This window comes from Aythya ferina (assembly GCF_964211825.1).
Source record: "Aythya ferina genome assembly, chromosome: 12".
NCBI classification, from domain to species: Eukaryota; Metazoa; Chordata; class Aves; order Anseriformes; family Anatidae; genus Aythya; species Aythya ferina.
This window is the reverse complement of record NC_140308.1, coordinates 13,873,456-14,283,735: the sequence shown is the minus strand read 5'-3', so window position 1 is coordinate 14,283,735 and position 410,280 is coordinate 13,873,456. Positions and strand designations below refer to the sequence as shown.

At 38.1% G+C, this 410,280-nt stretch overlaps 5 protein-coding genes and 5 long non-coding RNA genes across 41 annotated transcripts; 5 read left to right on the top strand and 5 right to left on the bottom strand.

Annotated features, from left to right (window-relative positions):
• Positions 1-10,942: 10,942 nt before the first annotated feature.
• On the top strand, positions 10,943-20,628 carry LOC311443343. The gene is made up of 2 exons (XR_014697234.1): positions 10,943-11,129; positions 12,095-20,628. It is a non-coding gene; the product is annotated as an uncharacterized lncRNA (long non-coding RNA).
• Positions 14,186-21,464, bottom strand: LOC311443342. The gene is made up of 2 exons (XR_014697233.1): positions 20,449-21,464; positions 14,186-18,319 (listed from the first exon to the last, which is right to left on the bottom strand). It is a non-coding gene; the product is annotated as an uncharacterized lncRNA (long non-coding RNA).
• Positions 21,465-22,749: 1,285 nt separating this feature from the next.
• On the top strand, positions 22,750-88,899 carry NFATC3 (nuclear factor of activated T cells 3). 2 transcript variants are annotated; one of them, XM_084533408.1, is made up of 11 exons: positions 22,750-22,964; positions 37,909-39,040; positions 46,740-46,902; positions 59,758-59,957; positions 61,154-61,326; positions 62,076-62,216; positions 64,556-64,611; positions 65,254-65,380; positions 67,110-68,162; positions 76,694-76,795; positions 85,389-88,899. In XM_084533408.1, the coding sequence occupies exons 1-11, from the start codon at positions 22,865-22,867 to the stop codon at positions 85,511-85,513; spliced, it is 3,372 nt and encodes a 1,123-aa protein (XP_084389534.1). In that variant the 5' UTR covers positions 22,750-22,864; the 3' UTR covers positions 85,514-88,899. The 2 variants fall into 2 exon arrangements, with proteins under 2 accessions (XP_084389534.1, XP_084389535.1); XM_084533409.1 differs by lacking the exon at positions 76,694-76,795.
• A 19,071-nt stretch (positions 88,900-107,970) lies between these two features.
• Positions 107,971-153,655, bottom strand: ESRP2 (epithelial splicing regulatory protein 2). 6 transcript variants are annotated; one of them, XM_084533381.1, is made up of 18 exons: positions 153,532-153,654; positions 153,357-153,386; positions 152,947-153,100; positions 151,991-152,119; positions 133,442-133,555; positions 132,124-132,238; positions 131,287-131,385; positions 131,111-131,165; positions 129,700-129,810; positions 128,459-128,591; positions 128,256-128,298; positions 126,931-127,232; positions 124,671-124,892; positions 123,540-123,726; positions 122,132-122,324; positions 120,923-121,100; positions 112,261-112,372; positions 107,971-109,356 (listed from the first exon to the last, which is right to left on the bottom strand). In XM_084533381.1, exons 1-17 carry the CDS (start codon positions 153,549-153,551, stop codon positions 112,283-112,285), a joined length of 2,175 nt encoding a protein of 724 aa, XP_084389507.1. In that variant the 5' UTR covers positions 153,552-153,654; the 3' UTR covers positions 107,971-109,356; positions 112,261-112,282. The 6 variants fall into 6 exon arrangements, with proteins under 6 accessions (XP_084389507.1, XP_084389505.1, XP_084389503.1 ...); XM_084533379.1 differs by having other exon boundaries at positions 123,528-123,726; positions 153,532-153,652; XM_084533377.1 differs by lacking the exon at positions 112,261-112,372 and having other exon boundaries at positions 153,532-153,655.
• Positions 153,656-162,465: 8,810 nt separating this feature from the next.
• Positions 162,466-302,187, bottom strand: LOC311443437. 3 transcript variants are annotated; one of them, XR_014697272.1, is made up of 17 exons: positions 301,845-301,939; positions 283,297-283,407; positions 264,579-264,641; positions 261,630-261,723; positions 246,658-246,752; positions 197,348-197,434; positions 186,101-186,170; positions 182,830-182,991; positions 177,358-177,507; positions 176,352-176,432; positions 175,007-175,108; positions 171,128-171,192; positions 169,213-169,325; positions 166,523-166,725; positions 165,540-165,673; positions 163,208-163,455; positions 162,466-162,597 (listed from the first exon to the last, which is right to left on the bottom strand). It is a non-coding gene; the product is annotated as an uncharacterized lncRNA (long non-coding RNA). The 3 variants fall into 3 exon arrangements; XR_014697271.1 differs by lacking the exons at positions 162,466-162,597; positions 163,208-163,455; positions 165,540-165,673; ... (7 more) ...; positions 186,101-186,170; positions 197,348-197,434 and adding an exon at positions 210,693-211,072 and having other exon boundaries at positions 301,896-302,016; XR_014697270.1 differs by lacking the exons at positions 162,466-162,597; positions 163,208-163,455; positions 165,540-165,673; ... (9 more) ...; positions 246,658-246,752; positions 301,845-301,939 and adding exons at positions 260,686-261,034; positions 302,092-302,187 and having other exon boundaries at positions 261,600-261,723.
• Positions 189,441-192,943, bottom strand: LOC311443434 (leukotriene B4 receptor 1-like). Its single transcript, XM_084533599.1, has one exon. The coding sequence runs from the start codon at positions 191,996-191,998 to the stop codon at positions 190,856-190,858; it is 1,143 nt and encodes a 380-aa protein (XP_084389725.1). The 5' UTR covers positions 191,999-192,943; the 3' UTR covers positions 189,441-190,855.
• Positions 209,990-230,756, top strand: PLA2G15 (phospholipase A2 group XV). Its single transcript, XM_084533598.1, has 6 exons — positions 209,990-210,196; positions 217,711-217,867; positions 220,258-220,376; positions 221,936-222,034; positions 223,431-223,655; positions 226,667-230,756. Exons 1-6 carry the CDS (start codon positions 210,055-210,057, stop codon positions 227,176-227,178), a joined length of 1,254 nt encoding a protein of 417 aa, XP_084389724.1. The 5' UTR covers positions 209,990-210,054; the 3' UTR covers positions 227,179-230,756.
• On the top strand, positions 235,852-262,759 carry LOC311443440. The gene is made up of 3 exons (XR_014697275.1): positions 235,852-235,991; positions 236,078-236,145; positions 262,676-262,759. It is a non-coding gene; the product is annotated as an uncharacterized lncRNA (long non-coding RNA).
• On the top strand, positions 285,295-406,565 carry SMPD3 (sphingomyelin phosphodiesterase 3). Of its 7 annotated transcripts, none has more exons than XM_084533579.1 (9): positions 302,088-302,161; positions 302,729-302,798; positions 369,192-370,815; positions 383,367-383,442; positions 390,041-390,196; positions 394,504-394,593; positions 395,905-395,968; positions 400,423-400,585; positions 401,755-406,565. In XM_084533579.1, the coding sequence occupies exons 3-9, from the start codon at positions 369,478-369,480 to the stop codon at positions 401,854-401,856; spliced, it is 1,989 nt and encodes a 662-aa protein (XP_084389705.1). In that variant the 5' UTR covers positions 302,088-302,161; positions 302,729-302,798; positions 369,192-369,477; the 3' UTR covers positions 401,857-406,565. The 7 variants fall into 7 exon arrangements, with proteins under 7 accessions (XP_084389708.1, XP_084389705.1, XP_084389706.1 ...); XM_084533580.1 differs by lacking the exon at positions 302,088-302,161 and adding an exon at positions 302,250-302,268; XM_084533581.1 differs by lacking the exon at positions 302,088-302,161 and adding an exon at positions 302,491-302,590.
• LOC311443436 lies at positions 358,878-398,768 on the bottom strand. Of its 18 annotated transcripts, XR_014697264.1 has the most exons (8): positions 395,827-395,966; positions 394,416-394,566; positions 393,034-393,213; positions 388,260-388,340; positions 385,712-385,773; positions 381,692-381,853; positions 376,931-377,009; positions 363,491-369,070 (listed from the first exon to the last, which is right to left on the bottom strand). It is a non-coding gene; the product is annotated as an uncharacterized lncRNA (long non-coding RNA). The 18 variants fall into 18 exon arrangements; XR_014697261.1 differs by lacking the exons at positions 363,491-369,070; positions 385,712-385,773; positions 388,260-388,340 and adding exons at positions 358,878-359,240; positions 360,638-360,780; XR_014697262.1 differs by lacking the exons at positions 385,712-385,773; positions 388,260-388,340 and adding an exon at positions 360,867-361,022 and having other exon boundaries at positions 368,220-369,070.
• Positions 406,566-410,280: the final 3,715 nt, after the last annotated feature.

The following is a 410,280-nucleotide window of genomic DNA, read 5'->3' as shown; positions in this document are numbered from 1 at the left end:
TACCCATAGTTTCTGTCTTCAAAACTGCTTTCCTCATATCCATATTCATATTTAAGCTCTCTTGAGGGCACAGTGCAAGGATTCTTCATTCTTTGTTAGAAACATGCTGTGTAAAACATGACTTATTTCAAGTGATGCCCTATGTCACTGTTCTGTGGAAGCAAATGCAACTCAAAGTATGATGGAGGACAGTTTCCATTTCATGTCTTCTTGCAGAGAACCACAATGAAGACAAACAGATTTGTTCCACCCCCACTTGGTTATTTTTTTTCATACATCTTAATTAAACAACAACAACAAAAAAGTTAATTTAGATGAAAAGGAGATTTTCCAGAAAGGGTTGATGTATTTCCATGAAAGGAAGAGCTAACCTCATCCTGTTAAAAAACAACTTGTATTTTCACCTATCACTGCTAGATTGCCATTATGCTTACCATTTCCCTCTCAGCCTAGCCTGTGAATTCAGCGGATCACCTGGTCGGAGAGAACATTTCGCCCACACAATTCACACTCTTCTCACTTCCCCTGTGCTTTAGAACCCCACAGCACACTGTCATCACACTGACATCCTATATGGCCCGACAAGACAAACAATAAATAATGATATTTGTGTGTGAGTTCATGCACAAAAAGTGAACACTCTCCTTTATGCATTTTACAGTTTTTTGGGGAGCCACACCTTATCCTTAGGCCATGAAATCTTCCCCTCTGGCAAAATGACAGAGGTAACAAACACAGGATCTGTCCTGTTCTGGGACATTTTAATCCTCTAATTATATCCTTACAAAACAGGTACCTGGGGCCAGTGGAAAATAATTCTGTTCTAAGGCCAGGACCCACACCCAGGTCTGTAGTTTATTACTGCTGCTTGCAATGTTTTTTTGTCATGTGTATGTGGCCTACTGTTATTCTGCTCTCTCTAATAAGTTTCCTTGATAAAAGTGCCTGTGAGCAAACTGGAGGGATATGCCTTAGTTTAGTATGCAATGGTACCTGGTTTTGCACAGTTCTAGGACCCTTTTCCAAACAGACATGTAGAAAGCAGCTGGCTGTATTCCATCTTGCATTAGTAAGTTTGATTGGCTTTTTTGTAACTGTGACTTAAACTCATTTTGACTAAATAAAGCCTGGCCTTTAGAGAAGAAGTCTTCTGTACCTTTTTAACAGACTTTGGGATACAGACAAAAAGCTACTGTGGGCTCATTGGAGTTACTCTTTACTCAGGTCAGTGTGGAGGTGGGAAGAGGGAGGTCCTCCAGTGGTAGCTCAGAACATTTGCTGGTCTCAGTTATTTTTTCAGCCTCACTAAGATGAAGTTAGCATCTCTAGAATTATTTATTTATTTTTTTTCCCCACCCATTGTTTAAAATCAGCATGTCAAGCTCAGCACTCCTTTTATCCAAACACAGTTACCTTGTTAATCCCCATTCTTCCATGACAAGCCTTTCTTGCATCCTTGGGTGAAAATGGATTCTGTATTCAACTGTTACACTTGAGTTACCAGTACAGTACTGTACAGGTGTTGACTTCTATTCAAGAAGGCATTTAGCTGGGATGATGAACCCGTACATCTGTTGTCTTCCTATCTTCACTTGGCAATGATTGCTTCGGTAGTACAGACCCCTAAGGAGTACAGATACCTCTTCCTTGACTTCTGCTGTGTACTGCCTGTAGCATTTGATTAGTGTCAGTGCTGATTGCCACAATGCTGCTTCCTCACACTCTGTCTGGGGTGCTAAGCCTTCAGCAGGTGCAGCTAGCAGATGGGCAGAGCAGGCAGCCGAGAGTGGTCACCACCTTTTTTGCTCCAACAAAATCTGCCACCAAATGTTACTCAACACCTGAAGTGCCTCTCTTGACAGGTAAAGACTGGCTAGGGCAGCGATGTAGCGAGAATACTGAAGATGAATTATGAAAATGGAAGATGCAAACAGATAGGGAGCCTTTTGCTCTAACACCTGCACTAATGATAATACATATGCAGACAGTAGGGATGTTTTAACTGAAGTGGAATGAGCTGCTGGTTACAGTCCAGTTCTTAGCATGAAACATCCTGTTGACAATGTTAGCACAAAGATCAGTGGCAGAAGACAAAAAAAAAAAAAAAAAAAAAAAAAGCAATTAAAATATTTTTGTAGTTCCTTCAAGTGCTGTGTCTGCAGGTCAGGACTCAGAGTAAGTAATACTGGGGTTCTGTGGACTTTGTCCTGGTACTGTCTAAGATGCATTGGATCTCCTAAAAGAATTTAATCATTTTCATTTTTTGACCCTTCTTTGCAACTTAGCACAGACATTAGTGAGATGAGAAGGTACAGACCAACTGGATGTGCAGTTGTTTGATAAGCTTCCTTGCGATTCTAGAAATGGAATTGGGAAATGTCTAGTGTATTTCTATCCACTACACTTCTACAGACTGCCTACTATTTTGTAGTCAAGTTCATAACCTCTGCACAGCTGGTAAAAGCTATCAAATGTATTCTGCTAATTATTTGTATAGGTTAGTCCAGTAAAGAGCAATATGTAGTATTGAGCTCTGTCAGCAACTAGCCTGTGTATTACAAACACACCCACAGTACATCATGAACTGCTGTAGTTTTACATAAAACTAGCACCAAGAGGATCTTCCTTGATAAGTGAGGAAGTTGCATGATCTGTCATTAGTTTCCTCCTAACGAGAAACAACTATCTTCAACCACATCTTTAAACTCCCACGCCACTGTGGATATTGAGATACTAAGCTCGGTTTATTTTAAAGGTCATCATGTGAGATCTAACACACAATTTCTAAACTATAAACAAAACATCACTCCACAAAAGGAAAATGCAGATTATCAAAAGTGAGTGAAACTTAGCAATGTCTAAAAATAGATTCCAACCTCCCTTTTCTGGCTTAAAAACATTAGCAATTATGCACAAAGTTTGGGGTTTTGTTGTAAGATGAAGTTTAGGTCTATGCGAAATAACATATTTTATGTAATATAGCAACATCCAAAATAGGCCAAGTGTTGTAAGTATATGGAACATCCGCTATGAAGAATTTACTAAGAGAACAAACATGAAAGATGGGGCAGACAGGATATACCATAAACAAAGGGTAGAAGGTGGGGAGGAGCACAAAGCTGACTGACCCATTTTTCACAAGAGTAGAGGAGAAGATGAAGTGCATCGTTTTTGTGCTTTTTGTGCTCCCTGGGATGCTAGAGGATGGATGTTGTAAGGGAGGAAGAAGCTGAGGGACTCAAGAGTGGATTGAATTTCATAATCATGACATGGAGGAAAGACAAGCTTTTGTATAAAGCAGCGTAAAGAATATATTGTTGGACAAACCAGTGAGAAGAAAGTTAAAACAGGGGCCTGGAAATGGGGTTACGTGAAACCGTATCAGTAAGATGATTTACTCTCTCCCTGAGTGCTTGTATTGGTGATTTAAATGTGGTTCTGAGCTGCTGGTAACATCCTGAATTCAGAGTTACACGCTATAGATAGGGGAACTGGGACATACTTCCTTGTGTATGGTTCTTGACAGCAGAGTCTTTAAAATGGAGATCAGTGTTGTTCCAGGTTTTTGCTAGCTGACTGTAAAGCTTTAGACTGAATTACTAGAAAGCATGAAGTGCTGGGTAAATTAGCTGGATTAAAGTAACATATTTTGGATCTAAGTTCTCACAAACTTAAGAGCTATTTAGGCTTGGAATTTTGCTTCAGGCCTTTTTCTGTTTGAAGTTTTAAAATTGTGTGCTTAAAAGGAAGGAACTGCTATCCAGTACTTCAGGGGGACTGCGTGAGATTGCTCCTGAAATGTATTAGACTTTATGGAGATTGGAGATGAACTGAGGGATGCCAAAAAGGAGTATTGAAGGAACATCAGTTAGGGGAGTTGGCATCCGTCCTTGAATCTCACAGGTGTACTGGCATGGCACTGTGTCTGAGCTGCCAGTGTATTCCTGGGACTAATTATTCCTGAAACAACACACACTTCTCAGAGACACTCAAAGCTACTAAATAAGCCGCTGTAACATTTAATTCAAACATGTAAACACTTTCTTTCTTAAAAAGTTATAACTAAGGCAAGGGACTGTGAAAGCTGACTTGACACCCATTCTGAGCTCTTTCATTGAGCTATTCAGACTCATCGGTGCTTTCATCCTCTTATAGTTATATTTGCTTTGGGACCATAGGCATAGTATGCTTTCAAGGCTCACATAATAGGCTGTGGTTCATGTCAAATTACCTTACCAAATTCTTGCTTCCTGCTTCTCAGTGCAACCTCCATTGCTCTTTGCCACCCCCACTGTGCCAGCAGAGATGCTTGCTTATGCTTGCTTTTATTTCTCAGGGGAATCAGTTCCCTGGTCTGATTCACTCTGGGACCCCACAAGTAACTGTAGAGGCACAATAGCAAGAATGGCACTTAGTCAAGCAAGGGTGCCCAAGAAAGGAAAGTCCCTAAGAAGGGGAAATGGGGACTGCTGAAATCAGCATTCGTCACCCAGGAAAGGTCAGTACAGCCTCATTAGATTCAGGCCCAGAGAATCTCTCTTGGCAGGCTAACCTTTGCATTTGTAGGTCTTATTTATGTGCAGGGTTCTGATTAATCAAATCAGAGTTGTATTTGTTTGCATCAAATTGTCGTTACAGGTAGCGTAACTCACGGTGACAGTCTGAGCTGAGTAAGAGCACTGCCCGTTGGGAAACAGTCTGCTCTGCGAGTTCTGTGATTCCTGAGAACAGCTCTGACGAATGTTATTTCCATGTAATTGAAGTCATATTGTTAAAATACCAGTTAAGATGACTGGCTACTGGCAGAACAGCTAGGCCCAAACAGATTTCAGAGCCGGACTAACGTCTCAAGTATTTATTCCGTTTTGTAGGATGTCATGCATCCCTGCAATGAAATATGCACTGCAAGGGTTTTGCCAGCTACAGCTAACGTGGCTGCTTTATAGCGAGGCTGCCTCTGCCTGTGTCAGCTGGAGTTCTGAAAATGCCTACAGCGTGCGTACACATTCAGTCGCAGTGGGAGGACTTGGTGGCTTGGTATCTGCTTTCTGTTATGGTGAAATAGCTGCAGTTCTGATGGGGTACACATCCACTGTGATGCACACGGCAACAGTCTGAGTGATGGCAATCTCCATTTCTGAGGATAGATGGTGATTTTAGGGAAGAGATTTTAGGCAAGACGATGTCATTTAACCCTAGATGTTTTATTGCTTCTTTCCAGTCTGCTGTACAGATCATGGCAGCTGACAAACAACTCAGCCAAGAGTAGAATTTAAAATTGAACACCATGTTTTTTCTCTTTGTGCCCTCCCCCTATGATTTCCTGAGAAGGAATATCTTGAAATAGCTACTGAATCCACAGCACATTTGTAAATGTTTGTTTAGGGAATTAGCGCTTTGGGAAAGGTTTGGATTAGTGCCTGTCTAGGCTGAAGTCCCCTGCCTGTGGTTCAGTACAGCGCACTCAAGTCAGCGTTACCCAGGGCTGGTGGAGTCAATTCTAGAGAGGTAACCCCGGACACCTCTTCCTGCCCCCGCGTCGCCCTCTCAGTTCTGCAAGTGCAGCTTGCACAGCTGTTTGGCTAACTAGACCGGGGGAACTGCTGCGGGTTAGAAACAAGCCAGCCAAATAGTGCACTTATTGGGTGGATTATTTTTGATAACCAAGGGCCACAGCCACCAGAAGCGCTCTCATTCTCATCCGGGATGACTTTGAACCGGGCTGTGCAGTTCCCGGGCTCTCCAGGGCCCCACAGTTCACATTACCAGATGCTTTGGCCAGTGTCTCACTCCTAAATGAAAAGATGAAAATAGATACTTTTTCAACACAGAAGTGGCAGCTGTAAGTATTTAAAGGGTAGATATTGGCAACTACAAATGAGCTGTAATGGGAGCTAAGTGGATACTCGCATGGCTAACAGACAAATAGCATTCTTGTACAAAGTGAGTTGTCTTTCCTGGCAGTAAGACAGTCGGAGTTGTTTCTTGACCGTGTAACAGATGCTGTGCCTAGTCTGTATACACGTAAGATATCAGCATTTAGTATTTTTTTGGGGGGTCAGTCTGCAATAAACAAAAGCTGTGGCGATTCATGATGTGGACAAGCAATCATGGTTTTCTTCCTGCAGCAGTTTCTGAGTAAACTGGTTTTAATTGTAAAAGATTATTTTTTAAAATAGAACTGCCAGAGGCTGAACTTTACAGATCATTAAAATGTAAAGACTTTTTTCCAAATGGTCATCAGTTTCTCACTTTAAAGAAACTGCTATACAGTCACCTACCCCTATGATATTTCTAGGGTTTCCCTAAGTGAGATTTTGCTCCTTTCTTCTTTAGCTAAATCATGGCATTCATTCACTTTGTTTCAGGGTATTAATAGCCATGGTAACCAACTATCAGTGAGAACCTTGTCCAGTCCCCAGAGTAACAGGAGCCAACAAAAAGGAACACTTTTCTTTCATTCCTTTCCGATGGCTCTCTGATCGTTTGCCATGAAAAGCAGATTATTCTGACAGAACCAGGTTAGGGAGTGGCTCCATGTGAAGTCAGACGGGCAGATCTGAGAGGACTGGCAACTACAGGCGGTGTGAGGGAGTTCACCTCTTAATACAGATCAGCTGCACAAGTCTGACTGTGTCCACAAGTTCAGCAATGCTCCTTCTCTGTTCCCTCTCTGATCCAGGCAGAGAAGACAGATGTTCTGTTCCCAAGATGACTTGTGAGACCAGTTCTTTCAAAAAAAGAGGCCAATTAAATACTCAGTTTATGGTCCATATGATTTCTGAATGATAAACTTGAAGTTCTGATTGCTCTAGACAGGCAAACGAGTTTGATCCTTTGCTTTACTTGGCTGTGAGCGAAGCCAAGGTTTGCAGAGATATCCTCCACACTGGACTGGTCCCAAAGAGCATGAGGGATGGAAAAATGTAAGGAGAGGCAAAGGTTCAGCGGAAAGAATTGAAAGAGAACTTGTTCCAGGATCCATGCTAACCATTTTTCAATTATCTTTGATGCTCTTCCTGAGGACCTATTATTTTTTAAACTCAAAAGATGATGATATCTTCCACGCAAGACACCTTCATGTCTTCCTGATGAATCCAGGTACTTCTTGGAGCTGCTGTGATAGGTGACAGACAAACTAGATGTTGTTATCTGTGGATCTTTTAACATATATTTGGGAAAGCAAATCAACTTTATGACATTATTCACTCATAAGCTCTAGTGCAGATTGGCAAAAAAAAAAAGTACAGTTGGTTCCAGTCTCCATATTCCTACCACATCAAAATAAGCCTAGATAAGATAGAAGTTCCTTTAAAAGGATTTATGTATTTTAGTTTTTATCTGACTCCTGTCTCCATATTTTTGTCTATAGAATAATAATAAAAAACAAACAAACAAACAAAAAAAAAACCACAAGCTTGCAGAGTTGCCAAGAGTCATTTCTAAAGGGAACGATTTGAGAGGGGTGGAGCAAAACAAAAATGCCCTTGTTTCGTAAAACAAAAGCATATTCTTTGGAATCTCTTTGACAGCATATAGGTTGGTCAGTCTGAAAGGTACTCAGTCTAGTCCCCCTGCCCTTCAGAAAATTTACCAGGCTCTGTCAGTATCACTGGGGAGACAAAAATGATCCATAAACAGACTAAGATTTAGGGATTACCTCCTGCTTTACGACAAAACAAATACTGTATTATATGGAGTAATAATTCAGTCCAGTATTCATAAAAGTGGGGAATGAGCAGCTGCTTAGCAGTTCTTTTCTGAGTGTTTTAGAGCCTTTACAAATCTGTCTGTGAATTTTCCCTTACAAATGCCTGTATTGTGTAATCTGGTTTGGGAATAGGCAAACACACTGGATCTTGGAAGTCTGTAAATTTATGTGTGGTTATAAAATAGTCTGCATATTTCAATTTCTAATTTTCCAATAAACTGCAAGAGTCAGTAACAACAAGCTTGTTCATAAAAATGTTGTATGCAACTGCAACAGCGTCTGGGGTGGGAGGGAGAAGGAGAGACCCCCTTGAAGACTAAGCAGAGTGAGCTTATTACAGTGTGATTTCAACTGTGTGTGATCCTTTTTGAGAGGGCATCTTCTTAGTCCTCATAAAAAGAGCTTGAGTTATAGATAGATAGTTTTTTTGTTTGTTTGTTTTGGTTTTGAAGAAAAGGACAACATCATCCAGCTCATGCACAGACAAAACTGCATCAGATTTCCCTAGGAATTCTGAATATGCAGCATGGGGAGATCTGACCCTTTACAATTTTTGAAACTTCAGTAAGAACTCTATTACACAAGCTGTGTGTAAACAAGCCCAGTTTGGTACTTTAAGTAAATGGTCTATACTGTGAATTTGTAAACGGGAAACCAGAGTATACAACTGATAGGAATGAGGGTGATGGTTTTGAACTAGGAGGGTAGATTTAGATTACATGAATGGAAGAAATTCTTTACTCTGAGCATGGTGAGGCACTGGCACAGAATGCCCGGAGAAGCCGTGGATGCCCCATCCCTGGAGGTGTTCAGGGCCAGGCCAGATGGGGCTGTCAGCAGCCTGGTCTAGTGGGAGGTGTTCCTGCCCATGGCAGGGGGTTGGAGCTGGATGGGCTTTGAGGTCCCTTCCAACCCAAACCATTCTGTGATTCTGCATATTTGCAAGCAAGGCACTGAATTCTACTCAGGCTGTTTAAATGGAATCCCCAGTTTCATTTTGAAATAGTTTTGTTATTTAAAGGACAAGTTTTGCTGCCAATCTTTCACTAATTCCTTTTTACTTCCCAAGAATTCTCCTTTAATTGGCTGCCTAGATAAGTAGCAGAAACATTTTATTCTCCGTCAGCTTGGCTGCTGTAGTTTGACAAACACCTTTTCTGGTGTCAGTGTTCTTCAATCCCCAGCTGTTCATTTCTCAGATCTGTATCACTGTCATAGTTGCAGCAGTACAATCTTTCATGACATTTTGGGGTAAAACAGATTAGGGAATTGATGCTGGTTAAGAACATGCTCTCCTCCATGCCCCCTTCCAGCAACCTTCTGAGCAGTTGTTTTGGGGGAATGAGGAACCTGTAACAAGGGTGGTTTAAGTCAGCACTGCTGACAAGAGAAGTATTTGTCAGACTGTGTCCTATAGATGTTTACTACCTGGTTGATTTGGATGTCCTTGACATTAGACTTTCCAAGAGAGCAAGCCCAAGGAAGCATTAACCATACCCATATGTTCCAACAAAAAAAATGTGAGCTGCCATTATGGAAGTGATGTGGTGTTCCCATAGCTGCCCCTGGTGAGGCAGGGCAGCCTGTTGGATACAGCGTGAAGATTTGTGCACACGTGTACAGCGTGGCCTTTCCAGATGAATGTGTATCCTCGTCGCATAAAGTTGTTGGTTTAAAAAGCACAAAAAATCAACAAGTCTGAATAATTTAAAAGTTCAAGTTCCATTTTCAGATCTGTTATTGGAGACTACGTCCCACTGACTTGTAATGAAAGACTGATACATTCCTAAGGCATTTTGGAAATGAAACTTAGTTTTTGGAAGAAATTTATATACTGTAGACAATTTTACTCTGGCAATAGCTAAGACCCTACTCCTACAATGAACTTCAAATGGTCAAGCTTCATTTCAAGGCAAAGTTGAACAAACTTGGTGGTTGTCAGAGTTAGTTTATAGGTTAATTAGGAGAAGCATTTTGGATTAGTGCATTGTACCTAAAAATTAGAAGATGTCTTTCATGTTGAACATAAAATGGATACAGTGATTTCTTCTTGAGCTGCTGCCTGCCAATTTTACCATCTCTGAAGTGGAAACATTATAGAATTAGTGACTGAGCTGCAATTTAAGCCATATTGTTTTTAATTTCCTTTTGCTGTTTTAACTAATGTTGACTCCTGATAAAGGTTCTGAACCATGTGCAACTTCTCAGTTTTCACCAAAATTTTACTTTACCAACTTCGTCTTTTTCAGTAACAAGAAACAAAGTTAGTTTACATAGGACAAGATTCTCACCGTAATCTTTTTTTAGAATTGAACTTTTTCCCCACAACTTCTGAAGACAAAACACTATGTGAGAAGTTGACTACTTTCATCATATTCCAGCTGAGAACAGAAATAAAAGTGCCAACAACATCACAAATAAGCCTATTTCTCATAAGACGTACAGCACTTTTTTTTTTCTTTTTCTGACAGAAAGTGTTCAGATGAATATCCAAACTTTTAGATGTTTATCTGAACTATACCCACATTTTTAACCTTTTGTAGCTCTTGCTTATATCTGAGACAAAAAAATACATCTATCAGAGCCATGGCTTTGAACAACAATCATCCCTGGAGGACAGATTGTTTTCAGAGTTACTGGTATGAATTGTGGGGAAGGGGATAAATCGATGAGTTGTTGTCCAAGTGCTTTAAAGATTCTCTCAAAGGGAATACAAACTTCAAGCAGGCTTCAGTCTGTTTTTCCTGATGATTTACTATTGCTTATCACTTATTTCTAACAACGGTCCTTTGAAGTGATCATCTTTCTCTTTATTGAACGCAAGTCATACCTGTGAAACTAAGTAAGGTTAACAAGAGAAAATCCAATAGCAAATAGTTCAATTGCCCTGGTTTTATTGCTTGCAATAGACCTCAGTAGTTACTTTTCAGACTTACTTTCTCCTAGTTTCCCTCCCTGTTGATCTGCCTCATCACAGGTTTTCTTCTAAAGTCACTCTACAGGAATGCATTTGCAGCACTTACCCTTGAGATAGCATCTGTTCACTTATAAACTTGTTCTGGGTCCCTTTTACAGACGTTGTGATGAATTGTTGCCTTGGCAGTGTATGGGGGCCTTTTGCTATTGCCCCGTGCAGGCAGGCACAGTTATTAGTACCACTCGTGCACTTGCATTTCATGACACAGAGTTTGGCATCAGCACTGGCTGAAGATGTCCTTGGTCTGCATTGCTTATTGCAGCCACTACACCACCCCTGAACGGTTGTGCTGACACAGCTTTGTGTGGGGCCATGCTTTGGATCGGATCAGGGAACTTACCTAACTATATCAATCTCTCTCCCCTCAGATAAAGAATAAAGCTGGGTTGGTTCCTTGACCTATCTCACAGGCTGGTCTGACAAATGGTTGTGCCAAAACAGGTGAGCTGATGGCATGCTCCTAAGGTGCAGTGAGAAGGAAGAAACCCTTTAGCTGGTATTGCCTAACACCATATCACCATATTCTTATTAGTCTCAAAGTACAAACAGACGTTAATATTAAATTTATTTCCTAGTATTTGTTGTAACTGCAACTGACCTTAATGGCTAGGTTGCTGATTTTAAGTATAAAAGAATGAAATAAGAAGGTTTTGAGACATAGGTGCTGTAGTTTATCTTGTAGCCTACATTCATTTATTCATTCCAATTGATTAAAACGTCGTTAGAGAAAGATCTATACTTAATATATCCAGTTGGCATTAATGGCAGCCTGCCTAGCTGGTGCAGATCAAAGCGTTGCCTCTTCTGCTAATTATTGTTTAATTACTAAGTTAATATCGTCTTGGGTTTGTTTTCTGGTACAGTAAAGAAACATTTAAAACGGCAACAAAGGTCCTGCAAATGGGGTCAGGTCTGGCTCTGTTCCCTAGATTAGAGTATGCTCTGGCACGCAGTCAAATTGAACTGATTCCAGTGATTTCTGCACTCTGTCTGACTTGTGCTGGCTTTTCCTGTAAGTCTTGTAGGTCAGAAACCTGTGCTTGTGCATTTGCTGCCCCCCATTCATTCTCCACGGTTTGTTCTCTGATCCAACCTGCAGATACCCCAACATTTTCAAAGCTTTTTGCTTTTCTCTGTCTATGCTGAGGAGCAGGGCAAGCAATTGAAAATGTACATTGAAGCAGCAGGTTCATCCTTATCAGTACCTTACTGACTTTTTTTGGAAGTGGGCATGTTCATTTGATACAAATTACGCTTTTTATGGAGAGGGTGTGTAGAAGGCACAGCAGTGGAGGAACGGAACAGAAAGGGGCTATGTGCAGAGTCTTTCACATGTGTTTTGGCAGGTGAGGAGAATGGGGGTGACAAAGGTACAGGATCCATGTGATTTTTCATTTTTTTTCCAGTTTTCAGGTCTGCGTTGAGAGGGAGCTAAGGAATTGCTGCTCTTTAAGCTGTTGGGGCTAACGTGGCTGATTTTCATTGCAGCTGCAGAAGGGGTGTTCACTGCTTTGCTTCTGTAAGCTGTGTAGGTGGCTGTGAGAGGCAGCCACTTCACCAACCCAGCAGCAATCAGACCAGGACATGAATCCGCAGCCCCGCAGGCAAAGGCGGTAGGCAGAGCTGAGCTGAGAAAAACCTGCTGCTTCCACAAGAAAGTGATCCTGTTCCCACCTTGTACTGCCTCGGGCAGAAAATTAACACAGCAAAAGTAAGTGAGGCTTTTTCATCTGGTTTAGCAAGTTAAGTCCATTCTCTGATGGCCAAATGAAGGAGAGCAAGCAGTAAACCCTCCTTCCCGTAGCAGGGAGGTGTTAGACCGGTGCAGCAAACTCACTGCACCTTTGGTTCTAACAACTTAGAACAAGTCATGCTGGGTGATTTGTGACTTACCAGCTGAAAGATGTCACCGTTCCCTTGTCAGAGGTATCAGATTTAGCGAAGTTTTGTCCGTTTAATTTACTAGCTGCCATATTTGTGGACCCTAAAGCTAATTATAGTTTAAGTCACTATTTTGTGAGCTACGATGCTCGTACACAGATGGTTAGCCACTGAGTGTTGGACAGCTGATGGTCCCAGGGGCTCTCTCTGTAGCCCTTTATATCAAACTTGCGTGAAACCGAGCGAGGTGAGGTCCCTCCCCTGTGCCAGCCGTGCTACCAAATAATGAGCTATTCAGGGAACTGAGACAAAAAGTTGCTTTCTTTGGAGAGCTGTTTTTAACTGGCTCAGATCCCTGAGCTGACTTACTGCGCAGTGCTCACATCAGCACAAATCTCTGAGCAGCTAAGGGCTGCTGGAGAGGCAGGCTGTGGCAGCTGTGCATTAGGTTGGTTTAAGGTGGTGTAGAAATACGTCCCACATTGAGGCAGAAAAAATATAAAAACTTCTCTTCAAAAATAATATTTTTCTTGAGTGTTTGAGACGCTATTGAGAAGTGCAGAGAGATTAGGTACAAGGAAATTTAAATCCTACACTATTTTAATATAACTTTGGAGTTATATTTGGGCCAGTTATATTGAAATAGATTTCCCAAATAGAAATTCTTCCCACTCTTTTGTTTAAAGACCTGTCATTCTGGTGATTTCATGGGTTAATTAGTTCATTTTCTCAATGTATTTCTGGGATATTTTCCCTTTAACTACTTTGACCCGTAACCCCATGTTCTGAGAGTTACTTAACCTTTGGTCTTGTACAGTTTACTGGCAATCATTCCTTTCCTTTTAGGATCTTTCTTATTTGTGATTCTCTTTGCAGTATAAACCACATGTAGCTACTGTTTTCTACCATAAAGCCTCAAATAGTGAATTGATATTACATTTAATTGACAGAAGAATTTTAGGTATCTCACAAAGTTACGGACACCATGAACACTGTACATTAATACCAAATGTTTGATGTGATTTACTGTAATAGATTTGTAATCCCAGATTAAATTCATTTTCAAGGATTCATCAAATGTATTTTCCAACTAAAGGGCTGCTATAGGAAAGAGTTAACATTCCTTGCATATACTGTATGAGGTTCTATGCCTTAACAAGCTTGGATTTCTTTCAAGTTTTACTCCAACAGTAACATTTCTTGGCTTGCAATTGTTTTCTACTCTAAATCATTTTAAAGCTTAATTTTAAACTTTTACAATCAATTTTATAACAATCTTGGTATAATTTATTAGGGCATTCCCAATGACAAAAAAAAAAAAAAAAAAAAGAAAAGAAATCCAGTAAGACTGTTTTTAAGACTCTGAATGTATATAAATATCAACTTTGAGACTATTTTTGGTTTGATCTTTTGTCTGATTCACTGGTACATACCAATTGTTTTGTACCAAGCACAGTCAGAGCCTGGTAGCCAGTTGAACTGGGTTTACAACTTTGGAAGCTGCTAGACGAATAACTTTCATGTGCTGTCTTGACTGGAAAAAGATTCACTTCCAGTTTATGGTCATACTGTGGCAGACACACCCCTCCCTTTGTGATAATAAATGAGAGACAGTATTCTGTGATACAGATCTTTAATATATTGACTGGTTTTGGATGGTGCCACTGTAGAAATTTCATAAGCACAAAACACAGAGTTTCCTCATACAGGTAGAACTCGGTGCAAGCAGTTTCCCACTTGGTGCCTCTGGTGTTTTAGAAGGCTTTTCCTTTTAATGGTTCTCGAGCAACTGTATAAACCCAGAGGATTAGAGGCTGCCTGCAGGAGAGCACCAAGAAGGGCAGCTGTTGCTCTCTTCAGCATTTTTCTGCTGAGCAAAAGTATCTCAAAGCCATCAGGACAGCTTAATGCCACTACATGCTAAAAAAGTCATACATTACAGTGATTGTGGGTACATACAGTCCTGCTGACTACTTCCTGCTGAATCCCTGCCCAGCAGAAACCGCTTCATGGCTGATGGATTGCTTCTTGTTTTTTAATTGAGCAAAACTGGAGAAGATGTATATGTTTTAATTCAAATGGAAAACTAACTAGCAGATTCCAGAGGCTTCGCCTTTTCTTGTCTGTGAGTACATTTAGCTCAGCAAAAGGGCTTAGTAAGTTAATGAAGAGATTTGCAGGAGGGACTAGCACCTCCCTGTATTTTATACTTTTATATGTTAGTTTATAAATACTGAAGTATGTTTTCCAAAAATAACTCGGTCCCATCCTTTTGTTTGGAAACCTGTCTTTTTGGGTGGTTTTATGGGTTAATTAGTTTCTATTTTTAACTGGATTTATGGGATATTTTCTTTAACTGCTTCAACCCATAGCCTCCTACTCTAAGAGGAACTTAACCAAAAGCATACTGTTACTCTGCACGCTGCTGCTAAAACACACATTATTCCTCAGGATCCTTCCTTTGATTAAAATCGTTTTCTCTGCATGTTTCAGAAACCATTTTGGACTGTTCAGAACAAGGCTTGAGAACGGACATGTGTTGTTTTATTTCAACAGGAAGTAGGCTGACACTGTCCCAATATCTATTATGGCCAGCTGATGTGCCGAAAACATCTATTTACAGGGACAGGCTTGCAGTCATAGTACTGTAAGATTTTGAAAGCATTTCCTTTGTTGTCCAACCCTAGATTTTAGGCTGAATTTCAGATTTTACCTCTGTTCCTGCTGTCTTAATGGCTGACCAGATAAAAGTCTATATAAACAGAACCTATTCTGATTCATTTATTTGCTGTGGTTCTGCAGTGGGCACTCAGCAGTGCCCACACACACATGCATTTACTCATCTCTTTACATTACTCTCCTCTTCCAACGTCTTTCTTTTCCAGAATCTTTATCCATAGCTTTCTAACATTGCATTAAAACTCTTGTATCTACTGTCTGCCTATTTTCTTTGTTTACAATAAGATAAAAGGTAGATTGCATATTAGCAGTAGATATTTGAGATAGAAAAATTATACATCTTTTTGATGTTTTACTTGGCTCTTATTCTATAAAAATACAAAGAGTAAGAGGAGAGACAAAAGTGGCAAAACAACAATTTTCAAGCTTTTTTTTTTTCCTTCTAATAAGATCAATTCCCTGATGGAGTATCTTTCTTGCTGGTTTTTTTCTTTCTTTTTTTTTTTTTTTTTTTTTTTTTACATTTTTCCTCAAATGTTAATCTTAAATGTTCTTTTCCTGATTTTCCCCCCATTCTCTTAAGTTTAGCAAAAGCTAAATTATTTTTAACCTCATTGTGTCCTTATCAAAGACCACTCTACTCTGCCATGCAATAGTTCTGAGCTTTTTTTGATCTTCATGGGTTTTGCATTCTTTTTCCTCCAGATATATGTTTCATAGCAGGCCTTGCTTCAACTCTGGTTTGTGTTAATCTTCCATCTGTAGAAAAGCCTTTGAAGATGGCTTGCAGAAGTACATGGCATCTTTTCATCTCCACATTATTGGTTGAAGCTGTATCAAATCCGCTCAGGCCAGAATCTGTTTCCAACCACTAGTTTAGCAGTGTTAGTCAGCAGCTACAATATAACAGAGACATCTCCATATCTGGTACCGCTATAGCAAATGCTGGTCTTCCTGCTATGGAGCAAACATCACTGGAGGCCCCAGTATAGAGCCCAGGTTCATTTATAATTTGCTGCTTGAACAGTGGCCTTTGTGCTTTTCTTTGGTGTTGTCAGCCCAGCATTCTTAACAAACTCCATCTCCCTCTTGGCTTTAGGGAACATTATTTGTGAAGGCCAAAACGTTTTGCTGTGCTGCTGCTCCCTCATGGATGTAACATAAATAGATAAATAGTATGTAGAGGTTTTCTAGTATTATTTTTTTGACTTCCATCTACTTTCTCCTGAGGTAGCTTTTAATTTTGATATAGTGCCTTTCATTTATGGATCTTAACCTACTTATTACCAATTACTTCTGTGTGTTTGTTTTTTCATGGAGATGACTTTCCCGTTGGGTTACCTTCTTTGTTTCCCAGTTGTTACTACCATTCTAGATGCAACTACTATGTTGTTTCTAGCTAAAACCTAGAATAGAATTATTTACCCATTCTATTACTGTCATAATGTCAAATTTAACAAGTTTAGCATGTTCTCTTACCAGTTTTCCTAATCTGAAAATAATTGTTCTGTAGCTTATTACTAGTTAACCTCCTTGTGGTGTATTGGTATTATTCTTTCTTAATGTATAGGAGCACCAGGCCCTGGCCAACCAAGGAGTATGCAGTAGGTCAAACATTTTGCATTTGCTGACAGATGATTTGTGACATGCTCAGTGAACTCAGCCTGCATATTCACACCTTTATGGCCTTTTTGATAAAAGCAAAAAGACTGATTATATAATTTGTTTTTGCTTGCTGACTAGATGACATAAATCCTTGGGATAAGATTTTTGAATACGTGTTAGAAATCCATTTTATTTGAGCATTCATTGAAACTCAGTTGTTTTGTTCAATATAAATTAACAGCTAGCCCATTGCTTATGCAAATCTGAGAAACAAATATATAGGACCTGCAAATACAGAAAAAAAAAATCAATATTAGAAGTGTGAACATATATTAAGTAATATCCTTCCAGAGCTGACTGTGATCACAGTGTTAATTGAACAGCTCATTCTCCAGCTTGGAAGAATACTAAAGCAGTATTTAATCAGTTCTGAGTTTTCACTTTTCTGCTTCCCATACATTTTTAATAGACAGCAGTACCTTTATCTCACAATTCAGTCTTGCATAAAAGGAGCCAGAGGACCCAGCAAAGCCTATGCCTGGGAAGGGGTTAGGGTAGAAAGATAAGGACCAGGGCCAGCAGCATGGTGTCAGATAACTGGCTGTAGTGAGGATTGATTCTGTGACCAAATCAAATAGTTAAACCTCCCAGCCCTTGCTCGGTCAAAGAAGCATCAACCCTCTTCTATGCAATCTGGACACCAAGCCAGGCAGAAACTCAATCAACTCAAAACTGAGGGGCAGGAGCAGTTAATGAAAACTCTTGATGATGATGCCAGTGCTACTTTTATTCTAATGCAAAGCAAAAATTAAATGTAAACCACCTGGCTGGGCTGCTCGACTTCATACTGGAATGGATCGCAGTACAAAAGACACACAAGCACCTGCCACAGCTGGGACATGGCAGTCGTGTTCAACACCTGTTGCCTCTCAGCTGAAAGCTGTTGTATCCAAATTAAGACACTGGGTCACAAAGCTCGTTAGGAACAGACCAAACAAGTGGTGTGAGCACATGTGATCTGATGACTGCAAAATGGATCCAGTTCCACAAAGAGAAAAGGTAGCAGTCCAAAATCCAAACTACCAAGGAGCCTTTCAAGCGTTCCGCGGCACTAGAGCCTATTGTTTTATGTTGGCTTAGGCTGACCTGAGTCAAGGACAAAAGTGATTTGCACAAGGCTGACAGTCTCTCACTGAAGAATGAGCCCCTCAGGATTCATACAGGCAGTACACTTGAACAAAAACAGAGCCAAATCATAGGATTATCATATTCTGTAGAGGTCCTAGAGAACTAGCAAGAGGCTCAGAGACGGGTTCCATTTTCCTGTGATAGTCGTGTGATGCTTCTCCTTTTCCAGCACAAAGAGAAATACCAGCCCAAATCACCCAGTTAGGCTGCTTGGTTGCTCAAGCAATGTTTAAGAAATATTCCAAACTTTGGAGTCCTTATGAAGAGGCATGTGCTATCTAAGTAAAAAAAAGAGACAACAAAATCTGCATTATCATCACCTTAGAGGGAACCAACAGCAGTGTTTTAGATGACTACATAATGAGCAAATTAATTATGCCCTTTGGGAAAGTCTAAAAGTTAGCCTCTAAGAAACTGGAAGCTTGGAACTGAACACGTTTTCTATGTCCCAGTCCTTACCTTAGCGAGAGGACTTTCTGCAGGCTAGCAAACCTTCAAAAATGAAAGTTAAAATATGCAAAAGTAATTAAAATGCCCCCTTAGACTTTGTATCAAGCCTAAGAGCTTTTATGAAACCTCATTCGAGTTTCCACAAATATTTATCTTATGCAAACATCACTGTGCATTAAAGGAGTTTGCTCTTGTTCCGGTAGCAATCTCAGTTGTCATCTGATTTCACCAACAAACCACTGCAGGCTTTGTAATAAGACTCTAAGGTATCTATAAAAGCAATCTCTTCGGAAGCAAATACCTGTGCCTGGAGTGTCCTTATATGTTGATACCAGTAAGTAATAACGCAGCTGATAATTTTATTTGGCTTTCACTTGATGATCTGAGAGCAAAATGCTACAAATGGAAGTTCTGCGGAGAGAGCAATGCAACTAGGTGCCAGGTTTCCAGACCCTCTGCTCTTTTTAGTGTGTGATGGTAACTTCCAAATGGGGGGATTCAACCCCGCTGTGTAAAACTATGGAAATATAAAGCAGCAACAAACTTCATGAAGTAATGTCTGTTTAACACTCTGCCACGTAAAGCAAACAATAAAGCAAAGCATTGATTGTTTAATGTAAAATGCATATTGAAGAAAAATCTACTGAAATGTACTAATAAGGCTGCAGGAAGTTTACGGGAGCGGTGAAACTTCCCGGGGAAACCTGTAAAATGGTTAAATGAGACTCTATGACCTCATTAAATTTTTATGTAGGTGTGTTTTTGTCAACACACACCTTGTAGGCAACCTTTTTTTTTTTTCACTTTGTGATCTTGTTATTACAAATGCCCCATTGATCAAATGCTGAGCATGAAATCTAGATAGGAGTGTTGCAAATCAACAGTCGTGGCATGGTGAGTCTGAAAAGGATGGCTGCAAATTTTCCCAGAAATCTTAAAATTTATCAAAGTTCAGTCAAATTACTCCCTTTTACTCCATTTTCTCTTACCATGTATTCTGATGCCTGAATTAGGACAACTCCTAATTTTCCTACAAAACTTTCCAGCGCTCTGCAATCTACTTTTGTTTTTGTTTTCCTTTTAATTCCCCAATGGCAGAAGTTTCACATTTCACCCAGGCACTGGTAATTAGCCAAGGAAATTATTTAAATGCCAGATGTCACATATTGAATATAAATAACCTATGACCTTGTGTGCAGAATGCAAGCCCCTTTTCTATATAACTGCTGAATTTAACTTCCCCAAACACTGCCTCTATGCTGAAATAGTATCCGTCTCCTACGTAACACGGTTCTGCATGCTTAAAAAATTGATTTGACTTGTTAGCAGTGAGAGAAATAAAAGCTGTGATATTTTGTTTTTATGCCATTTGCAAATGAGTGCAAGTGTCTACGGATATATTTGCAACAGTAAAAAAAAAAAAAAATCTTTCTGCACTCATGCTTTTTTTCAATAGTAGCTGTAAAAAGCATAACCGTCGACGCAGCCAAAGAACACTATCTGCTGATTCCAGAAGTCTTTCTCTGTGCTTTCTCATCTGCCCTTTCTATGCCACGCTGGTGTGTGTGGCTTCTAAACAGGTCCAGATTCAACCACGAAAGGGAACGAGATCAAGCATCTGAAATACAACCTTGTGCATTATATTCTTAATTCGAGTCTGTTTGGTTTATTGAATCATGCAGAACGAATGCCTGACCATGCTTCTTCCAAAGCCTATTCTGGCTACAATTGCACAGCTGGGTTTGATTTGCTGCCCGTAGGAAGGGGGGGAGGAATCCCTGTTTCTCCAAGACAAATACAGATCTTGGGATGTGGCTGCAGCTCCAGAATTCCTTGCTATCCAGCATAGGATGATGTGTGGAAAATAAAACACGGCACAACGCAGCCCTCAGGTTTTTGGAGCCGAGAGTCACAACACGCCTAGAAAATAGCCCCAGTTTGGAAAGGATTCAAATACCACAGGAAGCGTGTTCTTTCCTTCTCGAGGCACACGCAGTTACTCCAGCTTCTGACCAGATCAAGGTGTATCCCCATCTGGATGAAATAACACAGCCTAAAAGCAGCAAGGACAGAAACCACCTACAGATATTAGATGAATAAACAAAAGCACCCCCTCACAAAAACACAAGCGAAATAACGCTGCCCTCGTTACCACCGCTGGTTCAGCAGGCAGTGGTAGCAAGCTAATGCCAAATCAGCCATCCACGCTGCGGACCTCAAGCGCAGAGGTTGACCTAAGTCCCTGGAAATTGATGTAAACCCACGTCACTCTTTTGAGGGCCTCTGCCAACTCGCTCTCCGTCACGCCCCAATTACTCCTCAGCTCTGTGGAAGGGGGTTGAAGGGGTTTTTCTTTTTACAAATTCAGCGCAGAAAGGACGTGGATTTTGGTGCAGCAGGACAAAGAAAGTAGAGTGAAGAAATATGGTGAAGAAAAGACAAAGGAAGGAGGGTATCACTGGCAAGAAACAGTAATTCTGAATTCAAAGAGTTGGATATACCTGATTTTGAAGGAAAAAGCCTTATGAAGGTTACTGCCTTACTTCCTACAAATTCTGTAAATCCTTTCTGTTAGCTAGATGGCCACGAGATAACCGATTGCTCTATTTTATTTCAGGATATGTAGTCTTTTCTCCTTTTTACCAACAGCTGTAAGTAGGACTGGAACCACTCCCCAATGACCTGCAGGTATCATAGCTTTCTGAGTATCTGTCTCAAACAGTGGAGAAAAGATTCGTTTTACAGTCAGAGGAAAGGAACACTAGTGTACATTTTTAGGTTAGCCTGCTGATTAGAATTATACTCTGAGCATCTTATCAAAGAACCGGGATCAAATGCTTGTTGTGCTCACGTACCCCCTTATGCAAAAACAAATTTGGTTGTATTTTACTCCAGGGACATGCATAATGAATAACGTGCTGGTGTAGCAGAACAGGAAAGTACTACAGTTACTCCACCTGCTGTAACCTGACACAACCATTATTTAACAATAAGATGAATTATAATTTATCTGCTTTGAGAATCAGAAAGATTATCCCAAAGTTTTAAGTCAAAAATTATCTGTTATCATGAAACATTTCTCAAAGACCTGTTTTCATTCAAGAATGAAGGCAGGAGGGCTTTTTTTAAGCCTTGGTTAATCCAATTACACATTCTTTTCCAGCTTGTCTTGCTCCATGACCTTGGATTTAGAGGTATAAAAGAGGCAACAAACCAAGGGCTCGTAAAAGTTTGGGCTTCCTTTAGGAGAGGGAGTGGGCTCCCCTAGCAGGAGCATCAGCCTTCAGTTTAAGCACTGGAGGAGCAATAGCTGCAGTTGCTCATGGGTTTTACATACAGAAACAGCTCATGGTGCATGGGAAGCGACAGCAGAAGGGATGGTGCATTAGAGGATTAAGGGAAAGGCAAACCCCCAGCGGCTTTGTACTCTGTGCTACATGGAGCATCCCATCCTCAGTTAGACGGGCTCCTCCCTTGCCAAGGCCTGCAGAGGTTTTTCAGTTTTATTTTTAAGCACAATGCTTTCTGCTTCCACCAAATCTGTAACACCAGAAAGGGGCTTTTTGTTTAGGCAGGGCTTCTTCAGCACAGATTACTGAGCTTCTTTACGAGCGTGCAGACAGATGGCATTAACTGGGCCCTCACAATTCACCTGGACCCAGGACTCTACACCGGCACCAAGCTCTGTTCTCATCACCTTTGCTGACCTACAGGCGCACCTGGCTGCAGACACGGGTGGGGCCGCCACACCTGCACATCTGCATTGATGCGAGCAGCAACGCGCTCAGCCCTGTGCACAGCGATACCCTCAGTTACAGATGCACTGAGCAATCCGACCCACAAGGCACTAACCCCCAAACCTACAGCCTGCCCCCAGGAGCACCCCCCCAGCCCCGGCTCCCCTCGCCCCCTCCCTGGCGGCGCGCCCCAGCCCCGTGCCCGCCGGGCGCGCTCCCGCGCCGCCACGTGGCGCGCCCCGCCCCGCCCCTTTACGCGCTCCCCTTGGGCGGTGCCTCCCTGCGAACTACATCCCCCAGCAGCCCCCGCGGCCGGGCGGGGCCGCGCGGCGTCACGGGCCCAAACCCCGCGCGAGACAAAACCCGAGCGCTGAGGGAGGGGGGGGGTGCGACTCCCAACAGAGGGGCGTGTCCTAGCCGGAGGGAGGCGGGGCTTCCCCGGGCGCGGCCAATAGCAGGCGCTCCCCGCGCTGATTGACAGTCGGAGCCCCCCCGCCCCGCCGCCCGCCGCCGTCCCTCAGCCCGCGGCGCCGCCCGCTGCTATGAGGCGGCCCTGAGCGGCGGCGGCGGCCCAGCGCAGCCCGGCCCGGGGTTGCCGGGGGGGTCTCGCTTCGCTTCGCCCCGCCGGCCAACCCCATGACTACGGCAAACTGCGGCGCCAGCGACGAGTTCGACTTCAGGCTCATCTTCGGCGAGGACGGGCAGCCCGGCCCCGGGCCGCCGCTGGGGCCTGCAGGTGCGCGCCGCGGGGCCGGGAGGGGACCCCGGGACGGGACCGTGACGGGACGGGGGGGGGGGGTCGCGTTCTCCTCACGGCGAGGCCGGGGGAGCAACCAGGGGGGCATCGGGGGGGCTGTGGGGGCGCTTAGGGGGGTATCGAGGGGATCTGGGGGGGAACCGGGGGCTTGGGGGGGGTTTTGGGGAGGCACCGGGGGGTGTGGGGGGAGCGGCGCCGTCCCGCCCGCCCTGAGGGGCCGCAGCCGCCTCACGGCGCCGCTCCCCGCCCCTCGCCGGCGGGAGGCCGAGGGGGCGCCGCCGCCGGTTTCTTGGGGAAAAAGCAAAAAAAAAAAAAAAAAAAAAGTTTTAAAAGACTCACACAAATAAACCCCAAAACTTCGCCCTGCGCCGCCCGGGGAGCCCAGATCGCGATGTGGGGGCGTGCTGAGGTGCGGGGTTTGGGGCCCAGGGACCCCCCTGCAGGGTTTGGTGGCACTGCTGCCCGGCTGTGGGGTGCCCCTGCAGCCTGGAAGCCCTTTAAAAACCCCTCTCGTTTCCTCGAGCAGCACCCAGCACGCGAATTCCCCCCAAGTTGTCGTGCAGGGGATGAAGGAGAGCCAGCTGTGCGGCGTGTGGCTGCGCTGGACTTGGCCGGCTCTGCGCCTCTTTTGTGACCTACTTGAAATAAGGGCTGGCTGGTAACGCGCCGTCCCGAGCCTGCCCGGTGAGATGGCAAGATAGGTCTGAAACGCAGCTGGAGCCGGGCGAGATGGTGCAGCCATGTTGTTGTGTGCGCTCACTTGCTGGTCTGCAGAAGTTGATCAGGAAAAAAATTCATCGATACGCTCTGTATAGAGTCCAGCGCGAACGCTGGGGAGTAGTTGCTAAAAAAAACAACCCCAGCCTCCAACTTTTTTGATGCGGAGTTTTAGCTTACAGATTGCTCCAACAAAGGGGGGGGATTTTCCTCCCTTATTTTCCAGTTTGGTGGAGTAGACAGGAATAGTAAAAAGCAGATGGTGCTTTTGGGAAGGGGGCCTGAGTTCTGCTAGCCAAAACAAACGCGTTGTAGCACCCGATGAACAGGATGCGTTCAAGTCAAACGGGAAACAATGGGGAGTGTTAATAAATTACAACAAAAATAATGGTGACGTCCCAATTTCTGTTTGCTTTTCTTTTCATGTTAAACTAATAATCTAAACTATGTTACTCAGTTACTCAGTCAATGGTAGATGAGAATGAGAAAATGAGTACAGAAAACTGGACGCTTTTATAGTACTTGTATTTTGGTAGCATTCCTTAACCAGTGGCTCAGATATTACTTTACAAAGAGAGCGAAACTTCCATGCTTGATAATTTACAACTGTTTTTAAGGCAAATTTGAAAATGCGATATTCAGACGACGAACAGATTCGTTTGCTGTGGCTTTCAGTGAGAAATGCTTGGCAGGGGGTTGGACCAGATGATCTCCAGAGGTCCCTTCCAGCCTCAGCCATTCTGGGATTCTCTGATCTGCGTCCCCAACTCAGGAACTTGACAGCTTGGTGACGTGCTGGGGGTGGCTGGTCTGTGCCCCAGACGTGGTCCTGAGGCGGAGGGGTTACAAAAAGGCCTCTGCCTCTTGACATTGCCACAGCTTAGCTGTCAGTTCTGCCTGTAGATCCAGAGCTAGATTCCTCGTAAGAGAGGACCCTAGTTGGAAGTCGTATACTTTCCCTTTCCCCCTTGTCCAAGTATATTAGTCGAACAGAAGTTGTTGCATCTCCTTAAAGCACGTGTTTCATAATCCCATGTCACTCGCTTCAATGATATTGTCAGTTGTGCAGCAAAGTAAGGGTAAGGTTTTTTTTCTCCTAATATGTAGTGATAATAAAGTGTGTAGGTGGCAGGGGAAGGTGCTTAATTTGAAATAAATAATACTTAAATTGCCAAGTTTTCTGTGATTATGAACACTTGGAAAGTTCTTGTGCCTCATGCTCATCTCCCGAGGTGTTTGGGATCGGCATCCTCGTGAAAGAAGTGTCTGGTACTAAGTTCTGGTGCAAATAGCACGAAAATCTAAGTTAATGCTTTCTTTTATGCTGAGACTACTGCAGTATTGTGAGGATTTAATTCTTCCATATGGGTACATAAATAATTATATATCTTAATTTGTGACTTTTTAACCAAAATCAAAAAATGTGACCTATTCATTCATTTAATGTTTTTTTGTTGTTGTTGTTGTTGTTTTGTTTTGTTTTGTTTTGTTTTTAATTATTACTTCTGAGTGATTGAGAATGATTGAGAAAATGCTAGACCCAGGCTGCAGTTGCTGTTTTTTGTGACGTGAAAGGTCGATATGAGAAACTAAACCAGACTGTATTCTGAGCTAGCGCATAAAACACTCTCGGGGGCTTGCAGGATGCTGGAACTAAAGGGCTTAGCTTTGTGCTCAGTGGCAGAGACTGAGACCACCGTTCTGCAGTGGAGCTTGTGCGCTAGATCTGAAAATTGTAGCTCTTGCTGCTGAGGGGAATGCATGAAAGATGGCTCTAAGGCACTTGAGAGGCTGTGGCCTAGTACTGCAGTCTGCTGTGTTCTTTGGTTAAAATCAGGGGGATTGCCCACTTCATATACCTCGTGTCCTGACATGAGCATTTGCTTGGGTTCAGAAGTGCTTCAGATACTTATAAGCGGTGTTCAGGCACTGAGCACCTTCTGCCAAACCTCCCCTGGTGTTTCAGTGTCCTTGTCCCCAAGATCGCTTTTATCTTGCAGTGTTCAGCGCTCAGAGCAGGTGGTTCTGGGCTCTAGGTGCAGGTCAGCTTCATCTGCTGACAAAACACTGCAGGCCTCCAGTGCCCTGAGGTGAACCAAGGCCCTTTGTTGTGCTCTTGCTTGCAAAACTATTTTGTTAGTTGGGGCAGCATCTGACTGCATCTGGCCACCCAGTATCAGTTGCCTTTGCTGAAGTAGGCATTTGGATTACGGTATTGTTGGTCCTGTGCACTCCAGTAAAAGAGGTTGCCATGTAACTGCCTTTGTTGGTCAACATATTTGAGGTGCCACCACGTTTGGTCTTTTTAATTAGAGATTTTTGAGATTTGAATATGTAACACTCGACTAGTAGAATTTGAATACTGTTTTTTCTGATGCCCCCACCCCTTCTACCGCTCAGTTTTGCAATACTATTAACTGTAAGCTTGGGAAGTTTGAATTTAGAATTGATAAGGCATTAATCAAGTAAACTGCATAATGGGCTAGGTGCTGCTGTTACAAACCCTGTTGAGGTTGAGGTATAGTAAAAATTGCAGTCTGGCATTGAAAAATGCCGAGTGCAGAAGGGAGCAAGTACAAGTTGCTATGATTTGTTTCTTCAGCTGATTTTTTATTTTCAAGGTTTATCTTCTGTTATCAAAAAAGGTGTTTCTACAAGGGAAGGTCCTTTGAAGAACTTAGAGTATGTGGTACTGAGCTGGGAATTCCAGATCTGGTGAAGTTCTGTAACATCCCAGATTATTATTTATTCAATATGTGAAATGAGGACTGACTTAGAGACTGTCAATATCCAGCAGATGAATTATTTAATTGCTTAGGAAATTGTGACAGCTGAGTTGTTGATGCTTCTGTTCTGAATCCTGTCAAAAATGGGCCTGTTATTTCTGCAGAAGTCTTCCGAAAGCGAAAGGGTTTGTTACCCAGGAGAGCAGAACAATATGCCCACCCTAACCCCCAACTTTTTGCTGTTGAATTATGAAGTGGAGGAAGACAATTCCATAATACCTTTTAGCTTTCAATGTATGTAGTCATCCTTGGTTGTTTTTTGTTTGATTTCCCCAAATACAAATATTTTAAAAGTACTGATACGTTTTTACTATGAGAATGAAAGCTATCTTCCTTGGAGTTTTTGTCCATAATAGCTGTTTTTTGGAAGCTACGAAATAAACTGAGAAAGGGTTCTCCATATTTTCTGTGACTTAATATTTGGTTAGCTAATGCTGTGCAGTTATCTTGTTACTGGTGCATTATTTCCCACAATCTCTCTTACATCCTGAAAAAAAAAATTGTTGTGGGTTATTGGTTTTGCTTGCTTGGGTTTGTTTGGTTTTGATATCCCAGTTTGGTGATGGATTTAGTGACAGTTCAGAATGTCTTTGTGAGCTGGAGCCCTGCTCTGGTTTATCTGGATTTGGCTTTTTAGTTTATTTGGAAACTTGTATGCTTTTGTTCTACTTTTTTTCTTTTCTTTTCCCTGTAGCTTAGAGCCAGTAGTGTACTGGTTCAAAGCTGTTTCTGAATACCAAGAATGAAATGCTCGTTTGGCAATTGTGACTGACAAAGCAATACCTGCTACTTCCTTTCAAAGCCTTCCCTGTTTGCCCTTCTTTCCCTACGAGCATCCTGGAGCTTCTTGGGCTGCTCAGCAGGTGCTCGCTGCTGGTGTGCTGAGTGCCCAGGAGCGATGTCTGAACTTTCCTCAGCAGCTAGGCAGAGATCTCTGCAGCAAAAGTTGGCACTATGTCTGTCATTTAATTCAGTTATGTACTAAAAAATCTTACAGCAGATGACTTGTACTGAAACAGCACCGTAATACTAGTCTTCATAGCTTTGCTTTGATCATTAATATCTAAAACATTTTTCACTTCTTAAATGTGTATTTGTGACATCTTTGCTGTCAGGGGCTGCTGTTAGAGAGTAGAAACCAGGCTAAAATGTTTATAGAAGCCTGCAGTGCACTTGAACTTCTTGTTCTTTTCCCTAAGGTAATGGTTAGGGTGGGTAGTGCTAAGAAAGTCACATTGTGGTAGGAAAGAAAGTCTCAAAACTGGGCTGGGTGGAAGATGCAGGGCTGAACGCTGGCAAGTCATTGTGCACTGCAGGTGGGGGCTGAGGGAGGGCTGCTGAAGGTGGAAATCCTGCCTGTGGCCCCTTGCTTCTGATCCCAGACTGCTACAGATCCCTCACCTTAGCTGGGAAGGGGCAGCCTGTGGGACGTAGCCTTCTGAAGGCTTTTTAAGAGATCAGCTTGCACACCTGTATTGCTTGCCTGAAGTCATCTTACTCTGTTTAGGTTCATTTGTCTGCGTAAATGGGTAGGAGAGCGAGTCTTTGCACAAGATGGTATCTCTGAGGCTTATGTGAATAGTTTGAGCCACCCGTATAAATACAGCTGTCCGTGCTGCTCTGTAGGTGTCTGCTCTGTGCAAGAGAACTTGTGTAGAGGAAGGCCTGGTTCAGCTGGTGCAAGAAAGGGATGAATGAACAAGTTGTTCAAGTCTGTTTCTTTTTTTTTTTTTTTCCTCCACTAGAAATAAATGACACTTTAAAACAAAAAATACTTTTTTATTTATGATAGACAGAGCACCAAATGTATTGCAGTAGGAACTGCTGCTTGCGGGGAAGTTTAATTGCTGCCACTATTTTATTTCACAAGCTGGTGAGTGCTGTTGTGTGCATGCAAAAGGCTGATGCGCAGGGACACGATGCAAATCAGGCAGAGGCTGTGGTTATATAATCTGCTGGTGGAGGGCAGGGGGAAAACCAAACAGCTGCATCTGACCAAAAATAGAGGGTCTGTGACAAGAGCCGCACAGCTTGAAGGTAATGTCGGGAGCCTGAGGAAGAACCAGAGGGAGATAGGAATTAAAGTCAAAGCTGGTGTCACCAAATTCAGTGTTGCCTGGCCATTGAGGGTAACGCAGATTAAGATGGTAATGTTCAAATGTGTTGTGGTTTTTCATATTATGCTAGCAAAATGAAGTCTTGCCTCTTTGGGTAAAGCTTGACCAGGAAGAGGCCATTTGGCAAAAGCCAAAAAAAGTTCTGTTATGTGCTGTGGTAGTTGCACCTGATCTAATCTCATAACTTTCATGATTTGGTGTCTGGTTCTTGGCCCACTGTGTAAAGCATCAAGAGGCGCTCATGCAGCCATTTGGAAAAGATCCCCAGTTTGACCAAATGTCACTTACTTCGTGTATGTATTCATCCTGATGTGCCACTTTCTGTTCCCCTCCCTCCAATCTGATGGTGTAAATCTGAACACGTGCTGAGAGCCGGGGTGTGGGAGGTGGGCTGGGTACGGAAAGTGTGCTGATTCTTTTATCTTACAGATATATGAAAATTGGAAATAAATCGTTTCTTTACTGAAAGCAAAAAGTAGTCCTCTGCTGAAAACATGACATTTTCCTTTTCCTTGTGCCCTACAACTGCAAATTTAGTATTGTTGCTGTTGAATGAGTGAGAAATAAGAGCAGATTGGGCCCGGGTCAATCGCAAGCAGCAGTTTGGCCGTTCACAGCAATAACGTAACTACAGGAGTTGTTGCCTAAAGCTGCCCTAGTGGGCCAGGGAAGTGCGTGGAGCAGAGCTGGCAGGCAGCCCAGCCCGTAAAACAACATCCCCGTCCTTGCATTTGTCCAGGCATGCCGTGGGGGTTCAGATGACAGTGGAATTCAAGAGGAGTGAAGTGATCAGCAAGGCCAAGTAAAATCGCAAAGCAGGAGCAAGCCCATTAATGAGCCGCTGTTCGGTTCTGCCTCCAGCACAGCCGTCTCTAAGTACGGCGGCGAAACGCTGGCGGCGAGGTCGTGCAAAAATGTGCCGAGCTGTTCAAAGTCTTTCAGGGAAGATGAGTTCAAAGCTGAAGAACGGCAGAGCTGATCGGTAAGAAGGCTTTCTGTCTGTGCTGCCGGCTGCACGTCTCTCGAGTTGACTGAACAGCTGAACTTAATCGTTTACGTGGCTCTTCTGATTAAATGTCTCCCTGACACTGAATGCTTATGGCTGCTTGTCAGACAAAGGGCGATAGGTGTGATACGAGTTATTTTTGGCGGGTTTTGTTGAGAGGGCCAGGCTTTGTTTCTGTATACCTGGGGGAACGGGAGAAGAATCAGCTTTCTGGGAACCCGAGTGCAATGATGGGAACACAACCAGTGATCTTCCAACAACATGGCCATAAAAATGGGAATCTCATTTCGGTTTGGTTTGGCGTGTGTGCTTTTTTGTTGTGTTGTGGTTTTTAAAAGCAGAAACAAATACTTCATTTGAGCATGCAGAAAGACATTCATAGGTAGAAACATGAGCAGGTACCTATGGCTAATACATCACCCTCAGAACTACAGAGTGAAATTATTCATATTAATATTTAGTTTAATAGCAATTGTTTGTTTAAAATGGCTTCTCAGGCTGCTTTTTGGAGGTTATTCATCACTTCTGAAAATGATAAATATTTTTAATATAGCAAAATATTACTAGATGGAGTAGGGCTTTCTGTTTATTTTTTTAATGGGTTGGTGGAGGAAGTTATACTCAAAATCCTGTAAGTGTTCCTCTCTGGACTTGCTTTTAGGTTCTTTCAAACCTAGATTTTTTTAAATTTTTTTATAGATGAGCTTATTCAGGATTGCAGGAGGCAACTATCTCTCAATTCACCCCTTAGCAAGAGTCTTTGTGTTTCAGTGATTGCTACCTTTCTTTCTTAGGAGCCAATGCTGTGATTTTTTTTTTTCTGAATTTTTTTACATTGGTTTGGTTAAACAGACAAATTGGAAGGCCACGTAAACAGAAATTTCACTGATAAGCAGTATTTGTACCATGCTAGAGAGGGAATAAAGCGTTACCTTGTAACTAAACTTGTTTTACAAACTTCTTGTGTCTTCATATCCAAACTGAAAACCCACTACATATCCAGGATGTCAAGCTGGTAATGAAGCCAGGGTGCTTTTATTAACTGGGAGTGACAGTGGTTTACTGCTTTTGGTGTTGGATAAAGGGTGGTGATAATGTCTACAGTAATTGATAAGGATTCATCCATACCTTATATAAATGCTTTCTAGTAGCTGTTCCCTAAATCAAGGACACAAAGGAGCTAGAGTAACAGCCTGATTACAAAAGGTTTTAGTGGTGTCACTTGGGATAAGTGTACTCAAGTGACAAGGCCACAAGAGAATGTGTGGTTTAATGCAGGGAACCGCTAAGAAAATTTGTCAACGTTCTGTGTTTTGCATGTAGCTACTTTAATTTAGGTCAGAGTTTGTGTATTTCATCAGTGTGAATGGTCGGGTCTAGGCTTCAGAGCAGCAGATAGCAGTACCTTTCAAAGGGGTTAGCATTTCTGCTGGCTGGGGGAAGATTTGATTTTAAGCTGATTAGGTGCCTGCTGGAATAAATACAAGTTACTGAGGACTCTATGAAGAGATGGGAGGTTTCAGGGTTTGCACGTGACACAGTCGTGAGGCATGCTTGTATTTTGGGGGATCATTCTGAAAATTGGTGAAAAACTAGCTTTCTAGCTGTGCTTCGGTGTCTCCTTTTGGGTTCCATGCCTGTCTCTGCCTGTGACACTTACTGTGTCAGTCAGTTAGCAAAGTGAACTTAGAGGGGGTGGGGGGGTGATAACTCTTCACTGATGCGAGCACTTCTCATTCTGGCTCATCTCAGTCCCTTAACATACAGAGCCTTTGAGTTCTGTACATGTGAAGTCTACACTCCAGCTGTATTAGAAAATGTATTGATGAAAAGCTGTAATATTAAAGATTTAAAGTACCTATGTGGTAGGACCGACTGCTGCGGCACAGCAGGCTTTACTCTGTTGTATTGCAGGACAGCAGCTGAAGTAAGGGGTAGCTTTGCTGAGGTGTGAGGGGTTCCCAAACTGGTTTGCTCAGATGCTGTCAGTACCAGGTCTCAGCCAGCACTGTGCTCTGGTTGATAATCAGAAGGAGGCAGGCTCCCGTTTGTCTTCCCTCGTCTTGCTGTAGGACTTAACCTCTCCCCACACAAACTTTTTGTCTTTGCTTATTGCATTTTTTTCTATGCACTTCCACAAAGATCACAGCCCGGGTCATTGTGCTGTCCTACAAACTAAGATACCCATTTTCTTGTACGCACCTGTTTACTCTTTTGGTTTGTTTTGCTTTGGCCCTACTTAAGCACTCTGGTTTTGGTAACTCGGCTTCTGTGCAGTGCTTATTTCAGGACAGAGGCAGACTGTGCTCCTGGACGTGTCCCTGGGACAGCAGAGTGCTGTCGAAACACCTGGGGTGGTGGGAGCTGGTCATCGTGCAGACATGCGGCAGAGGGGTGACAATTTCACTGGGTAGGTCAAGCACTAACCAGAACTTCAAGTAGCTATAGAACCCTTCATGGAGTCCATTGTCCCCAGAAGAGAACAGATACTGAACCATAAGCTCCAAAAAGTTCTCATTTGAAAGCCTGCTGCACAATCAACCCGAAATACCAGGAGAGCTTGAGAAGGCCCAGGTATAAACACTGCCTAGTGCTTCCGGTTGCTCTTCGCTGTTCTTGTAACCGAACATAGAGTGACTAATTCTTGTTGAAACTTACTGTTACTAACTGGATTTTTTTGCCTGCTTTGTACATCAGTCTAGCCAGCATCTCTCAAAGCATTCTGCAATGAAAGATTATGAGAACTTGGATTTTAAAAACAAGGAAGAAGCTTTCTCAGCTGAGATTAACTCCATTTGCCACAACTGAAGTACATAATTTTTGGAAACGTGCTTGTGGCTTAAGTAGATACACTTGATTTTCATGTTTATTTAGTCTGTTTTTCTTACGTGCCCAATAAAGTTTCATGACTGTTACTTCCCTATTTGGAACTGAATTCTGTTACTTCATGGTGAAGCGTGATTGCTCCATGGACAGCCCTTCTACTTGAAATGTGTACCAGGCGACGGCCGAAGGCTTCAGTTGCACATTACGTTTTTATTTGGGAGTGACACCACCTGCACTTCCAGTCCTGGCTGCTTGCTTCTCCCCACATCCTAAAGTTTACGTAGCTGCACTGTAAATCAGATTACTAAAATCATCCGGGTTAAAAATACGACTCTTCTTGTTTCCCCTCCTGCTTTGTATACGTGTGAGTGTGCGTGGGAGGGTAGTTACTGCAGAAAAAAACATAACATGTAGTTACACCCTGCGAGCCAGTCTGGTCTTTTTCTGTGAAATGTCAGTTGTAAACACTTGATAGGCTGTATTATTCTCTTGCTTAAGCTAGAGCAGCTTCGTTACTGCTCTGCGATTCTACTGAGGATAATTAATTCTCATCTAGACTAGGACTCGGAAAAGATTCATTGACGAGCTGCCACTGTGAAAGAGTGTTTTTCATGCACATTTTCAGGATCCTTGCTTAAGACGAGAAGATGAGTGAAATTCTGGTGGGCACAACAGAGCTGCCTATATCTAGCAGCATACACGAGAAGTAAAATTTATTTTTCTCCTTTCTGGGTAATCAGATATGACCATGAAAGAGAGCACAACATCATTGAACATGGGGTACTCCTCCATCAAATGGTGGTGGAGTAAATTAACCTTTCCTGGAAGCTTGAACTTGCACTGATGTTTTGTGTGTTTGTAAACTTGGACTACAAAGAGGTGTTTTCCCCCTGCTCCCCATTGCTGCCGTAATTGCTTTCACAATTTACCCTTTTTATTACCATTTTTGGTGGCCTGCTAGTCAGTTAGACTCCTCATAAACTAATACGTGGCTGTTCTTCAGGGCTTTTTTGGGTTGTTTGTTTTGAAGTTCCCTGCTAGATCTGACATTTAAGCTTGTTGGAAGACATGAATTGTCTCTGGAGAATGTGCAGGATGCAATGGAAATCTGGAGTTAAATGTCCAATTATAGAGCTTTAGTGGAGTAGTGCGCCACCATGAACGCTGATGGGTTGTCTTTAAGTGCACAAAAAGCAAATTGGGGCTGTTGAGTGGGTTTGGTTTGCTGTGAAGCTTTGGACTCGTTTTTCTCCCCAAGAGGTATATGAATTGCTGCAACTGAGTAGGATAATGAAATTAAAAAGTGGAGCTACTGATGTTTTTTTGTTTGTGTTAACAGATACTTCTGTGGCATTCTTTTAATATCATCAAATTTGGAAAGAGATAAAGGTGACTTGTGACAGACCTGAAAAACAGAGGAGGGTGTCCTTCTCTTCTTAAAGTTGGGGAATGGAGACAGATTGTATGACTCGCGTTAGAGCACACATGATGTCTGTGGCAATGCTCGAGTCCTTCCTTATGCTATTTAAAGGACTTTATTACTGATCCTGTTTTCACAGTAGTATTTTTGTAAGACCTAGGTCATGTTGCACTTTCTTAGTACCTTATAACAACTCTTATTGTCTGAACCTGTTTGTTTATGGGCTTACAAACCTAGACTAATACCGCTGTTTGGATATATTTGGCACAGGGCTTATGTTCAGACATTTGATAGTAATTGACCTTCCTTCTGTGGAGAAATGGGGCTCGCTGCACAGCTGCACATACGCCTGTGCCAGTTCATCGCTGAGAACAACTGGTGGGAAGCATTGCTGGTCCGGAATAGCAGTGTGATACGTCAGGCAGCGAGCAAAATGTGCTTTAGAAATGGTTGTTCTGGGTGTTCTTTGAGCTAACTGAGGAATATTGTTACGTTGAAGTGTAGCTGGCAGCTCAGTCACAGACCAGCCAGTGTTTCGGTGCTGCCAGTGAGCTGCTGTGGGCTCGTGCGCTTCCAGGCAGTAGCAAACGTGTGCTCCAAGTGCTGGAGCGCCTGGCTCTCCTTGAGGCACAGACACACGAGGGAGACACCAGTGGCAGGCTGCACCTCCGTGTAGCTGACGGGCATGTTAGGAATACAGGGTGTGCGCTGCCTTTTGTGAGCCCACTAGTAAACACCATCTCATTGGGGAGGGGAAGAGGGCTTTGCTTATTTCTAGAGACTCGCTGCCTCCGCCATGCATGGTAGTGTGTGGTGTTGTAGTAAGCTAAAGCAAAGCTGAGCTTCTCTGTGTGCTACCAATCCAAAAGGCCTTCCTCGGTTGTACAACAAAATGTGTCTGATGTGGTTTTGTTCTTAACAAACGTTGACTTCTTGTTTTGTTTCTTGGTCTTTAAATGCTTACAGGAGCAAATTACTTCCTATAACTGAAGTTAGTTAACTTGATTGATCTGTAATTCTTCACTGCTTTTTAACCTTTTACTCGGGCCAGTTTTCTTTACTCTGCATTGTTATTAATTTTGTTAATTTCCTTGCTTGCCTTTACTGAAGAAGCATTTACAGTCTACCATTTCAGGATTGTGGCAAGATTTGGATGTGGATGGCAGTGCTTTTCTCTGTCCTTGTGTTTTGCTATGTCCTACTGAGCATCTTGCCTCCATGTGCTTGTGGTGGCTTTTCTGCTCTACCTCAGTAATCTGACCTAGTTTCTGTTTCTTCAATGGTTCCAGCACATATTTTAAGGTCAGCAAAGGCCTAAGCCGTCTTTACTCCTTTATTACAACATCTTTTGCTCCCTTACAAGGATTACTTGGATGTAATAGCTCTTCCATTCAGTTATGTGATTTCCATAACTCCATCCCTTGCCATGGATTTTCGCATAACTCCTTTTTGCCTTGTACTTGCCTTTTGTGATACTCCCGTGAGCTTGTTTACTCTCTGATCTCTTGAAGTCTTCTGTTGGATTTCTTTCAGCTATTCTCACTCCTTTCCATCTTAAGGATTGTCAGGGTTTTTTTTTTTCCCCTCCTTTCTTTCAGTGAAGTTGTATTCATCTTTGTATGCTTACTAATTCCATCTATTTAGTTAGAGGGCTCTTGCAGATCAAATTCTTTATACAGTTCTTAATATGACAAAATTGTTGGTAACTAACATAGTAGAATTAATGAGACAGTCCTAATATTTAATGTTGTTCTTTGTATGAGTAACTAGCAGATTATTTTAACACATGATTATAAAGTGAGGGGTGGAGAACAGGCACAAACTAAGATAAATCTTAGTTTGGTTTATTGATCATGTCTGAAATTGGCTTGCGTGACTTAGACTTCAAAATATATTGTTTCCACAGTCTTAAGTGCGCTTGTGGGATTTGGCGTTCATTAGAGGCTAACATGTTCTGACTGCAGGTTTCCAGCTGCCTGTGTTTTGAGTACACGCATGCACGCTGCTGGGGAGGGATAGCAGGTGAACGCCCATATATAAATGTAATGTTACATATAAAATCACACAATGCATGTAAAACTATTTAGTATTAGTCTTAAATTCCTTTTTGCACCTCTTAATGTGAGGATCATTGTCTGTGTAGTCTGTTCCTTGGTAACAGTATGCTTTGTCTCCACTTGAAGATGCTTCCTTCTTGTCTCTGAGGAGATGCTGTTCTGTTTTGTTTTGTTTCTGAATAATGGCTTTTAGTTAATATTAAGATGATTGCTATTAATGAAGCTGAATGACTTGATTAACATCCTTTTTTTTTTTCCATCGTGGAAGGGCCTAAAATACATGGCTTCCTGTCTGGGTATTTTTATTTGATTGTGAGACAGAATAAATTTATTTTAAAACCATCTTCATTTCAGGGCAGCAAAGGCAGCAAATTGAGGGATAGTACTGAAACATCTGCTAGAGTTAATATATATTTTTGAATGATAAGTGACTTCTGCTGAGTGTGTAAAAAGAGTCTGTTGAAAGGGTCTTTTGCCTAATAACTTTTAATGAATCTTAAAATCTGAAAAAGTTGGTAAAGTGTTAATATTCTACCCAGCACTAAAAAACAAAACAAAATAACAAAAAAAAAAAAAAAAAAAAAAAACATAAAAGAGCTAATACCCTGAGATACAATTAATGCCATCTGATTTGCATTTACGGAAAATAGTCAGATGAACATGGTGTCTTATCATTACATTTAATAAAGGAGCAGTTTTTTGTTTTTTTGTTTTTTTGTGGAAATATATAGGTTTCTGCCTAATAGTCCCCTACTACTGGAAAAAAATAAATAAAAGCAACACTAGAAACTGCACAATTTTAATGGGTGAAAAGCTTTCCAAGTGATTCAGCATTAAAACAAATTACTCATCCTATAGAGACAATATTGTTAACAGATTTTTCAGACTAGTTTCAGTATCGAGTGGGAATAATACAAGTACGTTGAATTCATCTTCTAGGAGATGATAGAGTGGTGAACAACTTGAGGGTCTCCTTCACGCTTTGTATGATTTTAGACGGAAGGATCCTTTTTACTAGGGAAGTGAGTGGAAACGTAGCGATTACAAATTAAGAAAAAAGATGTGTTTTCTACTTATTTCAAGGACAAATATATTGTAGGAGTGCTTAATCCTATGCTGAGAAACAGGGCAAGAATATCTGCATTGGTTCTGTGGGACAAAGCTGCTGATTTTGTTAACTGGACTTGCACTCCCTCGTGATTGCTTGTTTTTCTTTGGAATATTTCCTGTGTTTGGGATAAGTTTGTGAGATCTGGGAATACTTTGCCTTTTTTATGCTGAACAGCTTGCGCTCAAACTTTGCGAGACTCAATTTGAAAAAATGCTGTTCTGTGGGATGGGCACTTGAGAGTTTTCTAAGCAACCAAAAAGGCCTTTGGAATAAGATTCTTCCTAATATCTTTAATAATGTTCCTTGTTAGGCCTCTTTTGATTAAATGCTTTGGGTTGTTTGTCATCTTCATTGGAGTTTGAGACACTGTAAGATGCTTTCCAATGTTAAAGGAGATAAATACTGTGCATATGATACTCCCGGGCTTATAAGTATTGACTAGTGGGATTGCAGAAAGTGTTGTGTTTGTTCATATTCATATAAAAAGATTAAATATTTAATGGACTATAACTACATTCAATTCATAATTAATTCATGGAAGAGGAAGTTTGAGTTGAGCATTTTGTCTTAAATGCTTTCAATATTTTAAACCCGTGTTCTGTGTGTATTACATTTTAAACCACTGAAGATGTGGATAAACTAGAATCTGGTTGAAAACTAGATTTATGAAAGAAAACTTAAGCTGTAGTCATATCTATCTATAAATAAGTAAAGGGGATCTGAAATAATGAGCTTTACTTTGTGTGCCTAGTATAATAAGAAATGTCTAGGATGTTTCCCGGACACGTCCTGTTTTCAAAAAAAGATCTTGTGACGTTTTTCAAGTATTGCACTCTGACTCTGTTCCTCTTTTTTCTTCTTCCTTTATTTATTTTGTTTTCAGATCTTGAGTCAGATGACTGTGCATCCATATACATCTTCAATGTAGACCAACCATCATCGTCTGTAAATCAGCCAATTTGTATTCCTCGCCATGGACTGCAGTCTCACTCCTCTCCTCTGTCACCACCTACAAGACTTCAGAGTCACAAGAACTATGAAGGAACTTGTGAGGTACCAGAATCCAAATATAGTCCACTAGGTGGACCCAAACCCTTCGAGTGCCCTAGTATTCAAATTACATCAATTTCACCTAACTGTCATCAGGGGATTGAAGCCAATGAAGATGAATTGCACACAAATGGCACAGAAAATGAGTATATGGAAAGGCCTTCAAGGGACCATCTCTATCTTCCTCTTGAGCCATCATACAGGGAATCATCCCTTAGCCCAAGCCCTGCCAGCAGCATTTCCTCCAGAAGTTGGTTTTCAGATGCTTCCTCTTGCGAATCCATTTCCCATGTTTATGATGATGTAGACTCGGAGTTAAATGAAGCAGCTGCTCGATTTACCCTTGGCTCTCCTTTGGCATCTCCTGGTGGTTCTCCAAGAGGTCCCAGTGATGAATCTTGGCAACAGCCATATGGATTTGGGCATGCCTTGTCACCTCGACAGTCTCCCTGTCATTCTCCTAGAACTAGCATTACAGATGAAAATTGGCTAAGCCCTAGACCAACATCAAGGCCCTCATCAAGACCTACATCCCCCTGTGGGAAACGACGACACTCCAGTGCTGAGATTTGCTATGCTGGTTCTCTCTCTCCTCACCATTCTCCAACTCCATCACCTGGTCATTCTCCCAGAGGAAGCATAACAGAAGACACATGGCTGAACACTTCCATCCATAATGTACAAGGTCTTAACTCCGGCCTTTCACCATTTCAGTGTTGTACAGAGACTGATATTCCTCTTAAAACAAGAAAGACCTCAGAGGATCAGACTGCCACTTTATCTGGAAAAATCGATATCTGTCCTGAAGAACAGGGTAACTTATCATCATCCCTGGAAACTGCAGTAGATGACTGCTCTGGATCTCAACACACCTTGAAAAAAGACTTGCCCGGAGACCAATTTCTTTCTGTTCCTTCGCACTTTACTTGGAACAAACCAAAGCCTGGTCATACTCCTATATTTCGGTAAGTGGTAAGCAAATCTCTTAAGTCCTTCAGAAGGCTTCACTCCTGTGCATCCTGTGTACACATACTAATGCACTAATATTTCTGTGATGCGTTAAGACTATTTAAAGAAAACTTGTGGACGGGTAAACAATATAACTGAAAAAAAAAGCAAGTTGAGACTCCGAATACCCATCTGCTTCTCCTTTTAAAAATACAGTAGATGCGCTGTAACATAGGCACTGACTTTGCTTGACCGGTTCTGTGTAGACATTTTCTAAGAAAGTTATGTTATGTTAATATCCATAAAGAAATTATCTGTATAAAAGCACACTGTGGGTGTGAATGTTGGTGTTCCCCTACTAGTCTGCCTTGATTTTAAAATAACTAATTAAAGTAGTGTCATTCTACAGAGGCAGTGCTTAAGATTTGCTCTACAAGGGCGTTGTGGATGAAGGAATTGGTGTGGTGGATGAAGGAATTGCTCTCTTAGTCAGGGGGGAGCAAAATCAAGAGCTGATGACTTGATACAGAATATCAGAAATTATTTAAACGCTGACATTTCTCAAAAATATAAAACAGGTACACATGCAGAAAGTGGTAAAGACTACATCTATTCACAAGTAAACTGAATAAAATGATACATTAGCTGCCCAAAATGTAGCCTGACTATTGAATTAGTGGAAATGGTTGCATTAGCAGCTATATCCTGTATGAAAAGTCAAACTACTTAGCATTTGTAGCTTGTTCCAGAGGTACTGTGAGATCAGGCATCTTTGGTATACTCCAATATTTAATTCTATTGTATAGTATTTTGAATTTGCTACTTAGGAAGTAGGGAAGCTAAGTTCACTCTTACCCTTTAGGAAGAAAAATTAAATGTAGGGAGATCCACTATTTGTTGAAGTAGTTTATAGCAGTAACCAAAAGCACCTCAGGTTGTATACTAATTGCAATTTATATATTAATCACATATTATATATGCACTATATATAGCATTATATCATAATATAAATTATAAAATATAAATTGCAGAATGTCCCTACGTAATATTTGATTGACCAGTACCTTGGCAGAATAGCACTCTTTCAATTGTAGATTAAATTGGTCATTTTTCAGTATATTTATCAATGAAGTTATTTGGTCATTTTATTTATTACATTCTTACTCTTGTTTAAGACACCTTTTTTTGTTTTCTTTAGGTTCCGTTAGGAAGAAGGATAAGAATTGACTTTCTGTGTATTTCATGTTTCCATCCCCTCCACTTAGAAAATCCCTTTCTTATTGGGATCTTATGATAGAGATAGTAGATCTGACCTTGCCATTTGATGCCCCATTGTTTAATGAAGATGCTGGGTTTTATTATTTTTTTCATGTCTACTGTTAAGAGCTTGAATTTCATTCACTGACAATACTTTTTTTCCCAGTGAATCTTTCAAACCTATTTCTAGGTTCTCGTATAAAGTAGTTTCAGATTTCTTTTATGAATTTGATTATTTTTTTCCTTCATTCCTTCTCAAATTCTGTATTACCTGTCTGAAGAGCAACATAGATGCTTCAGGATAGCCTATGTCAGTATAGGCTATAGGTAGTAGTCCAGGAGAATACCAGAGAAAGTGTTTCTTCCTAGAGCCTATTCATATGCAAATATCTAAATGTGATCCACTTGCTCATGGTGAGGCACCATCTGAAAAGGGTTAGTATGCTCATGTGAGTTATCTTAAGCGCATCCTTAAGTCATTGAAACTTTGTGGAATTCCCATTTAGTAGGTATTTAGTAAATATTTATGAAATCATGTCATACTGGGAAGTTCATTAAGACTGATCCCTTCTAAAGTTTTCTTGTGTAGATTCCAGCCAGCTGCCTCAAGTACAAAGCTGCTGTTTTAGAAAGACAAGTAGCAGGTAGTGTTTTGAAGTGATGCATAAGTAAATTGTTTCACAGAAACTGATGTTCTCTATTACAATGCCTACAGTTAGACATCTTAGATTAAGTTTTATAAGGCTTTTTTTTTTTTAATTTAGGTTGATCCAGGAAAATGAAAACATTGCATGGACAACCCAGAAACTATTAATGAGAAAAGATTATAATGTAATTTAATACTCAATTTAATACTCAGGATGGGGATTTTTCACTAAAAGTACATCTCATAGGAGCTGAGCAACATTTAGTGTTAACATCCACAGATATGGTGCTCTGTAGTTAATTAGTTCTGATTAAGAACTACTTTATAAACTGACAGTTTCCTTCATAATGCCGTGGCACAAGTTCAGTCTGGAGCACCGCAAAGCGATGGGATACCAGGCAGTATCTTGGTTGCAGTGGTGGTGAACAAATGGGCTGTGACACATGCATGTGCAGTTCAGGAATCTCTTTAGTGGTGGATGCTTAATGGCAACTTGAGAGTATTTTACCTGTGACTATCTGGCAGTTTCCACTGAAAGCTAAGATTGCTGACTATGTTAACCTTCTTTTTCGGGGAAAAAAGTAATGTAAATATAGTGGCAGGTGTTAGAACACTTGCAATAGTTAGTTCTCTTGTCTGAGTCTTTCTCTTGGAAGTCTGTGGAGCAGAGAGGAACAGAATTGTTCTATTTTTAGCATAACAATTGGGATCTCAGTCTTTAATTTTAAGAAGAATAAACCTTTTAATGTGAGTGGACTATAGACAGACTTACTCTGTTACGTAGTTATCCATCTGTTTTTTGTTACATAGAAATAACACCAGTTGTGCTGTGTTAGCAAAACTTTAAAGTGAAAATATTTGCAAGTCGCTGACTTTGAAGATAAGTACCCACTTAGTGAGACAAGCAAGAGAACTTTGAACCTCTTAGATTTTTAATAAGCCAGGCTATTGCTGTAATGTTTGCACACCATTAATGAATCCAGAGAAATTCAGACTGCTTAATACACGACCTCTGTGCTGTACGTATGATTCAGCTCTCTCCTTTGTTCTGAAAGATAGAATATAGATTTTACTCGGCAGTATACTATATCAGTAAAGCGTATTTAACTGTAGGTCTGCTAGTAGTAGAACAGTGATATTTTGAATGTAAACAGTATTAAAAAAAATAATAATCTATTGATAATCTACTGTGGCAACTGGAATGGCCCCCAGATTCTAAACTTCCAACATGTTACTTTGTTCTATGTAGTGAAGAGCAATCACAGCTGTGTTTTCACTCCACAAGAACTCTCAAAGAAGGACCCTAATATTGCAGAATAGTAAGATTTGAGATTTTGAAGGGTTTGCTGTGTCACGGCATTGTCTTGTAACCAACGCTGGTGGTTATTCTTTACAAAAGCTCAGGATGTGAAAAAGTTGTGGAATATCCATTGGTCAGTGAGCTCTTTCTCACAGTCACAGATTTTGATGTTTCAGGAGAGCTGCAAGTGTAAAGTGTTACTTTTGCTGTAACTAAGAAATAATAATTTAAAAAGCACTATAGTAGCAGGTCTGTGAAAGTTAAGTACCAGGGTTAGCAATTGCTCTCTGCACAGAGCCCCAGCTGGCTGTCCAGTGAATCGCCAAGGAGGAGTGCTCCAAATGGAAGACAACCATTTTCAGTTTTTAACTGGATTGTTTTCCACAGCTGCCATTGGCCCCACAGCACTGCGAGTGGGATAGAGGGAAGGATAAAGCGTAAGTTGAATGCAAGCAAGCAGTCTTGTTTCTAGGCTTTGTTTCTTCCTTTGCAAAGGAGATACAGCCCATGGAGTGGGGCCCTGACTTACAGGTCCAAACATTGAAATCCAGAGGAATCCATGAGATTGTCCTTCTGATGAGCATTAGATGTATGTTCATCAATGTGAGCAGCCAGAAGCAGTATTGTTTTGGAGGACATAGTTGCAGGTGAAGAAGGTATCCATTGAATTAATAGTGTGAACACTGAAGAGATCATTTTAAATATGATGGCTTCTGCTGAGGATGGTACTGAAGGGTTCTTTCTCTACTTCTAAGTTTCCTTTAATAGCAGCTGTTCTCTAAATCCTTTAATCTTGATGTGATAGAAGTTTGAGCTTTTGGAGACTTGTATTAATCAGATTATGAAATTCTCTTGGTATTACTGAAAGAACATTTGTAGCTTTACAGATTGGTGCTGTCTCAACAACGTGCTAAGATTTGATTTCATGAAGCATTTAGGATGACCGTGAGTCATGGTTTGCTGGTATGTGATTTGGTGCTTTACTAGTAGGTTACTGTACTGTTAACAAGGGGTTTTCTCAGGCAACGAAAAGCAAAAATTACAGAACCATGTGTAAAAGCCACTAAGTTGCAAGGTATTGTAACAGTAATTTTGTGATGAACTTCTGTAACAAAGTATGTGGAAGTGTCTACTAATACATTCCTCCTCCCTCAAGTTTGACAATTGAGGGATTTGAAAAACAGAAGTTCTTACTTCTTTTAATATTTTTGTCTAAAATAACTTTTAAACAAAACAAAAAAACAGTTCAGCACCTGATCTAGATCCTTTGTTCTGAGTGCAAAGGTAGAGATGGCTTTGCCAGTAATAGAAATGTCATCATGCTGTGTGCAAACTGAGGGAGACAAATCTTTTTGTCTCTTTTTGTAACAGTACGAAATCTTTGCACATTCCTCAAAAAGCTGTGTTTTTTTAAACACGTTATAGGTATCTTAGTTATGTTTTAAATCATCAGAGATCACTAGAGTTCAGTATCAACTTTATTTACTCAATTACTCCAGCTAGCAGCTTCAGAATTTGTTTCTTATATACAGTGTCTGGTATAGAGATTGTGTCGATTCACACCCCAGCACTGACATGATTCTTCCGTTTTGATGTTGATTTCTACCTAGTGGGGGGGGGGGAAACAAAAAAGGAAAAAAGTTTATAGACTGTATTCTGATATTTTATATATTTATTTAGTGTCCGAGCTTGAAGGTCCATGTGACGTTCAGAAGGTGACAGGCAAGGCAAGTTTTTGTTCAGCCTCTCTCCTGTTATTTCAGTTTGAACAAACCATTTAGATAGTGGAGGCTCTGGTAAACTAACAGAAGTAAAAAGCTTACCTTTCGAAATGATCACTGATTCACTGTAATGCATTGCTCTACAGCATTTTCCTCAAAACAAGTGAAAGAGTGGTGTGGAAGCAGAAATGAATTTAAATGATATTGTCACAGGGCAGAAAGATGCATGACACCGTACCCTGAAACTTTTTAGGATTCCATTGCTGCTGAGAAGTTGAGGGTGATGGAGACAGCAAGAAAAATATTCAAAGATAAACACTTAACGCTTTGGGTATCCAACATCACAGTCTGTTTCTTAAAGGGAAGCAGCTACAACTGTAGTCTGTTTTGTCTAGAAAACAGCAGTTTGAAGCAGCAAGGCCTAAAAGTCTAATGCTACACAATTTATTTGGAAACCTGTTTTGGAAGCGTCTTCCTCCCTCCCTCTTTTTCTCTGTCTCTCTCTCTCTCTCTCTCTCTGTCTCTCATTTAGGCATCTGCACATGCATGTGTGCTTGCTCACTCCCTCACGCTGATATTTTTTTATTTGTTTTCAAAGAATGACAAAATCTTGAGACCTCGTTATTTTCCTGTCTCCATGTTTGTTTTAGTATTCCAAATATTGTTTCAGCAGATAATGGGACTCTGATATGGCTTGTGCTACGTTTTTATTAGTTAATTGCAGGATTAAACCTCTTAGAGCTACAGAGAGCCATCATTAGCAACAAATACTTTTTCTAGAGTGAGTTTAATATGTAACTTTGAGTAATATCTCTCAGTAATTGGTATGTAGGCTGTGGTGTGCATGTTACACCAACCTCTCTGCAGGACCATATCTGTTCACTACGCATACCAACTATTTTAACATCAAATATTTGGTTATAGGGGAGAAAAAACTTTTTCAGAAATAATAAAGAACAAATTATTGCATGCTAATTTTTTTTTAAACTATTTTTAGTATCTTCTAATCCTGATGTTTTCTTTCCATTTTCAGACTGAAGACTTGAGTCTTCTTCAGTAACTATAAAAGTGAATGGCAAGGTCTAGTTGATAGCCAATAATAGCATTTAGGCAGTACGCCTTGGGCTGTGGTAAGTAACTGGCAGGACTGGGCTTATGCTGCATTCCTCTTGTTTTCCTGTTTCCTCTTTTACTGTTGACATCACTTCTCCTACCCAGTAAATAGTATTGCTGTGGAAGGACTGGTCCTAAGACCTGCTTACTGGGGGAAGAAGAGTCTTGGCTACACACTGAATGCTTGTGGACATGATTCATTGCTCTCATTTCTTACTTTTAGTAAGAAGACAGGGAAAAACTCTGGTTCCCATTCACTCCCCAAAAGGCACTTCAGGAAATGAGTTTATCTGTTAGCTCTCTCCTGAAGTACACAGTCGGAGGTACTCCACAAAGCAGCAGGCCAGCAGGTTTATAGGTGGCCCTCCTGTAGGAGGATGCCAGCAAGTGGGGCCTTTTCTTCTCCTCCTTTTCCATGCTTAGTGACAATGATGTTTGTAGTAAAAAGTAGATATATGGTGCTGCAGCCTGAGCCCAAGTCCATTCAGATACTTACTAAAGACAGCCTTTTTTTTCCCCCCTTCAGTTAAAACATTACCGTCTTTCCCAACTGTAGATATGTTTTCATAGTTTGCAGCTCTCCAGAAGGTACAGCTTATCTTTTGTGGATCTGTAGCTGTTTGTGTTTGTGAAAGTGTGCATGGTTTTGGACTAGCAGTGGGGTTTTACCTGACTTCCTGTAAAGGAGAAAGAAATGGAGCTGAGCTTTCTCAGGCAACAGTACAAACCAGTGTTTGTCCATCTCTTTAAAACCTACTTTGCTTGCCCTGTTGGTTAGTTTATGATAATAAAAACTATTTCAATAGAAAATTATTTTTATTGTATATGTTCTTGTGTGGTACACAGTGCTATAAACATTCACTTTTAAATGTTTAGAAATTAATTTGCTCTACCAGGTAATTACTGACTTGAATCCTACTGTTCTTCATATTAGAAGTCTGTGAATCTAAGCAGGTAAAAGGATAGGTATGAAAAAAAATGGTGATACCATGTGGCTTATTTTCCTTAGAGTTTTTCATGTTACTTCTATTCCTGCATTTTTTTCCTCCTTCCCTGGAGCAATTTTGCTACTGGGTGTAAGGGTATAATCCATGGATAAGCTAAGCATGCTCTTTAGGTGTGTTTGTTGCAGTAAGTCTTTATGCTTAGACAGGACTACTAGTCTTAAAAGTTTGAATCATCGGGTAGTGTTCATTTAAATGATAGTTAACAAAGTGCAGCGCTTTACAATCTTAAAGTAACTGTCTGCTTTATTATCTTCAAGTATTTTTTTAAAACTTAATGATTTAGGAGATAAATTTAAACTCTTCCCTTTAGTACCGCTTGAACTTGCTTGTTGATAAACTCGAGAATAAAAACATAAAATAAAAGCATTATGGAATAATGCTGGTAATGCAGGGCCTTTCTTTCAATCAGGGATTGGAAGGAAGAAATACAGCACTACATTAGTATACTCCAAAAATACCCCCCCCCCCCCAAATGTTTAATTGAAGATTTTAATGCACCAGAAGACTTCAGGAATTTTCAAGAAATAGTGCTAGGCTAATAGCTATTCTTATTTGGTAATTGTGTGTTAGGAAAACAACATCATTGTCTGTATTTATGGAGAAGTTCCTGTGATTGTACCCTGGCTAAATGGCATATTACATTTAACCATAGTGTGCACGTCTTGATTGCAGCACATCTTCGTTGCCACCTCTCGACTGGCCTTTACCAAGTCATTACGGGCAATGCGAACTGAAAATAGATGTCCAGCCTAAAACTCATCACAGAGCTCACTATGAAACAGAAGGAAGCAGAGGAGCAGTAAAAGCATCTACCGGAGGACACCCTGTAGTGAAGGTAGGAAGTCTGACTTTCCTGAATCAAAGATAACTTTCTCTTAGCTACAGTTACTGGTATTTACAATGCCGTGAGTCGTTACCTTCTTTGAAGCTTATATTCCTTCCTGGGTAAGATTTTCCCCTAAATGTACCTTGTGCAATACAAAAATTAGTTCAGATTTGAACTGTTACTCTGTAAGGGCAAGCAAGACTTGTTCCCCTTCCTACCCTGCCTTGTGTCTTGTCACTGTTTCCACTGCTTTAACAGAATCAAGCAAGCTTTATTGTCTTTCAGAACAGTTTTGTTCAGTACTGAAACTGATCTAAATGCCGTAGTAATGCAGGCAACGGTTCCCCTCTGACTAACAGAGGGTGGTGGTACACAAACTGTTTTGATACTTGGTACTGGTCATTAACAGTTGCTTTGGCTGGGTTCCTTTGTTCACGCTAAACATTTGAAGTGCTAAAGACATCTAAAGCGTAGTATATAAATACTTTGCAAACACCATCCAATTCTTGTTGAGCTCAGGGACGGATGTAAGGTCCTGGTAAATTAGGTTTGGCTTTCATGTGAAAGCTTTGCCATCATAATCTCCTTTGAAGGGAAAGAAGCGTGGTTTTGGTGTTGTGGGTATAAATAACTGTGTACACAAGTTGTGATGGGCTCCCCTCTGAGACAAGGTGTGCACACATCTCCTACCCTATGCTAGGTCGGCCGCTGGATTAGTTTACTGGTAGTCACTTATGTCTCCTTTAGTACCTATGGTGCCAGCTGGCAACAGAACTGCCCTCTTTCTCACTGGACACAAGATTGTGCTGGGGAATTATGGGGCTTGTTAAGATTCCTTGATTTGTAAGTTTGCTGCATCCTTGGCTGAAAGCGATGTCTCTTTACTTATTCACCTCAATCTTGCTTAATGATTTTTATCTTAATCCCAAAATATATTAAGATATATTACGATAAAAATCAAGCGTTCACTTATATGTCAAAAGAAACAACAGCTATAAAGGATAAATGGGGGGGTGCGGGGGGTGGAAATTAATCTAATTACCTTAAGGTTACCACAGGTCTGTTTTGTCCCCCAAACCCAGGATACTTCCTGTTCTTTTACAGGAAAATGGCAGTCATGGTTTCAGTCCTTAGTGTTTTACAAGAGCAATCGAGGAATTACAAATGTATTTGTTATATTAGTCCCATTCCAATAGTTTAAGTAACTTGTTAGTATTTAAAACCAGACTCAAAAGTGGTAATAGAGTTGGCATAATCAGTCCCTATTGTTTCTCCTACTCATACTATAGGGTAAACATATTATCACTCTTTCTCCTTATACTTTTTTATTCCTCACTGGAAAGCAAATTCTGTCATGCTTTGTAATTACATCAGTTTTGGAAGAGCTCTGAAGTTACACGTGCATAAGTAAAGAGGTACCAGCAGAATTTAAATGTATTGGACTGTCTGTTCCTTTCTCCTTGTCTAAGCAATCTTTCTAAGCTCTTCAACTAAAAAATTTCTTCTCCTAACCTGACACCTATTCGCATTCTTCAGGCTATTTATCCAACTCTGTTTCTGCTCTGATACCTTACCTTGATTTTTTTCATTCCTACTGTTTTCTTCTTAGGACTCTTTTTTTGTCTGTATCTTTCCTTTCCCTCCCTCGAAAAGAAGGCTGGATCTCTTCATCACATCTCTTCTTCCTTGAATAGTTTTCATCATCCTTCCATTTTCATTCTTAATCTAAGCTCTTCCTCCAGCTCTCATGTTCCCTACAGAGTTTCTCAGTGTTCTCCTGGTGACAGTGCCCCGGCGCAACCAGCTCAAACCTTCTCCTGTTGTCAGACCTGCTAGATTTCTTAGCACAGTAGAGGCAATGATTGAATACACAGTGGGGAAGTAAGTCTGTGCTGCATACTAGAGAAAAGTGAGGATGCCTGAGCTAGGCTGGAATCTGAAAGTAGTTGCCAGGGCAAATTTCTTCATGTGGAGCATTGTGTTTAGTTGCTGGAGAACAAGTAGATACAATTTTCACATGCCAAGGTGCTGGCACTGGAATTTAACACATCATTAATGAGGACAGAATCTTGGGAGATTTTAGCTGCCAAAAGAAGTCTCTACTGAGCATTTGGGAACTATTTTTTTTTTCCACCTGGGTTTTTGCATCTTGCACTAATATTTGTTTTAAAGGAACTTAGTTTGCTGATGGTTATAAAACTTGACAAATATATCTAGGCTTCCTTTTGCTTGCAAAACCAGATGCTTTTAAATTGTAGTGGTAGATGTAAATTAGAAAGAAAAACCACAGATCTGTAATCTATGTGACTTATTATTTTCAAAGATCTTTATTCTAATTAGAATTGTGAAATACCTCGCTATTACAAGAATGCTGTTTTAAAAATGGGTGTAGTATTTGTTTGTTTCACAGTGTCGTACTTAAACACATCCATGGTGCTATGCCTCTCAATTAAAATGACTACGAATGCAAATCAATATTCTATTTTGCAATTTCGTCTCTTCCAGCTGGATTAGAAATTAATTATTGTGCTTGTTGGGAGAGGAAATTGTTACGAAACAAAACAAGGATTTGAATTAACTTTTTATTTGCTGCTGGTAAAAACAGTATGCTAAGGACCAAGTTTGGTGGAAAGCAAACATTAAATAGCTGTGAGTAGACATAAATTACTCAATTTAAACATAAAGATGCAAGCTTTTCCAGCACTTCCAGAAGGTTATTACACAAATGCACTTCACGATATGCATTGCTATTTGTATCTGACTTAACTTCTTTCTGTTTGGTGCTCTTGGCTTTACAACATTCAGTTCTGTCCATGTGGGTGATCATTGCAAAAAGAAGTACTTGGTGTCTCCTTGTGCCTGTAAGTTAACCAGCTAACCAGTGTCAGAGACAAGAAAGGATATGCGTGCCTCAAGGCCTATGTGCTTTTCCTTGCTACAGAGTTTTTGTTGCTTTTGCACGGTGTTTTATAGGAAGAACATTTAATTTACAAACTGTGGAACCTCTGTAGTTCTGCATGTGCAGTTGATGTGTTATTTAAAATAAAGATTTTAAGATAGTACATGGCTTCAAGCCATTAATCTATTAGCATATGTCATTAATCTATTACTAATGCTGTACTGTACCTGTTGCTAGGAGACTAAGCTTCTGACAAATTTGGCATCATCTGCTGTGAGTACATTTAATCAGCTTATTTCCAAATGTGAGGAAATGAAATGAGTTGAGCATCATGTTTTGTTTTGTAAGTCCATTGACTTCAAGGAAGCGAATTGTGTGCTGAAATTCTACTGTTTTCGGTTTTTCAACTGTCATTTTAATCTGTGCTTGCTTAGGAGTGTGTTCCAGCTAATCCGTGTCATCTGGCACTACTTATTTTACCTGTTTAGAAAAATTGCAAGATAAGGCTGACATTTGTCACAGGGAAGGAATAAATAACTTGGCAGCATGGTAAGCAGTGGGAAGGGTGACGTTTTGAAATTCTCTCATCCAAACTGTGGGGAAATCTTGTGTTGCATAGTCAGGAGACAGAGAAGGCCTCTGAGAACTGTCTACCTAATTCAGTAGGTTAAAGTACTTATTCTACCCATCTAAGAAGCCTTTTAAATAAATAGCTGCTATGTTTCATCTAACTCTTAAATGAAAGTTCATAATTCCTTGAATTTCTCACCCTTGCACCAGGTCAAATTGTACATAATTAAATAATGTTTGCATTTACAGTTTGCTGGAGTGAGATTTAACTGTTTTCTAAAAGGGTTAAGGTTTTTCATGAGACTTCACTCAGATAATGGTTTTTAAGCATTTTAGAGCAGGCAGGAACACAATAAGGATCTCTCATGGATAGTTTCTTGCTTTTGTATTTTAGCTTCCTGATCTAAAATGACTTGTTTCATTTAAAAAAATAATTGTATGTTGTGTTCCTGCAATTCACATCAGCTTCTGCAATTTGCTGAGTTCTCTTAAGTATTTTAAATTCGATGCTATCTTCTAGTAGGAAATTCCAGAAGCTGTTGTGCACAACAAATATATTAGCCTTATGTCCTGTTGCTGTTGAGGAAGGTGATCTCCACGATAGTCTTGATAACCTTGCAGTGAGATTTACTGAGGGGCAGTGGAGCTAAGAGCTCCTTGTTCTGCACGCAAGGAGGATATCTGTCCTGTAGTGAGTTACCACAGAAAATTGGGGCAGGGGTACCTATTAGGAGTTTGCCTGTGCCATAAGTCTTCTTGCCATACTTTAGTGGGCTCAAGGGTAAGAGCTGTTCATCTCTGCCATAAGCCAAATTTGCACAGTACTTGATTCTGCTGCAACGGGAGAGGGGAATCACGCAATCATCATGCAATCTATGGACTGGTCAGCAGTCCTATGGTTGAGGAAGGGTATAGAGAATGGTATACAGACCGTTTTTTCTGCGTCTTATGACCCTTCCCTTCTTCCCACCTTCCATTTTTTCAGTTCTTATGTGTGTTTTTTTTTTTGTTTTTTGTCTCAAGTCCTTCCCTTTATTCATACATCACCAGAAGGCAGGTTCTAATCCCAGTTCTAATTGTTGGTGACAACATCCTGCGAATAAATGCAGAAGGTAAGTCTCAGCCTGTGTGAGCCATGTAATCGGCTCTTAGAACCCCCCAGAATAGATAGTAAAACCCATCCACATGCATCTAATAGATGTTTGAACACTTAATCAATACAATGATTATTTACATATTAACATGGAAAAAATGAAAATGGCATACTGGATCGGTAATGACACGGTTGTCTGCTTCTTGTGTTGTGGTTACTAAGATGAGGAAGGGTACTATTGAATTATTTTTCCAAGTAGAATTAGTTTTTTTTTGTTGTTGTTGTTGTTGTTTGTTTGTTTTTTGTTTGTTTTTTGTTTTTTTGCAAGTTACATGGGTTTTCCTGAAAATGCTCATCTGAAAAGCTGTCCATAGCGTAATTTGGCACTGGGAATTGGAGGTTCAGAAATAGCATGATTTCTTGATAGCATAGCGCTAACTGAAGATGGGTTGTGTATGGTGATAGCTAGTTAGATGTGGTCAGTAATTCTGCACGGCGTGAAGTTGTAATGTTAGTCTAACGCTATTTTAGTTATGATTTGGCCTTTTGTTGGTAGCATAGAATGGGACAGGACTCTGAGCTGAAACACTCCTCAAAATATGCCTGAAATTAGCATTCAAGTAGTCAGTCTTGTCTGCAAGCAGTGAGCAAGGAAATGTGAGATTTCAGAAACAGAAAAATCCGGGTTCTTAAACCTTGAAGGATGTTCCGTACGTTGAATGACCAGATGGTATCATGGCCAGTAATGCACTGCTATTTTTGGCTTTGGTTCTCTTCAGGACCCATTTGTCTTTGTGATGACCTTTAAAATGCTGTTAAACCTGGACTTGTGCCACTACGTCTAGTAGTTTGTTAACACTTGTTGCTTTTGTACCTCACTATTTTTATTTTTCAGAATTGCAGAGATCTATACTATTTTAAGGTTTTAAGTCAGTCTACTCAATGAGCTATTAGCAAAAAAGGAAGGAGGATGCTTCTCTGGTGTGCATGCTTTTCTTTCCTACATCAGATAATCAAATGACTGAAAATAGTACCACGCTTCAGGAAGGGGAAGTAGGTTGTTACAACATATTTAATTTTAAAATTATACATTTAACTTTCTGTAACATTAAATCCTTTGTGAAATGGGAATGATTTTTTTTTTTTTTTTTTTTATTAAAAACACTTCCATCTACTGCTAAGCTTTTAAGTCAGTGGTTGGGGTATTGTCTAAGAGATCTGAATGGAGTTCTCTTCCATGAGTTTCGCCACTTTCCTGTGAACAGTCCACAGAAGATCATAGGTCAGCACTCATTGCACCTCTGTGAAGCCACGAGGGGATGGCTGTGGTCAGTCTGACTTTCAATAACTTCCCTGAACTTGTTTTTATATCTATAGCTTGGTTCAAGCTTTTCAAAATGCCACTGACAATAAATTTAGGGCAAATTGCACCACTAGTGTTAGTCATTCTGTAGCTTTTGTTTCAATTTCTTGATAATCTTCATGCCTTTGGATCTTTTTTTATCCCTTGCTTTTATTTCTAGCTGTTACTAGGTGTGCTGCTCAGTTTGGAAGAGTCACCCTTCAGCTTTTAAAATGTCAGTCTTCATGGTTCTGTTGGAAAGTAGCTGCAAACCAATCAAAAGTGAAATTCTTGTGGAGAAATGTCTGAAGAAAAAAATGTTGGTTCCTCAGAGCCATGCTCCAGTGCCTCTTGAATACTGTTGTCAGAAATAGTCTAAGGTTATGGGTCACATCTCCATTGTCTCAGAGAACAAAACACCTCGAAGCCTTTTTTTTCTTTTTTTGAACTTTTATTATATTATTATGGGGAGGTTTGGCAGTTTTGTTTTGTAAACAACTGTTTAAAAGTGGACTAAACCTTAAGTAGTGAAAGTTCTTTTCTTTTAGGATTGTTTAGATCCCAAAGTAAATTATACCATATCTTCACTTCTGCAGTCTTCCAAAGTAAAAGTAAAAGTACTTAATTCAGGAGTACAGCTTTACCTTCCCTTTATCTTTGCCTTTGCATTCATCTCGCTGGGCCTTTCTTGTCCTCTTTTGTTTTCCTTTTGGTGGTGTAACTCTGGGAGCAGTTCCAACGAACCACTGAAATACATCCAGCTGCAGGGAGACTACCAAGGAGGAGATGACTAGTTAGTCGTGCGCTTCGTGTCACCGTGTTGAAAAGCCTAGGACCTCACTGTTGAAAGTAAAGGGGAAGAGTGTGCCTACACTTCTTCACACTGCTGTGGATTTCCTTCCCCCTTCCTCATGTTTGAGCTGAGGATTTTTACAGGAATACTGGTGCATTTGATGAAGCTGGAGTTTTTAACCTATGTGAACAAAAGCCTTGATTATCACAGATTTTTTCCCTGACATGTCTTGTATTTCAAGACTATGCTCTATTTTTAGGGACATCTGTTTTTATGTAAAAGACTTCCTTCTAATCAGCCTACTTTACCAATCCAGTAATGCCATAAGCAGTAAATTAATTGTCCAAGGGGAGGGAGCACTGGAGTGGCGATAGGATTCTTTTTTTTTTTTTTTTTTTTTTTTGCTTGGTTGCTAATTGAAGGAAAAGTGCATAAAGGATAAAACATGAATATTAAACACAAGTGAAAGTTTGGTTAAACATGGCTATTTCCTAATGAATGCTGGAAAGTTTTACAGGAAAATTGCTTTGAAAATACAATCAAATGGGTCTTGGCACTGTCTGAAATGTCATTAGTATCTAGGATTGGTTGAGTGTACAATGTAGCTAAAGAAATGATTTCGCTTTATTTTTTCCCTAAGCTTTAGTTCCCTTTTTTTTTTTTTTTTTGTCTGTGTTTTTAGTCTAAAAGAATAGCCAAGTGAAAGCCTGACATCACTTCTGGATTTAGTGACAATATTAGAGATTGGTTTATTGTAAGTAAACAAAGAGGATTTGGGTTATTTTACTTTTCAGAAAAACAGAGTATTTCAAAGTATGCTATGGTGGTCTCATAGTACCTGTTTTCTGTGAAGTGTTTTCTGTTGGATGTTCTTCTCAAGTCTTGTTGCAGCTCTCGAGAAATCACATGTTGTGGGTAAATACCATTTATATTTGAATAGAGATCGGTAATACTTGGCCTGAAACAACAGATGGAAAACAGAGAGAGAACCTTCTTAGTTTTAAAAAATAGACAGTGGAGGGAGGCAGAACTTCTAAATACTTGAGATTTAAAGCCCTCTGACAAGCTTGCTGGGTAATGCAAGCTCTCCCTTAGCTCAGAGCATGGAACTGACAGCGTATGAGCAAAATAATGGCCCAGTACAATCTGCATGTAATCTGGAAAACTGCTGCCCTCGTTAGGTTGATGCCTTTTACTTAATGTGACCTGTCTGATTTCCTCAGAAAGGAAAAGATTCTCACCCCTACCACTAACTTTCAAGTGCAAATGCTGCTGACTTCAGTGATCACATTGATCTCTAGTGTTACAGTTGTTTTTTTCTAAAGGATTTTCTATACATGCATTAAAGACATATGAATGTTTTTGTAATATAAAAACACAACATCCTGATGACGGAATTTTTCTCAGTAACTTACTCTCTTCATACATGCATCATAAAAATTGCAAACTAAGTATTGACATGCAGGAGTTTACTGAATGCATGTAGTAATACTGCTGGAACTGCTTTGGCTGAAGCTGTTCTGGCTTATCCTGTTGTGACCTTCAGTCTTTAGCCTTCCAGCTTTAGTTTAACTTACGCATGCACTGACCTTTGCTATGGAAACGATATAGAAACACAAAAACAACTTGGCTGAGTTTCCTCTGCAAAGCAGTGGGTGGTGTATCAGTATTCTATTACAGAGGAGGGTTTCTAGAGGTCAGTAGTGACAGTGTGCAGTAACTTATTAGTTGTCTGCAGCACAGTGCTTGCTACTCCTGGGAAAGTGTTGCTTTTGTCTCTTTTTTTTTTTTTTTAGTTAAAGTTAATATCTTTTTTTTTTTTTTTTTTTTAGCATGCAGCTCTAAGATTGCATATTAATGGCATAAGTGCTGGAAGGCATGCATGGAAAAAAGCCCCAGTGCTCAACCAGTAGTTTAAGTTACCCTCTTCCTGTGTGTGAACTGTGACTGAATCTTGGACAGGCTGATATTGTAGCAATTTACCATGTGTATCTTCAGCGTGGTGATGCCGCAGCAGGTTGTAGGCTGTAAAATAGTTTGTTAATTTACATGCCCGTGAGCTGTGTAGTGACACTATATTCTTATTTGTATATATCATGGGTTCTCTACCAAGGTAAACTAAAGGTACAGACACCACAGCTTCACTAGGTATTTGAACAAAACAGTATGTATTCTTTCAAGTTAATTATGTAGGTATTTTCATTGAAGAAAAAGTAGCATGTCTTTTTAACTTGCAGTTTTGCCGGTGCATTGGATTTCTTGTTTGCTTTTGTTTAATTTGGTATGTAGAAAAGTATAGCAAAGTGCCAAAGGTAGTGCTGCTATGTGGTGGCTCTTTTTTTTTTTTTTAATATATTATTAATATTTTTATTATTATGTTTATTTTCAAGCCGTAGTAACATAATTTCAGATTTCCATAGAGGTAAGGTTAGCATATTGGTGTGACGTAAATCAGTCAGATTGCATTTCAAGATCATTCAGAAAATGCACCTGATACCCTGCTGATATATAGCTAATCTGTTGGCGGGGTAGGGAGCTTTTGTGTTTTCTGCCGCTTTCCACGTCTCCAACATCTTTTGCAGAATAATGTTTGGAAACCAGGCCCTGTATGTCTTCCATAGCGTATCTGGGAAGGCATAGAGGGTGAACGTTTGCTCTAGCATAATGGAAGCAAAACCATTGTTAAAAACAGCTCGGAGCAACTCAAGTGTGGTGTGCAGCCATAGAGCATTATAGGCAACACCAGTGCAACCACTGGCACTGGGTGGGCTTTGCTTCACTGCAGTAAGCTCCCGCTGCCTCTGGGCCGCTGTAGAGGACAGGGCCTCCACTGACTGTTGACAGACTGGTGCAGTTCTGTGAGTCAGTCTCAGTCTCTCATTGCTGTTATCTCTAGAACTGTTGTGTACGTATCCATTGCTAAGGATGGGGGAGATAGCGTTAAGTGGAAAGCAGCTTTGTCACAGTGACCCTGTTTGGATGTTAACTTTTTTTAATAGCTCTGGCTTGTAATATATATAATTCCCAGTATGAGAGTGAATGCGTTTAACAAAGTTCACATTCAGGCTGTGTTTCATCATGTTAAGACAGAATTTTAACTGAGGAAAATGGATGGTGGGGTCACAGTGTTGAGAGTTTTGCAAAAAGTGACTGCTGTAAATGCTAAATGAATATAAGGTCTTAATTTTTCTTTAGATAATTTAAATTATTGAAATTCATAGCTTCCAGAAATACTAATTTGTTATTGGGAAAAAAAATATTTTAGAAAGATATTGGAGCCCTGCATTGAGTATAATGGGTGTAGCCATAATTGATGAGAGGCCCCATGTTCCACTTTCAGCGGGATGATAATTAAGGGTAAAAGTTGTGATCTGGTTGTGCTGCTGTAGTTTACAGGTGACTCCTGACAGATGGAGAAAAACCTGAACACTGGTGGTGGTCATGGGAAGTTCATCGTCTCTACTGTAACATCTGTAAATGTCTGAATATTACATTTATTTACATGGGTATCAACACAGTCTAGACTGCCTCCACTCAGTGAAGGCTGAGGCATTGGTAGGGTTTTTTCCTAGATTTAGCTCTTTGTGCTGAGAACTCCAATGAGAACAAAACCATTGACATATTTGACAGAACATATGCCTGTGAAATGTAGAAATACATAAATAAATGAAATCATGTAAGAAATTAGTTGGAAATTTATCAATTATAGGGCAGGATATTGTGTTTGATAAAAGCTGCTGTGACTTGTAAAGATTGCCTGGCTTTTTGTGGCAGATATTTTTATTTCATTATACCAAGGGTCTGAAGGGATAAGGAGTGTTAAAGCCAGGAAGAGATGTGACTTACTGACTGAACATTATTAAGTCCATTTTTTCTGCTTGACTATGCACAGGTCAGTTCCACAGAGTAGTTGAGAGTCCACGGGTAGTTGGACTCAAGGGGGAGATGAAGAGAGATGAAGTTTCAGGACAGTTTACTTTAGTGTAACCTTATTTTTAGTCTGCGTTTTATGATAAAACTGAACTGAGCTGACTTCTGAAAGCACAACAGCTGGGAAAGGTACAGGGAGAACTGAAGACAACAGAATCCAGAATTCTTTCCCTTCAATCAGCTATGAAAAGCAGCAAGGTCTCCTTACTGTAGGAATGGTCTTGAGATCACCCAGCACAGGAAAGTGATAGAAATGCTGAACTGCTGCCTTTCTTTCCCTTCAGTCTCCCACTGTGAAGAACTTGAAGATGGTATGGTCTTAGTGGGGTGGCTTTTAGGACCTTCTTACTCTTTTAAAAAACAAATGGAAAAACAGAAGAAAAAAAACACCACAGAATTACTTAATAATGCTGTAATTGTAACATACGTAATACATTAGATCTATCAAGCTTTTCTGTCAGCTCTTCAAGATCCATATGTTCTTGCTCAACAGCAGCTATGTGCTGTAGCTTATCTGGAGATTTTTATCTGCAGTATGATGGCTGTAGGAATTTTTCGATTCTGTGTGTGCTGGGGGAAAAGGGGAAGAACAAGCTTCATTTTTTTGGTTTTGTTTTGCTTATGATTAATCACAGTTTTCTCCATCTAGCATGGTCTAGATGTTTGCTGTTATGCTTCTCAATCATATTGAACCAAAAATTAATGGACAGGAAATATTGACCACATGGTTGTATCTGGATGGCTTAATTAAATCTAGGTGGAGCATTACATCTTGGACAAAAGCATTCGTGTAGATCTATAGCTGAAACTTTGAGAATGGCTCTTTCTTTAACATTACAGACTCTGAGAAACAACATTCCTGTCATTGATTGAGACAAAAGTTCTAATACAAGTGATAGCACAGGTAGGTGTTGTCATGGGTGTAACTTTAACATAGGCATTTGTTGGGTGTAGGTAAAACTTCGCACCAGTTGTAGCACATCAAGATACACGCAGTCTGCAGTGGTGCTTCAGATGTCTTTGTGTGGGTGTGCTTTGTTTTTTGTACTGCTGACTACTGGTGTTGTTATTCTTGTAAGTAGGTTAAATTGACATGGGTTTTTGCATTTTTGTGTGAGTGTGTTTTTTTTTTGTTTGTTTGGTTTTTTTATGTGCTAGTTCTGCAAAGAGCTTGGATAATATTGCTGTGCAACTAAGTAACTTTAAAGTCAAAAGTATTGATGTGACAAAACCACATTTAAAGAGTGACTGTCTCCCCTCCCTCCATTTGTAACATAAATTGAAATTAAAGTCAGTGAAATATAAATGTGTTACATTGCTGTTTAGAAGTCATGTAACTTGCAGTGTGCATCAGTCTACACAAACTGCACGAATACGGAAGATCAAGTGAGTGTTGTGGATTTGTAAGACCTGTTTTGTAGGTCTCATTTAAAATTGCAGTGGGTAAAGGAAACTTGGGTGTTACTGTCAGTTATATTTTGTTTCCTTAACTCTTCTGGACAACTATGTTAGCAGTGTATAATCATAAAGCTAGCATGTTGGGTTTTTTTATAGCTAGTTTAATTTATTTATTGAAGCATCAGTGTGTTTCATGCCTAGAATTACTGTTAGCTCAAACGAGGCAGTTTTGTGATAGCGGAGTGCATTGGTGGTTAGTCATATTTTAGAAAGGGAAAGATGCATGAGTTAACTTCTTTGAGGAAAAAAAAAAAAAGCAAAACTTGATAATGATTATTTTTTCATAAAGAAAATAATATTACTTGATTTTCTAGCTATGAATCAATTTTTCTTTACCCTAACATAATACATTTACATTCATACGACCCCTTAATAAGCTCACTAAGTTGCATTTTGTAATAAAAATGTAAATTTAAAAATATTTTCAATAATTCTAGAAACTGTAGATGTATCTTAATAATATTGCTAATTCTTCTTTGTTTAAAGGCAATATCAGAAATGCACGTATAGCATAACATAGTTTTAACAGAGTTCTGTAGATGAAATGATTGGTTGTTTTCCTCTGTCCAGGACTCAGAAGGAATACAGACACGTTCATATCCATTTATTCTGGTAAATGTTGCTGATACCTGTTGCTGGAGGACTGGTGTCTGTACTCAGTTTTCTTTATCATTGAAGAAAACATAAGAGACTGAAGAAGTTTGTAATTTATTATTACTCTTTAATGCAAATACAGAAAAGCTAACTAATATTTTAATACATCTTTCATTTTTTATCAGCTCCTGGGCTACAGTGAGAAGCCTGTAAACTTGCAAATGTTCATCGGCACGGCAGACGATCGCTACTTAAGACCTCATGCATTTTACCAGGTGCACCGAATCACTGGAAAAACAGTTGCTACAGCTAGCCAAGAGATAATAATTGCCAGCACGAAAGTTTTGGAAATACCACTTCTTCCTGAAAATAATATGTCAGCCAGGTACATCGCAACTGTGTAGTTGATATGTGGCTTTTTTCCCCATTTGTACAAATGTGAATGAAATGTCTTGTAAAACAGCTAATTTTCCACACGTATGACTCATGATTAAGCTGGACGCAACTCTTTAAACGTGCCAGTATTCAGAAATAAATCCTCAGGTAACATTAGAAGTAGTGAAGTAGAGAGACGAGGCAGCTGGTATGATTAATGGGAAGATGGGTGAATGATTCTGGGGTTCTCTTTTCCTGTACAGTCTGTATGTATGTGTGATCCCACAGCTGTAGAATTGCATGGAGGTTATAAATGGCTGGTGGTTTGTGTTTGTTTTTTTGTTTCTTTTCTTATATAACAGGTGACTTTTTTCTGTGAAAGTATAGCCATACAGTTCAACTGCTTGTTTCTTCATTGAATGTGGTCATCTAACTTACCATGTCAATGGCATTTTCCTTATTTTGATTTTTTTTTTTTACATAGTTTTTATTTTTAGCAGTTAGATTCTTCTCATGGTTTAGGTCCTGCCAGATGGAATGTAATGAATAATAGTTTAATACCAGTTAGTTTTAGCAACAATTACACTGCTTTTTTCTACCTGGAGAGTCAGTGAACTGAGCGAACTACACTTTTTCTTTATTAATGTAGCATATTTATTTCTAACACATACTTCTGAAGCCAGCTTAGGCTTTCCTGAAGTTACACGCTGGTAACCACTGAATGCTATGAGCCCATAAAAAGTCTTCAGAAGCTTCCTTGTGTGTTGTTTGATTAAAGTATGTGTGGCTTATATAAATAATCAATAAGCACGTTGAATGATAGCTGGGATGTGATCATTCTCTAGTCCTTCCTAAGCAGTGCTAAATATCATCCTTGAAAATGATATTTACTGTGTTAAACAACTTACTGTGAAGGTTAAACAATATGCAGTTAAGTGGAATAACAATCTTTTAAAGGTTCAAGAAACCAGCAACTAGATGTTTGCAAGACAGAACAATGTTTAAAGAGAATACTTGCTGCTATTTCTGACACTAACAGATATGTTATGCTATTTTTAATGTTATTTTAATGCCTCCATTAACATGGGGAAAAAGTGGAATGTTCTCCATTCCTTAGCAGAAAGGCTTACAGAGTATACTTTAGCAACAGTTTGATTTGTTTTCTTCCATTTCTCTTCTAATCCATCCTTTCTCACCTGTCTCCAGTATCGATTGTGCGGGTATTTTGAAACTTCGCAATTCAGATATAGAGCTCCGTAAAGGAGAGACAGATATTGGAAGAAAGAATACCAGAGTGCGGCTTGTGTTCCGTGTTCACATCCCACAACCTAGTGGAAAAGTCTTATCTCTGCAGACTGCTTCCATACCTGTTGAATGCTGTAAGATTGCTTTAACTGTACATAATTTATAGCCATGTTTTCTGCATGTGTCAGTAGTAATGTCATTCTGACAGTATTTAGTGTCAGAATATATGTAACAATCGTGTGACAACCATTTTGTGTAAAGAGCTAAATTATGTAAAAATAGTAATAGTTTTATTTAAAGATGGTACTTGCCAATGGGCAACCCCATTTGCTGTTTGGAGGAACAGCAGTGTTTTAGGTTTTAATCCTAACAACTGCAGTCATGCAGCTAGCAGCTTCAGAAGTTTCTGTATATGAAGGGAGGCAGCCCATGTATCTCAGTGAAAATAAATACTCATTTTAGGAACAAATAATACCATTTCATTTACAGGAGTCTGTACCATTACTTACCCAATGAACAGCTGAACTTCTGGGGATTTTGTTTTTTAAATGCTGGCAGTAAGGAATCAAAACATGACTTTAATCTTAATTAGTCCTAGAACTCATTTTATCTATTAAATACTAAAGTAGTTTTTACACCAGTGTTCCTAAATTAAAATTTTAATTTGCTGTAACAGTAGAGACTGTTAGGTTTTGTGACTCCTTTGTGTTTCTTTTCTATAATTATATAATTTCAACATAATTCTGAAAACAAAGATAAATGCACAACTATGATTTATATATGGTTGTTTTACTCTCATCTGTGATTCTTCAATTTAGGATCATAAAAGCAATGTTACTATGGTTAAAATGATGGATTATTTTCTTCTTTTTCATTTTTAAAGCTCAGCGATCTGCTCAAGAACTTCCTCAGATTGAGAAATACAGCATCAGTAGTTGCTCAGTAAATGGAGGCCATGAAATGGTAGTGACAGGATCCAATTTTCTTCCAGAATCAAAAATTATATTTTTTGAAAAAGGACAAGGTAAATCTCCTTTTTTTTTCATTTTTTTCTTCTTAAGAACAAAACCAAAACCACTACTTGAGCTTGACTTTGTGTGTTCTTCATCTCTTTTATCACTTTTGAAATGGTTCTGGATTAATTTCAAACATCAAAGAACTCCAGAAGAGAGCTTAGTTTTGTGTTTTTCTCTGGAGAACTAGTTTTGTTCAAAATACTAAAAACATCTGTTCTTCGGGTACAAAGTATTGACCAGGCAGTTATGGAAGTATGCCTGTCAGTAAAGTTACTGTTCACGTTATGAAAAGCTCTAAAACTTGGATAGCCTAGGAAGATTGTCAAAACACAAACATTTATCTGTTCTCATTGTTTTTCCCTGAACTGCAACATAACACACAACTTCTCTTGTGTTTCTGTTCTGCTTCAGGTTATCATTTTAACCATGACACTACTTTGCAGCTAAAAAAAAATTCATTTGAAAGCTCTAAGTAGTACCGCGGGGGCATAGCTTAAGTCATTAGAAAAGAGCAGTGCTAGACTTGGGGAAGGAATGGAGTAGGGGATGTCAAAGGAATTGGTGTTTTAGGATAGACGGTCTTTGGAGCACACAGTACTTTGTTTTGATTTCTGTGAAGGTTTAATGCTGGGGGGCATGGAGAGTGAGTGACATTATTCTCACTGAAGTATGTAATACCTGTGACAAACCTGAACTATTTTGCTTTGAGGCTGTGGTTGCAATCAAAGCTTTTTCAAAGGCATTTGCTTCGTCCTTCTGTTACTTCAAGTTGAAAAGTTTAAAACGCATCCATTCCTGTAGAATAGAAGCAGTGGATAATTGCTGTTATAGTTAAAAACTTCACACAGCCTGTTAGTAAAATCTAATTTCTTACGCAAATTGAAAATATATGGCTCTTAGAGTTGTATTTTAAGGGGTGATTAAGTTTTCGGTGGTTGCATCACCAACATACAAGTTCAGTTCTTTGTAATCTCAAAATCCCAAATAGGTAGAAAACTTAATAAATGCAAAATTACAAACAATACCTGTATCACAAGAATAGCACTATATCAAAGTCAATAATTAGTAGAAAAGCATTGCTTTTTATCTAGGTAAACCCTTTTCTTCACAGTTTAGTCTTTTTCCAAAAACAAATGCCATTTTCATCATTATGCAAAACCAAATTGGTATGCAACTACATAAACTATAAATTTTAACACCCCATAGCCCTATGAAAATATTTTTGTTTTGTGATGTACACAGGTGTACATATATGCAACTTACTTAAAGATGTTCTGTTATCCATCATTCCTTCCTGGTTCTGTAGCAGTTCTGGATACATGCTATGATCTTAATGCTTCTTCTTTAAACTAGTATCCATGAAAAGTAGTTTAAAGTTTAGGATTAGCTGTCCTGATCCAGGGACTTCCTTTTCTTCTCTGATTTTTCCTTTAATATGTAGAGCTTAACATTTGAGCAACTTAAATTATCGCTACTGGAACTTGAATACCTGATTTCAACTTTTAAGGAAAGAGTAGCAAAAGTAAATCATTAAAAGGAAAAGTTTGCAGCTAAGTCCAATTCCTCTACATCTTATCTTTTCCTTAAATATTTAAGTAAAAATGTGGTGTTGATTTTGTTTTAATTAGCAAATACAATATAAAGTGTTTTTTCCTACATTATATTTTGACACCCAATGTTTCAAGCTGCATTTTTAAGCCCCTTTAAAGAAGTACTTCTGCTAGACAGTAGGTTTCTTGATAACCTGCACTAAACCCAATAACAGAGAATCAAGCCTTAGGTTATGCTAGGTGAGAGCAGGGAGAGGTTCACCAAGGTGAACTTCCCTCACAACACAGGTAACTTGCCCTGTAGTTGAATTGTAGGGTCTTTTAGTTCAGGGGCGGGTGTTTGTCTTAAATACGTAACCTTTGGATATGTACATGAAGATACAGGTTAAGTCACTATGTGAAAGAGAATATATACTGTAAGTCTTCAGCATGTTTGTTTCAATAATCATGTTAGAAGTTCTTAAACTTTCTTTTAAAAATGTTTTGGAAAAATACGGAAACACTCCCAGCCACTTAGAGTACACACTGCCTACTCTAGAACTAGATTTAACTGTAAGTAATCAGCAGGAGTTCTTTTAAAACGCAGGATCCTGCACAACACCCAGCTTCACAATGTCTGTAGCGTTGAAACTCTGAAAGCATCCCTGTACTTGCAGTCTGTTTACAATATGCCTGTCAGCTGTATCTCTCCCTGAATTGCCTCTTTATGACTAAAACTAAATGCAGTTTTAGATCAAGTATTTAAGGATTTTAGAAAATGCTTTTTGCTTGAATTATTTGTAAATTTCTCTCAACAGATGGAAGACCTCAGTGGGAGGTAGAAGGGAAAATAATCAGGGAAAAGTGTCAAGGGGTGAGACACTTACTTTCTCTTCTTTTAGAAATCTTTGTTTTCAAATGAGAATACTCAATTTTCATTGTTGTTCTGAAATTTAGAATTCATTTAGTAAAGTAGATCACTGGCTGATCCAGACAGACAACTGGAGACTTCTAAATTGGCTTACTACTATAAAGTACTTATTAAGATAATGCGTTGAAAGAATTGGAAGTAGCATGCTTGCTGTGAAAGCATTGAAAAAATAAATTCAGATTTAACTAAAAGAAATCTGAAGATAATTTTTCTAAGATAACAAATAATTTCCAGCGCATTTGAATTTTTCTTGCAAGCTTAATGATCTGAATTGCAGTTCTTTGACTCCTAGAGTGTTTTATGCTCTCTCTGGCAGATAAACAAAGCATCCTTTAGATGTGTCTTCTTAATTTCAAGTGTTACCTTCAGAACACTTGGGTTTAAGAAAGAAGAAAGTCTCTAAGTAACAGTTTGCTTATAGTACTATTTTGTTATGTAATATATGCATATACTTTTAAGTTTATCTATTCTGGAATATCAATTTGCTTCAGTTTTGTAATAAAAACTGTTTTAACTCTTCTGTAATTAATAGCAGTTTCATTTGCATTTAATATGTAAAGCTTTTTCATTTCAACTTTCATATAGGCAAACATCATACTTGAAGTTCCTCCATACCATAACAAAACTATTACAGCTGCAGTTCAGGTGCAGTTTTATCTCTGCAATGGCAAGAGGAAAAAAAGCCAATCTCAACGTTTTACTTATACACCAGGTATTAAAAAAACAAAAGCTGCGTTCTATTTTGCCATGTAAAATAGACATTTGAAAGTGTATCAGACAGTCTCATACTTTTTAAAGATAGATAAGACTAGATTTGAACAATTTGTAAAACACCTTAAACTCATCTAATTATAAAGCTGAAGTTTAGGATATTAAGCTACAGTGCTACGCGTACAGCCAGGCATTTCTTTGTTATACTTTTTACAGAATAATTTGCATTTTACCAGTCTTTGAAAATTAAGTGAATCTTGAAATTTGCTCTTCTAAATACCCACAGTGATGGTAGTGAGATAACAGAATGTGCATTTTTATGCATGTGTTAGGCATTTTTTTCCTCCTTTGATATTCCAAAAAGCTGCTTTATATGCAAGGAAGAAAAAAAAGTCCTCTGGACGTGTTGCAGCATATTCAGAGAAAATAGCTTGGAACATAGCCAGGACTGAAAAATGGTACCTACTTCAGTTAAAAAGTTTTAATCCCTTCCATTTAGCACAAGCAGTGCTACTAGAAACTACTGTCACTTAGAGTAGTCAGTTCACTTGGTGCTAATGATAGAGCTAGATCTTCTAGGACTATTTGGAGTACTTGAGGACAGATAGCTGAAGGAATCTTTAAAGTCAGATATAAATATTAAGACAAACTTCTTGAAGCTTATTTATATAGTGGTAAGGAAAGCTTCTATTAGTTTCTACAGTTTAAAATAGGTTTTGCTTGCTTGTTGTGCTCTAAAATACTTCATGCATAATTTGAGTAATGTTACTTAGGTTTGTGGTACACTAAGTATTCACTTATGCATTACCAAAATTGTGATGTCTTTCAGCAGTTATTCTTACAAATATCAGCTCCTCATACAATTAAAAGAAGAATCTTAAGTGATACTTTTGTATGAAAAATCCATATTTAAGTGGTGGAGTGAAGTAATGAAACTTACTGCTTAAATAAGAAGTTATTTTACTTACAACTGCAGCTGTTACTGCACAAACCCTTTAAAAATCCAATTTTTTTTATAACGCTTTTAACATGTACTGTTTAAAATAGAAATCAAGCCATTAAGAATGTTAGCATTTTTCTACTATTTATGCTTAAAATCAGTATTTTAATGAGCCTGCCTTTGGCTTCAAAAAACAAGTCCTGTAAGTGTGCCTATTTAGAACAGTTGCCATCACTGAAATTAGAGAATATACTTAAAGAGCTGCCCTAACAACACACACTACTCAGACTAATGGAACTGAGTTGCCAAAGGTCAGCAGTCATCTTGATCAAAGGCTAATGAAAGTTTGAAATGTGGATTAAAAAAAATTGTCATTCACCTTTTCCTAGTGCCTGATACTGCACTCACCTGCCTGTTTTCAGTGGAGCCCAGCAACAGTCCCCACAACACATGCCTTTGATGAGCGGATCCTTCAGATGTACTGGACTTTCTCTTTCTTGCAACTTTTTTTGAATTGCAGATGTTTTTAAGAACCATACACTGCATAGGAGGATAGTTTAGAAGGGAAGAGACCTGCCTTTAAATAAGTGCTAGAAGGATTCTTCTCCCTTTATATACCTGTAATGCTGACCCTTTAAAGTCCAAGAAAAAGAAAGCAGAGCAAGAGGAAAAGGGAAATTAGAACAAGGGCAGTAATGATGCTATTGTGGCTGTTGAACAGCTATTAGTGTGCATTTATCACAGGATACAAATGAGGTGGAATTGTAACATGCTGTTTTAATTTTTCTAGTTATAATGAAGCAAGAGCACAGAGATGAGGTGGATTTGTCTGCGGTTCCCTCTTTGGCCCTGCCTCACACAAGCAACGTCCAGGGCCTACATTCTATCCGAACTCAGTTGCCTTCACCAGAGCAAGGGCATCCTCATGACAATTTACTGTCTACATCACCTAGGAGCCTTGTGTGTCCAGTTCAGCCGCCGTACACAGCAATGGTGACCTCAGCAGTGTCCCACCTGTCGCATATGCAAGGTAGAAACCTTAGTCCGAGTGAGGAGTGTCACGTTTTGCCCCCTGCTGTGGTTCAGTCTTTTCAGGTAACATCAGCACCTCCTGTGAGGCCTTCCTACCAGCCTATGCAGTCTAACGATGTATACAATGGACAGTCTGGTCTTCCCATGAACTCTGCTGCCAGCCAAGGATTTGATGCTATTTCATTTCAGCAGGACACAGCTGTACCTCATTTGATAAATCTTAGCTGCCAAGCTCTACCACCAATGCCGTTCCACTCTTCAAATCCAGGTTCTGTGTCAACATCGAGTACCGCAGGGCACCCGCTAGCACACTCAGCTCATTCGGGACAGTCATCTTCGCACCTACCATCAATGGGATACCACTGCCCGAGTGCTGGGCAAGGCTCCATCCCTTCTGCAATGAGTCGCTCCCTTGGGCAGTCTTCTCCCCAGCTGCAGCAAGTCCCGTACCATCCTACAAACCCAGCATCTGCTTCATCCCCATCCCCAACAGCTTCCCACCCTATGGTCCATTCCCCGCTGTCTGGACCTTCTTCACCCCAGCTACAGCCTATGCCTTATCAATCTCCTAGCTCAGGACCTGCCTCATCTCCCCCGCCAACCACTGTAAGTCACTCGGGACAGCACTCCCCTCAAGCACACAGTCCTGCACTGGGAGGTCTTAATGCAGCTTCGTCCCTAGTACACCATACCGTATGCGATTCATCTCCATTTTCACCAGATGGGGCAGCTATTAACATTAAACCAGAACCTGAAGATCGAGAATTGAATTTTCAAACAATAGGACTACAAGACATCACACTGGATGATGGTAAGCAGATCTAATATTTTAATACTGGGATATAATTACATTAAACCAGCAGGTGTGGGGGAGGGCTGTTTAACTTAAAACACTCTTTACAAGAGTAAATTTGTACTATCAAAACGGAGTCATTTTTGTGCCTAAAGCAATGACTTATTTAAAACTAATTATATCAGCTGTAGTTATACAGTTCAAGTACTTCAGTCTAGTTTGCTAGACTTTGGTTTTAGTCATAAAACAGGGCCAGAGGATTAACTCATACATACTGACACCTTATATACAAGGAATTAATTTGAAGCCTCTTTTGATTGTCTTACTGGTATGTTTCAGTGAAAGTCCTAACAATGTCTGAGTTGCATAACTGTAGTTTGGAGTCTTGTTTCATGGGGTTGTCCGAGTTTTGACGGACAACCTGCTTCACTGAAAATGTAGCACATGCATTTTGGCACTGTCCTAGTCTCTTCATAGGCATTCTGTAGAAATGCTGTTGTCATTCAGCACCTCTGCTCACGGTAGCTGTATGCTTTTTCCTTACCACTTTGGCTACATTTTTTTTTTTTTTTTTTTTGAGAATTCACTTGCTTACCATAAACAAGGACCATGGTGGAAGACATTCTAATGCTTGAGGCCAGACTACAAAGTCCTCTACTTTAAATACTTGCACAATGTTAAGTTAAAAAACTTCTCCAACCAAGTGGAAAGTAAGAGAGAGCAACTCCTAAGCATCAGACTATTTTAGGCATAGATGAGAAGCCATTTAAAGAACATGTCAGACTAAAATAACTGAAGAAACAGAAGGCCTGACCTTCAGAGGTGCTTGATATTGATGATGGGAATCTTACTAGTATCTTTTTTCTACAATAGTCATAACTGTAATTTTTGTCCTTTGTAATTATTTAATTGCATCAGCAGTAACAATACCATAAAGATTTAAGCATAGGTCATCTGTTAAATATCCTGATCAGTCCCAGTTCCTTGCCTAAATGGAACTTTGCTATTGTAACCTCCAGTTGGTAGGAAGAAAGTTTAGTAGGAAATGCCATTAGGACAAAGCATACTAGAAAGAAAATGAGAGAAAGTGATAATGTAGTTGGGCTTTCAGTTAAATGGCCACCCTAGTTAAATAATACTCTGGTTTTAGAAACGCTGCACAAAATCAACCAACTTTCCTTAATCTAGAAAAGAATGAAGAGACTGATCCTTTCATGGACTTGGCTGAGGGAAGAAGAGGAAGGCTTTATGAAACAGAATACCTAAAAAAAAAAAAAAAAAAAAAAAAAAAAGAAATAGATATCTATCTACTTCTATGCTTTAGGAGTGAGAAAGAAATCTTAAAGTTTGAAAAAAAATGTCATGGTAGAAGCTGTCTTTTTCTCATCCTGCTTCCCTTCACACCCACCAAAAAGATACAGGAATAAAAAATTAAACCCAAAAAAATAAATACTGTAGTTAAATATAACACAACCTAAGTAGAAGTGTTTCGCATTTATGAGCGGTTCAGCAGTTTGTCTGTACCTGTTTGGGAGTTAGAAGGAATGCACAGCAAAGAAGAGAGCCAGATTTTTTTTCTTTTTCCTATAGCGTAAATACTAGCTGCTTTTAGAAATATAAATAAATATAATGAAGCATATAATAATCTAATCTATTTATATATTATTATATATATAATGAAATTACTGAATTGTTTCTGTGCTGACAAACATATTTTATACTTTGAATCACAGGAAAAGTTGAAAGAGATACATTATAAAAGGCTGACCACTTGCTAATACTTTAGATGATTTGTGACCACAGCTTTAATAATTATTACTTCTTAAATAACGCTGGTTGGAGAATTTTAAAGCTCTGATAACTGGCGATTAAATGATACATTTCCTATATGGAAACAGAACTTGGTTTTAATACTAAACAAGTACTTGGCAGCAGCTATACATTTACAGGCACTGAGCTTACATTCATTTCATTTTGATATTACTGGTATACAGTGATTGATTTATTCAGTGTTAGGATTCAAAGAAACAGAAAAACTTGGTTTTTGAATTTTTCATTTCCAACCTCAAAATTTAAATTAGATGTCTAGCCTGAAACCTGCTGTCTGAAAAATCTTGGAAGTTCATAGTGCAAAGGAACAAGCTGCTCAATACTCTCAACATGAATAAATACTTCCTCTGCTTAATCAGTTTTAAATTAGAAAACATGTTTAGACAGGAACACTCTTTTTGTAATGTATCTAATATATTACTGTGGTTTATAAGATAATTTGAAAAATTTGCTTTTGTTTATAATTGAATTTTCGTTTCCATACAGATAGAGCTAGACACAAATTGTGAATGAATTACTCTAATGTTATAAGAACTATGGAAAAAAAAAATCCAAACACAAATGCATACGTAGATAAATATTGATATGATATGTTCTCCCAAGTAATTTATCAAACCTGAAAGCTATATTTAGCTGGAAAACAGGTTTTTAAAGGTTACCAACTTAAGGCAAATAAACTGCTCTCAAAATAATAGTAAGGGAAAACCAATTAAATTTTTTTTAAAATCACATCTGGATTAGAGTTGTTAAATGTCGAATAATATTTAAGTCAGGAGGTTAAAACAGAAAACAACACCCTGACAGCGTAAGTATTGTGTCTTTTAGTAGTGTGCAGGATTTCAAAATTAGCATAGTAGATACTTTATTTGCCAAGAAAATATTTGAACAAAAATTCAAGTGCAGTACAGAAGTGCTACTTCTAATTGCTTAGCTAGACAGAGTATGATTATTAAAAAAAAGCATAATAAAAAAGTAGCTAGTAGTTATACATCAGTTTTGTTAAACAAGACTCCCAAAAGTGGATTTCAGTGCCTCTTCAGCCAACATTCAGGTTTTTTCTTCAAACTCTGACTCTCCTCCCCCCAAATCTGAAACTTAATGTAGAACTACAATGCTGCTTCATCAGCACTCAAACCAAGAGCATCTGGATTAGTCTTGATCCAGCATCTACTGGAAGGTGTAACCCATCTGGATTCACCATTTACAGTTTCTGCAAAGTCAGATATGCTTGGTAATGACCAGAATGGGGTGACTGTTAAAATCTTGTTTTATTCCCTTGCCCAATATGTAGTAGTGCAAGTTGGGCTCTGTTTGGACTACAAGTGACAGAAGATTGCAGAATTTAAAGGCAGATCCTTTACCTGTACATCTGCAGAAATTACACTGAATTTCATTTTTCCCCTACTGAAACTTGGGTAGTCATTTTTGAACAGGATCGAATTGATGTTTTAGCCTTTTCTGATCCCTTCCTTGCATTTGCTTGTGTGTATAGTGTCATTCCTCTTCCCCACAATCCTTTCTCCCCCCACTTAACGAAACAAGAAATCAAAGTGCAGAAGGGCATCTAGATACGGAATTAGAATTACATTACAGAAAATGTGTGACGCGTAACACAAATTCAAAGTAATTTGTAGCGTATGTTACCACTTAAAAGACATTCTGAAAAACAGTACTTTTTTCTGCTTAGGACTTTCCAATAGGCAATCTGCACAGGTGGAGAAACTTTTGGACTGGAACTGCATAAAAGCAGCTTCCTACTCTTTATTCGTCCCATCCCTTTCTCTTCCTCCTCCCCCAGTCTCTCCCATGTTAGACCTCCATTTTCCCTTAACAGCTTTCACCAAGTCTGTCTTCTGCACATCTTCACAGGCTAACTGTTCCCCGTACAGATGGCAGAATAATTAGGGCCACACGCAGGTGTAAACAAGAAGGCTAACATGACAACCAGGCAGCCGGTCACTTCCTGTATCCATCATCCATACCATGCTATGTTGTGTACTCATCTAACGAAGGTCCCATTCCTTCACAACTTGAAAAAGTCAGTCAGGCTCTGTCTCGTCGTATGATGAGGCCCTGTTGATTTTACTCACTGTTTTTAAGAAGTGCTCCTAGTGCGGCAGTTTGCCTATCCCACTGTCAAGTTTTAAATCTAAAGCTGTTCTAATACTATTGATCTAAAACTTAGGCTTTTGTGGTTTTTTGCAGTTTAGGCGTGAGCTTACCTTGGATTTCACGGCTTTCTAAAGTGATGAGATTTCTGTATTTAACCATTTTCAAGGTATTATGTTAGGCTATATTCAGCAAATCAGGATGACCTTCTGCTAATCCTCTTACATTTTGTTACTCATTGCATCTCCATTACATAAAGCCAGAGATTAGAAAATTCAGTATGTGGATTTATTATAAATCATAACTAGAAATCCTCTAACAGTTCTGTGTACATAAAGCAGCAAGTCTGCTTTGTCAGGCGCATTCCACATAGAATTCGAAGCCACTTGCATTCATTCATTTTAATAGTTCTGTGATAACTCTTCAGTGGATAAGTTCTCTTGCTTGGAAGCTCAGAAATTATTCTGATCTTTACTAGAAAATCTGTGGATCTTTACAGGCATCTTTTTACTTTAGCTTCATCTTAACAGCATCACTACTTGTATCCTATTAGCAGTAACTAATAAGAAAGTTTTTGCAGAATGACTGTATTTTCTATTTCTATGTATTTAAAATTTTCAAATTAATAGGTTGTTCTTAATTAAGACAGCTTCCTGCCAAGTAAAGCATTGAAGGTCAGACACTAATATTAAATCCCAGAACAAAATGGTGCATCTTGCAACATACCTGGCACGGATTTCTGCAGCAAGAACTCCAGCCTGCATTGTACACTGAACTCAGAATATTCCTGATTTTAAAAGGCATTCAGAAAATGGCACTGCTGTGGATTGTTTAATAAGGTTGTGTTTAAACTCCCATCTTTCTTATTATTCTGTATCTTAAGTATATATTATCAAGTATACAGGCTTTGCAATAAAAAGCAATATACAATTCCTACTCTTCCCATAAGCTTTATGGGCTCCTGCAGTGCCGTCTTGAGATTGAGTAAGGTGATACGGCAAAACCTGACATGTGTTGGACAATAATAGCACTCTGCTTTTAGGATTGGGTGTTATGAATAAAATAGAGAACAATCCAGACGCTAAGCAGTAGATTCAAGGGATGAGGTTGGAATAGTAATTAAAAGTGAAAAGGATGTTATCATCCAGGGTTGTTAGCAGTTAAAGGATGTTATGTGGATTCTAGTGGATTAGTTCATAAAATTGAGGCCAGGAAGGTGTCTTTTGAGAAGATCAGTTATAGGCTGCTGATGTGTTAAGAACTTTGCACAAATCCTCAGATCACTGTGACCAGCTAATGTATGAATCCTCCTGTTTGTCTCTGAGAGCTGCAAAACACCTCATATCTATTTCCAGTTAAGTACACCTAGTTGTACCACCACAAAAAGATTCCCATTTAAGAATTTGGACAGGTTTTCCAACTCATTTTGGAAATGCAACTGTTATGTCTACATCATGGTGCAGATACTACCACTAGGAGCAGAGCTGAAAGGAGTTAGGCATGTCATCACAACACTGGCAAAAATACGCTTAGACACTTCTGCACTGCTTTCCACAGCCCAGCATGTGGCCTCCAGCTCCAGGATTCACGCCTAATGCTTACTATGTTAAACTGTTTAAATTCATTTATTTTCTTGCTTGAAAGAAAGGGTAGCGATGTGACTTACATAAGGTGGCTTCACTACAATATATAAATGCAGAGTGTGACATCATAGCCATGACATGGACAGATTTGTTACTGTACTGAGCAACTTACAGCTTGTGCTGTAACTCTGCAGCACCCACACACTGTCTCTATTAGCTGTAAACATATGCCCATGAAAACTATGCTTCTAACATTTCATACATTTTTTTTTTGTTTTTTAAAAAATAAAAAGTAATTTTTAGTAAAGTTGGTGTAAACCCAAAACTTCTAAAATAAGTACATCTTATGGCTTGAAGTAGTAACTTGCAAGGCCACTCATCGTGTCCTTGAGAGTTTGCCATTGCAAACATGGCCTTCCATTTGCCTATTTTTGATCACCAACCCCTAGAGTCACAGCAGAGAAGACTGAGGGTTAATTATAGCCTGGCAGCTGCTGCTTTTTTTTTTTTAAAACAGGAAAGTTGACACTGTACTACTTGCTGGTTCTGCAGAGTCAAAACCAGGCTAAGTACATGTACGTGGTGCTAACGGTGATGTAGCTGCAGGGCTTCTCAATATAAATACAGCTGATAGAACTCAATCCAGAGTTGATAAAAGAAGGCCTATATGCAAGGAAGCATGTGCTGCAGTCTGTCCCTAATGCTATTTGAGGTTTACTGATCCTTGTTACATCTGTAAATACAATAATTCAGTCTGCTGTCATCCAAAACACAAGTTCCTAGCTGGATGCAGCAATACCACCAAGCCTTGACTGTTGGTACAACCTGCCAGACACTTTCATCAGATATGAAAAACCCACTCTGGCTCTACCAGCACCACAAACAATGTGCATTCTAGTATAGTTTGGGGGATCCACTGTTCTAGAAATAGCGCATCTTCTAGGTTAAGACTAGCTGCCCATGTCTTACTCAGCTCATAGCAGTAAAGGATATACAGGCTTTTAATTGGATAGTGCTAAAACAAAACAAAATAAAAAAACTAAGATACTTGAAGAGATCCTGAAAACCAAATGGTAGAACTCCTTTAACTTTTTGATCTGCCTGGAGCCTATTACAGAGCTACAATTTTTCATTGCTTTACAGCTCTGACCCAAGTCTGGTACAGCTAATGGAAATGGGGGGGGGGGGGGGGGGGAGGGCGGAATTTTCTCAGCTGTTTATGAAATGATAAGGTAGAAAGATATTTTTAATGTATGGTTATTTGGTACCTCAAGTTCTATCCAACTTCACTGCTCATATACAAAACCCTTACGCTGTATTACCCACTTATAAAGGCTGTTGCTGTATTTACCATGTTTCACAAACAACAAGTATTGTGCCTAAGGCACGTGCATGCTTCATTCCAGCAGGTACTGGCAGGAGACCTGTTACACATGCTACATACAACATACAGTGTCAGGAATTTGTATCAGTGAAAATTCAATACTGTTACCAGCTTTGTATCTCAAGTAACTCACAGTCCCTCTATGTATGAAATTAATTGGGAAAAATTTAATCATATTTCTCCACTAGTGACAGATAATCCTTACTGTATAAACGATGCTGACATGATTCAGACACTTGCTTAAAAGGAGCAATTAATTCCATTGTTTGCTTTGGAGGCTCTCACTGTTGTCTGCATCTTTGAAAGCCTGAGCTTTAAAGAACACTGTGAAAAAGTTAATTTGTCTCATCCCCAGGTAGTTTTCTGCCTGGCTCCCTGGATTCGATGTGTATTTAAATGTCACTTTCCTGCTGGTTCTACCAGCTGGTGAGAAAATGCTCTTTTCTTAATCTCCTATTATTTGAGATGAACTAATGAAGAGTGAGCTTTTCTCAAGAGTTTGTCCTTCATCTGCTCCTTTCCTTCAAAATGGCAGTTGATATTTCTTTGAAACACAGCTAATGCCTTCCACTTCCACATGCAACTTTATGCTTCAAACAATTAAGCTTGACAAGTCATCCAAAGAAGCAATTTGAACTGCTTGAATTTCAGGAGGGAATGAGAATAAACTTCATTCTCCCTGGAGTCCTCCCTGAGCACTGCTTAGAAATCATGCTGGCAAAACAGCTGTGTGGCTCTATCCAGAAGGCACAGTTTAGACAGTTTTTGTAGCAGTTTCGTTAATTGTATTAAAGGCCCGTTTACAAAAATGTGTGGCTCCATCTTAGACAGAAAAGGAAAAAAAAGGTATCCTGGTATAAGTTCTGCATAGTCACTAATCACAGCTGCATAAATACACTCTTGTTGGTTAAATTAATAAATACACCATTCTACATTCATTTTTCCCCTAGGAACAGTTCAGTGAAGAACAGTTTTCTTCTTCCTCTTTATTTCTCACAGTGCCTCTGACAGAGCCACCTACACCAAGATAATGCTTTGTTTTCCCACACTGCAAACTGTGTGGCCTTACTGACTGGAGAGCAGTACCTTGGGCAAAATATTCAGATAGTCTGACAAGTAAGGAGAAGCAAACAGCTGTTTACAGGAATTGTTTCCATTGTTTAAAGGATAAGAGTCATAAAAATAAAGGTTTTATTTACTAGCACTGCCATGCCTACCGTGTTCAGTAGAGATGCTGTCAAGAGGTATAAACACTCTTCATTTGACTGCATTAAGTAAAGCAGGTTGAGAAAACTGACAGAGGAATGTGCTAAGCCAACACAAATTCTAAATGAAATTTATGTAGCATCAAGTTCACAATTATACAAGTAGGTAGACATCCAAAAATATTAACCATTACCTTTATGGCTCTGGCTACAAATTGAAAACTAATTAAATATACAAGATAAGTGATACTGTTTCTAATAGGCACTCTGACAATTTATAAATAGTTATTGTCAACGTATGTAGTAGTTGTGAATGAAACTGGGTATTTAAAGTTAGTGCTATTAAAAGAAAACTGAAAGTCACTTCCTGGTTGAGTGAACTGTAACTTCTTGGTTTAGTCCAGTCAGTAGTTATGTCTGTCTTCTTCTCTGACACAGACAGTTTTATCTCTGACCTGGAATACCAGCCATCAGGTTCAACAGAGAAATGGACTCAACATTCAGCACTCATGTCCAACTCCTATGTGGAAAATCTAGAGGGTGAGTCTGCTTACGGAAATGCTTCAATGTTTGAAATTGGAGCACAAAGGAGAGGGGAAGGTATTTTAATAGTCCTAACATATATAAGTGAAAAGCACTATATAGTACTTAAGTATTGCTATAATTGGACACCTGTGTATTCTGAAATAGTTGGAAACTTCAGAAGTTGTGAACCAGGTGTACACTCACTAAGTAAAAGCCTCCACCTGAAGTATATATAGCTGCCACAGAACTTCCTGAGTGCTGTAGAATCTAGTACAATAACAGAAGAGGATATGAAAATCTTAACCCAAATACAGCTAAGGTTGTAAAGTGGCCAGATCAGTTAATTCTGAGAAACTTAGAATGTTTCTCCTTTTTTAAAAAAAAGATACAGCGATGTCAATCTAAATAGATGGAACACAGTGGCATGCACTACCAATCTAAGTGTCAGAAATTTGGGTTTCATAAATAGAGTTCTAGTTGAATGCATACTATGCAATTGGGAAAGTTCATCTGGATTTGCTTTAAGGTGCTTTCAGCTTCTTTGTCTCACGTATAAACAAGGTAATTATGCACCATGACTCTTTTAAATAGTAATGTTAGAAATTGACAAGTGGTATATTGGACGTGTTTGTATTTAGAGTCATTTTTCTTAAGTTTTTCACTTTACTACAAACATGCCTAAAATGCCGAAGAACTGCCCTGTCCCTTTACATATATATTCGATATATATAAATAGATGGACACACAGTCATGTACATACACCCATATATACGTAACATGTTTTAGTTTCCCCGTAGATTTTTAAAGGGGAATACCTGTAAGCGTACATTAAATGTAGGGTTGTTACCACTAAAGTAACCTAGATCTGTTATAGCCTTAATAAAGCTCTCACACGATTAGTGTGTAGATTTACCTTAGATTTGCTCACGTAACTAATTTAAAATAAATCACAGCATTGATCTTTTACCATCTTTCAAAAACTTACTTAGTCCTGCTTTACTTAAATCATCAGAATGCGATCAGTAAGGTAAGTAGCTACACTTCAGAATGGCAAAACTTGCGAAAGGACTCCCTACAGTGAATTGACATTTAAACATTTTGAAACAGCAAACTGATTAGTAAAATACCAGCTCTGGCTTAGATTATTTCTGTGTTCTAGACTACTGCCTGTGCAATTCTGGATCTAGTAGGTACAAAATGATTGTTGAAGAAAAGTTCTTGAATGATGGACTCAATGGGGTAATAAAAAAAAATAAAATAGCATGCATCAGTCTTGTCAAGTAAATGGTGAGACAGAGGCTGACAAAACCCAAACATAGAATTACAAGATGTATGCTTCTGAAAGGGCACACAAACTTAAAACCAGACCCATAGAGGAACACGCTTATTCACAAATACTAGCATCTGAGAAACACAATTGGGAAACGTGACTTTTTTTTAATTAAAGTAATAGGTATTTCATCTAAGAAAGCAAGTCAGTGGGATGCTAATCCTGTAATGTAAACTAATATTTACACAGGAAAGCCAGAAGAATGGTTCTGTATCTTAAAGAATGCTTAGTGTCAAATCAGACAAAAGAACTGTATCACTCACTAGGATGGACGCCAGGCTTAAATTAAGAGTATAGCTTCTGAATTACTCCACTGAACAGCACAGCAACCGTAACTGTAGTGTGCTGCAGGAGATCAGACAATGTGCAAAGGCAGGAAACACACGAATGGAATACTTGAGTCATCCTTTATAGAATGGGTAAGTGTGATGAGTGCTTCATGGAGCACTAAGTCATGAGAGAAACCCACAAGGGGAAACATCGCTTTATTTGGTCCCAAGTAGCGTACAGGAACTAGTTAAAAAAAAATATATTTCTTCATTTTGTCACAGTCTCAGCATTACAGGCTGAGTAAAACAAAATTACAAACTTCAGTAATCTTTTGAAAGGGGAACTACAGGAAAACAGTAAAACTTAAGAAAAAAATAGATGGTCAAAAGGGTAAAATAGTTGCAAGTGGTCTGCAAACTACTTGCAAAGGTTCAGACTAAGTGTACAATTACCAGTTAGAGAGTCCAGAAGCTGTTTCCAAATACCAAAAAGAGAAAAGAACATGAAAATTATTAGGTTAAGCTTGAAACCTGACCAACAGATGATAAATCAGGAATTCAGTTTAAAGTCGATAACTATCAACGACCTTAGAAAATATTTTGTGTTGATGTTCACAACCAAGGAACTCGAGATTATTATGCCAGAGTCCTTTGAAAGAGGAACTTAATGCAGGATCAGTCTCAAGTTGAAGCATCAGAACAAGGGTTTCGCAACAAATAGATAAAACAGACAGTGAATTCACTGCAACCAGATGAAAAGCCATACAACAGTTCTGGAAGAGTAAGCACCAGTTGAACCATTAACCACAACGTATAACCTCTCACAACCCAATTTGGAGCCAGAGGACTGGAAGCTGATAAATGTCACACTACTGCTGCTGAGCTATTCAGAATAGTGAAAAACAAGAACTGGCTGAAAATATCTACAGGAAAACCTCATGATTAAAGAAAATCAATGTTACTTAAAGGAGTGGCAATTACGGTAAGGGAAGGAGGAAAAAGAAAAAAACACTGCCCTATTTCCATACACACAGTGATAAGCTCTCTGGACTATTCTTATTTAAAGCAGTCTTAAATTTAAAATGGACAATTCTATGAAAATTTAGTTGTTTTAAAGGGGTGAATAAATGCCAGGAATGAGTATGAAATCAGCAGAGAACAAATACAACTGCACAGATAGGGTATGTGCCCACATTTCAGTTATGGTCCCCTTCTCTCCTCCCTGAGCCCACAAAAAAATTAGGTGCTGTTTTGGTTAAGGTCAACCAGCAAGCTTAAAGATTTGGAACAGAAGTTCCATTGAATCAGCTAGCTCTCTCCAGCCAGGAGAGATGAATGGGAAATTCATTCCAGGAAAATGAATGTTGGGAAGATGTTAAAAATGAATGGGTAGCTTGGAAAAACTAACAAACAAACAAAAAAACTTACTGAGAAAGCTGATTAAAAAAAGTGTTCAGCAAGTGAAGTAACGGACTGATACAAATAAAAACCACTGATATGGCTACATGTAGTTAACCTTTGGAACTTACCGCCTCACAGTGTTGCGGATGCCAGAATTTTGCACAGACCCAAAAGACCCCCGTGAGAAAAATCCAGATTGGACTGTTCAGCACAGAAGATACTGTCTTAGGAATTCCCTTGGCCAAGCACATTTTGAAGCCTGGTAGAAGCATCATGATGTTTTTTCCCTACTTTTCTCTCTGTCTCTGCTATTGCCCATTACATATCTAGTTTGTGATCTGAACTGGTTTCCTGATAGTTCTCCTTAGAGGTTTTCAGGCAGTATTTTGACCTATGAAAACCTAAAATGCTTGGCAACTGCTTATTACAGAGACCTGTAGAAAGGACTGATAGTAGATTACCATGCTGATTATAGATTACCAGCTTCCTGCAAGGTAAAGGAGGTCACTTCATTATTACCAGAGTGGCCTTTAGGGTTCAGGAATGAATGACTTATGTTTTTCTGTGTTCCTGTACAAAATACGTGTCTCTTAGCCTTCACAGAAACTGGGGGAATGAGGTATAGACCAAATTAGGAGGATGCTAGTTCTGGATTGACATTTCATTTAAAAAGAGAACACCTTCACTTCTGAATTTAGAACTTCAAACACCTATCTCAGAGTTTACGCTACATCTAATTGTGCTTTTATTCCAATATGAAATATGTAGTAAGATGGTAGAAGTATACAAGATGACTCACAAATTATGGCTAAGTCTCACACTGAAAAGGTGACGTTGCAGAATTGATGAAAGAAATAAAACAGGAGGAAAAAACAGACCATACAAATATACAAAAGCATCAGTTCCTTTTTAGAACTTGCTACTGCAAGCTGTTTTTTGTTGTTGTCATTATTTATTTATTAAAAAAACACAACCTATTTTTAGAAATCACCAGCTCTTACGATGTTGTGATGTTTCATAACACAAGAACCCCGTTCTGTTCAAAACAGCTAATGCAGATAACTTTGTAGGTGAGAATTTCTTGCAGGAAGTTGCTCCATATGGGACACAGGACACATCTCCATTGGAACAGCTGACAAGATTACAACTCATAGCTGTGTGTGTCACTCACTGCACAAATGGCTGAGCTGTTCAACCCAATTCTAATTTATTTTAAAACTCTGGATTGCAAATTGCAACAGTTAAGGAATCTTCACGAACAGTCTGGCTGTTCATGCTGCTAGCAGCTGGAGCAATAGCTTTATCAGCTGTCCCAGTGTAAGTCTTTAGGGAGCAAGAGGTGAAGTCCTCTGACTAAAAGTCAAGGGGGAGGCAAGCAGGGAGCAGGGAAGGAGGAGCCTCTAAAGAGTTGTGGTCCGGTTTTTATATCAAGCTCAGTGGCTCAGCTGTCGTTCATGTGTGTAGTCAGCAGGGACTTAAAAAAGCAAACAGAACACTGTGAAATCAAAACAGTGGGAACAAACCGGGAAAACAGAATGTGTGGTTGCTCTTATTTTACAAGCTTGATAGCAAACCCCAAAGTCAGAGCTGGTTATCCTCTACTCTGTTCCACTGGTACGGGTGTATGCTTTTTTTTTTTTTTTTTTTTTTTTTTTTTGAAAGGTTATAGGGGCTGAGCCTCCAGATGACTTTCAGACTTTGTGGTTGGAGGACAGGGAGACGGAAGCAGGGAACCCTTGCAATACAACATTACAATCTTACCAGTATTTACAGGTCCAATCTAATCTGTCTGTAGCAGAAGGTTTTTTCTCACCATGCTAAATTCGGTTCTGCACCACCTATTTTTAAGTATGGGTATAAACTTGCCAGCCAATTTAAACTATGTATAGACATTGGGAAAGAAAAGGATAAAATTATTGCAAATAAAATAACAGCTGAAATTCTGAAATATGGGATAACTGCCAAAGAAGTGAATGAAATAGACCCTGGAGAGTTATTAAAATAATTTCCATTTAACAGCTTGATTTAAAATACCTGTTTTGCATTTTGATCCTCACCATATTTGACAATCAAGCTTTCAGAATGCAGTTATTGCTTTTGTAGTGGACGGACTTGCCATATTTCTACACGGATTGTAGTGTGTGCCACTGCTCTCATTTTTGATCTGATCTAGTCATTATTAAAAGATAATCAACCTAAACTGTTAGCACATTAAGCATCTGATAACACTTTTGATGTTACCCATGCAATTGGCATTGATAAACTAAAAACAAGTTTAGGTCATCAGTACATACTGAGTACTAAACATTGGTTAGATCTCTAATTATTTGTATGTAAAATCTCTCTGATTCTTTTGGAAGTAGGGGTCTGGGGTGTGGGATTAGTATTCAAATCACCTGGCATGAACATACCAAACAGGCAAGAGTTTTAGTATGCAAATTCAAAAAAAAAAAAAAAAAAAAGTAGTAAGTTGAAAGAGTCAAGGCCCTATTCCCTTCCGTCTTAGAACTCATGAGATTGGCTCACCTCAAAAAGGGAGCAGAACTGTAAGCTACACTACAGGAATGAACCTGGCAGACTGTAGAACCTTAACAGCATACCCAAGATCAGGATTGCTCAATCCTGAGCAGGCTTCGCAACCTTCCCCAATAAACTTATGTTGAAGGAAGAAAGGAAGTTTTATAAAAAAAATATGTGCATGTATTTAAAAAGAATATATCTTGGTTTCCCAGTTTCTGTTTGCTGATTGAATAGCTTTTACAGTTAAGTAAAAGGTATATGAAATCTTTCTAGCCATATTTCAAGAACAGTATGACCCCTACAGCCCGTAGTTGAAAATAGAAAAGGTGGGATAAAGCATTTTGCCACAACTATAGAAAAGAAGTTTTCTTTCTGTTATAGAGCACTGTCAGTGTACCCCGAGCTCTGGCCAGTCTCAGGCTGTTGAACTAGACTTCCTTTCCCAGTTTGTCATGTAAGAACTAGCCAACATTATAGAAAATCTGTGCTTATGTTCCTGAATTAAGTCTTCGGTTTTAATCACAGAGCAGTAAATGTTCTGTGGTAATATTGACCCTGTATGGAGGAAGATCATGCATTCAAATTCTAACTTGTGGATTTCTAATTTAGTCTTTAATATTAATTTTATCAATCACAAATGAATACAAAGGGGAAAGCACCATGTGATTTTTACGTTCAGTCTCATATATTTCTCTGCAGTCTCTTACTCATCTTAACAATTACACAATTTATATTTTAAACTTTCTTAATTTCTACCATCACACTGTCAGAAAGACAAGTTAATTATGATAATGCTGGTAAACGTAGGCTGTCCTTCATAGAAAGCCAAATGCTTCCCAATTTCGATATATCCAGGCATCTCATTAACTGCTGCCTTAAAGCTGGGTGGTACTTCCTGAGCTACTCCAAAGGGCTTTGTGGCTGCCTGAGATTAAATATGACTTCTTTGCAGTGGTAGGGTTTTCCTACACTGGATCAGGGCTCCCCAGGCCTCCCTTAGAGGCACATTATCACAGGACTTGTGGAACAGCCCTGTCCCCGTGTCTCCAAGCCAGCAGCCAGGCTGCCGTGCTGTGGGTTAGCACACTTTGATCTTGGCTGCTGACTTCTGCAGTCTGCACTTTCTTTGAAACATTTCTACCATCATCTGTACATAACATAAAGCAACCTATAGATGTCTGGAGTGTGCTTCCCCTGGCCATTTGTTGCCTGCAGATAAATCTCTGTTGGTCACAGGCTAAAAATGTTGCCAAAAAAAGGTTCTGTAACACCAAAATACCAAGTGTGACAGAGATACCACACTGAAATTAAAAACAAAACAAACACTACAAACTAACCTGTAACTTCAATACTCTACCTAATGAATTATGCAGAACCTTGGCAAATAAAACATCACATGACCAGCTATTGTTTTCATGATACAATGGGATTTAAGGAAAGCGTAATGCCACGTGGGGACGTGCTATTCACTTAGTAAACACCACTGCATGTGGGAACTACAAAATGTTGAACAGTATAGACCAGTTTGATATGCTGCTGCCTACTACAGATAGATATATCTAAAATCTATCAAAACTTAAAGGAAGTAAGAGTCTAATACTTTCAAAGCAAAAACTGGATTTAGCTATGTTGCTTTTTATTGTACCACTCAAAGTTTTAATGGTACTGAATAGCTGCAGTACTGGATTTGCACAAAGCAATCTGTTCAGCAGCATGCAGCAGATAATTGTTAGGGGTCCCACAGAGCAAGCCAGTCAGTATCCTGACAGAAACTGAGGGAGCACAGTACTTAAGCAAAAATCTGAATTTTGTTTAGAAAAAAAAAAAAAGTATATTGTTTTTTAACAACTGTTTACTTACGCATTATTTTGATTAAATAAAAAATGTTTGGAAAAGCATCCTACCTGCAGTCACACAATTTTCAGTGGCATAGTGCCGGTTTAAGTTCTTTGAACTACATTTTTTTTAAGCTTAGCAAATTGCAGTCTTGCAATGCTCAAGGGAATTTGTTAGTACATAGGTCATCTGGACTATTTTAACCTTTGGGCTACCATAGTGTGTATTTTTAAACAAACTGTCCTTGCACTCATGCAAGAGAATACCATTGTCATTGATCGACTGTTAGATAACAAACACCTCCTCCGTGATTACATACGGGTACATGACATAAGGTGTTCTTCAAGCTTTCCCACATAAAGCACGCAGACAGAGCCTGTCTACAAGAGCCGGATTTCGTACACATTCCACATACAGCAGAGCATTCACAGTATCTTAAGCTTTTTAATAAAAGCAATTTACTAGCAGAAGAACAGTCTTAGTTACAGTTACACGAGGAGTGCTCCATATTCAACAAAAGGATCCCATTCTGTGCATGCTTATAGAACATCCAAACAAATTCACAACAGGGGCTTTTCTTTCACTACAATCATTTGGCATATTCAAAGTTTTGATGAATAAGAGATATTCCACATGTACTGTGACACACACACACACAGAATTGATCTGCATATTAGTCGATCTTAATTCTTGACTGTAGAAAAGCTGACTGATGACTGAGGAAGATTTTGTTACTGAAGTGTTAGAAACATAAGAATAAAGAATAAGACTGAGTAAGATTAAGAAGACTGGCCAATTAAATAGGCATGTAGTATTTAAAAACAAAACAAAAAAACCACATTCTGTTAACCCAAATACAAGTTCTGAGGAAGTTCTGTAAGTAGCTAGAGAAAGCCTGGAGTTATTTATTTTGCCTGTAACACTTTTGATCTCAGACTTCTGAGGGGAAATTTGTACTGAACTGACCTATGCTGTGGCTGATGGTGATCTTGTTTTGATGAATATACATTTGCTTATTTTCTTCAGGAGTTTTAGAGATTTTCAGATGTTTATGGTAAGTACAGGGTGTAATAAGAGAAGCTAGGGCTTTTGCTCCTTGTTTAACTGTTACTGAAGTTTCCTCATTCATCCTCTGCTACTGAACTGCACCAAGGCTTAGCACTGCAATATTTCGATTTAAAAGAGATGGATTGATGAGTTCAGCATTTTGGAAAGTATAAAAACAGCCACTTCTCTTTTCTTTTTTTTGTAGTAAATGAGATCATAGGAAGAGATATGTCACAGATCTCAGTGTCACATGGAACAACAGTGGCCACCCAGTCTCCACGTACGTGCCCTGGATCTCTGGAGACAAGAATATCTGACGGAATCCAGTAACAGATAAGCTTACAACTCAACATCCATGAAAACTTCACGGTCTCTCTGAATACTTCTTCATCCTCTTCCTCTTTAGACTTACTGTGCTTCCAACTCTGTGGCCTTTATGAACTGGAACAGTGGATCCTTGCAAAGCCCTGTTAGTGGGTTACGTTTTTGATGTAGAGACAGAGCATTTATAGTTCCTCAGATGCTGTAAAGAGACTTCTTAAAATGGACACGTGGAATCTACACCAGATACTTAAACTGTTTTAAAGTTACAAACAAGCTTTGCTTTTTGCATTTAAATAGAATACTTTTATATTGTAAGTGCTTCAAATGTGTGGAGATGTTAGTTTGCTCTTATAATATTCACAGTACTGAATGTGGAAAAAGATTTAATACACATCTTCAGTGTGCTGCTTTCCCTTAGAGATAGTATAGTTTGTAACTGATGATTTGTTAACACCTTTTGGTCATTTTGGAAAGCCTTTAAGCTTATATTGTTTAATTTTATTATTATTATTTTTTAATATGATCTTCCAGTGGCAGATCATACCTGTCATCTGAAGCCAATGCCATGGAAGCCATTGTGTATACAAATACTGTAGTGTTTTCTTTCTTAGATTCATAGGAAGCAAAGCCAAATATAGATCTGCACTTGTTTATAAACTGAAAATGTTACTTGATAGGCTGCAAAAAGACCATTCCATCATGAAAGTGTTGGGATAGAAATGACATTCCAAAAATTTAACTTTTATAACTTTGTGGATAATCTTCCTGTTCTTTATTAGCACAGGCTCCTTCTTGAAATAGCTTTTTCTTAGAAAGTTACATTTGTAATCAAATTTGAGAAGTAGGGTTTTAGATTAAAGAACAGCAACATCAAAGCCATGTTAGATACAGGAGAAATTTTAGTATTTGCTGAGGATCCAGGTGTTCCTATTAACCCTGCAGAATATGGTTTGAAGTCACCAATTCGGTGGCATTCAAGTTTTCCATGCAATAAATGATTTGATCACATCTGTATCTTTTATGTGCTGTATGCCTGACCATGCCACTTTGAAGTCCAAAAGGAGATGACAATTACAGTTCCTTAAATGTAAACCGTTTATAAACTTCAGACTGCTAAAAAGCAATTTCCTGTGAATTAGCAATTAAGTAGTATAATTTGCCCACATTTAATTGTAAATGTGTAAAGCAGAAGCTACCAAAGAAATGCAGAAGATTCATGGCAGCAGTAAACTGTTGTGCTCAAAGGATGCATTTCCCTTGCCCACATAACCTGATACATCTGAAGCAATCTGTTTACATGGTTATTAAAAGTCTCAGGCCTCTATGATTAGAAACCTAGGAGAGGATCTGAAACTGCCTGCTTAGGTCACAAATGTTTCCCTCCCCCACAAGAAATGGTAGTTTACATAGCTTTCTGATACGGAAAATACAGGGTACAACAATCACAGCCAAATAAGATGAGAAGCATCTGAGGTTCAGCATATTTAAGATGTTAGTTTTAGTTCCTTATTTGGGTAAGCCATGAAAAGAGAATACACTCAAAAATTTTGAAATACTGAAAATGTAGTTGCACTGAAGCGTTCAGACAATTGTGGACATGTTAACAGCTAAACACACATGGAGGATGTGCCTGTGTCCTGTAGGAAAATATTCTAGGCTCTTAAAGTTACAGTAAAATGTAAGTCTTAAAGTGGACTTCATTACTGAATTGTAATACCTCTAAGAGTAAATTCGGATTCCTGATGTTGCGTTTTGGCAGATAATCACAGGGGAAGACTTTACATTTAGCCTTTTGCAGACAAACCGGTACTCCTAAATTTAAGTCAGCACCCCAGTTCTAGCATTACAGTAGTTACACAACTGCATCTTTGTAATAGCTGAATCATGTACTTTTTCAAAGTCCATACATTAAGCAGGTGAAATATAAATCTTTATCAATTGCTTCCTTTTAAGAGTGCAGCCTAAAGCTACTATCTCAACACTCCGTAGTTATTTCAAACAATGCAAGGACACTGTGTATGTGCTGGGAATCTAAGCATCCTTTTTGTGAATGTATTGTTCAATGGTGCAAATCTTTAGATTTGAAGTAAAAGATTGGCAGGGCTGTAATCTGAAAAGTGTGATATTACAACTGTCCCTCAGCGATGGTGCTTTACTCTGTCCTCTACTCATTTATTTTAAAAATCCTAGAAAAGGGTTGACATGCTCAGAAATGCATCTAGTCATGTTTTCAACATAGAAAAAAACAAAAAAACAACACTGTAAGCTATGTAATTGTCTTCAGACTGCGTGCTGGTGGCAAGGCATGTTCCAGTTTTCATCCATTTATTGGGTCTTTTGCATTAAGCATCATTTGTAGGAAAATTCTAACTTAAAAGCTTTTCATACTGTATGGGATTTATGCTCCTTTATCCTACTGGTACAGACTCTCCTTGCAAGTTCTCCAAGTAAGTAGCTGGAATTCATACTGTACCTAAAATATAGGAGCCCAAACAATCCAGAGTTGCTATGCACTAAATTTTCTGATGCCTTTAAATACCTTGATGCCTGTAGACATAGAGATGCTTTCCTATTTAAAAATGAAATGAAAAAAAAATATATATAGCTTTGGATACTAAAGCAGTTTTGTATTTGCCTTGTAAAAGCTTCAATACAAGGGTCTTAATTTTATTTTAGCTTGTGTGATAACGTAGGTAAAGACTGTTAATCTTGTATAATTTTAGTGATATAAAAAGCACACAATCTCTATTGGACTATGCAAAATTAATTAAACAGCAGAACCCGGCAACTGTTGATATTTTGTTGGCATCCACTTTCTGGCCCTTAAGTCCTTTCTTCTTCCTGAGACCTCTTCCAAAACTTGTACTGATTTAGATTGTCCTGAAGGAAAGCCTTAATGATGAGGTAGCTTTTCTATAAGGAAGGTCAGAAAAGATCAACGTTGAAAACTAAAGCTTATGGGACAATAAATTAATCCGGGAGGGAGGGAGGGAGTTTTATTTCTGAAATTAACATAAACTAGCAATTTCAATTTGTGTAGAGACACTTTCATGTTGTCAGTGGAACTGCCATCCTTTTTAACCAAAGAATGAAAAGAACATGACTGTTTTGTTCTGATACAAAGCTTTGAAACTCTATTTTTGATACTCAGAATGGATGTCATTCCTTGAGGTTCGGAAATCATTCAAATTGAAGTTTTATATTTAAAAATATGGGACAATAAAGATTAAGTTCTAGATGTTTACAGAGCCTTGTATTGTAATTTCATGTACATTTTGTATTTTAAACATTTTTGTAAGTTATGATTGCAGTGCTACTTGCAGAAATAAAAGGGAAGAACTTGCATTTAGGCTCTTAAATCATAGTGTTGAAATAAATAAAAAGAACGCAAATGCGTTGTCATTTATTTAAAAATGCATCTCTGACTGCAGGGTGGGAAGAAAATCCCTAGCTGTGATGCAGCGGTGACAGCTGCACTCCATCATGACCTATAACATGAGGGACATTTAATATTCCTCCTTAGAAGAGTGGTGGGTTTGAACCAACATGGTAAGCGTGTGGGGCTCAGCTTAGCCCCAGGAACAGTGAGCCCGTACATAGTGGGTGGGCAATGGGCAGCTCTGACAGTTTCATTTTGCACAATAACAGGTGATTTCCTGCTTGCAAAGGTGATTGTTTCAGTTAGGCTATTACAGGATTATTTTCAGAAATTATTCCAGAAAGTATTCAGGAACAGCATTATAAACAGTAATCTCCATCCCTGAAGGGATATTAGCACAGGTAAGTTAAGCTGTTTCAAAAACAGATTTAAAATTCCTACAGTCTGAATTATTTTTTTTAACCCAAGGTCGGCTAATCAAGTGGTATGGAGGGAAACACCCTTGGCAACAGCAGAATCAGGCCCTAAAAACTACATCCCATCTCAGTGGAACTAGTGCTACTGAAAAGATTTATTTGTCTCCCTTTCAGTTTGGCCACAGGGTCTTTTATTCATCCATGGAATCCCACTTGCATACCTAGGTGTACTGAGGCATGCAAGTGTTCCAGTTCCAATGCTGAAGCAAAGGTCTGGCCTTTGCCTAGCAATGCACACCTGCCCCAGAGTGAAACAGAGTGAGATCACCGTGATCTCCTGCTCACATTGCAGTGAGAACATAGACCAGTTTAGGATTAGCCTCTTATTTACAGCGCTTGTCCTGAGCGATTACCTTCACCGATGGTTTTTAATCTAAAAATATAACAGAAAGGGGTGGCTACAGTGCCAGGATCTGAACGCGAAGTCATTATACCTGAGTTTTACTAAATATATACATGTTTTTTCAAAGCTGCTCCACACGTTTTTTTTAGTATGATTACCCAGGATATAATTAGCGTATACCAACAATACTAGTAATAATCCATGGATTGATTGTATATGCTTTACTGCCAATTCAAGCCTTTCAGATGCAAGTAAGCTGAAGGCTGATTCACGAAGATTGATAGGGTCTGAAAGCTGATAGGCTTTGTGTTCCAGCCAAGGCATTTAAAGCTGATCATGGTTGACCCCGAGCACCCGTGCTGACACCCCCATCTGTCGTGGTGCACAGCAGAGGTAGCTGGACCTTACTCTAGGCCTCTTGAAAACATCACTTCTAACTCATAAAACACTGCTTTGTGATTTCAGGCAAGCAAAGAAGAAAATATCCTGTTAAAGTCAGTGCCTTTAGAAGAGATGAAGTGCTGGCAAAAGTCTCAGTTCTCTTAATTTCCTTTCAGTACTCCACAGCAATAGCTCTGCTATCTGCCTCAGCTTCTGGCCCTGCCCGTGCCATCTCTCCCAGCCCAATTCAAATACAAGTGTACTCTGAATCCAACACTTACCCCACTGTAATTAGTTAGGTGAGGGATGAGATCATTTCCACATATTCTCCCTTGCCCTTCCCCCCCCCCTTTGGCTTTTATTAATTGACAAAAATAATCAGGAAGTAGCCACTGCTGTAGTGATTAAAGTATTAAGATACTTGAAAAGCCCCCTAGGAGTGCATTTAGTTCAACATGGGGAAAAAAAAAAAAAGGATTTAAATTCATACATAGATTTGCATGCAGACTTCACTGGTAATTAACATTAACACTGAACCTCATTCTGCCTCTTAAGAAGAGCAAGTTTTATCAGCCCTTTACACAAAAAGCATCATTGTTTGCTGGGAGCATCTAAGAAAAAAATTACTTCATAATAACTTCTTGCTACCAGTAACATCTGCTACACATAAAGGGGTGCATGTATGTTTTTTGTAATCAACCAGCCTGTAACATACAGTCATAAATGACACAGGAGCAAGAAAAATAGGATGGCTGCTTTGTGAAGAGTTGTATGTATCATTAATTATTATAAAAACATGGATGTAGAAAAGTCAAGCTTTACACAGTCACCTTACAGCTAGGGCAGAGTTCTCTCTAATGTTTCCACAGATTTAGGGGTGAGGGGAAGTTGTTCTTCTGTTTATTTCATGTTTATTTTTTAAAATTTGTTTACTATCTTGAAATACAATTTGGAAACTCAAAACAACAGTGCTTATCTCTTCCCTACTGTCATTGTTATGTCATCTGCAGGTAACAGCTGGAAAAGTGTTTGTGGTCTCTGCTTACTCCCATTGCAAAAAGACTCTTCCCCTACAAAGAAGGGCTCTGATACCTCACTTGATATTTTCATTCATTTAAAAAAAAAAAAAAAAAAATAGACGTTTGTGCAATTGATGCATACTCATCCAGATTTTTTTCTCTCAGAAAGAAATGCATATGTTGTTACAAGAAAACTTAAATAGCTCACACCAGAAGCAGAAGTCCCTTCCAGCTGTCTATGCCTGTTAGGAAGCCATGCTAAATGCTATGCATGTGCAACTCCTGTCTTTTCAGCTCTCACTGAAGCATCTCCTGAAGATGCAATGCAACTGAAGCAAGAACACACACAGAAACAAAACAACAACCAGACCAAGCAAAATCCCATTGAAGTAGACCTTTTTTTTTTTTTTTTTTTTTGGCTGACTTAGGTTTATTTAGTCCTGACCCTTTAATACATTGCAGAAAGCATTAAACCTTCCATAAACAAACACTTTGAACATCTCTCAGAAACCTAACTGTATATATATGGCAATCATAAAACACAAACATCGAATGACCAAACTCTGGGTGGACAAATAAGCAAAGAGCATAAAAAAAATCTTAGAGTTGCCATTTGTTTTTCACAAGGCCGTGTTTTGGTGCAAGACCATCAATTACCCAGTCCAATCTTTTAAAAAGTTGTTTAGTAACAGCTGGAAAAACACATATAGATCTTTCTCAGATCTGTTATTTGAAGCCCAAGGCTTCAGCCCTTACAGATTTATTTCAAAAGCCATTCTTGCCATTGCCTTACAGAAAGATTTGTTGTGACAGAGCAGATCAAAAAGGCAAGTATATTGGTGATAACCATTTCTGCATGCAGCAGCTGCATTATCCAGGTAAAAGGGAATCAATGACAAGATACAAAGTACATCTTTTTGATTTCTTCCAGACCCAACAGCATGGAGCATGCCTGAAGATTGGACAGACTGATCTGATTCTCTAGATAATAGGGTGGGGGACATGGGGCTTTAGGGCCTCAAAAAGGTACAGGCAAGACAGTCTGAAAAATCAAGAGTGATTCTGGTCAGAGTGGTCCTTGCCCCTTGCATGAAGATGTTCAATGCCAACAGATAACTTTCTGGCCGTACTTCCTAATAAAAGTAATTGACAATGTGTATTTGTACCCTAGATGCCGTTTGCTGTGGGTTGGTGGGTGTCTGTCCCCCCCACCCCCAATGATCAGACTGGAGTTTTGTTCCATTATCAATGCAGTTCCATCCTCCCACCCATTCAAACTCCTTCCTAACCTCACCTCTTACAGAAGAAAAAAGTTACTGCCAGCTTGTGCTTTTTGATCAACGTGTCAACATTTTCAAAGAAAAGTGATAGACTACAGTCTTCTGCATCTAAAGGGGACTCGGACATTCAAGAAAATATTGTTTGGGCACACAGTGCTGGATAATCAGTGGTATCACCTGAAATAAGCAGGGGGGAACGGGAGCAATATACTTTTAGAAGTTCTTGTGTCAGTGGAATGAGAAGTGAGCGAGTGGTGACTTGGAAAGTTCCTCCACATTCTGGCTCTTGAGCAAGCAGCGAGAGTGAAGCTACCATGGCACTGGCATCAACATCACCATCTACTTCGAGGATTTAATCTGGTATTGAGCATTCTTCAGGACAAGACATGAAGGGTGAGGGTACCCTTCCTAAATTTAATATAGCTTCATACAAAACACAATTGATTCTCTCTACCAAGCTGGCAGCCATACTGCAAGAAACATACAAAATTACAGCTGTTATTCCAGTTTTCTTACATGTATCAAAAGTTTTTCCTCACTGCAATAAAGGGATCTGTTTGTAAATATTTCATGAGCTCCTCGGTGGTTTTGCCAGCCAAGTTTCTCTCACAATGTGTTGGAAAAAGACAAGACAGACTTCTAGAAGTATGCCACATTTCAAGTAGGAAATTCTGTGAGTATGATGTAAGAAGAGATTTTTCCAGTCTTTTGACATTTGAACAAGTGCCTTCAAAGCTGCTGCACAGCCTGCTCCAGAGCCCTAGTTTTCTATGATTTCATGAATTACGTTTTCATATTAAGGTCTGACATTTTAAAAATCATAATTAAGGTGCAACTATTTACAAATCTGAAACAATTTCAGTTCATGTCATTTTTGCAGATTGGCATTAATTCAACATGTACTCAGCATACTTTATGTCAGCGTCTGAGTGCTCAGGTTGCTTACCCTGTGGCATTCGCAGGGCTGTGGTCACAGTAGCTGGATGAGGAGTGCAAGTCATCAACCCAATAGGACAAATAAGGCAATTCTGAAACTGAATTAAGTGCTACTATGGGATTATTTTTTCTAAGGATATGAGGGGAAAAAGAAGTTATGCCAAGAAAGTCATCATTGCCATCTGACCTCACCAGTGACAGGAGTTATAATGGAAAAGTTGCACAAACAATGAAGGAAACAAGCAATCCAACACTGGCCAAGTACTGGGCTGAATGACATCGTGGTTTGCAGGCAGAGGGAGAGACATACATTTTGTGGCTGTCAGCAGAGTTTCACTGAGTCTAAAATGCTGATTGACTGAGACGAAACCCTGTGGCACTAATCCAGCTGCTGAAATGACACTGGGGATCAATGAGGTTTCCTTTGCTAGAAAGGAGAACACATACACCACCCCCACCCCCTAAAAAGAAAAAAAAAAAAAAGAGGGAGGGGTGGGATTTTGTTTACCGAACAGGTCTGTTTCCAATTGCAGACTTCCACTGCTACAGAAGGTTAATCTCAACTCCTGCTTTATAGCAGAGGACAGAAAAACCTCTCACAAAGGTCTCAGCAATTCTTTTTAGATAGCACATACGCTGTATAAAACAGCCCTTAGATAAGCAAGAGTTAAACATACCACTGGCCAAGCAGGGCAAGTTCTAATGTTTGTTCTTTTTCTGTGCCATTTTTGCCCTTCCTCCTGGATCCCAGTGCAGGGACCATGCCTTCCTTGCTACATGTCACTTGCACATGCATTACACTATGCTCAAGATTTTTTCCAGCAATCCATGAACCCTTAGCAGTTCCAACAACATTCAGGCTGGATGGATAAAATGGAATCCTATGAATTGTAACAAAAAATCCATTTGGTTGGAGGGACCCAGTCTAAATACAGTACAATAGCAGGTGACATTAAATATTTGAACAGTGACTAAGTCTTTCATAAACAAAGTAGTGAAAAAGGCCATTACACTTGTATCTTTCCACTCTGTAAGGTAGTTTTTAAGCAGCATTGTGTTTCTTTCATCCCAAATCCACTTGAGTAGCTGATGCAGCACAGAAGGCCGTTTTGCAGGCAGTAAAGACCTGCTGCAGATGGGCCCAAGGAAGCAGATCAGAACTGGATATTGTGCATTAAGAAAACGCTCAGGGATGATGTTAAAAAAAAAAAAAAAAAAAAAATCACACTGTTGAGATGCTTTTTGAGCTGTTCTCAAGCTCCATATTAATTTAAAATAACCAAGAAAAACTTTGGTGTTGCTGCCACTTGGATGGATACAGTCTAGTTTTCCATTGTCAGCAGCATACTGACTTAGGATTTTTTGTTTGGTTTTGCCTTTATTTCAAAAAAACACAGATGGGGATGAAGGGATGGTATAATGTTTAATCAGCTTAGAGATCTCACCTTTACACCTGCTGTTCTAATTCCCTACAAGAAAAGTCAGGGGTAAGAAAAAAGTTTATGAACAATTAGCCAACTTCTTTTTTTCTTACAAGGAATTTTCAGCAGCCCTTTTGCCTGGCAAATGAAGTGTGAGTCCTCACGAAGCACATGCCCAAGTTATACTTCACGAGCTTTCTGAAGACACAGACATTGGGCACAAAGCAAAAAATTTACAGCACACACTAATTTTAGCTTCCTGTTTGCACCCAAGAGGTATATCTAGGATCACATGCAGTGTGGATGATTTCCCTCCTGTGTATTTTGGGTCACTTTATTTGCAATATGACCCCCCACAAGATGACCATAAGCAAGCAGCAGTAGAAGATGAAATCACGTGTAGAGAGGTCACCAGGGGAAACAGCCTTGGCCTGCCTGCACTGAATCAAGCAGAAATGATCAGGAGCTTCGCAACTTCTTTAGTGCCTTCTGCCGGTAAAGCCATTGCGGCTGCTACTTCTGGTAAACCTTAACTAAGGACCAGACTGCCTTGCACCTTTTCCTGAAAAAACCCACAGTGGTAGGAAATAACCTCTCCCAGAAGATGAACTGACAGATCTCCAGCTGAAAGCAAGCAATGTCTGAATTTCTGGTGCCACTGCTAACACAGCAGTCACTCACATACACTTAGTTACAGGGCTGAGCAGGACAGAAAAAACAGTTTAGTGGAGTTTGCTTTTAAAAAGAGAAACGTTAGGAAGCTACAAATAGGAAAAGGTTGGCAACGTGCTACCGCTGAGTGGTAGCAAGTGTCTGGTCTCTCTCAAGAGGCAGTAATAAGCTGTATGACTGCAGCGTGCTGTTTTCTCTGCAGACAGACACAGAATACTGCCTCAGTGAAAGTGCTCTGCAGCAAGCAGCATTATCCATCAAAGAGAGGAGAGAATTAGATAAAAAACCTAGCAGTCTAGTAAAAGAACTGATGCTGAAGATATGGCAACATTTTACATACACGTAAAAGGGAAAGAGCCTTTATTTTAACTAACAGGATGGCCAAACTCTCTCCTACTCAAGAAGAGGGTGTGGAAGCAGGGGGACAGCCAGAGAGATTAAACTGATATAAACTCTCTAGAAGACTTGAGAGAGAATATTGGCTGTAAAAGATAAGGATACCCCACCAAAAAGGAGAAAAACAAAGGCTAAGTCCTTAAGTAGCTCTTCTCAGATGGGGAAAGAGCCAAGACGCTTAATGCACAAATTGAGAGCTTTCTCCCCTAGCGTAAATGCAACTAGACTAAACATGGGGGATGGTTTGTTACTTATTTCTACACCTATGACTTTTTAAAGAAAGCAAACTGCTTACTCTGAGCATACAATACAGTTAAACACTGTATTCACAATCTAAATCACACTTAACTCTGGCTAGATAAAGTAATCTGGATAACAGCAAGGCATCCCTTGTCCTAACATGTGGTGGATCTATGAACTGGGACTTCAGCAAGTGGCCTGGTTCCCCAGTACTTCACCCACTTACTTAACAGTAACAAAGTGCGTTCCCATTCAAGCAGCACTGCCCAGAGAAGAGTTGACAGCACAAGGGCCACAGGCACAAAAATAACTTCCAGTAACTACTGGCCACACTGGAGGCTCTGTGCTGGGAGCATATTGAACCCCATAGCTCACAGGATACAGAACATCACAGAGTTGAATAAGCTTTAGTAAAATGAACAAAGAGGTCTTAGGATTTGCTAATTTTTCAGTATCACTGTAACTTAGCTTGCTTTAAAAAACACTTTGCATTATCAGTTATTTCAAATACATGCAGAAAATGCATGTAAGTCACCAAGGAGACAACCACCACTAAGGTAGATTGCAGCAAGTGTTTAATAGTAACCACAGGAAGTCAAGAGATTAAGAAATATAATTTCTTCTAGCTGAAATACCAATGAGTCTCAGGTAGGTGCTACATAATTACCTGAGTTTGTGCAGACCACTAAGGTAAATGCGTTCTTAAGTAGCATCAAGCAATCACCATTTGAACTCCATCAAGTTATTTTCCACTGCGTCCCACTGAGATAGCATAAAATCTCTTAAGTACCAATCCCCAGTTCCAAGAACTCGATATTTGGTTGACAGTTCAGGTCATATATTTAAAGCATTTTGGAGCCTTATCAGTTATGACGAACACCTTTTACAGTCTCAGTAGTTGTCAGCATACCGCATATCGATCACAAGCTGTTTCATCATAAACCTTTCCCGTAACTCAAACTTCTAAACCACTCACCATTTTATCAAGGGTGTCCCTCCCCATCCTAGATAGATTCACCATTTAAAGTCAGTCTAAAACTAGAGGAAATTTAAGGTACTAATGAAAGGATAATCACTTCTCATGCCACGTAGTGAATTCATACCAGATTCCCCTCAGGAGATGAAGAAAAGGACCAGTGACATGCAGATCCTCCCAGTTAGGAACCCTAACCCAGGAGCCAGCATTAGACAGGTTAGGATGAGGCACTGGCCACAAGTCCCCAGCCCTCCCTGTACTCACAAGGGAAGTAAGCTGCTAAGCAGCAAATGTGTGGGGACGACTAAACTGGGGGCAGGATAGGGCTATTCAAGTACTTCTGTTATCTGCAGCATAAATCTACAATGGCAGTAATGTCTGCAGTCAGAGCTGTTTGTGTTATCTCACTCCATTCTGTTGCTGTTATTTCATGTTTACAGTCATCTTCTTCAGATCTTTTTTTTTTGTTTTGTTTTTTTTTGCTGTTACCAAAAGATACTCAGGTTCATCTAATGCCTTATTTATATCCCACCAGCAAATTCACTGAAGTAACAGATGGTGGTTGATGAACCCTAGACATTTTTAACATGTGCTTCTCGTGTTGGTTTCATTAATTTAAAACCAATCAATAATTTATATATAAACAATTAATTCAATGTTCCTGCTGCTGTCCCTGCAACAGTACAGAACCATCCAAATCACACGAAAGGACTGCCTCAAACACGGGGCCTGCTAAATAACTTCTCAGAAAGTCCTCAGTCTTGCCCTGCCAGAAGAGGTCCTACCTGAAAGGCCGCATTGCACAACTGGCTGTTTGCACAGAAAAAAGCACACAACTAGAGGAAAGACCACATGAAGGTGCATTTATGAAAGACAACATTAAATCTTTCAGAATGGATTCCTGGCATCCCAAGATATACCACAAAACAGGTCTCACAAAAAAAAGAAAAAAAATAAAGTAAGTAAGCCCAAAGGAACCTCAACAGCATCTTAGTATAGAATTTTGCATGGAGAAACCTCCCTTTTTAAGAAAGGAGACAAAAGGGGCTGGACTTGGAGGCACAACCAGGTACAACCGGTGATTAAGTGATGACTTTCAACAAGAGAAGCCATTCTGAAAGGAAAAAAAAAAATAAACTTGTCCTTCAGGAATAGGGTTTCCTGCTTTCATAGGGTTAAGAGGAAATCCTTGTTTGCTCAGTGTTGGGAACATTTAAATTATTTTCTCTAAAAAGTCTGCATAATTAAGGCTGGCCTCGGTTGGCCTTCCAGCAACTACTGTAGCCACTCTGCTGGTTTCACACAGCTGGAGCAATGTTTACAAGAGCTGAAGAGCTGAGCTCTTCTCAGAACATGGTGGGTGGGCTGGGAACAGTGGGCACAAAGCGTGCTCACACTGCACAGCAGCAAACTGTGTACTCACCAACATCAACACCCCACTCTCTGCTCAGAGCTGGTAAGAAATACTTAAAAGCCAAACCACGCACCTCAGTTTGTCAGGCATCCCTTGATACTTCCTATAAATATCTTCCCATCAGCATGTCCTCCCAGAAATGCCCATTAAATTACTCTTACTGCAGTGCAGAAAGGATTATTTATAAAGCTCCACATTAGCAATCCTTTAGTGAATGCTACAGCAAGATAAATGTAAAGGCACTTTTTGAAAGGGAGGAATGTTTTCCCATCATGAAATATTATCAAGAGAACATTATCTTCAATACTTTAATACATTTGAGTCAAAAGGCTACATGTGTGGTTTGACTATTTGGTCTGAAATGGACTGCATTTACTGTATTCATGTAGAAAACATTTTTTAAGAGTTATTTCTTTGTGCCTGTAAACGAAAGTCAGTTTATGCAGGGGGAAAAATTCAAGAAATTGAGAAAAATCACAGGTTACCGATCTTATTCAGTGTTGAGATACTGTGTGAATAAACTCTTGATGTGCATGTAAACAAAGGTAACTCTAAGCTAAATGTTAATATGATGCTTCAAACACACCAGACTGCTGAAGTGAGAACTAGATGAGCTCCTTTTACAAATGAAGCTCAGATGTGGGGAATATCAGAGGAAACCAGGGCCATGATGTCTCTCTTGCTTTGGGCTGAAAGCTGGCCCAGACTGCTTGCGCAATCCCTTCCGAGAAAGGTTCAAGAAAATCACGCAGCAGATAACCTGATATAAAACTGCTTGCTGTGCAGAGGTTACCAAGCATCCACCGCACAGAAGTGGGACGTATTCTAAAGAGGGAATATACAAAGAACAGGTCAGAGAAACACGAGACCCTTAGATCTGAAACATAGTCTAGGCTATGCCACAAGGAAGTTTTGCAAACACAATTTGAGGAGCTACTCATGAGCAAAGGTAGAACAAAAGCTTTCCCTTTGCACTGATTGTATTATATTATCCTTGGTATAAACTGCCACTTCCATTTTCTTTTCCAAACAAACAAACCCCCACCATCTTTACTCCTTTTAGCACTGAAAAGCTACACCAGTGAGAGGGAGTAGTTTGGTCTGTCATCCAAATCACTCATGTCAACTACTTGCAAACCTTACCACTGGTGAGGAAGAAGAGAGGTCAAGTTCCAGATCCTAAGATTTCATTTATATTTTGTGAAAAACACCTTGTCATAAACATATCAGACTTGAAGTGATTTAAGGGCAGCAGCCATGAAACTTTATATAATTTCTATAGGATATCAGCAGAACCCATTTAAGAGAGAAGAGGGGATAACTGGTATTCTAACTGCACCTTCCAGCAAAGCAGATTCTCATACTGGTTACCCTTCCACGTAGCACAGCTACTCACTCACAACAACAACTAAACAACATGCATCTGAAAAGCACTATTTGTTACTTATATCACAAAATTACTGAAAAGCTGATCTCCTTGGTATCAATGCTCACTAGTTGATTTGGGGCACTAAGGATGGAGTGTTTCTAATAAAAACACTGAAAAACACCCCATGGTTTATTGTGTGTAAAAAATAAAAACGAATGATAAACCACAGAGTCTTATTTTTCCTGGGTACACTGAACAATAGAGAAAAACATTCAAGTGTGTGGGGGGAGGGCAGTGGTTTTGAGCATTCAGGAAAAAATGCAAGTCCTTTTACACAAAGAGTTCATAGAGTTTGATTTTTAGTGGTATAGTCTGTTAAACTTCAGTCAAGTTTGTCCTGTGTGCTTCACACAGTTGATACCTATACCTAATATGATGCTGAATATTTCTGAAATCAGTAACAATAGGTAGGAACAAGAAGAATTTCTGAAAAGACATGCTGTGCTTGCTAAATAGAATTCAAAACTTACTTGTTAATTGTAGTAGCATTTCTAAGGAATTTCCAACTCCAATGCCAGCATTAGAAATTCAAGGGTGCTTAAGGGTGTCTTGTTTTGTGTTTTTTTTTTTTTTAAACCAACTCCGTAATTATACCTCAAGCAAAACTATGTGCTTTTAGAGTGACATCAGTACAAATATTAAATGCTCCCTCTTACTAGATAAACATTGTCTGACAGGGATGAAAGCCGAGGTGCTGGCACAAGCAAAGTGATTCCTTGGCCCTTTCTTCAGATCCCAAATCCAGTTTCCTATCCTATATCTAAAGGCTAAACCTTCTTTCATGCTCAATAACATACATGCAACCAACAAACTGTAATTGTACTCAGCAACCTATTTTATAGTCTGTTGTGACTGCAGGTCATGAGACCAGCAACACGAGCAGTATGGCCGCTGTCCTGTAACTGCCTCCCTGTCTGTCCAGCTTTCTGACATAATCAGTGCTGCTAAGGCCCGGAGCTAGCAGTTCCAGAGCTACCTGGCTCAAAGCTACATTAGTTACACCTATCACCTATCAACTGCTTTGATGAATTTGTCTCCTCACCTTCCTGCTCCACCTTCCTCTTCTGGCCTGTCCGGAATTATCCCAGTCCGGAATTATCCCAAGAACAGCCCCTTAGCAGTAATGCACTTTGCCTCCACCTCAGCCCATCCTACCCAGAGTATCGTCTAACACCACCGACTGCCTCTTCAGCATATTTCCAACCTGCTTTTCCTGTTCAAAACAGGTCAGGAAATCATACCACCTTCTCAATCCTTAGCAGAACGATATTAATCTCTATACCACCAGCCAAACTGGTCTAGTCATTGCAAACCTTCTGAAAGCCACAAGAGCCAAAACTGAACTTCCCCTGTAGCTGAAAGGTCTTGAGGTCCACTTCAGTTGCAAGCCAGCATTCTTGTTTCTCAAATTTGCTACATTTAAGAAAGAACAATTAGATCCTCTCCTGGTGCAATGAACAGAGTAGGAAAAAACCCTCTAACTTGCTTCTACTGTATTCTGAATTTCCCTTTGTTAGCAAACTGACTATGGGATTACACGAGCAGCATCTAGGCCCATAGCACTGTGATATAGCTTTCTTCTCCAAACCAGCCTCAAAACTGTCCCCATAATATGAAAATTCAGAAACCCTTATTTTCCAGGGTTTCCTTACTTTCCCAGTAAGATCAGGTTAATGCTCTAAGGAAAACATCACCATGCTGTAATCTCTCAGTTGCCAATATCTTTTAACTGAACAAAAAGAGATTAAACTTAAAGATAAGCAGAAGTTGCATTTCACTGAACACCTGGAAGCTGCCATCACTGCAAGACTTCTCCTACTTACAAGTGAGAGAAATAGACTATTATTCACAGGAGCATAAACTGGCATAATTCTACCTTTTTACTGCTTGTTCAGGACATGTCTGCTTACATCCTGCAGGTCATCATTTAACCTCCTCTCCAGACTGCATCACCAGTACAATGTACTTGACTTGGTGAGTCATTTTAAAAGGATTTAAGAGGTAAATAACACACATAATTAATAAGATTGATAATAAGATTTAAGATGTAAATACCATGCATAGAACATGCAGCATTGTAAGTGATCATGCAACTTTATCCTCATCAAGCATAGATTATTCCACTCTAAGTAAAAACTGAGCAAAATCGTCAAGGCCATTTTAATGCTTTTGCTAGAATTAATATTAGATGTAATGTGTGGATTTTCACAGTAAAATTTTGATTGCTGAAGGACTGCATTGCATCAAACAGAAGAGCGACACACTTAATCCAACAGGAATAAGGCCCATGCTCTCAGAGCACATTTAAAGATCTCCGTGGGTTAAGCTGTAGCAACAATTGGTACACTTGAGCTGAGGCTGAGTCTGTCCTGCCCTGCCAAGAGACAGGAAGCACCTTCTGCAGCCTGCCTCTTGCTTCTGTTCAGTTACACCACACCTTTACTTTCCTCCCCACAGCTGGTCTTTGTGTTTATCTGCCCTCCACACTGAAGGCAGTGCACATCTGGGCCTAGGAAGACACATCCCTAACAGTGACATAGTACAAAAACTTTAGGAACAGCTCTTCCTCTTCCTGACACACATGCTAGTGCTAGATTTCAGTGCATCAAAGTCAAATTTTAATGCTACTCCGTGACATGGAAATAGTTTTCCTTCATTTTACCCTTGGATACTTTTAAATGTTTTTCATTTAAAAGCATCCAGACTAAAGGTTCTGAAGCTTTCTGCACATAAAGACATAGTCCAAAAGCTACAGTTGCAAGTATCCTAAATTACTTTAAAAGGGAATATACACTTATAAGTGACTCATGGCAACAGCAAATTGGCTTCACTCACTCCCAGCAAGCAGAAAATTAAGTATTGATAACAGATGATCATTAAAGCAAACAAACATACAGCAACAAAACTTTCAAAAGTTACACCACTTTAACAGTTGAGGCAGAAGGCAGGGACAAATAGAAGAAATTGATATAAACTGGAGTAACTGCACATTAAGCAGGTCTATTATAAAAGATGCTCTCCCAAAATAAAAACAATGCAACATGTTGTTGTTGCCATTCCTTCTTACTGCAAAATTATCATAAAAAAAAAATATATATATATATATATATATATATATATTGTAAAAGCAGTAAAATGCCCTGCTGAACATCCCCAGGCTTTGGACACAAGGTGAGTTGCATTCTCCTAAGTCTAAATTTGTGTTATAGTGGTATAGACTCAACCCAGCTAAGTTGTCTCTAAATTCTGTTACTAACAATTCCTTTGTATTTTCTGCTGACTCAACATTCTTAGTTCACAATCAGAAATTTGAGTAAAGTACATACTAATTATATTTACAGAGGGGCTTGGGGAAGGTGACACAGAACTGGACACCTCAACACTTTAAAACTAGAATTTCTAAATGACAAAGATTATGGCTTTCTATGCTTTCACTTAAAAACACACCTGGCAAATGAGTTTACTGTAGTTTTCTTAAAAATTAAACACAAGGAGTGGGAAGTTTATAAAGAACCAAGAGCTAATGTTTTCTTTCTAGTTCTATTGCTATATTCACAACTGAAAAGCGTTTAAAATACCGCATTTATTCTGAAGCTCTGCAGGAAACAATCTTTCCATCATGACAAGGATATTCCTAAATACATGGAGTGTTTCAAAACAACAAAAAAGAGTCTATAAAGACAGCTCAGGTGTTAAAAGGTTAAGGGATGTGGGAAAGGGTGTTTGCCTTTTTTATTTTTATTTTTTATTTTTAGCAGAACTATTGTTATACAACTGCCCTTTCTCCCCCCCTTCCCCATGATTCCTGTTTTCACAAAATTCTCTCTTGAACAAGTGAGGCAGTCCCAAAGTGCTGGAGCAAGGATATCCAACACTAAAACCCCTTCTGATGTTTATGAACCCTATTTCTACACTATGTACACACTGCACTGAGTGATTACTGTGCACAAAGTCGTCTACAAAGACAATTTCTGAAGACTGTCAGTTCATGGTGCTCAACCAAAGGAAACAACTGGAGATGTATTTGCACATTTCAAAGCAGCTCTAACAAATACCAATAAACAAACCATTGTAGGCAGAAAGCATTTAAATTTGAAGATCATGGATAAAATAATAATAATTTTAAAAGTTAACTGCTTTTTTTTTTTTTTTTTTGAGAGGTTTTAAGACACTAAATTATTTAACAATATTTGCACGCCTCTTCTACTGCAGTTGCTAACATCGAAGCTCTCAGTCCCGAAGTATTTGTATTTCGTTTGCTATTTGCAACGCCTGGTCGAAAGGGGACATCTACTGGTAGCAAGGATTAGTGCAGGCATGAAACACCAAACTGCCAGTTTAATAAAATTACAGTACCAACCTAGAATCCACTGACGCACTTGAGAAATCTAGAAGCTTCTGCTACTATCACTTACGTAAAGGCCTTTAAAAACTGTCAAAGACACAGACAACATTAAAGACAAATTATAACTACAATTTAGTAGTGTTTGTAGAAAAGACGGCATTTTAGTTAAACTGTATTTTTTATGATTAGCAGAAACAAATAGCTTTTTTTTTTTTTGACTCATATAGATAAAATGAAATATGATCGCAATAATATACACCAATGTAAGAAACAGCAATTGACTGGGTTATTCAAAACAAGCCTAGATGAACCTGTCATCATTTTTACCTGAATAGTTACATTGTCCACCTGGATATCCATCCAAATAATACAGTGGTCATCACATAATTCTATAGGAAGAAGAAAATTATGCTCCTGTTTCATTTTAGTTTTGCTTTTTTTCTTTCTTTTTTTAATATGGTTTAGTGGGGACTGTTAGCGTTAGGTCATAGGTTGGACTTGATGATCTTGAGGTCTCTTCCAACCTAGAAATTCTGTGATTCTGTGAATATATGTATCTATATGACAAGTAAATCTAAATAGCTAAAGTTTTAGATTGGCCTCAGACAAACCTTGGCACACATGAGGAGAGATTTTTGCTTTATACTATTTCAAGCCAACTTTAGATGCAACCATTTTTTACATGACACTAAGCGTGAGCCTCAAAACCTATCAGCATGGACTTGGGCAAATATATGTCTATACAAAACAGAATTCAACTAGTTAAACCATAACACTTGAAACTTATTTCAATGGACCAAGGAGATACAGATGGACCAAAGAAGATACAAATACTATTTCAAAAGTCAAGAAGGTTTTTTTCTTAAAAATATATAAATAAAATTCAGGAATTGATAATCACTGGCAAAAGTTTGTTGAAAATATTTTACTTCACATAAACAAGCAAAACTTATCAACCTGTCTAGGGTGAGAGTTAGCTCTGCTGATGAAGCAATTCTAACACTAAACACCTGATCCAGAAACACAGCTGTAACCATTAGAACAGGGAACAAGATGCTTTTGCAAGCTTTTAAGTCTCATCTCACCCCAATCTCAAGTAACAAAAATAAACTACCTTATTTTAGAACTGGGGAGAAACACATGAGATAAACAACACAGAAATAATTCCTAGGTAAAATTATCAATGTCAAGAGAACAGGAAGAGGAATGCACCAGTTAAGGGATCACCTCAAAGCCAGCACCATCAGAAGCATTAAATCAAGAAACAAATAAATACAAACAATGTGAATTCCGTACTTCAATCATATAATAATTTTTGAGAAACACTTCTTGTGGCTGAACACAGAGGGTAAGGACTCTTTCTCAAAGAAGTTCTTTCCCAAGCTTCTCATCTTTCTCTTTGGTGAAACAATTTACATTTAACATTTTCTGTACTTATTTTTCTTATTACAATAGTAATCCACTTCAGAAGTCCTCCAAAACAGAGCAGGTCTAAAAATTCAATTGCAAGAAATAAACACACGCATCAAATAGAAGAAAACAGATTTAGGCCTTACCCTAAGTTCCCGGCCTTCTCCAGCGATGTAGGCCCCCATTTGAAGGCATGATGAAGGTGCTTGGGGATCAAGTCTGAGAAGATTAATACCTTTTTCATACAGTCCTGACACTACTTCTGGTGCATGTTGCTTCCAGAAGCACAGCCAAACTGTGAGCTCACCTCAGCTTCTAGCAGTTACCTGCTGTACTTGAGGTCTCCAGCACCCAAATTACACGACCCCTCCCTCCCCTTCCACAGGTGAGGCACATAAACCCTCAGGGACAGCCTGCTGGGTGGCATCCACCAGGCCAGGAAGGGAGGCCTTAGTCACACGGGGTTTTATTCCTAAACGTGTCACAAGAACACTTCAAATGACAGAGGCAAACATTCAGTCTTGTTGGGCATACGGCAGGAGGGGGCAGACGACGACCACCAGACGGGGACACAACTGATGGAGGCTGACATGGCTGAGGAAGGCTCCCCGCACTCTCCCACCACTCCTCTGCCTCCCCCAGCCCTACAGTCAACCCCTCCGGAAAAAAAAAATCATTCTTCATTAATTTCATTTCGGTGGCCGCCGAGAAGGAGCCGGGCACAGTGGGGCGCCACAAGGGCCTGAGGGGACCAACGATCCCAGGGCCCGCCCTGAGGGGACGGCAGCGGGAGCACGGCTGGGGCAGCCCCCAGCAAGGCCCCGAGCACAGCAGTGCTGGCCCTGAGGGGTGAAGGAGCCTGAGGCCACTGGGGGGAACCAAAGTTTGTTAGCATCTTTATATTAAACGCTGGATAAAGATACGTTTTACTCAAATGCACCATTGTTAATTCCTTTGTTGCTTTCTGCTACACGACCAACAAGGCTCAGAATAACTGCAGAGTGGGGCTGGTGTCAGGCCCCTCATGAGGGTGGCTGTGCTGGCAGTGCCCCAGCATTCAGTGTAGCTTATAAAAGTGAAAAATGTATAGAATATTTTCCTAAATTTATACGACTCTAAGCCCCCATGTTATGTTTTATGCATACACACAGCCACAAAGCATGAAACAGCTGAGTTCAATTTTGGTAACCTGTTTCCAGCATCTCCTTCTAACCAGGGATTAGAACAACTGCATTAACTAAGCCTCCTGTTTTTCTTATTTTTAATAATTTTTATTTTAAAAAAGCTCAATACAGCCTTTAGGGCTGTAACCTCTGTTCAGGTAAGCACAGGACTGCAGACTTCCAAATCTTGCAGCCTGCCAAGGAAGGAAGAAAGCATGTATAAACAACAGTAGAAGAAGCTATAAAAAAATTAAAAAAAATAAAAATAAATAAGTGACATTTTTAAGTAGATTAAGCATCGTTTTAGCTAACAGACAAGCACAAGTCCTAGACAGGCTGGCTGGTATAAGAAAAATAAGACTTTTCAACTCAACACAAAGCCACAAGCAAGCTATCATCAACTGGATGGTGGCAGAACATAACAGTGTAAAAAATGGCCTGGTAGGTCCCTCTGTATTGCTCAAAATAGGGATTCCCAAAATTTTTAGGAGGGAGAACTGAGAACTATTCTCCACAAAGGCACAAAGACTGCACCATTATAATTAACATTCTCCTGTCTAGTGTGCAGGATACTTTAACAGTAATATTTTTGTAGACTTAAGACAAATCTTGGAAACAGATTAATGCATTCCCACTTTAAAATACCAAAGTAAAATATCTTCATAGTCCCAGCCAACTGCAGTAACACTTCAAGCAGGAGATTTTAGTGATGAAGTGGCATCTGACATGGGATGGTTCTTACCAGAAACAAACCCAATTATATTAGTCAGATATCCCCATTCATTTTTGCTACAGAAAGGTTATCTGGCTCTGCCATGACAGAAATGTAGCATTTTGGGTTCTGCAGAGAAGAGAGAATGACCCATTTAGTCAATGAAATTTTGAAGTGAACACAATTTCAAGTTCAATACTCATTTTTCTCTGGCACCAGAATGAGAGCGCTAAGCATATAACAGTTGCATTGCACTGCCTGAGAAGTGGTCCACTGCAAGGGAAATATTTATCATGTACATTTCAGGCTTGCCAGAACATACAAAAAAAGAAAAACCATACCATCTCACAAGACATATGTGCCCATCTAAGTCTATGGGGAAGAAAAAAATAGGCAAAACTTACTTAGCAGAAAGTGATTGCCCATGAAATTGCATTAAAACAAAGTATAAGTTGCTCTCAAAAACCAATACACATCGTAAGCATCTCTTTTATTTGTTGTAATATAAAGAAGCATACATCATTCAGTTCTTTTAAGTACAACTCAAATTGTACACTAACAAAAAAGATCAATCCAGACATCCATGAACATGTCACAACAGGATTCATTACATTTTGCTCTGCTGGTATTGCACTTGGAATAGTTTTGAAGTAAGGCACAGTAAAAACAAAGTCATTTAGTGCTTCTACAGCAGATGTCTTTTTTTTAAACACATGCTACATGACGTAAAAGTACTTCTAGCTTATGTATATACACACGGAAAAAGAAAGAAGCATGCACTAGAGGATTTAGATTTCAACATATCTTGTTGTTTCATAATATACAAATAAAGTAGTTTAAAGATGTAAACAAATTGCATGCACATAAACTAGAGCAAAATCTTTAATACAGTATCTGAAAGCTATTATGCTTAAATAAAAAAATATAACTTATTAGTACTCCGGTTTATGTGCCATTTTTGTCCTGTAGAGATTAAAAATTTGGGTTGGGGTCAGGGAGTTATGGTTGGGAAGAGAACATTTTGCTGGTTTTGCCTTTGTTTTTATTTTTTTGCTGTACACATTGGCAGCAGTACACTGGTAGGAAAGACAAATATGGCTTTTGCAAAACATATAATGAAAACATGAGAAATCACAATTGCATTTGGGGTCCAGTATCCTGGTATTTTCCAGTCCAGAACAACAACAACAAAAAACAATTGGATCTATGCTTTGAATTGGGAATGCTACACATTCCAAAAGCCCTCTCTAAAGACTTTTAAACTCTACAAAAACCAGACACTTTGCCAAGTGTAAACTCCTAAAAAATAAACAAAGAAGAATCTGAATGACTTGAGCTTCGCTTTCCACTTCAAATGCTACTAAACAGGCAATAGGTTTCTCCCATGGCTGTGATAGCTGAAGTGCTATTAGATTGTCTTCAGAATTAACTAGATGCCAAGAGGGGGGTTGCCTATTTTCAAACAAGTACATTAGAGATTAAGTAAATTAACTGCATAATTTTTCTTTTCACTTTATCTTTGGCATACAATACGCCATTTTTCTAATTAAATACAGGACATGTACCACTCTACATTCCAACATATCATGCTGAAAAGGCACATTTGCTGCTGCGTGGGTGGCAAGGGAAGACTCCTTATTTTGTAAAGGGCACGGTGTTCAGTGCGACATTCTTTCCCATCCCTCAGAGAGTGTTTGGTTAGACCAGGTACAGTTCTACACAGTGGCCTCCCAGAAGCTGTCCGTTTTTCTCAGCCACTGCTTTCTTAGCTAGATCCAGGCTTGGAAAAGTCACCAGTGCCTCTCCGCTGGGCTGGCCACTAAAGTTGTAAAGCACGAGGATGGAATCTGTGTGGAGCTGCAAGGGTACAAGAAGACAAAAGGAAATAAACTATTAAGGCCGAAGATGACACCTAGAAATGCAGTTTTTAAATGCTGTGCACCAGGTTCACTCCGCTCCTGTGTTTGTGGAAAGAGATTCTGTATGCAAGAACAGTAAAGAAGATGGACCAAAGATCAACAGAATCAGCAGCTCTTATTCTGCTGGAACAAAATGATGTAGACAATTCCATGCAGAGATTTTGCTAGACAAGTAACTGAGTTTAGAGGTTGACCAGAAAGAACTTAGTTGTTAATAAAGGGTAAATTGAGCAAGAAAGACCAGGCATTCAGTGAATAATTCTTGTACTATGGGGACTACCAGCAAGTGACAAAGGCTATGAACGCATGCAGATACTCGCATGCAAAGTTTAAAAAAAAAAAATAAAAAAAATGGATAGAGATGTATTAGAGTTTTGTGTTGGGAGGATTAGCTGAACTTAAAACACAGATATAAAGAGCAAGAAAGATTGCTCAGTGAAAGTCTAAGCACTACACCAGGTCTTACTGAATCAAAGAAATGTTTATTATAATTTCAAGGATGATAAGAAAGACAAGATAGAAAATTAGATTATTTAGTCATTGGAATTGTGGAGTGCATTTGCCCTCCTAAATTCTTAAAAGACAGTTTCAAAATACTGAGTTTAAAGCAGATGTGTCTGTATTCCCTATGGTACCCCAGCCATTTCTTACAACACACTGGAAGTCCTTCCAGGCTAAGTTTAGAAGTGCCATTTGTACATTGGATAGAAATGAATCTGCGTGTAATTTCAAAATCAAAAGGTTGGAGGATCAAAAAAGCTCAGCATACAAGATTAGTACCAGACAAAACAAAATCTGTGCTGGAAAACCAACCATTTTATGAGTAGCAGCCTGATTCAAGTTAAGTTCATGTGACATATGTCCTCATGAGTTTATGAAGATCTAATATATTTAAGATTTTTAAAATAGAATTTGTGCATGCCTAGTATACCACAATACTAGACTTCTCAGTTATTATCAGTAGTAGTTTCTGATCAGCTTTGCATTCAAACATACAAAAATAAAGCAATACTTGCCAGAGCTTCACCCACCCAAACACTTAGCATGCAGTAGAGGTATTCTTAAGATATAAGCATCAGTACACTTCAGAAACTAAAAGAATGTATAGACATTTAGCACTGGCTTCACACAGAATTAAAGTTAATCAAGAAATAGCATGCAGAAAGAAATTCATAGACAAATAAATACATCATGTCTGAAGCCCAGTTCAGGTTTAGAAATAAATTTAGTTTATTTCAGAAAAACGCTGTGCTCAAAGAGAAAGTTGTACACAGTTCGGTTTGGGCCACAATCTGAGCAAAAAGACAGCCTGCTCTAAAATAGCTCTTTAATATTAATCTTTATAATATCAGTCATGAGTTAAGTTCAATATTGAAGTTCAAAGTTAAAAACACATACGAAGCAGAGTCAGCCTGTTGAGCACATACAACCGCTTTAAAAAGTAGTTTAAAAAGCAGCATTAGTATAACACTAGCGCCAGGACCCAAAAATTAATTTTATTTTAGTAAATTAGAGTTGTATAGAAAGTTAACAGAGAAGACCACATATTCCAGAAGCAACATAGGCATTAAACAAAAAAAAAAACTTCATGTTCTTTAATACCTACGTAACAGCTTTACATTCTGATTTACATTGAGAGAAACATGATTTCTTTATGTACCTATATTAAAAAAATAGATTCAAATCTGTACAAATACTTTTTTTTTCCCTGAATGGTTTGCTAGTAGAAGAGTGGTATCTATAACGCTACTTTGGACTGCACAGAATTGAGCTACTCCATGAATTACTTTCTAGCCAAAGCCTGTTTCCAACTAATACATCGTAGAACCCTGTAGCTGAACTGGATTTCCAGATAATCTGAGTAAAACAAGAGAGACAAACAGATTGTCCAATGCCACATAAATGCAAAAATGCTCAGAATATTGCCAGGTATTATTCTGTGCATCACCAGGCCATGCAGCCTCTACTCTGTATTCTCCTTAGTAGATCTAATAGTGGCATGAGAACCCAACTAATTTGAAAACAACTGAGTGGATGGTGATTTTGTGCAAGTTGTCTATGCTATCTATGAAGATACTGCTGTTAACATGTATTATTTAGTTATCTTTTTATTTTTTTATTTTTTGAAAAAAGTTTCAGTACAAAAAAATGGTAAAAAACACAGTAATTAATCAGTAGCATTTTGAATGGAATACAATAGTATCTGGAAGTGATGAACTCCGCCTAGGTCACAATGATATGCCTTTAAGAAGTATATGGTAGTGCTATCAGCTATTTTAGTTTGTTGTATTAGAAAGCCACTATACTAAAGAAGCCTCTCCTAAAAAAGAAAGTATGTAGTTCACTTTTTATTAGTGAGATCAAGAAACAGAAAAAAATAACCTCTACACAGCTATACAGTATAGAAAAGAAAGCCAGAAGTCTGTTGTTTGTTTTGTGCACACATTCTGTAGCTGTAGCAAGAAAAACGCATCTTCCACTGACATGTTAAAAGTAAAATACTGAACTGAAAGCTTCACATGAAAATAAGCACTAATCAGCTCTTCTGGAAGTCTAGCACACCATCTGAGCAAAACCAGACAATCACACTACCTCCACCACTACTATCCCAACAACTACAGATCACAATTGACCTATTTGCTTAGGTTAGTTGATTTTTTAATAGGACAAAAGCAGAAAGATTAAAGCAAGGATCCCAATGCAAGCTAAGAAGGGGAAAAAAAAAAAAACAAACAAAAAAAAAAAAAAAAAAAAAAAACACCAAGAAAGCTCTGCATCAACAAGCCCTTCTTTCCCTTCCCATTCACCACTGGAGATCCAGTTTCTGCCAGTTGCATCTTACCTTCTTCGGAAGTTACAAAGAGTTACAAACAGACCCACTCTTTCGGTGCTTGTAACACACTCCTTGCTTGATCGCTCAGCTGAATAAGGCCATTGTAGTCATCGGGTGCATACTACAGTACAAGTGTGATATATGATAAATCAACAAGAGAAGGAACAGTTCTGGTACAGCAAGCCACACAGACCATCATTTGCAACCAAAATTAAGAGCATCAGCTACAACAACTGGCAGGAGACAGTGAGTTTGACAGACACCATTTTTAAGCAAGATGAATAAAATACATCAACTGAATTGGTTGTAGGAATAGATTTACAGTAAAAGCCCATGGGGAATATTCTGAACTGTGTATTTGAGCAGCTCCTATTTAAGGAGGGAAACAGTTTAGACCATGAAGTATTCCTTTTTTTTTTTTTTTTTTTTTTTGTTATACTTATGACTCTTTAGTATCAGCTAACAAAACTCTTAAGTTTGCATGATCTTGCTTCCAGTAATGACTCATTGGGACAGCTGACCATCTTCCAGCATGCACACTGAAGCGGGGGATTAGAAGAAGTGTACAGATCTCATTCAGATTTTTTTTTTTTTTTTGCAGTCATGGAAATAAACTGCATCTTCTCTAGCATAGAGTGATATGCATTTCAGCTGCATACAATACTTGCACTGTAACTATACTGGTAGAGTCTATAAAGAAAAACAATGTCCCAGCATGAATGCACTTGAAATATTTTTTAAAAGCATTTATACTAATATAGCTTATTTCCATACTGAATAGAAAAAGGAATAAACTATACAGTATAACTGCATCATGACAGGTTTGTGGGAGAATATTTCAAATAAAAACAGTGACTGTACAGTACAGTTGCACCAATGAAACAAGACAAAACCCTCCTCACTTGTGGGTTAGATCTAACAAAAATTTGAGACCCTGCATCTGAACAGTAATCATGTATACTATTGGAGGGCCTATTACAAATATGAAATCTATAGTCAGAAAATAGATCGTGAGGAATACAAAACACTGTTTTTTATCTATATCTTATCGCTCCAAAATGACATATTCCAGAAAGGGACTGAGCATATTCACACATGCTACAAACACATGCTACTGCAACAGTTCCTGTAATCCAGAAGACAAAAAGTCTAGTATGACTCAAGCTCTAGAATATCCTTTCAGTTCTCCCATCTCCCTAAAATGGCTGTTTTGCATTAACATTTTAGAGGATTGTACATTGTATGCTTCTGGCATACAATGTACACATACTATGCTGCCTTCTTTGATATTCCTATAGTACAAAGAAGTCTCCTGCCAGCTTGGGGAAAAATTATATCATATTTGGGTGTACAGGACACATTGTATCCATCCAAAGTGAAGTTGAAAAGGAGATAAAAAAAGAAAAACCACAACAAAACCACCATCACAGTACACACCTTCCACAGAGAGCAACCAAGAGCCCAGAGAACATTAAAGAAAAGAACCTCCCAGAATTTTTACTACTGGATTCTAGCCACCTTCACATCTAGACCCATGCCATTAAGTAAAAGACAAATATAAGAAGTATTTTCTAGATAACCTCTGCCAGGGCAACCAGACCGTGCAAATATTAGATTTATCAGTTCCCAGACCTGCCCTTGAAACAAGTCTACAAAATGTAAGTTTACTCTTTGGAAGGAATGTCTCAAGATAGTACATACTTTAGATTATCAACAGATGTACAGTATGTAAAGGTCTATAGTCTCTAGTAAGGGAGAGTGTTCAAACACATAAGCAATGAGGAAAACATGAAAGTGGGAAAATTACCCTGCACAGAAATGTCAAAGTTGTCGGACCTTAGGCCTAGGCCTAAAAAAGAAACAGAAAAAGGAATAATAATAATAAAAACTAGAAGTCAGTTCCAATCACAAGAAAAAAAAAAGTAAGAGACAAAATGTAATTAAAACAGAAGTTGCAGGATAGTAAAGTCTTCAGACTTACGGATTACAAAGAGTAGTACTGTAGACCAAGATAGGAAATAAAAGTGGGGGAATTCTTATTCCTTGTGAATGAAATAGGAACTACCCTGCCTTGCCTGAGGAAATACACCAACATGAATACTTCCAGTTCTGTCTGCTTTTTATAAATCCATAGAAACAAAACAAAATCAAATGACCCAGGATAAACAGTATAAAGTCAAGGGTGATTCTACAATCCCATTGCTCAGAACGGAGATACTGTTCTGGTGGTGGGCTCAATTCTGTTTCCATTTAGATATGAAAAACGCCACCTAGTGATTTAACCCCCTATATGACCAGTTACAAGTTCACCGAGCTAGATTCTGGCTGTTTCTGGTATAAATGTTGCTGAGACCTGAGACAACACACAGCTTCATACTGTACTTCAAAGTTCCACCCTTAACAGACGAGTAACTGGTAAGAAGTTACCATCCACTGCAATAGTTCCCCCTTTAATTTAAATTCAAATAAAATTAAAAGCAGACCTCCCTGTTCCTACCTCCACTACCCTCATCATCACCTTATTCCCATCTTCGTTGCTTCTCTGAGCTGAAACACAGCCTCTTTCCTCAGACCTGCTGATTTCTCACCTCCCCTCCTGAGTTCACAGCTCTTGGAGGGCTGGACTAGATGATCCAAAGAGGTCCTTTTGAGCCTGAAAGATTCTGTGATTCAGAAGCTCTTACTCATACATCTGTTTATTGTCTTTGTCAGTGACAAGGACAGCGGGACTGAGTGCACCCTCAGCAAGTTTGTCAGTGACACCGAGCTGTGTGGTGCCATCGACACAGCAGAGGGAAGGGTTCCCATCCTGACCTCAGAGTTGTGCCTGTGTGAAACCTCATGAAGCTCAACAAGGCCAAGTCCTGCACCCGGGTTAGGGCAGTCCCAAGCATAAATACAGGGTGGGCAGAGAATGGATTGAGAGCAGCCCTGAGGAGAAGCACCTGGGGGTGTTGGTTGATGAGAAGCTCAACATGAGCCAGCAAAGTGTGCTTGCAGCCCAGAAAGCCACCCGTACTCTGGGCTATACCAACAGCAGTGTGGCCAGCAGGGTGAGGGAGGGGATTGTCCCCCTCTGCTCTGCTCTTGTGAGTCCTCACCGGGAGCCCTGCTATCAGCTCTGGGGCCCCCAGCACCAGGACAGGGACCTATTAGAATGAATCCAGAGGAAGCCACAGAGATGATCAAAGGGCCGGGGCACCCCTCCTACAAGGACAGATTGAGGGAGTTAGGGTTGTTCAGCCTGGAGAAGAGTATGCCCTGGGGAGACCTTACAGAAGCCTGTACCTAAAGGGGACCTACAGGAAAGCTGGGGAGGGACTGTCAGTGAGCGCAGTGACAGGACTAGAGGAAATGGCTTGAAACTAGAAGAGGGTAGATTTAGATCAGATATTAGAAAAATTCTTTAAGGGTGGTGAGGCACTGGCTGCCCAGAGAAGCTGTGGATGCCCCATCCCTGGAGGTGTTCAGGGCCAGGCTGGATGGGGCTTTGGGCAGCCTGGGCTGGTGGGAGGTGTCCCTGCCCATGGCAGGGGGTTGGAACTGGATGGGCTTTAAGGTCCCTTCCAACCCAAACTGTTCTGTGATTCTATGTCAAATGCAGTGTTAAATCTAGTAGTCTACTGGAATGATACAGTAGCAAAACTAAGTTTTTAAGCCATTACTTTTATCTATGAAATACATGTCTACCAAAGTTTTCTTCATCATACCCTATTAAACTGGATATTCTCAAATGTTCACAGAAGATGAACAGGAGTGACCTATTTCCTAGAATTACTTAAGGAGAACGCAGAAACAAATTGAGACAAATTGAAGAAAATTTTCTTTCCTTCCCCCCCCCTTTTTTTTTTTTTTTTTTTTGCTTAGTCTAGTAAGGAAGAATACGCAGAATACCACTGTTAAATAAAATGCTCCATTACAAAAGTCAACTTCAGATGCTAAGGACATCAACACTGAGTTACCAGAATGTGCCCTGGTGCTATACTGACCCCTTTCAGTGATTTTTAGAGATGTGAGCCAAGATAAAGAAAGATGAAAGCTACATATGGAAGCCAGGTGTGGGAAACTAACCTAGGAGAAAGAAACAGAACAGAACCTTTGTAAGCAGTTACCAAATAAGGTCCTGGGGTCAATAATTAATTCTACAGCAAGATGCCAGAAGGAATATGCATACATAACGACCAAAAAAAATGCAGCAGACTAGGAGAGATGCTGCTGAATAGCAAAGACTGTTTCCCCATTTCCTACATTTTTCCCTTGTCAGCTCCCCTGTGGCAGTAGTGACTTTCATAGCTTAAGACATACAGTGACAAGACCATTATTGACAGACATACAGTGTCACAGCTAAAGCAAAATAATCTTTCCTGAAGGACATGGCGCTTCTTCATAGAGCCAGTGATTTACTTTACAAATGTAAAATATTAAAGTCTTCACTTGGAGGGTGGTAAGGCACTAGAACAAGTTGCCCAGAGAAGTTGTAAATGCCCTAATCCTGGAGGTGTTCAAGACCAGGTTGGATAGGGTCCTGGGCAACCTGATCTAGTGGGCGGCATCCCTTGCCATGGCAGGAGGGTTGGAAACAGATGATCCTTAAGGTCCCTTCCAACCCAAGCCATTCTCTGATTCTTTATCTACCCTTCTAGGTATTAACATTTGAAATGGCAGAGAGTTTTCAACTCATGTATATTAAATACCACCATTATTTTAATATTAAATAGTATATATTACAACAGACTAAAATTATACTAAATGACAGATGTATATTAAAAAACACTAACTCCTCTTTTCCTAGAGATGACCAACCAATACTTCCAGTATGGTAGCACCTCCCAGAAAGACTATCTGCTATACTTTCTGTAGTGCAAAGCTTTTTCAGATAAGAACCAAGGATACATTGGCTAACAAATAAGTAGAATACTACACTTTCTCCTTGCATACACTTTTTTAGTCCAGCCATTTTTCCAAGGCTTTGGAAAAAAATCTAGAAAAAATAAAATAAATCTAGATACAGTAAGTCTGGAACATAAAGAATCCAATCTGATGGCTAGGTGTTTGCAACCTTTGGCAAAAGAGTTGGCAGAAATAGCAAGAAATACCAGGCAGAAGGTATAACTGTTAATTTGCTAGTCCCATTCTCACAGATGCCTTCTCCATACAGACAGTATTTCCAGATGGAAGACTTTTAGGAACAAAGTAAAACAAGTAACACTCTATATTCCAGCTGCATGGGAGTAAACATAACACATCTGTGTTGTCAGCTGACTTAAAGAATTCCCACTTACTAGTATTTTATCACATCCTCTTTCTTTTCCCTTCCCTAGGCAGAAGGTTCTACACTAAGAATTGGTACACAGACAATGGGGTATCCCTCTCAGACTGTGAAGTGTCAGATTTCAAAAGGAACCCACTGGAAAGAGAACACCTCTTTGTTCAAGCATGCGTTTCATAGGGGGAGAAAAAAAAAATAATCCTTAAACAAGTCCATACCAATGAAGCCTGCTATTCTAATACAAGGGAGAAAGGTTAATGCTCTTGGAACTTAGCGATCTATCCGTTCCCCTACACCTCCTTATTCTTGTTTTAAGCACAGCTCCCCACCCCAGCAAGCCTTGAATTTGGGGTCTCCAAAGACTTGGAGGATTAATATACTGCAAATATTTTATTTTTTTTTAGCCGAAGATAAAAGGCACTTAGGTCTACTACAGGTTTAAATATTGATTTTAAGCGTGTTCTACACAAAAATACTTTCACAAAGGAGTCCTTACGTTTCCAGCCTAGCCTTTTCTTCAGCAAATTCAGAAGGCTTTAAATAATGTCCATATGGTGATCAGCTTTGTTCTGACACATGACTTCATATAAAACCATCACCCAACACTTAGTTCCTTCCTTAGGTGCTTGATTTCTCTCGCTGCACTTACTGATATGCAGAGTGATGGCCAAAACCAACACTGATGAGTCCTTTGCATCTTATTGCTATTCTGCCCCACATTTTCCTCAAGCTTTTCCCAATAGGGTCTGAAAGACAGATTATTTTTTTCTCAACTTTAAAATAGTGTCTACACAATTAAAGCCTTCGAACAATAAAGGAAGTTTCTGGTAAACATCCATAAATCCCTTATTTCAAATTAATGCCCAAAGACCAGCAAACCTGCTGAGAAGCTGGTGTTTTAGGACTCGTCAGGGCAACAGCTACTGTTATGTCCTTTCGATTTTAAGGGTTGTATGGGTTTTTTTTGTCCCCCACTCCACCCGAGTATCCTTTAGCTACGTAGTCAGTCAAATAATTGACCCAGTTACATTACAATATAACTAAAAAGCAGTTTAACATGGAAAAAATACTAAATGAGAAAGTATTATTAGCAATTTTGAATGTTACAGTGCACTACAACATTATGAAAGGTGATGGGGAAAATACCCATCTCCAAGATTTACTATTAAAATTTCACAGATTTTTCAAGGTTGTTTAATGCTAGATACATTAAACACATACAAACTGGAAGGGATTTTTAACAATAAAAATAAGAATGCATAACTTCAAGAAGAAAACAAGCTACTGGATCACTAAACAAGAGCCTAGTGCTGATAAAATAAATGAAAATTAAAGTAAGTGATAAAGTGCTGATCTGCAGATTCTTAAATAATTTAAGATTAGAAGCATGTACTGATATTGAGACTAGCTTGTTGAAGGCCATAATAAGCAAACTCTCTCTCTTAAGAGGCAGGTCTGGTATGAAAGGTGTTTTCACTTAAATAACAACATGTGAATACATGCAATATATGGAGCCCATGAAGACTGAAGGAAGAACACAGAAGAGCATAAAGCAGGAACTAAAACTTAAAACTTGCTCCTTTCAGACAAGGACATACAAAGACAAAAAAAAAAATCACCCTTTAATCTCAGCTTTTCCGATCTATTTCCCAAGCCCATTGAATACCAACATCAATTAGTTATGCAGAAATTAAAACCATGCCCAAAACCACTGACGATTATTAAGGGCTCACTTTATAAATGACCAGAAGCATCGTGCAATGCATCCTTGGGCAGCAGCAGAAAATGAAAAAAATAATGTGAGGAGAGAGGGAAGGGGGAAAAAAGAAAAAAAAAAAAAGATTAGTTATTCCTCCAGAGACATAATATTGTCCCAGTACAGTAAGTCACCACCTCTGTTTTCCCCTAAAGGAATGAGGGAGTACAAAACTAGTATTACCACATGCGGGATTCCAAGAACAATTCAAAATAATTCCTTGGCTCCTTTATAAGATATTGAACCCGATCTCATTTGGACAACATCTTCTAAAGAAATCAAAGAGGTGACCAATTTAATAACAGTAACTAATGATGTCAAGAGGTTGCAGCAGAAGAATATGAATAGCTTTCACACTGTGGTAAAATTTCCATTCATTTGAAACATTTAACTGCTTAACACAAAGGCTAGAAACTACTCTTTAAATTCAGAAAATAAGGAAAAGCTCTAATTCAGCACCAGACCCAGAGTCCCGCTTCGCTAAATTGAAGATCTAGTGGATGCCAGGGCTACTAGATGTTGTAAGTCACTGACCTGCTCCATGCATAGACAGACTCAAGTCATTTTTCAACAGCACACTTACACTTATAGCTGAATTTCAGTTTAGGAAGTAAGCTATCCCCACACTTAAGGTTTTAATACAACCACCATCCATACATCCATCCACCAAAAAGCAGTCAGTTAGAAAAAGGTAAACTGTGAATGGTTAAGAAATGGATCATTACTGCTGCAACGTTTGGGGGGAAAAAAATTGCTTCTTTGCATGAAAAAAAAAAAAAAAATTCCGCATCTCAGCCTTCAGCAATACCACTGTTAACCAACTTACATAAGTTTGAAGGACAAACTCATGTAAAAATTGCCTTCTTTTCACTTGAAGAGTGGTTTGAGACCCACCAAGAAATTCTAAATAAGGGCTTCTGAGTAGTACTAGGACAGATTTGGTATTCATGTAAATGCTGTTATCCAAAGAGGTTAAATACTCACCAGAACACACCATACTCAATTATCTTTCCTTTTAGCAAATATGTGATGGCAAAACATGGATGTAGATACAGTATCTTCTGAGGTGAAAGGAAGAAGACATGGAAAGACCCATCCATGAATTCAAATATGTGCTGCTGAATTCAAATATGGTGCTTTTCTTTCTTTAAATGTTCCTCTAGAAGATAAGTTTCTATGTGTTTGCCTACTGATAGAGTATCAAATCAGTAGATACTGACCAAAGTTATCTATAAGCACTTAACATACTTGCTATCAGTATCCCATGGATTGGAGAATACATTTTTTTCTTTAGGTTACAGCATAATGCAAAATGTTCCTTCCTGTAACCAGAATAAATAGTCCATGCAAGAGTGTCTGACACCAGTGTCTCTCCTTTTGTAATGTAGGTGTGGTGAGTTACACTGCAGCCTACTGTACTAGAACTTTGTTCTCAGCAGTCTTTAACACGTCTTATATCCACGCATTAGATCACTGCTTTCAAATTTGGACATGCTTATTATAAGCATGAAGGCAAATGTTAATTCTAAACTGCAGTCTGCTGTGAATATGTTCATCAATTTCCAAGAGCATAGGCTTGTTCAGTTTGATATCTGCTGATCAAATAAATTCAAATAAAACATCAGGGAGAGAGACTGCATACTAACCTGGTATCCCTGGAAGAAACTGAGAATCTCCTTCATTCCTGTGTTATATGGCAAGCCCTGCATACGGACTAATGCTCCAGGCTGGGGCAGAATTGGAGTGTGGGTGGCAGTGGCAGCAGCAGCTACAGCTCCTGGAGGAGCTGCGATATACCCAACTGTGGTAGGAGATACTGGAGGACTGAAAGAGAAACAGGGGCAAGATTGTTATGAAAACCAGTAACTGATTTTAGTAGCTGGAACACGCAAAGATGAAACTGAAAAAATTGAGAATAAGACAAAAAAGGCGTGTGCACAAAAAAAAAAAAAAAACAAAAAAAAAAACACGAGGAAACAGCCTTGATATGGACTGCTCTGCTGACTTCCCTTATTTTTCTTCAGCATTTGACAATTTTTGGGGAAGAGATGTAGAGGAAAATAGCTAGCATTTGCAGTCGAAGAGGTTAAGAGTGGTACTTGTTACTTCATTGTGGAGGAGAAAACTAGAAGCTACAAATGACTTGTTCTAAGATCATTAATAAAATCATACAGACAGGAGGCAGGAGGAAATCATAGTAAAAGAAACAGCCAAGAGCCCAGATCTAGTGCTTTTAGGCCACAAAAGAAGTAATATCTCCAGTCGAGACCTGTCTAGCAATTTTCTATGTAGTCAGGTTAGTGTCACAAGCCTAGGAAACGTCAATGAACAAACTCTTCCCCCACAGACTTGAGCACCAGACTTCAGTAAGCCATGTTGATAATATCAGTGGGAAGGGAAAAGGTGGAGATACCTGCTTTGCTTATACATGTGAAGAAGTTCTTTGGTCTCACTGATACAAGATATCTAGCAGACTTACCAGAGGTACTAAGCGTAGTATTAGTATAGAAACAGTACTGTAAGTACAAGATCAAACCAAGAGGAGGACAGAGGCATGTATTTACACAGTTTCTCATTTGGTCAAGAAATAGAATTGCCTTGATATCACCCCAATGCCAAAAATGCTGTTAAACAATACACCAACATTATCACGAGATGCAACCAAATCCTATAGAAAAGCTGAACTTCATTATAAAGCCACAGAAAAGTAGTCAAAAGGGTTACTTTCCCTGATGATTAATGTCAACAAATTCCTAAGATTGTCTACACCTTAAGTACAAATTTCAGACCAAATGCACAGTTGCTTACTCCACTGAGATGAAATGGCAAGAGAAGCAGTTAAGTCTAGAGGGTACCTGGGATAGTAAGCTGTGTAATTCATATAAAGCTGAGCTGCCTGAGCTGGGTAGTAGGTAACAGTTGGAGGAGCAGCAGCTGATGCCTGGGGAGTCCTGGCAGCTGGCAAGAGGGCTTGTGGCTGGTAGAGTGCTGCTTCTGCTGGGATCACAGCTGCTGTTTGGAAAGCAGCATAAGCTGGTGGAGAGAGACCTAAAAACAAACGAGGACACAAGAACAACAACAGCAACAAAAAAAAAGAATCAGAATGGAGATCTCTGCAGTAGGAAAGGAACTGTTCATCCTAATGTGACTGCTCTCTAGCCCCTCTCCAGGAGACCCCTGCGCATTACCATGAATGACAACTGGTGCATTTGAAATGAGCAATTCCTAAGAAATCACAACTCCTCAAGCTGAGCAGCCATGTCCATATGTACATGGAAAGCAGGTGACTTCAGAGTTATTCAAAGAAAGCATAAAGCCATATGCATAGAGAAAGCAGGCGTGCACACCAACACACCCCTTTTTTCTTTCTAACAGAAGTTGTACTCTGTGGGACAAAAGAACCATAACATTAGCTATGTGTGGGCATCTACAACTGCTGACCACAAGTTTTCATATGTAAGCCTACTGCAGCTTCAAAAAGTATTTTTAGGATATAACAAAAGTTTTTAAGAAACACAACAGGGAAAAAAACACTACATCACTAGTCTGAGGCATTCTGACACACAAATACCTGACTTGCATAAGAACACAAAGCTTAGTGTGCAGTCAAATTGTTTTTAAATAGTATATTTGGCTGCTTTTTACCATTTTGCAGATACACATTGTTATCTGTTTTGTGATTTGGTAGTGAGACTAATTAGAATGGTACAGCGAAGTTCCATTATAGTTCCACAATAAAGTTCACTACAATTTAATAAAAAAAAAAAAAAAAAAAATAGAAAAACTAAAAATCCTCCCAACTAGCATATCATCCCAGTGGGTGCTTTCCTTCAAAAATAAGCCCAAAGAGTACCTTCTCAATGCTCTAAGGCAAGATAGCAGGAGCACTCATTGGCAGCTAGAATATAAAATTTCTCCCCCTTTTAAAAATGCCTCTCATTCCAAGTAGGTTTCACTACAGGCGAGTCTACTGCAGAGCTCAGAAGAACAGTTCACCCATAAAAAGCAAAGTGTGCAACAATTTCACTGGCAAGGCCTTGCTGCCCTCTATTCACCACCGAAAATACAATAAAAATGGCTCCAATCAGTCCCATTATTGCCCAAAGGGAACAATTCCAATCTCAGCATGTATACAGATGAATGATTATTGATCATGGCAAAACCCAAGTCAAAAGGTGAAAGGCCACAAAGCTTCAGCACCTACCACATATCAGCCTTTAGCAGCAGAGAGCAGAAGAATTGCAGACTTACATGGTAACTTACATGGCGGTGGGGATAAGCCACTACGATTTAAAGTGCCACCCATTAAAACAAAGTTCATCTCCTCTCCCGAACACTGGAATACTTCCACATAACGGTCCTTCATCATTTTTTTGTGACATTTTTGAGCCACCATAAAGGCTTTGTCAGCAGATTTCATTTGGATAAAAGCATCACCTGATGGTCGTCCCTATGAAAAAGAAAAATCTTAAATCAAAGTGTTATTAGAACAAGAGCACAAGAAACACAGAAAGTATTAAGATTTTGTTCTTAGAGAAGCAAATTATTGTTCTTCCTCATAAGTCAACAATTATTTTTAGAAGCAAAGGCAAGACTTGTGTAGCCAGCACCCTTAACTTAATACTACTTCCTTTTTCCAGAAGGAAACGTAGAATAATTTGGTATGGAAACAGAATTTGAAGGCCTCTTATCCAAACCAAAGCAGAGCTAGCTAACACATTCAGGTTACATCAGACCACTCATGGTCTTCTCCATTTGAATTTTAAGCATCTCCAGAGGGTAGAGATGTAGTAGATCTCCCTCATTTGTTTCCTTTAAGGATAATACCTCAATGCTTCTGTGACCAATAGTATATTTTTAACACAAGATGACAAGAACAAAAGAAATTCTCATGGTTACATCATTAAAATATATCCAAAACATAACTTCAATTATCAGCTTCCTTTAAACCCTGATAAGTCTCTAATCAAGTTAGAAAAAAAAAAAATGATTTTTCCACAAATGGGCTTATAGAACACAGCTGTGATTGAGCACAAACCCTGAACAGGGCAGATATGCCATCTTACATGAGCGATTTCCATCTTGTGTATTTCCAGAATTTGACTGAAACACAAGGGAATATTTAAGGCAGCCTCAAGGACAAAGCTATTAGTCAAAGAAAACATGCCACAGGCTTCAACCTCCTCCATTTTAGGCATACAGATGATATAGAAAGAAAAGCAAGCATGTACGGGGAAGGTAGGGAGAAGTGCTGAGGAAGAAAGGAAAAAGTCAAGCAGAAGATAGTATTTTGTCAAGGTTACGGAAGACCTAAAGCATAGCAAATAAGCTACCATGACTTCTAATTTGGTTCAGTAACTGGAAAGTCAGCTCTCCTGTGCAAAATGCTGTTACCTGTTGATTAAGGACCATGTGAACGCCATGGGGCTTGATATCAGCTGTGGCATCTCCCATAAATTCCAGGATGTCGTCAATGCCAGCAGTGTAAGGAAGGCCTCTGAGCCGGACACAGTCACGTATGCTACCCGTGGCAATTGTGTATGGTGGGGGTATGACAGGAATGATGGGAGTTGGGAGGGTGGGAATAAGAGGTGTTGACATGTATCGATTGAGTACCTGTAGGGAATAAAAAAAGACACTGATAGAGATTTACACATCATCTGGTTGAGCACAAATCAGTTCTCACAATAGTATTTCATATGTTTAAATAAATCCATTTCCAATATCAGAGAAAATGCCTTCTTGAACCAGATTACTGTGGACAGTTTCCTGTTGGGCATTTGAAAGTTTCAGACTCTGAAGGAAAAAAAGTCTGATAAATTTAATTTGCTAGACACTAATAGCAGACCTTTCTAAACTTATTACAATAAAGTTAAAAGCAGATTACAGTACATTTTAGCATATCCCAAAAGGAACATCTGAAAACAACATTCACACTAATACACCAGTCTTGTCACTTACACTTCATACTTAAATTACAGTAAATTAAAAACATCTAGTTTAAAAGAACTGAGATCTGAAATAAATAATAAGTAAAAAGACTAATTCTTTCATAGACCTGATAGGTTAATAAACAAACACCTTAATTAATCAAAACAACCATGCTGAAGTACAGGGCTTCTGGAAAAAAATAAAAATAAAAAAAAAAATAAAAGCTACAGGAGACCTTGGTCTCAACATTTTATTTTCTCTTGACTCATCCCCTTGTGACAGAGGGAACATAACTTGCTGTTGGGGTTTATTGCTGAAAGACATATTTAGCAGTGATTATCAGAAATAAACACATTCCACTGAAAGAGGCACCAATGCAAAGATAATAAAGTTTTAGTATTGTCAATAACGATCAAGCCTATTGAGTTTGTCTTGATAGAAGCTTTTTTGCAAGAATCTATTCTTGTAGCACATTTCAGGCCAGAAATCTCCCCTCATTGCGTATAGAATATTGCAATCACTTTGTGTTAATTTAAATAGATGAAAGCTGTCTTTACACAAACAAGTTGCCTTTAATTCCCTAAGAATCATCTCTTGCTCAAGCAGTAAAAAACTCGGGTGTCACCTTAGAAAACTGACCTAGAGGAAGAAGTAATGACATATTGAAGGAGCATGGGTTTTATCCAGGTCTCCCTAACAAAAACAAGAACAAAGATCCGATCACTGTGAACACGGTGGCTTTGTTCCTTTGAGGACTTTGCCTCATTTTTTCAGCAAAGCAAAATTGAGGAGAAAATAAGTTTCACCATGACATTTTGCTTAGTCTTCATAATATTCATTATCAGATTCTTGACTGTTGTATTCTCCATGCAACAGTACTATAGGTAAATGGCAGGTCTGCATATGTGGATATTTTTTCCCATACCCCATCACTTTTATGGAAAAAGCTTCTCATTTCAGATAGTAACAAACAGTAACTGTATGCAAGCTTTATAGCCAATGTTTACGCAAAGGCCAGATGAAATCTCATAATGGTTCCCACGATTTTGGCATTATCAGTATAGAAATATTCTGTCACAAAGAAAAAATTAGTATGTGATGTTTTATAAAGGTTCAAGTTGCAGGTGCCAAAACAAAACGGTGGTTTACCAGTTTAAGAAGATGATCGTGATTAAGAACTGGTCAAGAAAAGGAGAAAAAAAATGAAATACATTATCTTAGGAAGAGAGATATATCACTTCCCTTCACCAAATATCAGATACATCCTAGTAATTCTTAGTGTCCAACAGAAGAACTGTAGGAAAAGCTCTTTTGATGTAGCCAGATTAGAATTTCATGTTAAATTCTGTGCACGGGAAACAGATTTTAAAGACAATACTACAGACTTCAAATCAGTATTACTGAAATACTATTAATCTGGTACATTTTTAGAATTATTTTTGAGATTTCAGTCAATCTTTAAGTGGAAGAAAATTATCCAATGGTTTTTACTTCATGATCTGGGGAATGTTAAAAAAAGTGGCAGTAAATGGAAAAAAAAAAAAAAAAAAAAAAAACACAAAACAATGCTGTACCCTTTTCCATGCCAAGCAGTAAGCACATGTTGCCCTATCTGGAGCTTGACATCTTTGATATAGACAACTTGCATGACTGTCTACAATGGGTGTATGATCATTTAAATAAATATTTAACTCTTTTGAGTTTCACAGCCAATAGTTACAACCTGCTGGACTTCTGCTGCTGTGCTCCGGAAGAGTTCAATGTAACGTTTTCCAAGAATTTCTTTGTGTTTTTTAAGTGCATTCTGTGCATATTCTTCACAGGAGAACAATACAAATGCATCTCCTGTGGGCCTGCCATCTGGGTACTTGACAAAGAGAAGTCCCTCTTTCCCTCCTGTGACCGGGCACTCTGGCCCCAGGAACCCCAACACATCCTCCTGAGTAGCAGTGAATGGAAGGCCTCTCATCCGGATGATAACTTGATTCTCTTTAGATAAAAACTGGGCAACTTCATTGGAGGTACCTGGTAGGAAGATATTAACATACGGTCAGCCAATTCCGTATGACAGAGGAACAGAAAAGCATTAAGGAGCAACACAGGAGGTAAGTAGCTAGTAACAAACACACACAATACCTGAGACAATATTAACTCGCAGTAATTTATTTTGAAGTGAGACCTCCTTACCCTTAAAGTCTTACACATTTTAATGAAATTGGAACAAAGAAGAGATTAGTGAGGTATACAGACAATTCTGCTGCAAAGGTTCCCCTTCCTCCCAAACACCAAGCCCAGCCTACAAACATCACAGCTCAAATGCAACCACATGAAACCAAAACTTCACAGGGTCAAAGATTCTTAGAAAGCAAAACAGGAAAAGCTACTTCATTAATTGTGTCCTCAGCCAAGACAGTGTCCTGGTTTCAGTTAGGACAGAGTTAATTTTCTTCCTATTAGTTGGTAGGGTGCTATGTTTTGGCTTAGGATGAGAAAAGTGCTGATAACATGCTGGTGTTTCAATTGTTGCAGAGCAGTGCTTACACCAAGCCAAGGACGTTTCAGCTTCTCACTCTGTCCTGCCAACGGGCAGGCTGGGGGTGCAGCAAGAGCTGGGAGGGGACAGACTCGGAACAGCTGACCCAAACTGGCCAAAGGGGTATTTCATACCATATGGCATGCCACTGAACAATATATAGGGGTGGCTAGCCAGGGTGGGGGGGCCAGACTGCTCGCGGTTAGGCTGGGCATCGGTCAGCAGGTGGTGAGTAATTGCATTGTGCATCACTTGTTTGTACGCATTATTAGTAGCGGTACTATTATCACCACTGTTATTATTATTATTTTTCTGTCTTAATAAACTGTCTTTATCTCAAGTCACAAGCTTCACTTTCCCATTTCTCTCCCCTATCCCAGAGAGGGAGGTGGGATGGTGAGCGAATGGCTGTGTGGTGTTTATCTGCCAGCCGGGTTAAACCACAACAGAGAGGTATCAGAACTAGAATGTGCCTATGAACTTGAATAATTATACTGAACTCCAGCATCACTTACCTCCTGCAATTTTTAAGAATTCTTCCCCTGTTGCTTTGTAAACCTTAAAGAAAAAAAAAAATCCATACATGAAAATTACAATATTCAACCATTTCATGTATGAGTATTTTTGTTATTTAGAGCAATATAGGAGCATGCACAGTTCTCATTCAAAACCATACTCTTTGCTCTCCAAAGATTTGCTTCAAGTCGTTACTTTTTACCTCAATGTATCTGCTACCCATGTGATGCTTATGTCTTTCCAGTGCCAAATCTCTCTGTTCAGAATTGACAAACCGAACTAATGCTTCACCATTTCTCCTTCCTTGAGCATTCAGACAAAGGGCCACACCACCTCTGGAATATAAACCCAATAAAATAAAAAGTGAGATGTTGGATCTCATGCTGTTTGTCACTTTCTCAACTTCTATGCAGGTGTATTTCTGTAACCCCTTCCTATCGTCTCAGATTCAGGTTTGAATTTCCTCATACACCTACAGGAATAAATCAATCATATTTACTCTGCATTGAATACCTGGAATATACATTGGCAGGTATGTTACATTAGAATCACTTCACACACCCACAGAAAACAATAATGAAAATTTCTTCTGAAGAGCACTTGGAAGGTTCTGAATCTATTTGGCTTTTAAGTCTTCCAAGCAGGCAACAAGATTACTCTAGAAAATATTAGTATATAAAAAAACAAACAAACAAACAAACAAAAAAAACACTTAGAACAGGCTTCTGAAACCCCTCCAAGCCTTGGTCTACTCATTTGTAGATCAAAAACAATTATCTTCTACCTTCTCTGACACAGAAATTTCACAGAGAAATCAATTTTTATCTGAGGTTTTAAGAATCAAAAGAGCTGATATCATCCTAAAATGCAACGTTAGCAAGCTAGAAATAACATACAATAGAAACACAGGAATATATTTTTCCTAAGCTGGCAGGATTGAATTGGGGGAGCTGGGGAGGGTGTGTGGGAGTGCATAATAGAGGTCTTTTTGTACAGTTGTCATTGTATGTATGATAGAGCATTGTCTAAGTAGTACGGTATTTTGCATGCACATCTTCCTAAAAGTAACATGGGACAGATACAGTCTCAAAGCTTGAATCATCTTTCAGTATGTTACTATCCAACTGATTGGTTCTAACACAAATTTATTTATTTTTTAAGTAAGGTAAGGCCATCACATCTCCAGCCTTAGTTTACCCAGGAACTGTGATTTGCACGGCTAAGAGCCAGAGAGCCTTCATTCTCAATTCTTTCTCGCACAGTTAAGCTGGTGAAACCTATTCAGTTATGAACATGGGGTGGGAAGGTGCTGGAGGTGGGAAAGATACAAGAAAGCACTTTTGTGCATGCATGTGTGTGAGAGAGAATGCACACACTAAATATTAAACACATTTGATATTAAAGACCAAGCAATAAAGGCAAGACAAATTCTTATTCTCTTACTTAGCAATATTCAGTCCTTTGAAAAATCGGGCAATATCTTGGTCTGAAGACTGCCATGGCAAACCTCTGGCACGTATTACTGTCTCATTGTCCACCGTTTCAGATTTACTACTGCACAGAAAAAAACAAAACAAAAAAAAAAAGCAAAATTAAGCTTTAATCTAGGTTTTCCATTATATTTTCAAGTTCCTATTTACAAGTCATTTAACTTGAAAAAACAGAGCATATTTGTAGTTGAGACTCTTGTAATTCTGCTACTCCTTTCAGTAAAGAACAATAACTGGGGTAATTCCTTTATATACACAATACCTAAGATGCAGTGTATTGTCATCACATAGCAGTTCCTTAAGAAAAATAAGAAGGTTGTTTCAAAGTGAAGAAATAAGGAACTTCCAAATTTAATCTAATCTAATGCAGATGATTACAAGGAAGTCTTAAATATGAATATACATTACTTATGCTTCAGATGTGTAAGTCTCCAGTTCCTGAAATGTATTTGAAAATAAAGAACTATTCTGTTTCTTGTCTCCCAAAATCCAAAGTCAATTTAGATTAGAAGAAAAAAAAAAAAAAAAAAACATGGAAAAGCTGAGCTTATCTCTGTAGAATATGAGAAATCTAATTCATGTAAGGAATAGTTTCCATCCATCTAAAGACCAAGTTCTCAGCAAGAAATCTGTTTAAAATCAAAGTGTCTCCTAAACTGTAATACTGATCAAGATAGGGTAGAGACACGCCCATTTTAATGAGCACACTGAAGAGACAAAACACCTGCAGTTGGGTAAGGAACATGTCTGCTAATCAATAGCTTCCATTTTGTCACTTGCACAAAGCAGAAACCTAGGAATCTGTTTAAAAGGATGTCCAACTACACTTTGTCTAGACAGCAAATAATTAACATCAAGACTTTCACAGAAGCATAAGGGATCCACTTGTGTAATACAAAAAGATCCCTTAAGCAGGATCTCAAAACAATTTAAAAAAAAAAAAAAATCATTTGCTTCAACCACAGCCTTGTAAGACAGTCTGCAATTCAGCATATTAGACAACTCTTCAAAAGCACCATGTAATGTAGTTCAGCTCCATTTAGGGTGTGCCAGCCATTACCCCTGTTGACTTAGGGAAAGTTCACAAATATTTCTTCACCATTGGGTAAGATAAGACAGCCTCACTGCCATTCAAAACAGAAGCTAGTGAGCAAAGAGCGTTTTACTTGCAGTGACTTTTAAGACAGACAAACGTACAGCATTCAATATACCAGCTACGGTCTGTCTGCACCAGACCTCCAAACATGCTGTAATTGTTCTCAGGAATCAACCTAGTTTCACAGAGATGGAAGGAAGGATTTGGAATCTTTCCTTGTAGACAAAGCTCAGCTTTGGTTGTAATGAACTGTAACAACAGCACTTACCATGGACCTGTTTCGTATTTGTATTTCACAGTTTCAGGCTCAGTAAATATATGATCTGCAACAAAACAGGACATTGAAATATAACCAGGGTCACAGATTACTTAAGAATGACAGTACCACTGTCGATTCACACAGAAAGGAAAAATTTCAACATTCTGAATAAACAGGTCACTTACTGCAACTTTCAGAGAGCATGCTGAAAATGATAGCCACCATTGTTTTCACTTGCCACACGCCAAAGTCCTCCTCTGTTTCATCTGTACCTAAGCCTAGATCTAAATAGGTGATTATAGAAAATAACAGACTTGCACAATCATTTGTAAACAAGCCATAAGGCTTCCCTGTTATTAACATGGAATTGGTAATCAAATCACACTGGTCTTAGCAGGGACACGTGACCATTAGGCATTTGTAACTCTGCTCATAAACTGGTTAATATTCACTTTAACAGTCAACATTCTGAAAACTATTGATAGCTTACCATCATTTCAGCTTTAACAGTTTAAAAAAAAAAAAAAAAAAAAAAAAAAAAAAAAAACAAGTTCCTATCACTTCAAACATAACTGAACTTTAACCAAATTATTCTGGGCCATAGCAATACTCCTAAAATTTAGATGTAGAGGTGGGTTTTGTTTTGTTTAGATCAGAGAACAATTGTCTGCAAACAGTGGAAACTTGCAGGCTACTTGACCCTGAAGAAGCTCACTGATAGCCAAGCCTTTCCTTTAAGGATCAAATATAAATAAAAACGCTGTGTGTGTTTTTTTTTTTTTCACTTATTTTGTAATGGATTTATTACATATGGTTTAGCTCTCATTATTAGAGTCAAAATAGAAAAATATTACAAACAGGCACCCCTCCCTCCCCCCACACACACTCACTTGATCAATTTTACCTAGGAGATTTTTAAAATTCACATCATAGCTCAGTAGAATAAAACCCATAACAATCACAGGGGTAAAACCTAAATAAGCATAACTGCTTCGGTTGCAAAAGCTGCAGCAAAAGGATACATTCTGCCATGGTCTTGATAGTCTGGTCCTTCACGGCGGCTGAACTAGGGTAGCATGTGTGAAATTCTTTGCGCAGATCATAAAAGGAATAGAAGCAGTCTGATAGCAGGAAGTTCTACAAAGAAGGCAAAATGATTTTGTATACATTCCTTCTGATTAATATTTTTTAAATTATTTGGGGGTCCTCAATTAAATTCTGATTAATACTTTTGGACTGAATGAGGCAATCTCAAGAACTACATAGTTGCATGTCATCATCATCTGTCTATGATAGACCAGTTTTTTGTTTTTTTTTTTCCTTTTTAATAGCTCAAATTCCATAGTCTTCCAAAATTACTGCTTTCATGGTATTATAGGGTTGCTCTATTTTGTTTGTTTCAGTCCATTTTTTTCAAGTGGGAAGGACAAAGAGTTACCCACAACCCATATTGCAGAATGGCAGCATGTGACCCGATTTAAAAAACAAAATCAAATAAAAAATAGTACTATCACATTTGAATGCTAAACACCATTGTTTCCTTTCTTGCTTCATCCCTACATAAGTATTTGCTTTTATTAAAAGCCACAGAGCTAAATTTTAGCACAACCCAAATGCCAGATGAATATTTGTAGAAACTCAGCATGACTACCGCCCTTATATAGAAAAGAAAAAAAATACAGTTGATCCGTCGACTCCTTAAATGTCAGCAGCTCCCATTCCTGCAGGTTTCCTCCAGACCCTGCCAAGCAGGCTAACTCGGGAGCCACCACCCTGCACAAAGGCAAGATTCTTCTCCCTGTGCAAGACAGGCTTGAGAGGAAATTGCTGCTTCATATGGGAGTAACAAACGAGCTGTAGTACTGCTTCCTGCTGAATAAATGCAGATGGGAAACAACTGCCATTCTCCAGGGCAAGTCATTGCATGTTTACTCTCTGCAGGACACTGACACGTGGCTTCTACCAATTTTAGGTTTTGGTACAAACCCATAGCTCTGCACAGAACCAATGACTTAAGTTAAGCCTAAACAAAGCAGCACTTCTCTACCACCTCTGCTGAGGTTAGACCTTTTCCCTGTGACACTGAATTCAAACAACTTGTGTTGTTCTTTATTCTGCCTTTCCTTATTTTCCTCATTATGCTTATTTGGGGGTCCTCAAGTACTGCATCTGACTTCCAAGAGCAATCGCCAGGGACTATATCCGATGATGCCTTCCCTTTCACACCCCTTAGAAGCACAGAGCTGTTCTTGGAGCACTACAGTTGCCAAGGTTGAATTGTGTTGCTCATCTCAAACGCAGGTAAACCGTCTTCCTTCTGCATCAGTTCTGATCTCATACCTTCTTAGATGTTTCTGGGTGGAGGACTTGTCGAATGAGTAACTGGCCATCACTGCAGAGCGTGTAAGAACTCCTTCCAAGTACTTTCAAATCACTGGATACCAGCTGAATAAACTAGAGAAGAAAAAAAACATTTGACTGACTAATACACATACGCCATAAAATGAACATTTACCATTTAAAAAAAAATTAGTAAAGAGAAAAAATTGACACTTCATAACAGATGTGGGCTTCTGATAAAAGGCAGGCACAGAAATGGTATGCTTTTGCAGAATAAAATATAAGATGACCAGCAGTATGGCAAAAAGAACTAGGACAGAATGGCAGAATTATGAGTTTGTATGAAAGGCAACGGTATTGTAATGGCAAGGTTCAAAATCTGAAGTAATTACTAAAAAATGCTGTGAAATATTTTAAATAAAAAACACACAACGTTTCAAGATAAACCACAGTACCGATTGTGCAATAGTCTTTCTTCACCTATGCCACCTTTGACTTCAGTTCTGTCCTTAAAATTTCATTTTGATTTCTACTTCTAAAAGGAAAAAAAACACCTACCCATCTGCATTTACTAATGTTTTGGAAGCTTTATGTCAAGAAAAGCCAAACAAATTGTGGTCTGATGCCTTCAAAAGTGAAATTATAATCAAGTCAGATCTAGGAAAATGAAAGTCTTTGCAGAGATACAGCATTACTAACATTAGCTAAAACAAAGTTATTCCCTGCCTGTAGGATAGATAATCCCCAACAGGTTAATTCTCAAGAGAAAAGGGCTCCACCTGTATCTTGCCCAAAGTTGTTTTCCATCCTTGGACAACAGTTTCTAGTCTTTTATTAGCCCATAGCAGTTGACTATTATAAGCAGAGAATTTAACACTAATACAGTATAGTAGCTACACTTTTCAAATCAGTAAATAGCAACTTGTTAGCTAACTTTCAAGGAGACAAATATAATTATTCTAAGCTTCTCTCTTGATGCTACTCCCTCCCAGGAAAGCATCTGATCACAAACAAAGCAACAATTAACAACATGATGCAGTAGACATCCACTGAAAAATAACCTCCCCTCGTCTCCTCGTAACAAATTAGAACAAATTTGCAAATCCAAAGATATATTTCTACCTTTTAACCTGTATATGAGGAAAAATAGAGTTTTTTGTTTTGTTTTTTTTCCCCCAGTATCAACACATGCAACATGTTACATTCTCTGCTTAGAGAGGCAACATCCTAATGACCTGCTCCCACAGCTACACAGCTTTAACTCTGAACGACTCTTGTAGCATTTATGTCCCAAAGGTAAGGTTCACAAGGGAGCAATGTTGTATTGGACATGGATTAGCAGCAGAGACAAGACTACCCAGGCTTTAATTCAAAGTAACTGCTCAAATCCAATTCTGGCCCTTCTTTAGGCTAACAGCATTCCACTGCCACTTGGGGTAATGCTGTAGTAGTGGTCCCTAAATCCCCCTAGACAGAGAACTGAGGGGGCAACACTGAATAAGGAGAGGCACTTCCATCAGCAACTTGTGCGAGTTGCTTAATTTGCATACATATTACATTAAACTATATTAAACTTCATTTTATATAGAAACAGAAGGCATTTGATACTTTTAAAAGGGTGAAATATTCCCCGATCCTTTTTAATGCAGTTCTTTGCACTCTATCAAAGCACACAAACCCACCAAAATAAATAATTATATACGTATATTTATATTTTCTCATTCTTGCAGATTCAGAAAGCCAGTTTCCTCCCAGTTGCTACTTCAGGTTCCTACCACAAGCTGAAGGCTTGGAGAACCTGAGGCCATAAAGCAAGTCATTGTTTAGGATTAATTAAAAAAAAAAAAAAAAAATCAGAAAATTGAGATCTGAGAGTGCTCCAAATACCTCAGCTGATGTGTAAACACCACAAAAAGAAGAAAATTCCACATGAACCACTTCAGAAAAGCAGTTACAGGGCCTGCCACAGTCACAGAGCAGCAACAAATATTCTCACCATAACAGACAGGAGGAGAACTCTTTTTACTAAATGCAACACCTTCATGCTTTAACTTCTGGGCACAATGAAAAGCAAATATTTGTAAGAAGGGATTGGAAATAGGAATAGGCATTAATTAGCCTCCCAAAGGTGTACAGGGATTCTTGCCAAAAGGAAGCAGAGCCTTACTGATGAGCAGTAATAAAACACTCCACAAACCTTCAACTTTGTACCCTGTGCTTCTGAAGATGTGGAAGAGCCCACATAACAAAAGTGCAATTAGAGATCTGTTTTAATAAGATGCAAGAAGAAATCCCCCATACACATTTTGAGAGAAGCAGGAAATGCATGCAGCCTCATTTGATTTGTACAGCATAACAACTGTAGTTCGAAAAGCCTTCAAATTAGAAAACAAAAGTAGAAAAAAATGTTTGAACAAGAGAGGCAGTGCTCAGGCCAAATGGCATCAGATAAACTGGCAAAAAAAAAAAAAAATCAAGACTGCTGCACTGAAATATTCACATTATTTTCTTCAGATCATTTCCCATACAACGTACAGCTGAAAAGACAGGTATACAGCACAACTATTTTCAGAAGCCCCTGGTGAGAAGACATCAAGCGTAACATTACACAAGTACACAGATAAACCAAATACTCGAGGTGTACTAAGTTTAAAAAAAAAAAACATGAGGCAGCAGTTGTTTTTATTTTTAACTGAGCCAGATTATTTGCACTGCATATGTAACAAGTGCTAGTGATAAATTTCAACATTGCAAACTCCTAATATGGGACAATCTACTTGTGAAAACAATCATCTCTTATTAGTAGATGTTAACATTTTAGAGTGCCCCAGATAAAAATGCTGTAGGACTAGCAGGCCTTGCTGAATGCTTATTTAGAAACTTCTATTTTGAAAATAATCTTTTCCAAACTTTGGGGTGTGCTCCTCAAAATAGGCCAAAAGGAGTGTGGGAAGAATAGTTAGGAGTCACGAGCAACCCTTCCCATCCAAACCAGCCTCACTATCACACAGGTTAACCATGTAGAGGAACGAGGCAGAGGATTGTGAAAGGGAAAATTCACCTAGGAAAAAAGCACGAGGCAAAATAGCAGGCATAACTCTGCCATGGAGGAACGAGAGATTTTTCAGATTAGTCTGAACTGGCTTCTTTCATCTACATGAGATGTCTTTAATTCTGGAAAGGTTAAGTATAAAAGCATAGCTGGAGACCAGCTCTCGTTACTATAGGTTACACCAGACCCCTAAGGCTTTCAGGCAGCAGATACATGTACAGCCTATCACATATGTTCAGAAGGAGTTAAAGCAACCAGTGCACATGCATTCATAAAGCTGTGTTAAAATGTAACTTCAGTGATTACAAGTTCCTGCTGAAAAGCCATCTTCAGCTTTTTTTTTTTTCCCCCCACCATAAACACAAGGCAGCACCTCAAAAGGCAACCCAGAACAGTCATACACCAACATACAGCAAGCTCAGGACAAGTTAAGACCAGTGCCAGATTTACATTACAGTTTTCTGTCTCACACATTCAGCAACCTGTCCACAAGTCTGTCACTTTATAAATTCCATCCACGTCTCCTTAACTCCACTAATAAAACCCATCTCAGCTATTTACCTCCCGTCATTCACCTTCATACTGTTCTCCATAGAGCTGCCCCACTTTAGCATGCAAAGCTGCCCCACCTTAAGGCTTCCTCCACCAAGCTCACACACCCTATGGCTCCTGTTAATCTAGTCATTTCATAGGAACTGAGTTATACAGCGTTAATTACCACTCTTTGCATCTTGCAGCCAGCTCTCATTTAGCTTGCAAGAGCCACAGTGCAGAGGCATCACCCTGTGCTGCTTATTCCAGCAGGTCAGCCTCTGCTAGGGCTCTGATGAATCATTCCACGTTTAAAGGAACACGTTCAATAATTCACCACACAGATTAAAAACTGAACAAAGAAGAAAGAATTGAGCAGGCTGCTCTGTACGTTTACCTCCCTGAAAGCTAAAACAGTTCTTAGGGAAAAGGTGGAGAGAGGGAAGGAGAGAGTCAGAGCACTGTCTGAAAAACTGGCTCTACAGGATTTGGGGCTTGTAGCTGAGAGTACAAAGAGAGCAAAGAGACATGTTTCGCCAGCAGCAAAGCTGGAGGAAAGCCAGCACAAGCTGCTGTGTTTTCTGCAAATGAATCCCCAGTGGCTGAAATGACACGGCCCCCTTCTCCGTGTAGCCTTAACTGAACAAAGCTGGGGATGGCAGGGAAACTTTAAGATTCCTCAGTAAGCTCTTTCAATAGCTATGATGCACGAAGCACTAAAATAAACCACTGGCTATTTGGATATTCCCATTTCCCTAACTAAAAATAGCTCTCATCCTTGAGAAAGGCTGCTGCCTCTGCACTGTGGCTGGCATGGCAGTGAAGCAGGGAGCAGGCAGCTGCAGAACCCTGCCATGCTGTCAGCTAAGCTGTATCTGAACCCAAGATACCCTGGGGGGTTCTCTCTTTCGTTCACCTCTGAGAAATAACAGAAAATTTGGCTGCTTCTTACTCATCTGACCTGCTCCTAGTGCTTCTTCAGAACTGGATCCTCTGTTAATAAGGCACAAAAGTTTCTCTGTTTTGCTTCTGTTAGCCCTGCTAACCCGTCACAGCTAACAGCACCAGGCTAGACACAAAATCATTCACAAAGCCTCAGAATTAAAGGAATCTTTGCAATTTAACTCTGGACAGAAACAGCTTCCAGAAAGTAGCTTAGCTTTTGTGCCATGCTCAGGCTAGACATGCCTCTATATCCCCACACAGGTATTACATGGTGCTTGCTGTGTGGGGACATGGGTTCAGATCAGTGATATCAACAGGCATGCTAGTGAATTACCCAGAGGTTACATTTTGGTTACACGTGGATACAAGATCAAGTTTCTGCCAAATTAACTTCTTAAAAAGTGCTTGTTTTGACATCTTTTGGCTAACTGTGGGAAGGCAAATCACACCTGGTCTAGGCAAAAATTAAGACAGAGACCAACAGGTCATTTGTGATTCTGTATAAAGCCTGTCAAAAAAACCTGTAACCATGTCTTCTAGATCAGTCCTTTGCAAAACAGGCATGCAGACCTGTTTTTATACACACATACATCCTACTGTCAGGGCTTTCTATTTGTAGAGGAGATTAACTGCTGCTTTGCTAGAAAAAATGTATAATTAAAAAAAAAAAAAAAAAACTTATGCAGGAGTGACATCTTTTGGTCATTATTAAAAGGAACAATTTCAGAAATTACTTAGAAGAAAAGTTATTTTGGCTCACCTAAATTCATATATTCCAATATACTCCCTGGAGCTTAAGAAATTCACATGCCTAATATGCAATGGTCCTAGAAAAACAGCAAAGATATAATCCACAGATTTTTAAAATACACTGTTTGAAATAAAAACTTCTATCTTAGGTACACACATTTGAGCTGTTCCCTTTTGCTAAAACCTGGAAAGTTAGCTAAGCATGTTACACCCCCCTCCCCATTCATTTGAAGGAATTAAGAATAAGTTTCCACTCTGATAAGCATGCATCTCTATGCAAAGCTGAAGCTAGAGAACTACTTTAGATCTCTTTCACAAACAAATTATTTTACCTACATAAGAGACCTCCTCCAGCAATGAATTACTAGGGAGTGTAGGACAGCAAGGACTCCATTACAGATAGGTGACTCCTATATACAGATGTATGCACCTGCATGTGGTTATGTACAGAACTATGCAGAGTGACACAAGTAATAATATAAAAATCAGATCAGCTGAACTTCTGTGTTTGCATGTCTAATAATTCAGGCAGTCTAAATTTATCAAGTTATAATGTTTCTAAATTTTAGTTCACAATACCTCTCAAGGCTTCGCTTTAGGTCCTGAAAATTGTTGCATTTTCATTTTATTAGTATAATGAATTCTGAGAACTACAGTTCAGTCTATCAGACAGATTCTCAAATGGAATTTGTCTACCAAAACATGCCATTAACACTAAAATCCCCAGACTCACACACATATAGCATTTTTACAGAAACAACTTCAGTAGCGACAACACAAAGCATTTTTCTCAATCCAGAAGCACAAGTTCACTTCCACACATACCCTCCCTACTTTGCCATCAACGAATTGTCAGTTGAAGGTATTCAAGTTGCTTCCTAATTGTAGCTCTCCTAGCAAAGAAACCACATGCTTTGCATATTAAGACTACATACTGGCACTTTGCAATAAGCATCCCAAAATGCCTCAACTAAAGCCATACTATTTACCACCACGTTTGATATCCAAATTCATTTATGTCCAAAAAAAATCATTACTTATTACACATTACTGAAAGTCATTACGTTAGAGCTTTACACTGTCTTTTAGGCTTTGGCATGGATTGTTCTTCACTCGCAGCACAGACCATATAACAATGAACTGTCTTTCTGCTAGTAAGAGAAGCATAAAACACCAATGGCAACCCAAAACACACATCACCGCTCTGAAGATGCTCTACTACACCTTCTGCTTCAACAGGCAAAGATATTTCAAGTCTTGCCTCAGAGCCTGATTTTACAGACAGCCCTCTACAATTCATTGCTAGAGAACAGACAAAAAAAAAAAAAAAGCATATAGTTGCAGAGGTGCTGTTCCTGAAAAAAAGGATTGAAAGTGTCTGAAAACTGAAACAGGCTGCCCAGAGAAGTTGCAGAGTCTCCATCTCTGGAGATATGCAAGACCCAACTGGACACGGCCCTGGGCAACCTGCTCTAGTTGCATCTGCTTTAAGGGGTTGCACTGGGAACCATCCATAGGTACCTTCCAACTGCAGTCATTCTGTGATTCTCCCATCTCTTTGCACTCTTTCTATTGCCCATTCCACAGCTGCACTAAGGCCACCATAGTGTATACATGGAGGTTTGCGTGTGTCTTGAGGGCAGGGCTGAGATGCAACCAAATTTGATGAAAAGAAATTTTCTGCCACCAAACAAAAGCAAGATTGGAGCACCACTGAAAAACAAATATCCAGCAGCCCTGAAGCCTCCCTTAAACTTACAGGCATAAGAAATTTCAAGAGTAACAAATCATTGGTTTGGTATACAAAGTTTGGACACACACACAACATACCCAAACAATGGCAACTTTGGAAAATAATTTCACCTCGACATTGTGCCTCAGATCCTACACCTTCAAGAGTTTCACATGTATTTACAATACTCTCCATGGGCAGTTTTCTGCTCCTTCACTCTTCAAATCCTGGTGATAATGCCAGCCTTACCCATGCAATGGTGGAATTTAAAGCATGTCAATACTACTGGGGAAGTGTGTAGACTGCATTTCAGCAGTATTTACAAGTATGATAACCCTTTATTGTTCTAGGTAACTTTTTAAACAGAGAATCCTATAGTAAGCCCTTGCCTTTGTTGACCTGTTAGCTGCTATTCCACATGGCTGATAATGGATACATGGTGACCTTGTACTGAAACTGCTGGAAGAAAAAAAAAAAAAACTGGAGCTTGTTGGCTTACACTAAGTTTTTCTTTTCTTTATTTTTTTTTCCCCTCCTCCCCTAGAAACATAGGAAAAGGTACTGTACTTAGACACTATTCAAACACAAAAAAGAAGTTGTGCCTTGGCTTATTTCTCTGCAGAGGAAACTTGCGCAAGTGACACAGGCAGCTCAGGCCCACTCACTAAAAATGCTAGAAAACAATATTGCCAGTTTGATTTCTTCTATTAAAAGAAAAGCAATTTTTTGCTCTGCTGAACACTAATGCCTGAGATTACTTAGTGAGTTAAAACTACCCTGGACAAAGGCATGGGTTTCATTTCCAGCATGCCAAAGATGGCATAACAGTGCTCAGTATGATCAGTCAAGTTACACATCACCAACAGTATAAAGGTACTCAAACTACATTTAATAACGGAGTAATCAATCAGAATGGCCACAGTAAGTGTACCTGAGATAGTCCATTATATTTACACGTGACCAATCCAGCAGAGTTTCCATCCACCTTTGGAATTTGAATGTGTAAGAACAGATTTGCTCACCTTGATCTCAAGGAACTACAGGATACAACACTTCTCACTACCTACTATCTTGTCATTTTATATCCTTTCCTGCAGAAAGCTTCAAGAGCAAGCCAGGTACCACGTATCCTGCTGCTTCTGATGTTCTCTCAAAACAATTTCGTCTACATTAGGTGGCTGCATAGATACAAACTCTTATCTTACAAAGAAACTAGTTAACCACAAATGGCACAAGCTTGGTAGCAACAAAAATAGCCAAGTCGGTCTCAAACATCATCTGACTGTGGAGTTCTGCCATAAAATTCCGAACATTACAAATCTTCAAAACAACCAGAACAGAAAAAGACAGGATCTATATTTTTAAAGCTATTCGAAGATATCCATTTTTTATCTTTTGCTTTGGTGCGGGGAAGTTGAAATTTCAGGAAATAACTGTCCTCCTCATTGCCATCATACTGGACACCACAGAGTGGTAAGGGAGATGTGCAGCTCATATATAGTTCTTATAATGGCAGTTAAGGTTCAAGGGAGAAAACCAGAAGGTACTCAAGTTTATTACATCCTTCCCATTCAACGAGTACTTTAAAACAGGTCTTCCCCGCCCCCCCCCCCCCCCCATACATGAAGGGGCTGAAAATTCAGCTTAGATAAGGCTAACCTACCATTAATTTTCTACGTGAAAGCTTTTTTTTCCCCCCAAGCATGGTTCAGCAACAGGTAGAATATGAAAGACATAAACAAAGCAATGGTTGTCATGCTTTGTCCATTGCCAGTCTGTAGAGCATAGGAAACACTATTATAGTTTTGAGTAACAACAAAGTGTGTTAAGTGTGGAGTTGCTCCATTATTTACATGTATTTCTTTGAGTCATTTTAATTGGGCCTGGTCTCTCTACTACAACAGAAACAGCTGCTGAAAAGTTTTAGTTTTTCCTTGGAAAGAATACAAAAACCTAACCTTCTGTCAAGACAAAGATCTGTCCAAAGCCGTGCCACTTCAGCATTTCATGACCATTTTTGATTAATTATTTCTGACATAGAAGTTTGCAACACCAGATTATTTGCATGCTTTTCAGCTATCATATCTACAGCATCTCATTCAGGTAATGCATTAAGCCTAAAAAGTAAGACCATGGTTCAGGCCACCTAAATGTCACAGCAATCAGGTCACAGCTTTTATATTCAAAAGCACAATCTGTTTTAATAAGAGAGTGCTGAAATGTGCACGGAATTCCACAAACAAGCTACTAGAAGTTAGCCTTGTTTGAGACAAAAGAAGCCCATTCCTGCAGTATAGGAACTGCACAGTTTCTACACTTACTTTACTACTGCATTATGTGTCAGGGAACTGAATAACAAGGAAACACTGAGAAAAAGTAAGCAGTTTTCAAGTTTAAATTAACCTATAAGAAAGAGGCCATTAGGCAGCGAAAACAAACAACATGCAAAAAAGATGCATATCTTACAGATCAAACATTTGTTTGTGTAGGTTATTCACAAGTCTGTCTTTAAACGAAAGATAACTCTTACAGGAAACTTTGAATATTTGCAAAAAAAATCCATATTCTGTCAACCTTTTACCTATATTTCAAGTAGGACTACAATGGCCTCACACTCCTCATTGGCTGTTTGCTATCAGTTCAACTCCCAGAGCAAGTTACTGCAGCCTGAAATAAAAGGTTGAACAGACTTTCCTAACTCTAGGTTTTAATTCATATACTCTGACTGTAATATTTCCTAAAATCTTAGTTTAAGCATGAGTTCTCTCTGCGTTCTATACCTCCCCCACTCCCTCTTACCTCTGTTTCAAGGACAAACTTTCATTAGCAATGTGATCTTTAGCACCGGCTCTATTGACTGTAATGCATGGTACCGCTCTATTTACTCAACACTACCTCATTGTTTGTAGTGCAAGCTTAACCAGTTGTAGGAGAACTGCCAATGCCTTAAAAATTAAAGCTTCTTCCCTCACTCCCCTTTTTTTGTTTGGTTTTGTTTTTCAGGTTGTTTTTGCAGTAATGTCCATGGAAACAGGAATTATAAGACGGTATACATACTATCCACATTTCTGTTTCCTTTGAATGAGATTCCCTCTCATTCCTTTAACTGAATACAGTAAAATACCATAAACATGGACCGCCCTGAATGGACTTGAGATCCAGTAAGCATCTTATCTTATAATGGAATCCAAGTGATCCTTGCTCATATGCTTACACATATCAGCAGAAAAGTCAAGCTTTCATAAAAGTGCTCTGAGTTTTCCCTTTCTTGTTCAACATGCTTTCGTGGAAATAAAAAGAAGTGGATCCCTAGGCCAACTTGCCTTTAAACTCTGAAATTTGAAGTCACAGATTAGAGCAGCAACCCCACACATCAAGAACTGGTTGTTTGAGAAAAGGAAAAATGAAAGTAAGTGAAATGATTATCTGTAGTTGTAGTAGTCTACTACTGAGTAGGATCAGAACTTCCATTTGGCCTTCCAAGGGATTCAGACCCGCCCAATACAGAACTAGAACACTATCAGGGGCATTATTTAGATGTCGCTTCCTCTTAAAGAATTGCATTCTCTTTTCTGCAGTGCCTTGTTTTCAAAGCATTATGACTGACAAAGCATCATGTGAGCTGCATAGAATATGAAGTAAAGCAAATCACAGGGTTCCTTGTGATCAATTCTTTGTGTCTGATATTTGAAGGGAGGAGTGGGAGGTGATTCATAGTTTCTTTTGTTTCTGTAAGTATATCACAGGAGCAGCAGTTCTCTTCTGCCGTGCACATTTACCTAGTGTCCTTTCAGGAGCTTTACAATAAGCAAGAGTTCATCCTGTCACAGTTTGTGCTGTAAGGAGTGACAGTGGCTAGCACACTAAAAGCAAGGAAACTCCCAAACTCTTTCATTGTTTCAGTCATTCTTGCAACTGTAACATATTTTCCAGTTCTCAAACTTGTGCATCTTCTCCCAGTCTGATAGTTACTTCATTCAAGATATTTGATGTATTATACACTGTTTTGTGATTCTCTTCACCTCGAATGACGCCTAAACTAACTTTTAGGTATTCGGGAACACACAACATTATCTACTTACAAAGAAGAACCTCCACAATGTTTTTTGCACTTTTATTTTCCTGGTTGCGTAACTTAGCTCTACTTCAGTTTTAGTGGAATTCACTGCAGAGTTACTTGTCAGGGAAGTAATTTTGTCTTAATTTATGTAAACACATTTGTTTTCACACACTGCAAATGTCTATACAATTCATTTAAACAATAAAGAACATGCTTAAATTTCTCTAGAATTAGAACCAGAGAACGAAAACACCACTACTTAGCTTTGGTTTCAACTCAGTAAGAATGATAATAGAGACAAGTTCAGTACCCCAGAAAGACTGAAGGATAGAAAACCCACTCATGTTCATAAACTTTGGATGCCACAGATACCATTGTAGGGGAGAGAGACATTACTATATTTCTAACTGAAAGATACGGAAGTTCCAATTTTAACCACAGGAAGCATAAAATGAAACAGGGTTGCCATTATTTAAGTTGTTGGTTACAAATAAATCAAATTCCAATCAGCATTTTTATAGCTTTGGCCACAAGACTGCTTTGCTGGCAATATCAGTTCCTGTCAGCATCTGTGTGTCACTCTTAAACCAGGCTGTTCAGCAAAGAAGTGCTGCAACATGTTGACAGAGGTGTTGTCCTCGCCGGGCAGCACTTACCTGTGCAAGACCTTCTGCATATAACTTAAGGGTGTTTTGTTTTTCTTGTTTGTTTTTAAAACTCTGAGCAAACCAACGCACTGATGCAAGAACTGTGCAGCCCTTTCAAAAACTGTGACAAGAATCACATTAATTGTTACCAAAGGAAGAGAGAAACAATGAAGGTTTGCAGGCAACACAGTGTCTGCACCAAATTTTGTAAACTGCTTCCCTGCTAACATGTAAGAACTGGTGGAGGCATCGCATGCATTTTTATTATTAAAATGGTAGAATCCAAATCCTTTATTCCTCATAATTATTATAATTCCTCATTATTGCTTAGCCACTTTTGAAACCCCCAAAACACTTCATTAACACGTTTCCAGGGACTTTTTCCAGCAGCTATTTACAGCAAGTCATAAGAAAAAAAGTTCAAAAACTTTGAGGATCATGTATTCACCAGCAGCAATCTTTGTAGTAAAAGGCTTCTACCCTTTGTTTTACCATCTTCCAGTGACTTATATAAAAAGTATTTTAAGTTCAATTTCAAGAGAAATTGAAGTATTCAGGTATAACAGCATAGCAGTGAGAACACTGCAATGTGTCAGCGACACAGCTTTAAACACTGCACAACCTCACATTGTATGAAGACAGGTATTTCAAGCTTTCAAGCTGTTCTGAACATGTCATAGGAACGTTTATTTTTCTACGTATGCTAGTCCATCCAGCCTTAGTAAGAGACTTCATACTAATGTTTTAACTTCACTGGAAGAAGCAGCAGCATCCACTACCATAAAAAGCCTACTCCAGCTCATCCTCAAACCACTGGGCCAAATTATTCACTTCTAATTAATATAGTACTTCCCTTAAAATTAAGAGGAGAAAGAAGTAGCACAGATAAATGGGAATACCACATTTTTATGCTTTCAGAGAAAGTCATATGCAGCTTTAGACAAATGCCTTTAATTCTCTAGTGATTTTAAAGAGAAATGTACCTAAATACAGGAACAAAGCAAGGTTTAAATAAATACTTAAGGAGTTCTGACGAAAGCACTGCAGCCTTCAGAGAAACTACAGTTATATTGTTTTTCCATAAAAGCTAACAGAACATAAATGCTGCCCAAAACAGATGCATTCATATTATACATAAGTATGTATAATATAACAGAGGGACTGTTTCTGGTATTAACTCTATAGTTTTTGAGAACAGATGTGTGTCATTACATAGGGGGAGCTGAGTAGCACAGAGGATTTGTAATGGTTAAAAAAAAAAATCCTATGCTATCATCAACAGAATTACAACTAGAGCTTTTAGTGAGAGTTTGCCACCCATTTTCATTGCTAAACAGAAAAATTCCATATTGCAACATCCTGCAGTTACAGGAGGCGTTACCACACCCTTGCTTCCCTACCAGAAAGGGTGACAATAATCCAATATTAGGTATCAAACATTTTAACTAATGTTAAGCTAGGTTTATTAATGGAAACGGGAAGTTATTAGATGCTTATAATAAGAACCCTGCATAAGACAGCTCACAGCCCTCTCAGCCCTCCTGTAAGAGGTGTTTATGTCTCACCTGCCCTGACAACCTGAAGGCCACCTTGTGTGTGCCAGGGGATCCTCATCACTTACTTGGTGCCAAACCAAGGCCACAGTTTCACAATACAAGCTGTTTGGTAGCCAGGCTGCCTTAAAACATTTCTCTCATTTCAAACGCAGTGCATGTCCACACCTTGGTGCCACGGCTGCCCTCAGCAGCTAACCACCTAATCTGCCTCGCTGCACATCAAACACAACTGCTCCAGACCAGAGCTCTTTTTGAACTCAGCACTGGGCCTTGCTCCAGTTTAATGTGCAGCCCCCAAAACCTTTGTATTGGCAGAAAGCAGGGGAGGGAGGTCCATGTAATCACCACCTTAGTGAAAGGTGCTACTGAAAAGCTTTCCGTTTTTTTTTGCGTCTGCAGCTTGAGAGCATGATGTGGGGGCAGAAATACTTTAAGCTGGTATCACCATCAAACATGTTGGATCATGAAAACACAACCAAAGGGTGTAGTTTCATGGGACGTGAGCTTGGACAGCGAAGCAGCTTGAGTTCCCACCCTACCTGCTCATTTCAGCGATCCTGTTTACAGCACAGCCTCACAAAGAACTTTACTGAGGCAACAGAAAGAATGGTAAAGCATGGTGCAGGGGCAAGAAGCTGGCTTCGCTGCTGAAGCCAAATCTTGTGAAACTACACCCTAAATATTTGCTGTGGAAAGAACAGCCTGCTCAGCAACACTTGCCAAAGGTTTGCCAAACACCTGCTCCAAAACTTCAGAACTCAGACTCCAAAACTCCAAACAGACTCTGCCAAGAGTTATATTGGGCTGATATAGTCACCAAACAACCTCAGACTGGAAGACCAACCACAGTCCCAATAAATAAATAAAATTCAGGTTGTGATCAGTTTCAAGAAATGCCTTTGACCAAAGATAATTTACATGCTGCTTATTTCCCTTGAGTTAGGGAAACTTAAGTCAGTAACAAAAGTAACAAAACAGTAAGAATTAGCTTTCTGCTCCAGGAAAAAAGCCCAGCATTACCACTAATACACATTTGAACATCCTTTTCCCTATTTTACATTTTTGGGGGGTTGTATTTATCTGTCTTATGATTAACAGCTCGAGACAAAAAAAGAAATCAGCGTGCGTTTTTAGGCTTTTTTTCCTCCAGTCTGAAAATTCAGAAGTATATTAAAAAAACATTTCAGAAGTCATTTACCCAAAATGAAGGTGTGACAGCTGGAAAGGGAGAGCCAAGAAAACTTTCTGCTAGCACTTTGTGAAGAGGAGGCTGCAGAACAAGTTTCTCTTTAAAAAAAAAAAAAAGGTTGCAACCGGTTTATCAGGTTAGAGGAATTCACTGGTTCTTCCACCTCTTCCCTGCCCGCCCCTTTCTTTCCAAATGCTCATCTAATCAGCTTGTTTCTTGCCGAATTTGTTGATACCTGAGGAAATAAACTGCTCTTGCAGCTCACATAAACAATCAATAGGCATTCAAACATGCTTTAGAGAAGTGGTAATTTGCTATCACCTGAAGAAGTGGCAACCTCTCAGTATTTTCAATTTGAGCATGGTTTAGCCAAGAGGGAAAACATGCCCGGGTTAGCCTATGAAGAATATGAATTAAATTTATCACTAAGGTATTGCATCCAATGTAAAGTTTGATGAAAGACCAGCAAGACTAGAATAGTCTTACAAACAGGTTTTTCATACTTATATGTCACTCCACAGACAAAATTTGTGTGCTTCAATAGGTCCAAAAGCAGACCCAGCTCTCATGAGAACCTCTCCCTTTTCATGTACATCGTTCAAAGAAGGATGGTAATTACAGCTAAACACTGCAGACACCTCTCCAAAGTTATTAGCTCTTCTTAGACTGCATCCTTTGTCAGGGAGACATGCAAATATTGCCTTGCAAAAGGAAAGCAACATGTCTTAAGGCAAATCATACTGATTTAGCCAGGTTTTCTGTATGGGAAGGATTAAGAAATCCACAACACTTTCAACTTAGCATTAGATCTTTAGCTTAAGAATCCCTATGGCTATAATCAAAGAAGCACATGAAGATGTCAGCTTTTTAATGACAGTGTAATGGGGATGAAAGAAAGGTAAAGTTCATTCTGGTTTTGCTCTTTTAAAACAAGCTTCCATTCCTGCAAGGTTTCAGACAGCAACTTGAGAACATTTTTTCCCTTAAAAGTTTGGAAACTGGGAAAGCATAAAGCTCTAAAAAGAAAAAGAAACTCTGGAAAAGAAAACTCTAAATCACATGCTAAATAAGGCAGTCCCATGATTTGAGGATCTGACCAAAGAAACAGAGCAAGGATGTCCTAGTGCTGTAGGAAGAAATACAGGATGCTGTTCCCTTTAGTAAGTATTACAGGTAATGCATGCTTAGAGGCTTACATCACAGGTTCAAAACAGTTCCAAACATACACTTGAACTTGAGATTTCCTGCTTGCTTTGTTTAAAAAAAAAAAAAAAAAAAAAAAACCTTCACATGTTTTCTACTCAGTAGCATTCTTCAATTACAACACCACATCTCAGTCAGCAGTTTTATGTTCACCATTAATGGCCCTACAACAGAGACAAGTTATTACTGCCATTTTGAACTAAATACATTAAGCAAACTACTTCCAAAAGGCATACACTTTATGACTTGTGGTAGTTATTTCCCTAATATTTGTACATGTACAGGATCTTTCCTCCCCACCCAAAACATAGCTAGCAAAACATTGCACATCAGCTACAGGAAAATCCAGCCGGATCCCATAAATGAACTAGAACATGTGGAATCAGATGCTTGTTAGCCTAGACAAATACAGTATGAAAAACCTTGTAGAAAAATGTACAAAACATACACTACAAACATACACTAACAAAATAAGCTTGATTATTTAGGGGACACTGTACTTCAGAACCTGTCTTTATAAAATCACACAGCAAAAATACATCAGGGAAAACAGAATACTTTAGAATACTTGAGACAAACCCAAGCAATGAGTCGTCTGAGGTGCAATGCTGTGAGAATATGAAGTACAATTGAAATGATGCAACATTATTTGAAGTGTTTTGTTACAAGCATAGTGAAGATTTATCCAGACTATAGGTTTTTGGTAGACTATCATTCCTAGAAATTGAACTTAAAAGTAACAGGAGGTTTTCTGCTGTCAGTGGGAAAACTCCAGGCCCACAGCTGCTGATCTACCATGTATCAGTTATGAATTGCCAAATCAAAATCAAAGAACGGTTGAGGTTGGAAGAGACCTCTGAAGCACAGGTAAAACTTACGACGGCTTTATGGTTGGGGATTTTCACTTCCCTCTACATGTAGAGACTGAGAACCCAAGGCAAAAGCCAGAAGCAGGTACTGAAACTTTCATTTATAAGATTAAGATGAGTGCTAAAGTGAGCAATTTTCAGCTGCATCATCAGATTCTCTACCACAATCCAAGCAGGGTGGGGAAAGCTAATTTCACATACTCTACAACATTATCTCAAATCAAGGTACACGTCTACTTCCTTTTCAAATAACTACTTCACCCACCAGTACTTTTGCTAATCAAAATACTTTACTGAGGAAAAAAAAAAATCTGTATGTATCAATAAGTACCTGACATCCTTAAAATATACAATGCACTTAAATCATTTAATGGATTTATCTTTAAAAATGCAGAAAAAGAGTCTACTGTAAAAGAATACAGAATTCTACCTTTTGCTGACATTGCAAGTAAGAGGATGAATTAATTCTCCCCAGCTCCCATGGAATCAGGAAGTATGGAGGCGCAGGGAGACAAGCTTAGGTAAAGGGTGTTCCAGCACATCTATGACAGAATTGGCCACATCACAACTGGCATCCAACAATTAACAGCAAAATCATTATTTGGTTGCATAGATATGCCAAACAAAAAGGGTAAAATTGTTGTTTTTCAAGAGTCTCTACCACACCTACACACAAAGGTAGTATTTCCTTTTATTTGCTAAATCAGACCCACCTACAGCGCAATTTACAGCAATAAGATACAATCTCTCATAAAGTATTGAGTGTAATTAAAGTGTGTCTGTTATAAAGGTAAACAGAGTGTACTAGGCTAAGCTGTTCCAGATGTCTTTAGTGCAAGATCTGAGACAAGATCAAACCTGCAGCTGCACATTTTCTCAGGGGTTATTCTGAAGCATTAAAAAAAAAAAAAAAAAAAAAAAAAAAAAAAAAAAAAAAGCCTCTGGTCTTAGAGTCTAGCAAAACTTGTGCAAGTAGAATAAATGCCATCCACAGCTGATGTTGAGAGATTTTAAAACACGAGTTACGTATTTCTGTTTTTAAATGTACCCACTCCAGAGTAAAATGTTAACCATTCAATATCAAAGAGGGTTAGGACCTAGTCTGCCAAGTTATCTCTGTGTCACCAGAAGTTACAGCAACATGAACCTGTTCTACTGCCTAAGCAAGTTTCTTGCTGAAACACACCTACAAGTGATTCAGACAAGGTGTGGAAAGCCAGTTTTATATGTTCCACAAAAACGCACTATTGTATTTTTCCACTCAAGCACATTTTGCATGCATAAAAGAGAAATAAAGCAAAATTTCATGAACTGAGTACATACACAGTACTTGCATTAGAAGTTTTAAAGTAATTTATGACATCTTGAAGTGCAAAAATCATATAAAGTTACAGATTTATTGTTAGTGCAATACTAAATTAGTCAAATAGTATAATACAAAAGTTGTAGAAACAATCAATCACTTCATTATCCACTGAATCTACTAAACTAATTAAGCTCATTTGGAAGAATGATATATGACAAACACAGCTGATGTTTTACGTAAGCATAGTTTTGAAGAATTCAACTAATTTCAAGAAAAACAACCAAGCAAAGGTTAATATTTTAATACACATCATAGCAGAGAACCCGTGGATTAAAACATGACACCTATATTTTGAAAGTTTGATCAGTACTGCATTTATCTTGTTTATCACCCTATTTATGTATATATATATTTAAGTCTGGAGTAAGAGAAACTTGGAATAAAGGGAGGCCTAGCAACATAATCAGAAGCCAAAACTTTCAAGAGCCATAGCACAAGCTCACATACTCTGGTGCTATACATAACTTTCAGTATTACAGGGCTCACAGTTCAAATGCTTCAGGTCTCTTTTTGGTCAGTTTTAAACACAAAAACTTGCTAGTGATTTCACAGTGAAAGACAAAATGAAAGTGTATTTCTTTTATAGGACAGTTGAGTCTTGCCCCCAGATCCCCCTACATTGCCCCTGTTGCAAAGAGCAATGCCTCACCTGTTGAAGAACCCGGTCCAGAGGCTCTGCTTTGCCCAGTCCCTCTGGTGTTAAACCACTCACTTCACGACATTGATCACTTAACTCCAAATTGTCTGCTTTCACCAGGGATTTGTGCAGTGTCCCTACCTAAAAACATTGAAGAAACGATGGACAGAAGTGAGGAGCGATCGAAAACAAGCTCTGTTTAACAACGCGTTTACAATGCAGAAAAAATCAGAAAGGTGCAGTATCACTACCTCAATGACTATCGTGATGAACAAGAAAAAGGCATTTTTTGGTAAAGGTTTCAGAAATGGAGACCCTTGGCCTAGGTTTCCTTCCCTCCCACCCGGGAGAGCTGCAGAAGAGCCGTGCTCTCTGCTGAGGGCCACAGGAGCGGCTTCAGGCCTCGCCGTTTGGGCTTGGAGCTGAGTTTCGGGGGAATTTTTCGTTGAAAAAGGAAAACCACCAAAAGTTAAGGCGCTTTCCCGAATCTGTTCACGAAATTGATAGCCACATTTGTTTTGTTACAGCCCTTCATTTCTGAGGGATTATTATTCACGAGAGGGCTTTGGGAGGGAGGTCATAAAAAAAAAAAAAAAAAAAAAAAAAAAAAAAACTTTTTTTCAGATCAGCCTCAAAATTAGAGGAACTTAAGATTCTCTGAAAAGTTATCCAAACAGGGGGCTATTTTTCTGTATAAAAGAAGAGTAAGAGCGCCCAGCGTGTGCCGTGAGGCGGCTGAGGAGGGGCACCCAGCCCCAGCCTGCCCCGGGCACCTCCAGGAGCCCCGAGGAGCCCTCAGGTTTAGGGCCACCGATGGTCCAAGGGGGCCGAGGAGGTGAAGGGGGTGGGAAGAGGCCTGGCTTTCTTTCAAAGTTGCTTCTGCCCTTCAAACAGAAGGGAAATAACTTAAAGAAACAAAAAGGCTGCGCCCGGGGAACGCGCCCTCGGACCGGGTGTCGAAGCCATACCTTCTTGCCGGGGAGATCCACAACTTGCCACACCAAGAGAATTAGTTCCCTCTCATCCGAACCCAGTTTAGCCCCATATGCACCAGCTGTTGCCCCAAACAACACCACCAAAGAGTCACTGCGCGAAGCCGTCATGACCACAGGGGGGAAACAACTACAATCAAAAGCAGAGGTCAAAAAAAAAGAGGAAAAAAAAGAAAAAAAGACACACAAACAGACAAAAAAAAAAAAAAAAAGGAACAACAAAAAAATCCCGCAAAGGTTCACCCCCTACCTCCAAGTGATCAAAGGGGAAAGGAGAGAACGAGGAGTCACAATATTAAAAGGAGAAGAAAGAGCTACTTAGGAGGTAGGGTTTCTGAGACAAAAATGAAAAAAATAACTAAAATGGAGAAAACTTGCATCTCTACCTGTTCCCGGTGATCTCCTTCTTCCCGGGGCTGATTGGGAGGTAAAATTAGCAAGCTGTGGGGTTCTTTCCCTCTGACATCATGGCAGAAGCCCAGCCTGAGCTTGGCCTTTTTTTTTTTTCTTTTTTTTTTTTTTTTTTTTTCCTCCCCTTCCCCTTCTCCTCTCCTGAGTTACCTGCCCTTGGTGCAGCTCATGTGACTCTAGTCAATCTCCCGGAGGGACAAGGCCATTGGGTCTCTGGGAAAGGTGTAGGAGGGACGGAGGGCGCCTCAACGCCTGGCTGATCCGGCCTGATTGGTTTTTGAGGGAGATGAGAGGCAAACTCCCTTTCTCTCCCTTTCTCCACCCCGCAGGAAGTGTCCCTCTACCTGCTTTCGGTTCGGCGGGGGCGCTGGGGGCTTGAACCGGCCCCCTGCTCGCACCGACTTTTTGGGTTTGGGGGCTTCTTTTTTTTTTTTTTTTTTGCTTTTTAAATCTGAAGAGTGTGCACGTGCGGTTAGGAAAACAGAGCCTTGGGTCTGAAAGGCGCAAAACGAAAGCCTTCACCTGCTCCGAATTAATGGCATCTGCCGAGGTCGCCGTGCACGGCCCGAGCCGGCGGTGCCAGAGCTCACCTGTAAGAGGAGGGCGGTGTAACCTGCGGGATAGCTGGCAGGTTTAGGCCCTGTTCTCCACGAGGTTTCAAAGGTGAAATAACTTGTGAAATAACTTTCGGTTTTGAGAAAGAGTGGATCTAGGACGTTTTCCAAAGTAGGCATGTGAAGCCCTGCATTTTCTGTCCTGTACTCGGTAAAGAACTATCGCCCCGGCATTAACTACCGTGCAGATGAGCAGTTTTTCTCTGTACCTCCTCCCTTTTCTGTCTCACAGGTGAGACTGCACTGGCAAAACACTGTCTGGTTCACAAAAACCCTCCTCTAAGAGTTTCTGCTGGATGGCAGCAGTAGGGAAATCTATAACATCGTGGCTCCAGACATTTTTAGAGACGCTGTCAAATTCAAATCTATTTTCAAGCAGAAGTAACAATAAAAAAGATTTAAAAAAATGCTTTGACCACCTTACTATTTATTCCTGTTACCACAATTAATAAGTTACTCATGATTTTTGAAGGGCAAATATTGCAAATTAGATCGATCATATGTATATTTATTTTATTAGATCTTAAACTTGCAATTCAATAACAGTGCTGAGTTGAAATATAATTTTCACTGACCGAAAAAGGGTGCTGCTTTTTAACTGCTGATGCCTACCGTGGGGAAACTGCAGAGGTGGACATTTAATTGTGAATATCTGAAGGGTTTAAATATTAACATCCCATTTTCTTTATTCTTTTAACATGCTAATTTTTTTTTAATTGGTTATTTTTGTATGCTCTTTTTAAAGTCTTATGAAACAGCAGTTACTAAGGACTTAGTTCAGCAAACACCAATTCACATGCTAACAGCATCACCAAAACTATTTCTATTTATTTCAATGAAAGTAACCTACAGTTCAAGGATACCATCTCATAGGAAGATGCTAGAGTTCTTAAGAGTTCACAAACTGCAAGTATTTACCTGGCAGGGACTGCAGAGAAGTCACAGTACAGAGGTGTAGCTCACTGAACGTTACAAGATAGCTGTTAAATGCCTTTCAGCTGTCATCTCTGCTGCTCACGTGTGCAGCTGCCTGAAAAGTAGTCCTGAAGATACATCATCGTTATAGAAAGGGCAAATTCCCAAACACTTCAGATGACAACTTTATTCTGTAACATACATGTATTTACATATTCAAAATGTTTTCAGTAGTTTATTTTCTGGCACTGTTGCTACAATATAGCTACCTTCATGAGGGTGCCATTTCATAGCCCTAATATGTACCTATTACATATAAAATTCTGATTATAATTATCAGATTTGTATAAGGGACCATACACTTGATATATTCTTGTCCAGCCTGACGGATATGCTCACAGGCCTTTGTGAGCTGTCACAAAGATGCCAATCCCCCTGCACCTGTCTTTCAGGATCTAATATGAAAGAGTCAAGCATTACAATTTACTTATAACAACATGCCAAGTTAATGAAATCCTACTCATGTCAATGCCAAAGACCCTTGATACATTTTCAGGTTTTGTAATTGTCTTCCTATTCCCCTTCTACCCACAAACTTTCATCTCTCTGTATGCAATCCTTAATTACACCAGTCCCTGCAATGTTATGGATTTAAAAAATGCGAAGGAATGACATCGCATGTCTCCAGAGAACAGCACCAGGATCCACTTCCTGAAACACTGTGTGGGATAAGCCCATGTACACTGAGCATTAGCAAAGTTAATTTGTAACCAAGATCTTGCTGAAATAAAGACTTTATTGCTCACCTTTAGCTTTAATCCTGGCAGTCATGTTTACAGAGGTTCTTGTTTGTTTGTAGGCTCCATACAAGAATAATGTCTTGCAAATTTAACTGGATGGAGAATAGAAGTTCTAAAGATGAACATTAATTGTTATCTGAGTTTAGTATTGTGATTATCTTGTTCACTTCTTTTTTTAATCAAACAAAACTGGAAAATAAAATTGTCTTATAGTTAGATCACATGAGAATGCTGAAGAAGCTCATTAAATGCATTGTGCTTGAAATGGATAAATCTGTGGTGCCAATTTAATTTTTCCTATACATACTCCACAGACCACTAAATCAAGACACACTAAGATAAAACAAAAACAAAACTCCCTTTTACTACAGCATTATTAAAAACACCATTGACTGAATGTCCTGATCACAGAAGTCCTTTTGTAATAGCCAATAAAAGGAGTGTGAAAAATGGGGACACAAGATCCAGAGCGATGTCCTTACCACATTCAGAGCTACAGCAAAACTTTGATTATCTTTCAGAGAAACTAAAAGATTATTTGCTGTTCCAAACTTGTAGAATACCAAAAAGTCTTCCTTATTGGTACTTTAATCATCAGTTAGAAGGAAGACAATGATCTTGTAAAACAGTTTGAAATACCCTGAGCAATGTAAACTAACTTTGAAGTTGGGTCTAACTTCAAAATTGGCCATGCTGGTGTGTGGAAAGGACAAAATGACCTCCAGCAGTCTCTTCTAGCCAAAACTGGTCTGCTTCTGAGAAACAGAGATGCTAAATTAAGTAAGTACGGAGCCTTGTTGTTTACCTGCACAATACGGATAGAAGCATTTTTTTTTCTCTATGCCTCTGCCTCTCCAAAATGAATTGGCACAGAAAATAACATGTGATCTATAAGTAAATGTGAAAAGACACTTAGGTTTCATACCCATTCCGTTTTTGAACTATAAGCAACTGTGACAATGTCTTCTGAAGGAGGAGCTTACTGTAACTACTGAAACATAAATGCATATGTAAAGAATTTTTTGGCATCTTTTCTTTAACAGCAAATGAGTGGGAAAGGGCATGGGAACAACTGCTTAGCAGTGTTCTTTGATTGCTGTCCAGATGTTTTCAGAGATCTGATTTTTTGGTCTGCCAGGTAGGTCTTGTCATGATTATAATGCAGTGTAGAGGCCTCAAAATAATTTCCATTGGGATATTCACAAAAGCTTGGCAATATGCAAAATTGCTTCAGAAAGGTGGTTTCCGACGGATTGTTGCCCTGCAGATACTAGCCCCACCAAGCCCTACGGAAATCATTCACCCAGAATCCTGCACCAGCTGGAATTCCAATTCTACTGACTCAAAGGTAAACTAAAACATAAAAACAGTGACTAGGCTAAATAAATAAAAATGAAGTTGCTTTCACTGTTATGTTACATAGCTTCTCTCCTTTATGGGATGACAATCAATCTGGTGTCTTAATCCTACAAAAGTTTTATACATGCTCAGCTCCTCCCCCTGAATCCCAGTGAATAGATGCATGTTGTTTAGTAGAAGTTCTCCAAAAAATAGGTATCAGGCTTCTGAAGATAAAAGACTTTATTTTTCTATGAGATTTATGGACAGATCAAATGTGTATGCACATTAGTGTCCTTCATTAATATTCTAGATTTACACTAAGGTTAGCAATTTAAGCAAATATAATAAAAACATCATACGATGGGTGAGCAATTGGCTAACGGGCAGGGCCCAAAGGGTTATGGTAAATGGGGCTGCGTCAGGCTGGTGGGCGGTCACCAGTGGGGTCCCTCAAGGCTCCATTTTAGGGCCGGTACTTTTCAATATTTCTATAAACAATCTGGATGTAGGAATAGAAGGTATTTTGAGCAAGTTTGCTGATGACACCAAACTTGGAGGAGTTGTGGACTCGAATGAGGGTGGAAAGGCCTTGCAGAGGGATCTGGATAGGTTGGAGAGCTGGGCGATCACCAACCGCATTAAGTTCAATAAGAGCAAGTGCCAGGTCCTGCACCTGGGACGGGGAAACCCTGGCTGCATGTACAGACTGGGCGATGAGACGCTGGAGAGCAGCCTAGAAGAGAGGGATCTGGGGGTCGTGGTAGACAGCAAGTTGAATATGAGCCAGCAGTGTGCCCTGGCAGCCAGGAGGGCCAACCGTGTCCTGGGGTGCATCAAGCACGGCATCGCTAGTAGGTCAAGGGAGGTGATTGTCCCGCTCTACTCTGCGCTGGTGCGGCCTCACCTCGAGTACTGTGTGCAGTTCTGGGCACCACAGTATAAAAAGGACATGAAACTGTTGGAGAGTGTCCAGAGGAGGGCTACGAAGATGGTGAAAGGCCTGGAGGGGAAGACGTACGAAGAACGGCTGAGGTCACTGGGCCTGTTCAGCCTGGAGAAGAGGAGGCTGAGGGGAGACCTCATCACAGTCTACAACTTCCTTGTAAGGGGGTGTCGAGAGGCAGGAGACCTTTTCTCCATTAACACCAGTGACAGGACCCGCGGGAACGGGGTTAAGCTGAGGCAGGGGAAATTTAGGCTGGACGTCAGGAGGGGGTTCTTCACAGAGAGGGTGGTTGCACACTGGAACAGGCTCCCCAGGGAAGTGGTCACTGCACCGAGCCTGTCTGAATTTAAGAAGAGATTGGACTGTGAACTTAGGCACATGGTCTGAACTTTTGGGTAGACCTGTGCGGTGTCAAGAGTTGGACTTGATGATCCTTAAGGGTCCCTTCCAACTCAGGATATTCTATGATTCTATGATTCTATGAGATATGCAGTGAATTTAGATTTTTGGATATCATGCTCTTCTTTAAATAAATCTCTAAACAGCTTTTTTGAATTAGAATTGTTGAAATGCTAGCTGCTGGGCAGCTCTCTAAGTCCTCTTGTCCAACACCATGGTCAGAGATGGACTACTGCCAACACCAGACTGAGCCTGCCAATGATTTGTCTTGGTGAGACTTTAAGACCTCCAAGGACAGCGATTCCAAACCTCCACAGATAACCTGCTCCAATGCTGCACTACGTTGCTGATGAGAAACATTTTCCTAGGAAACTTTTTCCTAGTAGCCAATCTGATCTCTCTGCTAAGCTTTCAAATAATTCACTGAAACTAGTTGAGACAGGATCTTTAAGCTGTGGTAAACTAGACAAGCCATGTGATATGATTTCTGTTACCTAATGAGATGAATATGCAAGTACTTCCTGAACCTTTCAATCTACCTTACCTGTGACTGAAAATTCACTTTCTGTGGAGGTTTATTGCCCCTAAAATCTGCCAAATAAATTCTCATTGCAATTGGTAACATTTTTGATAGTCTCGGGTACAATATGCAAATGGAAATTCAACAGGATATATTATTTCTGTGGCAGTTCTTAAGCAAACTGATGGTTGGTCTTAGATTAAAACACACTGGTAATCCATTCTCTCTTTGTCCATTGAAAGTATATAGCAGTTTACAAGTCTGTCAGTGTGACAACGTAACTAACAGTAAAAAAAACCCTGCTTTATAATGATTAAATTTAGTATAATGAGTCATTTGTTACTTGAGCTATAATGCCAAGAAATACACTACCGCCTTCCTTGCTACCACCACCACCACACTTTAGTGAAAAGAGTAAGTACATACACTGATAATTCAATTCACTGTAATGACTAAAAGCCAAAAAAAAAAAAAAAAAGCCAAAAAAGTTGTTTTCATTCACTACCATGTAAATACAACGCAACAGAATCATACTATTATCTTTATAAGGAATAAAATATTTAATGACTTCATGTGTTTGATTTCAACAGGACAAACTATATCCTGTTGCAAAAAGATCAAGTTGTTAGCTCCTCTTAACAGAAAATAAGAATGACCTGATGTCTCCATAAAACATTAAGCATGGGGGTATTTTATGCTTTATTTTTCATGGATCAGCTCAAAGAGTTCCAGCCATAGGAAAAGCAAGACAGGAAATCCAGTAGCCCTCTAACTTTTTGAAAGAAATTTTTCATAGTCAGTCCTTCAATGAATTGGTGTTCAACCCACCATATGCCTCATGTAAATACAATCACACTGTAGGTCTAGAAAGTTCTCAGAAGTTCACTGAAAAATTAAATCACTGATGTTTCAAAGTGGGACAGCCAAAGCCACCTGGAACTTTGTATATCCAACTCTAATTACCTTGCATGCAAAAAAAAAAAAAATATATATATATATTTAGACAACGTATGAAATGTAAATGTTACTACCTACATCAAAACACCTGCATGCTATATACTACTCTCACATACTGAGAGTTGCTTATCAATTCTGCAAGATCGCAGTGATGAAAGAATTGATCACCAACAGAATACAAAAGACTGTATCCTGAAAGTCCAAATTGCTTAATGAAAAACTGACCAAATTACACAACTAACAATGACTTCATGCAAGTTACACTTTCTGAAGCTTTATTGACTGATACCAGCCTTACGAAAGTATCTTGGCAGAGATTAGTAAGGTGTATAGCTTTGGCTTTTTATTCAGATTATACCACAAGAACTCAGTTGACTTAAAAACCCTGATAAACGAGGGTGTGTCCCTATAATGTTTCATTCCCATTTGATTTAGCTGCTCTGACATTTGTTTCTTCATTATAATTTAATTAAACGTATTCCACAAAAAGATATGCTAATACACACCTTTTTCTCACCATAGTATAAATAGAAGTAAAATATAAATGCAAAACTTAGGCAAAGCTTAACCAGATGTTGAAGCACTTAAGTTTTAAAAACATTTCATCAATGAATTCTATATAATAAACTGATAAATGCAATTATGTGCATCCAAAGTAAACATGATAGGAGACCTATCATTCAATAATTTCTTCATCTTTCATCTTCATTATGTTTACTTTATTTCATTCAACTCCACCACCAATTATTACATATTCAGGAAGTGACACTGGGATTTCATACATACTCCATGTCTTATTACACCCAATTACAAGGACAGAACAATTTCCCCTGAGAAATAGGTCTCTGAAACAACTTTTGCATTTTTGTTTTGACTGTCTTTGTGTTGAGCATGGGTGAGCAGATACCTTTGCTCCTTTGGCTTGATCATGGATTTTATATCCTGTAGAATATACAGTGGAAGTAAGATAGTAGTGTCCTTACTGATACATCTGGTTGATATTAGAGTGATGTGAATTTCTGAGAAGAAACATTGTGAATGAAACATATTGCATGGTCAGTAAGTGTATTCAAGTAAAAAGCAACAGTAACAAAAGAGTATGTATGTATGTATGTATTTAGGCACACATATATGAAGGATAGCTCTAAATAGACTCTTCCCTTTGTCACACTGCAGAAATTTTAAATTTAAGATGACATCTGATGCAATTCAGTCCATTTTATCACTTAATAACCACAGAATTGCTTTATAAACATAGATAATATGTAAGTACACGGCAAGCAGGTGCTATGAGTTCTGCCCTTTCCCTTCCCAATACGTTGGAGTTGTGATAAAGTACTATGACAGAGCCGTTTTATAAGTGCCAATACTACCACACCTCCTTTCCAATGCAGTCTGTTAATGTGGCACACACCCTTGTTTGACAGGAAATATCACCTTATGTTCAGTCGTTCTTTAGTTTTCTTGAGTAACTATTTCAATCAGTGTGACATAGTTACCATACATTAAGATTTTGTCCTTTTTACACAGAACTATACTGCGGTGAGGAAAAGGGAAAAAGCCCTAGAACACACACAAGAGAAACTTGCCTGGCACAACCTGGGAGTGGCTACGCAGTGAGTAGAGTCGATGTGCTGATAATGCTCTGGGTGAAGCAGTAACATTTACTTACCATCATTCAACTGCTGTTTTCTGTGGTCTATTGCTTTGCTTTGTGTGAACAGGGAGGCAGAGGAGGCTGACCTCCTCCTTCACTATTTTTTCAGATAGATTAAATCCTAATATGCACTATAAGCAAACATGCCCTCACTGAAGAAGTGGGAATAGTTAGGAGCTGGTTGGTCTGCCATAATATGTGACAAATTGTACTCTTAAGCTGTGGGTTTTATAATAAAAGATGTTTAACATAAATACCAATTTCAGGCACACTTTACTCATCCAGTCTCAGCTCTTCATTCACAGGCTGCCATTGGCTTGTTGTCCTCTCTAACCCTTTAGCACTACTATTTGTGAGGCTACACTCTGAATCAGCTTTGAAATATTGATCCTGATCTAGAAAGTCGGATCTGATTCAGTTAAAACCAAACAGAATGCCACAAAACCTCAATTTTGCAGTGCATTCCTTAAGATCAATCCATTCCTTCATTTTGTTCAGAGGTTGGTCCCACACATAGTTATCCTGGCAAAAACAGTGACTCATGGGAATAGGAAAACAACAAGGATACCGATGTCTTATAGTATCATGAATCCATAGCCTTAAGGCACATCAAGCGTTTTTGTGGCCAGTTGCTACTGAACACCTGCAGCTGTCACTAAAGGTGGCCAGACTGGCTATCACTGTTACAGATGAGTCACAGGTTGGGTAGCATTTTACACCTACTTTGCACAGACATAAATTGGAAGGCTCTGAAGATCAGATCTTCTTGTCTCTTCAGATCTCTGAATTACTTTCTATCTATGCAGGAATCCATGCCTGAGAATGTATCTACAGTAGGCAAAAGTGTATTTTTGCTGTGTAGATTTCTGTAGAAGGGAACATCGTAAAGCAAATTTTTGTCAGCAACATGCCTCACCTGTAAGATTTAAGCTTATGCTGGGCAGCTCCTGGTAAAAACACATCTTTTCTCCTGGGGAGCAAGGCAAAAAGACTCAATAAAAGAGGGTGTAGATCTTGTTTAGTACGCAGGGTTCTGTTCTGTACCTCTCACTGTCAGATGAGCCATTCTGTACAGGATGAGATTTTTAGTAAATAATATAGGGCTTTTCCCTTCATTTAACCGTATTTTTGTAGTTGTATAAATTTAACCTATTTTTCCTCACAACTTATCTTACAAAAGTGACTTTAAAAAACATTCCTTTGCATTAGTATTGAAAGTGCAAGACTCGATGCATCCAACCCCTGTGAACCTTCCGGGTGCAGGGAAACAAGGTGGAGCCCACCGCCTACAATCAAAGATTAGCTGCTTTAATCAAAGAGACAGCTTGCATTCTCAGCTTTTGATTTCCACAAAGCCTGTTTGTTTTACTTAAGGCTAGTTTACTACGCCCCTGTTACCATGGAATTGCTAGGGAGCTAAGCCACACCTTTATGAACATACTTAGCACTTCCTGCACAGGGCAGCCTTAAGAGCAGTCTCCTATACACCAAAGAGATAATTGGAAGCAAGAGAGCATAAACAGCTAGATCTTAAGATCTTGGCTGGCTGGCTGGCTAAGCCACTGCATGTCGCCTGTGTGCTCTTGTTACATAGTTCACATAAGGTTTTGGGGAAGTGTTTACCAGGAGATGCATTTTTCAAAAGGATTCCATGCTCATTGATAATATGTTTCCTACCCTTTCATCAGTTTGAATCCAGCTCTTCTGTTGGTGGCTGCTTTGTGACTAGAAGAAAATGAATGGTGGGTTCCTCTCAAATCCCTCTGGGCTGATGTATATTCTGTATTAACAGTAATGGCAGGCTGACTGGCAGTTCCAACCGACAGGATGAGGGTTCATTATATGTAAACAACCCTCCTTCTCTGTCCTTTGAGGCAGCATGGTGTAATTGCTAGATCGCTTACATCCTCCTTTTTCTGGTTCACCTGCAATTTAAATATCAAAATATTTGCCACTTCTGACTGATGCTTAGTATTTATAAGAATCTCAGGATTGTTTATTACACAGAAAACTTATAGAAACAATTTTTAAACACTTCTTCAGTATGATAACAATCAAAGCACAACAAACATTCATATTAGAAACCTCTGCTTACTGATTAATCATTCCAGTAGTTTCACTGATTCTTCCTTTCTCCTTCCTTCTGATTCACGATATAAAACCATCTTTATTATTATTATTATTATATTTATATTTATTTATTTCCACTCTGTACTGCAAATGGGCTAGCAGTAGAGTTTGTGTGACAGTAAAGAAAAAAATAACACCATATCAAAGACCGGGATGTCAGGTTACCATTGTCTTTCTTAGAGTTCTTGTGACACGCTACAAATTACAGTAGCTTCTAATGCTTGGGTGGATAGCATGATGATTAATAAGATAGTTACTAGCATAGCAGTAAGGTGGAATAGGTGTGAGTAATTGTGTTCTGTGGGAACTTGATCAACATCCTCCAGCTCATGGGCATGAAAGTATTTCGTAATCACAACAGCTAAAAGAACTGACAGAAAATCAACAGTATTTTAATGCAAGATTCCTTCAGTATTTCTTAAAGCTTAGAATATTTACAGGTGGACAGCTACAGAAACTTAAGAGTTGGGAAACAGTTGCTTTGCTATCTTAAGGATGAAACTTGTAGTATATGTTACCATGATACAGGATCAAATGTAATGGGGAAAGATTCATACTTTAACAGTTATAATTATGTTGTGCAGGCCTAAAGGCATACAATGTATCTTGGGATGCATCTTCACTGCCTCAAAGCAACAGCACTCTACAACATATAGTCACAATATACTACTGAGAAGTGGCAAGGGAAGGGATTGTGAGCATATACATTCTGGAATGAGACTAGTAGGTGTAAAATATCAGCCAGTTTCATTTATTTGTGCAGTTTATCTGTAGCAGCACAACCAAAACCCTGTATGCAAACAGCCTTGGCAATTGGGGGTGGAGGTATATACTCTGCAAAGACTGCATATGAAGCAATACCCTTTTACTGGGATTAGTTGCCTTTCTCGAGTCTAGGCTCAAAAGGGATTTACAAAACCACTATATACACACAGTCATAGAGCAACTTCTTCATTGTTGTATGGACAATATGCTGTGTAAGGCAGGAAGTTTTTTGTTGTTGTACTCAGTTGTTTTTTTTCTTTCTCAGAGGTAGAATATAAAACATCCCTTTCTTAGAAGAATTCTATGGGACTGGTAACACACAGATTAAGCAGGCAAGATTAAACAGTCTCAGTTAAATCATATGATCACTAACAAAAAAGTTAAGTGTGTTTCAGGAAAAGGGATAATAAAGTCAACAGTTCTGCAAGTCAGGCCCACAGGTTCCTCGTTCTTGGGCAACAAATATTCATTGCCAAGTGCTGTTATTGAATATCAGATTTGCTTTTCAGTCTTCTTGTCTTTCCACAATGCAATCAAGGCTAGATTACAAGCTTGTCACATTTAAACAGTGACCTTCGTTTAGCATTGGGTGTGGTGGTTTACACAATGTATGAGAAATATTGAGGCAAAGGATATGTAGTGAAATGTTCTCAAACTTACAAAGCCTCAGTTGGGGCTCTCATTTATTTAAGGTGAAACAACTTTTAGAATGTATCAAGAAAAAGTAGTATGGAGATGAAATACTGAGCAGTTTATTGAGACAAAAAACAGTAATTTTAAGAGCATGTTTCATATATGCAGGGAAAAAAAATCAGAATCATGTGTATCTTCTATAGAGCTAAAAGGATAAAAAAAGACATGCAAAGCTAACTAATTTTTGTTTCAAACACTTCAATAGCTTCAACACTGAATTTCAGAAAGACAAAATATAGCAACGGTTCAGTTTTCTAACCTATTTCCTAGATCAAAAAACATTACTTCAAGCAATGTAATGTTAACGTTTAGATAACAAGCTCACCAAAATGCACAATCCTGTATTATATACAAATATGTACGTATATCTACATGCACATAAACATGAAGTCTTTGTTATATATTTGTTTACATTCCTCACCTTTGCGCTCCATTAGAGTCTTAGGGAGAACTGAGGGATCTGTTTCTTTTTAGCCTTTTTGGCTTCCTAAAATCTTCCTTTTGTTTATATTTCTCTGTATTTCCTCTCAAGCATCTGCAAATGCTAAATATAAGCTAAGCATAAAGAAACACAAAGATTAAATGTACAGAGCACAACTTTCCCATCTGAGTACTACAACTATAATTACAAGTATAAATTGAATACATATTTAATACATTAAGACATATAGCCAGTACTGCCTGTCCCTCCCCTCCAGTGAAGGGAAATGACACTTCAAATAAAAACTGTTTTAACGGGGTGAAATTCACTCCTGCTACAATGCCATTATGTACTTAATATTTTTACATTTGATTTGAACATGGCTTTTCTACCAGCAGTGCATAGAAACTTATTTATTTCTTTAGAATGATTGCCTAGAAGAGAAACACTCCTTCCACAAAAAATGCTTCTTTAGGGTACATTTCCTCCTTTCCTTCCAGCAATACCTTCATCTTTAAGCAGTATCACTCCAAAGTTGTTATTCCTTTGCAACAGTTGCTCCTTATGTAGCCCTTAATAATTGTTTTCCTTTTAGATTGGGCTATTGTTATGTACTCAACACAAAGCTGTTGTGTTCAACTCAACCTTAGATCACCACCACAGTCATAGTCAGTATGCCTCACTTTGGTATCCTTGCTATAACAAAAGGAGTGACTAGCAGAATTTCATCTGTGAGATCTGGGAACTTAGGATATCTGTTGCTACTTTGAAAGAACCTAGAATTCTATTTTAGCCACAATTCAAGAGGCATCTGCTTGACAGGACCTTTGGAAGCAGATAGAGATATGCTGTAGTTAAGAGTGTAAAGGAACTCTATGGCAGGCTTTAGTCCAAAGTTGGATCATGACTGATTATTTTCCATGGACTTCAAAGATGCCAAGTGTGATACAATTCACATTCCTACTAAATATTTTTTTTCTTACCATTAACTCAGTTTCTCAAGAAGTTTGGGTGATGTGACAGATGTCAGTTGTGAGGGCAGCATTCTGCACAGAGCTAGCTTGTTGTGTTGGAATCCCACTATTGCTTCCTGCTGAGTAAACTCAGTAGAAGTTAAAAGATAAAAGACTTCAGCAGGCCTTACAACAATTCATTTCACAATCCTGAACAGTAAAAGGGTGATTTCCTGTTGAAATGTAAAGCAAAAAATGAAAAGCTTTATTGCTATTTTTATATATATTAGCTATATTATAGTTACTGGACTCTGGATCCATCTGAATAGAGAATGCATTGTTACTGTTGCACTTGCTCATTGTTCCCTATTCCTATGCACTATTTGGATGCCTTTATTCTGCCACTGAAGATGCAATGAATGCAGATTTTAGGGTTATTCATAATAATGATCATCATCTTGAAGATTCCAAACTTTGTCCTTTGCCTATTGCTGAAGAGCAGAATTATATTAATGGAACATAACTGTCATTTAACCTCTACAAGACCACACATTGGCTTAGGCAGGCAGAGAATTATGCCCTATAAAGCTGAAATTAATGGGGAAGGCCTTTAGGTAAACACAGTATGGTAATGCATTTGTTTCCTCATGAAAAAAATAATGTCTCATGAGAAATTCACTGAAAGATGGTAGTGGCATAGTATCCTACACCAGTGCTCTGCAGTTACTGTCTCACCTTCTAATCAAATAGTAGGTGCTATCATCTGAACCAAAACCTCAATATGGATTTTCTCCTATGGCTTCATATTTAAATATGAATTTGCATTAATTTGCATGAAATAAACATGTAACATTAAGCTGCACTTAGACTACTTCTGTTTTTGGACCACTCTACTGACACCTTCAGATTAGCAAAGTCAACCTTAAATGACTCACTTGACATAAAAACATTCTTGTTTTTGTTTGGAAGAAAACTGTTCAACAGTTGTGTGCACAGTTTAGCCTTCTGTTTCTCATGCTTCCCTCATCTTAATTCTAACAATTCTCCTTAATGTCTTGGGAAGATGACAATTGAATACCTCCCAATGATCAGACTTTTCCCCCCAGGTTTATATGGTCTCTGGCTTTGATTTTTTTTTTTTTTTTTACCTTGAAGAAGTGTATCAAAACATGTAGCTGTATCTAAAAAAATATAGGAGGCATGTTCAAACAGTAATAAGTCTCACACTTCATATGCACTACAAAGAAAACCACAGGATAATAGACATATCCAATTTTAAATACAAAATAGGTATGTTTATATACATATAAAATGACGTGGGAATCAGATATGAGACTTTCATAATATAAGGGTGATAGACACAAACCTTGAAGAGGCCATGGATATTCTCTTTCCTGTTTTAAACAAGTGTTTTTGTTTATAGCCCACCCAGAATTAGGTCACCTTTGAAAGTGTTCTTAGGCAGTGCATGCACAAAACACCCAAGCCAAGAGGACAAATGTACTTCTGCTGCAGTAGCACTGCTGAATAGCTTGTCTCAAGGAGGAAGGAGGCAAAAAGGAGAATTTAAACTTCTTAGAAAAAAAAGTCTTTTATCTTGAGTTGTAGTTCTGGAAAGAATTTATAGTCCATAGGAACAATCAGTAGTAGCAGTGTTTGTTAATAGAAACACTGCATCACATATGGTAAATGGCAAATGTCCATTTGTTTGCTCAGTTTAACTTTCATCATCAGTGGATTAACCCTCACAGCTGAGTAACGTGGCATCCTCTGCTTGAATGTGTTCTACTAATGTAGATCAGGGTAGTCAAGCTATGATCCAGAAGGTGAACACAATTCACAACTTAATCCAGTTCTCGTGGGACCTACAGCCAATCACTTTTTCATAGCACAAATTGTTACTAGTTAATACAGAAGTATGTACTAATATTTGGCCTGCCAAAAGCATTTCGAAGATCTATTCAGCCTTAGAGTAAGGCATAGGTTTCCTGACCTGCTATAGATTACTTTGAACAGTTTTGTCAGCCAAAACCAATAAATCCCATTTGCTTATCTGAGCTTCCAAAGAAGAAAGTACAGTCCTATGGGGTTGTCAGACCAGGACAGGTACATCCCATCTAATTTCCTTCAAAGTCATCTGCTTTACTTTCAACAGCCAACAAAAGTGTTTTAAGACATTTGAGATGATTTTTCCTGTACAGTGCTGGGGAGCATTCACATGATCTTTTCTGCTGTTCAGAAGTACTCCAGATGACAGGACACAAACAGGTTATAGGTGATAGCATATTTAAAAGTGTCAGCAGCGTTGCAAAGAGAATACTGGGCTACAGTTTAATATGACCTTAGCAGTTCCTTAAACTGATACGCTGCTCTGTGACTTTTCATCTTAGTGTACATGGTAAGATTACTGCATACTTGACTGAGGGCATTTGCATTTTGTATGTATTGTTTCATTGCATGATATTAGCAAGAGAAACTTTAAGATAGATATCATACCTAAATCTGAAACTTTAATGGTTTGAACAGGCTCACATAACCATCTGCAAGCTTGAATTGAATTCTGAACTTAAACTCTGATCAGAAAGTTTTAGTTTGACATGTACCTTTTCAAGCAAAACTTTTCTAAGCAATTTTTGAAATTACCACCAGCAAAAGTGGGAAGTCCTTCTTGTTTCCCCATTCTTTTCTTTCCCAGCTTCACATATCCCATTTCTGTATACCTGCTGTGGTCAGACTCAAGCTCAGCCAGTGCAACTTGTTAAATCACCAGTAAAACACCTTTTGGTCACCAACTTGACTTTGTTCTACAGTGATGCAACATCCCTTTCATTACCTGTTTTAAAAAAAAAAAAAAAGGATGATTTTGTCTTTGTAACCACGAGTATAAAACTGTTTTATTAAGACTTCGACTCCCAAACTATCTTTTAGTTAAATTAAGTTGCAGTTTCACATCCTTTTTCTTTTTTGGGGGGCAGGCTGGGTTTAGAAATGCTGCTGCTTTTGCAAGTACTGCTGCCCAGAAGAATGATCATGGAATTGTGCCCCTATAGGGTCCTTCAAACAAATATGTTAGTATGAGAGGTGACATAAAGAACAGACTTCCTTAAGATTTCCTAACTAGAATATTATGGCACACATCCTAATCAGTGCCTCCTACAGACTATGCCTCCATACTGGTCTAAAGACGTAAAAGTTACTTTATAGATGCATGTAGGGAAGGAGGCAAAGCAATAAAGTGAGATTAAGCAGTAAGAAGCCAACTCTCCATTAATGAGTCATGCATTCATAGCTACCTAGCTGTATTATTTTAAATATCCATAGCAACCAATTTAGCCTCTGTGTAGTCTTTACATTACTTTTTGAATCTTACATTTTCAAATCTTTTTAGAGTGAGAACACACACATGTAACAGCTGGAGAAGTAGAACAGAACAGCACTGTCCTTAAACTTTCTATAAAAATCAAAATATGAGAAAGAAACTGATCTTGGACAAGATTGTCAGTGTTTGTTTCCCAGAATATCACAAAAGCTTGATGGTATGGAGACAGATCTTTTCAACATATCAGATGCACAAGCACATGCATTCTGTTTGTCCTCCTTAGGTACTTCCAAACAGATTTATTTATAGCAGTGTGCATAGACAAACCCTTTAAACAGTTGCTCTAAGCGTAATTTTAGTCTGCTATAAAGAAATTCAGGTTTTTGAGAAGGGGCTCCAATCTGACGACTGCTATAGTCATTTTAGGAACATCCTGTCCCTATTTGGTAGCAAGCTTTGCTCATGAATAAATACCATGCAGCCAGGATTTTTCTTCCCCATCCCACCTTTTAATAACAAAAGCGGCCTCAGGCCATTAAGCCTTCCCCATCACCCGTTAATCTCCAGGAAACAGCTTCTTTCTCAATTGTTGCTTAACTGATGCAACATTTAACACCCCAGATGAATCAGCACTGTGCTACTAGTAAGCTTCTGACTTCACCGTTCTTTTGACTCCATGGTACTAAATTTGCTGATGTGTATTTCGGGATATTCAGATTACCACCGTTTTGGGAGGCCATTTTAGAGCCCACATTTGCCTCTGATACTTTCTTTGTTCTTCCATTGTATCTGTCTCTAGATTCTGGTACATGCAACTTACTCCTATTATCTGATCCATTCTGGTTAACAGAACTCATGTCTACATTGTTTTAGATGTTTTTCTGATATATATATATATATATATATATATATTTTTAAGGTCAGGGATTCAGGCTTTTTTTTTTTTTTCCCAAATTTAATTAAGCAGAGTAGCCTATGAGTAATAGAAATAGCATTAGTCAGCAAGATCTTGTCTTCAGCTTTTAAAGCTCATAGCTAGCAAATAAAATAACCCAGAAATCAGAAAAGGAAATCTCCACTTTTTTTTTTTTTTTTTCTTCTTCTATTCCTGTAACCCCTTACTGTCCCAATGGGAAGAATGCATTGTCTTTCAGGCAACTGCTCTAGTAATATTTTTTTCCTCAGTTGTACCCATGATCTCATCTGTCTTCCTTAAGGTCTGAGGCTGTGGGCTGCGTTTATTTAGCAGCCTCTAGCGGTTCGCCACAGCAGTTACCAAAGGCTGTATCTTCGTGTGCTGTAGCTGCAGCACATACCTGCTCATACCTTGCACAGAGCTTTCCAGGATGCTCTTTCCAGGATGATGTAGTTACATGCTGGTCTATGAACACGGATGAAAAATACAGTAGAAAAATAAGACAATATTATTCAGCTCTGTGCCACACAAGTTGATTTGACCCTGAAATATTTACATTGGGGTAGTGACTTAAAGGAACTGCATACAATCAAAGTGAAGAAAGAGAAGCAATAATCACAGGATGCCTGATTTGTCCCAAGTGCACTATATTCGGGGATGTTTCTTACAGTGATTTATCTTGTACTTTATGTAGCTGTTCTTAAAAGATGCTACAAATTTCACATGCTAAATAGGTGCAAGATTTCCAAGATACCTCACATTTTAATGACAGTCTTCTAGGAGAAGATTGTCACAACACTAGGAGATGACATTCACAACTGCAAAAAAAATGTCTACAATTTGTGAACTTTCAACACCACTCTAGTAAACACAGCAATTGGTGGTTCGTGACATATTTGACATACAGAGACAATATAAGAATTTTGCTGGCCTCACTGTGAGAGCTAACTTGGGGTCTGAAGGAGCTGATGCATTTAACAATGTCTGCCTTTTTACCTTTGTCATCACATAGCTTAAGAGAGCAAGAGACCACAGAAATGCTCTGAAAGAGACATCTTGCCTGGAATATTGAAAAGACTTGAAAGACTTTCTTTAGCCTTCTCCAATTCAACAGAGAATTTCTTCTGGCAATGAAAAATCATTATTAGAAATCAATAATTGAAATAAAAGTTTGTACTTCAAAATAACAAATTTTGGTGCATGAAAAGAATTACTTAATAAAGTGAACTGGACCTTCATCAATGACTGGAGTGGAGGGAAAGCTTCAAACATGTTTACAGTCAAGGTGCCAAATATATCTATGTTACTTTAACTACAAAGAAAGGCTTCAACTGTAGCTAGATAAATAATCACTTCAGAAAGACAGGGATTTCAATTAATGCCTTGTATAAAAGTCACACACTTTATAAAACACAGTTAATCATTTACAAAATACATTCAACACATAAAATGTATTAATATATATGAATCAAATAAAAATATAATTATAAATTTACCTTTTAATTGTTGCCATTGTTTATAATCACAAAATTAATTATAATGACCTTTTAGTTGTTGCCATTGTTTATGTTTCCTTATGTAAACCTGGTAATCTTTTTGTTATATTAAGTTGGTAATCTAATATAAGGACTTCATGTTTACAAAGAAATTTTGGGTTCTGAAACTCACAAAACCACGACACTTGATTATTGTGTGACAGATAGACAGATATACATTAATATGACTCAATTTTTCACACTAAGTTTTTCCACCGAAGAGCAAAAAAAGCAAGAGTCATGGACAGCAGGGCTTCAGGTTCAAGGACAGCCTTTACATTTTCTTCTGCACTGCTTGAGGATGTGTTGATCCCCACATATCGCTAAAAGAATAAGGATCTTGTCCTTTAGTGGACAAATTCAACTGATTTGTTTACTTACTAGTTACTTTGCAATATATAAAATGTCATTATTTGCTTACGAAAAAAAAAAAAACAGTTATGAAAGTAGAGAGCTTGTGGGGCAGTATCTGTAATGCTGCAGTTCAGAATCCAACACTCTGAAGATAAATATCACAGATTTTGATGTCAACACTGCAGGCTGTAAATGGAAAAATATTCCAAAAACAACAACAAACAAAACACCCAGCAACTGCAGCATGAACAACTGCAGCATCCCCAAAGAGCAGCAAGTGGGACAGTAGGGGTGTGAACCACTGCAGTTATTCAAAGTGAAGTGTCCCTGCTTGTGAATCTGAGTTCAGACATCCTATTCAAGGATGTCCAAGGACAGACAGTAGCAGGTACACAAGTCTAGAGATGTCAGGAGCCAGCCTAAGCTTGGACCAACTCATTAATCCACCTCCTGACGCAAAACTAAAAACAGAACTAAGTTATTTTCTTTTCATTTTATGCCCAAATGCACTAGTTCACATGTAAAAACTAGTGATCATGACAGTGAAAAAGGTACCTACTTAAGGCATTTAAGGTACCTACTTAATAATTTCTCTGGTGACCTGAAACTTTAAACTCTCAAAGTTCTAAACACTCTGCTCAGTCTGTTTAGGATCCTTAATTTTTATTTTTTTTTCCAGTTGATTCTTTCAATTTTCATCAAAAACAAATACAAAGGGAAGAGCCAGCTTCACTGTCAGCCTGGCTAAAAAAGACTATTGAAGCAAGCTCTTCCCAGCAGCAATTACTCAGCGCAACAGACATGTTTTTACCTACAACTGAAGATCTACCAACCCTGCCCCAAGGGGAGAATAGCTACCCCACCTGTCAGCATGCAAGTATGTTTGGTATGTTTGGTCACATTCAATGGAAAACCTGTGAACCCACTTACAAGAAGATGAAGGTTTCTCATTACATTGAGAGGCATGTGTTTTCAAGAGATCAAAACAGTTGGCTAAAGAGATACTTTAATACTGGGAAACAAAATGTGCAAGGTTTTACACTTCTATAAAAGATACTAGGAACACCCAAGAAAACTTCTGTGAGCTCTGGTGCAATCCCAGTGCAGCCTCAGGCTGTTAACTCTCCCTCATCCAAAACGCAAAATTATTTTTGGGTGACACAAACTTCATTATTTTTAGATCACTTCATAATGCTCTGAGATAATTTCTCATAAATCCAGAATCATTAAACCATTTGAAGGCATTATTTGTGGTACATTAAAGAATATTTCTTTTGTCATTATTGCTGTGTGCTTCAAATTTCCTGATATCCCAGGCTGGTAAGGATGGGATACTCTAGCAAGGCAGGAAGTGCTAAAAAAGTCTGCTATACCAGGTCTGTGAAACCGAAGTCTTAAATACCTGGACTCATATAAAATTGTGCAAATGTAACCATGGAAGAAAACTGTTTCATTGCTTTTTCAACAAAGCTGTGTTACCAAGGTGTTGAATCTTTCTAGTTCGGGCAATGCAAGAGTTTATGCAACAGAACTGTGTGACCTGGCATACCAAACAAATAAGCTTGTGTCTTTTTTTTTTTTTAAATAAGTATTTTTGGGATTTATCCCCAGTAAAAGAGTATATCTGTTTCCATTCTTCTCCATTTTTTTCCCCAGTAAAGATGACTGGGTACAGCAGTGGGGTAAGGTAATTCATACTGTGCCTACATCCATTAGTGTTTTTCGTACTTTAACATAGTAATCCTGCCTCCCAGATACTGCAAAGCTTTGTGAGCGTGTACACATAGCCATCACTATCAAAAGAATACAATGTAATTTAGTTTTATAATACATATTTTCCATCCTATCCTGGACACCTAAATAATACAGTTATTTTAAAAGGCGTAAAATTACAGCCTTGTAGGCTGAAACTGTCTACAGAGGAAATGAAACAATCTATAATAGTCTAGGCTAGATTTAACTTCCACATCACTGGAGCTCTATTTCTCTGCTGGTGCTGAAAATCAGGGGGATGGTTCAAACAGAGATATGTTTTTCAATGAGAGCACTTAGGGATAAGCAAAATCTATGAAAAATCATAGAGACACAAAACAGATTGCAATCTACTTCCTATTTTACAATTACATACACTTTTGCACTAGCAGTGATTTGTTCTTAGGCCTCCTGCCTTTTAAACCAGTGACATGTTATTTGTGATGACACTTAAGCATTACTTAAATTTGTGAATGACCTAGCTATAATTCTGGTGGTCAAAGAAAAGAAATAACCTGCAGAACTATACCTGAGAATGTGTACTGTCTATTTGCAATTACACCAAGAAAACAAACAGCATGTATCTGTAGGAAAATCAGGCAAGTAGTGTCCCTTTCTGCTTCTTTTAGTATAATTACCGGACTGATGATCTTGATGTAAATTCTCCAGTTACATTTACAACTGACCACTCTAGAGGTTCTCTAGTGGCTTCCATAGAAACAATAAGGTACATTTGTATTCTGAAAAAAAAAAAAAAAAAAAAAAAAAAAAAGTGAAAATGAAAACTTACTTTTCAAGTGCTTGAAGGAAGGGACTGCCTTGACATCTTGTGTTTTCTGTAGCTAAGTCTGTTTAAAGAGTTCCCTGCCCCTCTTCTAGGGTTTGGTACAATGGTTTGTACGCTTATGGGGCTGCATGATGAAATGAATCAAGGAACTGATCTGAGAGAAAATTAATAACCATGAGAGACAGGGTTATTTTTAACACTGATCCCTTTCTCAAATATAGTCCCACAGACAGTAGTACTCTCAACACCAAGGAGCATTCATGAGGATACAGGTGCAAAGTGAGCAAGTGCTGTAAAAGTGCCTTTGCCACTAAGAGAAAAAAAGTGCCTCCGTGCTCCAAATTCCTGATTTCCGAAACATTTCTGTGGACTGACTGTGCACAATCAGCTCTTGCTTTGGAAATAAACAGAGTGCTACTAAAACTAATTAGAACTTGTGCAAAATAGTATATGCATTAGTCATACAGGTTATGTTTTACATTGCGTCTTACCAAAATGCTGTTAAAATCAGCCTTTTTTTTTTTTTTTTGTCCCCAACTCATCATCGTATTTACAGGCCTCAATCAGGTTGATCCTTCACAATGGTTTTCATCTGTTATCCCAATATTTCCAGCCAGATGCCACTTTTTGCTCCTTGTTTATTTACATCAAAACTGTCTTTGACATTATCCCTTAAACGTAGAAAACCCTGCCCAAATTAATTAGCATTCAACTTAAAACTCACCTTGAAGACATGTTTTTACTTTGATGTTTACAGTAAACTGCCAATTAACAGTGGATAGGAAGATTGCAGACAAGGAATTTTGATACTGTAAACATTGTTTACTTCCAGCTTCAGGAAGTCTACTAGGTACGCAAATAACTAATCTTGTTATTCTGTCTTCTTTCATATTTTTCCATTAAGTCGCTTTGCTACAGCTATTAAAATATACTAAATGAAACCTCTGTGTACTGTATTAATAGCATCAGAAAGTTGACTATTGCTATATGTCTTCTGTTTGGTACTGTGGTTGTATTGAGTAATATCAGTGTGTCAAGAGCAAAGTTGCTTAATTTACATTTATATGCATGGTAGCATTTTTTTTTCAAGATCCATACTGATTTTTAATTAAATTTAATTAAATTTAGAAGCAAAACGTTTCTTTCTTTAAAGCTGTTACTGAGATATAATAAATTTTACTTTTATATTGCCTTACTTTGGAGAAGGAGTTGAGGGACCAAAGCCAGCTCTCTTACTTCAATCCTTGCCCCATATCCCAAGGGAAAAATTCAGTTATCTGTAAAACAGGAAAAGGAATGCAATAGACTAAACTGGATCAGATCAACTAAGCTTCACCACAATAAACTAATCTAGTTCTCTATTACACTATTCAAGAATTAAAAAAATAGATAAATCAATTACCAGTCCCTGAATCCCTGAAAGCAGAAATTCAGTTTATTCCTAACTTCTGACATATTTTGTGTGTGTACACATATACACATGCACTGGAAAAGTGCTGCTCCTTATCTTGTAAATGCATGCTGTTTTTACTATAGATTCAGGGGAATCTGTAGATCTGCAGAGTGTAGCATGTTAATGCATTAAAACTCTTCTAAATGTCAACAGATCAAAACAATTTATTTAATACTATTTGGCAATGATTAACAACGGAAGCATTACCTATGTACGCAGGCCTAGAAAACACTGGCACAAAAAAAAGCTAACTCTTTATGCTTTGTTATGTGAATACATAGCTCATTATGAGATCCTCTGGAATTCTGGTCTTACTATGTCAGGGATATAAAGGGTATACATTTAAAAAGTCAATAGATATGAAAGCTTCCATAAAACAACAAAAACAAAAGAACTTTTCCAAAAGCAGTTTTGTTATGGTCTACTCAGCAATATGGAGAGAGATTAAAACTTCATTATTACAGCAGTAGCTCACACAGTGTTAAAGGGTGATTCACAGTCAGTCACAAAGCCAATTCATTTTGTAGTTAGAAAGTCTTTTCCATCTGTGCATGATGTCATGCATTTATGAGGACAAGAGGCAAGAAAATAGACATACAAAATACTGAGCAGAATTAATCAGCTCTGTGTCATAGTGTAGCCTCTGTTTTCAAATACTGTGTGGATCTGCTTTCATTTACACATTCAAGTTCTGACAGAAGGAAAATTTATGGTATAGCTTTATAAGAGACAGGCTTAACAGTACTTACATTATTGCGGCACTGACTCAACAGTTCAAGCTGATCCTTTTTATCCCTCTTCCAATATTTTATATCGTGAGCATCCTTCTTTTAGCACCAACATGATGAAGGTAGTGTAAAACAGTTGGTAGAATGGACTTGAATGACTCAAAGATGCAGCTACAGAAACAAAGGAGAGAGGAAATGAGAATGTATGCAGGAGAATCAAGGTAAAAAAAAAAAGTTATAACTGACAGGAGAGAGATATAAAGAGAACATGTGGATACAAATAACAAGTATAACGAGAGTACCAGCAGAGTAGCATGATGTATGTAAGAAAGATAATCTAAAAGGAAAAGCAGCTGTTATAGAATCAATAAGTCTTGACTCTATTTCCAAGTTCCTATTATGGTTCTAAGAAATCCTAAAGAGGGTATGTGATCCACTAGGTTCTCTGTCAGTAAAATCAAAAAGAGTACTTATCTGATAGGAAACACAGGAATACAAAAATCTATAAGTAACTTTCAGAACTATTAAGTTTCATGCAATGAAAATGAAATTTACACAATTGCTACCAAACACATTTTCTCCTAAAGCCAGGCCACCATGTATTTGCTGTGCTGTGCTCCTGCTTCCCTTCCCTTCTAGCACTGGAAGAGAGATGCTTCTCAGCACAGTCCTACCCTGAAATCCTCCAGACTACAGTTCCATCACTTTCCCACAACATCTGAACTGGAATACCTGTGCTACCTGATCTATGGCTTCAGGACATGCCGCTGTTTGTTGGAGGGGGTCTCCTGTTTATGGAAAAGAGCTGAGAAGTCTGATCTGTAAGATGCTACAGAGCTGGAGAAATTAAAATCCTTAGGTTGATGGAAGTAGCTTTTGAATCAGATATATGACTAGACTGGTAACATCAGGAAAACGTAAAATCCCTGACTCATCCTTTTTGACAGAGGTTAAACAAATAAGAGAACAAATTTGGTGTATTAGGAAGTGTTATCTCTTACTTTTCCTAAGGTTTTTTTCCTATTTGCTAGTGATGTCTTGCTCTGTTACAACTTACTGCATTTTTATGGAAAAGTAAGACTGAAAGAGAAAAAAAAAATCATTGAAAGAATAATACAAATTAAACATTATACAGAACATAAACAAATGTAAAGACAACTATGCTATGAAATAGTAAACAGTATTAACAGCAGAAAATTCAAATGGATGTAGCCAGAGCAACTGCAGAAGAATGCAAACACTAAGCAATTACATAGCCAGAAGTGGAGTAATAATGAGAACAAAAGATACAAATGATGGAGTAGGAAGAACTATAAACAAACTCACATTGTGAAAGAAAACATTAAAATGAGTACACAGTGAATGAGTTCAATATGAGGAAAGGAAAGGAAAGGAAAGGAAAGGAAAGGAAAGGAAAGGAAAGGAAAGGAAAGGAAAGGAAAGGAAAGGAAAGGAAAGGAAAGGAAAGGAAAGGAAAGGAAAGGAAAGGAAAGGAAAGGAAAGGAAAGGAAAGGAAAGGAAAGGAAAGGAAAGGAAAGGAAAGGAAAGGAAAGGAAAGGAAAGGAAAGGAAAGGAAAGGAAAGGAAAGGAAAGGAAAGGAAAGGAAAGGAAAGGAAAGGAAAGGAAAGGAAAGGAAAAGCCCCATATCTGGAAATGTAGACAAGGAGTATTGAGAGGAGAAAATATCACCAGAAAGATGAAAGTAGAAAAGTCAAGTAGAAAAGATTAACAATGGAAAAAAAAAAAAGTCATTGGGGTCCAGAGAGTATTTTCCAGCTTGCTTTTGGAGGTTGAATTTGGAACAGGGAAGATGAAGGTGGGGTATTTATATCACATAAAATTGAACCTCTCATTTAAGAAGATAATTTGGAATGCTTATCCCCCCCCTTTTTTTTTTAATAAATAGTTGATAGTGGAATACAATCCTTCTCTACGCTGCTTCAGAAGGTACTTACTTCTTTCTACAAGGCAAACAGGGAGTCCAGAGGTTGACAAGTGGCTGAGCCACACTGACAGCTCTCAGAGGGAGGGCATTCAGTTCCTTTACCTCTTTCCAGCTTCTTTTACTTTTCTCCCACATTTTTCTGCATTGCTTCTGGAGCTTATCTGATTGTTCTCAAGGTCAGGCAACTAAACTCAGTAACATTGTAAAAACATACACTTTTGGGTAAAACAGTTTCTCCTGTTTTATTCTGCTATTCTGCAGTTAAATGAGTTCCGGGGTGGCACAGGGTAAGTAGTGGGATCACACAGAAGAGCAGACAGAGTTATGAAAATACAGGGAGGGAACAAAGAAGGCCTTTTTGTCAGTATTAAACTTTTAATTTAACCCAAAGCATCTCCTGAAGCCACAGTTTCATGACATAACCACCTCAGTTAAATACCCTAAGTTAGATGATGAGAACGGTGCCACTGCCAGCACTTAGGTAGAGAGAAGAGCGACTGTGAGGAATCTTGCACACTTTTCAAACAGGTAGCTTCAGATTCTCATGCCTTTGGTACCCATGTTAACCAATTCATCCCCCAAAAGTTTGAGGAAAGTAACATTTGTAATGTCTTCAATTTCCAACCTCTCTTTTCCTATCTGGCTCCACAGCACTGCTGTTTTATGATAGTACCCAAAGTACGACATGCTTTGAAGAGGAAGACAGCAATAGATTTGCGTACTTGTGGTTTTTATTGCAAATCTCATTATGCCTGTTGGGTTTCATTTTTAGCCTTAAAGACTTACGTTATGCAAATCAATCAGAATCTCAGTTTTAAAATTTTTGTTTCTCAGTGATGTTCACCTTTTTTTTTTATTATTTTTTTTTATTACTTACAGAAATTTTCATTATGTATAAGGTAATTCCCTGCTTTTTTGATAGTTCTCTATATACTTGGTATGTATAAGTCAGGAAGGCTTTGTATAGTATTCAGACTAAATTTAGCCTAATTTAATTCTTAATTATTTCTTTCTACTATCCTGGCTGCTTGCACCTACTAAATTAAGTTTGAGCAAAAGGTGAAACAAGGCTTCTACTGCCTGTAGGTAGATGTACAAACAAGCCACTACAGGGTGAGCTAGGGTGTGAACACACAGCACATCACATGTTCTACAGAAACTGTCTGCAACCTGTTCTTTCTTTAGTTTATTACGTGCTATTACTACACAAAAGCTGACTTTATGATAGTTTGTTAGCCAATACAAACTTTACAACTTTTAAGTATCTTTAGATAATAAATGGATTTTTTTTAACTTCACTTTGTAAATACATGAATATTTCATTTATTTTAATCTTTTGTTAAAATTGCCAATTCCTCATCTCAAAAATTGAATATTTTCTAGGAAAAGGAGCTATCTTCTACATTGCTTTTGACTGTCAACATATTCCTACTGGTATGGTAGTCAAAACTGGTCCATGACAAAAGATCTCATTTCAAACACACATACACATAGCAATAGACTGCAGGTAATGGAACTGTAGTAGATATCAGAAAAAAACATCAGGCAAAGTAAATACATCCTAGGAATATTCTTCCAAAACAACAAAAACAAAAGAAAACAAAACCTGGAATTAGTTTTCTGTTTAAAAACATTTTTATGTTCTGGTTCCTCTGAAAACCTAAACATTGAACACATACTTAGTTTTAAGCTTTGGAATGCTCATATGAAAGCCAGTAAGAGTAAATAGTGCATGCAACATTATGCAGGAACAAACTTGTTGCACAATTAGGGATTTTCCTTGTTCTTGTAACATATATATATTGGTAGGCTCCATATGTATTTTATACGCTTACAACTTTTCTAAGAAGAATATATTTATCCAGTGAAAAAACATGGCTCTGCATATGCACCCTCTGTATATAGAGCCATGTATGTGTACACATACAGATGTGTACATCCAAACACAAACTTATTGATTGTTATATTATTGATTGCTACTTACTGGTTCTTTGTGCTACTTATTGTGTTCCTTGTGAGCAAAGGGTAAAATGACAATTCATTAACTCATTAAAACTTTGCTAAATATTTATCATCTTCCCTGTATTCTAGTGAATATGTGAATAGTGCAGGTTATAAAAGAAATAAGAGCCAGAGGCGATGAGATAGGTGTGTTACATAAAACTCAAAGCTGAGGGCTGTGTGTCATCTGCAGTATCCACCCAGTTCAACATACTGAGCAACAGGGTGAAAAATGGAGAGCTGTGAAGGCATGAATAATACGTCAGCTAAATTAGCTTCCCACCATATTTTTTTTTTTTCTAAATGGAGTGATTCATACTAGGAAAATCAACTTGGAGACAATGCTTACAATCCTGAAGAAAGCTGTCTGTGATAAATACCTGAGACTAAGGTAATACCTAAGATAAATACCTTGTAATCTAAGCTGAGAAGGAAATCCATTATAGACAGATGTATAAAGAGATGCAGCCTTCTTGTTCTCTGGCTTTTCTGAAGTGTAAATTGCCCCAAATTAAATTAATCTACAAAAAAAATCCAACCTGTACTACAGAGGTTATTAGGCCTAAACAGAAAACACATACCTAATTTGAAATAGAATTTCAGAGGTTTGATATTAAAACAACACATCACCTTACAGCACAACAGAAAAGATGATCTCAGAAAGTAACAGTCAGGGATGATACAAAAAAGGTCATTGATATATTCTTAATTTTTTTTTTAAAAAGCTTGTATTATTACTGAAAATCATTAGGCTTTAAAGTGCTTTTCTAATTTGTTACATGTCTGAGTCTACAGTATTTGGAGAAAAGAACAAAAACAATCCCTTTTGTTCCACAGGCTTCTAAGACATCTTCATTTAGCCTCTGGGTTCATTTCTAAAAGGAGGGATTGTTCATGATGGACATAAACATCTATTTATGTATAATCTTCTCTGTAAGTGCAAGAAGTAATAACCTAGGATTCCACCCTATGCTCTGAGACATAATGAAATCAAATGTCTAAAGAGTAGCCATTCACTCTGAAGAGTTCTTTTTAGTTGTTGTTTGAGATTGTTTTGTGACTATGTATTCCTTGCTATTGTTAAAACTTTATTAGAGACTTTTGTAATCAAAAGTTAAAATTTTTTGCATTAATTAGTTTTAGATGTGGGAAACTTTGTCTGTAAGGGCAATTTTTTATAGACTTAATATATACTTTATATACTTAACTCTTTGTTCATCCTAACCATACCCTGAGAAAATTTTAATTTTTAATGTATCACTTTAATGTAACTTTCACCATTATTATTTTTCCCTTATTCTTGATCCAGGAAGCTGCATGCAGAACCTTATTAAGTTTAATTTCATGTTAGCTTAAACAGTCTACCTTCTTGACATACCAACTCCATAAAAAGCCAGCAGTCTATTAACAGTAAAAGTTTTGAAATATTTTGCTTACCTGTGCTGTTGATACTTTTCCTTGACCTATACTTAACACATAGTAATATATTATTACACTTTTCTAACTCTTACCCTGCTACTTCTGTAACCTTAGGTACCTCCACTTACCTTCTATTTTCATATCTTTAAACTGGGAGTAATAATAGCGCAGACTAGTATCACAAATTGCACAGCTTCTGTCAGTTGTATGGACGACTTTTGCCTGCACTCAGGTCATCAAGGCAGCATCTCTTCTTACTTTTGTCTTGCTTTTGAGGCATGATGAAATTTCTGCAGAAACATCCTACATTAAATACGAAACAGAACTCTTTGTCCAGAGTCATCAGGAAATCATCTTTTAAAACTGGTCATAAAATTAAAGCATCTTAAAACTCCTGCCACACCAGTTGTTCCTATGACCACCTGCAGTCCTGGTTTCCATAGGCCAGTTATAAATTGAGAGGTATTTCTTTACTTTCACTGCCTTTTTTTAGTATGACATCCCCCTATTTTCTTTTTGATAGAATGGATTGTCCTGAGTTCTAATTCTTAGAGCTGTAAAGATGGAATTTTTCCATTTCCTGAGCCTCTTTTTATACAAATTAAAAGCCTTCTTCCTTAGAGGAAAAAATATTATGGTTGTAATGGATTATTTGGTATCATGTAAGCCTTAATTACACATCCTGAGTTAGTGTTTAAACCACATATTTTAGAGAGAGATAATTAACTGTTTGAAGCAGTTAAGGTACTATAGAAATGAGATAAATCTTTAGGTTTTCCTGTCATTAAATTCTTTATTAATTACTATTCCTTTAACAGATCTCTTTGAAGAACTGAGTAAACTATAATGTTAATCAAAATATGGGAAGTTGCTACTTAAGGTGCTAATCTTTTATCTTCTGATTCAGACAAATCTAATTGGTGTGTCACCTCCCCCCCCCCTTTTTTTTTGTGGCCCACTTTACAAAAAAATGATAACTCAGGCATGTTTCAACACCACAGTTGGAGCCTATAGCCAGGGATCAGAGACACTACTGTACTTATCCTCAACCAACAATGATGGTGAGCATGTGGAAAAGGGGAGAAGTTAAAAGAAAAAGCAGTGGTTTGGGCTAAAGCAGCAAAGGTGAAAAGTAAGCCTATTTTTACACTTAGCCTACAAGTATGGAAATTCACTTACCCAGCTTAAACCATTACATAAAACAGCAATTGAGGATAAACAAGTATTAATCAATGAATAAATTGAATTATTCTGTGTTTGTTCTTTGGTGTTTTAACTATTGCTGAGAATCAATCAGGAGTGCACTTAATGACCTTAATTAGCCCAACCTGAGAGCTCAAGCCCACAGGCCCAGGAGTCCATATAAACTCAGTCTTGGGCATTAATTTGTAGAGCTTGAGCTCTGTTGTTGGGTTGCTTGTTTTCAGGTTTGTTTGTGGATGGTCATGTAACTTGTTGATCGGGGATCTGACATGGGGCCTGACTACCTGGTTTTACCTTGGCCCTGACTAATTACTACAATCCTGCTGTGTGATTGTTGGGCTGTATTTGACCCTGGTTACTCTTGGTAGACCCCACCCTGAACCTTATGTGCAAGCTGACTTTCCAGCTTGGCCCTCGGACTGACCCTGTTTATGTAACAGTGAACTACAGGAGCATTGAGTGAATCTACAGAGATAGAAAATCTCAATTTCATATCTTACTTCAGCTTTCACAGTACAGGTGAACTAAGTTGCCTAATATAAAATGGTAATGGTAGCAATGCTATTTCTTTAGTGTAATGTACAATGCAAGTCTTGAGATGATCTAATCTTTAAGAAAAGACATGGGTAGAACCCTTCAATTTATGATTTCTTCTTCCTCAGAGTGCTAGAAGTTCTTTAGCAAAACCTGTTTCTTCTGATTCTGATCTTTTTAAGAGAAGGATTAGTCAATTAGTGCAATGCTATTCAATGTGACAAATGTAAGAGGATTAAGCTGAGCCTTGTTCATAGACTCTAAAAGCATTACATACAGAAACCAAGCATTACAACAAAGAAAAAAGGAATTTGGAACCAAATCTTTGTTTTCCACTTCATTCTTAGTGCTTCTCCTTTCTTCTGAAAGGTAAAAATGTGGTTTTCTTATTGTGGGTATCTTCAAGAATGCAAAAACTATTCCTGCATTTGTCACAATGAACTCAAGGCCTTCTGAAACTTCTTGGGAGCATCTCAAAATAATAAAAAACACTAAAAGTCAATACACTCACTTGGGATGAAATGTGAGCTACTTAAGTTCAAGTGTCAGTATCTAGCTCAACATGCTTAATAATGGTTTTGTTGAAAATAAGTTGTTTTCAACACCGGTTTTTCGAAATAGCATTTTTTGAGGAAATTGTATTCTGTCAAAAACTCTCAGGCAACTTAACATGTTCAATGCTTAAACAAATAATTGTGTGCTTGGGTTCCTAAAGGAGCAAGAGAAGAAAAAACTCAACCACTCAGAAATGAATGGGACTTGGATGATTAATGTATTGTTTTGCTTTCTGTGAGCCTTTCTGCCTCAAAGACTTGAGTTGTAAAATATGGTTCATAACTGAAACAATGGGCAAAGTACTTAACTAGTTCTTTCAGTGACTTTATGAGTATTGAAATTAGTCCCAACTTTCAAAACGAGAGCCACATGGTGGCAGGAGAGAACAAGGGATGTAAGAAGATTACTGTGACAAATGTTTCCTTCAGTTTTAACTACGTAATACTTCTCAGTCCTACAGCACTGCTGGAGGTTCATGGCTATATTTTAAAATCAAATGGACATAAACCTAATTCATTAGTTACGATGTTTTAAAGAAGTCCACAGCTTTGAAGTTTCTAATATTACTCACTGAACTCAATAGGGAATTCTACAGTGAATGTTAATATTGCAATAACAGCTTAAGTTAGGTAGTATAGTTAGGATATGAAACCTGCAAGATGTTGGTAGATGGTCTGTATTGCATCCCCTTATCATAATATGAGGTGTCTATGACTAGAAGTGATTTTCTGATAGCTCTTTTCCTATTACTACTCTTCTGGTGGCATACCTAGAATGCTACTGAGTGATAAGACTGGATAGAAATGGTAATTCAAATTCGTAATTCTCTGAAAGAAATATTTAGCCCTTCAATTTTTCATGTAATGTGTTACATTGTGAACGTATCTGCTATTCAAATAAATAAAAATCTAGAACTTTCACTCTAAGTTCTACTAAGAACAGTCCAAAATACTAATCCTCTGGTTTAAGACCATCTAGGCATGTTACTTCATCCATAATTACATTACATTAACGTTTCTAGATATCTCAATGAAGTTAACACAATTATCTAGTTAATTGCCAATGGTAACAGTGATGTATTTAGTTGTAAGCTTTCTTAGTACTTACGTAACTGCAGCCCAAGCTGGGGTGTGACCAGTCACTTTTCCGACCAAGATGCAGTTCAGGCAGCTGACTTCTATTAAATTAAGAATATTGTAAATTTGGCAGTTCTGGAAGAGTATAATCTTACTAACTCTTACAGACTTGTGACTGTTTAATTTACACTGTAAGACCTTACAGTATCCTTTCCATTAATTCTATCATTTAAATCACTTAAACTTTGCATATTCCATAAAAATAGTGTTCCTTTAATCTGAATCTTTAATTTATTTTAACCTAAATGAATAGAGTTAAAAATATTGAATTCTTACTAAGAACCACCAGCATGACTTCTAAAATAACTGATTTAAGGCAAAAGAAGACATGAAGTAATTAAACAGGATATGGAGTCTATTATCTCTAAACCTATCAGTACAAGAATTTTTAGTACTTTTAGCAATAGTGTTGTAAAGTTTCTGAGATCTCAGAGGCCATCATTGCAGCACTGGTCACACCCAAATCTTCATGCTAACAGGAGCAGCATAAGCTACTCATCCTCTCAAAAGACAGGGTTATGACTTCAAACTGTATTTTATTGGGATATTTTTCTTTAACCTATTAACAAACAGTGGAGCTCAAACAGGAATTTTCTGATAATGCACAATTTTAATGATTAATTGAACTGACAAACATTTACAAAACCTGAAACTGCCTTACCATGCTTATTTCAATTACTTCTCTATTCTTGCTGTGCATTCTTGAACTTCTCAATTTCATTCTACGATCATATGCTTATTTATAATCCAAATTGACTTATTTCTCTTGTTCTCCCACTCCAGTCAATTATAAACCTTCACTTATTCATCCCCCCTTCGTCATACATGCAGGAAAAGGAGTCCTACAACAGTTGTAGGATATAAAGCCAGAGGAAAACTTCACCACTGTTAATAGTCTCTAATTCTGTATCTTCTAAAGTATTTATTATTGATCAGACAGTTTCTTGAATGTGAGAACATTTGCACACCTATGTAGTCTCCATGCCATCTGTTAGCTTCCAGGTTCCTTAATTCCTTTCATTCCACACCTGCATACAATTCCTTCTCTTTTAGTCATGTTAATAGTAATTCTAATAGAGATCCATAACTGCACTCTCAACTGTCTTTCAAATGTCTCTTAACTTTTGTTCTACTTCTTTCTTCCCAGTCAGTGTTCTGCCAATTTCATTAAATAAACAATTTTGTTTCTTTAGTACAATGCAGTTGCCTGATTTTTACCTGAATGCAAGGATCTTTGATTTCGTGTCACCTCTTAAATTGTGTTGCCTCTGAATATCCACAAAGCTCCACTGTTTTAATGCAGGCCTCTATAACTATTTTATCATAATGCTTAGAAAAAAACTTTTGATGTCAGCAGGCAATAAAAGTAAGACCTGTTAGACTGATATTTTCCTTTGTTATTTTTTATCCTTATTGTATACTGGCTATGCATGAATTAAAAATGCTTCACTGTCTCCTTCAATTCTGCTAATACATAATGAATTCCCTTTATGCAGCACAATCCTACGTATAAGTATAAGTAATAAATTCCTGCTGTATACCCATGGAATGTTTACACCATGTTTCAGGCTGGGTAAAACTTTCAAGTTAGAGATTAATGTTAAAAGATTATTAATTTTGACAAACAAATGAGAAACTCAAAGCATCTGGAATCTTTTTGTGCCTCCCAGCACACAATGTTCTGAGTAGTGTTGCATTGATTCCACATAATGTTCCCTGTACCTCAGGGTAATTTGAGGTGATTTGACTCAGGTGACTGAAGTGGCCCTCTCTTAGCACAGCCTTCCCCCTTGCTGTGTCATGAGAAATAGCTGGACGCTGAGACCACAGAGACAGACTTCAAAAATACAGAATTGGGAAGTAAAAAATAACGAGGAACTCAAGTGAGATGAAACCTCGTTTTTCTCAGATGGAACCAGAACTGAGTGTTGCAAGATTTTACCAGTACTCCAGCTATATTTGGAGACTGCTTCAAGTCACTACTTAGAATTCTCTTAAGCAATCAAGGAAAGCATTTTCTATCAACCTTCCAATACAATTTCCAGCATGGATATGTAATGTAGTTGACAGGAGTCATGAGGTATCACTGTCATAAGATGTAGTGTTTCAGACCAAATCTATGTCAGGTCTTAGGGTTTGGCTGGAATTCAGTGTTTTAGGAGTCAAGAATATCCAATGTCTGTTGGCTGAATGGGCCTATTGGAATCCCTGTAGTTCTGTGATAGCGCATGTTAGCATAGATGGAGTGGTAAATGTTGCTGCATAGACAGGCCTGTTGTGTATCTGTTAAAGAACGAAGCAGTCAGCCAGGTCATCACCTTATATATCTACACCAACTCATGGATCTAGTTACAGCATTCTGTTTAGAACTGTCTTACCTAATCATCTCCCTAGAATGCATTTACTGATCTGGGGATGTTACTTATTCCCTTTATAAGATTTACAGATGCTGTGGAGGATGCAGCTTGAGCAATAAAGTTCACTTGTGTGAGTGACAAGTAAAAAAAACAACCAACCAACCAACCAAAAAACACACTAAGCCATACATCTTGATTAAAAAATAAGCCCACTGCAGTAGGTAGTGTTGCACAGATTATGTGATCTCCTTATAGTTTGTCCTGGGTAAGGCATAGTTGGCATTAGGCACTTGATATGCAGTGAATGCTCCTGGAAGGCTTATTTAAGAGGAAATGGCACTAAAATAAATGACTTCATTCATGAGACAGATGATGCACATACACAGATAACTAAAGGTTTTGCCCATTTCCTAAGATTTATGATAACTAGATGTAGGACAGTCTGAGAGAAAGTTCCAGTCAAGTAGCTTGTACTGAAGCTTGTCTGGGCCTTTTCCCATCTCTAAGCTGCAAAGTGCTTGGTTTCTTGTGGCCTGACTCTAGCTCAGTTATGTTATTTGTGTGTTTATTAGCTCTTCACCTGTTCGGTGCTATTATGAAATAGTGGGTGACTGTTCAAGAACATACTGGGAAATATAGCTTTGCTTTTTTATACAGTAGTTAACTAAAGTTATTGTTTTTATTGTGAGATACTGTTACTTTGCTATATTTAATATGCTAACAGCAATTAAGGAGTCATTATTAGGGTGAAAAAGTGGCAGGTGGGTGGGGTATAGTTCTAAGGGATTTCATCTTCTTACTCTTCTGTAAACAAGGTCTTGCTAAAGTTTTATTTCCTTTTACTTCAGTGAAGGAGCCCTATTAATGAGAAGTCCTCTTTGGTGTGGACTTTCCTTCTACTGAGAAGACAAGACTTTTTGATAGCAAGCAGGAATAATAAATACATATGCAAAATGTCAGGAAACATTTTAATATTAGCAGGTAAGGATTTTTACTTCCCTGTCTTTATTCCTGTTTACAAACGGAAGTAATACAACTCACATATCCTTGATTGTTATGAAATCAGTTCTTGAAAATGAAGTTCTAGTTAGTCTCTTGTATTTTCTTTGTAAATATGAGTTACAATAGCTATTAGCAACTGTTCATAACACAATGTACAGGATATTACAATAGTAATATAGTAAGTCTTAGTAATCAGTAGTTATATTCATCTTATTACAAATCATTGATTTAAAAATAAGCAGAAGTAAGTATAAAAAATGTCAAGCATGACTGAAATTAAAACAAAACAAAACAAAAAAACAGTAAAACTTCAAAAGCAAACACTTGGTGTCATGCAGTTTTTTCACAGTGAGTTTGCATGCATTCACAAAACTAAAACAAGTTCCTTGCAAGCCCTAATTTTTTCTTTATTTATTAAAAGAAAAATACACTATTCTAGAAGAAAAGACAAAATAATGCTTTTATGTGCAAGATGAAATTCTTAAGATATTAGGCACTTTGTACTGCTCCTATAACTTTCTCACAGGTTACAAAAATATCAAGGATCTCTACTTCCCTTCCCGTGGGATCTGATCCAATTCATCCATAACTTAATAGACATCTTGCGAGCTTAACTAAATCAGACTCTTTGAGGGTACTCACAGTGTGTATGTTTGATATATCAGTAGTTGCCACTAACATATGCAATATATTTGAAATCAAATATAGCATGAGGTCTCCATTCGTCATAAACCACAGAATTCTTGTACCTTTTTTTTCTGAAAGGGAACGTCACATTTCATATTTTACTTCAGATCCATTAGCATAAGATATTTCAGTAAATGAGTTTTTGTAAACAACCCTTGCTATTCTCAAATCTAAATAAAGTCCTGAATAAAAATAGTTTTGTTTTCCATCTACACAAAAGTTTTTATGTGCTGTAAATATTCTTAAAACCCATTCTTACCCATATCAAGAATCTAAGCATGCTCATTTAGAACTTTGGGTTATATTTATGGATATTTTGAGCATTTCAAATCTTCTTCCAGACAAACTTTTTAAGTTTTACATTTCCAAATCTTGTTTTCCACATAAATGTCTTTTCTAGAAATCACAAATAATTGTAATGGAAAATAAAAATGTTGTATTCCTTATACTTTAAGCTTCTAGCCATCTTGCTTCTCAGCACTGGTGAAACTGATTTGGTGACATGGATACCAGGTCAGGAACCAAACAAGGTTGTCACTGCCAATTGTTTTGTAACACACACAACCCGAATTGTCTCTAGCATCTGCTGGACTACTTGGAAAACCAAATTGACTAGTAGGTGAAAGGACTACTGAATGAATGCCCCAGAAATCCATTGCTCACTAAGTCTATGCTCATTGTTAGAGAATCTCTGTGCCCGCTACAGTAGTTTCTTGCTTGGTTACAGGAGAAATCTTTTTCTTGTCTTCCTCTGTTACAGTCTGACTCAACTGTTCAAACAGTTTTGATATCTTGGTAAATCTCAGGTGATTCTGGAATTTTCGTGCAGCAAAAGCATAAAGTAGAGGGTTAATACAGCTACTGATAAACACAAGTGCTCCGGAGACGTACTCTCCTTTGTCTATAATTTTTTCCAGTGCCAAATATATTCCATTAGAGTCTTCTATCTGAACTGAAATAATATCTAATATGTTAAAGAGATGATGTGGGAACCAGCATAAAATGAATGCCACCACAATGCTGGTAATGAGCCGTTCTGATCGCTGCTTTGATCGATAACTCATTTGTCTTATTCTTTTTGCAACACACACATAGCAAGTGCATATAATTAAAAAAGGAATTACAAAACCTGCAAGAGTCTCCAACAAAAGATATGACACTCTCTGTCCAGTAGTAGAGTAGTTGCGACATGTACACTGTAGTCCGCCGTTGATTTCATCTGTCTCTTGGAATGGAATAATAGTAACGCCAAAAGCAATGGACAGGAACCAAATGAGGAACATGATTACAAAAATATTTTCTTTTTTTTTGTACCTTTGCATTGTGAAAGGGTAAAACACAGCCATTAGTCTCTCCAAGCTCAGTGCTGTAATTAGAAATATACTTGCATACATGCTGCAGTAAATCATGAAGACCAGTATTTTGCAGAACACGATTCCAAAAACCCATGAGTCAGCAAAGGAGTAAATCCAGATTGGCAAAGTGATCAGTATGAGGATATCCGCAATGGCCAGGTTCAAGATCAGCAGGACTGAAGGAGATACTTGCTTCATTTTTGTACAAACAGTCCAGATGACAACGCAATTTCCAGGGGTCCCAATAATAAATGACAAGCTCAGTATCATGCAGACTACAAACTTCACAGCATTCCATGTCAAGTCGGTGCTGACTTCCTCAGCTTCACTCATTCCAGAAATTTTTTGGTTCTTTTCAGGTGCTAATATCCTTGGCGCTTTGCACTCTGAAAGTTTTGACTCTGAAACTGTCAGCAAACAACTTGAGAGAAACTTCCCTAATTGATATTCTGCAGACTTGTCTAGCATGTGACCTCACATCCTAATGCTCACAAACGTCTGACCGCATGTGTTCTTCCTGTTGTTTAGGAAAACAGGAATTTTTTGCATGCAGAGCACAAATAAAAATAGTATTGTCCCTGACTTTGCTCTTAATTATATATGCATCACAGCAGATTTTAAAGCATGGAGGTGATCTTTCAAAAGTCTCCCTCTTTTAAGAAGCCTGCTACTTTGTTAAAGCTACTGGTCTAACCAACAGCTATGAGGAGGAAAAAAGTTGTCCTTTTGCTACTTCACTTTTGTTTGTGTGAATATGTCAACATTCTATTTTAAGTATTTTAAAACAAAAAGATAGAAGGGTGGCAGATAAACCAGAAGTGTGCATTAAATGTTTGACATGACATCGCATTCTAGAGCATGAAACATTATTATACTCTCTGCCTTCATGTAATCTTTTTTTTTTGTTGTTGTTGTTGTTAATTCAGCAGAAGACAGTTGATCTTGATCATGCTTTAGAAATATGCTGGCACAGAGGAAATCATCTCTTGTAATGAGATTGTACCAGTACAATGAAGTTGGATAGAGTTATAATTCTAATCATAGAATCATTCAGGTTGGAAAAGACCTTCATGATTATCTGGTTCAACCATCACCCTACTACCAATATCACCCAATGCTCTGGGAAAATGCAGTTCTTCAGCTAAACAACCACCATCAGAATAGTCTGGGTGTAATGTTGGGAGGAAATGGTCTGTGTCTCAGAAAATATATGATCAGGTTGTCCTACTGTGCCAGCAATGGGCTATGACTTTATCTCCTAGGAAACCCAGTAGTTAGTGCAGTATTCAAATCCTGTGTGAATCAAAAGTTCTTAAAATAAATAAATAAATAAATCTTTGTCTGGCCAAAGATTATGGAAGTACTGTTTTACTCTAGTGTCAGAACATTTTAAGTCTGGTTCCAAATAATTAAAGGAGGAACCAAAACAGCAGCACCAACAAAAATGGTTAAGAGTCACAGAAGTGAAACTAGAAGAGTATTTTTATGTAAAATAAGCACAGATTATGCATTATGCATAGCACAATCTATTAAATTTTAAATCGTGGTACAGATTATTTCATTAAATGTTGAGGTAGATTTTTTACAAACCTGGCAAATGTAGTGCATAACGTTAAGAAGTATCTTCCAAAATGGGAAAAGGATTGCAACACCTACTCCCAACCCCAAATCGGCTTACCCATTTTTGATCTCGTAAGAGTATAATGAGATCAACTGCAAATCCAGAATAACTCCACTGAAGTCAAGAATATTTTTTTCAAAATGCTCTTTGTGTAATTGATACTTTAATTTGGGTTTCATCGTATGATTCCAGTTCCTTTTATTTTTTACTGCATTTAGTACCAATTGGGTAGGGGAAAACCTAAATCAATTGTGTATATTCTAAAGGGAATTTCTGAAAATCCACTAATAAAAGGAAGTGGTGGGCAATGTCTCTTCTTCTACTGAAATTACCTTCGTACACATTATTTGCCCAGAAGTAACTTTGGGAGGGCTTTTTATTTACTTATTGCCAGTGAACTACATTGCAGATACTTTAAAATAAATAAATAAATAAAATCAAGGAGAGATGCTCAGTACCTCTGTAAGATTTTCTTCTTCAAAACTTTATTTTTGGTGGCAAAAAAACAATTGTCTATAACAATAGTTTGGAATCAGAATTAGTATAGTTCTAATCCAGTGACATGTGGATCTGGTTGTACTTCTGAAGCACCTGTCCTTATGTTTTTCAGAAACATATTTCCCCCACTTCAGTTGAAGCTTGCTTGCCAGATGGTCTCTGCCTCAGGCTGTATCTTTCATTTAAACAAGAAACCAGATGAATCTCAGCATTGCAGGAACAGTCTGGGATTTTTCTTTCCAAACAGATCCCAGACAGGTGTTGAAATTCTGAGATTGCCTGAGTAACATTCTGAAGACAGGCTTTTAGATTTAATAATACAGATATTGGGGATAACGTTAGCTAAGGACTGTGTTTTTGAAGTGCTCTATGTGGTTGTTGTATCACTACAAAAAGTTCAGACTCATTTTAGGACGTCTTGAATGATCTCTAAAAGTGACTGCTATTTGTTGATTTTACCCTAGTAGGACACAAACCTTATAGGAAATTTAACGGGTACTTCCATTAGCAATACAGTATGTTCAATAACATGCTGAACACAACAGTGATTAAACAAGTCAGTTTCTCAGTCATTCTCATGACCACGTGTGGTGGAGTTTTTAATGTATAAACATGCTGCTGGAGTTCTGCCCAATTCTGCCCTCATAAACACTGGCCTAATTGTATTAACAGTAGTGAAGTTAGGCTGCATTTCTGTGTTTAAGAGATAAAAGTCTAAATATGAAAGTTTTGTGTACATGCATGTTATATATGCTTTCCATATGTAATGCAATAGTGCAGTCATGAACATGAGAAACTTTCTGTTAAGTGTGTTACCTTTAGATTGGCATTTAATTTCTGAAAACATTCCAAAATTGAGAAAGTCTGTGCTATTGCTAAACAACATTCTGAATTGAATTTGCTGTGGTTTAAGTACAAGGGAGGTGTTTCATCTGTCCACGTTGTTTCTTCATACACATGAGCTTCCCTCTGGTGGATAGTCTGTAGTTTGCACCACCACTGAGCATTTTTAGACAGCCAATGTGTTTGGGCTGCTACACTGAAATGATAATTGATACTTCCAGCTTTTGCATACTTATACTGAGAATCAGAATTTCACTCCGAGATGCTGAATCTTTGGGTTAACATCCTCCGCTCAAAGCACTGCCACCATTCCATGCATTAAGAGCATGTCTGTAACAATTTACAAAATAGCTGATGCATGGGAAATCCATATTATGAGTAACTTGCATGAAGAACAGTCCCAAAAATGCTTTTAAAATTCTTTCCAACTGTTGTCTTCAGAAAGATCCAGCGGATGTTTGGCTATAAAGCAATTGCTGGTGAAAGAATAGCAAGTATCATGTTTCTGCTGAGAGGCTGGAAACCAATGCCAGCAACCTTGTTTGCCTGATGATTCTGAAGGAAGTTCCTAGTCTAAACCCTTTAGTTCTTCAGCCAACAAGATAGCATTTGCAGGATAGATACAGTTGCCCTACAACTACTGCAGTTCAATGGTGTTATAAATGACAGTGGGGAAGTCACATGATACCTTGATCAGAAACTTACGGGCTACTCCATTCTTTAAGCTAGGGTAAATTGATATGGTTTGCCAGTGCAAAGCTGATCTACACGTTGCTTTCCTGATTACAGGAGGGTCTTCTATATAAATGGGATCCCATGGTGCGCAGCATGTCTCCACTCTGTAATTACTATAAAGGAAAACGTAATGCAGGAAAAGACGCTTTTTAGACATTTCTAAGCTCTTGCAAACCATGTTTGCAATAGCAGTCCATGATGCAGCAAGTACAAATGAGAACATTCTCAGTGCTTCATCACCAGGCAAAACACCTTAATGAAGAGCTACCCTGGGATCAGCTCCAGAATGTAATGAAGGATATGTACCTTGCACTATAAATAGAGAGTTTGTTACATTCTGTGCTGTGTTGTTAACTCATCTTTTAATAACGATATTACAAAATGATAACTCCTACCCAGCTCTGTAGCAAATAACAATGGTTTAATACAACTGGCCAGAGAAAAGAATTCCTGCACATTGTATTCAGGAAAACTGCTGTAGAGCTCGTGATAAGAGGAGTGGTTATTGAGGCACACTGTACGTGCATTCACACATGCTTACATATTAGTACCTTTCTTGCTGTAACAGAACTATCATGAACAATCTGAATATGTTGCCAACGATTGTGAAACTATCAAATTAAACACTGAAATATTATCCTTGTACAACCAGACATACTAGGCTCATGAGAGTAGAGGCCCTAATTAAGGAGGTAGTGAAGGTCTGAGTATATATATATAAGTCTGAGTACAAGCAGGAATATGAATAACAATTATGTAGAGATTTCAGAAAAACTTAGAGTATCTTTTCTCAGTATTATGAATATATATTCTTTAATTTTCTATTATTCAGAGTACAAGCTCTCAAACAGTAAAAGTACGGTTTCGCTATACTCAAAGGTAAGACTTTGGTCTGTGTTTACATCAGCAGTCACTAAATTGCTATGTACGTAAAATGTTGCTATCCAAGATCCTCATCTATCTGAGCGTATATAGCACCACAATTGCTACTGAGTAAATCAAATGCAAATGCATTGTTTACACACTCCTCCTTTTATGAGTAATAAATTACCGATGACAAATACTGCTTAGATGACTTGCTACCAAAAGTTACTTGATTTTTCTCTATCTAAACGTACGGTAATTTCTAACTTGTTTGGGGTTTCATGTAAATGTTGCATTACTGTAGCATTCATGTCTCTGAAATTCAGCAATGCAATTAAAGTCCTCAGAGCATCTTAGTTGATTTTAAAAATGCCGTATTTTGCTGTACATGTGGTGCAGCAACAGATGGTAGCTGTTGTTCTGCATGCAGTCTAGGTATATATTATTTCCTACAGTATACTCTTTTGTAAAGGGATCTGTCCATGTAGTTATGTATTTTCAACAGAGGGTGGCATTGAAGAACCATTTATAGTTTCATTGCCTAATACTACAGATGTGGAGGGTGTAGCCATTGTCTGTAAACAGGGCAGACAATGTACAAGTTCAAAGCTGAGACCCGTAGAACTGACTCTGGCAAGAAAAAGTTAGATGATTGCAACTTAAATTTCAATACTGTAGATAACATTTTCTAGATAAGCTTCCTAGTTGTTTCTATCTTGCAGATGTTTTTTCTATATATTTTTAAAATTCTAGCTCTTAGTGCTGTTTTGAACTACATGACCATTTCCAATTGTGTAATATGTAACAAATACAAGGTCAGCTCTGCCATGAAAATAACTTGGCATCTTATTTAATTTTCTGTGTCTCTGAAGCAACAAACTTAGAAAGTTTAGCAATGATTCAAACAATACTGTCTTTAGTGTAATTTACATTAGCATGTTCCTTGTCTTTTTGAAAAGCAGTCCAAACTGTGTTCTCTCATGTTGTGAAACAACCCTGCTCAGCAGATCTGAACAGCTTAAGAGCCTTAACTCCTTTAATACATTAAGCGTTGAGCCATTACCTCTAGTGCAATATAAAGCCCTGGTTTTGTGGCCTTTTGTCAGGAATCTGGTCAACTGTGCTGAAAGTGTAAAGACAACACTCGTTTTATGAGAAACACAAGAATTTTCTCCTGCCCTGTAGCAGCTGCCATAGGTGTATTAGACACTTGTAGAGCAGTACTTAAACCCTAAGTCACTTAGTAATTAACATACCTGGCATGTTGTTCTGCATGGCCAGAGAGAAGCTAGTGCATTGTACTGTGCTACTGTTCAGAATGATCTTGTCCAAGCATTCTTATTCTGAAATAAAAAGCAGCAAGGATTGATTCTGAGATGTTACACACAGCTACAGTTACAGATATTTACTAATCTTACACATCATATATTGAATGGAAAACATGTAAAATATGCCATGTTTAGGCACTGGCAACTTGCTATCATTCTGCAATGTGATCTATTGCCCCTGTAGGACTTCAATTTAATATTAGAAATGTCTGTGAATAATGATGGCTTTTCCAGTGTTTTCACTGGCAGAAAGTGCTGGCGTGCTGGCACTTATAATAAAACTATTCACTCAGAGTTATGAGCAGTAGAACAGAGGGGATTTTCTTGGTTAAAAATCTAATTATTCAGAGATTTTAATAGAACGTAAGGTTATATTAGACTCCAAAGTCATCTGACCTCATATTTGACTTGAGCTGGATTTAGGTATGCGTATTATGTTCTAGTGTTGAGTTAGATCAAAAAGTCCTTTTAGCCCAGTGCTTTGTCTCTGACACCAGCAAAAAGGAGGTATGCAGGGAAGCCTCTAAGAACAAGCCAAGTTTGACTATGCTTGTCCCACACTCTCTTGCTTTTAGCTGATTAGAGCTGAGAAATTTCCTGAGCCAGATATGGTTTTTACACATTTAAAAGCTTTGTGGTCAACTCCTCTGTAGACTTGCAAAGTGTGTGCTTGAACTCGTGTACTTTTAGCATCAACAATATACAGCAGCAAGAAATTCTGTAGTTTTGATATACTTTGTGAAGAATAACCTCCTTTTATTTGTTAGTCTCCTGTTAGCTTCATCTGGTTTCCCACATCTTATGTCAGAAGAAACAGCCAATAGCTGATCCCATTCATCCTCTCTATAGCCCTTATTTGACTGAACCCCCAAATCTACCATTTCTTCCAGATTGAAGAGTTATTTCATACACAATAAAGCCCTATATAGAAACCTTTCCATACTTTTCATTGTCTCTGTTGCTTTCCTCCCTTATTCCAGGTGTTTTATATTCCCTTTGAAACAGGTAAACAGACTAATTCTGAAATGTAAGAGGTTAGCAGACTGAACTCCAGTGTGTAGAAGAATGAGAGAAACCAAGCTATACAGGGGTCCCAGATCCCTCTTCTCAACCCTGTTGTTTTCACCGTTACTCTGCAAAAAGGAATCTAGTTTGGCTGTCTATACTTAAACTGTCAACATTTTTTTCTTTTTCTTTTCTTTCCTTTTTTTTTTTTTAAAATTTGCATTTAGTTTAGTTCATGGGAATCTCAGACACGATCACTGTCTTTTTGTTTTTCCCCAGTGCCAGTCTGTACTCCAGCATTTAGAAAACTTCATTCCAAAGGTCACTGTCATTCTTTCTTCAATTACTCCAGATGCTCCATGGTCATACAGGTCCTGGTGCGATACAATTACCTTGTCATCTGTAAACCATTGACTGTCCCCTGTCTAGCAGATCTTTGTACCTTGCTTTGCTGTGTGTTCTAGTCTGTACTTAAACCAGTAAAGGTCAAGTATTTTTTAAATGAGCCATTATTCTGCACTGCATGAAAGATGCTTTTAACTTTGTATGCTAGTTTTCTTGTCAGCTTTGTGTTTTGAGTCATGCCTGTGTAGGATGCATTTAGTCCTCTATGGTATTGAATAGTATCTCTTTACAATCTGTTTGTTTTTTTTTTTTCTTTTTTTCTTTTTTTTTCTCCCCACAGCAACTTACATGTGACTACTTTTATCATGATTGCTGTTTTCCTGTCTTTTGAGTTGCTACGTATTTACCACATTGTGTGGTATCTGACCACATCATTGCTCAAACTATTGCTATAGCTCTGCTGTATTGGTTCCCCTCTGTATTAGCTGGATGTTCTTCATGCTGTTATAGCGACATATCCCCATACAGAGTTCTGGTCCTTGGCATGTTCTGAGGTCTGTTACTGAGTGAACAACAGAGCACATTATAGGGAAACCATGGCTACGGATCTTGCTAGACTGCTAGACTTGCTAGCTCTGGCTCAGGGGGGTTGTCCGCCATCAGCTTCTATTTGCAATTTAAATTGCAAATCACAGATCCAGTCAGAAACATCCAAGTTCTAGTCCTCAGATTCAAGTTTTGAACAATGTTAGGCTGAATTCCTAGTTTAGCAGATTGGCTAGGCTATCGCTGATAATAATGTAATCCTATATTCTATATGAGGTTACACAGACATCAAGAAATTGACTCTCCAAAGAAAATAAAAACAGAATTTAAACAGACATTTGAACAGAACTTATATTTTGAAAATTGATAACCCGTGTTATCTGAGAACAGTCATCTGTGAGCACAGAAGAAAAAAATCAGTACTGTTTAGCAGCTTGCCATAATGAGGAAATATCTAAGACACAAAGATAGAAGCTTTGAGAGAATTATTTTCCTCAGCTAATCAAGGCATCTTTGCAGCCTGCAAACACAGCAAAGCTTAAAGCTTTTTTCACAAGCTATGCTAGGATGAGGCTCAAGTAGAAGAGTTCACATTCCCTCATAATGCTCTATCTTTTAACAGGAAATCATGAGGCCAACTTATCTGCCACATGAAAGCTCAGATATTTTTTGCTTTCAGTAGAAAAATTGTTTTTATGTCACATGATAGCAGTATCCATTTTCTACCACTTCTTCAGCTTGTAATTTGAATTCTCTGGCTTCTTCGCTTTCAGCTGCCAAACATTGATAGTCAAATGACTTCCACCATACCACGAAGAAACTCTTTGGAGTGTTTGTTATTCTAGTGACATATTTAAAACTTAGCATGGTAGCAACATTTAAAGCATCTCAAGCTGTTTATAGTATATTCATTAAAACGTTGTCCTAGCACATCTATTTTCTCAAAGTCCTATGACAAGGCAGTCTTTGGCAAGCTTCTCCTTTCTTTTTAACATGTCCACAAATGGCTCTAAAATACCATTTGAAGCTTAAAACATGACAGGTTAGTTCCCTGACCCCTGCTCAAAATGCACTTCATTCACTGTTAATCCCCCCTAAAAGGGGGATTAAATGTAATGGTGGAATTTTATTAAAATTGTCTGCTGTTGAAGTCATTTGAAGTTTCAGATACTGAACAGCCCTGTAAAACTCAAGCTTGAAATTGGAATCGTGCATTATTGCCTATAATCTTTCCTACATTGAGGGGACTGTTGAGAAGAGAGAATGTCATTCTGTGGATGGACCAGCATTGTGATGTGAAGTATCAGCACTTTGGCTTCCAAGGTTTATGCATATAGAGCATTCCATGATAGAAGTTTAACCTATGTTTGTGTTTGATGCTAACTAACACCTGTGACCAAAAATCCAGAGATGTGAAGTTTTCATGGGACAGGAGACTGTAAGATTGGGTCATTTTTTATTCTTTGATCATTGATCTTGACCATTTGATTAAGAGAACTATCAAGATAACTGTCCTGATATGATTTTGATAATAATTATGGTCTGAGCTGGATTAGAATAACCTTCCCCAGTCCCTCCAACCTTAATTTTCCTACAATTGTATTTTTTGCAATGACACAGACAAAGCCTGTCACACAATGCTACTCACGATGCTGTTGATTAAACCAGTTTCCCATGATTAATCATTCCCAATTCCTCTGTCCCTCCATCCAGAAGGGAACTATGCTCTTACAAGAATCACCAGGCAATACTTTTTAACTTAGCATGCCAAGGGATGGGAGAGTAAGTGTCTGTGCATAACTTAGATGCATTTGTAGGTTGTTTGTTTATCTCATGGGAAAGTGGCATCAGCCAAACATAACAGGCATTTATTTTTACAGGCTGATAGTACAAACTCAGATCTGAACAGCTCATTTTGTTATTCCTGTTAGTTTTGTTTGTTTTAATATTACTTAAAGAAGTATTGTGTCCATTTCTGGGCTCCCCAGTACAAAACAGACAGGGATCTCCTGGAAAGAGTCCAGTGAAGGGCCACAAAGATGATGCGGGGCCTGGAGCATCTTCCCTGTGAAGAAAGGCTGAGAGACCTGGGTCTGTTCAGCATGGAGAAAAGAAGACTGAGCGGGGATCTTATCAATGTGTATAAATACCTGAGGTGTTTACACAGAGGGATACGCCAACCTCTTTTCAGTGGTTTGCGAGGACTGGACAAGGGGTAATGGCCACAAAATGGAGCACAGGAAGTTCTGCACCAACATGAGAAAGAACTTCTTCACGGTGAGGGTGATGGAGCACTGGAACAGGCTGCCCAGAGAGGTTGTGGAGTCTCCTTCTCTGGAAATATTCAAGGCCTGTCTGGACACCTACCTGGGCAGCCTGCTCTACGGAACCTGCTTTGGCAGGGGGATTGGACCCAATGATCTTTCGAGGTCCCTTCCAACCCCTTCAATTCTGTGATTCTGTGAAAGAACCTTGGTAAAATTTGGATATTTTTTATTTGGTTCCTAACTGTAGTCAGTTTTCCTACTCAAATCTTATTTTTAATGTGCTAATCTGGATTTAAAGAATAGGAAATAAGTAGGTAGTCTACACACCTTGCATCTCATATCTAAAACTGTTTTATAGATGCATCTTTTAGTGGTAGTATGTGTCTTTCAGACCCAAATAGCTGTAATATAAAACGAAGAGGAAAAGATATCTTTAAAATAGCTCTTAAAATCTCAGTTACAAAATACCCTCTTCAGTACATTTTTTAAATACCCACTAAAGAGGAACTCTCAAACTGTTTCCTAGAGGAAATATTGAAGTCTCAACAAATGTGATCAGTCAGATGTTTTTCCATCCTTCACTGGTTTTACAATTTAGCACTGAAAATGAGTAAATGAAACCTTAGTGAGATCAGATAAAAACCAGCATGTCCCTCGGTAAGTTACTAAATGACTAATGGACACAAGTTTAAATTCTTCTGGATACACTTGTGTTCCAGAACTGGATTCACTTCTGTCAGGAGTCAGTTGGATGTAATAGTAGCTGTGTTTTTTCTTCTTAGAAGTAACTTTAAGCTAGCAAATTTCCTGAGCCCTGTATTTCTTAGCAACTTCCATGACTCCCAGCCCAACTGGGCCACCAAACAATGTGTGACACTGGATGAGATTGCTTATTAAATACAAGAACAATGGTCCCCAAGCCTTTTCATTATGTGTGTGCTAGAATCCTGAAATGTTCCTGCCTGACTCATGCCACATGACAAACAAGATTTCTTTTGCTTTCTTTGGCAGGTATGTCACTATGCCCTAGCCATTCTTACAGCCTTTAAAAACATGCTAGCCCTTAAAATAGCAGCATGCTGAACTTCTGCTTTGTCTTTCTCCAAATCCTCTCTTCATCCAAAAGTATCTTACCTGCAGATCAAAACTGCCTTGTTAAACTTTTTAGCTTTTTACCTCAGAGCACAAAGAGTTTCTCTGCACAGCAAAAAATTTCAGGCTCTATCATTCATGCAACATGTGCTGGGAAGTTGCTGAAATTTATGAGAACTTGTGCAAGACATAAGCTGTCCCTGAGGGTTCAACCTACTCAGTTTTCATCACAACATAGATCATATTTAAACTTTTTGTCATATATTCCTCCTACACTTAGCTGTACCTCCAATTTCAAAATTCTACAGTGGTTCAATCTGAAGCAACAACTGAGTAAATCTCAAGTAAAGCTCCCAGTATCTTAAGTCCCAGCATTCTTGATAAGAATTTCTCACTCTTTGATTCTAACAAAATTCTCTTTGACTCAGCAAGTATTTTACCATTCAGCATCTTTGGGTTTCTTTTGCTGTCTTGACTGGAATGAAGAATTTAGCAACCGAAGGACTGAACTGTAAAAGTCATCCACACTTTATGATGGAATGAACATAATCTATGCATTTATTGGACCTTAGCACATTTTAAAAATCATTTAAATTATTAAATGGGTGTTTTTGTAGAAAGTATAATCTCTAGGTCCTGTACTAACATCTTATAGCCTATAACACTGAAAGATTCAAAGACCAAGAAGGTGGGCATGCATTATGCGTCCGTATTGTAAAACTATATTATAGATATGGTTTTCCAGGACAGTAATTTCTTGGTGGTCCCAAAGGCAAGTGAAATCAGATTAGAATACAAGCCTAGTTTTTGTTTGTGTTGTTGTTTTTAAACTGGTGTGTGTGTGTTCCCCCAAGTATTTACTAGAAATAGAAGTTCTGAAGTTCTTTGGCTTTCACTGGTACATACATGTCTGTGAATATTAATTTTCCTTACTGCTAAAATTTAGTAAGGAAATTTGTGGATTAGAACACCAAAAAATGATCTGTTTCTTGCACTTCACCTGATATAATGGCATAGATCTTTAGATCTCTCCATAACAGGTACACAAATCAATAATATTTATTTTTCTTCCTAAAGAAAACATACTGTTTGATTCTAAATATGGAGAATGAGTATTTCAAGTTAAAATGTTTCTATTTTAAATGTTTTTTTTTTTTGAGTAGAACAACTGTTTAAGAGTACCGGCTACACTGGGCCAAACACTAGGGTTAGATTGGGAAATCCAAAAATCAACCTTAAAAGTGGAAGATGAGTATAATAGGAGTAGATTACAGAATGTATTAATCAAGTTCTCTACCACCTTCTACCTTAAAACTTCAAATCGTTTATAACTTTTCCAGACCAGTAACATATAGTCCATTCAGTCCTAAATCATTTGTGTTGTTATAGACATAATGGACAGAATTACTACTGACACGATCATGCTGTTTTTTTCCCTGCTTAAGAGGAATGTTGGCTTATTTTATATACAACTTCTCAAACTTATTCTCCCTGGTCTGTGCATGTCCTTACACTGTCTTATTGCAGGCTGCTCAGAACTTGAGATCTTTGCAGGCTTATTAGTCATTAGGTGCTCAAAACTTACTGTGAAGCTCGATTACGTGGATCATTTACAAGCAGTAATTCGTTCACTTTAGCGAAACGTGAGCCAAAAGAGCAATATGATCTCCTTTATACAGATTAAAGGCTTGAAGATAGGAGAGATGATAGTGACAGGCTCTATTAATTGCGGATATCCTACCACAGCAGATGGCTAGGCTCTCATGTTCTAGATTGATATCCATGTAAGCCTGCATTGTGCACCTGCACCGTCCAATTGCCCCCTGCCCTTCTTTCTGGTCCTGTTCTGCACCATAAACAAACTCAGCTTGAAGGAGACTGAGGAACTGACCTCAGGTCTTGTTTTCTGTCCTAACACCAGTGAGCAGCAGCATGGGGAACAATACAGAAGTAAATGTAAAGTGCTGAGGAAGCAGGAGAGAGGAGAAGGAAGGGAAAGTAACTTTGCAGCCTGGGTTCAAATGCGTATCATACTGTTCTGGGACTATGTGTCTGTGCTTATATTTACAGCATGAGTTTAAAAAGTGTTGTATTTTGTTGGGAGGGGGCTTTCTAAAATGCGTGAACCTGTCTAACAATGGATTAAAAAAAAAAAACTTTGTTAAAGGTAAGAAACTAATATTTTCTCCAGGCAGATGAGAAATTGAACTCTCCTCTGGCAGATTTAACAAAAAAGGGCTAAGAATTGAACCGAATGTCTGAGATATTTATGGGATCTTGTAGATGTAAAGTTTCATTCTAAAGAAATGTTATTGAAAAACCCTGTGTTACTATAATAATAATAATTAAATAACACAGAGGCAGCCTCTTTCCAGTGCACACTGAGCTCTTCAGAAAATGTATGCTTATGACTGTCCCCCATTCAGGTCAGCTGCAACACGTAAGTATTATTACAGATCAGTCACACCTGTGCTAAAAGCAGAATACATTGTACAGGTATGACTGACTTCAACTAGACCTCAAAGTATTCTTGAGAAGGAAAGGATTAAGCTTGCTTTTTTACCTCCTGAGCTGAGCTTTAAGGGCTGATATTTGTGTAAAGAAAAAGACAATTATCTTGCTCCACAGACAGAGAAGAAAGAGCATATCAGTGTTGTGTAATGCTATTTTTTGCGCTGCTTTTTCAAAATAAAGTCACATTCAAGCAAGGGTGAGGATTCCTACCAATGCAGAAAAAATTAGGAGGGTAAATCTTGTGCCAAGGAGCACTGGAAAACTTGGTACTACAGAGAGTATTATTGGGGAAAAATCCTTGGCAGCTTCTTAAAAAAAAACAGCATATGTATTCTCTAATGAAACTTAAAGTTGTACATGTGTGCTGTTCCAAAATTGAAATTTATGGAATATAACTACTTGTGGCAAACTATTGCAAAATTTACCATCCTAATCTTCATATGTTCCTTATACCAGTGTAAATGTTAGGTTCTATCAATGTGTAGGTTTCAGGTCTCACTTCTCAATACTGATCTCGGTTCCTTCCTGGCCTTAGGCATGAATTCAGATTGTGCGCATGAATATAACTAATTTAAAGCTGAATACCTGGTCTGGTGTGTGATGTTTGCAGGGCACCGAAAAAGAAATGTCAGAGATATTACAATATTTTCTAAAGACAAAGAAAATTTTTGGGAATTCAGGAGATGTCACAGTGATTTCTGCAGGAAAAAATGAAATAAGCAGATGTTGTTTGTACATTCAATAACAAGGAATATGATTAAAATAATCCCTATAAATCAAATATTGTTTGTTTATGTATGTGATAATAAGCATCTTACTCACTACATCTTTTGTCTTCTTTCTTGTCTAAGAGGCTTCCATGAGTGTCTATGTTCCACTACTCTCATTTTCATTGAGGTTATATTCTGGATCTTGGGGTAATTCTTACTGTTGAAAATCTTGTGAGGCAGTAGAGATTAGAATAGCAAGTTTCTAAAAGATATGAATGGTGAACATTGTGTTAACACGTTCTGAACTTGGTAAATCCCTGAATGAAAAACAGCAACAATGGGGCAATTACTGCATGGGCCTCTGCCTACAGTGCAGACCTGTGCCAATGCTTTGGTTGTCATCACATCTTTCTTTTAAACTTGCCTCAGCTGTGAAACATGTACTGCTACTACAAACACCAGTGCTTAATCAGCAGACAGTGTATGATACAGTTGCTTACTATATTAAATGTTTGTTTCACATACTGCTTTTTCTCCTGTTGTGTATTATCCTTATTTGCTAAGAATGCACATCTTCGGGACAAAGCTGCTTTTCTAGTAGTGTGTCTAGCTCAGCACAATCATGTTTGGGGATATTTGAGCCAATACAAACACTACTTAAATGGTAAGGATCGGAGGCAAACAGAGAATTCTGTTCAACCAACTAAAAGATGTTTAAGCAAATACTAGATTTCTGGAAAGGATCATTTATCTTAAATAACAAGTCTGCATACTCATGTCTAATTCATGGTTTTTGTCAAGTTGCCAGTGCAAGCCCTCAAGGAGTCTTAAACAAAGATAATGCTACTGATATTCTAATTTCTGCTGTTTAATATAGTTTAGTTCTGATGCTTGTTTGGAAAGAAGTAAAGAATATTTACCTCGGATACTGATTATACACATGAAAAAAAATATCTCTACAATGGTAACAAAGTGGGCTTCTTAGTTTTTTTTTTTTTTTTTTTTTGTTTCTTCTTCTCATATATAAGCATGAAAAAGGCACAGTACTGCTTTCATCAGTAGTTTCAACTGTAACAAATTCCTTTTTGTTGTCCAGATAGTTTTTGATATGAAGCATGTGAAGGGAAGTAGCACATAGCATTGTACCTTTTATAGAAATAAGCTTTTTACTGGCAGTTTCAGACTTGTAGTTGGTTCTGCTATTTCTTGGATTTTCCCTGGATGATAACAAGTAGAATTCTGTCAAGAGGATGTACATGATCATGGTCCTGAACTGAGGGTAATCTGTAAATGCCCTGCTGTCAAGTCATTCTTTGTAGAGACAGAGGTGGATTGCCTTTCTAACAGCACACTACTTGGAAATACATTGTATTGAGTTGGTTATTTGCAGAGCAACAACTGGAAAACAATGCCAAGGGGCTCCACAGTGTCATGGTTCCTCTTGTTTTTCAGTGCAAATGGTACCAGGCAATCAATAAGAAAACAGAAATTTGCTGTTAATATTTAAACAACCTTACATGTACAAAGGCAAAGAGCTTAGTTTACTTTGTTTTCTAGTATGAATAGTCCTGATCTCCCAACAGGAGGTAACAAAAGAAAGAACAGACACAACTTGATTCATCAGCTGAAAGACTTATCTAAAGAACTAGGACTTGCATAGCAGAAGGAATAGGAATTATGTGCTTAGCAGGCTTTATCTGGAGAAGAATAAGAGGAAAAGGTGTTTATGAAGAGTGAAGATATTCCCAACTGTCAGAATAGTGCAGAGATTCGTAACAGAAATATTAAGATTGGTCTGACTGAGTATGGAAATGTGTGTGTGATATCATGAGAAGAAATAATAAAGGTTACAAAAATGACACACATTTGATAACCAAAGACATAAATAATAGCAAACTGGCAAACACTGAGGAATGTGGTGTTTACATCTGTACAGACCAAAAGACCTATGTGGTCAGAGGCCTATAGCAGAAATGTCTTACCAGCAGAAAAACAACCCCCAGTAAAAGGAAGATGGTAGCAAGGTTACAGTAAGTCATATGTTCCATTCCTCTTTTGGTTAGCTCAGCAACGAAAAGGATAATTCATAAAGACATTTTAAAAGAAAGAAACAAAGACAGCAAACAGTGAGCTTGCCTAAAATTTAGAGGGTGAAATAAAAGACTAAGACAAAAAAAAAAAAAAAAAAAAAAAAAAAGACAAAAAAATGAACGCAAACCAAAGAAGCTCAATAAAAAACCCACATCATAATAACAGTACTACTAAAAAGCACAGAAAATATGTTCAAAAACTGCTTTGCTGCTGTCCAAGAGAATCCAAGAGGCATACCAGGACTTGATAGTTGGTATTCCTTGAACCTCATGTCACAACACAAGTGATCTTGGCCTGACTACTTGGACATGAACATTTTGCTGCTTTTAATATATAGCAGTATGAGAGAATGACTGAGTGACTGATTTTTTTTTTTTTTTAAACACAGCTTTACCCTTCCATAAGGTCTTTCACTGCATTTTGTAACATTTAATTCCTACACAAGGATCAGTGTTGCAACCACTTTTACAGACAGTCATACTTGCACACCCTGTCGTTTGCTTTAGTAGGAGGTCATTTCAAGTCAACACTTGTGTGGTGACTAAGCACCTGTCTTTGGGACGGAGGCAGGCCTTTGGTTTTGCTGGATGTTGTCACCTTTCCACTTAGTGTAAATATAACAGGTGTGGCACCTGCCTGGAGAAAGACAATCCTAGATTTAGACTTAGTGTTGTCTTCCTTGAGTGCTTTGTCGCATTTTCTTCTTCTAATTTCAGAAGGATATATCCTCCCCCTTCCACATTAATGCCACAACATCCCCCTCACATTTTTCTGAATTCCAGTCAACAGGTTGTGTGCCTGTTTTTCCAGATTCTGCTTTCATGTGTAAATATTTTTGATGTGCCATTCTGCAGAACTACAAATCTTGAATAAGGAAGTCAGTGAGGCAATAACAGCTACATTTTTATATCTTATGGTGTATACATAGCTGGTTGAAACACGTAAATTAATGAAAAGTAGTTTTCTCCTTTTAGCATCTCACTCTGATGTTGAGATACTGTTTGTGCTGGTGTGTAACCCATTCAAGGCAGGCATATTTCTGCAAATTTGCAGGCACGCCAAAGGACGTAGGAAGCTCTAAAGCAGATAGAAAGGTACCCTTGTTGCAAAATAACCCCATCAGAAATAGTGTTACGCTGAGCATGAAGCAGTAACACCTGCCTCAGTGTATGTTCTCAGTAGGACTGGATGCAGAAGTGAACCAAGGAAGCCTTGCTTTGCCCATTGACGTGATCATGGCTAGTCACGAGATGGGATTACACCGGTTCCAAGCACCATTTTATCTTCCCCCTTGTAGTTCATGCCTCTATGGATACCTTTCCTTGGCCCCTCTGCAACTCCCCACCACACTGCAGGCTGAGCAAACAACTTCTAGTAACCAGCATTGCCAAAGCATGAAGGCTCATGTCCCTTTGGGATTTAAAATCTTGCCATTACACGTCTACCTGTTCTTGTTACGGGGATAAAGATATAATTTTTTTTTTTTTTTTTTTTTTTTGAATATTGCCAAACACCCGGCCTTAATGATACTGTGTACCAACCAGCTGTCACACTCGTCAGTACACCTGAGTAACATGAAGTACGGCATCGCCTGTAACCTTTGATACTGGATGTGTTTGCGAATTTGTAATACGAAAATTCACAGCTGTAGGACGGTGCGTTTCTCCCTAACCCACCCAGACCTCACCCCTCATGCGCTACCTGCCTTTCCGCCCTAGTTTTACACGCAAACACCCCTTACTTCGGCTTCGGGCCCCGTCACGATCTCACGACCGTGGCTGCAGCCGCGTGAGGCGCTCCCCTCCCCACGGCGCGGCTGAGGCGACGGCCGGGAGCCGCCACCGGAGCCCGGGGAGGGGGAAAGGAGGAGCTCGGCAATCCGCGCTCGGGCTCTCCGCGCTCGGCTGGTGACTCCTCGCGGGGGCGGGCACCGTGCCGGGGCCGGGCCGGGGCGGAGCGAGCCCTTTTCAGCCCGGGCGGCCCCGCTGGGCGAGAGGGACGGGACGGGACCGGGAGGGGGACGGGGCGCCGCCGGCTCCCGGCCGCGGGGTTATGCGCTGGGGTAATGGTGCCGCCGGCCGGCGCTAGGCTCCTCCCGCGCCCGGGAGGGAGCTCTGCCCTCAGCATCCTCCTCCTCCTGCTGCTGCTCTGCCCCGGTGGCGGCTGCCTGCCGAGCCGCCGGCCCGTGGGGCCGCCCGTGGTGCTGGGTAAGAGCCGGGCTGAGTCCCCTGTGGGGTGGTGGTGGTGGGGTTTTGGGGTCCTCGCCGTGAACCGGGGCTGGGGCCCGGCCCTATGATGCTCTCCGCCCGGCCGCTGGCTCCTGGGGGGCTGCTTTGTGCCCCTGGTTCCCCTCGGGGTTTGACAGGAGCGAGAGGTGGGGCTGGGGGCAGCCGTGTTGCATCTGGTGGCACAGAGACTGGTGTGGAGTGCTGGCCTGGGGGTGCCAAGTCGTTACTAACAGATACATAGAAAGCCTTCTTGTAAGTCTGGAGTAATTACTTTAGCCGCCCTCTGTGTCCATTGGTAAGAATTGTGAGTAAACGTTAGAGTAATTTGCCTACTGATAGTGTAGTTCCTAAGCATCCCCACTGATCAGGTGCATGTGGTGATATTAATGTCAGTAGTCAGTCCTGTAAGCGGATGGTCTGATGATGATAAGGAGGAGAAGAAAATGGTTAAACATTGAGAGACAGAGACATCCTGTTTGGTTTAAGCTCTATTTACATACAATAGCTTAGGTTCTGTTGATTTTTTTTTTTTAACTACTGTTACAAATTTCCAATGGAAAAGGGTAAATGCTGAACAAGAACTTCTTCAGAAGGCATTGTTTATCTGCCAAGCATCATGTACAAATTCACAGATCTTCACAGGTGGCTGAGCTAACTGAGAGGATGCAGATTTGCAAGCAGATTTGCCGTAAGAAGAAGCAGCAAAAGGATTTCATAAGAGTCTGGAGTTAAAATCTGAACACAAGTCCTCTGACTGCTGTCCCTGAAGGCTAGGTGCAATCTTTTATGCTGTCTCTCCACTCTGTAACACTGGGTTTCAGCAATAAGCTTTGGCACTTCAGTGCAAGCTTCTTCCTGATGAAGAGAACAGTTTTAGTTGCCCAATATTCAACTCTAGGTATGAAGGAATCAAGGAAGATTTAAAAGTGATTGGGATAAGGGATACTGAACATAGTAGCGTCAAGTTCTAGCTGATGGATCTATCATATGCGTATACATTACCTAAGAATGTTTTTTTAAAAAAAAAATAAAAAATGGTTGACCTATTTTTCTCTTCATAAGAGAAACTCTGGGTAAACTATGTGTGGCTGACCATGGACTTATCAGTGAGTGCAGATTTTCTTGCTGTTAATTTTTATCAAACATTATAGAACTTGTATCTTTTACTATTCTAGCGTCTGTTCTAAAATTTACTCTTTTCTGCTGTCCAGTCCTTATCTGTCCAGAAAACGAAGATTCAGTTGGTGTTAACGTAAGTTTTCAGGCTTGTTGGTACATTTGGGAAGGTAGGTGCTCTTAGGCAGTCACTTGCTGTAACTTATGTTTGCAAAATACCATGGGGTTTTTGATGCGTATAAATCAACGTCGTTGTGAAAACACCTGCACCAAGAGCTTAGCTTCAATTAGACATGACATGGCAAGTGAAGGTCAAGCAAATAAAGGAGGAGAGGAAGGAGTGACTGTTGGTCACTCGCTGGCCCTGTATGAAATGTTGCCATCCTGATTCTAGTTAACTTTTCATGACCTTTTCTTCACCCTTCTTGCGTATGTGACATGTTAAGATAAGCTTTTTAGGAATTACTGCCATGAGGATGGTAGGAAGATTTAGGACAGTCATTTAGGGAGGCATTCTAAGTGCTGGCTTAGCAGAGGTGTTTGGGAGAAAGAAGGGTGGAACAAAAAACACGCATTGCCCTGGAATCACAAATGCAGGAGACTAAGGTGTATGCAGACTGCGTTAAATGGGTTGTACAAGCCTGGGGTGGTTTTGGAGTCTCTATAAGATGATTCTTCTGATTTATCAGGCTGGTATCTAGACCTTCAATTCTTCATATGCCTTCAATTTTGAACATATTTGTATTTTGTAGTAAGTGTGGTGTCATGATCTGCACGTTTGCTCTTGGTCTGTTTTTTTTTTTTTTTTTTTAAATCCTCTAAGCAGAAAAAGGAGTTTGAAGTTTAGTCTTATTCTGTTCATGGCAAGTTGGCCATCTGGTCTGAAGGAATGCGTTTAAAGGAAGGTTGTTAACATAATGATCGTTTCATAAATGTTTTAGACCAGTGGTGGTCATAAGACCCAGTGTAACTTGTTTTCAAAACTTTCCTGTAATGACCAAACTTGCTGTTGCAGCTTGTGCTTACTCAAGTAATGGAGAAGGAAGCAGAGCAGTAGTCTGCAAATATGGGACATTGCTTTTATGTGGTTAATGTCATTCTGCTCCCCAGAAAATAGCAAATAACTCTTCAGGAAGTCTCTCAAATCTTCAAACAGATTAGCTGCTTGGATACAACCTTGTAGATACCCTCAGATGGCTGCTGAGATTTTCTTTCTGCGTTGATGACAGATCTCAGATTCGTGGAGCTACCTAACTGGCCTAAGTGTGGGTCTGAGAAACAGCCAAGCCAATCTAATAGTTCATTAGTGCTCTTTCTGCTTTTATTGTGCCAATGTATTGGCCACTTTGTAGAGTCATTTGTCTGCTAAAGCAGGAGAACACTAACCTGCTGAGGAAGAAATGAGTAATTTTTGTAGCTGAATTGCCTTAATGAAGGAGCTGGCACAAGGAATGCGGAGAGTGGCAATGCTCTGTTTAGATTAAGATGTTTTCTAAAGCTGGTCTGTGCAGCATCAAATGGTGTCTTGGTAGCAGGAGTTATTGTCTGAACATGAAATATTTCTTAAGATCATGTTTGTACATATGAAAGAAGTAAGACTAGGAACCAAACTGATGTTGGTAGTAATTGATTGCAAAAAATCTCCAATGCAATTGGCTCAGCTTTCCCTGAGATTTAAAATAACACACCAAAGTGTATTCATATTGTAGTGAAACCAGGGAAGAATAAGGTAAAAGTCAAAACTCAAAACTTTACTTCCCAAGCCCTGCCTGAAAGTGTGATATCAAAGACAATGTTTGCTAAAATCTAAGACGACTGTCTTGGAGTTACTCCCTCAAGTGTTTTGGGGGAAGAGAGATCTACTTATGCTACTGAATTCTTTCTTTTTCCCAAGTGTTCCTATTCAGCCAGGCTGATATATTCATCCACAAAAATTTCCTGTAACAATGAGGACAGCCTACTTAATACCTTTGCTGTATTGACAATATCGATCTCTGAAAATAATAATTTATTCTGTGCCAATGTTTCTAGATACCTGCTTCATGTTCACACACAATTATAATAATCTTGCGCTCTTTTATCAGCTGGGTTATGTATTCAACCCACTTGTCTTCTAGTAAGACATTCCTTTTTTCTTTATTACTGTTCTTCCCACCTCATTTTCTCACATAGTCCATCCACAGTCACTATGTACTATGCCTTATCAATTTTGGGGTCGATAACCTGTCCTTATAAGATCAGCAGTGGATTCACTGAACTCTTTACCTTTTACAGCTGACTCAACACAATTACTATATCAATGTTCTGATACCCTCTGCAAACAATTTGTTAGGTACTTGGCTAAAGTTTTCTAGAAAGATGCCTAAATGAAGTTCGTTAATAATTGATTTACATGCAAAAGAGGTTTGTCTGAATTTCTGCTGACTGCTAATTAAGGGGCGTGTGTTTGTATGGTCAGCTGCCTAATGTCAAGAGTGATTTAACTGTTCATGCCTCATGTGATCTGAGGTATCTAGAAGTATCATGTGAGATCTTGTTTGCTTTCTTGTTCCTAATTTTAAACAGAAGCCTTTTTTTTGTGGAAGTCTATCACTGAGTCTATAAGCAACTTCGAGGCATTCTCCCTAGAGAACTGCAGTCAGTTTCAAATGAATTTTCCAGATAACTTGTTTTGAAGGAAGGCTAATTTCTGGAACTAAAAACTTCTCAGTTATTTGTGGAAATATTAGCTAGTAAGAAAGTTCTGGTATTTATCCAAAGGCATATCCACTTAGATAAATGCAGTAAAAAAAAAAAAAAAAAAGTACCAGCTGATAGCCTCTTCGTTCAAAGCTGACTTCTCAAATTTTTCAAATTTTCTAGTTACCAGATTGGAAAATTTGGGGAAAAGGAAGTATCAAGGAAACTTAAAATCATAAAGGATTATTCCTTTTCTTTATGGTTTTGTTGACTGTTCTGTTTCCTGAGGGGTACTGAGGCAAGTCACTTTCCAGAGTGCAATTTACTTATTGTCTTCTACTGGGAAGTCAATCAGCACTAACTCTTCAGCAGTGTTATAGACAGGAGTATCAATGTATCCTAAGGTGGTTGTTAGAATTCTTAGATTTGGAGTTGTATCCTCTTAAGCTCTCATATTTGTGAATGTGCTTTCCATAAAACTTAAACAAATACACATCACGGAAGGAGATCTACTAGTTTCCTCAAGGAAGTTGAGGCAAAAATCAATGAAGGATATCATAACATTGGAAGTTAATTAGATTCATAAATGTATTAGAATGAGTTCTGTTGGGATTATAGCCTTTGCGAAAAGTGAGAGTAATGCTAGAACTTACAGATCATCAAACCTAATGGAAACTTTTTTTCTGCCCAATGTGAAATCCCTGTTTGTTTCCAAGTGTTGCAGTTTATTAGTTAACACCTGCAAATTAGGGAAGCAATGGTACTACTTGAGATCTTTTTCTGAATGCTCAGTTTTAACTAGTGCCAACGTATTTTGCAGGACTTCACTTGCCAGTTATCTTATAAATTTATGGAGTCGGTCTGTGGGCCTTAAAAAGTAAGAACAGTCAGCAATAATTCTAGCAAAAAGGCCTGGAAATGCTACTTATTGGTAGGTACGAGGATGATGACAAAAAAAATACTTATTCTGCCCACAGGTATTTTCTGTGTATGATCTGAAAGCAAAGGGGATTTTTTTTTTCTTTCCTCTGACTGCTTTCAAATTCCATTTCAGAAAAATCAGAAAGGTATGTCCTTATCCTACAGAATTCGCCTTGTGTGAGCTTTCTAACCTGTTACTTATCAAAAAGTCATGAAGTGGTTTTCCAGCCAACTGTAAATCATTAACACTGTTAAATTGTGTGGGGTGAAGACTGAAGGTATTATACACTTCTCTTTGTAATTTGGAAAGTCAGAATTTGCCTTTTGTTCCCCATAGCTTTACTACAAACCCTTTTTAGCTTGCAGGATATACTTTTGAAAACAAAACACCAGTTGTGAATGTAGTGATTAGCAGATGGACAATATGAAAGCGTAAACCTGAAAGGAGACTATGTTAATACCTGCTTTATAAACAAACAGACATCATACCTTCGTGTGATACTTCAGCTGTAGTACTGTAGCCTGGCACAGGTAGAACATGTCCGTTATCTTTTGTTTAGGATTACATAAAATTACCATGTCTGTTAACTCATCTGTTCTCTGTCATCTTGTGAGCAAAAACCAGTATGTAATGATTCTCATCTTTGTGGTGGACACAAGAGCACAGCCTGTTTCATCAAGAAGCTTGAGGATAAAACATTCTAACCAAATTAAACTTGCAGTTAATCTAAAAGCACTCTGGTAACTCCAAGGGAGACTTTATGCAGTTTACTGCTTTCAGTATTCTTGTTTGTAAATGTATCTCTATTTTAATCTTTGGAGTTGTGAGTCTTCCTACTCCAAATGGGTGCACTTATGACTATTTAAGTGCTGTTTGGAAAAGTTCTTAAAACTCTAAATAACATTCCAGGTGTTTGCCTAAGCTTTTGAAAGGTATCTTTGCTGGAAGAACTTGATTTTTACTAAAGGAAAGGAGGTTCCAGGATAGAACAGAATGTGACTCGTGTACTTTGTTTTGCTTCAGAACTGAACACAAAATCAACCTGTTTTGTCCTTGGCAGGTCTGCTGCTGAAACTGGCCAGCCATGAACGTTTGATTATAAATAGAACTACATTCCGTTCTGTTTGTAATTGAGAGCACTGATACAGCAGCCAGAACAGGCACGAGATTGTTGAACTGGCTGTTGCCTTATACTTCTATAAGTAATAACTAGACAGTGTTTTGTGAGGTTACAAGACTGAACTGCAGTAAACTTTTTCTAGGGTGTGATGCAATGCTACAATCTTCCTTATTATGCTTTCCAGTAAATCAGTGTCCTTGAAATATGACCTAAATATAACTGTAGTCAGCTACTGGATCTTTTAACATTTCACTTAAGAGTACAGAAATAAAGATGTGAAACACCTAATGAGAAAGCGGGGGCAGGCAATAAAGAAATCCTGACGTATATATTGTGGTGGGCCACAACCTGTGGTGGCTGAAGGTAGGAAGAGTGTGGTTGTCACCGTCTGTACTTAACCTGAAGTTCCATTCTTTTTCGGTTTTGCAGTAAATGTCATTGAAACCATATCTTGCTTTCTAGCTAAACTGAATGTTCCCCTAAGAGATACAAAGCCCTGGCTAAATATCAGCATTCTGTAAGCCTTAATTGTTTTTGATAAAATTCCTTACTAAAGGGGAGAGAGGAGGGAGAGCAACTGTATGGATAGGCCTGCATATAAATCGTCAAAATGAAATATTGACATGTAAATAGGATCCAGCTGTGTAAACCCACAAAAGGTACATGTTGGGGGAGGGGTGGGAGGCAGTGGGCAGGTGGGAGAGGGGAAGAAAGGAGCTAGAAAGGAGCTGAAAAGGTGGAAAAAATTGTAAGAAGTACCCAGCTTTTCAGTTAATGCAGTATTTTCCCCTTCCCAGTCGGGGGGGGGGGGATTTGTCATAAAATATAAGTTTATCTCTGGGGACTGGTTGCTGACATTTTCAGTGGTACTTTTAAGCTTAGGAAATTCTTACTTCAAAATTAGAACTGTCTTTATTTTGTGTTTAAAATAAAGGAAAACAAAACTTAAAGGAGTATGGGCATTTAGCATATGATAAATTAAGAATAGTGAACTTTGGAGAAGGTGCAAATATAAGATCCTTCCCTCCAAGTATTCCTCCCTTACATCAGTAGTGTATTGAAACACTTAAAAAGACCAAAACTGCGGCATCCAAACCTGACTCATAACAACATGTAACTACACATTTGGATTAGCACAGTAGCCAACTAAATTTAGTGTAATAGAAGTGCTGTAGGAGGTGATAATTCCATTTAAGTTTTACTTTCGCTTTTGTGTCAAATTCAGTTTGCAGACAACTCTTTAGAAAGAACAGAAAGATGTTCAATTGTATTACCTGCAGGAAAAAAAATCCTGACTCAGTTTTCATTTTTAAACATGGATAATTCTGGCAATGTCTGAGATAATGTGTTTTTCATACCTGTGGCTTAAGCTAACCTGTTCCTATACTGTCTGTTCCTTGAAGTTAGGAACTATTCATCCAGAGTTATCGTACATGGTGGCTCCCCAGCTCATGTTTTCATGCTTTTTTTTGTGTGTGAGAAACTAAATTTCTTCTGTGGGAAATATGTATGCAATGCTTCCTTTAACTGAATAAAAATAATTACATAACTGTTACATCTGAATGCAGTGACACTGGATGTGAGGACTGCAGCATTACAATGTTAAAACCAAAAATGTTATGCCCTTTCATTTTACTGTCTCCTTATATCTTTCAGTTCCGGGGGACTTAGGTAATCAGCTGGAGGCAAAATTAGATAAGCCATCAGTAGTGCACTATCTCTGCTCTAAGAAGACGGACAGCTATTTTACACTCTGGCTGAATTTAGAATTGCTCCTGCCTGTCATCATTGACTGCTGGATTGATAATATCAGGTAAGGCCAGATATGTTGCTCTTTGCAGTTACCCTCTTTCCCTAAGCTGATCTGCTTTGTACAGAACTGCCACCTTAAGTTTCTTTCATTGATTCAGTGAGAGAAATGACTTGGATTTCTGCTAGGCAGAGTAACAGGCTGAACTGCAGGATGTGGCTCTGTTGCATGTGCAGTAGCTCATCATCCCTGAAGAAAATGAGATTCTTAGTTTCTGCCACCTCCCTGTACTACCAGTTACCACATGTTGGCTTGGGCACTTACCAGGCTTCTGTAGGCTTATCTAAAGCAGAACATTTGCTGCTGTTTTGATGAGTTACTTAAGTTTTGATGAGTAAGTGGGGAGGAGGTTCATTGGGCAGCTGAGAGAGGCAAGATAGGAACGTGAGCTTGCACTTTTCCTGGCAGTATGTCGTCAGAGCAGTTTTGTGGGCAGCTGAGGTGCCTGGGATCCTTTAAGTGCAGTCTGGAAGTTTTACCAGAATTACTTTGGCTCTACTAATTGTCAATACTTAAAGTTTATGGGATATTTTATCATTTATTGCTTCATTAATGTTCATGTAAAAATCATAAATATCTGTAAGGAAAATAAATATTTATCTTGTGCAATTAAAAAATACTATATTGGCATGTTTCTCTTACATGAATGTATTAAGCTGGTTGGCAGTATAACTTTAACATAGCTTTATAGAGTTGATCACTGTAACTATAAGTTATGGATTTGGCAGAAACTCATTGCATGTGAAAGGCCCTGACATGGGACTGAAATCCAAAATCCCTTTTTCCTTCTTGGGATGATGAAAAATCACAGTATTGCAACTAGAGATTAAATCTTTCTCCATAATGAAATTACTGCAACTTCTTATGCTATGGAAAGACAGCTTTGCAGTGCCTCCTCAATAAATATTTTTTGCTTCTCTTGGTTAGGCAGAATCCCCTGTGTCTTTTCTATGGTTTTATGGGTGGTAACACTGAGTATTCAAGGAAAGAGGAGTATGAAAAATGTAAAGGCTTCCAAGAGTAGTGTATGAATGCATTCAAGAATGCAACACCATGTGAATGTGTATCAGCACTTTAAGTTGCAATTAGGAATTCAGGAGCCAAAGCATGACTGCATTTGTTTGGAGTGTACTAAAACTGATAAGCTAGAGTACTTGCTGGAGGTCCCAGGTTGTGTGCATTGCAGTATTAACTTTGACATAAAAGGACGTAAATTTTTTAAAGATGCAGAGCAGAAATTGACATAAAGGCTGTTTTTATCTTCTGTTTTGAAATCCATTTGCAAGAATGGGAGGAAGGGCATCTTGCCACTGTGCTGTGACATCTTAAAAATAATCTGTCACTCACTTTCCATTTTGAACTTTGTGTGGCCTCAGAGTAATTTTTGATCTTAGCCTCTTCCAAGTAATGTTATGTCTCCAGCAAATCTCTGCCTGTAGCTTTGTGAGTACTATAAACATATGGACCCAAATATATTCTATAATGTAAATAGAATGCCAGAGGGATAAGTCACTTGGTTTCTTAGCTGAAAACTTTGATTTAAAAATCTTTCTAAACTTAATGTTCCTTCTGTCAAAAATAACACTTTGTATCTTTCCTAACTAGCTTTCATTGTGTTACTTGTATATAGAAAATTGATTCTGCATAGCTAATTAGTAGCAGCTTAGCACTTTCTTTTGAAAGACTAAACAGATCTACCACACAAAGCAACAAAGGGGAAAAACAAGAACAGTGATTGCAGAATTTCAATTTTTGTGCGCCACTGGAAAATCAATGTGAAGTTTTAAATTTGATGCTTTACATTCTGTAGCCTGGGGAGGGGGAATTATCTAAAAACCACTTCATGCCTACATGTGTTACCTGAGGTATCAATTGTTATTAGTCAAAAAAATAGCAAATGCTTCCTTTTGCTGGTAATTAAACACAATGAATTATTTTTAACTAGGGGAATTCTTGTTATCTTTTTTTTTTTTTTAAAGGTATTTTATCTTCTACTGCTGCACCTTTTGTTCTTACATTCTTGACAAGTTTTCTCTATTTTGTGGCTTGATGCAAGGTGAAATGGTGTAGAACTATACTAAGAAGCTTATGTTGTTCTGAAATAGAAGTCTAGGCATAATTCTGTATTCCAAGATTAAAAGAGATTCCAAGATATGCCTTATATGCTGAATCTAAAACTAAAAACTAATTAGAATAATTGTTTACATTGTAAAACCACTTAGCCATTAGAGTACTCTTATGTTTGCCTGTGTTTTTTTTTTTTTTTTTTTTACTTCTGGGTAATAGCACTTAAAGTTCTTGTTACTGCACTCAGTGAAAGACCTAACGTAGCTGAGAGCTGTCATGTGGTAATATGACATGCTTCATGTTTCTTTTTTTTTTTTTTCTTCCAGGCTGGTATATAACAGAACGAGTAAGATAACGGAACCACCAGATGGAGTGGATATCAGAGTCCCAGGCTTTGGGCAGACATTTTCTTTGGAATTTCTTGACCCAAGTAAAAGGAGTGTTGGTATGTAGAAGCATATTTGAAATGCTTTGTCACTTGTAGGATTTCTAGTATGTCTTTATATAACAAACCACTGAAATTTGACTTCAAATTGAGTTCTATTTACAGGTAGAAATATCTTTTTTTTTAAATATATATATATATATTATTTTGTAGTAGAGTAGTACATGGTTCACTTGGCTTTTCAACGTTTTTATTGTATACCTTTTTGTCCACTGTTTGGCCTGATGGGTTGAGACAAGAAAACTTATTTAGTCTTGTGCCAGATTGAAGATCTCTGGATAAAACTTGAGTAGGCATGTTGAAGACACTTTTAGAAAATGGGATGGATTGATTAGAAAATTTTGGGAGTGAAGCTTGACAAGCAAAATACAAAATAAACACTTCTTCAGCTTGGTTTTGAGCATAGTGTTCTTCTTGTATCGAGAATGAGGTAATGGACTTGGGGGACGTGGGATCACTTTGCAGCTCCCTGTCTCTTGTCAGTGCCAGAATAATTAAAGTCATGCTGCAAAAGATTGCTGCATTACTGTGTTTGGTTGCAGTTTCTTTTTTTTTTTTTTTTTTTTTTCCCCAGGAGTCTTTCAGAAAATACTGGTAACCTTATGTGAGAAGTTGTTAGCTGTGGCTAATGGCTTAAGTAATTTAATAGCCAGTAATGTACTGAGCTTCACTGTAGAATGGTCCCTGTTAAATTGCATGCATTTCTTTTTCTTTTCCATAGTGAGCTGTCTCCAAAAGGGCACTACTGTGCTTGGTGATCTTCACTTCATAAACCGTTATAACTAGAACAGGGCCATATTTAAAACTGCCTCTGTCTGTTTCAGGGACATTCAAGCATTCAAGACTAAGGATTGAGGCATTGCTCAAAATGTAAATATGGCTGTGATATTCAACAGGATGTTTTGACATTTCACTTCCTAAAGTGTTACTAGGTGCCCTTAATTGTGGTAATACTTGCATCCTATGTTTCAAAACCTGTAATACATAACATCTTAACACAGATACTTGCAGTCAGTCTGCGAGTGTTTCCCTTCTTTGCTTTTGAAGCTTTACGTTCTGTCTCAGTCTGCTAACTGATGGATAGGAAAATAACTTTGGGTAGTTTCTAGTTTTGCCCTGGGGTATGCTGTGAGCTTTTTGTTTCTAATAATTGATACAGAATTTGCCAACATTTATGAATGTATTATATGCCACAACTGAAGTCCATCTGCAATCAACATAAGATAGGACTGTAATGTAGTAATTTCCCTTTTAAACAGTTCAAGGGCCAGTTATGCTGAGGGAAAAGTTGTCCCTGCTGTGTATGACATCTTTTGCTGTGGCCAACTAGGAAGAATTTTTTAGGAAGAGTAGTTTTTCTTTTGGGGGACAGTAAGCATAACTCATTTTGCTTAATATGCAGCTTTTTAGATTGTCAGATTGATTAAAGTTAGGGTTTTAATGTCTATCAGTCTATAGAGTTGTAGGCAATGCATCCAGAACTCACATTGTAATTGTATGATGGCTGCTTCTAATGCTGATCTCTTCACTGTTATATTTCTCTGATTTTATGTCTACAGGCAGCTACTTCTATATGCTGGTGCAGAGTTTAGTAGACTGGGGCTACACACGTGATGAAGATGTAAGAGGAGCACCTTATGACTGGCGAAAGGCACCAAGTAAATTTCTTGTTTGAACAAACTTTCTTGACTCTCCAAGCAAGCAAAGAGTTTTGGGTCCTGTCCCCTCATCCTAGTTATAGTATTATACTTAAAACCTTCTTTTTAACTAGTTCTTAGGGCCTTGGTATCCCTAGACTCTGATGAAAGCTCTGTGGTATGGTCTTTTTTTTTTTTCTCTAAATGATTTGCTACTTAAGATTTGCCTAAAAAAAAAAAAAAAAAAGAACAACCAAAACCCACCAAATTCCACAAAACCACCCCTCCCCATCGTGCATTAATAATGGAATTTCCAAACTCTACATTATCAGTCTTCAGAAAGAACTTTGCTAAGGGTATCACTTTGCTGATTCTGGTGTCACACCAAGTCTAGCAGAACTGCCTGAACTATATCCTGAGGAATAAATTGTATTTAGTGTCCTTAAAACTGAACAATGAGAGGTGCTGCCTACGATTTTTAAGTTTGTTTTTATGTAAGTGTTAGAACATAGTACTTTTCATCTTATTCTATTCCACATTAGCACAAGTGGTTTGTAGATTCTTCATAGCTTGTGAAGCATATTGAAGAAATAGTATATATGTTTTATTAATACTAATATTCTAGTATCAAGTTTGCTTTGGCCCACAAAACTGAAGCATGTAACCCTGGCATCCAGGAATACTGCCTGAAGGAAAATCAATAACGATGACTTTTGTTTCTGATGTGACCGCTTTAAATTTCTGTTGCAGTTGACACATAGAATTGGTATCTTATTACAGGGTTATAGAAAGGTATTATTGATTATTTTTTTTCTTTCCCCCTCTTCATTTTAAAGCTCATTTAATTACATCTAATAGAAATGAAGTATACTGTGCCAGCAGGAATCTGCAAAGACTCTTATTTAGGGATAACTTTGCTTATAGAAGATGTGTTGTTAAAAGGTTCATGCGTACTTTAAAAGACTGACCTTTATTTGTACTTTCATGAAATGATGAATCTTCCTGGATCTACAAAACTGTTACATTTTTGGGGAAGAAAAAAAATATAATTCATAGGAAGTTCAGATTTTTTTTCCAAAACTCTGCATTAGCACAATTATTTTAGACTCCAAATGAATTCCACTGTTGATTTTTTGTGGGAGGAAAATTAGCATTCCATCAGCATGGGATATTTCCCAGAAAATCTCATCTTAAATTTATTTTAAAGGTAGGAAAAAATGGAGTAATGTTCTAAAATATATTAGTTTCTTCCTACTTCTATGAAACAGTCCTAAAACATCAGCCTTTCATAAAATACTGATGTAAAGATGCACTGGTTTTGATTTGCTTCAAAATATTACCTTTTAAATAATTGTGTTGAAAGATGGCAGCGACAATTAGTGATTATAACTGTGTGACCTGTGTGTTTCTCCATTAGATGAGAATGGAGACTATTTTGTGGCCCTTCGCAAGATGATAGAGTTATTGTATGAGCAGTATGGAAGTCCTGTTGTTTTAATTGCCCACAGTATGGGTAACATGTACACCCTGTACTTCCTAAACCATCAGACTCAGGAATGGAAAGACAAGTACATAAAGGACTACGTGTCGTTAGGTGCTCCCTGGGGAGGAGTGGCTAAAACTCTCCGTGTGCTGGCTTCAGGTAGGTAATTTGAAGGTTTGCAGTGCATTTCATAAGTAGCATGAAATACACTAAATGGTTTACTGTAAGACCAGAGGATGAATGTAGAAGGTACTATGAAGTTAAAATATTTTTTGTAAGTGGTGGCAAGTTGATGTCTCAAGTCATGTGGCCAGACTATCTTTCCATTCATGGGAATAGACCAAGTTTTTACATCCCTTAATTAGGAGCTGCATCCCCTCTTAACTTTTCAGCAGATGATACAAACAGCTGCTGTTTGACCTGCTGCCTCTTATTTCTGTCACTTCTGCCTGCAGCCTGCCTGTTCTCTGTCCAGTATTGCTAAGCCAACATGGACTCTAGAGCATTCAGTAGTTGCCTTTGATTAAATATCATACAGCTGCTTGATATGAACATGAAGGGGAACTGGTACATGCAATGAAGTGGTGTGGTGCCCAGAGCACAGATGCCTGCTGAAGTTATAGCTTGGTTTAAAAAAAAAAAAGTCTTTCACTATGCAACTGCAAACAACTGAGAGAAAGCTCAGTTACCACATCATGTTACACCATTACTATTTCACAGCAAAACAACGTTATTGTGTTTTTAGCATTTAATTTGTAGTGTTTCTGTCCTGCTGTTTCTTTGCTTTTGTTTGGCTAGCTTTGGTTATTGGTTGCTTCCCAAACAAAGCTGACGTCAGAAATGGGCTTCATCAAAATGCAGAGCACAAAGCAACTGCCAGCCATGCATGGACAAATCAAAAGAATGCTTTGCTTAGCAAAGGAATTTGATTCTGAACAGGAATGCACAACTCAGTTATTTAAAATATATATTTATAGATATATTAAATCAGATGTTTGTATTGAGTTGTACATTGTTTACTCTATTGCAGTGGCACTGTAAGATACGATAAAAATAAATTGACTTCCTTCTTTCCACAGGCTTTGTCTGACAAGCTTGTATGCTATAGAAAGGGCAGAAAGTGAGCAATGTTAAGAATACCTTCATAAAATTTGAAAAGACTATGCAATTTCAGTCTCGGATTCCCTTTGAATTAAATTTCAGTGCTTCATATTTTGTCTATCCATTATAATGCATCTCATCCAAATTAGCTAGCTACATACATCTAATGAATAGATTCTTACTAAAACATAATCATCTCTTAATTTGTATGTCTGTAGTATTAAACTTCATGGTTTGGAGCAGAAAAGTCAAGATGTAGGAAACTTAAGAGGCATAGTATAGTATAGAGGCATCAGAATGCCCATTCTTAGGCTAGTTCTGTCTCCTAAACATTTGTAGGTTAAAAAAAAAAATCACCACCATCAGGTGTTAATGTTTTGATTACATTAGTCTGGCATGTTTCTGAAACTATCAGGATACTGGCATGCAGAAGAATTGTTGCTTTAGCAGAAGTACTGCATTCCTGGAGGAAACATCAGGCAAGCTTTGTTCAAGCAAAAAAATGCATTCTGTCTGTTCCCATTCCTGTTTATAGTATGTTAATGGCTAGGACTTGATATTAAATCCATGGTTGTTATCCAAGTGGCAAGCAGCACTCAAGTGGAAATTTACTGTCTCTAGATCTGTGTTGCTGACTGCTACATATTTAAGTGCTTCACAGGATTGGTATTTTTATTATAACAATTGTATTGCCAATAAAGTGAGGATGCTCTTCCTGTTTTACATACGGCAAGCATAGATGCAAAGTTCACTTGTTCTTTTTTCTGATTGTCAGCTTGAAATGTTGACAACGTTGTCTTTAGACCTAATATTTTATATACCATAATGTCGGTGCCTGCTGGTGTTAAGTGTGGTCTTGACCTTATAGTACTTCTGCACTTCAGGAAAAAGTGTAAGATTTGACAAGCAATTCTGAAAGAAAAGGCTGGAGCAGAGTGTCAGGTTCTGTACTTGTTTATTTCAAGTAGAATAAACAACTTGGTAGACTTCTCTAATTTTTAGGTTTGTAACTCAAGATTTTATTGCTGAAAACTTGCATGTAGTATTTGGTATCTTAGTGGTGAGTGTGCACAGCTAAGTATTTACAGCACACAGTAATGTGAAATGCATTTAAGGACTTCTGTAATTCTTGCTGTGCTCTCTTGAGTTTCCCTTCTATCTGTTTCCCAGGATTATTCTCGTAATGTCTCCATGCAATCCTCCTGAAAATGGCAGTAAATACTGTGCTTTAGCTTGTCTTCCTGAACCGACAGTGCCACCTTATGGAATTGAAAAATACATGCTTTGGTGCTGTTTCAGGAACAGCAGTTTTGGTATTTTGATTTTTAAGGTTCTGTTGACATGAATAACGACATGCTGTAACTACTTGAACCTAATAATAAAAAATCAGATTCAAGTTTCAGCTGACAAAAGAATTGAGGTGTGCTAGCCACTGTGATAGAAAATAGGTCAGATCAGTCACCATAAAAAAAAAAAACAACACACCTCTGATCTCAGAACTGTTTCAAAAAATAAAATAAAATAAATAAATTCCAGTGATTGCTATGCATACTATTTATTAAGTGGCTTTTAATTTGGGGGGAGAAAGACATGAGTAGTGGTTACAATCTGAAGAAAGCATATAAGTTATAACGTAATCACATGTTAATTTGATCCATCTTTATATATTTTTCTTGGCAGTCTGTTCTAGTCTTGATGTCAACAACAAAAAAATATTATTCTTCAAATGTTTTGATCAAACACTAGTATACTGTATTAAACCTAAATGGGATAAAATTGAATAATTTTGAGGCTTATTGGGTGTATGATAATTTAAGACCTTTAAGGTAGCAGTACTCTTGGTTTGTCAGTCATTCATAGTCATTAACTTGTACGTAAATTTGTAAGTTATTGGAAGTTTGCAGAAGTTGATTGCTGAGACAATCAAAAAATGAAAAACTTCTTCAATTTTCAGTGTAAGCAAAGGGAATATTTTTTGATTTATCACTGAGTGGTACTAATTGCTTCTGGCTATGAGGTCATGCACTGTCTTATGTATAATGTAATTTTACCTCTTTTTTTTTTTTAAGGTGACAACAACAGAATACCTGTCATCAGTTCACTCAAGATTCGAGATCAGCAGCGATCAGCAGTTTCCACAAATTGGATGCTCCCCTACAACTACACATGGCCTCCAGATAAGGTCTTTGTAACCACACCTACGGCCAACTATACCCTTCGGGATTACCAAAAATTCTACAGGGACATCAATTTTGAAGATGGCTGGCTCATGAGACAAGACACTGAACCCTTGGTCTACCAGATGAAACCACCTGGTGTGCGCATACACTGTCTTTATGGTACTGGCGTAGAAACACCGGATTCCTTCCATTATGAAAGCTTTCCTGACAAAGAGCCCAAGATTATTTACAGTGATGGGGATGGTACAGTAAACTTACAGAGTGCCTTGCAATGTCAAAAGTGGGTGGACATGCAAAAACAGGAAGTGGTGGTATTTGAGCTTTCAGGAAATGAGCACATTCAAATGCTATCAAATGATACTACTATCTCTTATGTGAAAAAGCTGCTTTTTAATTTGTGATACCTTGTGTTGACAATTATTTTCCTCACCTGTGATGCCTTCCCTTAAGTAAGGGAAATGCCTTTTAATCCCTTGGTATTTAGTTATTTGAATTATTTATTTTGTTTTTTTTTTAAGGTTGTGTTCAAGAAGTTGGTTGGTGTCCTAAATGGTTGTCTCTGATGTATGTTCATGATGCTTCATGGTGTTTTCATATTTTGAAAACCTGGTCAAATATGCATTTTGGTGCCTCCAGTATTGTGTCCAGTATTCATACAGACCTTCATTTGGAGATTGTGCAGCCCCTTGCACGTACTACATGATTTCTCCTTTGTGTGGCCTTTTAGGGTTAGGAGTAGGAGGGCTGGGAAGGATTGCAATCTGACTCCCATGAAACAAGGGAAGGATATTAATAACTTGAGAAGCACAGCAAATTCCTTCTAAAGGGTCTTGCATATTCTGATCCACAGTTCCCACTGCCTTAGTTTGTAAATGTACATATCTACTAGGTAAGATAGACAGGAGGTTTGCCAGGTACTGGATGACCTTTTGTCATATCCAGCCTTTCTTTTGTTACAGCTTCTTGGGGAAAGATAATGTGTTAATTATTTGAAGGTTCTCATTAGGTACTTTTTTTCTTAAGAAAGAGGAAAAAGTTGTTTGCTTAAAGTTGTTTGCTTATTGACTTCTAGAGCCTAATGACTTAATCAGGAATCTGAGGATTATTATCCTGGTGCATTATTATCCATGAAGGAAAGAAGTTCAGCTGTGGCTGGGGCTTGCAATACCCTTCTTTAGCTGTGTAAATTCTTTAGCATGTAAAGTAAAGCTAATACAATTGAGTGCAGGCAAACAATACATATGGTGCAGAATTGCACTTCAGGTTGCAAAAGATCTCCAGTAGTGGAAATGATAATGGATGGTGGGCATTCATTAAAATGGAAGATGAAACGGCATGGAGTGGAAGCCAGTGTAGCACTAGTATAAAATACAAGCCTTGTTCTCAAATACTTAAGCTCTTATTCAGTTACTGGACAAGCAGTGGTTGGATCAATGTTGCCCTCAGTTGAAAAGGAACTTCAAACTTCAAAACGCAATCTATGGGAACTGAATTTGAGTTATATAATTGCTGTTTTAAGAAGGTGAGATCTCAATTTCTGTTCCTTAACTGTTTAGATAATTGCCAAACATGCAACTCTGTTACTACAGTACTGTTTTATTCAGTGTTTAGAAAAAATATTTCAGCTTTGAACTACACAGAAATGATGGCGTAAAGGCCGTGGTATTTATAACCTTGATTATAGAAGTCCCACTGGAAAAATGTCACTGGAAGATTCTTCTTGCTTGCTTTAAAACTAGCCACCCAGTTAGACTCTATTTAGTTCTCAGAAAACAACTTTGAATGCTTTCAAAATGCTACGTCTTCCAGGAAAAAGGAGTTCTAAAAACTCATGAGAAGCATTAAGGATTCACTACTTATGAAACTGAAGTTCTCTGAAGGGTAAACTTTAACTATTTCTGTAGCATGCATAAAATGCTTACTACTATCAAATATAAGAATAAGGTATGTTGAAATGACAGGTTTGAACTCTTATTACCGTAGGAAATATTTTTGGCACAAGAAGTAGGTTTAAAGCTTTAAATTTAATTTCCGAAATGATTTGTAAATCCAGAACAACTCAAGCTAGGGTCATGGATAAGCTAAATATCTTCCTAGGTTTCTAACTTGCTTCTGTAGCTTCACTTTTCCCCTGCGTTTTTCCCTGTTACTTTGGTTGAGGGAGAAGACACTTTTCTGATGTTAAAAATGGAACGTGTATGTTGTCATCAGTTGCCTGGGAACCTATATTTCAGCAGCTATATTGTCTGGACTTCTCCAGAGAAACTACTGTGCTGTCCCGAGCCACTTAAAACTGGTTACTGCTGAAATGAGGAGGGGTGGGAAGCAGGCAGCACACAAGTCCTTCAGCCAAGTGTTCTACTTTGTGCAGGGCTGTCAGCTGGTTAAGCTTCAGGCTTGTGTTCCAAGACTGCTCAAAGATAAAGCTCTTCCTTGTGGTCTGACTCAATTTGTGAATAAATTGATATGTTACTGGTTTGCAACAGAAAGAAATTAGACAACAGTTTTTCACAATTTATTTCTTGCTGAAGTAGAATGCCTGTCAATAAGCACTTGAATGAGTGGAGCTGGAGGCTGTATTGCAGGCCACCAACATCAGCATCAAGGGCTGAGAAATGAGAAAGGGACGTAGGCAAACAGTTCTTAACCTCATCTGGAGAATGTATCTAAGTTTCATTTAGCTCCTTACCTGTTTAATTAATCACATTCTCAGACTCATACCGAGAGTTAAGCTTAAAGTTCCAAAATATGTTGTTCTAGAAGATGCTTTTCAAATTTTAATATTTCTCTTTTGGGTACAAAAAAAATTCTTTTCTAGTTTTTGGGATCTAGTATTGTTTCTGAAATCAGTTGACTACATCTCTTGACCTGAAGACTTGTAAACCATTAATCTATATCCTTAGCTTTCCATTAGTGGACAAGTCCAACAGTGTCTGTGCTTGTGTCTTGTTAGCTATTCTGGTAAAAATGTTGAATATGAAAGTTTTTCAGGCCTTGGTTTTGGCTTCCTGTTTGTTACTATGAAATATTGTCTGAGAATGTGCACACTTAGCACAAGCACAGTGCTTCTGAGTTTGATCTGATGGTTCTACAGACTGTAGCTCTGTTTTGTGTTCAGAACCTCTGATTTTTTTTTTTTCTGCCAAACTATCTTCAGCCCTTTAATTTTCTGTTTCTTGCATATTGGGATAGACTTATGGCTGTGAAGTGAATGCAGCAAGCAACATTACTCTAATCACTGAAACTGAACAACTTCACTCAGCCCTTTGAGAAGTGCTTACTCAGGCATATTCCTCTACAAGGCAAGAGTATTCAGCATTCTTCATAGGCTTGCTACTGCCATGTAGCACTTGAGCATTCTAGATTTTTGTAAGAAGAATTACATCTTAAAGGGAAGAGGGGAATGTGAAAGTTCCTTAAGAGGAGTAATTCTGGTGCTTTGCCACATTGCACAGTTCAAAACTTTGATTCTACTGACATGTCTTTGTTATACTGAACACATATGGATCATGTCTCTCTCTTTCCATAACTTATACTATGTTTTATTCTTCCAGGATATTTTCAGAAACCAAAAAATATTCTTGAGGACCAAATATGTTTATTTTTGACAATGTATAGAAAATGCTGAAGGGACTTTCAGCTGTCGTTGTAATACTTCTGAAGTGGCTCAGAGTCACTATGTGATTCTGTTTAAAACACAGAAGGCTTCAACAACTAGCAATAATTGCAAAGGACTTGCAGACCAAAGGAAGGAATGTTTGATATTAAGGTAGTTCTTGGAGCACAGTGTGTTCGAGGCCCTCGTAAATTCAGGGAATGTTTGGCAATGACTTTGCTGCTCTACATTTAACAGTATTTTGTATGGAACATATTCTGAGACCTAACATTTTATATGCCCTTTTTGTGTATGAATGCGGTCAATAGATTTTGAATATTTTACTGTTATACTTTGATAACATAATAAAACTGATCTAATACAGCCTGTGTTCTGTTGTGAATGTCTCGCCTCTCAGATACGAAGTTAAATTGCTGTAGTTCTTTTATTCAAGAGATTCTCGAGGTATCTCACTTTTTCACATTTGTTTCTTAGCTCGTCTTCCAAATACACCTATTGTCTTCTGATGTTATGTCTTCCCCTCAGCACATTTAAAGCTCTCTTGTTAATTGTTCTTTTGTGATGTGGGGCTGAAATTACTCAATTCCTTTTTGCTTGCTTCTTTCTTGTTCATCTTCTAAGCAATAAATGTTCTCAGTATGCTCTATGCTTCTTTTCAGGTCACCATTTTGAGCTTAGTTCCTCAAACTTGAAATGTCCCAGATGCTAGCAATTGTCTTTATACTGTTGGCTTCCAAACTGATGCACAAATCCATGCAAATTGCCCACATGGTTTCACAGTTGCATAAAACCTTTTTTGCAATTAAAAGTGCACTGTGGTTCAGTTGTTAAGTTTTAAGCATAGGGAATAATTCAGCAGGGCAAAAAAAAAAAATCAGAAGTTAATTATTTATGTTGTTGAAGTGTTCTAAAAGTTTGTTGGGCAAGCGTAAGTCTGCTGGTGGCTTGTCAGGATGCCTCACTGCCCTGTGGTATAAGGAGACGGGGAAAAAAGGTTAGTCCTAAAATTTGCCTTGTTAGGGCTTTTTTCACATGGTAAAGCCTAGTACAAAATGAGTATTAGGAAGTGCTGCTCCTCTCAGTGCCCTAGTCCCTGGGAATTGGACATCTCATCCCATTCCAATTTGTTTATGCCTATGTTATCTTCAAGATAAGGTGATGTCACATGACTTCAGGAGGAAGGGGAATGTGGCCTTCTTCCAGCTCCCCATTAAAATGTGGAAAATCCTGTATTACAGCACTTTGTTAATTCTTAGAAGAAGCTGGAAAGTAGAAGCAGAGGCTGAACCTACATGGGGGTGGTAACAGAATATTGATGCAAGACCTAGGTTGTCATAGATCTTTTAAATCAAAACCTTGTATTTACAGACTACTTGATGCTATTCTCTTGTGCAATCTCACATACTTGCTTTGAGGGAAAAACAGTTTTCAAAAATATGCTGAATTTCTCATTTGCTTCACCTAGTTTAATGAGAATTAAATCAAAATATTCCGCTCCTGAATCAGCATCCTTCAGGCAAAAGTGCAATGCAGTATGAGCCAAGGAAATCAAAGAAGTTTGTAAGTTATGTTTGACCTAAAATATTGGTGTTAAGCTTGTCTTAATGGTTTGTCTACATTTAAGTCACTTGCCAAGGTGTAACACCAGAGTTCCTGAGGAGAATCTTCTAATACTGCTTCTCCAGTACTGTTCACACTTTGTGACCACTTAAGGGTACTCAATGTAGCTCAGTTTTACCTCCAGCTAGCAATCATAAATATAACTTGTTATTTTTAGAAGTGTTTCTGAATATGGCCGCCAATTCTTAAATTTAGAGTTTTAATTGAAGACTGCATAATAAGTTATAGGGGCTGTGAAGAGCTACTGCTAAAAACAACAACAAAAAAAACAACAGGTCACTTTAAATGTAAGGGTTCTAGAAAGCTAAACTATAAATAAAATATTCCTGTGGCCTTGTAAGATGTTAGTGGCTATTGTTATTTTACTGAACTAATCCATTTTTGCACTTTGTCATGTGGATGCATAAACACTTGACCCAGTTTAAAGAAAGTCAAGAAAAGCAAGTGGAAGAAAAAGTCTCCTTGTGGAGAAAGGATGTTTAGCATGAAATAGCATGTGTGTTAATCAGGGCTCAGAAGCTGCATAAGTGGAAAAGTACACTAAGATATAACACGATAAATAGCATTAACAAAACCAAGTCCTTAAAGAAACTTGAAAAATAAAATCTATCCACGGAAATGAATTCAAAATGCAAACAAAATACATTTTGTTGCCTTTAAGGCAATCCAACTAGAAATTTAGCTGTTTCTCTTGCTGGTTAAATATTCCAATAGCCCAATTTATGCAATGACTATTAGTTTTGATAGAGTTAATGAATTTGAGGAAGTTGCGTATTATGCATATCCTTACCCAGTCTTTACAACCACTGTTAAATGGCCCATTCCTGCAGTGCACCTACAGATGGTTGAGCCTGTTTAATTGTGCCTTTTCTTTATGCTCAGCTATTTCAGTTTCTCATTCTGCTTTTGACTTACTCCTCAACAGTAACATCAACAGTAACATGCTCTTTGTCAAAGACGAACGTGGATTTTACTAATGCAGTGGCCGTCCAAAGGCAGACTTTCAAGGCAAACAGATTTCAAGGCAAATTACATTTTCTCAAAAAAGTGATAAATGTTAAAGTTTGGGTGCATGTTCTAAGCCTATGAATCTGATAGCTAACTAAGACTTGAAACAAACAAGCAAAAAAGTAACTATTCTGAACAGTAAAGCCAAATCACAATCTATTTTGTTTGTAATCAAAGCTTGCAGGGAAAAAGGCTGAGAGGCTGCTTCTAGTCATTTCCACAACAGTCATAATCCTGTCTTTGCTGGTAACTTGCTACAGTGCTTTGAGAAGAACTTGACAGTCAGTTTTATTTTTTTTTTGGCTTTCTGTTTTTCAGGTCTATATTAAACTTAGGTGATGTTTATACAATGCTTTAGAACATGCTACTATACTGACTCCTAAATGCTTAAAAATAACTCTGTATTTCTTTCTCTAACCGCATGCAATCGTAAAACTTGCTTCCAAAGGCTGAATTTGTAACAGAAGAAAATGGGATGTTCTCAGTGGACAATAGCTTTTGAGCATTTTGTTTGTTCATTTAAGTCTGTTTTAACTACAAGGACATAGAAACATAATGGATTTTAATTGGGGAGCAGGAGGGGGATTTACAGAATACTCAATGATACCATGATTCTGAGTCTGTAACTGCTTTAATGAAGTCTCATGGAAATTTTTAGAAAATAGTTCTACTTTGTATGGAAATACCTGAGAAATTTGATGTTCAAACACTGCATCTAGAATCACAGCTTTCCTCCTGGGATATGCTGCTTCTTCAGTTAAAATTCTGTGTGCCAGGGACTCTTAGGCCATCAAAATCAGTATTTATTTCATTCCTGGGGAACAACAATAGGATTTAAAGATGAATGGAATGCTGTCTGGAATGCAAACCTTGGCTATGGCTTTGCAGTACAGATATTAACGGAGCCACTAGAGGGAGGAGTATCTCAAAGAATGGTCAGTGGGGTGTCCTGGCTATGGATGGCAAAGCTTGGTCACGGCAGTGAAAGTGAAGGGAGAAGTAAAACATTCCCTTTCCAAGCATGATGGAACCAAGGAAATTATCACCTGACCTGAATCTATTTTATTTTAATGACAGATTTATAGCATTTTCTCTTGCTTCTTCAATTTCCCTGTTCTCTGTTAGAAAGGGGTGATGTAGGAGAATGCAGAAAACTCTGTAATATTGGGGGATGTAAGCAGAGCTGAAGTGTCTTATGTCCTGCAGAAATCTTTCCTATACTGAAAAAAAAAATCGGTTCCTAAGAAACTGTATTAGGAGGATTAATGCTTAATTTGTTCTGATGTCATTTCTTTCAAGACTGGATGTAAGTGAGGTTCGCTAATAAGATACCCTCAGTTCACGGAAAAGAACTGTGTGTACAGCTTGAAGGCAGCTAGCAAATTTGGTTCATTTCACATCTGCTAGTTGTTTTTTTTTTTTTTTTTTTTTTTTTAAATGACTTGAGCAGCTAGAAGTGACTGGAGTATGCTTTTAAGTCTGAGCGTGACGTGATACTGTTTTTTGAAGTAGTTAAAGTAGCTAAAATACGGGAGAACTCATGTATACAGATGCTTGGCTTTGTGGTGTTCTGGCTCAGATATATTGTGATTTTCTTCCAGAGACTTTTGAATACCTTTTGTTTTATAGTTTTGCTGTACAGATTGGCTGTTTTAAAGACAAAAATAAATGATCCTCATAAACATAAGAAGAATTAGGACTTTACAGTTTGGGTTGAATTTACTTGCTTTTGGGTGACTTTCTGGTAGACCTGTGGGCAAATTACTTAAAAATGAAACCATGACTCGGCTTGGGAAATATGTCATTATATGTGGAAAAGTTCAAATTATCCAGTTTTTCTGCATGAATATCAACTCTTTCCAATTTACATTTTTGTCTGTGAAAGCTCTGCAGACTTCTCAGGGTGATATAATGCAGCCTTTAATGGCTTATATTAAAAATTCAGTAGAGGGCACTAGTATATAACAGTTACAGGATTTGTTGGTGGTAATGTTGAAGAGCATGTGTGCTACTTTCACCTGAGAAGTCCAGGCAGGATTACATTGAAGATCTGAGATCTGCAAAATATGTGCTGGTTTTGAGCATTTCTATGCAGATTCTACTCTTAGAAGAACTTCAAGTAGACAAGAATTGTTCTATCTAGATGTAAAAGGCAAGAAATTTCAGCTTGATTCAAACTCTGAGTGAAAGAACCTGAGGCAAGAACTATATGTCCACTCCCCTCTACATGCTTGCATTAAATCCAAAATTGAATGTTGCTGCTGGAAGTCCAAGCAGAAGCATGGCAGCCGTTCACCAACAACAGAACATACATCTAAGCTGCTAAATTTTAAAGATTTGTTATCTGTCTATTGGGCACATACTTCTCTATCAACATATATTCTTTTTTCAACAACTAGACGGAGTATCTGTATAAATGTATTTCACAGTACTGTATACTGAGTATAAGGGAAAATATTAAAAAATCTGTGAATGCAGCTGGATCTGTTTTCTTACTGCGCAGCTGAACAATGGACAAATCTCAAGTACCTCTAAGTTTTCACTTAACTTTTTACCACTGACTCATACTTAGTAACATTTCTGGGAAGGCAGAATTATTGACCATACTGTAATTGTGTATATAACTAAAAATGTCACCTTATGTGAGTAAAGTGTAAGGATCCACAAAGTCATCAAGCCAGATGGCAAATTGAGCTGCATGAAAATGCTCTGCCTACAGGCTAGGTATTTTCATTGCTATTATTATCTTTGAAACTCTTGTTTGACCATCTCAGACAAAACAGAATTCTTGTATAGGTCTAAGCAGTTTGAATAAGCTGAGCCAGGAAGAGGAAGACTGCTATTATACCTTTGCTTGCCACCAGATTCTTTGTACGTGTATAAAAAAGACAGGATGGAATATAGAAAGTTTCATTAAATACTTAACCTTAGCCCAAATGAGAAGACATTTTTCTTCTAGCGAGTAACTTGGTATTTTTCTTTTCTCTTTTCCTTTTTTTCCTAAAATATGGCAGCCAAAAACTAGCCAGTCTTTTATTGTGTACATGTTTCAACAGATAGCCTTCATCCTAGATAAGTCACAACAGCTCTTCTGCTGTAAAGTGCATGAGGCACATAAACTGAGGTGAGTGCTTTTTTTTTGTTTATTTGTTTTTTAAAGCATCTGGATGTACATGTAGATCCAAATCTGTGTCCACATGATGTTTTGGAAGGTTTATTAATTTGGTTGTGGATGTAACAACGTTTATTATAACTTAGTAAGGCTCCTTTCTAAAGAAAATAAACTTTTTTCCCCTCCCACTGTTCTTGGCCCAGAGAATGGAAGAACTTCCTGAATCCGTGGTTCTTTGGCCTTTGAGTGCAATTTTCATAATTCAGTAGTAAAAGATCTTGTCTTCTGCAGGTGCCAGCTTTGGCTGTTCTGCCTTGGCCAGATGGACAAGAATCAAAGCTACTCATTCCAACTCAATGGATATTTTTCCTACGCTGCTTTGTATTTCAGCCACACCTTTGGTGTTTCTGCTAGTAAATCTCATCCTCAACCTCATTCTCATATTGGAGACTGAATTCTCATTTGTTTTAGTTTTGGTGATCTTAGAAATCTAGTATTTGAACCTTTTAACATTATGGCACATTGGTGCTTTTTTACTAGCTGTTTCCTTGATCCACATCCTGCCTCCAGCTTAAGACACTGAAACGCCTCCAAACCACAACCAAGGTGGCAACATTGCTGCTGTTGCTAGTGTTTGTTTGTTCTGTTTTGTTTTGTTTTGTTAAATGCTTTTTGAGGCTGGCTTTGAAGTGTTATGTGTGCAAATCTATGTGGATAATATCTGAAGAGGAAGAAAGGCTGCTCAATGGCTGTAAAGACATCGAAACAAGAACCAGCAAGATTCACAGCCATTACTTGTAACAGATTTTATGTGCTTGATATATTTCCTTGTGCCCCACTGAAGAAACTGTAGGGAGTATATTAAGTGTGCTAATGAAAATTAGAAGAATTAGAATTTCAACGGAAGGCCAAGAAATACTTTAGAGCTGAAATATGATTCTCACTGAACTGAGCATGTGCCTTCATTCTTCAGAGACTTCTTGTTAATATCTCCTATGTCTCTTATTTAAATAAGTATTAGTAATTATCTTTTTCATTGACATCATGACCCAGCAGACTAAAGATGACAGCACAATCTGAAAACAGATCTGAGGGAGAACGCTGGCAAGGGGCAATGATAAAGGGTCCCTGCCTATCCACATGACCAGGACATAGTTTCATGGACCAAATATGCACAGAACAGAAACACGCACCTGTAGGTTCCAAGACACGGATTGGCACCCCCTTTACACAATTCAGGTATTTGTAAGGATCTTTAGAAGGTGAGATTGTGTAGTGAAATGTTAAAGAGGTTTGAGCGAGGGCAAAATGATAAAGCAAAGAACGTTGTAATCTGCCCCGTGTGTGAGATCCTCACTTCTGTTGTACCCGCTTAAGTTTTGAGCTCTTGCAACATCTCTAGATGCAGGACAGTACTGTTCAAAATCCTTTAGTCAGAATCTAGTTGTGTACCTTTAACTCCAAAGTTACTGTCTTATAATTGATCTACAGAATAAATCACCCACAAAAAGACAAAGCTGGCATACTATTTCTTTTACAAGAAAGAATACTTGAGAAAAATGTAGCGTGTGAACAAATGCATTTTCTGTATAACAGTCCTTGTTGGTAATTCTGTCCTGTTCAACTAACTAATCCTAGTTAAAGATACTGCATTTTTGATTCTTCATCTATTTGTAGCTATTGCAGTATACGCCACATCACACTTTCACAGAAACATAGAATGGTTTGGGTTGGAAGGAACCTTAAAGATCATCTAGTCCAACCACCCTGACACAGGGTGATTCATTAGATCAGCTTGCTCAAAGCCTCATCCAGCCTGGCCTTGAATCACTTTCAGGGATGGGGCATCCACAATCTCTTTGGGTAGCCTGTTCCAGTGCCTCACCACACTCATAGTAAAGGATTTCTTCTTTATATCTATCTAATCTACATCTACCTTTTTTAAATTTAAAACCATTAGCCCTTGCCCTATCGGTACAGGCCCTAGTAAAAAAATATTTCCCCAGCTTTGTTTTAAGCTGCCTTTAATAACTGAAAAGCTGCCATCAGACATCCCCAGAGCCTTCATTTCTCCAAGCTAAACACCCCCAGCTTTCTCAGCAGCTCTTCGTAACAGGTGTTCACACATTTTGTATGTTACTAGTACGTAGTTGTATGTTTCATGTGTATTTCTATTACAGACTAGAAACAATGAAGAAAAATATAACTAAAATATGTCATCTGGAATATAAGTAACAAAGCTAAAAAAAAAAAAAAAATACACCCCCAATTTTTAAATCATTCAATTTAAGGATTTTTAAGAATTTATTGGAAGGATTTAAAAATCCTTCAATCTAGTTTTAACTCCCCTAAACCAGTCATCCAAACCCTCCTCCCTGCTGTTGAATCTAGCCTTTCCAACCTGGTTCCTGTCATCGAGCCCTAGCTTTTTTTCCCCCTACTTAAATGGTTAATGATATTTCAACACTTTAAGCTTAAATAAGCCTTCCAAAGCCAAACGCTGCATGAAAATCTTCCATACAGACAGAAGCAAATTGATAGCAATTAAATGTTATGCACAGTTTCTTTTTGGAAAGAAACCAAATGCTTCAATAATGGCAAACTGAGTTCAAGAAACCTATTCTTTCTTAGCAGGGGAAAAATAGAAATACGAAAGAAAAGCATATAGAAAGACAGAATTTAGCTTGGATCTGAAGGGTGTAAGGTAATCAGAAGAGAAAGAAATGAAATGTTATTTCATGTCAGAAAGGCAGGAGGAGGAAGTGGGAGGCTGGGCTGGTAGAATGATGTCTGTCAGGGTACAATGCATTTACATTTGCTTTTAAAATGTACTTCATCAAAGCCAAAAAATTCTGACTCTGGGTGAGATAAGGAAAAAACTAGTAGCTAGGTGGACTGCAGTTACTGGAATTTGACTAAACTACATCAAAATCTGCCTAGCAAGTGCTAATTTAAAGCTCTCTGGACTCTCAACTAGAAAGCCCTGGCAAGCAGAGACTGATGTTGGATTGATGAACAGTAAGGAAACCTTGAGTTACCAAATACTTTGATATAAATCAAAATGAAGCTGAAACTTCATTCTGGAATTTTGGTTACCTTCAGAGCTTGCAGTTTCAAAAATACTGGCTTTTTTTTTAATAAAGTTGCCTTAAGATCTGAAGTCTAACAAGTTGCTGTCCACAGCTCTGCAGTGGCCAGACTATTGACGGTCTCTGTGCAGGAGATCAAAGTCTTCCAGCTCAATAGCTTATTAAATTCACTATGTAATGGTGTTTTGAAAGAATTCATCTTTGAGACTATCTTTTCTGGACACAAGAAGAGCTTCTCCTAACTTTTGAGAACAGAGCTCAACCATAAACCACTGTTCATGTTGTCTTCTCAAAAGTCACCAAAATGACAAATATTTTAATGGATGTAGTATTATATTCTATTAGAATCGTTACAAATCAGTAGTTGGATACTTGTAGCTGTGCTACAGGGCTGTAAAACCATTCCAAATTGCCATTTGCTATTCAACAAGCATTTCCAGCGAAATCACTGTTTTCTACTAAGCTGTGTGTAATCTATGCAGGCAGTGAATCAGCACAGAACACGTTTAACTTCACTGGGCAGCCTCCTTTGCAAGGTACTTCTTTCAACACATAGCATCCATCTTTCCAGTCCTCTCTGCACAATACCACCTTTCTGTAAGTTACTGACTACTTGTAATCGGTGAAAACTTGTCTCAGTAACAAAGTTAAAAAACATAATTATGAAATGCCAAGTAATTTTAAATGGCTGTAACAGGTAATTGTCAACCCACTGCATTTGCAGTTCAGGAGAGATCTATAATACTCATTAACTTTTCTAAATAAGGGACCCTATTTCAAAATGTATGTGGGAAGCTATGCACAAATGCAGTCAGTAGGAATTTGTATGCTAACCTCCCACATTGCATTAAAATGTCCTGGACCACAGGAGGTGGCATGTAGGAGTGGGTGGGCAAACTTCAGAATAGAGGAAGGTACTGAATCACTTGAAAATTCTCCTTGCTCTTTATTTATGTATTCAATTACTTGTTCCATTTTTTACCTCCCAAGCATTCATACTTCACAGAGTTATTTCAAGGCTGAATAAAAGTGCTACATTCTTGATGTAAACCTGTCTTTACTCCCACTTCCTCTTCACTTTAAATTTAACAAACAAAATTGTGCTGAAAAATGATGAACCAAATCCCAAAACAAGGCAACTCAAAGGCTGCAGTTGTCAGTTGGGATCCAGGATTCAAAAAAAATGTACAATTCTGCTACAGCTGAATTGGAAGACATCTGTATTTTATGGTACACCAACATGTGCTGTTGTGCTACAGATCACAGAACAGGAGAGAGAATCAAGAGCATGAAGGGCTTATATATCTGAAAGAAAAGCAAAAATGAGAAGGTAAGGGCCAGCACAGAAAATGTAATTAAAGGTGGAAAAATGGGTATGCCTTTAGTGTTTTAAAGCAAGCTGTAATAACTGTAATTGGAAAAGCTTTGGTTCTGATACAGAGAGTAGAAAAGAGCATCATAGGATTGGAGTCTTCAGGCGGTACCAATGACTTAGATTTTATCAGGGAGATTTACCTATGCATAAAGGCAGACATGCCATGCAGAGCTTTAAAATCACACCTCTCTCCTAGAAATGCAGCAGCAACCTATCATTTTCACTAATATACAAAAAAGATTGCTTCATACAAGCAGCATTATTACAGCCCCTTTTGCCTGCTTATCTCAACTAATTGCTATTCATATTAATTTATAATGTAATCTATAGATCATGTGTAATACATACTGTCATATAAGCTTTCAGTGGATGAGGCAAAAGGCACAACTCTTCCTCATTCAGACAGGTGTTAGAGAGACTTGCTTGAGAATTTGCAAGTGAATTATTTGTTGGTTAAAAGCCCATCCTATTAAAAAAGGATGTGCTTTTTAACGCAGGTCAGCTATAAAAGAAGAAAAGAGCTATGTGGCTGCATGATCCTAGAGCAACAAAGCATCAGGGCTAGCTCTTTGTACAGACTGTATTCATACTCTGACTGGTGACTGTAATTTTAAACAGTCACAATTGACTCCAAACTTTGGTGTTTATGCGTTTTTATGCGTATTTAACACAAAATTCAAACCTCATTTAAAAGTGTTCTCATTAGCTTTACTGTCAATTCTACTCACTGTGTTAGACTTGCATTGAAATAATAGCCCAAATATAGAAGAAAACATATCTTACCATTTGTTACTGAATTGTCTATTTCTAGTAATCTGCAAAATTTTGCCTTAGAAAATTACATTTATCTCAGAGACTTATTAGATAATGTTTTAAAATTAGCTTTTGTCTTTAAATTGCAGTTCCAGAATGGCACTGTCTAGTTATAGATGTTTCCCAAACTAGTACTTATCCTCTTAATGAGCCCTTGATGATAGTGTAAAATTAGATGTACAGGGGCGGCTCAATTACTACAAATACATATTGGTACGTGGATGCAGTCAATTGATTTGAACGTCCAGTCAGATGCAACTGCCTTTTATCAAAGACCACTGAGAATCAGCTTCTTACAGTCTACAAAGCTAATGAGACTATCACAGCTTTTCATATTCCACCAGAAAAAAAGTTCATCCCTGCCAGAAGAAAAAATATTATTATTATTTATTTATTTATTTTAAATCAAGCTGTCTTTCATTTGTGTTGCTTCTCAGCTCAAGAATATTTTTGATTAGTTGGGATTCTGGGGGAAAGGGGTTGTCTCTACTTGGAAAACAGCTGACCAAGTTGCTGACACGCAAGGAGGAAACAAGACAGGGGTCTTCCCATCCCTGTCCCTTCATTCAGAGCTGCTGAAACCAGTGTATGAGCCCATGAACTGATAGAAACTTTCTTACCCTACACCTGATTCCCAGTGTTTTATTTCCATGTTACTAATAACAAGCAATGTCTTGACTCTTCATGGATAAAACCCAAAGAGCTTAAGAATAGAGAAATATTTACCTACCTGACAAGGCTGACATGAGGATAACTTGACTTTTATCTATCTGTATTTACCTGTGAAGAGCTAAATGCTAAGTATTCTTTATTGTTTAATTTTTCTTCTCTAAAATGTTTTCATACAGCCTTTCCCCTCCCCATTTATTTCAGTGCTGCTTTTGCTAACTATAGTACAGTTCTAACGTACAACACATCCATGAAGACCTGTGCAGCTCCATGGAAACTAAGATATGCCTTCTGAGACTGACATTTTTTTCTTCATCTAACTGCCAGATACCAGATGATCTGGAATAGCTAAATCATTGACTCAGGCTGAGTATGCAGACATGAATGTATTTTGCTAGTTTGTTTTACAAATTATTTTCCATATTTAAGTGCTGCTATTATCTTCTGCAGTTGGAAAATAGGAAAGCTGCCAATTACATATTTTTTCTATTACAGCAAAACATGCTCATGAAGCAAACATGCTCACTGGTTTTGCTGCAGAACAGAATGCAGAGTTATAAAATTCTTAATATTCTTATTTACTGTAGAAGTTAACATAGGACTCCTAAGGCTGACTTATGATCAGATTCTTCCCTTTGTCTTTAGATAAAAAATAATTTATGTACTGGAAAAGTTAAAAATTGCTTCCCACCATGAAACCCAAGAAGACAAAAATGACTAATAAAGCATCTGAGATTGACCTAAACAATACCACCTGGTACTCACATCCAAATTCAAAACATCACACAAAAGACTTCAATCAGACACAGGCAAGGCTTGTCTTAAGAAAGCTTGTATTCTTAAGTAGTAATATTATCACACAAATACCACTTAAGTGAAGAAATTAATTTAGTTACTTAAAATAGATTCCTATAGAAAGGTTTTGCGTGTGGAAGATATCAGTTCTGCATACCATGTAATTAATTGTTTATTATGCAAATATTTTTTGGAATATCCATTTAAAAACACTGCAAACAAAAAATATTTATGAAAAATTTAAAGAGCAAGGAGGGAAATTTTCTTTCATTTACAAAGCCACTTCCAGTTCAGCAGTGGTCTAAACACCGAAAGCAGAAAATGTAAATATTTTAATGTATATCTTATAAAATTATTCAATTAATTTTTCAGTATGACATTGAACTTCTATCACTGAGAGGCATCATAACAGTATTAGACATGATTGTGGTAAAGGCCTTTGAGATTTAGGAATACATTATTTTTGCAGAAGAAATATTTAAAGAAATGAAAGGAAAACTAGAAAATCATCAGTTTGTAAAGTACTCTTGCAGTACAGTTATATCTGGGGTGCAGGTGGGGGAATGGAATGCCTTCTGAAACCAGTGGGTATATCAGATGTAAACCCATGTAAAAAGCAAAACAAAACAAAAAATTTTTTTGTTAGATAATGGAATTACTCCATATCATACACTTCATGTTATGTCAGTATAAAACCTGTAGAAATTACCACTAAATTCTATACATCTAAGCATGGTCCTTCTTAATTAATGTCCTCTTTGGGCCAAAAAGCCCGCCTGTTTACATCTTTAGTTTTCCTAGATTAGCTCTGACACTAAGCTCGTGGTAACTAATGTCACTGTGGCCTTTGCACTTGCTGGTTTACAAAGCAATTCCTGAGAACACAAATGAAAAACTGATCTTTAACCCAGCTGTCAAAGATTTATGACACACAGTGAGGTTAAACTTGAATAAATACTGATGTACAAATATAACTCTGATAAGAACTTAAAACCTGCCTAGATGTTCTTGGGCCTTTTGCGGCACATCCTCTCACTGGGGCATGCATAGCAGTTATAGGAGCAGATGTTTTATTTGTGCATGTTTATTGTACAGTTATCAGGTTTCAGGGAAATTATATTGATGAAGACTAGTGCCCAGAACTTCCTGCCTTTCTAGACATGTGCAGCAATATCAGACAAGCATAGTGGAATAAACTGAAGTATGTGTTTTATTTACACAAAGGTAATTCTATCTTTTTCACTATGAATACTCGTATTTTCTGATTCAGCAGTGAATCATTTATCAAGACATGCAAAAAGTGAAAGGCGAATAAGCTAACTCGAACCAGCTTTCATTCTCCTGAAAGTTAAAACCACATCAACAGTAAACACAAACAGGTTACATTTTTTTTTGAACACCAGAAATCATTACTGCAAAGCCAACTTTGCTGCCTCTTAGCATCAGTTATGCAAAGGATTCTATTAAAACAAGTCATGAGAGTATTAAAGCTTCCTGTATCTAGTAGGAACATCACTACAGCATCCTGTAAGATACAGTGATTTTCTTTTTTTATTCTTAAACATATTGTAGGCAAGTTTGAAGCTTGCTAAAGAGAGCTTGCAACTCCTGAAAATATAGAAGTAAAAAGAAATGGTTCTTCACCATCAAATATTTAAGGGAAAGTATAGCAGATACGTGCTTTGACAAATGAAACTGCATATCACAGATTTTAGACTTTATACTTGTCACATAGCTGAAGCAGTGCGTTAACATTCAATAGACTCCATTACTATAGCAACATGTGCTTGTTAGATCAGAGCTGACTTCATGCAGACACCTCCCATGCAGAAAGAACGTGCTAACCCTTTAATACAAATCTCCAGAATTCAACAGGATTTTCATCTATTTTCTTGTATTGAGTAATAACATTAACTTTCTAAAAAATATCTAGCTCAAGGTAAGCTCTCTGACCTGGATCTGTGCATCTTGCTCTTTACTAAAGCAATGTTCTGAGGCATTTAATGCAACTAGACACAGAAGAGGATGATCGTGGCTACAAGTTTTTCATATGGGAATTTTTAAGTGAAATAATCAGATATGGACACCTAATTAGTGTTTATACAAAAGTACATAAACACTGGGTATTATTCTGTTTCCACTGGGGTCAACAGAGACCCCCTTGTCCACCCCCCTTTATTTCAGCAAGAACAAAAGTGTGTTTAATTTTGACCTACAGTCACAGTCTTAAGACACTAAAGTAGCATTATGTTAATATACAGATGGATTAAGTGAGGGAGGGGTGCAGAGCTAAGTGATCTGAGCATGTTTACATATAAATTGGCATGAGAAATATTGCTTTGCAGCTTTAAGTTATTAATACATTATTATTACTATATTTGCGATCATTTACATTTTCCTTATTATTTGATTCAAAGAAAAAAATGGCAATACAAAAATCTCAGTTACTGTGGCACACTATCTGGTTCTAGGAATTCATCACATGCACCTAAGCCTGGTTTTCCACTGCAGGATGCTGTGGTTTGGAACCTTTGCATATTTTTAATTAGTCACATGTTGCTACATTCAAAAACGTACGCAGATTGAAATATTAATGGCTCTAGAAAGTGTAAGTTAAGTTATACTCAATACTGCATTATTCATAATTTTAGATTTTACTTTCTTTTTCCTACCAAAGTTAGCTCATTCCTTTACTGCAGGACAAACAGAGAGAGAACTATGGCTCAGAAACACAACAGTATCTTCAAAAGTTGCTAGAATCAACTTATACATACTTGTTTATTTTGTAGAATAATCTCTGTTAGTAGAGCAGATTACTCAAAGGACCAGGTCATTTCTAACAATTTATGGAATAAAAGCTTCCTGCAGTTAGAGTTCTTTAAATTTATCCCATACAGCATCTAGTTTACAATGGCATTAAGATTCAAAAAATTATGCTGATTTATTACTGATCTTCAAACATGAATAGTCACTGTTGTTTGTTTGAAATAAAGAAAGCATCCTTAAAAAAAGATCCTTCTTGCAAATACAGTTAAATACTTGTTACTATGTTCAAACCTCTTTGGTGGGCTCAAAAAGCCTCCCTGTAGCATTTTTGCTGAAAGACTTATCTATGCATCAGGTTAAGTCACTAGCAATACACATTTCTTAAGAGACACTTACACAGACACATATCCCACAGAGAATGGCGAACAAGAGGTAACTTAGTAAGTTATAGTAGGCTCTTTTCACTTTATATAAAGTGGCACAACTCTCTTTTATTGTTACTTATTGATACAAAGACTCATGATATGCTTAGATTCCGAATGACTTAAAATATTTTACAATGTTTATTCATATCAGGTAGTTTGCAGAGTCTGATGAGTATTGGTTGCTTGGGGCAGTAATGAAAGCAAAAAGGTTCTAGTGAGATGACTGTAATTTCCCACATCCAATGTTTTCTGGATTCTTTTCAATAAAACCTGCCAGCCACATCATTTTTTCTTTTAAAGTGAGGCATTAGACAGGTGTAGAATTCAAACTAACCATGGTCTTTAATCACAGTTGACTTTTTTAAAATCTAAGCTGTTATTTAGAACAGTAATTCCTCATACATTTCAGTTTGTAGCCCAATTGCAATTAGGTTTGTAACCATGAATAAATTAAAATCTGTTGGATTTATGAATATAAAAGTATGTTCACTGTATTCTTTCATCTTGGAAACAGGTTTTTATGAGAGGAATCTCATACCATAGTCAACGTGCTTTTTTAGAAATGTTAAGTTACCTTGAAACGTCAAGTTACCTTGAAAATGTTTTGCAGCACATCAATCACCACTTCTTCCTTTATTCATAACTCTAATACACTCCACCTCATGTTTTCTTTTTCTTGGTCAATGTCTAAAAAACGAACATATGTACAGTTAAAAAAAAAACAAAAACAAACAAAAAACACAACAACACAACCATCACCACATAATGCTCTTGACTCACGTAAATTTTTTTCCTCAAAAATAGAAATTCATGAAAAAATTATTAACTCACTACTTCAAGAAAAGCACCCAGATAGAGAATAGTATTGCACCAGCAGTATTAAGTACTAAAGCTAGTGTGGCTGGCATTAAAAAGTGGTGGTTAGAACCAGTCTAAAGCTGCATTTTGGAAAATATGTCAGAACAACAAAAAATCAGAGCTAAGAAAATGACAGGAAATATGCATCTACTGCATCCCCCAGCAACGAAGCTAGATCACATACACCTAAAGCATCTTCAGCAGTTACTTATATGACTTTTTTTTTTTTCTAAGGTCTCTATCAATAGGGATTCCAGTTCTTTCAAGAGCCTAATGTTTAGTTACAAAGAAAGAAGCAGCCTTATACCCAACCCATAGCTAACTGCTACAAAAGTACACAGAAGTCTATCTTCTCTTCAGTAGACATATGAAAACAATTTATCACCCTTGCCTGGTACATACCGAAAGAATGTTACCACATCATCTGAAGCTTGAAGCAAAGAACAATTGATTCCCATTCTTGCTAGTTTTCTTTGTGAGAGTGCAGTTTCTTAAATGATACTGATGACAGCAGGAGGGAAAAGAGTAACAGCAGTACTAGTCACGAAGCCATTTAATCTGCTAAATATGTATTAGCATGACTGCTATCAATCATAACAGTCAGCACTGATTAGATGCAGAAAGCCCTAATAAACTCATATATACTGTGATTTTGTAATTTTACCCTATCTTTCTACAAATGTAATACCATGTACATTTCAAAGTACTGTAAGGAGTATAGAACATTTAAAACATCCAAAACTGTTATTTAAGATCACATACAAGGCAAGAAATTGAAAAGCCACATTAAAGATTAGTTGATTACTCCCCTAATTCACCTGGGAGAAAATAACTTAAATAACTTTTTTTTTTTTTTTTTTTTTTTTTCCCTCTGCAGCCGCTGAAAAACAACTGTCTGTTTTGCATGGTAAAACTGAGAATTAGCAGAAACAAGCTGTTTCTGGGCAGCTGCTACACTTGCAGGAAAACACTCAGCTTTTTGAAGGAGCTGGAAAAAGATGTGAAACTACAGCTGCACTGTATTCAAGTGAATTCAAGTATGAGGTGGCTGCAGCATACAACATTTCCCATAAATACATGAAGGAAAGAGAGCTGGTATAATTCCCCCCCCCCCCAAACATACTGTGTATATTATTTTATTACTTCTTATTTGCTGATTTTGCACCCTAGTATTTGGACCACAAATTGTTAAACACACTTTGTATTTGCAGTAACACCAGACCCTCTCATCAGAATTCTGCTTCCAAAATCTAGTCGCTGTAATTACCTTTTAAAATACCCAATTTAACTCTCTCAACTAGGTACAATGACAAAGGTCTCTATACCTACCATAGAGAGAAACGTGATTAGATTATTTAGAAGTAAACATAATTATAATGTTTACAAGGCATGATCACAGAACAGCTTAGTCCTCCATTAAAACAATCCAATGTGCAGAACAATGTGTTGCAACATTTACTCTCAGATGTAGCTTATACCTATACAAGTTATACGTAAATCTTTAAAACAGGAAGAATTTCAGGTTTTCAGTACATAATCTACAGAATACTACTTCTTTTCAAAAATATGTTTCAAAAATATTTCAAAATATATAAAATTAACCTATAGTTTTAGATCTTCCAACATTAAGGTCTGTGGTATTACTTCAGCGCATTCCTTCATTAAACTATAGAACACGCTTATTTTGGGGTGAGAAAAGATTCCAACCAAGTGTCCTGCACTCCAAAAGCTACTTATAGTATGCAATCCAAATACCCACATAACATGTGTGCATGTTTATTCAGACGATGGAAGTACATACACACACACAAATGTAAATGTAACTTGCTATACTTCTGTACCTAGGCTATAATAGGATAGCAATGTTGCCATGGGAACAGGTTCCCAATGGGAGTAGATCAGTAAGCGATGACACATGACAAGCAGCACATTTCTGGATCCTTTCTGTATGTTGTGCCAGGGTGGATAGCAAACACGTCAGTGCTTAAGGCTACCTGACCTACAATGAGATTCCATTGATCATTTTGCATTACACTTGAAGGCTTATTTTAAAGCACTACTTGCTCCCAGTACAGCCTTCCAGGTGTGTACGAACTCTTCTCCCTCATCTTTATATTTACCTTTCATCCATAGTCTCCTGCCTTATTATCAAGTCCTCCCTTTTTGCTTTGTTTTCCCATAAGGGTACTTACAATGCTCATACATTCTTTCTGTCCACAGAATACCTCCTTTTCTTTCCTTCTCTTTCTCTCTATGTGTAAGATTTTTTCAGGACCAATCCCCCTTTGTGCATCATGCAACCTACCTTTCCTCCTAGTGCTGTCCCCTGACAAAACACACAGCACTACACATGGCTCCTCCAATGAGGAGACCTACATACATGCAGAGCGACAGCAGTAACACTGGAGCAGTATTTTCATTCAACAAAACTGAATGTGGATCTCTTCCTCCCATCTCCTCATGTACTTCTCCCAACAAAAGGGCATCTACAGACAAAGTAGACTGTAGACTGGGTATTTGAAGAAGATAACCTAATGCAAGTTTGGTTTGGGATACATTTATATCTATTATTAACTAGTTCTGTCAGCTCAGTTTGTGTGTCAATTGAAAAAAAAAAAAAGTGAAAATCTGCCCTGGACATCATCCCAAACCCTTAAAACATGCATTTACTGAAGGCTGTAGACAAGGCTTCAGCCTTCTTAGCAGCATATTACAAAGCTATATTCAACATTATACATTTTTCCAAATAGATACCATCCCTGCTTCTTGTCATATACACTAAATGAACTATAGCAAAATGAGGTACGTTTTCATTTGTTCTTTCAAAAATCCTCAACAGACCCTTTCCACGTTTTTTTCCCCCCACTGTATGTGGTAGCAGGTGTTTTTACATAAACTGATATGACTTAACCTTTACATCCTAGTATAGTGTTTCAAAAGCTTACATCCCCATAGGCTTTTAAACTGAAAGGTACACAGACACACAAGATGTTAATAGCTAAAATACAGCACCAGTGCAGCAGTGTTAGAGAGATCTGCTTGCTCAATTCCTTCTTTTTATATGTCCATTAACATTTTACTATAGACTTCTGTAGGTCTTGACATAAGAGATTTCATGCCTTTTTTTTATTATTATTTTTAAGAAAAAAGAAGTACATATTGAAGACTCAATATGTACTGAAGAAGTCTATAAACTACTAACTTGCAGGAATAGCATTCTGTCCTTGGGTCTAGAAGCCTTACTGTGCAGTACTGGACATACCAAACCATTAGTCAGGCATTGGCAGTGTCAAGAAAACTTCAGCTGAACTGGAAGGCAATATATGTAGTTGAGTTTTACTTTTCCAGTTTTCTGATTACTTCTTGTTCCATTATTATTTCTCTGCATCAACGTTTGCAGGAATTTCTAAGTCAAATATAGAATTTGTAAATTGCCAGCAGCTCAAGTCCCATCTGGGATCTGAACAGTCAAGCTGAGCTCCGTCTGCTCCACACTATGCTTACACTGCCATTACCAATAAATATTGTGAAATTAAAATTCTACAGACAGATTTCCTAATGATGTACAGGCAGAACAGAACAATTTGCTCTTTCACACTTCTACTATTATTCCAATTATAAATCTCATAAAAACTAATTTTGTAAGGTCATTTTTAAGTCTCAGTGAATCAAAATTACACTGAGATTACTAAATTCAAATGCATACACAATAATTATTTAATAACTCTGAGTATAATGGCATGTCTATAGGAATATCCACTGAACAGGCACATAAGAGTATCGGTAGAGTGATAGCCACCAGCATTTATGATTCACTTTTTGGCTTTGTACTATGAAGCAAATAATAGCTTCTGGGAAGTTGTCCCTGCAATTTGCAATATTCACTTTTCTATGACTTAGGGACAATAATGCAGTGGGTTCCTAGCTGGACTGGAGTGCTTTACAAGTGAAACAGCCTTCCACTGTGAGGAAGTGTCAAATTCCTTTTATTATACGGAGGTAAAGTTGATGCTTCCCAACAAGGCTGGTCAGCACTACCTTCAGCCTATAATTATGAAGGATCTAAACTGGATCAGTCACATCTGATATCCACATACCCACATTCAGCTGTGGTCAAAAGTCTACTAATGGGTATAGCTTTTTCCACAAACTTCAGCACAGTTTACAGAAATCCAGAAGACAACTTTTTTTTTTTTTTTTCCAAAATTTCTCACATGACAAGAGTTACACTGTTTACGCTTAACACATTCAATTAAACAGAAAAAGCAAAATCTGCAGTTTTCTACTGCATTTTAAGTGACATTCATTTTCAAATAAAATAGAGAAGTGAAATGCATTTTTGTAAGAAATACCATTTAATCTTTTTTCATTTATACTCTAGTACTTCAGCTGCTGCTAACTCGTAAATATAGTGATGCTGAAGTTTGCCATCATAGTAAGATTTCTCAGTATAAGAGTCGTTTCCTTTCTTAAACTATACTCAAGATAAAGTTATATTTGTCTGACAAGTACTTTAAATAGTTCCCATTTCACATTGAGATGGGTGCCAGACCACAAACCAAGCTGCTTCTACACTGCTTCTCCTGGAACTGTTAAAAAAAAAAAACTAGGCTAATTTAGAAAAAACTGATGCAACACAGGAAAAAAAAAAAAAAAAAAAAAAAAAAAAAAAAAAAACATCAGAAAGGCAAAGAACTTGGACATACAGAGTTTCCTCATATCTCCCTGCTTGTTTTCATAAATAAAATGTCATATACTCGTGTCAGTTATCGTGTGAGGAGGGGAAAAAATAACAGGTATTATTGAAAAATCAGTTTAAAGGACTCAAGCACCAAACAGCTTTTAAGGATGTTCCAAGATGCTAACAGCCTGACATACCTGTCTACCTATGAAAATAGGGAATGTCCTTTCCTGCTGTGAATTCAGATTCTTTGAAAAGTACTGTTTTTTTTTTTTGTTTGTTTTGTTTTTTTCTTCTGAAGTATATATTTGCGAAACAGCAAGACTTTTTTCAGGATTTTTTAAAAGTTTTTTAATTTATGAATCTTAACAGTTGTCTCAGAAGTTCATATGAATGAAAAGGAGTTTTCAACCTAAAGAGTCTAGCTTAACATTACTTGCACACTGGAGCTGCCCTTAGAATAAAAATGAAAATTTTTTATTCTAAATAAAAATGGTTTAGAAAGAAGTCTCTTTTCTTTTCAAGGAAACAAGATTTATAAGATGGAGGTAACTGGGGAGTGTTTCCAAGTTTATTCAGAATTTCGAAACTACTGCAGAACATGGGGGTATATTTAAATCCATCTGTTTTGAATATGTCAATCTGTATTCTCCTCAACCTGTTACCATTGTTACTTATAACTGAAAATTCTATGTAATTTGAAATGGATGCTTATCAAATTACTGTTTTTTAAAATATAAATTCATGATGTGGGTAGATGACAAAAATCTGTACGTTACTCATTTACTGACCACTTTTGAGGATACATGGCATAGCATGCAATAATGGAAAAGACACTTCATGACTCTGATTCAGCAAATAAAATGTTTTTAAAAAAATTACTGAAATAGGACTCCTGAAATCTTATATTTGAATGAATTTTGCTTTTGCTTAAATCTCAACTGGGGGATAGAACCATGTCCCCCAGTTTCTATTACCTTAATCAGAGAGAATCAATTCATCTGCTCAATTTGCTCTCGAGTATGAAAAGTTAATTTCCAAACATTGGAATAATATTTTTGACATTCAAGAAAATTCCGTTCAACAAATAAAGGAAATAAAATTGCTCACTATGGCACTATTAGCCTTACTTTTTCTAATTTTTGAAAAAGACAAATACAGGAGCTTTTTTTTTTTTCTTTTCCCTAAGAACACACTTTCTAAACAAGTCTCACCTCTGTATGACAGAGTAAGAGTAAGTCAGTATTGTCATATTCAGCTTATTACAAGGGTATTCCTCTGCATTACATAACGTTTTCTATGACCACTCCCCAGAAAATCTCTGGGGTTATTTAATTTTTTCCCTACTGTATTAGATGCATTTAGAATCAATTAGAAAACTGCTTCTTTCTACAATTTATCTTTTGTAAATATAACTTAAAGCTTGCACTCTTACAAAGGACAGTGCAGGTATCAACATCACCTGAGGAATAGGCATCGAACTGCACTGTTGTACATGGAAAGAGTTTGTGAACAGACGGGTATCCACGAACAACAAGAGTTACTGAACAGAGTATTAGATGGAAAATACTGAAGAGAAATAAACATTGCCTCTCTGCTCCACTGTAAATACACAGTATGTCCTGAGCACCTAATATTTCAGAAAGTCAGTACTAACTATCCAAGCATACTGTTGAGAAAGCTAGTGTAACCATTTTGCAGTGTTTTGCTGCTTTTGGGGGACTTAACACTAGATGGCATATCACACCACAAAATGTGTAACAAAGTATAAGCAGATGTACTAGACCAGACTTGTCATTTAAAGAGCTCCTTATACCAACAGAGTAAAACTTCCATATCTGCTCCTTCTCTTATTTTTTATAAGGTATGCTTCAATTGTGTTTTTCACCTGTGCCTGAAGGGTACAGAGGCAATACAACTGTATTAAATACGCTAGGTCAATTTCTGAAAAAGGCCCTTGAAGAATAAATTTCATACAATATTCACACATTTCTCTTCAACTTACTACTGAATGAATTCTACCAGGTTTTATCATGGATTAAACATCTACTACATAAACTGATACTAAAATATAGGTCAATATCCACAGGAGAGTCATACATTTAAAGTTATGCTTTACCTTCACAACTTCTCCCAAAATAATACCACTGTGCTATAGTTTCATTGCTGATGTATCCCTGTATAAAACATTATTTTAACTCAGTTTATAACTTTGAACATAATTATGAAGTTGGGAACTCAGAACTGATATCTACACAGTGCTTTTTTCATACTAAAAATAAGACCATAACATTAAGCTGTAGTTCTCCAGATTTTTTTTTTTCTTTCATAAATACTGTAAGGTTGCTTACAGACCAAATGAACCACAAAGCTCATAAGCTAAGGATGCATTATTTTCAACTGAAGCTGCAACCAATTTATGTAATGTAAGTTTTTATATACTTACTATCAGTAAAGGTGTGCAAACCAAGTAAAATATTATATAAATTATAAGCACATTTATTTTGGCACACTACGTAAGTTTTTGACTTTATTAAAAAACACATCAGAAACCATCTGTATTTAATGAACCTGTAATAAACATATTGTTTTCCTCACTTACAGCAATAGATTTTTTTCTAAAGATATTTATTATTTAAGAGAGATTTTACTACAGTGGAGCTACTTCCCTCATACCTCACATGGCTTGGTCTTAATTTTTTGATTCTGCAAGAACTTCTTCCTTAAAATAAAACTGCTGGTAGAATTCCTATATTTTTGTTTTTTTGTGTGTGTGTGAGATAGCCAGTTATCAAAGGAAGAATTTACACAAAGATAAGCCTTCATCCTATCACTCAGCCTTCATTCACAAGCTTCTCCCACAGTACTTGGCAGAACAGCTGGATTTCATGAATATGACAAAAAAAATATACATAATAATGAACTCTGGTTTAAGGATATATTAATAACTATTTTTACTTTACCATGAGTAGTCCTTAGCCATTCTCAAGCCTGTTTTATGCTCCAGGCAAGACTACCATGCCGAACAATGTAGGTAAGGAAGAGAGATAAGGGTTCAACTTAACTAGCATTATGTAGAACTTCAACATCAGTCCAACAAGATATCAATATCCTTTCAAAGTTCAGAATTCATAGACTACAAACCCACTAAGATCTACTCAAACACTTTGATATCTTACTGTACTTTGTCCTTTATGCGGTTCACATTTCTGTATACTATACCATTGAATCTGCAGTGCAGGATACAACTTAGGTATTCAAACATCTATCTAAGAAATGTTATGATCAGATGTATCCATTAAATGCATCAGATGTATAATGAGAGACACACGGTGATTTCTTCTACCAAATTGTCATCTGATGCAAACTCCTTAACTAACTGGTCTCTTCTAACCTTCTTTCTCCATGAAAAAGCTGAGATTTCACCTAAAAATGCAAATTTATTTGTGCAGTTATACTCCAGACATTGTGGCTGTGCACTGCAAGCATAACTTTTAACAGTAACTTTTTCAAATCACAATGGTTCCTATGGTGAAAGCTTTACTGTTCAAGATTTGGAGCTTTCTAGGCAACCAGTATGTTTTATTCACAAGGCAACCACTAAGTGTATTTTTAGATCTCTAAATAAATATCTATGATTCACCTACGTATTGTATTTGTGATACATGCTTGCATCACAAAAATTTTTAAATTAGACCTGTATTTCATATGCTCTGTAACAGCTTGGAAACATTAAAGCAGGAATCTAGCAGGTGGAGTATTTTTAAGCTACGCTGGTGTCTGATGCATGAATCCTGCAATAAAATGCAGGATAATCCTGACTAAGAATTTACATGTATTTCTTTTAAAAATCTACCCCAAGGAAAAAAAGAGAGTCCCTCTCCTTTCAAAATGGGCACAGGATCAAGATCCAGTCAGTAGAAAACAATCCTTACAGATGCCTTCATATAAAGTCAAGGAAATGAGATTCGGGATATAAAACAAAATGTAACTTTTTTCCAGAGAAGAAAAAAAAAATTTTGAGAGCTCAATTCCATATAAACTGAGACTGAAGCCTAAAATGTTTTAAATAACATTGTAATTGCAAGAGAGAGAAGTTATATTGTTGCCATGACTGCCTTCCAATGCCTTTATATGCCTTCATTTCTTTATACTTAATTGTAACTTTGAACTAACTCTGAATTTATCTGTGTTACTGCCATATCAGCCATTTTTCTTCAGAAGTCTATTCTTCTTAATCTTCTACACTGGTAAAGCCTGATAATCTTGTTATAATAAATCTCACTGATCAACATTTCAATTCAACATTTTACTCTTTTCCAGCCTGGTTTTTAACACGTACTTTAACACCTTTAACACCTCCATTTGCTATGCAAAAATAACTGTGGTTAAACAATTACAGCTCTATTGATTTACCTAGCTTGTTTTTTCTTCTCTCTGGGTAGTTATGCAGCCAAGGCTCTAGCTGTATAAAAGTTTTCTCCACTAACATAGGCAAAAAAATAAGCCCATGGTGTTCAAAGTACAGTTAGGCAACCAACATGCTAACCATAGCTATTTTGGTAGCAGCAGCATCTTACAGAGATGTAAACTCCGCAAACATAATGTGGTTAAAATTGTATCACTCAAGGAGGTCAGACAGTCAAGAATAACTTACCCTCAAACACAATAATCAGGCTTGTATTTGATGTTGAAATTACAGGTGGTTTTGCATTGCAAACAGCTTTGTGGCAAACAGAAAATACAGGCTTTTCCCCTCCAATACACACATGCTGATTTATGTTGTTTTGGAATAAGGGTTTTCCTATGTATTTAAAACAAAATGATCCCTTATTAAAGTGTACCAAGACTTTGAAATGACAAAGCAGTAGCTGGGATAATGTCATCTAAAGACAACCTTACTCCTGTCATACTTCTGTGGCTATAACCAGTGTAATCACTTGAGTTCCACTATTTTTAAAGAAAGATGCTTGGTTTGTACTACCCATTTCCAACATAATTACACCTTTGTTCAGACAGATTAGTGTAGGCTATTTTCCCCCTGTAACATAAAAGGCAAAATGGAATTTTTGAGGACTGGTCAGGTTCTTCATGAGTATCTGATGCTTAAAAGGTTATTAATGAAAGAGCAACGTTCGCTGTTGTGTCGTCACAGTGTTACAGTGCTTTTTGCATATTTTATATATAAATCATGTTTCAATTGTAGCTTTATGCCCTAGGATTGCTTACAAGAAATCATGCATAAATAATAGTTATTAGGGAGATCTACCTCTAATCTTAGCCAGCATCCATAAGGAGCCATACATATGGCTCCATAAACTGACAGCAGTCACTCAGTTTGGGACATCTTCATTTTACTCGTGTTATTCTAGTTAGTGATCAAGTTAAATGTATAGCACTGCGACAGTATCATGAAGCATGAAATCTAAGGATGCAGAAAGATTCAGAGATAAAACCATAGCCCTGGGTTACCGACACACTTCTCTACTATAAGGACAGCAGTCTAGATTTAGAGAATAACTACTGTTAACTGTTCTAAGGTCGCTACAGTATCCTACAGTGCAACCGTATGTGCAAACTTTAAATAGCTAAGAACAAAGAACATGAAATCAAGCATGACCAACTGAAAAACAGACTTTCAAATATCACCGAAATTGTGTGCTTTGTACTTCACCGTTTCAAGCCCAGATTTTCAGCCTTCTGTTAGCAATCAAAGTATACAATTATATGGGGAGATTTCTCAAAGAAGTCAACAGTTTCCATTTAGGATAGAAAAGAAAGTAGCTACATTTCCTAAAGTGCAGATCAACCAGCAAGTACAAATCAGCTTAAGCATTTAAAAAAAAACACTGTTTAAGTTCAGGGTCTAAACATGAATTAAGCTATTATGAAATATGCTCCTTGATGCAGTGTGGAGAATAGCTAACTTAATACATTTTCCTTTAAAACAGTTGCAAAAAACAAACAAAAAAAACCACAACAGGACTAGTTTGAGCAAGTAGTCATCTCGTCTCTTACTGCAACTACTGTATTGCAATCCCTGTACTGCACTACATTATTTGTAGCAACAAAAGCCCTACAGATTTGCCAACTTAGAAGTAGAGATTTGTGGCATGCAAATTAGATGCAATCATTAGTTTGCACCCTCAATAAAATACTAGTTAGCTAAAAAGCTGGTGGATTTATTCTGACAATGCTGATTTATGACTTACATTTTCAATATAAAGGGTGTATTTCTCTTTAACATTCCAAGTGTATAAATCAGCAAAAAGCAAAAGCTAGAAAGTTGAATCACAGCGCAAAGCTGATTAATGAGGAAATAAAAGAAGGCAATGTACTTGACTGGTGAGGAACCTGTTCACAGTAGTAGAGTGATTTTCACTGAATAAACTCCAGTTGAACAAAGCTGACATGCCTGAAGTCTTTTCTTTTCTAATAATTAAGTAATCCTTCTTTGCAAAATGCTATGGAACCAAAGAGCAGATCTTAGGTGAATATATTTTCAGCAGGTATATGCATGAACAGATGAACAAACAGTATTTGGATTGTACAGGAATATGGAGAAAATGAGCTCCTAACAAGCCTTTTGCTATATCACATACTAGGGATAATGCTGCCCTGAAAATTTGGTCTAGATCAAAGTATCTCAAACTCGTGGCATTAGTTCAAGCTTCCTACCATGCTGAAGCTTCTTATTATCCTATGCTGAACAACACAGTTTTAATTTCAACAGGTCTCCTCTATCACAGAATCACAGAATTTCTAGGTTGGAAGAGACCTCAAGATCATCGAGTCCAAACTCTGACCTAATGCTAGCAGTCCCCACTAAACCATATCCCTAAGCTCTACATCTAAACGTCTTTTGAAGACTTCCAGGGATGGTGACTCCACCACTTCCCTGGGCAGCCTGTTCCAATGCCTCACAACCCTTTCAGTAAAGAAGTTCTTTCTAACATCTAACCTAAAACTCCCCTGGCTCAACTTAAGCCCATTCCCCCTCGTCCTGTCACCAGGCACGTGGGAGAACAGACCAACCCCCACCTCGCTACAGCCTCCCTTGAGGTACCCATAGAGAGCGATAAGGTCGCCCCTGAGCCTCCTCTTCTCCAGGCTGAACAAGCCCAGCTCCCTCAGCCGCTCCTCGTAGGACTTGTTCTCCAGGCCCCTCACCAGCTTCGTCGCCCTTCTCTGCACCCGCTCAAGCACCTCCATGTCCTTCTTGTAGCGAGGGGCCCAAAACTGAACACAGTACTCGAGCTGCGGCCTCACCAGAGCTGAGTACAGGGGGACGATCACCTCCCTAGCCCTGCTGGTCACGCTGTTCCTAATACAAGCCAGGATGCCGTTGGCCTTCTTGGCCACCTGAGCACACTGCTGGCTCATATTCAGCCGACTATCCACCATCACTCCCAGGTCCTTCTCTGCCTGGCAGCTCTCCAACCAAGAGCTACACAAATTTATTGTAGTCTTCTAAAGAAATAAAACCAGGAGCAGATAGTTGCTATCACTCAAGAGTATACTCCATGCAGCTATAAAATTACTATTTGCTTTTAGTGTGCTTCAATTTAACGTTACAAATGGTGTTCTTGATTTCTGCACACATTGCAGACTATGTATTTAAAACACATTATACCCTCGTGCTAAAGAATAATTTCTTCTCCTTTTTTGTAAAATAAATTCAAGCTAAAGTACATTGTTATTAGGAATGTCTAGAAAAGTGGAATGTGCAGATCTAGAACTTTAAAGTGCTCTTTTCCTATTTAGGTTATTCATAGTAAGTTAAAAAATTTCACTAAGGAATTTGCTGAACAAGAATTTTATGGCAACATTAGAGAATTTAGTCATTTTTTTTGAAAGTTTCCATTATCCAGACTTTCTGCAGTATGACAAGCTAGCAGTTCAGTTCTGAGACAGGGTGTTGCTTATTACAATCAGGAAGGATTGAAAGAACTATGCAAGGCTCTCTGTTGGGCACTGTGGATGTTCACAGACTGAATACTGGCCTAGAAACAAAAGAAAAATCAAAGCTAACACTTCATATCACAATGAGCAAACTGCCAGTGCCTTTTCAAAAACAAATGTCTGTGAACTCCCTTAGTTTATAACAGCATGCAGGAGCAGCAGAGGATGGGAACACTGAAGAAAGTAAGTCAGACTGGATTTCAGTTGATTGCAAATTAAGTTCATTGGCAATAGTAGAGATCTGGGATTTTCATTCTGCATAGCAAAAATTTTCTAGTAACTCTCTCTTAAGGTTTAAGTATTGAAAAGCCATTAGCTAAGGAAGAAAGATATCTAGGTGCCATAAATGCCCAGTATCATCTTATCCTTCGCAAAACGCAAATGAATAAATTTAAATATAAAATACCAGAAGGATAGTTTACTTAAACATATGTCAAATATGACAGGCTTAACTGTATAGCATATGCCATGAAGACATGCTTTGCATTCATACGCATGTGCAAGTAGTGTGATATTTTGTTTTTACATCAAATTAATATTTTTAAAGGATGTTGCAGAAATGGTGGAGTAAGGCTGAAAATTCAGATTATTAATTAGTATTTGGCATTCTCATAACTTACCATCTAAAAATCTTTACTACTTTTATAGGTCTTTAAATGCAATTTAAAGAATAGAAGGCAGAACTGTAGATAAACAAAGTTACCAGGGAGATTTATAAATGGCATCTATTTTAAAAAATCCTGCCAGAACAAAGCTAAACATGAATTTCAGATGAAGGCTAGGTTAAAACCACAGAATGGAAACTTCCAGTTATATTGAAAGCCATGATATCCCATGGCTACTGGGACTCAAAGGAGACTGTAAATCTCTACTCCTACATGTACATTTTAGAAGTTGGCACAGCTGTCTTGCATATAGACTTCCCCTCCTACACTTTGAGAAACAGGAACCACAATCTTGCACTTTATTTACTGAACTTTCACTGTACTTACTCATCACTGAAGGCTGTTGTTACACTCTCCCTGCACAGGTCCATGCCAAAAGGCAGAACTATTTATGAACCTTCATAGAAGCAGAGGTTAAACAGGGATACCAAAAGGAATTCAAGGTGTCTCAGAATTCATTATTTTAAGCAGAATTTATTAGACAGGCTGGTAAACATACTGTGTATGTTAGTCCTACATGATCACATCCAGCAGAATAAAATAAGCTGTGATTCATTCACTTTAATTTTTTGTTTTCTTTCCCAAGTGTACATCTGGTTTAAAAGCAGATCCCATTCTCTGATCCCCTTTATGATTTTTCCACAACTAACAGACATGCTTGAGGTCTTTTCAAGAAGAAAAGCATAGCTTAATTTTTCCCTGATGTTTCTTTTTGAAGGATCAGCAAGTAAAAGATAATGTATTTGCTTATCTACCAATATGGAAAGAAATCTCTGGAATATCTATTTATGATGGTATTGTAGCTGTGATGATATCAGGATTAAGGAAGAACGATTTTATGTGACAATTATTTAACTAGATGACCTGACAGTTGAAGAGAAAAAAAACACAACCAAGTTAAGATGTTAAGATTTCATGTAGTGCAGACATGCATTTGCTGGCCTGTTATGATTTTTCCTATTATGGACCTTCTACTTCCCTAGATCCACTGTTGTCTGCTTAGACATACATGGTGTCCCATTCTAGCCTCCTTCCTTACAGGACTGCAGTCCCACTCTTCCACTTGCAATCTACCTTTACCTTTAAATTCAACTGATTCCGTACTTAGGTAAACTCTGAGCAACTTCTATCTGTCTCTGTTTTGTATCTGAGGTACCATACCCAAACCCTGTCTTTTTCCCTAATCATAAATATTTCCATATAATATTTATGTATAAAATATATAATAGATATATTTTCTGACTATATACTTTTAATAAATATTTTGGTAGCAGTATACTGCAGATTTGTGAGTTGTTTAGTATCTTATGAGAAGCTACTTGGTCCAGGTTTTCTGTTAGAGCCTTGTTTTGCCCAAAGATAGGATACACTGACAAGGCAAAAGACTAAGAAATTTACCAGAAGTATTGACTTGGTGAATAGTTCAGTAGCAAGCAAAAACTGCTCCTGTGGTGAACTGCATTCACAGGTTAGAGCTCTCCTTCTTCGTACTCTGGGCAGATTAAGAAAAGACTAGATTACAAACGTGCAAAGATAAATGCAATTCTGCATGGATGCAATAACATACTTGTAAAATCTGTAATTAAAATCACATTAAGTTTCCCCTTATAAATTTAATTCTGTAAAATGTGCTTAACATGACAATATATACTTCATTAGAATGTTGCCTTTACATAGTCAAACATTAAACGAACAAAGAAATGCTCAACAAATAGAGAACACTAAAATATAAAGCAGACCTGGCATGCAAGTATGAGCTACAATCAGACATAACTAGCTATTAATTTTGCATTTATAAAACACAAGAATTACCTATCCTTACCATGACTCCTCTTCTTCAGCTTACTGCTCCTTACTACACACTGCTTGTTAACGCAAAGCAATAAATCTCTCTACAATACTGTATTGATGCATGGCAGTATGTGGGAACAGAATCTACTGGTTAACACATCAGTATGATCCTTCAGTGTTAGGAAAATATCTGGCTTAAAAAGCAAAGCGTACTCACGAGTATTTGCCATTTAGTTGTATTTAATCTGATATATTCTTTTAAGGATCTTCTTATTAGCTGCATTATGATCTGCTAAATTCTAAATTTAATTGGAATTTGGAAGACTTATATCATGCTTGCATGCCAGCTGTAACCTTTTCTTTCAAAAAGTTCTTCTTTTGGTCTCTTTTGGTCTCTCTTGCCTTTTCATTAGGCAGCCAATTCAAGAAGTCAAACACCAAACTAACTGGGAAAGACATGATTTGAGTAGGATATATAAGATTTTGTAATTACAAAAAGACAGAAGTATAAACGAACATTCCTACATGTTTTCTACAAACAAGCAAGTTAATATCATTAAAATAATAAGTAACTACGAAAACATAATCCCATCACTGGAATTTTGAGAACAGTGTAAGCTACCAGTATTTCTATTTTTCTCCCTTCCACGCAGATCATCTTGCTAATCTTCCATGATCCTCCTGCCTCGAGAGGAATTCTCACAGCAATACAGGGCATGCATGGGAATCATCAAAATCAGAATGAAGAATGTGCAGGTAGCATAATGAGATTTCTCCATTTTTCTGACCAACAGATCTCACCAAGTTACAAACTGAAGTGTCATTCTGTCCCTTAAAGAAGGTTCTTCAACTTATGCTTCAGAAAAGGATCTGTGTTATGTGAATTTAAATTATTGCTCTTTTTTACATGAAGAAAACAGCTTTCTCCTTTCTTCCTGTTCTGTTTAAGCAGTTTCCTTTCTTACTTTGCTGAAAGTCAAATAACCTCCCATTTCACATACAGTGTATGATCTGGTTCATAAACTACAAGATTTATTTTTATATAACTGACTATATATTTAATGTGTAAATCTAGATGCAAGAAATATTTAGCATTTTTGCTCTTACTTAACTTTTCTGATAAGCTCAGTTGGATCCTCTTAGAAATTGAGATAATATTACTTGCATATTTCACACTTTGAATGAAGTATTTACTTTGTTGATTAAAATTAAATTATTGCCTTTTTTATTTTAAGTAGAATGTCTGTGTTTATTACTGTAACAGCAGGTACAGAAGACCTATTTCTAAGTTTGGCATGCATAATATCAAAAAATTTAAATCATCCATGCATTTTAGAAAATACAGTTAAATCAGCAGACTAAGTCAGGGCTTAGAAAGGGATGTTAAGGTATAGTCTGGTGTCATGTTTTGTCCTCTAAAGCTGTGAAATACATTTTGAAAAAGAGCTGGAGGTTAAAAACTTTTCTAAAAGGCATTGATATAGATGCCCTGGAATTACAATCAATGATGATCATTAACTTTATGAAAAAATTACTGTGAATTCAGGATAGTCATTAATTACTACATCTAAAGAAAGAATATCATGTGACAGAACACGATTTTTTAACACAGTTAGAATTAAGTTCTTCCTTCTTTATCTGATTATGTCTGCCACATGCAAGGAAAGGCCAATAGGCAGTGGATCACTGTCACACACTGAAGCTTTAGGTAACTTAAAGAGAGATTCTATAATCCTTTACTTGTAGCAGAGATGATCCTAGCTTCAGTATTGCTCGTAGGAGCACTCTTTATGCAGCATGTATTGAAGAAAAAAGTTTTGGGGAAGACAAATATGTGGGGAGGAGAAAGGCTGTGAATTATTAAATGCTTCTGGATATTCTGGTCTCTTACTGAATAACAGCACAATTAAACATGCCATACCTTTTGTATATGGAGGTATGTTGGAAGTAAAGCAACATTCAAACAGAATGCCTAAATCAGTCTGAAGAACTCAGGAACTCTATTCCCTTGATCAATGTATAAAGTAATAGTCTACTTCATTAGTATCCATAAAGACACTCCAAATCCCAGCGGGGACTGCTCAAAATTTTGCCACAGCTTTCTTACTAATAAACACACTAACTAGACTAATATTAGTTTGGATAGGCCTAAAAGTGCTTCAGTATAATAACAGCAGCCACTGAGCAATCTTTTGCAGTTTCATCAGTGTAAGTGCTGGAGTGTTCTGAGGATATCTCAACTCTGAGGATATCTCTTCTGAAGACAAAAGCTCAGAATGTAAGACTGTTCTTCATATCGTACTATAAAAACAATGTTAAAATTTTGACTTGCTTAAGCCCTCACACGTTTTCTCACTCCTGTTTTTTTATTTTGTTTTGTTTGTTTGTTTTTGTTAAGGTTCTATTAAAAGATTATCTGTAATAAACAGAAAAAGAATCTACTTCAAACAGCACTGAACTGGATATGCCTCTGTGTAACAATACTTAAAAGTCAAAAGCAACACTCCAACTTGAATCTATATTGTGCATTTTTTTGCTTCTCATCACACATCTTACCTTTGTCAGTTACGTGACAACATCTCAAACGCTATTTTCTGTGAATTGCTGCTCCTTGTAAAACTGCAAAAAATAATAAAAAAAAATAAATGGTCACATTCTACTTTCTTAAGGTCATAGTATAAATTGTCACTCATGTTACTATAGAAACAGAGTGGATTTCATCATTATAATGCATGCAGCGATAATTGTTTTTATTTTAGTCCATGGATAGGTAGTTAATGGTGCCAGCTGCAGTTAGCACAGACAGAGACTCTTGTCATCTAAGCACAAAGCTGCTGTCTCCTGTCACTGTGAGCTTCCCTAACCATCAGCAATTCATAGGAGAACTTTCACGCAGAAAGAAGAGCCTTTCACAGGCCTTACTTCTGTGGCTGAAACAGAATTCCCTGCAGGAATTATGTTTTCATATGAAAAAGAAATAAACAAGCTACAGCACAGAGTGCTTCTTCACATTGTCTTGTCAGGTCATTGCAGAAAATCTGGTTTCTATGTGGCAGCTTATAAAATTTGGATTGTATTGAAAAGAGGTTCAGCTGCCATCCTATCCTCAATACAAGCTTTCTCTAGAAAGTACAGCAGGATATTATGAGCTTGAGATTAACACAGATCCCTGTGAAACTGCATATTTTAACCTTGATATTATAAACAGATCAACAGGTATTAAATGAAAATATTGCAGTTCTGTCATATTAAAGTTATTAGATGCATACTCAAATTCATGCTCATTTAAAATACATAAGTGGATACTAACATACAACAAAATCATAAATGAAAGCAATATAGGAAAAGGGATAATGTAGGATATGGGATAATCCAGGGTCATCCAAACCCTATTCAAAATCAGGTGTAAATCAGTTCTGAAACAGATGCATCTAAAATAAGCAGTTAATGGCCCCACTGAACATTACAACAGGTACCACATCGAAGGCAAAGATGTGAGAACAGGATCTGTTCGGCTTTAAGAAGGGAAGGCTCGGGGAGAGTTCAGCTACTCTGTGGCAAGGTACAGAGAAAACGAAACCAGACTCTTCTTGGAGGTGTACACGACAGGTGGACAAGGGACAATGGGCCCAGCCTGGTATGCGCAAAGTTTCAAGCAGATCAGAATAGTTTCTTTCACCACAAAGGTGGTCAAACAGTGGGGGACAGGGACACTTTACTGAGAATATGACAGAACAATGGAACAGGTTGCCTAGAAAAGCTGGGCAATCTCCGTACACGAAGCTCTTCAAAACTCTTCTGACTGTGATCCTGGGCAACAAGCTCTGGGTGACCCTGCTTGAGCAGGGGTGGTTGGACAAGAAAACCTCCAATGGTCCCTTCCAACCACAGCCATCTGTTTCGCCCAAACATAAGCATCATGTAAAACAACAGCAAAACAAAGTCTATTGTAATCTGTGCTTTATGAGAAAAACGGCTTTTCATAATATATGAAAGTTAATTCTCTAAACTGGCTGTTGTCATTTTCAAGATTATTTGAAGAATAGGAAGTCACATGTGAATGGATATTACGCAGGTCTTGACATTGTACCAATTTGCTTTCACTTCAGTTATGTTCCACACAATTTGCTGAGCTGAGCAACATATGGAATGTTCTTTCCTACTGTACGGTTATTGTGGAACACCTATCAAAGCTGTTATTTTATATTAAAACTACCTTTATTACATTTGCTCAGATTTGGCTTGAACTACAGAAGATTTATTACCAGTTATTCTCAGTTCGTGTTAATTTGGTTATAATTAATAATAGTTGTGTGGAATATTATCTCCTCCTTGTAAGAGATGCAGCTAATGTGTAGTTTAAATATTAATAAGCTTATTCTTTAAAAGGATAACTGCAAAGCTTAATGTAGATTATTAGCCAAGCAGACCATTGTTTTTCCTAAAGTGCAGATGCTTCAAATCAATAGGTTTACAGGTTAACTATTAAGCACCCTTTTCTGTACTTCCTTCCCTTGCTCAACATCATGAAGTGCATAAATTGTACACAGGATTGTATTTCCCTCCGATGTATGCCTGTGCAACTTGGTTCTGAAAAGTCTCCTAGCATCCAACAATACTGTATGAAAAGCAACTGTTTTTTCTGTCAAATTTCCCAATTTAGAACTGACAAAATGCTGTAATAAATTAGAGCAGAGCTTCATCAAAAATAGACATTTATGCAAGGCATTCTGAAAACTGAATTCAGGCTAGAATTATACTTGGAAATGCCTGCTTAGAGGTCCCATCTGTGAACACAGCAAATTATAACAGACAAAATGTTGATGGTGGTATAATTTGTGAATACCAATAATGACATTAGACATTGCTGGACAGATAATATACAGCAGTCACTGTGTTAATGCAGTTCTTCCACTAATCGCTTCTCCTACGATCCTAGGAGTGCTAATGCATGTTTTCTTAGTCATAAACTTTTACGTAGCATATCCCTGCATGCTTCCAACCAGTGAGGTTTTCCCAGCTCCTTTGGGATTCCTCACTCTGTATATACGTACCCTACTTATTTTGTATTTAGGTCACATCAACCATGCACACAACAGCAAACAGGTCACCATATGTCCAATAATTCCAGATATGTTTGTTATACATGTACATTCTGAAGCATATTTGATGTACCACAAATGAGTACACACATGTTCAGAAATACAGCAATCATAATTATAACTTTAATGATACATCTGACACACAATACAACCTGTTTTGGGGAAACATTAGGCTTACTGCATGTACACTCCACAGTGCGTATATGCATACAACTTCCTAGTAAATCTCAGGCAAAAGTGACAGCCCTATGTTTTCTGAACCTTTTCCAGGCGGACAGCCAGGCTGGAAAGATTCTGCTGCAGCCCTCTAAGCTATATTTGGTAATAACTTACTTCCCCGCAAGTATATATAACAACTATGTGAGAGGAAAAACAAGGTTCTAATTCCCACCCATTTGAAAAGAACCCAGTGGAAACAAAACAGAGTTCTGTGCAAACTTGGGTTGCTGTATGAAGCTGGGAAGTGCTGTGACTACGATCCCTGTTCTTCTGACCCTGGCACATTTGCCCACAACCTGGCTCTTTTGCTCAGGCCCAACACTGAGCTGTGACTTGGAACAGAAACAAAATATCATTAGTGAAGTGGTGTTGGCTTGTTTTATTTTTACATGTATGCTTCGAGCAAGCATAGCTCAAGCAAATGGACCATAACAAGAAAAGAGTAATTTAGACATATTTCAGCAGTCAGCTTGACTCCCATTATATTTTGTTATGGGTAGCTCCTAAGTACTTCACCTTCTGTAATAATTCTGTAGTGTGACACAGCATACTGTTTCCTAAGCTGAACTTAATCAGCATGCATAGAGTGGTAAATACACATATGAAAGCTTGGTAAGAACAGACAATGTACAGTGATATGAAGCACAGTAGTACAATAAGAATTTGGACAGCAATAGGTATCAAAAATGGTATTCTTTTTCTTTTAACATTCCAAACATTTAGCAGTGAGTTTCCCTCATGTTTCCGTAGGGCTCTGCTTCACTACAGTTGTAACCAAGCATGCATATTTTACAGCTAACAATACAAGAACAGGAGGAAAAGCAACCTTTCTCCCCAAAGCAACAGAACTGAAATGTAAAAAACAAACAAACAAACAAACAAACAACAAAAAAAAAAACCAGCAAAACCCAAGTAATCTATATAATTAAAGGTATTTTTGATGAATATATATATATATATATTTCAATCATGTAAGACTGAATGAACTCAAAGAAAAGCCACTTGGAAAAGAGTCCCTGAAAAATACTTCTGTAGCTCATTTCTGAACTGCTTACATGAGGCTGCGTGTCTTAATTCCAGAGAAAGAAGGCAAGAGAGTCTTGGTCTCTAACAGGGTTAATCAAGTAACTTGAGAGATTATCCAAACATATGTTACTGGCTCCCTCCTGCTACATGGAACATGTCTGACAGGTAGGGAGAATTGTTATACTCTATCTTTTATGTTCATAACAGCACAGAGTAATGATTTAAGGTCCTGACTGGGATAGAATTAAAAATAACTAAATCACTCTTGTTAAGTCAAACAACTATTCAACAAATTTATGGTATTTACATACAGATTACTTTATGAACAGTGACAACTTGAATTCCTTCTTGAACCTTCTTAAGACTCCTGAGTAAGCCCTTCACACAGCAATGCAGATGATTATCAGCAAAGTCAGTTCTCTGTGAAATCCAGAAAACCAGACAAAAATCTTGCATGTAAAAAAGTTTGACTTTTTCCATGTGCCTTTTCTTGATAGCTGCTAGTTTTCTTGACAGCTTTTGTGCTTTCACTGAATTTCACTATTCTTTGCAGGGTAGGGAATCACAACCATGAACAGAAAGAGCCCCACATGCATCAAATTCATCCAGCTGTGCAGAAAAACTGCTACCCTTTTATTTAGGCCCCACTATATGGTACAGCTCTGGCCCTTAGATCTCTGCCACCTTAATTTCAAGCTGTTTTCTTTCTTCACTCATCCTCCTACCAATGTTAGCAATAGATGAGCTTTGGTTACCAGCACATTTATATTTTATCACTAAGCATGCAAGAGCAACCATGAGCAATTGCCTGTGACTTCGGTACAGTTACTACATTAATCTGCCAATACCTGGAAATTGATCCGGAAAATTGCACTTATGACCAGAGTGATCGATTTTCATGGGCTCCTGAAATAAATAAAAATGCAACATCTGCAAAAATATCCAAGGATTTGGGGGGTTGCAGGGGGGAGTATGAAGGATAGGGAGATAACCATACACTTCACTCATCAAGATAAAATACAGAACAGCCAGGCTGTTTCAAGTTTTATTGTTTAAATCAATCTAGTTCTTCTGAGCAGTTCTTCTGTATTTTATATGCAATGAATTTCTAAAAAAAAATAAATAAATAAACCACAAAAACAAAAAAGCAGTAATCTATAAAGTTACAGATTTAAATAAGATCCACCAAAAATAATTATTCTTTATTTCAAGCTTTTCTGCTACATTTTTAGTCATCAATAGCTTAGTGAATAAACATTAAAAACTATTGTACATAAGAAAAACAGAACCAGGAATGTTATAGAGCTTCAAATGGAAAGCTAAACGCAGAGCATTTGGATAAGATCTTTTTCCATTAAGTTGGTACAAACAGATTAAGACCACAAGTACACCTGTTTATATGATCAGCCTGCAGTTCAACATGCCGATGTACATTTTTCCACACCACAAATGTAACTGCACAAAGATATTTTACACCTCTAAATAAGGTCAAACAATTTTGTATTTGTCCACAGCTACACCAAAATTATGGTCAATTTTCAGAGTTCTACTAATAAATACTCTGTGGTATTAAAAATCAAATTTGGGAATCACTAAAGGCAGAATCTGATGAACACTGAGCACACATTTGCTGTAGGACACACAGATTATCAGAATTTTAGTCTTGAGTAATTTTTTTTGATAATAAAAGTTTTCCTATAATTGCACACAACTACAGGAAATTGTGTATAGGAAAACTGATCAGGATTACTGTGTTGCTGCATCAGGCACTTTTGCACAGTTCCTATGCCAAACTTCTGTTCTCTCTGCATCATAAAGCTCAGTGAGACATGGTGCAGTACAGACAATGTAAAGAAGTCTTACCAGATAATGAAATAAGGATGCCTGATGTACTGAGGCTGACAGGCTGTCAGTTTAACAGAGCATGCACCATTACCTGCAACAATTCTAACAGAGTGCAGAGAGAAACCTTTCTCTTGAAGAATCACAGAATGTTTGAGGTTGGAAAGGGCTTCTGGAGGCAGGGGGTCCAACCCCCTGCTCAAGCAGTGTGACATAGAGCAGGCTGCCCAGGACCACATCCGGACAAGATTTGAGTGTCTTCATGCATGGAGATTCCACAGCTTCCCTGGCCAACCTGTGCCAGTGCTCAGTCACCATCACAGTAAAAAACAAACAAACAAACTACTGTTTCCTAATTTTCAGAGGAAGCCTCCCATGCTTCAGTCTGTGCCCTCTTCCTCCTGTTACTTGACACCAGCGAAGGGAGCCTGGCTCCATTTTCTTTACACTTTCCCTTTATGTACTGATGAGATTCCCTTGAGCCTTCTACGCTGGACAGTCCCAGTTTTCACAGGAGCCCTTCCTCACAGGAAGAGATGCTCCAGCCCTGTAACCATCTTTGAAGCCCTTTGCTGGACTCTCCTGTATCTTCACCTGTCTTGTACTGGGCAGCCCTGAAAAGCACATAGTACTCCAGGTGGGGCGTCACCAGCCCTGAGTACAGACACTCAGTAATCATTATTAAATTCCCAACATACAGTTCAACGTGGGATAAAATAATCTATATACTCCTCTTTTCCATTCTATAAGTAAACTTCTAGGGCTCACAGTACACTCAATAGAAAATTTTCAACACTAATATGGAATACTTCCAAGCCACTCTCCCTTAGGACATATGTGCTGCTATTAAAGATGGTTTGGAGAGACAGGGTATTACTTATTCACAACATTTTAATGTAGGCTGCCTCAGTCAGCAAAGCAAATTTGGTGTGAGGAATAGAAAATCTCTCCCATCAGCTCTTAAAATGATTCAGGTAATATACTGTCTGATCAAAAGACTAGCCAATTTCCTCCTGACCACATCCTTCTCTGTTCTGACAGAGAATGCAATGAAATACAAGCCTGTAGGCACGTGCTGGAGTAAAAATATTTTTAGATTTTTAATCCCCTGGCTGGATACAGCCATATTAAATATAGATTACGTTTTATGACTACAGATAAAACTGAATGAAAGAAGGGAAAAAGTCACTGAGTAAGAGAAAAGATTAGCAATGTAGGTACATGACGCGCTATAAATACAGTATAGAGAAAGCCAAGGTATATGTTCATCATATGAAGCAGAAAAATTAAGGCTCTATTGCTGGCATAGATAATTCAGTGTAAGAATACATTTATAAATGAACAATACTAATTACATTAATGAATCATCCTTGACTTTACAAGGACTTGTTTGTAAAAGTCTTCTATAAAAAAAGAGGTTTAAACCCAGCAACTTAAATTTATATAGCCATGTCTTGGGATATAGAGAATACCTATCACATTTTTCAGTTAGAAGTTGTTATATTCCTAATTTTGAGAACTCAATGGTATTTTCACTAAATATGCAAAGCTTTGGTTCCCTTCGGTCGCCTTGTAAAATGAAATCGTACTATTTTGATAGAGGATTCTGAACACAGACTATTATTTTAAGCAGTATGACAAGCTGATGTTTCAATTCAGTTTTCATTGCATTGGTATGATCAATAAAGTTATGATTTTACATATGTTTATTTGACTTTTCTTTGAGACCTTTTCATGACACCTTCCTTTGCTACGGATAAGATTTGTATTTTTAGCAGTGCATTTGCCTTTACTATTGGACTACATATCAAGCTAACAATGCAACTTTCACTGGAAAGTAGTTAGTCATATGCCATGAAATAAGTGAGATGAAACTGTTCTGCTTTAGTGAGTAAGTGATTGCTAGGAAGGACCAGAGTGCAATTTGTTGGACTATACACTGAACAGTTCAGCAGGAAGCAGGAAAAAAACAAAATCCTATGTTTTAAAAGACTACCTTCAGCTTTTCCCACTTAAACCAAGATTAATACAGCCAAACATTTCTGTCCAGAGCTGACTGCATGTAGGATGGAGCGAGGAAAATGAAGCTGTGCCAAGAAATGGGTCACAACATTCATGTCACTCTTAATAGAAGTAGCAAGCCTTCCCTGTGAAAATGCTTGTTTGACTAGTCCAGAATCCAAATTTACTGAGCTAATCTGGAAGCTTCCTTTCATTTATAAATCCAAATCACTTCTTGGAATGTATTAATGACACAAATTTAAACGAAAGGGCAGAGAAAAAAAGAAAATAGACTCTGTACCCTTTACACGATTCATCTGCAATACAGACATCAAGCATCTCTTACAGAAAGAAAAAGAACTATGGCTTTTACTTCCAACACAGCAGTAATGACAAGGTGCTAACTAGACAGCTATAAGGATGACAAAAGTATTGTACATTGGAAAAAAAAAAAAAAAGAAATGTATAAAAGAATTACCTTTTTTTTTTTTTTAAAAAAAAATAGATTTAAAAACAAACACAAATAGATCTTTCCCCAAAATGGCATGGCTACTCAAATGGCACGGCCATCTGAAACACAGATCAACTGGGAAACTGGAAAAGTTCCCAGTGGACACAGCACTAGCTAGAATTTTCTACAGAATCAACGCCATCATTTAGCAGTAATTGAAAGAATTTAAGGGCTCTGCTCCAAAAATAATGCAGTATATATATTACATAGAAGCAAAAAAAACATTCAAGTTCAACATCCTTTTGCTGATGAAAAAGAGTTGTTCGGGTTGGAACTCCTTATTAAAGTGCAATCATTGTTATTATAAAGTAAGAGTCATTAAATAGTACTAACATCTACTGCTGAAGTCACTGGCACCACAGTGTTTAAAGTACTTTTAACTCATGGTTCTAATTCTGGCTACTTTTTTTTTTTTTCTTTCCTCTTGCATGAAAATTTGAAACTGTTCACAACTAAACGAGGAACTGAAGTAAGTTTTTAAATTATCTGCTTAGAAGAGAGATGGCTAACTTCTGAAGATCTAAGGAGTTAAGAGCATCGTAAGCATACAAAGCCTGTTTGATTACAGAGGGCCCGAACTGCCTGTGATTGATCAAGTGTTATACTTTTTCTAAAAATAAAAAGACACACAACAACTCTCAAACTTATGGAAACTTTCAGTGCTTTATAGCTTTATAGTATATAGCACAGAGCATAATTCTTCAGTTCTTATATTAAGCTGCCTTTGCAGTATTCCTCACTCAAAATGTCTGAAGACTGCACATTGGCTAAAAGAGCATGTTGGAAGCATTCCCCCAGCTTTATCACTCTTCCTAAGAAATGGGTCTCAGCATAGTAAAATCCTGTTTGCAGTGGTTCCTGCCCAGCTCTGAGCTCTTGGTTTTTGTTTATCACCCCTCGCTGATAAGTTGTCCCTTCTCTTACTGTTAGAGGATCTTCCACCAATGTCTGGTGGAAGGAAGGTTCATCTGAAAACCTTGCTGATTATGGGGGATGATCCTGCTCATCTTCAACGCTGGTATAAACCACCTGGAGTCAGTACACAGGCACTGGCTCCTTCCAGAACTGAATTTGTTGTGTTTACATTAATTGTTTCACCATTTGAAACAAATGTTTATTTAAAGCTGATCGAGGTAAGAGCTGACCAGTGTGCCATTTATATCATCAGTGACTTTGCCACTCCATCACAGCAGGTTTTACTTTGAAGAAGCAAAAATAGCTTCATCAGACACAGAAGGAAAATTTTAAAGCTGCGGTTAATCAGCAGCAGTCTGTGGAGAAAACAGCAAAGTAATGAAATCTCCACTTCTGAATAATTTTACTTGGGAAGCAGTCAGACTTCAGCATAAATTAACTCTGAGCATCCAGCTCTGTTTTCAGCTAGAATGAGTCAATCAAGTGCTGAAGCTAAATTCATGGCTTTTCATGCCATACTCTTTAGGGGAGGGTACAGTGAGATCATTTTTTTAGGCACTAAATATTTTTCCCACTACATAGGAGATCCATTACTTGTAAAATACCAGTCACAGTTACCGACATATGGTCTTTCATTAACTTCATGCTCTCAATATTCCACATACTAGTAATCAATAACACTGGAATGCTTAAACAGACACTTGGCCTGTAAACACACACTGACATATTTTGTTTTTTTACTTCCTCCCTCTTTACTTATTTAGTATACATTATAGACTTTGGTCTAGTCTTTTTTATTACTTTCTATCACTTTTTTTATCACTTAATTACAGTTTTAATTACATCTCATGTCTCTGGTACTACCTTAAAGGTTTATGTTTGAGCAGATAATTAAGCCCGTTTCACAAATCTTTTTAAAAATTTTCCTTAACTTTTTTATTACAGCAACTTATTTATTTATTTTTATCAGATAGGCAGCATATGGCTTCAGTATGGACTAATATTTAATGAATCCTTTTAAATTAATTTGATCCTTTTCCTACTCTGTCATGATCACATCATTTTTTCTTGAAATAATCCGGTATTCAAGATTGATTTGAGAATCTAAAGTTAAAATTTTAAATTTAAATTTTGACTAGGAACTTGTATGCAAAATATTTATGGCAGTAATCCAATCTTAAACTAGCTTGACTTAACAAAGCGTTCTGAAACTTCCCAACCTGGATTTCCAGAAGTAGGCAGAGTGATCTATACTTGGGTACCTCAATTAATGGTCTGATTTTTCAAAGATGCTACATAAAATTATTTTATTCCCTACTAAGACTTAACTAATTACAGCCTGCACATATTTAGTATTTTTGAAGGGCTATAAGAATGGCAAATACTAGGTTTTCATTTCCCAAACAGTTCACAAAAAGAATAGTATTTTAAAATTCTTCTGTTAAGTAGTAATACAGTAAGTGGCCTTGTACTCCAAAATAAATAAACATTAAATAAAAAACAGAAGCTCTTTTGCTCTACCCATAACAACGAAGTTTTCTCCTAAATAAATAAATAAATAATATCTAATTCAAATGAATAATGGACGACTGCAGTTTTTATGCTTTCAATATTTACTTACTGATCATTAAATTTCCTCCTAGAGCTAATGTGGAAGCTGCTACCATACACAATCAATAATCTTCCTAGAAGTTCAAGACTCAGACATTGGCAAAAGTAGTCAGCCAGAAATTAAATGCTTTTTTTTTTTTGGTGGTGGTGGTATACAGAAAGCAATACAAACATTCCCAGCAACCCTTATTTAGCTTACTGACTTCCTGGGAAGGATGATGTTCTAATCTTCAGAAGCTCTGTTTGACTGGACAAGTCTGACTGGCTGAAACTTATTAGCACACTTCAACTTAGAAAAGAAGCAACAAAATTTACTATTTTTATCAAGTTTTATGAAGTGCTTGTCACAACAGAGAGGGCAAGTTTGGATACTCAGTTCTTATTACTATTAAATATGTTTTGCTCCCAAAAGAAGGATGAGTCATTTTGTCCAAGTGGTAGAAAAAATTATCTGGTTGCTTTAGCAAGTGGAATTCCAATAAAAAGATGGCACTTGATAGGAGGAACACACATTCTTCCTAGGAACAGCAAGAACCAGAAACATGAAGATTCAGATGTACAAGATGCTGCGCATTTTAACTAGTGCTGTTCTTTGATGACATGACAAGCATCAATGAATCAATCAATTTAACTTGACCTCTGTGAAATATTAACTATGGAGTCCAGCCAATATTTTCCAGTTTGCGTTCAAGTCAAGCTTAGAGTTATTCTGGAAGTGATCCAGCCTGACCCCTTAAAAAAGGCTGATCCTTTAGCAAAAAATCAGCCCCACCCCCCAAAAAAGTTGCTCTAAGACATGAGGCACAGCCAACAATTAAAGCATCCAAAATCCTGAAATTACAACTGGAAATTTAACTCTAAGTCCATTTTAGGTACACAAACACAACTGGTTTAGCATCCAAATAAAAGCAGTTTTCAGAGGTAAAAAGTTTGGACTAGATGATCTCAGAAGCCTTTTCCAACTTAAGTGATTCTACGATTTTGGCCTTCATAAGCAGTTAGAGCATCATTGGTATCCAATGGATAAATTACATTTTAGTGATAATTATTTTCCTGTTATTCTATGGATTAGTTCAGTTCATCCATATTAGATATTTGCCCCCCTTAAGGCTACTAGCAGATTAAAAATTCTCCTTGGTACATTTACAAGTTGCCTGAAAATCTTCAAATATTCTCTTTGGATCTCTTTTTTACGCGGTATTTCCCTACTGTGCTCCCATTCTGTTCTCTGACAGCCAAGTCTCTTGGGACACAGTCATTGCCTAGATTTTATTCTGCCCTTTAGTGTTTTTGCATTCTAGGCATTTTGCCTGATTTATTCTTACCTGTTTAAATAATGCTTTTCCCTCCTGTGTTCCATAACATAACTTATGTATGTCCAGCATGGACAGCACTGTGCAACAAACATAGGACTGTTTCTCTGCTCCGCCTGCCTGTCTGCTCTCCTTTTCTCTTTCTCTCAAAAGCAGCCCTGTTGCACAACACTATCTGCTACACAGTTCCAAACACAAAGAAAAAGGTAAACCACCGTAGAAATTTTGGGTAGATTTGAAGGGAGGTAAAAGTTATTCCACAATCAGATGACAGGGAAGGGATACTTCTTTCAAATGGTTTTGATGACGAGTCACAAACTCTGTCTTAGTATTTTTCAGTTTTCTGAGCAAAAGTATTTTAGAAGTCTTTCATACTGTTCAGATATCCACACCATGGAAAAACCTTTCTGAAATTGGTCATTCATCCAGTATAACTTTGAAAAGCTTCCCATCCGGTTACTCATGTTACAGGACATTAATCGTATCAAACTATGATACAATTTAAATATTTCCTCTCTATGATATCATCTTAAATAAAAGATTTGGGCAGACTAAAAAAGGAAATAAAAAAGGAAATTTTTAATTCAGTCATGCTTTCTCATTAACTTCTTGGAACTGAGTAACTTTCATGAAGGTTTTTAATGGAGGTTTTGCTGAACCACCTAAGAAAAATCATCTCAAAATTAACACTCGTCATTTAAATGCTTACGCAGAGAAGTATTTTAAACTGGACCAAGTACTAACATATTTTAACTGGACCTTGTATCAATGAATGAGGGAGGACTAGTTGGAGATGTGAGAATAGGGGGCAGCCTTGGCTGCAGTGGCCATGATATGGTGGAGTTGAGCATCTTGCAAGGAGGAAGCAGGGCAGAAAGTAGGATTGCGACCCTGGACTTCAGGAGAGTAGACTTTGTCTTCTTCAGGGATTTATTCAGAAGAATTCCCTGAGTTAGGGCCCTAGAAGAAAGAGGGGTCCAAGAGAGCTGGTCAGTATGCAAGTATCACTTCCTCCAAGCTCAAGATCAGTGTATCCCTATGAACAAGAAGGCAAGCAAAGGGGGCAGGAGACCTGCACGGATGAGCAGGGAGCTCCTGGAGAAGCTCAGACAGAAGGAAGTTTACAGCATGTGGAAAAAGGGACGGGCCACTTGGAAGGAATTTAGGGACGCTATCAGAGTATGCAGGGATGCAACAAGGAAGGCCAAGGTCCAACTGGCATTAGATCTGGGAAGGAATGTCAAGAACAACAAGAAGGGTTTCTTCAAATACATCAGTAGAAAAAAAGGAAGACTGGGGAAAATATTGACCCACTGCTGAATGAGGCAGGTGCCCTGGTGACAAAGGATATGGAGAAGGCAGAGTTCCTGAATGCCTTTTTTGCTTCTGTATGTGAAATGTGTTCATCTGATTCGTGTCAATATGGAACAATGCCAGGGCCACATGGTATGATGAATGTGACCTTCTGTCTTACATACCCTTGTGTAACCAAAAGTCTAAGAAAAACAGAGTGGTTAATGTATATAGTTCTTGTATCTTGCAAAGGAATAGTCCAGCAATTTGTGTCAATAAGGGATAAAAGAACAAAGGGGTTTCAGAATAACTGCTAACTATTATGATTATTGCATGGGACACTACGCAAGTCTTTGATCTGGCCAAGAGATTAAGGAGAAAGGGAAAGCTGAAGGATGACTAAAAGACAAAGCTTGCAGGGGACGCTGCACAAGTCTCTGACATCCAGCCAAGATGGACAAAGGAGAAGGACAAGAAAAAAAGCCTGGGAGGAAGACTACGAGCCTTCAGCATGAGAGACCCCAGAGGGACCACCGGAGACTGATACGCATGCACCAGTAGGAGGGTTCGGATTCTGGAAACTAATTACAATAACTCTGCCTTTTCTAGAAGTAATAATGAATATGTAGGAGCCTAGGAGCATAAAAACCAGCCACCTGATGTAACTTGTGTGCGTCTTGGCGGAGCAGAGACTGCCGGTGCACCCAGCGCTGTTTGCTTACCTCTATTCGTTTAATAAATTGTAAACTTTGATTGCAACCCTATTTGGGCCTTTGCCATTTATTACATGTATTTACTGCTAAGATCAGCCCTCAGGAATCTCAGATGCTGAAGACAAGAGAGGAAGTCCAGATAAAGGACGGCTTTCCCTTGGTCAAAGAAGATCAGGTCAGAGATCAGCTAAGCAAACTTGATATCCACAAATCCATTGGCCCTGATAAGAATGCACCCACGGGTGCTGAGGGAGCCGGCCAATATTAGCCTGATTAAATGTTGAGCCCAAAATGCAAGAACAGGTAGGCAATTTAAAGAATCATCCTAAACTAATAAACATTTAGAAGTGAAAAAAATCCCTTATGTTTTGTAACTGCACCGTAAGCAACTGTTTGTGGTACTGGGCATGTGCTGATTCTGCTTTTTATTTGTTTAAGAGGAAGGCCTGAACTGTTATTTAAATCCAAAAATGAAGAACCTGTCTGTATCCCAAAAATGGACAGTGAACAAGAAGGAATACAGATGAGTGTATGCAGTTCAGAATATGAGGGCAAAAAACCTGAAAATGATAAAAAGGTCATGGTAGCATTTATTCCTATAGTTGTTCTCTAGCTGTCTCCAAGATATATTCTTGCCACCTTTATGCAAATAACTTAATTCATCTCATCCTAAAAAAATATTAATAGAAGAAATATTCACTTATGCATAGAACTTAGTCAAACAATTTGTATGTAAAAAGGTTTTGACTTAAGCCATTTTTATTTAGCCAATGAAACCAGGTTTGTAGTACCTATTACAATTCATTAAAACTGTTCACAGGAAAAGGCCATGAGATGCCTGCTGTTTCTGATTATCAGAACAGAGCTAAAAGCTATCTACCTCTTCTGTTGCTCCCTTGGATGCTACAATTATCCTGGCCAATTGGACATGAAAAAGAACATCCATTCTTTCAGAAATCCGAAGCATAATCTACTAGCCTGGGTAACTACACTGCTTAAAAACACTGTAGACAGATTCAACTGTAACTGTTCATCGGACAGTTTGCTTAGCAGCAAAATGTCAAAAACGATCTCAGATAACTATTTCTTTTTTCTTTCCTGCCAAAGAAAAATAATTCTCATCCACAGACAGAAAAAAAAAAATCTCCCCATAAATTATAGGTAGCCTCAAGCTAACTTCATGTAACAGGAACACCAAATAAGAATACTAACTGTTAAGCTCTAGATGTCTTCATGTCTTAATCTACAGTTATTTGCCTTCACGTTGTACGATACAGTAAGTGATTTGGAATCAGTGTAATAAGGCTACAATAGTGCCTTCATAAAGTTTTCACTTCTTGATGACAACTGCTATTCTGTTGCCATTCAAATTTAAGTTATATTGAAAAATCAAGGCTTATTAGCATTATTTTGACTGCATACTTAAACTATATTAAAATCATTTTTTTATTTTTAATAGTTTGACATTTAATTGGCACTTTTTTTTTTTTTTTTTTTTACTAAGCTTAATTATAGGGCCATGTTTGCTTGCCTTTCAGACTGAAATGTCGCTCCGCTAAAGTTAAACTAAACATGGAACAGAAGACTAAGTAAATTTACATTTTTGGACCTTGACAGTAAAATATTCATTTATCAGTGCAATGCTATGAATGGAAAAAGTAACCCCACTTTATTTACTTGATCAACTTTTACCTCCTAATAATTGCAAATATCGTTTAGTCATTATGAGTCATCCTATCCTTCCTTACCACCAGCAGGACGGTTAGCGTAATCAATTTTTTTTTCTTTACACACAGGACAGCTCCTATATCATGAACAAGGCACAGGCTTTTCTTGACTATCAAAAATATTTCTGACTTGAGTTTTGCGTTCTTCATTCAAGGCTCCACAATAAGGGTATCAGAAGCCATGGCATAAAGATAAATAGGGACGTTAGTTTCCCACTGTGGGTACTAGTTACTAATATATAAAAGGATACATTTAAATCATACTATTAGTAAAAAAATCTCTACAGCGACGACAGAACCAACAGGCAGTAATTCCAATACCTACTCCAGGGCCTTAGTCTTCAGTATACACTGCTTTCCCTGCTTCTTCCATTTTCTGTTTTCTTGAATTCCCTTACCTGCCTGCTTTCCAACAATATGGCACAATTAGAGGTAACACGTCATGCTCTGTTTTATTTCTGGTAACACAACAGCTGAAGTCCCTTTCTGTGAAGCGCCAACCTGATCATCTTCCTGGATTCCCTGTAGCTTTGAGGATTACCAGAAAAGGGTGGACCATCTAATTAACACCTCTAAGCATTGTCTAACACAACCCCTTTTATAGTTGTGAAATCTCCCACACCTACAACTATTTTGCACATTTTTTTGCTCGTTTGTTAACAGTCCCCCATAAAAAAAACACGTCTCTAGATATTCTAAAAATGACTTGCTTTATCAGTTCAGCCTACTTTTTCTGTGCATTTAATATCTATCCTTGAACAGTTATAAACAGACTGTTACAATGACATACAGAGTACCATGCCATGGAATCTCTTAGTGATAAATCATTTACCTTCAAATGAAGAATCATGAAAAAGTTATGCAGGACATCTCAAAGCAATTTTCAGTACTCTATGTGAACTAGAAGGTCTAAAAATAGTTTCAAAAATGTATTTAGATAGTGACTATTTAAGGGCAGATCAAGGCTGCCTCTAAGAAGCACTTATTAGAGAGTTTATTGCATTTTTGAATACTTAAATACTTTATATTTATTTCATATATCCTTTCAATTATACAAGACTTAACTGTACCTGGCTGCGTCATGTATTTTAGCTACACCATTTGGCACAAGCTCTGCTTTTCTATTCCAGTATCAATGAAACAGAACTTCTTCCTCTATTTTAATTTTTAGTCTATTTCTTTGCAAGGCAAAGGAAGCATTGATGCTACATGGTTATAATTTAATGAGGATGAGAAAATGGAGGTAGTGAGGAGGAATCATGACAACTGCTGTTCTTTAACATAGTAAGAGAAAACCTTTGGAAGCATAGCTGGGTAAACCCTTAGATAGAACGATCAGTGATCCTTCAGTAATGTCTGATTAAATGTTTACTAAGCCCATCAATAAGAATTTGGACATACAACAAACTGAAAACAAGTAACACATTGAGGTATCCTTAGAAAATAAAATTAGTAATCTTTTTCTTCCTTTCTTTCCTAAGACTTCTTCTTCCAATCCTTCTGCTGAGATAAATGCAGGGATGCCACTGAAACTGGAAAAAAAATTTGTTCTCCTATCTGGCTTTCCCTGAATTCATTTTACTTGTGCAGGAAAATGGGAGTCTCTGTCTGCAGGGTAAGCAGGCTGGTTGCTGCTGACAACAGCACACTACAGCTGCTGTTAGCAGAAAGCAGGATCCATGAATCCAGTTATTCAGCTGTACTCAAATGGCTGATGATTGCCTATGTAAGACCTTAAAGAACTTTTCATACTTGATTTGATAAAGTCATTCTACTTTTACTTCTGTCCAAAACTATTTGGAACTCTAATAAACTTACTTAATATAGGCAGAGCTAATTCCAGATTCAAAAGTAGTGCTCAAGAATTTTTATGTGACTTTGGGAGCAAAGCGATGATTATTCTTCTTCCATTTCAGTGCCCAAAAAGTTAGAATAAGGACTAGGTGTATGAAATAAAAAATGAGAGTAAGAAAGATGTCAGATCTGGGACATGAATTATTGTTACCTGCATTTTATAAAGAACTGTTGTTCTCACTAAGTCCTTTAATTGAATGATAATGTGTGTTAATAATAATCTGTGAGTTTGAATTAACATATTTAGATTATTCACAAGTATTTTGACTATATTTTGGTTGCGTCTCATTTTTTTTTTTCCAAAGCAGAAAATGGCTTCTGGTGTGCTTTCAGCTAAAAAAAGAACTTGGCCTCATCATGATTATGGGGTGAAGACAAAATGCAAAGAGAAGGGAGTTGTGACTCTTCCACACAAGCAAACCCTGTGCTAATTTCTGGTTTTGTAATTTGGGATACCCCACAGCTATATATACTCCTGAAAGCTTTTCTCAACTACACCATTTACCTCAGCTAGGCTCTCTATCGTTTCAAGTTCCCTGCTATTTCAGATGTAGAATCCCTCTACCCCACACTACCACACCAAAGTTCCAATTTTGAGGATGTACATTCTATTGTTACTTGAATGTGTAGGAAATGACAAAAGGAAGAAATTCTGTTTTTCATTATTTGTTTTTGACTATACCCAGAACTCATTTTTAATAACTCTGAGTCATTATTCAGAGTACAGCATTTGCCTTGTAGACTCATAAATACTTCCTACACCTACAATTTCAGTCAAATAAAAATTCTAATGTAGTAAATACTATTGTAAGCTTCTCTACTGTAGTTTGCTCAAACTGTATAATGATGAAAAGTTCAGGTATGGCACTAAGAATACAGAATTCTGATTTAAGTAAGCTGTGAAATACTCTGGGGAAGGTACTTTAGGAAGTGATTTGATGGTTGTCATGTAGCCAGGATTAGAATAACTATAAGACAGCTGTATGTATTCCACAGACTTCACTTACACTGTGATCAAGTTAGTATGCTGGTGGCATATAACGTAGAATCAGAGCAGGAACCTTTTGAATCAACACAAATCCAATAGTGGATAAAACCAAAAATCACTACGCGGTATGTAATATCAGAATCTGTGTCATTTTCTCACCTTTTCAGGAGAGCTGCAGAAGTGAGCTTGCTCAGTAGAGTGTGGCTGCATGATCCAGCTGCTATCAAGGAAGCCTGTTACGCTGACATTTAAGAACTATCCAAAAAACATCTGAAAGAGGAAGAGAAACCATTACAATATCAACCTATTGAAAAAATAACAGTAAGCCTTACTTCTTCTGCATCGTTAGTATAGAATAAACCATGCAGGGATGAGGATGATCCAAATGAAAGATTTGCTAACATAGTGTAAATAAAATATTCTGCTTAGTTTAATTTGGTTGTCCAGGTTTCCCTGTAATGTTACTTGCTACCTTGCAGTGCAATTGCTAGAAAACATCTCCTGGGCATTGGGGTTCCAAAGCAGCAACACCAGGGCCATGCATAGGATCCTAACATAGAATCTAAGTTCCTCTCTACAAAGAGAAAGCTAAAGCACCATTTAACACTCACCATCTAGCAATACGAAATTTCAGAAGGAAAATAAAAAGCTTGCAGAGCAGAAACACACAGCTTTTCAATATCCTGAATACCACATATCTCACAGCAAGAGATGGCATAGTGCTCAAACTTCTGAATTAAGTTGCAAGCATTTAGCTCCTTGTATTAAAAAACTCTTGAGAAACTTTCCTTTAATCGTCGTTACCAAAATCATAAGTTTACTTATACACTGAAAAAAAACAACATGCTTCTTTTGACAAGGAGCTACATAGAAATAGTTTGGAAATACTGTGTCAGTTCATTTGTAAGGTAAATAATGACACTCTGCTTCATAATTATCTGAAGAGCCCCGCAGAGACATTGGAATGTCTTTGATTTACCCTTGCTACAAGAAGGACATCGAGGTGCTTGAAAGAGTCCAGAGAAGGGCAATGAAGCTGGTGAGGGGTCTGGAGAACAAGTGCTAGGAGGAACGGCTGAGGGAGCTGGGTTTGTTCAGCCTGGAGAAAAGGAGGCTCAGGGGCAACCTTATTGCTCTCTACAGATACCTCAGAGGCTGTAGCAAGGTGGGTGTTGGTCTGCTCTCCCACGTGCCTGGTGACAGGACGAGGGGGAATGGGCTTAAGTTGCGCCAGGGGAGTTTTAGGTTGGATGTTAGGAAGAACTTCTTTACAGAAAGGGTTGTTATACATTGGAACAGGCTGCCCAGGGAAGTGGTGGAGTCACCATCCCTGGAAGTCTTCAAAAGACGTTTAGATGTAGAGCTTAGGGATATGGTTTAGTGGAGGGCTGTTAGTGTTAGGTCAGAGGTTGGACTCGATGATCTTGAGGTCTCTTCCAACCTAGAAATTCTGTTATTCTGTGATTTATGTCTGATGCCTTTTTGAAAGGCAGCTGCAATCGGGCTACAGCATTTTTTTGCAGTGCTTTGCTTTTCATTAGGAAGGTGGCGTCCTGACTTCATTCGGTTGCTTTTATGTATGTTTTATCTTCTGAATCTCGGTGACAGGGAGGAAGGGTGCACGGGGACAGGGCACAGCTTTCAGGACTTTCTCCAAGACCTTAACAACCGTATCACTTCTTTGTCTCTAATTACGCCTGCAAAAATACAGAAGAATTGCAGGATCCTAGCCTTTTGTTAAAAATAAATAAATAAATAAATAATGTCGAACCCTCCATCCCAAGCAAAAGGCGCAAGCCACCCCCCGACAACAACACCCCAGCGAAGGGGGGGTCACCCGAGCACGGCGCCCAGCGGGGCGGGAGGAGGCAGCGACCTCCAGCGCCTCTCCCCACAGCGGGGCCGTGTCCCCAGGGGGCAGCACCACCCAGCCCCGCGCCCCGCGCCCCGCGCCTACAACTCCCGGCGTGCAGCAGGAGCAGAGCCTCGCCCCCCAGGCCGCGGGGAGGACCGGGAAGGGCGCTCGGTCCCCCGCGGGGCGGGGCGCGGCGGCGGGGCCCTCCCGCGCCCAGGGGCGGGGAGCGCGGCTCGGCCCCGCCCGCGGCGCCCGGCGGAGCTGTTCAGCGCCCGGTGCTGAGCCTGAGCCTGCCCCCGGCGCACGGAGCCTCCGGCGCCGCTCCCTGCCCGTCGCTCGCATGGCTCCGGGGCTTTGAGCTCCCCGCCCGCCCGCCGTGGATGCTGCAGCTGCAGGCGGCCCCGGCTCCGCGGCAGGTAAAGCTCCCGTCCTCCTCCTCCCCGCCCAGCCCCAGCCCCGCGAGGGGAGCACGAGGAACAAAGCGGGGCAGAGCGCCTGCTGCTGAAGGAGTTTCGGGATTTTAATTGCCGGGAGGTGGGGAAGGGAAAGGGCTGGTTGATCGCAAAGAGCTCTGCCTCGTTGTTCAGGGAGAAAAGGGAGGCGTGATGCTGCCCCGGGAATCGTGTTCTCGTGGTTCAGCAGGGTTTGGCGTACAGGTAGTGCTATAGGCAAGACTGCAAAATGGTTTCCTTGAATACCCTCCTTAGCTGTGGTGCTCGGATGGGTTTTGCACAGCACTAATTCCTTGCTCCTTTCTGTATGGATTACTACTGCCCCAGCAGAGCCGGGGCGCACAGCTGAAGGTTAGAGACAGAGCAACGTGGAGAGGGGTCCTGTGGCAGAAGTGGGAGGAAAAAATGCCTCTGTATTTAAGGCCAAATGATAAGTTACATCCTAAATGAAGTCCGTTACAGCCAAGCATGGTGCTGCTATGCCTGATGCTCCAGGCTTCCTCTTAGTGCTGGGTGATGAGTAAGGACTGGAGCAAGCAGATTAAACATGCACAATCAAGCAGCAAGTGTTCTCAGCTGTGCCTATGTGGAGTAGCTTCTCTTGTCAGTGGAGTGGTGAGTATTTCTTAACTACCCAAGGACCGCGTGTCTTACTGTAGAGCAGGCTGCAGTTGTATTTGTTGTATTTTTTGTGCTGGTAACTGACCAGCTTAAAGTGTTTAAGTGGCATGGGAAAGGAGAGGCTGGAAAAAGAACAGTCGGCATTCTTCTCAGGTGTAGATGGTAAGAAAGAAGTTTAACCTGGGAGATCTCAGGAACCTGCATAGGTTGTGCTGATTTCAACAAGAAACCAGGGAATCAAACTAAGGTAAAAAAACTACTTCCTTTAGAGAACCAAATGCAATCTAATTGGCATATTCTGCATGTTTTACTTCTGCCCTGTATCAAGAATTTCTTTGTTTAAGGTAACCACCGCTCCCCACATTACCATATCAGGTATTAAACCAGAAAGGAATTGCTGGGTTCAGTAAGGCAGGCATTTAAAAGCAAGTTGATGAGACATCAGTTCCCATGTTAAAGATTTTCTCAGTCTGGATTGAAACTTAACACTTCTCATTTTTCATTACTTTTCCTTGAATTAATGATTTTAATAGGTCCAGGTGTGTAATTAATTTTCAGGAGATAATGCATTTGATTCATCTTATCTAGGCTGCAGTTTCAATTTTTGTGCTTTATCTTACTAAGAAGATTTGAACAGATTGGGTACTATCTCTCAGTCCTCACATATCCAGAAAAACTCTCCTCCCAGTAAGAATCCTGGATACGCAGGGCAGAACATCAGGCCCTTAAAGGTAGCCTTTCAAGTTAACAATTACAACAGCACATTACTGTAAAATTAAAAAATCAATTTGTGCTTATGACAAGGCAGGCTTCCCCCCAGCAGAAATAAAATGTTTCCTGACATGGCTCCTCCCTACTTCTGGCTTTTAGTCTCAGTGCCACAGAAGCCTCAGAGCATGTGATCAGCTATATGTGACTTAAGCTATGCTATTGATTTTTTCTTACAATGAACGATTACTATGGAGTGACAAGTCAACCATTTTGATGTTAACAGATCTAGTGCTGGTAACCATAGCACACAGCCTAACCCACTCTGCACACCTCACTGTAGCAGCTTGCTTTAAATTAAAGGACACAAACCTTAAAATAGATTCTCTTTTTGGGTAGGAATGAAAGAGGCTTAATACTAGAATGGCACTGTAGACATTTCAGTTGCTGCCTGCAATAGTCTTTGAGGAGCCACTGAAATCTCAGAGGGGCTAAGCTGCATGCTCTGACCACACCCCTACATTGCCATAATTCATAAACCGAGACTGCTTGCTGCCACATCGGTATTTGTACCTGGTCAGTTAGGACAAAGACAAAGCTCTTTTGTGCTAATAAAGCTCGTACAGCATGCCTTTAATAAGATCTATGATCTTAGTCTTCAAGGTATTTTAAAAAGGACATTTCTGTTATCCCAACATTACTTATACTAAAGGCTATTGCAATTAGAACATTTTTTAATTGCTTACACAGCAGCTTGGACAATAAAGTAGTATTTTTCTAACATAGATCCACAGTGACTTTTGCTGTCCAGTTATCATGCATTCAGCACAGTACAATAAATCTCAAGTTGCAAGCTCTTCATGGAAATGTTTATCCTCTATAGTAGACTGCTGAAGTCATGGAAATATTTCCATTACACTTAAGCAAAAGTCTATTTTTCAGAAAGACTTGTGCAAAAAAAGTATTTGAGAGCCACTGCTATGATCCCACTATGCAGCAAGACTTTTTTAAAAATCAAAATCCTTATAAGCATAATTGGTATAAAAATGCTAAAAGTTAAAAATCAACATGTCATTGAAAAGCAGAGTAACATTTTTTCCTGCTAATTATATGTGGGAGTGAAGAGACATACTTTCATGAAAGAGAGCCCAAGTACCCTACATCACGATAAAATCTTTTAACATGCTGTTTTGTTCCCTGGATTGCGGCCGAGATTGTCTATGTACTTTATAGAACCTAAAGAAAAAAAATGTACCATATAGTGCCAGTTTTCTGCTCAAATTCTAGCAATGTTTGCTATTACCTATAACTAATTGTACCTATCCCCATGAATGGCATTAAATTGTTGGTACGATGCCCTCAACTCTGCTCTTTGAAAGCTATTTAAACACACAGTGCATTAATGTCACTGAACTGCTTCATCTTAAGAGGGTCTGCAAGCTTTAAGCAAGTCACCAGGATTATGCCTTTCAAATAGCAAGTAATGGTCTCAGTAATTTTTGAAGGTATAGCTCCTAACTTGAAGACTTACCTGTGGATTCTAAATATTTGTAGTAAATTTTCCACAACACTCAACAGTAAAGAAAATTACATCTGCTCTCCAAGCATGACTGCTATAATCATGTACTTTTATGTACTGCAGTTCAAAGTCACTGTAAAAAAACCTGTGAAAACAGACTACAGTTGAACTGTGACACTGTGCAGAGGAACAGTCCAAGGTGACTACATAATGCTGGCAAGATTTTGCACGGGAATACTCATTTCCATTTTATTTTGAATTACACAAAAAGTTTGAGCATTAGCTTGCAGACAAGTATCCACGCTGAATTGCAGTCAAGAAGAAAATGTTGTACTCACTAAGTTCTACTGAACTTTTTTTCTAGTACTTGGGGTGGGAGTAAGGAAACAAAGCTGGGTTAGAGGACAAGCCCTGCATGTTACAGTTGTATTTATCCAAGTCACCAGACTTCAGCAATTCCTGACTTAGTCATGACAGTGCTGCCCTTTGATGGCCATCCTGTCATGGTCACCACAGCAGCAGGCAGAATGCTGCCATACCTTAATAAGAGGATGTTTGCTGGTCACTTTAAGCAGGAAGAGATAGCTTCATGATTACAGAGAATCTCAGTGAAGATGAAGGAGACTGAGAAATTTCTCGGTCTTAATTCTTGTGCTACAAGTCTGAGGTTTAGCAAGTATATTTGAAGAACTCAAAGGAAGCACTCGTGTGTGAACTGAGCCCTATCTCCTCGCTGGGAATGGATGCCTGGGCAGCATGCCTGCTGCTCCTGTCTGTACGATTATTCCCTCTGGCTGCTGGCCTACTGAGCTTCAGGTTAAATGGCACTTCATAGTTTATGCTCTCCATTCACCTGCTATTCTACAGCTAGCATAGATGTGCTTGGACGAGCATCAGTTCATAAGAACTGCATGAAATAGAAACCCAAAGGATGACAGAATAAGCCATTTCATTTTGAGACTTGTCTGATACTGATATCAAAGAGTTAGAATTTTGTTTTAAACTCCTGCTACTCAAGCAAATTTGCCCCTCTCCCCCCCAGTTTTCCTTAAACAATACAACTTGACAAAGTTTGCAAATACAGCCATCTTAAGCACCCCAATGAAACATACAGGACTGAAATCTTTAAAGCTTTTGAAACAGTTGTAGTTCTCATTAGCTTCAGTTTGAAATAGTTACACAGTCCTCTACAGATTTGGACCCAAGATCTCTCTCATATTACAACCAGAAGATCCATCCATTAATCTTCCACCCCTTGGAAGTTTAACCTCAGCCTGTCTGCTTATTTTTTTGCCTGTATACAGGGACTATTCTTGCGTAGATTTGCAGGTAGACAGCAACTCAGTTGACATTTTTTGTTATTTTTGCTTTGGAAGTGCATTCATTTACAGCACCTCAAATACAGAGCAGGCAAACATTTATCTGGCATTCTTAAAATGTGGGGAAACTGAGAAGTGCCCTACCATCACAACTTCTATGTTACCTTGCACTTTGACCTATGAAAGAGCTCTACCATAGAACAAGACTTGTCTTGTAAGACTATACAGTTTTGAGGTCATCCAAAATGCATATACTTCAAATAATTAAAAGCATATGTAATCCAGTGATACATTGCCAGAGAACAGGCTGCAGTTGGACAACATAAGCCAGGAGATTCTGACTTAAATATGAAGAACATCAAGGCTTAGACTTGTATCACTGTCTCATAGGAAATATACCACAAGAAGTACTACAAACAAGTTCAGCACAAGCTTCACAGAGCACATCCTAAGCATTGCTTTGGGTAGCTAGGCATTGTCTTGAAAAAATACACTTAGGAAACGGTTTAGCAGGTGATTACCATACAGTGACACCACTTCCCCTCTACTCCAAAATCCTTTGTTACTAAAGGACATCAACTTGAACAGTATTCTATTACTGTTTGAACTATGAAGTGATGCAACATACACAGCTCCTTACATCTGAAATAATAAATGCAAGACAAGTACAAGACAACTATTTTCTCTGTAGTACTTGACTTCTGTCAACTACTGTAACTCAAGCACGATCTATTTTGGTATTAACAATAGCAAAAATAACCTCAAAAGTGACAAGCCATATCTGCCACTTGAAAGTATACAAGCTTTTAATATATTTAAAACTTGACTCAGGGTGAAGAGATAGCATCACAGGATTCCATCTGTCCCTTGACTATTTCTAAACAGGTTAACATTTGATTCCCCCTTCTACACGCTGACAAAGGAACAGTTTGCTGCTAATATTAGAAATGTACAGTTCCTTCTATTCCTTAAGATGAAGTTTGCTTCCAAAAATCACGTTTCAGAACCAAGTCTTACTTGTCTCTTTGGTTTTTAAGCTGTCAGTGGGAAAAGGGCCCACTTTAATGCTTCTTGAGAGAAAAGGAAGCGTTGTGGAGCAGGTGGTAAAATCCAGTGGTAGAGGAGAACAACAAATGAAGTCTACATAAGAATGAAGGGGAAAGCTGCTTGGTGCCTGGGAAGCTTAGAAATTAAGAGCAAAATAAAGGAGAAAATACAGGACAAATGGGAACGCAGGACTCTAAATGAGACAAATCAAGACAGAACAGAGGGTAAATAGGGAGTTAAGTTTGCAAGGACTAAAGATCCTGCGTGGCCCATAATCAAGATGATCCTCGCTGTACAAAGACCACGTCTGACCCCCTATTGCTAAACTCCAACACATGCACATACCTGTGGAGGAATGTGAAATCTTTCCCCATTGAAGCATCATAGCACATTATACCCCAGGCCAAAAGTGAAAGACTATTCAGCTGGAGCATAGCAGCATTTAATTAGGCAAAAAGTATATTTAACTCAGGAGACTGGTTTGAACTCCACTACTCTCATGTGCCTTACTTTGCACTGTACCATAGGAAGGTGCAAAAGTTGTCATCAGAAAGGTACTGACCCTGCATCAAAATAACTTGGATAACTAAGAAAAACCTAATCATTTTTCCTCCTAATATTTTAAGTCACCATTACCATGTTACAATAGTATTACGGTTAACCCCCAGCCTTTCAAATCAGACTTTCACATAACAGTTGAATCCATGAGTGACCCTAGCCTTCCTTATCTCTTCAATTGTCCATCTGATCACAAGTAAGAATGGCCAATGCAGTTGTTCCAGAGACAATGTGGTTCACTGAGCGGGCACCCAACTCAACATCCCCAGTACATTTTCTAACTTGCTGTGCACCTCTGGAAAGACACTTCAAGCTCTAGCTACTCACTATTACCAAAGTAACTTCTACTCCAGTCAACAGCACAAGTCCCCAGCTGGCCGAGTTAAGCCCCACAGAGCCTTATGTTGTATCATCAAATAAATAAATGGCAAAGAAAGGGTCATGAATCCCACTGCATTGCTGGACCCTTGCTCCATTTCCTCCCTGCTGTTACCTCCTTTATAGGGAATGTACATTATTTATTAAACTGTCAAGACTAATGATATTAATTCCTTTCATCAGCTTTAACTAGGTCAATATTTTGTCTACTTTTTGACCCCAGATGATCATTAATCAAGTGACCTTTTACAACATTTAAAACTTCTTTTAATATAGGTTTTTAGGTTAGACTTCAGTAGCTTATCTAATAAGACAAAGTATGATTCATTGAACTTATCTGTTGAGGAAACTTCCCAGCAAGAGTGGTTAAGAGTTTTATTGCTATTACCTTATATTTCACAAAGAAGTTTCCTTATTCCTTTGAAGCTAATTTCACACAGAGCCAGAAACCCAGAGATGAGAGTAGAAGAGACTTCTTATCAAGATGCAACTACCAGAGTACCACAACATGCACATTTTAAAGTCACTGTAAATTCATAGTGTAGCCTAATACTAGAGAACAGCTAGCCATCAGTTGTATCAATGTAGTTTCATGTTTACACCAATGCAGGGTAAATCTTTGACACAGTACATCAGAAGTCAAGTCAATACTAAGTTCTTAAGTTAATTGACACACCTGCTCTGGGTTTGGGATCTACATTTTGTTCATTGTCTGAACTTCACTTCAGCCATTTCTATAGACTAAAACAAAAAAACTAATGGAGTGTTCAGTATTTGATCTTTAGAATACACCTTCTGAAAAAGTACTGGTAGCTTGTAACACTTGTTCCTAAAACAGAAAGATGTCTGAACAGCATGATCACTAGTGCCTGCTGATCTTCTACCTCTTTGAAATGCCTCTTGAAAGGAGTATACTGTTTCACCATAGGAAGCCATTTTCTTCCCCTTATTCTGCTTTTCTTCCCTAAAGGCTGGTAAGAGTCAGCCTTTCACCTGGCTAGAAATTAATGAAGTTTCAATGACAGAAGGGAGCAAATGCAAGGACTCAATATATATCTGAATCATGGCTTTTGACACTACCGTTCACCTTCATTGAGTAGTTGCTAAGTATTAAGCAGAGAATAAGATTCAGTGTCACTATGAACCAAACTTCTGTATGCTTCAAGTGTGCCTAAATTAACTAGTACAGCCTATATGCAAACAGTGAATCTGCATGCTTCTTTTTGTTGAGTACCCTACCCAAAGTCAGAAGTCTGATTCCAGTTTCTTGCACTTGAGAACACTGCCCTCAAAAAGTTATCCTTCAAATTTTAACTGCTTGTCTTTTACAATTTGCATTTTCCCCACATTTATGCAGTATTACATATCCTTAGGATACTTATAACATGCTGCAATATAATGTAGGAGACTTTGTTATTACACAAGTTACTGTCTTATGTACCTCTGAGCACTGCATCCATGTCCAAAGTCGGAAGATTTTTTACACATACAAAGTCACCTTATGAAATAGCAAAAAATTGAGATGACATGAACATTTGCAGTGTCTAGACCAATCTTGCTATAACTGTTTATATCTACACATCTTCCATACCTTAGTTGTCCTTTATCACAAATTTTGAAGAACTTCCTATCACATCATGTATCTGAATAACCCAATGTGTACCTTTCCATATCTACATGCAAACCGAAGCTGAAGATAAGCTGACAGAGTTCTTCCTCCCTCCCCACAACATCAGCAAGAATTCCAATTATTTATGAGGGTAAGATTTTTGATTGTTTCTACAGATAACATTTTCTTGACTTTTCCAAGAAAACTGCGTGATAGTAAGCCTGCATTTAGTTCACATTTATCATCACTATCCAATCAACATGAAAGTTTTCTAGTTGTTATGTACTAATTACTACTATTAACTAAAGAAATTGCGGTTAACATCAAAATAAGCCACAGTTTATAAACACTCAGGTCTGAATTTCGAGAGCTTGTATACATGAAGATGTTAAGATTTGTTTTGGTCATGCATTAAGTTCACCTAAATTGAGAGCATTTTTTCCAGATCTACAGAATTAGAGTAAGTCACATAAAACTGTTATAGAACTATTCAAGAAATCCATATCTGAACCAGTCTTTTATTGAATTACTTTATGCTTTTGAAGGAAACATGGACCACAGCTTTGCAATAGTTTCAGTCACAGGTCTGCTTCCAAACACTGTAGCCAACTCGGCTCAGTGAGTTAGCCTAGAAAACCAATTCCTCTTTCATTAAAGAACAAAGTAGTAAAACAACCAAAACTTGTGCTGAAATAAAACTGTTACTTTGTTCTTTACCACTTACACTACACTTCCAGTACAGTGAAAGGAATTCACTTTTAAACAGAATAACTTGCTTTAATCTTTGTCAAAAATAGTCACTTTACTCCAATTACCCATTCCAATATTCAGAAAGGTGTGGTGGAAAGAGGGCTAACAAAAAAAACAACAACACATAAAATCCTTTAATGTCACCAAAAAGCAGCTAATAGAAAGATGCCTGATCCCACTCCTCAGCAAATAGTACAACTTTGTCTTTTCTTTACTTTTCGAGATGGAAAAGACAGTATAACCCTACCAGGGAAGAGATCTACGAGTTCAAAAGAATTAGCAGCTAGCAGTTGAGTGGTTGTAGTTTTCCTTATAGACTACTCCACCATTCACATATTGCTAAGCAAAACCGTTTGTTGTTGCTATTGGAAGTGGTAATAAAATCTTAATGAAAAATAAGTGAAGAGAAGATACATTAAAATATGAGTGCACCTTAAAACATTTCAAAATTTCAGAGGCTGGAGGAAAAACAACTTAGTTCCTGGCCCCTCTGCACAGTTACGTGAAATCCATACTGCTTTGCCACACAGATGAGAGAACAGTTTCAGAACAACTTCTACAGGAGTGTCTAATCCAACACAAAGCTGAATGCTACCACAGATGACTGTACCAGCAGCAGGGCAAGACAGGGAGACTCTAGACAACAGATAGGATGCTCTTATGCAAGCTAAGAAACTGGCAGAGACCAGTGAAGAAAGATAAGAATCTTGATCATTTAACATTTCTCTGCGGGCTGGGATATGCCAGCAAACCTAGTCTAAGGTTAAAGACAAATTTAATGGGAGCAACATAGTTAAGTATTATGTCCTCTTATCACTGAGAGTGAGAGGAACGAAGCACACAGGTCATGCTGTGCCTTCCTTAGGGCCTGAGACAGAAAAGAAACCCTGACAACTAGCACCTGTAATTCAATCCTGAGCATAAAGACAAATGTTTGCTGTATACACACCAGAGATGAAAATTCTCACTGGCCAAAGGATGCACACACCCATCACTTTTTTGTAATAACAGGTAAAGCTCAGAGCTTTGTTTCATCTTTTAACACAGAAGTTAAAGATGACAATATAATCCAAAAATAGCACTCCATTGTTTCTAAATCTGGGGAAACTTTTCTTATGCCCACACCAAAGGTGGAAAAATTACTGAAAAGAGGCCTGTCCTGATAAGGTGCAATTATGCAGATTACTTCAGTTGCTGCCAGGGTACCAGGGTATCAGCTATGTGATAAGCATTCCTTTGCAAGAACGATGTACAATAGAAGTGAAGCATGAGAAGTTGGCTACCACAGACTGGCAGACAATTCCAAATCCAGACTGCTGCAAATGGACAGGCATATCTTAGGTATGAAATGATTTTTATTCACCACAAGGGCACTGAATTAGTCATTTCAGGTTCTTGTCAATCTTCAGATAACGCAAGTAACAGAAATAATTGGAACTTTTTAAAAGCCTGTCTTCTCATCACTCCTCAGAACCTCCAGCCTTTTACTGCCCTATTATAGCTGTTCACCACAAAACAGAAACATAATCAAGATAAGGTGAAAAGGTACAGGCATAGCTAAGTCTTTACTGAACAGAAGTACATTGAAACTGTTACTGAAAGTTCCTCCAACAGCACACAAGCTGATAATGCACACAAATATAGCACCTAATACATTACTCTGCATTTTGCTCCTTCAATCATGTGTCCTATAGGTACAGAACGCTTCCTTGCCAAATCACTAAGGCAGCATGACATATTCCTCCACATTAACCTATACTTATACTTACCAGCTTTCCCATAGTCTCTAAAAGTAGTGTGTTACAGTTATTAAGAGTTCTTCTGGCAGCTGTACTTGTGGCAGATTGAGAGGCACGGACTCTGATGTGCAGGACCAAAATCCAAATTTATTAGGCAAGTATGCTGCTTATGTACACTAGGCACGGAGGCCGGTAATTTTCTGCTTGTCCTTGCAGCAGGTTTCCCAGTACTCCTCCTTCTCCTTCTTATCTCATACATAACTTCTCTTTACACTTCCCATGGCTTTTGTCCCACGGTTAACCCTTCATATGCTTCAGTCCCTACACCTAACTTTTTACTTCCTTGCAGTAGAAAGTACGTTCTCAACGAAAGCTTGAGGGCAGCATTCCATGTTATTGCCTCCTCCAACAGCTAAAGGCAACAAGTCCCCAAAATCCTGTGCTTTCTGTAGAGCAAGCCCGCACTGAGGAGTGCTGGGAAGCAATCTTCCAGCTGTGCTCCATCGCTTCAACACATACCACCTACTTGTTTTTGTCACCACCCCCACAGTAATGATGCACAATTTCATTACTTCACAGTGGTCCTTCAAGTTTAGTTTATACATTGACCATGCAGAATTTACATACCAAATAACACCCTCAAAGAAAAAGCAAAAAACAGTCCTAAAGGAAAACAGCAACAAAAATCTAGGCTTCCATTCAGCCCTACTACCTCCCTCAAGTCTTAATGCTTTCCACTATTATTTTCCCTCATGCAAGCAAGTTTCAAGCATCACAACAAAATGGAGTTTTTAATTTCTGTAAATAACTTTCCATTACATCTATTTACTCCTTCATTTGGTGGTCTGCTAGCAGCTCCTGAGTACCTACAACTCCTAAAAGGGATCTATTATGTAGCCACAAAGAAAGGTTTCCTCTGTGCAGTCAGGTTTTCAAACATATGCATGGCTTTCCCAAAGCCCAGAAAATCCTGACAGATGGAAGAACCAGTAGACAGCTTCATCCCTGGAAAGGCTACACATTAACTCTGTCAAGCAGAGATTATATTTCAGATTCCATAATCTGCTTCTGAATAGCTACTTCTGGCAATGCTATAGGGCCCAGCTCCATGTGTCTCCATTCAGACCTTACCGATACAGTCTCTGCACCTGTGCCACAACAGAATTTCCATCATATAATTCATTTCAACAGAATATGAAAAGTTACTTGACCTAACTTCTTACTGAACCCATTATAATTAAATAGAACAGCCTCGTTTTAGTAAGTGTGAAAAAGATTAATAGGCTCTATGCAGTGATTTTTCTATTACCTTAGGATGTTGCAAAGGAGTACTTTATGTTTTTGCAAATAGAAATATTACTTATTCGGATGATTTTAACATTGTATTCTAATACATTTAGGTTAAAAACTGAACCAAAAGCTTCTATACCTTTCACAATGGAAAGATTTTGTCAACCAAATGCAAAAGTTTAGTTTATACTTCTTTCATTTTATCAAATTTATTTAACTATATTATTCAAGTTTTGACTGGTTTGTTGACAGGAATTTTCTTTGGTAACCGAGGTTAAAGCCCTAAACTTGTAAGTCTTCTGAGGTCTAACTTTTTTTTTTTTTTTCCAGTGGGTATGGAGAGATTCGTTTGAGTTTATTGGGTGCTAAGTAACAGCTAACACTTTATAGCCTAGCATGTAAGTGGATTTTGTCTGCTCTTAAAATACCCTTCAAAACCACACTCTACTGAATAGTTTTATTTCTGTGTAGTAAGTTTACTGGTTATTTTCAGTTCAATAAGTAAATACAGACATGATGTTTACCTAACAGTGTTTCTTAATATCAATCAGACTATGTTCAGTTTGAACCCAGGCTACAGAACACAGCCTGCCCATTAAGAAGGAGGGAAGATGAACCACAGTTCACTAGCTTCTGCCTACAGCTTTCTTTAGTTTGACTGCTCGTTCTTTTTAGAATTAGATATCTGCACCTTCACTAAATGAGAGGAAAAGTTTATTAGTTACCAACTCACAGGTGCAGACCACTGGGCATCTTCAATTTTCCTCTGCCTCTCATGGTCATACTTAAACGTAAGGCTTGTCTTGAGAAACTCATTTAATGGTGTTCTGGAGAGAGCTTTTATGCCTCAAATGCCACCTCCAATTTGAAAGTCAGACCCTGGGGCAGGAAGTTGCCTGACAGAAAGACATACAAGAAATTAATTATATACCCTTACTATCTGCCATGCTGCTGTCTTACTTAGTTATTTTTTACTTTCTATAATACTGTACAAGAAAGACCCAGTCAGTGCCAGAAATACAATACTATGCATCTTTTACATAGCCTAAGAGCTTTTCTATACCACCGGAATTAAACTGAGTTCCATTACCAATATAGTGCTACAGCTTCAGCTTCCCAGCCCAGAAAAGACTAATCTATTAAACATATCCTGCATGTTGTCATACAGGTAGAAGTAACACTGTTGTAGCTTCAATGGTTTAGTTTGGAAGCGAGTCCTCCTAGTATAACCTGTCCCTCAGCAGAAGTAGTACATGACAGACCTATGTTTATCCTGGGGATCACAGGTACAGGGGAGATATAAAACCCAAGCTTACTAATTATTAGTCTTGCAAGCACACTGGGTTTTCCTTACCATTAGAGAAACAACATGTATGAAAGATCCTTAGAAGATGACAAACTAACATCTAATATACAAGTCAGCGTCCCAGGAGTTTTACTCTTCTGGGGCCTTCTTCATGAGGATAGCTGCCAGCTACGGATGCTTGGCGGACTAATTGGCATTAGCAATAAACAATATTTGTATTTGTCCAGGAAAATATCAGAAAATCCGTGAAAGGCTTAACATACATTAAAGAATCTGATAAGCCTCCATCTTTATTGAAATTACCGTGCAGTTCATTTTACCTATGAAAATTGCATTGATACCAAGTAGTGGTTTATAATGCTCTAGACACAATCTAGATGAACCTTAGCTATTGACAGATTATGAAACAAGTGTAGTGTACAAAAAGAGGATCTGCTACTATAATAAGTGAGGGTACTATGCACTTGGGGCTTCATAAAGCAATTTTGTATCCAGGCTTGACTGGCTTACAAGCAAATAAAAATTACAAAAAAGACTGCTAGATTGTTTAGCAATATGCCAGTCCCCGAGCTACAATACAATCTATCCTACCTTTAACACAGATACTACTACAGAGAAATTGTTCTCTAAGTTCTTGACAATAAAGGCATCATCAATCTTAAGTTTTCTGGAGCTATAACTTGACTTGTATAATATCTGAAAGTATTTAGATGCTTCTTTCCGGGTTTTTAAAGAATGCAGTTGCTGGAAGACAACGAACAAAAAGCAGACTAGACTGTCCTTGCATTCTGACATGCACTTTCCAGACTGAATTCAGAGACAAGCTAGGCTGTCAAGGTGAAGAGAATTAACATAAGAATTTCAGGAAAATAAATGAAGTGGTAGACAACAAGCAAAAGAACCGGGACGAAGGCTGGAGGCTGAAGAAAGCAACCGTAAATGATACACATGAAATAGAAGATTGAAATATAGGATGTGTGTGTGCAGCAGCAGTTCTGAAACCTTCTGAATAAAGAATTAACAGCTGATGCTGTACTCAGTAGGACTTCAATCTAGCCTGAGAAAGGGAGCTGAGCCAGCAAGACAGATGGCTGGTGAAGGAACTGACATTGCAAGAGCTGGAACATTCAGTAGAGAGGAAAAACAACAGCTATACCCATAAATGAACTGCTGCCAAGCATGTAACTGAGGTGAGAGGAATCATGCGATTTCAACAGTTCTGGAGAACTGTGGATGATGCCCTGAACTGCAGGCAGCAGACAAGGTCCTGAGCTGGGCAGTTCAGCATCAATGCAGAAAGCAAAGAGACAATACAGTGATTAAAAGGTCAAGCAGTACTTGAAAAACAGCTGCAAATAGTAATATTGCATAAGCGATTTCAAAAGCAAGTACTGAAAATGCTCTATCAACATAAACACTGTAAAGATAAATCTATCACCTAGAATTAATTTGCAAAAAGACAGCTCATTATTCAATAGAGATAACCATGTCAGATGCTAAGAAGTGTGAAAAAGAAACCAGATTTAGAGCCTGGCTACTAAGAAGAAAATAATTTCCACAAACCTTTAGTTTCTCACAGCTATTCACAGGCGTTCAAACACTTAATACAATTCTCTTTCCTTTATACTTACCAGAAAAAAACACTTCTGAATATTTGACCATACAAATTCTCAGAAATAGAGCAACTAAGATGTATAGGGGGTGGGGGCTGCAGGAATAAGAAGTTCAAGAATTTTACAGTTTAGCAATACAAAGGGAGGTGTCCTGAGGTCTCATGAAAATTGCAATCAAATTTATTAACATTTGTTGCTAATCAGAAGTAAGAGTTCTGAGAAAAATGGGAAGTATAATAATATCCCAAATGGGCATCTAATAAAAACATTTCTACTGATTAGACCATTTACTTTTTAATTACTTTTCCAACTCATTACAAGCTGCCAGTCACTGATGACAAGAAAAACTACATCTTCCTTTTGATTTCTGTGAAGGTGTTTATGGATTTAATATTATGTTACTAGAGATATACACTTCAGTAAATGCTGTTTTCATTAAATGCATTTGTACTGCATAACATTACAACTGTTTAAGACATACAGTTAAAGAAAATCCACTGTTGAAAACAGCTCTTCCAAAATTCTTAGTTTTGCTGAAATTTTAACTACGATCGCAGAATGGCTGTGGCATGGACAAAGAGTATAAGAAATCCCATCAAATTTATTATAGAATAAGATTATCTTTCTGGTATTCAGAAAATTAAATTACTTTCCAAGATGCAGAAAGATTTTTAATACACAGGCCAGGCAACCTAATTAAATAACAGTATGGGATGGCTCCAAAACATTATAGATCACACGTTAATGCAAAAAGCCAACATAATTATCAAGTTACCCATCCCAGACTTTTGGGTACATAAAACAGATTTAAATGAGTTGCTAATGTAATTATGAGCATAAAAATCAACATCTGAATGACAAAAATAAGTCAATGCAACTGATAAAGCTAATTAATATGCTTACAGTTCAGAGAAAAAAACTGCGGTACTGGAGTCATCATCAGTATGACTCCATAAATCTTTAAAGAAGCAGGTAGTATGAGCCTTACATGAAACTGTTCTTTTTAAAAAATAGAACACTTGAGTATTCAAGGGAAGCCTCTTCCACTGAGTGGAAATAGGCCTACAGTGAGGTCAACCACAACACTCCCTCCCCCCAAAATACCTACATCCAAACAAACAAAAAAGGTTCTATTTAGTGATAAATCAGAAGTTAAAATACTGTTCTGTTGAATCTTCCTTCTTCAGCCCATCTTAAGTTCAATTTCCCTACACTTTTGTTGCACCCCAATTCTTCAGGAAAGCATTAACATGAATCTGCAGTAAGAAAGCCATCTCTGTTACAAAGCAATGCCAGGAGGCTCCACATAAAAATGCCAGAAGTTCAATCAGGTAACATGAGCTTCTGTATCCCAGAGAGGATTACTCACTTAATGCAGTCAAGTTCTGCCAGGCTTACCCTCAACCCACTTACTCCACACCTCAGACACTTTCAACTTTGAGAAATAGGAAGAGCAGGGTAGCAGTTAGTATGCCAGGCAAGCAGTTGGCCTGCAATAAAGATGGCCAGATTTACTCATCATCATTATCAGTTAAAACACCAAGGCTAATATGCTTTTTTCCTGATTTAAAAACTGACTAGGATACTAACAGGCTTGCTACATAACATTGGAAAGATATATAAGGTAAAACAAGACTAATCCTCCAGAGGGCACTGATATTTTACTTCAGAAACTAACGTTAAACACCTGCAAACAAATATAACATAGTGAAGAGCAACATGTGGTTTATACCTTATCTGAAGAGCACAGGTGATACACAACTCTTCACTAAAGTGAGGCAAGGGGCATGTATATGCACAGCAGCTGTTTATCTAACCCCCAACCGTGCCTTCTTGTTGAGGAAAGGGGCCAGGGCCTGCTCCACCTCACTTTTACCACCAGAACATAGCCATCAATTCTCCAGTTGACTTTACAACACCCATCTAGGCCAAAGCAACTTTACCGAGAAGAAGACGTGGGGATACAAACTGAAATCCAGCAGCCACAAACTCACTTGCCCCTCAGGAACAGGGCACCCTCCACACACCGCCTCCCGCCGCCCCTCCGCCATTTTGTGCTCCCCTCAGCCTCGCAGCCCCTTCAGCGCTGCCCTTGCCGCCGTGGGCGCCTTTCCCTCGTGCGGGCGCCTCTGCTGCCCAGCAGCCAATCAGCGCGCGGGTGGCGGGAAAACTGCTCCCTCATCGCCTCACCTGGTGGAGGGCAGCTGCCATTACAGCTTCGTGTGAGGGCTGTGGGTGTTGGTACATCAGAAGGCTTGAGGTCGTAGGCAGTAACCCAAAGTTGTCTTCTCTTGTTTCTGCCATTTTTTTTCAAGCTTGTCTTGTAAAAGGAGGGAAAAAAAGAAGGGAGAACTAAAGCCTCAACAAGTATGGGAGTAGTGGCAGCTGAGGGAGAGGCAGCACACCCCAGAGGTTCATGGGGTGTCCTGCCTGTCAGAGGGGCAGGTTTCTCTTCCTAAGGCTATGTTGGTTCTCTTTCTCCAGTGCCATCTGTGCAATTAACTGTGCTGGGCAGCATAGAGCAAAGGTATTTCAGTGGCAGGTGCTTTATCATTACTATAATTAAAATATAAACATGTTTGCTCCTTTACTAAGTAACTAAGTGTTGTTTCAGGTGAGAGGTTCTGTAAAACATGAAGGCTTTGTTTTTATCCACGAGCAGCTCCCCACCTAGCTGTACAAAGCTGAGGTCGGTTACTGCTATGCTTGCAAGGGGAGGTCTGAGGCTAGAAGCAGGGCAGGTGTGCCTGCCTGCAGTGCGCCTCTTGGATGAACAGCCTATCTCACAGAACATGAGTAAGTCTTACAGGGTGATTTCTTTCTGCAGAATTCACTGAAAAAATAAAGAAGCACAGCTTATCTGTCCTTCCCCTGTAAGTGGTCAACCTGTAAGTCAAGTAAGTACCTTGATTCTTGAGGGAGGGCCGGGGTGGAGCTCTCCCATATGAGTTTCTGTTGGAGATTGTGCCCAGACAGTGGAATTTAGGGGCTTGGGATCAAATTGATTAATTATTCTGTGTTTTGTTTGCTCAAGGGGCAGGAAGGAAATGTTAAATTACACCCACTTGAAGTTACTTGCTAATGAATAAGTTAATTATACGCTAGGGTGTTAGAAAGATTTTACATTAAGTCCCTGATGTTTTTGTTGTCTCATAAGGATCACCTTTGTTTAAATAAGCTAGAATTAACATCTCTTCTTTAAAAGCCTATATTTAAAGTGGAGCAAAGAGAGGATTTCTTAAGAAAATAACATGTTTAAATTTGGGGGGCAAGGGGTAGCAGTAAAAATTCAAACATCTATACAGTGGTTTTCACACACATCTTTTAAAGGCCAGAGTTTCTTCAACCAATGCTTGTAGACTTTTTATAATGTTATGCAAAGACATCTGATGTTTCTGCTTTTTCTGTAGAGTAGTTCAGAGAACTAATGGAAATATAACTTTCCAGTTTAGTAACTATGAATTAGACAAAACTGTCATTTCAGTTTTTCATTTGAATGCAACTATAAGCCATCACTATAAGTTCAAGTATCCTCAGTCTGAAACAAAGAAACAATGAAGGCAACTGCAGTAATGAAGCAACTTTTATTGATGTCTTTGGGACCAAGAGTTTTGCTGAAGGCAGAACTTGAGCCTTGGTATTCCATACTTGATGTGAAATTTCAAAAGTGTAAAAGCTTCAACATGTACAATTCAATCTCATTTTGCATAACAATTTGTTTTAGGAAGTGAATCCTGGAGTGTGCATTAAAGATAAGTGATACCAGCCTAGTGCACTTAAATTGCAAATGGCTGTGTTCTTTGGCAAGACATTGTATAAATTGTCAGTTGGATGAGTATTGTATTGTTGTACCTATTGCCAGTGTCTTGTAAGCTCAACTCCTTTATGTTGATTCAACCTGGTTTGATTACAAAAGGAGAAAGGTGTGAGGAAATGCTGCATTTTTCTTTCAAGCCAGCTCACTGTTCTCTCACTGTTCAGCTCACTGTCTAGCAACATGCTAGGCTGACATCAGTGAGGAACTAGCAAAAGGAAAAGGTGCTCAGTACTGGCCCAGAAACAATATTATGCAAATAAAACGGTCTAAAGCCAAATCTGTCCAACGGACAGTGTCAGTAAACACAGCAGTAGTGAACTTTGTCATTTAAAGTAGGCTTATTCTGTTAAAGATTGCCTCTTGCTTAGCTCCATCCCGGGTAGAAACAGCATCTCCAGAAGTCCCCAAAACCTTCAGTGCTGCAGTGTTGTTTTTGAGTGTATGACATCAGATTTTTAAAAGCAAGCACACAGGATTTTGAGTACTTGGCATCTACAATTGGGGACAGATTTTCCAAAGAGGCTATCACTGATTGTGCTGAGCTCTAGTGAAGACTTGTCCATTTTGATTTTGTGCCTAACTGAGCTGATCTGTTGAAAATCTGCACCCTATATCTAAGCATGACATTCTTAGAATGCTGTGAGGGCAGTAATAACAGGTAAACAAACAAACAGAAAAAAAAAAAAAAAAAAAAAGACAAAAAAAATACAACTGCCATCCATTTCAGTAGCTCAGCGCTGCTCCCCTTCACAGAATAGGACAGGGATTTGGGTTTTGTTCTCTGGCAATTAATTTTCTGTGTTGAGACCAAATGTAACACTGAATGTATCTTTACTGTTTTGCCACCTCCACTCTGGCTATGCATTTATCTAAAGTATAAGCTATCATGAAAGGAAGGCTGCTGGTTATAAGAGTGTGAAATGTCTCATGTTATTGGGATAGTACAGGAATGAAATGCTTTAATGAAAATTTACCTAAGTGAGCATTAATATTGTGCGTTTTGAGATACCACTACTGTTTCTAGAGCTGTACTGCCTTCTGGCCTATAAAAATATTTTATAAATATTTTATCTTAGATTCTCTTTCTCTGTAATCAACAGTGCAATTTCTTCTGACTTTGATTTAGACTGTTTAGACTGTTAGCAGTATTGAGCCCTGTATAAAAATAGTTGCATCACTGGTAAAATTGATGTTTCGTGTTGGAAAAAAATTGCTCCAGTTGTTCAACATTTTTACTGGCAGAGCAGCTACAGGGTCTTGATATTGAATTGTGTGGTCTTTATGGCTACTTATTTGACTTATTGCAGATTCAAGCACTTTAGAAGATTTCTAGTTCCACTTTTGAATAATTCCCTTCATTCAATAACTAATTTAGTTGTCCATTCACACATTTTTTTGGCCTTGTCTGTTAAAAAATCACTGTCTGATATATATATTGAATAGTTAAATCAATTTTACATGTTTGATGGTTAGTTTGTATTTATGACAAATAGTGTCTGCAGTCATTGTGATTTGCATGAAAGGATTTAATATTTTACTTAATATTATGACATGACTGATAATTATGAATTCACAAAGCTTTTTGTAAGTAATTTCTGTGCCAATTTGAGCCACAGAAAGATAGTTCCTTGAAGTTTAGGTATATTTTTATTCTTTACTTTGCAGTCCCGTGCACCTTGCAATGCCTAATCAGTGAATAGAAGCTGTGTGCAATGTGTTTATTTCCCAAGTGGGAATGTAATGTGAAATTTCTTGTAATATTTTCTAGTCTTGCTTGCTTGGAAGCATAAAAATACTGATCAAATTTATTTGATAGAAAATAATTTGTTAGGGAAAAAGTAAATCCTCTGTGTTTTAAATGCAGAGGAACTTAGCACGGCTTTTTAGTTATAATTTAATGTGCCTTTAGACAGAGCTTTTTTATACACAGTCTCTATCACTTGATGATTGCATAAACCCTGAGAAAATGAATTATTATTTGTTGCAATGGTAGAAACAAACCAATATTTTTTTTCTGTGGACTTCTGAGAGGCAAAAAAATTTTCTTGCAATGAATTAAGATGTTTTCCTTCATTATAGTGTGGTAGTATAAAAGACAAAACAAATCAAAGTTCCACTGGATTTTCACCTATATTGTAGTTGTTTTGTGCTGTGCTTGCACAGTTTAAAAATGGACTCTAAATAATCTAGATTAAGCAGTCTATAATACCATAATTCTTGTGGATGGGATACCTGCATGTATGTTGTTGTTGTGCTGATAGAGTAGCTTAGAGAATCCTTAGAAAAACATGAAAATGAACAAAAAATGGCTACACTTTAGTCAATAACTGTCAGAGATTCCGAAACATACAAATAAAGGGTAATAAGGGTAAAGAAAGGGTGATAAGGGTAAAGAAATTAATTGTTGAGATAACTGTTTTACAAACCTTTCATTAAATTGAACTAGAAACCTAGGATATCCTGTCCGTGTTAGCTGGAACAAATAGTAGGCTTTTAATAAAACTTGGTAAATTAGAATAGTATGATGGCTGTACAGATTGAGAAAACTAGCATGAAGAGAACTGTCCATGAAAACTGTCACCTTTGAGCTCCAGGAGCAGGTCCTTCTGTTTTGCTTTGGGACCAGACTGCTTATATGGATAGTCTATTCAACTTGTAACTTCTTAACTGAGATGATACAATGTTATCCTGTTTAATTAGTGTCAAGAACAAACAAGTTCAATTTACGGCTTTTGATAGGGCTTGGAGGAATATTCTTGTGTTCATTGTTAGCATGGACACAAAGTTCTGGAATTTTAGTGTTGTATCCTAATAAACAAAAGTAATATGTGCCATGGAGTCAATGTGAAATGCAGAGTCTAAAATTTTCATTATCAATTTAATGTAGCTAGTGCTAATGCTTTTCTTTCTTTATTTTTCTTTCTTCCTTTCTTTCTCCGTAGAACTTGAACATTAAACTGTTCTTTCATGTAGAACTTCAAAATTAAACTCTCTAGACTCTTGCACAGATAAGTTCACAGCAGTCACAAGCCTCATTTTGGACAAAGAATTCTTCATGTACTTCTGATGAGATGCAGCTTCCTTTGTCACGCTTTTGGGAGGGGGGATAATTTAGCTTTATTCTACATCTGTAGTTAATTCTCTTGAATGTCTTTCTGCAAATGAAATTTAATTTGCTGAGGCTAATACAGTGAATCTGATTCAACTCGCACCTCACTGACATTGTGAGCCTATTATGGCATTATTAGTCCCCAGTTATAGACATGAAGGTAAGAAGTGACCTAGTAATGAAGGGTACATGCCCAGCGTGGTGTGACAAGAATTTTAAATGAGGCAAAATGACAAAAATATATATTTATGATGCTGATATTGGAAGGCCACTTTTGTAAGTGGCTACTCTGAAAGCGTCCATAAGAAGTAGTAAGTTCCCAAGAAATACTGTGCCATCACCTGTTCATCCAGGCTGCAGACCAGAACTTGTCACAAAAGCAGACGTGTACAATGTGTGTAGTTTGATGTACTACATAACATTGGTATTGAAGTAATGTAAAGCAGTTTGATATTACAATGTTTATTTCATTTGTCAGAATAATGTCTAAGTTACACTTAACAAAAATTCACCATGGAAGCTTATTTTCTTCTTTGGTGTTTGATGTGCTTTCAGTTTTGAAAATCAAATATTGCTTATTAAATGGTTTACATGTATTTGTAATCTAGAAATCTCGAATATTTACTAGCATTAGTATAAAATCAATGTAACTGTCTTCTGTGATGTAAGATATTAGAAACTATCTTTGTGCATTTCCAAAATATCTTTCTCTGGTATGAGTAGAATTTTGTGAGACTGATTGTTACAGGATCCTATAGGTTTCACTTTTAGAGAAGCTCCTGCCTCCTTTAGGATCATTTCACTGTGAGACTACTGAATGTGCCCCAGTAAACTAAAAGGATTAGAGGAAGCAGGGGGGTAATAACTGTTAACAGGAGGCAGAGTCCATATAAATTACATGTGTAGTATCAAATGTTTTAATCAGTTGCTTTAAAAGTACAAGTATTTCTAATCTGAAGGAAAAAACAGACCCACAGTGGACTGGTGGCCCAAGAAATGGAATGAACCTCAGAAGCAAGGAAGCATCCCTTTTTGTAGAGTAAATAGTGAAATGTAAGAAAAATGTCAGAAATAGAGGCAGAAACTGCACATTCTCTTCAGACAATGCGTATTAAACTTGAAATATGCTGAGTAAGTTGTTTTGACAGAGGAAAGGATCCAGTGCAAAGCGAATAGTAAAACTGTTGACTTGCAGAATAGCAAGTAATAGCCAGTCTCATCTTAGATACCATTTCTGTGCTTTTTCCTAGTTTATCTTCAAATACTCACATAAACCTTTTAAAGTTGTCAGCTGTAGTAATGTGCCATGACACAAAATAGTATTTGGGGGATGCAGATCGTACTCAGTTTTAAGATGATGTGAATCAGTGCTGCTACACAGATTTTAGAGGGTTGATTCGTTGGCTTAGTTGCCAGTGCAGGGCTGCTTGAGGTGCAAGTATCAGTGCAAGGGATACAGGGAAAAAGCATGAAATGAAGGAGGAAGTGCAAGACAATCCTTTCTGGTGGCTGTGCAAGTTCACATTGGCTGAGTTAAACTTTCTGCAAACATGTGAAAAATGGACTTGCACATAGTTACTCCTTGCTGTTTGGAGTAGTTTATTAAATTATTAAATGTCATGATGCATTTAAATCTGTCCAGTTTTCTGCTCTGGTTTGCTTTAAAACCGGAAAAAAAAATCCCTTAAGTGTTCTAGGTGCTATGGAGACAGTGCTGATGTCAGAAATGTTTGCAGTAGGGGCCTGGAAAAGGGAAACATGTCTGCAGTTACAGTGGTTGGCTGCTGGTGCATAATATAGAGCATTGGACTGCAGTTCAGAAGTGCTGAGCTAGTGATGGATGTGATAGACTGTTGGGAAGTAGTAGAGCTTGTGGAGAGACAGCGGTTGTTAGCTTACCCCAGTGCTGTGTCACTGAAACTGCTGCGTGGTGTCATGCTGTGTCCACACAGAGCTGAGCAGCACCATATGGCTGCATTAGCTTGAATTGGTGCCAGCTCAGGTGTCTGTATTATTTGCAGACCTGGGCCAGATTAAACTGCCTGTTCAACTCATTCCTTCTGTCCTACTATATGATGAAGTACCTTTCTAGTACTTTGCTTATCTTGACCTTTAGAAATCTTTATTTTCTAGGTGGCCCATCAACTCACGGGGCTTTTCAGAAACCTGAGGAGCCTGGGGGTAAAGAGAAGGGATGGAGGTGGCTTGAAGCGCCACTCTTGATAGAGGGGGGAAAAACAGGATGTTTTATCTTAAGCATTGAATTCTATGGGAAATTCTACGTTGTTGCCATTAATATCTTGCCACGGTATCTTACACTGAACTGGGCCAAAACCAGGAACAGAACCCCCCAAAAGCTTTCCAAATCCTAGACTTTAAAATCTCCGTCACTCAGAGAAATCCCCTCCTCTACACACCCTGAATCCTGTTTTGTGTAGATAAAATCAGTGCAGAACTCTGTCACGAAGGTCATTAGCTTGGATATTGAGTTAGCCACCCTGCATGATTTCTCTACGTGTCTCTTTAAGTACAGCTGTGGCAGAACCTTTCCTGCCAAAACCAAGCTGCTTAGTTGTGGTCTGCTCTGACGTATCTATTGCCTCACTTGGTGTTAGTTTTTATTCTGAACAATAAATGAGCAAAGTGTCTTTATTGCTTATTTGTCAAGCTTTCTAACAAGCCTTTTCTGTTTCACTTTCCCTTGTGGTTAGGAGAAGCTGCCTCTAAAAATCCCTTGAGTCATCTTCCTTCCTTTCAAATCCATCTTTTAAAGCTTTCATTTGCTGTGATATCTATAAAGTTTTTACAGCAATTAAACAGTGCTTGTCATAATGTTCAAAATTATCGTGTTTCATGTACTTTCCAGTCAGTCTGTGCTGTTCTCTAAAAAATAAAACGATAGATTCTATAAGCCCCCTTCTAAAAGCAGTGTCCAGGCATTGAGGCAGAGGCCTGTAGTATCAGCTCACTTTTAAATAATGAATGATATTTTAGAGTCGTTTCTATGTCAATCTCATTTCCATATTGTCTTCTGCATATATTTGTCCATATTCAAGTACACAAGAAGTATCTGCATGAGAGCTGTGCTCATTATCCTAACAGTATTTCTGCATCTGGACTTTTTTCACCCATCAGTATTCCAGTTATTTTACTGTAAAAAGGGAATATACTTAAAAAAAAAAAAAAAAAAAAAAAAAAAAAAAAAAAAAAGTAGGTAGACTTTTTATAGACTGTCAAGTACGAATAGGTTCAAGGCAAAACCAATAATAATTTGCATGTAGCATAAGCTCATCTAAGTATGTAGTATGGAAATCACACGCTGCTAAGTGAATGTGAAAGTACAACCCTGATTAGAATGATATTGAACTGTTGAAAAGAAAAGCTGATGGAGAGGAGGGTGAGAGAGAAGGAAAAAAGGTTTCTAGTTGTAAATTATCCTTTGATAGGAAGGTAAGAGTAAGGTGCCTTCAGGGATCATTTCTTCATAATGAAATGTGCATTAACATTAAAAATATGCAATCATTTTTAATTAGGCTGACGTGTCTACACTGCAAAGTACAAGTGTGGTTGGGGTTTTTTGTTGTTGTTAATGGTATTTAGAGCACCAGTAGCATTTACCTAAGGTGGAATGGGTTGTGTGACAAAATGATTCTGTGCTCAAAAGCTGCAATTATTCTGTAAAATTCAAAATCCAGAATTCGAGATTAGAAGAGGCCGAGAATTTCTGCATTTGATTGGCTCAGTTTGAAAGCTAGAGGAAAAAGTGGTTTGCCTTTTATGCATTCTGTCAGCTACAACAATGCTAACCAAGGAAAGTGTCATCTCCCTAGAGTCTCTTTTCAGACTGAAGTACTGTAGGGCAATAATGAATCTCATAAGAAATTCACGATTGGAAAAAGCAGTGTTTTGCATATAAATGTTTCTAATGGAGCTATGAACATCAGACTTCTGCTGTATTACTTTGAAAAATACCATGTGAATCCCTGTAGCTTTTAGTGATTCAAGATATGAAAGGTGTTATTTATTTTAATTTTTATTATATTCCTTATAAAATATTAAATAATTCCTTGGCATCAAAATGTACTGTTAGGTCTTTGAGGCTGTACAGAAATAGTTTTTATAACTTCAAAAGCTTAAGTTGCTAATAGATAACGTAGAAACCATCATTAGTGGAGAACAATGCCTACTGGATTCCTGCACAGAAGCATCTACAGGTTAAGTAGGTTAAAATGCGAGAAATACATACTTCTAGCAGTAATGTTGAACTGATTAAATTTTCAAAACCAAAATCATACTTTAGAGCCCCAAGTGCGTGCATGGCAGTTTTGTGTTTTTAGTTTACTCATATTTTTTCCCGATTTATCCTGTGTCACTATCATTTGGTCCTATACCACACATAAATCCAAGCATCTCTGCAGCCATCAGGAGTACTCTCTGACTATTTGTTACCTGAAGAGAATTGAGATTCATATAACTGCTGGAGCTTTATAAGATAAAAGTGTTTCAGGGGTTTTTAATGGTAAGTCTCCAAACTTTGCTCACAAAGTTTACTCTTACAAAGTCAAAGCTGGGCTGAGATTCTAAGACTAAATAAAACTGAAACAAAATGTTTATGTTCCGTGGAAATTTCAGGAGCTGAGTTTGTGCATAGATTTTTTTCAAATCAAGGAAATGTTTTTAGTGTTTATATATACATATATATTTTTTTCAAATCCTACTATTACAAAAAGCTACTATAATACTTGGTTTAGTAAAGCAGGAATAAATGGTAACGTGTACCTGCGTGTTTTTGTTCATTGTGTCTGTGTGACCCTGTCCCTCAGCCTGGAAAATCAGCCTTGGTGATACAAAAAAAGGATTGCTATCTGCTGCAGGGAAAGACTACTGAGAATAAAAGAACTGACCGTGGAAAAGCCTGTTGTGTTCCATTAGAGCATTGGTAGAATTAGCAATCCAACCTATTTTGCAAATAGAAACATCATCCCAGCATGTTGTCTTAATGTGCCAGTGATGTTGCCTGAGTAACTTATGACAAAATACAGTGGGATTTGCATTCTCATAAATGGACGTATTGTCTATAGGCTGTTTTCTGTGGTTCTGTCAAATATTGGCAACAAAAAGTTTCTCATCTTCTTGGGCATAACTGTATATCATGCATTTTGCATCATTTTTTTTTTTCCAGTTAGTTTTTCATTGGAAATCGACTGTCAGTTGAAATGTCAGTTGCTTAGGAGTCCATGGCACTTGTTGCAACAGCAAGGGGCTGAGGACCTCAAGTGAAAAGCACTAATTGCTTTCTGCAGCATATTTTCATTTGCTATTAGAAAGTACTGTAGTGATGTCTGCATTTTACTAAATGCTGTAGTTGGCTTTTTTTTCCCTTTTTCCTCAGATAGCTGGGCTCCATCAGAGACTGAAAATGCTTTTGCCTCAAGTCAGGACAGACTCTGACATGGCTTGCGTTAGTTAGCACTTATTTTACTAGTATTTGGTGGCGAATATAACCTAGTTACTAGCTAAAAATAGTGTAGAATCCTTTGAGGTGATATTGTTGCTTTAAAACTAAGAAGATTGTGATTTCAAGGTTTGATGCAAGTCTGAAACTGGAGGAAGTGGTAAATGGATAAGATGGGCAGGTAGCCCTGAATTTCTGAAGTGTGCAGGTGTCATCTGTTTTGCCGTATGCAACACGTTTATCAGAGATCTGGATTCCAAAATAGAGTTTCTTTTGGGTTTTTCTCCTGGACTGTTTTGATGACTTCTTTATATGAAGTTCTAAATAAGGGAAATGATAAAGTTACATCTGACCTAAACCTGCCTTTTTCTTTCAAACGCTCAATGGCAAATAGTCAGCTAAAGAAAACGTGTGTGTAAGCTGGAGTAGCACTTTGGCTTTCAGAACCAGAAGAATTTACAAAAGGTTAAAGGTCACAAATACTCATAAAAATGTTTGCTGTTAGGCTCTACTAGTTGCTGCTAAGATTTAAGTGTTCTTTGAAATGGCTGTGGTACAATTGGGAGCTCCCCTTTACATGATAAATCTCTTTCATGCTTTTATCAGAAAAATTGGTGGAGAATACCAAGTACTCATGTGGAGGTGTGGAGAAAACACATGGAGAAACAAGATACATACTTAGCTTGAAAGACAGTTGTTGGTGTTTTGGGTGGGTTTTTATTTGTTTTTGGCATATAAGGAAGTTTAGTTACGACTTTGTCTCAAGCATAACCAGCATTTCACGTTATTTCATTTTTGGCCACTGATGCTCATCATTGTATCCTTCACTCTTCACTGATGAAAACTGAAAGAGAAACAAATGAGATAGAGTTAAAACTGTCCTTACTAGTTTTAGTGACTTTAGTGTCCTGTTTATCAACTAGAGAAGCCAGGTGTTTCCAAGTGTCAGATCACCGGGTTAGTGTTCTTCTGTGAGACAGTATACCTTTTCTCACTGTAATGGTGACATCTCCTGAAACTAGCAGACTTCTAGTTACTGTTCCTTCCATCTGTCTGGGAAGAAAAGGGAAATTTACATGAGAGCTTCCTATTTCTAATTGCTATTTCATATAGCATTCTGTGTATTATGCGTTCTTTTCCTTATTAAATCCCATTTAAAAGATTTTGCTGGTTTCAGAAATTATTTCTGCTCTACCATTCACTTCACATCCCTTGCTTTGCTTTTATATAAATCTGACTTCTGAAAAAGTCTGTTGTTTTTCAGACTGAGGCAAAATAAATTTTTAATCTCTGCAGCTTTTTCCCCCTCATATCTGTCTGGAGTCTTAATTCTTTGTCTTAATCCTTGGTGTAAAGAAATGGTGATATTTTATTTTAATTAATGAGGATGGTTGAAATTCGCATAATTTACACTGTCATTATATTTAGATGTGGTTCCAGGAAACACAGAAGAGGCTTAATGGACCGAATGTAAGATTTAGGAGTTGAGAGATCTGGGTTCTTTCCCTGATGTTACCACACATTTTCTTTGTGTGACATTTTGCAAGCTTGTTCTTTGCTGCCTTTAGAAATGCTCAAGAATTATCTGTGGAAAATGTACCAATTCATAGAGGATAATTAGAAAGCATATTTATTGTTTAGCTTTATTTTCAAGTATATCTGAGTTGTGTGAGGCCTTGTGCTATCCTTCTGTATGAAAACTTCATGTTCTTAACTTCTATTGCTTGCCGTGAATATAAAGTTCTTTAAATACCATCATAGTATTTTTCTACAGTTGAACTACAGTTAAAATGTTAAAACTAGCATGGATTAATTAGGAGAGCTGACATTTTCTGCTAATATCTTCAAGAGGACGAGGACAAAGAAACAGGTGTTCTGGCAAGGCAAAAGGTTCAAAATAAAGTAGTTCAAAGTAGTTTCAAAGGCCAGAGAAAATACAGAGGTTATATTTTGGGTGGAAGTGATGTTATTATTCAATTTATCTAGCTTTATCAAACTACAGTATAAAGACATCGTCTACATAGCACTTGAGTTAATCATCTGAACAACCTTTATGGTGAATGGAAAGACATAAGCACTCCTGTGTGCAGTTCATTTCAGCTTTGTAGATCTGAGTGAAAAATCCTACTTTGTTGAGATCAGAGCAGTCTGCCCTACTATGCTCATAAAACTTCCTGGGTGTATTTGTAGGGGAAAAAGAGCACAATGCATTTGGCTGTGGCTTACATCACTTCAGTCAGTGTTTAAACTACATACTTGTGTCCTGAGTATGCTTAAACATAGAACGGGTTCACTTTGACTAAGTTCTGTCCAAAAACGAATTGTTTGTAACAGCCTGCAGTAACTAACATATAGCATAGCTAAATAAATGGCTGTCACTTTATCGTAATCAAGGATTTGTGGTACTGGCAGGATAGGGTTGTTTTGTCAAGTATGTAATGTAATTCTTTGATTATTAAAGGTGAAGCACTTGGTTGGTGATTTGCTGTATTTACACTTTCTTCTTTGCTGTCAGATGGATGTTGATGTGTTATGTTGTTAATTCTAATGCTTGTGCTAAAGGCAACAATTAATCAAAGTAAATCAGGACTAAAAAAAAAAAAAAAAGAAGAAACAAAATGTCTAGGGAAAGAGGGCTTTATAGCAGTACTTAAAAGCTATAGCAGACATGATTTCTGCAACTATTTTATATCAGTTTCCAAACAGTTGGTTACTCTTGTCTTGTTCTGCCGAGCTGAACTTTGATAGGAAGTGTAAAATACTAAAGGAATCAATGGTTTCTGAATCTTTAAAGACAGGTACCTGTCAGGTTATGAATACTGAAAATTTGGAATGATGGTTATGAATAATTTCCAATTCATGGGTCCAGTTTGTATCATCAACATTAAATGCTTTTTGTGGATTTCTTTAGCCCTAATCCAAAAGCAGTGCTGCGTGGGACTCTGAGATAGCTCTTGTCCCACAACAAATCATGTTCACTTTGCAGAAGGGAAATAAATGTGTGAGCCCTTTATTTATTATGGTCTCTCCTCCTCCACAAGTTGTTGTTAAACCTGTTAATATGAGTAATGTCCAATGATGGTGAAACCTTAAAGACATTAATTTCCTACCTCTGTTTTTCAGCTGGCATAACATTAAGATCTTCTTATAAAAATAAATACAAATTGCTCTGTGTTCTGTCTGGTGTTAGGGAAATAAAATAACTTCATGTTTAACTCAGTTTGCATAAACACCGAAAATGATAAATGGCTAGATCTTCAAGCACTTTTTTTTTTTTTTTTTTTAACTGATATTAACGTGGTATTACAAATGTGGCCTCACTAAGGACAGGTGAAACTCAACATTTAGTGTTGGATCGAATGAAGGGAAAATGTTCTGTGAAGGGCCACGCACATGTGCATTTGAGTTACAGAGAAGTACTCTAGATCGGCAAAGCAACACCGTTGCTGGTACTAATGTGATGCTGAAGATGATTACAGTGCTGTGTATTTGTGTACGTGTACAGAATTATTCAGTAAGGTCTGACTATACCCACATAAAATGCCAGGTATCTCTGTACCTGACATGACTTAAAAGCTACTTCAGCAAGCTGGTTTAAAAACAAACAAACAGAAAGGTGTGATCTAGCTACACCTCTAGAATTCTGCTGTCACATGCCAAATGATGACTCAGTGAAATTAGTGTGCTATGGAAATGTGCTCTGATACGTGGTCATCCATCACTACGAGCCTTGTCTTTTATTGTCTTTTATTATGGGATCACATCCCATAATAATAAGTACAGATTAAATTTTTATTAAAGCAAGGTAGCTTTTACAATTACATATGTAATGGGAGAGGGAGCAGGTTGATTGAAAAGCTTCCATCTTTCTGTAATTAATATGGAACTCAAATGACCTAAAAATGAAGAACATTATCATCCTGGAAAAATTAGCTGTCTTAAGTTTCATTCTTCCCCCTGTCATGGTTCGTTAACGAGGAAAATCCTTCCCATTGCTATTTTCTGCAAAATGATATTCAGCAAGAACAGAGAGTGCTCATTATCTCCTGGATGGTACTTAACCATACTAACAACCATACAGAACAATTTTATCTCTGCAGTGAAATATAATGTATGTAGTGTACACTATGGCTTATAATAATGAGACATCACCTTTAAGTAGATGTTGGAATACAAACAAAGAGCCAACCTACTCTTGGGAAATGACTTGCAAGTTGTGAAGAATAACACTAGGTCTGCTTGGCTTTGTCCTGTTCTTGCCCTTTCCAAAATCTACTTCGAGAAACATACAGCTTCACGAGCATGGTCTGGTACAGAAGATGATTACTCCAAAGGATGTTACTGTTTTCTCTTGTAGTTTGCAGTTAAGACTGGTGGGAAAGATGTATTGTCATCTATCTGTTCATTCTCTCAAATTTATCACAGTAAAAACAGTTTTGATCTGAATATTAGAGAAGAGCAAGGTAAGAAACTGTACCCATAGTGACTGGAGTCATTCTGTTGTCTGCTTCTAATCCAGCATCGGTTCCTCATGTTGTGATGGCTCAGAAAAGGAGCCACGGATTTAACAATGTATACTTCACAATGGGGTAAGGGTTACGTACAGCTACAAGATGGAATTATATATCTGATTATGTTTGATTTAGACAGTAACGCAATCATCAATTTCTGGAGAAGCAATAAGAGAACTAACAGCCTGCTACCCATTCTGTAGTTGTCTCCTGAAATGGTAAAAGATCAATAGGTGTGTAAGGGCAGGGGGTGGGGAAATCGAAAAACACAAGAACAACTTGTATTGAAAAGAGGCAAAACAGAAAATAAAGTAAATCCTAAAAATGCTATACTTGCAAAAAATAGTCCATACAAAAGTCAATATAAGTAAAGAAAGAAGATAGGCATGATGTGTTCTCAGATTGGACCACAAATAAGGAGTTAAATATTATCATGAAAGACCTTTAATATTCATCACCAATATTTACCAACCCAAAGAGAAAACAATGCTTAACTTCTGGCAGCAAAACAAACTTTTGTTTTTCTGAGCGTCTTTATTTACATGCTTCCCTTTTGCCTTGCTTTGCAGCATTACTAGAACATTACCTTCTGTAGACTTTTCCATGTTAGAAAACAGAATCCACATCTGTTGGATAACTGGATGGGTACTTTGCTGGTTTTATACCTAGCCGTTAGGAACTGGGCACAGCAGCAGTAATGCTACTGTCTGTTGTGTGTAATTTGTTCAGGAAAAGTGTTGACCTCTTCTCGTGAAGTATTGTGCTGTGTAATAGGAATATGATTTAGGGAACAGTCCTAAACTTACTGAGATTGATAGGTATGTTGTCCATCTGCTAATTTGCACTCACGGTAAGAGTCCTATTTTGTAAAGCAATAAAACATTCTTTAGCTGTCTTCAAGCTTGTTGTCTTCCTCCATTTGATCGCTTGTCAGGAAAAAAAAAAAAACCACCAACCTAGTGTATGTTTCTCATTGGCAGAATTAATAAAACAGAATGCTGACAGGATACAGAACGATCATAATTTCAGAACTGCTGTTCTGCATCGTTCTTCAGCAGCAACGCAGGAGACAAGTACAAGCTGACATCCTGCAACATTCTCAAGGTGAATTCCTTTGAGTAAAGCTGTCAATTTGTTCTTATATGTCAAGTTTGTATCAAAAGTTCTAACAAAACTTTAAGCATCTTTTGTTAACTGTTACCTCACTTTAAGAAAAGAAAGAATTGCCAGAGTGGTGTCAGTTACCTGTTTTAGTTCAGAGATTTGGTTACTTGGTTTCCTGCCTGCCCTTACACTTAACTGAGCTCTGCAAAGCTTTAAAGTGTTAAATTCTGGAGATGGACTTGTAGGATTTATAGCATTATTTTATTATTTTTTCTTCCATTGTTTTGCTGTATGCTGATAGGTAAAGTACGTAGGTGCCTAGCTTGAACCATCTGTTAAATGAGCTTAATGTTAAGTTACAGAGCTAACTGAACAAATGTTCAAATTAATAGATAATCTTTTGAATGGAGGCAAAAAACATTTCCAGGCCAAGGAGTAAGAACTGAAGGATGTATGGGTTAGAGACTTGAGTTTCTGTCTTTTATTTAAAACAAAACACGTAATTTTAAAATTAAGCCAGCTAACATTAGTTATTGTCTTACCATTAAATCAGTTTTATTGAGTCAGAATCAAACTCTATGGGAGCTGGATATGAAGCATTTCAATTTCCACTTGAAATTCTGCTTTAGTAGAGACTTTAAGGTAATGATTTTAAAATAACTGGAGATATTTAGGGGAATAGTTCCATAAAAAGCATAACTGGACTTGGTGCTTTTTTATTAATAAAATTTAATTATTGTCTTACCATCATAAAATGTATTAAAATATTACTTAAAATATCTCAGTAACATCTGAGCAATCCTACCTATTTTTATGCAGAGAAATTGACGTTGGTTGAGAGTAAATATAATCCTCGAGTCAGAAAGAGCTTATAGAGAGTTAAAGCCATGCATGATCATTTTTCATCCAGTTTTCTTTTTTACCACAGTAATTAGGCACAATGCCAGGCAGCAGAATAGAAAAGAAAGTTTCTTTAATAGAGTTTTTTTTCTTTTTTTTTTTTTTTTTTTTTTTTGACAAGCATTGCTGAAGACATTCTGAGATTGTTATTTTACTTTCTTGTGAAGCTCTCGTCATGGTCATTTCTTCTAAGGGGAAAACTTTTGGTCATGAGTTAATTTATTTCAAAGGTATTTACATGCTGTTTGAGCTTGGAGCCATTTCAGTTAGGAAGGTAATTGCTCATGCTGGCCATAATGTTTTTGTTTGTTTGTTTGTTTTGTTTGTATGGTATTTGTGTGTAGATTTTTTTTTTTTTTTTTTTTTTTTTTTTTTTGTCTTCAGGAAACGTTGAGGGTGTTTGATGTGGAGTAATGCTGAGTAATATGCTGCACAAAGAATGTTTGGAAAGTAACGTCAGTCAGTCGTGCATTTTTTTAGTAGAATTATCTGGGGAGTAGAAAGCTGGAAAAAAAAATCAGTCCTTTACATTACTAGAAGAATGATTCTGCTGCTTAGACACTTAGTAATCAGACACTGTGTAGCTTCTATTTCCAGCATGATCCTGTGTAAAGAAAAATATGCTTTACTGCAGTAGCTCCTTGAGTTAGTACTTGGGTTTTATGATGGTTTTTGTGTGTCCGTAGGAGTGACTGTGCTTGGCAGAAAATTTTCTTTGGCTGAAGTTTTAAGAGTCATTTGCAGACATCCAAGCTGTAGAGAGTGGATTTTTTGAGCTCTCTCTGAACTGGAAGGCAATATCACAATTTCATTCCAGTTACTGGCTTGTGGTATATGAGACTTCTAAACCCTTCAGTTTGATTTTCTGGCTTTTCAGATTTTATTTAAATCTAGTCTACATGTTGTGGTGGTCTGGTAGTGTCTGTTTTTCATTCTATTGCTGTAATCCAACTATTAGAGTATGAATAATCAAGACTGGAGTTGATTTTAAAATGAAAGAATCACTGCCTCTCAGTATTAGCAATTCACTCATGAATTGGAGGTATACCTGTTTTCCTTTAAATACTACTCAAGGTCTAAGTTAAAGCTTTCATCTATAAAATTTGAGGTGTTTGGAACTAAAATGATAATAAATAGATAAAGTTTAGCCAGATTGCTTTTCATGGGTTTGAAATGCATGACCTTGAAGGGATTTTTATACTCTGTTTTAGGTTTGTATAAACCCTAGTGTGCTATACAGCAAGACGGGACCTCCTCTCCTCCCAAATCTATTGTGAAGTCAAAAGGCAGTCCTCTTTTCAGTGCTGTAAATTTTTTTACTACAGCTTAGTGAGTTACTTAACAAAAATATACTTCTTTTATTGCCGAGGCATCTATCTTTTTAAGTTTATTGTGGCTGTTAATAATAAACTTCAGTCCCAGTTTATGTTAATTTAGCCTTTTGAGGAGCATAAAATACTGAATTTAAATATTATTGTGTTAGGTTTTAAGACTTAACGGGCTTATTTTGGACTGAGCAAATTTGGTAGCTGCCTTGAGATACTAATTGCATCCATAGAAACTGTGAGAGAGCTAGAGAGCTCCTTCTTTACCTTCTGTTTCTACAAGTAAAATGCAGAAATTGCCTTTTTATTGTTGTTGTTGTTGGGTGAGTTGAGTGGTTTTGACTGTTTTACAAAAGCTATAAAGCATTTCAAATCTTTTAGGCATAGCACAGTAATAACTGCATGTTAGATTCAACTTCTGTACAGTCTCTCTCTCTGAATTAAATTGTATAATTGGTGCCTGAACGATATAAGGAGTGCGTATCTATATGTTATGCACTAATACATGTCATTGTAATAATATATGAATAATAAGTTATGCAGCTTGGTCTCTAAACTAAGGGGAACTAATTTAAGGAAAATAAGGGGACTGCTTTCCCATGTTTCTAAATTTATATTCAATTGATACCTTGACTAATGTGCTTACATCTGTTTTACTATGAGAGTGCCATGGCCTCATAAAAGATTCACAAAATTAGAATAACAAAATGTAATGAGAGGGAAGGGAGTGCCTCCCTTACAGAGATGGTACTGCTTCTGCCCAGTGCTTCCAAGGCAATCTTAACCCTTATGCATGTTGCATCAATAAAGACTTCTGGGAAAAAAGGGAATCTGTAATTCCAGATTGTGTTCTCAGACTGTTCCTTTCTACTTACATTCTGATTTCAGCTGGTAGACTTAGATCTGGGAGAATGGAATCAAATATTTTTTTCACAATTACGTAATTCCATAATTTTGGATTCATGTCATAGTTTTCCTTGCATGAATTTATGATGTATATTAGAATTCAAAGCCACTGAATGGTGAAATTTAGGGCACTTCTGTGTGCTAAAGGAAGTGACTTCAGTATCATTGTTTCTAAGAGGAGGAAAAAAGACGTGCAGTCCCAAATGAATTTCATATAGAAAGAAAACTACGCTTGAAGGTGCAAGTAAAGATATATTTAAGGTTTTGGTCATGGAAAATATAGTACATCTTGCACTACTTAGCCTCATGTGTATAATATACAATCTCACTTGAAGTTCTGTGTTGGGGTGGAACAATTTCTCTTAGAGTATACAAAGCTTAATGTTATTGTCTGGCATGCATCCTGCTGAAGGACCTGGGGAGTGTCAAAAGTCTGGTTTCTCAGGCTAAAGTTTCTTCTGCTTCTTGCTTTGTTTGTATGAGCATGTTATATACCTATATGCATTTTCGTACATGCTATATACTTGCAGACAGCATTCTTTAATGTATTGTCTCTTCATTTTTCTAAAGTGATCTTCATGGTTACAGAAAAGTAAAATATAGCCCACGAGTCACGTTACTTCAGTGAAAGAACATTTGATATATGTTCATTGTGCACATATTGTAATCACAAAGGTTTGCTTTTACTGAAAAATAGGACTAATGTTTGAACACTTGTTACATCTCAATTCTTCCCTCCCATCTTAATCAAATTTATGAATGTGTGTTTTGCAGTGTGAATATGAGTTTTTAATCAAGTTTGGTGATCCCATAAGGAAGCTATTCAAGAATCTTGAATGTCTGACTTCTGTTTGTGTGGTTGGTAATTGGGTGGAAGCCACTGTAATTGTAAGTTTGAGCAGAAACCGCCTAATTTTCTTTGCTGGTTTCTTCTCAGATGTGGGCCAAGAACTAACCACTGAAGAGATACAACAGTAGTAACAGATATTGTTCTTGCATTCATTAATACTGATGGAAATCGTGTGAGGCTCCCTCAATGGGAAAAAGACTGACTAATAACGTGGTAATAAGCTTTTTAATTTGAAGTGACGGAATGCATGTAGATGTCTTAAAAAGTAATCAGAAATTGAAATTAAAGACAGAGGTGAGTGCTCAGTCCTTGATAGGCAGCTGATGCTCTGCTTCTTTGCTGTTTCTGTCTTCCTCTGCCTCTGGCTAAAAAAAAATGCTGCAGAGAAAGTTCAGAGGCCAGTTTTACTTCAGACGGTAGGCTGAAGTAGTAGCTGCACTGAAACAATTCCTTAGCTGTAGTGTCTGAACTATATGGTTCAGGGTTGTTGGATTCTCTTGTTTTGCTGTTAGGTAGAAGTTGGTTGCTCAGACTTACTACAAACAGGAGGGAACTATTTAGCATGGGTGCTTTATTATGTAACTTTTTATAACTTTTTCTCTCTAAAATAGGCAGTCAACTAAAAATTATATACAGGAGAGCTTCGTTATTTTAACATGTAATATACAGTTAGATTATTTCAGTCAGACATATAAACCAATTTAAAATAGAAAGCTAAGAACTGCTTTCCTCCCTATATAAATATCTATTAATATTTATTGACTGATAACTGTGAATTCTTGCATTTAAAGTAGATTTTTTTATGCTTTCATTTATTAAAAAGACATTTAATAGTCTTCGTTTGTTCAACACAAAGTTGGCTCTATTTTTATCAGAGATTTGCTGTCTTATTTTTATGAAGCCCATTGTTTGCCTTTGAAAGGTTCTGAATAGAGCTTTAACAGGAGACTAAATTTGAACAGCCAGAAAGATTTGAATATAAACTTCTCTTATTCTCTCTCTGGATTGCTTAGATTTTAATTTTGTGAACTGCAGCAAGAAATTTAAAGACCTTTCCCTATCTTCTGCAACTTTAGCCACTGAATTTATTCACTACTGGCAAAATCCTGTATGTTTGCTGGTTCTCTATCAGCATCACTATTATTTTTCTTACAGACATCAGAGTTTACTTCTACATCTGTTTAAGGAAATCTAATATCTTTTGACCTATAGGGAGAAAAACATTGTCTTTTTCTACAAAAGTCTACAAATAGACTGATTAAAAAACAGATTCAATTTTTATGATTCTTTTATTTAATAAAGATAACTTTTTGATGAGTTACTTAAAATTATGTAGCTGGAACAGTGTATAAAAATGAAATTGAGTGAGACATTTTAATATTGTTGTGTATTTAAATAGATGTGGACAATTTGAATGCCTCCATTATGAGCAGTTACAACAAGTTTATTTACCTGGTAATTGTTCTTGTAAAAGGTGCTCATACAGCTTCCAAGTTAAGCTGTATAGTATTGTTTGCAAATTCTCACCGTGTAGTAGTTTAACTCACAAGTACTCATAACTTTTATTAAAAAGAAAAAAAGGAATTGCTATGTTATTACTTATTCATGTCATTTTGAGTGATATCAATCAGGTTAGGAAACTGTAATCTTACTTATGCAGAAACAGGGAGGACTGAAAGAAAGTTAAGGAAGTTTGAAACATCAGTCAGTAATCTACATCTTATTTAGGTCTATTTTTTTTCTTCTCCTTTTCCTGGTCTTTCAGTGTTAACAGTGCCTTAAGAACTGGTCTTGGAAGCAGGCTTGGTTAACTTTTTTTTTTTCTTTTTTTTTTTTTTTTTAAATAAATTGTACTTTCATTTTGTTTGTAAATAATAATAATAAAAAAAAAAAACAACAACAAAGATAAGTACTTTTCTTGGCAGCCCTTGCTCAAAGGACAGGGAGGAAATGCCAAAGGACAGTGCATGCTTCTTAGTTTTCTGCTCCAGCAGGAATGTAGTCATTTCATTGTGAATTGAAACTAATCAGCTCAGCTCACAGCAGTTTTTCTGAATGAACCTGGGTCATGCGGATCCAGCTCAGATTTCTCTGCACTACACCCCTGGTACTGGGATTTGCTTCTACTGTGCTAGCTCAGAGTGGCTACGTGGGCTAAATACACTGGTGTTTGTCCTTGTTTTCATTAATGAAAGAAGAACTTGAGACTAGATAAAGCCCTGGGTAACCTGGTCTGACCTCATGGCTGACCCTACATTGTACAGGAGATTGGACTACAGAGCATGTGAGGTCCCTTCCAACCTGAATTCCCCATGATCCTATGAGTATAGAGAAGGAAATAAGGCCTTTGACATGTTAATGTGTGGTGAAACCTATTTGGGGGTCAATTCTTTGCTTAATCTGAAAATGAGTTAAGCTTTTTTAACTGAATAATTCAAGTGTGGCATATGCAAAGTAAATTAGGTTACTTAATTCAGACGGGTGCAGTATCTTCTGAACAGAGTCGGTGCTGAACAGTCCTCTTGCTCAACCTAAATGAAGGTAAATGGTTCTGAATAATCAAATTCTGAGAACTGCCAGCAGTAATGTTGCTCATTAGTATGCTACAATCACTGTTTCATGGAGGTGGCTCGACGCATGGACAGTACAACCAGAGTCCCCATCCATAAAAATGATGATGCGATAACTGTTCAGCACTAATCCAAGGGGCTGGCAGCTGTCATCATACCAAGTAATAAGTGGACTGAATAGCCTATACATCTTTAAAGAAATTAAATTTGTTATTGCTTACTAAGTTAAATTGAATATGCAAGGAACTTCCATGCTATACAAACCAGTGATAACAGTTAAAACAGTGTAGTCAATATCCATGTAGAATAAAAATGTGATTGTATGGCTAATTGTATGTTTGAAGTATAAATCCTGACTAGATCTGTTGGTCCAAATATTTGACTGTTCACCTGCTGATAATGACCAGGTACTTCATAGCTGTGTCTTCCTAGCCTTTGTTTAGTTGAGTGTCAGTTGAGAAAAGTAACAATTACTATTTCTTCCTAAATCCAGTTCTTATTTTTTTTTCCTGAAGAGTTTGAAATCTCTGTAAATTAAAGATCTGAGCGTGCAAATGGTGAATCATCATCAGTTCCTACTGAACAATACTGCAGACAGAAAATAGGCCTTCCTGGTGAATTTTTCTGCATAGTTCTTGTATGTCAAAAATGGAGTAATTAAAAACAAAATATATTTCCGAATAGGATTGTTTACTCTTACTCTACTACCTTAAGAAAAAAGAATTTTGAATAAAAGTGAATGTAGCTTAGCACTTTCATATTTTCAAAGTGAAGCATTTAGGTTTTTATTGAAAACTAATTTTAAAATTATTTTCTGGAGAACAGAAAATATCATAAAATCAACCTACAATTATTTAAAATTAAGCAAATGATTTTTAAACAAGATTAAGATTTGAAGGGTGTTCAGTTGAAGATTTTTCACTTTTGAGGAAAATATTTCACTATTTTGAGCTTATTACTGACATAGAAAAACAATTTCACACATAGTTTTTTGCAGGAGTAAAACCAGATGTATTTTCAGATGACTGTATTCATGATGAAAGTGAGATCAGTGTCCACAGTAATACTGAACGGTGCCAAATATTTGGTACTGGACATTCTGTTAGTATTAAGATCTTTATAGTCTAGTAATTTTGGCCATATATTGTAGAAAAAAAAAAAAAACACAAAATTCTCTGCTCCCCAAAATTCTCTTTTCTGTTCGGATTTGTAAGAACATGTGGCAAAGCAGAGGGAGAGGGGAAAATGACCTGCCGAAATCTTGGAGAGGGCCATGAGCAAGAGGCACAGACAGAACTAGAATCTAGACATCAGTCTAGGCATGTGAGCAAGCAGTTCTGTCTGAGCAATAGCAAGACTCAAAGTGGGGAGGGGGGAGCAGATCTCTTTCCCACAGGCTTTACGCTGCATGTTTTAGCTCTCCTGTCACTTATGTGGAGAATTCTCTCATCTTTCTTGCATCACTTTTTTGTGCTTTATTTAGTACAGCCTGTCTTTTGAATCTAGTAGTGCAGTATGGTGTTTTTTTTTTGTTGTTGTTGTTTTTTTTGAGGGGGGAAGGGATATGCATATTCTACTTCTTTTGGAAAATGCTGTCCTTTTATAATTTTTTTTTTTTTTTTTTTTTAATTTTGTTTTGCATTTCATTTCTCTTACAGTTCCTACTGTTCTTTACCTGGTACTTTCTAGCTGCTGCTGGGCCAGTATAATTCCTGATAACTTTTATGAAGCCATTTACGGATGTGCTAAAGACAGGATATGTCGCAAAGACTTCACAGTTTGATGAGATGCTTTCCAAGGGGACAGAGATCAAAATGGTCCAAACAGCAAACTTGGAGGCCAAAACCTGATCTTATGTCAGTGTTGAGTCCCAGCAGCTGTACACAACCAGGCACACAGAAAAGAAAAAAATGGACCTAGAGGCATACTTTGTTCTGAATAGGGTGCTTATGGCGGGGTGTAGAGGCACTTTCACCAGAGAGTAGAGAGTACATAATGGGGATCAGTCTCTGGACAAGTCTGATCCCTTCCAAAATAAAACCTGGAAAGGAAATCTAGTTTTCTCAATGAAGCGCTGTGATAATGCTTTTAGGACTATAATAACATAGAGCTACTATTTTTCACTTTATTAGCATGAAAGGGAGAGAAGTTTGAAGCTAGTTTCCAGAAAATATAGAAAAAGATTAAAGCAATTTCTAGATATTTCTGTAAATAACATAATCGATTTAGCACGTAAATTTCCTTTATATTGTTGGGGGAGATTACCACTAGGTTGCTTTTTTTTCTTTTGTGTTGAAGTTCTCCAGAGAGCTTTCCAGTGATCCTCACAGTAGGCTTACAGTTTTTGTTTGTAAAATTTTGTTTTGCAAAACGTAACATTTGAGTGTATGGGATTTTTGTTTTAATCTCTCAAGAACTCTCAGACAGTGTGGGTTCAAGTAAAAATAAGCAGCTCAGCCATACTCACAGTCATGCTGTAAAATTTGTACTTGCAGGTATTGCTCATACAAAGCCAAATGTAATTGCTAGAGAAGGCAGCAGGGGATCAGACTTGCTTGTATGTGAACCAGGTTCACAAACGGCCGCAGCGATTATCAGCATGACTTTTGTATGTACCACTGTTCCACTGCAGAAAGCCTTAGAATGATTCTAGAACCTGTCATCAAAAATTTGTCCTTCTATTACAGAGATTGAACTTGTCTTATGTAGAATGGTACTTAAATCACAGTTAGTAGTTCCAAGCTTCTTATTTTCTTTAAAGTCAGGTTTGACCAAAATATTAGCAACCAGCAGGTCTTTTTCCTTTACTAACCACAGGGTACAAATCTGAGGTTTTTAACTGCTGCTAATCTGTTGTTGAATCCCACTGAGGAGAAAAGGTTGCTGCATAATGATTTGCAGATAGGTCTTTAAAATTGGAAAGCAATGTTTATTGGAAAATACACAAAGTTCTTGTTGTTTGATATTAAATTATACAAGTTTTTCATTTGAAATAGTTTGTAGAGCACTAGGTTGAATATGCAGTACCAATTAGAGTCTGAAATTTATTGTTTTGGGGGACCAACAGCATATTTATGTTTTTGTTTGTTTGTTTTCAGGAAATACCCAAGTATTAGGTTTGAGATTGTCATTTGATTTTGATTTGTTTCTTAAATCATCTCAAGCATTTGATAACGGAAGGTGTTCTGGAATGTTTACAGTTATTGCAAAATAAAAGTAGGCTGCCAGGAAGACTTTTTCCTGTTTTGTTTTTGTTTTCAAGAAAGCTGTTTACAGCTCTGTTTACAAAGGCTTGTGCATATAACCTACTAAAGTGGAGATGGGTACTTGTAAGATAAAAGTCAAAAGTCAGTATTAGCAGTAGATCATTATATATGATTTCTCCTTCCACACTGATCTTTGACTAGGGAACTATTCTTATCTTTGACATGTTAGTATCAGATGTTACAATCTAAAATGTATGGATGCAGGACTTGATGTGAGAGTTCATCTTTGTTTCCTATTGGCGCCAATAGAATAATGTAGGAAGCTTCTTACGTTGCACGTTAGGAGCCACATTCTTCAGTCAGTATATGGTGTTCCTTGGTACCCCTGGGAAGATTCTGTTTTTGATGTAATCAGTGTTCATTGAGAGTTGCATGTAATCTGTCTCCATCAGTATAGCAGGAACTGGTTACAGTCAAGACCTCTCTGCAAAACTGCAGTAATTATCTGCAGGTTTTCCACCAGTGTCATGATTATACCGTGTGCTGAACACAGCTGCTGAGAAAAGAAGGTGCTGAGCCCAATGCTGGAAAATAGCCATAGTTGGCTGCTGAATGCAGGAGGACAAAATGGATATTCTTTAATTACAAAAAAAAAAAAAAAAAAAAAAAAGCCTGAAACTTCTGATGTGTTGTAGTACATTAAACATCTATTACAGATATTCATATAAAGTAAACTTTGGAAGCAAAGGGTATTAATATTGTAAATAAATTGAACTTCCCAGAGGCTTCCAAATATTATGTGTTCTACTGATACCTGCAGGTTTCAAATGCAGCTGCAGTTAACTTTTTTCTATATGCTCATACAAAAAGTTGAATCAGTGTCTCTGAAAAATTATAAGAGAACAGTATGTCTGTCTTTCTGGCTGGCTGCTTCAGAATGAAGTAGTTCAGAGACACAAGAAAGCAGTCATTGTTTTGTCTTATCACTTCTTCACCGTATGTTCAGTTACACAATTCAAATGGTGACTGTAAGGCATCCAGTATTCAGTAAAGGGTGCTGTGGAACCATGTGGAGGGTGTTAGACAGGAGTTTCTAAGTGTTTAACTTGCAGTTCATTCCATTTTGCTTATCCCTTTCCCCCTCCCCCTCTTTTTTTTTTTTTTTTTTTTTTTTTTTTTAACGAGTTACTAAAGTAATTAGAGCAAATTTTGTTTTGGAAATAGTCATTGTAAAGCCATGATTACCACGGAATGTGCATGCAGTACTTAGTAATTCCTTCTAGGATTTGTGGAACTTGGTGGAAGAGCAAAACCATAGAGGTAAACATCAAGACTGATACATTAATATAAAGTAAAACCTTTGATTAACTGGTTACTGAAAACTAATTTAACGACTCTGCTTTACCGCATACCTCTCTGATGTTTTGTTTAGCAAATATAAATAACAATGGAGAAAATACCATGCTTGTTTTATTGTTCTTTACCAGCAAAAATGTTGTTTTTTTTTTTTTTTTTAATCTTTCCTCTTCAGCAGACATTGCTAGAATTTGTGAAAGGGTAGTAAGTAGGTTATGATAACAAGGGAAATGTATTGTTGGTTAAAATGTGGTTTTTGTTTGATTGTTTGGTGGTGTTTTAGTTTGTGAGGTTTGTTTGTTTTAAGAATATTGTACCTGGGAAGTGTGAAATGTCTCAGTCGTGACAGCAATGAATGGCAGTGTTGAATGAGCAATGCAGATGGAAGTACAAAAGAAATGTAATGCAATTTATTTAGCTGTTGTCACTCATCAGCAAAATGTAAGGCAGTGTTCTGTATGACAAATGTGCTGGTGAATCCAGGACTGAAACATAACTTCTGATCACTGCTGGGAATACTGTGCTTGATGTGATAGAGAAGATTTGCTAAGAGCATGCTGAGAATTGCAATGCCATTTAATAGATACTTAGAAGATGCAGTGGGTTATGTTGAGAAGTGAGGGAACTCTATTAGGGAAGTGGTTCCTGAGAGCCTCAGTGCTGCTAGACTGCTAATACCATCTGCCTCTTTATCATGGGATTGTCTTATTAGCACGATTTCTGTTTACATAGCTTTAGAAACTGCAGTGCTTCAATGTGCAAGATTCTGTAGCTATAATAGGCTTTTACAGTATGGATGGGAAAATTATCTGTGTAAAGTTAGCCAGATGACTTTAAAACATCATAAAAACTGACTATTATTTTTTCCAGTACAGAAGGTAGTAAAAGTCTCTTACAGTGCATCTGATGTATGTTTACCAGCTGGTATCAGTGGCAGCATTTTCTGATTATGTGCATCCCTTCTGAGGCTGTGTGATGAAAAGGCATCAGATGTTAGAGCTACTGATGGAGCATGTATGCAGAAGATATTAAATAAGTTTTCTATGTCAAATTCTGAAGCTTGTTATTTTTTTTTTTTTTTTTTTTTTTTTTTTTTTTTTTTTTTTAAATATAGTGCTGGATTTGCTGTTTATTCTTATTTACAGTATACTCTGTATCTATGGCAGTTACCCATATTTTTTCTGGAGTTATAACCTCCAGTCCTAAGTGCCATCTTGATATTAAGGCTGCAAAACCGGCACTTTGAATCCCAAAGAGATCACCTCTATTTCTTTACCTGAATCTCTGCAACAGTTATTGCCTTAGTAGAAGGGGATTTTGTCCCCCGTTGTAATTAAAAAACAAAGTAAAATTTGGATATTTTGTTCCAATTGAAAGGGAAGTGCGACATTAGAAGGCAGGAGAGCATTTCTCAAAGTGAAAGTAACTATCTGTAAAGAAGACTGGCAAATTGCCAAAGAGCAGCATGTACAGAGGTGACAAATAATAACTAAAAGACTTAATAAAATATTTAATTAAGCAAGATTAAAGGGACAAAATACCTAATGTGAGGGACTAGTGGTTTCTTTTAGCCATGTTGGCAGTAATAACAACAACAAATTTCTCATGGGAATCTCAGTCAAATTTAGACATAGACATTGCTGTTCTTTAAGTAGAATTTGTTAGGTACAGGAACAAATCAGATTATTATTGTAAGCCTGAAGGTCTACAGATATGTAAATGAGATATTTTTAATTCTGAGGAATTTCATATCTATGATGCTCTATCTTAGAATTCTCTGGTTTGAGAATAAACAAGTGAATTCAACGTTGCTCATGAGTGAGAAAAGCATTCTCTCTGTTCTTGAAGCAGTCAATAGGCTGACTAAAATTGTTATGGCCTATCAACTTTCACAGCAAATACTCCTCTGAAGCAGAAGGGAAGAGGGCCTGGGAAAACAGGACTTATTTTCTTGCTCTGGCAGTTTAGTTATGGGTGATTACAGACAGACATGGTACTGGATGGTATACTTTATGGAGCTGATGTATACTCCATTTCCTTGTTTGGAAAATACATTTTATTTTGATAAACTTGACATTCCTATAGATAAATACAGTGCATTCACATTTTAAAATAAAACCAAGTAGTTTGCTGAGAATTAAATTAGAAGGGAATTACTTTCCACCGCGAGGGTGATCAAATACATGGAACAGGAGTCCAGAGAAGTTCAGGTATCTCCATGCATGGGGGATATTCAAAGCTTCAACTGAAGAAGGCCCCAAGCAACCTGCTGAAAATTGCCCTTGCTTTGAGCAGTGGTTGTGTGTAGGTGTTGGACTAAATAGATCTAGAGTTCCCATCTCAACAATTTTTTTTTCTGCATTTCTATATCCTCCTTCTTCTACTTCCTTGCTGAATGCAAGGTTCCCCACAGTGACTTCATATTCGTGCCATCTCTGTTCTGTCATTTTCTGGGAGGATAGGAAGAGTACTGCCAATTGTGAGGCTGGGAATAGGAATGTTCTCTCTTTCCAGTTCCTTCCTGTCTCTGCTACAGAAGTAAAAAGGCAAACCAGAAGGTAACTGTTAGTAAAGAAGGGAAGAAAGGCAGAGGAACAATTTTGAGCCAGGTGCAAATCTGACATTATGCCTGTTGCTCTGCTGCAATGGTATTTCGATGCTGATTATTTGAGAATAATTTCGGAATGATGTGTTTACCAATCTCAGTATCCCACTCTTTTTGCTTTGGCACTTTGTTACCCACTTGTGAGGATGGGCTTCCTGGTAACTTTGTTTGAGGCACAGAAATAAGTTCTGGAAAAGAGCAGCCCTTTCCAGCTTGTTGCATTTGACCTTTCTGAAGTTGAGTTTCCAATTTCCTGATCCAGATGGTTGAGGAAATCTTTCTAATAGAGCAAATCTCTACAGATGCAAACAGTTCATTAATAATTCAAATTGCCTGAATTAAGACAGTCATTCCATTCTTTATTCAGTGTTTGAATTAGTGTAATCCTATTTCCTTTATTTCCTGTACTGCCTTTACTAAATCTTATTTTGATATAGCATATGATTAGGTCATGCTATGAAATAACATGTTGTAAGGGGCTCTATGGAATGATTTGGGTCATATTAATTTAGACAGTAAAGACAAGAATGTATATGAAAAAAATAATCTTTTCATGTAAAGACCAGAAATGCTTATAAGTAGCTCATGGCATTGTATGATTACATCCAGTCATTTGTACTGAAATCTGTGTGAGGATCAAACTGTTCTAACTGTAATTTGGATAAGAAACTTCCAGAGAAGTTAGGTCTTCTATTTGGTGTATTCTCTGTATCTACTTTTATGTAATTTGAGCACTTCCTGAATATCAACAGTAAGGATTCAGTCTGAGAAGGGTACATCTTAAAAATGAGGTGAAGTTACTGTTTCAGAGATGAGTTTTTTTTTTTTCTTAGTTATGGAAAGAAATGGTTTTATATGAGAAAGATGAGAACACTCTGTCCAGTTCACTACATGTGGTAGAAATATCTGGATTTTCTAATGATTCAGAGGAAGGAAAAAAAAAAAAAGCAATGCAGGTAACAGAACCAATGATATGCAGAATGAGATCTTTGTTTTGAATTTTTTAAGTATGTGGCTATGTAGTACAAGCTTCGTTACTTGACTGGTCCCAGGCTTCCTTCATAACAAGAGGACAGTTTTATGTTGTTAGTCAGAATCTTAGCATGGGCAATAAGCTGGTGAATATGCCTGAACAAGGTTTGATTTTTTTTTTTTTTTTTTATAGTAGTTTTTGGAAGTTTATGGATCATCTTGCATTGAAACATGGATTCTGTACTTACTTGACATTCTGTCATTCAGATGTTTCAGTGACTGTTCCAAAGTGAATCTGAAGAAATTGTATCTTATTTATGATTCATGCTCACTTGCCATTGTGTATTTTTTTATTAACACTGATTTTCAGATTTATCTTATTACTCCTCATGTGTGACTACAGTAGCTATGGAAGCGAATGAACACTTAAACGTTGTGCGAAAGTAATTTTAATTTGTTTTTTCATTCCCAATGCCTGTATAAGAGATTACATTTTTTAGAAGTTAAATTTGTTCCAAAGCTGCCATGCAGAACTTGGTACCGGTGAGTCACAAGTATTGCTTAACCCACACTGAACAAGCCTGGACTTTTACACTAGGAGAAACAGCGGAGTCCTGCAGAGCGAAGCTTATGAAGCTGAACTGAGCTGAAGTGGAGGTGAAGGACCTTATTGTTCAATCAGGAAGAAAAGCTCTTAAGTAGTAGGTTGGGTTCCTAGCTGGCTTTTGGCCATACCTGCTGGCTCAGTATGTTGACAAAAACCTTCACTAGTGCGAATTGGGCTCTTCAGGAAAGTGGGATTGTAGGTACTAATCAGAATAAGTTTGCACATTTTTTTTCCTGCTAGTAGAAGTGTATTTGTTGCACTGAGCCACTTCAGTTGTTCCTCTCATAAATGCTGCTTTGAAACGCAGATAGCGTCCCCCTCCTTCTTAGGAGGTTTTCTTTGGGAGGGGAAGAATTGTTTGTTTTAAAGTATGCATTGTTCTAGTGGACAGGAAGTGTAATGCTTAACTGCTTTACCATTGGTTTACAATTGGTTGCGTTTTCTTTGAGTTTTATAAAATTGACCAGTAAAGTAACAGTATTATAGCATGAAAACTCCAGACCCAGCCCTTCTCCTCCCTCACTTGCAGTAAATACTATTTCTGCAAATATTAGGCACATAGCAGTATGAATAACCAGACATCATGGCTTCTCCTTTGTCAGAGAGCAATTGTTACGTTGGGTGAACCCAAACAAGGAGGTATATCCACAACCACTTGTGCCCAGTGGTATTGGCCAAAGCACCCAGAATGATCTGCGGGAGATCAATTTTACTGCTGCATAACATTTTAGAGAATGGGGGAGGTAAAGTGGAAGCAATGAGAACTGGGAGAGATCTTAAAGTCTTAAAGGCAGCCAAGACCAAGATACTTCTTTTAATTATATTGCTTTCCTTTTTTTTTTTTTTTTTTTTTTTTTTTTTTTGTAAGGAGCTGGGAAAGAATGAAGCTGAGATGTGATTAATGGTCTCCTAGACTGCAATATGAAAGAAACGGATAAAATGCTTTTGAAATAGATTTGACTTTTAAAAAAGAAAGAGAATCTGTTATTGCTCTGTTTCTTACATCATCATCTGGAGAATGAGATACACTTTGGCAGAACAAACTGTAGTTGAGATACTGCTGTGACAGCACATCTAACTCATGGTGACAGAAATTTCCAGAAGGTGTCAGAGCCATGTTCTCCATTTGCTTCTGCAAGAAGAGGTGGGGGTATTACTACAGGGTGGTGCAAAGAGGCTTCACATCTTATAGGTGCCTGGAACGCCTAGAGAGTAATTTTAGTCAGCATATTTTCGAATTACTGAATAAATCCTGGCATGTATAAATTACAGTTATATAAACCTTTGGATTGACAAGATTACTTGATTCACTTGATGCTTGCCACAAGGATGCATTGCAGCCCCTTACCAGCAGGGTGTTCTCTGCAGGCATTGTTTCATGAACTCTTACATTGTTTCTTACACAGCATGGGCCAATGGGTCAAACTGGTGCATGTGGTACAAGAGGAGAGTAGAAAAGGACAGCACTGGCAGTCATTGGGGGAATCTTTCAGACTGTTATGGATAAGGTTAAGCTGTATGCATTGTGATTTCCAGGCCTTTCTTTCTGATGATCTTCTAACATGTCATGTTTTGTTAGTCTGTAAACTCCTCTGTGATAAAATAGTGGGAGCCTGGTTTTACACACTCTTTGTTTTAAAAATATTAAAATTGATTGGCATACATTTTTGTCCTGTACATGTTTCATCTACAAATACAATGGCTATTAAAGTCACTTAAGGGTCAAACTTATTTGAGAAGCCTCTTCATTTTACACAAGGAATTTTTAAGTGTACTTGTAGATCTTTAAAAGGCTTTTTGTAATTTTGCCTGATCTTCTGATTTTCTACTAAAATGGATAATGAAGTCACCCAAGTGAAACTGAAATTCTGTCCTTAATGCGACTGTTGTCAGACTGACAAAATTTTTGATGCTTTCTTTTGATGTTATTTTGAGGAGTATGGCCACACGTAACTTTTCATGATTTATTTATTTAGTTAGTTTAATCTAAGCTGTATCTTCCTCCTGCAAGGTTGCTTTTGTTTCCAGACAAACCCCATCCTCTCCTTTTTTGCCCCCAATAAACAGTGCTATCATTCTGAATTTACGTGAATTTGAAGCTAACAAAATCCATGTATGACTGCTAATAGGAGAAGAAAGACAGCCGTAGAGCCTGCAGTTACCATGCCAACAATGTTCCCTGGGGTGTAGCCACACAGAGATGAATGCTGCGAAATTAAGCTTTGTGTGATAGGTAGGGAGGTACCTTCCCATGCGGCTGTGCTCTATTTGAAGCTTTTGAATATGTTATCTTCTACCATTTGTATGTTTTAATGTTATATGTTAATCTGGTCTTTCCGTTCCCTTCTCCCTCTGTGCACCTTCAGTTTCTTTCTTTTATGTAGCATGGAGGAACCTGACATTTCAAAATGTCTATAGTAACTTCCCTGAAAAGGGGATTACAAAATGGTTATGGTACTATGAAGAACGAGGGTATTCCAACTCAAATTCTGCCTGCCAGTTGCCCCTGTAAAGTTGCTGGAGTTGTACTGTGCTTTCATTTACTTTGTACTTGCAGTCTGTTTGTGGTGGCAACCCAGGAACAAGCAAAATGTTTCACAAGAGGCCACTAGCAAAACTCATGGATGAGATGTTGGTGCAAGACAAAATTTTCTTTAAGAAACTTTTGTGTTGCATGTGATTTTTCTATGTTTGCCAGTAGCTGGTCCTAGATACTTGTCAAACACCAAAAACAGACATCCTTTTTCTTAGTATTCTAGAGGTGCTTACCTAATGCTTCATCCCCCTTTGGAGTCACTGCTTACTCTTACACCACAAACACACTTTCCATAAATTCAGGCAAAGGGGCACTGTTCCATATTCTTTTGTCCCACCTTGTGTTTGTGCTTTCTGTGGTTGGGAGAGATGACAAGATTAGGATTCCTCGTTCTCAGTAGATTTTTAAGCAGGTCATAAATTTCTAAGGCCATCACAGAGCTTGATTAGAATTATATGCTAAAATTTTAATGTTGGCCCCTTGAATGTTTTGAAATGGTGACTGTGCTTTGGAAAGCACCTGTTAATACCTTCACCAGCTTACTCAGTTCTTGAAACAAATCCTGTTAATGAGTTGAGCAGGTCAATTTTCTAATGCTTTATTTTTTCCCTAAATGCTCCACTCACAAATACATGCAAAGTACAGACAGAGCTGTTTATAACATGGTGAGCTTGCCAGGTTTACTTACTTGAACTTTCCTGGAAACCATGGATTGGTTATGTAAGTGGAAATTCTGTGGGATATTTTACTAAGTTCTTCAACTCCCTGAGAGGTTAACTTTGTGCACTAGAAATGCCAGTCCGGGAGATTTGGAATGAAAGCATCGTAAAGCTTGTGCAGCTCCAAAATTCAGTAGTCTGTTTAGATTTTTCTTGAGTCATGTTAAAGAAAACAGTCTTCAGCTCAATTGCAGCTAATTTAAATATCTAGATTGCCATGTTTCTACATATCACTTTTGGTAAGGGAATAAAGCAACAGAGTGGAATTAATGTTAACTGCACTTATATAAGATCCCAGTGAGGTTTCCTTACTTCTGAACCACAGTTGCACTAAGGAATATTCAACACAGCAGCAAATGCACTTAGTGTTTAATAATAAACACTGCAAATGCAGCTAAAACATAAAATCTCAGCCAAAGAGGTAACTAAATGTATTACTGTTAGTTATGTGGAATTATAAAAGGATTAATGCATAATGTAACTGAGTTCAAAAAGTTGCTCTGCTAGTAGATATTCAGAAACTTATCAAACCAAAGCAAGTGGAACATGGTTTAGGTCTACTGAGTGCAGCTGTGTAAACTGGAGACTTACAAATTAAAGTTTAAAGATAGCTAAGATGTTAACACATCTGAGTCTTTCCTGTCAACCAGTGATTTCTTCTGAGTGTTCTTCTGAGGCTGCAGACAGAACTTCAAGTATTTAAGTCTTTATATTGTACTAGGCTCAACAAGGTTATTCTTGACATCCATAAGCATCGTGTTAATGAGGCCTGAACTATAGAAAGAGGGATGAGTGCAGAACATCTAATTAGGAGCTGCTGCCTAACAGCTGTTATGTTGAGACATAGTCCACGCAGAGATGATGGACTCTAATTTTGTATGATATACATATATTTTATGTGATACGCATAATTGTCTGTCTTGGATATATATCTGATAGCTACCATCTGTCATGGATTGCCTCATTTGTACGGTAAGCTATCTTCCTGTGACTCAGTACAATGCACGAATCCTCGAGCAGTTGAGGCAGGCTCCTTATTAATCTACAAAACTTTACTGTGAAAACACAGAAGTTGTAATTCTGGCTTAACAAAGATTTTCATAGCCCCAGTCCTTTCCTGTAAAACTATAAATTAATTAAGCTGAAGGGAAGGATCTGGAGCTATAACTTAATAAAACTTGCCTTTTTCATATTTTTATAGAATCCCCTTGGACAGATTATATTTTTTAGGTGGTAGGCTGTAGGGTTTGTGTGCTGACCAACTGTGTAGATGTAATGAACTTTTCATTTGATAAAAACATCCATAAGCACATCCCAACTTTGCAGGATTTTTCTTTTAAGTAAAGAACACTATCGCTAATATTGTGTCATCAACTTTGGATTTCTGTTGGCCTTTTAAGAGCTGAACTGCTGCTTTTAAGGCCAACTTCTGCAGCTGATTCACAAATTAAACTTTTGTTATCCAATGGAATGACCACATGACACTATTCTTGGATGCCTGCTGCTACTCTATTAAAAAATTCTGATATTATGTTTGTAGCTTAGAGGAAGACTGTTTTTTGGAAAACATTCACTTGGTCATATTAGCTAATGAACTGAGCAGGCCTCAAATGTAATAATTTTGTAAAATAGATTGTGTAAATTTACTTACTGCAAAAAGAAATACATCTACACTTGCAGCTACTTAAATGGGAGAAACCAGGCAATAGCAAGACATGACAGCTAGATGAGTTGTGTGTTCCTGAAATTTATCAGAAATATTTCACCCTAACTAGCGGTTAGCGCAAAGCCTTTAATTATGAAACATGGGAAATCAGCTCACAGAAAATGCTTTAATCTTTGCATCATGCATTATCAGACAGAACACCTGAAAACATGATTTAAGAAGTAACCCTATGCACTGCATCTGTCTACCTTCCACTATGCAGGAAATGAACTTGGTATTCTGATGCATAAGCAAAGCCATGCCTCTGAATTAAAACACGTTGGATTGTCTGAATGCGGAAATTAACCACCTGATTGAAAGTGTGTCTCATAAATATTAACTCTAACTGCACTGTAAAAATAGTAAGCGTATTACAACATCTGGTTAATAAACAGACTCCTTTTTAGTGTGTCTTACCCTTTATCCACTCCTGCTTTCTTCAGGAATGCTTTCAGAAGATTGTCACTTGACTTTTCCTGTAGTGGATTCATTTGTCAAAAACCAGAGCTGTGGAGCTAGCAGCTTGATCATAGGGTTTGCTCATGTGCTAATCTTTATGTGCTGAGCTGCTTTCAAGCTTAAATCCTGAAAGATGTACTTAAAATGGAGATTGTGTATTGCTAAATAAGCCTTTGTTTGTGAAGGAAGAGTGAAGGAGAAAACCAAAGTCAAAGAATGGGCTAAAATGGAGCAGGACACAGTTAATTCTAATCCTGTGCTGGCAGTAGAAATTATAATAAAAATGTTAGTAGTCATATTAAACTGGCAGTGGGTTGCTCTCAGAGGAATCTCTCTGAATATTTAAAGCCAGTGCAGCAGAGTTCTGTGATTAGAACTTCCCAGGACGATAGTAAAGTCTGTTGAGTATCCCCCTGCAATTCTAAAACCTAAGAATAAAATTTACCTCACTTAATTACTGCCCAAGCAAAATAGCTTGTGTTGAACTATATATCTGAGAAAATAATTAAGACCTCTATAATGTGCTTGTAATTGCTGATATTAGAAGAAAGTAGTTCCAGGTTTTCCTATGACACTGCCTGGCAGGTCTCAGTGCTGCTTGATTCCTTTCTTTGGCTGTTAGGAAAGCTGGCTGCTACATGCCTGCTAGCAGATTTTGCTAGCTATTGACATAATGAAAAAAAAGAAACACTAAATTGCCTAAATAGCTTATGTTGATAAGGGTAATAAGATAGGAGTACTTAAAAACAGACAAACAACAACCAAGCACACCAAATTCTTCAAAAGAATTATCTGTTTTTTCTTTTGGGGGTTTTGTCTTAATGCGGATACTTAAAATTTCATTTTGGTAACATTAGTTGTCAGAGTACTTCAGAATTGTATGTTTTTGTCACTCTTCAATGTTGTTTTACAGTAATATTGCTAAACATACTTAGCTATGAAGAGTGTACAGCACGTAGGAGTTAGAATACAGGATGTTTATACAGCTCATCTTGGGAAAAATGAATATACATCAATATCAGCATAATCCATTGACATGTTGGGCAGGGTTGCTATTAATATATCTGTAATTATTAGCATGTTAGCTATTCACTAAATGTTTATATACTAGACTTATTAAACTGGAGCTTTATGTAACAGTCCGTCAAAATATTCAGGATTATTAAATATGAGTTGTAACAGAGAGAAGGAACAATATAAATAATGCAAATTAGTGGAAGTAAAAGTAATATTAAATTTGAATGGGAGAGCTGATGAGATAAAAGGATACAGTGTAGAAGGTGGTCAGTGTAAAGAGATGAGCAGTTCAAGTGCATTTTACGTCTTTATCATAAAAAGACTACCAGAAATGTGTGAGATGTTATTAAACATTTGCCATTTTGTTTAGGAATTCTCCACTGCAAAACAATTCCATATGAATGGATAGCAACTAGGGAGTCTATGCTGGTGACTTCTTAAATGAAAGACAAAAATTGAGCTGGAAACTCTATTCCAGATTCTTATTTCCTTGTATTTCTGTTGTATTCTAAGCTACCAAGGAGAGCTGATGCTGTGAAGTTTTTTGTTATTTGTTTGTTTATGCATTTATGTTATAGTTTATGCGTATGCTTTTGTAGTTACATTTTTCTTAAAGCTTATGCTGTGCGTGTGTTTGCTTGCACAAAGAGGCACCCAAGCATGCGGAGTTTAGTAATAACAAATAATAATAGCGTTCACCTCCTTTGTCTGTACGCTGATGGCAACGTGTGCTCCATTAGCGCTCTGATTGCAGTGCTCTTGTCAAGATTCCTGGTTTTTGCTGCTGGATTCTGAAAGCACTTGATCAATTGATCTTGGAAACGTGCTGAGCTTTTTCCTAAAGCCTTTCAGACTCGCTATCAGCAGGGGAAATTTTTAACAGTTTTATTCTATCAGTAAATCACTGAAGTAGAGAGATGGGGGAATCTATAAATGTTTAACAATTTTTGTTGAACCAAGAACCTATATGTAAACAGAAATTTCCTCTTTCTGCACTATTTGTTTTCAAAACTAGGTGAAAAATACGAGAATCTCAATAGGACACTGTGTTTTTCCTTGCAGCCAGTGAATGAAGGTATCTTTTTTATTTTCTGGAAAACTCCCTCTATCATATGCCCTTAACCCAGCAAATTTTTTAACTTTTTATTTTACTTGGTGTATTTTACAGCATTCTGTGATGACTGTAGCTGTCTAAATGGATTCTGATGGGCAATGTTATTACTGTAGGATACTAGACTGTTTGTGGCTTGTCTTGAATGATGTGCGTAAGCAGGACAGTGTGTCATACAGACATTTGTTGTTGACTGCTGTTTTCAAAAATTCGAATCCAGATTGTTGTTTCTGCAGTGCTATATTGTCCCCATAGGTACCTATGTCAGACTTCATTGTTTTATTTTATTTTTTTTAAACTCTTCTGTACTTGTCAATGTGTTTGAATAATTACATGATCTGAAGTTCAAGCTTTGCTGCATGTTTGATAAGTCATGAACTACAGCATTGAGAGAATAAATAAGAAGCTTTGTGGTGAGAGAAACTTGCTAACTTCCAGCTAGGTTTTGAGTCTTTAGCTGTTACGCACATCAGTGTATGTTCTATGCCAACATATGTCATGCAGGACCTGAACAAGACCTTGACTTCTTGGGACTGCTCGTTGTGATTTCTTTTACATTGTTTTTCTTGCAAGTCTTCCCTCCTTTTAACAACACTGCTCAGAGAAAAATTCTAAAAGTTAGTCTTTTTTGCAACACACCTTCACCCCTTCACAAATGTGTTTTCTTTCCAAGTATACATGTAAATAGCAGACTTGTACTACATGAATCACCTTTTATTTCATGTTTTTACATTTTAATAAGTTATATCATAGAGGTGCTTGTAAAAACACAAACATACATTCTGTATAACCACTTTCTTTCTATATAACCATTTGCACTTTTGTATTTATGGTATCAACTTAGCAGAAAATATTAAAAAGGAGAACAAATATGACAGGAAAGTATAGTGAATATTAGAAAGTTGGAACTAAACACATGAAAGGTTCGTAGTAAAGACAGACCCAACTCTGTATCTGTAGTTGAATGTGACAGTTCCAAACTTAGCATCTGGTGCTTATCTGTATGGTTGACAGAGCGAAGTTTTTACTTCAGTAATACATATTCCAATAATTCAAATATTACTTAGTTTATATATGCATTAGGAAAGGCCCTTTGCAGTCGAAGTCATGACTTTGTAATCCTTCGAAGGCAAACTGTGTACTTGTTAGTCCTCTGACCTTTATCCTAAGCTATTGGAGCAAGTGTGGTTGGGTAAATGACAGCAAAAGCTTGCTAGCAGCTTTAGGAAAATCTCTACTGTTTCCAAAACCAGGGATTTTGCTTTCCCTTTGTATATTTCTTGAAGGGATTTCGCTGTCTTCTGCTGTAGCTTGGAGGAGTTTGTGCTAGTATTGCCTACACGCGGTGCTGTATACTGGAGCAGTTTGACCTAGTATTTCCCAGACTGTGGCATGAACACCTACCTTCATGTCTAAATGGCATGGAAGCCATTGATTCTATCAAGTACTGACTGTGCTGATAAATCTATGGGAAAAGTGGATAAACCGTTAGTTAGACAGTCATGGGCTGATACTAGAAGATTTAAACATGATATGCATAAAAGATTGTTTGAAAATACAGTGGTAGAAACTAGCTGAAGTTGCTTAAAGAAAGTAAATGCTGTACGTGAACATCTCACTGGCATTATAGCCCTGACCAATACTACTTTTTGGGTAATGTTTCTGCTCTGTTTTCTCCCACTGATTCTTCAGAAAGTGTTTAAGACCTATGGTGGGAACAACGCAATGTCTTGAAGAGAGAGAACAGGACTCTAGTTTGTCTTCCAATTCCTACTTCCAGCACTATTTTTTATTTATTACTTATTCTCAACTGTACAGTTTCTGAACCAGCCTGCTAGGTGAGTGTTTCTGAAAAGCCTTTGGCTGAGCTCTGCTCAGTTCCGTTGAAAGTAGGTATATCAACACCTGCCTGCATTGGAAAAAGAAGCCTGTGGAGGCCAACAGGCTGACCAGGTTTGTGCAGACTTGTGAGACAATTGTCAGAGTTTTAACTAAGTAATGGAATATCTTTAAGCCTCTTTCCAGGTTATTTCTTGCTCACATTTCCTGCTCAGTTATTTTGAGTTCTAAATTGTAAAGGTAGCTCTCAGTATGAACTGGCTTGGAAACCTAGGTGTCTAGTTCAGAGCTTTCCTTTCTGCTTCACATTCAGACACCTGGACTTCAATGAGATGGCTTTTAGGTGTCTGTTAGAATGGATTATTTCCCTCAGATCACAGTCAGGTGCTTTACTTGTCCTAGGACATCCTCAGAAAGTAGCCTTTCATCTCTCTTCCTTTCCCCATAGTCCCTTCCCATGCATTGCTTTAGGTGGTAGAATAATACAGCTTTAAAGCCTTTCAAATTAGATACCCTTCTGAGAGCACATGTAAGAGACTAAGATATGAAAATGAATCACAACTCATTGCATTCCTATAATTAGGCATAAGAGAGCACAGTGTGTCTCAGAACACGGAAAGATTGGTGAACGTGATGATTTCTTCCCCCGCCCCCCCCCCCCCCCCTTTTTTCTTTCTTTTTTTAAGGGAAGATGTGGCAACAATATGATAATGATCTTGTACTCAGATATGCTGCAAGAACTGCCATTGTAAAGGAGATTAATGTCACAAAAAGGTGGTGTCAAACACATTACCTCTCTCTTTTCATACCCGTTTAAAAAACTGATTTCATCCAAGCTTGTGTACTTTTTGTAATTGTTATTCTGTGCAAACTTCATTTTAATGAAGCATAAAGTTGAGGAATAGTTCACACTTTCATTTGAATGAAAGCTGATTTTTAATGCAGCTGGAATGCCCATTTAAAAAACATTCATATATTCAGAATGTGTAGTCTTTGATTGTTGCAAATTAAACACTCCTTCAGTAGATATGGTTCTCTACAGGATCCAGTAGGCTTTACCTTAACAGTAAAGCAAAATTTTTCTTAGGTTTTGTTTCAGGATCCTACATGAAAAGTAATCTACTGCTTATTGCTGTAAAGTCAGTTTATAGAATAACCTCAGTCTATGTAAAAGGGTTGCATTATCAGGCTTAAATCAGCAGAAAATCAAAAATGGAAAAGTATCTTCCTGTGTGTATATGTATACACGTGTGTTTGTATATAAGTTTATATAAAATCCATTTAAAAGGTGAAAACCTACATGTACAACTTCTATTTGCACACATGAAAACTGAACTGCAAGTGCTTCTCCTGTATCTTTACTGAAGCCTCCTGAGATTCAAAAAAACACACAACTGTTGGTCATGCTTTTTCTTTATATTTGTATCACATGGTATTTAGCAGAAGCTATATTCCTAGCACCCTGTGAGGATCCTCCAGAAACTGATTTCAGCAAATAATTGTGAAAATGGTTTTACTTAACAAAGCTCAGCTGGCAAGTGATGACTGGTAAGAATGGAACAGATTTTTGACAGAGGTGATTGCTGTAAAATGTTTCCAGCTCTGTAGTTACCTCAAAGAAGAAAGTGGATCAGTTTTCAAAGGCTGATACTGAAAATGGATTTTGGGATGCTGTCCATATCTCTTGCAAATTATGTTTGGTCTCCATACAAAGGGGATATTAAACCTTGAAAATAAATTCCTGACTACTAATATAGATTATATAAAACTATTATATAAAACTTGCATTACTGTTTTATATAAAATCTGTTTCCCCAAAGATAGAACTGGCATGCAGAAACATGAATTCTGATGTATGCTTACATACATACACACACCCCTCTAGTGGAAAGATCCCTACTTCAGATCCTTAAGGCTTGCATATTATTGCCCCCCTAGTTGGAAACACTTATTTTAAAATTGAATATTCTCTTGAAAAATTATGATTCTGCTGAAAATTTCTTGAAGGTAGTGAAATGCTTGGGAATTTTTTAAGCTTATATTTCATTTTTTTTTTTTTTCAGAAATACTTTTTTTTTTCATGAGAACTTTAATTTCCAGATTTTTAGCTAAATGGACAATGGTACTAACTTGGAAAAATCAAACCAGCATGTTTGTATAAAATGTTGGTAGTTTAATTCCTCATTGTCTTGCTGTTTACTCACTTAAGTGTGCACAGCCAGTGGATTCAAGACCATTAAAAAGGAGTCGTGTTCATAAATAGTTGTTTCGCTGTATCTTTTTAAAATTATTTGGTTTTTAATCATAATTCTCCAGCATTTGTGCTTTTGTTCTTGTGATGACAGGAAAAGAATTTTACTGTATCCAGTAAAGTAATTCACTAGACTGTTCAATGCATTTCGGCATGTATAAGATGAATGCTTCATCTTGATCTTTCTTTAGTTAGCAGAAGCAGTTGAAATGCTGTTTTTTTGGTTGTCATTTTCAGTGGCTTGTGTAGCTGTAGCATTTTGATGTAAGTGATATTGATTGTTTCACCATAAGTTACTTACTGAGTTATAAACAGACAACCTAATTATTCTCTTGTAAATCCCATCCTGGACCAGTCACTGAATTTCACAACAGGCAGTATTCTAGTGTGCAAATTTGGGAAAAAAAAGTGACCCAACCACTACCTAATTATTATTCTTCAGCAGCTGCTCCCAGTGGGTGTGACAGCCTGTTAATTTCTTTGCTATATAAGCTTGCAAAGAATTCTTTTATTGGTGCAAAGTTTTCTTTTGCTGATTCCCATGTTTTCACCTTTCACTGCCAGTTATTACATATACTTTTCAAGATTTTTTTCATTTTCCTTTTGATTATTTCTCTTGGTCTTGCTGAACTAGCTGTCTGCATCTGGACAGGAGGGATAGGTTCTTACTTTTGCTGCAAACTGTCATTGAGTAGAGTTCTCTGAACACTATGAAGTAAGATGGAGGCTTAATGTTTTGAGATGCTGAATTCTAAGGAGGCCAGAAAATCCCCCCTTTGATGCTTTGTGTGTGAGGAGGGTTACGTTTCATTCTTAATTCTGAGAAACTGCATAAATCTGTGTTGCTGTTTTTGTAGAGGGGAAACAAAGCACTGATTTGTAGTGATGGAAAATGAGCTGTAACACTGAATGACTTCCCTGGTGGCATTCCGTCAAAGACATTTTTAAAGGTATTTGGGCACCAAAGTGTTCTTTGTGGCTTTCAAAAATCCCTTAAGCGAAAACAAAGGTGGTTTAGAAAGGCTTTTCAATAGGAAAGTCTTTTTGATAAGACTTCATACTGGTTTCACGTGTTCAGGACAAGCATTCTTAATCTAATAGCTACTTGCTTACAAACAAAATCCTGCTCTCCGAAATGCATTTTTAGTAATAAAGAAACCATATTCAACATTTGGATACCTGAAAAGGATGAGTTGTGGGCAGTGTATTCTGAAAGAGATGTGTAACAGACAGTGGAGCTTTAGTTCCTTGTTGACTACTATGTAAATTCATATTAAATTTTTCAATCTGCATCTCCATTCTTATTGCAAACTGGATTTGATGATGCTTCCTTACTAGTTTATTCCTAGCTTCTCAACCCTGTTGGCTTGGGACATATGGAAGTTAGTTATGTTTTGTTGATACCATTCATGTGAACGGTGTTCTTAGTGGTCAGGGTTATCTGTCTGAAAGTTCTTAGCTGTCTTGAGCTAACCACGAACAATTAAAGCATGCAGAGGAACAAATGCTACTCTTGGGCCTACCACCTTTCCTTCCTAATTTTTAAAATCAGTTCTGTTGTTCATTTATGTTGCACACTTTGCAGGGGGTTCCCATGATGTCAGAATGTCATAATAACACCATAATAACAGTGATGGAAGGTTGAGTTTTCTGTATTTGTCAAATACACCATAGAAAAATACATCTCAGTGAGTATTTTAGTATTGTCATGTCAAAAACAAACAAACAAACAAAACTTGCTTTCTTGTATTGTCAGGGTTGCATTATTTTCAATAATCATATTACTTCTGCTGCAGATCTGGGGGAAGAGAGAGGCTATATTCATATTTTTGTTAGAGATAGCTTTTCTGATATATTTTTTTTTGATTTCAGAGCTTACCTTATTAATGCAAACTTCATACAGAAATGGTGTTTTTCACCTACTGATGCATTAATGGGTCTAAGACTTGCACAATAACTGCATGACATTTAAAAAAAAAACACATAGTGATTTCTTTGTGCCATTTGGCATCAGTTTACAGTACTTGGAGTCCTTTTTAAGGAATGTAAGACTAGAAGGGACCATCTGGGTTATCGAATACAAAGCCTTCGCGGTTACAAGCAACAGATCGAGAAACAGTGCAAAAAGTTCCCCAGAGTACCCTTGCTCACTAAAGGCAATAAAGATAAAGCACTTCCCAAAGCCTTAGAACAAAGTCAAAAATACTTTTAATTGAGAAGAAAATGAAGTAAGGGACTGTTTGAGGTTTTCTCGTGGCCAAGAAGAAAGGCTGAAGTGTACTAAATTCTATACAAATGGTGAGAAAAAGAAAGTGCTCGCAATTAACTGAGAACAGGATTCAGCAGACTGAGGCTCATCACCAACTACATTTCTGAAGGCAAAATGAGCCATGAATTGGCACATAGACTGCATGCAAACCTCCTACCAATTTTTGGAAGGGATTAATAGACTGTTGAAGAACAGCTATCCAAAGCACACCTCTTATCTTTGTGATCTGCAAGCAGTGTCTCTTTGCATATTATAATTTATCTTTACTATGGATAAAAACTGACAATTATGAAAAGATAGCCTAGTAATGCAACTATACATTCACTGGGCAGATCTCAGTTAATTTGGGAAAAACAGCATATTTTGTTCAGAGAAAGAAACTGTGTGTGTTTCCATAACATTATGTAGATAGCACCCATTACATGTAAACTGATTTTAGTAGGAGAAGGTTTTTCAGAGCCATAAAGGGGGCAGTCAGTTGTTTATTTCCTTCATGTGTTGAAAAAAGTGAGGTTTTTGTTTCTGTCCTAGTGTATGTGTGTCTTTTTTCATATATGGGAGAAAATGACCAGGGAAATATGTACTTACATGTATTTGGAGTTTCTTAATCCACAGGGGTGCACACTATATCGAATTCAGCACCAGAAGAGGGAATTACTCATGAGGGAATTTCCTCTTCCCCTGGCCCTTTCTCCCTTGGCATCTCTACACACAGTAGATAGATTCCTACTGATTCTGTGTGTATTATCTGTGATTATTTTTAATTCCTTTTTGTTGTTTTTAGGATTATTTTATATCATTAAGTAAAAATAATTTGCTAGTGTCTGAATGAAGAAGTCACTCACAGGAACATTTAATATGATGCAAAAGGATGGACTGGCAGTGTTAACATGCACAACTATGCAAAAATAAAGCCACCAGTTCGTTCCTACTGCTATTATCTGCACGATTATAAAACACCTTAATAGTTTTTCTAGTCAACGTTAATATATGCAAGTACATAAATGAAAGTTCATGCACGCCTACGCACTTATTGCTTCATATAGATGAAGTCTTAGTTGAGGAAAGTCACGAGCATGGTTAGCATGGTACAGAGTAAGTTCTATCTTGAAGACAAAAACTTGTGCTCCTGCCTGTTCTGTGACAAGTGTCCCAGCTCCTGCCCTCAGTCCTCTTGGTTTCGTTAGTGTATGGTCTAAGTGTCGTGATCTGCCCCTGTGGAAAATGTAGATAGGACTAGCGGACAAATTCTGTCTTTGGATTTATACAGCTGCTGCTTGCTCAAATGTGAGCTGCTCACGGAAATGGATGGATAAAAGCTGGTCTACAAGAGTTAAACAGCACAAGGAAAGACTCAAACTGTGGCTGTTGGTCTGCAGTTGGCTAGAACTGTGTACTTGCCAGTGAGGATGCCAGATCTACTGAGGTGTGAGCAGATTGTGCTCAAGTAATAGAAAATTTATAAGTCAATTTAGGTTGTTTATCATAAATATAATCTTAACACTCTTAAGCATATTCATTTTAAGTACTTAAATTTCTTGCTGTGTTCTTGCTTGCTCTATAGATTATTCAGCTAGTACTGGTACATCTTCAAATGATTCTAAGTGTTACCTTCAAATGGTTTTCAGTGATGCCTAGAGAAGTTAGTTGATCCTGGCAGTAAAAAAAGGGTATATGCATTAGAAGAACATGGTATTCATTTATTTTTAGTTATTACTTATTGTTAAGGATCTCTGGCTGGTAACTTACTGTTTTCTCTAGCTCTTATTTAGATATAGCTTGGGTAAAGCTTTATTAATTTGTTTGGGAATTTGGGGAATGTCATAGTTTTGGCTGGGACAGAGTTAATTTGTAGAGGCTCTGTGTGTGTGTGTGTATTGTCAGAAAAATGTTTTGGTGGGTGGCAAAATTTAATGTAAAATTAAGTAGATACCAGCATACGACTTGAATGCTAAATAGTTGTGTCTACCTTTGGTATGAGCTTTCTCCGTGAGCCAAGTATAGCACATATATATTTCATGTACTCTGCATTTGTACTGACATCGTGATTCTGAACGTGGAATCAATAAGCTGAGAGTGTATTAGTCATTATGTATGAGTATCGTGTCCTTTCCCAGTGAATTTAATCAGTAACACCGTATGCAATTAATTTGAGCAAATCTAAACAGGATACAACAGGACCAGGAGCAAGCATATATTCATAACAATCAGGCAACACCTATATTAACTGTTCAGATTAAAATTGTAACTTGAATTAAAATTCAAGTGAGGCCCATTTGCCTTTAACCAGTTTCTTGGAAATAATCACTGCTGAAGTACGTATTGAGCCATTTCATTAACCTTTAAAAGAATGCCTTTAAGTGTTGCTCCTTGGCTGAGATGTTAATATGCTAGTCAGGCTGATGACCTGTTCACAAAAGCTGAATTACCAGCTGCATTTGCATTGATCTGCAGATGAAGAGGGCTATTTTAGAGCTGAGTGTTGTTCTCAAATCACAACTGTATGTACTTATTTGAGTGATAATACAACAAACATTAATTATGTTGATGAAAATGTGTCAGTTTTTAATGTGATCAGTATGAAATATAACTTTGTATGTATATGATGGCAAATCTTATATAAGGAGTAATAGTTTGTTCATCAAAGACACCAAGATAGATGGTTACTGCCCTCCTAAAAGCTTATAGTGCTAGTGGGTGAGACAGAGGGCAAGAGATTAAGTGATCTCAGTGGAGAAAGTTGCTGAATAGCATTTCACATTTGATTATTATCTTAAAGAATAACATTCTTGGCTGTTTTCAGAGGGCAACTTGTCTTCTGATATGCTGTGGATATGCTAGCTAATGGAGCTTCTGATCAGTGAGGTGCCTCTCTAACAAGCCTAAATTCAAGGATTAATACAGCACAGAACTCAAGCAAGTAAATCAGCTTGGACTGGGAAACTGGGCAGCAAATGAGGTGGTTCACACAGAGGTTCAAAAGCTCACTTAAGGACAGGTGACATATACAAGCAGGAGTGCTCTTTGTTTTGTGTTTCTGCCCCAGCTCAGCAGTCTCTGGATCATCCTGGCTCAGCTGCTTACGTTGTGCACTGGGAAGGAGGCAGAGGCAGGGCTGCGTTCGTGTTGGGATCATGGATGTTGCAGAGAAGTCAGAAACAGTGAAGCATGTCTAGGGGTTTGTGAGTCAGTGCTTTGTCCTGTATCAGTCATAACCTGGTCCTTGTCCTGGTCATCAACTTTTTTCCTACTGATGCACTAAAGAAATATAATGAAAGTTATTTCGAGTTTCAATATTAGGATGTTGCAGAGGTCATCCTTCAGTCCTGGCCTGACAGTTCAGTTAATTTTTAATTCTGCCATTATCACTATCTCTTTGAGATGAAAGCTGGTGACAAGACACCCCTCTGGTTCACTGCTGTGATAGTTCTCTTTATTTTAGCAAGTCTTGAAGGTAGGGCTTAAAATCTAGAAGTAGGTGAAGTACTACCTTGAAAGCTCTAGTATGCTGTATAACTACAAATGGATGGCAAAAAGATGGATTAGCAGTACTTACATGTCTGTCTGCATTAAAGGAAAACTAAAAAAAAAAAAAAAAAAAAAAAAAAAAAAAAAAAGAGGAATAAAAAACAAGGCACACTGTAAAATTCATGTTTCCTACTGTGTAAATGGCAAAGTCTTTTGTTGATGATGATCTTCCTGGATAGTAGGTGCACCTAATCTATTTTGGGAATTTCCTTGATGTAATAATTGTAACAGTTACACTCCCAAGATAAGAAGAAATAGAAGTGATTATTAATTTTTCTGAAGGGAAGAAAGATACGGTTAGAGACCCCAGGGAAAAAAAAAAATAGGGGAACAAATATGTCCAATAGCAGCTAGTAAATCAGTAAACGAGGGCTAACGGGTTCTTATTGGAAAGCAAAACAGAAAGTTAAGTCACACGTCTTCTATTATATTTATTTTGAATATTCAATAGGAACTTTGCCTGGATTATCCGTTCATAAATAACTTTTTTTTAATTGAATTAAGTCTGTCCTAGCCTCACCATGTGCAACTGAAATTACAATAGTTAAACCTCATCAGCTTGCAAGCCTCCTTATATGAGGCACAATATCAAATAATCCTCAGCTGTTTTCCCTGTGGTTGCTAGAGTTACGGCTGATGATTGTTCTTGTATGTTGTGCTTCCTGCGAAGTCTCAAGTGTGTTGCTTCAGACAGAGACCAGCTCTTTTATAGGTAACTGGAGAGTTCAGACCGAGGGTATTCAGAATACAAATAAATGTTAATAAATGTTTTGTTTTTGAAAATGAGCGTGTATGCTGATGGCAGTGGTATTTTGATGTGGGAAGGCTTGACTGCTGAGTGCCTGTCTGGGAAATTTGCTATAGACTGTAATTTGTATCAGCTTGTAGAGAAATACGATTTTTCTTTATTGTAAAAATTATTTAATGGTCATAGATTTCTTTTTGATCCTCCTGTTGTGATGGCATTTTAACATGAGGTGTTGTGTGTTTTGTAAAAAAAAGCAAATATGTAGTTAGAGAACTCACTGAAGCTCCCTTCTCTTTACATTGTAGTGTGAACAGATGACTGAATTTATATAAAAAAAAAAAAAAAAAAAAAAAAAAAAAAGAAGAAAAAAGTCCAGTAAAGTGCCAAACAACCAAGCTATCAGTACAGTTGGTATCCAAAGTATGCGTGGTTTATTGATTATTCCGTTTGCTCTAGAGATTATTCTCTTTTGAAAAAAATGTATTTTTTTCTGGTAACTATTTAAAGAATTTTGGTCACTGGTCACTTACACAGCAAGCTCACAGAGCATGGTCAGTGGCATTCTAAGCTTGCAATTCTAAAAAGCATTCTAAGCTTTCTTTTAACTGTGCAATCACTCAGCGCTCCAAATAACGCCGGAGGTTTTGTATGTTTGTAGTAACAAGTGGTTCTTTGAGCCAAATGTATGCATACAGATGTCGTTTGTTTTCAGATGTCCTGTTTCCATTGAGGAGTATGCCCAGAATGATAAACACAGTGTATAAAATAGATGACCAGTCTTTGGATTGGTCTCTTTTGAAATCTAACACTGAGACCTGTTAGTGTCAGCAAGCGGATGTCCGTGTAGATGATTGCCACAGCGACGGGATCTAAGAAAGGGTCATTCAATGCAATGGAATACAGTCACTAAAGTTATCTCTAATGCCTTTCAAGTGCCTTGCTGAGGACAACCTTTATTTCTTTCTGTTTGCAGTACTTCACGTTAAAACCTATGTTTTTATAGGAGTATACTTCAGATTCATCTCAGTTGTCCCTATACTTCAAAACTCCAGTGAAGTAAGGATTGAATCATTCACCTCAATGCTTCCTTGTGTTTGGGCCTGCAGGTGCTATGTGCAGGCTGTCATAACTGAGTCTTTTTTTTAAGTTCTCTGCATGCTACTCTGTTAACCTTTTAAATATTGCTTTTTACGGTGGTGGTGGTTGTTGTTGTTTGTTTTTCTTTGTTTGTTTTGAAAAGTGATGAAATTAAGGAAAAAAAAAAAAGGTCAGTTATCAGAAGATCTCCCTTGGAGGAGTTCGTGGCATCTGACACCCGTGTCCAGGTCCTTTGTGTCCCAGTGACAGAAGCTGGCATTCAGCTGCTGTGGCACTAGTATAGTGTGCAGGTAGTGACACCTTTTCTGTTTGGTAATAAAAGGGAAAGTGAGCATTGTGCTTTCAGCATTATTCAAGTCCTTGACTCTGACATGTATTTTCAAATATAGCACAGGTACTGATGAAGTATGTTTCTAGAAGATAATCTATCCCTAGATTACAAAAGAAGGTATCATTCTGAGCCCTAGTGGGGAGTTGTTTAGATTCTCATGTGGGTAGACAGTCAGAAATTTGTTTTTGTTTTGTTTAGTCCCCTAGAAAGCCCAGCAAGCCACCTGTTATATTTCAGCTTTCCAAATATTCCACTGGCAGCAACACATTAGAGAAACGTTTTGGACTGAACTCTGTCCTATAAGATAATCAGAGGCTGTGCTGTTTGAGGTTCCTCATCTTTTTTCCTCTACCAAGTTTTACATCAGACTCCTTTGTCACATGGCTCCTGCTACAAGTGTGTGAATTTCTTCCAAGACGCTGACTGGAAAGTAAGTGCTTGGAATGGCATGCTTAAAAAGACACAGCTACAGTTTGAAGAAGGTTTAGACCTGACTGAATTATTTGCTTCATTGTGTGCATTTATAACTGTGAGCCAGTGTAGGTGGGCTGACTGAAGGACTTTAAAAAATGGACTTTAAAACAAATATTTAATGGTTTCCAGTGTGTAGTTGTTGTATAAGTGTAACATTATAAATGTGTGTGTTACAAATCTACAACAGGTAGCCTAAATGTAGCTGGTGAATGTAAATAGCTTACCAGAGGCTTAAGATGTAGTGAACAGACATACACATTGCCTTTAGAAATGAATGTTGATAATAAAAGCAGTTATTTCCCCAAAACTTGTTTGTCAGAGTGCTTGCAATTGAAGAGGGAAGAATGTGATAAAGAAATTTACCTGTTTGGCGTCTGAGAAATACTCACAAACATAGGAATAGTGCTTTTGTTTGTTGTTGTTCTGTTCGTTTTTAGATAATGCTGCAGCACAGAAAATCCTGTGTTATAGGACAACAACAACAACAAAATCAGTAGACCTGCATTTAAATATCTAACTTGACTTCAGAGATGATCTTTTGTACTGGAGAGGTGGCTTTGGAACTTAGACAAATTTGCTTTGAATTAACCTAGCTTGTATTCATACCTTCCTTCTAACAATTATTTGTAATTTCATTGATATATGCATCAATTATACATTTAAAAATGTGGTATAATTATGGCATAATTAATATGCCAATAAGTCTGTTGAAGAACCTTGACAAGTTTGTGGTTTACTAACGACAGCTTTACTAGGTTTGGCAGGAGGTCAAAACTGACCTGTGTGAGTTGTTCACGTAGGTCTTAATGCTGAGGTCCATAGGAATGTGAATGAACACATTTCTTTTAATGCTGGAAGTTGGGTTTTAATTCCAGAAGGGTGGAGCTGCTTCGCTGCTTGCCGCTTGGGCCTCTCTGTCTTGCAGGAATCAGTCACAATTGTCAGTTAATTCAGGATAACAACTTAGCAATTTTGGTATTATCTCAGCCACAGAATGACTTGTTTGAATGCATAAGACAGTCTAAGATACAAAGAAAAACATTGTCATTAAGAAAAACAGAACATAAAACAACAACAAAAACAGCACAAAGACTTTTTTTTTTTTTTTTAGTAGAAGTGTTTCTTGTCTTTGGGAGGATGCAATGTGTTCATCTTCCATATATCAGCCATATGGCTTTCCACCTGTAATTATTCCTATCGAAGCACATTAATAATCCTTTTAATGAGGATAAAGTGTGTAAGCAGCTGGTACCTGCTTTCACCAGGTATCGTGTGTGAGTTCAGTGGTCTCAGCCCTGACACTGACCCATCTGACAACACGTAGTACAGAACGCATCTGCATACTTCCTGGTTGATTTGGCCATAAGGCATCAGGAATTTCCTGGTGGTTTTGGCCATAGGGCTCAAAAGTGAATGAATGTGGCTTGTAGGTAAATGCCTTCTCTTCCCTAGGGAAAGGTCATCCACATCAGGGTAACTGTGCAGCTTGTCGATTTTGCTGGTCCATTGGTATCTCTGTGATAGTCTGCTATTCATAGCTAAGGTAGTTATTTCTCTAATCATATTACAATAAGTTCTCCTTTTAGTACGGAAAGTTTGACACATAATTCCATAGACACAAGTGGTTCCTTGTTATCTGTAACCAAGGCACACTGGAATTTGAAGTTCTGCTTCCTGTGCTCTGCTGTATAGCTCTGTGTCAATACATGAGGCTTTAGTCTCTCATCTCCTGATTTATCAGTCTAACACCTGTCTGATTCATATAATAAATTGAGAATAAAAATGAAAATTCTCTTTTGTGAATTTCCTTCTCTAGAGGTAATCCTGAATTTCACCGGTTTTACTGGTGCATTTACTGCACATAGCAATAATTACCTGAGATAAAAATCTACTGTACTTTGACTCCTGTTGATAGTGAAGCTCATTACACCCCCATTATAATTATTACCCTCTTTATGTATACCTCATGAAATTTCAAAAGCTGGTATCCAGGGGATGCTGTTTAAAGAAACTATTTAAGTTATCAGGATGAATTATGTAAGAAACTAACAGTATGTTCCCGCTACATCACTTCAAATCTTATAAAATTCAGGATGCATAATGATCAGAATTTTATAAATAATATTATTCTGTCTAACAGGGTTCTGATACTTCCCCAGGATGCTTTTTTTTTTTTTTTTTTTCTTCCCTCCACTAATGCAAATTTATCTCAGGGGTTAGCCATATTAAAGGCAACATAGGCTTACAACGCATGGCCAACAAACTCATGGCATCTCTACCAGCGGTACTCAAGTAAGTGCATGTCCTGCAGAAGGTAGCATAGGCAAGGGGCAGTTTGCAGAGATGGAAATGCAACTCATAGCTAATAAAGATCTCTTTGTCTTTCAAGTTATGACAGTTGCTGTTTGGTCACTGAAGATGTGCCATTCCTAACAGTCAGATATCAATCAGTATGGGACAATTCAGGTCTGTAGTGGTGATGAGGTAGCTCAGAGCCAAGGAGGTGCAATGTATCATAAATGTAGCACCCTGGGACTTCCACCTTTTTCTTTGGCACCATCCTGTTGCATGCAGGAGATAATATAAACTAAGGCTAGATTATGAATCTCATTTTAGTGCTGAAGAGCTTCACTTCTAAGATAACAACATTCAACATACAAAAGCCTGCTTTTCTAGGGAAGACAACTGAAATTTTTAGGAATGTATTTCTGGCCATAGGAATGTATTTCTACAAAATGCAATCTTAAAATACTGGATCCTGAAGTGAATCACAGCTCAAAATTGAGTTTATTTAATGGCAGGACAAGATTCTTTTCAGCTGTAGGCATCCATTTTTACAGAAATTGTGCTGTGAAAATCACAGAATGGTTGAGGTTGTAAGGGACCTCTGGAGATCATCTAGTCCAGTGTCCCTGCTCAAGCAGGATCCCTTAAAGCACATTACCCAGCATTGTGTCCAGTCAGATTTTGAGTGCCTCTAGGGAAGGAAACTCCACAACCTCTCTGAGCAACCTGTTCCAGTGCTTTGTCACCCTCATGGTAGAGAAGTTTTTCCTCATGTTCAGACTCCTCTCTCAGCCTGCTGGCAGTGCTCTTAATGATGTACCCCAGGATCCCATTGGCCTTCTCAGCCACAAGGGCACAATGCTGCCTCACAGTCAACTTGTGCATCGGGACCCCCAGGTCCTTCCCCACACAGCTGCTTTCCAGCCCCCTGCCTGTACGGGTGCTTGGGGTTATTCCTCCTCAGGTGCAGGACCCCAAATGATGTGCTTTGCACTATTATAACCCTAATAATTTAAATAGGAATTGCACATCGCTGAGGATGCTCTTCAAAAATAACACACTGCACAGTTGGTCCAGGAAGTGGAACAAACTTGACAAATACATTGATGCAGATCTTATAAAACCAGAACTCCATTTACATGTAACTTGCAGTGGTAGAACTGGCTGTATAGAGGCTGCTAAAAGCAAATTTTTGGAAGTTAAAATGAGTTGCTTGCATTCTGATCATGCCTCAGAGACCTGGTGAGGACAAAAATATTTTGACCAAATTTTAATGCACTCAGGTTGTTTGTTACACTCCCCTCTTGCTCAGCAGTGAGGACAGTAACGCCCATCTGCCTGAGTGAAGGCAGGAGGGAGGATCTGGGATGCTTGCTTTGCATCTGAAATGGGCTACTGAGCTCAAGTTGTTTGTAGGACGATAGGCCCAGGCCTACTTAGCAGTCAAGACTTCTAATTCTCAAAAGTTTTATTACATGTACAAACTGGAAATATTCTGCATTTGTGCACACAGCCTCTGGTGATTTATTAAGTAACAGCTATTTCAATTAGGCACTTAAACATTTTACTTTCAGGAACAATGAAAGTCCTTGTGATAGTTCGCCTCAGCAGACATTTTTAGAAAGCCTATTAAATATTTAAACTTTTTTTTCCTTCTACTGATGGCTGAGAGAGGCATCTAGTGCGCATCGTCTGCTGGTGATCATACAAGAACACTGCAGGGATTCCTCTTAAATATGTAAATAAAGCACCCTGTCCCTCCTGCCCGTTCTGGGTGGAGAAAAAATGTTGATTTCATCGTTGCAAGAGTAATTTAAAAAAAATGGCAGTGGGAAGTGTAAAATGAAATATCTGTAGGTTGTCCTGGTCTTTACAACTGCATTTAATAATAGAAAAAACATAAACAGTTACCGTGTTTTTCAGGAAAATGTAAAAGTCCATAGAAAGTAAGGTGAGCATTGTATGCAGACATGTATAAACAAATAGAGTACCTATTCAGTCTCACTAGTTCATTACCCTTTGCTTTTAAAATCTTGTGTGTTTTTGTTTTGTTTTGTTTTGTTTTGTTTGTGTTTTTAACTCTTTCATGCTAATCTCCAGTTAGAGGTAGAAGTGATAGGACATTTCATATGTAGTACAGATTCTCATTTCTATTCTAAATGTATAAACACAGACCCGTTAGAGTAACAACAGCACAGTTTTGATGTTTTAGGGTGTGGTATGGATTAAGCATCATTTTGCCTATGCTCCAAAAATTAGATTTCCCTTAATTCTTAAAATATTTTTGCTCCAAAATAAGATCCACACCCCCTTAAATGTTACTTCCAATTTTTTCTACCAGATCCTCACCAACCAGCGCACACAAGCACGCTGAAGTATGTGAGTAGGAATCTCAGAAACATGGATCCTGCAAGGTTGGAAGCATCCTGGCATGAGCTGGGATGTGTTCTACCAGCAGAAAACATGGGAGAGTTTTAGACAATTCAGTGGAGAGTGCCAGGAGCCCACTTCTTGTCAGTCAGCATTAGGAGACTTTAAAGGCTGCATGACTGAACACGGCTTCGTGTGCTTTACCAGTAGGGTGTCCAGGACGTGCTGAGCGTGTTTCCCGGTTTGTTAGGATGTCTCAGAAGGCAAAGAGGAGGCATAAGCATCTTCTGTATAATCCAATGATTAATAAAAAGTAAGTAAGTTTTAGGATGAGTGGGAAACATACTGGAATCCTTCTGTTTTGCCTTCCTGTGAGCCTAGAATATTTTATTTTTATTTTCAAAAAATACCATTGTGGTGACAAATAACATTTAAAAATTGCTGTGGAGTGTCTCTGCAATTGTGTAGAAGCAGAGTTATCTAGGTGGACACTAAGTGGATTCTTGGCATGTGTCCTACCTAGGTACAACTTTCTGCTCTTTCCCCAGGTGTACCCAGTGTGACGTACAGTGGCGTATTACTCTGCTGTAGGCAGGGAACAGTTGAACCAGCTCTGTGCTACTATTCTGTGATGAGTTTTGTAGCTATAACAGGGAGTGAAGCTTCCTCCAATAAACTTGTGAAAAATCCTCTCACTGCTTAGGAATGACTTTAACGCAAATCACCAAATAGATCTTGTGGATTTAAATATTTTATTCATAAGTGCTTGAGAGATGAATAGCTTTGGAATATCTGAACAAAATTTATTCATGCTTTACGTAAAGGCAACAAGAAATGAACGTGTTCTCTTAGACAAAGTACAAACTTATTGGATGGGATATTTAAAAACAATCATGAATTATATTATATTATATTACATTATATTACAGAGAAGTAGATTTACAGAGAAGTAAAAATATTTTTTGCTTCATTTTGGACCATATTCAGAAAGTCAGGTGTAGAGTCCTGTTTTTATTTATTTTTATTTTTTTTATTAATTTTGTTTGGAAGCAGAATTGTAATAGATTTGTATTTAACATTTATATTCAATTGCTTGAGAAAGGTTGGTGATTTTTGTTATGTATCTCAAAACTATTTAAGCTTACAAAACCCCTTGTGTTGGAATTCTTGTGCAGTATTCTTGCATTTTGTCAGAAAGGCTGATACAGTAACAGGTTTTCAGAGGACAATTCAGTATTTGTTGAGTTTTGACCAATGCTGATTCTTTTTATGACCATCCACCATAGAATTAGATCTCTGTGAATCCTGAGGAAATACAACTTTGTCAGTAGAGCAGGAAAGCAAGCATTAGTTAAGGAGTCTAATCTCAGGCTTTCTGTGAAAATTTGCTTACCATAGAAATACTGTTTTTTCAATTTTCCATTATGTAGAACATGAACATATAGACTTACATTATTCTTCATAGGGATGTCTGTGTTTTAATTTAGTTGTATTGTATTTTAATTTTCTTTATAAACTATTCTGACAATTCTAGGTGAGCTTTTTTTAGAACAGATATTTATTAGCATGGATTTGTGTTGGACTTACTGTAGGCTAAAGTAACTTTTCTTTGCCAGCTGGTAAGAACAACTTAGACAGTATAAAAATATCCACTCGGGGGAAAATTGATTACTTTATAATTCTATCTGATGAGCCATATTTGACTAACCAGAAGCCTGAAGGCTTAAAGTGCTGCTTGAGAAAAAACAGCTTTTCGTTTTCGAGGCAGCACATACCCCCTGACAATTTATGCACACTAGACACTGCTGTAGTTAGGCCTCTGTGGGTTTTAGATGGTGAAAGATGAGTAGGAAAAATTTTATCTCCAATTTTTTCTTGGGCAGCCAAAGCTAATATTGTTTCATCTCACTAAGAACTGTTAAACAAACCATCTACAAAGATCAGATTTATTTAGCCATTATTGAATTATGCCAACTCCTATAAAATACAAGGCTAAAGCACACCAAAAGGTGATTTTGTAAATAGAGCCCATTCCATTTCTATTGTATAAACAGAGCTTAGTGTCACAGATTCATGCATTTGTATGCTGCAGTTGTCTCACTACCAAAGTACACCAAATAAGGGCTCAAAATAGAGAGTGTTTAGCTTTCCAGGTACTGAGTGAGATCACCAAGTGGTCAGATGAATTTATTTGTCTAATTCTTGCCTGATAACAAGGCTTTCCGGAAAACTTCAAGCCATAGGAAGTGTTCGCTGTTATTTTTCAACCGTTAGTGGATATGCTGTTGATTCTACTTCTTACTGGCTCCTAAGGCCATAAATACAAATCTGTAATTTGGAAACAGGTGATTGTCTCCTATATGAAAAGAGGCGGTTTTGCTGGTTATGATTTTGTGTGTGCGTGAAGTCCTGAGTTACCTGAATGACTTAAATTTGCATTTCAAAATAATGTGCTTGCTGGTTGCAGCTGGCACTAGTTACTGCCTTAGGCAACTGGGTCCATTGGTGGCATTGGCCCTTTCAAAATGCTGCATAAAAGGTGTGTTTGCTGAAACCAAAATAACTGTCAAAAGTTTCTGCAGTCCAGCTTTTAAGAAGAACCTTTCTACTTGCAGAGAAGCAGAACTGAGTGCCCTACGACAAAGTTCCCACATAGCACCTCACAAGTCAGCCTGTGCTCAGTCTGGTATTGGTGCACTCACCTTCAAGTAGCAGAATGCACGAAGGTCTGGAGGTGTAACTTAGAATTTGGAATTGGATTGCTGAGGTTTTCTGGCTTTGAATCAGGCCTGCTGGGATTCATTAGTGAAGTCGGTGTATAGCTTTGTGTAGACACCCTGATTGTCTGTTCATTGGTGGGATTGCAGTTTATCCACATAAAGAAAAAAAACAAAAAACAAAAAAAAAAAAACACAAACATTTCTTATATGTTTATAAGATACGATGCATCCTATCTGCATTTATGACTCCAAAAGTAAGTTTTAAGCAAGTAACATCTGTTGGGGTAGGTGGGAATCCAGGTTGCTCTCAGGAATATAAATGCTGGTGTTGTCTTCTACAATATCCAGTTCAGCTCCAATTTTCTACCTATTTTGAGTTTAAAAAAAAAAAAAAAAAAAAAGGGACAAAAATGTAATGTTTCTCAATCAGCTATATTTGTTTAGATATGTAATCTGTTCCCATACACTGATGTAGTTGATTTTCTATTTTAAGTATAAAGCCTAATCCCGTTTAATTTGCATGCATAAAGTCAGCATGGCTTTATGAAAGGCAGGTCATGCTTGACGAACCTGATCTCCTTCTATGACAGAGTGACGCGCTGGGTGGATGAGGGAAAGGCTGTGGATGTGGTCTACCTTGACTTCAGCAAGGCTTTTGACACCGTCTCCCACAGCATTCTCCTCAAGAAACTGGCTGCTCTTGGCTTGGACTGGCGCACGCTTCGTTGGGTTAGAAACTGGCTGGATAGCCGGGCCCAAAGAGTCGTGGTGAATGGAGCAAAGTCCAGTTGGAGGCCAGTCACTAGTGGCATTCCCCAGGGCTCGGTGCTGGGGCCGGTCCTCTTTAATATCTTCATCGATGATCTGGACGAGGGCATCGAGTGCACCCTCAGTAAGTTCGCAGATGACACCAAGTTAGGTGCGTGTGTCGATCTGCTTGAGGGTAGGAAAGCTCTGCAGGAGGATCTGGATAGGCTGGACCGATGGGCTGAGGTCAACTGCATGAAGTTTAACAAGGCCAAGTGCCGGGTCCTGCACCTGGGGCGCAATAACCCCAAGCAGAGCTACAGGCTGGGAGAGGAATGGTTGGAAAGCTGCCAGGCAGAGAAGGACCTGGGAGTGATGGTGGACAGTCGGCTGAATATGAGCCAGCAGTGTGCTCAGGTGGCCAAGAAGGCCAACGGCATCCTGGCTTGTATTAGGAACAGCGTGACCAGCAGGGCTAGGGAGGTGATCGTCCCCCTGTACTCAGCTCTGGTGAGGCCGCACCTCGAGTACTGTGTTCAGTTTTGGGCCCCTCGCTACAAGAAGGACATCGAGGTGCTTGAGCGGGTGCAGAGAAGGGCGACGAAGCTGGTGAGGGGCCTGGAGAACAAGTCCTACGAGGAGCGGCTGAGGGAGCTGGGCTTGTTCAGCCTGGAGAAGAGGAGGCTCAGGGGCGACCTTATCTCTCTCTATAGGTACCTCAAGGGAGGCTGTAGCGAGGTGGGGGTTGGCCTGTTCTCCCACGTGCCTGGTGACAGGACGAGGGGGAATGGGCTTAAGTTGAGCCAGGGGAGTTTTAGGTTAGATGTTAGGAAGAACTTCTTTACAGAAAGGGTTGTGAGGCATTGGAACAGGCTGCCCAGGGAAGTGGTGGAGTCACCATCCCTGGAAGTCTTCAAAAGACGCTTAGATGTAGAGCTTAGGGATATGGTTTAGTGGAGGGCTGTTAGCGTTAGGTTGGAGGTTGGACTCGATGACCTTGAGGTCTCTTCCAACCTAGAAATTCTGTGATTCTGTGATTCTGTGAATTTAGGTAGCAGAAGGTGTGTGGGTATGCTTTTTGGCCTGGTAATGTGATCTGGGACTACCACACTGAGATGATTTGCTTTTGGAGAGAGAATGTATTTCCATGCGGCACTACAGAGCAAGTTTTGCAGTCTGATCACAAGCAGGTCTTCAGCTCAGCGGTAGAGAAACTCTCGTTTGGGCTGAGGAGGTACACTGGATACCATGCCAGTAGGAAGCTTGGTTTCTCTGCTGAGGTCTCTAAGCAGGAGGCCAGCCACAGTCAATCTTCTGTCAAGTGAGCAGGATTATTTCCTCCCACTGGTTGTATGCAGGTAACTGTTGACAAGAGCTACTTCTGTTGCTGCCGGTTCAGCCCATCAGGTTGGCTGCTACACAAGAGCTGATTTGCTCTGAGAAGGCCATTGGCTTCCCAAGCCTTTTTCAGGTCCCATAAACCACTAAGGCTGTGATTAACAGCTCCTTAGATGCTTAAATGTACGGCTCCTATGTCTTTCACTGAATTTCAGTAAATGTTCCAAAAGCTCCATTTGAAAACTCAGCCCCAGTATTTGGTCTTTTTGGGAATAGATCTTGCATTGTACCCTGCTCCTTACTAAGTATGCCAGAGGCTGTAGCAGGTTCTGTGAACTGTTGGGGATTGTTGATTTCTTTTTCTTGCAAACACATACTTAACTGCTGACACCGCTGGCATTCGATGAGACATGTAAATTCGCACTTCTTAACACTTTATTTTTTACAGGTTATTTCAATTAAGCTAGACGCCTTGTTTGTAGTGGCTTTTTGCCTGATGGCAGCTTTTAGATAAAAAAGAGACAAGGTGCAGAGTAGCCAGGAAATGTTTGATTACCTTCTTTAGAAAGAAGGAAGGAAGTTTAGGCAAAAACTAGTATATCAACGTTGCAATGGCAAGCCTGCTAAAATACCTTCTTCCCTTCTCCTTCTCCTGACAAATCCTTGGGTTGAGTGGATACTGCATCAGCAATGGACCAAGTTCGGATTCTCATGTCAAAGCAAATCCACATTTTCACCAAGTTTTTACTAACTAAGAGTTTCATAAGCTGTAAGATTATATTGATTTAAGTGGAAGTTAAGGTGAGCCAGTAAGTGCTGCTAAAATTCCCTTTAATGTACATCTTGAACTGCATCAGAGTGAGGACTTCTGTTAAAATCCTGTTAAATGAACAGGATTTTAGTTAAAACATCAGGCTGTGAAGTGACCACAAGGGAAAAAGAAAGCATCTCCATTAGAGCCATTAGCACCTTGAGATAGCTGCATCTCTAATTACAGTTATGCAATCAAGCATGGACAATTCAGATTTTTTTGCTTTATTTTTTTTTCCAGAAAGGAAGTTAGTTGTTAAACTAGACCCCACGTAAAAGCATGCATAATAATTAGAAAGAGAATGTAAATGAAGAGAGAGTATTTATGAAGTCTGGGGAGAGCAAAAGCAGACAAGACCATGGAGGAAAGTAGAGATGAGGCTGTGGTGGGTCTAATAAGGAACAACAAGAGCCTGAGTGGGGATCACTCAGTTCTCTGTTTTGGTCTGTTCCCTCCAAGCCGTGTGGGAGTTCTGATTTTGATTTCCCTATTACCTGTGTTTGCTGTGATGCTGAAGAGACATGGAAAAGCAAACAGGCACAGGTCTTATCTTGCCTGTTCTGACTGTCAAACACTGAATTTTGCAATTTTGTGTGGTGTAGCAGTAGCATTGCTGTAAGCTATATTTCTCTACTTCAAATAACGACCAATTGACAATAATGAACAACAACAAAAAAAAAGTTAACATATTCTAAACAATCTGTTTTTCTATAATCCAATTTTAGAAATGTATTTGTACAGCTTTCACTGAAGATCAAGCAATTGTCATGATTCCAGAAAAACAAGTTTAAATGAATTTATGTAAACATTTCATGAATAGAAACAGCACCCACAGAGCAACTTTCCAAATCAGTTACACAGTTCAGCTATTTATTTTTTTTAAACCTATGTTCTTGCAGTGATTCAAGTGTATTTTAAAACTAGTTGAGATATTAATAGCAAATTTGAAGAAATTTGAATTATCTGAATTTGAAAGTGTTAATTTTCTAAAAAAAAAAAAAAAAAAAAAAAAAAAAAAGAGTTAAAAACTTTCTGCCCATTTCTAGACTGTCCGCATAACCTCATTATTGCAGCCTTTGTTTTTCTTCTCATTCTCTATCATTTGATGACTTGTATTGTCCTTTATCTACTTTGTAAGATACGTTGGAGCTAGGAACATCTTTTGATCTATGATGTCTCTAGTGCACTTCTGGGCGTAATTATAATCGTAAAAATCTTCGAAACCTTTCCACCTGTTGTCTTTATCACTAAAGTTGAAATGTTCTATATTGGCATCATAAAAAAAATTAAATAAAGTCTTTTTTTAGCCTTCAAACACTTAGAAAATAATAAAAACAATGAAGCAAGACTGCTGTGTACCTCTTTGTAGGATATAAAAATATCTGTTTCGTTGCAGTATCTTAAATTCTCCCTTAATCTCTCAAGCCCCTATGAATAAAGCATTGGATTACCAAGTAATACCCATCATCACAAGGAATTAGGCACTTTAGCTCTGGGCTCCATCTAAACCATTGCATTAGGAGAGATGTTACTGACGTCATGTTTTCCAAGTTGCAGCTGACTTGCGTGGTACCTTCCCACCAGCCTTTAAGATCTTGCAGAGATGAAAAATGTGTCTCTTATGCCTCTTCCCTTCTCTTTTTGGGTTGCTTTGGGGCACTAGCACACATATGGTTTTGCAGCTAAGAGACGAGTAGGAAACTAAGTTCCTGTTTGTGTGTGCCAGTAAGTCTGTAACAGAGCTTTGACAAACTGTGCTATTTCCTTCATCTATAAAATTAATAAATTAGAATACTATTTTACTTCCAAGCAGAGTATTTTTTAATTAGGGCCCTGATGTGCCGATGTCGTCTGTCTGCAATATGTAAAAATGAAAGGACATTCAGATCACGATTCCCTCCTTCTTTTTCTCCAACTATCTCCAACTACGGTGTTTTAAAATTTGCTGTGGTGCCAGAGTTTTTATAGTTCTTTACCGTTAGTTGTGAGAATACTACTAGAATTCAGAGAAGAAAATTGATGGAATGCATCCATGCACTCAGCTCCCTGTTGCCTCCCCACTTCAACTGGGCCAGCAGTGAATGTAGCTGGCACCTGTTAAAAAAACATCCAGCCAATCTTCGTGATTTTCAAAGGTACCATCATTGTTTAGAGCACGGAAAGTGTAGGAGTCACCACGCTGTCTTAAGCCATCATTCAGTCCTTACTGTTTACAAGAAATTACATTCTTGCTAAATGTTTTTGAAACAGACTTCAGTCTTAACCAGTTTTCTTTATGGTACTTGCTGCATGATTCCAGCCGGTGAAAGGATTTCTGATTACATTCATTTTTCTTCCTTTTTAACTAATATGTATGATAGTATGTGTTATCTGCAGGAAACGTGAGTCCCTTAGATCTACTATGTTCCCATAATGTGGATAATTGCTTTTGTGAAGCCATTTTAGTTGAACATTTTATGGGTTGCTGGACAGCTGTTTATCAGCTGTTTATCTTGTAACTTACTGATGCTGCAGTCTGTGATAGAACCTGCCTGAGTTATCTGGGTTTGATCTCTACTTCACCACACTGCAGCGCAGGTGTTGACTGCTCTATTTACAAAACTGTCACTTGGCATCATGTCTCCCGAGGAGCTGTAACACCCTGTCATCATACACTTAAGAAAATATTTATCTGTAGAAGACCTAATTAGACAAATTGTTATGAATCTGTTGTACTTCTGCACTTCCTTCTGGCATGTGATTTTAGAATAGTAAAGGTCAAATTGCAGTGGGGTTGCAGAGTATAATGTCACTTTTTACCATAAATATGGTTCATTAGCCTGAAAGTTGAAATGTTGTGTACCAGGTTGGCAGTCCATCCTTACTTCACATACCCTAAACCACAGTGTTCTCTTTATCCTTGGGACTGCTGTAAAGAAGAATCTTTCTATCTGTGATTATGTAAATCAATGTGGATTTTATAAAGCATTTTAAGCATCAAGAAAAAGAGAGTAACTTCTTCACAGTTTTTCTTGTCTAACAGTAATAATGTAATTGGACAGGGTTAAAGTTATCTTTTAACTTATGATTTGTAGATGCCAGAGTGTCTTTTGAGAGAGTCATACTGAAGAGTCCTAAAAATCCTTCAGGAAAACGAATCTGCTAGGCTTCCCCCCATTATCAATATCCCAAAATGCCTTTGGCAAGTAGTAAATGCCAAGTGTTTGTTATTTGGCACTTGACTAGTCACTCATTTATTTAAACTCAAACATAATGTATAAGATTGTATAAGTTTTGCTAAGCTAACTATTAAAAATTTCCATGGAAATTGCACCATCTGGGGAAAAACAAACAAACAAAAAAGAACAGGACCATGTATTGCAGTAAACATAGCTGACTGCCCTACTCCTAGCAGTTGCAATTGCCTGTGAGCTGTTATTTTGCTTCTCTGTAGTATCTGAGTACCAGTTACTTACTTGGTTTTACTTTCAAAGTCTTTCATAATTGTGTTCCCACCCAACCTGATTTTTCTTATTATATTTTAAGATTGATTCCTGTCTCCAATTAGTTTTTGTTATGAGCTATCTCATCTGTTTCTTTAATAAAATTCTCTTTTTACCCAAGGTGTCTACTAAAAATGTATGTCTGCAGATCTGATGTGCTATGACTACGCTCAGTCCTGCTGATCAGGAATTTAGGTTGAAGAAAGAATTTTCTTATCATTAATAAACAAAAATGTGTATGGTAAAAAGAGAGCTAGCTAAGCTATGTATTTTAATGCCTGATTTATCACTTCTGACCTCTATAGTATACTCTGAGTAGGCAGTGTGGTATTGCATGTGTGCCACAATTAAAAACATGCTGCCAGGAGGAATGTAAATCAGTTGCAAGGGCTTGGTTTGTAGGAGCAAAAATCTAAATGGTGATAGAAAATTGAAGAATTGCATTTTTATTTTGCTACTGAGGCACTGTTGCTTTGTAAAACTCTCTCTCTTCTGTGCTCCATATCATTGTTTTACTTGCTGTTAAATAGAAAGAGAAATGTCCACCTGTCTGTGTGTGCCCTGCAGAATATTTAAAATATGCATCAACGTACTATTTCCCTAAGTTTGGCTTTCCAGGAGTCACAAATTTTAATTGAATTTATGCCAATAAATATTCTTCTGTAATTTTTCTCAAAGATGTCAAAATTAAAGAAGAGTTTTGAAGCATGGTCCAACATACATCCTCTCTCTTACGTGTTGAATGTTTTTTATTCAGTACTGCTCAATATTATTTACATTCTAGGTTTAAACTTGAAATATTATAAATGGGAATTCTGCCTTCATCAGTTATATAGCTTTGCTGATGAAGAGATTAATTCATTGTAAAACTCCCTTTCTAACCTTCTCACTTTCTTTTATTACTTCTTCAGAGTGCTTGATAAGTAAAGCAAAGCAATCATGTCACTTTTTTCCATTCTTTCCATTTCCTGTTCTTCTTATTGGGTAGGATCAAAATTTCAGTTTGAAGAGAGTGATATCACATTCATTGGTGATACCATTGCCAAGGCTGATAAAGTTTGATTTACAGGAGTGTTTATTAAAAAATCATTTACATTTCCTATTATCAAAACCTGTGATAAAACCTGAATTTACTATAAATTGTTAAGATTAAATGACTTTAAAAAGATATGTAAACTGTACATACCATGTCTCTACCAATTTGTGTCTTTTTTAATGATGACATTTGATAAATTCCTCAGATGTGAATTTCACAACTGGTAAGACAACCTTTCAAAGATACACTCTGTCTTCAGAGGAAATTTCTTATTTTATATATTCAATTAGTGTTGTTTTATTCAAAGCTGAAAATTGAAATGTATAAATAATAATATTAATTACGATGACTTCATGTTTTGCTTAAGCATGCACCATATAGAATCACAGAATATGTAAGAAGTCTTTTATAGAAAATCTTAAGATTTTTTTGTGGGCTGTTGCAATGAAATTGATCTACAGCTTGAATTAAATTATGAGTATTAAATACCTAAATATTAAAACAAAGCAGTTTGATTTACTGTTTTTAATAAAGTGAAAATTAAAAATTTGAAGCCATTTTTAACCATAAGAAGGGTGTTGTAATTAATGCAAGTCAACCCATTTTGTTTTGAAGTGCAGCAAAGCAAAGCATTTTTTAGTAAGCATGGGTTTTGCTCTGAATACAAGGTGCCTTTGCCATTATACTTTCATTGCACTGCTTTTTTTTTTCCTTCTGTTAAAGGCCTTGGCAATTCAAGTTTAACTTCAGTGATAAAATATTAGATGCCTAGAGATAGCTGCTTCACGCTGTTTGTGAAGATTTGAAAGCAGCTAATATAAATAAATGAATATTAAAGTGTCCAACATATATTTCTGAATGTAAGGCTTGAACTTTGTAGTAGAAATGTCTTCCATGACAACATTTGTCATGTGCATTAAGTGGCTGATGTCCTGAATTAATTTGCCAAAATACCAGTCTCTTGTAGTTGGAGTTGATCTAGATGCATGATCTGTAAAAGACTGTCAAAAATATTAAATTAAACAGAATGGGGAAATGTTATGAAGGCAAAATCAGCATGAGCAAACCTGCTTTAAACTTTTAGTAACTGTTATATGTGTTTTGTGTCTTTTGTTTTTACAGATTTTCTCTTTGCCTCTGGAGTGTTTCGTTATGGCAGCCTCCAGTGAACAATGACATCCTTTGACAAATACAAATGCCAAAAAGCCAAATGAAAACAGTGGCCTTCTTTTCTTTTTACTCCAACACAGTGAAATGGTGCTCTTACAGTTTTCTTATTGACTCTTACTGGAAGAAACAAACTCCTGACTGGACCTTTTTTCCCCAACCCCCTGCCAGTGTTATTATGGATGCTTGACACAGTGACATCATGTAGTAGGCCCTGAAGTGTTGTCATAATTAAGTTGCAATGGTTTTATACACTTCCCCATTTCCCAACAGCTTTCTGTCAGTTCTGCATTCCTTTTCCTGGGGCCTAATTTTCCCATGTTATTGGTTTGCAGATAGGCTTGTGGCCTCTTTTGTTCCAACCACCTATGAAAAACGTCAAAGAGCAGACGATCCGTGCTACTTTCATGCACTTTGCATCATTATTACCACTCCCATCTACTTGGCACTGCTGGTAGCCTCTCTTCCTTTTGCTCTGATAGGCTTCTTGTTGTGGTCCCCGCTCCAGTCAGCCAGGAGGCCATACATCTACTCCAGACTAGAAGACAAGAGCCATGCCAATGGAGCCACACTGCTCACTGAATGGAAGGCTGCAGGGAATGGGAAAAGCTTCTGCTTTGGCAGTGCCAACGTTTGCCTGCTGCCAGATTCTCTGGCAAGATTTAATAATGTTTTCAATACACAGGCTAGGGCTAAGGAGATTGGCCGGAGGATCCGAAATGGGGCAAGCAGACCACAGATCAAAATATATATAGATTCCCCTACCAACACGTCCATCAGTGCAGCAAGTTTTAGCAGCTTGGTTTCCCCACAGGGTGGAGATAGCACTAATCGTACTGTTAATGTTGGCATCAAAAGGACAACATCAATGGAGTATAAAGGAGACAACTCTGGCTCAAACAACAGTGAGGACAGCAGAGAAGATAAGGGTGGAAATGGAGAGCCAAATGAAGGAGAGGAAAACACCTGCATCGTCCGCATAAATGGAGAGGATAATGGCCACATGTCAGACATAGAAACAGATACCGTCAATGGGCAGGCTAATGCTAGTGGCCCCGCAGAGCACTCGCTGGAAGGTGACGCAGAGATCTCAAAAACACCTAACCACAAACAGAAGGAAGGAGATTCTGGGAGCTTAGACAGCTACTCGGCCTCAAGAGAGTCATTAGTTAAGGTTCGTGTTGGAGATGGCACAGTGGACCAAAGCACTGTTAACAACAAGCTCCTCTACAAGGCTTCGGTCATGAAGAAGACTTCAGTGCGGAAAAAGAAACATACGGATGAGACCTTTGATCACGAGATCTCTGCTTTCTTCCCTGCCAACTTGGACTTTCTGTGTTTGCAGGAAGTGTTTGACAAAAGAGCTGCAGAGAAATTGAAAGAGCAGCTTCATCACTATTTTGAATACATTGTCTATGATGTTGGGGTCTACAGTTGTCATGCCTGCTGTAGCTTTAAGTTTGTGAACAGTGGTCTCCTTTTTGCCAGCCGCTATCCTGTTATGGATGCTGCCTATCACTGTTACCCTAATGGAAAAGGAACAGACTCCTTGGCTTCCAAGGGAGCCTTGTTTCTCAAGGTAAGAGCCTTTCTTTTTGAACCTGTAAATATTGACAAGTTATAAAATTAAGCTATTCTCTCTGTCATTTCTGTTAAGAATTCAGACAAGCAATTTTTGAGTCTGTATTAGCTGATCTAACTTTTATATATATATATATATGTGTGTGTGTGTGTGTATATAAAAATATATTGGTTTTGTGGCCTAGATAATGTGTTGAAGTGTTGGATGTGCATGAATTAATAAGGAATTTTTGGAGGTAAGACAAGTATAATTTTAAGTGCTGAAATGTGAAGTTGTTTACATGGAATTTTAGTTTCTTTTTACAGAAATCTCATTAATAAAAGGCATACATTCTAAACTTCTTAACACAAGTACAGTACTATGGGCATTACAGTTGGACACCAGCTTATTCAGGCTACATGTTTATAAAGGAATCGAAAGACAATCAAGTCTAAAAGTAAAATAAAACTGAAAGGATTGCAATGAACTGTGTGGCTATTCCTCTCTCTTATTTGCAAAACAATCGCTATGGAGAGATATGAAGAAGAGCAAACAAAAATGCATGGGACACTGGGGAGCACAGAGTTTTTTCCCTTTATTAACACAGTTTACTTAAATTAGCTAATGGTAGTGGGAACAGGAAGCCTGGGGTTACACTTCTGTAAATCACAAACAGCAGAAATACAAGTCTGCATGCAATGATTTGCTTTTCCAAGGCTAATAGCTGTTTATGCTGAATTCTCAGGAGAATCTGGCAGTGCTCTTCATAAACTGGAATGTGGGCCCTTTTAATTTGGAATTAACTACAAACAAAAACTTCGTGCAGAGGTCCACATCTGTGGACCCAAACCTACATGGATCTGAAAATCTCCTAGGATACTGGATTTCTGGTTTTTCTGTCACAGCATTTAGTTAATGAAATGCATTACAAACGGATTTTTTTTTTTTCTTAATGCTAGCAAAATATATCAACTGAAATTTTAGGTATTTTCTAGTGCAAATTGGTCACTAGTCCTCAGCACGAGCTATTATTAACCATTAAAAATATGGACTCTTAATAAGAATCAATGGTGTTTCATACTTGTTTGTAAACAAAGAAAAAATTGATACTGCGTTGCATAAAGAAGCAAATATTAGATCTTGCAGTCTGATAATACTCCAGTATTTCAAATATATTTGGCAAAAACAAAAATTCCATATTTGCATACAGGTTTTTCAAAAAATGCATCTGTCTATACTTATGTGTACTCTTATGTGTTTATAAACAGCTGGAGTTTATTCTTTCATCATGAAGTGCTGTTTGCAAAAAAATGAACATGCATGTTGTTCAACATAAAAATTACCAGGGTCACAAAGACTGCCCTTCAGCATATGCGTATATCAGGGACTAAGAGATTAAAAACAATCTGCTTTCAACTGCCTATTGCTGAGTCATTGATTTGTTACCCTGCTAGGAACACAGCAATGTCTCCATTTCTCTTGCAGAAAATTAAACCTCCTTTCAAATTTCCACTGGGATGATGAACTTAATTATGGATTCAAGTTGTTAAATAATGTTACAGTTGAGCAGGGAATAGGGACCAATTAATATGAAGATTCAAAGATGACTACATTCTTTTAAATATTACAGAACTCTGGCCCAACTAAAAGACCCGTTTACCTCACGTCTGTGTCATTCTGACATACTGCATGTTATACCTAAAATGTTTTTAATTTGAAGTCTACTTTGGTAATGAAATGACTTTGTCTCGCTTGTGCATTAAGTGGTCAATGCTCATTTCTTTCTTAGACCAAAAAAGTGTGGGAATGATCTATTTAATTGGAGCATTGAAACAAAATAGGTTTGAAGGTTGGTTACTTAATTAGTAACTGCATGTGTGTGGAGTCCTGTGACAAAAGCTATAGTAAGTAAAAAGCCTGGTGTGGTTTTGAAGTCATTGAGAATCAATTCGTTCACTTCAGAATTCTTCAGGTCTTATGCTGGGGTAGCAGCAAGTAACAAAGCATACAGTAACTCGTTAGAAGGGGTCTTCCTAGCCAATTTGAACGGCATAGTACTACTTACATCTTAATTAGTACTTATATCTCTGGTTTTACATCATTCCTTTTACTGATTGAGGGCAGCTCTTGCTTTACTTTCTGTGCATACGACATAATCCAATCTGACGTTAGTTTATCTCCGCATGATTTCAAAGACAGCAATAATACAGCCTTGCAGAAGTGTCCTCCTAACGGCCTCGCATCCAGTGCTGCCGTGGACTTAGAAAGAAAGTGTCTCTGTCCTGTGCAAATTCTTTTTTAAGTTTATGACTCCTGTGAAAAGCACAGTGCTCCTATTTCTGGAGTTGGAAACATGTCGCTTGAGTTTTGTTTTTGAAGTTTGCTTTAGAAGCTTGTTCCCCTTGCATAGATTCCATCTCTGAGTAAAGGGCCAATTGCTTTCCATGCCGTTAAAAAAAAAAAAAAAGAAAAAAAAGTGTGAAAAGCAAGTGAAGGGAGAAGACTTGCAAATTCTAACAATACAGATAAAATCACTGTGGTTTCACTCACTGGGAGGATAAAGCCTTTATTGAAATCTTTCAGATCCATGGGGAAGACCCAATATCCAAATGCCGAGGCACGTTTGGAGAAGGAAATCAGTTCTCATTCAAAGAGCACTATTTGTCTCCTTGCTACAAACTTAACTATTGAGATAAACTGAAGGTCTCAGAACTAAACCTTTAATGCAAGTTGAATTATTTGGAATCAAAAGGCAAAACTGTTCTGGGGGAGTTGCGTCACATGACAGATCCCTGCTGCCAGGGTGAAGCATTTCATGCATTTTGTTTTTGTTTAAAGTGAATTGGAAATTTTCTATCGCCTCTTTCCTCCACTGCCTTCACCATCTAGATTGTAAAGTTCAGGTGGAGATTTGTAAGGATTTGAAAGATTTGCTTAGTTACACAGAATTATTTTACCTGAGAGACTTAGACAGCTCAAGGGTTATTATTAGTAGCTGTAACAATAATCAGCTCTTACATACAGCTTTTCATTTGTGTGTCTCAAAGTGCATAATAAAGGAAGGTCAACATCTGCTTAATAGAAGGAGAAACTAGAGCACAAGAAGGTAATGGGATTTGATTGTGGTTTTAACACCTGGGGTGACACAGCTAAAGAAAGCAGATGTAAGTAAATTATAGGGACTTTTAACACAGCCTCATGCTACCTAAGCTACCTGGAGACCTGTGCAAAGGAATTTGGCTAGTCTTGGTCTGTTCTCTTCCTGAAGTTGTCTGCCACAAAAGGTGCTGCTGCTGGCATTTTCCTGACAAAGATCACAGGCTGTTCTCATCTGGATAGGCTGGTGCTTTCCAGCTCAGGATGAAGGCATGAGGATGAGAGAGTTGTGAGAAGCTATTGTGTAAGTCCGTTTTCTGCATTAGTGGAGAACTAATTTACATTCAGCACTTCGATCTCTTCAAACTCTAGCAGTGTTTTTGTGTCCAGTATAAGAGGCCCTCATTGGGACATAAGAGAGACGCAGTCACAGAAAAAAATAGTGCATAGGGAGGGGGGAAATGTCACCTGCATCTAAGTGACAATTTCTTGTCTGAAGTGTTAAACCACTGTTCTTTGCTGCTGGTAAGGACTCAGAGGAGAAGTTAGCAAATATATAAATCAGCCGATCCATTTTCATACTTTGACAGTCAGAACCCTTGGGAGACTCTGCCGTGACTCCGTGTTCTGGTGTTGCATTTCACATTAATTTAAAATACCTAAGAAAAGAACCCTTGAGTCTGCTTTGTAGGTTTTATATCTCTGTTGTCTCTTATTGCTGCTCTGCTCCAGATAGAGGAGGAAAGTGTAACTGACACAGGTGCTATCCTGTGCTGGTGATTCTAGCTAATAAGCTAGCTTGCATGTACTTGTATATAACACGATGCAGTTTTCTCAGGTGTTCTGCAGCTGTTGGTTTGACAAGTACATAATTTCAATTCATAGTATTTTTAATGAATTTAAAGGGAGTTAAAAAATGCATGTCCCTTGCAGAAGCTGGATTATAATACCGCAGGCAAATCAATTTTAAAAGTTACCAGTGAGGGCACCAGTTTGTAAATTACTAGAAGGCTTCAAAAATCATTCATCTTTAGATATAGGGGTATTAGTATATATCAATATGCTTAGTTGTACTGCTTTTTTTTTTTTCTGTTCAAATTTTGGACACTAGTGTAGTAAAACCAGAAAACTCACCCTTAACTTGACCTGATGAGTTACTGAGTTGGAGAGTTTGTCCAGCTCTGCTAGCAAATTATGCCCTTCTAGCCTTAAAATGTAATGGCTATAACTGTAATGTGAACCTAAGCCAACAAGATATGTAAATGCAAAGTTAGGGTAGGGAGGTCAATGAAAGAGGTACTCTCAAACTGGTTATTTACTGAGCAGAGCTTTTGGAGTGGTTTTCTTCCCACTGAGACTGGGAGAAGTGGAATTACACTGAATCAATGTTATTCTTCCTAGTGTTCTTGGTAGTAGGCTTCTACTCTTTGGCATCTTCTAAGAGAGATACTTTCAGCAAAAATAAGAATTCTTGTTTAAAACGCAGATTTGAACATAAAGCAAAAGCAAAACCACAGTCTTATGTGGGTAGTTTGAACGGGATAATACTACTCTAACACAAAGACTGTAGGAATTAAAAAGAAAAAATTATAAGTCTTGTGAGTTTTGCTAAATTTCTGAAAGAACTTGTGTTTAATTAGCATTAATTCCTAAGCTTATTAACAGATTTACTTTTCAAATTCTCTGAAAATTAATGCTGTTCTCAGGAAGTACAGTAATTGTGCAGAGAACATGTTATTATTCATTGTTTTAAAGGAAACCTAGCAACCTTTGCTTTAAGTGCAAACCTAACCTTGTTCTCAGAAGAGGTGGAGTGGTTGTAACAGATGGTAGAAGAGCACTAGCTCCAATTGCAAAACTGCTTCCAAGCAGTTTCTACTTATTTGCTATTCTCTGAGTGTCTGCTTTTTATGATAAAATGAGGGTCCCCTGAATTACCTTCTCTCATTCTTTTTTGTATTACAGATGCAGTTAAATTTTGCTTGGGTAATTTAAGCTGTCTTTATGGTTGAGAATGAAGGGGTAACTTACACTATGCAGTTGGACAACATATTGAGAACCTTTTTTACCTAAGGATTACAGAGAAAAGCAGGATGGCTGCTTTCTGAGGCCAGTAAGAGATTTCAGACTCTTTTCCTTGATCAGTTATCCCATACCTGTGTTATCCCAAAATATTAAAAGAAACGTCTAGTGCTGCTCATGATTTTGTTTAGATAACTCTAAAGCTGTCCTGTTTAACTCAGGAGGGTAACCTAAACATTTTCCACATGTTCAGTTTCTGCTTTAAAATGTTAATGTAAGAATTGGACAGAGTCCAGTAAACTGGCTGAGGCTTTTTTCTTTCTTTTTTTTTTTTTTTTTTTTTTTTAAAGGACAACCCTACCCATGAAACTTTACCATGTTTACTTCACCTTGATATAATTGAAGTTATTAATCCCAACCTTTTTCTCCTTCATTAGTGGGACACATTACAACTGTTGTGGAGGATGAAATACAGGACTGAGATCAAATTGTGGGCTTTATCCTTTTCAGAAAACAGAGAGCCCTTCATTCATGGCACCAATTGACAGTCAAACACTTTCCCTCACATATAAACTTAATGAAGCTTTCCCAAATAACTAATTCTCTGAGCTCATGAAGCAGCAGTTGTTGTCACATGGTAGGTGCAGAGAAAAAGAATTCTGAAAAAATCACATACTATTGTGGCTAAAAAGAATTGCATAGCACCAAAAAGAATTTTGTGCTGATCTCTAACATTTAATACTTTTAAATTTTATTTAATATGCTTAGCTTAAATTACTATTTTATTACAAATATATTAACTAATGCCTCTTCTTTAGCAGCTGCTACATATCCCCGTACTAGCATAAGATGCCTGTTTTTACTATAGGTCTAACCAAAAAACTACTACAAAGAAATCAATGTACAGGAATAAAATAAATCGTTCTTGGAAGTTACCTCTACTCTAAATCATCTGTGTGAGACAGGAATGTTTGAACTGTGTGAGTCACAGCAAGTCTTTGGCATCATCTCTTACCAGGAACAGGAATTAGCACTTGGGCACACAGTTTGATTGGTTCTTCCATTAGTTTCTTGATGCTGACTCTCCCGATAGCCTTGGAAAATAGATAAAATGGAGGGGGAAAAAAAGTCCATGAGGAATTGATAAAATTTCAGACTACAGAAAAGTTGAAAGAGAGAATCTGTATCACACGTTTGTTTCTTTTCTTGTCCTTCACTGTTATTGTCTGCTCATTGTACTAAAGTAGACAGGATGTCTACAAGATACTCTCCTAGTGGTTGAAATAGAGAGGAGGTACAAACTGTGTGCGGTTAACAGGATCTGAGAGCATCAAAGCAGGTGTGAACCATGAGCGTGTGGAGATACCGCTAGTGGGGTGTCATGCAGCTCTTTGTCTTGTGCTCACGTATTTTGAGTTCCCTTGAACTTCATCGGCTACATAAAGCAAGGTGAGTATTTCTGTGGGAGCAAGATGCTACTACCACTTCTCCTGTCACCCTACGTACCCTGCTCCTATTGTCTGGAATGTTTTATTTCAAAGACAAACAGTAACTCCAGCCCTTTGCTGAGATGATGTTCTTTGCAAATGCAATCCTCATGCTTTTGTTTTTAGGGAAAGGGCCTTTTTGTTGTTTTTCTTCCCCACAGAGCGTGCAGGTGTGCTTTTCAGCTTGGCTAGTTTTCCTTCATAGTGTGATCATTAGCTTGGTTTTTGTCATGAAAATTTGTTTGCCACGGAACTATATTGTACTTTGGATACATACCTTCTTCAAAGAGTAATGCAGGTACCACTACAACTCGTATTTACTCCAGTGACAAAACTGACACCTTAATGATAATTAATCTGATGAAATGAATGGTTTGACTCATTTACAGTCCAAGATGTAATTAAGCCATAATGGTGGAAGTTACAACTATTCTGTGTAATATCCCATCTCCCTGAAGGATTCTTAATGTTACATTGAGATTATTTACCTTCCCCAGCTTTGGATTTATTGCCTGCACGTGGACTGTGGGGTGATGAATTCTGTGGAGCTCCTTCTTCAGGAGTATGACAAAATTTTTATCTCTTTTCTGGTTTGCACACCTGGATTTCCTTCCCACGGAAGAGAAGGCAATGGCATATCCTTTGAACTTGTGTGTATTTGAACACTTCATACTAGAGAGTGCACATTTCAGTTGAGAAATTGTCTACCTTGCTTAGGATTTTTTTAGAATAGCTACCTCCAGGCAATAGGAAGCTTCTACAAAATACCACTAAAGATTAAATTTTCCTCTTAATAATCTTTTTGTTTCTGTCTACACATTATTGGTCAGTTGGTTGATTCTTTAACTGAGTGTCATTTGTTATGAATGGCACAGCCCAGATTTTTAAACATAAAAGAATGTTTCTTTCCAAGTAGTTGATTTTCTAACATAACAAAGGACAGATTTGAAGCTGTTTACTGAGGTGGTATTGAAATACCCCTGGTATTTAGGCAATATTTCTGTTTTTTTGTTTATGTATCTATTGATGCTTTTCTTGAGATCCAGATAGAACAGACCTGTTTTGCACTACTGGGACAAATGTGTGTAAATATAAACTGTTAAAGACAAGGTATTTGTCATGTTTACAGCTTTGTATACTTACTGTACTGGAGTATGATAAACATGTGATGTGCAAGATTTTCCAGTTAGCTCTGAAAATTCCCATGATAGCAAGTAATGTGATTGAATTTAAAGTTATTTCTTTCACTCTAGCTGTAAAATTTCAACTCTTGCTACTTGTGAATTTTTTTACTTGTCAACAGGAATCTTTCCACTGTAGCCCTGTTGGCTTGATTTCTTTCATGCGCATTGTTTATTATCTGATACGCATCTAACTGTACTACTTAGTCTGTATTGGACAAGCTTTTGATACACAATTTTGCACTGTATAGCCTAATGCCAGCATGGTATCTCCAATATATTCTACTAATGTTCTGGGACATAAGGTGAGAAGGAATCTTTTAAAAGAAAGTACCTGATGTCAGTCTCCTGTGCTTGAAAATAAAAATTTGGAGCTGTCAGTTTTGCACTTACTAAATTCACAGGTAGGTGATGAATGTAAATATGTAGTGGTAGCAACTGCCATTTTGATTTCCAAGCAAAAATTGCTTGAGCAAACTTTCCTCTTTATAAAAAAGCTTTTTTTTTTTTTTTTTTTTTTTTTAATCTCCAACAAGCTTCCCTTCTCACCCAACAGCTAACAAAATGTAGATGTTTAATGTTGTAGCAGGGATCAGAATGCTCTCCTAGCTTTTAGTTTTCCAGATGTTTGACTAGTTTGATTACTTAACCTTTGCAAATGTACTAAGAGTTGGAATATATTTTGCATATTTCAGCATAATAATGAAAAAAGTAACTTTGTTTCTATCAACTTAGAATTATATAACAGGGACACTTTGTGAAACAAGAAGTATGTTCTCTCCACTGTAATTTTACCTCTAGATAACGTACGACTTTTTCCTCATGCCATGATTATCCTATTTTACAAGATTGGGAACTTATATTTGGATACTGCTTTTCTACGTCTACAGAAATTTTTAGTAAAGGAGTCCGTAATACATTTAAGACTTCAGAATGCAGTATCTGAAGGACTTCCCTATAAAAGTAGTTCAATGGCTGTTACTGATTCACAGAGCTACTAGACCATCTGAAATGAACATAAGTCAGGCTTATGATGAAGCCTGGCTTATTTACCTACATATATTTATGTGATTACATTACTTACATGCGTCACTTACATTAAGTGATTGTCCCCCTGTACTCGGCTCTGGTGAGGCCGCACCTCGAGTACTGTGTTCAGTTTTGGGCCCCTCGCTACAAGAAGGATATGGAGGTGCTCCAGCAAGCCCAGAGAAGGGTAACAAAGCTGGTGAGGGGCCTGGAGAACAAGTCCTACGAGGAGCGGCTGAGGGAGCTGGGCTTGTTCAGCCTGGAGAAGAGCAGGCTCAGGGGCAACCTTATCACTCTTTATAAGTGCATTGAAGGAGGCTGTAGCGAGGTGGGGGTTGGTCTGTTCTCCCACATGCCTGGTGACAGGACAAGGGGGAACAGGCTAAAGTTGCGCCAGGGGTGTTTTACGTTGGGTATTAGGAAGAACTCCTTTACTGAGAGGGTTGTGAGGCATTGGAATGGGCTGCCCAGGGAAGTGGTGGAGTCACCATCCCTGGAGGTCTTTAAAAGATGTTTAGATGTTGAACTTAGTGATATAGTTTAGTGGAGGACTTGTTAGTGTTAGGTCAGAGGTTGGACTCGATGATCTTGAGGTCTCTTCCAACCTAGACAATTCTGTGATTCTGTGATTTTCTAGATAAATGTGAATTTGAATGTTTTTTTCTGTTCTAAGCAGCAAGAAGTACGTTTTACTTGTGAAGTGCTCACTTGGTTTGGTGGAAGTGGAACCTTTCTGCCAAGATCCACGTTGCAGGCTGAAATGAACACTCTGAGTTCTCTTCCTGCAGCAGTGCCACGAAACTGGTCAGGCTCAGTCACCACAGTATAATATAGCCTTGAAAATGGAACAGTCTAAAAGTAGCTACAGTATTTGACCACACAAAGGAACGTTTCTGTGCAGAATTACAGGGCTTGTAATATTTGGGAGGTCAAGTAGTTTTCCTCTCTGCACATCCCATAGTTCTTTTCCATCTGTGAAATACCAAATTAGACTGAATAATCAGTTGTTTTTTTTTTTAAATATACTAGTGCTTTTCTGTAGCTGGAAAATACACCAAGAGGCTGGAAGGATATTTATTTTCTCTCTTAGTAGTTGTCACAGTTTGTATTTATTTTCTCTCCTAGTAGTTGTCACGTATATGACAGAAATCAAAAAAAGTTGGAGGAAATGTGAACTCTGGGAGATGATCTGCTTTGGATGTACTTCCATGCTGGCACTTTCCAAAGAAATTCCAATTATGTTAATGTCTTCAGCTCTTGCTTTGGGCTTCTTCCTTTTTTGGGAGCTATGGGGGCACTATCCCCCTGTAGTGGCAACCTGGGGTGGCATTTGTTGTGCTGCACATAGCAGCAGTCAGTGTTTCCTCTAGGCCACTTCTTGTAATTCTCTGAGAGCTAGAGATCCCAAGTCCATTACAGTACAGATATGTGCATGCAGGGACAGTATGATAAATATTTCTTTCTGATTAATGGGTGTGAGTGTGATCCTATGTATAAATTAGTTTATGAGGTCTTGTCAGGCACTCCATTAAGGCTGCACAGGAAATTCTAAAGCAAATTTGAGCTGACTTTTTTTTTTCTCAACTGACTATAACTTATATTTGGATGTTTAGCTTTTAGATTTAATCTTTTGTGCTTTTTTAGATAATGATTCCATCTGTTTTAGGCAATAAGAGGATTATAAGAAGCACATTCTTGCTGTAAGAAAGAAAACTTTATGTGCAGTATTTTCAGCATTATTATGGTAGGTAACACTGGAAGATGGATCACATGCATGCTTTTTCAGTGCAGCAGGAGTCACTGAAAATTTGTAATTATATAAAAAATATATATTGTAAACTTTACAATATATAGTTTTTGGTGTTGAAGTCAAAATCTGATTCTGAATTCAGAAAATATTATTCATCCACGTGCCCGCCCTAGATAGTACAGGATTTAAACTAATGGTTTCCCAGTTTTCTCTTGGAACTGCATATGTTATGTAAGAAATTTGAGAGAACACCCCTTTTAGTTTACCTGTGACCCTGGGATACATTCAGACCAAGGCAGTCTGAGGGAGGAAGAAAGAGGTCTGCATACCTAAGCTCCTGCAGTAGTCGGCATCCATCCAGCAGATCGCCATATCTTTAGAGACCCTGCTACAGTCTCGTGTGTTTAGGAGAATCCTCTGGTGTGGGGTAAAATCAACAGTGATGTATTTTCCTCATCTTCCTCTGCCTTCAGGCTCCCTGGAGGAGGTAACTGTTTGGGAACAGCAGTAAGAACCCCATCAATATTCATTTGAAATCTGTCTAAAAGAGGACTGAAGAGACTGAGGACAGAATAATACAAGATGGTTATTGTATGCTCTTCTAGCTGGAACAAAAACTGGAAGTTAACAAGGTGTTGTTGAGTGCAAGTGACATAAATTCATTTACTGCAAATATGAGATGGTCAATTATTGGAACAGGGGCTTGGAGAGGTGGTAAATCTTCATCCTTGGAGCTAACGCAAAACTTGACAAAGGTCTTTGCAACCTCATCTAGTTGGGCCTGTTTGAGCAGGGGGTACGCTAGAGGACCCCCGGATGTCCTCTCCATTCTATGATGGTATGACTGATGCAAGTTGAGTCTTATGACAGAAACCTGAATTAATTCTTCTCTAAATGAGCTTGGACAGAATTATCTTGCTGTAGTATGCAAATAACATCACACTGCCTGAAAATTTCCAGATACTTTGGCAAGAGGGGTGCTGTATGATGTTGGGATACAGTGTGTAGTAATGGCCTCATTCTGTACTAAGAGAGAATCCTGCCTCAAGAGCAAACTAAAAACAGGCTCTGCTTCTCTAATTATTTAATTTTAAATTTTGTCACCATTGCTAAACAACTGCGTAAAGCCTGAACTGCCAGAATCTTCAATAAAATTGAAAGCCTGAACTAGAACTTGATTTTCATTTGCTTGTGTGTCCACCAGCAAATACATTTTTTAAAAAATGCTGTAGTATATGATACACAGGAGCAGTTACATTACATTCCAGTTTCCCTGGAAGCCCTGCTTCTTCTGTGCATAAAAGCAGGGGTGCATGTCGTATTTTAATCTGGTTGACAGACATGGGGGCTGCCGTTGTGAAATTATGGAATGGAAGAATGTAAATCCTTTGCTGAGACACAGCAAAAATCCCCCAAACCTTTGCATAAGAATGTAAAAAAATAACCAACCAAAATCCAAAATGTGCTAGGGATTGGAGGAAATGTGGTCAAAACCAGTATTTATTTCATGTTTCAGCCTTTTTCCCAGGGTCTCTTGCCATTTTTCCTTCTCCATTCTAACCTTACATAGAGGTGTAGAATTTAGACTGCTGATAATATAAGTGTCAGATGGCACGAGTGTTGGGATTTAATTGGTGTATGAACAAGAGCTGGGATACAAAATGGTGGCAAAATAACTGGCACTGAGAACCAGCGAGACTGTGAGGAGCTGGAGAAAGTCAGAATCATCAGAATCTTTGATGTAGTGGTGAGCAGGAAGGAGTAAGTGCGCTAGCAGCAAGATGGGACCTTGCGAAGGCCAAACATGACGATCAGGCGTCTCCAATGGGGGCGTGTGTGTATTCAAAATGGAGCTAGATAGAAAGAATGGTTAAAAAAAAAAAAAAAAAAAAAAAGGCTAATGGTGAGCACAAAGACTGCACAGCTGGGGTTGGAAGCGGGACTGTGTGAGCTCCTCTACTAATGACCGTTAATGAAATAAAGTATTTCTTCCTTCCTTTCCAGGTGCAAGTGGGAAGTACACCTCAGGACCAAAGAATTGTGGGATACATTTCCTGCACTCACTTGCAAGCTATTGCAGGTACTGCCCATGTTTGCTTCTCTTAATTTCTCACTGTTTCTAAGTGTTGGAATTCTCGTGCAAAAGTTGGCCAGCATTGCTCCTCCAGTGTTTCTCACACAGTGCAGTGTGCATTGCAAATAGCAGTGAAATAGTGAAGAAAGGGTAGACAAATGCATCACAAAGTCTTTCCATTTTCAGTCTTAAAATAATTAAGCATTATAAGATATGCAGTATTAAAAATCCCTTGAGAACTCTTCTTCCCTTTGTTCCCTCTTAAGTAAATACTGTTATTTTAGCAAATACATTACTATCAGCATTATTTGCATTTGTGGACCCATACTGTATCAGCTTATGAACTAAAATTTTACGAGTTGGAACAGTTTTTCCCATCAGAAATCAGTGGCTGGAGTAAGCCTAAATTCTCTGCTTTTACTTGCCAACTTTGTGCATAAATGGTTGGCAAATTAATACTACTGTTTAAAAATTTCCTAGGTCATGTATTAAAAACAGTCCCACTGCTACGTTTACAACAGCATGAAACAGCATACTGTGTGTCCTTTTTCAACAGTACCTTCTAAGACCGTTAGAGATAAATGAAATACAAAAACTCTTACCAGGGTGTAGAAGGATTTGTTTTAAATTTTCTCTGAATTATCTAAAACAGAATTCTCTAATAGTGTGTGCTGTGTCTGTGAGATGCATGGACTCTACTGTCCACTATAACTAGACTGGAATTCCAGGTAGGTCTGTCATGTTGTGTCTGGGCTTTTTCCTCCTCAACAATCATAGGAACTTTTGACTTTTTTTTTTTTATTTTTTTTTAATTTTATGATAGTAACTCAACATTCAGCTCTCCTTTTAATATCAGTATTCAGAACCAGACTGGGTGGTCTTATCTCCATTTTAGAAATCAACTCCAGAAATGGAGGGGAAGAAAAGCTAGTAACTTGAAGTCATTCTGTTTTAGCGTTCCTGTGTATACGTCTTGGAATGATGAAGTTTCTCCATTTTAGCTGCTAGCCAGAACACTCATCAATTAAAATTGACAAATACTAGAAATACTTGGAGATGTCTATGGAAATGTCTGTCTCCTGTCTTTTGCATCAAAACTACCAGTTCTAGATTTAAAATAGGTATAGTAATAAAGTAAAAGTCAAATCTACAAACCTTTACTTTGTGTAAGCTCAAAATTTAGTTTAGCCAGAGGGGTACACATCCTTAGTTTGTTTTACTTGATGTGACTGTGACTCCTGGGCTCCTGAGAGCTGGAGAGCACCACACAGCTGTCCTAGACTCGTTGAAGACAGCATGTGTGCTGCAGGCTGAGGCAAGACAGAAATGCAATGTAAACAGCAAAACTCTGAACCTATGCTGTACAGCATGTCTAGGTTAACCCAGTCAGACAGCTGGCATTCCTTTTACTTTGCTAGTGCTTCAATTGCAGAGACAGAATTGGGAACAAAACTGCCAGTCCCTAAAGTACATTGGAGAAACTGGATAGTTCTAAAGAAGGTTCATGATTTTTTCAAATACATTTTAACAGTGTAACATTCTTTAGTTTTCTATTTCTAACTCTGGAATTATATAGTAATGTACTGTGTGATTGCTGCTGTGGAACTGACATTTCTTGCTGTTCCAGTTCAGGTTATAAACCTCTGGTTTTCGTCCTTTTCCTTTTTAATCACCTAGTCATGTATTCTCCAAGGGTAAAAACACAACCTTCCATTTTCCTATTTATGTTCTTGCTTCATATTTTTAGGCTTATCTGGTTCAAGCAACATTCAAATAGAGCAGACAAGGATCTAAGAGTCTAAATGTCCTTTGATAAATTATATTAGTTTATGTAATGAAATAGAAAACTAAACTTCATAACAGTATGGCAGTGCTGTGCTTTCTGATTTGTATCATCTGATTCAAACCATTTCACACATTTAAAAAACTGACAAAAAACAGTTTGAGTATGTAAAGATGTGTTATCTATAAAAACAAGCACTGTTTAAAAGGTTAACCATTTAAACCATCTTGTCATACATGGCTAAGTGCAATTTGGCTTCTCTTCTAGGATACACAAACTTGCACTTGATAGTTCTGGTACTTACATGAGTATAAAATGAAGGGATCCAACTGTTTACGGTCAATGAACTCCTAATACTTCTTTCAAGAGATGTGCTAGCTAAATTCCATTCTGAGCTTTTTTTTTTTCAGAGCTAACTTTCACTTTTTTTCAGTATAACTTCAGAAATAGATGCGGATTATTCTCTCAATAGCTATTCCTGAATCTTGATACCTGTTTAAGAAATGTTGCTATGAAGGAGCTCTTCATTTCCATTCTGGAAGTAGCTGCATTTTCTGCAACAGAAGAGGGGGTCCTCTAATGAGACCTGAATGTAATTGTTTTCCAGGGGGCTGTTAAGTTTACATGTTTCTTTTATGTCTTTCAGTTAGTCAGTGATTGATGTTCTGGGAAGGCTTTGCTTTGTAGAACCCACCTACTTCCCAAGTCCCCCCCCTTTAAGACACCCAACCAAGCCATCAAAACAGAGTAAGCCTCAAGCTGTTCCAGCCCAGGTCCAGATGATGTAGCATGCTGGATCATGTCTCATAACCCGGTCATGCCCCTTTTTTTTGCATTTATTGTGAATCTGGTCATCAGCAATCAAGGTACCAGCAACTCTGAGTTCTCCAGCACTTCTTTCAAGCTCTACCAACCCACACACAGCTTAAGTAGAATTTACTTTGGGAGTGAGAGAGATCCCTCAGTGTCTAAGATCCCGGCTGAAAAATCAGGAGTATCTTTGGTGTTCAGCATCCTCCGGCAGTAATTCTACATAAATTGCTGAAGTAGCAAAGCTAGCTTATCCACACCATGGCAGTCTGCCCTTGCCCCCTCCTCTCAGCTCTGCTAACACAGCTGTTGTAAGCTGCGTTGTGCTTGACTAGGGACCTGACCTAGCTGAAAGGTAACTCAGCAGAACCCAGCAAAAGGTTTTTTTGTTGGTGGTGTTTGATGTGGTAGTCCTTTTTTTTTTTCTTTGTTTTGCTCCAGCCTACTCTTGCTTAGATATATTACATGGGTCTGCTTAATCCATCACCTAGTCAGGCATGACACCCAGGGCTAAACTGGATTCTTTGGTTGTGACTTGGAAGCAATGTTCCCTTTTGACTAGGCTTTATCCCTTACACTTTAGTTTTTGCTCATCTTCCCTAGGTTCCTTCCAATATATCCCCTAGCACAGATCAGCGCTGAGAACTCTGGCTTTGAGAACTTCCACTGCAACTGTTCCTTTCCAGCCCCTGACAAGGCCTGTGAGCTGCTTTGTTTGATACCTAGCACTCCTCTTAACAGCTTTCCGGGGAGAACAAAGCAGTCCTCCTATGGTACCTACCTGCAGTTCTAACTAAAGCCAGGATTTCACTTAAGCATTTCAAAAGTGAATGAAAAGGGTGGCTCTGACTACCCTATAATGAACAGAGGTGAAGTATTTGTTTATGCTGGCAGAGGCTTCCCATAATACCTTTTCATCCTTGTATGAAATGTGAAGCTGGAGGGAACCAAACAGAACTTGGAAATGCTGACTGCAGGAACTAGTCACAACATGATTACTTGCAGTTTTCCAGCCCAGTTACTGAGGAAAAGAGTGCAGAGCAATTAGCACAAATCTGTATTTTCTGGTTAATCACTGGTGGCAGTCAATCAGATCAGTGATTCTATCTGAACATTTAGTTAGAGCTGCAGGCTGGAAGATGTTGAATGTTATAGTTGGGAGTTATTACCTAGCTCCCTTCTGTTAATATCAACTGATGTTATTTCGTTTCAGCAGCAGACAGCTGAAATGTCTGCTTCGCTGGTTGTTCTGGATTCAGGCTTAGGTTCCCCTCTACTTTGATTCTAATTAGTTCAGTTACCTTCAACGCTATGGATCACTGGGAGGTGCTAAAACTATGCACTGCTAAGAACTTTTGCATCCAGTTGCATCCAGTACCTGCTGTGTAGCTACAGGAAGCTGCATAACAATAATATTAATCTCAGAAAACAGTTACATCTAGGTTGCATTACAGGATTTCTTTGTCATGGAAATGTAGCTCACTTGATTGCACACACTCCATTTAGTGTGCAATTGCTTCCATGACCTCTAGTGGGGAGAACCAGAGATGCCAGACTACCACAGGTTCTGCACCTTTTCTAAAAGGAAGTGACAGGTGCCTGCTTCTCAAGCTCCAAGGCTCCTATTTTTCTGAGGTTTTCTGCTGTGCAGTGCTGCTACAAAGGGTCACAATTCTCACTGAGGGAGACGTATATCACTATGTAGTTAATGCTTTTTTAATAGTGGCAATGCATGTTACCCATCACTTTTCAAAACATCCTCCTAAAAGCTTTTGCCCATCTTTTTTTTTTTTTTTTTTTTTTTAATGTTTTTATAAGTAGTTTTCTGTTTTTGGAGAATTTTACCTGTGTGTGTTTAGTTAGTGGGTTTGCTGTGTTGTTTCAGGTTGCTGTCAGAGTTTTATGTTCTCATAGGTAATGGCTGTATTATATTATCACTCATCTTAACTGAAACCACACCAGATATATACTTCCCAGAAAATGCATGCAGTATCTTGACACTTCAAGGATAAATAAGTCTGTCTTAGACAGTTAAGCAATAATCAGGACTTTGTGGGGAGCAAGATAAATTACTGTAGTCTTGTCAACAGGCACCATGCTAAAAGTTGCAAGGAAACAAAGGCAGGCCAGAAGAATGTGGTGGCCTAAGGTGATAAGCCAGGATAGAAAGATATAGATAATGCAGAAGGAGGAGGCTCTGAAAGAATCTTTGACCAAAGTGTATAAATACCTGATGGGAGGCTGTACGGAAGTTAGAGGCAGACTCTCCTTGGTGGTGCTCAGTAACAGAAAAAGAGGCAATGGGCACAAACTGAAATGCAAGAAGTGGTATTTTAACAAAGAAGGTTTTGTTTTGTTTTGTTTCTAATAGAAAGGGTGACTGAGCACTGGAGCAGGTTGCCCAGAGGCTGTGGAATCTCCATCCATGGAGACAATCAAAGCCCAACTGGACATGGTCAAGAGCAACCTGCATGAGGTGACCTTGCAAAGGGGATGAACCAGATGATTGCCAGAGGCCCCCTGGAACGTCATGCTTTCCCTGATGCTGTAATTTTATCCGTGTCTTTAGTTAAGCAGAATGTATATGTTAGTCACACACCGTTTGTAGTTAGTCAGTATCACCTGCTCCAGGCTGTATTTATTCCATGTGACCTATTTCTTGTGCTTTTCTCTAACTGCGTCCTAACTGTAAAGCTTTCTCGTGCTGTCTAGTATATCACTATGTATAATCAGTAAATACGTGAAGTGCACTTCTGCACTTCACATGCACTGTGGTAGTGAAGGTTTTTTCCAAGAATACAGGACTGGATTTGTGTCAAGCTGTGTGATTAGGGTATTATCTAAACGTGATGTACAAGCACTAGAAACTGTAGATCAGGGAAGAGATCCAAAGAGCACTTGTACAAGCTTGTATATTACAGCCCAACTGTTACAGAGTTGTGGGGAATAACTGATGAGTAGAAGAAAAAAAATCAGTTTACTTGCAATTTGAATTAACAGTCTGAAGAGATGAGTCAGTGTCAGGACCTACTTAAAGGTCTCTTTTCCTGGTCATGTTCTTTTCAATATTTCATTTAATTGTTTAGGATTGTAGCAAATCACGCTTGGTTGAACATTTCTGATTCAGTTTGTATTTAGCTGGAGCTTTCTTGGGCTAAGCATTATGTACTGAGCATGCTATTATCCGTGCCATTTCTTAATTTTGCACCCTTTTTTCAAGATGTCTAGTAATAGCATAGCTAATAATATGACTACATTTTATTTATGACAGTAATTACTCCACATTTAAACAACTACAGAAGTTCACCCTTTAGTATTAATTTCAGAATTTTGCCATTTTTGCCAGAGCATTTACAAAGACTTTTAATGACTTTTATCCAGTCATTCTGTATCAGGTATCCCATAGAAAAAAATGGTCAAAACCATGCCACTAAAGAAACTTTCTTCTGTATATACAACTTGAGATGCAGTATTTAACTGAAAAGCTGGACTTTCACCTAGTGTCATTCTATGTATGAATTTTTAATATAGCAAATTATATAGATGAAATTTCTCCATGTGCGGTCAAGGCCGCACAAGACTAAGGTACCACTTAGAGCTCTTGTAAATCTGGCTTCAAGGCTTAATTTGGCCTTGTGCAGACTTAGCACTGTGTGTGCTAAGGGTTTTTCTTTCCTTGTTATTTTAAAGAAAAGGTAGGCCTTTAATTTTGTTGCCTGCATGTGCTCTGTTGAAGGGATTATGTTTGATGGATAAGGGGAAAGAAAATGAGATTGGAATGGCTCTTATTTTTTATTTGATTTTTATAAATTTTATTTATTCCTAGTTTGCTTTAATCTCTACATTCTCTGAGTGAAACAAGTGAGGTGCAGACGCAGCTCTACAGAGACCTCGCACCAATGGAACAGCACTGGCACTACTGATTTTGCTGGACTCACGCAGCCATGCAGTGATCTGAACATCATCCTAAAACATCTTATTTCTTGGTATTTCTTTTTTTCTTTGCTACAGGAGACACTACTGTTCGGTGTGAGCAACTGGATATGCTTCAAGATTGGCTGTCTGAATTCAGAAAATCTACCTCCTCCTCCAGCACAGCCAATCCAGAGGAGCTGGTGGCTTTTGATGTAATCTGTGGAGATCTCAATTTCGATAACTGCTCCTCTGGTAAGACATGTTTTGTCTTTTCCTAGTGTGTACTGACTTGAACAAGAAATAGGAAAGTTCTTGATCTGTTTATCTTGCGGGTTATAGTAGTATACAAAATTGTGACTGACTTGTGCAAGGAAGGACTTGATACAGAAAATTCTAAACTAGGCCTTGTGATGAGCCAAGGATACGCAACCTCGGCCTCTAAGTAAATACGATGTTTTTTTAAGGCACAGAGAGCAGTAGTTAGTGCTGTGCAGCAGTAACGAGGAAGATGAATCCAGGGGTTTTACTTGAGTGAATTTGCTTAATGTTAGTATAGTGTGCTTAAAAGACACCTATTGTCATAGAATTTTATTTACTCATTTAAGGGGCGTATACTATGGGATTATAGTGAAGAAAAAGTACTAAATTCATGCGGTTATAAAAGTAATTTGATAGTGCATATACATATGCATGGGAGATTAATGCTATAGAGAGAACTCAACATTGCTAAATCAATCTTGGAAAAAAATAACTGATGCTGTGTACTTTTGTGTTTGTTTGTTTTTTTTAATGTTAATGAGTTTATTTTTCTGTATTTGGGTGCTGTGGACACTAGGAGAACTCCACAGAATCATAACTAATGAGTGATAGATTTACAAATGGTAGCCTTTTCCAAACATAGATATTTTGCTCTGTTAAGAGTTACACTGCCAACTCAGAGTGCAGGGCTGTGTTTTTGTATCATCTCTGCCTTCCCACTTGGTACAGTTCATGCATCCAGCAGAGATCCTTGCTGGCTTTATATGATGCCAACCAGCTCTGCTGGTTTGGAGCTGGCAAATGGATCAGCAGTGTCTAGCGGCCAACCTCCTGCAAAGCTGATGGCTGAGAGGCCTTTTGTGTGACTGGGCCAAAACTGCAGTACTGGGATAAAGTGCGCAAGCCAGGTACAGTGAGGGGTGAGTTTAATTACAGGGATTTCACCTCTGCTGTGTTACCAGAGAGAATGTGTGAAGTGCAGGTGAGCTCAAGCTGCAGCATTCAAACTGGGATTCAGCAATTCAGACCAGTGAGTTTGTGGATTTAACAGGTAAACGTGTGAAGAATATCACATGTGAATTCTGTAGTCTTTGTAAGAAGCCTAGGTAATTGAGACTGACAGCAACAACTGCACCAATAATAAAGCAAAGCAAAGCAAGTATCATCTGATCTCAAAAACAATTTGCATTCTCTAATCTCATGGTTTGTATCAGACGCTTGTAATGGAAGATTATAGCAAAGCTAGAGAAACATTTAATTGAGTAGAAAAGACCAGCAACCCAAAACAGCCCTTTTCTTCATTGCTAGCTCATTTCTACAAAAGGTAAAATCTATCAACTACGTGATCTGAAGTAAATTCAGAAGGGCCAGAAAAGGTGCTGGCAAGTGCTCTGCCTGGTAGAAGAATCCATTATGCACTGAGGAGATGAACAGTAAGCAATAATGACTACAGAATACTGTAGTGAAAAAAACAAATTACAAGGGTGGTAGTGGTAGTGAGTGTTTAGGGAAGGAAAGACGGATGCGTAGTTAATAGCAGGTCTTGAGCTGCTACGCAAACAGGCTGAGGCAATTCCAGCAGTCCCAGTGAAGGGAGGATACAGGAGCTGGGGGATCCAGACGGACACATCCATTGCTAGGAGACTGTTCTGGGTGCAGCACTGTTGGATGGATGGAGTGGCCTGAAGACAAGTATGCCCTTCAAGGAAATAAGTAATTCACTACATGCCAAAGGGGAGACTGCCCCATCAGGGTGTGCAGCTAAATGGGTTTACACAGCATGAACACACACAGGAGTGAAGCTGTGAGGTAGCACACACAGTCAGCATTCTCTGTCTGGGAGGTTTTGGCACTCTAACCAGTATATTGAACGAAAAGTACAGAGTATAATTAATGCTGTTGTGACCTGCCTTTTTAAAGCAAACACAACTATTTGCTTTTGTAAGTAATAGATGCAAATGCTGCAACTAATACTAAAGATGATTAAAAAGTAGGTTATAAAAATACATTTTATTCTTGCTATCTTTGTAACTTATTTACACTCCACTCCCTTTTAAAATTCACTCAGCCTAGGAACTGCAATTAAGCTGGCTTTTTGTTATGTGTAGATTGCTTTGTTTTCTTATGCACTAAGCAAGATTAATGCACTGTTTTAAAGTTGTCAAGTTGTCTTGTCCATTTTACATTACTCATTGTTTTAGGGAACATTTGTTAGGATTGCAACAATTTAACTGGTTTGGCCCACCCCCCTCAATAATCAGCTTTCTATAATTCTTTGTACATTTTTTTGTGTTCTTTCCTATTCCACAGACTGATACAGCAAATAATTAATATTGTGGCAGTAAATACCAAGCTTCTATTCTTAGATGTATTTACAGTACAGTTTTCAAAGATCTCCTGGTCCATGAGTAACCTTATGCTTATGACAGATTTTCTGAAACTCAGCTTCCTCCCTCCCCGCTTTAGAGAACATTAACCTAACATTAACACAGTAAATTCTCACCATGGGCAACATCATTAGACAGTTATCTTTCTGTCAAGTTGATTTGGACTCAGTTGTGTAAAACTTGATTGTTTTTAAACCTTTTAGTGTAACGTAAAAAGCATTCCAATCAGATGGGTTGAAGTTTGCCTCATCAGCTCTGACTTATAAACTACCAGCACCACAGTGGCAAATTAATCATGACAAATTTTGATCTGTCTTGGTTTTGAGGTAAGTTTTGTAGCCTAAAGAAATGGAGAACTGCACAGATTACACCTTAGACTCTACCACAAACATTACAGAATCCAGCTGGATGTTCAGACAAAGAGCAATTCTCTGCATTGCATACCTGGAAAATTTTAGGGAGCTCAGTCCTCCAGTCCTCTGCCACGGCTCCAGGATACCCTGGAAAATTCATTTTTCAGTCTCCTTGCTATTATGAAGATGTTCTCAAGGTAAAGAGCTGGTTAGAGTGGGGATAAAGCTGAAATCACATAGTGAGGTCGATCAGCTGGTGCAGATGCAGTAGCTGAAAGAAAATTGGCTTTATTAATCACTATTAATGACAAAACGGCCAGGTGCCCTGGTCTCTTATAACTACTGTACTCCACATTACCGTTTATGTTGTGCTTCCTCCGTAACAGGGAGAGGTTAACAACTCCTTTACTCAGCAAGAACGCTATTTTGCACTAGGAGAATCAGTTCAATCCCTACAATGCGTGAGCTGCATTGTCACGCATACAGCTTACAGTTCAAAGTTTGGCTTCTGACTTTAGAGAAGTCCATTTTCATGCCTACTTACATATTCTGTTGCCTTGACAATAGACAGTGATAAATAACAGCAGCAGGTCCAAATACAGGTGAATATTCCATTGATCCCAAGAGAAAAGTTAGAGTGTTGCTAAGAAATTTTAACCTTGTAAAAGGTACAAGTGATGCAAGAAAGTTATCAGGAGCTATTGCCAGTTTCTTTGCCATTTAACGAAAATGGAACTGGAGCAGCTGGTATTTTCAAGTTCTAATTGTACTCGCTCCTACATAAAATGATCGCTATGTTAAGCGGCGTGCACAGAACTAGGATTTGCTTATTTGTGTGTTCTGCATCTGAAACTGTGATGTATATGTTTTTGTAGGATATCTGTTATAATAAATAATCCTAGGAGCTTGATGCACTGTTAGGCTTTAAATGCAAGGAGCACAGTAACAATTAGGAAGAAATTAATTTGAAAGCTGAGAGATCATGACAATTATATTTAGAATGTCTCTAATGCTGTAGATAATATCTCAAACAAATTATCAATTGCCTGTCCTTTGTCTTACCTATTACAGCTTGAAAAGCATTCAGTGAATTCTTCTGAAACAAAGTACTAGCTCTTATCTTCAAATTCACTGCAATGTGTATATATGCCCCCAAACAGCCATTTCTGGTGCCACTTTGAAGTCAGTCCAAATCTCCATCATGTGATCTCAACAAAAGTTTTGTATAAGTGTAAGCAATGCAAACGTGAATGGCAGGGTGAGTCAGTATGTTAGAAAACCTTCAGTTTACAGCTAGAAACTTCCCCATCTGTCTTTCATAGAAAGACTTTGTAGGAAAAAGCACTGTTATTAGCAAGCATTAGTTGGAATTTCTGGTTAAGACATGATACAGCTGTGCAGTAAAACCACTGAACCAGTTCGCATCAATCCTCTAAAAAATATATGAACACTGAGTAGGAAGGAGGACTTTACCTTTTCTTTTGTGGCAGAACATAGTTATCCACAGGTTTAACAATGTATGGCTGATGTGCTTTTTCTTGGCCTTGTTCTTTCCCTGCAGAGGACAAGCTGGAGCAACAGCATTCTCTGTTTACACACTACAAAGACCCATGTCGAATTGGTCCTGGAGAGGATAAACCATGGGCAATCGGTAAGACCCTCTCTAGCCATCATTGTATGAACATGTTCTTGTCTGTCACTCACAGAACACCCACAAGCAGCTAACTGGCAGTGACAATCTGTGGAGACCAAATATTTGCAAGGGGTATTTCTCTAATGTAGTAACAATATTGTTTGTGAATCTTAACAATGTTTTGTTGAATTTTAATCAAGAAGCAGACATCTCAAACTCAGGTCCATATACTAGAGTTTATGCATTAAGCTATTGAATGCCTTCCCACACTTACTGTACTTCTTAAATAACCTCTAGATTACTTTGCAAAAAAGAGAGCCAAGTTATTGTTTCTGTGCTTTCTTCCTGCAACAAAAACATGCAGCTTTTAATCAGTGTTCCATTTGGCATTACAGAAATACTGTAAGTGAGGATTTACCAGTATTTTAACTTTACTGTGAATTTGCGGAGTTCATCTTATATCAGATTTCACAGAACTCAGATCTGGTGAAACTCATTTGAGCTCAGTAAAGTTCTAGATCAGGAACTAGTTTTTCTTCAGAGGAGCAGTTTTTAAGAATTTTGAACTACTTAAGAATGTGGCTTTACTCTGTCATAGCAGGGGAAAAAAGTTTCTCTGCTCCTGAGGAAAATCAAAGGGCAGAGACAACATTTTGAAAGGTGGCTTTAGGGAGGCTGGGATAGAGGAGTTGCTTGTGAAGACTAAACGAAGGCTGCTCATCTAGACCGGCAGGAACACACAGGCTAGTTCCCTGCCACTAGAAGAACCTACTACCTTTTGCTAATCTCTTGTGCATATAGGTTGAAAATGAAAGAAACAGTTAAGTCAAGAATTCTTAAGGAACAAGAGAGCATTCAGATTATAGAAAAGAGAAGCAACAGAAAACACGAAGCTCAAATTTAGACTGGAACACCTGCTGGGAAAACCTAAGAGGCTTAGGGTAGGGACTGTGCTTAGGTAAAATGGAACAGAAATCATACGGAGGGAGACAGCAAAGGAATAGCTGAGGTACTAAGGCCACGTATCCTCATCAGCACTGTTACCATTATACCATTATGTTACTACATTTGTTCTGAAAATAAAGAATCCCTCAGACTAAAAGCCTCACTTAGTCAGGTGTGAGATGCAGGCACTGTAAGAAGTACTCCTATGGTTACTATTTCTGTGAATTCACAGAAGTGAGTATCAAGAGCTTTCAAATCAGAACAGCGTTGTGTCCCACCCCTGCCACATACGCAGTCTTCACATACCTGTGTGCCAAGAAGTTTTCTGAGAGGCCAGTAACAGACTGCATGCTGGGACAGTCACATTTCCCTTTCTGTTCACAGGTACCTTGCTGGATCCTGAAGGATTATATGATGATGAAGTGTGCACTCCAGATAACCTACAGAAGTATGCAACTCCTGATCCTCCCACATGCTCTAAGTGATTCTTTAAAAAGCCAGTTAATTGCTTGCTATTTAACATTTCACAAATTGAGAGGTGTTTCAAGGACTGTAAAAAATAAATTATTTTTTCCTTGAGGTGTCTTGGGGCAGAGGGAAAAAAGGGAAGGAAAAGCGTCTGTTTCTCAGCAGTCTGTTGGAATTGGCTTCAGTGGGTGAAAAGTTGAGAGCAACTGCAGTCAGTGTTTTTGCCTCTAGAGTTGGTCCTACCTGGACAGGCTCCCAGGCCAAGAACTCCGAGCATGACTGATAAGGGTACGCAGTCTGAAAACCCCTCGCCAGGCAGCCAGTTCCACGGTGATGGCTCTGCAAAGGACAGAAACAAAAGGAAACATACTTTTATTCAAGTGAAAAAAATCATGAGGTTTAAAACACACCCCCCAACCAAACAACCCATGCTAGAAAGCTTCCAAAACTTGATGAATATAAAAAAGCAAACTCACAAGTAGAGGAATTAATTAAAATAGCATATCACACATAACTAGGAATGGCTGATCATTGTTCAGTGATACTAGTATGGCAATGCTTTAAAGAGGATTTGATACTGAGAAACAGTATTTTTGTTTTGAGCTAGTGGACTTATGGCAAATACAAAAATTATTAATTTGTAAGAGCATTTTTATTCACTTAGTGCAGTACAGGCTACCCCTGGTGGTCTTGGTATGTTTTGAACACATCTAGGATCTTAATCTAAGGTCTAGGACATTTAGGATCTTACTTAAACTCTAAGGTCTAGGTTTAGTTTATATTCAAAATATAAGGATTTGTTGCAGCAAGTCACGCTTTGCACATTCAAAAGCCTGCAAATTTTCTAGGCATTTCTATTCACGTGTTGAAAAACATGAATTTAGTACATGTGAAGAGGATTTTTGGGAAGCAAAAGTAAGGTAATTTGGCCTCTGCAATCAAGTTTGCAAATGCAAATCTGTATGTGGGTGTAACATTCTATTTTATGGTTCCAAGAGCAAGCTTGGAGCTCTTTAAAAAATAAAATCTGTGTTTTCAAGCAGCCTTTTGAGACAATCTGTCACCAAATTAATTTGGGGGGGTATCGTTTTATTCCCTGAAGAGTTGCTTGTATTTAGCAATTAGCTTCCACTGACAAATACATGAATGATAAATAGCCATTAAATGATCAATACAGGTTTAGAATATTACTCATGCTACCTATGTATATGCACAGCACCTCAGTTTTGAGGTAACTCAAGAATATTCTTGAATTTTGGTAGCAGAATATACACAAGAATTTTTTGCCTATTATTTTCTCCAATGTGTTTTTCTTTTAAACCAATGAAAAAAATTACTTAACAGGAATTTCAACTAGCTTTTTATACACATCTGCAGGGAAGCTAGGAGCTGAACATGTAAATTATGTAAAGGTGCTTTTATATTAGAGAAATCATCACTTCCACAAGAGGCCAAGAGAGCCAGTCCTCCCACATCTGCAAGGGACTGGTAAACGTAATTGTAGAAATTACCAATCAATTCAGTAAAATTCAAAGTCGTTAATGGAATCTGGGCTTTAAAGATTTTTTGAAGCATTTTTAAAAAGCATTTTTCCTAACATACGTAAGTGAAGTATTGAGGGACTATGGAGGGCTATTGAGCACTTTCCAGCTCACAAGGGTTGTCCATATATGCAGCAAAACAGAGTACAGCCTAAAATCGAACCGCTCTTAAATTTTTCAGTAAAACTTTGATCAAGCTTTACAGATATTTAAAGCAGACATTGAAATTGGCAACGTAAGCTCTTCAGAGAATTATTTCTCCATCAGCACTCTTCTGTAGTTTATAAATAAAATTAAGTAGTTCACATTATCAAACTAATTAGGCCATGAAAGCACTAGAACAACTAGTTCTTAAGTATCTCTTTAATGTTAAGTACAGCATACGTAAAACATTGGAATAGACAAACCTACTTGATACAAATAATGAGCAAGCCATTTATAATTATAGAACAATTAATAAGCTAGACGTAATCATCTGGGGCCCTCCAGCAATGCTAGGAGCTGCACAAGGTTCTATTCAGAGAGGCTTTGTGAAATGTACGCAACTGATCGTGTGTCACAAAGATAACGCTCACCTTCAGGCAAGGACTGGAATAAGCCACTTGTCTCTAAACCCTGAACGGTCTGGCACAGAAGAGCACCTTACAAGACAGCTAAGAAACATGATTTAAAAGCAAGTTTTTCTAGACTCCACAAAACTTCCTGTCTCCACTGCCAGGTAGTGGCTCCCAATCCTGGGCTACAGGCAGAACCACCACTAAGAGCTATCCTTAACTCTGGCACTGCCCACCTGGCTGAGAGATGCTCCCTTACGGAGTAAGTTTATGGCTCCCTTACAAACACCACTCTTCATGTTCCTCTGTTCATGGCAGCTGCAGGCAGTACTACAAAACCAGTGTCCAGAGAAATACAACTTTCACGTTTAAACTGAAGAGCTTCAGTCCCAAGTAACTCCAAAAAGGAAAAACTGAAGTTCCAACTACCTTTCTAGCTTGCCTTTCTTTGTGTCCTAGGAGATAAGGCAATTGTTCTGAAAAAAGTAAAATAAATCAGATTTAGTTGTGCAACAGTCATAATTAGTTATGTTCACTTAAGTTGTTAGTACTTAACCATTAGTATGGCATAGCTGAATGTTTGGCAGACACAAAAAGTAAACTGTTATGTGTACGTGATAGCAGTTTTAGTCAGAAGCACGTACATGCCCAAGTATAATAAATTCTCCCCAGGTATTTGAGATTAACATTTCTCTTCCATGAGCAATTGTGCAAGTTAAGTGAATATCTAGTGTTCACAGACATTCAAAGGGAAAGAGATGAAGCTAAAACAAATTCATCTTTCAAATTAATGCATGCACATTTTTGTGCACAGTACTGCAGCAGTAATCAGCAGTTTCTTCTACTTTGTTTCTTAATTGGCTTTGCCAAATATAAATACAATTTTTGAAAGAGGTCAGTTCCATCAAAGAGCTTGCTTTCTTGGATCAAGAAAAAGGATTTCAGGAAGTCAATCATTTGCAGTAGCTCTTTGTAATATCAGCTTGCAATTGGGGTGCAGGGAGTAAGCTAATTTAACGTGAGTTATTAGATGACAGTCTGAAATTGAATAATACATAAAAGGAAGCTTACTTTTATAAATTGGTTACAATAAACTCTAAGAACCTTCAATACTTCACTAAGTCCAAAGGGAGTTAGAAACACTGTGATTAAATAACCAGCTATATGACCATAATTTTGTCACTGTTATTTTCTGAAGGCACATGAAGTACTAGCAGGCATCAATTGACCCAATCTTACTGATTATAACGTTAATGAGACCTAATCAACTGTAACAAGTGCTATGTCCCCTGTCACCATCCGGAGCTTTCCAAAGAGACAAAGCTTGACAAAGAAACCACGTGAATCTAAACCACTAAGACACATCATGACAATCTCACATTTTTTCTCTTGTTTTTCCCTCATTCTGTACACTCACATGCATAAAAAAAAAACAACCAAAGAAAAACAATCATCAAAAACTCATGCAAAGTCAGAAACTGGGTGACCAAAAATATATTATTTTTTTCCCCCCAAGGTGAAATTAAAGGCTTTACACCTGCTAGAACCCAAGTTCATGGCTCAGTGGTTCTCCTGCAACAGTTGATGATGTAGCCTAATGGCATCATCAACTCTTACACAGGAAATCACAGAACCTTGAGCTCAGGGTTTGGCAGGTAAATAAAGGAAAATGATTTTCAGGGAAGAGACTTTGAAAAACATTTGCTTTCTTATTTTGAAGCAGAAGAAACATGACCTCATCTGGCCCTCTCTTCGGCACAGTTACCATGCAAAACAGCTGTGACTGTACTTGATATAAACTATTGGCGTGTTACCCTGTGCATGCAGTTACTGCATGCAACTCCACTTTCACGTGCACAACTGTCTGTTGTCTAGTGCTACTTCGGAAGATCTTTTAAATAGAACACGAGATAGTAACATGAGTTTCCTTTTACATCCAATAAAACAGCAAAACGATACTGCAAACATACAGCATAGCACCACAGAGTTATTGTACAAGACAAAGGGGGACCTTCAGGCGTTTCTACTCTTTACTACAGGATACTACACACAGCAGGCGGACAGGTGCCTGCTCTCACATTTTTATTCTCCTGGCTATAAGGGTAGGTGTGCAGGCCCACTGTACGGCATCAGCGATGCCAAACCCACCACAAGGCTGTAAGAGCACTGTTAGCAGAGGTACAACCTCATATTGAGAGACACATCTGGGAGGTTTGCTTCACGTTGTATATTTAGCAGTTCTGGACAGGCATTCTTGCCCTTACTGGGGATTCAGTGAGCTAGCGTAATGCACTAAGGGACAGAACAAGCCAATATCTAATGCCTTTTTTATGTAATAGGGTGCTGGAAAGTGAAGAAGGAAGGAAAGGATACTTAGTCTATCCCACCAGCAAGAACCACAATTCCAGTCAAAAGGGGAGGAAGGCGTCACTGAAAGGAAACGGGAGGAGGATTGATTATATGCTTTATACAGAAGAAGGTCTCTACCTGGAATGGAAAGTGGTGAGTTTTACAGCTAACAAAAACAACCATAACTCACAAAACAAACTTTTCTGGATAGTTCTATAGCCCCTTCTGGGTGTGTTCCAGTTTATATTCCAAGAAGAACCTGGTGCTTTGCTATCTTCTACTGTTTGCATGCAAGTATTGAATGTGAAAGCCTACTACATAAATTTTAGATAGAGTTGTAGCAATCCTTATAGATGTGCTGCCCTCTATAAGGAACAAGTTTTTTGTTTTTTAATCTTTTCCCAGAGTAAGTGTTTCCACTGATGTTTTCCATACAAGCAGACTGAATACTTTTTAATCTTTTCAACCACCTGGATGTGCTTTTGTTATGCCTATGAAAATCAGCCTAAGTTGCAAGCCTCCAGTACAAAGGCAGAACTTGACACGGGCTAACTAGAACGAGAACCTGCCTTGCTTCACCTGTCTGCTGCTTCACACAGGACATTGCCTTAAACGGAATTCCACGATGAAAAGGAAAGTAGTCCACCATAACCCACTGCAATTACCACAGAAGGACAGGCAGTCAAGCATTTCAGTGCAGCTTAGCAGATCATACCTCGATCTGTCTGTGCACTCTGTGAACATGGCTGCTGAGCAGCTAAATTCTGAGGCTTCCTGTTTCAGATGCAAAAATGCCTGTGGTGCATCTGTGTAGTAAACCCATCTTATATTCACACAAGCAGCAAGTCAAACCAATATCTGAATAGTTTTGACCCAGATTAGGTCTTTGATAAGTCTCATGCTGACAGTAAAATGAGAAATGAGTGGCTAGGAAGAGACTCTTTCCCCTCAGGCCATGCTAGTTAATGCTAGCCAGAAAGCAGAACTACAGCATCCACGCTTCCTGCAAGCAATTCCCAAAGTACTGGCAAAGTAAGTAATTGGCCCACAGGAGGGGGCAACTGAATCATGTGAAGAGAACGTTAAGGTTGCTACATCCAGCTTTTGGAAGCTGGGAAGCAAGCAGTATTTCCTACAGAAATTTAATTTGGTCCTACAAAATCTTGCCAGGACAAAGGCTGGAATTGTGACACAAGGAGCAGGGCTCCTGATCACTTGGTAGCATCTCAGTCTAATGAAAGCAGACTTCCTTTTTAGCTGCATGCCATGCCTTGTACAGTACAGACCCCCAAATGTCTTTTTACTTTTGTTTCCTTCTGCAGGAAGTGGAAGAGTTCAGCTTTATTACCCAGCTAGCAGGCTTGACAGACCACCTACCAGTAGCAATGCGTCTCATGGTGTCTACAGGAGAAGATGACCCTTAAAACTGACCAGCTTTGAGAGCTTAGAAGAGGGAAATGTTAATGATATTAAGAAAATATCGCAAGTTAAGGACGAACTATTCTGGTGCCACGTTAGGAAAGATGACCAGACCTGACCCAGGCTACTCCCCAGAACGTACCAACAATGCAGGATACAAAAAGGGAAGAAATTGAAGGGGTTGTGGCCAAAAGCCACTGTCACAAGTTGCTCAGGCAACAGGGCAGGCCTGTACTACAATGCTTTCACTGTGGACTGAACGGAACCAAGATGGAAGTCCTAATTCCTTCTGAACCAGTGCCATTCTTACTAAAACATGTTTTTATACTAATATATAGCACAATTTAGTTTGTAATTAGTCTGTGAGTTAGTGCTGCTCAATGGTTTTTTGCATAATTTCTTTGTATAACTACGAAGCTAACGCTGTTTTTCTTTTCTTTAGCCTGTTGAAGTTGTAGTAGCGTGCTTGCATCAGTAGCATGCGCCCGCACTGCATGCCACTCTGAGATAAACTAGTCAGTAAGATACCATGGGGAATATCAGAATGGAAGCTAATTCAAAAATCAGATACCAGCCAAAGCAAGGCATTCTGGGACTGGCAAACCCTTCTGTCATAACACAAAGATCTTAAAGCAAACAAAAACTGATTTGCAGAACAGTAGTCTCCTCTCCAATTTAAGGGTATTTTAAAAAAAACAAACAACTGAATTAAGGCATTAAGATCACAGCTGTACCACCCTTCTTCCAGCTGTGATGCCACTGAAATTGTGAAGTGTTTTATCCGAATAACGACTCCAGAATTGGACTGTTAGTTTTCTAAGAGCAAGTTATTCCCTTAAGAAATATAGTTCCCCTGTAATGTCTTTTCTTTACCTCCCACACGTGGGGCAGTTCTGAATTATGGTATGGGATGATGTATGTGTTACAGTAGAGTGAATAGATTTCTGTAGTACCAGAGGTAACACCAGAGCCAACATTCTGCCTTAGCTAGAAAGAGTAAAATGGGCAATAGCTTGTAAAATGCATGCTAGATATAGGGTTAACATAAATATAAGTGACATTTGGGGGAAAAAGTGTAGACCAGCTTATGACTGGTAAGGCAGGATTCACTTAATTTTCCAAAGGAATCAGTACACTTAAAGGGAAAGCACAGCATGGGCAGCTAGAGTAACTACAGAACTGTGACTCTCAGTGTTCAGTAACTACTTCTTTGAGCAGACCGTAGATGCATGTCTGTGAGACACAACTCTTCATTTGTTACACGCTCACAGACTTAATAGGGGTCTTGCCATCTAATTAATATGTTCTTTCCACTGCAACTCTTTAAAAGTAGGACTACCCCCACTTTGCCATCTTATCCCCATGACCTGACTTCCTTAGCCTCTGTAACCTTAATGAGAAAAATAATAATAATAATAATAATAAAAAAAAAAAAAAGATGAAAGAAAAGCTGAGAATCGGGTCTATAACTGGGTTTCTTGGCTTTTCTAGGGCTTTAAATTCAGAAGGGTTTATGTTGCTGGAAGAACAATTAGACCCCTTGCATTTTAACCAATACTTAGTTTCTTCTGCCTAATTCCTCTTCAGTATTAGAGGTATTTCCTCTACATTGCAAATTCCCTGTGTTGAGAAGAATTAATCTAATAGTTATACTTACTCCATTAAGTAAGCTTTTTTAGTTCTGCTGGCCACAAACTCCTGAAGATCTTGTTATAGTTTAGTTTCTACCTACTAGGAATCAGCTTAAGCTAAATCAGAATAAACTAGACTTACATTAGAAATCCTAGTCTGCGCAGCCTCTTGTACTGGCTTTACTACAGCAAACAGCAGAATTTATACTTAGATCAGCCTGATTTTGCAAGTGGAGAAACTTCATAGTCAATGAAAGTAATGGACTGACAGTATTGGCTAATTCCCAGTAGGCGTTAGGCCACTGCTCACACTCCCAATGCACCCGATGTTGACACGTTTTATGCCTCACTCCCAGTCCTGGCATCCCTTCAGCAGAGACTGCCTCTTGCAAGTGTACTGTGCCAAACCATGCGGTAATCTGCAAAGCGTAACCCATGGGGACTCAAAAATGGAACCAGACTCAAATCCCCTTTTTGATAAAATTAGGAATTCAAGTTTACAGCATCAGAGACTTCAGTGTACTACCCCAGTGCACCATCAGTTTCCCACTTTGTATGTTTCTCTTTATACAGAGGGTGCACGTAAGTGCAATGTGTTTTTCTTGTTTCTTATCTTTCCATCCAGTTCAGAAAGACTTGTACCTGAAACAATGCTTTTAATCCTATTTTCTACCTTGCTTGTATTTTATTAACCTTTTTAAAAAAGAAAAAACAAACAGTATCAATAGCAATTTGTGTGCTGTCCAGCAGCTATTTCTCAGTAGTAAGATTAAATATAAGGTACAGTATTTTTAATAGCTTTCCTAACAATGTAAATTACAATTTGATATCAGTTTCACTAAGCATCAGTTGCAGGAGCTGAATTTGACACTGTGTGGGATATAATCATAAAACTACTGCCAAACAATGTTACCTTATTTACAGTAAAACTAACATTGTCTAAATTACTTCTAAATTAGTTCCATGGCTTTGTGCTGACTTAAAACAAGGCACTTTTGTCAACTTTTTGAGATATGTTGAGGAATATTTTTTCAAATTTCAGGTGAACTGTTTTAGATTTTGATGTTCTGAAGTTTTTCAGTGATCAAGAAAAGGACAGTTGTAAAATGTTCTCTTTAAACTGTACACATACATTTAGCTAGTCTAGGTAGTTCTTACCGATTTACTGTCTTACAGATCTAACTTTGCAAGAGACTGATGGTGGGAGGTACAGCTTCGTGGCACCACTGTACAGATGCTCCTTGCTTTTTTGCATTGATCCTGTGCCTTCTGATGCCTTGATACGCTTGCAGGAGTTAGAGAGCATATGTACCAGTAAACTGTAAAGAACAGACCTTTTTTTTCCAGAAGAGTAACATCCTGGAGAAAAATGAGTTTGTCTACACAACTACTACAGTTCCATATCCTATCTCACAAAGAATCATTCAGACAATGACTGTGCTGGCAGGATATCAATCATTACAAGCCTTAGACAGATATTATGTAATAGCATATTTGCATACAAAAAAAAGAAAAAAGAAAAAAAAAAAAAAAAAAAAAAGGCAGAACATGCCCAGGAAATTAAAGCCTGGATAGCTTTTTCAGATGTCAATCCTACCTTGCTGAAGGACAGCATGACCCAATTTATTAGTAGGATGTTATTTATAAGAAATTTGAGTTAAGCTTACTCTACTGCTGCTTACCCCACTTTGTACAGGAGTTTTAGGTATCTTCAAGAAGTGGGTGATAATGCTGTAATTGGTTTAATAACTGCCACTCAACATGGATACTGTAGATGATGTGTCATCTGTTTTTATAAAAGCTAGATAACATCTTCTGTTTCTCATGTTCAATTTGCATTTTACAACAGCAGTTCTAGAACAAGTGAACAAAAGCCATGAACGAGGACAGCTGAAAACTAAGAACTTTCAGAAGATTCAAGGATGTCAGGTCGTTACAAAGTTGGTACCTTTAGATTACTTCAAAAACCCAAGGAACAGAAAATACTCCATACGTAGCCTTTCAGGCTTTCAGATCTAGCTGTTTGTCTGAGGGCCTGAAAGGGATACACAGTCCACCTGCTTTGCACCACAGCTCAGCCACTCAGGACTAGGATAGTAATGTTTATGTACAGCTTCATGCTACCTGAAAAAGTGTTTACTATAAACAATTCAGCTGGTGGCCAGCTAGTTTTGTCATCACCACAAACCAGATGCTTAATAGAAGCAATCTAAAGCAACTAAACATAAACTGTACCACAAAATGGCTCCGACAAGCCTGCAGGCCTCGGAGGTGTGGCCTGCTTTAAGAAACCCTTGAGGAAGCTGTCTTGTGTAATGAGTTTACCTGTCCTGTGCTAGAATTATTACAAGGTTTTGTCCCAGAAGCATTCTCAGCTAGTCTGGCTTCAGCTAGTCTGGCTAGACCCTCAGTCCTACGTGTTGGATAAGACAGTAAGAAACTTCTAATTCCAGTAAAGATTTTTTTTTAAACAGCCTTTGTTTGGTGGTCCAGATTAAGCAGATCTTACTGTCTCCAGTTTGGTCTCTGAGCCACCCTCAGATCACAGCAGCACATCAGTGTCAGCACATATCATCAGCTCCAAAACAGTATTTTTACCTCCTCCTGGCACTACAGGATGAGAACAGAAATAACTACAATCCAAGCACTTTGAAAAAATCCCAATTTTACCATTCATGATGATGAGGGTCAAATTGTTACTGAAGGTCTCATTTTTCCATGCCATCTTGTTTTAAATATAACCTTGATGCTTTTAAAAACTTGTATTATTGCTGAGGTTTAGAAATCCTTTAACAAGAATAACCTTTTTTATTTCGATAATTTTTCGGTATTGTATCCTTCTGGGACCTAATGTTTTTATATGGTAAGCACACACCTTCTGACATTTTGTTATAAATGTATTAAAAAAATAAAAAATTAAATATTTTCATTGGTTTCTTTGCCTGTAAGAAAACCACAATCTTGGACCTGATAAAAACAAGGTATTTTGAACAACAGGGAGAGGTTTTTTTGTCCTTTATTGGTGCTGAAAGGAATAACTGGTTGATGCAAACAAGATAATAAAATTTCAAGGCTCAAATGTTTCTTTGCAGTCCCCTTCTTCTGGTTTTGTGGTGTAGAGTCTGATATCATTAACGGAAATGTGACTCTAACATGCAGTGGCATTATTACACATTTGCCTGCTTTCTCATGGGGGGATCGAGCATGGTCTCACTGTGCTACGCCTGTTCTAGAGAAGCTGCAGAAAATAACAGGTGAAAGACCCAAGTGCTTTTAACTCGGCAGCCACCCTAGCTTCTACTGCTCAGCTATCCCCAGCACACACCCCACTGTTTTCAAGGCGTGCAGCATTCACACACGCATGCACAACGCCTGCCACGGGCTGCAAAACGGAACCCTGCACCTCACAAGTTCACGCTTCGAGTACAAGGACACGCATTCTACGTTGCGTTCCTCTCATGTTTCATGAAACACTTCGTGAGAACAGCTTATTATGCAGTTGTACATCTTGCCATCTCAACAGTTATCTAGTCCCTGAACTAACTGAAGCATATATCGAAATCTATACGCTGTACGAAGTTAATCACAAAACAAAACCAAGATGTGTACATGTTCTTAAGAAATCTAGTGATTTCACAGAACAGTGTCAAGGGAAAAGAATCCTTCTTAGGATTCTTAGTAATTCTGGCTTTCTGAACAGTCCCCAAAGTCTTTTATAAAGCTGGCAGGGAATCCCACCCCAAAGGATTATTCCCTCCACAAGCAGAAAGGAGGAAATAAGTAGAATGCAAGTGATTAAGGAAGGAGACAGCGCACACCCATCTTGTCACTAGCTCAGGAAGGAACCACTTCATCTTCTGAGACAGGATGTTAGAGGGATCTCTGCAACTTTATTGCTGTGCAGTTGAGTGTCTGCACCCGATGCCACCACCGCATTACAATTTTGCAGCAGCAGACTCCTAGCGTGTGGCTCTCCTGCAACACAGAATCCATTTTTCCATTGTATGAGTTTGCATTATTACATCAGCACCTTCTGAGTGGCCTCCCCTGTGCCAAGTGCTACAGAACCACGAGGCTTACAGAACACAGTCATTTCTGAGCATTTGCACCTTCCAGACGTTTCACTAAGAAGAACAAGTACACAAAGGCGTAGGTCTTTCTCCCTGCTCCTCCTGCCCTGTGAGTTTTAGTGTAGTTTATTATGGACCGCCGCCTGCAGCTGCCTGTTGGTCAGCCCTGTAACTGCAATGCCATCTGCCTCTTTGGCTATCATACAGATTATCTTGGCAGAGCACCCATTAAAATACAAACCTCCCCATCCCACTGAAAATTCTGCTCAGAGTGCTGCTGAAACCATTATTTTCCTAGCCCTTTTCTTTGATGATTTAATACTTTGATGTACTAATCCTCCTTCCCCGTCGCAAATAATTCAAGTTGCTCATCTACATTTTCATGGCCTTTCAAAACACACGCTCTTACCCTCTCCTGTTGTTTATGACTAACCCAGATCTACCACCTCCTATGTTTGTAAGCGCTCCACATTTCCTTCCATACTTTCCCTGACATTTAGGGAAGGTTCCAGGCAGCCATTAGAGAAATCAGTGAACTGGGCTTGCGGGGATGACTGGCAGGAAAACAGCAATTCTGATTCCCATCTTCTACATAATGTCAGATTTAATAACTGTTCCTTATAACTGTGAGATGTGGACAAGGAGAAATATGCCTTAATTGCAGCTAAAAGTAGAAGGAAGAGAGCAGAGGAAAAAGTATGTGAGGGCAGTTAGACTTTGGATCACAGAATCACCGTCAACATTTAATCTGAGCCTTAAATTCATTCCCCTTCTTTCCCTCCCCAACCCTTTACATGTCTGAGAAACGCGTCATACTACTGCAAATAGCATGAGCTCCTGAAGTTGTGCTCAGCCCTACACGTCTCAGTGCCTATGCCAATACTGTTGCCTCTCACAATGATGCTTTTCCCATCTTTGGACTCAACTCAACTGCCTTCCCCTGTTCATTACGTCCTGCCCCCTCTTTCTGTCTCGCTCACAGACCCTTTGGGTCAGAAGACCACGTCACTGCCCGTTTACACTGCACCTCGTCAAGGAAAGCACCAAGAAACATAAAAACATTAAAGAATAATCAAAAGAGTGGATTAACTGTAGTAGAAGTGTTTCAGCCTTCCTGTGTGCTTTAAATGATCATATTAATTGAAAATGATTCCGTACACAGACATTTCCCTCTACCTTCCTATTAACATACTAGCTTTTAGCTTCCTGGCTGTCAATACTCAACTGTACATTGCATAATTCTTAGAGAACAACACCTGCTTACTCTGCTTCTCTGGCATTGTTCATAAACAAGCTGGCACGTCACCTTCCCTCAGTTCCCACACGAGAACGTCAGTCACCAACACACGCCTGCAGTTTTTCCTCTGCTGCCAAGGTCTCCCTTTCCCTTCTGTAAGCAAACCTTTGATGTCTGCAAAGCCCAACCTGGCAGAACAACTCCAACTGCTTGAAGTGCTGAGGCATACTTAGTAGGCCACGTGTGTCAGAATACCCTTTATCCTTACAAACACTGCAATAAAAGCCTACAGCTTCACAGATCAAGTCGTTGCCACTGTTATACTATATTTTTAAGAGCATCTCCATCTTTGTCGAATTTTTAAAAATACTTTGAGCCTCTCCAACTTCATACAAATCAAAAAGGTTAAAATAAAGTTAACTTCACTCGCTTTATTGTTACAGAGTTGTTGACTAACACTGGCAGAGGCTTCGGTAGCTTTGAACAGATCTCAGTCTCACATTGGGCATAATGTCACCATACACAAACCTAAAACATGATTTCTTTCACTGTCTTTATTTAAGAGACAAGACACCTGCTGCAGTTCCTGATTCCAATACTTTACATACAATTACACATGGCTGTGCTATTATTGGATCTCAAGAGCAAAAATAACACAAAAAAGTCATCATTTACGAAGCTCTGATCCCTACTGTTCGAATTCTTATTTTTTAAAACGTGTTTTTAAAGTAATCTGCTCACACCTCCAATATTAAAGTTCCCCACCCAACATAAAGATGTGGAAGTACATAGTTATGCCAGTATTTAAAATAAAATCATCGCTGTCCATCCCATATCCCAGACAGATATATATAGATACCTATTAAACTGAAGGAACCTGACTCACCCACAAAACCCAAACAGAAACGCCAACAGAAACCCAGTTAGCTCAAACCAAACCCAGAAGAATTCAAACATAAAACCCTCCAACTTCTATCACAATGATTTTATTATTGCACTTCACAATTGTCTGATAAAAGCTCCACGTGACCATTGCTTAGAGTACATCAGATTTTTTGCAAAGCTCTGATGAAGCTCCTCAAGCCATGGCAATGTGTGTCAAAAGCAGCCAGAAGCCTTTTAAGTCCCACTCCTATTTGCAAATGTTTGCAATGTTCCAAATCACAGCAACGCTGCTGTGAGTGGACTGAAAATTGATCTCTGACCACTTTTCACCCAGCTAAAATGGAATTTGCCTCTCAGATACACACATGAAACACTGTATTAGCCAGTAATTGATATAAAGTCTTCTGCCTTAATGATATAAAATGCAGGACAATTACTAAGGCACTGCGGTGTTATGCCAGAGAAACACAGCTGTTTGGAGAATGGACAGTAACATCTCGAACTCAAGGGCAGGGGAAGGGGGCCCTGCCCATTTACCTGTGAGCTCTGATAATCACAGAGGCCTGGCAAAGGACTCGCACAGTGGAGGTTGGGATAAAGCTAAGA

Bases quoted from the DNA above. Each gene is read 5' to 3' on its own strand.
- NFATC3 (XM_084533408.1), top strand. From the start codon at position 22,865: ATGACTACGGCAAACTGCGGCGCCAGCGACGAGTTCGACTTCAGGCTC. The intron at 59,958-61,153 runs GTACATCGCAAC...ACCTGTCTCCAG, and splicing joins GAAAATAATATGTCAGCCAG to TATCGATTGTGCGGGTATTT. The intron at 76,796-85,388 runs GTGAGTCTGCTT...TTTTTTTTGTAG, and splicing joins CTATGTGGAAAATCTAGAGG to TAAATGAGATCATAGGAAGA.
- ESRP2 (XM_084533376.1), bottom strand. From the start codon at position 153,551: ATGAGCTGCACCAAGGGCAG. The intron at 133,556-151,990 runs GTGAGGCATTGC...TTTCTTCTCTAG, and splicing joins TGGACCGGGTTCTTCAACAG to TTTATTCAGCTGGTATCCAG. The intron at 129,811-131,110 runs GTAAGTGCTGTT...TTTTCTGTGCAG, and splicing joins AAATACGAAACAGGTCCATG to TAGTAAATCTGAAACGGTGG.
- LOC311443434 (XM_084533599.1), bottom strand. From the start codon at position 191,998: ATGCTAGACAAGTCTGCAGAATATCAATTAGGGAAGTTTCTCTCAAGT.
- PLA2G15 (XM_084533598.1), top strand. From the start codon at position 210,055: ATGGTGCCGCCGGCCGGCGCTAGGCTCCTCCCGCGCCCGGGAGGGAGC. The intron at 217,868-220,257 runs GTAAGGCCAGAT...TTTTTCTTCCAG, and splicing joins TGCTGGATTGATAATATCAG to GCTGGTATATAACAGAACGA. The intron at 223,656-226,666 runs GTAGGTAATTTG...TTTTTTTTTAAG, and splicing joins TCTCCGTGTGCTGGCTTCAG to GTGACAACAACAGAATACCT.
- SMPD3 (XM_084533582.1), top strand. From the start codon at position 369,478: ATGGTTTTATACACTTCCCCATTTCCCAACAGCTTTCTGTCAGTTCTG. The intron at 390,197-394,503 runs GTAAGACATGTT...CTTTCCCTGCAG, and splicing joins TTTCGATAACTGCTCCTCTG to AGGACAAGCTGGAGCAACAG. The intron at 400,586-401,754 runs GTGAGTTTTACA...TTCCTTCTGCAG, and splicing joins TCTACCTGGAATGGAAAGTG to GAAGTGGAAGAGTTCAGCTT.